Source organism: Lepidochelys kempii, chromosome 6 (assembly GCF_965140285.1).
Source record: "Lepidochelys kempii isolate rLepKem1 chromosome 6, rLepKem1.hap1, whole genome shotgun sequence".
NCBI classification, from domain to species: Eukaryota; Metazoa; Chordata; order Testudines; family Cheloniidae; genus Lepidochelys; species Lepidochelys kempii.
This window is the reverse complement of record NC_136385.1, coordinates 21,463,629-22,040,344: the sequence shown is the minus strand read 5'-3', so window position 1 is coordinate 22,040,344 and position 576,716 is coordinate 21,463,629. Positions and strand designations below refer to the sequence as shown.

Genomic DNA, 576,716 nt, shown 5'->3' with positions numbered 1-576,716 from the left:
ATTAATGACTCCAGCTGCAGGGAATCAAGAAGGACTACAGTACCTAAAACAGAGCTGGGAAGTCAGCCTAGGGAGTGAGAGAGTGAGCGAGCCAGCCAGTCAGCCAGCAAGTAAGTAAGTAAGTAGAGGTGGCGGGAGCATACTGCAGGTGATACCCAACAGTTTGGGGGTGGCTGTGGTTGCAGAGCTGAGCCACAGCAATACCACTAACTCCTATGGTGAGCTCCCGGAATAAGGGGCTAGGTGTCCAGGGAGACAGTCCTGGTGCTAGTGTTCTGGAAGGGGAATGAGGACTAGATGAGACTTCCAGGGAGCAGAGTAGCTCCTGTGGAGGAGCCCTGAGATAGGTCTCCATGCTCTTCATAGTCCCTAAATGAGGCTGCCAGAGTCCCTGTGGAAGGGAGGTAGTGGGGGAATCCTGCTGGGGAGGAGGTAAGACAAAAGAGAACCTCTGCAGCAGCCAGGAAGCAGAGGACTTCAGTGGAGGCCAAAGGGAGTAGAAGAACTATAAGTCTGGGCACTTGTTTTGGACTTTCAGTTGGATCCTTTTGTTACCCCACAAGGAAAGTGAACTTTTAGGTAACTTGGCCAGAGGGTCAGGCCCCAGAAAAAGACAAGCCATTGCTGGATTGAAGAAGTGATCACCAGGGGGGCACAGAGATGAGAATCTCTGACAACATTGTGCCCTGGCACAAGCGGGCACGACTTGAGGTGAGGCCTGCGCCATTACATGGGCCATTGTCTGTTTTCTGCTCATCTGAAATCCGATAGAGAACAATCTGTATTTACAGTGTATTATGACACGGTCACGTAATATGTTGTGCAACAGTTCAGGTTTTAGACGAACTCTGGAATCCAGAATCGCATATGGTATTAGGAGTTCACATGCATTGTTTCCTATATTCACTGCAGATGTCACACTTGAGTACTTCATCAGTGATGGAGGCATTTATGTCTGGCCAAAATTGGAGGCAAGACTTTTATTTGGCCTATAAAAGTCATCAACAAAGGGGAGGGGGAGATGTAGTGTGTACCCATTTTTGCACCTTATGGATGGATAAAGAAGGCCTGGAGCAATTTGCTTGCTTGTTAAGTTTATTTCTGCCCTTTTAGAATATCTGTTCTCATTCTTCTCTTTTAATTGTTGGAGGACAAAAGAAACAAAAAACTTTGTATTAAACTTGACTTGGTTGAAGATAAAAGAGTGTAATACCCCATTAGCAGTCACCTGAGCCATCCGAGTTGCTGTCCTTGAACCTGTGCTCCCATCAAATGCAATTTTGTGAGACATATCTTTCACTGGAATAGTATCACAGATGGACTCTGTTGGCATTGAAATGTGACTAGCTAAGGTCACTAGTTTGAGTGACAAAAATTGGCCTTCTTGTGTCCAGACAGCAGCTGAAATGGGTTCAGGAGTGTCCTAAAAAAAAAGGAGCTGAAGAAAACATATGGGAAAAGTCATGGGAGTAAAAGGAAAGAAAGGGAGCCCTGTTTGCACTGCTTGCTTTGTATCCCTCAACAGCCCTCAGAACAGTAATAGGAGGCAATTCTCTTTCTGCTATAACAAAGGCTTCTAACTGCTCACATACAGTATGCAACAGGGCTATTCCAGGTAACCCATTGCCATTGGAGACTGAACCCTTTCTGGTTTTTCAATGCTCTTTATAAAATGTGGATGCCAGAAGTGCATACAGTATTATACTATTGGTCTCATCAATGCTGTATACAGAAGTAAAACCGCTTCTCTGCACAATACTCCCCTGTTTAGACAGCCAAGCATTGCATTAGTTCTTTTTGCCACAACATCTCATTGGATGTTTGTCTACTAGGACTCCCAAATCCTTTTCAGAGTCGCTGCTTTCCAGGATCCAGTCTTCCATTCTGTAGACATGACCTGTACTCCTTGTTCCCAAATGTGTGACCTTGTATTTGGCTGAGTTTAAAAACGCATTTTGTCTGAATGGGCCCAGCTTACCAAATGATCCAGATCACTCTGGAGAACTACTTTGTCCTCCTCATTATTTATCACTCTGCCTATCTTGGAAGAATTTTTGCAGGACATGAGTAGCCTGGCACACTAGGGCTAACCTTAGGTGTAGATCTGGCCATAAGGAGGGGCAGGGGAGTCCACAGACAATTTCAACTCTCGGGCAAAAAAAATCAAAACCCAAAGATTTTTGGCTGAAAATCAAAATTTTGAGTTCAGAAATGTCACTGTGGTGCCTCATGTGACTTGTAGTTCAACTGCTTCATATACCCTTGTTCTGCTCTGAGGCAGACTACATCTTCCATGTTATGCTGCGATGGGTCTGGATTATGGGAGTCCCTGATTGCAGTGCATCATGCCAGATGTAGTCCAGCTGGGATTTCCATAGGGAAAATGGGGGGCATGAGGCCCCTCACCTACAACTCCCATGAGGCACCACAGCATTTCCCAAATTTGTTTTAGTTTTTGAATGTTTGGTTTATCACATTTGTTAGGAACAGAACAAAAAACTGAGACCATTCCTGCCGCCACACACTGCAGATGGAAGGAAGTAAAAAAACAACAACAACACAACACCCAAGGTCACTGCCAATCTGACCTGAGGGAAAATTACTTCCTGATGCCATATATTGCAATCAGTTAAACTCTGAGTAAGAAGCAGCCAGCCAAGCATCTGAGAGAGAAAATGCTTGGTGCCACCTTAGAGCCTTGGCCCTTCCTGGCCAACATCCTACCTCCAGCTATAGCTATCCTTAATGCTTCAGAGGAAGGAGAAAAAAAAATTAAAAAAAACCCTCCCAGAATACACTGGAGGAAAAAGGGAATTGTTATATTGGCCTGTGTAGGCTTAAAGCAATGTGGGTAAAAAGCTCTACCTTACCACATGGCTACAATAATATGAAATAGAAAACTCTGGAAAAGTAGTGGCAACTATCTACATGCAACCAAATCTCCCGTTCAAGGACCATTGTTACTGTAAATGAGAAGGGAAGGTATGTGTGCTGCTTTATTGCCATGGAGTGGTGAGATTAGTTGAGATGTGGTGGGATAAAAATGGTTGGCTACTGTACACCTGGGACCTCTGGGATCTTAAAGCATGAGACTCTATTGCCAGAGCTAAAAGATTCATTAGCTGAGGCTCATCAACGTCTGTCTGTGGTCTATCACTAGAGGGTGACAGAGTGCCACAGTGAGTGGGTGGCAATACAAACAAAAAATAAGCTTTGGTGGTGGACTGGATGATGAAGAAGGAAATTATAATGGGTATAATGGGTACCTAGCCCCTGTCAAAAGTGACAGCTGTTCAGTGGCCTATGGGGCTGTCTGCGTGAGCTCAACAGGAATTTTTACAGAATACAGTCATGATACTGGAACTGTGGATTAGTGTGGGACAAGCCCTTCATTTCAGTTTCCAGATACAACTTGCATAGCTTTGCCTCACCCCACTGTCTGGGATGGGAAGAGAAAGCCAGAGAGAGATGGTAGAAAAGGAGAATAAGTCTTTGTGAACTAACTCTAGCCCTCCTGTCAGAAGGCTGAAAACTGAATGGGCTGTGGAGACTGAACTTTCTTCTGACCACTGCAGGTGTTCTCTCCACGTCAGAGTGAAGCTTACTCTCAGGGCTGTGGGAGGGGGAAGCTTGTACTAACTGCACCAAGGGAGTCAAACCAGAGAACCATAATTTTGTCTTACCTATTGAACCAGAACTGAACTGAAAAAAAAAAAAAAAAAAGGGTTACTGGTTAAAATAAAGGTTCAGCATTTTTTAAGTTCAATATTCAAAAAACTACCGTGATCTTATTTTCAGTTATAAAACAAGACAACAAAATAACATGTGATTGCTACCAGAAAGGCCTGCCCCAGTATAATGAGATGAGAATGAGATTAGGAGGCCAGCCCACAAGAGTGAGGGAGAGGGGACACTTGGGAGCTTGCCTGCGCGCCTCGCGAGGCAGCCAGGGAACCCAGAGATCGCTGAACCATCTCTGAGACACATCCTTGGAGAGAGGAGGTAGAATGCTCCCTGGTCCCAGAAGTGAGCAATAACTCTTCAAGCCCAAAGGAAAAGGTAATGGCTCCCTCATCCTTCTGCCTTTTAGACAGGCCTCCTCCCATCCATCCCCCACCCCTGGGGCAGCTTCTCCCTCTCATTGCACCACATGAGGCAGGGCCCATGACCCAAATTCAAATTTATCCTTTCACTGCAGAGATCCAATATGACAGAACAAAGATTAAAGGTGTTGTTTTTGTTTGCCTAGATCATAAAAAAATCGTGTTTTTTTGACAACAGAACACAATAGGGAAAATTCATGTCAAGTTTAAAAAAAATGGTCAAATCAAAATAATTTACATTTTAAGTTTTAACTGTCTTTTTCATTTACTTCCCCTGAGCTTGAAGTTTGATGTGAACCAGTAACCAAACTATTTTTATTATTTTATTTTTTTGGTGACGAGCTGGAACTGAACCGGAACACACTGAATGCAGCTGCATCTGAATCCAACCAAAATAAGTAAGGGTTCCTCTCCCTGACTGTATCTGCTCTGTGGAAAAACAGACAACGTCACTCTGCAGAGCTGTTACTCACCTTTCACTGACATTAATTTCATCATTTAAAAGGCAGCAGGTCTTTCTGTTCATGCTGTAAACATTAGAGCAGCTGCCTTTTCCCCTTCAATACTTCTACTGTTTGTGTTTTTAAATCTGCAAGTGTGGACAGTCCTCACTTGGAAATATGGCATCTTAGTTAACTACAGTAGCTTTAAAACATAACTGAATTCAGCCAAAATGCTTTATAAATAAATAAAACCCTCTTTAACATTTTTAAAAAATTTGCCCCAGGCTGAGTTCATGTGTGCCAAGTTTTTGCTCACATCAGATTTTAATATCCAAGTTATAAGCCCTTAGGGTGTGGCAGGGGAGAGGAATGGAGTTTCTAACACAAATGCCAGTAGACATGTGTTTATAGTGGCAGCAGCACTGCAAGGCATGACTGTAATAAACCCCACGTATTAAGATTCTTTTCTAACCAGCAAAGGTCCTTTCATTCTGCAGTCTCTCTAAAGGGCGAGGGGCTGGGCCGGGGGGGAAGTGGTTCAATGGAGCTAGTGTGCAACAGGCAAACAATGCAAATTTTGTTTGCACATCCAATGAGGCAAATGCCTACACATAAAAAAAGCAGAGAAATGACACAATCAGAAGTCTATAGCACTATTTACATAGTATTCAGTCACCTCCAGCATTGGCCTCCCATAAACTCCAGGTGTTGTTGGCATGGGATCAAGGTCCTCTTTGTAGGAGGGTGGAGGCAGGAAAGATCATATATGAAACTAATGCATGTTATAGCAGTCAGGTGCTGTGGAAAGACTTGCCTGGTGATTTGGAAGGCAGTACGTGAGCTGGATTCCCTCTCGTCACAGCTGCACAAAACCTGCTCCCGGTACAAAGGATGCAGGTTCAAGTTAAAGTATTATTATTTTAAGCAGATTTTAATCCCTTTAGGCCAAAACTGCTTCAGGATATACAGGGCCAGCCCTAGGCAAAGATGTGGTTTGGCAATTTTCTCTGTCTCTGGTTGCTTGTTCCGTGATCTCCTCCCACTAATCCACCTAACTCAGCAACCCACCCATTCTCCAATCTGTATCCTTCCCTATGTCCCTCTTTCAGCTCTGTCCTATATGGTGGGTGCCTCCAGTTCCCAAATACACCCCAGAATCCTTTGCATCAACTCAGTGGGAGTACTTCAGGGAAAGTAGCAGGGGTTGTCAGCCAACACAAAGGAGTCTGGGATGCATCTGAGACGTATAAGAGTCCACCAAATGCCGCAAAGCAGAAAGGGCCACCAACAGCTGTCATTAAATTTTGGCCACATCCCAGGCAAGTAACTTCACTTCTCTGTCCCTCTGTTTACCCTCCCACTTTTTGTCTGTGGCCATATCTACACTAGGAAAAAAGGCATGTTTAAAATCCCAAAGTAGACAAGATAAGCTGCAGTTTTAACACATTAAGTGGCTTTCCTCATAGAGTGACTCTGACTGGCTAACAAGTGTTAAACACCTTTTTTATTAGTGAAGTCTACGTCTCTCTGGTCTTAGATTGTAGCTCATTGGGGCAAGCATTGTCTCTTGCAATGTGCACACAGAGCATCTACCACAATGGGACACTAATCCTGGTTGGGGTCTATATGTACTACCATGATATAAGTAATGAAGAATAATAATCCAAACCAGAACTGGAAAATAGGCCTGTTCCAGATTTGGCGCGAACATCGAATGAAAACCTCAGGGACTAGTTCAGATCCAGAGATTCTAATTCAAGCCCCTTCCCTCTGTTCTTTGTTATGAAGTGTGCCAGAGCTACCCCATCCCTGCATGCACATCACAGCTGGTCAAGGAAGCATGATTGTGTTGCTCTCTAGTGGTTGCAGTCCATAGATGATATGCAATAACGACAACATAAGCCTACTTGTGTCACCAGGCACTAGTACCTCGTAAATACTGTAATTGACCCCACTGCAGGATGTTGCTGTGAGCACTATGCTACACCAGTCCATCAGTGTTGAGTAGCAGAACGGGTGTACTACAAACTTGGAGACAAGTGCTGTAGGGTCTTGTCCCAAGCTCGCCTGAGCCAGCGGGCACCTGGTGAAGTGAGCTCAGCTAATGTACAGTAGGTCAAATAATATATAATGCAAGGTGGTTCACCTGGGCTGTACTCTGCACAAAATAAATCAAGTCCCTGATTGCCCAAAGCAGAGAGTGCAGTCAGAGCTAAGACTTTGACCTGGTCTGGCTTCTTGGGCTAAGGCAGAGGGAGAATCCATGTGCTCCCCTCTCCTGGCTTCACCCAGAACTGCCATTCGATAGAAGCAGCCAGCCCTTTGTATCTGGCCTGCTGATCCCTGATTGGCCTTTGCCTGCTCCTAGCCCATTTAGCTGCTGGAGGATCAAGTCTCATTGATCCCACTAGCAGCTGACCTGGCTGGGAGGCCTCTCTAGGAGGACCTGGAAGACCAAACTAGCTGTCCTTCTCTTCTTAAAGGACCTGTTCCTAGAGCAGGGTGCGTCGAGGGTTCTTTGGCAGGGGGCAGCAAATGCCTGGCACATCCCGGCACAGATCTCCAAGCACGAGGCTCTCCAGGCTCTAGCCCTCAGTGGGTTTCCATAAACACACTCATGAGGCTGATGGACAACAAAGGCCTGCTTCACTAGTGCTGCCAGAAGCAAAGAGTGGAATTACCCTTAGCATAATGGCTTTAATGGTTGGGTAATGAGATGTGACCCCTCCACACCAAGACATCTAACAGCTCCTCCCTACGGGCTGCAGATTGTGTCCTTCTGCTGGCCCTCTGCCAGCAACAGATCCAACTTTCAGGCCCTCCAGACCCAGATCATAGACTGTTTACTGCCTGTCTTTCCTTCCTGCGCCAGCTCTAGGGTTGCCAACCCTTCCGGTTTTGCTGGGAGTCTCCTGGAATCGGGCTCTATCTCCCGGAGGCTGCTGATGCCAATCCGGGAGATTTTTAGCCCACTTAAAGTCCAGTGGTGCAGAGGGGCTAAGGGAGGCTCCCTGCCTGCCTTGGCCCCCCATTACTTCAGGAAGCAGCCAGCACGTCCCTGCAGGGGAAGGAAGGATAGGGAGTCTCTGTGTGCGGCCCTTGCCTGCGAGCACTGCCCCCGCAGTTCCCATTGGCCAGGAACTGCGGCCAATGAGAGCTGCAGGGGCGGTGCTTTCAGGCAGGAGCAGTGCATGGAACCCCCTGCCCCCACCCCCTCTCGCAGGGACATACTGGCTGCTTCCAGTTGCATGGGGCCAGGGAGGCAGGGGGCCTGCCTTAGCCCCGCTGCACAGCCGACCGGGAGCCACCTGAGCTAAGCACCGCCTGGCCAGAGCTCTCACCCCCTCCTGAATCCCAACCCCAGCCCAGAGCATCCTCCTGCACCCAAACTCCCTCTTAGAGCCCCCACACCCTGCCCCAGCCCTGAGCCTCATCCTGGATCCAGCACCCCAAGCCCCCTCCCTCACTCCAACCCCCTGCTCCAGCCCTGAGCCCCCATCCCACACCCGAACACCCTCCCAGAGCCTGCACCCTGCAGCCCGACACCCTACCCGAGGCTCAGCCCAGAGCCCGCTCCCACACTGTGAACCCTTGGCTCCAGCACAGAGCTAGCATCCACTCCTGAACCCCAACCCCCTGCCCTAGCCCAGTGAGAGTGAGTGAGGGTGGGAGGAGGGATGGCGTGAGCAGGGTGGGGCCTCAGAGAAGGGGCAGAGTGTCAGGGAAGGGGCAGGGCAGGAGCGGGGCAAGGATGTTTGAATTTGTGTGATTAGACAGGTGGCAACCCCAGCCAGCTCCCAAGCTACAATCTCCAGCCTGCAGCTCCTGCTCACACACAGCCACTGGCTCCCTCCTGCACCAGCTTCCTCTGACATCTGTTACTACTGCCCCTTCCTGCCCTTTGAAGATTACAGAGCCCTCTGCTGGCTGGATGATGCACTGGTGGTTACCACAATAAAGAGCTAGCAAGCTGATTACAACATGCTAAACTTATACTAGACTGTGTCATGCCATCAGGCTAACATATCTCAGATAATGCACCATTTTAAATATCTTTGCATTACAATGTAGTCATGGGGGTCCAAACTCTGTTCTGACTTACCTTTGAGTGATTCCAATGGGTTTGGACAGGCAGAACTTTAGCCAGAATATGCTGTTTTTCATGATGGTGCCAAAGGAGCATAAGGCCAATGAGACATGATTTTGTAAGGCTGGACTTAAATGGAGCATTCTGATCAGCTGTCAGGGATGTCATATCCATGTCAATAATGCCTCGTGAATATAGCTCCTAAGACTTTTTTCCCTGTTTATATCAATTTCTTGTCAGCATTGAAATAAAAGACAACACAATGGGCCCGATTCCCTGTTGCTTTGCACCCTGCTGCAGTTGCTTATGCTATTGCAAAGGGGGGGTAACGTGATCTAGTATAATTTTGCACTGATGTTAACAGAGTTGACAACTCCTGCATTTTAATTGAGAGTCTTGCATTTTTTTTTACACTCTTTTCTTAAAGTACAGCTGCTGGAAGCATGATATTGCATAAGAGTCTCAGCTTTCATTTTAAAAAAAGATCTCATGATTTTAAGCCGACAATATTGCCAACCCCAAGCTGAGTCCAGCCCCTCCCCCCGCAACAATGAGTGGCTTAAAATCATGAATTAAAAAAAAATACACCACAAATGTTGTCTTCCTTCTATTTCCCTTCTGGTTTTTCAGCTGTCAGGGTGCATTTGCTTCACATTTATGAGCTTTTCTCAGCAATAATGAGGGCTCAAAACTTACTTTTTAAAAAAATAAAAGTTGAGATTCTCATGTGCATTGGTTCCAGCATCTGAGGGCCTGAGAAAAATACTAAAAATTGACTCAGTCTTGGCAACTCTCACAATCTCATGATTTTGGGGGGAACAGACTCGTGATTTTTGAACATTTGGCAATGCTGTGAGAATGACTGTATGAGATGCAAGGTAAAAACCTCATACCCAATGCATGTCAAGAGCATTGTGCCAAGGTGAGTTACTGTGTAAGTGCTTGGGGACTGACTCACCCTCTGACCCCTCAAGATGGCCCCTCCATGTCAGGGTTAGGACACATTGTTAGGGCCGGGAGTGACAGGTTATATGGGCCCATGGTGCCTTGGCTCCAGCAATATTCAGGGCCCATGGGCCCAGCTCCCCCAATGTTTGGGGCCAGGTCTCTCCCCCAGCCCCACGTGCTGCCCCCATGCATCTCCTCCAAGTGTCTCCCGGACCCCACTTGCTGCCCCGGGCGCCTCCCCTGGGCCACAGAGCATCCCTGTCTCAAGCTGGTGTTTGCCCCCTGCAGCTCCACACTGCGCTCTACTCTGCTGGCTCCTGGCATCAACTGCTGCTGCAAGGTCCTAGTGCCTCCCAGCCCTAGTCCCAGGGCAGGCTGACCCTGCCCCTGCCCTTCCACCTCGGACCCTTCCCTTTTCCATTGGGACCCTCCACCAGCACAGGGTTCCTCCCTACGTGCTCGCAGTCACCGCTCCTGCCCCACACTGGGCAAGGGGCAGCCCCCCCCAGTGAGGCTACAGTGAGGGGCAGCAGCAAGGGAGGAGGCACACATGTGATGACAGCCCCCACACCCGGCACGCACCACAGGGGAGGCAAGGGGGCTTTCTGGACCTGAGAGGGGCCCTAGGAGCATGTGCAGTGACAGTGGTGAGAGTGCTGCCGGGGGGCCCCTCCCCTGGAGCTAGCTGCTGCTGGCGGGGAGAGGGCTGGGGGGAGTCCTCCTCTCTGGTCCCAGCCCTGGGGCAGCCTGCCTGTACCCCAAACTCCTTTTCCCCTGCCCTCCCCCACCCCAGAGCCCGCACCCCCCCCAACCCTAACCCTCTGCCCCAGCCCTGAGTCCCTCCCACACCCCAACCCCCATCATCCCCAGGCCCAGCCAGAGCCTTCACCCTGCAAGCTGCACCCCAACCCTGTGCCTGAGCCCCTCCCACACCCCTCATCACCAGCCCCACCCCAGAGCCCTCTCATTTTTACATAATTAAAAAATATATCTATATAGGCTTACAAGGCAGGTGTGTGTGTGTGTGTGTGGGGTACTTAGACCTATCCTGGGCACCACCAAAAATTATACAAATGTGCCACCCCTGGTTAGGGCAGCACATGGGAAACCTGCAATACTATGCCTGTGCTGGCCCTGTTCTGTGGATAAATACAATGCTCCACTGCTGGTACTTTCAAGATAGTGTAATTCCCCAGCAATTTGCTTTCTTGTCAGGTCTTCTTCCTTAATTAAATGGCCCTGAAGAACCAGCACGGATTTTTTTTCTTTTACAATGTGGTATTTATTAGTAATTTGTGTGCAGCAGAGCAGATGCTAACATGCAAACTATGCAAAGAGCAAATCTTTTCCTCTAAATGTAAATATTTACAGAAAATATTCAGTGGTATTTAGTATTCTGCAAACATATTGTCAACAGCTCTATCCAGACTCTTCGCAGCCTAAGAGTTGGCAGAGGCATGTCCTATGTGAAAGGAAGATTACAGAAAGACAGTGGGCTAAACTCATCTTTGGTTTCAATGGGCTTTAGTAGAGTTACACTAGAAGTGATTCTGGCCCAGTTAAACTTTTAATTCTTATTTTGTAATGGGCTGTACTCACCCCATATAATCTGGACATTTGATGGATTATTTTCATTGTTATGGAGAGGGAAGAGGAATGGCTACCTCAGATCAAACCAGTCGTCTATCCAGTCCAGTACACTACAGGGGGAAAGGAACCACTCAATCCCAAGAGGCTTTTGGATCCTCCATGTGTAACCATTCCATTTTCAGAGGCCTCTTTTTGTTAGGAAACAAGAACACTGATTTAGATTTTTTTTCAAAGCGGCACATAGGATTTCGCCACAATTTCCGTTAAACTTAATGGAAGATGTGTGACTGAGTTCTCTGCACTCCTTTGAAAATAACTTTATTTTGAAAGCAAAGAAGATCAAATCTTCCCTGACCAGGTCACCATCCTTTCTTGAAACAAAAGCACACTGTTTCCTTAACTCAAAACTATGGTGTTTGGTCACTGCCAAATCCCCAGATAGGTTATAGGCTCAGATTTATATTAGAGCAATTTTTGTTTAAAGCAGCATCCTAAAATAATCTCTTTTTAATCTTTTTTTCAGACCAATTCCCTTGATTGCATGTCTTTACATCCTGTAATCTCTGCTCTCCTGACAATTTGGAATAAATGCAAAACAAATAGAAGGGTGCCACCAGTTTATCCCTGATTTATATTCTAAGAGAGAACCTGTTATTGCCAGCAGGACTTAGCACCCTAACTTTTCACACAAGGCATGTGGACCTGCACAGAATGTTGTAAAGACCTTTGAACACCTTTCAAAATAATGTCCTTCAGGATGCTCAGAGTGTAATATACCAGCATAAATGACAGATAAGGAATGTGAATTACAAGATGAGCTGAGGGACTTTGGTAACCTAACAATGCCTTTATTTGCATGATCATTGGTACTTTTTTCAGTATGTTTGTCACTATATGGATTCTCCCCAGACTTAATTTCTGTGCTTATGCTGTGTCAAACCTTTTCCCCCTGCTGCTTTCCTCTTCCAGAGAATTGCCTTCCCCCTCCCTCCACGGCTCTGCTCAGCAGCTCTGGATTATTTACCCTACTACTCTGCATGGTCCTGCCAGATCATCTATCCCACTGCTCCACACGGGTTGCTGGGTTCATTTATCTTTCAGCTGTCTCTCCTACTTTTCTTGAGCCCTGACCTCCCGAAATGGTAGGGAGATCTTTGTAGTTGTCACTAGTGCATGTAACGATACACATAGGTAATACATTTAGTCATGATTTAAAATATGTATAACATCGACCAGGCTAGCATTTTCTCCTGCTTAAGAAAAAAAAAAAATTGCCTGTTATAAATTTCTAGGCGGAGTGCATGAATGATCTCAGATTCAGTGCCACCACTGGCAAGATTAATGGAAACACCAATCAATGTATGATTTGAGATAGCTAGAGCTAATTGCATTCTCCTTCTTGACATGTTTACTGTCATCAAGACCGTACATGGCATATCATAATGTGGACTGTACGAAGCACTTGAAGCGGTCTGCTGAATTCACAAAATTCTTCTCTGGGCCATCTGGAAATGCCTGAAGGGAATGGAACTTATAGAAAATGTGTTTGACCTAAAATGGGCATATGTGGCTTAACTGAAGCCTGGTGTATTCTGCTAGTCCATGGAATCTGCCTCTTGCTGCAGAGGTTTGATCAGAATATAAGTTTTCATTAAGTAAAAAATTATGCTCCTAGACTTTATGGTTGTAAAGGAAACCATGACCAGAGGGTAATCCAATGCAGTATTATCTCCCTGAGTCTGCAGACATCCTGAAAAGCTCCCTTTATCGCAATGAGTTAAATTCTGAAAGCCAAAGATAATTTAAATGTCAGCATTTAACTGTGTCACTGCTGATCTTTTAGCAGAAACACCAGCTAATGTCCTTTTTGCAAAAAGCCAAAATGCCTTCCATGCCACTTCAGGGCATGAAAGCTTCAAATGTCCCTAATAACCAGCCATCAGATGCAGTTATACATGGTTATATAAATCTTTGGTATGTCAAAAATGGAAAATATGGAGATCAACATAACCCAGGTTCTACTGTACCAATTGTATTATTAATTTTTAATTCCGTAACAGCTTCCTTTTAAAATTTTAAATGAAGGTGGTGCCACAGACATTCCTGCTGCAGATTCCAGGGACCCTGGTACAAAACGTGGGCCCAAATTGCTGCAGAGTACACAGTTCCTCAGCTTCACCACCACCTACAAGACTGATGGAATGAGAACCTGTTGCACTGTGTATATTCCTAGTGGTTTACCTAGCAATTTGTACACACACTACCAACGTATTGCCCCCTTTCTCAATATTTCCTAATCTCCTGTGACATTCACTTAAAATTTTGCTTGCATTTTATATTAGTATTAGACTGGGATTTCAGGAAGCAGTACCTTGAGGAGACGGTGGCCATTGGAGTGAATAAGCTTTAATAGGTCTTACTGTTTAGAGAAATTCAGAAACACAAGAAGAAACGAAATACGTTCGTATGACTACATCTACTTGTCTCCAAATTGTCCAGTGTATCCTAAACTGGACTCTAAGAGCTATATATTGTGTAATATGCAATGCACACTTTGGGTGCCTTATACATAATAAAAACATCACTGGTGACTGCCTTTTGTGAACACAGAGAATCTAAGTAGTAGCTCAAAAAATGAAAAGTGTGATGAATTTAGTTTTTAATTGTTTTGATTTTGCAGAAAACATCAATTACTTCTGTATATTCTCATTCCTTCGAGAAATGGTGGGGAAATGGCTTTATAAGCCGTAGAATACACAGATAATTCATCAACAGAGAGATCAAAGGTTTTTCCTGAAGAATTATAAGTATGAAGGAGAGCGAGATTCTGTATGACAACAAAGGAACAGGGCTGGCCTTATGGGCTGTAGCGCCTTAACCTTCAGTTTCCACCGCCTCCAATCCTGCTGCCAGTGGAGGGGTGACCCGGACAGATAGTGAGTTTTCTCTCTGGTCTTGCTGCTGGAGGGGAATAACCTGAGAGTTGCTATGCCAATACTGGAGTACAGTAAGGTGAAAGTTCTTGCAGTGGAATCTGAGAGGTGGCGATATTTTGCTATAAAAATGATTAATTAAACCAACATTAACAATCCCAAACAGTTGGGAGCCAGAGACTAGGCAGGTTAAGCTCTACCGAAACCAATGGGAATGGTGGGTACCTATGCCAGGGCTGAGTTAGACCTCACATGCCCTCAGATAATTGGTCAGGAAGGTACCTGTGTATATTTTTAACAGTACAGTGTTTTGCCCGGTCTGCCACAAACCCCTCGCCGAGACCTAAGGGTGTAACAGGAGAAGCAGGAGCTGCGCTGTACCCAACCTCCTCCAAGCCTGGGTTCAAAGGCCACCAAGGTCCACTCAGTCCTTCGCCCTGGCAGCTGGTCCAGACCCGACAAAGCAGCGCGGTGGCGGCGAGGCTCCTGCGGGCTCAGGCAGGGAAGGGCCAGCGCCCAGCCTCGGGATCCCTTGGCCGCAGTGGCTCAGGGCTGGAGCGGCCAGCAGGGCAGAGCCGGACGTCCCTGGGCACCCCCAGGTAGGGCAGGGCAGGGCAGGGCAGGGCGAGGCCCAGCCCGCCCCCCCGACAGCCCCCCGGAGGGTTCACCCAGTGCCGCCCCCCCGCCCCCCGCGAGAGCGAGCCCCGTGGGCGATGCCAGAGGGAACCACTGGGACCCCAGGGGCGGGGGGAGGCTGCTCACACCGCAGGAGTAATCCCCCCACTACATCCCCTTTCTCTCCTCCCCGCCCTCCCCCCCCATCGCTACCGTCGGCGCCGCACCACGCATCCGCTTCCGCTTCCCTTCCACGTCGATGCGCGGCCCTCCAAATTAGCCCCGCCCCTTTCCCCTCACTTCCGCAGGCTGGAGGGAGCCGCGCGCGCGCGTAGCCCCGCCTTCTCAGGAACGCAACCTCTGAGAGGGAAGCTGAGCTCGCCGGCGGTGGGGGGGGGGGAGCCGTGGGAGGCGGGGCCGGAATAGGGGCGTGGCTACGGGCTGGAGGCGGAGGCGGGGCCGGCTCGGCACCGGCAGGGGGGCGGGGCCTGGCAGAGGCATGTGGCGGGGCCGGCGCCGCCGCGCAGGGTTCTGCAGCCCCAGCTCCGCTTCCCCAGGCAGCTGCGCCGGAGCCGGAGCGGGGGCCGGGCGCGCGGCGTGGCTGCCGCTGGCCGGGTAAGCGCGTCAGGCGGGGAGCCCCAGGCGGCGGGGCGCCCCCTACCCCCGGGCCAGGTGCTGCGGGGGCCGCTCCGTGTCTCCGCGCTGGGTGCCCCCTGCCCCGGGGGGGCCGGAGCCAGGGCGGGCGCTGGGGTTGGGGTGAGGCATTTCGTGTGTCCACCCCCCCCCCCCCCGGCTTAGCCCGCTGCCCCTGGGAACCGCCTGCCCCGTGCTCGGCCAGGGCGTGCCCGGGATTTGCACCGCTGCTCCCGGCCTTGGCACGGGGCGGAGTTCGCGCTGCGTGTGTGGCCACCTGTCGCCGGCGGCTGGCGGCGCATTGCTCCAGGTGCGCGCCCTGGCCAAGCAACGCCAGGGGCCACCTGCCTGGCCGGGGGTGGAGACAGGAGCGAGGGCTGGGCAAAGGTGCTCTGGAGACTCACGCTCTCTCTCCCACACGCGCGGGGCCTGCAGCGGTGGCGTCTGGGCAGCTGCCCCTGTGCCGCCACGGGGACCGGCTCCCATTCAGTGTGTGCCTGGGCACTGAACTGGAAGTACCATGTCTAGGACTAGGTGGGCCGTTCAGGGTCCAAGTTCATTGGTTCCTGGGCCCTCGTCCTTGAGACTGAAGATTGTCACCCAGTATGGTGGCTTACACCTTGTCTACACGAGAACTTGCCTCAGTATAAGTTTCGTCGCTCAGCCGTGTGGATTATTCACACCTGAAGTTATATTGAGCCAAGCGCCTATGTCGGCAGGAGAGCTGATAGAATAATTAAGCCAAGGGGAGAGCTCTCTCCGGTTGGCTTAGAGCAGGGGTTGGCAACCTTCGGCATGCAGCCTATCAGGGTAATCTGCTGGCGGGCCACGAGACGTTTTGTGTACATTGACTGTCCATAGGCATGGCCCCCCCACAGCTCCCATTGGCCAGGAACAGCAAACTGCGGCCACTGGGAGCTGTGGCGGGCATGCCTGCGGACAGTCAACGTAAACAAAATGTCTCTCGGCCTGCCTGTGAATTACCCTGATGGGCTGTGTGCCAAAGATTGCCAACCCCTGGCTTAGAGCATTTCACCAGAAATGCCACAGCTGCATTGGTGCAGCTGTAGCCTTAGTGACTCCGGACACTTGACAACTAGAAAATGGGCAAAGATCAGGCCCAAGAGCAGTGCCAGCTCTAGGTATAATCAGACTGAGCGATTGCTTGGGGTCCACTATTTGCTTTTTAGTATGTGGTGTATGTGTGTGTGGGGGGGGGTAAAATATTCATGCTTAAAACCCCCCAGTGAGCTAGCCCTGTCTCTGCCTAAGAGACAATGTGTGTGAAATGGATAGTCAGTATAGCTTGCAAATTCTGTTAAGCTTGTCTTATGTCAGCATGTGAATCCTGTGAAAATGGTTTGCCCTTCAGTTTTTGATTAGGGCTTTGCTTACTATCCAAGCGGCATGTATTGCCCAGGTCTGACAGTAGGATTCTGGCCTGTATCCTTTGAGGATGGGCTGATTTTATTTAGCTGATTTTTAAAACAAAATTTTAAACTGATTGATTATTTGGAAGGTGGTGTGGTCAGAGGTCCATTAACCAACTCCAGTGTCTAGGCAATTAAACCACAACGTGTAAGGGTCTCAGAACAATGTAAATGTTTCCTCCTACCAGTACTGTAGTCTTCTGGATTGTGAACTCTATAGTTAAGACTGGAACTTATGTAGAAGATAATTTAAGTGAAATCACACTGTTAGAAGATTCACAGAAGCTTTCTTTTTAGATTGGAATTTTCGTTTTGGGGGGGGGGGGGCAGAGGGAGGGAGAAGATCTAAGGAAAATTCCTTTTTTTAGTTCCATTTTGAATGGCTTGTAGACAGTGTTTTAATTTTTGTATTTCCTCTAAGTGTCTGAACTTTAAAATTTTAGGCCCTATGTCTGCAGACTTGAGCACGTGCTTAATTTTCTGAGTGGATTTTCATGTTGAAACCAGTGGGACTACACACAAGCATAAAGTTAAGTAATGTTTAAAGCCCCAAATCCTTGTTGTTTTGGATCTTTAAAATTCATGCAAAGCTAGTCCTTAATGAGGACCACCAGATCAGTAATGGATATCTTGTAAGCCAAATCCAGCCTACTGGGCTCCCAAGTCCTGTCCTCCCAAATAAATGTGCCTGTCACCTGTAATACACACAACTCCTGACTACCTTCCCACTAGAAGAGTGCCTGAAAATATAGCCAGCAAGTGCCTTTAGCAGATCACGTCTACCAATGGCTTAACAAACTTATGTAAGACTCCCTTGCATTCAGACAAAAATGGTGCAACGAGCTTAATATCAAGTTCATTAAGGCCACAGATCATAAACCGCTTTAATTACATCACTTGGGCATGTTCACACAATGCTCCATGTGTTGGCAGAGCACATCCATAGTTGGTGCTCTAGCATCAACAGAGGGAGCAGTGCACCATGAGTAGCTATACCACTGTAAATTGCCACCTTCTCCTGCTAAGAATTCTGGGAATGGATCACAGTGCATAATGGAGGTGGGACCACTGCCCCCATGATGCAGTTTTCTCCATCCCATAATTCCAAAGGCTTTCAACTGCATTTTTTGCACCATTTTTCAACTGCCCTTGTAAACTTTGTGCCTGCCATTTCTGCCTGAAAGCATGGATCTTGCACTGCTTTACAGTCTTGTGAGAAGCGTTATGAACACAACCTGCCTGATCCTGCAGTATTTCATGAACTGCAAATCTGAACTGGAATCCATGCTGCCTGCCCTGCTGGGTGCCATGGAAAGAAACAATTCAAGATTGATGTTGGTATTGTGACAAAGCTCTGTCCTTGCCTCGGTGGGTCCCGCGTTTCCTGGCGGATTTTGCTAGCCTCAGAGGCTCACTGTGACCCTCCACATAACCCTTCTTCCTCTAGGGACAAGGGTCACAGACTACTGAGCCATTTTCATCATAAGCCAGCAAGGGAGGTGAGGAGAAGTTATCCTTCCTTGCACAGTCTCTGTTGTCTCCCAGTCTCAGTGATTAATCAGGGGGCAAAGGTGGTGGGGGGAGCCCAGGCCCACCTTCTACTCCGGGCTCCAGCCCAGGGACCCTAATAGTATCAGCTATGGTAGCTGACCTTTTAGAAACATGATATGTACAATTCCCTGGGCTACTTCCCCCACAGCAGCCCTTACTTCCTCAAGCTCCACTTCACCCTTACCTCAGGGCCTCCTTCCTTGTGCCAGATATGGTGTGTACTACTCAGCTTCTCCAACAGCACAACTTCCTCCCACAGCTCCTGACATGCACACCCACCTGACTGACTGGGAGGCTTTTAACTAGTTTCAGCCAGCCCCTGACTGGCTTCAGGTTTCCCAATCAACCTAGCATTCTCCCTGCCTTCTGGAAAGTTCTTAATTGGCCCCAGGTGTCTTAATTGACCTGGAACAGCTTCCATTTCACTTAACCTGGTACCAGGGATTTGTTTAGCCTGGAGCTAATATATCTATCTCCCACTACTTTTCTATAGCCATCTCGCCTTGCCCCGTCACAGTATTCATGGAGCAGCTGCACACAGTGGACTGTCGCTATTGGGCCCTGGAAACAAGCACCCAGTGGTGGGATAAGATTGTGATGCAGGTATGGGATGACGAGCAGTGACCACAGAACTTTTGGATGCATGAGGCCACCTTCTTTGAACTGTGTGGAGCTTGTCCCCACCCTGTGGTGCAAGGACACCAAAACGAGAACTCCCCTAATGATGGAAAAGCAAGTTGCCATCACTGTGTGGAAGGTGGCAACTCCAGACCACTACTGTTCAGTTGCGAATCAGTTTGGAGTTGTAAAGTCCACTGTGGAGGTTGCGGTGATGCAAGTGTGGAGGGCCATTAATCGCTTCCTGCGATGAAGGACTGCAAGTCTGGGTAATGTGTAGGAAATAGTGGATGGCTTTGTGGCAATTGGATTCCCTAACTGTGGCGGGGAGTAGATGGGGCACCTATCCCAATTTTAGCCCCAGACCATCTCGTGATGGAGTACATCAACTGAAAGGGCTACTTTCTGTGGTATTGCAGGCGCTGGTGGATCACTGAGATCGTTTCACTGACATTAACGCAGGGTGGTCAGGGAAGGTGCATGGCGCACGCATCTTCAGGAACACTGGCTTGTATAGAAAGCTGCACGCAGGAACTTTCTTCCCAGACCAGAAGATTCCAATGGGAATGTTGAAATGCCCATAGTGATCCTGGGAGACCCAGCCTACCCTTTACTCCTGTGGCTCACAAAGCCCTACACCAGAAACCTTAGCAGCAGAAAGGAGTGCTTCAACAACAGGCTCAGCAGGTGCAGAATGACGGTAGAATGTGCATTTGGCAGATTAAAGGGTTGCTGGCGGTGCCTTTTTGGCAGGTTAGACCTCAATGAGGAAAATATTCCCATGGGCATAGCCGTCTGCTGTGCTCTGCCTAACATTTGTGAAGCCAAGGGAGAAAAGTTTCCCTGGGACGGAGTGTTGAGGTGGATTGCTGGGTGTCTGATTTTGAGCAACCAGACTCTAGGGCTATTAGAGTGGATCAGTGGGGGGGCTATTTGAATCAGGGATGCTTTGAAGCAGCATTTTGACAGAGCCCCAGTAATGTCTCTTTCTGTAATGAATTGAGGTATTGTTTACTCACCACCTTGAATGACCCCATAATGATTCCTGTCTGAGCGTTAATTGTAGTCTGCAAATGTGCCAATTGATACTTTGTATGAATTTCTGTTGAAACCACCCTTTGTCGGTCACAAATCAAGAATCACTGTCTTTATAAGATTCACTTTTTATTAAACCAGTAATACACAGATTAATGTTTCTTACAAGGGACATGACAGTGAGCAGCACTCTCTGAAGTGAAGGATCTCACAGCTGCATGTAAGTCCAGCTGTCATTCTGGGGAATATCCCTGGAGGGGGGAGAGCAAGGAGTACTGCAAAATGCTGTTAACATGAGAGGAATGTGTGTGGGGAGTTTGGAGACAGCAAGGAAGGCAGTTCTGTATGAGCTGCAGGGAGATTCGAGCACACATGTATTCCACCTGTAGCGCAGTCAGGGACATCAGCATCTCTGTGTGGTTCTCCAGGAGCTTTATCATTTTCTACTGACCCTGACTCCTCTCTTGGCTATCCATTTGTAGTTTCTTGTTTGTTGTCATGCTCTGTGCTTGCTATCGGCCTGATCTGATGTTTCAGAAATTGCCACAATCACATCCTCCATACTCCTTGCTCACCTCCTTATCTGAGAGAGGTTCTCTGCTGGTATGTAGGAGCTGGCCCTCAAAGGTACATCTGCAGAAGCAAAAGACACAATAGAGTCAATATTGTGTGTGCATTCATAGTTCTGAATCATAAAAGTTACATTCACATCTTTCTCACTTTCCCTTGGCAAGCACGCAGTACGGCCAGAGTACTAAACATGGTGAATCCAGCCTGGCGGTGAGAGTGCAAGATGGGACAAACGGTTTTTGTGGCTTCAAAGGGACAAAGGATCTGTACTAGCACCTGGGGACACCATTCTGAATATTGGCACCATTTTCCACAGGCGAGGGTGATAGAAGCTGAAATCGTGTACAGCTTCAGACTGGATTCCTATGCTGTTCACCTGTGTGCTGCTTTGGTTCCTCAAGAAGTAATTGCTGATTTTCATGGCAAAGTTTTCTACAGTGGGGAGGAAAAAAGCAGCTTTGCCGAGGAACCTTCGGCAGAGGATTGCAGAGCGTCTGCAGGAAAGTTTCCTAGAGATCTCTGTGAAGGATTTCCGGGAGAGCTGTGTGCATTAACAAACTTTTCTGCAGGGTCCCTACTGCATAGCTGCGCAGGGGGATGCAAACGGTACCCATTGTTAATTTTGTTCCCTTCTCCCATGTGCACCATGTAAGAAAATAAAGGACACCTCTACCTCATGTATCTGTGCACTATCAAAGAAAAATGAGTACTTACCGGAGCTCCCCTCTCCCGCTTCAGGCACTCCAGAGCTGGACTGGCGGGGCTAGCTGGCCCCTTCTCATCCATGCCATGAGCAGTCTGCTTGTAGATGTCAAAGTTCCTACTGCTGGATAGGAGCTGCGACTGCACAGCCTCCTCTCCCCACAGATCCAGCAATTCCTGGGTATTTAAAGGGGGAGGGGCACATGTCTGTGTACCTGGCTGCAGGGCAGCGGAGTAGGAACTGCTTACCAGAGTGATCATGATGGGCATTGTGGACACCTCCTGGAGGCCACGTAGGGTGACATAAGCAAGCGTTGTGTCTACACTGACACTGACTCGCTCTAACTTTGTCGCAAAAAGCTGTGTGCCGCTTGTCAAGGTGGCTTTATTATGGCAGCGTAGCAGGAGAGTTAAATCTGCGAGAGGAGCATTGTTATATCCACAAAACCTGAAAACTGCAGTGTAGACAAGGCCTAAGAGTTACTGGAGGGGTGTTTTGCATAATGTTAAGCTGGCCTTTTTTTCCACCTACCTTTTTATTCTTGTTCATCTGAATTAAAGCTTTCAATAGGTTTAATTGGACCTTGTACAAGCCAGCAAGAAAAACCTACAAGACTCTGCTAGACACATAGTAGAAGAGCAAAGCCATTTTCAAAGCTTTTACATGTAACATCATGCAGAGAGATTTCTTTGCTGTGGATTTCACTCTGACAATTTCAGTGAATCTCTTAACTCAGCGTTTTTCAAAGATTGGGTTGCGACCCAGTACTGGGTCATATCAGGCACTGGGTTGCTCTGGTCAGCACCGTTTACTGGGACATTAAAATTCCCATCATCGGTGGTGCCCAGCTAAAGCAGGGTAGTCCATACCTGTTCCGACACCATGCTGCACCCAGAAGCGGCCAGCAGCAAGTCCTTCCGGGGCGCAGCATGGTCAATGGTGCCAGAACAGCCGGAGGTAAGTCTGCACCCCTTCCCCAGCCCTGAGCCCCTCCAAATTTTGAACCCCTTCCTGCACCCCAAACCCCTCAATCCTGGCCCTACCCCAGAGCCTGCATCCCCAACCCTCTGCCCCAGCCCAGAGTCCCTCCCACACCCCAAACCCCTCATCCCCAGCTCTACTGGGTCGCGGGCATCAACAATTGATCCCTGGGGGGGAGGGATAGCTCAGTGGTTTGAGCATTGGCCTGCTAAACCCAGGGTTGTGAGTTCAATCCTTGAGGGGGCCATTTAGGAAGCTGGGGCAAAAATTGGGGGTTGATCCTGCTTTGAGCAGGGGGTTGGGCTAGATGACCTCCTGAAGTCCCTTCCAACCCTGATATTCTATGATGATTTTCTTCAACTGGGTCCCCAGAAAAAAAGTTTGAAAACCACTGTGCTAGGGAATATCTTGCATGATTATGTCTCCAAGCACACAACAGAGATTAGTTTAGAGACTGCTTCTTGTGTGAAATCTACTGTAGACTCTAACCTTCGATAGGTGCCTGTAGAAGACAGCATTTGCTAAGTACATCCTGTTTCCCATGCCTATTTTAACTTGCATGAAGTTCTGCGTTCTAATAATTGTTCTCTCAGTGACCTGGTGCGGGCCCTTGGACATTCTGGGGCTAATACTTAGCTGTTTCTTGGGACTGTAATGAAGATTTGTTAAGGTTTGTAAAGTACTATATGAGCACTAACTATTTAGTTGTACTCGGATACTATTGCAGGGCATGCCAGGAGCGTACCTTGATTGGACAAGCTGAGGCTAAGCAGCATTATGGGGTAGAGTTTTTTGTGGAGCCTTCTTTGTTTTTTCTTCACTTTCAAATGTTAGTTTTCTTATACCTACAGCATACCTGATTATGTCAGTCTGAATTAATGGATATGTATTGTAAACCTTAATTATGTCTTCGGAAAATCTTGAAATAAGAGAGAGTTACCTCCCTGTCCTCTCCCCAGCTCACATAAGTTGAGAGGACCTGTCCAAATCATTTTGGATTTCCCTTCAAATTCTCCCTGGTCTAAGAATAACCCAAATACATTTTAGGCAGAAAGACACTTTTCTTGAAAACTTACTGGGGGTAGGAGTCACAATCAATGTTCCTTCTAATTTTTGACAGGCTGTGTGCACAAAAAATTTCTTCTGTGCAAATTTTTGTGCACGCCGTGTTTCGCCATATGCGTGGGGTTTAGGATCTGTGTGCACAGCGCGCACAGCTTAGAGGGAACAGTGGTCACAATCAGGAGAAATAGATCTCAGCCTTGTCAAGTGTCAATATTTTGGCTTCCTAAACTTTCCCTTACTCTTCTCTCCTTACTCAAGTGTTATGTTTCTGCTAATTCCTTTGTTGCCTGGCTTCCCTGTTCATTCATACAATGTGTCATAGCCTCCATTCATGGAAATGTTGCACTCAGCTATTGACCTTTATGATGTTGTCATCTGTTACTGTGTATTTAGCCCTAGGAAATTTGCTTTCCTCTAGTCATTCTTGGCTATAAGCCATAATCCAAACGAACACAGAAACTTTGCTGCCTCCACTGGAAACGTCGTGGGCAGTGCATCTAAGATCAGCTCATCTTTGCTACAGAAGATGAGGCTGACGTATTGCTGATACTAGGCTGATTTGTGGCAGTGTCATTGCAGGAAGAATATTAATGTGGCAGTTTCTGTTGGGCTCTGCATTCTTTATTTCTTTTTGGTCTGTTGATGTGTGCTGTTAAGCAATGGCTGCTTTCCACTTCAGCAGTGGCTGCGTTTCAGTCCTGGGTGAGATGGTGGGGGGAGGGATAGCTCAGTGGTTTGAGCATTGGCCTGCTAAACCCAGGGTCGTGAGTTCAATCCTTGAGGGGGGCCATTTAGGGATCTGGGGCAAACACTGGGGACTGGCCCTGCTTTGAGCAGGGGGTTGGACTAGATGACCTCCTGAGGTCCCTTCCAACCCTGGTATTCTATGGTCTTTCAGGGCAGTTGAAATCTGTTTAAGTGTGTTGGAATGTTAGACTTCTTTAGAAACCCTACATTTTTTTTTTAAAACACTTAAAGGCGAGGGTCCCTAGTATGCTCTTGTGCATAGTTCATGAAAGGCAACATGGTGTGAAGGAATGAACAGAGGACTGAGGGTCAGGAACTCCAGAGTTCTAATCACAGGTTTGCCATTCGTTTGCTGAATAAGCTAGGACAAGTCATTTCACCTCTTCGAACTTGTCTGGACTAGATTTTTCTCAGATATCCTACCTGTACTACCACCTACGTAGCCAAGAAGTCAAGGAGTAGAAGCATTAGGGAGGCACTGCAATCGCTCCTGACTATTGCAATAGAGAACACCACCAAAGTATCCATTCCTGCCTGGCCCAGACAGCAGAGAAAAAAATGGAAAGAAATGAATTTTGAGGGTCAGTGGCAGAAAATGTCTGATGCAATATGACTCTACATAAAATAAAAATCTCTACAAGTGTGTACCACTGACACAAAGGAGACAAAAAGCCTCATCTCTGCTGCAGGGGCAGCAAAGTTGCACCTTCCTAGATGGTCTCGGTCATATGTGCAGTGTGACACACAGTGCATCTGTGTATCTTCAAGTTGCATCTGTTCACAATGTTGTGAATTTTGCTGAGGAGTTAGTTATCGGTTGGATCTGATTACCTGTCTGAAAAGCAAGTTAATCTTCAGAAATCAAGGTTGTAGCTCTGTGTGTTGTTTGTCCCCTTGTGCCTAAGTACATCTCCTGTAGCCTTAATTTGAGGAGCCTCAGATTACTGTATCTTCTCTGGAGCTTCTCTGGAACAGCTCAGGCACAGTGTGTAGGAACAGCCAAGTAAGGCTGTATTGGGTAGCCTTAGCCTTGGTACGACAGTAACTGCTCGCTTAACGTTGTCGTTATGTTCCTGAAAAATGCCACTTTAAGCGAAAAGATGTTAAGCGAATCCAATTTCCCCAGGGAAATTTTTTTCTCCTGACCAAAGACTATATTTTATATATATAAAACACACACTATATGTTTTAAACAAACAGTTTAATACTGTACACAGCAATGATTGTGAAGCTTGGTTGGAGTGCTGCAGTCAGAGGGTGGGATGTTTCCCAGGGAATGCCTTACTGCTAAATGATGAACTAGCACTCAGCTGAGCCCTCAAGGGTTAACACACTGTTAATGTAACCTCATTCTCTACAAGGCAGCAGTAATGGAGGGAAGGGAGATAGTATGAGAGAGAGAGAGACAGAGACACACACCGTGTGTGTGTGTGAGAGAGAGAGTGAGACGGGCATTGCCCCTTTAAGTATGCTAACCCCACTCTAAGTAGATTGCCTGTTTAAGTAGATCAGCAAGTTGAGATGGCGGCTGCTGCCACCAAGCTCCCTCCGTCCTGAGCCCTGTCATGATTGTCTTCCCCCTCGCCCCTTGAAATGGGGTAAAGTAGCGGGTGGGAGGGGGACACTCTGACATTAGCACCCCTCTTCTTTTCTTCACCCTTCCCCCCGCACAGCAAGCAGGAGGCTCCCAGGAGCAGCTCCAAGGCAGAGGAAAGGAGCAGCACATGGCAGTTGGGGGAGGGACAGCTGAACTGCTTGGCATTTGATAGCCTGCTGGGCGGCTGCCACACAGGGAACTTACGGGAGCAGGGAGCTGTTAGGGAGACTGCCGGTCCACCCTGGTTCCAAGCCCCCAGCAGCTAGCTCCAATGGGCTGCTCTTCCTGCAAGCAGTGGACAAAACAGGAGGCTGCAAATAACGTCATTAGGCAGCATTGCGCAACTTGAAATCAGCATGTTCTTTAACTGATCAGCAACTTAACAATGTTAACCGGGATGACTTTAAGTAAGGAGTTACTGTACTAGTTTTTGAAGTATTAAATCAGCCTAGACCTTTATTTTATCTATCTTTTGCATTTAATTTCCTTTTATGTTTGTTTATTTATTTATTTATTTTTTGCAAGCACCATTCTCCCATAAAACTAAAATCCATCTCAGCTCCTTTCTGTCCTGACATATGTGGAGGAAAGAGGGTGGTCTGTTTGTTCATATGCTCATAGACTCCTTGTTTGCCTCCTAAAGAGAGGTTCATTGAACTTCCTTAGTGACCTCTACCGCTTAAACTAATCATAATTGTCCCACTGTTCCCGTCTGCCCCACCTGTCTGTTGTGTTACACTTAGATGGTAAGCTTTTGGGATGGGGCCATCTTTATAGTTTGTATAGTGCATTAGCACAAAGGGGCCACAATCTCTGACTTGGGCCTCTCAGGGCTTCTGTAATATGAAAAGTAATCATGAAAATTCCCAGAGTCTGTTAGCGCACAGGGGATTAGAACAGAACTTGAGAGTCTTGGCTAACAAGGCTGCTACTCTGAAACCTGGACTCTATAGGATTCTGTTCCCCTTTTGGCACTGGCTTGCTGCCAGACCTTGAGCATCACACCTGCTTTCATTTAGCAGAACACTTGAGCACGTGCTTTAGGGCTTGCCTATATGCAAAAGTTATACTGGTTTAACTTAAATTGGTATAAAAAATGGCTCTGTTAGACTGATGCAAATCCTTGTATGGATGCTTACCTCAGTTTAGCTTACACAGTGTCCAAACAGGGGTTGTACCGGTCTAGCTAAATCTGGTTTTAAATTGATTTTAAGTTAAACTAGTGCAACTTCTGTGTGTAGACCAGGACATCTCATTAATTCAGTAGGATTTAAGCATGTGCTTTGCTGAATCCTGGCCTTCATCCCTTTCTGTTGAAAAACAGGATAAACTTTCCCCCACACCCTCTTTTTATAAAATGCTTTCATAGTCTGAGTGCAAGCACCACAGAAGTACAAAGTGTTATTTTCTACATTTATTCTGAGCTTGCAGGTGTTGAAAGCTTTCTGCTGTAGCTCTTCTGAATCCTGGCTTATGTTTGCTCTGTTTTCCACTGCAGGCCAAATAAATTCCTCCTGTCAGCAAGAATGCAGTTAAGAGTGCATGCATTGTGAGTTTCCACCATCAAAAGGATTTTTGAGTCCATATGGACCCACTCAGAACTGCTGTGGAATGAGTCCAAGGGGAGAGGGAAGTCCAACAAGAACTGGGTACACACACATGAATGGGTGTTGGGGTTGGAATTCATCCCTAACGGAGAAGAGGGGATTAATAGTTTGTATGAGTGTTCGTAAAGGCAAACTGGTAGAAGAGAAGTAATTGGGGCCTGTGCATCAAGTCCAGTAAGCCATCAGAATGACTCCTGTGACATTCATCTGAGCTGCTTGCACTGTATCCTGGCTTTTCAGTTTGCCTCAAACCCAGAATGCTATTTAAACATAGTGGGTGTTTTTTTAGATATTAAAAACACACGGGAAGTAGAACAATCTTTCCTAGAAGTTTCTAAAACTGTTTTAATGATCCTTTGGCTAGATCTGTGATTTCATATAGAAGGTAGGCACTGAACTGGATATTGAGAGAGACCTGGCTTCAATGACCACCTCTGCCACACACACACCTGTATGACTTTGGACAAGTCACTCTGACTTCCTGTGCCTCAGTTCCCCATCTGTAAAATGGGTATCCTACCTTGTCTATTTAAGCCATAAGCTCTTTGTGGCAGAGACTGTGTCTTATGGGTATGTGCAGCGCCTAGTGCAATGGGGTCCTTCCCAATCTTTGTTGGGGGACCTTTAAGTGCAACTGTAATACAAATAATATTTTGCTCTAATTTTGTGAATGGGATCTGCAGTTGGGTGATATAATCACATCTAATAGCAAAGGAAAATTTAGCTGAATTTTTTTCTCATTAAATTTTCGTTCTTATATTTACCTTAACACCAATGGGAAGCTGCTGTCTTGACAGTGTGAGGATGCAAACTGGAGTGGGCTAGAAACACCTTGTGAGAAGGTGTAAGAACTGCTCGGAAGAGAGTATATGTGCGCTCGCGCGCATGCGCTCTCTCTCTCTCTCTCTCACACTCACGTTTCCTGTAACCCTTCCTGAGCTGAGGCTTTATTAGTAGCTTAAATAATAGAATATAAACATCAGTCTAAAGTTTTCTTTGAAGTGTGGCTCTCCAAGGATTTTCCCTGCAGCGGCCCTCTCTATTGTAGTTCCTAGTGTTCTTTTACCTCTAAGAAATGCTCTAGATTCTAGTAAATCCTGGTTGACTCTAACAAGGTACATCTCTCAGCATGGGTTAGCAGTAACTTCTCTGCATCTTTATGTATGGGTCTAGCACCCTGGCTTAACAGAAAAGCCATGTATTTCTCTGTAGTTTCTTAGAAAGCCTGACCTTCATACATGCTTTAGATTGAAAAGCTTGACGTCCTAGTTACTAATAATTAAGAAGTAGTCTTTGGATTCTGTGAGCGCGCATGTTTCCATGTGACAAATCCCTTTGCAGGACTGAGCGCTTATTTGGTATACTTTATTATCTGACTCTGTCTGAGAGAAGGAGACAATTAAAATTCACAAGAAGCAGAGATGACAGTTGTGCTACGTTCATGACTATGGGAGTGTGAGTACATGTTATACTTATACATAATAAGAAACCAAATCTTATAACTAATCAGTGAAGATATTTCCATTTCCCCTAAAGTTACACAAGTGAAAATCGGGGGCTGGGGGGATTCAATCAGTTGTTGTTTCCATTTGAGATATCTGTGGAAACCTTATCCCTAGGTGATCAAATGGTCCCTTCTGGCCTTAAATCTATGAACCTTTCTGTACCACTCTGTTAGTATAATTAGTTGGGCATTGCTAGTGGATGTTACTCAGAACAACTTGTTCTGAGCGATTACATGCAGGTTCCACTTTTGTATTTGTTTGGTAAAAAATCTTATTCATTAAGGCTCATAAGAGTGTCAGGTGTGTGAATGTTTTCCATTTACATTCTGTTCTGAACAGGGCTTTAAAAAAAGTGTATTAGTACATGGATCTGTGACTATTACCTGGAAAATCATTCATTCTCTCTCTCCAGCAGGGCTTTGTTTCAGAATTCAGGAGTATCATTAACTTGAAAAAACAACTTCTTGCTCATCCATCTAGGTAACATGCTGAATCTGTGAAAATCTGGGATCATCTTTTAAAGGAGCAGACTCCCTCCATCCTTGATTGGTTTTTTTCTTTGTCCCCTTTAGTCCTTCTTGTAAATTAATCCTGATTATTGCCTGCATGAAGTGTGCAAAACCTGTTTCATCTTCTCAGTCTGTTGATATTGAGGCTTTGATGGTCTGTCTCTCAGTTTATTGCTCCATTTCAGTGATGGATGTGATGCAACTGGGTTATAATGTCCTTTTAGGATTATATAGTACCTTTCATCATGAAGGATCCCCAAGTACTTTTCACACATGGAAATGGCTTCACTTTCAACTTACAAGCAGCCACTTCAGTGATGTATCACAAACAGATATTTAGCTGTCTACTGCAACATCATACCATTTTTTTTGGGACAAGAAATCCAAATAACTACTGTAACCAAGAGCCATCTTTATTTGTATAGGTTCCGAGTCAGGACAGCATCTGAACATATGCATAATGCTGTCACAATGAAGGTCAGTCTGCTTCAGATATTTGCTCTGTGTAGTGCTTAGTGGTCTGGGATGGAAAGAGGTAAGGCCTTGAAGTAAATTTTAGATTTTTTTTTTTTATTTGCAGTGGGTGGTGTTTAGTCAACTGGTGTATGAGGTTCTGTATTCAGACCTTTGCTGTCATTGGGATTCATAGGGATTGATGCAATTTTTGAATTCTGTGTCTATGGGGAAGCAATAGTTACGGAAGGACTTTAGAAAGGAAACAAATGTGAAAATGTGGATGTAACTCTCTTTTAAATTTCATACCTTTTGCAGCATGCTTGTAATACTGGTTCATTTGTTTGGTTTTTGGTAGAAAATTTTACATCAAAAGCCTTTGCTTAAGGAAATTTCAATTACTGGGAGAGGAAATGAATTGCTTCTGCCATTAGTGTTGTGCATCAGTGAGGGCTAGATGGGCCCATTCCTAATGAAGACTGTATTTTGGAAATTGAGTTTTTCTCTGTAAATTTTCTCTCCTGTGAGATGTAATTAGTTGATAAAACATTTCTTTTTTGATTAAATTTTTTATTTAATCTGGTAGCTACTTGGTTACAAGATATAATTTTGTACATTGCTTAACTTTGGGAGATGTTTGGAGAACAGCTGGTCCCTGTAATCTGAAACCTACTAGGTGTTCACTAAAGGTGTTAATTCTGCTCTCTGTTAGTTAACTTTCCTACCTGTCCTGGGACTCTCAAAAAGATTCTTTGAGGCTTGTGGGTACGTTGGATCATAGCCTCATGTGACATCACTAATAAAGTGCTTCAAGTATCTTGCCTGGGACTTCCAACAAAGTGTGGATCTAATAGTCTTGATTTTTTCAAATAAGAACCTCATTCACCCCCTTGTTAATTATGTTTGAGATCATCTTTGTACATTGAAAAGGGTAAAACAAATGTTTTTGCTTCTTAGTTCCTCTTAAAAACTCTGACAATGGCCATCCAGGCATAGGGTAGTCGCTTAACAAAAAAAACCAAACCACTGATCCCAGGAAGAGCTGATATACAAATCTGACGGTGGGGTTGGGGGCAGAAAGAGTAGAATCTGAAAGAGTCTTGCACTCAGATACCATGTTTGAAATGGATGCAAGTTGATGATCAATATTTATGCAAACTAGAACTGCACTTTGCATGTATACCCAAACAAACATACCAGGAACTGATGTATTTTATTTTATTATACACAATGATATGTGTTTCAAATGGGTAGGTTCATTGTCATGGCTGTACCCTCTGTGCCTTTCAGTCTTAATTGCATAGTTCCTACCACTGTAGTATCTGAGCACCTCATGATCTTCAATGTATTTGTCCACACAACACCCCTGTGAGTGCTACTATCCCTTTCTTACAGATGGGGACCTGAGCCACAGAGAAACAAAGTGACTTGTCCCCGGTCACCCAGGAAGTCTGTGGTGGAGCTGTGAATTGAGCCCTGGTCAGTGCCTTATCCCTTGGTTCTCAACCTTTCCAGACTACTGTACGTACCCCTTTCAGGAGTCTGATTTGTCTTGCTTACCCCCAAGTTTCACCTCACTTAAAAACTACTTGTTTACAAAATCAGACATAAGACAAAAATGTCACAGTACACTATTACTGAAAGATTGCTTGCTTACTTATTTTTACCAGATGTATAAAATAAATCATTTGGAATATAAATATTATACTTACATTTCAGTGTATAGTATAGAGAGCACTATAAACAAGTCATTGTCTGTGTGAAATTTCAGTTTGTACTGACTTCGCTAGTGTGTTTTTACGTAGCCTGTTGTAAAACTAGGCAAATATCTAGATGAGTTGATGTACCCCCTGAAAGACTCCTGTGTAACCCCAGGGGTACAAGTATCTCTGGTTGAGGATGACTAGCAACAGACCATGCATCTCCTCATGCTTTTACAGCAAAAGGGGAGAGGCAAGCAGCATTTTCACAGGACAGATCTGTGCAGGAAACCAACATAATATGCTGCATCCAAAAGTCCCTTAGGTGCTGAGTCCTGGTTTAGCATGTGATAAGCATCCCACCGTGAAGTCTCTGAGCACAGCTCCCAGAAAAGCAGTTCCACGTGTGCATCTATGTAGGTAGCTCTAGGGAGTTATTTAGGGCAGTGTTTTCAACACTTCGCTGTCTGTGTGTGCTTGTGGAAGCCTGGCAGATGAACACACGTGTACTGCGCAGGCAACTGGGCACAGAAATAGATGCATGTGACACTCTTGAAACTTATGTAAATATACACACCATTACCCTCACTGTGCAGATATGGAGGGAGCTACATTCAGTTGCACCTTTTGCCCTATTTTCTGTTTAAAACCCTATGAGCAGCCTCTGTGTTGGCTGGCCAGCAGCAGCTCTGACTGAGCATTGTTAAATTTAATTAAGATTGCATGGTAGGCGTAAGCCTTGAAACTAAGGCAATGTGAGTGATCTGCATGAAAACCTTTGCCCATGCAAGGCTGAATTAGAAAGACTAACTGAGCAAAGATTTAAAAGAGCTAAGTGTGTCTAGCTTGATTTAATTTTTAAGAGTTAAAGTATAGATCTCTCATTAGTGAAGTTTTTAAATGAGAAATATTCAGTCAACTCCAGAATTTCTAGACTTTTACATTGTAAACTCTGTAGCTGATGTTCATTACAGCAGTGTTTCTATGTGGGGATTAACTCTGGATCTTCAACTTAAAGCAAACGGTTGGATTTTTTCATGTATTGGTTTTGTAAAGTACCACCTGCTGCTTGTATCTTGTACACTTGGCTGCTTCACATCTTTCACTGTTTGGATGGTATATAAAGGGAATTCATTGTAGCTAGTCTCAAATTAGGCTCTTAATGAGCTCAGATGAGTTTGAGGTCAGGCTTCAAGGGTTTCTTCAGGTATGTTAGCAACAAGAAGAAAGTCAAGGAAAGCGTGGGCCCCTTACTGAATGAGAGAGGCAACCTAGTGACAGAGGATGTGGAAAAAGCTAATGTACTCAATGCTTTTTTTGCCTCTGTCTTTACGAACAAGGTCAGGTCCCAGACTACTGCACTGGGCAGCACAGCATGGGGAGGAGGTGACCAACCCTCTGTGGAGAAAGAAGTGGTTTGGGACTATTTAGAAAAGCTGGACGAGCACAAGTCAATGGGGCCGGATGCACTGCATCTGAGAGTGCTAAAGGAGTTGGCGGATGTGATTCAGAGCCTTTGGCCATTATCTTTGAAAACTCATGGCCATTGGGGGAGGTCCCGGACAACTGGAAAAAGGCTAATGTAGTGCCCATCTTTAAAAAAGGGAAGAAGAAGGATCCTGGGAACTACAGGCCAGTCAGCCTCACCTCAGTCCCTGGAAAAATCATGGAGCAGGTCCTCAAGGAATCAATTCTGAAGCACTTAGAGGAGAGGAAAGTGATCAGGAACAGTCAGCATGGATTCACCGAGGGCAAGTCATGCCTGACTAATCTAATTGCCTTCTATGATGACATAACTGGCTCTGTGGATGAGGGGAAAGCAGTGGACATGTTATTCCTTGACTTTAGCAAAGCTTTTGACACTGTCTCCCACAGTATTCTTGCCAGCAAATTAAAGAAGTATGGGCTGGATGAATGGACTATAAGGTGGATAGAAAGCTGGCTAGATTGTCGGGCTCTGCGGGTAGTGATCAATGGCTCCATGTCTAGTTGGCAGCCAGTATCAAGCGGAGTGCCCCAAAGGTCGGTCCTGGGGCCAGTTTTGTTCAATATCTTCATTAATGATCTGGAGGATGGCGTGGATTGCACCCTCAGCAAGTTTGCAGATGACACTAAACTGGGAGGAGAGGTAGATACAATGGAGGGTAGGGATAGGATACAGAGGGACCTAGACAAATTAGAGGATTGGGCCAAAAGAAATCTGATGAGGTTCAACAAGGACAAGTGCAGAGTCCTGCACTTACGACAGAAGAATCCCATGCACCGCTACAGAGTAGGGACCAAATGGCTAGGCAGCAGTTCTACAGAAAAGAACCTAGGGGTTACAGTGGACAAGAAGCTGGATATGAGTCAACGGTGTGCCCCTGTTGCCAAGAAGGCCAATGGCATTTTGGGATGTATAGGTAGGGGCATTGCCAGCAGATCAAGGGACGTGATCGTTCCCCTCTCTACGACATTGGTGAGGCCTCCTCTGGAGTACTGTGATCAGTTTTGGGCCCCACAGTACAAGAAGGATGTGAAAAAATTGGAGTGTCCAGCGGAGGGCAACAAAAATGATTAGGGGATTGGAACACACGACTTTTGAGGAGAGGCTGAGGGAACTGGGATTGTTTAGTCTGCAGAAGAGAAGAATGAGGGGGGATTTGATAGCTGCTTTCAACTACCTGAAAGGGGGTTCCAAAGAGGATGGATCTAGACTGTTCTCAGTGGTAGCAGGTGACAGAACGAGGAGTAATGGCCTCAGGTTGCAGTGGGGGAGGTTTAGGTTGGATATTAGGAAAAACTTTTTCATTAGGAGGGTGGTAAAGCACTGGAATTTGTTACCTAGGGAGGTGGTGGAATCTCCTTCCTTTGAAGTTTTTAAGGTCTGGCTTGACAAAGCCCTGGCTGGGATGATGTAGTTGGGGATTGGTCCTGCTTTGAGTAGGGGGTTGGACTAGATGACCTCCTGAAGTCCCTTCCAACCCTGATATTCTGTTATTGAAATTGGCAGGAAAGGTGCTACTCCTTTAAGATTTCAGTGGGCATAATCTGGCGTTGCAAGAGGATGCCCATGCAGTATCAGGATGGTGAAATCTGTGCACTCTAGTACCATATGGTGTCCGAAGCTGCTGGTTGCTTGATAGATGCAGGCTGGAAGCGGTATTGCTTGGAGCTTGCACAGTCGTTCTGTGGGAGGGGATATTCAAGAGAGTGAGTACAGAGATCCAGATACAGCCAATCTGGTGCTTCAGATCCCTTCCTTGGGGAGGTGTGCCCCAGGAATGAGGGGAGGGGAGGAGGAAGGTGATGCACGGGGCCTGGTTGGGGCATGGGAAAGGGAAGGGGGTTCACCTTAGCTGTTGAGTAGCTCAACTTTTTTTTTTTTTTTTTGGCTCTGGGAAGGTGAATAGAAGAGGGAAACGAGAATATAAATATACAGCATGTACAAAAAGCCAAGACTTAGACAAATGGGCTACAAACAGTTTTAGTGGTGACAAATTGTCTGTTGCAGTTTAAGATGTGGAACAGCTTTCTGTTTCAACCTATCTGAGCCAAAGGATTGGTGAGCAGTATTCCAGGTTTAATTCCCTTTCAGTCGGTTGTCATAATAAATAACATGGTGTGAACATCTAATCCTCGCTGCAGGGTACTTATTCTGTTCTGTGCTCTGCCCCAGCAGAGTTACCTAATAACGCAATGCAGACAGTTGAAGTGCAGAGCTCCTGTAAATTGTCTGAAGCCTACAAGGAATACCTAGCACTGAGGAGGAGGCTGTTATAGGTGGCTGAGTATAAACTGACTGAGAGCTAGAAGTGCTGCCGTCTGATATATGCTGCAGTTAGTTCCTCCGCAGTTCATATAGAAGGTAATTTTTTCAGTGAAGATCTTTTTGTTTGCTATTAGTGAGATCTTCCCTCTAAATACAATGTACCATTTCATGTCTGCCCCCATACTGCAGCCCCGTGGAGCTGAGCCCATGGGCCAGAGGCAAGGACACAGAATCCATCTGCCATTTCAAGGGCATACAGGACCTGCCTAGAGGTTGCCAGGTGTCTGGTTTTCGACCAGAAAGTCTTGTAGAAAAGGAGACCTGACAGTGTCCGGTCACCTGAGTAACTGTCCACAAACTGTTCCACCGCCGGACAGTTTTCCCATGCATGTGCGGAATTAATTTTATGCGCACCAATATAGAGGTGATGTGTGACATATCACCTCCATATTGGTGCACATAACAAAATTCATGTGGTGGGGCCGAGAGGCTCAGGGCTGGGGCAGAGGATTGGGGTGAGGGGCTCAGGGCTGGGGCAGACGGTTGGGGTGCAGGTTCTGGGGGCTACAGTAGGGAGAGAGGACTCCTCTTCTCCACCCCCCCCCCCCAGCTCTCTCCCCCTACAGTAGTATTTGGGCTGGGGAGGAGGGAGAGACGCCTCTCCCTGGCCATGGCAGGTCTGAGCTGGGGCCAGCGGGGAGAGGCACCCCTCCCCTCCCCTCCCCGCCGCGGCCCTGAGCCTCTGCATGGGGCTTAACAGGTCATGCAGCTTAGAGGGAACTTAGCTGCTGGGAGGGCGGGAAGAGCAGCTGCTGCTGGAGCTGGAGGAGCACTTTATGGCCCTACTAATTTCATGATCCACTGTGGTCAATTTCACAGGCATAGGATTTTAAAATAGTGAATTTCAGCTATTTAAATCTGAAATTTCATGGTGATGTTATTGTAGGGCTCCTGACCCAAAGAGGAGTTTTGGGGGGGTTGCAAGGTTATTGTAGGGGGGTGTTGCGGTACTGCTACCCTTACTTCTGCACTGCCGGTGGCCGCGCTGCCTTCAGAGCTGGGCAGCTGGAGCATGGTGGCTGCTGGCCGGGAGCCCAGCTCTGAAGGCAGAGCCGCCGCCAGCAGCAGCGCAGAAGTAAGGATGGCCTGGTATGGTACTGCCGCCCTGACTTCTGCACTGCTGCCTGCAGGGCTGGGCCCTCAGTCAGCAGCCACCATGCTCTGGCCGCCCAGCTTTGCACTGCCTTCAGAGGTAAGGGTGGCAATACTGCAACCCCCCAAAATAACCTTGCGATCCCCCTGCAATTCCCTTTTGGGTCAGGAAGCCCAATATGAGAAACACTGGTCTCCCCCTGTGAAATCTGTATAGTACAGTGTAAAAGTGCAAAGATGACCAGATTTCACGGGGGGAGACCAGATTTGATGGCTGTGAATTTGGTAGGGCCCTACCCATAGCACACTGCTGTAGAGATACTGGACTGCTCTAGAGCAGCCCACTGAGACTGGTGCAAATTATAGCAGCTCCAAGGGTACTGTAATTTATGAGAAGGACCATTTGGGCCCCTGGAACAGCCCAGGAGCCAGAGGGTGTCTAAAGGTGTCATAAAGTGCGGAACTGCGTTAGCATTTTTGTTAGAAGCTTCTGTCTCAGATCCTAGCAAACGCCAGTTCCTGGCCATCCACTAGGACTGCCCTGTGCTCTAGATCTCCAGAGTGGGTTAAGCTTCTGGAGCCTGAACGGAGTCCAGTCATTCTTGGGGTCCCTCGGTGCACACTCAGAGTTCAGATCTTCTATCTGGCACCCCCTTACTGTTATACCAATAAAATAAAAACCAGCAGGATCTTATTAAAGGGAAAAAGGCAAAATACCACATTTATTGTGAATACAGAAAGAATCATAGTAATCAGTTAGTTATAGTTATAACATTCCATTCCCTCTCATATTTACACACACGTTCTGCAAGGTTGTTATCATAGTTACCAGCCTTAGAGTTGCTCATGCCAAGCCACTGGCCAGGTGGCCTGGACATGAGGAGGGAGCAGGGCCTTGTCAGATGCTCATCTGATGCTCCTGGAAGTTGGTTTGCAGCATCAGACCCCAAAGTTCTCACTTTCTAGAGTCCACTTTTATAGGAATTGCTTCCTATGCCAGTCTATGGGATTTGCTTCATCATGCTGTTGCTGGATCAATCAGCAGATGGCACATTCCTGACGGCTCCGTGCTGCCAGATGTTATCTTGTTCTTTGGTTCTCCCGTCCTTGAGGCTGTTGGGTGGATTCCAGTCTGCCCTCCGGGAGCCCTCTGGTTATTTCCACTTGACGCCTTCTTCAGCCGATGGACACTGGATTCTTAGGCTGGCGCCTCCCTGATCATTCAGTTATTATCCACACCAAGCATCCATCCACATACATCCTCTATCTCTGTTTTAATCACAATTGTTAATACAACAAAGGGGCAGGGAGTCTCTGGGTGCTGTTTCTGTTGTTAGAGTATTGCTTTGAGTCTCTCTCTGTGTGAATTGCTTTGAGAACAGACTCTGTCTTAGAATGTACTGATGCAATTAGCAGCTTGCAAGTTTCACACATAGAGGGAGAGATACAGTACCAAAAACCAAGAGACGTCTTAATTAGTAATACCCTGGAATTTAACCTATGGGGAATCAAACTCATTTGTGATTTTAATACAGAACTTCTTTAATGTGATCCAACATAATGAGTGTTGGAATTCACTGTCCAACCTTCTAGCCCCACTGGGCGCACCACTGACCCTTCAGACTCCCCAGTACTTGAATCCACCCTTCTCCCAGAGAAGGTGTGAAGCTTCTGGTTTACAGTTTAATTCCCTTGGGGGCACGTGGCAGTTGTGAAGCAGTCCCACACACACTTTGTACATTCTAATGTTATGTTCTTTATATTTAATCACGTGAAGCACAAGAGTGCAAATCACACTGTTAACCCATAGGATAAATGCACCCCAGTATTTTGAGGGTGAGGAAGTTAGATTTGGACATACTAACTAGCTTGATGGGCTACACACACAAAACAATAAATGTCCCTAAATGTAATGTCCTTCGTTAGCGTACCCTTCCCTTGGGAGATCATCTGTGTTTAGGCAGGCAGGGTCTTTCACCCCATTGCCTACTCTCATCTTCCGCTGGTTCAAGAAGGCTCTCAGTCCCAGTCTCTCCCCCACATCTCAGTTTTTCATAGACTCCTGCTGGGGTCACTAGGTTTGTTTGTTTGTTTTTCTCCTCTTCCTAAGCCAGGTCTACACTACAAATTTACATCTGCGCAGCTACGCCACTGTAGCACATCTGGTGAAGACGCTCTGAGCCAACCGGAGAGAGCTCTCCCATCGCCTTAATAACTCCATTTCTGAGAGCAGCGGTAGCTATGTTGGCAGGAAAAGCTCTCCCGCTAACGTAGCACTGTCTACACAGGGGATTACGGTCAGTATAACAACTTCGATCAGGGATGTGGATTTTTTGCATCCCTGTGCGATGTAATTCTACGGAAGTAAGTATGTACTGCTGTAGACCAAGCCCTGGTAGTCCCATTACTTACTTCCTCCTCTTGCCTGAAGGGAGGGAGGTTTGGATCTTCTCCCAGCTAAAGCAAACCCACTGTCCCAGGGTATTTTCCTTTCAATAGATGATCATTGAATGCTGATCACTCATCATTGTCTCTGGTCTGGAAGAGACTTGACATGATCTGGCTACCTCAGGGTGGATCCCTGCACATATATGCTTTCTGTGACACAATGTCATGATAAAATGTCATAAAATCATCCACAATTCAGAAGTGGCACAGAGAGAACCCCTAATTTGTCACAGCTTCAATTTTGCATTAGATTTTAAATGCATGAAAAATACTATCCTGTTGCAAGACCCAAGTGTCTTTAACAGTTAATATGTTTTCAGTAATTGACCATATGTATAAAAACAGCAGGGTAAAACGACGATTGATAAACTTACTGTTGGAATTTATGTGAAACTGCAATGTACTGCAAAGGAATACTTCTCTAAAAGGCCTGCTGACCAACATTCAATCTTCCCCTGTGTAAGAAATGTAATCAGTTTGAACAGTAATGATCAGAGGTCAGATTTTATAGGACTTGGAGTCATAATCTCCCAGGATCTACTCTATAGAGCTGGCAATATTGCCAACTCTCATGATTTTGTCATGAGTCTCATGATGATTATTGGTTTCAGAGTAGCAGCTGTGTTAGTCTGTATCCGCAAAAAGAAAAGGAGTACTTGTGGCACCTTAGAGACTAACACATTTATTTGAGCATAAGCTTTCGTGAGCTACAGTTCACTTCGTCGGATGCATTCAGTGAAAAATACAGTGGGAAGATTTATATACACAGAGAACATGAAACAATGGGTGTTACCATACACACTGTAAGGAGAGTGATCAGGTAAGGTGAGCTATTACCAGCAGGAGAGCAGGGGGGGAGGGGGGTGGACCTTTTGTAGTGATAATCAAGGTGGGCCATTTCCAGCAGTTGACAAGAACGCTGAGGAACAGTGGGGGAGGGAATAAACATGGGGAAATAGTTTCACTTTGTGTAATGACCCATCCACTCCCAGTCTCTAGTCAAGCCTAGGTTAATTGTATCCAGTGTGCAAATTAATTCCAATTCAGCAGTCTCTCATTGGAGTCTGTTTTTTTTTTTTAAGAATTGCAACTTTTAGGTCTGTAATCGAGTGACCAAAGAGATTGAAGTGTTCTCCGACTGGTTTTTGAATGTTATAATTCTTGGCGTCTGATTTGTGTCCATTTATTCTTTTACTTAGAGACTGTCCAGTTTGACCAATGTACATGGCAGAGGGGCATTGCTGGCACATGATGGCATATATCAGATTGGTAGAAGTGCAGGTGAACGAGCCTCTGATAGTGTGGCTGATGTTATTAGGCCCTTTGATGGTGTCCCCTGAATAGATATGTGGACACAGTTAGCAACAGGCTTTGTTGCAAGGATAGGTTCCTGGGTTAGTGATTCTGTTGTGTGGTTGCTGGTGAGTATTTGCTTCAGGTTGGGGGGCTGTCTATAAGCAAGGACTGGCCTGTCTCCCAAGATCTGTGAGAGTGATGGGTCGTCCTTCAGGATAGGTTGTAGATCTTTGATGATGCGTTGTAGAGGTTTTAGTTGGGGGCTGACGGTGATGGCTAGTGGCGTTCTGTTATTTACTTTCTTGGGCCTGTCCTGTAGTGGGTGACTTCTGGGTACTCTTCTGGCTCCGTCAGTCTGTTTCTTCACTTCAGCAGGTGGGTATTGTAGTTGTAAGAATGCTTGACAGAGATCTTGTAGGTGTTTGTCTGAGGGGTTGGAGCAAATGCAGTTGTATTGTAGAGCTTGGCTGTAGACAATGGATCGTGTGGGGTGGTCTGGATGAAAGCTGGAGGCATGTAGGTAGGCATGCGGTCAGTAGGTTTCCGGTATAGGGTGGTGTTTATGTGACCATCGCTTATTAACACCATAGTGTCCAGGAAGTGGATCTCTTGTGTGGACTGGTCCAGGCTGAGGTTGATGGTGGGATGGAAATTGTTGAAATCATGGTGGAATTCCTCAAGGGCTTCTTTTCCATGGGTCCAGATGATGATGATGTCATCAATATAGCGCAAGTAGAGTAGGGACATTAGGGGACGAAAGCTGAGGAAGCGTTGTTCTAAGTCAGCCATAAAAATGTTGGCATACTATGGGGCCATGCGGGTATCCATAGCAGTGCCGCTGATTTGAAGGTATACATTATCCCCAAATGTGAAATAGTTATTCCTTTCCTTAAAGCCCCAGCTCCTGGAGTAAAGTGGATATGTACTGATATCAGCCTCCATTCTTAAAGAAAAAAGTGTCTAGTAGGGCTGTCAAGCAATTAAAAAAATTAATCTCAATCACACGATTAAAAAAGATTAATAGAATACCATTTATTTAATATTTTTGGATGTTTTCTACATTTTCAAATATTGATTTCAGTTACAACACAGAATGCAAAGTGTACAGTGCTCACTTTATATTTTTGATTACAAATATTTGCACTGTAAACAAAATATTTTTCAATTCAACTCATACAAGTAGTACTGTACTCATACTGTAGTGCAATCTCTATTGTGAAAGTGTTACTTACAAATGTAGATTTATTTTTTTGTTGCATAACTGCACTCCAACACAAAACAATGTAAAGTTGTAGTACCTACAAGTCCACTCTGTCCTACTTCCTGTTCAGCCACTCACTCAGACAAACTAGTTTGATAACAATTTGCAGGAGATAATGCTGCCTGCTTCTTGTTTACAACGTCACCTGAAAGTGAGAACAGGCACTCGCATGGCATTGTTGTAGCCAGCATCACAGGATATTTACATGCCAGTTGCACTAAAGATTCGTATGTCCCTTCATGCTTCAACCACCATCCCATAGGACATGCGTCCATGCTGATGACGGGTTCTGTTCAATAACGATCCAAAGCAGAGCAGATGGACGCATGTTCATTTTCATCATCTGAGTCAGCCGATGGTTGATTTTCTTTTTTGGTGGTTTGGGCTCTGTAGTTTCCGCATCAAAGTGTTGCTCTTTTAAGACCTCTGAAAGCATGCACCACACCTCGTCCTTCTCAGATTTTGGAAGACACTTCAGATTCTTAAACCTTGGGTCGAGTGCTGTAGCTATTTTTAGAAATCTCACATTGGTACCTTCTTTGCGTTTTGTCCAATCTGTAGTGAAAGTGTTCTTAAAACAAACATGTGCTGAGTCATCATCCAAGACTGCTAGAACATGAAATATATGGCAGAATGCTGGTAAAACAGAACAGGAGACATACATTTCTCCCCCACGGAATTCAGTCACAAATTTAATTAATGCATTATTTTTTTAATGAGCATCTGTGGCGGTTCAATACAAGACAGGACACGGCTTTAGGCAAGCAAGCAGGCTGGTCTGCTGACGGGATTGCCCCTGTCAGCTTTTCCACCTCTTTTATTTCTCTCCCCCCTGCACATTACATACTCCGACCGCAAAAGGCATCAACAAAGGAAATAATATGACTTTGATTAATATTCTTATTTACCAGCCTCTATCTACTGCAATCTTTGTTCTCAGGCCTTGAGCTCAGGCCAAGGAAGCTTCCCACGGTTGATGTCCTTTAATTGACTTCCCAATGGTCCATGTTCCCATGGGTCCATGTCCTTGGACAGAGCAATATGTGCATCGCTCCTACACAACAGTCAGGGTGTGCCCTGACTGTTTCCAGGTGCATGAACGCTACATGAACCCTTCAAGCATCCTCAGCATGGAAGCATGTCCTCTGGAATGGTGGCCAAAGCATGAAGAGGCATACGAGTGTTTAGCATATCTGGCACGTAAGTATCTTGCAACACTGGCTACAAATGTGCCATGTGAAAGCCTGTTCTCACTTTCAGATGACATTGTAAATAAGAAGCAGGGAGCAGTATCCCCCTTAAATATAAACAGACTTTTGTCTTAGTGATTGGCTGAACAAGAAGTAGGACTGAGTGGACTTGTATGCTCCAAAGTTTTACATTGTTTTGTTTTTGAGTGCAATTATGTAACAAAAAAAAAAATCTAAATTTGTAAGTTACTTTTGGAATAAAGAGATTATACTACAGTACTTGTATGAGGTGAATTGAAAAATACTGTTTCTTTTGTTTGTTACAGTGCAAATATTTGTAATAAAAAAGAATATAAAGTGAGCACTGTACACTTTGTATTCTGTGTGGTAATAGAAATCAATATATTTGAAAATGTAGGAAAACATCCAAAAATATTTAATACATTTCAATTGGTATTCTATTGTTTAGCAGTGCGATTAATCATGATGAATGTTTTAAATTGGGATTAATTTTTTTGAGTTAATCGCATGAGTTAACTGCAATTAATCGACGACCCTAGTTTCTAGTCCTCATGGGTGTGGAGAGCTTCAAATTGTAACCCCAGTGCACCCTACAGCCTCAAAAAGCAGAAGACAAATTAAAAAGAACACCAAATCCATTATTTTTTACATAATCTCATGATTTTGATGAGGCTGACTCATGATCTTTTGAACATTCGGGATTGGCAATCCTGAGCTGGAAAGATGGCCAGATCTCGTCATACATAGGTCGAAAAACAGTTTTTGTATGGTTTGCCAACTCCTGGACAAAGCATCTCTTTCAAATGTAACTACTATGCTCCCAGCACAGACTTTGACCACTTGCCCAGTGCTGGGCATAGTGTTGACCTTGGGATACAAGTCTAAACCCCAGATAACAATCGGGAACCATTTGTACTCTGGATGAGAGAGAGCTGGAAAGGCTGAAACTTATTACCTAGGAACCAGGGGAGATGAGCTTTTAAAAGGTTACAATAGGTCTCTGGTTTTGTTTAAATGAATTTAATACTGCTCAGTTGACAACCCTGAAGACTGAAGTCCTCTAGTTCAGTGGTTTTCAACCTTTTTCCATTTGCGGACCCCTAAAAAAAATTTCAAATGGAGGTGCGGACCCCATTGGAAATCTTAGACATGCTTTGCCGACCACAGGTTGAAAACCACTGCTTAGTTATTAAAGAGCAGGTACAAAATTTGGTATCAGCAGTGCAAGCTTCCTGCATTGCTGTCCTGCCAGTGTGCCTTGCTTTACACCTCTCTTTAAGGCTCAGAGAGCTATCTTTCTATCCCCATTCAGTCCTTGACCATGACTGCTGGTACAGATCTTGCACAGTACAAATTGTGAAGTGGTCTACTGGCATCTGGGCTGGAAACACTAGAGTAGTTCATGTAGGCCACCAATAGCCATTGGACAAGGACCTTTGGTCTCTCTCAAGCTGGGCCAGCCTTGAGCTGGTGACCTCGAATGGGAGAGAAGGTTACCAATCCCCTAAGACATATACAGTCTCCTAAAATATCTCTGGAGTTTCCTTTGACAAACTTGCTTGGGGATTTTTTAATTATTTTCCTGAAGATTTTTGTGAGGCAGAGAGATTTCATAGCTGCTAAATGTCTTCCTCATGTGATGCTATCCTAACCAAGAGCCACCACCATGCTCCTTTTTTCAGTATTCAACTACGGGGTGGGAAGAGACCTCACAATGTGTGTGTTCTGATAGCGAATGAGTGTTGCAGCGCGTGGGACTCTGTTTATGACTCTCCAAGCTGCACTTTAGGCTTTTTCCCATAAAGCAGGTGTAGAAATGTTGCTACCAAATATGTGGGATTTCATCACTGCCTGGCTGCGTTTACCCTTCTGAGCACTTTTCTAATTCCATGTGTGCAAACAGCATCCAGGCTGGGCAGTAGGTGATGTGCGCTTCCAGCATGTCAAACAGGGTGCATTAATGCAAACTATGCCTCCTTTTCTAATAATCTCTACTTTAACTTCAGCTATACCCATTCCAGCTGTTGTGTTCCTGCTTCTCTGCAACATGCTGTTATGGCCCTGAAGGGCGAAACGTACAGTGAACTTTTCAAAACAGCGTGACATATCTGAGTAGGCATAGCTGAAGAAATTAACGCACCATTCTCTGGCTTAAGACAGATATTTCTTTATAATGGGTACTACTTGCAGTAAGGTTTTCTGTTGGTTTGTTCTTGTAATTGTTGTTCCTGGGGAGTTTTTGTTGTTATCCTTGTGTAGACTCTGTCAGCGTAGCTAGGCTGGCATAGCCCTCTAGTGTAGATGCAGTGTACACCATCAGGCGTTTTTCTGCCACCTCCCCAAACGACATTAAAGTGCTCTTCTCTTAGGAGAGCTGTGTCTATGCAGGGGTTTTTGTTGGCATGGCTATGTTGCTGGGGGGTGGGGGGGTGACTTTTTTGCATGTCTGGTTGATACAGCTATATCTGTATAAACTTTAATTGTGTAGACCATGCCTAAATGAAATCCCAAAGGACTGTCGCTGTCCGAGAGAGTGAATCTGTGCTGTTGCTCATCTCTACTCCAAGCTCAAAACTGAGGTTGCACCTACCTCATTGGTCGTGTGTGTGTGTGTGTCTTACCGACATCATCACGAATCTGATGTTTGGCAATTTTCATCTTGGCACTTTGCCCTCATGCAGCTCCCTGCAGAAGGCAAGTAGCCTTGCTTCATCTACTGCATGTACGGCAACCTAAAGTGAGACCGTGGGGCTGGAGCAGAGGAAGGGTTCCAGATCGTTTTGCAAAATACACGTTGGTTTGGTATGGTGAAAGCGGGAAAGAAAGTCTGACTATCTGAAATATTCCATAAAAGGGGGCTTTATACTGTGCACATCACTATAGTATCTAAGCACCTTCGGCATAAAATCATTAGCAAGGGCCAACTCCTTGGTAGACTTCATTGAGTTTCTGACACTTTTGGGGTCAAACCTCTACTGGGGGTAGGAATTTTGGTTTCAATTGGGGGGGGGGGAGGGATTGTAGGGTGTGTGTATCAGTGTTCTTAAGGCAAAATCTTTCAGTATGACTGAAAAGAAAATACCCATGGTGAGGGGAAGAAGGTTTGGGGGGGAGAGCAGCAGAGAGTGCTACAATCTTGACAGGTCAGGGTGAATTTCCATTTTCCATCTTTTTTTCAGCCCTTGTTGGTGCAAAGACAGGTGTGAAAATGTAAACAGAGTTGCTAGGGTTGAAAGCTAGTCCCTAATCTTTTCATAAAGATCACAGGTTATTTAAAGTCACTTACCTAAACTTACCTTCCATTCCGCCCCAGATCTTGCCTTTGGGTCTATGTAGCTCATGCCTGGAGATCTCTAATTCTTGGGCGGGCTCAAAGCTGTGACAGCTGGAAATGGCATTCCGCCATATTACTACCCATCTTCAGACCCCAAATTACTTGGGTGATTGTCCAAATAAAGCTTATATGTACAGACCTCAGCACAAGTACCTGGCATCCCCTCCACCTGTAGCAGGAGGAAGTGTGTTATTTAGATATCCCTATATCTATTGTGTGGGTATTGATTATATAAACTGTTTATATGTGAATTTGGGGAGTGCCCTACAGAATCCTTTTGTTAACCCTCCCAAGATGGCCTGGGCCAGTCTTGTAAGTGATGGTGGATCACAGTACATGGGCCTTCCCGACATGTATCCCAGCAACTAGTAGACCTATTTCCCTTCCAAATGCATGGCGCAGCCACAGTCCTCTTGCACTATCCCTGCTCTTTCCATATGGTGGTGGAATCCATACAGCAATTCACTGTGGTAGATTTCTCTTCTCCCCCAGCTCCCCGATCTGAATAGAATGCAGCATATAAAATGCAGACCAGTCCCATTAAGGAGGGTAAAACATTCAAAGATTGTGAAACTGTGAATTCCATTCTGTCAGCTTTGCTGCTGGGTAAAAATAGGAGAGAGAGAGAGTGGGGGAGGCATAGTTTCGGCAAGGGGCGCTAGAAAGATCCCTGTTCCTGGGATGTCTCTTTTGTAGACTACTCTGCCCTCCTCCACTGCTCAAGATTGCTCATAGAAGGATAACTGGAATGTTGTGTGGGGAGAGAGTGGCTGTACTCAGACCAGTGAGCTGGAAGTAAAATGCTGCATATCTCAAAGTGTATAAGGACCATGGTTGTTTCCTCCAGTCAGCTGGTCTGTTTGCTTAAACCGGACTCATAAGCCTTCCTTGGTACTAATTGTGACACCCTTGTTGTCCTCTTTAGCAGAGCCCAATGAATGAATGGGTGCAGAGGCTGGACTTGTGCCTTGCTTCTTGAGCTGGTCTTTTGAGGTCAGGTTCTGAGCAGGATGAAGGAAGCATTTGCAGCTGCTTCTGCCTGTGTAGTTCCTCTAGTGAGGATAAAGGGCTTGTCTATGTGCAGAGTGATACTGGTTTAATTAACAGTGCAATTTCAAGAGGTGCAGAAGGCTATGTGAAGTCTCTTATGTTGGTCTGAACCAGGCTTATGTTGGTTTAGCTATTTAGGGTTAAGCTAACCTGAAATAAGCCACTCTTTAACTAGAGGATCCACACAGGGGTTTGCACTGGACTGTTGCAGATTTGTGTATAGACCATGCCAAAAACGGGCCTAATTCTCTGTTCCCTTCCTGTTCGTGCATTCACTGACCCTGGTGCAAAGGGACTATGAAACACCACTAAATCAGAAGGTAGCAGTCTACAGGCACTCCGTGCTGCTGTAAGCATCTCTGTAAGGCACAAAGTGGTAGTGAATTAGACCCAAATAGTTTAATTTCCAGGTTTACCAATTTGCATCTATAATGAGAATTAAATTCACTTCAGAAATGGGGGGAGGGAAGGATTGTGGAAGACAAGGGGCAGGTAAGAATTGATAATACACACCTAATCTTTAAACTAGTCTGGCTAGCCCATGTATGCTGATACAATTAACAGACTATGCAGGGGTTGGAGAACTTTTCTTTGCTACAAAGAATCTATAGCTGGATGAAAAGTATCTAGATGTCAACAAGGATTTATAGGTAGGGCCCTACCAAATTCACAGCCATGAAAAACACATCACAGACCATGAAATCTGGTCTCTTGTGTGCTTTTACCCTATACTGTACAAATTTCATGGCGGAGACCAGCGTTTCTCAAATTGGGGGTCCTGACCCAAAAGGAAGTCGCAGCGGGGTCATGGTATTGCCACCCTTCTTCTGCTGGCGGCCAGAGAGCAGCGGCTGTTGGTAGGGCGCCCAGCTTTGAAGGCAGCACCCTGCCAGCAGCCACGCAGAAGTAAGGGTAGCCGTACTGCCACCCCCTGTACAATAACCTTGTGGACCCCCCCCAACTTCTTTTTGTGTCAGGACCCCTACAGTTACAACACTGTGAAATTTCAGATTTAAATAGCTGAAACCATGAAACTTACGATTTTTTTAAAAAAATCCTATGACCATGAAATTGATCAAAATTGACTCTGAATTTTGTAGGACCCTAGTTATATGGTAGCTATCACATAAGATTTTTCCCTCTGCTGAGATTTCTGTTGAGAAAAACAGATTTGCTACTTCTGATTTCCACATTTCACACGCTCTTCAAAATCAAATAGCTGGGAGCCAGCAGCTTTTACTTGCTGTTGCTATAAATATGATTTCCGAGTTTGGGGAGGGGATGTTTTTGTTTTGATTTGTTCCTATATTTATGCTGAAAGATGCTATTAATATTTCCTCAAACTGCCAAGGTTTGAGTGTCTTTTTTGCCTTACCTCAAGTGACCTTTCTTGCATGCTAGGGAATGGCTGATTGATAGACGTGTGTAGTGCTAAAATACCTAAGGGAGGGTGAGACTGAATTGTGGCCATTTAAGTTTTATTTGCTCCAAAGTAACACTTGGCTAACCATACCTTCCGGCTGAAAGCGTTCTGGTAGAAATAACTGTCTTACTGAATAGCTGTTTGAGCACAAGTTGTTGCTATGTATGTGTACGCTGTGTGTATTTCCACGGGAGACTTGTTGACTATAGCTTAGGGTGCCACCGTCTCTTGACAAGCAAAAAGCACCTGTACTACGATGTGCCTAGTTTCGTGGGAGCTGCAGAGAAGCCAAAACTTGAGCTCCTGCAGCATCTCTCCTACACCTGCTGCCATACCAGCTTGTGTGTGCTAAGTTTATACAGGTGCCACTGGGCTGCCATGCCCTGAGTGGCAGTAGTTAACATTGTGTTTTAAGTTGAAACATACTGTGTGAAAAGCCCCACATAAGGTCTCCCATTTACACATGATGACAGCACGTTTGTAAATTCACTACCACCTTTCAGTCACGATTAGGCTGGGGAAGGCAACAGTGCAGCTTGAATGCACATTTTCATTCCTTGGAGGTATTCGTGTTGACACATTTATTTTTAAATCCCGGCTTTATGCAGTTAGCCTTTGGCAGTTCATTTTTCTTTATACTAAACTGGATTGGTGCAAATATTCCAAAACAAGCCACGTTTTCATAAATGAAATGGCTGCCTGGTGATTTTTCCTGGGAAAATCGAGCAGCACTTTCTACCAGGTATACTTCCAAAACAGGGAGCTGAGCAAAGCAGAGGGATGATTTGATTTTTTTACTTGTTTTATTGAAAGCAGAAGTTTGACATGCACAGGGCCTTTTACAAAGTACAAATGTGTGCCTCTACATTAGCCAGGGTAACTAATACACTCACCCATGACACTAAAGATGCCATATTCTCCATAGAATCTAAGTTAACTTGCACTATTCTCCCTCCTCCATTGCCTCCCTCTGCAGATGAAGCAAGCCTCCAGTTGGGAATTTGGGAGTGGGAGGGGCTCGACAATGATACCTTGTTTGTGTTTCCTGACTCTGGGAGATTATTTGTAACTTTGCCATCAATATGGGCTGAATATATGGATTGCTCCGAGTATCTGGTGCACCACTGGGTTATTCATTACATATGAATTCCAGCAGCCATGGGTTCAGAACCTATTTTCTTGCCTTCATCTACCTATCGAAGCACTTTCTCCTGGGTGAACAGGTGAATTGTTACCGTCTATGGTACCTGTATGCCCCCCATTGCTGTAGCATCTGGTGCCTCACAACCTCTTAATATATTTCAGCTCCATGAAGTGGGGAAGTAACGTTGTTGTGCAAATGGGGAACCGAAACACAGAGGGGTTAAATGACTTGCCCAAGGTCATACAGGAAGTCTGGGATGGAGCAGGGAGTTGAACCCTGATCTCCAAGTTTGAGACTAGCCTCCAACATCTGATTTCTCAGTGGAAGAGGGAAAGATCAGTCAAACGATGTGTTTTAAAACCCAGCATGAGAGACTGCAGGTGCTCTGTCATGTCTTCGGAATTGACCCCTATGTTTGAAAGCCAGAAATTAATTCAAAGTATACCTGTTGTGTGGGGAAAGGCTTTCAATGCCACCTCCTGTAGTGTGGAAGGATTGTTCCTGCAAAGAATTCCCTTCCAGTGACCAAAAGATTTTTGGCTACAGAGAGCTCTGTACAGCATAGCGGGGTTCTGCTTGGTGTAATGTGCCATTGTCAGCAGCACAGGGTTCCAAAATACCCTATACTCATGAGTTTCTTCATGTTCAAGCAAATTCCAGGATAAGCACAGTTTCTCAGCAGAGCTTGCCAACTCCTTGGAGTTTCACAGGAGCCTCCTGATGCTGCTTTTTATTCTGCTTGTTATTTAGAGACCTGTTTATTTTCTTTAGCTGTTCACAAGTGGGAGAGAAGGACTCTTGCAATGGGAAGCATATGGCGCTTGAGGAAGGCTTGACTTCAGCAGCTGGAAACTTCTGGCTTTGAATAGCATCAGCCTGACACTAAATCTTCAGGTAGTACAGGAGTAGCCACCTTGATTGATTGTATTATTATTTGTATTGTGGTCTGTCTGCTTGTGGACACAGTGATTTGTCCCTTACTTTCTAGGACAGTGACTCTCCTCTGTGAGGGCCAGATGTGAATTCTGATGACACTCTGGGAACAAGTGCCTCTTTGAGCTAACCTTTCTTTGTAACTCTTGGCATGTGTTGAGTGTTATTCCATTAAGGAAGACTTTCAAAATCCTGTTTGTCCAGCTGGCTCCACCTAACAGACACATAATATTGCTATAAACATTAAAGTGGCAAGTCTGTCATATGCAGACTGTTGGAGATTCAGATGCTCTGCCACAGGCAGAGACCTCATGGCAAGCTAGAGCAGCTGTTTCACACAATGGGGAAAATAATTTATTTACAGCAACTTGATTAAAATGTTTTCTCTTGGTGGGATAATCGCTTTGGAAAGACCGTTAGTCTTCATAATAATCATATCTATTATGTGCCTATCTTTTCTGGGTATGTTTCGGAGGAGACAGATTATACAAGAGAAACATCACAAATGTAGTATCAGGACAGACCAGTGTCTGATCTTATCTGGTCTCCTCCCTGCTGCAATTGGCCAGGCCCATTGGTTTGGAAGAATGCAAAAACCCCGACATCATGCACTCAGCCAGCTATGTAATGTTGTTGTTCTTCAAAGGAATGTGTGGGAGGAGAGACTGATTTTCTTCCTGACCCCAGCTTGTGATCAGTTTGTGCCCCAATACATGGTTTGTAGCTCTTGTAATTCTTTCCTAGCTAGAATAAGTACACAAGGTATTTTACTACATGTATGGGTCTAAATCCTCTTGAGTATTGCTAAGCTGTTTGCTTCAATAATATTTTGCAGCAGTGAGTTCCATAGGTTGGTTAAGGGAATGTCAGGGAAGTATTCATATTTTTGTGGTCAGGTTGATTTCAATTAGTCACCTTGCTCTTAATACATATGACTAGCTGATACCAAGCTGACCATGACTGAAAGATTTGATGTAGGGAAGAGTAAGATTTTATTCAAGGTCTTTATATCAGCATAGTATCTGAGTGCCTGGTCCTGAAAAGTTTAGCCATTGGCCAGCTGACATAATGCTGACCACAACTTTCCCTTGTCTGCGCTGGCCAGTCAGCATCCTGTTAGCTAATTCAGTTGCTAAACCTTGTGTTTAAATGCTGTTAAATTTCCAAATGGAGACAATGGAGGAGTTAGTTCTCTATTGGCCATTCCATCTTTGCTCTCTCTGCCGAGGCAAACAACCAAAAGTTTGCCCATTGGTACTGATTGTGGAGTTGATTCTTGTGTGTTACCAGTCTTCTATTTGCCGTGCAACATCCCGGGACATTCATTGGATGGCGATGACTAACCGTCATCAGCAACATGAGCTGGCTGATGTATCAGTGACTTAGGAGTGAAAGATCCATCAGCACCATTTCTCAAATCTCTGCTTGAAAGCCTTTGTTCCCCTCTCCTCTAATATGAAGAATTTCACTGATAACTTGAAGTGATGGGGAAGAGAAGCTCATATCAGAGGCCGCATATTGCCCTTTGACTATTGACCTCCTTTTTACTCCTGTAGTTCCTTTAATTGCCTCTGTTATGTGGCAGAGATGACAACGTCTTTGTTAATCTCTGCCTGCTCAGAGTAAGTGTCCTTGTGAAAGACATCTACCGGTTTAAAGGCATGAATGGAGAGAGAAGCCCTGGCATGTGCTTGCACTGGGAAAATTGAGACAGGCTTCCTTTTGTGAGCTTAGCATCTCCCTAATCACTGGGATCCTTGTAGCATGCACTTTATAGCACAAGACATCTAAACAGTGTCATTCTGTGCTGGGTGCGGAGTGTCAACAGATGCATGGTTACTGCAGATGGACATCTGCATCTTAACTGTTCCTTACTGAAGTGGAGGAGTAATGGGGGTTTGAAATGACAGAGAAGTGCTTGATACTTGCAATTTATAGCCAGCTGTGAGTTAACGTGATACAAAGGCTGCTGTAAGGGGCTCGCCTTGTCTGCACTGGGAAATTGAACTGTTGCTGAAAAGGTCCCTTCTCTCCACTCCATAACCTTTCCCCCGATCTGATATTGGTAATGGCCTGAAGTGGATTAAAGCCATTAAGGAGTTTTAGCAAAAATTGCTACCAGTGGTTTTGCTGTCCTACTGTTCGCATTGTGGGTTGTTTGTTTTTTTTTTGTTGGTTTGTTTTTGGTTTTTTTTAACCACGGTTAATAAAGTTTTTATCCATGGCTTCTGCAATAGTGCCGAACACTTCTTGTTCACGGCTGTGCTTCCAGCTAAAATTCTTCAGCAGTAATACAGGTGCCTCCGCTGCTGTACAAACTCCCAGGGAGAGACATTCCTTGTCTCAAAGAGTTTATTATCTAAACAGACAAGGGGTAGGAGGAAGGGAGTATTCTTAATTCCTAATCCATAACATGGGAATTGACCCACAGAGATTAAGCGACCTGCCCAAGGTTACACAGGAAGTGTGTGGCAGAGCCGGGAAGTCAACTCTGGTCTCCTGAATGCCAGTGTGCTGCCTTCACCACAAGTCTTTCCAGACTCTCCCTAGTACTACCATGGGAAGGTGGCCTGCAGGTAAACACAGGGTGGTAACAAGTTTTCAGAGTCTCCCCCTTTTTTTTTCCTAAATGATTTGCAGTCTTCAGACAGTGAGCACTGCTGCGCTAACATTGTCATTGCACCCTGGTATGTTATTGTCTGTAACCATCTGAGGTTTGTAGTTTCCTTCTGCAGACTTTGTATCTTGGTGTGATAATAGCTTTATATAATAAGGAACAACTGGTAAGGTCCAGATGGACCTTGAACATATTTGAATTCCAAGGATCCTGAGCCATTCCCCACAAGATGACAATCTTTCACTTAAAAGGGTGAGTGATAGTACTGGTGGCATCAAACTCCTAGTGCATCCTGACTTTGATTAGCTGTATGTAACTAGGGGAAGTTGTGTATCTGTAGCTTTGGTTTTCCTAGGGTTAATACTTGCTCTTGGTACAAGCTAATAGGAGACATTGCTAAACCCAGAATGCTGGATCAGTGCAGGAAGTTGGGTTAAAGGAACAATTTCCAGACCAGGGACAGCTGTAGATCAACTTCTGCATGCATGGTCACCAGTAATTATTTCTCTACCCTGTAATGTAAGGTAACATCTCAGCCTTGTGCAATGCCATGTCCTTCCTTTAGGTTGAAACACTGTTTATTTGCAAGTCTAATTAGTGAAACTTAATAGGAACAGCCTCTTTGTTTGCTATTAACTTACTTCAGAAACTAAGGAAGCCTGCAATAGCTATAAAGCTGCCTTTCATACCATGATGTAACTTGGTCTGGTGGTGTGCAGTAAATATGCTCTGTGAGCCAAAGCAGACTTTTTTGCTTTTCCAGCCACTCTGGAGCCTTTCAACGGAGGTGGTGAATTCACAATTCAAACTATATTTGTTTACTTGCTGTGGGGCAGAGTCCTTCATATAATACAGTGAAATAATTTTGAAAAAGATTGTAAGGGTTGGCTAGAACTTAAAACAGCACTCTTTTTCGGCTCACAACCCCGTTGTCTTAGTGCTGTTGCTCCATTTCGGGTGTTATAACTCATACTTGACAAGTACCAGTGTGGATATAAATCATGGCCAGAATAATGTTTTCTCACTGATATAAATCCTAGCCATCTTCTCGCATCACTCCTCCTCCTCCATGCATCTGATTCAGAGTCCAGTGGACTCAGAGGTCAATCTGATTTACCTCTGCTCTGGTCATGCTTCTTCCAAAATAAAGTGTGTACATGCGCACACCCCTACAGCTTTCCAAAACATCATCCTTCGAGTTGATTTGTAGTAATATTTTTCAAGATTGTAAAAAAGGCTCCACCCAAGTGCTTTTTCCCCTTCCATTTAAAAATAGTCCCTTTACTCACATTTGAAATCAAACCATGAAACAAATGGCTTTTCCTTACCAAACTTTAGTTCAGATTTTTCTTCTAAAGAATGAAGCACGTTCAGACATTTGTTTTGAGGTGACAACTTGCAAAGTATTTTCTGGAGTTTCCAGAAAAGACCTCAGAATAAACACAAAACGGCACATTTCTGAATGCTGAGATTACATTGTGTGGGCTTGATCCTATAGCCTGAAGAGTAGGCTTGTTACTGTGGAGGGAAGGTTGTACTAGCAATGTCTCTGCTGTACCTGTTCTGTAGATAAACAGAGGACTATAGTGTCCAGAGATGTCATCCCGGCTCCAGGTGACATGATATGCTGCTACCCTGTGAAGATGGCAGTCCTTGGTGAGCTAATCTCTACTTTAGCCTGGTTCCATAGACTGCTTGGGACCACAGATGTGTCGCTGGCACGGTTCACCAACACACCTGATGCCTGCCCCTTTTGTGGCAAGAAGGAAACCCAGGTGCGCACCTACCTGCAGGGTGCCAGGCTGTAGTCCCTCTTCCATCATCTCCAGAATCTCTTATTGAGGTTATGGCTGCACTGTTTCCCCACACCTGTTCCTCTGTGGAAACCCTGGCCATAGCCTTACCAAATCACTAATATACCTCATCAGCCACCTCCTGGCACTGGCTAAGATGGCCAGCTCTCAGTCCCAGAGGGATAAGCTCAACAGGGAGGTTCTCTGATTATGGGGCCTTTTTCCATTCTCTAGTCCATACATGCCTCTGGGCAGAGTTTCTCTAGGTGGCATCCACTGACTCCTTGATCAGGATCTCAGAGCAGTGGGCATTGTCTGTAGTTCTCTGCTTTGTGTCTCCTACACTCATTTTGTACCTATCACCTGAATCACTGTACCTGGTTTTTTTTACCCCTGTACTTTATCTGGGTTCTGTGGCCTTTCCTTCACCTGAAGGGGCAGGCCTTTAATTCATGTGGGCTCTGCCCACTTCTCCCAATCCTCAGATAGAGTAGACGAATGCTTTTCACCTGCTTAACTGGTAGCTGTTTGGTTAATAGGGTTTTGGTGCGTGTGTGATAGAAAGGAAGATTTGCTTTGTTTCAAAGATTCCCTCTTCCACCACTGCCCTAGTTATAACTATTATTTCAGGCCAGTTTTTATCAGTATCTGCCTTCCTTTCACTTTTTTTTTTTTTTTTGCACAGAATCCTTGGTTCAATGCAAGAAAGTGAGCAGCAAGGGAGGAGCATTTCTTAAACCCTGCAAGCAGTGCTTCTGGGCTGTCTGGATGTGTTTGCACTGCAGTCATAAGTCATCCAATTGTTCATTCCAAGTTTTTCTGGTTTTTCAGTTTGCTTGTTCCCTGATGAGTTGTAGCTGTTGTAGATGGTAAATGTAATCTCTGCATTTTTATATTCTACTTCTAGCCCAGTTCGTTTAATGTCTTTGGGGAGGCTGATGGGATAGAGTGTTAATACCCAAAGAGTGTTTTGTCCTGATCTTTGGAAGCTTGTTTTCTGACAGGAGCACTAGTGTTCGCACTCTTGAATTGCAGTTACGGCTGTGCAGGGAGAGGGTTTTTTCTAGGGCAGCTCTGGTGACAAAGCTGGTGCTTTTCCTGGCTGTCACCCTGTGGGGTAAATGGTGAGGAATCTTTGAATATGCAAGGGAGCTGTGTGGATTCTGGGCTCTAAAGATATGCCACAGGGTGGGAGTGGAGGGGAAGGGGACATGGATTATAATTGGAAACTGGTAGCCACTAATTCAAAAGTGAGCTGTAAGTAACAGTGAATCACTTTCTGGCCTTGTGGGACTGTGCTGGAGAAGATGAGGCAAAAACTAGATGGTGGTTCTGATATTTGATATGGAATTACAAAAATGTCTTCTGGATTGTATTAACGTGCATCTGCATCTGGTTATCCACTCTCTGGATTGGGAAATGAGCTGTATTCCCTGGGCCATATCATCACACATCCGCACATGCACACCAGCTATAAAATCTAAAAGGAGAATTGTAACTTCCTAAGCAAAGAAACTTTAAAATGGCGTTAAGATTGTAAATACGTAGCAATAACTTGAGGAAAAAGCTCTCCTTGTTTTAGAGTTGAAGTTAAGCCAGCACTAACAAGAAAATAAAAGAAACAGAGAAGAGCTGAGAGAATCATTGATTTTTTTTAATTTTTTTTGTTTGATGACCAACCTGAAAAATCTTAATTTCTAACTAAAACTGAATTTTCTCAGGTTTTTCTCGACCAAATGAGATGGAAAAAAATCTTAATTGAGTCGAACAATATTTCAAATGTCTAATCAAAATGACATTTTCAAAATAGAATGGTGAGGTGACATTTTTAGAAGTTTTGTTTTCAATTGTTTTAGCTGAAACTATTTGCCAAATAGCTTCTGTGCCCTGAAAACGCATTTTCCAGCCAGTTCTCTATTTAGCAGGCTAGCTCAAGCAGAGCTTAACACGGTGTATGTCTCCTCAAGCTGAAAATTACACTTCTGACTCGAAGTGCAGACATACCCTTAGTGGTATCCATTTCAACAGTCTTCCCGCTCACATAAGGCTAATTTGCAATAACTGCTGTGAATCCTTATTTTGGAAGGGAAGGGATGGTGATCATTCGAGAGCTTTAAGGTGCTAAATAAAATTGAGCTTGAATCGTGGCAATAATGTTCTTAGTAAGTCTGTGTAACAAAGAAAGTGAGGAAAGATATACAGACAGGGGAAATCTATGGGAATGAGTCGTGTGGGTGATACAGGCCACATCCTTAGCTGATGTAAATCTGTATAGCTCCATTGACTTTAGTGAGACCACACCCATTTACATCAGCAGAGGATCTTCCTCCAAGTCTCTCCTGTTCTTGTTTTTGTGGGGATGGGCAGTAAACGCTGGATAATGTGCCTTAGGGAACAATCGTGTACTGTTGGAATGGATGCACACGATAGGTCTAAGCCAAGAGTTTTTTCAAGAGGGATTCATGATGTTGGTTTGCTCTGTGTCTAGGAGTCCAATTTGAGACCTCTGAAAGGGGTCTGATGCTCAGAAATCGCTGAATACCTACCCTCCCTCTCAAAATCCGTTCCTCAGAGATGTGACAAGCTGGGCACCAAAAACAGGCACTCAGAATAAGAAGTCACTTTTTAAAAAATCTTGCTATGTGTCAGTAGCTGTCTTCTGCAGTTCTTGTTAACTGTGGGTCCTGTAGGGCAGGGCAGAGCAAGGTCTTTGCTATACCGTTCCTTTAGTGTTAGCTGATCCCTTAAGAGCCTGTTGCTTAAAAAAAGGGAAAGTACCAGGGTGATTGGTTTTAGTCGACATCTAGAGCTGGTCTTCCCCTGCTGGCTAATAATGGGCTAACCAGTAAAGGCCTTAAAATACCCTGGTAGAGGAGCACTTGTATAGAAGGACTGAGTTCTCCGCCAGGTTCCAGTGAGGTTCAGCTTACACCCATGGTCACCTCAGCACATCCCTTTCCCTCTCTCCACTTAATTTTCTTCACTTGCAGTGAAGTGGTTCCTGGGGCTGATGCAGTGACATGGATCAGAAGTCATGTGTGGCAAGAGGGACTTCAGGTAGCTTAGCAGAGTCGGGGAAACTAAGTGTCTCTGTGCTTATGGGGCCAATAGTTACATTAAGCTAATGTAACTGTTTCTAGCCTTTAAGTGGTTTGTCCACCAGGGAAAGAATTGTGTACCATAATAGAAATACCCAAGAAGAATTTTCAGAGAGATGGGGTGCTCTCCTGGAAGTATCTGATCTTATTAAGTGCATGAGCCTGGCCCCACTTCTTCTCTACCCACTTCCTTCCCTTTCTTTCTCTATTCCCCTCCCCTGAATTATGCTTCTATTCTTCCTTATTTTAATAATTTTCTTTAACGAGTTGAATGTTATAAGCAAATTTGTTTGTAAATTGTATAGTTCGAATTGATTTATATTTTAACCATTTTCTATATAATTCAGTGTTTAAAAGAAAAGGAGGACTTGTGGCATCTTAGAGACTAACAAATTTATTTGAGCGTAAGCTTTCGTGAGCTACAGCTCACTTCATGTTTAAAGTTATAGCTAAGATTTGATAGCACATGGCTAATATATTAGGAAAAGTTTTTGTTTTTTTTTTATTTCCTGTTTTAAAAAAGTAATAAGAGGGCAAAAAAAGCAGGGCTTATTCCAGCTGCTTACCTGTGCATCACATCTACGTTATGGGTCTGTGGGTATGTCTACACTACGGAATAAGGTCGAATTTATAGAAGTCGGTTTTTTAGAAATCGGTTTTATATATTCGAGTGTGTGTGTCCCCACAGAAAATGTTTTAAGTGCATTAACTTGGCGGAGCGCTTCCACAGTACCGAGGCTAGAGTCGACTTCTGGAGCGTTGCACTGTGGGTAGCTATCCCACAGTTCCCGCAGTCTCCGCTGCCCATTGGAATTCTGGGTTGAGATCCCAATGCCTGATGGGGCTAAAACATTGTCGCGGGTGGTTCTGGGTACATATCGTCAGACCCCGTTTCCTCCCTCCCTCCGTGAAAGCAAGGGCAGACAATCGTTTTGCGCCTTTTTTCCTGAGTTACCTGTGCAGACGCCATACCACGGCAAGCATGGAGCCCGCTCAGGTAACCGTCACCCTATGACTCCTGGGTGCTGGCAGACGCGGTACGGCATTGCTACACAGTAGCAGCAACCCCTTGCCTTGTGGCAGGGACACAGTAGCAGACGGTACAGTACGACTGGTAGCCGTCATCGTCATGTCCAAGGTGCTCCTGGCCACGTTGGCTGGGAGCGCCTGGACAGACATGGGCGCAGGGACTAAATTTGGAGTGACTTGACCAGGTCATTCTCTTTATTCCTGCAGTCAGTCCTATTGAACCGTCTTATGGTGAGCGGGCAGGCGATACGGACTGCTAGCAGTTGTACTGTACCATCTTCTGCCGAGCAGCCATGAGATGTGGATGGCATGCAGTCCTTCTGCATCGTCTGCTGCCAGCCAAAGATGTAAAAGATAGATGGAGTGGATCAAAACAAGAAATAGACCAGATTTGTTTTGTACTCATTTGCCTCCTCCCCTGTCTAGGGGACTCATTCCTCTAGGTCACACTGCAGTCACTCACAGAGAAGGTGCAGCGAGGTAAATCTAGCCATGTATCAATCAGAGGCCAGGCTAACCTCCTTGTTCCAATAAGAACGATAACTTAGGTGCACCATTTCTTATTGGAACCCTCTGTGAAGTCCTGCCTGAAATACTCCTTGATGTAAAGCCACCCCCTTTGTTGATTTTAGCTCCCTGAAGCCAACCCTGTAAGCCGTGTCGTCAGTCGCCCCTCCCTCCGTCAGAGCAACGGCAGATAATCGTTCCGCGCCTTTTTTCTGTGCGGACGCCATACCAAGGCAAGCATGGAGGCCGCTCAGCTCACTTTGGCAATTAGGAGCACATTAAACACCACACGCATTATCCAGCAGTATATGCAGCACCAGAACCTGGCAAAGCGATACCGGGCGAGGAGGCGACGTCAGCGCGGTCACGTGAGTGATCAGGACATGGACACAGATTTCTCTGAAAGCATGGGCCCTGCCAATACATGCATCATGGTGCTAATGGGGCAGGTTCATGCTGTGGAACGCCGATTCTGGGCTCGGGAAACAAGCACAGACTGGTGGGACCGCATAGTGTTGCAGGTCTGGGACGATTCCCAGTGGCTGTGAAACTTTCGCATGCGTAAGGGCACTTTCATGGAACTTTGTGACTTGCTTTCCCCTGCCCTGAGGCGCATGAATACCAAGATGAGAGCAGCCCTCACAGTTGAGAAGCGAGTGGCGATAGCCCTGTGGAAGCTTGCAACGCCAGACAGCTACCGGTCAGTTGGGAATCAATTTGGAGTGGGCAAATCTACTGTGGGGGCTGCTGTGATGCAAGTAGCCCACGCAATCAAAGATCTGCTGCTATCAAGGGTAGTGACCCTGGGAAATGTGCAGGTCATAGTGGATGGCTTTGCTGCAATGGGATTCCCTAACTGTGGTGGGGCTATAGACGGAACCCATATCCCTATCTTGGCACCAGAGCACCAAGCCGCCGAGTACATAAACCGCAAGGGATACTTTTCGATAGTGCTGCAAGCTCTGGTGGATCACAAGGGACGTTTCACCAACATCAACGTGGGATGGCTGGGAAAGGTGCATGATGCTCGCATCTTCAGGAACTCTGGTCTGTTTCAAAAGCTGCAGGAAGGGACTTTATTCCCAGACCAGAAAATAACTGTTGGGGATGTTGAAATGCCTATATGTATCCTTGGGGACCCAGCCTACCCCTTAATGCCATGGCTCATGAAGCCGTACACAGGCAGCCTGGACAGTAGTCAGGAGCTGTTCAACTACAGGCTGAGCAAGTGCAGAATGGTGGTAGAATGTGCATTTGGATGTTTAAAGGCGCGCTGGCGCAGTTTACTGACTCGCTTAGACCTCAGCGAAACCAATATTCCCACTGTTATTACTGCTTGCTGTGTGCTCCACAATATCTGTGAGAGTAAGGGGGAGATGTTTATGGCGGGGTGGGAGGTTGAGGCAAATCGCCTGGCTGCTGGTTACGTGGAGCCAGACACCAGGGCGGTTAGAAGAGCACAGGAGGGTGCGGTACGCATCAGAGAAGCTTTAAAAACCAGTTTCCTGACTAGCCAGGCTACGGTGTGAAAGTTCTGTTTGTTTCTCCTTGATGAAACCCCCCGCCCCTTGGTTCACTCTACTTCCCTGTAAGCTAACCACCCGCCCCTCCTCCCTTCAGTCACCGCTTGCAGAGGCAATAAAGTCATTGTTGCTTCACATTCATGCATTCTTTATTCATTCATCACACAAATAGGGAAATGACTACCAAGGTAGCCCAGGAGGGGTGGTGGAGGAGGGAAGGAAAATACCACACAGCACTTTAAGCACAGCACTTTAAAAGTTTACAACTTTAAAATTTATTGAATGACAGCCTTCTTTTTTTTGGGCAATCCTCTGTGGCGGAGTGGCTGGTTGGCCGGAGGCCCCCCCCCCCACGTTCTTGGGTGTCTGGGTGTGGAGGCTATGGAACTTGGGGAGGAGGGCGGTTGGTTACAGAGGGGCTGCAGTGGCAGTCTGTGCTCCAGCTGCCTTTGCTGCAGCTCAACCATGCACTGGAGCATACTGGTTTGGTCCTGCAGCAGCCTCAGCATTGAATCCTGCCTCCTCTCATCACGCTGCCGCCACATTTGAGCTTCAGCCCTGTCTTCAGCCCGCCACCTCTCCTCCCGGTCATTTTGTGCTTTCCTGCACTCTGACATTATTTGCCTCCACGCATTCGTCTGTGCTCTGTCAGTGTGGGAGGACAGCATGAGCTCAGAGAACATTTCATCGCGAGTGCATTTTTTTTTCTTTCTAAGCTTCACTAGCCTCTGGGAAGGAGAAGATCCTGTGATCATTGAAACACATACAGCTGGTGGAGAAAAAAAAAGGGACAGCGGTATTTAAAAAGACACATTTTATAAAACAGTGGCTACACTCTTTCAGGGTAAACCTTGCTGTTAACATTACATACATAGCACATGTGCTTTCGTTACAAGGTCGCATTTTGCCTCCTCCCACCGCGTGACTACCCCCTCAACCTTCCCCCCTCCCTGTGGCTAACAGCAGGGAACATTTCTGTTTAGCCACAGGCAAACAGCCCAGCAGGAATGGGCTCCTCTGAGCGTCCCCTGAAGAAAAGCACTCTATTTCAACCAGGTGACCATGAATTATATCTCACTCTCCTGAGGATAACACAGAGAGATAAAGAACGGATGTTGTTTGAATGCCAGCAAACATACACTGCAATGCTTTGTTCTACAATGATTCCTGAGTACGTGTTACTGGCCTGGAGTGGTAAAGTGTCCTACCATGAAGGACGCAATAAGGCTGCCCTCCCCAGAAACCTTTTGCAAAGGCTTTGGGAGTACATCTAGGAGAACCGCGAATGCCAGGGCAAAGTAATCCTTTCACATGCTTGCTTTTAAACCATGTATAGTATTTTAAAAGGTACACTCACCCGAGGTCCCTTCTCTGCCTGCTGGGTCCAGGAGGCAGCCTTGGGTGGGTTCGGGGGGTACTGGCTCCAGGTCTAGGGTGAGAAACAGTTCCTGGCTGTCGGGAAAACCGGTTTCTCTGCTTGCTTGCTGTGAGCTATCTACAACCTCCTCCTCCTCCTCCTCATCTTCTTCGTCCCCAAAACCTGCTTCCGTATTGCCTCCATCTCCATTGAAGGAGTCAAACAACACGGCTGGGGTAGTGGTGGCTGAACCCCCTAAAATGGCATGCAGCTCATCATAGAAATGGCATGTTTGGGGCTCTGACCCGGAGCGGCTGTTCGCCTCTCTGGTTTTCTGGTAGGCTTGCCTCAGCTCCTTCAGTTTCACGTGGCACTGCTTCGGGTCCCTGTTATGGCCTCTGTCCTTCATGCCCTGGGAGATTTTGACAAAGGTTTTGGCATTTTGAAAACTGGAATGGAGTTCTGATAGCACGGATTCCTCTCCCCAAACAGCGATCAGATCCCGTACCTCCCATTCGGTCCATGCTGGAGCTCTTTTGCGATTCTGGGACTCCATCATGGTCACCTGTGCTGATGAGCTCTGCATGGTCACCTGCAGCTTGCCACGCTGGCCAAACAGGAAATGAGATTCAAAAGTTCGCGGTTCTTTTCCTGTCTACCTGGCCAGTGCATCTGAGTTGAGAGTGCTGTCCAGAGCGGTCATAATGGAGCACTCTGGAATAGCTCCCGGAGGCCAATACCCTCGAATTGTGTCCATAGTACCCCAAATTCGAGCCGGCAACGTCGATTTAAGCGCTAATCCACTTGTCAGGGGTGGAGTAAGGAAATCGATTTTAAGAGCTCTTTAAGTCGAAATAAAGGGCTTCATTGTGTGGACCGGTGCAGGTTTACATAGATTTAACGCTGCTAAATTCGACCTAAAGTCCTAGTGTTGACCAGGGCTGTATGAGCAGCAACATCAATGTCTAACCAGTGCGTAATGTAAACAGGGCCTTAGCAAATCCTAAAAGGAAAGCAGGAGCAGTTCTCTTGGAACAAGACTAGATGGGGCTCACGAGCTGCATTTCTCTAACAAGTCTACTCTTGCCAAGTCAGTCTCAGAAATATTTCTAACCAGCAGGAGGGCTGGCCAGAGTGTGAATTCTTGGCTGAGGTGTAATACCTGCTTGCACATAGAGAATGTGGTGCTGCATTGTCTGCTACAGGCTGCAGCTCAAGAAGAGCATGCAGCTAAAATCAGAGGTGGTTTCCCCTTTCCCTTGTAACTTCAGACAATTTAAGCGTGTTTGCAATGAGCACAAAATAGCACTTTTCACCAGAACAAAGCTTTTGCATCTCTTGAGCAGGCTCGCAGTATAACTGGGATAGATTGTTGATATGTGCAGTATTTTAAGGCATTGTGACTTTGGATACCTCTACACTGCAAGTGCTGCGCCACTGTAGTGTAGACAGTTGCTGCAGCAACGAGAGGGGTTTTTCTGTCACTGTAGTAAATCCATCCGCTCAAGAGGCAATAGCTAGGTCAAAAGAAGAATTCCCCCGTCAACCTACCGGTGTCTACACTGGGCTTAGGTTGGTTTAGCTACGTTCAGAGACATAGCTTGGTTTTAGGAATAGACCAGACCTGTGTGCCCTGCAAATAGGGCTCCCAAGTTCTGTTCCTGCTTCAGTCACTTGCTGTTTCACTGGACTACTGCTCTATTGGCTTGAGCAATTGGCATCACGTCTGTGCCTCAGCTTCTTCCACTGTAAAATGGGGATAATCAGACTTACTGACCTACGTCCTCATAGGCTGTTGTGGGGATTTGTTTAGCTATCGACTTTAATAAGGCTTTTGATACTCTCTCACATGACCTTCTCGTAAACATACTAGGGAAATATAGTCTAGGTGAACGTACCACAAGGTGGGTGCATAGCTGGCTGGAAAACCATACTTAGTAGTTATCAATGGTTCACAGTCAAGCTGGAAGAGCCTATGGAATGGGGTCCTGCAGGGGTCTGTCCTAGGACCAGTTCTATTCTGTATCTTCATAAATGATTTGGATAATAGCATACAGCATACACTTACAAAGTCTATGGAGGATGCCAAGCCAGGGGGAGTTGCAAGTGCTTTGGAGGACAAGGATTAGAATTTAAAATGATGTTGACAAACTGGAGAAATAGCCTGAAATAAATAAGATGAAATTCAATAAGGACAAATACAAAGTACTCCACTTAGGAAGGAATAATTAATTGCACAAATGCAAAATGGCAGATAACTGGCTAGGCAGCAATACTACAGAAAAAGATCTGGGGGTTATAGTGGATCGCCAACTAAATGAGTCATCAATGTAATGTTGCAAAAAAGGTGAATATTATTCTGGGATGTATTAGCAGGAGTGTTGTAAGCAAGATATGAGGAGTAATTCTTCCATGCTACTCAGCACTAATAAGGCCTCAAGTAGGAGTAAAGTGTGTCCAGTCCTGGCCACCGCACTTTAGGAAAGAGGTGAACAAATTGGAGGAAGTCCAAAGGAGAGTAACAAAAATTATTAAAGGTCTAGAAAACATGCCCTATGAGGAAAGATTGTGAAAAAAAATTGGGGTTTAGTCTGGAAAAGAGAAGACTGAGGAGGGATATAACAGTCTTTAAATACATAAAAGGTGGTTTTAAAGAGGAGGGTGATAAATTGTTCTCCTCATCCACTGAGGACAGGAGAAGAAGTAATGGGCTTAAATTTTCACAAGGGAGATTTAGGTTAGACGTTTGGAAGTTTTTCCTAACTGTAGGGGTTGTTGAGTATTGAAACAAATCACCTACGGATGTTTTAGAATCTCCATCGCTAAAGGTTTTTAAGAACCGGTTAGACAAACACCTGTCAGAGATGGTCTAGATAATAGTTAGCCCTGACCCAGTGCAGGGGACTGGACTAGGTGACTTATTGAGGTCCCTTCCAGTCCTGCATTTTGTTGAATCTAATCCCTTGTGCAAGGGTCTGAAAATGTAAATGACCAAGAAAAATTAGCACCCGGATTCCACAGCCGCAGGTGCACTGTAGCAATATATGGATAGGTACAATGAGCTGGTAAGCATTGGTCAATGCTTTCTCAGAATCCTCAACTTCAGAGATTCCCAAACTGTAAGCATGGCACTGATTGGAGAGACTCATTGTGTCGATGGCTATAACAGGATGCCGAGGAAACCTCCTTTCTGACTGGACAGGAAGATGGTCAGATAATCCTCCTCTATGGTATGCCCACTCTCCACACACACCTTGTTGTGGAACAAGCTTGCATTTTTACAGAGAGCTCCAGCTGAGGAGTCATACCTGCCTGTGAGATGTTTGTGACTTGCTTAAATGAGGAAGGAGGAGGGTGGCTCTGAAAGTCCTGTAGGGAAAAGCCCTGGAAGCATCCAATCTAGTCCATGCTGAACTCTTTGTAAGTACAGGCTTACCTCCGAGACTTCAAGTTCTGAGGCAGCAGAATCACTCCAGTTACAAGGTAAGGGCATGATTCATCCAAAGTCTACTGAAGTCCATGGTAACTTTTCCACTGACTTCAGTGGGAACAGGTATTGGACAAGGACCTATTGTTCTTGCTAGGAATGTGGGAAGGGACATTGCCCACTTAGTTGCATATAGAGGAACAAAGTCTGCTAGACTACTAGCAGTGTGAATTTGGTCCACTAACCGCTGGGGCAGTGTGTGATCTCTTGGGGTTTCCTGGGTTACCTGGACTCACAGCCCGATTTGGAATTAAAAGGAATTTTTAAATTAACCTTTGGAATTGGCAGGAAACTGAAAGCTGCACTGAACCAGCTGTTACCTGAATGTTCTTGGGCAGCGGTCTCCAACCTTTTTATGCCCAAGATCGCTTTTTGAATTTAAGGGCAACCCAGGATCTGCCCTGCTCCTTCCCCAAAGCCCTGCCCCACACACTCCATCTCTTTCTCCCTCCGCATCACTCGTTCTCCCCCACCCTTGCTCACTTTCACTGGGGTAGGGGTTGGGGAGGGGTTGCAGGGTCTGGACTGGAGCTGAGGGGTTTGCAGTGTGGGAGGGGGCTCTGGGCTAAGCTTGGAGCAGAGGGTTGGGGTGCAGGAGGGGGTTCAGGGTGGGGCTCTGGGAGGGGACTCTAGGCTGGGGAAGGGGGTTGGGGTGCAGGAGGGGGTACAGGGTGCTGGCTTAGTGAGGGGGCTCAGTTCTGGGGCTTGGGGTGCGGCCTTCTGCTGGGTAGCACTTATTGCTAAGGCAGGCTCCCTGCCTACCGTGGCCCCATGCCACTAGTGGAAGGGGCCAACATGCCTCTGCAGCCCCTGGAGGGGGCACGGCGCATGGCTCCACACGCTGTCCCTCTCTGCTAGCACCGCCCCTGCAGCTCCCATTGGCCACAGCTCCCCGTTCCTGGCCAATGGGAGCCGCGGGTCCGGTGCTTGCAGGCAGGAGCAGCATGTGGAGGGAGACCCCAGCTGCGCTGGCCACGTCCAAGAGCTGCATGGGGTCAGAGCAGGCAGGGAGCCCATCTTAGCAGGAGCCCCGCTGTGCTGCCAGAGATCGCGATTGATGGGGAGATCCTCTAGGGTCTATCGCGATCGACCGGTTGGTGACCACTGTTCTTGGGCATTTCCTGACATAAAAGCAGGGCCAGTTTTAGGCATGTGTCAAGTGTACAGATCCCTGTACTCTTCTCCTGTCCTACCAAGTTGACAGAACTTTAGCAGGACTAGGTACCCCTATATCCAACCACAGTGGCCATGTCCACTCTCCCATGTTTCCTGTGGGGCTCGTACGTCAGCGTGAGACACCCACACGTCTTGCTTGACGTGGGCCTGTAATGTGTAAATGTCGTCCTCCCATCACAAAGGCTGCAAACTGATAGAAACTTGAGGCTATGTGCAGTCATCCTCCCACATAAGCTGTGCTGTGTCTGTAAGGAGTGATGAAAACCATGGGTTTAAACTTTGGGTGGGTTCTGACACCTGACCTGAACTGTGGTGCTCAGCTTAGTCTCTTTGCTATGCGTGTGACATGGTTTTTCTTTTAATTTCACTGTTTTGAACACTGCCTGCCAGCCTGTCTGACTCTAAAGCCCCAATTTAGCAATGTGCAGCTTTGTACCTGGATTAGCCTACTTCCATAGGTTTGATGTTGGTTTGGGGTATCAGTTAACATCTTGATACATCTGCTGGAATTCGTTCACACGTTTTCATCTCATCACCTTTTTCATATGGTTTGTGGTTGACTCCCGCTGTGCTATTCCAGCCTCTGCATGATCTGCTTCAACAGTGGTTGGACAAGCTCCCCCAGACACGATCAGAATGACATAGGGAGGAATTTGTTACATTTTCAATAGCTCTTTCATGTCTGTGTGGAGTATATGTTGTGCATGTGTGAGCCTTAAAACGTCTTGACTTGGGACCTTTGGAAACTTAGTTCCTAAACTATGAGCTAGGAGCTGCAGCTTCTGTCTCACGTGGTTTTCAGCATGATCCAGTGTGTAAAGTGCTCGACTAAGGAGATCAGAATTGTAGTCCTTGCTCTGCCACTGACTGACCTGTGTGACCTTGGGCAAGTCACTTCTTACACCCTCTGTCTACCTGTTTTTTTATCCGTGTAATGGAGATAATGATGGTTACCCTCCTTTATAAAGTGCTGTGAGATCTATAGATGAAAAGGAGTTAAGAACTATTTAAATCTTTTAATGCATCCTCTTGATCTATCCTATCTATTTTTTTCTTTTTTTTAATATTTCCGTTTGACAGATATGTCGCTTAGGACCCGAAGGTAATTGGCAAATGCTTCTCCTGCACAACCGGCTCTAGGGGAGAATAGTGTGATTCCAAGGCCAGCCTTCAAGATGTGGACTGCTGTTGTTTTTTTCCTGTTGATTTCCCTGGGCATATCTGAAAACAGAATTTCCACCTTAAAGGAGAGAGGCACTCGGGTGATACGAATAAACCGGCTGAGCAGTGAAAAGCATTGCAGACGCGCTTGTAGAGGCCTATCGCTTTCAGGTGAGCTCGTCTTCCTTTAGCATAAAATCTGTCTGGGTTTCCATGTTCTTAAAGGGCTCTTCCCCACCCCCCACATTTCTCCTTTTTACTCCATTTGTTTACAAGCATTTATAGCTATGGCTTCTGTGTGCAGTTCTGTGGTGGCTCAATAATTTCTGACAGCTTTGGTTTAAATTGAAAACAGAGCAGCCATTTCCCAGGGCCTTTCTAGCTTCCATAAGAAGCAGCGTGCGTGAGTGCTGATAGTGTGCGTGTGAATGGTGTGAGGTCACTTTACTCTATCAACGTACCATGCAGCCAGATGTTTGTAAGCGAACGTTGCTACAGCAGACAGCTGTGCTGGTTGAGCAATCTTAGTTCACTGATCTTCACACTTCCATGTTTTCTGTCTTGAAAGAAGCTAGTTGCTTAACCCTTCACTAGCTTGGCTGAGACTTGATAATTTAAAGTGACTGACTAGTGATATTTTGGGTGCATAACTTGAGATGCCGTAGGTTTTCAGAGGGTGGGTGCTCAGCATTTTCTGATCGGTGCCTTTGGAGGTGTCTCCATTTGGGCCCAAAAAATCACTTTTTTGAAAATTTTGATCTCTGTAAAGTCAGAGCAGTGCTGCAGAGTGTGAGATACTCACATGTTCCTGAGAGGGTTTAGTTCAGCTTCCATAACACATGGATTCCCTGGCATGTCAGGCCCTTGGGGAACATGAAAATGCATTTTATGCTCAGAATTTTACGAATGTGTGGCTTGATGTGGTGTTTGTTGTTTTTTGGGGTTTTTCCCCCTTCCTCTCCCTCAAAGGTGTCAGGAAAATCAGGCCATTTATTTAGGCGTGTCACAGGCTGGCTGGCCCTTCCTAATAAGCTGGGCTCAGCCTTGTCTGTGATAGCCAGCATATCCCCCAGAATGATGGAGACCTGATGAGTGACCCCAATGGTAGGATATTGGGGAGAGGCCGACCACTGTGAACTCAGTCTAGAGGGGAGCCAATAGATTTCCCTCTCTGGGAAGGGTTTGGGCAAGTCAAGCTGGAGGAGACCCACAGGGAGCAGGTCAGGCTAATGTTTTGGGGGCGGTGAGGAGAAAAGAACTGAGAAAGGGCCTGCAAGGAAATCCCTGATGGAAGCTGTTGGAGTTCCTAGGGAGTGTGGGGAAACCTGCTGGGAAGAAGCCACATAGGAGAAGCTCTGCAGGGCTCAGGAGTAGAGAACTTCAGTGTAGCCAAAGAGGGGCAGAGGAACTGTTAGTTTGGATATTAATTTGAACTTTCAGGGTAACCAAATGTCCAGCTGCAGGAAGATTGAACTTCTAATTGACTTGACTAGAGGCCAGGCCAGGCCATGGAAGATTTGAACAGAGACAGATCATCACAGGGTCCAGGAAGTGGCCACTGGCTGGGCTGGGTGGGAGGTTCTAAAGGCGAAGTCCCTGCAACACCCTAACACCAGGAGGCGCTGTGGCACAAAGAGCAACCACTTACAAGGTTCTGATCTTAAGCCCTAAAGTTGGAAAAATTTGGCCTCTGCCCTTCCAGCTGTCAGCCTGGGGGGACACTGCACCTATATGCTGATTTTATTGATTTACGGAGCGCCTGTTGCTCCTGGAGTCATGTGATTATATGAGAATCCCAGTTTCATTGAAAAAAAAAATTCTCCCTCATGGCTGCAGAGAAAAGCTGGCAAATGTGAATCATAAGGAAAATACTAAATTCTGAATCTCTTTATTTTTTAAAACTTTTTTTTTGTTTGTTTGTTTTTAAGCCGGTCTCCTGATTTTTGAATGCTTGGAGTTTGCAGTACTTTCATGTGCTTAAGTGCTTTTCTGAATCAGAGCTTTGGGGAAGGGTTAATCCATCCAATTTTGTAAAAACCATTGGTGCCATCAGAGATGTGCTGATTTGGTATCTCACAGAGACTGGCACAGTTTGACCCTGGTCATGGTAGATGCAGGATGGATGGTTTATGTCTCCAAATTTCTCAGTCGCCTTTGCTCCTGCAAGAATGTACTATGTGTTGAAAGATTATCGGGAAAGAAAGGAATGAATCCACCTTCCTTTTCATTGGTTATTTTTAAGGATATTACTAGAGCTACATATCCAAAATACATCTCTTGTTCTATGCTTCTACCCTCCCCAATTAAATTTTATTTTTATTTTTTTACTCTCTCCCCGCCCCCAAAAAAAACCCCTTTGTTACAAATGGATGAGGGGAGCACAAGGTCATAGAGTTTAAGACCAGAAGGGACTACCCGATCATCTAGTCTGATCTCCTGTATATCACAGGCCACCAACCTCACCCAGCAGCCCTCCTCCCCACCAACCCCAACAACTAAAATTAGGCCAAAGTGTTACAGCTCTCCAAAGACTAAACTATTGGGTGCCACAGGCAGAGACTAGGAGGGGTCAAGGTGCACCGCTGCCTGAAGCCCTTGTAATGGCAGAGAATTGAGTTAGTGAGAGAGACCTAGATAATTCTGGTAAGTCACCCTCACTCACATGCTGCAGAGGAAGGCGGGGGAAGAAACTGTGATCACCACTAATCTGATGGGGGAAATTCCTTTCTGACTCCAAAAATAGCGATCAGTTAGATCCTCAGTACCATCTTAAAGCACTGTCCCACTCCGCCTAGTCTCTCTCCTCTCCAGCTGTGGCCATCTCTGATGCTTCAGAGGAAGACCAAAAAACCCAAATCCAAAATACATTGGAGAAAGGTGTGGATTCCTTTCCTGACCCCTACTTAAGCCCCGAAATATGAGATTTGACAACATGAAGGTATCAGTCTGTATTGTTAGGCCTGGTCTAAACTAGAAAAGTTATACTGCTATAACTATGCTAGTTCAGGGGTGATTTTCTTTTACCTATATAGTTCTATTGTTATAAGCTCTAATGTGGAAGCAGTTAGACTGGTATGAAGGTGATTTACACTAGTATAGCTTATTCCCCTTCTCATATGGGAATAAACTATACTGATCAAGCACTTTAAACCAATACAGCTGCATCTTCACTGGGGAAGAGTTGCTACTGGACTGTAAACTCTTTGGGGCAGGGACTGTCTCTTTGTTATATGCTTGTACAACAGCTTTGTTATATCACAAGGGGTTTAGGCTAGTGCCTCCTGATGCTACCATGATGGAAATAATGATGGAGAAATCTCTCATCTTTTGGCAAGGATACTGAGGCCTGGAATTCCCAGGTACTGGACGAGCAAAACCAATGACTCTAGTGGGAGGGATTGGTATTGGGAGGGGATTGGCTTGTGTATGTTGCACAGTTCTGGAAGTTTTCTTTATCTAGCTAGAAACAGGGAATACTTATGTGTTTTGGAGCATAAGATTTCAGGGAATTTCAATCCCCAGCTCGCTGAGAAGAGCAGAGCTAAAGTGTCATAATTATTGGACATACTACCCAGTACAGGAGAATGGAGGGACAGTATTAGCATGTCCACGCAAGCCAGCATCCTTGCTCTCCGCACACCTGCAGGCTTTGTTCCTGCTTGTCTGCAGAGATCTTCACAGTTCTGTTCCTTGTCTCAGAGGCTGAGATTTTTTTTAATATATATATTGTGTTTAAAAAGTCCATCCTGTGGAGGGCCAGATCTTGGGTCCTGCCCCCTGCACGATTCCCTTTAAAGTATCTTTGAGTGGTTTTTCTTTGTCCCATTTTTTTTTTTTTTTTTTTAACCTCCAGTAACTTACTAATTGAGTATACAGACATGGTAGAAAATATGTTGTTGGGTATTAGGGGCTTTTTCCTCCTCCAAACACAGGTGTTACAGGATTTGTGATACCAGTTCAATACAGTTAGCCTGGTATTCTGCGGTGCTTCAAAGGCAGGTGATAGGGTAGGACTGGGAAACTTACACACCTGACCAATTGTGCACGTAATGTATGGGGTGAAAAATTCCTTCCTAACCCCTGCCACGATCAGCTTCTGCCCTGATGCATGCGATTTGATTATAATTTGCCATGCACTGCGGGTGTGTTCTGTCCTATACAGCTGAACTGAAGATGTCATTTCTGGCCCAAGTGGCTTAGAATCTTAAGGGCCTGACCCTGAGAAGTGCTGAATGCCCCAATCACCAGGCAACTCGGGGAAATTCCACTAGGCTGTTTTCTGAGCTGCCGAAGAATGTAAAGGCTTTTTTCCCCCCTCCCCACAAGTTAAGAAATTTTCTAGATGCTTTTTTTATTCTCAGGTAATGTAAATGGCTTATTTTTATAATTTCAGGATTGCCATAGTCTTAATCCTTGGTGAGGACCAGTGGCTTTGGGGATAACTTTAAGCAAAAAACACACTACATGCAGCATATGATTGCTCTTCCCCCTGTTCACACTTAATGTTTTTAAGAGTGTATGAAGGTGAATCACTCCGTATACCACTATGTATGAGTTACTCCTGGCTGGATTCTATGCCAAAATATTCAAAAATCTGCTTATTCTATTTGTCAAAATAATGCAATATAATCACACCAGTTTCAATTGTTTTGGTAATTTATTTAAGCTACAATACAGAAAAAATCACAAATATTCAGCATTTCCTAAACACATGAAAGTTAAGTTACAAACACTTGGTAACTAATACCCTGCATTCCAGTTGTAATTCTGGATTTTCATTTAAATTACATTACAGAACACCAAACCGCAAATAAAAAAAGACAAAAATGTCATTTTAAATTGCTCAGACTTTCACACATGAAAGTCATACAGTTTTGCTCATCGTTGTCCTGGACCTGGCTGGGCACTTTGGGAAGTGCTTGGTTCTGATTGTCCTGACACTTTATTGCCTGCTTGGTAAATGTTCTATTTGCCCTCAAAGTCTTTTTTCTTTTCTTTTTTTTAATGGATAAGTAAAATAAATCCTGCTCTGTAATCTAACCCCATTGTGCTACTTTGGCACAGGAAAAAAGTGAGAGAGCACATAGACCTTCCTAGCTGAGGATTCCCTCACTATCATTTATAATAAGGCTCCTTTACATCACTCTGGCAATGTAAGGGCCTTAAACCTTTAACAGGTTTTATGCTCCTGGGGCAATTGACTGAGAATGGAAACCATTAACAATAGGAATGTTAACAGTGTTACTACGTAGGCAGGCTGCTACATGTCTGCCTCAGAGAATGAGGTCAGTTAACTCAGGCAGACTGCTACATTTCTGACTCTTGCTTGCCTCGTGCATAATGAAAAGCTCTACCCTTCCACACCAGCTAGCTGTAGTAGCACGCAAGAGGGACAGAGGCGCTCGCGCTCTCTCTCGCTTGTTGGCATGTAGGCCCAGCCCACCCCCAGGGGTGCAGAATTCTGTCAGGAGTAATGAGTATAGTGTAATTGGCTTCTGACTGACCAATTGGACACTGCCTGACTAGTCCCTTGTGACTCTGTTCCAAGCACTCCCCATTTTCTGGCTAGCCATCCTGTACAGTCTCCTCCAACGTTCACTTGACTATATTTTCATTAGATCACTGACACACTCTCTTGGGCGTCCAAAACTGTAAATCACTCTTACCCTTCTGCTTTAGCACCAACCAATTCTTCTTTTGCTATACTGTGTTACAGCTCCCTGCGACCTTGGGCTGTTAGCCAGCCAAACAAACTCCTTAGGACCCTGCCAGTCCTCACTTTGCCTTACAGGTTAACGCTTGGTGTATTTCAGTTCCTGGACCCTTCAGAAGCATCTCTGTGCAGCATCCAGCCCCTGTCACTGGATGCCAACAGAAATACCAAGCCCGCTGCCTCAGAAAAGACAGAATACACACTTGGCTCAGCTGAGGGTGCACACCTCCATCTAACATGAGTTTAACATGAGATAAAATAAGAATGTTTATTAATAAAGAACAGAGATTTAAGTGATACTAAGCAGAGATAATAGAAACAGGAAAATGGTTACAAATAAAAGTATAATCACACTTTCTGGAGACTAAAAACTTAACAGAAAGAAAAGGAGTACTTGTGGCACCTTAGAGACTAACCAATTTATTTGAGCATAAGCTTTCGTGAGCTACAGCTCACTTCATCGGATGCATACTGTGGAAAGTGTAGAAGATATTTTTATATACACACAAAGCATGAAAAAATACCTCCTCCCACCCCACTCTCCTGCTGGTAATAGCTTATCTAAAGTGATCACTCTCCTTACAATGTGTATGATAATCAAGTTGGGCCATTTCCAGCACAAATCCAGGTTTACTCACACACACACAAACCCACTCTCCTGCTGGTAGTAGCTTATCTAAAGTGACATTGTAAGGAGAGTGGTCACTTTAGATAAGCTATTACCAGCAGGAGAGTGGGTTTGTGTGTGTGTGGGGGGGGGTGAGAAAATCAAGTTGGGTCATTTCCAGCACAAATCCAGGTTTTCTCCCCCCCCCCCCCCCAGGAGAGTGGGTTTGTGAGTCTCTAAGGTGCCACAAGTCCTCCTTTTCTTTTTGCGAATACAGACTAACACGGCTGTTACTCTGAAACCTAAAACTTAACAGGTTACAGTCCTTGTCTAAGAGAAGCTTTTTACCAAATGCAACCTTTCAGCATCACCCACCCCATTCATGGAATGCTAATAGTGCTGAACTCTTTTTCCTCATTAGAATAACAACATGTTTTCTTGCTTCTCCCTATTTTCTCCGAAGTTTGTCTTTGTCACTAGAGTCAGGATGAACCTGTGTCTTCCTATGCTGAATCCATATCTTCATATTAATTTGTTCTCCTGTTTCTCTCCAATGCCTCTGGCATCACCACACTCAATTTGCATTAGAGACGGAAGATAACTATTCCTCTCTCTTTCTGAAAGGAAATCCGTTTCTCTCTTTGTTTGGTTACAGATTTTAAAGTATAGTATCAGTAAGTATCCATAATTCTTTCTTGATACATACATTTCACAGTGATATTAATGACCAGTATGTCACCAGCTTTCCTTTGATATCTTACACATTTTTTATAGGTAAATATGATGGCCATGTGTTAGGTTTAGAGAGTTTCAGGCCTGATAGGCATTCCTCTTACATGGCAGTGAACCCTTTGCCAGTGGGCATTGGACAGATCTTAGGGTACATTCTACACTTCAATTAAAAAACCCATGGCACCGAGTCTCAGAGCCTGGGTCAGTTGATCTGGGGTTGGGCTGTGGGGCTAAAAAATGCAATGTAGATATTTGGGCACAGGCTGGAGCCTGTGCTTTGAGGTCCTCTCCCCTCAGGGAGTCTCGGAGTCTGGTCTCCAGCCCAGGCCCGGCCAGCCACAACTATGCTGTGGGTCTTTTCCTGCAGCGTAGATATACTCTTAAGGCAGGGGTGGGTAAACTTTTTGGCCCAAGGGCCACAGCTGCGTGGGGAAATTGCATGCAGGGCCATGAATGTAGGGCTGGGGCAGGGGGTTGGGATGAGGGAGGGGGTGTGGGAGGAGGTGCAGTGTGCAGGAAGGGGCTCAGGGCAAGGGGTGCGGGTTACGGGACAGGGCTCAGGGCAGGCGGTTGGGCTGCAGGAGGGGGCTCAGTGCAGGGAGCTCAAGGCAGGGGGTTAGGGGGCTCATGGCAGGGGACTGGGGTGGAGGGGAGGGCTCAGGTCAGGGGGTTGGGGTGCTGAGTGCAGCAGGGGGCTCAGGGCAGGGGGCCAGCATGTCCGGCAGTGGCTCCTAAGGGTGGAGTGGGGCAGGCAGCTCTACTGCGCTGCCCTCGCCTGCAGCAGGTTCCACCCCCCAAGGCTCCCATTGGCTGTAGTTCCCCGTTCCCGGCCAATGGGAGCTGTGGGGGGGGGGCGGTGCCTACAAGTGAGGGCAGCGCATGGAGCCCTCTCCGCCCCCAGGGCCGCAGGAAGGTGGTGCCAGCTGCTTCCGAGAGCAGTGAGGGGCCAGGGCAGGCAAGGAGCCTGCCTTAGCCCCGCTGTGCCATGGAGCTGGCAATCCCGCAGGCCGGATTGAAAGCCCTGACAGGCTGGATCTGGCTCGTGGGCCATAATTTGCCCTCCCCTGTCCTAGGGTCACAGTCACGATCATTTCACATACTTTGGGACTTCACACCCCGGAGTGCATTAGTTTGTGGAGTGGGGGAAGACACCAGTAAAGAGAGGTCTCTCTCAGCACTGTCTTAAAAGGAGTACAAATTTTAGTCATGATGTGACCTTTCCAGCAGATGAGGTCAGGTAGGACTCCTCTAATGTTTTTTTTTTAATTGGCCAGTAGCAGGGCTGTTGGGCTACTCAAGGTGATATATTTGGTTCCAGTGGACTCAAGTGGGGAGCTCTGTGAACTGACCTACCTGGACCAAATTCAAACCTGGTGCAGCTCCATTGGTTTCACTGGAATTCCAGCCACTTCGGCCAAGTCTGAATGTGATCCTGCTGGAACGCTGATTGTTATGGGTTTCATAACAGAGGTTCCTGTTATGAAGTTTGAAGGACATTCAAGTTAACTTGGAATTGAAACTACAAAGTAGAGAGCTTTGTATATAGCACATTTTGGTCCATTTTTCTGTTGTGTGTAAAGGAAAACACATGGCACAGAGAGATTTTATTTCTTTAAATCGCTTTGCTAAGGGTAAAATCCCAGGACCACACTGGGTCTGATGTGTTTTTTAAAATCAGGACTTCCTTCCATTTATGTGGCCTCTTGTCTTGTGTTTTAGGTAATCGTTACTGCAACTGGTCAGTGTTCTATCAGAATCGCTGTGTCCTTTTACACTGTTGCCATCTATATGTGTGTCAGAATGCCAGCACTCAGGACATTACAGATCTACTTGGAGGTAATTTTACACTGTCGGGCTCCTTGTAAAACGAGATGGCGCAGTCACCTTTAAGATAATAAGATTGCATCATACTAAGTACTATACACTCAGCGCTTTGCTGCACCTCTGGCTGAGAAGGGGGAGCACAAGATATGTTTATACTTTAGAATCTGTCCATTGGAAGATTTTGTCCCATTGTCTCTTCTGGTAGTTGTAATATTGAAAGAACATGGTGTGTTTTTTAAAGAAACATGATTTTTAGCCTGTCCCTGTGAAAGGGCTCACCTATTGCACCCTATACTCTGTCCTTTTGGAAGACACAACCAGAAGGGCTTTAAAAAAACAAACAAAAAACGGGGTGGAGGAACCCTGAAAGGAGGACACCTTGGGATTGGATTTCCTTTGACTGCCAGGATGTCATGCCAGAAGTGGCACGCTGCATGGGTAATCAGAAAGGCATTAGCAGCAATTGCTAGCCATGGTTTTACAACAGCAGGGGCTTAAATTTTAATTAAAAGTGACACCACAATGAAATGGAGCTTGTTGGCAATTGGGGAACCAATCTTGAAATGTGTTTAAAAATTCCTCTGTACACAAATTTAAAAAAAAAAAAAAAAATAAACCTCCCTCGAGCTCGTCCGTGGTTCATTTTGCATTGTCAAAGGTTGCTTGAGGATTTAACGGCTTACCTCTTTTAATGCTTATAGGATTCATGCTGCTAAAAGCCTGATCATCAGCTGAGGCGCCTTACGTATTTAAGGGAAATCTGTCAAAAAGTTTTAAGAGGGGTAAAATTATGGACCTAAATAAAGGCCTTGAATGGTGCCTTTTAACATATAAGAGCACAGCCCTTTGGCTTCTGACCCTCACTGGTCAGGTCAGAGTGAGGGGTACTGCTGCTCTGCTTTTGAGAACCAGTTTGAAAGTTGAAGCGTTACTCTTCCTTTGAGCAAGTCAGAGGGTTCCAGGCCTGGAGAGACAAATGACGGAGGTGCCTGGCAGAGAGGGTAATCCAGAAAAGGGTTCAGCTTATTAGAGGGCTTTACGCAAATAATAGAGGATATGCTAGGTTTGATTGTGATCTTATTTACATTGGAGTAAATAGGGCATAACTCCATTTGAAGTAAGCTGCATGCCATCTGCTTCAGGAAGTACTCCTGACTTACCTCTGTGTGAATGAGATCAGAATTAGGCCCACTGGTTTTTGAACTTATGGACTTCCTTGTGTTTTGTTTTCAAAGAACTTGTCCTTAAGAAAAGAGAAGCACAGCCACCTGGCCGAACCGGCAGGCAAGCGGACTCTGGCACAAGCCGAGAAAACCAGACCGAGAGTCGAGCGACGGCGCCACCTTCACCATCAGGTCAAGTAAGGACCGTAATGACAGGTCCCAGAACGACCCCACCAGCAGTAATTACACCTGCTGCCGCCACCACCACATCTAAAGCCACAACCACCCAGTCCACCAAGGGAACCCCAGGTGAGATAAGTACAACTACTCCATCAGCCACAGGTAATGAAACTGCAGAGATCCTTGGGGTTCTGACAGGTAATTCTGCTATCCTTACCAGCACCATGTCTCCAGCTGCCTCTTCTCTCGTTTCAAATAATGATACTTCTAGCTCCACGCCCACAGCCACCTTTGGAAAGACAAGTAATAAGGTGTTCACTTCAGGAGCTACAAAGGCACCAGCGCCCTTGTCTCAAACTACTATTGCGACTTCTGAATCGAAAGTGAGGACTGCAGTGTCCCAGACAGAGCATTCCAGTGAAACCGTTGCCTCCCGGTTGCCTTGGGATGCCACACGCAGCACTCCCACGCCTAGCATAGTTAATAGTGTGGGGGTTGGCCCACTGACAACAAGCTTATCTATAGCGACAACCACCGACAGCCTACCGGACTTGAAAACCCATTCACCAGATTCTGCAGTCACCAATCCATCTTCAGAGAGTGCCAGTCCCATAATGCCAACAATCAAAGCTACTTCATCAGCTCTTGAGCCCCTGACAACTACAGTGGACAGGCCCCAGAATATCACGGGTAAGCCATCTCCTACTATCCCAGTCCGAACAAAGACTTCAGCAACTAACCAGCCAATGACAAAGGCCAACAGTGGGCCTGGGGTGATAACAACATCTAGTACTTCCTTGACTAAGCTTACCACCATGGGTCCAACAAATGCACCCAAAACAACAGCCTTGGGCAGTGGCAGAGGTCAGCAAAACACAGACTATGACAATCTGCTGATTGCCACTGGGCCTCTGACTCAGTACTTGGTGGACACCAGTTCACTCCTGGCAGTACTTCTATTTGGTATCATTTTTTTCATAACCGTCTTAGTTCTATTTGCCATGCAGGCCTATGAAAGCTATAAGAAAAAGGACTATACGCAAGTGGACTACTTAATCAATGGAATGTATGCAGATTCAGAAATGTGAGAGGCAGGGGTGCTGAGAGAGGCTTAAATACTTATCAAGGAGATGGAAAGCCTGTGACTTGTTCTTTCCCCTGTTTGCTTATAAGACAAACTGAAAGTGCTTCCAAATTACTTCTGGTGCAATTTAGGAGAAATGCCATGTATTCTATAAATTTTTTTTATCAACTGTAACAGGTTGCCATAAGAGCGGTAGTGATTTCTAGAACTCTTCCAACTGTGCTTCTGCCAATGATTTTTGCATTGTAAAATGAAGCTACTGGGGTGAGCCATCACCCTCTGAGAATGGTATGTGCTTCCTAAGCTCTGTGTTTACATTTGATTTCAGTTTCTTGGGTTTTGTTAATTTCACGCATATTCCCATTTGTAAAACGGGGATGATGATGCTCACTCACCTTCAATGAAGCACTTTGGGCTCACAGGATGAGAAGTGCTAAGTATTACTCTGACTGTGTTGGGGAGTTTTTAATTGTGAGCATCGTGTTTCAAGAAGCTTTCTGCTTGTGAAGAGAACTGTTTACAAGATGCTATTAACACACTGCTTACCGCTGATTTAAGATGGTTCTTCCCAAGGTGCAGATCATTGCATTTGCACCTATATGATCTTATTTTTGTATTCAGTCACTCAATAAAAGGGGACCTGGAGGGCATGCAATGTTGTATTTGTCTATATTCCCCCTCCCCATCCCGCCCCCAAAACACATCTTGCAAGTGAGCTGGTATTTCTTCGCAGCTTATAGAACTAGCTCAGCAGGACAATTCCAAGCTTAGGGCCCAATCCCCTGCATAGGGTTGAATGCCCTCAAGCCCACTGGTGGCACAGAGCAGCTCACCAGAAATGCTAATCTTTCAGGATAAAGCCTTCGTTCTCCGAGGCCCTGATCCTGCAAATGAGCTGTAGGTGCACAGAGCACGTTGACTTCAATGCAGGATCGGAGTCTACATTTGCATTCAGTTCATATTTGGAGGGAAAGCTTGCATGGATCTGATCCTTGCTGTCTTTTCCAACTGAGTACCTCATCCTGCAACCAGCCCATGGGAATTTGGCCTCCTGTCCACTAGCCAAGGAAAACATGCGCTCACCGCATTGTCCTAGCCACAAAACCAGTGCAAGATTGGGATGTTGGCAAGCACGAAGGCTTGCTTTTCACTGCTATTTCAAAAGCAATTGGCCTCTTCCTGAGGTGCCCTACATCAGGACCATAGTCAAGGGGGTGCCGTAAATACATTTAATGATCCTCCACGAATGTTCTGGGCTGACTAAAATATCTCCTTTGGCTGAAATGTTAACATTAATAGAAAACTGCACCAAAATATGCTTGCCATATTTACTAGCTTTGGCAGCCCACCTTTGACTAGAATCAGTTTCTTTCCCACGTGCTCTAGGGTCTAGTGACGGGCGAACCTCAGAAGTCCTGGGCTTGGTGTAGTTGTTCATCCAAACTTCTTGACTCCGCAAAATTTGGATGCAACTTTCCCACAAGAGCACGCTTTTTCTTGCAAGATTTCCAGTATTTCCTGCTTCCTGTCAGGCTGGAAATGCCACAAGAAAACCTTTCTTATGCTGTTTTGCTGCTTTGTGGCCAGAATCAAAGTGCAGAGGTGTGCTATTAATGAGAGCAAATTGGGTGGGTGGTGAAGTTAACTAAACTTTTTCAAACTGAACTGGTTTGCCTGTCTCCTGATAAGTTTGAAATTAAAACACACATGCATTGGATGTGCTGCATGCCAAGTGAATAGAGCACATTTCAGGTTATTTAGGTTTTTTTTTCCTGCAGCTCACTTAAGGTCAATGTAGGGCACAAAACTCAACATGATCTCCACTTGCATGAGTGCAATCCCTATGCAGATCAGGATTTCCTTGTAGATGCATACACGTCATTTCCTCAAACACCTGTAATTCTTCAGTGTGGGATTTTGAGATTGTTTAACTTTGGATGGCCGTTCCTCATGGTGGGCGGGAACTGTAACCCACCCTCCCCTTTCCTCTCATCTCCAGGCACTGACCCAGAACTTTTCTCCTCCCACCACATACAGTCTGTTGCTGGAATGGTATTGGCAAGGTGTCTCTCTCTTCCCTCCTCCCCACGGAGCTGTTCTGCTGTTAACATCCCACTGAAATGTATTGGGCAATTCATCCCTCTAAGCTATTGTTTCAAGCTGCCTGCACATATCACAGCATTGGTTACGCTTGTCACATTTCAATCTTCAACCATGAGGTCTAGAAATTTATTTTGAAAATGAAACCAGAGATTCTGATGTAATCATGTGACTGGAGTTGGGGCCCTCTGTATAGGCCTATAGTGCATCTGCCTCAGTCCAGCCCTGCCTGTGGCAGCAAAGTCTTTGCTGCAGGATGTACATCTACTTGTTTCTTTGAAATAACATCAGTGCTGCCCTTTAGTGCCCTCAAATGACACTTGTTTCTGGTATTGGGCAACAATTTTAAAAGTAAGAGCTGATCCATTTTCACTGTGTTCTCCATACATTCAAATATGACTGTCCAATCTCCTCTAATTCTGTTTATTGTGAAAATGTTTGCAAAACTTTTATTTCTGCAACTAATGCTACCTTGCATCTCACTGTATCTCTTGGTCTTCTGTGGGCGATTTTGACAGTAGAAGACTAACACTAGACACACAACCCTGTCTGGGGCACTACACCACTTTATGATGTGAGGTTGCATTGATTTAGTGCCCCTTTGTGTGAACACACACCAGTGCTGTACTGATTTTTTGGATGGAATGAACCATAAGAAACCTTTTTAAATTGTGTATTTTAGGGAGGAAGGGCAGGACCCTTTTGTTTCAACAGTCTGATGGGATTTCGAATGGATGCAGTCCAGAACGCTGCTTTTGCGTCACAGCTGAAAGAAACCACCACCATAAGACTTGGTACTGACTCAGAGTGAAGTGTGTGTTAATCACGGGCACTCCACAGTTTCGGCAGCCCTGTGTTTTCCACATAGGTCTCCCATCCACCCAACTATTGCCTTGGCCTGACCTTATTTAGAGTTGAGGAAACCAGAGTTGGAACTGGCATTACTGTCCTGAATTTTTTTCACTATATTGCAATGCACCCCCAGCATGTCTTGCTTTTATGTGTGTTGCTGCACACAAGCCAGAGATCTTTGTGAATCATTATTATGGATAATTTAACAAAGAGTGGTTCTACTTAGCCAAGTGGCAGTGGGCAGTTCTATGTTGATTGTGTGGTTCCATATCAGGTTAGCTCAGTTTACAAATAACAAGATACAAAAATCTCAGCCTGGCCCTCTGAAAGTCAAGCTGTGTTCTTTCTGAATCATCTGTTATCACCAATAATAAAGGTTCTGTGTCATGTCAATCCAGAGAACTGTCCAGGGTACAGCTTTGTCTTTTTTTTAATATTAATATATAAAATCTGTAAAGCACCTAGCTTACTTTTGGGAACTGTAGAAGTAATTTGAACATACACAAATTAGCCAGACAGGATAACTTGCCTCCTAGGGCACCAGCTAATTTTTTTTACCAAACTTACTGAATCTCTGATAACTACAGTTTTATCTCTGTTACACTCCTGCATCTCTCTTGCCTTCATGGGGGTTGTACAGGAGGACCCCAGGGAGTAATTTGACGACCGACCAAAGGTTGACCCTGTGACTGGTTGGGTCACAGAAACCCCCTTGGGACTGCCACCTGATGGGCTGAGACTATCTTTGAGCCTGTTTTCCCTGGCAGCTTGGGCCTTCAGAACCTTGTCTTGTTGAGCCAGACACACCAGTCTGCTCCAACACAGACCTAGGGTCTGAACCACGTCCCCCAAAAGCTGCAGACTTAACTGAAAACAGCCTAAGAAGTGCTCCTGTCTCTAGCACTCAGATACCCAATTCCCAATGGGATCCAAACTCCAAATAAATCCGCTTTACTCTGTATATAGCTTTTTACAGGGTAAACTCATAAATTGTTCGTTCTCTATAACACTGATAGGGAGATATGCACAGCTGTTTGCTCTCCCAGGAATTAATTACTTTGGGTTAATTTATAAGCAAAAAGTGATTTTTATTAAATACAAAAAGTAGGATTTAAGTGATTCCAAGTAATAACAGACAGAACAAAGTAAGTTACCAAGCAAAATAAAATAAAACACGCAAGTCTAAGCCTAATACAGTAGGAAACTGAATACAGATAAAATCTCACCCTTGGAGATGTTCCAATAAGCTTCTTTCACAGACTGGACTCCTTCCTAGTCTGGGCCCAATCCTTTCCCCTGGTATAGTCCTTGTTCCAGCTCGGGTGGTAACTAAGGGATTCTCATGACTGCTGCCTATTTAGTTCTGTTCCACCCCCTTTTATAGCTTTGGCACAAGGCAGGAATCTTTTGTCTCTCTGGGTCCCCACCACTCCATCTAAATGGAAAAGCACCAGGTTTAAGATGGATTCCAGTACCAGGTGATGTGGTCACATGTCCTGTGAGACCCCAAGCCTTAATTCTTCCCAGCCTGACTCACAGGAAGGCTTGCAAGTAAATAGTCATCTACAGTCACTTGCCCTGCTTAATGGAAGCCATCAAGATTCCAAACCACCATTAATGGCCCACAATTTGCATAATTACAATAGGACCTCAGAATTATATTTCATATTTCTAGTTTCAGATACAAGAATGATACATTCATACAAATAGGATGACCACACTCAGTAGATTATAAGCTTTGTAATGATACCTTACAAGACAGCTTCTGCATGAAGCATATTCCAGTTACATTATATTCACGCTCATCAGCATATTTTCATAAAACCATATGGAGGGCAACCTCACAGACTCATGATCCTGCAAAGGGACCTACATGAACAATTGAGGTGTTGATGCATCAGCCAGAAAAGAATCCGTCTCACTCTCCTACAGCCATCTTGGTGCTATAGAGCCGCTAGTAGCGTCCCCTCGCTTCTGTCATCTACAGCAATGCTTCTCAAGCTATCTGATATGGGGAACCGGCCATTTTTTTTTCCCAATGTGCGCGCAGACCGGCAGCCGATGGCTCGCAGACCGGCACCGGTCCGCTGACCACCACTTTGAGTAGCACTGATCTAAAGTATTCGGTTCTGACCATATGCCTGCGAAGGAGCTCTACTGCATGAGTGTCTGCTCTTCTGAGTTCTCTGTCAGAGGAAACCTCCACAAACCTCTGAGGCCACAGTAGCACTCAGCACACCTTGGGGGCACAGGGAGAGAAACTGACTTTTTGCAAGGCCTGCGGGCTGATTCTGCGGGTAACTGGGCCATGTTGGCCCTGGCACAACTTAAAAGTACCCTGGGCTGCTCGGACGCACTGGGTGTCATGGAGCCAGCATAGAAAATGGATTCTCCATGCTGGGTGAGTCCTTGGCTGTCTGCTGAAGGCAAGTCCAAGTCCCTTTGTGGCAGCATAAAGGGGATATCGCAGGACCAGGGATGTGAGCCTCTTGTCTTTTTTCCTCAGCAGATCCTCCGGGGTTAAAACACATCAGCACATACAATCAGGTGAGCTATTTTTTGCCAAGATGGTAATGTTTTATATTGTGATCCAAAGTGAACTTCACCTACCCGTGTGCTTAAATCTGCCTGGATTGTCCTACCATCTTCATAACTTGCTCTTTTTAACAAGCCTTAATATCTGTCATCACTGAACTTCTACAACTCACTGCCCACTTCTCCCTTTGAATCATGACTCTCCATACACTTAACACAAACGCCTTCCCCACCCCAGGGGGTACACCCCAGTATTAACTGCCATCCACCCTGCAGAGCTGCCTTTCACTAGGGCTCTTTATGAGCCCTCTTGTTCAGCTAGTTTTTTCACCTATAGGAAGGATCGTTTTTCTTAAGGTCCTTCCTGAACTACAACTGTCAAAAGCCCAAATAAATCAGGCCTCCCATGCTCCTGGACTTGTCTGTTTCTAATTGGGTCAGAATCTCTGAAGAGGGTGTGTGCTTGCTATTTGGCTTCTAGAAGGCTGAATTTGGTATCTCATCTATTTGTGGCTTGAGGAGGAAGGGTGGCTGCCTTGTTGTAAAGGCACTGGACTGTTGCATGGGCCGGGTGACCCTGGACAAGTTACTTAATCTCTGTGTCTCCGTTCCCCATCTGAAATCTGGAGAGGGTAGTCCTTCCTTGTCTGTTTAGACTGTAAGCTCTCAGGACAGGGACTCTTACTGTGTGTATGCGCAGCACCTAACACAATGGGGCCCTGATCTTGATTTGTGCTTCTGAAATACAAATTCCTAATACCACTTGGTACTACAATAGTACTTACAATGCTCCATTTCTCAATCTCAATATGGAAAATCCTAATATGTAAGTCATTGCTAAACTTTCCTCTTGCTCACCTCTGACTATACCATATGTTTGCCATTAGCCATGATGCTGGGTTCACTGGAATTTTTCCTCCAGGAAGCAGAGACTAGTCACTTTCCAAGTGACTCCTATGCTGCTGCTTTCTATTCTTGTCTCCATCAAAAAGTTTTAATATTTTTTTGTTTGTTTGTTTAAGGCTAGAAGGGATCATCATGATGATCTAGTCTGATCTACTGTGTAACACAAGCGCGCACACAAAGCCCAAAACATTCGGTAATTTCTGCATGGAGCCCATAACTTCTGTTTCAACTATAGAATATCTTTTGGACATCCCGTCTTGATTTAAAGCAATGGCAAATTGACTACACCTCTTAGGTAAGTTGTTCCGGTGGCGAGCTAAGGACATTGAAACAATTTTGTTTGCAAGCTCACTTCTAGTAATTGCACAATAGAACAATGTGACCGGCTCCTATCAAGTTGTCTGGGAGAAATGAACTTCTAACGAGTGCCAGAAACATCACTGCTGGGAAGCAGAGAACATCTGAAGCACATCTGACTTCAGCCAGTCTCCAAACATCTTTCTAAATGGAAAAATAGTAACATCCTGGAATTTAATTTGGCAGCGATGAGTCCTAGATTGCACCTCCACAGTCTTCTGAATTGCCTGCAATGGTGGTTACTGCCCATTGAGTTACATTGAAAGCAGACTGATACACACCCCTACTCTCTAAATTAGAAATCCCCCTATTCCAGATGGCAGACGGGAGCAGGGAAAGCAAATAAAAAGACAATGAATGAAGACATGAAAAGAAAATCATGGGAAAGTCGGGGGGAGGGGAAGAGAGAGCTCTTAGAATGAAAAATAAGTTTGCTATGTGCTGCCCTAGGATGCAGGAAGCATATGTAGAACCTCCGACATGAGCCCTTACAAAGCAGCAGGATGTAGAATGAAGAGCATTTCTCCCTTTAAGTGGGCAGGCAGGGGGGGACAAAAGAGAAGCAAAACCTGGACTTAGAAATCTCTTTTTTAAAGAGATGATCAGCTTATCAAATTCAAGATTAGCTTGGGCTCCTCTTTGACAATTTAGTCTAGTAGTCTAATAACTGTCTACTGCAAAGTGCCCCATGCTTTCCTCTGGAGTATCAAGTGTAGGCCACTGATGGTAACAGGATACTTACTATTTGGACCACTGACCTGATCAGATGTTGTAATGCAGTGGTGGTGTAGCCGTGTCACAAGAACATAAAAATGGCCATACTGGGTCAGACCAAAGGTCTATCTAGCCCAGTATCCTGTCTTCTGACAGTGGCCAATGTCAGGTACCCCTGACAGAATAAACATAACCAATAATCATCAAGTGATCCATTCCCTGTTGCTCATTCCCAGCCACTGGCAAACAGAGGCTAGGTACACCATTCATGCCCATCCTAGCTAATAGCCATTGATGGCGCGATCCTCCATGAATTTATCTAGTTATTTTTTGAACCCTGTTATAGTCTTGGCCTTCTCAACATCCTCTGGCAGAGAGTTCCACAGGTAGACTGCATTATGTGAAGTTTTAAACCTTTTCTTTGTTTTAAACCTGCTGCCTATTCATTTCATTTGGTGACCCCTAGTTCTTGTGTTGTGAGAAATAGTAAATAACACTTCCTTATTTACTTTCTCCACACCAGTCATGATTTTATAGACCTCAATTGTATCCCCCCCCCCTTAGTTGTCTCTTTTCCAAGCTGAAAAGTCCCAGTATTATTAATCTGTCTTAATATGGATGCTGTTCCGTACCCCTAATCATTTTGTTGCCCTTTTCTGAACCTTTTCCAATTCCGCTGCATCTTTTTTGAGATGGAACGACCACATCTGCACGTCATATTCAAGATGTGGGCTTTCCATGGATTTATATAGAGGCAATATGATATTTTCTGTCTTATTATCAATCCCTTTCTTAATGATGCCCAACATTCTGTTCGCTTTTTTGACTGCCGCTGCACATTGGATGTTTTTTCAGAGAACTATCCACAGTGACTCCAAGATCTCATTCTTGAGTGGTAACAGCTAATTTAGACCCCATCGTTTCATATGTATAGTTGGGATTATGTTTGCCAATGTGAATTACTTTTGCATTTATCAACATTGAATTTCATCTGCCGTTTTGTTGCCCAGTCACCCAGTTTTGAAAGATCCTTTTGTTGCTCTTCGCAGTCTGCTTGGGCCTTAACTATTTTGAGTAGTTTTGCATCATCTGCAAATTTTGCCCTCACTGTTTACCTCTTTTTGCCGGTCCCAGGATATTATAGAGAGAAGGTGGGTGAGGTAATATCTTAAGCTTGTCTCTCGCACCAGCAGAAGTTGATCCACTAAAAGACATTACCTCACCCACCTTGTCTCTCTGATCAAATATTGCCATTCCTATGCGCCTATGCAGTCCAACTGACTGTCCTCTCTCTGCCATAATGTCATACATTCACTCTGGTTTAAACACGCTATAGCAAATTCTCCTTGACACTGGAAAAAATAGTAAACAGAAAAATGTTAGATTTTTTTTTTTTTTAAATCATGGGGGTTTTTTTAGTCGACAGAGCTGTTGCTGTGGCTGAGATGATAGTTTTAGCAGTTTTGCTGCTTCTGCCAAGATGAGCCAGCAGGGTGTGCTGGGGCGCAGCTATACCTACACATGCTGTTCAGACTCCATCCAGCAACAAGTAGCCCCAGAGGTTCTGGGGGGGGCAGGAGTCTGTTCCTGACCTTGGGTTTCCCATTTGGCCCAGTGTGACTCTCCTCTCGGCCCTTGGCTGGAATTATATTTGTTATGAAGTATGTTTAAATGAAGGATCTTTTGCTGGTGTCTGGAGTTCATCCAACGTCCTGCTGACCCCAATTAAAAAAAGAAAACCACTTGGCCAGGAATGTACAATTTCTTTTAAAAAACAAACAAACAATTTGCTTGTCTTTGTGCTTCATGCACAGTGTCTAAATGTTTTAACTCCAGCATGCTGGGAGAAAGGAATGATGAAACAGTAACAAATTAAGGGCTCTGATCCTGCACCCTCATCCATGCAGGGGGACCCTTTCCTCCTACATGGAGTCCCAATGAGATCTCTGAGTTGAGTGGATGAGATTGCAGGATCGGGGCCTGTGCAAGTAAATATCCTGATATGCTAGTGATGGCAGGAGCCCAGGAAAAGTGTATAAGGTTAGGAGTACAGATCGCTGAAGTAGGAGTAGGGGAAGGGAAACTTGTTCAAACTAATGTGGCAAAGTTCACATTTAAGCTGCCAAGTAATTGTCAAACCCTATTTAACAAAATGGCCTAGGCTTGGTAACCAAGTTAGAGGGTTTGTTATCAGTGAATGCTTTTTCACTCACTCCATAAACCTTGGTGCTCTACCATGTTGCTGATTTGGGGTGGGGTTTTCCAAAATGCCTAAGGGCTCTTAGGGTGACCCAATGTCCCAATTTTATAGGGACAGTCCTGATTTTGGGGTTTTTATTATATAGGCTTCTATTGCCCCCCACCCCCTGTCCTGATTTTTCACACTTGCTGTCTGGTCATTCTAAGGGGTCTTGTCCTCCTAAATCACTTAGGCACCTGTGGGAAAAGTCTCATCTTTAAGCCCCGATCCTGCAGGTATGCATGTGAGTAATTTCATTCATCCCAACAATCTTGCTAAGTTCAATGGAATTCACATGCACAAAAATGTTTGAGATCTGGACCTTGAACAGTTTCCACCATGTAGTAAATCCTGTCTCCTAAAGTACCTACAAGACAGACTGGAAGGGAAATATGCTCTCTAACTAATTTGGGGTTTTTTTCCACTGCTTGGTTGCCATTTCCATTCCTTTCCATTTGTATTTTTCAGCACGAGAAACAACAGAGACTTACGCAGAAGAATTAGTATGTTGCCAGGACAAATGTCAGGTCCTACAGCACTTGAGATTCCAGTGCTCCAGCAACTGTGTTTAGCTGGAAGCAAAGTAGCAGTGGGCTTGTTGACTTGAAAGCTTGGCAGCTAAGGTTGGAAAAGACTCAGGAATCTCCATACCTTATTGTAACTGAATGTGCTACCTTTAACTGGCTGTACCTGGAACCCTTAACAAGGCTTATACTGGCTCGGGAGAAGAGGGTGGAGGATGAGACCTGGTGAGGATGGCTGTTGCTAACAGATGAGGGAAGATCACTGTCTCCTCAGCCCATCACACAGGTCAGTCCCATGATATGAATGGGAGCGCTCTAGTCAAAATCTGTAGCTGCAGTGGGTGAAGCCAAAGGCAATGACTTCAAGCTAAACATTGAGAAAAGTTGAGCTAGACCTAAGAAAATGCTTTGTACCTGTCCAGGAAATTGAAGGCAACAGAGTAAACTGCATAATGTAATAGTCTTCAGTAGAAGCATGGTCTGGAATAGGATAGAGGCAATTAGAGAGATGCCTGAGTTAACCACCCTGCTCTGCAAACACCCTGTAACTTCGGGAAGTTTAGATCTGGATCCAAACTTAGCGTCTTGGCCCCTATCTTTTTAGTGGGACAAACCAGAACTCTGCCCCGGAGCTTCTGCTTTCTGGAAGTTCTGTTCAGGAAACGGACCCATCTGCATGTAAAATCTCTACAGCATTACAGTAGCAGAATTTCTTCTGTTTGCAGAGGGGTATAGGTTGGACGGTGGCCTGAGAGACCATCCCAGGTTCTTCTATCTCTGTGAAATGTAGAAGTTAAACATTGACACTGAAAGTCCAGCAATTAGTCTAGGCAAGTCTTAGTGTGCTGGTTTGTACCAGTGGCCTTGATACCATGATGACAGATATCTTAGAAATATCAGAGGGCTCACAGCAACCAGTGGTGCAAATAGGCAAACAGGATGCCCCGGGTGATAAAGCTGTGAGAACATATAGGTGAAGAAAGTGGTCTGGCCAGGTGACAGTGCTCCTGTATTGGGCATCCTAGGCTTGGAATGCAGTTACCACCAGCATAGTCCTCTGCTGCTCAGGTCTCTGCAGTCACCCCTGTGCTTGATGTGGAAGAGGCTTAACAGTCTCCAGGGTAAGATTTCCCCCAGCCTCTTCAGCTGGTACGACAGGTGTCACAACGTGTGGCCCAGAGAATGGCAGGGAATAAATCAGAAAGATGTGGAAAGGTGGATCCTGAAAGCTAATCGGGGTTCAATTTTAGTGACAATCAGAGCTGCAGGAGCTGGTCTTATTTCCTATGGTTCTGGGTAAATACTGACTCTGTCTTTTTAAGAGTTTGCTGCCCATTGCACAAGTATAATGAATGAGATGATCCAAGGGCAGTTATGATCTGTGATGCAGTCACATTAGCATTTTGACTGGGTGACTCCATTGTGTAATGGGCAGCAGTTTTATAACTGTCTGGGTCTGGAGTTTGGAATCTTTGTGCAATGTGGCTCATGGACAAGGGTCCCTTTCATCTTAGCCTACGCTGTGTTCAGATGGAAGGAGTGGGGGAGAAAGGGGAAGACTTCCCAACTTCGGATGTTCATCTTCCCAAGATAGTGCTCACACCTCCCTTCCAGAGGTGGCTTTTGTCCTGGGCTCATAAAAGGTTTTGCTAGAGAGCATTCTTTTTCCTATGGAGTTAACTGTGTGGCGGGGAGTTTAAAAAATGTTCCCCAGGAGGAGATCTCTCCTGGCCCTGCCTATCAGAACTAAGTGCTTTGTCTAGGGCAGAGGTGGGCAAACTACAGGCCACATCCGGCTTGCAGGACCGTCCTGCCTGGCCCATGAGCTCCTGGCCCACGAAGCTCACCCCTCCCCTGCTGTTCCCCCTCCTCTGGAGTTATGCCTCCACGTGGGCAGCGGGGCTGCGAGCTCCTGCCGCTCTGAGCGGCATTGTAAAGGGGCGGCGGTGTGAGTGTGTGCGTGTGTGGCGGTCCAGGGGTTGGGCAGGGGGTTCTGGGGGCAGTTAGGGGTGGGGGGGTCCCAGGGGTCAATCAGGGGTCAGGGAGCAGGGGGCGGTTGGATGGGGTAGAGGTTCTGGGGCAGTCAGGGGTCGGAGAACGGGGGGGTTGGATAGGGTGTGGGAGTCCCAGGGGGCCGGGCAGGGGTTTGGATAGGTCAGGGGACAGGCAGCGGGGGGGTTGGATAGGGGGTGGGGCAGGGGGTCCCAGGAGGGGGCAGTCAGGAGACAAGGAGTCGGGGGGGGGCATTAACGGGGGCAGTCAGGGGGCTGGAAGTGGGAGGGGGCGAATAATGGGAGGGGGCCAGGCTGTTTGGGAGGCACAGCCTTCCCTACAGTTTCTCACCCTGGTGTGGCCCTCAGGCCAAAAAGTTTGTCCACCCCTGGTCTAGGGTGACCAGATGTCCCGTTTTTAAAAGGACTGTCCCATTTTTGGGGACTTTTTCTTATATAGGCGCCTATTACCCCCCACCCTCTGTCCCGTTTTTTCCCAGTTGCTATCTGGTCACCCTAGCTTTGTCCCTTCTGGAAAATGAACTCAATCGCTGAGTCTCCAGGCCCAAAACAAAGAGGAGGAGAGGATATTTATGCTGCTGGTGTTTCCTCTCTAGCTTCTTAGCCACCTTGTAGTACAACAACTGAGCCATGTTTGTTCATTAAGGATCTGTCTGCACTGTTCTGGCCGTTGTGGAGCAGTTGCAAAAGGGCAGATTGCTGCACCCCCACAGAGCCCCATTATGGTGGGGGGTGAGGCTTGGCCATGCAGCTGGGGGATGACCCTTGCAGATCCAGTTGCAGGATCTGGCCTTTGAGTGCTGCAGGGAGAGATGGTACAGAAAAATCTTAGGTGTAGTCTCAAGCATGTTTGCAAGAGATTATATAGGATGTGATTCTGACAAAGAAATCCTCTCAGAGTTCAAATGGGGTACAGATCACTTTCATCTAGTTTATCAAAAAGATTATTACGGGGTGATTTGATCCACTTAAAAGTACCTACATGGGGACCAGAAATTTGAAGACCCCTCTATCATCAATGAAGCAGATGAAGAAGTTATAACAAGGTTCAATGGCTTGTAATGGAAGCTAACCAAATTTAGACTAGAATTAAGGTGAACATTTGTAACAGGTTAATTAAAACCACCAGAATAATTTACCAAGGGTTGTGGTGGATTTTCCATCACCAAAACCTGCTCGCTCGAGGTTAAATGTTTTTCTAAGAGGTGCTGTACTTCGAGCAGGAATTAATTCAGGGAAGTCCTGTGTGCTGGCTTGTGTTAAACAGGAAGTCAGACTAGAGGATTACAATGGTCCCTTCTGGCCTTTGTCTAAGAATTAGACCAAAAAACACAGGGCCCATTTCACCAGTACACTCTCGCTGCTTTTGTTGCTTCAGAGAGACAAAGCAGCAGCCAACACAGCTTAATTTATTGTCTGTCTTATGGTGACACCTCAGAGCATCACCCAAGATCAGGGCCCTGAGTAAGAGGCAGTCCTTGTCCTGAAGAGCTTTCAATCTGAACAGAACAGGCCAGCGAAGCAGAAATGGAGCATTGTTCCCATTTTATGAATAGGGAACTGAGACAAAGACACTAAATAGAGTTTGGGATTGAAACCAGTTTTCCTGAGTCCCAGTGTAGTGCCTTAAACACAAGGAAGGAGGGTCCAGGAGGCAGCATGGTAGCTTGGCCCTGGGCTCAATTCCCTGTTCCAGAGTGGACTTTGTGTGATCGTGCCAAGTCACTTAAGGTATGTCTACACAGAAAAAAGCCAAACACCCCACCACCAAACCATGGCAGAGTCTCAAAGCCCAGGTCAATTGACTCAAACTCATGATATGGGACTAAAAATAGCAGTGTAGACGTTACTGCTCAGACTGGAGCCCGGGCTCTGAAACCCAGGGTGGATCTGGTTTCCCGCCCGAGTGGGTGCATCCACACTATTTTTAGCTCGGTAGCGAGAGTCTGAATCAGTGGACCCGGGCTCTGAGGCTCGCTGCTGCAGGGCTTTTGGTTTTTTGCTGTGCAGATGTGCCCTGTTGTCTCTCTCCGGGCCTCCCCCTCTAATAAGGGCATAATAGCACTGCCCTGCCTCAGGGGGTGGTTGTGAGGGGAAATTAAACATTTGTGAGGAGCTCAGATACTATGGCAACAGGGACCATCTTAGAGAGCAGACCAGTCTTCCTGCAAGCTGCATTTAATGGCTGCTTGTCATAATTGGAAGCAGTGTGAAACAGCTATTTATTGGTGAATCCAGCACCAAATCTCTCCAAAATCCAGAGCAAAGAGAGATGAGGTTGAGGGGAAAGGCTGGAGCAGGTCCATAGATGTCAGTGAATGAGGGAGCTCCTGGGAAATGTTTGAGTAAAGGAAGTTATGTGCTGCTCCTTCATCTCTCTGGCTGGTGAGTAGCAGCATTCTCTACATGATCGGGGCTGGGCACTATGTTTGGGGCAAAGCTGCCAGGGATGAAAACACAGCTTCAGATAATGCCCCTTGGCTAATGCTGTTGTAATTTCAATAAAGCACATCTTTCAGTGAGAGAGAGGTTTGAAAGCACAGTGGCTGTCGACTGGTTCTGAGTGCCAGTGGATACATGGCGGATATCCATCCCCATGATGCTTCTCTGTGTTCATGGGCAGACTGGTACATGGGAGCCACCACATACTGCTTATGAGTTAATGTTGCCTGTAGGCAGATGGATATGTGGCTTGCTTATGCACAGACACCAAGGTTCAAGTTATCCGAGAGGGATATGAAGGCTACGCCAGAGTGCAGCGAGCAGAGATATTCATAGGTCTAGAGCAGTTCTTAAAATTGTTACTTAATCCAACTATATAGCACCTGCAGAGCACTCCAGCTGCTTTACACCAGTTAAACCTAACACTACTGAATATGCAAACAGAAATCATTGACCTGCTGAGGCAGAACCAACCCACTATGCAGCGTGCATCCCCAAACGGAGCTTCAGAGTGTGTGTGGGTAAATGGAAGGTGATTATACCCATGCAGGGATGGACATGGGCCAATGAAACTGTGACGTATACATCTAACTAGCCCAGTTTAGGGTACCCATGAGCAGACTGGATGTGGAAGATACTCCTGTACACTGATTTATAGTGTGTGTGGTCTGATGGATATTGCCATGAGCCAGAGATCAGCTATAATGTTCTTTATTACAGTTTTACCTGGAGCTCCCAGCCAAAGATGGGAGGGGAAATTGAGACAAAGTGGCTTACCCAAGGTCGCACAGCCAGTAATTGGCAGCTAGGAATAGAATCCAGATGTCTCAACCCTGCCTGTTGGACCATATAGCATCTAAATGGTGATGCCTTCACAAAGAACATGGAAACTGCTTGGAAGAAGCTTGGCTTGAAGACACTTTTTATAAAATATTTATATTAAAATAAATATATTCCTACCTGTGTTTCACTGCGGTTTCAGGTGATGACTAGAGCTAGTGAAAAATTTTCCAACAGGACATGTTGATTCATCAGGATCAAAATGTTCTGCGGGCACTTGGTGAAAGCTGAAAGTTTTACTGAATTCTGTTGTAAGTTTTGATGGAAAGCAGGCAGGTTGGCCAACTTGCCTGTGTGGTCCCCTGCCCACTGGGAGAACTCTCCAGCCGCCCACCTCCCCAGCAGCCACAGCCATAACCAGCGTGAGCAGGACAGCCCCCCAGGATGCAAAGCCGTGAGGGCTGAAAAAGGGAGTGGAGAAATGAAGGGGAAAATGGTAGGGGGCACAAATATGGCTGCTCCCCTCGGGTGCTAAAATGCCCTAGTTATGGCTATGCCAGCAGCCCTGGGAATCCAATGTTTAAGGAAATGGCTTGACTATTATAAGCCTCATTAACATGATCTTCATATTTCTCCTGAATCACATGCAGCCCTGGTTTCTATTTATAGCATAACATAGAACTGTTAAGTTGATCTGATAACATTTGTTAAAACCACATGTATTTGAACCAGAGTGGGAACTGGAGCTCTGGTAGGCGGCTTTCCGCTTGGGGATCACCCAGAAGCAGTATCCAGTGGGACATTCCATGCATTTCGTGAGCTGGAAACCACAATGCTTCCATCAATGTGTGTGGGACCGAAGAGCGAGAAGTTCTCTTCAGATGTTCGCAGTGGCTGCATGTTTGGACTGAGGGGCTTCTGTGAAATGTCAGGCTGCTACAGAAGGCTCTGTTAGATTATGCAATAGTGTCCTGAGGGAAGTGGTGGAAACCTCATGGGTCTTTGAAAGCTAGATAAAACACATTATAGGGACTGTACTGCCTTACAGGGGGATGGATTGGAATGACCTGAGGACCTTTAAACTTCTATGAAAGGAAACTGTGACAAAATGAACAGGAAAGAGCTGTTTGTAAGGTTGTTTTTAATAAAAAGACTAGATCTTCCCATGAAGAAGAATAACTCTTATTCTGGCTGGTTTATTAGTCTTCGTACCCATGCCTTAGGGTATAAGTTGATTGCTAGCTGTGGTGGAAGAGATGGTACAGAGTTGCACAACTAAGTGCAAGGGATTTTTTTAAGAATAACTTTCTCTGAAGTACTGGATATTAGTCACTGTTGAAGAGATGTTGTTAAGCTCAAGAGACCACTGGTCTACTCTGATATGGTAGGTCCCATGTTCTTACATACAGGAAACCACTTGACCTAAGTACAACTCCTGATGTGACTCTTAACTTGTCCTTCTGGCATTCATTCAGATTGCTGATAAACACAGTAGCAAGAGACTTGGTCCTGTACTGTGGAGGTGGTGAAGATAGCATAACCCAGTGTCCCGTTTGTACCTTACCTGAAGAGGTAGCGAGCCTGTTACAGCTTCTGGATCCAAAACATGTACCCTTTGACTCATGTTATGGGGTTCATGCTCCTAAGTCCAGAAGTCCTGGGGTCACGCCTTGGTCGTGACCAAGATGGCAGCCATCCCAGTAGCACTAGTACTCTGCTGTGCTAACATATGCTTGTGTTGCCTGTTGTCCTCTTCTTTCTGGCGTTTCCTTACTCCGTGCAGGGCTGGTTGACTACAGTGGTAAGAACACTACAGCCCCATTTACATTCCACTTTCCACTGTTACTACCACAAAGAGACACACCAGCAGTAATTTAGGAGCCCTACATTTCCTAGTGTAGATAAGGCCATAGTGAGTATCCTTCCTCTTCTAAAGGCCATAACGGTGTAACTTGTACTAACTGACACAGTGTAGTTCTTTATCTTCTAGTAGCTAGACCAGGTATAAAGGTTGAAGTCTGCTACTCTCTCTGAGATGACATACCTGGTCCTTTTAGTTCAACCACTAGAAGTTCATGCTTTTAGATGCAGTGGTGCCAGATTCAACCCTACAGATGACCCAACTTGGTGGTGGTGTTACAATTACAGTCAGCTCAGGAGACCCTCTTACAGCTGATAGACCTGATTTGCAGTGTAAACAGGATCTTAAGCTCCATAACTGGACTGACGGCCCTGAGGCTGTGGCCATATTGGGGGAAAGCTATCAGAAAATTTAGAGTGGTTCTAACACCAGAGTTAAAACCACTGTGAATTGTTGTATGGACAAAGCCCTCTAGCCAGAGCTGAGTCTCCCCCTCCTCCCATAACCATTTTTGTTCAACCTTCTGAAAATCAAGTCTAACTGAAACAGTCCTAAAAACAGCTGGAGCTGCCAGAGTGCTAGGTTGCTACGCTAAATGGTTCCCACCAGTTTTAACACTGGTTCAAAGGACCTGATGTTGGAATCAGTTTGACTATTTAAGCTTCCCCCGAGTAGACAAAACTCAAGTGCCTGCGAATCTGAGTGAAGGTCAAGCAGGCACGTAGAGGTGGATTGAAGGTTGTCTGAAAGTCATGTGGCCTGATTCTCCTCTTATTTAGATATTCTGATGCAAAACTATTATAATGAGAGGCAAATCAAACCTCTTTGCTGTGCATTTACTTACTTTTTCAGTGTTTTTAAATGCATTCTTAATTTGGAATTTGCTTGTATTCTACCAGATGGTTTTGTAAAGTTTTAAGAAGGGTTTTCCTCCCGTACGTTACTGCTATGAATATGCAACCTTAACTCCAGTTTAACAGGGGCTTGGAGTGCGAGCCTACTACAAGAGCACTGCTTTGTGTGCTCCAACTTGGCAAAGCACCTCCCTATGTGCTTAAACTGTAATTGTTTTATTGACTTTAATTAGGCTAAAACACATGCTTAAACTTGAGCATATCCTTAAGTGCTTTGATGAATAGGAATCTCAGAGCCTGTATACATGTGGCATGTTGCATCAAACAGACTCCTAGTTGGGGGTTAAGTTTTGAACTTTGCACCCTAGTAGAAGCTCAATAATCGGCCCATGCCAGAATGTGCATATACACATGCTTACTACACATGCTTACCCGTACAGTGGTCTAGGAACTGTCCGATTCGAGCAGACCCGAGGTCCATCTAGTCCAGTATCTTGCCACCAGCATGGCTAGTACCAACTGCTTCAGTGGGAAGTGCAAGAACCCCACAGCAGGCAGATGTGGAACCATTACATTAGTTCTCACCCTGATCTCTAATAGGTAGAGATTTCCTTAAGTCCTGCAACATGAGGTTTTATATCCTTCCAAAAACTTTTGTTAGCATTCTTCTTGTCCCACTTCTAGCAAAAATTGGATAGCAATGCACTGTAGGGAGATTTCATTATACCACAGAACATGTGCTACAGAGATTTAAAATTAAATCCCACTCCTCAACTGACCAATGGTGCTATGTAGTTTGTTTGCTTCCTCCCCAACCCCAGTTCTCCCAGGTGGTGAGTCATTCTCAGCAGCTCTCCCAGTTGTTCGGGTGAATTAGGGAGGTCCTGCTGTAATTTAAACTAATAATAAAAGAATACTAAAAGCAGCTGCACAGTGGAAAATATTCAGCCCAATAAAAGGACGGGAGGGATGGCTTTAACCACAAAGTGTTCTTTAAATGTAACCTGGGCTGCAACTGACCTGCTTGCTCTATGATCTTGTATGGGGTAGGCTGAGATTAAATCTGCCTTTTTAGCCAGCTGTATGGTATTTACACAGACATTTTTAGTCTCTGATAAAGTAAAATTGTTTCCATGCAACCTTTGGCTTTGGCCACCCATATGCTTTGGGATAGAAGAGGGCTCCTTAACTTCTGCCTGTTCTAGTCTGCGTCATTCCTTCCCTCTGGTCCTAACCTTCCTGGTAGGTAAAATGTTCACTGTGTTGGGGAATGAAATACCATCGGGAGAGGAATATTTAAGTATATTTCACCTAGCCATTCATTTCCCCATAGACAATGTTCCTGCAACAGTGTGTGTTCTTCAAGTGCAAATCATTCTTTCCCTGATTTGTGGATACCATGCAACCACCCCCTACCAAACGGTAACACAGTTAACAGTCATGTATGAGCTGTATTGGCAGAGGTGTCTGGGGCCCAGTACTGTATAGCAGAGGGTGCTGCAGCAGATCAGGACTGAGGTGCATTGCCAGAGCTGTAGGTGGGGCCCCTTCTGAGCCTTTCCCTAAAATGAAAACTGATCTAAATCTAATTTTTTCCTCCTCAGGCTCTAAAGAATTTGGCAAACATTTTTGTTAGTTGTGACTGTTGTCTGTGCCTTTTGGGAAGTGCTGAAGTTCTGTGAGAATAACCAATTCCTGAGCCATCAGAAGCCTAGAAAGAATTTGGAATCTTGTGAGAAATTCAGATCTGGCAAGATATCCAGGCTGACTTCCCAACAAAAGTCGTCTGGGCAAACCCCAGAGAATTCAGGTGAATATTCCACTGGAGCCTCCAAACCTGCTGAGATTTCTCATTATTGGTTTGTATTCCTGAAAAATAAGCTAAACTTAGGGTGTTGTCTCCCAATATGATCTAGGGAAACTCCCTGTTGCCATTCAGCCACCTTGAGAAGGGATGAGCAACAGCTGCTACTCGCACTTCATCAGCAACTGTTTCTTGTTATCCACCACTGGGGTTTACTTTCTTTCTCCGCATCCACTCTAGCGGCTCAGCAAGTTGAGGATCTTAGCCTCTGCCACCCCCACACCCTGCTTTGCATTGCACAAATGAGTTTCAGGAGGGGCTGGAGGCTGGTTTCTAAGCTTCAGTGCAACATCATGGTCTCTTCCGTTGGCCCAGTGAGAGCTGAATGGGCAGGGAGGAGTTGGGGGTGGGAGGAGAAGAAGCTGTTGTCATCTGTGAACCATTGGGCCTGACGGCCGCTGTGCAAGCCGAGGAAGTAACGCTCCCTTCTGGTGGCTCCCCAGTTGCATCCCAGGATCAATCAGAAGCAGGCTACAGAGTGTCACATTCCTCGCTGGTGGCTTCCCCAGCCTCATCCGTAGCTGACTCATAAGCTAGGAAAACGTGATCTAGATGAAATTACAGGAAGGTGGGTGCACAACTGGTTGAAAGATCATATTCAGAGTAGTTATGGTTCTCTGTCAGACTGGGAGGGTGTATCTAGAGGGTCCCACAGGGGTCTGTTCTGGGTCTGGCACTAGTCGATATTTTCATGAATGACGTGGGAGAATGGAGTGGAAAATACACTTTTATAAAATTTGTGGATGACACCAAGCCGGCAGGGATTGCAAGCACTTTAGAGGACAGGATTAGAATTGAAAAGAACCTTGACAGATTAGAGAATCAATAAGATGAAAGCCAATAAAGGCAAGTGCGAAGTGCGATTTCTAGGAGGGAAAAATCAAATGAACAACTATAAAATGGGGAATAACTGGCTAGGTGGCAGTACTGCTGAAAAGGATCTAGAGGTTCTAGTGGATCACAAATTGGAATAGGAGTCCATGATATGATGCAGTTGCAAAAAAAGGCTAATATCAGGTAACAGGAGTCTTGAAAGTCAAACATAGGAGGGAATTGACTTTACTGATGAGGTCTCAGCTGGAGTACTGCGTCCAGTTCTGGGTGCCATACTTTAGGAAACATGGGGACAAATTGGAGAGCATCCAGAAGAGAGCAACAAAAATAAAAGGTTTAGAAAAACCTGACATCTGAGAAAAAGTTAAAAAAATGGGCATGTTTAGTCTTCAGAAAAGAAGACTAAGGAAGGGGTGAGCTGATAAGTCTTCAAATATGTTAAATGCTGTTATGAAGAGGAGGATGATCAATTGTTCTCCAGGTACATGAAGGTAGGACAAGAGGTAATTGGTTTAATCTGCAGCAAGGGTAATTTAGGTTAGATATCGGGGGAAAAACTTTCTAACTATCAGGGTAGTTAAACTCTGGAATAGGCTTCCAAGGGAGGTTGTGGAATCCCCATCACTGGAGGTTTTTAAGAAGGAGGTTGGACAAACACTTGTCTGGGATGGTCTAGGTTTACTTGGTCCTGCCTAAGCACACACAGCTGGCCGAGATGACCTCTCAAGGTTCCTTCCAGCCCTACATCTCTATGATTCTGTGGTACAAAGCAGGAGGCTACAGTGTGTCCAATAGCAACAGTAAGAATGAGGGAAGAGGAGATTTCTCCTTTGGGTTGCTTGCTAGGTGTTCTGATGGCTGGGGGATAGCTAGACTTACTAAACAAGAAGGCTTTTGTTTATCTGGTGATTGACATCCTGGTTTGAAACAGCAGAAGTGAGGAGAGGCCCATTGACTGGCAGAATGCAGATGTGAGAAGGAGACATGTCCATTCACAGCAGTGGGAAGAGACGCTATCATAGTTTCTAGAGGGGGAAAGAATCTGTCTAATTTTCTGTTTTAAAGAGAGCATTTCTTGTGTCCCGTTTAGTATTTCTGGCCTGAGAGACACAGGGTACAGTGCATGGACAGGGTCATGAGCAGAGCTAAGACTATTTTTTCTGCTTTTCAGACGGTCTGCAACTGATGGGAGCAGACGTTTGCCAAAACTGTTGCTGAAGGGTGGGCATTATGGGAAAACCAGCTGCACCCTATTGTTCCCAGCCACGCGAGGACTGCACCAAGCGGCCGTGAACCAGAGCAAGCAAACGCATTGGTGAGACTTGCTCCTGGGAGGTGCACTTGCAAGGATATACTGGTTAATGTTTTCAAAAGTCAGTGGGACTTAGGTTCTCAAGTCACTTGAGTGATTATGAGCAACACCTTGTGCCAGGTTAAGAGCACTTCTGTATGTGGATACAGAGGGCCCAATCCAATTCCAATTAAAGCATCCTCTCCACTTCGATGAGTGTTGAGCTTAGGGGCAAAGTGTTTCCAGAAGCACTGCAGCCTTCTGAACTGCTGGTGGCAATGCCACATGTCTTTCTTTCAGATGGACCTAAAGTGTCAGACTTATTTGTGGTGTCCATGCTTCATGGCCACCCATCCATCTGCTGCAGTTGCCTGAAGTCCAGCAGAAGGTTAGACACAGTGGGCAGAAGAGCAGTGTGTGTCTCCTTAATGCAGGAGTCTCCAGCCTCAAGTGGGAGCCAGTTTGGTTGATGCAAAGACAGTTAATGATTTTGTGACAGAGGGTTTTGACTCTCAGTAGCAAAGGAGCAGAGGCCGTAGCGAGGCTGCTCATATGTAGTAAGACTTTTGTTTTTATGTTATGAAGGTTCCTAGTGGCCCCAACTGTGATCTCCATTGTCCTAGGTGCTGTATGTATGCACAGTTAAGCAACAGGCCCTGCTCTGAAGGGTCTTACAAACAAGACAGATACAGGGTGTAAGGGGAAAGAGACGGGATCAGAGGGTGCAGGGCAATGGGACAGCTGGGGCTGCAGAGTCGAAGGCTAGTGCTCTAACCGGCTGGACCATGTTTTCATGCAAGGAGAAAGGATGAAGAGGAAAAACCAGAAGCTAACGTGATATAGAAGCAAACTGGTTTGTTTCTAAGTTTCCCACAAGGCGTCAGCCCCTCTTCAAAGATGTCAGCTCCAAATGAAACTGTTCCAGGACATTTCCTCTGTGTACTGCTCAGCCGCAGTCTGTGTTGGCTGTAACACTGGACCGACGTCTTGGAATGGTTTGGAAGAGCAACAGACTGGCTGCCAGGAAACACGCCTTCATTCTGTGGCTGGCCAGGAGAAAATGTGCTCAGGGCTGTAGCTGTTTTGCAGGCAGGAAGAACTGGGCATTTGACGAACCGCCCGGCAGGGAGCATGGCAGCGAGGCTCAGCAGGCCTTAAAGAGACACCAGGGCAGTGCCATAAAGCAAATGGAGTTGTGTTGTCGAGGCAGGTTATAATCACAAGCCACTTTCATCCTGTACTGGAATTCAATTGGGCTGGGGGTGCTTTCATTTAGTCTGATATCCTCTCCTGAGACCTGCGTGCCAGCAGGTTTAACGTATGGCAGCGCAGCCATGCACAGCTGAAATCAGTCTTTGAGTTGCAGAGTTTTACATGCACCCAGCACTGTTTTCTACACTAAGTTGGTGTCTTTCAGTTCTGCGGTGTTAGTGTGCTCTGGGGCTAGGGAACAGGTCTGGAGACCTGCTTTCTGTTCCTGTCTCTGCTTAAGGAAAGAGGACATGCAAAAGCATATTTTTCCCTCCCACTAGCCGTCTTCAACTGAAAAACAACTGAACCAAACCTTTCAAAAAGAGTAGGTGGAGACCAGGCTGGTAAAATTCCAGCTCCAAAGGTCAAAGTTGTAAGCAACTGAAAAGGCCATTTAAGAATGGGAACTGTAAGGTAGCTTTAACTGCAGTTGTTCTTATGCACTTCTCCTCTAATAAATAACAGGAGTGAGAATGTTTGTTTGGTGAGGACATGGAATGTTTTACAAACAGTCTAGGTACTTATGGGGATGCTAAAGTTTTCTAGCATAGACTGATCTTAACACTACACAGCGTCATTGCGCAATAGTTCTTAAGGAGGAGTGGAGAAAACTGGATCCAATCGAAATTTTAAGTCGGCAAAAGGAACGGTCATTTCTCCAACTGGAATGTGGCCCAGACAATAGACTTTTAAACACCCTGACTCCTGAGACAAGTGCTAAGAGAGGTCAAGATCTCTGCTTTATGTCTCCTCTAAAAATGGCACCTCCTACAACAGAGCTTATCACTAAAGCTAGACTTCGGCTAGGGAAGAGCACCGCCCACCAAAGCACAGGTGCCACCTCTGGCAGCACCGGGGATATTTTTTGGATGCCTCCTACTCCAGTATTGACTCAGTCCAACTCGGCTTAGCTTTGAAGATCTGACAAGATCACCCCCTGAGGTGGTATGGCCACAGGCGTTAATAAAGAAAGCTCATTACACAGTAATTAAGTCACATTAATTATTTTTCTAATTAAAAAGCCAACAGTAATGTTGTTAGGTTAGGAATGTTCTGTTGGGCTTACTTTTTTTCACCCCCTGGCAACGGGCTAAAATGTTGAAAAGGGGGGGGAAGCCACCTGTGAAATAATTTTAATGTGTACTTCATATGAAATGCTCATGGTTCAGCTCAGTGGTTTGAGCATTGATCTGCTAAACCCAGGGTTGTGAGTTCAATCCTTGAGGGGGCCATTTAGGGATCTGGGGCAAAAATTGGGGATTGGTCCTGCTTTGAGCAGGGGGTTGGATTAGATGACCTCCTGAGGTCCCTTCCAACCCTAACCTTCTGGGGGGAGGGATAGCTCAGTGGTTTGAGCATTGGCCTGCTAAACCCAGGGTTGTGAGTTCAATCCTTGAGGGGGCCATTTAGGGATCTGGGGCAGAAATTGGGGATTGGTCCTGCTTTGAGCAGGAGGTTGGACTAGATGACCTTCTGAGGTCCCTTCCAACCCTGATATTCTATGATTCTATGAATGGGGCCTGCAGGAGGCTCAGAGAGGTCAGAGGGTGCTTGTTTAGAATAGGGGGAGTACTTCCAGCAAAGTCGCCTTTTCTCTCCTGAGAACTGATTGTGTGATGGGAGCATTAAATCCCCTCTCTCTGAAGGCCACTGGAATGTCTCTGCCAAGGAGCTGCTCTCTGGCAATGAGAGAAATTCAGATCTGAAATAGAAAAAGAAAGGGAATGTTTACACTCAGTGCTTACATTGCTAGACTTCTTACACAGTTTGGGTCAAGTTCAGCCCTATAATATTATTTATTGGTTTTACAGTAGCATATACAAGCTGCAACGAAGAGAAGGGCCTGCAGTGAGCTGCAGGCTGTACAAGTAAGAGATGGTCCTGAAGAGCTTACAGTCTGAATGGACAAGACAAAGGGTGGACGAAAGGAAGTATTACTATACCCCATTCACAGATAAGGAATTGGGATCAAAAGAGATTAAGATCCAGGGCCAATAGAAGCTAGGAGTCTAAATACCTTTTGAAACTCTGAGCTTAAGTGATTTGCTCAAGAAAGCTGCATGAAGTCTGATCTTCTGAGTACACAGCTGCATGCTTGGACCGCACATCCAGCCTTTCTCTCACGATATGCTTCTGTCACCCAAAAATTTGCTGACAGGAGAATGCACATAGCATAGGGTATTTCATGCTCTTCAGAGAGCCTAGACATTTACCTCTGTTGCTTACCACCCAGTGCCCACCAATCCAAATGAACATACTCTTTCACTCATTCTCTTTCAGAGTGCATAGCATATCACATTCTTGGCTGAAAAATTGCCCAGGGACCAGTGTTTCCTGGCTTGGGAATTTGAAATCCAGAAGAAAGTGTTTTAGGTTTGTTTTTCTCATCTACAGTGCAACAGAGGGAGAGGGATCACCAAAGTGAGTTAGAACACTTAATAAAGCAGGAGTGGGTGGGGTGATACCAGTTGGTATCACCACACCTAAAGTAGTGGGAGGTCCGCAGCATTCGGCTCGCGGCTCTAGGTCAGACTTTTAGGTGGGGTGCGGTAACCCTTCTTCACTGGCCCATTGCTGCAGTACTCTGTCTTTAATGGCACCTTCTAGAAGTGCCTGTGATTGCCGAATTGTAAAGTCAAGAGCAGGCTCTTCCCACCCTGACGGTGGCTTTGGAGTCCACCAATGAAATACACCTGCCTCAGCCCAGGGCTCTGAAACAGCTTCTTCCCTTCCATCATCTGGAAGAGGGACTGTGGCAAGTGAACAGCTGTGAACAGCCCACAGAGTTTGGTTGATTGTATGTTTTGTCTTTTATCTTTATTTTCCCATTTCTTTCTGTGTAGGGCAATGTCCCATGTTTCCCACTAGCAGACCCATCATTGGTCTGGCTTCTCACATGCTACTCTGCTGAAATATCAGGCAGTAAATGGAGATTTGCCAGTGAACTGTGGAAAGAGCTAAGTGCTGAGTGAGTCTCTCTCCTTATCTGTAGCCTTTCATTACAGCCAGCCAGCAGGTCCCAACAAGCCAAGGGCACACTGAAGCATTCATCATAAAAGCATCTCATTTGCAATGACCGAGAGCTGATCAGGTTATCGGTGGGGATAGTAATTTGGGGGCCACTGGCTGATGTCCAGATTTACCTGCTGCTGGATCAGTACCGTAGAATCCGGTCCAGGCATATGCAGATACCTGGCACAACTGGGAGGAGTTTTTTCTTTCAGCAGCTGTGGATAGGTTTGTGGAATTATGAAGATGGGAGACTTTATATCCTTTGAAGGTGACTTTTTTTCCTGGCTGGCACTCATACCCAGGCTCAAGGACACAAGGGACAGGAGTATAAATAGTGATGAGCAAATCTCAAACAATTCAGATTCTTCCATGAAATTTTTCAGGTCTCCTTCCCTCTCGACTTAATCCCTTCTTTTTGTTCACCAGCACCTCAACTCCAGTTCCTCGGTCCTTAACAGGCCCCTTGAGTTGGAAGATTTTTCATCAGGGGCCTCTAATATGGTCCTTGCTCAATTGAACTCATTCAGCTGCTTTCTTCAAATCTCATGCACTTCAGCTCTTCCTTAGCTCTTACATATGACACCCTAGAAACAAAGGGTCTTGGGCCCAAGGTTCCATATGGGTCTTATAGTTTCCAGTATGTGCTGCCCGTTCTTATTTGTAAAACACACTATTCAAAGGATTTTTCCATGCTGCTTGGATCTAACTGGCCAATGTGTTGGCAGTCTCAGCACAGAGCCTGATGACTGAATGGGCTTGGCCCAAATCCTGAAAGGTATTTAGGTACCTAAGGTCCATTGATTTCAGTGAGAGTTAGGAGCCTAAATACCTTTGTGGATTTGGGCCATAGCAACCAAACTCCCTTTTACAGCTGGAGGTGGTCCCTCCTGAACAGAGTTGACGCATGTTTGTGAGGCATTTTGCCCTGCTGCTGCCCATGTTCCACTTCTTCTGTGGCTGAAGGACATAATTCCTAGGGGGTGTCAATTCAGCACTAAACTCACTGTAAAATCCCATTGAAAAAGGAAAGACGCTGTGATGGGTGAGCCGTGTGGGGATGAGGGAAGATATGCCTGGGAGGAGAGGTGGGGACTAAACATGTAACGAACCCCATTGTTAAAAAGCATCACATGCGGGGTGGCTGCAGATGGGGCTGATCAGAATCCCACCATTCCCTTCTGTCCATTGACAGAGCCTGCCTGCAGTCAACCGGGCTAGGTTGAGCCTTGAAAGCAATTCAATTCAAATCAAGGAGATTTTATTGGCATGGCAAGCTAGGCAAATGTTGACACAGTGTAAAGTAGAGATGCTCCTCGGGTATCTGGCAGGGAGTGGGTAAGAGCCACCCCGGAGAGGGCTGAACGCCTCACCTGGGGATTGATTCCTTGTGCCAGCTGGCCATTCTGCATCGCCTGTGTCTGATCGCTACATGGCGTGATGGCATCTCTGGTGTCTCTCTCCTTTCTCCCCAGGGCCAGGCCCCAGTTTTTCTTCACTGCTTTTTAAGGACACCTCTTTAATGGTTCCTGATCATTTTGAGGAGCTCTCTCTTGGTCTCAGTCCCCTGAAGGCACTTCTCTCTCCAGTCACAAAGGTATGCGCATCTGCTGCGAGCTTATCACCACGATGGTACAGCCCGCTCCTCCCTGCGTGCTCAGCTCGTTGCACTAGCTGGTGGACAATTCAGGTTGGGACCATGGCTCTGCTCCCTCCCTGACCCACCTTAACTTTGGTGTGTCTTACACCCATGGTATATTTCCAAAGGTGGCAGAGCTGGGGATGGAATGGGAGGGGGGGTTGGAATGGAGCTAGTGTCCTTGCAATGGAAATATGGTGGGGGAGGGACTGATCTGTTTCCAACTCCCCCAGTGTTTTCCACCCCTGCAATTTCTTGCAGAGGCGAGAGGGGGCCTGGCTATGCTTCCAACCCTTGGCACGTGTGCAGGAAGTGGAGGGAAGCGCAGCACCAGAGAAGAGGTTAGAGGCACCACGGCACACGGGGAGCAGGTAGGAACACCTCTCCTCTCCCTGCCTTCCAGGCACAGTGGGTCCCAGTGGAGATAACCAGTTTGGGGAGGGGCAGGAGCACACGTGCCAGCACTGGGATGAGGCGGAGGACAGGGCATTGGCACCTGGCCAGAGGGAGGGGGGCACTGGTGCACAGGGCACTAGCCACCGAGGGACTGCCAAGATGCCCCTTCCCAGCCTGAAGTCAGCTGCTCCCCGCGACCCCATCCTGCAGTGGATTCTCAGTAGCTCCCTTCTCTCCGCCCACCCACATCCCTTCACTCCTTATTCACATCGAGCTTCCGCACCCCATGACTTAATCAATTCCCTGCCATTGCAGGGGCCTCAGGCACTGGTGCACCTTGGTCCTTCCATTCTCTGCCTGCCTGCGGCACATAATAGTCTTGTCCCCTGTGGGCTATAATGCTCTGATCTAAATTTCAGTCTCTGGGTTTAGTGTGCGGGTGCTCGAGCTGATGGCCTGAGCACTGTTCCCTCTAAGCTGTGAGCATGTGCGTGCGAGCACAGATCCTAAACCCCGCGCACATGGCAAAACACCATGTGCACAAAAAAAGAAATACTACATCGGAGCCAGGCCGAAATATCATTTACGGGCGACTTTTGACATTGTTTGCTCGCCATCTATCAACACAGCCAGATTCTACTAGCTGGCAAGTGGGGGAAAGGGAAAGGAGGGCAATGAATCGTACCCCTCCCCGCCAGCATTTCAAAGTTGGAACATTGATCACGTCAGGATGGTTGGGACCCACACATCTCCATTTTCCCGCATTTTTTTGCCGCAGATGCATGGACGTGATCGGAGCTATGCACAAACTTCCGGTATCCTGATCTGAATGATCTCCCGTTTGCCCTTTTGTTGAGTCACGCTGTTAAGTGCATTGAAATAGTAGCCATATAATAAAAGTATTATTTTTAAATAAACCAATCTGGTAAAAAATCAATCCCAAAATGTCACTGTCTAGAGGTCTAAAGCATAAAAGAACAGCAACTTCATTTAAATCTGGATGGCTGGATAAGACTATAGAGACAGTTACACCGAAGTCACATAGTGTAATGCTTGTTAAACTTTGTGAAATATTCACGTATGATGAGGACAACAGAGTGGTTTGTGTATATTGTCGAGATGCCAGAGCTTCGGGAGAATTTTCAACAGGAAGAATGTGGAACAATGTATGGAAGTTGGATTTCTTAAAGCTTCATCTGTCAAATCCCTGTGTTCAAAATACAAAGACTTTCTTGCTGAAGAGATTGTTCTAGTCAGTCAGTACAATGACTTCAAGTTTGCAGTAGCTGAAAGAATCAAAAGCCAATTGGTTTTAAGTTTCCCAGATATGGTGACATTTGCTCACCAGAACGAACAGTTTCAGGATCTTGCAAAGTTGATGGATATTGGAGGAATATTCTTAGCATCAAGTGCAGACTGTGAGCATGGCTTTAGTTTAATAAACACTCTAAAAATCAAACTATGGATTCATTTACAAGTAGATCATTTGGATATGCTGATGTGTATTAAGAGTTACCAGCTGGATGGACACTGATAGATCTGGACAGAGTTTATATTGAATGAGCAAATGAAAAAGATCGCAGGGAAAAACCGTAAGGTTAGTTTATCAGTCTTTGACATTTTGACCAATAAGGAAATTAAAATGCATTTGTAATTGCATATCTTATTCTTGGCTGATGATCATGTATTGATATTTTTAGGAAAATTTTAAAATACAAACTCTTGTTTTTCTTTTTTTACTTATGATGTCTCTATCTGAAAACCCATATAAATTGATATAATGGCATACTTATTAAATTGTCTTTATTATACGTTTATCAAAATCTTTTCAGACGTGTATAGAATGAAAGGTGAAAGTGGACGCCAATGGGCAGAAGCCTATGGACTGATAATTATCATGATTAATATGTGCTTGATATATGCTCGTGATTGTCTATAAAAAAGATCATAAAGCGTAATGTTTAAAATTAACTTCTGCTTCATGAAGAATGGTTAAATTTCCTTTTTCTAAGTATTTAAAAATGACATTTATAAAATAACATGGTGTAAAACTATTATCACAAATTGCAAATTAAAACTTTTTAAATGTATAAGCATTTTACTCGCTTGGGTGCATTTGCCTCATGGTGCACAAATTTGAACTCTGCTTCAAAAATTTGCACAAAAGAAATTTTTTGCACACACAGCCTGTCAAAAATTAGAGGGAATATTGGGCCTGAGATACATATGAGGTCAGACTAGATGATCTGGTCATCCCTGTCCCACCTCAGAGTAACTGGATCTGTATTCCACCTCCATGGTCCCTCAAGGGCACATACCTCTCTTGGGTGGAGACCTGCATCTCTCTCCCTCCCAACCAGGGGTTTTCCAGGCTGCAGAGTTCCCTGCCTACACTGACATTCCCAGCAAGCCAGGCTGCCTAAGCAGGCCAGTGTTTGCACTTTACTTTCTCTTCGAAGGTTTTGAACAATGTAACTGCCAGTAGTTATAAGTTACCGCACAGATCTTTCTAAGCAAGCACATTTATTCTTAAGGTGTGAAAGCATTACAGAGAAAATAAATAAACCCCCCAAAAGACCCCAGACTTATGCTAAACATCTTACTAGAGATCACACCCTCCCCCCAACTCCAACAAGGGTTCTCGTCTGCATCAGTCCTTCCAACCATTCTGTGAGGATTGTCTCCTACCCCTTGGGCACAAGGGTCTGTCCGTTTGCTGGATCAGAAAGAAGACCCCCAAGTCAGTTTAAACTCAGGCTATTTATCCAAAAGTCCTTTCTTTGTCTGTTGGCCTCTGAAGAATCCAGTTTGAACCAATATATGCGAGCCTCCCCAGGTGATGGTAGCTCTCTGGGATGGGTGGGTAGGGGTTACAATCTGGCTGAATTCAGTTGCCTTAATCACCGCCCAGAGTTTTTAGTTCTTGGAGGAGCTGTGGTAGCCCTATCCCTTCAATAGAACAGAATCATGCATAAACCATTCACTTAAAACAATGGACCCCAGAGACACTTAAACTTAATTCGATAAGGCTTCCCAAGGATATGCAGGAGATGGCCATATCTGTTACAGTCCCTTTTGGCCTTAAACTCTATGACTGTGCATCACCAAAAGGGAACCATGCCCATGTTCCTCCAGGTGCAATGACTGTGACTTATGCCTGGCTGCTTGTGACCTTCCTCTTCTCCCGGGGTAAGGGATGGGCTCACAGCAGGATCTTTAAGGTATCTGGGTCACAGCATGGCCGGTGTCTATTTCCAAATGGGTGTCCGGTTGGCTGAGTAGGAGACTGCCCAGTCACATAGAGCTGCAATGCTGGATGGGATTGATCTCTTGTCCCATATCCTTCAAAACCAGAAATCACCAAACCTATCTGAAAGATCCCCTAAAATAAATTCTAACTCTTACCTCCCACATTGGGCTGCCTTCCATCTCTGGGCATCTAGAAGGTACCTTTGGTAGCAGCCAGAAAGTCTTTTGCCATGGCACAAACTTCAGCCAAAATCCCTAGGGGGGATCCCTGATTGTGTGGAATTCTGTTCTTACAATACAGGCATGAATTTAACCCTCTGAATTTGTGCCGACAGAGTGATTGGGAAGAGGGGAGAATAGACATGGTTTTATTCACATAGATTTCCCACCCCCCTTTTTGTTTGTTTTGCTGCCTGTGACTGTCTTGGATTTACATGGGTGCTCAGTCTAGCTATTCAGATCTCCTTTCCCTTCCCCCTCCCGCCTCTTTCTTAGATTAAACCAGAATATTTGTCTGCACACAGAGATCAATCCCAGATTTGTTGCGTGGGCAGTACTAGCAGTGAGTGAGGAGAATGAAGCAGAGAGAAAATTGATGCTTTACTAAAAATAGACGCTCCACAGAAGGTGGAAACTGGTTCCTCATGTTGAAGCTAAAGCATAATTAATTGAGCAATTGGGGCGAATTCACAAAATGACTCTTGGTGAACCACATCCTTCCCAAACTCGCTGCGAGCAGGCAGAGTATTTGAGCTAGGAAGGGGCAGGACGGTATTATTTTTAAGTGAATGCAGCGCTGATGAATGGTGCTGGATGTGCAGCTGCTGGTGACTGAGAGCCTCTCTTCTTCCTCTGTTTCTTGCAAGAGGCAAAAGGAAGCTTCTCCCCAGCCAGGGGCCAGAATATTGTTGCCTGCAGAATTTGTCATTGACTTCCGAGAGCTTTCGATAATACCTTTCCTCTCCAAACAATTAACTTTGAGCTTGGGGTTGAAATACAGAATCAAACCTTGGAGACACAGCATTGTGCAGCCCATAGGGCATGTAATTGGAGCTCTGAAGCCCTGGGTTCTGCTCCTGGATCTGCCACTGTACTCTGTGACCTTGGGCAATTCAGTTTTCTGCATCTTTCTCCTCCTGTCCTTTGTCTGTCCTGTTTGTTGTCTATGTACCACCCCCTGCTGTGTGTGTGCTCCAGTACCTGACACAGCGAGGCCCTGATCTTCACTGGGGCGTCTGCGCACTGTTGTAATTGAGCTACTAGTAGTAGGGGACTACTAGCCTGATCTAAAGCCTGATGAAGCCAATGGGGAAACGCTAGTTGACTTTAGTGGGCTTTAGATCAGGCCCTAAAACATAGATGTATTACTGAGTCTGCTAAAGCAGTCGTTACAGATCCACCTGTTGTCCTGCAACCCATTAACTCTGTGCATCTGTCTCCAATAAGGCTGCTAAGAATGTGGTGTTTTCCTTACTTTACCATAGTAGAAATACTAAAGCAACTGAGATCCCAAAGCAGCTGCTGCTGTTTAATTGTAATTAATAGATTTTTACATAGAGGGGGGCCATATTTGCCAATATGTGGAAAAAGGCTACCAGGAACAAGCCATCCATTAAGCTGGTGTGAACTGGGGGCTCTTGAGGAGTGTGTGTGCATGAGCTGGTGAGTTTTAGACTATTGTCTTAGAAGAGCTGAGGATAAAAGTGGTGCAGGGGAGAGAAATAACTTGACATTTACCAAAATGTGGCAGCCTCCAGACTGCTGCTTCTGCAAGCATCCAGTGTATGCATGTAGTGCCAGGAGTATGCATGGTGATGGACAAACTAAAGGGAGTCCCTGGTCCAAGGCACTTTCTCTTTAAAGGAGACTTGAACACACCAGGGAGGAGAATGAGCAAAGGAGAAAGTAGGGGAGGATGAGAACTGCAATAGTGAACAATGAGGAGCTTGTTGTTTCATATAGACCCATTTCATCAGTTCCTTTATATTTATTTTTTGTTTTCATGTATTAAACTTTGGGAACTGTGTCCAGAGTAGTGGAAAGTTTTTAGGCTAAAATGTGGGATATGAGGAAGGGATGGAAAGAGAAGATGAGGCTCTGTGATTGTGTGCACGCTCAGGGACAATGGTTGTTCCAGGCATAGCATTCTCACTCCACTGCCATCCTCTTGTAACATCCCCTTGATCGGTAGAATGGAAATGTACAGGCCCCTTGAACAAAGATGGGTTCTCTCCCTACTACTTCCAGATCCTAGGAGTTGGTTAATCACCGCTTAATGAAATGTTAAAGAACCTATTCTGTCCTCTGCAAAAGAGACTGAGAATCATAGAATATTAGGGTTGGAAGAGACCTTGGGAGGTCATCTAGTCCAATCCCCTGCTCAAAGCAGGACCAACACCAACTAAATCATCCCAGCCAAGGCTTTGTCAAGCTGGGCCTTAAAAACCTCTAAGGATGGAGCTTCTACCACCTCCCTAGGTAACCCATTCCAGTTCTTCACCATCCTCCTAGTGAAATAGTGTTTCCTAATATCCAACCTAGACCTCCCACACTGCAACTTGAGACCATTGCTTCTTGTTCTGTCATCTTCCACCACTGAGAACAGCCTCACTCCATCCTCTTTGGAACCCCCCTTCAGGTAGTTGAAGGCTGCTATCAAATCCCCCCCTCACTCTTCTCTTCTGCAGACTAAAAAACCCCAGTTCCCTCAGCTTCTCCTCGTAAGTCATGTGCCCCAGCCCCCTAATAATTTTTGTTGCCCTCTGCTGGACTCTCTCCAATTTGTGCATATCCCTTCTGTAGTGGGGGGACCAAAACTGGACAAAATACTCCAGGTGTGGCCTCACCAGTGCTGAATAGAGGGGAATAATCACTTCCCTCGATCTGCTGGCAATGCTTCTGCTAATACAGCCCAATATGCCTTTGGCCTTCTTGGAAATGAGGGCACACTGCTGACTCATATCCAGCTTCTTGTCCACTGTAATCCCCAAGTCCTTTTCTGGAGAACTGCTGCCTAGCCAGCTGGTCCCCAGCCTGTAGCGGTGCATGGGATTCTTCCTTCCTAAGTGCAGGACTCTGCACTTGTCCTTGTTGAACCCCATCAGATTTCTTTTGGCACAATCATCCAATTTGTCTAGGTCACTCTGGACCCAGCCCCTACCCTTCAGTGTATCTACCTCTCCCCACATTTTAGCGTCATTTGTGAACTTGCTGAGGGTGCAATTTAATCCCATCATCCGGATCATTGATAAAGATGTTGAACAAAACCGGCCCCAGGACTGACTCCTGGGGCACTCCGCTTGATTCCTGCTGCCAACTAGACATCAAGCTGTTGATCACTACCTGTTCAGCCCAACAATCCAGCCAGCTTTCTATCCACCTTATAGTCCATTAATCCAATCCATACTTTTTTGACTTGCTGGCAAGAATACTGTGGGAGACCGTATCAAAAGCTTTGCTAAAGTCAAGATATATCACATCCACCACTTTCCCCATATCCACAGAGCCAGTTATCTCATCATAGAAGGCAATCAGGTTGGTCAGGCATGACTTGCCCTTGGTGAATCCATGTTGACTGTTCCTGATCACCTTCCTCTCCTTCAAGTGCTTCAAAATGGATTCCTTGAGGACCTGCACCATGACTTTGCCAGGGACTGAAGTGAGGCTGATGTGTGCGTTGTTCCCCAGGTTCTCTTTCTACCCTTTATAAAATATGGGCATATTTGCCTTTTTCCAATCATCTGGGACCTCCCCCCGATCACCACGAATTTTCAAAGATAATGGCCAGTGGCTCTGCAATCATATCAGCCAACTCCCTCAGCACTCTTGGATGCATTAGATCTGGACCCATTGACTTTTGCACATGTCATCTACCCTATCAGAATTCAGTGTCATCAATCCTACCAGACTACGCATTGAAAACATCTCTTGGTTGTTGTCACTGCTCTTTCCACAAGCGAAATGGTGTTAACCACTGTGTCACTACGAAATTCCAATGTTGCCAATTCTTGCAGTTTTATCATGAGTCACATGGGGGAGTGGTGTTTAAGCCCCATCTCTAGGAATTAGTCTCAAGTAATCACCCATCTGCTTTCACCTTGAAAAGGATGAGGAGAAAAGCTTGAAAATGTGGTTCTTAAAGGCTCAAAACCCAAAAGGCAAGTAGAGCCAACCCCAAATTTATTTATTTTTAAAGATCTCATGATGTTAGCCATTCTCATGATTTTTGATCTCTTGGGTAAATTATGTTCTACCCATTAACTTCCATCTGTCTGTCTCTCTCATCATCAGAGAAACAAGCTCTCCACAGACCAACTCAAAGCTGTCCACAGATTCTGCCAGAACAACAGATGCAAAACCTGCAGCCATATCTCCACTGCTATGATGATCAATACCCCGCACAGTACACCTTTCAAAATCCATGGGTCCTGCAAATGCGTATTACAATTGTGGTATACCTCATCCAGTGCATCAAAAACTCGAACAACAAGTGTGGGTGAAACCAGACAATCACTACACTTGTGAACAAACTCTCTCAGAACAAAGATAAAACACAAAACCACCATATCACCTATAGATGCATAGATATCAAGGTCAGAAGGGACCATTATGATCATCCAGTCTGACTTCCTGCACAACGCAGGCCACAGAATGTCACCCACCCACTCCTGCGATAAACCTCTCACCTGTGTCTGAGCTATTGAAGTCCTCAAATCATGGTTTAAAGACTTCAAGGAGCAGAGAATCCTCCAGCAAGTGACCCGTGCCCCATGCTACAGAGGAAGGTGAAAAACCTCCAGGGCCTCTTCCAATCTGCCCTGGAGGAAAATTCCTTCCCGACCCCATATATGGCGATCAGCTGAACCCTGAGCATATGGGCAAGATTCACCAGCCAGATACCCAGGAAAGACTTCTCTGTAGTAACTCAGATCCCACCCCATCTAACATCCTATCACAGGCCTATGGGTGAACACTTTTCACGAAACAACCATGCCATACCTGAGTGCTCAGTACTCGTCCTCAAAGAAAATGTGCACAAAACATTCCAAAGGGAACTTAATTCATAACTCTGCTAGATACTAAAAACATGGACTTAGCAGAGACACTGATTTTATGTCTCATGACAACAATTTGTAACGCACCCCACTGTCTCCTCCCCCTCAATTGCCCACTTCATTTTATGTGGTCTCCCTCTCCCACAACATGTTAAACTCTTATGCTTAACAATCTGACCCAACTGGTATTTAGCTCAAACACTCTGGTTTCCTTCCCCACACCTGAAAAAGAGCTTTGTGAAGCTCAAAAGCTTGTCCCTTCCACCAACAGAAGTTGGTCTAATAAAAGATATGATCTCACCTACCTTGTCTATCTCATATCCTGGGACCGACTTGGCTACAACAACACTGCAAATCTCTCTCTTTCTCTCTCTCTCTCTGGTGTGCACACGCATGCATGCAAAGCCACCTAACGGATCTGGATACCCAGTTGCCAATCATTTCTAATGGGATTTTGGCATCTTAATCTTTCAGGTGGCTTTGAAGACTCTGCTCTCATCTCAACTGCAGAGTCTTTACCATCACTTTGTATTGATCCAGGGAGGGGAGCCAGAGGGTAACTCGTTGCCAGGTGGAGTGTCAGATAGTCAGGCTGCATACTTCACTAAGGAGAGGTAGCTGGGGGTCGGATGCCCAGCAAAGTTTTACATTCCATACAGTCCCTAGAAGATCTCAGTGCTGGGACTTTCTCTGTGGGTGCCTCCATTTGGAATGAATCTCAATCTCTCTCTCTCCCTCTCCTTTTAACCTCAAATAACATTTCATACTTGCTGTATTTGGGAGGACCCTGTCTTGGGTATTCACAGCTTCTCTTTTTAAACTGTTAGATAATGTGGCTGTGCACAGTTGAACAGTTGAATTCCACCCCAGAGGTGGCTGCATTTCAGTGATCTGTGTGTGTGTATAGTGCTTTTGAATACTTCTGGAGTAAAGGTACTACAAAAATGTGAGATGATGTTATAGTTATCATATAAGGGACCTCAAGCTGGCTAATGTGGGTCCCAATAGAAAACAGCTGTACTTACTGGGCCGTGGCCTGGTGTCGTTGCTTGTGACGGAGCTGCCTCGACCAGCCATCCTCCCTCCTGGAAGGCAGTTCCTGCCATTGGACACAGCACGACATGCACGTCATTCAGGGAAAACGAGGAGTTTTTTGCCTCCCAGTGCTAACTGCTCTTCCTTATTCATTTTCACATAGGGATTTGCCATGCATCCCGATTCCTGGCTTTCATCCCAGTCACCACTTTCAGGTACATTTAATAAACAATAGCCAGTGTTAGATCATCAGATCCCGCCCTGGTGTAGGGCAGATGCCACTCTACTGGCCTCCATGGAGTTGCATCTGTTCACAGCAGGACTGAATGGGGCCTGAAATCATTAACCAGTTGAGAGCTGTTCCAGTGCAGCAGAGCATGAATAACATGGCAGCGTAAGGTCTTGTTTGTATTGGGAGGACACAATCAATACGTTCCATGGGATCCTGCAGGGATTTAGGAAAGAGGACACCCAATATGTAATTTATGAGGGCAGTCAAAGATCAAGAAATCCGCTGTGATTGAGTCTTGGAGCCCTGGAATCCTTGCCCTTTATGGAGATTGTGGCTGCTCTCATCTCCTTTCTAAAAACTTTTCTTGCCGAGAGCTGTCCTGCACTCCTTTTCCCCAAAATACGGCACCAGCTGCCCCTGTGCGCTGCAGCTCCATAAATCTTTTGAAATAAGAAGTGAGATGCAGCAGCTTCCTGCAAAGCCTACTACAGACATTTCAGCTGCTGAGGTGATTGCCCCTGGTAAGGTACAGCAGATAATTTGAGAGAGGACTTAGCCCTCTCTGGCATGTGTAGTGGAAACCTTTTTGGCCTGGGCACCTTGACCCCAGCAGCACAGGGCAATACTATTGTCTACTTGATAAAGGGGTTGGGAGAAAGCAGCTGCACCTGGACTCCTTAGCCGAGTGTTCGTATTGTCCCTTCCCAGGATGACTCACTGTTCATTTCTTTCACCTCCGATCATGTTACTTGAGGCCGCTGCCATACAGGTCCTTCATTCCAAACTGTTTCTAAGCCTCAATCATTCAATTTTGGCAACTTTATAGGCACAGCTAAAGTGTTGCCAAAGTGAAGTACCTGTGCATGGGGTAATGGGGCAGACAGGCTTTGTTCCTCCTCCTCGTTCTGGATGTCTGACTCTGCAAAGGCTAACAAGAATCTGCCAGAGAGGCACAGCGGAGTACTGAAGGGGATGTGGGTAATGGGAGGCTTGGAACACCCATGGTGGCCCTGCCCACATATTAAAGGGTAATGGAAAAGACATCGGAGGGCAGAATACAGGAAATAGGTCAAGAATTACCACTGGCTCCTTTGTGGCTTTTACTGGGCTTTCTGTCGTAATTGCTGACCGGTGGCCAGATCCTGTATCTGACTCAACCATTTAGTGGGCCCACCCACCTGGTGGTTAGATTCACTGAGTACGAAGCCTGCAAGTAACAGCAAATCTTCTAGCCAGGTCTCTTGTGAGCTGTGGGCAACAGCTCTTCCTGTGAGATAGACGGAGCTCTGCTGAGCCTACCTGGCCTGTTGGCTTGCCGTCTGGAGGTGTTATGGCCTAAAGAATAAACTGGCACTACGGTAACAAAAATAACAATAATCTTCCATTTATTGGTGGGGTGAAGGTGGCAACACCTGCATGGGATTAGCTTGCCAAAAAAAACCTCCAAAGGTGGCAGGGATTTTCAAAAGCTATTGACTCCCGTGGGATCAGGGCTAGCCCAATCCTGAGCATGTTTGAGAATCCAAACCAGGAGCTTCTGGTCACAGAACCATTGAACTCTGCAAGAAACTGGCAGACAACCAGGCAAAAGGTGACTTTCAAGATGTTTGGAGTGTGGGTTCAGGTCAGGTTATTAAGCACCCAAAATATGGATACTGATGCAAAGCTTAGTCAGCCTCATGGATGCAGGTTTCTGCTGCTTCCAGCTTCCAGGTTTCTGGCAACTAAGCAGGGCTGCTGATATTTTTATACCTAGGCGTCCCCGGATAGGAAGAAAAGATGACGACCTGCTGTAAAATGACTTCTGCTTTGTAGGAGTAGAGACTAAGGGTCAGATTCTGGACTCTGCCCCTATACACTGCTTTGGCAGGGTATAGAGGTTGTATAGGGACCACTATAACGTGCAGGAGGATTCCCCTCCTACAGATTCTATGCAGGGCTAATGTACATAGCTCTATGCTCCACCCCCACCCCACTTGCAGCCCGTGGTGTAGGGAGCATGCTGGGTCAGAAAGGGTTTGGGGTTGGTGTGTTGGTCGCACTGAGCACAGTGGAGATTCTAGGCTGTGGCACAGCCTGCAGAGAGGCTGCTGGAAATTAGAAGCCCAAAGCCATCTTTGCCCCCTTCCTATCCTCCTGTGTGGCTCAGAAGGTGCAGCAGCGAATGTAGCTTCATCCTGCTTACACAGAAATCTGTTGGCAAACTTCCCATTGACTTCAGTGGGAACAAGCTTGGGCCTGAGAGAGCAGGACAGAGCAGACTCTGGGGAGAGGGGGTGGGAATTATGATAGAGCAAAAACTTCATCTCAGCCAAGGTTCAAGAATTGCAAAGGAGTCAGGGTTAGAGAAGGGGAGGTACCTGGGAGCTCCTTATTGGACACACGCGGCACTCTCCAAGGGTCTCCGCAGCTGGGTGCTATGCAGAGTGAGGTTACAGACAATTCCCCCTAGAGGAGGAACAGCTGCAATTAATCCTGCTTCCCTTCAAGCCACAGGGACCCTCTAATAAAATCATCTGTCCAGAAGACAATCAGTGGTACTAATCCTATGTCTTCTAGAACTCACTCCCTATCGGGTGACGTGGATGTGTGAGCTTATGCCACTGGGTATCCTGCAGCCACCAAACACTATCTTATTCACTAGCATTACTATGTACATTTCCCTAGTTACACGCTGTACCCTGCACCTCACCATGGGGGAGGAGGGGCGGGGGGGCTATCATTTTTAGATCCTGGATCTAAACAATGTGTTTTTGCTTCTATAATTAATTTGCTACATTCTGAAACCTCCAGCCTAGTGGTGACCTCCTGGGTGCGAGGGCCCACAAAGGCTGATAGTTCATGAGCAGTTAAAGACCCAAGCAAATCTGACAAAACAACCAGATGAAAGAAATACCACTCGCTCGCCCCCATCCTCCCACACACACCACAGTTAGAAAAATAGAAAGCATTGGGGAGCAGGAGAGGCAAAAGGCTCTGGGAGACTCTTTGGCCTTGAACAAAATCTAAGTAACCAATTAATAATTTGACAGTGAGAAAACACAAAAGCCCTGATTCTGGGAAATGGAGCCCTGAGTAAAAAAGGCTTTGCTTTTAGGGAAAACCTCAAGGAGAGCTGAAAAGCAGAATCTTTAAGCCCAGCCAGTCTGGTAGTCAGGCCAGATACAGGGTAGGGAGTAACAGAGGCAGCCTCCTGTCTATTCTTTTCTATCTAGGTTTTTATGCCATGCTCACCACCATATGATCTGAGTGCCTTCTAGTAGTGCATTAAGCTGTGTGACCTGTCGTGTTTTATTTTGTTCTCTCATCATCTCTCCAGAGGGAGAAGCGTGTGCCTGGTGTCTTGTTTTGGTAGAGTGTGCCTTTTTAAAAATATGTATACCAATTGCTGTGTGTTTATATTTGAGAAGGCAAGATTAACAAAAGATGCCTTGCATTGGAGGTGAAGGTGGGGAGGTTTGTGATGGTCCTTCGTTCTTAGTGGAGTTCATTCCACAATCTCTGACTGCCCCCAGTGAAAATTCTGTCTCCCGTATAGATGAGTTTTATGCTCATTGTGCAGACTTCCATTGCGCCAGAGTAGCGTAGTTGTCTAACACAGTCTTTGTCCCAGAGCTTTAGACAATCTTTCAGATATCCTGGGCCCAGGCCATGGAGCACTTTGGAGATAAGGACTGAGACCTTGAACTTGATTTGATATTATATGGGAAGCCAGCGTAGAGAGCAGAAGACAAGTGAGATATATTCCCAACAGCCTGTGTTGCTGAGGAGACACACTGTGGCGTCCTGTATTAGTTGGAGTTTCCTAAGTGCTGAAGCCTTCGTGCCCAGGTATGTTGCTTTGCTGTAATTCACCCAAGAGGTGATGAAGATGTGAATAATTGAGGCCAAATCTTTGTCCATCTGGGTGGGATGAAGTTTCCGAGCCAAGTGGTAGGTGGTAGAAAGTTATTGGCTGAGGCTGCGAAGTGAGAGCTCGACATCAGCGAGGAATCCAAGAGTACTCCTAGACTATGGACTACTTTTTCCCTCTACCTTCACGCCTTGTAAGAATAATGCTTGGCATTCATAGAGTGCTCTTTTCCTTGTTAAATCTCAAGCGTACTTCAGAAAGGAGGGTAAGTAATGTTAGCTCCACTTCACTGCTGGGGAAACTGATGTCCAGAGAGCTGAAATGACTCACCGAAGCCACACAGCAAGGCAGTGGCGGATCTAGGGATAGAGTACTAGTCTCCTGACTGAGGTTGGTGGAAAATTTTCCATTGAAACTGTTTTTGACACAAAATTGGTTTTCAAACAAATGAATTTATTTTACAAAAAGTCTCTGCTTTCTAAGAAAAACTGCAATTTTTGTCATAAAAAAACAGAATACCTGAAAACCAAAATATTTTGATTGGGAAATGCTGCTGTGATGCCTCATGGGAGCTGTAGTTTGGTTACTCCCGGTCTCCATTCTCCTCTCTCGGCCAAGCTCCCCGGCCAGATTACATGTCCAACGAGAACCAGCCAAGAGAGACTTGGATGCATCATGGGATAGGTACGCCAACCTGAGGGCCCGATCTACAGAGGGAGAATGAGATCATGAAGCAACTGAACTGCAGCTCCCATGAAGCAATGTAGCAGCATAACCAAACAGAAACATCTGGGACTTTTTTGGCAGAAATATTTTTCTATTTGAATTTTCACTGAAAAAAATCAAAATTTTCTGTGGAAAGTATAGAAGAAAACTTTTTTCGAGGAAGAGAAAACCCCGCTTTTTCAATCCTCTCTAGAATCCTCATTGTGTTGGTGTGGACACACTAACTACATATCCTTCCTATGTCTTTAGTCTACATTCATTTCTTCCTTACAATAAGCTTGAGAGACCCACTTAAGAGCTCCTCTGTGGCTCACAGCAGGTGTAGACCTGCATAAGTTCTCTTCTGGTTTTGCCTCTGTACAGCCGACAAGAAGTTGTTATATTGCTTTGGTGACTCTGTAGGACAGCTCAAGGTTTGACCACAGAAGAGGAATGGAGGAGCAAAAGGTTCACAGGGTTTTGGTTCAGACATGCACCCAAAATGCATGTGCTTATTATTGAAACTTTATCTGTACTGTCCAAACCGCATGAGCCTGAAGAACAGGGCCTGAAATACCAAGAGAACAAGCTTTTACGCAGTCTTTTGGCACATTGGCTTCTGCACAGAACCACCAGGGAGTGTGGCACTTAAATGAAAATGCAACTAAGTTAGTTGTCAGCACATCTATGAGCTTTCAAAACGGGTTCTACCTGGCCAGAAGTTGTGGTTCTCATTTCACCAGTCTGATTTTCGCATCCATACGTCAATCGGTCATATGTGGTGGTCTGCTTTGGGGAAAATGGGCTGCCTCTGCTCCCCAGAAGCTACTGATAGCAGCATTCATAGTGCTGGAGGGGCCTGTCAGCCTTCAGCACCATGGGGCAAGGGGGAAGCTGGGACTTTATATAAGAATAGTACATGAAATCTTAAATTTGACAGGCCTGTCAGGGTGGAAATTACAGCTTGAGGGAGGAAAAGTGGATGTGTTTTGAATTTGCTGTAGTAAATATAAAGTCCAAGGGTTTTGGCGGTGAGGTGGCCATTCCGCCAGGAATGTACAAGACTTTGTTTGGGGCATGCCTGCCACAGCTGTTTTCCATTATAAAAGAGCGAGAGAGAGAGACTTGGTGACAAGGAATCTTTATGTAGTACAGTAGAGCCAATGTAAAAGAGGCCAGAGCCCACAGGAAGGCAGTCGGGGGGTGGGGGTGAGGGGGAATGGGCTGGAGAACATCAACAAGCATTTAAATGGTACAGGTGATGGGTAAATGAGTTTGATGCAGGCAGGGTCCTATTATCCCTGCTCTTTCCCAGTGAAACAACGAACGGCTGACTTCTTCATGTAATAACTCTAATGCACTTTCCAGCTGTGCCAGATGCTGGGCTCCTTTTTCTTCACTGTCTGGTGGTTTTGTGATGTTTAAGAATATGTTGCTCATTTAAAAAATATTAGTCTCTGCTCCAGACTGCTCCAGACTTTTACCATAAGAGAGCAACCTCAGAGACCCATGCTCTTATACTGAGTTCCGGGGGGGGATTCATCCACATTTAGCAGATAATTATGGTCAGCAGTGCATCAGATAATGCACCTGGTTCCTCTTTCCACCAGGAGACTGGTGAAAACCACCTCAACTACCCCTCCATTGCAGTGGAATGTACTACCATTAGGGGGAGCTAGAACTAAAAGAATTTAGGTTCTAGTCTGGATCTAAAGAAACAAGCAGGCACAAAATCAGTTAGCTACACCAGAAATCTTGCTTAGAGGAGAAGCTTTTTGGCTGCCATGCCCGACCCCAGAGGTAACCAAGTAAGTGGTGGGGCAACTCTCACTGAAGTCAAGGCTGTTAGGCTATTCACTTATGCCAGGACTGAATTTGTCCCACAGTCTGTAAGGTGCATTGGGATGCCACAGGATGAAAGACTGCATGCATTATGATGATTGTGTAATGAATGAATAAGAAATCTCAGTGCGGATGGCATTAGAGCCAGGTTTTCCATACGAGGACTACGGTGTGGTAATGGGGAGCAAGCAAAGGGATGACTGATGGGGTGTGGTGCCAGGGCTCCAAAGAAAGCCAGCCAAGCAGCAACCACTCTTGCAATGGGTCTGGCACTGGGGTTCTAAGGGGACATTTTGATGCCAATAGACTCTGCCAGCCAGGGCTGTTGTGGAGCCAAGGTAAACATTTAACCAATGGTTAATGGCACAACTGCTGCTGTAGCTTCATGAGTTTCTGGGAAAGTTGAGTATTAGGAACTTTGGCTTTTTTTATTTGTGTAATAACAACCAAGTCAGCTGTTCAGGATTTCCCCCTGGCCTCACCACCACCACTCTGTTTCTGGGGTCTCGGAGCACTAGTATCAATCCTATAGATAAGATCTAAGAGTAAACCGAAAGAGATGGCTTCCTTAGAAATGAGGATTTCAGATGTGGAGCCTGTATCCAGATGGCTACAGTGCAGGTTAGATTCTGTATCATTCAGTGTACCTTATGTGGATCAGGAGTAGAGACAGAAGGATGGCTTCCTGTGTGCATGGTGACATAGGCGCTGAGTTTCTAATCTGCCCGGGGCTTCCTTACCGTGTGCATGGTGACATAGGCGCTGAGTTTCTAATCTGCCCGGGGGTGCTCCTCCCCAGCTCCACCCCCACTCCACCCCTTCCTCCAAGGCCCCACCCCCACCCTGCTTCTTTCCTCCCCTGCCCCCCCATTCCCTGCCTCGTCCCACCCCTGCTTCACCTCTTCCCCGCCCAGTTCCACCCCCGTCCCCATAACACACTGAGCCCTCGCTCTACCCCTCCCCCTAGCACCTCCAGATGCCGCGAAACAGCTGATCCACGGCAGGCAGTAGGTGCTGGGAGGGAGGGGGAGGCGCTGATTAGTGCGGCCCGCCAGCAGGCAGGAGGTACTGGGGGAAGGGGAAAGTTCTGGTAGGGGGGCTGCCGGTGGGTGCTCAGCACCCACTGTTTTTTCCCCATGGGTGCTCCAGACCTGGAGCACCCACGGAATTGGCGCCTGTGCATTGTGAGGGGAAGGGTGGTGCTGGGGACGTTTCTGGACTCCAAGAAGGTGGCTTGCAAGCATCACCGGTGCTGTTCTGAGTGCTTCTCTGTTGGCCTTCCTGGCCATAGCGCCTCTCTCTCCCACCACCCCTTGTTGCCCACAGTAGCATCTTTTAATGTTTAAGAACTGTAGTAGGTCTGGCCTCTGGCTTGCCAGTGGGCTTGAATTTCATGCAATGTGGCTACGCTGCTTTCTTTCTATAGCTCCCCCGGGGGTGGGGGGGATTCCATATTCCAATGACAACACCCACTTCGCAGCCAAGAGAAAGATGGAAGGAGAGCCAGAGGACTGTAGTGGGGTGGGGAATGTATGGGAACAGTGTTCCCGCTGTTTTGACCTCATATACACACAATGTACGTGTGAGGTCACACGGCATGGAGGACACCATTTTATACAGAAACATGTCTGTGGCTCACACCAGTAGGGGCGGAGTACCTGCACTTGAAAAATCAGGACTGCAGCCCTCTGGTTCTCTCCTCTTAGTTTTAAGTGACACAGATGCCTTTGACCAAGCAGAAGTACTTGGTAGACTAGACTCCACAGCTCTTTGCCAGAGTTAAAGGTCAGAGCTCTGGGATTTAGGTTTTACTCACCTTCTACCAATGGCACATTAAACAAAGACTACTGACCCCATAGTTTAGTTCAGGAAGAATGAGCTCCAGTGCTGCAGACTAAACGAACACATGTCTGTGTCTCTGTAGGTTTAGGATGGTAAGCCACAAAGTTTTTAATAATCTGTAATTTCCTAGTCCTTAATAACCCTCCCTACTGAACAGCCACCCTCTGAAAAGAACTTTTTCCCTAGCATGCCTTTCTGGAGTTGACCCTTTATATTTGGCTAAGGTGCACAGCTGTAGGCTTCCAGTAACTCTTTTGAATCTAGCTACTGCCTGCTGTATCTCCTTCTCTCCCAGCTGCTAAGAATTTTTAACTCCCGTTACGTTTTTCCTTTTTAATTCTTGGGTTCAGGGGATCTTCTCATAATACAAGTTTACATTTTATAGAGCCACTTGCATCCTAAAGTGCTTTATAAACGATGGACAACAAAATAATATTGCCTAGCATTGAAATGCAGTCATTGCTGGGGTGAGCTGGCAGCTATTGGACAGCTCATGGAAAAAGTCCCTTATCATTCAGGAGAGAGAGTGAGGAAAAACACTGTATCCAATCTAAATTTGAGGCTGACACTGCCTGCAGCACCAAACGGTTGATGGAAGAACTAGCTTTGCCCCACTTCTCTCCTTATCCCACAATGGTATCAGGATTCTAGGCATGTGTAGTCGCAATGACTTCCCTCTGCAAGAACATCCTTGGAATTTCTTAGGAGTGGCCCTTTAAGAACGTCTCAGTGTCCCCTATGAAGAAGAGATTGAGTAGAAGTGATGGGGGCCAACAGCAACAGGTGAGAGGGGGCTAGTTGAGTCCCCTGCTGAGTCACAACTTTCCCAGCAGCTCTCTTCTGAGAAGATCCAGCGGCACGAAGGGATGATGCCTTTACAACCCTGATGAGGCCAGTAGTTCTGGATTCTCTGTGTTGTTTTTTAAGGTTGGGGGAGGGCTATTTAAATTATGGGTTTAGGTAAAGGATGGGCTCTGGAGACCCCATTGGAGCTTCAGATCACTGGGACATTAGAATGTCATAGCTAATTGGACTCCTTTTTGTATTGCAGGTACAAGGACCCACCCCATCCCAGTGGACAGAAGAAGAGAACGAGGGAGAACCTTTCTTGACCCACTGGCTTCCCAGCCCCACGTGGAGCTCAGGACTGATGTGGTAAAAATGCTGAAGATGTAGAGACATGTCTATGCTATAGCCTCTACTGGAATTGACACCCCAGCAATTGTTTTGAATTTTGATGAAATTCTGTTGATTATGTGGGCCTTTCACATTGCAACAGGGGAAAGCTATTGAAAGAAATAAGAGAACATGACTGTAAACCTACATTTTAATGGATTACATTTAAAGTTGATAATGTCCCCTTTTAAAAATATATTATAATTCCTTAAATTACTAAAGTGAAGAAGTTTAACATTCTATTAATGATTCATTCTCTGTTTACGCTGCTTGGTTATTGTTTGCTCTTTCTTCATCTTGGGCAATAGAGATAATCTGTTTCACTTCTGTTTATTAAAGATGGTTTAATTTCTTGCCAACTACTGACTAGTGCAATGATGCAACATTTGGGTTGCAAATGCTGCAGGGGAATGTTAATTTGTGTTAACAACAAAATTCTTTCCACTGGTATTTAAAAATAATCCTGGATACTTCAGGTGGTCGAAGTGTTGTAAATGCTTTTTTGTTTTTACAAAACCTAAATTTATTTTTGTTTTAGAACAGCCATAATTGCTCTTCATGTCAGATCTGATCATCAGTTTACAAGCCAAGGGCAAGTTTTTCAAGCTGCCCAGGTTTGCAGCTCCATATTGTGACTGCCGCTATTGGTTCCTGTTGATTTAAATGGAAATCTTTTGCTACAGGTCCTTTATCTCTTAAGTAGCTCTACATTTTTCTTCCCTTCAGATTTGTATGAAGCAGAGAATGGGATCAGTTACAAAGAGTCACCCTATCCTGCTAGCCAGTGGAATAAGGAACAGGATTCTCTAAAACCTTGCACCTTGTGCAATATTTTAGGCCTGTGAAAAGTAAGATAAAAGGAGACTACTGGTGTAAGTGGAGAATTCTGAGGTTAACAGTGTTTTTTACACTCAGCATGCACAGGGATAAATTCTCTTACAAAATGCAAGATGGTGGAGAAGGTGATGATTTAATCATGTGGCTACTAGAGTGATAAATGTCATCCATTGGCTGAGTCGAAAAGAGTGGGTGGAGCCAAAGTACTATAGTATCTGCCACTGAACTCTTGTATTTGTGTTGTAGGGGAAGGGATTTATCATTGCTGATCAAGTTTGTAGTTATAAACTTTTGAAGTATTTTCTGAATAGTGTTTTGTTTGTTGTTTTGTTTACAGTGGTTGCCTTCTCTGTCCTCTATATAACTTAACTGTGCAGGACTCTCATTCAAAGTGCCCCAAACACATCTCCCTTTACTCTATTAGGGGGTCATACCATCGCTTTGCATACAATGCCAATATACTGTTGCTGACCGCAATCCATTCTAGATTCCATTGTATTGCTTCTGTAGTGATGCAGTCAGAGGAAGAGCATTTCAGTTAATACCTATATTCCTTTCCTTCACTCACTTGAACATTCTAGAATAATGGCTTATAACAATCCTTGTGACCTCTAGAGCAGCTCCAAAAAGCATTTAAAATCTGAAAGCCTACCTTGTCTCTTCTCTCCTGAACTTAAAAGCTTACATTTCTGACCAGTTTTGATAAAGTCAGATTGTCCCCAGGCTGAGATTATATCTACCAAATGTTAGACTGAAGTAAATTCTTAAAAATAAGCTGTCAAGTCCTGAAAATCAGAGTGGAACTTACAACACGTTCTTAACATCACATCCCCAAATCTGTTTGTACGTTATAACTTCACACAGTCAGTAAACACATATGGGAACATAGTGTATATTCTTTATTTTTAGATACCGATAGGTGACAATAGAGACCAGTAAAGACGAGACATGCTAGCATCCCGATGTAGAAGTCTCTGTGATGGATGTGGTACAGTATGCTCTAAGATGTACATAGTTAAAGGTGCACGATCAGGACAAATCTGGTCCAAACTTTAATTTTATAAAAAGAAACTGGGTTATGGAACTCAAGCCCAATAGAAATGATGCTGTGGTTATTTATTAATTTATTTTTTAGAGTTCAGAGGAAACGGTCTTTTTTTAAAAGAAACAAAACAAACCCCACAACTGAACATTTCCCAACTTCGTTAGCAATCTAAATACAACAGAATTGTTCCAGTGCATGGCAACCTAAAAATGAAATTGAACAGAAACTAAGTATAAAGCAAGTAGTGAGCTGAGACTTCCCTTTTCCTGCTAAACTGTTTTATTGTTACTTCATCCTCCTCATCTCCCCTCCACACATACACATCCCCCCACCCCCTGACTTGTCTGTTTCATCCACTTGTTGTATCCTGTCTGACACCTCAGCCAGGTCTACACTAGAAAAGTTTTGCCAGTCTAGCTCTACCAGCAAACCTGCCTAACGTAGACGTAACTTATACAGTTAAAACATGCTTTTGCTGTTGTCGTTTATACGAGTGAAATAAATCGTACCAGCAAAAGAGCTTTTTTTTTTCCCTAATATAGCTGTGTCTACACTAGAGCTTCTGCTGATAGAGAAATATGGGGGAGAAATCTGCACCCCCCTAGCTGACATTACTATACTGGCCAAAGTCTCTAACGTAGACTGGGTCCTAGGCTTTGCCTTCACTAGAAATTTAACTCTTGGTGAATCATGAAGCTGTGTTGGAAAGAGCTGTCTTTTTTTATTATCATATCTGTACAATGTCCAGTGCAATGGGGCCCTGATCTTTGAGTGGGCTCTTAGGTGCTACTGCTATAGGAATAATATGAACAAAAGTGAAACTAACTTGTCTGTGTCCATTGTCTAAGATGAGTGAAGTGCAAAAGATGTTTTTTCCGGAAAAAAAAGTATACATGGTAAAAAGTAAATTACTTTTAAAAATTGGTTTCTATAACTAAAAGTGCCCACTAAGAGCTTAATTTATAGGAGCTATATGTTGACTATTATACCATTAATTCAAGTTAAACAAGTAACAACTGACGCTCACCAATGCTGCCATCTACAGGACATTACTTTCTACTGCGTAAGACTAGAGGTTTCATGCTGTTGCATCATCATAAAATTAACTTCATTTCCTATATAAATTAACAAAAATTCAGTTTTCCATCTGATATATAGCATAGATAACACAGTGAAGGGCATATTATAAATATCTAACGTGCTGGCCCTGTGCTTGTGGTTATACAAGACAGCACTATAAACACAGGACATGCCCTGAGACCATGAATTCTGTGTGTAATTATAGATAAAATACTGTGTGTTCAACTTTTATATATAGTCTTCAATTTTTAAATTTTCATCTCTGCCACTCTACATACTTCCTCTTCACCCACACACTCCCTTCTGCATCTAAGGTTGCCAACCCTCAAGAATTGTCCTGGAGTCTCCAGGAATTAAAAATTAATCTTTTAATCAAAGATTATGTCATGTGATAAAATCTCCAGGAATATATACAACCAAAACTGGCAACCCTAGCTGCATCCATCATGAACACATAGTGTAAACTCTGTAAGAACCCTCGAAACACTAAACAGGCAGATAGCAGGGATAGTGCTTATATTAAAAGGATCAGTTTGGGCAAGCATCATTTTGATATTCAAACAGGCATGGCATTCAGAGGAACAGAACAGTGAATTTCTCACTGAGTTCCATTTTTCCAGAACAGAGCAAGATTTGCCAGGCATCTTAATGCCCACAAGAGCCATATTAATAATTGGCTCTACATGACACTACCTCAAATTACAACATTTTTTATCTTGACTCGCACTCGGAAGCGAGAGGTACTTTCCAACTGCTGGAAATGTCAAAGAAATGTCTTCAGTCAGAGGCCTTGTCTGTAATCCAATCACAGGAACAGGTTACAGCTCAGTTGTCCCTGCCACTTTGTACTACAACTTCTTACTCCTGGGGTAAGTGGGTCCCCTGACCCAGTGATGGTTGTAATGAGGCTGGAGTCTTAATGTGGCATATTTCAATGTGTGTGGCCACCACAGCACCACTAAGAGGCAATTGCTTTTTGAAATGTTTGCTTCATAAAGCTGAACAATCACTAAAAGTGAATTCTGGTGCTAGGAAGGCTTTGTGGTCCCTGGCTTACCTAGGTTGAACTTGCCCACTTGTACCACCACACTGCTTCCCTCTCGGTCAGTGTGAATCCAGGTTCACCTCATACTCTAGCAATGAGCGTGGGTTGTTTTGTTACTGAGAAACGGCTGCCTGGAGTTTGTCTCTGTGTCTAGCATGTCTGCCGCAACTGCACAAAAGATAAATGAATCCACCACCCATAGGAAACTTACAGGGAACAGTGGAAAGAGACATACGGTTTCTTAATTCTTTCATGTGGTGAGCTGAATGTCCTGGTGCAAAATCCATTTCCAACAATGGTCTGAGGGGGAAGGGTAAGTGCTAAATTATTATTATTATTATTATGTAGTGATTTATATAGTGCTTTTCACAAGCATCAAACTACTCTAAAGGAGGAGACAGGGTTACCTGTGTTGTTGACTTCTCAAAAGAATCCTTCTCCTCCTCCTATCATACATGGTGTCAACCAACTAATGGTGTGGAATGAAACTGGATCTGTAGCATTACAGTTTTTGATATCTACTCAGAGGTCCCTCACCAAAGGCTCTTAAGCAAATTAAGCAGTCAGGGGTTAAGAGGAAAGGTCCTCTCATGAAACAGCAACTGGTTACAAAATAGGAAACAAAGGGGAGGAATAAATGGTCAGTTTCCACAGTGGAGAGAGGTAAATAAGGGGCTCCTCCAAGGATCAGTACTGGGACCCGTGCTGTTCAACATCTCCATAAATTATTTAGAAAAAGGGGTGAACAGGGAGGTGGCAAAAGTTTGACAACACAAAATTATTCAAGATAATTAAGGCCAAAGCTGACTGTGAAGAGTTGCAAAGGGTGAGAAAATGGCAGATGCAATTCGATGTTGATTAATGCAAAGTAATACACATTGGAAAAAATAGCCATAGAAAATGAAAAGATCGAAAATAGCTGTTACTATTCAAGAAAGAGATTTGGGAGACATCAGTGGTTAGTTCTCTGAAAACATCTGCTCAATGTGCAGAGGCAGTCAACAGAGCTAACAGCATGTTAGGAACCATTAGGAAAGGGAAAGATAATTAGACAATATAATAGTGCCACTATATAAATCCATTGTATACCCATACCTTGGATACTGCATGCAGTTCTGTTTGCCACATCTCAAAACAGATTCATTAGAAGTGGAAAAGATGTAGAGAAGGGCAACACAAATGATAGGGGGTAAGGAACAGCTTTCATATGAGAAGAGATTAAAAAGATTGGGACTATTCAGGTTTGAAAAGAGACAACCGAGGAGGGGATATGAGAGACGTCTAGAAAAATCATGAATGGTGCAGAGACAGTGAACAGGAAAATGTTATGTATCCTTCATGTAATACAAGAACTAGAAGTCACCTGATGAAATTCACAGGCAACAGGTTTAAAATAAAACTAAAGGAGCTACTTTTTCACACAATGCACAGTCAATCTGTGGAACTCATTGCCAGGGTATTTTGTGAAGACCAAAGTATAACTAGGTTCAAAAAAGAACTAGATAAGTTCATGGGAGATAGGTCCATCCATGGCTAGTAAACAACATAGTAAGGGACACAACCCAATACTCCAGGTGTCCCTAAACCTCCAATGGCAAAAGCTGGGACTGCATGACTGAGGATGGCTTACTAGAAGTTGCCCCGTTCTGTTTATTCCCTCTGAAGCATCTGGTACTGGCCAGCGTCAGAGACAGGATACTGGGCTAGATGGGCTTCATTGGTCTGACCCAGTGTGGCCATTCTTATACTCAGAGGTAAAGCCAGTACCATAAATCATGCCACTGCTGTCAGTTCTCAGATACTTGATATCTCAACAATAGCTCTTGGCTGTTTAATAATTCATTCAGAGTTAGAGGAGTAGGATCTAAGCCTGCCTTTCCCCCTAGGTTTCATCACTGAGGCTAGGCCCTTCTTCAAGGGATTCCTCTTTGATGGACAGCATTCAGGGCTGGCTATAGTGCATAGTGGCAGTGCATTGTTAACCAGCAGCTGTGAGCCACCTCTGAGAAGGCTGCTTTTCAGGAATGGATGCATACTTCACAAAGGCCCAGATTCTGAAAAGTATTTAAGCACATAACTCCCGTTGATTTCAATGGAAGTTAGGAGCCTAAATACCTTTGAGGATCTGAGTCAAAGTGCTTTAGAGTTCTGCAAGCAGCACTGGTGTGTTTCTCTCTCACACCCTCAGGCCTGGCCAACAAACTTTAGAACTATGCGAAATCCATGTAAGGAAGTGATAGTGTGTGAGCGGGGGGTGGAGGTGGGGGGGGAATGGAGTTTTACTCCACTTGCTTATGATTTTGTCTTTGCCTTTCTGTTTGACATTTTTCTAGTTGAATTTTTGAATATTTTTCATACTTATACCAAAAGAGTGACTTCTTTTGCAGTCAATATTGCTTGTAGTGATGAAGTGCAATGAATCCCTGCTATCTGCCTGTTTATCATGCCCAGCAACACTGACTTTCACACAAAACAGAAAACCGTATGGTCCAACATGTAGAGCCCTGGATTGGGAGTCAAGAGAGCAGTGGTCTGTTCCCACTTCTGCCACTGACTTTATTGTGTAACCTCCAGCAAATCACATAACCTTTCTTGCTTGGTTTCCCCATCTGTAAAAAGGGAATAATACGGCCCTCTTTTGTATGGCACTGTGAGGACTATGGTGGAAAAGTGCTATGCAAGAGCCAAGAATGCTCATTATATAGACAACTATGCATAGTCCACCATGACCGATGTATGAAAGTAAAGCTCCCTGAACATGCTATGCACAAAGCTGCCCTCACTGCTGCTTTGTTTGCAATAGCTGGCAATTTAGAGGCAACCCAAAAGGAGTGAGGAGTCCAAGAATCTCCACCAAAAAAACCCATTGAACTATTATTATGGGTTGTTAGAACTTTCTGTGTGTGACACATTTCCCTTGTTCAGTCAGTGTTGGCTCCTCCATTCCAGCAGGAGCATCTGGGAAAGAGATGAGAGCACTTTACTCTCATGACCTCACTTAATCCATAAAACGCTTAAGTATATGTCATAAGGAGACTAACAGAGCATTCTTCATCATTCTTTTATATCAATTTTCCTTTCCCAGCCCTATGTGTCAGTTACCTGCTTTCTTCTCCTTAAACTAACTTCTTTCAGGAAGTCTAGGTCCCACAGTACTTGAATCTCTTCATTCACAATAAGAACGAGGAGTACTTGTGGCACCTTAGAGACTAACCAATTTATTTGGACATAAGCTTTCATGGGCTTCATCTGATGAAGTGGGTTTTAGCCCACAAAAGCTTATGCCCAAATAAATTGGTTAGTCTCTAAGGTGCCACAAGTGCTCCTCGTTCTTTTTGCTGATACAGACTAACATGGCTATCGCTCTGAAACCATTCATTCACAATGTCTCCTTCCTTCCTGTGGCTCCTGTTTGTCTGTGTTAGACTAGAAGCTCTTTGCAGAAGGGATTGTGCTGTTTTGTGAAACCCTGAGCACTGGAGCAGGCTCCAGGAACTCTCGAGTTCTAATCCTTGGTTTGACACTTAGACCTGGTCTACACTGGAATGTTTTATCCGTCATACAGATGTAGTTATACAGGTATAACACACAGACCTGCACACACTTATTATGGTATAAATGTGGGGTTGTTTATGGTTGGCTGATTTAGCTTCAACCTCTTCCCAAGCAACATAAACCAAAAAAGCTGTTCAGACCAGAATGAGCGTCCACGTGGCAGAGTATACCAGTATAACTATATCAGAATCAAGCAAATGAGGGAGTATTCTAGAAATGACACACCGTGTCTCTGCCTGAGTGTTGGGCTAGATGGGCGCAGACTACCAAAAATACAACATTTCAAATATCTGGGTGCTAGAATCTGGGGAAATGGAGTACAAAATTAGAGCGAGGATAATAAATGCCTGGCTCAATGGAGAGAGATAAGTGGTGTAGTATGTGAGAGGAAGGCACCAGAAAGTTTAAAAAGGTTGATCTTGCTCTCTAAAATGGTGGTCCGTCCAATTTTATTATATGGTGTTGAGTGCTGAGCAACAAAGAAGAAACATGAGCAAATGGTCTGTCCCACACAAATACGAATGTTGAGTTGGGCGAGTGATGTGATCAAGCAAGATGATCTGAGGAATATGAATGTTAGAGACATGCTTAAAGGAACTCCCATAAACAAAAAGAAGAGGAAGTAGGGGCTCAGATGGCTTGGGCATGTAAAGCGCAATCCTGTCGACTACATGAATAAGACAATCCAGCAGATCCAAACTGAAGGACAAAGACAGAGGTGCTAAGCTAAGAAGAAGTGGTGGAATGTCATTAAAAAAAAGATGTGAGAGCATGTGGTGCGATATGGCATTAAACAGAGCACTTTGGTGGGAGAGGACTCTCAGAGGAGACCCCATGTGATGGGGTGAATGCAATGAAGAAGAACTATATCTGTTTAAATTCTCACCTTTGCTTGTACCGAAAAAACTTTCCCATGGAGACACAGCTTGACTTCCTGAGAGGCTTTGGGTAAGTGAATGAATCCCTCTGGGACAAATGCTGCTGTTACTCCCTGCAAGCCTGTAGGGATGTAAACAAAGGAAGAATTTGGCTCACTCTCTGTTTTCCCATGTCTAAAGTGAGGATAATGGTACCTATTTCACAAGTGTCCTGTGGCTTAATTAATGTTTGTACTGCAATTTGCAGTGTTAAGCATGAAGTATTAGTATATTTTTTAAATTCCTGTAGAGGCTAGAAGTACCAACCAAACATCAGGACCCATCAGTGTTAGACACTGTACAGACACCTAGAGACAGTGTTCACATTCTAAATAGACCCATCAGACAAAGGAAGAGAGAGAAGGATATAACATGCAAACAGAAGATTGGGGAGTGATAGATTAAGTGATTTGCCCAAGGTCATCACAGATTAAGACTTTAGCAGAACAGTGAATTGAACCAATATCATGTGAGCGCTAGGCCGGTGCCCTAATCACAAATCCATCCTTTTCTTCCTATCATGACTATAATGTATTCTAAATCCAGCTGTTCCTCTCAGAGCATCTCAAGGGCCTGGCTAGTCTTGGCAGTATGTAGCTTATGTGTGAATTACAGCTGGCCTACCTGTGTGTTGGAAGAGAAGCAGGAGCCCCATGTTCAGAGGAACCAACACTTCCTTGTGTCATCTCAAACATATTACAGATTATTTTTAAACTTGTTTTCTTCTGAAACAGGGTCAGATAGATAACTTTCTAAATTTGCTTGATTTGTAATTGCTATCTAGTTTCTAGGGGACCAGCCATAAATGCACAAGTGTAAAATACTATATTAGAAAAATGATGCAATCATGTGCCTTAAAAATGCAGCGTGAAGACACTTCACATTGTCTCTTCATTTCCTTATATTCACTTCACCATCCTCTTGGCAAAACAGCAAGGCAAATTTTCAGTTCATCTTCAGCATGTGCAGATCTAGTGTTTTCCTCTACGCTAAGCAGAGGAGCCTCAGAGGAAAAAAAGATAATTTCCTGGTGCTGATATTTAATAAAACATAAAATAAGGTAGAGTGTCATTTATAAGGCAGTAAATTCACTTCAAGGGCTTCTGCACTTGTCAATAAGGGTTAGAGCTACAGGTGCTCAGACAACTGTGGAAGTTGGGACAGAAGGATCCTATAAAATGAGTGAGGTGGAGAGAGAGAAATCTGTGGGGAGTTAATATGCAAAAACCATCTAGTATATTTCACTTGTGCTAACTTTCTGGCTGTGGCTGGATGGACCTGTTATCCTGGATGGATCTCTGGGAACTCAAGCCTAATATGGCTAAAGCTACGCTTCCCCCATTCCTAATGACAATACTGACAGAAAGGGCAGATTGGCTGGTTCCCAGCCTGGGGGTCTTTCTTGATGACTCATTCTCCTTTTCCCCTGATCATGCCCAAATCTTGCTGCAGCTTCCTCCACGCCATATTGCCTAGAGATACAATGGGTGGGAAGGAGTATTGTTATCCCTCTCTTTTATATGGGGAACTGAGGCACAGAGATTAAGAGACTTGTCCAAGGTCACCAAGAAAGGGCAGAGAAGGGAATTGAATGCAGGTCCCTGAGTCCTAACTCAATGCTATGACCACAAGACCACCACCTCCTTGGGAATCCTTCCTTCTTGCATTAAAGATGACTTCCAAAGAAAAGTTGGACTAGTGCCTAAAACCTGTGACTTCTTTTTTCATAGTAGTTTTTTTTTCTTATTGTTTTACCTCAGAAATTTTAGGAATGTCGAAGTCTTGTCTGTTTTTGCTGAAGGACTTCTTGCAGGACTAGAGAACTGGAATGGGAATTTTCTGACTTCTTAGGCCTTGTCTCTTTTCAGAGTTGCACCACTTTAACTTAAAATCAGTTTGACTGTCAACACAAAGTTTTGTACAGGTTTAATGGTTTAAAATAACACCTTTAGGTAAGCTGGTGCTACTTTGAATCTGGATAAGGTCTTAGTTAAAGGGGTAGGGTGTTTTAATCTTAACAAGGGATGTGGTGAATTTTCCATCCTTTAAAAAGTTTAAATCCAGACTGGATGTCTTTCTAAAAGAGATGTTCTAGTTCAACCCCAAATAGTCGGGATTAATGCCAGAATTAGTGGGTAAAACTCTATATGGCCTGTGTTTTTGAAGGAGGGCAGATTGGCTGATAAAAATGGTCCTTTTGGTCTTAAACACAGCTATGAATCATCTTTAATAAAAAGAAAAAAAAATCTTTTCTCCCAATTGCTTGCCTGGAGTTTGAATGATATATTCATTACATATGAAACAGCCTTAAATAGTCTGACTCTTCCTCTCAGTTGCCCTGTTAGGCAGTCTTGCCTATTAGCTAATGATTTATGAGACAGGAGTACCCAGATAGATTAGTTCAGAGTGGGGCCCAGGGTACTTTGAGCTCTGTACATATAGAGACACGTGTTTGCCAGTCCCCCAAGTGCTCCTCTAGTAAAAACAGGGTCGTCAAGATTTTTCGATGGTTAAGAACCAAATTAAACAAATATTGACTTAAAAAAAATAAGTACTACTATGGGGCACAAACACCTCATCTTTAAAGTCGATTCAATAAGTTCTTTGTAAATCCTTGAAAATGTATGGATGTCTTTCTCAGAGTAACTTAATACCATGTTTTTTAGACAAAATTTCTCCCAGGAGTCAGTGTATGTGCCACATGCGGAGCAATGGCAGGAGGTAATAGAATTACTGGAGCCTTGATCCTGCAACTGGATTTCTATGTCTGGATCCCTGGGTGTGTGGCAAGACCGGCTGAAGTTGCAGGAGAGAGGCCTTCATACCCACTGTTATACCACCTGCAGAAAACTGCAACATAGATTCATTAGTATGTTTCCAACGATTAGGAAAGTGAAATGGCTTGTATCTAAAATGAAAAGCAGCCATTGAAATAAACAGTTGTTACATGTTGATTTGCTTATTTATAGCATAGGTTCACAACCTGGAGGTCACAAACAGGTTTCAAGGGATTGCAGTCATCTTCCTTTTCTTTTTATCTAGATTGTAGGAAGGTCCAGAAATCTGTTTCCATTCTAACACAGGGTCACAGTTTGGAAAGGATTAAGAACCAGTGCTGTACAGTTTTTCTCATGGGGACAGCCTGAAGAGATGCACATGGTGTTTGAGGGTTACAATGGGACAGAAGTTGCAAAAAGTTATGCTACCACAGTTCAGTGGAGTGCACACTATACAGTGCCCATCTACACAACAATTAAGTCTTAAAGCTTCATGCCGTAATAAGGTTATAACTAGAGTTGGTAGAAATGATTTAAACAATTTTTTGTTAAAAATCTGAATTTTTATTAAAAACGTTTCATTTAAAGAAAATGTTCTTGAAACCCCAAAATGAAAAATAAATAAATGAATACCCTTATCTTTGTCTTCCATTCCTCTTCCTTTCACAGTGGCAACACAGAATGGAAAAAATAAGCCATGGAGGGGGAAAGTGTGTGGGGTGGCGAAATCTGCAAACTTAAAAAAAATTTTTTTTAAAGTTTTAATGCATTTTCCTTGTAAAATAAAAATTTGTTCCTTTTTGAAATCTGCAGCATGAAACTTATTCTGCTTTCTCTGCTCCCCGCCCTCCCCCTGGCAAAAAAATCCTCTACCAGTATCAAACAGCTCTAATTATAATGCAGGTTGGTCCCTGTTGGCACCAGGGAGCTACTACCCCTGAATGGATCTTTAATGGCTTCCAGCGGAGCAGATTACTGTCATACCAGTGAAAAAGGTCCACAGTAATTAACTTGCATACACTGCAGTTAATTTGAGAAGGAATTACATGACCAGTAAAGGGTTACATTAAGCACATAACTCCTATGTTAGACATTAAAGAACTATACAGTAAGAGCTATACATTCCTCTTAGCGAGCCTCTCTTTCACAAACATACACAAACAGGCCCTGTGCTAGCTTCACACGGTTTCTGCTTGGCAAACAGAGAAGGTGGTTACCAAATCCTATGGATGACTTCTTCTCTCCAGGTCTGGTTTCCTCAGCCCTCTGGTCTGTCTCGGATTCCCTCAAGGCAAGGCCTTGGCTGCCTGGAAACCCCTCTGGCTCACAGTCCTACTTGAACCCACGGAACAGAGTTTTGACTACTCTGTCTAGCAGCATCTTCAAGCATCAATTAAAGAATTCCCCCAACAGCAATTTAATTTGCTTGATTTGTATACTCTTTTTTCCTCAAAGGAGTCACATGTCTTAAGCATGCCCAGTGGGTGAGTGGCTACTAATTTTTACCTAATTAATACTTTAGGAGGAGACAGCAGAGTGGTGCCAACAGAACATTACTCCACATTCACTCCCTTATCAATCATTCACTTCAGCCCCTTGTGTGATGTCCTTCAACAGGGTTGAGATGCCCCCATCAGCCCATACTCCACTCAGGATGTTCTACACGTTTGCTTTCAAGTGGACATATTTGCTGACACAAAGATCAGTATTGATCCTACACACAGCATGGAGCCAGTCAGTTTCACTTCTGCCATCTGCCTGATGCTAAGAGAAGGATTTTGCTCCCAGAATCCTCTTTTGCAGTTCAGTCATGTCAAGCCATGTTCTCACCATTCATTCAGTATGGCCGCACCAATTTGGCACCATCCCAACAGTCCCTCTTCTACTGGTAAAGTTAAACCGTGCTCTAACAGTGTCAGGGTAATGCTAACTACTGTGTTATACAGTCCTGAGGAAACTCTGCTGTGTAAATGGGCTGACAAAACTGAGCAGCTGCTGGTATATGATTTTTTTTTTAAATAAACCACAAACTTGGATGCAGAAGAGTTTTATTAGAGTTGTTTAATGTTAACAGTGTTATGGAAGTGACCTGTTATTACATTGTATGTGTAGCACTGAACCATGCAGAGGACCCCTTGCAGGGGTAGGAAGGAATGAGCCAATAGGACTGGAGAAACATCAGTTTTACTAGAGGTTTCAGAGTAGCAGCTGTGTTAGTATTCGCAAAAAGTTTTACTAGAGCAGCACTTTTAAAGAAGTTGTTGGCTTTTAAAGAAAAATAAGGAGCAAGGAAAAGGGAGAAGAAAATGTCAGAAAGAAAAATCAATGCAGGCATAAAAGGCCTCCAGGGAAGGCTCCCGGCAAGAAGTCAGGACCAATTGCTGTAACCACCTGCAGGAGTGCCTAGATGCTGGTAAGAGACAGTGATCCCTGACTCCGTGGACACCGGTTCTTGTGCGATGTGCGCGGTTGCCTGTGGGATATCCGTGAGGGGGGCACTGTTGCCCAGGGGGTACCCATGCACCGATGGTCACAGGAGGCCCATGGGGGGGGTGCATGGCTGTCCGTGCCCATCTGATGGCCACGTGGGGTGCACCGTTGGGCATGGGCTGCTCATGCAGTGGGGCCCCGTGGACCCCCCCCCCCGCGGGGCGCGCTCTTGCGCGCGGGGCGCCTCAGCAGTGGGGCCTAGCGGATACAATGGTGCGGGCCCCCTCCCTGCGGGGGCGGGAGCACACGGCAGCAGGCGGGCTGGAAGGGGCGCGGGCTGCTGCCCCGCACCGGGCGGGGCGGTCCCTGAGCTGGCGCCCGGCTCCTCCTCGGGCTCGGCGGAGGGAGGATCCCAGCCCCCTCCCTCGGCGGCGGCGGCGGCGGCCGGGCAGAGAGCAGCGAGCGAGCGCACGGAGGAGGAGGAGGAGGATCCTGGCTCTGGCGAGCGCCTCCCTCCCGCTCCCAGCCGAGCGCAGCGCCCGGAGCATGGAGCCTGCCTGAGACGCTCCGCGGGCTCCGGCGGCTGCTGCTGCGGCGCACAACATGGAGACGGCGGCGGCGGCCGCAGCCCCGCCGCCGCTGCGGCTGCTCCTGCTGGCCGCCGCGGTGCTTCAGTGCCACTTGGGCTCGCTGCGGGGTGAGTGGGGGGCGCTCCCGGCGCCGGGCCCCGCGGGGAGCCGCTGCCTTTTGTTGTTGACTGAGAAACTTCCCAGCTCCCCGGGGCTGCTGCCGCTGGGGCCGCGGGGCTGGAGAGGTGGGAGCTGCGGAGCGCCTGGGACCGGGGCGCTCGGGGCTGGGGATCCGGCACGGAGGGGGCTGGGAAGGGGGGCAGCCTGCAGCAGGCTGGAGGCGCAGGGCGCCTGGGACAAGGGGAGGAAGGGGTGTGGGAACGGGGATCTTGGGGGGGGGGTGCTGGCGGGGGGGAGCGGGGAGGATGTGTGGCAAGTTGCTGTGTTTTGTGAGGAGTTTGTTTCCCTTCCCAAAAGGAGATAGGGACGGGGAGGGAATCCGAGGGTCCCACGCACGCAGGGGGGAGGAGAGGCGAGGCGCGTGTGGAGGGCGATCCTTCCTTTGGAGCGGGGCACGAGGATTATGTGTCCCCTTTTGGGGGGATAGGTATTAGGTGGACCCTGTGGGGGTCTCCTTTCCTTGCTGGCTAGGGAGTAACCTGGCCGTAGCTCCTTCTGAAAAGCTGTTCCCCCCTCCCCAAGGATCAACTAAGAGGTGGCTTCAGTAAACATGTGTATTTTAAGTAGCAAGACAAAAGTTTGTTCTTTTCCCCAATGCTTTGCGGCCTCAGCCAGTGATTTCTCTGGGGTTTGGAGGAGCTGGTGTCGGGTGTCAATCACAGGCGGAATCAAACTTTTGGCAGCGTTGGAGTGGGGGTGGGGGGAAAGGAGAGAAGCTTTCTCCCGCCCGCCCCCCCCCCCCCATTTTAAAGTTGAAAAGGAAAAACTTGCTTGACTTGTGAAATGTAACACTTAAGAAAACAGCCTGTTCTGAGCAGATCTAAGGAGAGTAAACGCTGAAGAAACATCCAGCCTTAACTGCAGCCAGCGTTTGTTCCTGTCCCTGAGCATGAAGTCAGTCTATCAGGCACAATTCCATCTCCAATCATTGGGTGCTTTCACTCAGAATCTCCCCATTCCCCCACTGGGTGTGTTTTTAAAATCTCAGTTCTCACTTTGCATTGATCCACTTTTGTTTTGACTGTCCTTATTTTCCCTCCCAATCTTTGCTTTCCCATTTCAGCATTAGGACTTGCAGGGGGCTTTCCCAATTACATTTTATAATCTTCACTCCATTCAGTGCACTAAACAAATGCTTGGCTTTGTGTTCTTACAACCCTGCATGAAGACAGTTGTTTTCTCTCTTTGCAGTACTCTAAGCAGTACTTTGAAGTAACAGGATAATAATTTAAAAAATCCCCTCCCCCCCAACAGCCATGAAAAAGGGTCTGGGATTTGCTCATCTGTTTTCTTAGTGCATGCTGCTTTAGTTCTGCCTTTGTACCATTGCAGACAGGGACTCCCAATTGCATACAAGAGACATAAGACACAGCCACTGCTGCTTCTTATCTGCTTGGATACTTCACCTCAGCACTTAGCAAACTGAGGTTTAATAGTTGCAATTTCCTAGGTAGTTTAGAAAATGTAGCAGTGGCCAAGATTAACAGAACATCACCTCAGGGTCTTTTTTATTGGGCCATCCGCTTTTTCAAGCCATCTGTAGTGATCAGAACTGTCATTTAATACAAGAGGTCTGACCAATTTTCTCCAGAGCCATCATTTTCTAATTTTAGTCAGGGCTATCTATTGCTGTACATTAAAAACTATTTATGCCCTTGTAAACAAGAGATGTCTCTCTCCTCCCAAAACATTGAATCTCTTCATAAACTAGTAAGTCCAGAAAGTCAGTGAAGTCTAGAGTTGAATCACTCAGAATTAATTTTTAAAATGCTGCACAAAATGTAAAGAGAGAACTTACTGTGGATTGTTCACTTTTGGACATTTCTCTGTGTTTAAAGATGTCCATATTCCCAGTTGACTCTGAATTTAAATGCAGAACTTTAGAAAATGGAGTCCAATCTACAGTAGTCTTGAATGGGGAAAGATGAGGCTATAAACAAGTCTGGGGTTACCTTCTCAGATTAACTTGTTGACAGTTCATCTTTTAAATAACATATTTCAAAGAGTAAACAAATGTAGTGTTCACTTGTGAAGTTTTCTGAAAAGAGCATTTATAAGACGTTCCTGAATCACAACTAATCACCTCTTCTTTCAGTTTTGAGACTAGAAATGATTGTATATATCAAGATGTTTCTATAGAGACTATGGGACATGCAAAAGCCTTTTGTCCAAATGCACTTGTGGTTGTGTGTTTTTTTTTTTTTAAATTAGCTAATGGGGCTTAGTTCTGAATCCTAATTACACGACTTCTATTTTCTGACTAACATTTGGTGTTACTGTAGATTGAATTGAATGGGACTTCTGAAGACAGCTCACCTGTCACTTTTTTCTTTTTTATAAAAGTATGAGCAAGCTTCCTCAACTATATGTTATCTTCTGTTTTATGGCTGGTATACACTCTGTAAACATACTAGAAATGTCTGAAACATGTAACATACTCCATATTACTACCGCCAAACACTATTCATATTGTCCGAATTATATTTCAGTTCCCAAGATCAAAGGATATTTTTCAAAGTTTGAGATAAACTGGTCATAAACACTTTTATAAAGAAGCTTATGTTTTAAGCTTCCATTCCTTGAGATCCCTGATTCTGTAAACAGCACATGTGTAACTTTAAGCGGGTGAGTAATCCAATTGACTTCAGTAGAACTACCTGCTTAAATCACTTAAATGGAAATACACATTTGCTTAAAGTTAAGCAGATGCATAACTGTTTCCAGGATTGGGGACTTAATTTTATTTTTTCCTATAAAGTTTTAGCAAAAGTTTAAAGTATTATGATTTCAATATACAAAGACAAAATAATTTTGCTACTAAGTAAATTTCTTGCTCCGAACATGAAAAAGTCAAGGTTTGTTATTTTAAAGTTTAAATATAAGGATAAAGCTGCATGAGTCATGAATTGACAAAACAAATAATAATGAAATGTTGCAGTTGGACACTTCCTTGAAAGGAGACATTTTTCTTTAGAGGGACTCTTGCATGTTTAGCAACAGGAATTTTCAGGTGAGGAGATATTAACCTGTGTTGTATGCTTCTTGTCTGTAAATATTTGATGGCGAAGACCTTTAAAGATGTCTTATTCTTGTACTTTGTATTGCCCTGTGGAATTTGTATGTATCATTTGATTTTTTAATTATTTTTTTTTAAAATCAGAAAGTAGTTGGAATCGTGCTTAGTTGTGATTATTTGCTTAAACTCCAGTAGCAAAGAAGTAAAAACCATGAGTTCACAAAAGTTCGTGGGTAACAATTGTATGCAACATTCTAGCATATTTTCCCAAAGTTATGAATACATATTAGTTTTAAAGCTTTTTTTTCTTTTTAGGGCTATGAACAGTTCCTTGTTACTAAGAGAGATGAGTTTTTATAGAGAGAGGGAGAGCGAGAGAAAGAGGAGGAGAGGTTCTTGTGACCAAAGAAGAGATTACATACATCTGAGAGCATACTTGACTGATACGTTATGGGAAACAAAAAGATACATTTGGAAGTATACTTAACATGGTCATTAGATAGTATGTGTATTGCCAGTTACAGCCTAAAACTATTTAAGCACAGATATTCCAGCCAAATTGTGACAGATGTTGACTTGGTAAAGGAAAATTTGGGGAGAGGCAGGTTATGTGGGAATCTTCATCTGAGTTTCAGTGCAATTTAAGTGTATAACTGTTCTACCAGTCTGCCTTCGTAGATGCTTCAGTACCCTACATGTGATACAAAAGGGCTGTTGCTAAATGCATAAGGAAGAAAATATTTAGACTTAACTATAAAGTTTGTCATTCTGATATTTTAAGAGCACTCTAACGTTTTTCTGCAGACAAAGGATAACGACTTTAATTGTCCATCCTTTAAAAAGTTTAATTTAGGCATCAGTTTGAAGTATGACTTCATCTGTTAGTTCTGGATGCTTTAAAATTACTCAACATGAATCTGTACATAGTGCATAAATCTATGAGACACATTACGCCAATACTGCAGAACAGTGGGAATGTATTAGGTTAATGTCCTAGCATGAATTTCACCACTGCAGCTTGCTGTATTGAACCACTTTCTCAGCTGCTTTAGCTCTTATCTGCGTAGACAGTTGATTCACATTCAGACCATATTAGTTAATAAATCAAGGTTTTAATTTTAAACAAACTGTAGATTTGTATTAACTGTAGAATATGAATGCCTTATATCTTCTTATCATAAAGTTCAAAGCAATTTTGTGACAAATGCAGCAAATTGGGTGTTTTTTAAAAACTCTGCGCTCCTGGTTATTAGCACTTGTTGTTAACATTGTATATTAATATTTTACAACGTTAAAGTGAAAAATACCCATCTGTGTGTATATGGCTTATAAATTAGGTATGCATCATTTTTTAGTTTTGCTTCTCATTAAAATATAGTCAACAGTGTACACTGAGAGTAGGATAAGCTGTCCACTCTCTCTCAAAGCAGAAATTAAATGAAAGAAGGTCCAGAATTTGTAGTGTGTAGAAATAGTTCTAATGAGAACAATATTTTATTTTTTAAGCTTCATGTTAGATTCATGTCTTATTACACAGCATCGCTTGAAAATGACCTGCAACTACACAGAAGAGAATGTTGAATTAATTCTTAATTTATTTTGAGAAGTCTACTCATTGCATAGCACTTCTCATAATATAGAGCAAGAAAATTACCTCTCACAATGTCTCCTTGTGTCTTTGGCCTTAGAGCTATTAAACATGCAAGATCTTTTACTTCCGCAGGTGCAGAATTTCTCATGGAAGGTGTTAAGGCTGAGAAAACATAAAGCTAAAAACAGTTCAAAGAAACACAGTTGTTATTGTGCACTGTAGATCTGTGTGTGTGATTTCACTGGGAGTTTCACCTAAAGAAAGCAGGTAGAGTACAACTCCTCATTTGTACCAGAGGCCATCAGAAATGCAGTTGCATTCAACAGAAAATGGGGGTATTATTGTGCTTAGAGAGTCAAGGTGCATGGTTGATTTTCCTTTCTGACTTGGAAGTGCTGTATTACTTTCAAGCAAAATGTAACCAGAAACACACTAATTATTTGTTCACTTTGTATATTGGCTGGGGATGTTGAATGGCCAGAGCCACAAGGTAATTGGTCCTTTTGGATGTGACAGATATGTACACTTTCCTGACAGATTCCACAGCTGGGACTTCATAACTGGAAAAACACTTCTGGATATCCCTACATCTGTTTTGTAAGACTGAGGAAAGCTAGGGGTCGAGGCAAAGGATAATAAAAGTAGCTTTTGGGGTGCAGGGATGGCGAGAGACAGCTGGGGTAAGGGGGAGTAGAAAAAAGAACAGTTGCAAATTGCCCTATAGCTCCTGCTCGGTGGCTGTTGGGCCACAAAAAGCTGCTTCGGGAATTTTAAAGATGGGGTGCTTGGGGGTGAGGTCAGGGAAAAAGTTAATAAGGGTTCTAGCTTCTTGCTACTATTTTTCTGTTTGTGTGTTCTCCCTTTGCTAGCTGCTACGTTGCATAGACGTGGCCAGTGTGCACAGTCACACCAGTTTAACTAAAGATGTGATTTTAAATTGATTTAGTTAAACCCCAGTGTGCCTTTTGTGGGTTTTCTTAAATCAGTTTTAAGCTTGATTGATAGCAGTTTAGCTTTCCCCCTCTAAATGTGGTGGAACTGTTATAACTAGTTTTAAACCAATATATACCTGTCCACACAGGCTCGTTGTGGAAGAACACATTGTATAAGCATCTACAAAATTGGTTTTAATTAAATGAAATAGTAAGAGGGCAGATTACACCAACAATTAGCCCCAACAGCAGTTGCAAAGTGAAAGAACCACGGTTTTATCAACTAACTGGGGATTAAGGTGTTCACCACATCAAAAAGTTCATAAAATTGTGACTTCACAAAATAACCGTGGGTATGGTGCATAAGTTGCGGTATGGTGCATAAGTTGCAGTATGATGCACTGCATTGCTTATTTCTTTTCCGTCAAACCTCTGCAAAAGGAAAGGAGGACTTGTGGCACCTTCGAGACTGACCAATTTATTTGAGCATAAGCTTTCGTGTGCTACAGCTCACTTCATCGGATGCTGTAGCTCACGAAAGCTCATGCTCAAATAAATTGGTTAGTCTCCAAGGTGCCACAAGTCCTCCTTTTCTTTTTGCGAATACAGACTAACACGGCTGTTACTCTGAAACCTCTGCAAAAGGTTTTCCAATGCAGTGAAGACTTCAGAAAGTGAAAGAATGTGACTTTTTCTTCATTGGCATCCTTTTGTTATGTGATCCCCCCCCCACCCCCCGGTTTGTTGAATAACTGATTGTAATATTGGTGTTCATAAAATCAGGGTTGTACTGTAGTAGAGTTAGAGGTGTATTTGTCAGATGGTTGAATGCCCCAGAAGCGTGCACCTATAACTGCTAATGCACACACTGCTGTGGCTTAATGTTATAACAGCAGTTACTGAATAATACTGTTACTGAATAATACTTGACACTTAAAATTTTCGAAGTGCTGTATAAATATTAACTAATCCTAAGTACCCCCGTGAGATAAGGTTATCATCTTCCTCTTACAGGTAGGGAAACTCAGGAGGACAGCTTAAGTGACTCACCTAAAGCTATAGAGGCTGTCTGTGGGTATGTCTACATGGGAGCTGGAAAGGTGTAAATTCCGACTTGAGGAGTCATAGTTGCACTAGCTCTGACCTTTTGGGTAGCTTACTAAAAATAGCTGCAGTGGTGGGAAGGCCTGCCTGCCCCAAGTAAGCACCCAGGGTCTTGGACAGGCTTGTGCTTGGGGCAGCTAGTCCTTCCCACAGCTTGCGCTGTTGTGGCAGCTAGACTTCTGCTTTATTGAGCTAGCTTTTTGAGTGCTTGTGCGGGAACCAGGAATGTCTCATCAAGCTGGAATTTACACTTCCAGCTCCTGTGTAGACATACCCTGTGTTAAGAGCCAGAGTTAGAATTTGGGAGTGCCTTCTCTCCTGCTCCGGCTACTAGACCATGCAGCTTTGCTAGATTAGTCAGCTGCTATATGAAAATACTGTGTGAAAAGAATATTGTTGCAAACCTATCTTGAAAACTCAAAATAGTATTTATTTTGGGGTGGGCGTGGCTAGTATTTTAAATTCTAAGTTGCATATCCATTGCGAAAACGTGAAGATTAAAATAACATTTTACTTTGTGCAATAACAGAAAGTAGGGAAAGTATTCTGATAAAATGGGAGTAACTTTCAGATCTACCCAGAGGGAAATACCGTAGGCACTGTCATACAAAAAGTATTTTTCTACTAATTTTGGGGCTCCATTTCAGTGAAAGTTTTGCCTTGGTAAGGAGTTTAGAATTGGGCTGTTGGGTGGTGTTTTAGAGTTTCACAGCATTTCATGCTGATGATTCCATGTTTTTCTTTTTTTTCCTCCTATGAAGTTATTCATAGATATAAACTGATTTAAATTACACAATATTATTGCAGTTAAAATAAGTGGATATTAACTTGAATACATCACTTACCTGCACTTTTGAAAGTACTTGATTGACACGGTAGTAATGGTGTGACAGTAATGCTAAGGGGATTTTTGAATCTGAGCCTACGAAAGCAGAGAGAGATTTGGAGTTAAAGGATGGGTGTAATTGAAGACAGCACTTTCTCCTGGTTGTAACTTGTTACACTTAGGATTTGAAAAAGTCTGAGGCAGTGTAATGTGGTGTCCAATACACATTTACAAACCTATGGACAGTGGGGAGATGCTGAGGACAGAATGGAAGCACTAACTGCACTTCCTGGCTTTTGTGGGTTGGTCAGGCAGGTAACATTAGTATAACACAATTTTTTACGTATCCATTTATTTCCTTTTCTTCTATGTCAATACTAGTTTAAACCGAAGCAAAAGAAACAGGGGTGGGGTGGGAAGACAAATCTCCATGGAAATGTACAGTGGATTATAATCTATAATCAGTGGATTATTGACCTGGTTTCCGAGCTTTTACGGAATATCATGTCAACAAATGTTCTTGTATGTTAAACAATACTATCTAGAATCTGTTTTGTGTGCTAATTACATCTAGCAATAATTCTGTATGCTTTTGAAAACTCAGTATTTTGTTTGGTTTTAAAATACAGAAATGTATTTACCTGCAAATTTTTTTTTTAAATAAAAGATACTGGAGTTTTATATGAACACACTGGAACTTCTCTAAATTAAAAGTGACCAAATCAATCCGAAAACATACTCTTTTTCTCTTAAAAAGACATGTTTGGTCACCTCAAGTAACACATCCTAGTGAGAATTAGACTGTTCTGAATTAGCTGCCACGTGTTACACTCCCCACCTTCCATTTTGCTGATTATTCTTGAGTAAAGATTTAGGCTTTGTCTGACTGTGAGTCATAAAATACACCTTGGGTTAACCCAACCCTGTGAGCGATAGTGTTTTGAAGTAGCTGACACATGCCACTTTCTGACCTAAAGCTTTATATCAGCACAAAATGCTGCCACCCTCGCCCCACTTCCATTTTGCAAATGCTCTTGGAATAAAGAACTGGGTTTCATGTGGTGTAAATGACAAAATACTTCTGAGGTCACCTCACGTGATGTGCCCCTGCAAATGTTAGCCCTCTCTGAAGTAGCTGACATGCATTGCTCCCTGGCTCTAAGTTTTGTTTCTTTCCAGTATGCACACTCACACTTTCCATTTTGCAGACCCTCCAGTAAGGAATCGGCTGTCAATGACAAAATACTTTCTGGGTCTTTTCAGATGATACATCTACACAATCATCTGACCATTCTGAAAATTCCTGTGTATGCCACTCCTTGATCCAGAGCTTCATTTGTGTGCACAGCTCTGGCCTGTCATGCAGTGCCTCTCCATCACCTCCTTTTTTTTTCAATAATGAGCTAGAGTTTCAATCGACATAAGTGAAAAGGTGTCCCCTCGTGGCCTGTCCACACAGAAGTTGGACTGTTCCAAAGAGACTTGAACATAGCACTTCTGACCCAAATTTTTGTTTCTGTGCCTGGACTGCATCATTCCACTCCCCTTTCCATTTTGAAAATGATGCTTGAATAAGCAACGTCATTTAACCTGATGTGTAAATGTCGTCTCTGGTTACTTCACCTGAAATGTCTGTGGGACCATTAAACTGTTCAAAGCTTCAAACTCTGCAAATGGTGCATGGTGCTGGCCAGAGTGAATCCTCAGTTCAGGGAGAGACTCGTTCTGGGGTCTTCCAGCTGATCCAGTGGTTGTGCAGATGTCATTTGTGGAAAAGTAGTTTGCCATTTATAGTCAGTCATTTCCTTATTCAAGGAGTATGTCCATTGTGGAAAGTACTGGTGGTGTGATATGTGATGGCATTTTGTGCAGGTATAAAGCTTTGGCTCAGGGAGTGACGCGTGTCAGCTATGAAGCAGTCTGATGATCATAGGGATGTGTCATTTGGGGTTACCTCAGGCATTTTATTTCTTATGTATCCACACGTCTCAGCTCTTAATTCAAATTAAGAGAAGAGGCAGCTGCAACGTATGGGATTGGAGGCTTGTTTGCATCTCAGAAAAGCATATTCTTAAAACCATGAATATATATTTTTATAAAATTCTATCTTAACTTATTTGGGTGAAATTAAAAAAGAAAATTAATTTGGCCTTTGAGTAAGAAACTGAGAATATGGAACCAACTTCAGCTTTGCTTTTTGACAGAGTTGTTAACTCATGATAAGAGTGGAGGGTTATAACCCGAATACAGCTGACCTGTAATTCTGACACAGGGGACTGCATGCATTGCATACTTAATATTTTTCTTAGCTGCTGTAGGTTAATACAAAATCAGAATGTTGTTTTGCCTAACTTTCGTAGCTGCTGAATTGGAAAACGATGATCTTTTATTTGCTAGAAGGGAAAATTTTTGTCCATTGTATTATAAACCATTCAGTATCATATGTATATTCAGTCACAATAATATTTGTAAAATGGATATTTAAAGTAGCTTCTGAAGCATTAATTTAAGGAGTATTTTTAGGTGTAATATACCTCTCAACTGCACCTCATTTCAAGGCAAGTCACTAATTTTAGGCCCAAAGTTAGCTATGTTCTACACAAAATTGATGTCCCTTCATTTTAATTGTTGAAAATGATCTACTCAGAAATAATCATGAAACTGAGGTTAGAGAGACAGAAATCTGCACTACAGGAATTAATGCCCCAGCATTTTAACATTCCAGCAGAATAATTATTGTTCCTCGTTTTGGGGTTTTGTCACACATTGCATCCCGCATTTGGGCATTGGCTGCCTGAGGCATAATGTATTAAACAGAGTGGGAAATGGATTAATTTTGGAAATCTGTATTGATAAGTTGTCTGAACATCTGGTGTGAATGTGCAGGGATGGCCGATTAAACTGCAATTTTGGCATTCTTGTTCCCAAATGAGAGTGAAGATGCTAAAAATGCCCCTGAGTAGAATTTTCATTTCTGAGGTCTGTATAGCTGTAGATGATATAAAGCCTTGTACATTGTATGCATATGACTAGTTGGGTAAAAGACCTCTCTAGCCATGGTGAAGTTTTGGGTGTCTGGGTTTTAACAGCTACTTTTTACAGTCTGGATATAGTTAAGAATATTGCTTCCCCAGGTCCAAAACTTAACTTGCAGGTGTTCAAGTGACAGAATGTGTACTTTCAGAAATAGTTAAATCAACAGCTGGACATACTTAGCTGAGCTACACGTAGGGAGTTTTAGGTAGGGTTGGGAAAATAAAAGAAAAACTAGTGAAACCTTAATACATTGTACTTTAATCATTTGCAAGTCTCCCTCCTTTCCCCCTTCCAAAATTCACTGAGCCTGGATTTTCATTTCATCCAGTCTAAAAATTTTAGATCTGTTGCTCCCTCTGGGAGTCAGAAAACCCCACTACACTAGGTGGCAGCTCCAGCTTTGGAATCTGCTAACAGAAAGAGAGCCTTCTCTGTGTAACTTTTTGAAAGCTGTATTTCCAAGTGGAAAATGTAGTAGATCTGGCCATTGTTTTAGCTGGGTGTGAAAAATGAAAACCCCTACTACCCCCAACAGGTGTGGGTTTTTAAATTGATTTCATTTGACTGTATTGCCTTTCTGTGTTTGGTTTCTATGAACATTCTAGCAAATGGTATTACTGGCAGAAATGTGCAAATAACAGCAAGATTTAAGTAAACAGAGGAGAATACTTGCACCAGGCAAATTTTTGAATTTGTGATTTGTAACTATTATCCTCTTCTGATCAGGGAACAGAAATATGCTATAAGTTTCATGCAAAACTAACCCATACCACTTGAATTGTATATACAGAATTCTTGCTGCTGGTAAGCTCATGAACAATCTGTAACCCCTGACTTGTTTGTAGCAATTATTTGACAATTTCTATGAACAATTAATACGTTCAGGAAAATAGCTGTTTGTTCATGGGCAACTTGTGGCCCAAAAGACTAAATATGTCGAATGCTTTCATTCTGAAATATTTTTCCAGCTCTAATAATTTCCATTGATCATTATTACCAAATCAACCTTTGCAACTGAAAAATGAAACACGCAAGTGGGAAATTTTTCAAAGGGCAGAGAGTTGGGCACCTAACTGCAATTTGTGCCTTTCTTCCTCCTCCTCCTCCCAACATGCTGTTTTAAAAAAAATAGTTGCTTTGGGGTGACCTTTTCCCTCTTGCAATGAAACAAATCCAGAATGGTGATTGCGAAACTGATGTGGCAGCTGCCGGCTAATACTTGCATCATTCTGGTGTTTGCAAATTTCAGTGTTTTGATAAGTTTTGCAGTCATTTTGTGCAAACTGGAGAGGTTCTATATAAGCCAACAGAATGGGAAATGCCTGGCTTTTACTTAAAAAGACTGATCATTACTCAGAGCTAAAATGTTCTACCAGACCACTTTATTCCCCATGGTAGATACATTTGTGCCTAGCAGTGCTGTAAATGAGCTGACATAGGCAGGAACAAAACTTCCTTAATGTGTTGGACTTGATCTTAAACTGGCTGGATTAGACTCAGTTGGATAAAATAGGGGGAGGAGATGCTTTTTGGAAGGGGGCTGCTAGTACCTGTGTACCCTCAACTTGAGGCCTTTTGTCAACTAGTTTCTCCCACTTCAAGGTTTTGTTCTGTTGTGTGGTGTCTGACTTGGGCGGAGAGGAGGTTGTTCAAAGCACAATTTTTGGCCAGCATTCCAACCCTGCCCTTAGTCCTCAACTCATAATCCTTAAGAAAGGCAGTATTGCCTACTGTATAGAATGCTGGACTGGAGCTTGGGAGATATTAGTTCTGTTCCTAGCTCTGCCACTGGTCTACTGGATGGTGTTGGGCAAGTGGTTTCTCCATCTGTAAAATGGGATGATATTTAAATGGTACTCCTGAAAAGTACTTTGAGATCTGCTAGTGAAAAGCACTATATAGGAACTAAATATTATTAATCTCGCATTACAAAATACACACAAAATTGGGAAGTCTTCTGACAAGACATGCGTATCATGACTGTGCATTGCTTTGCTTTCATGTTGCAGCCCTTCTGTGTTGTTAGAAATAAGTGAAGTTGCAGGCAAAGAGGTGTAAGAAAGGTTTGAGACTGCAGAGAGGCATGTGCTTTTCTGGTAGCAGCCTGTCCCAGTTTCCATGCTTGAGCTTCTAGTTTTACACCACACTAGGTCCCTCCTGGAACCTGGTCCTCTTTTTCCAGATCCACTCGTTATACTACATCTTCCTCTTAACTTGTCAGCATTTTTGTTGGTTTGTAAGCAATTCAGGGCAGGGAACTTGACACATTGCGTATCTGAAGAGCTAACCGTGCCAATGGCACAATTATGTATGTGCATATTCGGACAGAATGGTCAAGGTGATCAGTCTTGGGAACTTGTTGGGTAACTTCTGCTCCTTATTCTGAAGGGAGGAACATGGGCCAGAAAAGCCACCTTCCCATCTGTAGCTGGTGTCCTTCCCTCTTGTGTGCAGACCTAATAATGACATTCACACCTTTTCGTCTCTAGTTCAGATTACGGGTAATGAGCTCTACTTGGACTATGCATGAAGACCACTCTGGAACTCCAGCTAATGAGCAATATAGTGGGACCTGCTTTTTATTCAAGGTGGGCAGATAAGAGCATGTTACACCCTTGATCTGTGCTCTGAATTACCTCTCACTTCACTTTTTGGTGCAGCTGAAGGTCTTGGTCATTATCCATAAAGCTTTAAATGGTGTATGTTTCAATTACTTCGGGGATTTCTGCATTCTACCCCCACTACATCCTGCTGTGGCAATTGGTGTTGATGGGATTACTTTGGTCATTGGTCCCCAGGGTGGAACTCATAGCATCTGGGGGTAGAGCACTTCTGGTGCTGGGGTCCTCGGTGGGAGAGTTCACTCAGCCAGAGTCTTGCCATTCCTAGGGAATGATGCAAGCCACTTCTTGTTTTCTCCTAGCAATGAATGTTGGAATCTCTGTAACCGTTGGTGTCTCACCTGGTTATTACTTGAGGCTGATTTTTTTGAGGAAGTTTCAGTGGGTGGTGAGTGAGGATGTGGAGGATTGTTCCCTATTTTAAGAATTGTGGAGCAGGAGTAACACTGTGTGTGACCCCAGGAATAACACAACCTATTTAGTCCCCCAAGTTATTCCGTTTCCTGATCATGCAGTCCCTACGTACAGCAATTTTTCATTGGTTTCAATAGCAGGTGCATGTGTGTAAATGTTGCAGGGCTAATCCAGAATGTATTTGATAGATTTAGGTAAGGATTGTGCCATTGCTTTGCACTTGCCTGAATACGCAAACCAGGTAGGATCAATGTCATCTGGGTACATAAAGGAATTTGTTTCTTTCTAAAGCAAATTACAGTAGCTAGAGGGTATCTTGACTTTTTTTTAACAGGTTCTTTTGTCATCTATTTAGTAACACCTTGTGGTTTAGAAGTCAACTTTGGTAGCAGATGAAGTTAAATCAGAAAAAAGCACTCTTCTTCTGGAATAAATTACCATATGGGAAACTATAGTTTATTCTCGTCATTTCCCATGTAAACCATCTCTAAAGCTAACAAGCATACTGTAGGCGTTTGTGCACTGTATAATAGATTTATTTTCGAGAGTTTGGTCTATTCTGCTGTTCATGGTGGGTTCTAAATTGGTTCACTATTGCTAGTTATTCAGACCAGTGCATCTGCTGAGATCAGCAAAGGAGTTCTTGGTGCAAACACCTACCTGCACACTCTTGAAGCTGAGGATCAGATGTTTTTGGTGAAATGTGCCTGCTTTTGACCTTTGACAATCCGCAAATGCCCAAAGTAACTGACCTTCAGAGTACGTGACAAGATGTATCTCTTAGGCCAAGCGGCTGTTTGACTATGGGCCATTGCTTGCCTTTAGCACATAAATACTATGGTCGTTGAGTCATTAGTTATTACTTTAAGTAGATGAAGGGGATGTTCTATGCTGCCTGTCGTGGTTAGTTTAAATAATTTTGCTTGGTTTTGAATTGGAGCCCAGATGCTGCAGAGATAGGTGCATTAAAAGCAATGAACTAACATATGTGAGTTTAAATGATGGTTTAACCACTGTTTACGTTGTAGGCAATCTGCTTGTACAACCGTACTCCAGCTATTTGTTTATGTATGTGACAAAATGAGAGAGGGCTTGAAATAGGATCTTGCCCTCCGATGAATACCAGCATGGTATTTGATTTTGGGTCACTTCTGCTGACTGTGAGATTATTGCTCCTTGGGTAAGCCATCATATCTGCAGAACCTCATTGATTCAGTAAAGCCTTATAACAATTGGGAGACCATGAACTACTACTAATGAAAAGCCTGTGCGTATTTACTTGAGTCTTAGGCAGCAAAGGGCACATGTGGAGGCTGACAGGCTAAAACTATGATCTGCCAGCTGCTGTGTTCTGGATTACAACTGCATATACCCAAAGCTTTGTCCCCACTTTGCAGGGTTGCTCCTTTATTGGGAGGTACAAGTAGAATGCTGAATTTTACAAGAATCCTCCCACGTGGTGCAGGAAGCAGAAATTTGTAATTTTAAATGCACGGCTTGCACACAAGAATATAGCAGTCACAGGTGGGTGGAGGGAAGCATGTGCACATGGCTATGATTGCAGAGTGGAACTTAGCACTAGTTGTTCTTCTAAGGGCTGAACCCATTGTTGTTTATCCTAAGAAATGATCTTCACATTTTTTTAAAACCTCTGATCAGCAGGACACTGGGAACAGGTCCCTGTGAGTGTTCAGATAGGTCACATTTTCTTACCACATTTGACAATGTCTCTTTCAATACAAGGTTTAATTTTTGAGGACTCTGGGTTCAGTCTCAATCACTGTGGCTCTTTTAGAGGGTCAAAATGGGTGGCAAAAGTGGTTACCTTTGTTTAGTGCACCTTTTCCCTTTTTCTCTGAGTAATCAGAGGAAGGTGAGATTGAAAAATCTGCTAGTTCTTTACCATATTTGTTCTCAATGGTGTCTTATGTAAGTGGCCAAACCCAGGTACTTTTTCCTTACCTTATTTGGAAAGCATGTTTAAAGCAGAGAGTAAAAAGAAAAGGAGTACGGTGCCACAAGTACTCCTTTTCTTTTTGCAAAGACAGACTAACACGGCTGTTACTCTGAAAGCAGAGAGTGTAGGCTTATTCAAAGCCCCCTCAGAAATAGTACCAGTTGCTAGTGGGGTTCTTTTAGCTGGAGAGCCCCGAACCATTTAAAGATACAGTGTAGACTGTTGTAAATAGAAATCTGTTACCTTTTCCTTCCCTCCCAGGTTCAGTTACTGTGAATATTGTGATGGAAATATATTCAGAAATTATTATTTTTTTGACCTGTAACCTCCTTTCTGCCTTTTGGAGTGAAGTTACACCAAGTTCTGTGAAGTACTTTTACCATTAGTGATGCTTTTAAAGTGTTATTCCCAGTATCTGAAACTATAGAAACAGTTCTCCAGAGAAATTTTGAAAATTCTTATGAAAATAATGAGTTTCTTGGTCTCAAAATAAGACTATGAAATTTTTCTGTTTGTAAAACAGAACACATCTCTTTACTGAAAGAAGAAAAGGAGGACTTGTGGCATCTTAGAGACTAACACATTTATTTGAGCATAAGCTTTCGTGAGCTACAGTTCACTCTAGCAAAGAGAAAGCATTTGAACTGCAAACAAAATTAAAAAACAAAACAAAACAGCTGTAACTCCAGATTATCAGTAGTTTACAGTTGGATTTTAATAAATTACGCTGTACGTAGATACGCTGGAGGGGAGGGATAGGATACAGAAGGACCTAGACAAATTGGAGGATTGGGCCAAAAGAAATCTGATGAGGTTCAATAAGGATAAGTGCAGGGTCCTGCACTTAGGACGGAAGAACCCAATGCACAGCTACAGACTAGGGACCGAATGGCTAGGCAGCAGTTCTGCGGAAAAGGACCTAGGGGTGACAGTGGACGAGAAGCTGGATATGAGTCAGCAGTGTGCCCTTGTTGCCAAGAAGGCCAATGGCATTTTGGGATGTATAAGTAGGGGCATAGCGAGCAGATCGAGGGACGTGATCGTTCCCCTCTATTCGACATTGGTGAGGCCTCATCTGGAGTACTGTGTCCAGTTTTGGGCCCCACACTACAAGAAGGATGTGGATAAATTGGAGAGAGTCCAGCGAAGGGCAACAAAAATGATTAGGGGACTGGAACACATGAGTTATGAGGAGAGGCTGAGGGAGCTGGGCTTGTTTAGCCTGCAGAAGAGAAGAATGAGGGGGGATTTGATAGCTGCTTTCAACTACCTGAAAGGGGGTTCCAAAGAGGATGGCTCTAGACTGTTCTCAATGGTAGCAGATGACAGAACGAGGAGTAATGGTCTCAAGTTGCAGTGGGGGAGGTTTAGATTGGATATTAGGAAAAACTTTTTCACTAAGAGGGTGGTGAAATACTGGAATGCGTTACCTAGGGAGGTGGTAGAATCTCCTTCCTTAGAGGTTTTTAAGGTCAGGCTTGACAAAGCCCTGGCTGGGATGATTTAACTGGGAATTGGTCCTGCTTCGAGCAGGGGGTTGGACTAGATGACCTTCTGGGGTCCCTTCCAACCCTGATATTCTATGATTCTATGAAATTAGAATTGATTTTCTTCTCCAAAGGCTGACTTTGTTGTTGTTGTTGTTGTTTAAATTAAAACCAAACAATGGCTTTTGGTTCATCAGCCAGTTATAGACACTCTCATTAATGATTAAACCGGCAGCTGATCATTTTAGGCAATTACATTATTGTTACACTTATTGCAGTGTTGTTCAGCAGGTTCACAAGTGCAAGGGTATGCCTGTGCCCCAGTAAAACACCTGTAGCTGGCCTGTGTCAGCTGACTCAGGCTGCAGAGCTAAAAATTGCAGAATATTAGTTATGGCTCAGGCTGGAGTTCAACCTCTGAGACCCTCCCCTCTCGTGGGCTGGGGCTGGATTCCGAGCGTGAACGTCTACACCGTAATTTTATAGTGGCGCAGCCTGAGCCCCGCAAGCGGGAGTGAGCTGACACGGGCCTGCCATGGGTGTTTTGTTGCAGTGTAGACATACCCTAAGAGTCTTGAAAACTGCTGGGCAATTTTTTGGGGCTAACATATTATTTACCAATAAATGCTGTTTCAGTGGACCAAAACTATTAGTAAATTCGACACACATTTGCCAAATAGTTTCTGACTACCTCCTCCTCTTCCTCCACTCCCCAAAAAAAGTTGGGCTAGATGGACAAGGGATTATAGGTGTCATTCACAAAACAGCTGGTGGCAGTAACATCCTTAAACCCAATTGCTCACTCACCTGGGAAGGGGGAGATCTAGGTTCAAGTGCCAGGTTCAAATCCTCACTCTGGAGCAGGGTCTCCCCCTTCCCAGGTGAGTGCCCTGACCACTAAGCTATTGGGTATTTGGGGATGAATCTCTCTTGGTGAGGATGTTCCGTGCTATATAAATAAATAAATAATCATTGGAGCAAGGACTGAACTTGGGTTTTTCACATCCCAGCTAAGCTCCCTAACCACCAAGCCACAGTCTAATTCTCACACTGTCTCATGCCTGATGACTTTTCAAGTATTTTATACAGAGTGGAAGAGCTTCACAAGAGAGACTGCGAGAGACGCACCTCAGAATACTCAGTCGCCTGATGGTTAGGGCGCTCACTTGGGAGAGGAAAAGCCTGCGTTCAAGTCATTGATCCAGAATGAAGATTCAGACCTGGGACGCCCGCATTCTAGATGAGTCTTAGCCACTGGGCTATAAGATATAAAGCAGGGAGAATCAATTATTTTTTTTGTCAAGGTATAGTCAAGGTCCAGACCCAGAGAAAATAATAAAAGAGAACCTGATAATGATAATAAGTAAATAAAAAGATTTTGAGGTCCGTTTGAAAGCTTCTGGTGGTCCGAATTTGGCCCATGGTCTGCCTATTGACTCCCCTGATATAAAGGGATCACTGCCATCTCCTCTGATTTTGTGGAGTTTAGCCCTTCATTTTCTTTGCTTTTATTAAGCAGAGGTTGATGTCCAGAAATTAAACATTTTGTTTTACTAGAAATGAATTTTTTGTAAAGTTTTTCAATTTGCTGAAAACTCTGAAAAAATTTGGTTTCAATTTGATAAGGACCCTTTTTTTTTTTTCAGAACTGTCGGTGACCCATAAAATCAATTATTCTTCCAGCTCTAATTATATTCCTTCTGAGGTGGGCCTGAGGATGGAAACACCCTCTGAAGAAGGAAGAATGTGAATGAGTTTCTAAGAAAGTTGCTTAGCAGTACCTAATATCTATTTCAACTTGTGGAGATATTTAAATACAGAGGTTGTTAAATAAAATACTTCCAAACTCCGCAAGTTCTGACGTTCTTGTGAACTCCAGACCACCGCTGTGGGTTTAACAATAATAGACTTAATTGCCCAACCCTCTCTGAACCGACAGAAATGTTGGTTTGCCACATAGTATAAATATGTCCATATTTATATGCACTTTCCTCCAAAGCAGACAACAAATATGCCCTAGAACTTACAAACACCAACAAGGGAAGCAGGTTGCATGGGTCCCAATCGCACACAGTTATTATAACGTAGTGTCTAGTCCATATCCATTTTGTTTAATCTTAAATGCTTAAATCCTTGTAAACTGCATTAGTGTAAAGAGAATTCAAATTGTGGTGTTGGGATTTCAGACTGTATCCTGCATTGTGCTGTCTGTATTGTACTGAAATATTCTGGGGTAGTAACTATGGGACTGTTGCCATTGGAACCACCGCTGAACATAAGAACAGCTATACTGGGTCAGACCAAAGATCCATCTAGCCTAGTATCTTGTCTTCTGACAGTGGCCAGTGCCAGGTGCCTCAGAGGGAATGAACAGAACAGGTCATCATCAAGTGATTCATCCCCTGTCACCCATTCCCTGCTTATGGCAAACAGAGGCTAGGGACACCATCCCTGCCCATCTGGCTAATTGCCATTGATGGACCTATCCTCCATAAACTTATCTAGTTCTTTTGGGAACCCTGTTATAGTCTTGGCCTTCACAATATCCTCTGTCAAGGAGTTCCATAGGTTGACTGTGCGTTGTGTGAAGAAATTTGGTACAGGAAAAAATTTGGTACAGAAGCTGGTTTAAATGATAGGTTACAGACGACAGTTAGTAGTCCTGCAATTTCACATTTGAATTCCTTTAGAACTCTTGGGTGAATACCGTCTGGTCCTGGTCACTTGTTACTGTTTAGTTTATCAATCTGTTCCCAAACCTCCTCTAATGACACCTCAATCGGGGACAGTTCCTCAGATTTGTCACCTAAAAAGAATGGCTCAGGTCTGGGAATCTCCCTCACATCCTCAACTGTGAAGACCGATGCAAAGAATTCATTTAGTTCCTCGGCAATGGTCTTATCATCCTTGAGTGCTCCCTTAGCATCTCGATCATCCAGTGGCCCCACTGGTTGTTTATCAGGCTTCCTACTTCTGATGTATATAAAAAAAAATTTGTGCTAATACTCTGAGTCTTTGGCTAGCTGTTCTTCAAATTCTTTTTTGGCCTTCCTAATTATATTTTTACACTTCATTTGCCAGAGTTTATGCTTTTTTGATTTTTTAAAAAAAAAATCATTGATTTTTTTCCACCCTGCTTGGTCAAATTTTGCTCACATGTGTTGGGAACAACCTGCATCAGTAAAGAGAGAAGTAGCTTTATGATATGGGGTAAAGTTTAATTTAAACCCGACTTCTCTTTTTCTAATAAAACTTACACTGTAGGGTTGAGTCTGCACTTCATGGATGCTTACAGACAGCCCCCCAACCTGAAGCAAATACTCACCAGCAACCACACACCACACAACAGAACCACTAACCCAGGAACCTATCCTTGCAACAAAGCCCGTCGACAACTGTGTCCACATATCTATTCAGGGGACACCATCATAGGGCCTAATCACATCAGCCACACTATCAGAGGCTCGTTCACCTGCACATCTACCAATGTGATATATGCCATCATGTGCCAGCAATGCCCCTCTGCCATGTACATTGGTCAGACTGGACAGTCTCTACGTAAAAGAATAAATGGACACAAATCAGACGTCAAGAATTATAACATTCAAAAACCAGTCGGAGAACACTTCAGTCTCTTTGGTCACTCGATTACAGACCTAAAAGTGGCAATTCTTCAACAAAAAAACTTCAAAAACAGACTCCAATGAGAAACTGCTGAATTGGAATTAATTTGCAAACTGGATACAATTAATTTAGGCTTGTATAGAAACTGGGAGTGGATGGGTCATTACACAAAGTAAAACTATTTCCCCATGTCCCCCCCCCCCCGGCTGGTAATAGCTCACCTTAAGTGATCACTCTGATTACAGTGTGTATGGTAACACCCATTGTTTCATGTCCTCTATGTAAATAAATCTCCCCACTGTATTTTCCACTGAATGCATCTGATGAAGTGAGCTGTAGCTCACGAAAGCTTATGCTCAAATAAATTTGTTAGTCTCTAAGGTGCCACAAATACTCCTTTTCTTTTCATGGATGCTTGTAACTCATTTAATTCTGGAGAGAGGATAGCTTCATGTATCTCCATACAATTTAGACATTACCCTGCTTAGGATGAGTTTAGATGATTTAAGAACAGAGTGTTATTTTTTAAAAAGTCTTTAATAGTCCGTTCTGCACCTCATCAGTGACAAGAATAACATCTTAGAGAGGCTTCTAAGCAGCCCAAAAATGGATCATGTGTTTGTATTTATAGTGTGGTGCTCCTAGAAGGTGAAATATATGGATTAACTAGTATACTGCCATTCATGGATGTTTTCCCTTTCATGTTATGCTTTTTTGTGGTGTTTTTGGATAATTACTGTATGAGTCAAGATTTTTACTCCTTGAAAGCTTCGATTTAAGGGACCTCAAAGGAATAGCTAGTAATTAAGATGTCAAGTGTTTGCTCATCATTACCATGTTAAGTGTGTAAATATAACATACTGAAGCCTTATAAAGGGAAACAATATCATGTTGCAATCAGTGCAGCACATTCTTGAGAGGATTTAGACTCCTTCACTGCCTCCAAGTAAAACATGAAGGAAGCTGGTTGTTTTCACATGATGATGAGAATATTGATTAAATAAAATATGTGCAGTTGCTTTAATGCTTCACGTTCCATTTGTAAGGTGAGCAAGAGGAAGGTGATAGAAGGTAATGACTTCTGGAAAATGGCTGCTCAGTGAAATGAGGTGGTGATTTGAGTCCACTTCCTAGTGGGCAAGTGTCCAGGTCACACAACTATTCTCCCCTCACCCCTCTTTCCCAGTCACAATTAGCAGTCACAGCAGAAAAGACAAGAAAATTGAGTGGGTCTGCAAAATGAATGACCTTCTCACTCCCAGGTGGTCTGTCCAAGGCAAGGCTGAGCCATGTTGCAGATGGCAGCAGCCAGTGAGGATGGAGATAAAGTTGCCAGGTGTCCAGTTTTCAATCAGAACGCCTGGTCAAAAAGGGACTCTGGCGGCTCCGGTCAGCACCACTGACCATGCTGTTGAAAGTCCGGTTGGCAGCGCAGCAGGGCTAAGGCAGGCTCCCTGCTTGTCCTGGCTCTGCACAGCTCCCCGGAAGAGGCCAGCATGTCCGGCCTCTAGATGCAACGGGGATCAGGGAAGCTTCACGTGCTGTCCTCACTCCCAATGCTGGCTCTGCAGCTCCCATTGGCTGGTAACCATGGCCAATGGGAGATGTGGGGGTGGTGTCTGAGGGTGTGGGCAAGGTGGACCGCGCAGAGCTGCCTGGCTGCAAGTCCACCTAGGGGCTGGACATGCTGGCTGCTTCTGGGAGCAGCATGGAACCAGGGCAGGCATGGAGTCTGCCTTAGCCTCACTGTGCTGCCCACTGGGAGCTGCCTGAGGTAAGCACTGGCTGGCCAGAACCCGCACCCCGAACCCACTGCCCCAGGTCAGAACTCCCTCCCACACCCAAACTCTCTCCCAGATCCCCCACTCCTACCAGCACCCCAACCCCTACCCCAGGTCAGAACTCCGTCCCGCACCCAAACTCTCTCCCAGACTCCACACTCCTACCAGAACCCCCTGCCCCAGGTTGGAAACCCCTTCCTGCACCCTAATTCCCTCCCAGACCCTGCACCCCAACACCCTACCCCAGCCCAGATCCCAATCCCAGAACCCCCCCCCAGCCCTGAGCCCCCCCTTGCACTCCAACCCTCTTGGCCCCAGCCTGGAGCCCTATCTTGCACACCAAAGCTCACACCCCCCACCAGAGCCTGCACTCCCTCCTGCACCTCAACCCCCTGCCCCAGCCCTGAGCCTGCTCCTGCACCCCAAATCCCTCAGCCCCACCCTAGAGCCCCCAACCCCAGATAGCGCACTCCCCCCCCACACACCCGAGCCCCCTTCCCCAGCCCAGTGAAAGTGAGTGATGGTGGGTGAGAGCGAGCGACGGAGGGAGGGGCTTGGAATGAATGGGGGGAGCCTCAGAGAAGGAGCAGGACAGGGGAGGGGCCTCAGGGAAGGGGCAGGGCAGTGGGTGGGGCATGGGTGTTCGGTTTTGTGAAATTAGAAACTTGGTAACCCTAGATGGAGATGAGTAGATTTTGGCGGCAGAAGTGAAGGGGATGGGAGCAACAAGATTATTAAATCTAAAACAAATGTCTAAATTCCCTTTTACTCCTGATGCTGTTTACTTTTGCATCTTACTTCTCTTGGACAATTAAATAAGTTGGTCAGTTTCACCTTGCAGTTCTGCACTAGCAGAAAGTTGCAATATTGAGGTTGCAAACAATCCTGGGGTGTTTAAAATCCAAACAAAAACCATTTAGTCAAAATATCTATCTATTTCAAAGTGATTATTTTTAAAGGGCTACTGTTGAGTACTTTATGCTCCAAATTTTGATTTTTTGTTAAAGGGGAGAAAATGGGTCTTACAAAACCAAAAATGAATAAAAATGTCTTCATGATCCAATTTTAAAAACTATGGTGAAGGTGGGTGAGGGGAGTGGGAAGGAACATAGGTATCTGCTTTTTGCTGCAGTCTGACAATATGTTGGCACTTCTCATTTGAAGCAGTCTGAAAAAGACACAGTGAAGTGGGCTTGGAGAGGGATTGTGTAATATCTGTGTGCAGACACCCATGTTCACTTTTTCTGCAGTTTACTAATGGGATTTAAGATATCTTTTGTTTTTGGGATTAATTGCATAAGACCTAAATCTGAGTCATAATATTTTTGTTTAAAGAAGTCTTTCATCTTAAACATCTAGAAAGAATAGCTGGTCCCCTCTTGCATGTAAATGTGTAGGTTAAATAGCTTTCATAAACCCTTGTTGTAACCCAAGAAGGTAGATGTCTGCTTCTGTGTGTTGTTATTATTGTATGTACCTAGGGGGAAAAAGATCTTTGAACGGGACAAAGTCAGTCCCTGAGGAGCTTTCATTTTCTTTTATAATCTGCTTCAGGGCTTTGTTGTTGTTTTAAAAATATATTGATGCAATTTAATTGGGCATGGTTTAAAAATAACTGGCACATTGACAGCTTAAAAACGTAAGCTATGAATCTTTAGCCTCAAACATAAACCACTATTTGCCAACTAATATAAATATTAAGTAATAATTAAGGCATGTGTACTATGGAGATAAGAATTCAGGAACACCTAATCCAAAGACAAGGCTCTGCAACTTGAACAAAGGGAACTGAAATCTCTAACTGTATGTAAATAGCTTAGAGGTTATTTTTATAGGGCAGCCACTAGAGGGAGACATATCACGCAAACACTTGGCCAAGTCTGATTCTGTCCATCAGAGTGCAGTGGTACATAACACATCAACTAGTAAGTTGCAGAGGAAAATGCAAGGAATGGGTGAACTGTTGGGTCTTTACCATCTCGAACTTTTGATGTTTGTTTAATTTGTATTAATGGCTTCTTGCCTATTTAATTTTCCCTTGTTACATCAGTTGGTACACTGTTCACTTTGTCCCTGTGGGAAGAGGCTGGTGCATCTGTGACTTGTCAGCTGATTTCTGCTAGGCTTAAAAGAGAGAGGGTTCCTGAGCCCTGGAGGGAAGAGAGACCCAGTGAATCAGAGCTGCCTGGTTCAGTTAAGAAAAGAGGCTTGTGAGAGCTGCTTGACAACCGCGTGAGAGACTCAGGAGAGATTGGTAGGCGAGAGCAGCCAAAGACCAGGAAGTCCCTGAAAGAAACTGTGGGAGGTTCCTGGGGAAGGCAGGAGAGCAGCAGAGGAGCATACATATTAGCTGACGTCTCCACGCTGGAGAGCTGGAGCTAAGAGAATGGTGGGAGGGCTGGAAGGAGTGAGAGATGCTCCCCTGATGAGGATGAACTGCCAGCAGAGAGGCTGTGGGGGGTGGTTTTTTGCTGGGAAGAGCAGAGTTGTACTAGAGCTGAAGACATTGGGGTGACTGTTACGCTAAAAACAGGAGAGGACTGAAGAGCTCACGTTCGGCAGAAGATGCCAGAGCATCGTATGTGTGGAGTTGTGGGACTAGGTGTCGTGTGATTTTAGTGACTACATGCACAGAAAGTGATAAATGGACTTATTTGGGGAATTTTTGTTTTGGACTATTGACGCTGTTTTTGTAATAAATTGGCCCCAAGAAGGGGTATGATTGAAGCAAAAGAGCCTGACCTGGAGTTACTGAGGACTCTGAAGGAGGGGAAATTGAGGCAGGGCTGTTTGCCCTCCAGTGGCAGGCTGCAGTAGTCATTCGAGGTGGGGAGCTCTGTGACACACTTCCTTTCCCAGGCTACTGGTAGAGTTGCAGTTGTTTGCCAAATTAAGCTTAGTAGTTGTTTGAATTCTTCTTTTGACACACCCATATCTACATCAGGGATTAGTTCAGTTTAAATATGGTGCTCAGGGGTGTGAATTTTTCACACCCATGAGTGAAGTAGATAGATCTAAATTTTAAGTGTAAACCAAGGCTCTGTCTTCAGTGGTGAAAGAGGTGTGATTTTTCACATCATTATCTATCTTGAAGTAAAATCTTAGTGAAGACAAAGCAAGTTTTATCTTAGTATAGCTGATCATTCATTACCATACCCCCTCATCCCCCCCATCTGACCTAGCTACATTGAGGTAAAACATGATGTTATCTTACTAGTGATCTGTCTTTTAGCAGTGAAGACAGCCTAAAACAGAGGTGGGCAAACTATGTGGCGCGTGGGATCGTTCTGCCCAGCCTCTGAACTCCCGGCCGGGGAGGCTAGCCCCCGGCCCCTCCCCTGCATTGCGACCACCACGCCCCCAGCACTCTGGCCCACCGCTCTTGCTGGGTAGCCTGGGTGGTGTGGCTGGCTCCAGCGGGGCTGCAAGCTCCTGCTGCTCTGAGCAGTATAGTAAGGGGGTGGGGAGCTGGGGGGTTGGATAAGGGGTAGGGGGTCCAGGGGGGCAGTCAGGGAGCAGGGGTTGGTTGGGGGGGTGGAGGTTTGGGGGGAGGAGTCAGGGGATGGGGAGCAGGGGGGTTGGATAGGTGTGGGAGTCCCGGGGGGGCCTGTCGGGGGGCGGGGGTGTGGATAGGGGTCGGGGCACTCAGGGGACAGGGAGCGGGGGGGGTTGGATGGGAGTGGGGTCCTGGGGGGCGTTAGGGGCGGGGGCGGTCCCAGGAGGGGGCGGTCAGGGGACAAGGAGCAAGGGGGTTGGATGGGTTGGTGGTTCTGAGGGGGGCAGTCAGGGGGTGGGAAGTGGGAGGGGAAGGATAGGGGGCGGGCTGCTTGGGGAGGCACAGCCTTCCTTACCCGGCCCTCCATATAGTTTTGCAACCCCGATGTGGCCCTTGGGCCAAAAAGTTTGCCCACCCCTGGGCTAAAAGGAAAAGGATGCATACAAACCAGAATGATCAGGATGGTGACTGTCATGCATCATCTTCATTTGCGCTTTTTTAATGTAAAAATACAAATGCACCTATCTCCAATTCAGCCTTTTCTTTTTCTCTGATAGCGTTTCCCAGCATTATTTTCACATCCTTGTACCACTCCCTTCCAAAATTTGGCTGATTCCCTCCATAGAGATGAGCAATTGACTCATGAGTGAAATAAAATAGGACTTGTGTACACTATGCATTAATCTGTGCTAGAGGGGTGTAAATTCTAGTATGCACCAGCGTGCCGTTTCTTAACGGGCCTGTGTGGATCCTGCTGACATTCAATGACCGTTCCTTAGTGTGCATTAATGTAGTACGGTTTGAAACGGGACTATATTAAAGCACACTAGGGAGCTCATGTGCAACACACTAGTGTGCACTAGAATTTACATCCCTCTAGTGTGGACTAATGCACCATGTAGACAAACCCATAGATAACTAGGCAGTTTAGTAAGCTAGTTTTTGTAGGCATTGCAGAAATAGTGTAGTTGTGAGGAATTGTTTTTGGTGATGGGTAGGTTTTAACCCATTCGGTGCCCTGCTGTTTATATCTTCAGTGAACCTCAGTTTTGGATTATTTTAGCTATACATCCTTGAGTCCTTCTAATGAAGGACTGAAGGGGTTGTCAAGGGGCCAGGAAATTAGAGTGACTAAAATATTTCTTCTTCCATTTGCCACGATAAAGAACATATGCCTCATAGTACCATGTGATGTTCGTTTGGAAGACAATTCAGCAGCAAAACAGTCTAATCTCATTCAACCCAAAAAGAAAGAGAGGATGGCTGATGCTTGACGTAGAATTTAGAAGATCTGGGTTCAATTCTTGGCTGAGCCATAGACTGCATGTGACTGCAAGTTGCTTAATCTCTGTGCCTCACTTCCCTAGATGTAAAATGGGGTAATGATATTTGGTTTCTCTTACACTTTGTCTCTCTGGTCTATTTGATCATAAGTCCTTCAGGGTGGTGACAGTCCCTTACTATGTGTCTATCCAGTGTATATAACACTGGGCATCTTGGTTTTGATCTCTAGGTGTTACTATAATATAAATGGTAATTATCAACTCCTATGTAGGTGTCTTGCTCCCCTCTCTGTAAGGGCTTGTCTACACTTGAAATGCTACAGCGGCACAGTTGTAGTGCTTCACTGTAGACTTCGTCTATGCTGACAGGAGGGGTTCTCTCATAGGCATAGGTAATCCACCTCCTTGGCAGCTAGGGCCTTGTCTATACTACCGGGGTAAGTCGACCCAAGTTATGCGACTCCAGCTCGGTGAATAACGTAGCTGGGGTCAACGTAGCTTAGGTCGACTTACCGCGGTGTCTTCACTGCACTGCGTTGACGGGAGACGCTCTTCAGTTGATCTCCCTGTTAGTGAAGACAAGCCCTAGGTTGATGGAAGAATTCTTCTATCGGCCTAGCACTGTCTACACACAGACTTAGGTCAGCTTAACTGCTGTAGATTTTTCACACCCCTGAGCAATGTTGCTGGGTCGACCTACCTTTTTAGTGTAGGCCAGGCTGAAGGTTCCTTCCCATGGAATGTCCTGACCTTTGTATCTGTGATTTCAGACACACATCTTCCAGGATGTATGGAAGCTTTGTGTTAAATTTCACTTTCCTTTCATGTGACTAAGCCGGATGGGTGTGTTGAGAGATAACAATGGTAGGCCTGGCTGTTTGTACAGGTGGCGAGGCTGTGGACAGAAAAAAACCTTGTGTGTCTCATAGCAAACCTGAAAGAGAATAATAGACTGTTTCTCTCTCCTCTTTGTGTCTGGAGGAAACTGCAACATCTGAAGTTGAGAAGGGACCCTTTCTAAGCTCTTCCATTTGTCTCCTGCTACTTCTGTGTTTCCTCTACATAAGAGGATTTGAGAGCAGTGTGATTATTTCTCTTGTTTATGAAATAAGGAAAAACAGTAAAATTAGGCAAATAATTTGTAAACGAGTCATCTAAAAGGATCAAGAGGTAAATTAAAACATAAAAACAAAACTGGTTAGAAATTGTCCTTTTAAAGCTATAAACTCTTAAAATAACTTCTTTTAGAGGATTTTGATGGCTATTTTCGTACTTAAAGCTCAAGGCTTAGGTTTACCACAAAATTCTTCACGTTATTCCTCTGTGGCAATTAATTAGACCAACACCATGTTTCCTTCCAGAACACGACAGACAACTTGGCTTAGCTCCTAACTTAAACGGTGCACACACAGCTCGAGTACTGTGCTGTCTGCTGATGTAGTATGCTTACTTGCCATGCTCTGACATGGGATGTGTGAATGGCTTGGGTCATGCTAGATACAAATGGGATGTGTGAGATAGAGACTGGCCTTGTCTTTACTGCCAAAAGAAAAAAAAGAAAAGGGGGGGTGGGGGAAAGGTGTTCTTTACCAGGTGATAACTAATGTAGGTGAGCTGTAATCAGGTGTGATGGGGTGGTCATCCCACACTAGCTCGGAAAGGGTTAATGAGACTCAGAAGGGACCAAGTAACCTGATAGACCCCCCAGTGAGGGAGGTTTAGGCTTGATAAGTGATTCCTGATTGAAGATGATCCTAGCTGAGCACAAGTGGGGCTGGTATAAGCCAAGCAGTGAGGGCAGAAGGAGGCTGCAGTGTGGCAGTTTGCAGTCACTCTGGGTTTAGAGTGGGAAAGGAGGAAACACAGGGGAGAGGAGTACCCTAGGATCCTCACCCTATGGGAAGGATTTACCTAGAAGGGTGGTGAAGCAGAAGCCTGTTAGTGGTGGCGTAGGAAAAGACTCAGGGAAACAGCAGCCAGGTTTCCGATGACACAGACCTTGGCTGCTGATTTGAGGGTCCCTGAGCTGGAACCCAGACTAAAGGGTTGGCCTGGGATCCCCTACCAGCCACTGGGGGAAGTGGCATAGCTGTGAGTTAGAGGAATGCTGGGAACTATACCTGGTCAGCCAGTCCAGTGAGACTTTGATACCCTGGAACTGGAAAACTATAATGACCCAGCTGGAGGCTTGACCCATGAAGAGGAAGAACTGCAACTCCTGGAGTGTGTGTGTGTGTGTGTGGGGGGGGGGGGAACCACGGACAGACGATGTGAATGAGAGGTGGAAGGGGGCGTGACCAGGCAGAGAGATTTCCCAGATGCAGCCACAAGGAGGCACTGCAGTGATGAGTGTAGACTAAGACTCCCAGTAAAAACAGAGCAAAGACAGGGCACTTTAGTTGTACAATAAAGAAAAGGAGTACTTGTGGCACCTTAGAGACTAACAAATCAAATAAATTTGTTAGTGTCTAAGGTGCCACAAATACTCCTTTTCTTTTTGTGAATACAGACTAACACGGCTGCTACTCTGAAACCTTTTGTTGTACCGTGAGGTAAACTCTCCAAGGTCAGCCCTATACCTTAGCCTGGGGTTGACCCCAGAGAATTTACTCCATGGTGAAACTAAAGTGTCTTGTCTTCACTCTGTTTTTATCTGGTGACAGCTCACACGCATTAGTTATCACAAGGTAGAGAACACACCTTTTTAGCATGTAGACAAGGCTAGAGGTACCAGCAGGGTCACCCTTGTGAGAAGGCAAGTCCACCCAACCCCCAGCTATTAGGGAATTGAAGGGTGATGTTCATACAGTTTACCAAGGGGAGGAAGGATAGTCTGATAGTTAACAGAGTAGCAGCCGTGTTAGTCTGTATTCGCAAAAAGAAAAGGAGTACTTGTGGCACCTTAGAGACTAACACATTTGTACTCCTTTTCTTATAGTTAAGATACTGGGCTGAGACCCAGAAGAGCAGGGATCAATTCACAACTCTGCTACAACCTCCCTGTGTGACCTTGGACAAATAATTTAATCTTGGTGCCCCAGTTCTCCATCTGCAAAATAGAGATACTTCCTTTGTCTTGTCTTTAAATTGTACACTCTTTCGGGTAGGGACTGTCTCTTATGATGTATGTGTACAGTGTCTAGCACAATGAGGCTGTGATGTCAGTTTGGGCCTCTAGGCATTAATGTAACACAGGATGATGCTAACAGGCTCCAGGATTCATAATTGGGTGTCCAATAAATCTGCTGATTCTCCTCCTGTTGTTTGTATCTGTTGGCTGCTGGGAGGTGTTTCTCTTCCTTTTCTCCAAACCAAGCTTCATATCCTCTTGGCTGCTGCAAATGGGTATTCTCTGATACCCTGTCCCTTCCCCAGTCTATGTTGTTTTGGGTTCCTTTGTTTGCCTCTGCTGGAGTTTACCGTTTTGCCCAGCATCCATATAAAATAAACCCATGTTGCAGTATAGTGTCTGAGTAGCAGCAATGAAACTGGACTTTTGTCACTTTCATGTGGTTTCTGCTTGTGAGAGCTATGAACTGCAGCAGAGGCAGGCAGTGGTGTAGAGCTGGTTGAAATGTTTTGTTGGAAAACTTTTTTCCAAATTAAAAATTGCATTTGTATAACAAAAATTTTCAGGGAAATGTTTTATTCAAAACTTCCTGTTTTTTTTTCTTTTTTTTGAAACCAAAGAGTTTCCATGACAAAATTTAGTTGTCATCCCCCGTCCCCTCCACCCCAAACTTTGTGAGAAAATATTTACCATTTTCTGACCATGCTTGAGATAACTGTGATTTCTATGCTGTAGATCTCTAGTCTGGAATATATATATATGCAGTCTCCAGAGGACAGTGCTGTATTAATTCATATTAGGAAGAGTGCCTTTGCAAGCAGAAAGGCTAGAGACTTAATTTTTTAAAGTGAAAAGCTTTATTTTTGCAAGTGTTGAGATCTTGGGCTTGTGAGTGTTTCCCCAGGTATTCCAGGAAAACTTCCTAGTTGCTGCTAGTGAATGGATTTTTTCCAAGCTACTTCATGGATTGGGTTTGATAAGAACCCCCAGACATTCAGGTGCTTGTCCAAAACTTTTTGGCCTAGAAGACTGAGATGGAAATCTCACGAGAACTGTATTTTCCGTGAGATGTCTGGTATTCCCTGATTTCAAGATGACCAGAAATACTATTGAAGTAGCCTTTGGATGATATTGCATTTGGGCCCAGTCAAAACAGTGCAAGGCAAATTAAAAAATAATGTAAAGAAATGCTTGGAAATTGTCTCAGCCCTGGTCTCTGTTGAAAAGCTAGGTCGACCCAGCTACATCGATCATGGTGTGAATAGTTCTCACCCTTGACAGACATAGTTATGCTGACCCAACCCCCGGGTGTAGACAGTCTCTCGGGGAGGCAGATTACCGTAACTGATGGGAGACTCCCTCCTATTGGTGTAGGTAGTGTCTACATTGAAGCACTACAGCTGTGCCACTGTAGCATTTCAAGTGTAGACAAGCCCTCAGATATTGGTACACAAGAGCGCTGGTAGAATGTACTTTGGTGTATTATTTCTCCCTCCCCTTCATGCCCATTAGAATGTCAACACTGCAAAGAATGCTGATGGCTTATCCTGCTACACAAAGGCTGCAGTAGAAAACTGCAGGTGAAGGAGTTAATCAAACTTCTTGAACACCCAAAGATTTGTATTGTGTTTTGGGCCAAGATTCAGGTAATTTCTTATTTAATACATGACTAGACTACATTTTTAACAGTAAGGATAATTAAACATTGGATCAGTTTGCCAAGGGTCATGGTGAATTGTCTATCGGTATCAGTTTTTAAATCAAGACTGAATATTGTTCTAAAAATATGCTCCAGGTATTATTTTGGGGGAAGTTCTGTGGCCTGTGTTATACAGACTTACATGATCACAGTGGTCCCTTTTGGCCTTGGAATATATGAATCTAGACTAAACTGTGCAGCGTTCTTTTGTATGAGTTTCAGATACCAACTGTACGTGAAGGAAGCAAAATAATTTTCTATTCTTCTATTCCATTTTTTAAAACTTATTTATTCTTTTTGGTTTGGCAGATTGCTCCTCAATGATAAAGGTTCCCGACTTTTAATGTGTAGAACAGTTATTCTACAACTATAGGTACATTTGGCTTACAAAATTTCTTTAGGCCTTTAGCAAATAGAAGCTTGAAAATGGTATGCTTGTTTCTGATCTGCATTGTTTCCAGTTCCAGATGTTCTGTTCTGTTCTGCTGACTCCAGAGGAGGAGACTGAATTTTAGAAAAGCTGGGAAGATGCTTTCTCCTTACATCTGTATTAAATGTATGAAGTCTGGTCCTGAAAATCAAATGCTTCTGTGAAATGCAGAGAGAGCTGCTCAGAAAGAGAATTGGTTAGGCCAGAATTCTCTTATCTGATGGCAAACATTATGCATTGGGACACAGTTCTGCATCTTTTCGTTTAATGTTTTATTATAATGATGTGTTTTCCGAGATAGCTGTGTCTTATTAGAAAAGAACCTCCCTTGTCAAACTGTCCAGAGAGGTCTGTTACCTGCACAACTTGTATGCCGTGCACAAGTACTTTCGCAAAAAGGGGGCCAAAGAAGTCCTGTGGTACAAAATCAGAGTTACAACTTGTGGTTTTACACAAGGCTTGTGACTCCATTTAAATCAGTTTTATTTTTTGTCAGCTATAACTTCTTAAAACTATTTCTGTTACAGGATTCAAATATAAACAATAGATAAATCTGGCAACACTGACTAATAGTGTCCCTTTTCAAGTCTTCGTTTCGTTGATAGTTTGTTTTTGGGGGGGAATTGGAGCAGAGAATTCAATTTAACCTGGTCTATAACACCAGTAGTATAAATAAAAGCATGATATTATTTAATTTCTCCCCTCTAACAGCAAATTAATACAATAATCTATTCCCAGCTTTGTGAACTTCGCCTCCTTGTTGGAGATACTTCTGCTTTAGCCAAGAACATTGATTAAACTAAATTAATTCCTTATGGTTCTTTTTTCTCTCTGAGGTCAGCAGTGTTTGTCCTGCTGGAACTACATGAAGGGAGATTCTCCACTCTTTTTATTGTTATTGTTCCATAAATCCAACTGTTTCTTTGCACATTTTAGAGGCAAAGAGACCTGAGGCTTCTGTGATAGTTCTGCTCACTCTGTGCTGGTGAATCCACACTTGTTTTGAACAGATGTTAGAGGCATGTTCATGATTCCAGCATTTTTTCTTTGCATTGCTGATTTGTTAATCAGAGGGCTGTTTGTAATGTGAATAAAAAATAACAATATCAGTTGATTTCCGGTTAAGCTGGTCATAGTGTGTTTCAAATTGCGTAGGACAGACAAGTTCTCCACAGTTCACTGGGGAAGAGTTCATAGGCATGGCAAGAACCATGGGATGTGCCCCCAAGAAGTCTTAGAGTCCCACAGAGAGAGTGTACCCCAGTGTAGACACAGCAACACAAGTGTTGTTTCAGTGTGGCTGCTCCCTCTTGAGCTAGGCTAACTCAAGTGTAGATAACCCTGCAGTGAAGACAGTTTTAGGCTATGTCTACACTGCCCTCATTTTGAATAGCAGTGCGCACCAAAGCACTGAGCTGTAACTCCCCTACGTAGATGCTGTCTGTGGGTGCAAACTAAGAGGTTTGTAGTTTGCATTAATACTGTCTCGTGGGACTATGTTAATACGAACTAGGAACCCTTTCATGCCCACAGCGTCCACACGGGAGTTACGGTGCAGCACTTCGATGTGTGCTGCTGTCCATACCACCATAGTGCAAACTGTGGGATAGTGTAGGCAAGCCCTTAGTGTTTTAGGGGACGGAGGTGTGCATGGCCTACTGCCACTTCTTCTTTCCCCAAAACTATTAAGGCTCATTCCAAACTCTCTGGACTGAAAGTGGGCTTGGATCTGCTCTTCCAGGGTGCAAAAACGGCTCTGCTCGTTGCAAACCGGCCATGCCAGGTACCAGAAGAGAAGGCTGTATAAAGTATGAATACTGTGTGAGCAGAAGAAACATTCAAAGAGTTGTCTGTGCTCTTATTGAATATTGTCTGTGCTCTTACAGAATATTGAATACAGAGACAATTCCAGAAAATTGTTTGTCTCCTCTAAGACTCCAGCATAAGGAAAGGCTCTCCTAATTGCAGTCCGTGTAGGTAATAAGGAGTAGAATGCAGATTGTATGTACTGTCTATGTATTACCTTGAACTAAAAGTTGGAGCTTATGGGGGAAAAAAAATAGTTGGGATCCAATCCTGAAATGTCTCCTTTACTTTCTTTGAAGGGAATTTGGCTCTAAATGCCTAGTTAAAACAAAACCAAATTCAGTAATCATCAGTGTTGGCGGTGAGGGTTGGGGGAGGGAGAGGAAGAAGAAAGAACTTTGGGAGAATTGTGGGAGAACTTGTCTGTCCTGTATCATTTGAAATACACGATGAATAGCTTAGCCAGAAATCAATCGGTAAAGTTACGTAGGGAGATAGTAAAAAAAATAAAATAAAATAAAAATGTGCCCAGATGCACCTGTAGCTGCTTCCACAGGTGATTGTTAACTAGCAAGTCTACTCCCACAGCTTTGTTGCTACATCACTGGACCCAATCCCACAAGGTATTAAGCAGCCTCATCTCAGTAAATTCAGTGCAAATTGAGGGTTCTCTGCACATTGCAGAATCAGGCCCAGAGTGTAGTGTATAGACAAGGAAGAAACCCAGATGTACACACAGCATGAGAATTTTGAGTGCTGCTAAAAATGCAAAGGGAGGTGGTTGGACTTGGTTATCACTTTTTGGTAGAGATAGAGAGATGCAACTGGCAGGAAAGGTAACCTGAGGCAGCGTGATCCAGTGGACAGCACTCTGGACTGGGACTTGGGAGACTTGAGTTCATTTCTTGATGCTGCCACGGACCTGCTATGTTACCTTGGGCATGTCACCTCACCTCTGTATGCCTCTCTTTTTCCTCTCACCCTTTTTCTTGTCTTTTTAGATAGTAAGCTCTTCAGGGCAGGGATTCTCTCATATGTGCATATACAGTGCATCGTGCAACAGGGCTCTGATCTTGTTGGGGCCTCTAGGTGCTATTGTAATGAAGAATAAAGTTGTCTGAATGTTTTTTCTAAGGACGTTGCCACAAAGGGGAATAAAACCAGTATAAAACAAGCTATGGAAAAAGAGATGATCTGCTGTCCTCCGTGACAATTTAAAACTGCAAAAGGAGAGAAGTTAAAGGGATGCCATAGCCCCTGAGGCACTGCTTTATGTGGTCCTCTAACAAACAGTATTCCAGTGCCCAGAACAGACTGTGCAAATTGTTGCATTCTAGCCACCTTGGTAGGAAATATATTTTCCTTGTGTTACACAACACTGTCTTGATATAGTATCTCTCATGAAAGACACAGAGTACTGCAGGTTTTCAGGGCCAGGCTGTTGAGGGCAAAGTGCTAAAGCGGGAATGTCAAGGATGTCTTTGTCTCAAATGGTGAGTGAGGTAATGTCTGAAATGTATTGTTGTGTATTACACTATAGTGCTTGATATGCCACAGAAAATGCAGAGGTGCTCCTGTTGTTCAAACCTGTCTTTCATTTAAATCTTTTTTTAAGACATGTTAGTGAGCAACCCTGGCCCTTCTGAAGCCCTACCCTTAAATGGTCTCCATCTAGTCCTTGTAGCTAAATGCCTTTGCCATCTGTAATTGCCCAGATGATGTGGTCTTCTCTGAGATGTACTGAAAAGTGTGGAACCAAAACATAGCCCCTGGAAACGTATGAGCTGGTTCCATAGCAACGTGGTGGCTTTGTGGAGTCCCATTCAAACAAAGGGGAGTTTAAAGAAACAGACTGCCTCCTTCAATGAATGCAACTTGACATTAACTTGACTGTATGGATAAGTTTAACTGTGTCACGCGTTCTGGACCAATGGCTTCCAAGAAGCAGTTAAAATTACATATGATGGGTATGTCTATACTACAGTTAAAAACCGAGGCTGGCCAGTGCCAGCTGACTCAAGCTTGCGAGGCTTGGGTTAAGGGGATGTTTAACTGTGGTGTAGACGTTCATCCTTGGTCTGTAGCCCGAGCTCTGGGGACCCTCCTGCCACGCAGTTTCCTAGAGCCTGGACTCCGGCCTGATCCTGAATGTTTACACTGCAGTTAAACAGCCCCTTAGCCTGAGCTCCACGAGCCCTGAGTCAGCTGACATGGGCCAGCCACGAATGTCTAATTGTAGTGTAGACATACCCAGTATGTCCATCCACCTGCTGCCACTTCAAGTGGGCTCTCTAAATTAGCTGTAAGAATGATACAGTCACAGGTAGCCAGGTGGCTACCTAATGACTGTATACTGGAGGGAGGCTCCTATGTGGTGGTCATAACTGTATGTGGAATAGTCTATAGTCCAGAGATCTCTCTTTTGAGGCTATGGTTATCTGTATAGGGCAGTGACCTCCCACATTGGAATGAGCCAGTCTTAATTTATGGGAGGGAGGGATTTGGCAGCTAGTGATGAACCTTATCGTAACCCATACTTCAGCAGTGTGGCTCTGCCCTCCTTAGGGGCTAGCTAGACCAGGCATGGATGTTTGTTTCTGTGGTTGCCTCCAAGCTAATTGTACCTTGTCATTTATCTCAAGCAGGGGAGGCTCGTACCTTTATATCGAGAGATCCTGGGTTTGGTCCCTGCACTGGCCTGAATAAACCATGTCTTTATACCAGGAATGTGTGGAGCTACAGTAGCACTTCAGGCTGCTGCTGGCTCCTTAGGTGCACAATACATTTGCATAATACATGCATGTATATTGGAGGGCAGAAACAGACTCTTGGGATCCGAATGATGATCCCATTAGGATTTTAAAAGCTTCAGCACGGAACTGGAAATTTGCCAGCTGGCGGCTGAGAGCAAATTAAAGATCAAACCCCGCTCTGTTGTGGACATATCAGTGTTGAATAGGAATAATTTTTTGATGGAGACTTGAGATCAAAATTGGTGTTTTACCAGTGTTCAAGGTACTTTTTCTTTCTGTCATTATTGGTAACAGTGCCAAGTTCCCTCCTAGATAGCTGTCTGCATCTGAACTGGCAACTCACTACTAGGAGGCAGTGTGGCTTAGTGTACTACACACAGCAATGCAGTGCACGTAAAGGACTTCTGCTTTTTAGTGCCAGGACTGGAGGTCTCCCTCATGATTTAAGCTGGGGTTTTCATAGATTCATAGATTCCAAGGCCATAAGGAACCATTGTGATCATCTAGTTTGACTTCCTGTATAACACAGGCCATAAATCTTCCTCAAAATAATTCCCAGAGCATCTTTTTTAGAAAAAGTCCAATCTTGATTTAAAAATGGGTCAGTGATGAAGAATCCATCATGACCCTTGGTAATTTGTTCCAGTGGTTAAATACTCTCACTGTTAAACATTTACACCTTTTAAGAGGAGCCTAAGCGGTTGGGTGCCCAAATACCATTAACATTCAATGGAAGTTGGATGCCTAAAAACTCCCTTTGACTCCTTTGAAGATCCTAGCCATAGCTAACTCAGCACTTAACACTCAGATTTCCAAAAGTGGCTGCTGATTTGTGAGGTTGCTCATTTCTTGGGTATTCAGCTTGAGATTTCTGGAACCTGATTTTCAGAATCTGAGGGCATGTCTACACTTACCATGGATTGACACTGTGGCAATCAATCCACCAGAGGTTGATTTAGTGGGTCTAGTAAAGACCCGGTAAATCAACCACGTCGCTCTCCCGTTGGCTCTGGTACTCCACCGGAACGAGAATCATAAGGCAAGTCAATGGGAGAGTTTCTTCCGTCGACCCAGCACATTGTAGACATGCAATAAGTCGACCTAAGTTACATAGACTCCAGCTACGTTATTCATGTAGCTGGGGTTGTGTAACTTAGGTTGACTTAACCCCGTTGTGTAGCCCTGCTCTGAGTGTGCTCAGCACTTCTGAACATCGGACAACAGTGGGTCTCAAATCAGAGACCCAAAATTGGTAACCAGTTTTGGAGATGTTGGTCTACACCTTTGTTGTTGTTTCATCTCTCAGGTGGGGGTAATAAGCTTTACTGGGCAATAGGTAGCTTAAGTGCTAACATTCACCACAGTTTGCACATAGTTCTTGGGTAAATAAGTCCTACTGTCCCGTCCAATCCCCCTGCAGGTCTCAAATTTATTTATACAACAATTGTGCCTTGCAGGAAATTTTCTTTGAAATTGGCAATTATTCATGGATCCTAGTACAAACAGCTGGGCTCTTGGAGAAGGAGGCTGGTGGCGACTTTTATATATTGCCCTGTCAATAACATGAATCAGTTAGGGGTACCCCAAAGCATAACTTTAACTCTCCGTAAAATGCTCATGTGAAAGGCACACGTTTTTGAACTGGGGAGAAAAAAATGAACGGAGCAGTGAGTTGAGACTGGATAGGTCCCGTTGTATGTCTAGTATGAGCTGGGCTAGACTGGCATCATGTTGCAGTTCTCACAACTGATGAGGTACACAGGTTTCACAATGCAGAAACCAAGAATTGCCAAGAGCCAATAGTTTTGCAATAACTTCTAGGAGTTTTCTCTATTTATTAAAATGTACCAGACGTGGATGGCTTTATTCCCCAAGGACTTCCTTTCCTTGAAATGAAACTGAAAATGGACGGGAAGGGTTGTCTAGTCTCACTGTAGTGCCACGTAAGTGCCTCTGAATTCTCTGCTGAAATGCTGTTTTTGTAATGTCATAAAGCAGCAGTTCTCAAAATGTGATCCGTGGTTGCTTACTTGCTTGGTGGTCTGTGGAGAGTTGGCTGGTCACATGGTATTGGCTCTCCTTTTTTTCCAGCTGTTAAATTGTATTATATGATAACTATACATATTTTACTTTCCTAATGTAAGCAGTTTGTTTTAGCGACACAGATATTAATGAGCTCACAAAGGAGAAGGAAGGTGATCCATGCAGTTGTGAACTTGGTGGGGTCGTGGGGACTGTTCATAAGATGCTGTCTCTTAGATGCTCTATATTAATATGTCGTCCACCAGTGATCAAGTTGGAGGAGTCTTGTTTTAAAGCAGTGCTCCACAAATAACTTATCTCTGCTCCATCAGCATGCTATGGGGGGCGCTGCCCTTTTCTGCTTCCTGGAAGCACACCATTGATACAGAAGGTGTAATGCGCTGAGTCGAAAGCATGTCTCTTTCACCAACAGAAATTGGTCCAATAAAAGAGATTACCTCAGCCACCTTGTCTGTGCTAAATCAAGTCAGCTGCCCATCGTCTTTTGATACCGAATGGCCTTTACTTAAAATAGCGAACATAACAGGAGCTGGATGAGACAAGAATAGGTAAATTCACAGAGAACTCTGGTAGTTCCTGTCAGGCTTGAAGAAGCTAAACAAACCCCCAAATTGCATATTTTTTATAAAGCACCTTTGATGGCCCCTTTTGGAACATTCTCTTCAGATAATTGGTTGTTGCAGGGAAATAAACTAATTCAGTCCAATTGAAATGAAATTGTATATAATCAGAGTGCTATATTTTGTTGTAAATAATAACGTTAGCAGTGACAAACTGTAGACTGCCAAGGAAAACCAGGACTCTGAAATAAATCTCTGCTTCTTAAAACCTTATAATTAACACACAAAACGCCCCCCAAAAAACCAAACAAAACCAAAACTACTCAAAAACCCCACACAACTCAGAAAATGTAACATGGACTTTTAAAAACATATTGTCCATTTATTAAAAAGCAATATGTAAGGTTAGCTACCGGTTTTACTAATATGTGCTTGTCCCTATAAGTAAGACATATAATGTTTAGGATTACTATTGATAAAGATACTAGATTTGCATAGTCCCGGGGAGGCGGGGAAAGAAGACGAGAATGCCAGACACACAGTCCAAAACCATTACCCACATTACATTCTTAGGACCCACTTTTTAAGCTTACTAAAAAAAAATGCCACTGTAAATGTTGGTTAAAATTGGAAAGATACATTGAAATTATTCTGGGGTGGCAGTGTGGTCTAGTTCAGTGGTTTTCAACCTTTTTTCATTTATGGACCCCTAAAATATTTCGAATGGAGGTGTGGATCCCTTTGGAAATCTTGGACATGTCTGTGACCTCACAGGGGTCTGCGGACCGCAGGTTGAAAACCACTGGTTTAGTGGATTGGACTGGGAGCCCTGAGTTCTATTCCCAGTTATGCCACTGACCTGCTGTCCCTTCATATCTCTGCCTCTGTGTCAGCCTCACATCCTTAGTGTTGTCTGTTTAGATTGTAGGTTCCTTTGGGCATGGACTGTTCTCTCTCTCTCTCTCCCCATAGAGTGCCCAGCACAGTGGTGCTCTGATCTTGGTTGGGCGTCTAGGCGCTGCTGTAATGCTAGCAACTGGATTGTTTTTATTGAGTGGTTTTAATTAAATTCCGTTCATACAATGGTATGAAGAAGGAGTTTTTGTGTGTCTGGGCTGGGGGAATGACAACCTTACCTGAACCTGATAACTTTTATAAGGCTTTCAGTAATGCCAACCCCACGCATTCAGAAATCATGAGTCAGGCCCGCAAAATCATGAGATTGAAAATATGTTTGGGATTCTTTATCTGTCTTCTGGGTTTTGAACCTTCTGGGTATACTTGAGTAAATGGCATGCTGTACCTGATTATCCTGCAGAACAAGACACCTCCGATAACCTCTGCAGGATTATAATGTAGTCATCTTACTCTTTTGTGAGGCCAAGTCACAGTCTTGCTCTCTGTATTACTGGGGATTGCTTTAGTAAAGTTTAGGGCTAGCTCATAATAAAATAGAAAGGCGTCTTGAATTTTTAGTAAGTTTTGTCCTGGTGACTACAGCCTAGGCGTAGTGCAGTCAGGTACTGGTGTGATATGTATTTTCCCCTCGTCCCCCTCAATATGCCTCTGGCAGAGCACCACATCCACAGCCCTTCTTGTGGTCCTTGGCATCTTTTGAACAGTCCCTTTATAATAATGCCTGACTGTGCAAAGGTTTCTGCAACAGGCACAAATGTTTGTGAAGAACTAACACAACCAACCTCCCCTTTGGCAACTAAACTAGATTTTGACCTCTGGTATTTGGACGTGGGAAAGTTAATCTAGGAATACAGGTTGGAATTTTCACAAGCGTGTTAAGGGGAGGTAGGTACCCAAATCCCTTAGGCTTCTTGGAAATTCCAATCTTAAAGGCCCTGCAGTGAATTGCTCCTCTTACATTACAAGCCAAGCCAGGTGTCCTTTTAAGTTAATGTAAAAAAAAAAAAAAAGTCAATTACTCATATTTATAATTTAAAGCTGCCTGAGCATTCTTTGGTAGAGGTGGTAGGTGCCTGCCTGCACGCAAACAGGCTCCTTTTTATTCTATCCTGTTGGCAAATGTATCACTAATTTTCAAGCTGTCTCTAGTATTCAGCAATATGATCCTCACTGAAATACTTAGTGTGTATAAATAAAGCTGCCGCTAAAAATATTTCATATTTTGGGCTACTAGCGTGGATTGGATTACTTTGCACTGGTTTGTGCTTTGTGTAACCATGTAAACAGTTTAAAATATAGGTTGTAAAAAAAAAAAAAAAAAGTGAAATTTAAAGAACAATTCCCCTGACATCTGTTACAAATTCTATATATAAATACTGGGTATTCTTACAAGGTTTAAAATACTGTCGTCTTCTCCCTCTGAATTTCCAACATTGATTCCATCTAAAATCTAGTGAATGTGTAAATGAATCCTTCTTGGTTGGCAGCCCAGACATTTCCTTTCACAGTTTGGAGAGGGAAATTAGTAACAAATGCTGCTAGAGGAGGAGGAGAAAATATATTCTTTTTAAACATGCATTTAAAACACCCATTGGAGCACTATTTTTTAATGGCCTATTGTCCACCAGACCCCACCCCTTTAGTCATATATGGCACTACTGTTAAAGTCAGTAGTAGGACACTGTGCTGTACAAGGCACTTTTTCCCTAGAAGATCTTGAAGTGCTTTGTGAACATGCATTAATTAAGCCTCACAGTACCCCTCTGAGGTAATTAGTAGCACCGGGAAGGGTGCATTTGCAACCATGGATTGATTTTTACCAATGTGTATTGGCGTGTGGGGACAGACTGCTAGAGTGATTTGCCCAAATTTACACAAGTGGCAGAGCCAGGACTAGAACCCAGCACTCCAGATTCCCCAACTTTTCTTCTACGCACAAGTACCCACTGCCTCCCTGTTGCAGCAATGAAATTGTATAACTTTGGAACTGTAGTGGGAATTCACCTTTTGAAAATGATTTTGTTTTTTTCAGGGTGAAAGTGATAACCTCCCATTCTTTAGAGGACCATACTTGACAAGTTTATTGTGCGTGTTTATTAGAGGAAGATCAGCATTTAATCTTTTGAAGTTGATCAATGGATTTATGGCTCTCTACAGTAGTAACTGCCAGTAAACAGGGCTGGGATGGAGAACGCAGAGCCTTGGGTTTTAAGGAAGGGAAAAATGCTTTTGTTCACTGAATATACTGCCCGCACATTCAAAATGCAAAAGGAAACTTTTGTGTGTATGTGCCGTGCTCCCCTCTTGTCTGCCTCAGTACATGATCATGGGTTCTTCTTGACTGTGCAGGCTGGTTTAGCCAAGCTCTTGAGGATTCTTTTCTCTCTTACCCCAACCCCTTCATTCTTGAGGATATCTTGTCTACTTGGTAATGTGCCTTTCTGATGGCTGACTACTGCTGGGTCCCATGAGCTGAGCCACCCAGGCTGCTAGAAAAAAAGTGGTACTACACAGAAAAAGGACAAAATAAACACCAGGCATGTGGGAATATAAAGTCCTTTATGCAGGCCTTGTCTGAAATCTTTTCAAGGGCTGTGTGGGGAAAGGGCTGCAGGCAGGGTGGATTTGATTTAAATCAAATTAATTGATTTAAATCATGATTTAAATCACTTGTCAGGAAGATGCTATTTAATCATGGTTTTCTACATAAAAGTGTATTCTTGTTGGTTGTTACAACCTTAATACGTATTCTTCACAACTCAGAGATAGATGTAGGTTTCATTTTTAGAGGATACATACTATACATTTTTAAACAGTGATTTATTTTGAAAAAATTTCTGATTAGTTTTACAGCTATATCAGAAAATGAATGAATGATTGGTTGGTTATTTCATTTACCAAGGGTAATTGAAACAGATATTTATGAAGTCATTGGGAGGTGAACTATCTCCAATTCAACATGTGAATCATTAGTATTTGGAGGATATTCTTGCCATGCTGTATGAGGAGGAGAACATCACCAGACAGACAATTAAATTGTTTTATTTAACTAAAACAACAACGTTAAGTATTCTGGATTTTTTTTCTTCAACAGCAAACATATAATACGTTATTTTAACAAAACAAGCATATGTCCCGCGCTTCTCACATTTATCTCCAGACTTCTTCTCCTTGTCCAGATCTATTCTCTCCCCCCACCGCCCCAAACCATCTTCTATTCATTGAACTTTTTGAAACTTTGCACTTTTAGAGAGAGGTAAGGGATTGACTCTGTGTGCACAAATTTTCAGAAGGACAATAGAGTTGAGGTCAGTTATTTCTCACCTCTATATATTTATTTATTTATTTTAAAACATTTTTGCTGTTAACAAGCATGTTACCTCTGGAGACACAAATCTACAGTTTTGAGAACTGCAAAACTAAGCATCTCTGACGGTATCTCCTAGACTGAGCACTGAGTCCCATTGGGTAGATAGAAAGACTAACCTAAATAATCTATACGGAAGCCCCTGGCCCCCCCATAAGATTGGTTCCCTAATCCATGAACTATTGGAACTCATTTACAAAACTTTTCTTAAACATTACATGAATATATTCTCATACTATAGAATTAGAATTTATAATCCCTACTCCATGATGAGATATCTTTGAGCTATAATGTATCTTAATTAAAACTATCTTTAGATTGGGTTTTTTCCTCAAAAAGCATTTTATTAAAAAAAATCCATTTTTTTTTTAAATTAAATCATTGATTTTTATTCACCCTGGCTGCAGGTTTAAGATATGCATCAGTTTGGAGAAGAGGGAGGAATGCCTTGTGCTGAGATATAACTGACCTCTACAGTCGATTTAGTGGTGTTAGGATCCAATTAACTGCATTGTGGGAGAATAGAGGACCTGTGGGTGCGTTTCCCTTTCAGCCACATTTCTGTGTTGAGCAGCTTACAGTTTCTGCATGGTAATATGTGAAAGTTTGGGTTATCACAAGAATTGTACCCAAATTGCTTTGCCTGACACCATAGAGAAATTAACCATGGGGGAACTCCATGAAGTATGCCAGCCTCCTCTTAGGACTCTATCTAATTTTAAGTATAGGAATTAATTCTCTACATAACTTCAAAGTCACATTATTAACAATCATATTTAGTAGCACATATAGGGTTCATTCTGCTAGACACATGACATGGGGGGAGGGGAGAGAGAGAGAGAGAAGCAACCAGTTTAACCATGAAAGTTATTTATTGCCAGGTAATAACCATAGGGGAGCCAAACAAATAAAGCAGTTATAATATTAAATCTAACTTACATTTCATTATAAAAGTCAGGTTCAGAAAACTAACTGATCACACAAGTCAGGGTCAGAAGGCTAGAGAGAAAGAGAGCTGGGTTCTCACCACTCCGTGAAGCTTGACTCGATCAGGGGTCCCAGGTGGTGGTGGTAGCTGAGGGTCCGGAGTGCTGGAGACAGGCAGAGCCCCCAGCACAATCAGTCAGGAGAAGATGAAGTCCCAATGGAACTGATACAGATTTTGGATCCAGGCATCGGAACACTTACTTGAGCATGGGTATGGGGTTTTTGTAGGGAAAGAACAATGGTTCAGGGGAGAACACTAGATTCATTTATGGGTAAACTGATGGCTCAAGGGAGTATACCAAAGGTGTGTTGTTCAGGTTAGACAATAGGAATTGATCATTCCTGGCTATGGGCTGTGTTCTTTTGAGGGAACTCACAATGCAATTAGGCGGCTTCAGTATTTTGGGTATCAATAAAGGATTTATTACTAGAATTGGTCTGATAACTACAGAGCTGGGTGTGTGCAGGCGTGGGTTCATTAACATCTGGAGCAGAGATCCCCCATCATGCAGTGCTTTGCTGGTCCCAGAGTTCAATGCTGTTCTTGCCTTGGAATCTCTGTTCTCCATTCTGTATGCTAATAGAGATGCCTCCCTGTCCCATCTCCAATGCAAATGAGGCTCGGGGAATTTCCTTAATCCTATCACCCTTGTCCGGAGGGGTTTAGGTGTGTCTTCCACTGCCTTTTCATTGCTTTTGTAAGCCTTTCTTCTGATCTGTTTTGGTTCAAGCAGAGGCTGGGTGGGGTGTGTGTGTGTGGGGGGTCTTTTGTGAGTCAGACAGGCTGGGTACTGCGCCCTGGTTCCCCAAGAACACATTGCTGACAGGTAACAGTACAGATCTGTATTTTCTGTCTATTTCATGGTATAGCCACACGTGGGTAGATAGTTACATGAAGCCAAGCACATTCTTTTCTTATTAGTGGAAAATATGTTTTGTTTTGTTTTTTTTTAAGTATAATACCTCCTTGTACAAGAAAGTATGGTCGAGAGGTAGCTTTATGATTACATTTATTTCAGAACTGGAATAGGACTTCTGTAATTTTCTGCAGTGTTAGGTTGCTCTCTGTTCAGAATTTATTTGATACAGTGTTTGTGGTATTTCAGATTTTTCTATTTGAAAAAGGATCATGAGAGCTCAAGCTACATACAGATGTTTTAAATATTGCCTATTAAGGAAAAATATGAACTGTTCAAACTTTACTAAAAAGAATACTTTTTTTTTTTTGGTAGCTAGACTAAAATGTTGTCACGCCAGTTGGGTGGTAATACATACAACATATAAACAAACAGTTTGTGCTCTACACTTATCCTGTTAATGTTTATGCTTCTTCCCTTTTCAGAGTATAAATCATTTTTCCATAATAAGCAATTTACAGAGATCAGGAGCATCATTGATCACAAAAGTTTTGTTTACAAGCCAAATGTTACACAGACTATGTTCCTCTGTTGAGAACGTGGGACTTGTTAATCATGCAATAACATCCCCATGAAGGAATATTGTATCCTGTTATGTCTAGTTCACTTGAATGTTAGAAGTAATGGAGGGTTTTTTTATGGCCCAAAGGTGAGGCAGAGGACAGAATGATTGAAAAGAATTGGAAATGGGTACAGAGCCCTTGACTTGTAGATTTTAAATCCAGCCCAGGACTGTAGTGAACAAAAACTACTACTTTCTCCTCCTCCACCGTTCCCTGTGTGGGGCTTCTCGCCTCCCCATTTGGCACCAGGAGTGGGGTCCAGCCACCCAGCTCTCCAGAGAAGCGGGGCGGGGGAAGCTGGGCTCTGGGCATGAAATTGACAAGACGGCCAACAGCCGTTGTAAGGAACGCAGTGTGTACACAGACACTGCATCACCCTAACTACAGTGACATAAGCCTTTCGCCTCCCTTGGAGGTGGAGTTATGATGTTAGTGTAGTAGGGCACTTACATCAGCAGGAGGAAGGCTGTAGAGTAGACACTGACATAATTAAGTCAACGTAAGCTGCCTTACGTCGATCTAACTGTAGTGTAGACCAGCCCTCAGACAACAAGGACTTGAATGAGCCCTGGAGAGTGAACTGTTCTTTCACTGCTCAAGGTATTTCCTGCAGGTCAGGATTGAGGCATATAGGTGGCATGGTTTGAGGGAAGCTTGTACTGCCACTCTTCATAATGCTTCTGTTCTGTGAGCAAACTGAATTCTTTTTGTTAAAGGAAAAAAAATAGAAGTGCTCCAACAGATCAGTGAAAATATCTTGGATCTCCTGGAAAATAGCTTGTTTTTACTGTTCATGAAGCAGTAAATCAGGTTTCCAGTCTACCTTATCTCTGCTGCTGCTACTGGTTCCTCAGAGTAGGACTTTGACTTTCCAGTGCTTGAAAAGTCTCTCTTTGCTTCTCACCATTTATGTTTTGAACTGCTATGAAATAGTTCAGTGTCAAGATTGTTGTGGCAGTAAATGTGAAACAGTGAACGGCATCTTAGGGACTTCAGTTAAGGTAGTAAGATGATGAGTAGTTATATTTTTCTTCAAGCCTGCTTTTGTTGGCTCATAAAACCACATTAATCCATTAACTAGATTTTCAGTAAGGTTGGTATTGTCCATTTGGGGTTTTTGCTGTTTAAGATGATCTGATTAACATCCTCCATGTGCTGCTTTCAGGTCACTTAGTCTCACAAATTCAGTACTATCCTCACCTCCTACTACATCAGAGCACTGCCACCATCTTTAGTTGTGATATATAGCCTGATTTAATCACCTCAGGGCCTTGGAATTTGGAGCAACTCATTGCTCTTCTGTCTTTGATTTTATTTGTAAAGTCAGAAGAGTCTCAGCTTTCCCCATCCTGGCAGGATTTCAAACAAAAAATGGATATTGGTTAAAATAAGTGATTTATTTACTATTTTCACCTCAGGAGTTGTTGTTCCTAAATGGATTTCTGCACTTCCTTAGTCAAAATCTAAACTGAACAAAACAGACCATTTTGGGGGTGTGATTTTTTTCCCGATGTCCCTGTTCTACTAACCTGTGATTTTTCTTTCTGCAAATGGAAACTGAATTAAAAATTCATCTTTATTGTTTTGAAAAAAATAATTTCTGGCTAGTCTCGCCAATCGACTTATATAATTATTAACACAATTGCAAGTTCGTGTTTTTTCCTTGCTGGGTGTTTATAGCCAACACAATGTGGCTGCACTTCAATCAGAAGGAGTTGGAAGCAGAGAAGTGACACATGCTAGAGTCCAGTGATTTAATGTGTATCTGTACACGGTTTACCTGCTGATGCTCGCTGTAGGCTGGAGCCTGTTGAAAGGGAAGGGAAGCTGGGTTAATATCAATACTGATTGGATTAGACATTGTTCAGATCTGATCTTTAGTTAAAATGATGTTGAAGTCTTCTGCTGGTGATTGTGCCTGGGGAACTTCATTGTATTTGTAACAGTCACTCTGTCTTCTTCAGTGTGGGGAAAAAGTCCAAATGAATGTCCTAATTCTCCTCTACTTCCACCCAAAACTCACTTTTTGGTAGAGGGTGCATATATATATATTTTTTTTTTTTAAATCAGTGCATGTGCTTTTTTCATGGCCTCAGTGTTAGGCAGGCTGCATATAGCCACTGCTTATGTAAAGTGACACGCATAACTGGAAAGTTCTCTGCCCTCAGGAGCTTAGTCGGAATAGACTCCTGTACCATCAACCTGTGGGAGCGTTGTTCAGAAGGCTTGATTCTGTGCCATTTAAAATAGACATGCTTTTGAGGACCCAGTGAGTTTCCAGGAATAAAATTTTTTATATTTTAGACCTTTTTTTTTTCTTTTGGTTTCGGTGACCAACCTGTTGGGCTTTAATGGGTATTTATTACTAGTTTTCTAAAGGCAAGGGTAAGGTGGAATTTGGCAAGTTTAGAAATGAGATGGAAGCACTACTGGGATTTCATTTCCTATCAAATAAGTCTCCTCAAGCTGTATAAACTTTCTTGAGTTAAATACTTTAGAAGACCGATATTAAATTTTTAGTGAAACAAGCATAGTAACAATTGCCTGTTCCTTGCTACCCAGCCTCACCAAGCAACCAGCTGATTTAAATTTTCCTTATTACTTTCAGAAGTATATACTTCCTCCAAAAAGAAAAATAAAACAGCCTTTTTCCTGACTTGGAAAAAAATTCAAATAGCCTGAATCCTTAGGCATGATTTGAGTTCAGCTGAAGTTTAGTTGTAAAACCTATCAACTGAGCTCCATTGCTTGCACACACATACATATGCTGCTGTCACATGTGCTTTATGATCTACCCTTTTCAATGGCATGCACCATGCCATGAATGTAGCTATTAGAGGATTGAGTGTAATTGGAGACCAGGGTTCACAAGAAAAGCATTAGTATGTCACAAAGCTGCCAGCATAGTGAACTGGTAAAATAGAGTATAATCTGATTTCTTTTTAAAGTACAGAAGGAATTGAATCTGAAAGGCAATATCGAGAGCTAACTTTATCATACATTATATACTGTAACAAGAATTGGAAACTGAAGATATTTATAGGACAGGCTTGAAGCCATAGAAGATGAGATAACACATCTGTCCTTGCTGGTCTGTTTTGAGTGTTGTTTCTTGAATTGAGTGGCAAGTTTTTGGATCTCAACTGTGAGTGCATTTAGGAGGCAGAAACATCAGCTGGAATGATGAATGTCTTGTCGGGGAGCCAGCGATTGATTATCATAGACGTCTGGCAGCTGTTGCTTGAGCTTGTGGAATTACTATGGAGGACTCAAGGTGACAAATAGTTTGGTAAATGAAAACAGTTCTGCATTAGATTACAGTAAAGATCTACTGTACCATTGGCAAGCTAAGTAGAAGCAGAATTCTGCTACTCTCAGCAACTGGTGCCCACTTCTGAAATATTAGCATTCCTGTCAACTGGTGATGGTGTTATTGGGCCAGCCCTGTGTGCTCGCTTTACTGCAGTGGACTGCCACACTTATGGAGCCAGTCTGATGACAAGCTTCTGCTTTTTATTTCCCCCAGAAGGGAAGATGATACCCTTAACTCCCTGGGGTATACAGAGAGAAGAGAATCATGCTGCTAACATGAACTGTCTGGTGTGATTGGGAAAGACAGTGTCCTGTAGGAGCCCTGGGACTTGGTCCTCTTCTGGAAGAAGCTGTTAGGCTTAATGCAATGAGCAGGAAATGTACTCTTGCTGGAGAACTGTTATTGTGGTCTAGCAGACAAGCGTGATCCTGGGAAGGGGATTGAAGAGGGTATACAGGACCTCAGAGTCTTGAGGTTAAAGAGGGGGGATGGAGTTTACGTGAGCAAATTTGAAAGAGGTGAATCAGTAATAATAGTTTCTACAAAAACAACAGTGTAAATGAGTGATGGTCACATAAACACCACCCTATACCGGAAACCTACTGACCGCTATACTTACCTACATGCCTGCAGCTTCCATCCAGGACACATCACACGATCCATTGTCTACAGCCAAGCCCTAAGATTTGTTGTTTTTGTGGATACAGACTAACACGGCTACCCCCGATACTTGATAATAGTTTCTGTGTCTCTATGGGCTTCCACGAGAATTAGCAAATTGAATCTTGCAACATCCCTAAGGAGGTAGGTATTGCAAAGGGACTTGCTGAAGGTCACATGCAATCTGGTACAGCCAGCAGCAAAATCCAGATCTCCTGACTGTCCGTTCCCATGGCTTAGACTATAAGACCGTGCTTCTTTAGTGAAAATTGGAGGGATCCACTGAAGAGATTTCTCACGTCATCTAGTATCGTTAGGGGTATACTTAAATTGTGGAGAAATCCTATAATTTTCACGAGATGGTCACGGCGTAAAAAGCAAATTTCATGGATGTGTTACACATCCGCTAAATTTGCTACTTATTCTATGACCCGCTCATGAAAAATGTGTGATTTCTCCGCAGAGTTTCTCAAACTAGGGGCCTGGACCCAAAGGGGGGTTGCATGCGTGTTAGGGGGTCCTGGTATTGTCACCCTTACTTCTGCATTGCTGCTGGCGACAGTACTGCCTGAAGCTGGGTGGTGGGAAAGAGGCGGCTACAGCCCTTGTGCCCATCTCTGAAGGCAGTGCCGCCACCAGCAGCAGCACAGAAGCAAGGGTGACAATACCAGGCCACCCTTACTTCTCTGCAGCTGCTGGCGGCGGTGCTGCCTTCAGAGTTGGGCAGCTGGAGAGCAGATGTCACAGGGGAGACCTGATTTCACAGTCCATGACTTGATTTTCATGGGTGTGAATTCGGTAGACCCCTGAGTACAGTAGTTTCCAGCCGTGGACATGTAGCAGAGATTCAAGGTTTTGTGACTGGTACCTTAAGCTCTGTGTTTTAGTGACGAGCCTTGTGCTAGGCCTTAGTGTGGCACTGCTGCTTCCATGCAATTCAGTTGTGTGCCTTCTAAACCCCCATGGACCTTGTTACGTTCCAAACCCCAGCCTCGTGGCTGACAGAGGTTTAGAGCATCCAGAGTAATCCGTGATGTGGTTTGGAACATATTCAGTTGAGTTGGAGGCTGTGAGCGCACAGCCAAAGGGTGTTTAAAGTAGTCATGTTGCCTGACTACTTTAGGAAATGCTAATTTTGTCCATATTAAAGTCTCTTTTTAAATCCTCTGAACCAGGCCATGTTTGGACCTGGCTCAGCCCATGATGTATATTATGTGAGGAGCAGAAAGGCATAGACATAATCTAGATTCCAGTTATTTGGGAGGCCTCATGATAGATGGAGTCGGACCCCTTTGCTTTTCCTTAATTGACCAATCTTGTGCTTTTTCACTCTGGTATATTGAAATAGGTCGGAGGCATTGTGGGTAGTGTATGTTTAGTCCTGGTGTGAAACTTCAGCCTTTCTTCTCTCAGCTTCCCACCATCCAAGGAGGAGATGCACACACTCTGCTTTATACTTGCAGCTTTAAAATTGCACGCATTTGGTAACATTAAGATGATTTCCTTTCCCTTCCATAGCTTCTCCTCTTCTGCTTTTCGCCAATCGTCGGGATGTCAGACTGGTGGATGCTGGAGGAGTGAAGCCGGAGTCCACTGTAGTGGTCAGTGGCTTAGAAGATGCCGCTGCGGTTGACTTTCAGTACTCACAAGGCGTCATTTACTGGACAGACGTGAGTGAAGAAGCCATCAAGCAAACGTACTTGAACCAAACTGGGAATGTAGTGCAGAATGTCATTATTTCTGGTCTGGTTTCTCCGGATGGCCTGGCATGTGACTGGATTGGGAAAAAGCTGTACTGGACGGACTCGGAAACCAATAGGATAGAAGTTGCTAATCTCAATGGAACGTCTAGAAATGTCCTCTTCTGGCAAGACCTTGACCAGCCAAGGGCAATTGCCTTGGATCCAGCACATGGGTAAATATTAACCTGACTCTGCATGGCTGCAGTGTCACAGTTGCTTTGTGAGGGATTTTTGGCTCTGTAAAAAGAAATATTATCCCTTGTTTCAAATAAGCTCTTGTTTCAGATGCTACTTTCTCAAGGTATTTTATTGCTGAACATATGTTTAGACTTAAATACAATGTGGCAAGGAATGACAACACGGATACAGAGCCAAAATTAAAGAGTGTGTGTGTGTGTGTGTGTGTATATATATATATATATATATATATATATATATATATATATATATATATATATATATATATATACGCACATATAATAGCCAAGCTTAGGTGCCAATGAAAATACTCAATCAGTAAGAGTCTTACTTTTCCACTTTGCCTTAATGTTGTAAATTTCTATTCCTGCAGTTAACCTGTCTGGTAAGTTAATAGAACTCTTGTTTGGGTTATGATGTGTGTGGTTTTCTTTTTTTAATGCATGTAGACAGCAATGTATGTAAATCTCCTTTAGTCAAAACAGGAATTCTCACATGCTTTGCTTTGGTAAACAAAAGCAGTGTGTTGAAGTCGTGATTGTCATCTAATTATATAAGTGCTGGCAGGTGAATGAACCTGGTAGAGGCCCCAACATCTAGATCAGGACCCCATCATGCTAGCACTGTATGGACATATAGTATGGCGGGGTGTCTCTGCCCCAAAGAGCTTACAATCTAAATATATACAATCTAAAAATATACAAAATAGGCAAAGGAGGGGGGTGCGTGGGGGTGTGTGTGTGTGAGAGAGAGAGGAAACAAGCACAAATGAGCTGAAATGACTTGCCCAAGGTTACGCAGCAAGTCAGTAGCAGAGCCAGGAAAGCATTCAGGTCTCCAGAATCTTAGTCCAGTGTCCTATTCATTGGATCAAACTGCCTTGATGGTGCTTCCGCCTGCAGCCATTCCTTGCATCCTGGTGCATTGCCAGTGTGGACAAAAAGAAATGTTGAAGCTGCATGGTTGCAGCTCGTCCTGTCAGCTCTTTCTACACACAGTTCTTTGTGAGGGGTCACTTTATCCTTCTCTTCTAAATTAAGCAGCTCCTAAATCCTTCCCCTCTTTAAGAAAGTCCAGCACGAGCCAAAGCACACAATAGATTTGGGCTCTTTGTGAGAGTTGTTGAGGGGAAAAAATAGATGAGTAGAATTCAATATAAAAGTAATGGAATTTCACAGCTTTTCAGTAACACAGAAGTGACTGGCAGTGAGCTGGGAGAGAATCAGTCTCTGCAGAGCCTGTCTTTTGAATTGAGTGTCTGGAGTAAAATATATAATCTCCAAAACAGAAGCAAAAGAAAGACAGGAGCAAAGAGAGCTTGGTGTTGTGCTGTGGCCACTTACCATAATACAAGCTGGAGTTTTAATGCCCCCTCAGTAGCAGTCCCACGTACTAGACTCTTTTGAGACCAAAACAGGAAGGAGGAACATTTATAATTAACATGCAAATTACATTCTTCCTAAGCGCGGTTGCTCACACCCCCAAAAGAAATCCAAACCACAATCATACCAAGTGATGCTCCAGCCACCACTGAGCAACTGCTATTCTCTAGATGACTGGTGGATGCCAGGCAGGCAACCACAGCCCTGTGTGGTGGGGAGAAAGGAGTGAACTTGCTGGGCTTGGATGGCTTCTCCCAAAGGGACCTGTTCCTCTGGCCCTTGGTGCAAGGAGGAAACGAGAAGTCAGCAGTGACACACAAGTGCACCAGTCTAATGGAAGTTCTTTTAAAACGGTCATGAACTTGGAAACCGCAAAATAAAGCAGTGATGCACCTCATTTGACAGCGCCACTGAGGTGTGCTGGTGCTCGCTGCTGTAAGGGTGTGTGCTTCAGGCTCTTAGATGGCGCAGGAGAGTGCCCCCGGTTGCTTCCTCTTGCCATGTTCCTGCAGCAGTTTGAGGCCATCGGCACATGTGCACAGATCCTTAAAAAGGACAGACACACCAGGGGGAAAGAGTTTCAGTAGAGCCTGAATGGAATGTATGTTTTGCAAAAATGCTTGTGGAATCCTGCAAAATCTTGCCATTTTCAGAAAGCGCTTTTTCATGGGGGGAACCATTCCCTCTCCCTGTTCTCCTGCCCCCGAGCTGGTGGTATGTGCATCAGCAGTCTGGTAAAGCCACAGTTGAAATGAGCGCTGTGCGTGGTGGCCATTCTGTACTGGGTTATAAAACCCAAGCTTGGAAGTGTAGGCATGCTAAACTCACTGCACGCTGTTCAGGTGAGGCTCAGCTCCCCCAGGAAATGGCTGACTGCCAGAGAGCGCAGTTTGCTGGGTAGGCGGTCCCCTTTGCAACCTTTGCTTGGCAAACATTGGTGGGGGGAAAGCTAGACCAGATGAAATGCAGCTTAAACTGCCCTTGGGTGGGGCTAGGTGCAGCTGTAAGCTAGTGGCTATAGCCTTTTTCCTCTGGAGACTGGGATTCAAATCCTAAATAAAGATTATAGGTGCAAATGAGTTTGGCTGTCTGTAGTGATCCCTCATAGGCGTGTCACCGCTTCACTCTGCTCAGAAGAGGCCTAGAATGACTCTCAGGAGTATGGCAGGTCAGGACTGAGGTTGTAGGGGTGCCTGCATTCTGCCTAGTGCTCCCTTGTAGTTTCATGTTTCCCAAACCTACTTAGAAAAGGGATCCCAGACTTAGATAGTCAGAAACCCTGCATGTGTGTGTACGGGAGGGGAAAAAAACATGACAGAGCTTTTAGGTATCGTTGAAATGCATTTAATGTCGAAAGAGAGACAGCATCCTGGAGAGAGACTACATTTTATTCATATAGTCAGTGCTTATACTCAAGCCTAGATCTTAGTTTTTCTACCGTTAACTCCTATCTTAAGTATACAAAGTTGGTATGGACAGTGTTAGATCATGCCCCTGTGTGGGTTATACCAAAGCAGAGGAGCAATGAATCTTAAATGATACTATGTTACAGGACCTAAAGATAGAAACAAAAATGTGTATAAAGTGGGGGATACTAGTGATGCTATCCTCTGGGACAGAGGTTCCCAGTCTTTCCAGACTACTGTACCCCTTTCGGGAGTCTGATTTGTCACCCCCATGTTTTGTTTCACTTAAAAACTACTTGCTGACAAAATCAGACATAAAAATACAAAAGTGTCACAGCACACTATCACTGAAAGGTTGCTGACGCTCTCCTTTTTACCATATCATTCTAAAATAAATTGGAATATAATTATTGTACTTATTCAGTGTATAGTATATAGAGGAGTATAAACAAGTCATTGTATGAAATTTTAGTTTTGTACTGACTTCACTAGTGCTTTTTATGTAGCCTGTTGTAAAACTAGGCAAATATCTAGATGAGTTAATGTACCTCTGGGAAAACCTGTGCGTACCCGCAGGGGTACATGTACTCCTGGTTGAGAACTACTGCTCTGGAAAACTGCCCAAACTAATTTTAGGGAGGTTGCTTGGTATGCCTAGTAACGTAAAGAAAAAAAAATAGATAGAAAGTGTTGCGTGTGTGTGCATGTGTGCACATGCAAAGATTGGGAGATCATCAGAGTACAGGAAATTAGAAGCAGTACAGACCACTTAAAATGTAACAGGAGAACTCAAATGTGCTATCCTTTGAAAAGGCAGTGTGACAAAATTAGCTTAAAGAGCCTTTCATTTAAAGGGCCCACCAATGTGGATTTACTATCAGAGCTGATAAGAAAACAAATTGTCAAAAACTGGAAAGGATACGATAAGGAATCCTGGATCTATTAAATCTGCCTCAGTACATATCGCAATATGCAGATCCTACAGAACCCGTTGGAGCTGTATTTTTTTTAAAAAGTAAAACTTCAATTTCAGTAGGAAGATCCAGTTAGCAGAGGTGCAAATATCTTGAACGGAGGTGGAAAGGGCCGTAAACAGTTTAAATCAGGAGTTCTCTCAGCCTTGGGATGCAAACAGGTTTCAGGAGAGGTGTGACCATCCTTCCTTTCTTACTCTTTCATTTAAAAAAATAGCTTCTAGATCGTCTGAACGTGAAGAGAACTTTGAGAGTAAAGCAGTGCAATGGGGCCCAAATCTGCAGACAGCCTGGAATAGTGCTTCTAAGGTGGATTCAAACTTGGGGCATTGTGACCTCCTAACAGACGTCGGTGTCGCAGCCACTATGTTCCTTCTGTGTTTCCAAATGGGAAGCAGGACCTGGTGTGGCAAATGACTGAAGGGAAAACCAAGTAGCTTGGTGATCAGTGTGCAAGTTGCTATTTAACAATGTTCATTGGTCTATTTTCAGTAAACGTGGGAGTACCATCATTCTGGGTATATTAAAGAGCCCTGGATGAGATCTAATATACGCAACTAGTCTGTGCTAGTTACACAGGTGCATATGTGCTTGCAGGCTCAGCACCATGGTATGGAATTTTGAATAACTGAATGCTCTGGAAGGTTCTAGCACATACATAAATAAAGTTTACCAAAGGTCTGGCAACCTAGCCTCCCAGGTGCTAGAAAACATATTTCTCTTGGGCAGCCAATGTTGTTTTCATGTTCCCTGATTGCCTCTTGTTCATAGACTGTACCAGTGGTTCTCAACCAGAGGTCTGGGGGCTGCGAACAGGTTTCAGGGGGGCCTCTAAGCAGGGCCAGACATTACAGTCGCTGGGGCCCAGGGCAGAAAGCTGAAGCCCCACCGCATGAGGCTGAAGTCCAGGGCCCTGAGCCCCACCCTTGGGGCTGATGCTGGAGTCTGAGCAATGTAGCTTTGCAGGGGCCCCTGTGGCATGGGGCCCCAGGCAATTGCCCTGCTTGCTACCCCCTAACACCAGCCCTAGATCTTATATGCAGAAAACCAGCTATTATGGCACAGGTGGGCTGTGGAGTTTTTATAGCATGTTGGGGCTCTCAGAAGGGAAAAGGTTGAGAACCCCTGGGCTATACCCCCATGCTGTTGTAAACAGGGAGTAATTCTCCAAAAAATGGTCACTGCTTTAAGCAAGAAACACAGAGAACGTTAGGCTGAAGCTGACGAAAAAAATAATGGGAGATACCAACATCAATTTGAATTCTAGCCTGTGAGATAACAGAGATGTGTCTTACTCTCTTGATCCTTCTACCCTTTCCCTGATTCTGGAAGTGATGATCAGGGAGTGTTTCCAAATTCCTTTCTCTCTGGAAATTGTGTTTTAAGGCCAACACCTAGAGACTGTGTCGGACCATATGTGTGCCTGCATGTAAAGATTAAAATAAATCCTTCAAAGAACTAGTGAAAGTCATTAAACTCTTGTAATCAGTACAGGATTTTCTAATGCACTGAGACAGTATATTAATAATATACAGCTGTTTAATACGTAATATAGCATTCTTTCCCATGTACTTCAAAGCCTGCTTGTTGGATCCCGTTTGTGCATACATGGTATCTAAGGAGAATGACGAGGTGGTAAACAGATTGTTTTACTTACTTTAAAATTGGGCACGAGTTGTAAAAGGGCAGGTGGAGTGCAATGGATTAGTGAGTGCACTGGTATTTTGTTTCTAAACATCCAAATTCAAATCCCAATTTAGGCTATAAGTGAAGCTGAGTTGTCTTCAATGGAAGATGTATGGCTAAATTTTCTGCACTGCTTTGAAAAAAATCTCAACCATCATTTGCAGTTATATTCTTATTAGGTGTACAGCGGGTGGGGATTCAGGATCAGAAGCTTCACAAAGGACTCTAACTCTGATTTCCTGGTTTTCATATATTTTTGTTTCTGTAGAATTACAATGTAATAATATGACTTCAAATTAATGGGCGAGGATTTAAAGTTTTCCCTCTATTGTAACAAAAGGAAGCTCTCAGATCAAAACATGTTTTTTAAAAAAAAAATGCACATTCACATCCTAAAGTAATGCGATGACCCTGGATGGAATGGGTTGTTGGCAAGGGGGACTGAACCTATGACCTCTGGATCTAAAACATGAACCTTTGCTACCTGCACTAATCCACTAGTTTGAAGGTGTAGTAGACTCATAAATCTTGATATGTGGAATGGCCATTGGAGGAGGACAAAGTTCCACTTGTGTTAGTGTGGGTTGCACAAGGTATTTCCTTCTCAAAGGGAAAGGTTCATAGGATCTGAGCTTGACCTGCAAAAATGCTTGTAATCATACTTGGTCCTTTCCATTTAATCTCATTTTAAAACACAAACTTACCCCATCTCTCTAGTGTAGTGCAGCTAAAAGCCAACAAACCCAGCCTGTAGCTGTTTTGGTGTGGCTCACCACTGCATTTGCCACAGCATTTAAACACATTGTCCAGAGCTGTATTGGTGATTGATGCTGATATACTAAGGTCCTAATCCAGCAAAGAATTTATGTATGTGCTTAACTTTAAGCATGTGGGTAGAAGTCAGTGGTACTACTCACATATTTAAAGTTAAGCACATGTTGAGATGCTGTGACAGGTTGAGACCTAACATATGTCAGCATGGTAAGGTAAACTAACTCATCTTCCTCAAAACGCTCCTTAAAACTCTCCTTTGCTGCGAAGCCTACAAAAAGACTTGACAATAGTTAGGCTGCTGGTGCATTAAAACCACTGCTTATCAGGCTGACCAATATTGTTTCCTTGTACTCCCCTATGTGTCTGTATCCATCTCTTCTCTTTAGATAGTGAGCTGCTTGGGGCAGGGAATGTCTTTTTGTTCTGTTTCAGAGTAGCAGCCATGTTAGTCTGAATTCGCAAAAAGAAAAGGAGTACTTGTGGCACCTTAGAGACTAACCAATTTATTTGAGCATAAGCTTTCGTGAGCTACAGCTCACTTCATCGGATGCATTCAGCTGTAGCTCACAAAAGCTTATGCTCAAATAAATTGGTTAGTCTCTAAGGTGCCACAAGTACTCCTTTTCTTTTTGTTCTGTGTTTGTACAGCAACTAGCGCGGTAGGGTCCTGGTCTGTGACAGGATCCTCACCCCAAAATAATCAAAGTAAAGTGCTACATACAATGTAGCAACCTACAGACAATGTAGCTGCAGACAATGTTTTGACAACCTAGTGTGAAGCTAATTTTAGTTCCATTCAAACCACTGGGGGAACAGGAGTGGCAAAAAAAGAAAATCAGTAGAAATTCCAGACCTGTAAATATTACAAATGCAGGATAGAAAAAAACATTTAAAAACTGTAGCAGAAAAGGGTTCCTTTAAACAATGTGTGCCATTACTGATGGCAAATTTAAATTATAGTTAAAATTAAGGAGATGTGCCTTTTGAATGAAACTATTTTGATTACAGTGCTTCCTGGAAAGGCAAAGATTAGCTTATTCAGTACATAGATGTCATTAATAAACTTTGAGTATAAAACTATTTTGAAACTGTTGGCTAATTGATTGATATAGGGTAATTGGGATGAAAGTATGAAAAGCAGAGTTGTTTGTGAATAATGTAAGAAAAGTAGTCAGCCATAACATTGGTTACAAGTCCTATATCCAGCCTTCTGATACGGCTGTAATCTCTCAATGCTAAAAAGCTTTTGATATAAAGTATGGCCGTATAGCTGCAGACAGCAGTATACTAGAAGAACTTGCGGTTTTTCATTTGTTTTGCTGGGGAAGGTACTTATTCACTCTTGACTTCAGTTAGGTGCCCTTGATATGGTGACAGTCAATCTCTGTAAATATCAATTTCGTTTTTCTCTTTAATTTCTTTTCCCCACTCTCTTTTCCCGGGTGTGAACAGGTGACAATTTCAAAAACACCCACCACTAAGCATAACTCATGGTTCAGACGTAGGGTAAAAAAAATTGCATTACAGCGAGGTTGAATGGAAATTGCATGGAGAGGGGAGAAAATGCAGGATAGTAGTCTCCTCCCCATAGAAATGCTATCCTCCACAAAGCTCTGCTAGGGGATACCAATGTTACAAGCTGTCACTGGTTCATTACCCTAATAACTGGACACTGTCCTAATTATTGAGAGCTTTGATTGCCTTTAAAAATTAAACCTCTCATGGTTTTTAAACCGCAACATACACCACTATTTGTTTTGACTCTGCACTGCATCCTTTTTTAAATAGGAGTGGCAAAGAGGTTGTTCTGATGCATGAAAAGTGGCTTTGGGTACCTGCTGCCCATTCTCTGCTTATGATACAATGGTAAGGAGGTAAAGCTGGGGTTCTGCACTGGGTTCTGCCATCAGCTCCTACTGCAGAAGATGCCAAAGAGACAGAAGCAGTAGAAGCCAATATTCTTAAAGACGCAGTTCTGAGTTCTCATTAGGTATTGTGCATAACTGGAACAATTAGAGTAGGGAGGGGTTGACTGTCCACAAACTTATATTGATTTAGTTAAACGTGCAAATTCCTGTCTGAACACTTAGTTCAGTTAGAGTGACTTACAGTAAGTCCTCGCTTATCATTGTAGTTATGTTCCTGAAAAATGCTACTTGAAGTGAAACGATGTTAAGCGAATCCAATTTCCCCATAAAAATTAATGTAAATAGGGGGGTTAGGTTTCAGGGAAATATTTTTCGCCAGACAAAAGACTATATTTTATCTATCTATACACAGTATAAGTTTTAAACAAACAATTTAATACTGTACACAGCAATGATGATTGTGAAGCTTGGTTGAGGTGGTGAAGTCAGAGGGTGGAAGAGGGTGGGATATTTCCTAGGGAATGCCTTACTGCTAAATGATGAACTAGCACTCCCCTGAGCCCTCAAGGGTTAACAAGTTGTTAATGTGGCCTCACACTCTAGGAGGCAGCAGGAATGGAGGGAGGGGAGACAGCATGGCAAAGAGAGAGACAGAGACACACTGTGTGTGTGTGCGCGCGTGAGAGAGAGAGAGAGAGAGAGGAGCATTGCCCCTTTAAGTAGGCTGACTCCACTCTAAATACACTGCCTTTTTAAGTAAATCAGCAAGTTGAGACAACCGCTGCTGCCAGCAAGCTCCCTCAGTCCTGAGCCTTGTCGTGTCTGTCTGTCTCTCCCTCCCCCCCCCCGCTTTGTGGAAATGGGGTAAAGGAATGGGGGTGAGGGGGATACCCTGACATTTAGCACCCCTCGTTTTCCCCCCCCCTCAACTTTGCACAGCAAGCAGGAGGCTCCCGGGAGCAGCTCCAAGGCAGAGAGCAGGAACAGCACATGGCAGTGCGGGGAAGGACAGCTGAATTGCCCAGCAATTGGTAGCCTGCTGGGTGGCTGCCACTCAGGGAACTTAGGGGAGCAGGGAGCTAACAGGGGGGCTGCCGGTCCACCCTGCTTCCAAGCCCCCACTGGCTAGCTCCAACAGGCTGCTCTTCCTGCCAGCAGTGGACAAAGCAGGCGGCTGCCAAACAACGTTTTAAGGGAGCATTGCGCAACTTTAAATGAGCATGTTCCCTAATTGATCAGCAATGTCACAGAACGTTAACCAGGACGACTTTAAGTGAGGAGTTACTGTATTTTGGTTTAGCTAAAGTGAAATAAAACTGGTTTATACTGAAATGAGTCTTCACACAGCCTTTTGAACTAACGTAGCTAATTCAGTATAAAATTGCACTGCAAGTTAAACTGGTGCTGCTCTGTCTGTAGAGAAGCCCTGAGCCACTCAGCACCTCCTACAATACATTAATCTAATGCTCTTTACTTTAGTGCCTCATTTCACTCCTCTAAGGCATATCTTAATAGATTAATGTCTTTTGATGTGCTGCCACCTCATATGGATTTGATTTTAAGTTCCATTAATGATCAGTTTGAGCTAAAGAGAACTGTTACCTCTAGAAAAATGCAGAGTAGTGCCTAACAGTGGTTTGTGACTATTTCCCATAAAGCTTTTGTTTTAGGAAGCACTGAAGCAGAAATAAATTAAGGATGGTAGCAGGGTCTCTCTTACAGGAATATGATGCAAAAAATGAATTCTACTTTGAATTGCAGATTAGTTCTTTCGGGACAGATGACACTCCCCTCATGAGTGCCTCCTGTTGGCTGGGTGTGCAATCCTTTTTCCCCCCTGCTCCTGGCACCCTCTGGAGGTTGCCAACCTAACTAGGCAGGTCTTCAGTGGCTCAGTCCTCTAGCCAAGTCACACAGTCAAAAGTGAGCCCCTTTCAGGGGTAGCAAAAGTCCAGCAAGCTACCTTCCCTCACCAGGGTCTTCAGCCTCATCTCTGGATCCTGTAAATCCTTCTCCAAAGCCCTGCTCCAACCTGCAAGTTTTAGAATTGATTTGCTTAGTGACTGACAAGATACCTGCTTTCTGCAAAAGGCTTCTCAGAAAGAATTAAAAAAAAAATAAAAATCAGATTGTACACAAGGGGGGAAAGTGCTGACAGTAGTTTAATAAGAATACCATGTGTGGATGGAAAATAAATCAAAAATAGATCAGATTTTATTTCATAGCAACAGTTCAGTTCTTTCTCACAGTCATATGCACATATGGTATTCATGGTAGATGCTGAATCCAAGGCCTACTGCCCAGAGTGATTTGCTCAGCCAAGAGCTATGTCTTTTCCCCCTAAATCTTTATTCTCTTTTATTGTCCTTTATAAATAAAAAGGGTGTGGTCTAGTGGTTTGAGTGCTGGACTGGGAGCTAGGAGCCTCCTGAATTATGATTCCATTTCTAACACGGACTCACTGTGTGGCCTTAGATAAATTTCCAGTCTTTTCTTCCCCAATTTTCACATGTATGAAATGGGAGTGATATTTCTGTACCTCACAAGGTTGTTGAGAGACTTGGTTAATGTCTGCAAATTGGGTGGGGGGGGGAAACAACGCTCTCTAAATATAATTATTCTTTATCACATCTCAGAAATCTCAAGGGAAAATACTCAGTAGCACGTCGTTCATGGTATCTTCTCTGCTGAGCATTGACCGTGAAGCTCATTTTACAGGATCACTCAAACTATGAAGCCCATTCTCAGTGGTCTTGTCAACTATTTATAACTTTCCTGTTTTTATAACTTTTTTGGCGGATTTCTTCTTAGCCTAGGAGTGATTGTTTTGGTTTTCCGTTAAAGTTTGAGGAGAAACAGGTCAGCCATTTTTGAGAAAGGGGGGTGTGTGTTTTGTGGTGGGTGTCACACTTTACCATAATTAAGGCTACAGTTTTGTCATGGATATTTTAGTAAAAGTCATGAACAGGTCACAGGCAATAAACAAAAAATCACGGAAGCCGTGACCTGTCCCTGACTTCTGCTAAAACATCCCTGATAAAATGGGAAGGGAGGAGGGTCCAGCACCCTGCCCCGCAACTCCCCGCAGCAGTGGCTGGGAGCTGCAGGGACCCCATTGCCCAGTGGCTGGGAAGGGTCCCCCTGATGCCCTGTGGAGCTGGAAACTGTGCCGCCCCCCCCCAACAATGGCAGGAGAACTGTGTGTGGGGCCCTGCCAGCGGAGGCTGAGGAGCTGTGGGGGGGATGGGGGCCCTGCTGCCTAGCAGCTTTGGGCTCCCTCTGCCACTGGCAGCTGGGGGTGGGGAACTGTGGGGAGGTACCCGCGGCCGCTGAGGAGTTCCGGGGTGCCTCTGTGGCTGCTGGCTGGGAGCTGTTGGGGGGGGCAGCTCAGGGGTCACTGCTAGTGGCGGTGGCAGGTCAGTTGTGGGGGTCCTGCCACCCACAGCTGCAGGGCAGCTGCGAGAGGGTCCCCCACCACCCACGGAGGCTTGGCTGCTGCTGGCTCCTCCACTGCCGGCAGCAGTTGATTAGCTGTGGGGGCCCCCAATGTCATGGAGGTCATTGGAAGTCACAGATTCCATGACTTCCACGACTTCCATGATATAATCTTTGCCTTAACCATAATAAACAGCGTGGGCAATCTTTTTTTGTTTGAAAAATTAACAGTTGTAAGGGTTGGATTTTCTAACAAACCAAAAGGATTTAAAAGCTAAAGTCACTGGGAGTTGTGTGCCTAAACCCTTAAGGTAACTTTGAAAATTTCTCCCAGTGCCATAAAGGTTTGAAGCAGACACTTAGAACTTGGCAGAAAGAGGCCACATCTGTGACTTTTTTGTGATCTGGCTAAAAAAGACTGATTTTTGAAAGTTTCAAAAAGGTTTTTTTTTTAAGTTTTGCATTCACACCGTGTCTTGTAATGAGCTTTGGTAAGAGGCTGTCCAAGTGTATTGATTGTGTGCATTCCTGTGCAGTCTTCGGAAAATTCATAGGGAGTCCTGCCCTTATCCATGCAATGGATTAAAGTGCATATGCAAGGATGTGACCTGTCTATCCAGGTACTTATAATTAGGGCACTACCAAATTCACGGTCCATTTTGGTAAATTTCACAATCATAGGATTTAAAAAATCTTAAATTTCATGGTTTCAGATATTTAAATCTGACATTTCACGGTGGTGTAACCATGTGGGTCCTAGCCCAACAGGGAGTTGTGGGGGGTGGTCGCAAGGGGGGAATGAGGTATTTTATTGAATGAGGTAGGGGGCATGGTAGGGGGATGAGGTATTGCCACCCTTACTTCTGCACTGTTGCTGGCAGCAGCACTGCCTTCAGAGCTGGACTCCCAGATAGCAGCCATGGTGCTTCCTTTCACCAGGGGAGGTTTCTGGAAGAGGGTCTGACCTGGCCCTGGGAGCTGCCCACGCAGGGGAAGAGGAAGTCCCATCCTTCCCCAGTCCATCCTGGACTAGCAGCTGGAGCCCCGCGCAAGGTAGGAGCACCTGCCCGAGGCACTCCCAGCCCTGCCCCTCCCTACTCTGGGCCCAGAATTTGGGGGCTAAAGGGACTTTGGGCTGCTGTGGCCACCCCCACCCCCCCGATCACAGCACCCTGGTCAGTTGTCCACGTTACCCACCCGCAAGGCTGGCCCTTCCCCCCTGCAGAAAGTGATGACCCCCTCTTACCAGGCCATCCTCACTTCTGTGCTGCTGCTGGTGGTGATGCTGCCTTCAGAGCTGGGCGGCTGGAGAGTGCAGAGTGGCAGCTGCTGGCCGGGTGCCCAGCTCTGAAGACAGCGCAGAAGTGAAGGTGGCAATACTGCGATCCCCCCTGCAATAGCCAGATTTCGCTGTCGAAAGCAGACTTCATGGTCAAGAGCAGATTTCATGGTCCGTGACGAGTTTTTCGCAGCTGTGAATTTGGTAGGACCCTACTTATAATGATCCCTGTCATTGTAGTGTTTCTGCGCCTCCCTTTATTTAATAAATGAGTGTATTCTCTTCCGTCTCAATCACGAAGAAGCAGGCTTAGGCTGCATGTGTTTGTCTGTGTTTTAAAGGAATGAACCTGAGAATGAGGGTACTATTCTGAGCACAGAGAGGTCCATTTTATGATTGGCGTTGAATGTGGCAAGATTAATGGTGGTTCGTATTTCTTCTGACGGAGAGCTCCATGTTCTTGGTCTAGAACAGGAAATTCCATACAAAAAGGACTACGTTCAGTGAACATCAAGGTTGCAAAGTGAAGTGCTTGAAAGTGAGGAAAAGGTAAAAATGAGGTAGCCTGAGCAACAATGTTTCCACCTTCCTGGGGGTACATACACGCTATTCTACTAGAGCAGTGTTTTTCAGAGTTCAGAGCAGCATGTAAGGCGCCAGGTCGCCTTGCTTAGCACCCAGGGACCCTGGCGGCTCTGGTCAGCACATTAAAAGTCCTGTCAGCGGTGCTGCCCAGCTAAGGCAGGCTAGTGCCTACCTGTTCCGACACCACATTGCACCCCGGAAGCAGCCAGCAGCGGGTCCGGCTTCTAGGCAGGGGGGCCATAGGCCTCTGCATGCTGCCCCCACCCCGAGCACCGGCTCCACACTTCCATTGGCCAGGAACCAGCCAATGGGAGCTGGGGGTGGGGGGGAACTGGGCCTGGGGGCGAGAGCTGCACAGAGCTGCTTGCGAGCCTCTGCCTAGGAACCAGATCTGCTGCTGGCTGCTTCTGGGGCGCAGCGTGGTCCACGGTTCCAGGACAGGCGGGAAGCCTGTCGCTGCACCTCTGACCAGGAGCCGCCGGAGGTAAGTCCGCTCCCCAATCCCGTGCCCCAATCCCCTGCCCCAGCCCTGAGCCCCCCAAACCCGGAACCCCTTCCTGTACCCCAAACCCCTCATCCCTGGCCCCACCCCAGAGCCTGCAACCTCAGACCAGAGCCTTGCCCCCCTCCCGCACCCCAACCCCCTGCCCCAGCCCTGAGCTCCCCTCCCACACCCGGAGCCCTTCCTGCATCCCAAACCCCTCATCCCTGGTCCCACCCCAGACCATGCACCCAGAGCCCTGACCCCCCTCCCACATCCTGAACCCCTCATTTCCGGCCCCACCCTGCAGCCCCAACCCTCTGCCCCAGCCCTGAGCCCCTTGCACACCCCAGACCCCTCATCCCCAGCTCCATTGTGTCGTGGGCATCAAGAATTTTCTTCAACTGGGTCCCCAGAAAAAAAAGTTTTAAAACCAGTGTACTAGATGATCATATCCTATTTTTTATGCAGGCCCCTGCATCATTCAGTGCTCAAGATGTTAAGATTTCTTCTTATTCTGGTGATGATTGTTTGTTTATTTTCTGAGGGTTTTTTTTACTCACATGGACTGGTAGTGGGCAAAAAACAGAAGTTTTAGATACGTATTTAACTCAGCATCCCTGGAACGTAACTGACAGATCCGAGGGCAGATCCTCAGCTTGTGTAAATCAGAATTGCTTCATTGAAGTCAATGGAGATATGCTGATTTACAACAGCTGAGAGTCTGGCCCAGTGTGTGTGTTGGGGGGACGATGGATGGATGGGACAGGACAGGACTCTAAGATTAGTGACACAGTGCTTCATCTGGGGAGATGGCACAACTCTTCCAGCTTCCTGATGACAGGAGGGATGAAATATCAGGAAATAAGAATTGACCTGCAGGTTTATGCTAAAGGAAGTATGGTTTCCATCCTGTTTTGCTCCTGCACCTGGAATTTTTAAATGAGCTAAGCAGGCAAAATAGAGGCCCTGGGAGTGCAATTTGGCCATTTTTCCAGGCATCTATCAATCATGTTCTTCAGACTCATTAAACTCCATTGAGGCCCAGATTCAGCATGATACTTCAGCATGTCCCACAGCCTAAATACTCATTGTCTTCAACGGGACTACACATATGATTAATTATCCTCCTGAATAGGGGCTTTGGTAATAAAATTTTGAGCTACTGTGCTTATTTGACTGCTGGACCAGCCAGTTAAGGGTAGGTTTTATTAGCTCCGTTGAGTCTAGTAAGCTTTTGGTTACAAAGGTTTGACTGGATAGTTCAGAAGTGTTTTTGCGCTCAGAAAGAGACCTACCTTTTCTCACTGATAAAGCTCCTGTGGGTTTTAATTTGTTTGTTCCCAGCATATGTTCAGTCTAACAAAATATGATTCAGTTTAGGGCCAGCATTAGTCAGTGCTGTCTGTGTTCTATTTTTGTTTTAATGTAATTTGAAAAGCATAATGAAGAAACACCTCCAACTAGGGGGGGCAAAACCCAAAGAGGAGGAGGTGATGAGAAGCACTTGTATCCTTAAAGGAGAAGTAAAATAAGTTTAGGATCAGTCACCTTAGCTTGTTTATTCCCAGCTCATTTGGTGAAACATTTATGGTGTGTATTGATCGCTGGAGGATCGCTGTGCCGGCTGTGGGCCAATGTGTGCTCCTGCCTAAAAGTGCCTCATTTTTATTACCTCTGCAACTGTCTGAGGGGTTCATAAAGAAATAAAAGTTATTTGTAACCTGAATGTTAATCATTTCTGCAGAGCCTGGCAAATGTTATCATGCTCTTATCTTCCAGCTGCTATCCACATGGAAGCAGAGCTGGGTGCATAAAATCAAATGTGTCACTGTGATTTGTTAAGGCACAATTATGGGACTGTTTGTTTTAAAACATTGTCAGCTTTGGATGATTGTCTGAAGCATCTTTACCCATGGCTGTAACTTGTAACTTTTATGGAAGCACTCTGGTGCTTTGTTAGTTTAAATAAAGTCACGCAGGTTGTGTTTATCCTTCAGGGTTGGATACTCTGTAAAATTAACACCCATAATATGTTCTAGCGAGTAATGTTCCTGGAAGCCTATTATATCCAGTGAATTTTTTGTAAAAAATCATAAATGACACCTTGGTTCAGAACTTTAAGTGCTTAGCACCCAGAAGTAGGGCCACATTTTTCAAAAGAACACAACTTCCATATAAGCACCTAAATAAAATGGCCAGATTTTGTCATGTGGTAAGCTTCCATTGTGAGTAGTGGGAGATGCTGGGTGCTGAGCAGTTGACAAAATCTGGCTACTTCATTTAGGTGCCTTAGGTCTTGTGTACACACATGTTGCACCAGTAATCATTGCAGCCTTCGTAAGTGGATGTTCTTAAATTGGTTTAAATACCTGTTATCAGGCGAGTTTAAGTCCATTATTTACTGGGCAGTGGCACATCCTGTTGTGATTAATTGTTTTAATGGCTCATAGTCAGGAAGGATGTTGGCCTGTCACTTATAAGATTTATACCTATGGTAGAGAATGAGATTCAAACAGCTGAGTTCTAATCCTAGCTCTTCCAGTTTCTGATGATGATGATAATACCTGCCTCTCTTCATCAGTAGACTTTCAAAGTGCTTTTCAGAGGTGGTATTATCCCCATTTAACAGATGGGGAAACTGAGGCATATAGGGTAGAAGTGACTTGGCCAAGTTCACCCCGCAGGCCAGTGGCAAAGCTATGGATAGGACCGAGGTCTCCTGTGTCCCATTCAGTGCCTGATCCACTAGGCAACGCTGCTGTCATATTAGGCACCTCACTGCTGCTTTCTGCCACAGTATACCCGTCCCGAAAAATGAAGGTATTGTTTACTTATGTTCCTATAAGGATTGATAAATGTTGCATACAGTGCTTTGAAAAAGCAAAGTGCTTAATGTAAAAGCTGTATTTGAACATTACATGAATTAGGAAAATTTAGTATCGCTTTATCAATGTGGATTTTTTTTTCCACTGAATTCTGCTCTTGAGATTTCTCAGGTACCATGCCACAGCTGTTTCACTGGCGCAAACAGGTTCAATAGAAGACTCCGATGTTCTTTTATTTAGCAGATCCATGGGTTAGTTTGAGGGTGGGCCTAAAGCCTCAATCTTGCCAATTGTGATCACATCGGGAAAAGTTTTTTTTAATATTTTCATTACATGCAACAGGTTCACGTTCCAGTAACACATTCATGGCCCCTCACACTAAAAAGGTATGCTTTATGACTATGCTGATTTGTTAATTACCAGGCGTTCATGCTAAGTAGTCCTGCTGCTTAACGTTTTTTCTTCCATTCTCCTGCTTGTGAATTTCAGGCTTCTAGATGAACTTCCAACTCCTTGCCTTTCCCCCGCTCCCTTCCCTTGGCATAGTTCTTTGGTTAGTTACGGTAAAAGCAGTAAAAGACCCTCTCAGCTGGCTTCTTTTCCACACCGCTTAACTAGATTTGTGAGCATGTCAGTCTCCTAGAATGCCTGAGGATTTCTGAGCTTGTTTCACAGACCTACGCTGACCTATTTTAATGTCCGGACTCTTCTGGTAAACTCTTGTTCTAATGGTATTGTTCCAGCAGAGTTTGCTAGTGCTGCTTTAGCTAAGCTTATGTCAGTGTTTCCATAATAAACTTGTTTTTTTCCTGGGGTTTATAACTCTCCCAGATAATTTCTGTTTTGGGTTGCACCTTGGCATACAATATCTCAGCCAGGATCAGATTTGTACTTAATTTGATTTGAACTGATTTTACGACTTTCTGTAAGACAGAAGGAGGGTAAAAAAGTCCGTACTTTGTGATCTTAGTATTCTCACATAGACAAAGACTTTAAATGTGACGTTTTATTAGTTAGTGCATGATATAGATCTCTGTGTAGTACTTCTGATTATTTGACCGGTACAAAATCAGAACAGCCAAGGTGTTACGCTGGGAGGAAAGATGAGCCAATGATTAGTAACAGGGACTAAGGAGACATAGGTTCAATTCCCAGCTCCACACAGACTTCATATGTGATCTTGGGCAGTTACTTAGCATGACTGTGCCTCAGTTCCTCATCTGTATAGTAGGAATAATGGCCCTTCCCTACCTGACGGGGTGATGAGAATAAATGCATCAAATGCCCAGGTGGTCACAGATACTGTGGTAATGGAGCTGTATAATTCTATATAAAATAGGAAACATTTTTAAAAACAACTACTGTGTCTTTCCAGTCAACATACTCATTAAAATGATAGTACTCATGCCTAATGCAGATATGCAGAATAATAGTAACTGGATTGTAAAATAGAAGTTGGTATTACATGGCACCTTTTTGTACTACAGGTTAAAAAACACAAGGGATCAAGTATAAGAGAAAAATGACCCATTGCAGAAATGTTGATAATGTTACCATTTCACTGCCTGTTGATCTAGTGATATTTGTTTTGACAAATGCCCCTGGGAATTGCTAGACATTCCTTGCAGTTTCTATTACCCTTGGACCATATTATATTGTTAGGTATGTCTGCGTGTAGCTCCCATTGAAGTCTGCATGTGTGCAACTCCTCTTGAATTCTACAGGAGTCATGTGCACATGGCTGAGAATGAATCTGCTAAATATTGGGAGTATAGTTAGTGTGCAGGCAAATCAAGCAAACTTCATGCAGTGGGTTTCCAGTTGTATTGTGTAACTTCTTGGTTTAGTCCTGTAAAGCTCTGCATGGCCTGAGACTTGTCCTCTTGTGGAACTGTGCATCAGCTCATGCTATATGGCCACAGCTGGGGTCATCAGAGTCTCCCAAGCTGGAACCCTTTTGATATAAAAGAAAAAGGCAGCTGCTGGCAGGATGTGCTTCTTCAGGACTCCCTGGGCTTTGGAACTTGCTTCCCAGCTTCATCGGAAGATGCTGCTGAAGGGGTATTTTTAGGGAAGATGGCATATTTTTCCTTCTTTGTTTCCTTCTTCTGTAAGGTTTAATTAGTTCCTGCTGTGCATGCAGGAGGTTGCTGCTGGTTTTATTTTTGGGTTTACTTTTAAATAATTGTCATGGACACTTAGAGCTCCTTTTTGGTTTGTATTTATAAATCTAAATATATTCATGATGAGTGAGGGGTTACTATAACTATTTAATATAGTGCAAAGTCATTTTTAATTTGCAGGTTTCCGATTGGGCATGGTAAGATATTCTTGACTCTTCTGTAACAGTTTGCACTGGATTGGTGGTTCCTTTAAAAAAAAAAAAAAATTACCATACAATTAAACTAGTATAAATCCACAGAAGCCAGGACATTTTGGCATCAAGGCTATTGCCTCACCCAAAATATCTGAGTTCAGAGCAGCAGTGCCTAGTCACAGTATCCTTATGTAGGCTAGGATTTGGAAGATGTCAGCTGACGCATGTTAAGTTTAATGTAGGCCTGATCTACACCTAAATCTTAGGTTGACCTAGCAGTGTTGCTCAGGGGTGTAAAAAAAAAAAAAAAATGCATGTAAAGTTTACCATTGTTTTCAGGGGAGTTTGAATCAGGCCGTATAAAGAATACTTTGCACTTCAATGTCGTCTTCTGAGGATCCAAAACCATTTTCTAAGCTTCAGACATATTCTTTCTGTTTACATATTTTGTATGAACTTGAATTACAAGCAAGGGAAAAAATTCCAAATGAGGAGAGAGGGAAAGATTAAGACTATGTAATTCAGAGATAACACGTAATAGGGGAGAAAATAGGAGGTGTATTTGGGAAGTACTTTATGGAACATCAGAGTTTATTCTTTCTCAAAATTCTGGACTGCAGAAGCATCCAATGAAATTAAAAGGAACCAAATGAAAACCAATCCAAGGAAAAACTTTCTCTCTCTCCCCCTCACTCCATAATTAACTTGTGGAACTCACTGTCAAAAGTTTTTGATGCCAGTGGCCTAGTGGGATTCAGAAAAGGATTTGACATTGATAGTTCATTTTCGTTTTGTTAGAATAAATAAAAGTATCCATTTATGGGCTCTCACCACTGTGCAAATTGTTTAAAATGAGGTGGGTGAGGGTAATATCTTTTATGGGACCAACTTCTATTGGTGAGAGAGACAAGCTCTCCAGCTTACACAGAATTTGAGAGCTTCTCTTTCACCAACAGAAGTTGGTCCAATGAAAGATATTATCTCATCCCCTTGGTCTCTCTAATATCCTGGGACTAATACAGCTACAGCACCACAACCTAGAATTGTTTAAACTGACACATACAACAGTGGAATGCAATCTGTTCACTTCTTCTGTCAAGTAATGTAATCAAATATGAACACTCCAATACATTGGCTTCTGCCTCAGTTCCAGTATCTCTCTCCAAGGCCAGAGGAAACAAGTGGATCTTTTTTGGACAAGGGAATAACAGTTTCCACAGGTCACATTAGGTAAAAATGTCAGGGATATAAACGTGCATGTTTTATGGCATAAGCCAACCACTAACTGACCCTTGTTAGAAAGAAAATGTCCCTACACAGCCATGTTGTTCCATGATTGCCAGCGTGGGATTGCTTACACCTTCTTCTGAAGCATCTGTTAAGGACCAGTGCTGGTGACAAGGTACTAGACTAGATGGATGATGTAGAAGAAATAATTTTTATTAGGGCTAGTAAATTATTGAAAAAATTAATCGCGATTAATCGCACTGTTAAACAATAATAGAATACCATTTATTTAAATATTTTTGGATGTTTACTACATTTTCAAATGTATTGATTTTAATTACAACACAGAAAACAGTGTACAGTGCTCACTTTATAATTTTTATTACAAATATTTGCACTGTAAAAAACAAAAGAAATAGTATTTTTCAATTCACCTAATACAAGTACTGTAGTGCAATCTCTTTATCATGAAAGTTGAACTTACAAAGGTAGAATTATGTACAAAAAAAACTGCATTCAAAAACAAAACAATGTAAAACTTTAGAGCCTACAAGTCCACTCAGTCCTATTTCTTGTTCATCCAATCACTCAGACAAACAAGTTTGTTTACGTTTGAAGGAGATAATGCTGCCTGCTTCTTGTTCAGAATGTCACCTGTAAGTGAGATCGGGCGTTCACATGGCACTGTTGCAGCCAGCATCGCAAGATATTTACATGCCAGATGGGCTACAGATTCATATGTCTCTTCATGCTTCATCCACCATTCCAGAAGACATGCGTCCAGGCTGATGACAGGTTCTGCTTGATAGCGGTCCAAAGCAGTGCGAACCGATGCATGTTCGTTTTCATCATCTGAATCAGATGTCACCAGCAGAAGGTTGATTTTCTTTTTTAGTGGTTCGGGTTCTGTAGTTTCTGCATAGGAATGTTGCTTTTTTAAGACTTCTGAAAGCATGCTCCACACCTCATCCTTCTCAGATTTTGGAAGACACTTTAGATTCTTAAAGCTTGGGTCGAGTGCTGTAGCTATCTTTTTAAATCTCACATTGGTACCTTCTTTGCATTTTGTCAAATCTGCAGTGAAAGTATTCTTAAAATGAACATGTGCTGAGTCATCATCCGAGATTGCTATAACATGAAATATATGGCAGAATGCGGGTAAAACCAAGCAGGAGACATACATTTCTGCCCCAAGGCGTTCAGTCAGAAATTTAACTAGCGCATTATTTTTTCAACGAGTGTCATCAGCATGGAAGCATGTCCTCTGGAATGGTGGCTGAAGCATGAAGGGGCCTACGAATGTTTAGCATATCTAGCATGTAAATACCTTGCAGTGTTGGCTACAAAACTGCCATGCGAACACCTGTTCTCACTTTCAGGTGACATTGTAAATAAGAAGTAGGCAGTGCTGTCTCCCATAAATGTAAACAAACTTGTTTGTCTTTGCGATTGGCTGAACAAGAAGTAGGATTGAGTGGACTTGTAGGCTCTAAAATTTTACATTATTTTGTTTTTGAGTGCAGTTATGTGACAAAATAATCTACATTTGTAAGTTGCATTTTCATGATAAAAGAGATTGCGCTACAGTACTTGTATGAGGTGAACTGAAAAATACTGTTTCTTTTGTTTCATTTTTACAGTGCAAATTTTTGTAATAAAAATAATATAAAGTGAGCAGTGTACACTTTGTATTTTGTGTCGTAATTGAAATCAATACATTTGAAAATGTAGAAAAACATCCAAAAATATTTAATACATTTCAATTGGTATTCTGTTGTTTAACAGCGCAATTAAAACTGCGATTAATGATTTAATTTTTTTGAGTTAATTGCCTGAGTTAACTGAGATTAATTGACAGCCCTAATTTTTACTCTTTAACTTTTGGGAATTTTGAAACTTCCTATTTCCCCCCTGCATTCAAGCCTTTCTTCATGACATGTTTCAGCTGCAAATATAATTGATTATTTCTGACGGGGAGACTAACACCGAAAGATATGAGTTGTCTGAATGTATGCACTTGGGAAAACAAAACCAAGGGAAGGCCAGTCTGCCTCTCCCACTTACCCTCCCGTGATCTCTTTTCTCTTTGTTCTAAGATAAATGCTGCTCAACAGTTACTGAATTACTTTTAAGTCCTCTAGACAGGATTGTGAATAGAAAACTTGTTTAAATGTCAATGAAATGGTAAGAAAATGGCACCTGCTTGAAAACGTGGTTTTCTGTGCTACCTCCTAAGACTTAGGTTTCTAAGACTTCACTTTATTATCTTGAATCTTTGAAAAGGTGACATTTAATAGACAATTTTTTATGACTTATTTGAACAAATGGCATTTGCTACAAGTCATAAAGGGATGGTTGCTCCAATGGCTGTGCTGCTTTTGAAACCAGCGTTGTGTAACTTCAGATTATACCCAGCATATTACATCCATGCTTGAATTTATTTCTAATTTGGCACACTTTATGATTGCTATTTAAATGCCTTGGGCACACTTCACCAAAGGTGCCTTATAAATCAAATTTATACCCCATGTTTCCTTCTCCAGTGGTTTGTTGCGTCCCCTGTGATACAGCAGCTAGCTTCAATGGTTTTTTGTTTTTGTTTTATTACATTGAATTTATTACATTGAATCAAACATTGTTATAATTTTCTATACCTATAGTTGGAAAACGGTTCAACTCCCTGGATACTACATTAGATTAGATGTTTATTTAACTAGTTGTAAACTGAAACATTTGTTGTTGTTCGGTATTTAGAGGCCCTTCCCAAAATATAGGGGCCAATTATGCTAGGTGTTTTAAATACACCTACTGTCAGACAATCCTTCCCCTGAGGAGCTTGCAGACTGAATAAACAAGAAAGACAAGGGGTAGGAGAGAAGGGAGTATGATTAGTCCCGTTTTGCAGATGGTGAACTCAGATGAAGGCCCTGTCTACCTGAGAGTTTTACCAGTTATATTGGTATAACCCTCTCTTCCCCATTGTGGACACCTTTATTCCAGTATATAGAATGGCATTTTTGGGTTAGCTTGAATCCCTTACTAAAGTGATGGGGTTTTTTTTGTTGTTGTTTGGGTTTTCTTAAAAAAGCACTCTTACACCAGAATGAATGTGGCCACACTTGTGGGTGAGGGAAGGCGCGGCTGGTACTATCAATATAACTTTGTATCAAAGGGATAGCCTTGTTTGTCAGTCTGTATCCATAAAAACAACAAGGAGTCTGGTGGCACCTTAAAAACTACCAGATTTATTTGGGCATAAGCTTTCGTGGGTAAAAAACCCACTTCTCCAGGCATCTGAAAAAGTGGGGTTTTTTTACCCACAAAAGCTTATGCCCAAATAAATCTGTTAGTCTTTAAGGTGCCACCAGACTCCTCATTGTTTTGAGTATAACTCTGATGATTTAAGGTCCCATCTTAGCTGTGAGGGAAGGGAAATGTTTCTTGCTTCTCATATATTCTTTCAGAGTTATGCACATAGAATTAAAAGTTAAATATAAATATGAGGTGAACTAAGAGGGCTTTCACCTGGTGATGTCTGTATTCCAGATTCTGTGCTGTTGGGGTGACCTGGCTGATGCTGATAACACAAGAGCAAGGGTTTGCTTTCTTTCCTTCATACTGCTTTAGGTGATAGTAAAATCATAAGCTGCTAACTGAGGAAAACCAGAATCCTGAACTCAAGCCTGGGTATGAAAAAGAAAGAAAGAAAGAACTGATTGTTATAAACCAAAATTTTAAAATGAGATGTAGCTAGTATACAGAAACATTGTTTATTTATTTAAAGGAACACTGCCATTTACCTTCATTCTTTCCTTGTGGTCCACAGACTTGCAAAAATTTGAGCGCAGTTACTATAATTACATGAGCTAATTGGCCAGCTGGATGCACAATTGGTCGCTTGCATGTGTAAATGTGATTTAGTACATGCAGTTGCAGTAGTTGAGCCCGCGAATGCGGCACACAGTTGTACATGCTTTTGACGTTGCGACTCTACTCTAAGATTGAGAGATGAATGGTAATCTCTCATACAATGTGGAAAGTTTATGAAATACATTGTCCTATTGCAGGAACTTGTTGGAACCACTGGAATTTTGGTTTAAGTTTGTGTGTGTTTGTTTAGTAAAAGCTTTGGGGTATTTGTGTAATTATGCCACTGTACAGTAATATTAAAAATCACACTTTAAACTTCAGATGTGATTGCTGCTTTCAATGAGTGAGCATTTTAACTTCTTAACACACGCTCTTTTTTTTTTTTTTTTAGGTACATGTATTGGACGGACTGGGGAGAAACACCCAGAATAGAACGGGCAGGAATGGATAGCAGCACTCGAAAAATAATTGTTGATTCAGACATTTATTGGCCTAATGGACTCACAATAGATCTTGATGAGCAGAAGCTGTACTGGGCTGATGCAAAGCTGAGTTTCATTCATAGAGCAAATCTGGATGGTTCCTTTAGGTACGTTTCCCGTTGGTCTGTATCAGTTTGTGAGAAGGGTGTGTGCACTTGCGTGTATGCTTGCATGTTTGCGTTTTCATAACTAGCATTTATGCTAGTGCTTTTTTCACTAGTCATTTATAACTGTGTGTATATCTACCTTATTAATCTTGCTAACCTTTATCATTAGCCTGCATGTGAATATGTATTGATTCCTGGCATTCATATGACTGGTTCTATTTTTGTTAAAGAATAATTAGAATATTTGCATCGGCATTCTACTGTAGGCCAGTTACAGCCTTCCCCCACAGTATAATTTTTCTGCTCTAGGCACATTTATATATTTTAAAATGATTACAGATGCCTATCCAAGGCTCCAGGTGCCCTACCACATCATTAATGATATAGTAAAGTTCCAGCATTGTTAAAATAATTATTTTAACAGGAACTCAGCTAGCTAGCCACCTACAGAAATCCTTTCCACCCCTTCAGCATTATTGGGAACATCCCTCAGCCTTCTCCAAACATCCTGTTGAACAAGTATCTTTTGCAGCATGCCCAGTCATCAAGTTTGTGCTGTTTTGGACTAAGTGTTGGGAGCAGGTTCCAGAAGCTCTGAGCTCTTGTAAAGAATGCCCTGCCAGTCACCCCATCTGTTTTATTACAAAGGGGATCCTACTAGAGCTTCCCTGCTGACCACAACTGTGGTTGTCTGCCATGGGGAGTGAGGTAATCCCTCAGGGAGGCTGGTCCTGGGCTTGTTAGGGCTTTATAGATTGTAACCAATACTTTAAAATCCACCCAGAGACCAAATGCAGATCCTGGTCCACTGGTGTCATAGGCTTCCAGCAAGATGCCCCACTCAATAAGCAACCCACTGCATTCTGCACCAGTTTCAGTCTCCCAATGGCTTTAAGATGTAGCCACATGTACATCTACCAGATTAACAAAACACCATCTGGTGTGATTGAAATAATCCAAAACACACTACCTTAATTTAAAAGGACCTTATCCTGTTATTTAGACCTCAAACTTTGGTATCCAAGAAGTGCTTTATTAAACAGTCAAATATCCTCCTGTTGAGCAGAGCATGAGAGAAGTAAATCTTCCTGTGAACTTAATTTGTTTGGCCTTTTTAATTTTTAAATTATTTAATATTACTACAATAAAGGGAGAATTATTTTTAAAGGCAAAAAGGGCAATAGGGCACCTGACTCCCCTTTGTATCTTTTTTGAAAATTTTTGCCACAGATCTTAAATGCCAACACCACCTAATGCACTGTCTGCATGTACGTGAAGCTGTGTGTGTGCTCCTCATACTGAATCTTAAACACATGCACAGCATTTGTTTAAAGTGAAGGGACCATAAGCATTCAGAATTCCATCGTCCGGCTTAAATCTTCTCTCTGTCCTGAAACCCCACTTGCGATGTTGACATTGTGGCCATCGTTCTAAAGCAGGGGGCTCAAACTCTAATGACCATGAGGGCTACATGAGGACGAGTACGTTGGCCCGAGGGCCGCACCACTGACCGCCCCCCCCGCTGCCCTGGCCCTGCCCCCACTCCATCCCCTTTACTGAAATCCCCACCCCAACTCTGCCCCTTCCCTGCTCCCAGGGGGTACAGGAGGGGTGTGGGGTGTAGCAGGGGGTTCGGCTGCAGGAGGGGTTCAGGGGGCAGGTCTGGCCCGGCGTGCACCAAGCAGGCTCCCTGCCTGCCTACCCTGCCCCCGCGCCGCTCTGGGAAGCGGCTTGGACCTGGAGTGGGGGGCACAGGGGTCTGTGTGTTGCCCTGGCTGCTCCTCCAGGTACCTCCCCAGAAGCTCCCATTGGCCAGGAATGGGGAACTGCGGCCAATGGGAGCTCCGGGGGAGGTACCTGGAGGTGCAGCCAGGGCAACACACAGACCCCTGTGCCCCTCCTCCACCAGGTCCTGGCTGCTTCTCAGAGCGGTGCTCCACCCCCGGTGCGCACGAGGCCAGAGCCGCTCTAGGTAAATGATGGGGGACCAGGGGGCCACGGGGAGCTGGCAGGCTGCAGAAAACAACCCCACGCCCGCTGCGTGTTTGAGACCCCTGCTCTAAAGGAAAGCATCCTGGAGATGTAAACTGTCTAATGCAGCGGTCACACACCCCCGTATGACCCTGAGGATGTCACTTGGGCTGCGGCTGTGTTGATTGGGCCACGGGTCTAATGTTAAAACATAGCAGAACGGAGGCTCAAGTTGGTAACAACTGCTATCCCAATGGGAGAAAAAACACGAGGGCAAAATAGAAATTATAGGTATATCTGTATAATATACATGATTCGTGTATTTCAGATAACCAAAAATTCCCTCTTATGAAGCCAGTTATCCAACCTGTTAAAAATTCAGATAGATTTTGTATTATGCATCTCTTTTTATACCAGTATAATATAAAATAAAATGTAGTACATCTTTCATGTGAACTGTATTCCAGAGTGCTTTAGAGAAAGGTATACCGCGTCTCGGGTTTCCCATCTGTGAAATAGGGGCAGTGATACTGACCATCTTTGTTAAAACGCTTTGAGATTTACTGATACAAAGGGCTTTAAAAGAGCTGTGTGCTGCTATTAATAGTAATAATAATCACAAAGTTAGTAACACAGAGGGAGCCCCAGAGGTAGTGATGAGGTAGGGAAACTTTTCAGGTATGGGATAATATCTCAAAGACTTGTAGCTGATTCAGAGTTTTTAGGGCGTGTGCTATCTCACTATGAACTGACATTTCTGCACAATTTAATGTATCTGAAATGGTTTGTTTTTTAAAAGAGGTTATTTTGGTTATTTCTCAGTTTTAAATATGATCCTGTGGTTCCCTTGTGCACACAACTCCCATTGACTTCACTCCAAATTATTCATGTGCAAGGATGTTCAGACAATAATTAGTAAGTAGTGTTTAATTCGCTTATATTGTGGAGGAAAAAGGCAGCGAGTATCCTGAATGCTCAAATCCAAATAGGGCCTTCCATTTCATAGAATCATAGAATCATAGAATATCAGGGTTGGAAGGGACCCCAGAAGGTCATCTAGTCCAACCCCCTGCTCGAAGCAGGACCAATTCCCAGTTAAATCATCCCAGCCAGGGCTTTGTCAAGCCTGACCTTAAAAACCTCTAAGGAAGGAGATTCTACCACCTCCCTAGGTAACGCATTCCAGTGTTTCACCACCCTCTTAGTGAAAAAGTTTTTCCTAATATCCAATCTAAACCTCCCCCACTGCAACTTGAGACCATTACTCCTCGTTCTGTCATCTGCTACCATTGAGAACAGTCTAGAGCCATCCTCTTTTGAACCCCCTTTCAGGTAGTTGAAAGCAGCTATCAAATCCCCCCTCATTCTTCTCTTCTGCAGGCTAAACAATCCCAGCTCCCTCAGCCTCTCCTCATAACTCATGTGTTCCAGTCCCCTAATCATTTTTGTTGCCCTTCGCTGGACACTCTCCAATTTATCCACATCCTTTTTGAAGTGTGGGGCCCAAAACTGGACACAGTACTCCAGATGAGGCCTCACCAATGTCGAATAGAGGGGAACGATCACGTCCCTCGATCTGCTCGCTATGCCCCTACTTATACATCCCAAAATGCCATTGGCCTTCTTGGCAACAAGGGCACACTGCTGACTCATATCCAGCTTCTCGTCCACTGTCACCCCTAGGTCCTTTTCCGCAGAACTGCTGCCTAGCCATTCGGTCCCTAGTCTGTAGCTGTGCATTGGATTCTTCCATCCTAAGTGCAGGACCCTGCACTTATCCTTATTGAACCTCATCAGATTTCTTTTGGCCCAATCCTCCAATTTGTCTAGGTCCTTCTGTATCCTATCCCTCCCCTCCGGCGTATCTACCACTCCTCCCAGTTTAGTATCATCCGCAAATTTGCTGAGAGTGCAATCCACACCATCCTCCAGATCATTTATGAAGATATTGAACAAAACCGGCCCCAGGACCGACCCTTGGGGCACTCCACTTGATACCGACTGCCAACTAGACATGGAGCCATTGATCACTACCCGTTGAGCCCGACAATCTAGCCAGCTTTCTACCCACCTTATAGTGCATTCATCCAGCCCATACTTCCTTAACTTGCTGACAAGAATACTGTGGGAACTCAGAGTTCAAAGGAACTCTGTCCAAATTGTCTTGTGACAGTTTAGCACATGGTTTCTTTTTCCAGTTATATTGTACCATAAATGAAATGGCATTTTAATACAGATATTGAATTAATTTGTGCCCCGCTCTGGATGTGAAATCCATTTAGCTCAACAATACGCCTGCACTGCACACTTTAGTAGCTGGTCTTGGAGAGCATGAATATGCACCAGGTGTCAGGGTAGCCCAATGTAATGCACATTTCTGGAAAATCCTTGAGTCCATGCAGCTGAATAAAGGCACTAGTCCACTGTGTAGTAAACTTAGTGTCAGAATTTCAGTCTGCTATAAATAATTTATATTACTGCCATTTGTATGATAAATTCTCCTTCCTAGAATGTTAGGCCTGTGGTATATTATTTTTTATCAAATTCCATGAGTGTTGATCTTGATCTTTATAGTGCATATTTATGGGATTTTTGTTTAATTTTTCCCCACTGATAAATTTATTTAGAAAATCAAAAACTGATGAAGTAAACTCTTTGGCATCTGGTGACCAGTTAGATTGATATTGCAGTTCAAACTTGAAAATAATTGTAGAAGAGACATTGAAATAGCATTGGGCTGCTTTATTCCTGAATATTGTTTATTTTTAACAAAACAAAATAAATTTCACCTGAAATTTGTCAAGAAATAAATCCTTCAGTACTACAAATCCCTTCCCTCCCCCCAAGGCCCTATCACTTCACAATTCAAATAAACCAGTCATTTGCATTCTGTGTAGTGGATTTAAAATTACTGGAGTGATCTGTCTGTGTGTTAGCAGGCTTCAGTTTGAAAGTAAATCATACAGAACTCAGTTGTTCAAGGCACATAATCCAGGAGGGAGGGGAACCTGTTGTATAAAGGATGTATAAAGGAAATAATAAAAAGTACAGACAGTGCATAGTTCAATACAAATGCTCCAGAACTAGAAAGTTACACAAGTTTAGACATCATCCTTACTAGGAAAGGCATTACAGCAAAGGGTGGAAAGTGAAGGTAAGAATACTAAAAGGTTAGGTTTTTCTTTATTCCTTTAGTGATTTATTACTATGAGAAATCACTTGCTGATTTGTTTACAGAGTCAGATTTTCAAAGCAGCCTTAACTCTACCTCCAAAACTGCACATAGAAGTTTTGCATACAGTGACCATTGCATATGCATGTGCAAATACTTACCTAATGTATGTGCATAAAATGAGCTTTGCATATACAAATGTATGTAAAAATTTGTATGTAATTTTTCAAAACAGTTATGAAAATTTAGCTTATGTTTATGACACTAAAACAGGATTGTCTTCCATCAGTGTTAACCTCTCTTCTCTCCCCTACTTCCTGCACACAAATGGTACAAATGAAGGTCTGACTCTTAGCGGTCGTCTACACCACAAACTTACATTGGTATAACTATGTCGTTCAGGGGTATGGAAAATCCACACCCCTGAGCGATGTAGTTATACTGACCTAACTCCTGGTGTAGACAGTGCTAGGTCAATGGGAGGGCTTCTCCCATCAACATAGCTACCACTGCTCAGCGGGGTGGAGTGCCTACAGCCATGGGAGAAGCTCTCCTATTGGTGTAGGTAGCGTCTTCACTAAACACTACAGCAGAGCAACTGCAGCGCTTTAAGTGAAGACAAGCCTTTCATTACAAGAAATATTTTCTTCTGTTTTTCCCTTCCTTGGGGAACGTCTCACTTCTGTGAACTTTCAAAGTTCTATCTGGAAGATTCTGAATGTATATATTAACCAATGTTACTTTGATCTGGATTGTTTTTGTGGTTTGAAGAGAGTCATTTTTTCACAACACAAGAAGTAAGCAATTAAGACTTGGGTTTTTTTTAACAAGCTGGAAATTTGTCATACTTGCTTTCCACTTACTAAGAAAATGTCCCTGCTCCAAAAACTGCTGAGCTTTGAAATTCACCAAGTTGTTACCGTGTGCATAAACTTTTGGGATCTCTTGATTACAAAAGATGTGTTGTAAAATTACATTTTGTGGTTTGCAGTTCTGCTCATTCCAAATCAGTGGCATACCTCCAAAAAAAAAAAAAAAGTTTAATTAAAATAGGATTCATCTGTCGTGATGATTGGGGCTATAATATTTATCTAGAGGTTAAGGAAAACTGGAAGGAATGTGAGATCAATTCAACAAGAGACATGTAACATGAGGGAAAGCACTGCAGAATGATGAATAGGGCTCAGATCCTGCAATGAACTATATGCAATTGATTGCTTGACTCAGAGCAATAGCCCTGTGAAACTGAATGGGGCTCCACACATGAGCAGGGGGTTTCCCTGCAGAGTGTGTGTTACAGGATCAGAACTTAAGTTGGTGAGTTAGAACTGGCCGGAAACACCAAGTTTGGAAGCAGCTCCAAACTTCTCAGTTGTGTGGGTTCCAGTCCATCCTTCTCCACATCAGGTACCCATGCGCCTCTTAAGCTCCTGATTTGGAGATTTTCCATTAGCAGCCTCTGTTCAGCCTGCTCTATAAAACCTTGTGCCGAACACCAAGAGTATACAGAGCTACTCGGGCAAATCACCCTCCATCCCTTCTCTACCGCCTTGGGCTGAGAAGGAGCTGTAGTGCATGTCATGGCATGTTCTACAGTTGTTTTTAGTTAGTTTGGTGTTTCTAGTTAGCGTTAGTTTTTGTTAGTGCAGAATTAGTTAGATAATAGTGAGACGTTTGGTTTTTTCCCCCCTCTCCTTTTTTTCATGGGAATTTGTCTGGGCGGGCTGGGCTCACCAGATTTCAAATGCTGCCTCTCTTGTTGGGAGGCTATCCCAGTCAGCAACAGCCACTCTTTAAGGGTATATCCATTGCTTGGGAGAGTCCCATATTGCCCAAAAGGGTAACTTTTGTGTAGCTCTCAAATCTGGAGCATGGAAGAATTGGGAAACTAAAGTTGAGCCTTCTGTTGAGGGAGTGCTCTCTTCAACCTGTGTCCGAGTCAGGTCAGGAGATCTCCCCAGTGTACATCAGCCTCCAGACAGATCCAGTGCCCCTTTGGCTTGGTCTCCCCTAAGAGGGAAAAGACTTCAGAGGACTCAGGGAAAGCTCCAAAGAGGAGGAGCTCGGTCTCCCACTACAAGGAGCTAGCTCCCAAAAGGTCCCTATCTCCTGCCACATCTCTGGTGTCAGAGGCATCTCTCAATTCAGTACCATGAAAGCAAAGGATCCTTCTTCCAGTAGTGGCAGGGCTGGGAGATCCTGGAGTGCTTTGGGAAAGCAAGCCTCCAGCAGGCCCCTGCTACCACCTATGAAAGATAGGGAGCCCAGATATACACTCCTCTAGATTGGCACCATCTACATTAGACTTTCCATTGGTGCCTTCTCACTCAGCATTGTCAGTACTGGCACAATCGAAGCACCAAGACACCTTTGGCTCCGGTGCCTATGCACTCCAGATCCATGGTACTGTCCACCTCAATTGCTGCATCAGTACTGACCCACCTGGTACCACAGGAATTTTGCTATTCCAGGGACCAGTCAGTTTTGGACGAACTGGAGTCCTCACTGCTTCTGGGTACTGAATGACTGTTGGTGCCAAGATCCAGCCACTGGATTGCCACTGCTCCCTGGTACCGCAAGATTCTCCACCTTTTTCTCCTGGGGCCTCCGCTTTGGAGGACATTGAGGAGGATGAAGGAGACATTCAGTCAGTCTCCTCTTTATCAGTATTGGGTTACCCTACGCATTAGCATAAGAACCCATATTTTGACAAGGATCCTTGTCTGTGAGAGGAGTGGTAGGATCCTGGCTGCCACCCCCTCTCCCATATGGGCCCCCCAGTGGCCATACTGGGATCCTTGGGCAGCGTATTGGCAGCCATTTGCCAAACCTGCAGCTCCATTGCACCAAGGGGCTATAGTTACACCGTCTCTTCTACCAAACCTCCAACATGAGAAGACCTTTGAATAGCTGAGGCCGAAGGTGGATAAGGAAGCCACCCCTCAAAACTTCTATTTCATCCTCGTCTCTGGATGAGGCAGTCATGCCTCCACCACCCTCAATGGCCGATGATTTTCACCAATTCCAGGACCTTGTGAAGAGCATGGCTGACACTCTTGGATACCCCTTGGGGAGGCTAAAGACTCACAACACAAGCTTCTAGACATTCTGCAGTCGGCACTACCCACCTGGTTTGAGCTACCCATTAATGAAGCTCTCCTAGATGCTGCAAAGACTATGCGGCAAACTCCTGTCACCGTCCTGCCAACTTGCAAGCAGGTGGATAAAAAATATTATGTTTCTCTCAGGGACTCAGGATTTTTGTCCCCCCAACCAATCTCATACCCTGGTAGTGATGCTGTAAATGAGAGGGGTCAACAGCATTACTCTAGGTCTTCCCCTTATGATAAGGATCAGAAGAGGCTATATCTTTTTGGACAAAAAGCTTACTCATCGATAACTCTCCAGTTTCAGATCTCAAACCATCAGGTGATCATGGCCAAGTATGACTTCACGAATTACAGTAAGTTTGCAGCCCTTCCGCAGGAGCATAGAAAACACTTTCAGGCCATCATCATGGAGGGTCAGTTATTAGCCAGAATGCTGTGGACACCACCACCAGACCTATCTCCAGGCCGTTATTATGTGCAGGGTGTCATGGTTCCCAAGAGAGGTTCAGAATATTGTTGAGGACCTTCTGTTATGTGGTGGTTGGAAGCTCTTCTCTGGGACTGCAGATGAGTCTCTCCAATACTGAAGGAGTTCCAGGCCATCCGGAGATCTCCAGCTATTGTGACAAAGTTCCTCCTCTACCTTGGTGGGTCTTGCGCTTATTGGCGGATTTGCTCACCTTGGAGCTTCACGGAAGCCCTCAGTTTGGCCGTTTTCGTGAACCCACAGTCCAGGTCAACTCCTCCTGTGTCTGACCAGGAGTTGGGAGGTTTGGGGGGAACCCGGGCTCGCCCTCTACTCCGGATTCCAGCCCAGGGCCCTGTGGAATGCAGCTGTCTAGAGTGCCTCCTGGAACAGCTGTGCGACAGCTACAACTCCCTGGGCTACTTCCCCATGGCCTCCTCCCAACACCTTCTTTATCCTCACCATAGGACCTTCCTCCTGGTGTCTGATAATGCTTGTACTCCTCAGTCCTCCAACAGTATGCGTTCTCACTCTCAGCTCCTATTACCTCTTGCTCCCAGTTCCTTACATGCGCATCACAAACTGAAGTGAGCTCCTTTTTAAACCCAGGTGCCCTGATTAGCCTGCCTTAATTGATTCTAGCAGCTTCTTGATTGGCTGCAGGTGTTCTAATCAGCCTGGCTGTTTAATTGTCTCCAGAAGGTTCCTGATTGTTCTGTCACCTTCCCTGTTACCTTACCCAGGGAAAAGGGACCTACTTAGCCTGGGGCTAATATATCTGCCTTCTGTTACTCTCCTGTAGCCATCCGGGCCGACCCTGTCACACTATATACACCTCTATGAACAAGAGGAGATTTAGCAGATCTCATACTGGCCATAGATTGCACCCTGCCCACTTCTCTGGATTTCACGAAACCACCGAATCCACTAGAAAGAGAGACAGGTTCCAGAGGAAGAGAGCTCCTCACCCTCCTTCTGTGAGTACCCAGTCATAATTGAAACAATAATTTTGACTGGTTTGTCAAGGGTTCAGTTCCTCCCTCACCTCTAATTTGCAAGCTGCAACCATTCACCCACCCATATTCTGTCTTTTGGAGACCACCTTTCCCATTTCAAACAGTCTTGGTGGCATATTACAATGGACAATTGGGTCCTGGAGCTTATAACATTGGGCTGTACCACCCACTTTATTTCAGGGGCCCCCTCTCGTGAGGCTATACTGAGTTAAAAAGTGTACTCCCTCTCGTCACAGGGGGAAAGGGTTTTACTCAAAGTATTTTCTCATGCTAAAGAGGGATGGAGAATGGAGACCGATCTTAGATCTGAGAAGACTGCACAAATTCATAAAGTCTCAAGTTTGTGGCTCACCTCATCCTTAGGGATCCCCCACCTCCAAGCATGGCTCCTAGATGGTTCACAGGATTAGAATCCACCTGGTCCACAGGAGTACAACAGGTATTACTAAACAGTAGGAGGGAATCAACTCGAATTACTTACCTTCAGAAATGGAAAAGGTTCAACTACTGGTGTCACTGTCCTGTGCCTGTATCCTCTTCACTCACAACCATCTTGTATTACCTACTGGGCGTGAAAAAATTAGCTCTATTAAGATTCATCTGGCTGTAATATCAGCATTTCAGCCCCCACTAGAAAGGTTTTCCATATTTGCTCCTCAAGTCCTCAAGATTTATTAAGGGTTTATCGACCCTTTACCCCCAGGTTAAGGATCCTAGTTCTTCTTGGGATCTCAACCTGATACTTAGGTTCAAACGGAGGTCTCTTGAGGTATCTCTGTCAATTTGCTTCTTGCTTCACTTATCTGTGAAGCCGGCCTTTCTATTAGCTACCACATCGGCCACCAGGGTTGGGGGAGACGGGGGCTTAGATGGGAACCCCCCCTCATTTATGGTATTTTCAAGGACAAGGTGCTCTTTATGGCCACACCCTAAATTCTTACCCAAAGGGCTGTTGGATTTTCATCTTAATTAGGCCATTCTTGTACCAGATTTTTTCCTTAAACCACATTAGTCGCAATGTGAGACCTCTTTTCATACTTATGTGAGACGGGCATTGGCCTTTTATGTAGATAGGACCAAGCAGTTTCGGAAATCACCTAGACTGCTTGTCTTGATCTCAGAAAGATCCAATGAGTCCGCAATCTCTACACAGAGACTTTGGAGGTGGATCTCTGGGTAGATCGTTCCTTGTTATGATGCAGCCAGTGTTCTACCTCCCCCAAAGGATAGTAGCACACTCTACCAGATCACAGGCAACTTCCAGAGCTTTACTCAAAAACATTCCTGAGTCTGAGGTATGCAGAGCTGCTACATGGGACTCAGTGCGTGCTTTTTCTGAACAGTGTGCCTTGGTCCATGCCATCAGATCTGATGTGGTGCTTGGTTCTGCTGTATTGTCTTCAGTCTTGGACTTGCTTCCAAAGCGCTCTCCTCCCTGTAAGGATGCTGCTCGGGAGTCTCTTGAAGTGGAGCGCCCATAGGGATGCTACTAGAAGAGGAAGGTTACCCATGTTGTGCAGTAACTCTGGTTCTTTTAGATGTGTGTTGCTGTGGGTGCTCCACTACCCTCTCTCTGCTTTGGACTGTTCTTTGTTGGATGTTCAGGCAGAGAAGGAGCTGCGGGCAGTTCACCCATGCAGCTCTATATATCCTGGGTATATGGCACAAAGTTATACAGAGTGCATGCACAGGCCAAATGGACACTGCTAACAGAAAATCTCTGATCAAGGGCTCAAGAGGCACATGTGCACCTGAAATGGAGCACCCACAGAAGGACACATCTCGAAGAACCACAGTTACTATGCCAGGTGAATAACTTCTTCTTCTTGTAGGCCTAAGAACTTTCATGCAAAATAAATGGTGAATATCAAAAGTCCAGTATAAAGGAGGCCTCTCACTAGTGTGTGTGTGTGTGTGTGTGTGTGTGTATAAAATATTTACTTAGAAATTATAAGAAAAGTCCACAAAGCTATTGATCAAGAAAAATCCTCAAGGAATAAATCACTCTTATTTCTGTTTAAACCACAGTTAATAGAGGGGAAAAAAGTGTACAGAACTCTTAGAAAGACATTCTCAATAGTAACCAGCACTTCCAGCATTAAAAGATTCGTTCCCAAGGATATAATTCTGTTTGAGAGGAGATTAGGAAATTACTGAAGCTCCAGTGGGTAAGAGGTTTTGAGAAATAGCAGTAATGATTCTTTCTCCTAATCCTGAGATGAGGTGGGTCTTCACATTGTGAAGACACTTGCTCTTATTAGCACCCGAAAATGTCATACCAGATGCCATCAATGATGACCCATGATTTTGTGAGATTCAGCACAGATGTTCTTGCTCTGATATCCAAAAATTTCTCTGAGGAGTATAATCTGTTGATGATCTGAAGAAACTGTTCTTGATGGGAAGTGATGGTGTGGGATAATTTAAAAAGAGAACATCTGGGCACTTGCCTCAATCATTTCTTTGATGTAATGAAGAGAGTGGGGCCTTGATAAAGAGACAAAAGAAGAACTGGAAGTTGATGGCATAGACCTGGGCAGTGATTCCAGATGTGGCATGAGGACAAAAATAATAATTAGCATTTTAATAAAAAGGAGTGTTCTGCAGTCTCCATTTCTTCTAGGACTCAACTTTCGGACATTTGTTCAGCTACGTTAGAGAACCTTGACGTTGCCTTGCAGGGGTCAGTTTGTTACTGAATCAGAGCTCTTGTTGCTATGAAACACAATATATTTTTGTTTCGTGATTGCCTAGCATATTCCCAACTTGACTGCTATGAAGCAGTCATAGTTTAACTTTCCATTTACAAATCCGGCATAAATTTTTATTGCATACATTTGTAAGGTTCCCTCCGTTATGATGTCCTGGAATATTTTACATGGCATAAACTGGGGTCATTAAATATGTATGCTTCAAGAGAGTCAAGCTGGTATTCTGTCAAATTTGTGCTTAATTTACATTCTGGTATTACAGTTTTGGAAAACTTTGGAAACATTTTTCTGGAGTCTACCATAGTGACCATGTTTAAAATGAGGTGGATAACGTTTTTTGGATTTGAGTTGGAAGCAATGAACAGATGGCAGATTAACAGCAGAGGCTGTTGTAAAACATAAGGGTTTATATATAAAAAGTGTGACTTTTAAAAATCCCTGCTATATATAAAAAATAAAAATGTGACTTTTAAAAAGCCCAGATACCTGTCTGTCTGGTGATTTACAGAATCAATGTTATTAATGTTTCATGTTCTCTCTCCTATTTCACACATTAGGCAAAAGGTTGTGGAAGGGAGTCTCACTCACCCATTTGCGCTGACATTGTCTGGAGAGACGTTGTATTGGACAGACTGGCAGACTCGCTCCATTCATGCCTGTGACAAAAGGACCGGAGAGAAAAAGAGAGAAATACTGAATGCACTTTATTCACCAATGGATATCCAGGTCTTGAGCCCGGAGCGGCAGCCATACTGTATGTTTCAGGTTTTTCTGTAATCTCTCTAACACTGTATAAATATTATTGGTTTTGGTGGAGAAAAATGATACTAATAAAAATGTCGTGTGAATTAGATCCTCATAGCTTCAAAGGGTCATAAATAAATGAGACGCTAAACTTTTCTGGAAATTTAATAGGGTTTGGGTACTTAGTTCCTTTAGCCTTCTTCAAAAATCCCAGGTTGAATTATGTTACATTTTGGTAACATAAACCAGGGTCCAGCAGAACAATTAAGCAATGGTGTAATTTTGAATATGTGAGTTGCCCCATTCAGGTCAGTGGGGGATACTCATGAGCTTAGTTACATATGTTAGTTGCTCTTCTAGATCTGGGACATATAGACCTAGTCATGTAAATTTAAGGACTTCACAGGCATCTCACCTGTGGGAATACATAGTGTGGGTGTCAGACTGGCAGCAAAGCAGCTTGTAAACATTCTGGAGCCAGTCCTTCAGTCCTATGTAGGTAAAAATCCCATTGGCTTCAGGTCAGTTGGCTGTGTGCACCATCAGGTTCATCATTCTTGGTATAAATTAAAAATCTGAGGAGAATCCCTTTGTTTGAGGCCACACCAGTTTCTGATGCCTAAGAGTAGCCATGGTGGACCAACTTCACTATTTGGAAGTCACTTGTAACTTGTGGACTAAATGTGGGATTGGAGGCTAGGCTCTCCCTGAGTTCTAATCCTCTGCCACTGTCTTGCTAGGTGACTCTGGATAAACATTTCCCTGTTATCCCCATCTAGAAAATGAAGGTGAAACTTATTTTAACCTACCATAGAGGGTGTTGGGAGGATAACTTGATTAAATAGGAGCTGCAAAGCAAAACCTTTTTGTTTTTGCACTTTGCTCCTTCATGATGTTTAAATTCAGCCTCATAAGCTTATTTGCTTGCTTTAAATTTCCTTCAAATGTGATGCCTGCTGCAGTGGTTTCAAAGAGAATTTGGCTGGCAAGTGAGAGTAGGGCCAAACCAGGATTTAATCTGGACAGAATGTGTCCTTAAAACATTTTTTTTCCTCCATTCACACTGGTTGACCAAAGAGTACTGTATGTCTATACTCAGGTTTTTTGCCCAACATTTCCCACAGTCACTGCTGAATGCTAGTATAGACAAGGCTCCAGGCAACCAACAATGTATTTAAACACCATGTCCACTCATCCTGCCTGTATCAAGTCTATATGACACATTGCTTAAATGTTACACTGGAAAAATCTCTAGTGTAGATGAGGCTTGTTAGAATCTTTTATCCAAACAAAGGTAAGGCCCTGGGGTAAGACCAGTAAGCTCATTTTACCCTGTGACCTTTGTTAGGATTTTAAGGTCTGGTATCTGGAGATTAATGGCAGGAAATGTTAGCTCCATCCATCTTATTTTAAAAAGTCATTTAATTTAAAAAAACAAACAAAAAACAATAGAAGGAATGTAACACATTGTATTCCTTATGGTATAAGGAATTAGAGGGTGGTGGTTGTTTTTTTTTACAGGGCGGATTTGATTCTAGGTTATTGCCAATTTGTGACCACAATTTCATGAGTTAACATCACCACTTTAGGGGTCCAGAATGGGCATAAGGGAAAGATCTGGGCTCCTGTATGAAACAAACATTGGGGCTCATATTCTTACCTTTATACTGTATGCATGGAATTCCCATCAATATCATCACTGGGAGTTCTGTGCAAAGGATGGAGAGGAGAATATGCCCTACTGTATGTGTTGTGTTTCGCAGAGCTGGTAGCCTATGTTCTTCCAGTGTTGTCCTGGGAATGGTAGTTCCGGGAGCCAGTTGCGCGAGGTGGAGCAAAGTACATAGGGCACAGATTGAATCGGACCAGAAGGGAAATATGTGTGTAATTTAGCCCTGGGGATAAGTATTATGTATCTTCACCAGAAGCTCTGCCTTCTGGGTTTACTCTTAAATTTAACCAAACTGAAAGGTTTGTTCCCTGAATGTAATGCTGTGTTTTTTAAGGTAGTTTTAGGAAGGCTGTAAACAGGCTTGAAGTAAATAAAAGGAATTCGGGATCTGCTTAGTTGAGAAACAGGTGTAAGATTTCAGTGGAGGTTGTGAGGTATGTGTAGTACCATCGCAAATCCCAGAGCTCCAGATGGGGGAGTGTGTGTGTGTGTGTGTGTGTGCTGAATTCTTGTCATTTCTCTGAACTGAGGGAATGTCCCTCCCTTGGGTCACAGTATTTCTGGATCAGTAGCAAGGAAAACGTGGTGCATAGGGAAATAGCATCTGCTGTAAATAGCTCAGATGCCATTGTCTTCACTGGGATCAGGTTCAGATTCCTCCCCCTCTTCTTTTGCATGGCTCTCAGTGGAAGCAAGAAACAAACCAAATCACCCCAGCTCTTTTATTAACAGCTTAAAAAAACCTCACAGAACTTAACGATGGATTGAGCTGTGCACAGCTGCAAATTATATATCTGTGCTCGCATGTGTGCACACGCACATACACTATTTTGTGTGTGATGTGGGTGATTCCTGGGCAGTCATGGGCAGCAATCATTCAAACATGGCAACATTCTCTGGAATTATTTAAATAGAGGGTTTGTATCTCTTATGGTCTTATTTATTCCAGTTAAAATTCAGAGATTTTTTTCAATTTATTGCATTTGCATTTTCAAAACTGTTTTAAAAAGTGGTGGCAGGGCAAGAGAGGGAGAGGGAAAGGTTCAGACATTTGTAGCCTCTTTTCCTAAAATGAATGAAAATGCAAGACATTGCTCTGTTTTCCCCCACTGCATCAGATGTTTGGAGATGCTAGAATGCTATACCTTTGTGAAAGATTTTGGGTCTGAAAAGATTTTTCACTACCACCACAATGTAGCAACCTCCATTCCCCCCTCAAAAGTCCTTCTCCCCATATAATGCAGTTTGGCTATAGAAAAACTTTCTTTTAGTTTGCCAAAATGGCTTTGCTAGGTGCCTTGATTATTTTGTGCCCAATGGAAAACACATTTAAGGAACCTGGTATTCAGAAAATGCTGAGCACTTGCCCTTTGAAAATCAGGCCCCTTTAATTATCTCAAGTTGGGCACCTAGGAATAGAGGCACCCACAATCGCCAGTCTCTTTTGAAAAATTGTAGCTTTATAGCTCATTTGTCCTTTAGTGCTAAGGCTGGGCACAACTGGATGGGAGTGGTGATGTCTGTATGGCAGGTATGGATTGCAGTACATAGTGGTCTAGTTGGACTTTGTCACTCTATAGAGAAGTAAAATAAATTCCAGTTCTTGTGATTTCTTGAAGTTCATACTCCCTGCGAAGAAAATAATGGTGGGTGCTCTCACCTCTGCCTGCTGTCTCCCAGAGACCCCTTCTACAGCTGTGCCTGTCCCACTGGAGTGCAGCTGGAAGACGATGGCAAGACCTGTAAAGCAGGTAAGGCTCGTCTTGTCTCTTTCTACAGTAGCAGCGTTGGCTGCTTAATAGTTCAGTATTAAGCGTTGAATAAGAAGGGTCTGTTTGGGGTGCTCAGATCTAAGTAAAAATGCTTAAGATAAGGATGCTATGAGTCCATAAACAACATGCTCAGCTCTTTGGGTATGGATGGAGTAATATATATAGTTGGAAAAACAGCTGCACCAATTCTTGGAAATAACTCCCATACCATTCTGTTTGTTCACTTATAAAACACAAGTCTGCATTTCAAGTGCAGGGCCTTCTGTCTGGTATGTATGAAGGGAAACTAGGTATCTTGTAGGTAAGGCATTGGACTGGGATTTAAGAGATCTGGATTCAGTTCCTGCCTCTGCTACATATTTCCTGTGTAACCTTGGTCATATCACTTACAGTTTATCTACACAGAAAGTTATTCTCAAATAACTATTCCTGATTAACTCCATATATGGATGTTCTCCTTCCAAATTAATCAGGAATAGTTAATCCTCTTTAAATTCACACCCGACCTTATTCCAAGTTAAGTTTAATGTGTAGACAGGGCCTTGATCTAGGGTTTCCTAAAATGTGGGGCATGCTTCCCAGCATAGGAACAGAGTATGTAAAGGCTTAGTCAACAGGGCACAGACGGACCTTCCAAATGTTCTCCGGAAGTCTCAGTTTTTGTTAAAAACAAAAGTCTCTAGCTATTATGGTTGCACTGAAAATATCACCCAAGGATAACACATGCAGTAATATCTGCCTGAGTTTGCAGAGAGTCTGACATGTAAGTGCTGAAGTGTGAATGACCCTATTCAAGTCAATGGGTGCTAATTCAGATGCCACTGATAACTAGTTTGTTGCTCTTGAAAACATGAACAGGAGGAGAGGAAGGATCATATGTGGAAAGTCTACATATGGACTCTGACTGAGGGCCTCACTGTTTGAAATCATGCTAAATAGCCAGTTTGAGTAGGGCCCTTAATAACACACCAGGTTTGAAGAGGGGCTTGATTGGTGTAATTTTCTGGAACTGGGGAGTGAAGGGGCTCAGTGTTCACAGATTTAGGAGACCATGTTTGTGCCTGATTTTCAGAAGCCCTGAGCACCTGTGTCTCTAACCAATGTTCGTGAGAGCTGCAAATGCTCAGCACCTCTCAGAGTCACTCGTTCGGACCAAAGCTTCCCTCTTGTAAAATGGGAATGGGAATGCTTCCCAGGGGCGCTGGGAATAAATTGCGCCCCCAGGTATTATGGGATGCTGCACATATAAGTACCCACACAGCTAGGCTGTGTTGCATCTATCTTTGCCCAAAAAAATGGCATGCTTCTGCCATAGCAGAAGCAGAGGCCAATGATTCCCTTTAGTTTATTGCTAGTGTGGGAGGTGTAGAAATATCTGTGTAATTCTGAGGAGCGGTTTAGGCTGTGGTTCTCAATTTGTGGCCTGCTGACTACTACTGATTCACAGAACCCTTCTGAGTGGTCTATGCAGAGGCTTCTATCACACTTTGTGTCAGTATTCCATCTTCAGTGGCACTGCGGAGTGCTTATGTGTGCTTTTCTGAACTGAGGCCCGTTAGGGGGAAGCCATTGCAGGACCAAGTTTTTTCTCAGCTGGGCAATGGACTTAAAGACGGAGGTTTGTTCCTTGTATTCATTGGCCAGTGGTTGCTGCTGTGATGGAGGGGCAACTCAGCTGTTATCTTTTAGCTATATCCTAAAGAACAATGCTTTTGACATGTTTTGGGATCTCATGTGGCAGGATAGTTGCTTGAATCTAGGTCTTTGCGTTACTCTGCAGTTAAGCCACTGTGCCAACCTCAGATTTAATTAGTTATAATGGAATGATCCATACAGAAAAATGCCAAATTAAGATTTAAACCAGTAATGCCATTTCTCTACTGCTGAAGATGAATAGTCCCTTTCTTCCCCCTGGGACAGCTCTTTGTGGCGAGATGTATGAGGTAATTATGCTAGGAAATTTTCATCACTCTGCCTCATTCGTGTTTTCATGCATTATGTTTAATTTAAAAAAGTAAGGCAAGGCTTTGTGTCAGAAGTCTTGTGAAATTTGCTCTCTTAGACAATGTGGACTAGAGAAAATTATCTAAGTAAGAAACTAGAGAGAGATCGCAGGGTGAAATTCCAAAGTTAGCTGTGAGAGGCCACACACGCGGTTTACCTCAGAGGCAATAGGTGGGGACTAATAGTACAACGGTAGCTGTGTTTCAGTAAACTATAAGTCACACAGTTTGTTGGAAAATCTTGATTGTATTACTCAGGAAGTTTGACTGATAAAAATTGAATTTAATATTTATAAAAATGAGAGATTAACGTTCCTAGCTAGAGCCAAGAAATAGTGCTTAGTGCTAGCTTCTTGCATGCACAGTTCAGCCAATGAACCTCAGTCCTGGACTGAAAGACTCGCTGCTATCACAGAACTGTGCGCAGTAGTGCACTCACTTTCTGATGCTGGTTACTACTATCCACTGGCATTACGGTAAGCTCAACAAACTCCTTTCGCTTATGAAGTAAGGCAGGATTTGAACCCAAGTGTCAAGGGTTGAAAGGCCATTTTCATTAACTCTTCCTGCTGTATTTGAAATGCTTCCAAGGTAATTCTTGGAGCTGCTGAAAGACTTTTTATTTTTCCCCTTGCAGTGTCAGAAAGATTTAAAACCATTGCTTTGAATGTTCAGGACAGATTTTTTTTTTTTTTTTTTTTAAACACTCCTATAGATTTGTTTTTGGCAGTGGTAAACCAAGCCCGTGTGCATTTGGCACTTTGGCTAATGGCAAAATATAACTGACTTTTTAGACTATGCTTGTACCTTTCCATTGTTGGGCCAGACACTCTGTCAAGGATTTTCTCTCAAAAGGGGGCAAAAAATTTGGATGGGAACAGGAAATTTGATTTTGCAGAAGAATGTGGCCTTTTGGTTCAGTTTTATGGATTATTTCTTTCCCAAACTCTGCACCTTTTGTGATCCTGTCTGCTATATGCCAACATCCACGTGCTACTCTTTCCACTCTTACTAATTAACTCTTTGGTGGCAAGAAGCTGACTTTTTGTTCCTTGCATGGATTCTTGGAGTAGATAAGGGTAGTACCAGGAACAGCGGATATGAAAGAATTACCCACGTCTCCATTTTGTCCCTTGTTAGTTTTGGTAAAAATTTCAGAAGTGCCAAAGTTACTTAAGACTGGAAGTCCCAATCACTTTAAATGGTACTTTTGGGATAAAAAGGGTACTCTAAATCCTGAAAGACTGTGTTTGCATGGGGAGTTATATTGCATAGCTATGGCCATGTAGTAGTACTGTATAGCTACGCTGGTAAGTTTTCCCATGTAGACAAACCCACAGACTCCTAAGTCACTTAAGCACCCTTAAAGATTTTACCCTTTGGGATTAGGAGAATATACATATATGTGAGAACTATGGGTTCTGCAGTTCTTTGCTGAGACAGTGTTGTCTGGGACGAATGAGCCCAGGGTTGGGAATTGGTAGATCCTGAGTTCAAGTGAGCGCTCTGCCACTGAATTGCCTGAGCAAACTACTTCAAATTTGTTTTTACCCTTCTGTAAAATGGGGATAATGCAGCTTTACCTACCTACCTTACAGAGGTCCAATGAGGATTAATTAGTTAATGGCTGTTCAATACTTTGTCCATGTAAAGTGCTATATGAGTGCTTGCAATTTTTGTCTTTAGAATGTCCATTTTCTTATGTTGCCATTCTGGAATTGTGGGTGAGGTTGTAATGTCACAACAAAAGGGTAGGATAAGTTGTGATTAACTTATGTTAGGTTCTTTGTCACTACTTTCTATTGAGAAAATCCTGTGTATGCTGCTCATGCCGATGTTACTAAACAGATTAAAAAAATGTAGATGCCTCTGTCCCAAATATCACAGTCAAAGCCAGTGGGGTAAAGTACAAGACAATAATGGATGTTACAGAAATGGGAGTAAAATAGAGAACCACAAGATATGGCATGTATGCAGTGAGACTCTGATAACTTTTGGATTAATACTGTGGTGCATCGATAACTGTTGCTATTCTGCTGAGTCAGGAGGTGAAATGTTTATTATTCTCTTGTTTTTCCTTTCAGTATTGTGTTGTACTTGCAGCCTGGTTGTTCTCTTGTCCTTCCAGCTCTATTCGGTTACATTATTTGGTAAATCAAAAAATCCTAAAAAGATTCCAACTCTGTGGTGGATGCCTTTTATTAATCATAATAAATATAAAGTGTGGGGAGAGTTTGGAACTCTGACACTGTGCATCAGAAGCTCTCCAGGAAAGTATAGCTGCTTAAAGTGGTGTTTGCTGCTCTGGTGTTGCCTCACTTCAGGCATAAGAGAATGAAAGCCTGTTTTTCTTTGTTTGTGTATGGTGTTCTGTTTATTCATTGACAGCACGACAAGTGCTTCATAGCGCCAGAGAACCGCAGTGTAGAAGAGTCTGCAATCCAAGAACAAAAAGAAAAGGAGTACTTGTGGCACCTTAGAGACTAACCAATTTATTTGAGCATAAGCTTTCGTGAGTTACAGCTCACTTCATCGGATGCATTCAGTGGAAAATACAGTGAGGAGATTTATATACACACAGAACATGAAAAAATGGGTGTTTATCGTGCACACTGTAAGGAGAGTGATCACTTAAGATGAGCTATTACCAGCAGGAGAGTGGGGGGAGGGGGAAAGAAAACCTTTTGTAGAGATAATCAAGGTGGGCTATTTCCAGCAGTTAACAAGAACGTCTGGGGCGGGAGGGGAGGGGAGTAAACAAGGGGAAATAGTTTTACTTTGTGTAATGACTCAACCACTCCCAGTCTCTATTCAAGCCTAAGTTAATTGTATCCAATTTGCATATTAATTCCAATTCAGCAGTCTCTCCTTGGAGTCTTTTTGAAGTTTTTTTGTTGAAGAATAGCCACTTTTAGGTCAGAAATCGAGTGACCAGAGAGATTGAAGTGTTCTCCGACTGGTTTATGAATGTTAAAATTCTTGACATCTGATTTGTGTCCATTTATTCTTTTACGTAGAGACTGTCCAGTTTGCCCAATGTACATGGCAGAGGGGCATTGCTGGCACATGGCATATATCACATTGGTAGATGTGCAGGTGAACGAGCCTCTGATAGTGTGGCTGATGTGATTAGGCCCTGTGATGGTGTCCCCTGAATAGATATGTGGACACAGTTGTCAACGGGCTTTGTTGCAAGGATAGGTTCCTGGGTTAGTGGTTCTGTTGTGTGGTATGTGGTTGCTGGTGAGTATTTGCTTCAGGTTGGGGGGGCTGTCTGTAGGCAAGGACTGGCCTGTCTCCCAAGATTTGTGAGAGCGATGGGTTGTCCTTCAGGATAGGTTGTAGATCCTTGATGATGCGTTGGAGAGGTTTTAGTTGGGGGCTGAAGATGACAGCTAGTGCCATTCTGTTATTTTCTTTGTTGGGCCTGTCCTGTAGTAGCTGACTTCTGGGTACTCTTCTGGCTCTGTCAGTCTGTTTCTTCACTTCAGCAGGTGGGTATTGTAGTTGTAAGAATGCTTGATAGAGATCTTGTAGGTGTTTGTCTCTGTCTGAGGGGTTGGAGCAAATGCGGTTATATTGTAGATCTTGGCTGTAGACAGTGGATCGTGTGGTGTGGTCTGGGTGAAAGCTGGAGGTATGTAGGTAGGAATAGCCATCAGTAGGTTTCCGGTATAGGGTGGTGTTTTTGTGACCATCGCTTATTAGCACCGTAGTGTCCAGGAAGTGGATCTCTTGTGTGGACTGGTCCAGGCTGAGGTTGATGGTGGGATGGAAATTGTTGAAATCATGGTGGAATTCCTCAAGGGCTTCTTTTCCATGGGTCCAGATGATGATGATGCCATCAATATAGCGCAAGTAGAGTAGCGGCATTAGGGGACGAGAGCTGAGGAAGCATTGTTCTAAGTCAGCCATAAAAATGTTGGCATACTGTGGGGCCATGCGGGTACCCATAGCAGTGCCGCTGATTTGAAGGTATACGTTGTCCCCAAATGTGAAATAGTTATGGGTGAGGACAAAGTCACAAAGTTCAGCCTTGTTTATTCCCCCCCTCCCCCAACTGTTCCTCAGACGTTCTTGTTAACTGCTGGAAATGGCCCACCTTGATTATCACTACAAAAGGTTTTGTTTTCTTCCCCCCCTCCCCCCCCCACTTTCCTGCTGGTAATAGCTCATCTTAAGTGATCACTCTCCTTACAGGGGGTGGGGGGGAAGTGAGAAAACCGAGAATGGTCACTTTGGATGAGCTATTACCAGCAGGATAGTGAGTTTGTGTGTGTGGTTTTTGGGAGGGGGGTGAGGGGGTGAGAGAACCTGGATTTGTGCAGGAAATGGCCCAACTTTATTATCATGCACATTGTGTAAAGAGTTGTCACTTTGGATGGGCTATCACCAGCAGGAGAGTGAATTTGTGTGGGGGGGTGGAGGGTGAGAAAACCTGGATTTGTGCTGGAAATGGCCCACCTGATGATCACTTTAGATAAGCTATTACCAGCAGGACAGTGGGGTGGGAGGAGGTATTTTTTCATATTCTCTGTGTATAAATAAAGTCTGCTGCAGTTTCCACGGTATGCATCCGATGAAGTGAGCTGTAGCTCACGAAAGCTCATGCTCAAATAAATTGGTTAGTCTCTAAGGTGCCACAAGTACTCCTTTTCTCCTTACAGTGTGCACGATAAACACCCATTTTTTCATGTTCTGTGTGTATATAAATATCTTCACTGCATTTTCCACTGAATGCATCCGATGAAGTGAGCTGTAGCTCACGAAAGCTTATGCTCAAATAAATTGGTTAGTCTCTAAGGTGCCACAAGTACTCCTTTCTTTTTGTGAATACAGACTAACATGGCTGCTACTCTGAAACCAATACAAGAACAGGTTTTGTTTTTATGTTTTTAAAAGGAAAAACCACGTTTAAAAGCTAAAACAAAGCCCCAGTCATCTGAAACTTTTGCAAGGATATAATTTCCCCCTCGCCCCCCTCCCCTCCTTCCCCCCCTCCGCATCACCCCAGGCCACCAAAACAGAATTATAAAAGCACAATGTGCAATACTTGAAAAGTATTTGAAATCTGGTTTCCAGGTATGAGAAGTTTGATGCCCGAAAGGAACAATTTTAACAAAGTTATGAACAACTGAAAAAAGGATTTGGAGTGGAATGCCACCCGTAACTATATCTGGGATTTGAACAGTTTATGGAATGTGGATTCTATTAGAAGCAAATGCTGTAATAAAAGAAGTTCAAAGAGGCTGACTTGACTAAAAAGATGTACTAATTATTTAAGCACAGTAACTTATTATAGAGTAATATTTTATCCTCAGTAGCCAACACAATGCTTTTATTGTATTAAAATCAGCTTTTTTAGATTTGGTGGGGGATGGGTAGGGTAGGTTTTTTTGGTAAATATCTTTACATCACAGGACTGAACAACTGGGTTAAATTTTCAGACAAGTTAAATATGGAATTCTCACCTTAAAGATATAAGACTTTTCTGAACAGAGGGGGCCATGATTGTCATCTAACCTGACCTTCTGCATAACACAGGCCATAGAATTACGCCCAGTAATTTCTGCATCAAGCCTATAATGTCTGCTTGAGCTATACCGTACCTTTTAGAAAAAGTTCCAGTCTTGATGTAAAGATTTAAAATGCATGTGTAATTGCATCTAATTAGCCTTTCACTCATGCAGTTACCCAAACTGCATGCCTATCTTAGGTCTACCTTGTTAAGTCTTCAAGTCCTTATTTAAGTTACTTTCTGACATGAATGATTAAAGTCCTGAAAAGCAAATTCTCCTTTCCCTTTTCTTAAGAGACATTTTATAAACATACATATTCTAAACCTCTCTTCAGAGCAAAGCATAGTTTGGATCAGTTACCACTACAATCCAAGAGTGACAAACAGGCTGTGGGAAAGGCAGCAAACATGAGCAGAGTTGTCTCAGTTTTGAAGTTAGAAATGTTGGGTAATTTTCTGTTTGCAGCCTGACCCTTTCATTGCTGTGCTGAATTTAATGCTTGTATTTAAAACGTCAAACTTACGATCTCCCCCTTTAGAAACAAAAGTGTTCTAATCTCCGAGTCACGAACTCATCACTGAGGGTTCCTTTCAAGAAACTCTCCTCTCCTCTCCTCACTCCCTCCTCGGAGGGTCCTTGGGTGAAACTCTTACTGGGTTGTTTTGTTGACTTAAAAGTAGTTTAAAATGTCAGGAGAAAGCCAAGCAGATACGTTCATGGCTTATGTTGCGTCTCCGATAGGGGGAGCCATTTGTCCCTCTTCCTCTGTATTGCAAACAGTTCCGAGAAGTGGTATAAATCACAAGGCATCTCAATTCAGTGAGGCATTTTTTAGAATGGGTTCTTTCTCCTCATCCTTTCAGGCTTCCTTCTCCTGAATGGCTTCCCTTGCTGTGGCGCATGACAAGCCAGAGTTGCATGTCCGCTTTTACTACCACTCTAGCACTCTGGTTTGCTGTTGTCTTATCATAATGACTCCTGTTGCCATCCTTCCTTGTAGTGTGGCCCTTCCTTCTTCCATGTGACGTAGGCAGAGCTGCACTCTCAGAATGTTGAATATTTCTTTTGTGGCTTGTCCACATGACTCAGTTCAATGACATTCAAATGTGGTTGTGAAGAGAGTAGATTGTGGCATAGCGTGTTCGGCATTGTCGGCTAAATTGTGATTAAACCCTGGTCCCAGTAGGGTCCCACACTCAAACGCCACAGCTGTCTCCCCATCTCCTACCAAGATTGGGTTCCTTTTTATCAACAATGTTCAGCTGCCTGTATCTCTCTCAGTTCCGGAAAATGCATCTTTTCTTTTTGCAGTCTTCAGTGTTGTTGGCATAAAAATATTGCTGCTGGCTTTTTACGTAAACTTTAGAATTTTCCATCTTTTCCATAAAAGTGGGAATAGCCCCGTTTTCCCATAAATGGTCTTTTTAATGTCTTCGTCTCTGTTCTTCCCCAAAGGGGCCCTCTTCTTTCACAAGCTTGCTTGACTATTTCAAAGGGCCGCATTCTCATTGCAAGATAATTTCTAATATCTTTTGTTACCATATAAGCCAATTGTAGCTTCAGTTAACTAAAATTACTTTTATTGAATAAAAAATCCAGGGGCTATAACAACAAAATAGATTAAGTGCAGTGTGAACAGCCTTTTAATGAATAGCTACCCAATTTGCTTGTTTGGCTCAGTCTGTACTCTGGCTGTAACTAACTTGTAAATTAAAGGTGTAGTAACTAGAAAAGAGCCCAGATCCTCAGCAGGCATAACTTAACATGGCGGTGTTGACTTCAAGGGAGCAACACTAGGTGAGAACTAGCTCAGAGTCAAAATAGCTTCTTGACATCACAACACAAGTTTAAAATATTATTTTCACTTTCAGTAAGTTGATACAGTATTGTTAAACAAAATACAATGTAACAAATTATTTTGTTAAAGTATTTCTGTCAAAATTTGTATTAACCATATAACTTTATTACAATCGTTGCTCAACTTAACTGTAACATATATAATTAGTTTTTGATCTGTTTTATTAAATTAATGTAAACATAAGATTCAATCCTTTCTTCTTGTGTCTAGATATTTCAGGAGGGGGAGTTGCAGGTTTTTTCAAAGATTTTTTTGTTTTGTTTTGTTACCCTACAAGATGTATATATTTGGCTCTCTCATATAAGGCAACTTTGTTGCTACTCCTTTTTATCTATCCATCTATGACAAGGAGATTTTTTACATTTCTAGAGCCTGTTTTGTCATGAATACTGTTTTATAATGAGCTCTTTCTGAGTTTGTTACACCAACTAATCCAGTCTCATCGCCTGGTAAATATCAATACTCGGTTAAATGTGGGATCATATAGTATTTCATTTAGTATTGTGCAAACTTTCCCCGAAGGAAGAATTCTGTGTATTTATCTGGGCATTCTAAGATCTGACCTAAACAAACTCTGGGATGTCCAGTCTGTACTATTTATTCTCCTTCTTTGCATGGAAAGCCTTCAGAATTCTTACCCTGTTTATAGTGACTGAAGGCAGAAGCGGATCTGTTGATCAAGGCAGGTGAGAGTGGCCATATTGCTGAAGACCCTATAGGTTTGGTTTTGTCCTAGCTGTAGGCAGGTTCAACTTTGTAACTATTTTCTTCCGTGTTATATTAGGTCTAATTTTAAAATAACCCACATGCCTGTTCTCTCAAGCAGAGCCTTAGTAAATGTAGCAGTGTGTTATATAAAACAGAACTAAAGCGAGTCTTTGGTGGGAGGAAAAGCTAACAGGTCACATCAGCATACTTCACCAGCCACTGGCTTTCAGTGCTAATTCCAGGCCCTGATCTTTATCTTTAAGGCCCTCAGCAGCTTGGGACCTGATTTAATCAGAAACTGTCTTCATTCATGACTTTCCAAGACAGCTGTGCTCCTTTGGGACGATATGCCTGACATTGCCCAGGGAGAAGCTCTCAAGCCAGGGGGCTTGATTACATAATGATCTCCCAGAGGAGATACATTTGGTTACTGCGACTGATTGGCTAAAAATCATTCACACATCTCATGTGTACTAAAAGGCCCTTTTATCTTCCACTACGCACCCACTTCTTTGTTCTTCCTTTTATTTCATAAGCTCTTTGGGCTGTAGAGTCTGTCATTTGACTAAAAAAAAAAAAAAAAAAAAAAGGAGGACTTGTGGCACCTTAGAGACTAACAAATTTATTTGAGCATAAGCTTTTGTGAGCTACAGCTCACTGAATGCATCCGATGAAGTGAGCTGCAGCTCACGAAAACTTATGCTCAAATAAATTTGTTAGTCTCTAAAGTTTTCGTGAGCTGCAGCTCACTTCATCGGATGCATTCAGTGAGCTGTAGCTCACAAAAGCTTATGCTCAAATAAATTTGTTAGTCTCTAAGGTGCCACAAGTCCTCCTTTTCTTTTTGCGAATACAGACTAACATGGCTGCTGCTCTGAAACCTGTCATATGACTGTGTACGGTGCCTAGCACATTGGGGTCCAACATGGTTGAAGTCTCTGGCTGCTGCTACAATATAAATTTAAGTAAGTCTGAGCCAGACTATCTTCAGAGACGGCAGTAAGGCTGCAAAAGCTCTTCTGTAGTAACCAAAGACAAGGAATTACAACAGCACAAACAAAAAGAAAATAGGTGCCCCATGAAATAACATTAAGGAAGAGCTACTGAACTGAGAAAGGTGAACAGCAAAAGCCTACTATGGACAGCTTTACTTCATTATTGAACACAGACAATGTGCTTGACAAGAAAAGACTCTTCCTGGTTCAGAGTTTGCGCGCCAAAAGAGTCTATGTGAATCTTCGCTCAAGTATGGGAGAAGTGCCAGAGGCTCCATGTAGTCCCCTAGGGACTTGGCTATAGCGGTATAAAACCCAAAGATAGATAAATAATGAAGCTATGGTTATTGTTGAGATAATTCACCCATTCGAAGTCTCTAATTTTGGGAGCTTATAACCTAAAAAACAAACAACCAAAAAACCCTTTCAAGTTGAAACTTTTCATATTTAGTCTTAGCTTAGAGGTTAGTTTTTCTGTGTAAATTTGAATAAAATATTTCCAACTTTTTTTGGGGGGGGGGGAGTCTACCTGCACAAGATGATGATCACTTTTAACTTGAGGGTGATGTCCTAACCCCACTGAAGTCAATGGCAAGACTCTCAGGGCCAGAGAAGCCAGGATTTTTGCCCAAGAGCTTTTTGGATACTTTCTACAGCCCTTGGATTATTCACCGGTGGCTTGTGTGTAAAATTCCTTGCTTGGCCCTGTATGTAACCTCGAATGAGGGAGAGGCTGCTTTACTGTGGTTGGGAAAAATAAATGGTTTATAAATTAGTTATGAATGTTTGAAAATCATGTGCTGAGAGCACAATAAGCGCTTAAGTGTAGTGTTATGAATGTTTGTATAGTGCAGATATTTGTGTGAAGTCCTCATGGCTGCCAGTCATTCTAGCTAACTTCACAATCAAGAATAAGGCTGAGGTGAGAGACTGAGGCTTGAATTCTCAGTTACACTGAGCTCTGACAACATGAGGAAGTTGTACCAGTATAAGGTAGGGATGAATTTAAGCATTATTATTATACTTGTATAACTCCCTGATGTGGACACTCTTATTCCAGAATGAGAGGGCCTTTTTTCCAGTTTAGTTTATTCTTTTGAAGTGGTTTAAGCTAGGCTGAAAAAAGGCACACTTATTCCACAGTAAGTGTCCATGCAGGACGTTACATTGTTATAACTAAAGTGGTTTAACTATCCTAATAAAATTATGCTAGTATAACTGGAAAAATATGCCATGTCAACAAGCCTAAGACCCCCTTTGCAGTGTAAAGTGGGTGCAAACTATGTTTACACTCACTTTAATGTACACCCACTTTACAGACATTTTACACTGCCAGAAGAGTGTAAAAATGCTTATGGGTGTGTCTGCACTACAGTGGAAGGGGTTTTTCTGTCAATGTAGGTAATTCACCTTTCTGAGAGATGGTGGTTAGGTTGACTGAAGAATCCTTTTGTTGACCTAGCCATGTTGACCTAGCCATGTCTACACTAGGGGTTAGGTCAACCAAACTATGGTGCTCAGGGCATGACATTTTTCACAGCCCTGAGTGATTTAGCTTGGCTAACCTAAGTTTTAGGTCTAGACCAGTGTAAATGAGAATTTTTGGACCTTTTTCATACCATCTCTGAAGTGAACCTGTATAATCAAGGAGGTGAGCATTGTTCAGAATGTTTTCCCTGCAACAACTGCTGGTCTTTTCCAATCCATCCCATGCACATCAGTCTATAATACTAAGCTGATGACATAATAAACTCTGATGATGATGAAGGTGTAAAATATACCAACATGCTTATACATTATGGAGGTTGTAACTTGAGGGTCAGTGCCTAGCTCCTTGATACAGGAATCCTATACACATCTGGTTTGAATATGCCTAATCTGATTTAGGTTTGTGAATTAAGTAGGAGGTAGCCTGTTCAATGCATAGATGGGAGCTGCTGTTTCTCCTATCAGCTCCAATGAAAAGTGGAGTATGTGCTGTAGGAGTGTCTTTTATGAACCGAAGTAGAGTTTTACATACTGCTGACAGGAGAGCTGGTTCCCCAGTAATGCAGTGGATGAATGTCCTGCTATTGAGTGTAGATCTCCCAAATGTATTTTTGTGTAGATGATACTGGAATACATTATTTAAAAATAAGGATAAACTTTCATTGAATGTTTACTAATGCAGCTAGCTTGCTGTATCCTGCACTGCCCATGTCCAGCTTTGTTAATTTATGCTTGTCTGAGTGTATTTATGGTTTTGATAAGATGATTCAGTGGTTAGGGGGCTAGTCTGGGAGTTGGGGAAACTGGGTTCAATTCCCTGCTCCACCACAGACTGCCTGTGTGACTGTGAGCAAGTCACTGAGGGTATGTCTACGCTGCAAAGAAAAAACCTCTGCCTCTGACTCTCAGAGCCTGGGTCAATTGAGCTGGTGGGGCTCAGGCTGGAGGGCTAAAAAAAGCAGTGTAGATGCTCCTGCCTGGGCTAGAGCCCAGGCACTGAAACTTGATGAAGGGAAAGGGTCTCTGAGCCCAAGTCAGAATGTCTACACTGCTATTTTTAGCCCTGCAAACAGGACCCCTGAGCTCAAGTCAACTGACTCGAGCTCTGAGATTCAGTGCCCCAGGGTTGGTTGGGTTTTTTTGTGATGTAGACACATTCTCTCTCCGTACTTCAGTTCCCCATCTGTGAAATGGGGATAATAGCACTTTCCTACCTCACAAGGGTGTTGTGAGGATTAATATTTTGAAAGTCATGAGATGCTCAAGTACGGAGGCCATTTAAGTACCGTAGAGAGAGAGGTTGATATTATTGCACATTATAGTCTTTGGTCAAGATTTTCAAACGTGAGTAGAGGTTTTGGGTGCCCAACCTGAGGCACCTTAAAGTTGTCCAATTTTCAGAGTTGGGTGCTCAGCACTTTCTGATAATGAAGTTCCTATAAGGTGTTTCAAACTGGACACCCAAAATCACTAGTCACATTAGAGAGAACACACACACACACACACACACACCCGTGTCTCAAATTGAAGGCAGTCTTCCTTTGATGATGCAAGGAGCAGCTCTTTGTGTCTGAGTGTGGGAAGGGGTCCTCATTTTCTCAAATCAAGGGCAGCTTTATTAGTGTGGGGTTGGAAGGAGTTGGTCTTTGAGAGGAAGTCACAAATGAGATACGAGTTTCTTTACAGGGATGGATGGGGAGGGCCATGGCGTCTCAAATTAAGAGAATTGCTCTTTGTAGCAGGTATCTGTCAGATTAGGGAGAAGGACAGCTGCTTTTTGGGTAAATGAGTTTGCTTCCCTTTTTCCTATCCTGACCCTGCCATATGAGCAGCTGGGGAGGGCTGGTCACCATTACTCAATCGTCCCCTACAAATATCTCTGCTGAGCCTGGTGGCTCATGCCTCTTCACTTAAACCTTTTTACTTGGGAAGTTAGTGTAGTTTTGTTATTTAAAATCTCAAAGTGTCTGCCTGTCTCCCTTGTATGTATGTCCATGTATATTTTATATAATATGTGCACACAGGCTTTTGGGGCTTAGCATTAGTAAGCCATGTAGTTAAATAACTGGACAAGTAACCCGGAATATTCCTTGGAAAACAAACAAACAAACAAAACCCTTTTAAAGACATTTCCCCATACAATTAAACTTCTGTCACCATTATTGAAAAACTACAGCTTGCTAATACATATCTCCCTCTGAATAGTAAGCAGAAGCGCATAAAGCTTAGTTCCAAGTATGGACCAGTCAACAGGTTTTAAGTACATCGGCTGCTAATTTACAAATGAACAGTAAGTACCCTTTGTGAAAGGGAAGGATTTTGGGGGTAATTTGGGATAATGGCTGTAAATCAGCTCTTAAGTATCCGACAGTCCAGTGCTGGCATTGTTTCTGGTATTTATGGACCATAAACAACTGCCGGGAGCCTTCCAGCAGCATCTTTACATGCTGGGAGAAAGTCTTGTACAAGCTGTAATTTTATTTCATAGTTGGTTTTGGCCTGTATTTGCTTGTAGCTACTTGTGTATTTTCTTGAAAGTGCTAGTAATGCTGATATAGTAGTAATTCCCCTGTTACCCAGACTGAACCCTCCCTCCCCATACCCTTCCCAGATACCCACTCTTTTCCTGACCACTACACCCATGCCCAGACACCTGCCTCTCCCTACTGATCAGGTGTAGCACAGGAAGTTCCATTCATTTTAAGGGCTGTACTTTTCCCTGGATCTGCATGTATGGCTCATTAATGAGTGGGGATTATGCCCATAGAATGAAGATGGAATCTACCCTGCAGTGTTTGTGAAGCAGCATTATTTGTGCACTCCCTTTTGTGTATTCTGTGATTTCAAAATACTCTTCATAGCTATAATTAACTTGAATAAAACTATCTGGGTTCAAGTTAAAATAAAATCTGATTTGGGAAACAGCAATCTGTGTTTATTTCTATTAGCCCTTTGGGTAACTGGTCATAGTTTTTTCCTTTCCTATGCCTTCTCTTGTTGAGAACAGAAGGACTCTCACTTCCTCTAGGGACCTCTTCCCTCCCTCTGTTGCAAGATCCATCCTTTGCTTACCCAGTGAATTACTGACATTCAATTCCTTAGTTATTCTGAGCAGGGGACTTCTTCCAAGAGTGATGATGCAGTTTCATATACTCTCCAAAGGAGGAATTTGTGTAGTGAGTGCCTGTTCATGCCCACTCTCACTATTCTCACAATCTGACATGCATGATTTTCATCAGCCTGGGACTGAGACTGAGGTTTACCCTCTCATCTGGGTATTCTGGGGCACCTTGCTGATGGGGAGATGTTCATACCAGGGTTTGAACTCCATTATCTTCTGATTCTTAACAGTTTAGTATGATATCTGTGGGTTTAGAATGCTACTTGCATGTTCAGAACTAGTTAATGCAGCTCAAACTGCTGTAATGTAGTCAATAGAATTGCTTTTCTGACTAGGCAGAAGCAATTTTAAAGATAAAACCCAATGGAGCAAATGATAGGAGCTTGCCCAAGGAAAACTGCATGCTAATCTTATTTCTAGAGACCTGTAGAATAACCAGCCTTTCATGAAACATGATAAATCACATGTCCCATAGCACCTTGACATTGTCTCTTTCTTATACCAGCAATGAGAATGTTCTCTTTAATTTTACGATGCTAACACTTCAGTGTATGTATTAAGGTCAGAACAATGGGAACATCATAGATCCTCCATCTTGAGGCATTCTGAGAGTGGTGTAATGTAATATATGTTTGATTCTCTTCTGTCTTTACCTTGTTTCATCAGCATTTAATGAATGAGGTTTTTCTTTTTTCTGTTCATTCACTTGTAAATTGCCTTTCATGTTTAGTCTTGCCACCTGTCAAGGCTGAATCCTGACTCTGGCACTTCGAGTGCAGAAGGTGGGGGCCCACAAGGATTTTAAAAATTAATACTTGCCACTCTAGGCTTGTATTACACTCACAAGGTTACAGCTTTTCTCTGACCTTGGCTTGGTAAATGCTGCTACCACCCAAATGCAAAAAACCCCTTGAACCCAGGAAGGAGCACTTGGGAATTTCTCCCTGTTGGGTACCTTCAAGCCCTTTCACCCCCTCTGGGGAAGAGCTGAGAAAGAAAACAAAGGAAATTACCTGTTGCCACCAGCTAATTAAACAACATATGCACAAACCTCTTAGGACACCAAAAATCCAATTCTGTTCTTAAAAAAGGTAAATTTTTTTAAAAACAAAAAGGAAGAAAATACATCTGGAACTTAGGCTTTTGCTAGATTTTAAAGGAGCAATTCCAAAAATTAAGCACCCAAAATAGCTTTCTTGGGGATTCAGCTTAAAGGTTACAAGTAAACAAAAGCATCTAAGGTTACAAGAAAACCAAAGCATCTAAGGTTAGCACAGAGAAGATCCACAAGCTAAAATAAAGAAATAAACCTGATCGCATCTATCTAAACATTCCTTATTTACTTACATATCTGGGGGGGTTTCAAATAAGTAATTCTAGGTATGTTCCAATGATTTCTCATACCTGACTTAAAGCTTTACACAGTTTTCCTGCTGCCCTCTGTTCCCCTCTTTTCCGGAGAGACACAACAGACACAAAGGGAAAGCTTTTTCCCCAATTTTAAAAAGTTCTAGCCTTCCCATTGGCTCTTTTGGTCAGATGCCCACCCCTTTTCTTTTACCTGTGGGCTTGTTAACCATTTACAGGTAAAGCAAGCAGAGAACAGACACCAAGAGGGATTTTACAGCTAACTGGCTGGGTGTCCATAAAAGGGAGTTCCCCTCCCCCCCCTTCATTTATCACACCACCCCTTTTTTTTGCAGATTAGGAAATGGTGTTTTTGTTTTTTAAAGTTTGCTTTGTGTTAATAGGTACTTAAAGGACTGCAAACTGCAGAAAATTTTTAGTCTGATCAGACCTAATCTTCAGAGCTGGAGCGTGTACTACATTGAAAAAGTCACTTTCAGAAACAGCCGCTTTTAAAAGTAAACTTAAAATTTGAGAGAACAAAGTCAGTAGAAAATGTACTGTAGGGAACACACCCACAGAGGGATGATCTAGATGACCTAACAGGTCTTTTTTCTTCCAGTTTTGATGACTTTATGGAAGTAGTATATGAAATGATCCTGTAGTTTTCCAGTATGACCTTTGTGTACAAGACCTAAGCCTGTTTTTTTTCTTTGCGGCAAATTTATTTAACCGTGTCAAAGTAGCTACAGAATGGTTGAGACACTGCTTTTATTTTTAACCCCAATTTACAATTGTTTATAACTTTCTCTATAATGTTTCCCTCTTGGATTGACATTTTTAATGGTTGGTGTTTGCTCCAAAGTGAATTTTCTGTGGACGCGTAATACTTGGAATGTAATAATGATAACAATTTAAAAGTTATCTTCAAAGGATTGTATAAACATTAACCTCTATGGGCGCATATGAGATACGGAAGTATTCTTCCCATTTTATAGAGAAGGAAACTAAGGTGCAGAGAAATTTTGACTTGTCCAAGGCCACACAGTGAGTCAGTGACAGCTGGGATTAGCACTCAGGAGTACTTGGTTACAGTAAATCCATTCCAGTAAGACAGTAAATTTGCCCCCGGTGCCTGGGTGTTCTGAGGGAATCAACAATGTATCTACATATCTTCTCTGTGGCTAAATTTGTCCTTTCCCCCAAAGACTTTTTCCTTTAATAGAGTACTTTTATTGATTTACATGCTAATGGGTTTGACTACCGAACTTCTGTTGATCATGAGTTGGTTAGTGATGGGGGATGGTCGGGCCAATTTTAATACAGTGCTTACTTATTCTGAGTCAATAGGGCCCTATATTCCAACATGGAAAGGATGGGGAATTTTCATGTCTGTGCAGAACTTGAAGGTGATCTTTAGATTTTGCTGTATCCTTGACAAGGAGCATACCCCATTTCTGGTGCCCAAGTTTCTTTGGAGATTTCTTGCTGTGATTTGTTCAGGACTGGCATTAAAATTCTTTAAGAAGGGATGTTATTTCCTGGTTAGTGAAAACTTGTAGATGGGACTCTTGAATTGTATACCCAGATGTGTCGCCTCAATTATATCACTTAATCTCTCGGAGTCAGTTTCCCCATCTTTAAAGCAGAGGTAATATTGACCAGCCAAACTCAGAGGGAGTTGAAATGTACTTGTTAAGTGCCGTGAGATCTTTGGATAAAAGGTGCTGTAGAAGTGCAAAGTATTATTACCCTTGTTTATGATTAATTATGTGTTAATGGTTGTGGCCATGAAAATTGTGCTAAGCACTATGTCTGGTTTCTACCAATGACACTACATTCATTGGTACATTAATGCTAGTTTTGAATGAGTTTTAATGCATATATTCTCTAGACCTCCAATTAATGATGGGGCAGTCTTCTGGTTTTTGCCTCTGTCCATCACTAAAAATGGAAGACGACAAAATAAATGGGATACCTCTTATTAAATGATTTAAAGATCATAGTGATAGGGTAATCCAGCCTCCTGGATTGTAATAGCTTTCCCTTGCTATGAGTGAAGCAGCTTTCTGTCATCTGAGTAAGTCATTCCATGTTGGTGACTTCATCAGATGTAATATTTGTTTGATACTGTCAAGGTTCCTCCCCCACTCTGAACTCTAGGGTACAGATGTGGGGACCTGCATGAAAACCTCCTAAACTTACTTTTACCAGCTTAGGTTAAAACCTCCCCAAGGTACAAATTAATTTTATCCTTTGTCCTTGGAATATCCACTGCCACCACCAAACTCTAACTAGGTTTACTGGGAAGCGTAGTTTGGACACGTCTTTCCCCCCAAAATCCTCCCAACCCTTGCACCCCACTTCCTGGGAAAGGTTTGGTAAAAATCCTCACCAATTTGCATAGGTGACCACAGATCCAAACCCTTGGATCTGAGAACAATGAAAAAGCATTCAGTTTTCTTACAAGAAGACTTTTAATAGAAATAGAAGTAAATAGAAGTAAAGGAATTACCTCTGTAAAATCAGGATGGTAGATACCTTACAGGGTAATTAGATTCAAAACATAGAGAATCCCTCTAGGCAAAACCTTAAGTTACAGAAAAGACACACAGACAGAAATAGTCATTCTATTCAGCACAATTCTTTTCTCAGCCATTTAAAAAAATCATAATCTAACACATACCTAGCTAGATTACTTACTAAAAGTTCTAAGACTCCGTTCCTGTTCTATCCCCGGCAAAAGCAGCTTACCGACAGACACAGACCCTTTGTTTCTCTCCCTCCTCCCAGCTTTTGAAAGTATCTTGTCTCCTCATTGGTCATTTTGGTCAGGTGCCAGTGAGGTTACCTTTAGCTTCTTAACCCTTTACAGGTGAGAGGATTTTTCCTCTGGCCAAGAGGGATTTTAAAGGGGTTTACCCTTCCCTTGATATTTATGACAGATACCTTGTTTGTTTTTCTAATGAGTGTGTGCCATAACTGTTTCTGAAACGGAATTTGCAGGTTCAAGGAAAACAGCTACCCTAGATATTTGTTAATTAAGTAGTAAAAGTAACAGTGGACAAGGTTATTCATGTATAACATGCAAACGGAGCAGTTAATGAGCCATGTTTGTGCTCTGTATGGCCTTCCCTTGTCATAAGTGTTAATTTTCCCTGTGCCTATCTACATGTGATTTAGCCACGTCTAGTCCAAATGAGGGTACTTAGGACTCACTTTTTGTTAATTTTTATGCACTACTTTCCCCCTGAAGCTCTCATCCTCAGTCATATAAACCAGGCAAGTGAATCTCCTGTCTTCTGTACTCTTATTGCTCCACCAGTTGGCTAAGAGGAAGTTCTCCTGCAGTGAGTGTCCTCAACCCAAATCAGCCACCTTCATTTAGTGAATCAGTGTTCCATTCACCCAGAGATTGAAGATAAATCAGATCTTCTGTACAGGGATATGTAGAGCTGCTGGTAAACACCATGGCAGACTTTCTCTTATGTGAAAAAAAAATCCTTTTATGTGGACCCCAGCTATTAGCACAGCTTGTTTCAGTTTCTCAAACGTTTTTCAATTAGGTGGAAAAGTCTAAGAACAATAATACTGGGGCCCTACACATAGATCCCAACACCAAAATAAAACCACCTATCATAATCTCTGTTTTACTTCTCTCTTCCTGCAGTTGGACTGTTAAGAGCAGTTAACGATGAACTTCACTGTGCTGAATGTTGTCTTTGTTTTGAATATCAGCAAGATTATTAAATAGCATGGCTTTTTTTTTTTTTTTTTTTTTTTTTACATTTCTCCTGATCTACATAGAATAACAAAGTTTGTTCTCTCGTGCATCATGCTTTGAAACTTTGCCAGGTAATTCATTGTGTTACTGGAACTAACAAGATCCTTTGCTCATCTGCGTGTGGTTTCTTGAAGTCTGGTTTGTTTATCTGGGGTGACGGGTGTCTGTACTTGGATGGCTAGTAAAAGATTTGCTGACAACGTAAGTATTTGTAATGAAATTTTAAAAATGTCACTTTCTTGTGTGTCAATGTAGAACTAAGCTTTTTCCTGTTTACAAGTTCTCTGTTTTGCCTAGCAAAAGAGTGATTGTGAAAGAAGTTCCTAGTAACTAGATTAGAGGGGGGAGAAGAAAATTTTAGGGGAAAAGAGACCCACAATGGAGCATTGTTCTATCCTGATTAGCAGACAGACAAATGGGAAAGGAATAGCATGGTGTTTTCTAGCATGGATTAGCAAAGGCAACCACTGCAGTCTACATTTGTTTAGGTTGGGTGAATAAATTGGAGCATTTGTTACTGTATTATAGATGTCTTGTCACTTGTCAAATGTGAAGTGGGCCAAGGGAAGAATAAAAAAGGCTCTTGTCGAGCTGGTGAGATGGGCTGCTTCGCTGCTGTCGGCTCTGATTGGAATTAATTTTGTAGATAGAATGCAGCTGCCATTTTCAGCATTGAAGCATGAATTTTTAATAACAGAAGCACAAAACAAAAAAATCCGAACAATCAATCTACCTAGCATGGGTGTTAAATTTTAAAATTAATGGATTAAAGGAGTGGGGGAAGTGGAACTCCATCCACAGAACAAAAAAGATCCCTCTGGTCTGTTTCTACATGGCTTCTTGTTAGCTACAAAGAGAGAATATAGTGTTTGGGGAACGAGAATAAATGACCAGAGCTGTGTGTTGGTTTTTTTAATTCCAGTATAGTTAGCATTTGTTTCTATATGCAAACCATTAAAATTCATGGGCTTGTATGGATGTTAGATTTACTCAAAAGTTGCACAGAAGTTTCTGCAGAAAGCTTCAGGGAGCAGGAAGCAAAAGAAAGACTCAAGAATAATAAACAGCTTAAAGTTATACCAGTTGGAAAAATAAAACAGAAATTTGAACTTAGGGCATTACAAATTCCTTCAAGGTAGAAATTTCAAAGGGATCCCAGTTTTTCTAATGTAAAAAAGTTATCCTACATGATTTTGCATTGTAAAATGTTTATATCAAATGTGTGTGGTGGTATGCATACATTCCTTCCTTTTTTCCTTGTGGGCTCTGGTTGATGGAGATCTTTATATATAGCATTACACTGTGGTTTCACTGTCTGTGTTTGACTTTAAGCCTGTATTGCAGCCTTATGTTTGAGTAGTTTGCATTTTGTATGTGAAAGCTTTTGTTTGTGTGATGCTGAACACATTCACATTACAGTGGCTGGTAATCCTGTTAAGGGTTTCTTAGTTGTATGGTTATGAAAGTGATTAATTTGATGGTTGTTTTAAAGATTCATTTGATTAAATGCTGTAACATTTGAATGTATTTAGACTGTTTCTAATAGTGTAGACAGGTTCTAGAATGTCTAGTAATACACATTCTGCAGTAGAGATGTTAGACTATAAAATGTATGTAGTGGTTTGTATTTTCAAAGCACTCTTCAGACGTTAATGCTGAAAGTGCCTCTGTAAAAGGGATAGGCACCCATTTTACAAATAAGATTACTGAGGGAAAAGAGGTGGTGTAATTTGCCCCAGATCACAGAGGTAAAATTAGTCTGCTACTCCTAATCCTGTGCTTCAAGCCATAGGCTACGCCTCTCTCCCGCCTGTTTTTGCTAGCAGAAATTATTATTAAAAGAAAATACATGCATAATAGCACTTACTAAGCTTTTCACAGAGGATGTTCAGTGTATGCACAGATTTTGTAACGATCTTAGTACTGAATGCCTGGCCAAGAACAATTATTCTTTACCAGCTTTCAGTCGGTGTAGATAACTTGTTGAGAAACTTTAGTGGCACATGCTGCACTGCCTTCATCTACATGTCTCTGTTGTCTAAGGACCTAGATACATGGCTGTCGGGAAGATGGTGACAGAGCAATGTGTCTTCATTAAGAGCAGATGTAGCACAGCAGCATGGATTGTCAAACAGCCAACGTATACGGGCCTAGCAGTTCACTTCAATAATGCCACCTAGTTCTCATTACCCTAAGGCAGAGAAAATTAAAGTGCATCAGAATTCTAGCATGTATTAGCATCAACCACTGTTGTGCTTTGACTGTACTGCATCAGATAATGGGGGTTTCTTTGTGGTCTGCCAGGTCAACAGAGAGAACAGTCCAGTGCTAAAGGAAATGGGAACTACACAAAAATGAGGAGGTTAGTTAGACAGAAATTAAAGGGAAACTACACAAAAAGAGGAACTACACAAATTAAAGGGTGCAGTGCCAAAAGTGAAATCTCTGCAAGTTGTGTGGAAACTTTTTAAAGACACCATAATAGAGGCTCAACTTAAATGTATACCCCAAATTAAAAAACATAATAAGAGAACCAAAAAAGAGCCACCGTGGCTAAACAACAAAGTAAAAGAAGCAGTGAGAGGCCAAAAGGCATCCTTTAAAAAGTGGAAATTAAATCCTAATGAGAAAAATAGAAAGGAGCATAAACTCTGGCAAATGAAGTGTAAAAATATAATTACGAAGGCCAAAAAAGAATTTGAAGAACAGCTAGCCAAAGACTCAAACAGTAATAGCAAATTTTTTTTTACATATATCAGAAGAAGGAAGCCTGCTAAACAGCCAGTGGGGCCACTGGCTGATCGAGATGCTAAAGGAGCACTCAAGGACGATAAGACCATTGCAAAGAAACTAAATGAATTATTTGCATCAGTCTTCACGGCTGAGGATGAGAGGGAGATTCCCAAACCTGAGCCATTCTTTTTAGGTGACAGATCTGAGGAACTGTCCCCGATGGAGGTGTCATTAGAGGTGATTGGGAACAAACTGATAAATTAAACAGCAGTAAGTCACCAGGACAAGATGGTATTTATCCAAGAGCTCTGAAGGAACTCAAACGTGAAATTGTAGAACTACTAACTGTAGTTTAAATCAGCTTCTGTACCAAATGACTGGAGGATAGCTAATGTGACGCCAATTTTTTAAAAGGGCTCCAGAGGTGATCCCGGCAATTACAGGCCTGTAAGGCTGACTTCAGTACTGGGCAAACTGGTTGAAACTATACTAAAGAACAATATTGTCAGACATATAGATGAACATAATTTGTTGAGGAAGAGTCAACATGGTTTTAGTAGAGGGAAATCATGCCTCACCAATCTACTAGAATTCTTTGAGGGGGTCAACAAGCAGTGTACCAAGGGGATCCAGTGGGTACAGTGTACTTAGATTTTCAGAAAGCCTTCAACAAGGTCCCTCACCAAAGGCTCTTTCGCAAAGTAAGCTTTCACGGGATAAGAGGGATTTGTAACTGGTTAAAAGATAGGAAACAAAGGGTCGCTATAAATGGTCAGTTTTCAGAATGGAGAGAGGTAAATAGTGGTGTCTCCCAGGGGTCTGTACTGGGACCAGTCCTATTCGACATATTCATAAATGATCTGGAAAAAGGAGTAAACAGTGAGGTGCAAAATTTGCAGATGATGCAAAATTACTAAAGATAGTTAAGACCCAGGCAGACTGTGAAGGGCTACAAAAGGATCTCTCAAAACTGGGTGACTGGGCAAAAAAATGGCAGATGAAATTTAATGTCGATAAATGCAAAGTAATGCACATTGGAAAGCATAATCCCAACTATACATATAAAATGATGGGGTCTAAATTAGCTGTTACCACTCAAGAAAGATATCTTGGAGTCATTGTGGATAGTTCTCTGAAAATATCCACTCAGTGTGCAGCGGCAATCAAAAAAGTGAACAGAATGCTGGGACTAATTAAGAAAGAGAGAGATAATAAAACAGAAAATATCATGTTGCCTCTCTATAAATCCATGGGCACCCACATAGAATCATAGAATATCAGGGTTGGAAGGGACCCCAGAAGGTCATCTAGTCCAACCCCCTGCTCGAAGCAGGACCAATTCCCAGTTAAATCATCCCAGCCAGGGCTTTGTCAAGCCTGACCTTAAAAACCTCTAAGGAATACTTAGAATCTTGAACATCTTGAATACTGCATGCAGATGTGGTCGCCCAATCTCAAAAAAGAGATATTGGAATTGGAAAAGGTTGAGAAAAGGGCAACAAAAATGATTAGGGGTATGGAACGGCTTCCGTATGAGGAGAGATTAATAAGACTGGGACTTTTCAGCTTAGAAAAGAGACTGCTAAGGGGAGATGTGATTGAGGTCTATAAAATCGTGGCTGGCGTAGAGAAAGTAGATAAGGAAGTGTTGTTTACTACTTCTCATAACACAAGAACTAGGGGTCACCAAATGAAATTAATAGGCAGCAGGTTTAAAAGAAATAAAAGGAAGTATTTCTTCACACAACATACAGAGAACCTGTGGAACTCCTTGCCAGAGGATGTTGTGAAGGCCAAGACCATAACAGGGTTCAAAAAAGAAATAGATAAATTCATGGAGGATAGGTCCATCAGTGGGTGTTAGCGAGGATGGACAAGAATGGTGTCCCTAGCGTCTGTTTGCCAGAAGCTGGGAATGAGTGACAGGGGATGGATCACTTGATGATTACCTGTTTTGTTCATTCCCTCTGGGGCACCTGGCACTGGCCACTGTTGGAAGACAGGATACTGGGCTAGATGGACCTTTGGTCTGACCTAGTAGGGTCATTCTTATGTTCATGACTGTACAGTTCTAATGCCCAAGTTCTAAAGTCCAAATTTTTTATTTTCTCATATGCCTTCTCTGAATACCACCTGTGGCAGAACCAGTGTGGAGCATCTTGAGAGTTTAATAAATAGTACAGCCCAGGCAGTTGAGTGTGAAAGGGACCCTATTCCTTCTCAGAAGCATGGGATCATCTTGGAGTTGCCATGCAGCTGGTGGGGACGAAGGTGCAGTGGCTGTCCGAATACTGTCCCATCCAGTCAGAGTTAATGCAGCCATTACTGCATCTATCTGTGTGTGAGAGAGAATGGATAGATTGGGCAAGAACCTGTAAGTGGGACTGGGAGGATAACGGAGTCCTCACTGCCTTGAGGAGCTGAAGACTGCTTTGGTGGTGTTTATAGATTTTAAGGCCAGAAGGAGACCATTGTGCTCACCTAGTGTTTGTTTTCATGTACAGCTCTACAGTGACACAGCTGCACTAGTTGCCCTTTAGTGAAGATTCTACTACGCTGACAGGAGAGTTTCTCCTATCAGCATAGTTAATGCACCTCCCCAAGAGGCAGTAGCTATGTCTACAAGAGAAACTCTCCCGTAAACATCATGCTGCCTACTCGGGGGTTTAGGTCGGTGTAACTGTGTCACTCCAGGGCGTGGATTTTAGGTCTGTTGGGTAGACCTGGACCTAGCCTGACCTCCTGCATAATGCTGGCCAGAGAACTTCTCCCAGAAATTCCTGAATCAAGCCCATTCAACCTTGATCCAGTTCACTGTGGAGAGAGAAAAACAGAAGAGAACTAAGGTGAAAATGCAATCAATTATGTGACGAGGCTACACTGCCAGATTAGATTAGTCTGTTTATATCTGTGTACAATGATGTCCAATATTGCAGTCTCTTAGAAATGCATATAATATCCCTCTCTACTACATGATCAGTTATCAAATGCATATTCAGTGCCCTTCTGCTTTCCATTAAATGTGCTTCAATATTATTTAAGGTTTCAGAGTAGCAGCCATGTTAGTCTGTATTCGCAAAAAAAAAAAAGGAGTACTTGTGGCACCTTAGAGACTAACCAATTTATTTGAGCATAAGCTTTCGTGAGCTACAGCTCGCTTCATCGGATCTGATGAAGTGAGCTGTAGCTCACGAAAGCTTATGCTCAAATAAATTGGTTAGTCTCTAAGGTGCCACAAATCCTCCTTTTCTTTTTGCAAATATTATTTAAGGAGATCAGGGTGATTATGGACACATTAATGTAATTAAAAGTGGAATGGAGAGACTCTGATGTGAATTTGTAAGGGCTTTGTGTGACAGAGCAGCTGATGTTTGCCGCAAAAACCTCTACTGGTTTTTGAAGCAGTGGAGTTGAGAATTTCTTTAATAAAAATGTAATATTTCAGTATTATAATCAAACAGATTTATTCTAGTATTTTGTAAGGCTAACTGTTGAGTTTTTAAACAGGATTTTTACTTAATTTACATTGAATGTAGTATTTAACTTTGATTCTCCACAAGTCAAAATTTCAAATCAGTACTTTGAGGCAAGTAATTAAATGGGCCTTGAGTTAGACCCTGACATAAACAAAGCTATATGCCTCTGCTATTGAAGCATGCACTCTGCTCTCCACTATTACAGCTTGCAGCCCTGTGTCACAGGGTGTTGTCTTTTGTGCTAATGCCTTTTTATTTGTTGGCTATCAGGGTGCAAACTGTCTTTATCGTGGGCCTTAGGGCCATTCTCTGTCTTGTTTTTAATTTCTCACAGATTGGGGACTCCATTTCAAAAATGGCACCTGTGGGGAATATGGATAGTAAGGGAAACAGGAGAGGGAATTTTTTTTTTTTAATTATTGTATGGGACTTGGGAGACCTGGGTTCTGTAGCCTACTCTGCCATTGTCAGACTGAGACATCTTTGGCAAATTGTTGAATCTTTGTGTGTTTCTCTTTCCCCTCCCACCTTTGTCTCGTCCATTTAGATTGTAAGCTCTTTGAGGCAGAGGACTGTCTTTTATCATGTGTTTGTACAGAACCTAGCACAGTGGGGGCCTGATCTCAGTTGGGACCTCTAGGGGCTATTGTAATACATACAAATAATAAACAAAAATAAAACCAAAAATGTTACAGGAAATGTAAAAATATAGGCTTGAAAAGAAACCATGAAGTACTTGGGTATTACTCTCCATTGCAGTTGTAAATAAGGCTCATTTACAATTTTGATGTTTATCCATTTCTGTTCAACATTGCAGTCTTTCATATTTCTAAAATTATCAAGACTGTTTGTTGATCTATTTTCTAATCCAACATCAGAGATGTCAGCATAGCTCCGAGACTGGTGTTTATTGGGTAATCCTTGAGACATTGGAGAACAAAATCACAAACTTTGGACTTTTTTGTGGTGCCATTATCAAAATAGAAGATTTTATTTTTAAAACGACACTTAAAATCTGGATGCCTTTGCATATCTGAATATAAAGATTGCCATGAAGTAGTTGATAACTGCACCTTTTATGAATGTTCATTGCCCTCATACGGGGTTAATATTTATATATAAGGTAACTTGTCTTTATATATAGCGCTGGCTAAGAGGAACAGTTGTACAGGATGTATAGACAATTAATTTGACTTCCATCTGCTGCTGATCTGTATTTGTACAAGTTTGCTGATTTATTTTCTCTGCTGATGTTTCAAGTGGTCCACCATTTTAAGCATGATTTAGAATATCAAATAACCTTTAGGATATTTCAGTGTTTATTTTAGCAAAGGGTCTCTCTTTCCAGGAGATTGGTAAAATATTTAAGAACGAATACTGTGTCCAGCGCCAGCAATCCCTTTTAATCATCGCAAGAACGTGTTGTTTCTTTCAAGAAGGAAAGCTTAAATACCCTGTTTCTCCTTGCTAGGTTCAGGGGAAAAAAAGTGGCTTCTTAAGGTGACACATCACCTAGAACTGCTGTTCCCCTGGTCTGGCCAAAAAGTGACCCCCTTTTAATGTATCCTAATAAGCTACCACAAGCTTAAAACTTGAGAAGCTAGAATTCTGCCATGTGTTACAATGAAGTATTTGTATTCTGCTTTGGTAGCCTTTGGAGCCAACAAAATCAGTCTTCAGGAAATCTGATGGCAAATGTCTGTCTTGAGGTGGGAAGGAGAGGCTCTCCACAACTGAGCTTACGATTTCCCCCCCACTTCATTGTGCTCGCAATCATTAAAGCCTTCCTTCAACCCAGGTCTTCCTTCAGAGCCTCAGCAGAACTCTGAGGGTTGTTTAGAGGTCACAGGAGATATTCCCTATCTCTTTCCTTCCCCTACCCCCAAAATCACTTTCTCCACCCCCAGCCTTGAGTGCATTTTCTCCTCAGTGCTTTTATACCTTCCTCGCTAGGGCGTTCAGGTACCAAATTGTGATTACCAAACTCAAAAGCAAGTGACAGTGCAACTAGACCTCTGAGTTGCCTGTGAATTTGGTTTGACGTGTGACAGATACCCTTTGAATGACTGCATGTTTCTTATGTGTTGGCCTCACATGTCAGGGTAAAACTGTGTCTTAGAGAATAGCTGTGAGGATTAGCACTCAGGTACCACGGTGATGAACATGTTATAAGAACCTGTATAAAATAGTATTTGAAGTACCGTTTTCCAAGAGGGACTGGGATGGCTCAGGGGATTCACTTCTAGGATTCAGAGTAGCAGCCGTGTTAGTCTGGATTTGCAAAAAGAAAAGGAGGACTTGTGGCACCTTAGAGACTAACAAATTTATTTGAGCATAAGCTTTCGTGAGCTACAGCTCACTTCATCGGATGCATTTGGCTTTGAGGATTGCCACTTTAAGTACAGCCCTGGCTGGTAGTGATTGAAGGTTACTATCTGTTGGTCTTTCAGTGGCCTGTATGAAATGGAATTGATGGTTGTAGGCCAGTTCCCTTTTGGCAGGTGTCAAGACATGAAAACCATCTCAATAATTGGCAACTGCAGCAGAAAACTAAGCAGTGAACTGGTTATTTAGAAGGAACTAGATATTCTCTCACCTCAAAGTTGTCCCTGTGGATCAAGATGAATTGTTGGGGCCACATGAGGAGGTTTGCCCTGCTCCTATACATGCCCGACCTGTTCTATGGACAAATGGAGAAGTTCAGTCTCCAGGATGGCTGTTTTGGCACCTTCTTCACCAGTAATAAAGCTTTGTGCAAGCCCCTGCACGCACACAGTCCTGCCGCCTAAAAAGTCAGATTCAGACCATCTTCAGGCAAGTCGGATGTACTTGCAATAGTTGTGACTTGATCTCCCATTTGGCTGTCTGAAGCAAAGAAAAGCATTAATGTACTGTACTTTTATTAGGAAATCCCAAGACTTGTGTTCCTTCTATCATTTCCTGTATAGTATGTAGTGGTGTGTGAAAACTGTGTGTAATGCACTCATTCAGCTATAGGACAAGGCTGGGTCAGTTGAGAGTTTTGTGGAATATGATAAAATGTCTAGACATATTCCTGATTTTTTTCGTTTTGTTTTAGCAAAGGAAATAATACTCTTTCGTTATTAACCTGGTTTAATATAAATTTTCCACACCCCTTGTGCTTTTTCCTTTCCTGACAAGGAATAAAGTGATTTCCAGATGAAACCCATTTCATTTTGCTGGTCTGAAAAACTCAAATTCATATTTATTTTGGTACTTAGTCTCACAGTTCAGGGCAAATGCACCTATGTTTCCCCTTACGGTATGTCTACACTGCAATGTAAGCCCAGGGTTAGTAACACGTCCCGGGTTTGTTAACCTGGGGCTTGAACGTCTACATTCCTTTGGAATCCCATTAGGAATTGTTGAACCCTAGGGCTCCAGTGTCTACACTCCATTATGCGGGCCTGAGTCCAACCACCCATATCCCAGACTTCCTAGCGTTTTCCCAAAATGTGACTGCTCTAGCCCTTTGTTCATGGTGCAGTGTGGGAAAACTTGACTGTCCAGAGGACAAAGAAAGTTGGCCTGTGGAACTGTGGGATACTTTTGGCAGACTCCCAGAGCATGATTCCAGTGGAGCTGGGTCTACGCTGCAAAAAAATAGAGCACAAACCCTGCGTACCCACCTTGACTTAGGCTTGGACCCTAAAATGGATTTTGGCAGGCCCAGTTCTTTCAACCCTACCCTAAGGATTAACACCCTCTGTGAACCAGGGGTCCTGTCTATTTGCTGGACCAGGAAGGAGGCCCTGAACCAGTTTAAAACCAGACTATTTATCCAAAAACCCTTTATTCATCCAAAACCTAGTACATGCATACCTTTCCAAGGGGGTGGCTTCTCTGAAGATGTTACAACCTGTGTGAATTGGTCTAATCACCCCCTGCTCATCTCCTATTTGTCCTTCCCATGGAAATACAAACAGTTTCACATATTCCACATACACAATTGTATTTTTAATACAATAGACCCCAAAGGTATTAACCTAATTCAATAAAGTTAATTCAGGAAATTGATAGTCTGTCACACTTAGGAAAATAGGAGTTGATGTAAGAGGCAGACTTCCAAGGCTGGCTCCAGGGAGCATCCGTTCAGAAGCGCAGCTTGGTTTGGAGGGGATGGTAGTAGCAGCTTCAATGCAACACCACTCCCAGCTCTGTTGCACCCATGCAGCATGAGTCCCTACACCATGGCCCACCGAGTTCTCCTGTGCAGCAAGTTCCCATTTGGCAGGTGTCAAGTGTGGAACTCTAGCCTGTGGCACGTGGGGTTGTATCTCTGCCTTAAGCCTGAGGCAAATTAGGTGTGGTTCTAAGGGGTATTGGCAAGTTGCTAATGTGTGTCCCGTTACCTGGGCAATATTTGGGCACCCCTAATGTGCGGTACACCTCTCAGTGTTTTGATGCCAGTACTCCGTTGTTTTCTGTGTGGCAATTCTTCTCTGTCATCAAGCTGCGACATTATGGTTTAAATTATGGTGACAGGTGAAGGAGAACTCTATAGTTGCAAAATTACAGTGTTAATGCTCTTTCGCAGGTGCTGAGGAAGTCTTGCTGCTCGCTAGAAGGACAGATTTGCGAAGAATCTCCTTGGACATGCCAGACTTCACTGATATTATTCTGCAGATAGACAATATCAGGCATGCGATTGCAATAGACTATGATCCTGTTGAGGGCTACATATACTGGACTGACGATGATGTCCGGGCTATTCGTCGGGCTTACCTTGATGGTTCTGGAGCACAGACCCTAGTGACCACAGAAATTAATCATCCTGATGGCATAGCAGTGGACTGGGTGGCAAGGAACCTGTACTGGACTGACACAGGAACAGATCGCATTGAAGTAACCCGACTGAATGGGACATCCAGAAAGATCCTTATATCGGAAAATCTAGATGAACCCAGAGCGATAGTGCTAAATCCTGTGATGGGGTGAGTTTTTTGCTTTTTGTTCCTCCCCTCTTGTGGTGGATTTTTCTAAGAGCTTGTAAGCCCGTCTTCAGTTCTCTGAGACTGTAAGAAATAGCAGATTATCAGATGTTGGACATATTAGCCAGAGAACATATGTGCTAGCGCTCCTTGTCTCCTGTCAAAATCATTGCTTTTCTCCCTGTCCCACCCTCTCCAGCACCACTGATGTGCACGTACGTAACCACCAGACATCACAAGCTTCTGTACCACAGAACTTTGCATAGCCTGTTTGGTTGAATTGTGTCAGTCTTTCCTTTATCTCCTTGTTTTATAGACGGTACTAAAGAAAGGCACCACTGCCCATCGTGAGGAACCTGTTTTTTTAATGCTCAGACCTTAGGTCAATGTCACTACCTGACTTCCAGGGGAGTTAATTAGTCTGATTACTACTCCTGAGCCTAATGGGAGAGAGTTTTCTCACCAGCTAGAACAAATCCCCAATCTTAATAGCAGAGGCATACTGTAATCATACGCAATATGCATTTAAAGCTTTTTTTCCTACAGCTACATGTATTGGACAGACTGGGGTGAAAATCCAAAGATCGAGTGTGCTTATCTGGATGGCTCTGAGAGGAGGGTCCTAGTGAACAGTTCTCTAGGTTGGCCTAATGGCTTGGCACTGGATCTTGAAGAAGACAAACTCTACTGGGGAGATGCAAAGACAGACAAAATTGAAGTAAGTAATAAACATAAATTGTGTATTTCCAGACAACTAAGGTAAGAACTATCTTTTCTGTGCAAGTTGAAGACTTGGACTTCGGAGGGGTCCGCTGTCCCATCGATATAAAAACATATCTGTGACAGAGCTTGACACTTTATTTTTTCCTTAAAAAAGGAACTGCATATTTGTTTTTGAGAACTGTGTTCTGAACTGGCTAAGTACTCCGGTACCAAACACCATCACAGTGCTGTGTCATCGTGCAAGCAAGGGAAAAGAAACTGAAATTTACCACTAGTGCACAGTTACCAAGCATAATTCATTGCTTTTAATGTCAGAGGGTGTGCCTGAGAGTCTTGCAAACAGAGAAGCATGCTTGAGTATGAAAACCATTTTTGAGTTGGCCTTGGTTGTTGGAATAGTTGTGTTTGAAGTGCTAGATGCAGAGTGCCTAATTGAACACTTGTGTGGCGCAAGGTGGATGGAAGGCCTTGAAGGGCCATATTTCACAGCATCTATGACAGTAGTATCCAGGTGTATTTTTACTTGATCCAACCTGAAAGTGTTAGACAGAAAAGGGATTGTTTCTAATGTACTATGATGTTTGAAAATCCATTCTTCTGACTGGCTACATAGAAGTCCATGCAGAGACCATAGCAGTTCAGCAAGTGGGGAGGGACTGAAAGCAAGGGAAAATCTTCCATATTGAAATATACATAATTATGCAGTTTATTTTTGACAGACTCCTTAATAGGTGAAAATATGTGAAACTGATAGACTATTCTGTGATTATTTTTCCAAGAAGCAACATTATTAAAAACTAATGCAATACATTCAACCCACTCTGTTAAATACAGTAGAAAAGGCTTATGTTTGGACAGCATGGAGACCTCTGTACAAAGTGTAGTAATGTATATATCCAGTTGTAAGGAAAAGCTCCCAGGAAGGAGGCCGCTGAGCACTTATACAAGTGATCCTTTCAGACAGAGAATCATTGCTTAACATTTGAGAATTGGTAAAAGCAGGATTCTAAGGAGTCATGGTTGATGGGCTTTGGCTTGCAGATTGACAGGATTGAGTTTTAACTAGCAAGACACATTTTCTGCAGTTGAAAAATTCAAGGATCTCAGTGTGAAGGAGACCTGGAATTACTTTGTCAAAGTTGCAAAAATTGCCTGAAGCCAGCATCCCAAGCAAGGGGAAAAAATTTGTAGGGAAGGGTTGCAGATCAAACTGGATGAACAAGCGTGTCAAACGGGTATTAAGAAAAAGCAGAAAGGTTACAAGGAATGAAGCATCAGGGAAAGCTACTTCTTGGAAGTCAGAAAATGTAGGGAACAAGGGGAAACTGCCAAAAGTCAAGCAAAGCTGGACCTTGCAAAGGAAATTAAAACCAATAGTAAAAGGTTCCTTAGTCATATAAATAAAAAGAAAACAAGGAAAGAAGTGGGACCGCTAAGAACTGACAACGGGGGGTGGAGATTAAAGATAATCGAGGTCTGGCCTAACCTAAACATATACTTTGCCTCAGTTTTTCATGAGGGTAATGAGGAGCTTGGAGGTAGAGTGGCTGAAGGGAGGCAGAGTGGCTGAAGGGAATCAGAATATAGAAGTAGAAATTATCACATCTAAGGTGGAAGTAAAACTCAAAACAGTTTAATGGGACCAAATCGGGGTCCCAGATAATCTGCATCCAAGAATGTTAAAAGAACTGGCACATGAAATTGAAAGCCCAGTAGCAAGGATTGTTAATGAATCTGTAAACTTGGGAATTGTACCCTATGACTGAAGAACTACAAATCTATTACCTCTATTTAAGAAAGGGGGGAGGGAAGTGATCCTGAAAACTACAGGCCCATTAGTGTGATCACAAGTATATGCAAGGTTTTAGAACAAATTTTGAGTTTGTGTAGTGTTAAGGACATAATGGTAAAGAGTAATTGGGATACAACACAACATAGATTTACCAAAGGTAGATCGTGCCAGACCATCCTGAGCTCTTTGAGAAGATAACCGATTTTCTAGACAAAGGAAATACAGTAGATTTAATTTACCTAGATTTCAGTAAGGCATTTGATACAGTTCCCCATGGGAAATTATTAGTTAAATTGGAGAAGATGGGGATTAATATGAGAATTGAAAGGTGAGTAAGGAACTGGTTAAAAGGGAGCCTACAACAGATCATGCTGAAAGATGAACTGTGAAGCAGGAAGGAGGTTATTAGTGGAGTTCCTCAAGGATCAGTTTTGGGACGGATCTTATTTAACATTTTCATTAATGACCTTGGCACAAAAAGTGGGAGTGTGCAAATAAAATCTGTGGATGTCACAAAGTTGGGAGGTACAGAAGAGAACTGGAATATCCTACAAGAAGATTTCGGCAACCTTGAAAACTGGAGTAATAGAAATGGGATGAAATTTAATAGTGCTAAGTGCAGGGTCATGCTCTTAGGGACTAACAATGACAGCTTTTGCTATAAGATGGGGATGTGTCAATTGGAAGTGACAGAGGAGGAGAAAGACCTGTGTGTACAGGTTGATCACAACATGACTATGAGCCACCAATGTGATGTGGCTGTGAGAAAGGCTAATGTAATTCTAGGATGCATCAGGCCAAGTATTTCCAGTAGAGATAAAAAAGTGGCATTACCATTATACATTACACTGATGAGACCTCATCTGGAATACTGTGTACAGTTCTGGTCTCCCAGTCTGAATTCATCTTTATTAAACATGGAACAGGCGCAGAGAAGGGCTACTAGAATGATTAGAGAAATGGAAAACCTGCCTTATGAGAGGATACTTAAGGAGCTTGACTTGTTTAGCCTAACAAATTAAGGCTGAGGGGAGATATGATTACTCTCTATAAATATATCAGAAGGATAAACACCAGGGAGGGAGAGGAGTTATTTATGCTAGGGGCCAAAGTTGGCACAAGAACACATGGATATAAACTGGCCATCAATAAGTTTAAGCTTGAAATTAGAATTAGATGGTTTCTAACTATTAGAGGAGTGATGTTCTGGAACAGCCTTCCAAGGGGAGCAGTGGGGGCAAAATACCTAACTGGCTTCAAGACTGAGCTTGATAAGTACACAGAGAGGATGGTATGAAATTACCTAAAATGACACGTGGCCCATCCGTGACTGCTAATAGCAAATATCTACAGTGGTTGGAGATGGGACACTAGGTGAGGTGGGTTACTACAGGGAATTCTTTCCCAAGTGTCTAGCTGGTGGGTCTTGCCCACGTGCTCAAGGTCTAACTGATCACCTTATTTGGGGTAGGGAAGGAAATTTTCCTCAGATCAGATTGGTAGAAACCCTCTGGGCTTTTCATCTTTCTCTGCAGCATGGGGCATGAGTCACTTGCTGGTTTGAACTAGAATAAATGGTGGATTCTCTGTAACTTGAAGTCTTTAACTCAACCAGAGGTTATGGGCCTATTACAGGAGTGTGTGGGTGAGGTCCTGTCACCTGTGATATGCAAGAAGTCAAACTAGATGATCATGATGGTCTCTTCTGGCCTTAATGTCTGAGTTTGAGTCTGAGACTGCAACCCGAGGCCCAGTCCGAGAGTGGGAGAATAGTGTGATTCCACCCTGACAGAGGTGATGGCTAGATGCCTGAGACCAAAGAGGGGGGTGCAGTCAGAGAGACTGAGTGAGGTCAGAAGCAGTTACCTTGGTAACTGATACATAGTATACAGAGTTTAGAATGCAGGAGTTCCAATCCTGGCTCTGATATGACTTGTGTGGTCTAAAGCAAGTCACTTGTTGATAATCTTGTTGTGTATGTGTTCCTGCCTGAACTGGCTAAAGTAATATTTAGCAATATAGCCATTTCCAGACTGGGTCAGACCCATAAGAATGGCCACACTGGGTCAGACCAAAGGTCCATCTAGCCCAGTATCCTGTCTTCTAACAGTGGCCAATGCCAGATGCCCCAGAGGGAATGAACAGAACAGGTAATCATCAAGTGACCCATCCTCTGTTGCCCATTCCCAGCTTCCCAGGATCCATCTTTTCCAGTATGCTGACTCCAACAGTGACCGGTGCCAGCTACTTTAGAAGAAAATACAAGAAACCCTATAGTAACTACTATGGAATAACTTGCCTTAGGAAAAATTTCTTCTAAATCCCCCAATAATTAAAGATTGGTTTCTGCTCTGAAATAATTTTATATTCCTTCCAAAATTCTTGTTTTAAAAAATCCTTATAAGTCTGACTATTCTTGTTAACCATATCAATATTCTTTTTGAGTCTTGCTATGCTCTTGGCCTCAATGGCATCTTGTGCCAATGAGTTCCACCAGCTAATCATTCGGGGTCTTCAGTACAAAGTACTTCCAAAAGAATGTTAGGAAAATAGTTTGAAAATTAAAGGCATTTAATAATTATTATTAATTAATATTATCTTTGACTCAAACAGGAATTCTCCAGGGGATTCAAAATGGTTTCAAGGTAAGATCTTTAGGTGGGGGAGAGGAAAAACGTAATGAATTTTAATTAACTGATAAACAGAATTACAAAACAGAAAGTCAGTCAGAACTCAGCCCACACGGTTGGAGAGAAAATTGTCTACATTTTCCAAAAATCAGTTTAAATGTTTTCTTTCTTAAAATTTGATTTAGTTCTCTCTGAAAGAAGTCATTGACTGGGTGCTTGTTGTAGCAGTCTCAAATTTCTGTACAGAAGCCCAGGAAAAGCAATATAAAAACTGGATCGTTGCCAGGGTCTGTGATGTCCGTTAGGCCTTCAGGTCATGCAATGAAGTAATACCTGCAGCATTCTTGGATGTACACAGTCTGAGGCACTCTGTGGTAGGTGTAATGTCTAGGGTTATTGTGCTCAGAAAAATTGGAACCAAAGTTGTCCCCTAGCTCCAAAAATTCAATTTTAATACTCAGCATTGGCTAAATAATGAGATTCTTATAGTGGAACAATCCTTTCCCCTCCTTAACTTTCAGCTCCTGAAGCAATTAACATTCCAGTTTCCACCTTTATGGATGGAACATAGTTGTGGAACCTACTTAAAATGAAAATGCTGGATTTTAAATCAACTCTTTCAGTGCATTGGAGTGTATTGGTTGGCCCGCTGTTAATACTTTAGAAAAACAGAGAAGCCAGTATAAAATATAAGGGTTTTTTCCCTTGGTTTTTCTTTCTACTAATATTATGGAAGGAAACGAAGTAAAATTTGAATGTAGTGCACACATGGTTCACCTAATCCATCCTATGCAAGGATAGCTGCTTTTTGCAAGGCAATGATATATGCAGATATATGTATAACTAGATCTCTATCCAACCCAGAGTTAAATGTGTGAACAGAGTGCACTCCATCTCAGTGTTGCTATGTATCATATTCCACATGTTAATGACAGCTCTGCATGGGTGGGGGGAAGCACCCTTTCTGATCTCTAATTTAAACTCCTCTTCCTCCATTCTCTGTCTTTGCACCTAGAGTTCACCTTTAGTACATACCATGAACAGATTCCTCCCCAGGTCTTTATGGAACTAGCTCAAGTGACTGTACAGCTGGGAGAGAAAAAGTTCCATGAATGTTCACTCAGATTTTAAAATTATTTTTGTACTGGCCACGCTCACAGCCCTTTCTCATTTGGCATTCTACATTCTATGAACATGTGACATAAAGAGTGGTGTGCATGCATATTTGTGGAAAGTGACTTTCAAAGTCATGGCCATGAGTGCTGGCAGGAAACTAATTTAAAATTTGCATTTTGGAACATTTGCACCAGAAATGATTGCTGCTTCAAATCCGCGTGGAACAGAAACAATGCGATGTGACTTGTTAAGCCATCACATTTAACCCAACAGCTCAGATATCAACTTGTCACGGAAAGCCTATTCAATCCATAATTACTAGGACTGTCAAGCGATTAAAAAAATTAATTGTGCAATTAATCATGCTGTTAAACAATAATAGAACACCATTTATGTAAATATTTTTGGGTGTTTTCCACATTTTCAAATATATTGATTTCAGTTACAACACAGAATACAAAGTGTACAGTGCTCACTTTATATTTATTTCTATTATAAATATTTGCACTGTAAAAAAAAGAAATCATATTTTTCAATTCACTTAATGCAAGTACTGTAGTGCAATCTCTTTATCATGAAAGTTGAACTTACATGTAGTGTTATGTACAAAAAGAAACTGCATTCAAAAATAAAACAATATAAAACTTCAGAGCCTACAAATCCACTCAGTCCTACATCTTGTTCAGCCAATTGCTCAGACAAACAAGTATGTTTACATTTGCAGGAGATAATGCTGCCCGCTTCTTGTTCACAATGTCACAAGAAAGTGAAAACAGGTGTTCTCATGGCACCACTGTAGCCGGTGTTGCAAGATATTTATGTGCCAGATGCAGTAAAGATTCATATGTTCCTTCATGCTTCAACCACCATTCCAGAGGACGTGCATCCATGCTGATGATGGGTTCTGCTTGATAATGATTCAGAGCAGTGCGGACCAATGCATGTTCATTTTCATCATCTGAATCAGATGTCACCAGCAGAAGGTTGATTTTCTTTTTTGGTGGTTTGGGTTTTGTAGTTTCCACATTGGACTGTTGCTTTTTTAAGACTTCTGAAAGCATGTTCCACACCGCATCCATCTCAGATTTTGGAAGGCACTTCAGATTTTTAAATCTTGGGTTGAGTGCTGTAGCTATCTTTAGAAATCTCACATTGGTACTGTGACAGGGTCAGGCCAGATGGCTATAGGAGAGTAATAGAAGGCAGATATATTAGCCCCAGGCTAAGTAGGTCCCTTTTCCCTGGGTAAGATAACTGGGAAGGTGACAGAACAATCAGGAACCTTCTGGAGACAAGACAGGCTGATTAGAACACCTGCAGCCAATCAAGAAGCTGCTAGAATCAATTAAGGCAGGCTAATCAGGGCACCAGGGTTTTAAAAAGGAGCTCACTTCAGTTTGTGGTGTGCGTGTGAGGAGTTGGGAGCAAGAGGCACTAGGAGCTGAGAGTGAGAACGCAGACTGTTGGAGGACTGAGGTGTACAAGCATTATCAGACACCAGAAAGAAGGTCCTATGGTGAGGAAAAAGAAGGTGTTGGGAGGAGGCCATGGGGAAGTAGCCTCGGGAGTTGTAGCTGTCACACAGCTGTTCCAGGAGGCACTCTAGACAGCTGCATTCCACAGGGCCCTGTGCTGGAACCCAGAGTAGAGGGCGGGCCTGGGTTCCCCCCAAATCCTCCCAACTCCTGGTCAGACACAGGAGGAGTTGACCTGGACTGTGAATTCAGAAAAACGGCCAAGCTGAGGGCTGCTGTGAAGCTCCAAGACGAGCAAATCCAGCAATAAGCACAAGACCCACCAAGGTAGAGCAGGAACTTTGTCACAGTACCTTCTTTGCATTTTGTCAAATCTCCATTGAAAGTGTTCTTAAAATGAACAACATGCTTGGTCGTCATCCCAGACTGCTATAACATGAAATATATGGCAGAATGTGGGTAAAACATAGAGGAGGAGACGTACAATTCTGCCGCAAGAAGTTCAGTCACAAATTTAATTAACATATTTTTAAATAGTGTCATCAGCATGGAAGCATGTCCTCTAGAATGGTGGCCGAAGTGTGAAGGGGTATACGAATGTTTAGTATATCTGGCACGTAGATACCTTGCAATGCCGGCTGCAAAAGTCCCATGTGAATGCCTGTTCTCACTTTCAGGTGACTTTTGCGTAACGAATAGATGGACACAAAGAATTAATGGACACATATCTGACATCAGGAATTATAACATTCAAAAACCAGTAGGAGAACACTTCAATCTCTCTTGTCACCCAATAACAGACTTAAAAGTGGCAATTCTTCAACAAAAAGACAGACTCCAATGAGAAACTTCAGAACTGAAATTAATTTGCAAACTGGACACCATGAAATTAGTCCTGAATAAAGACTGGGAGTGGATAGATCATTACAAAAACTAATTTTCCCGTACTGTTTTTCATACCTTCTTGTCAACTGTTTGAAATAGGCCACCCACATTACCACTACAAAAGTGATTTTTCCTCCCTTGGTATTCTACTGTTAATTGAATTGTCTCATTAACACTGACCCCCCACTTGGTAAGGCAACTCCCATCTTTTCATGTACTGTGTATATGTACCTGCTACTGTATTTTCCACTCCATGCATCTGATGAAGTGGGTTTTAGCCCACGAAAGCTTATGCCCAAATAAATTTGTTAGTCTCTAAGGTGCCGCAAGGACTCCTTGTTTTTTTCACTCTTGGGCTGTTCATGCACAGCCTCTGGCATGTAAGCTGCTCCTTGGATTGCGCAACCGAATGACACTAGCCGATATCTCCGGTCCAAGACACAACCCCAGGAACCTCTGTCTTGCTGTGTCCAGTTATGGCCACTGGACACTGCAAGCTTATATGAGTTCGTCAATTTAACAAACAAATTGATATGTACCAGGCTCGTTATCCCAAGGGGAGTCTCTGACATGCTTCAGAACAAACACACTGCTTCAGGTAGAATAAACAAAGAGATTTATTAATTACAAAGAGAGATTTTTAAGCGATTATAAGTCAAAGCATAACAAATCTGATTTGGTCAAATGAAATAAAAGCAAAATGCATTCTAAGCTGATCTTAATACTTTCAGTGCCCTTACAAACTTAGATGCTTCTCACCACAGGCTGTCTGGTTGTCCTTCAGGCAGGCTCTCCCCTTTGATCAGCACTTCAGTCGCTTGGTGGTGATGTCTGTAGATGGAGGTGGAAGAGAGAGGAAGAGCATGGCAAATGTCTCTTCCTTTTATCATGTCCTTTCTTCTCTCTTGGCTTTGCCCTCCTCCTGCCCCTTCCAGAGTCAGGTGAGCATTACCTCATCCTCAGCACCAAACTGACCAAAGGAAGGGTGGGTGACTCACTGGAGAGTCCAGCAAATCTTTTGCTGTTGCCTAGGCCAGTATCCTTTGTTCCTGTGAGGCTGGGCTAGGTTTGTCCTATACATGCCCTGATGAGGTGTGAACTGCCCCTCTGCTCTTAGAGAGTTTTTGCCTGGGCTTGCTTTAAGCCATGAGGACGCATTTTCAGCCTCATAATTATATACATGAAATTACAACCTATAACATTACTATAACAACGATTACTATAACATTATCATAACAACAATGCTCAGTGCATCATGAGCCTTCCGAAGACACTCGACATGACAAACTTTGCATTGGATACCACACAATCATATTATAAGGATGAACATGGGGGTGCTGGGTGTTCCCCCGAGGTAAAGAACGTCACACTTGGTACTTTAAATCTGAGTAGCAGGCTGCTAAGCCATGACTTCCCTTTGCAACTCCTCCTTTGAGGCTAATTTGATTTCGTTAGATGTTTGCAGTCCATCACCCAGTAGTCACTTATTTGGACACCAGTGTCACAGACATCTAAAGGAGTGGTGTATTTTTCAGAATACCTTTCCTCTTTTCAGCTGCTTTTTTAAGCTTGAGGAACAGTGAATGTCTCAAATATTTCTCTTCTTCCATACATCCACATGCACATGCACCAAGATACACTAGTCTTGCTGTGTAGAAACAAAACCTGACTAAAATTAAACTATCAGCTGTTCCAACTGTGGGCATGATCCTGCAAACACTTATTATGCAGTGTAGTGATCACTACTGAGAATAAACCTGTTGAAGTTCATAGAAGAGCTCAGTTGTAAGTACTATGCCAGGGAGTAAGAGTTGTTTGCAGTATCATGTCCTGTGTTGAAAACATGCACAGCTCTGTCTATAGTCATTTATAAAACTACCATAGATAAGAGATGAGTACAGCTTTAAATTGCTACATATTCAGATACTTTTTAGTTTTAAGAAGAAAAGTGAACATGGGTATTTCTGTCTTCAGTATACTTTGCTGATGTACAGTATCTTAGTTTTGCAAGGGCTTATCGTATACTCCCTAGGAAGGCCTTATGATACACAAAGTTCTTAAACAGTGACTAATCTTCGTGCAGCTTGGAAATTTGACAAGTAGAAACATCTGTCCTTTTTTGTTAGGCTTTAGATTTGTAACGTACTGGGGTTTTTTTTTTCCTTTTAAAAAATTTTACCAACAGGTTTGCTAGTGCTTTTGGGTGTTGTGGTTAACAAAACAACTTAAAAAAAAAAAAAAAAAAAAGCCAAGCTATACAGAGGATACCAAACAGTGTTGTAAACCAAAAGAATATGTTCTTATTTGTGTGTATAAAACTCCATGTGGTGAAAACAGCAGTTACTCTTTCCTGGCAGAAATCTTCCCATCTGCAGTATTCAGCTGTAATACAAAGGGCCCAGTCACTTCACAAGCAGTTTATATCCTGAATAAACCATTTGGCAAGACTTGTCAAACTTTGCGTGACAGCAGCCTATGGGGCTTTCACTGCAAATTTGGCACCCTGTGGTAACATTGTTTCCAGCTTTTAAAATTTTTTGCTTAGTTAGTTTGGCAGCGTCTCAAGCAAAAAGAAAACAACAACAACGGGCAGCTAGATAGTAAATTGTGAATCCTGTCTACTGAAATCATTCCTACAGATTCAGCTCCCACAAGTAAAGGGTGTAAATGAATCCAAAGAAAACTTTGGATTTTATTTACAGAGAAAAACTTACTTTCCAGGAACAAATGGTAGATTAATAAGGATTACAGGGTTCCAGCCGAGAGAGAAGCAAAGAGCCAGTGGCATCCACGTGTAGAGTTTCCTAATTCTCCTTAAAATCAATTTTGTGGTTAGCCAGGATTCCTGTGTACTATTTCTTCAGCATTCACTTAAAGTGCCTAAGGTATAACTGTATAATTAACAGTTACTGAACTCTCAGGTGCCTGTTGTTATGTATGCATCTAATTTAAGTTTCTAGTGAGGCCATATTTTTAGATGAAATCCTATGCTTCTCTCCGCCCCCCTCTTCCCCTCCCCCCCCCCCCGCTTTTATATTTGTTTGGCTTTTTTATTGACAAATGTCCTACATTTATCTTCACAGAAGAATCACACTTCATATGTAGGAATTTTATGTGCTTTTGTATGATGATGAAAAAGTCTGTGAAGCATGACGCTAAGTTACTACAGTCAGGCGACAATCCTGCCCTCCACCTGAAAACTTTCCAAGATACACTTGTTAACAGCGGAAAGTAGAACTAGAATTTGATTTTTTTTTTTCCAGTTTATATTCAAACTAGTGAATTACTTTGTATGACATTTAAAATATTTATGTAAATTCTGTGGAATATGGGAAATGGGCTTACAAATGAGGGCAGCATCTGCAAACATTTTAATTGCTAATATGTTTTAAAGCTGTTTTAAAAAAAACAACCAAAAAAAAAAAACCAAACCAAAAACCTGACCATTCTTTAGATATCCCTAATTGGAACTTATTTTTCTATTTACATGATGATGGGCTGAAAAAATTAACATTTATTTAATTTATACATGAAATTGTTTCTTATATCAAGTTTTCAGTGTTTTGTTTGGTTTTGTTTTTTTTAAACAATGGATCACTAAGAATATGTAAGGTAGTCCAAATGGCATTGGAATTATTCTGTATGCATTTTTAAAAATAAAATGTAGAATGACAAGGATCTCTTAATGTTAAAGAGGGCAAATCTATTTAAAACAGTTAAAACAACATACTAATTAAAACGAGAGAGAAAACTCAGGCCAAAATATTTGTCATGTAAAACTAATTTTTTACAAAACCTAAGACAGAAGTGTTATCATGGGATTAGATTTCCGCTGGTCTTTATGCTCCCAAACTCTGCAATTTCATACATGTGCAAGAGAATATGAAAGTTAAATTGACTAGAAACTGATGAAGTGTGAAACCTACTGGTCTATTTTCATTGCCCATGCTAAGTAAAAAGCAAACGGCATAAATGGTGATAAGTAAATTATTTACTTTTATTAATTTAAGGAGAGGTTAGTAATGTAAAGGGAATTGTATAAGGTTTTTTTAAAATGACTTTTAACTTGCCAGTGCACCTTTAAGTAAATTAGCCCTAGGGAAAAAATGATCAGTTCTGTGAAAATAGCAGCTAATTATTAAAATTATAAATAAACTGAAGAACAATGTTTTAATACTTCCTCTCCTAAAATGAAACACAATTTCCAAGTACTGTGTTAACAGGTTTTGAAATTTTATTTTTTAAATGTAGATGCTTAATGTTTAAAACATACAACTGATTAATCTTGTATAGTATTGCCAGAATTGGCTACTGAACAAAAATTAGGACTGTGTATTTTATTCTAGTAGTTGTTTTTCCTTCCCTCCTGCCCCCATATTAGGCTTTTTGGATATGTGGTATTACGAACTGGGATGATATTTTTAATGGTGCACAATGTGTGCAGTTACAGCTCTCATGCTGGTTGGTGTTTTCTGACACTGCTGTCTGGGATAGGATATATAGTTTGTGGGTACACATATCTGTACTGTCCTCAGTCCATGCACACCTCTCATTGCTGTCATTGGAATTTGCCTATGTGGTTGGGAGTAGTACAGTGTACTAAGTTAATATTTGGATTTAGTTTGTTTCTGTGTCAGTTATTGCTGTTCCTTTTGATAATTTGCTTAAAGAATCCACACACTGTTGAACTACTTGTAGAAGTGAGATTATTTTTATTTGAAATAAGGCCATGCAAGATATTACCATGAGTCAGCTATGTTCAAGGAGCTCTGTGTTAAACATACATAGGAGTAATCTGTACTGATGGTTTTGGGGCCATGCTCCCAAAGATTTGCTTAGTGAACATGCCCAGATGTGCATTGCAGAAGGAATATTAGGAGTCATTTGGGGGAAACAAATCACTATCTTAAAATGTTATTGGAGGATCATTAGAACTATTCTTGGCTTCATTAAGATTAATGACAAATTAGGACTGGAAGGGTCAGTCAAAGTGTAAATTGCTGGAATGTAAGTGTTTTTGAGCAGGGAGGAGCTACATCTTGGCCTTGGGGACTTAAATAATGAATAATACCTGTTGAAGGTTGGGATGGATAAATCAGACCCTTGCTAGTTTTGAAAAATGACATAGGGGTAACTTGGGATAACTTTGATGCAAAGGGAATAAGGAGGGCATGTTTGGGAATATGAAAAAATCTGGTTTTCTTGTAAAACAAAAAGACCAACCCTGGTAACAGGGACCTCCTTGTTTGAGAGAGACTAACACATTTCTGGAATGCTGAAAGATAGATAGGCTGTTGCTGCAACTTACAGAGACAAAACATTTTAATACCTAAGGTTTTCATCTTGTTTTAGAGCATTAAGTAATCGAGCATAGAGCCTAGCTCTGCTTTTTCTAATTATTTGATTAGCTATGTTTATATTCTATTTTCTCTTAATTGGGGATTTCCACTCTTTTTATTTATATATATATATATATAGAGAGAGAGAGAGAGAGATTTATTGATTTATTTATTTTAACCCTGTGCCAAATTAACTTTATTCCATTTTAAGAAAACTGTGTTTAATGGCCTTCATCTGGTCAAAAGATACAGGGGTTGCAATTCCCTTCCGTGAACTGTGTAGCAAGGAGACTGTCATACGTAGGCCATTTGGAGCTTCGTGAGAAAGAACTGTCTAGATCAGAGATTTTTGATTCTCTAATTGTAATAACAGGTTTCAGAGTAACAGCCGTGTTAGTCTGTATTTGCAAAAAGAAAAGGAGTACTTGTGGCACCTTAGAGACTAACCAATTTATTTGAGCATAAGCTTTCATGAGCTTCAGCTCACTTCATCGGATGCATACTGTGGAAAATACAGAAGATGTTTTTATACACACAAACCATGAAAAAATGGGTGTTTATCACTACGAAAGGTTTTCTCTCCCCCCACCCCACTCTCCTACTGGTAATAGCTCATGTAAAGTGATCACTCTCCTTACAATGTGTATGATAATCAAGGTGGGCCATTTCCAGCACAAATCCAAGTTCTCTCCCTTCCCCCCACCCGGTTCCTCAGACGTTCTTGTTAAACCCTGGATTTGTGCTGGAAATGGCCCACCTTGATTATCATACACATTGTAAGGAGAGTGATCACTTTACATAAGCTATTACCAGCAGGAGAGGGGGGTGGGGGGAGAGAAAACCTTTCGTAGTGATAAACACCCATTTTTTCATGGTTTGTGTGTATAAAAACATCTTCTGTATTTTCCACAGTACGCATCCGATGAAGTGAGCTGTAGCTCATGAAAGCTTATGCTCAAATAAATTGGTTAGTCTCTAAGGTGCCACAAGTATTCCTTTTCTTTTAACTGTAATAAGTGTACCACTGATAGTATGTGAGCTTGATATTCCATCCATTCACTTTACAACAATTTTTTAAGAAGGTGGTACGTTAACCAGTAAAGTTCAGGAACTGCAGGTCTATAGATTTATTTGGACTTTACTACAATAGAATCTACACTAGTCTGTTGTTGTCTTCCTGTAAGACAACTTACACTTTGTTAGTGTTACAGTCTAAATCATAAAAACCTTGAACTCTTGTCAGTTTTCCATGATCTGTAATATTTAGTGGGATTTTTTTAATAAAAAAAAAATCTGAATAAAAACCTGAGCATCTGACGCTGATGGCTTCTAAATTTGACCTTTGTGGAATCCTCTGGAATTACTCCTGCATATGTAGCTTTACTATATTTATCAGGAGGAAATCCTGAGGATGTATTAAACTTCAAAGTTGAATTATGAGTGTTGCACTCTTGAGCCTCTCCCTCCTTAATCAAGAATTTATTTTAGGCTTTCTGTCACAGGATAGCTTGACTTAAATCAGTGGTTTAAATAACTGATTTTAATAATGGTTTAAATCAGCAAGCAGGAAACTTGGATTTAAATAAATTATTTTAACCTTGTTTGGCATTTGTACTTTTTAATTATTTTCCTCCAGAAAGGTTGCTTCTCAATGGTTGGTAACCATTAAAATATGTTGATTTGCAACTAAAAATAGCTTTTACACTAAACTTGATGCTTCTTTAGACAAACCAAGAAGCTACACTATATCTATACACATTTATTAAAGCAATTATATAGCTTAATTCATATTTATTCAGATTCTGAATTTTTACATTTTTATGATGTTAAAAGTCAGTTAATGATGCATTTTGTATTTACTAGATAAAGATTTTACTTGTGTATTATTTGTAATAAGTGAATTGAAGTGATTAGTTCTGGTCACCCTGTCATTCAAGATTTTAGAACTAGTAGATCTCATCCTCTCACACCAAGTTTTTATTCATAGACTGAAAGAGGAAAGCAAGCTTTCCTGCTTTTTCAACTCCCCATGAATTTCTTACCTTTGAATGATCTAGTAATTGAACTAAACTAGTTGAATTAATTGCAATGAAGAAAATATTTTGTGGACCTGCAAAAGAGGCTACCACTGTCAAAAACTGGTATAGTACTTTAACAAACTCTGGTTCCAGCTTCTTAGTCAGTGACTTCCACCAGTTCAGTGATTTAACTTTCTTCAAAACTTCAGCAGCTAACATTTACTGCTTAATATAATTTTTATATTTAATTTAAATTATTTTAATAGATTATAGTAAATTTAGGCTTTAACATGTGTTATCAATTTCAAATTTAATTTTAAATAGGTTTATTTTAAAAAATAGCTTATATTTAATTTACATTTTCTAAAAAAGAAATCCAATATAAAATAAAAAATCAATTTTTATAATCATTTCCCCCCCAGTTTTCATCTGACATCGGGTCACCTTTTTCCACTCCTTTAGAGAGACTTCTACTTTGCTACCTTATTGAGAGCTGCTTTTTGTATTAAAAAAGTGTAATTTTATATTTACTTTGGTTATACACACACTTCTTTGCCTGCTAAGTGTAGAAATTATGTTGGAATTCCTTCATCTTCAGTGTGTGTTCCCCATTTCCTTGCCGTATATGGGAAGCCCATGTATATTCTTACCTGACAAGAATGTCGGGTATGGGTTTGTAGTATTTGCAGTGGTTAGGAAAAAGCATTCTCTAGATGACTTGTAATCTTGAGCTTTTTAGGTTTGCATGAGATTAGAAGAAAATATAGTTAACTTAACTTGAATTTAATAACTTTCTAGTGTTTAAACTTCATAATATCTTAATCTAATCAATGTGTTACTTTACCATATCGTTTGCAAAGTAACTGTCAGGACTTTTTTAATTTGTTTTTTTAAGTCTCTTGCCCTTTTGGCTTCTATTTCCTTACCTTCCCCTCTCCCTTCCAAGAATAATACAGAATGCTGCCATACAGTTAACTTCTGACCCACAGGAAAGATAAAGAGTTGCTGCTAGTGTTGGCTCCATGAATCACATTTACAACAGGAGGGAAGGGAGCTGCAAGGAATTTATTTCTCTTATAAGAGATTGGGGCAAGTTCTTTCTATGTGCACGTACCTTCCATCTGTAGTGTGTCCCACGTTTTTTGAAGCTGAACCTCCCTGCAGTAAAACAAAAACCCATCCCCATGTTACTCCTTTAATTCCCACCATTTTAGTAGGGCAGGATGCAGGAAACTTGCTCTGCCATTGTTCTGCACCCTTCCTGGCTAGTCCCACACTTTGGAAAATGCTACATTAGCATTATACCTTTAAGAGAGAGAATTATACATCAGTGGCTCTCAGTCTTTTCAGACTACTGTACCCCTTTCAGGAGTTTGATTTGTCTGGCATACCCCAAGATTCACTTCACTTAAAAACTACTTGCTTACAAAATCAGACATAAAAATACAAAAGTGTCACAACACACTATTACTGAAAAAATGTTTACTTTCTCATTTTTACTATATAATTATAAAATAAAATTATTGGAATATTTTTGATTGGAATATTGCATTTCAGTGTATAGTGTATATAGAGATGTATAAACAAGTCGTATTACGTTTTAGTTTGTTCTGATTTGACTAGTGCTTTTTATGTAACTTCTTGTAAAATTAGGCAACTATCCAGATGAGTTGATATACCTCCTGGAAGACCTCTGCGTACCCCTGCCTGAGAATCACTGCTATACAGAACCCAGTGCCATGAGCTTCACATGTTGGCTCAGAGCAGAGATTTTGGAGTTTGTGCAGTTTCAGCTGTATCTTTGCAGAAATGGGATTTCACACTGGCATTCTGCAGCATCGTAGAAATAAAAGCTAGAAAAGGCCACTTGGGTTGTCTCTACCCACTGGTTTGCCCGAGTAGGACTGAATTGTATGCATGAATGCTGTGTCCAGTCTCCATTTTTAATGACTCAAGAGATGGGGCTTCAGCCATTTCCCTTGGAACATTACTCCACATTTTTGTAGAGGCCTCGCAATTAGATATTTTCCTAAATTTTCTTTTCCTTAATTTTTTCCCATTATTTGTTGCTAATCCCCTCTCCCACTCTTGCACCAAAACAATACACCACGCAGTTTTTCGTCAGAACTGAAACTCGTAGAAACATATAATTTTGTATTAAACTTTGTTAGCAAGGTTTCCTAGCCTAGAATAGAGAGAGAGACAGACAGACAGACTCGCCCCAGAAAACCCAGTGGTTAGGGCACTCACATAGGAGGACGACAACCCAGGTTCAAGGCCCTGCTCTGAATTGCTGTTTTGAGGGGAGTGTCTCTTTCTCTTTGTTTTTTGTGAAAATTTTTAAAATGTTGCAGTTTTGTCACAGTGGGCAACAGGAAGAACATGAAATCTCAAAAAATGTTTGTGGCCCAAGAAAACAGTTTCCCACCCAACCCCATTCAGGGCAGTATAAAACAATTTCTGTTCGTGTAGTGCTTGGGATAGTTTGGGGTGAAAAGTGTAGATATTACACAAATGTATGATTTAGTTAATAGCAAATGCAAACTTCTGGCATTCCTGTACCAGCAGTAGGGAAAATCCCATCACAGTAACTTTGGTTAAGGTAAGTGTAGCTGTCAGTAATTTGAGTGTGTAAAAAACAAAACAAAACCCAAATACAATAGCCTAGTACTTACTGAAAAGAGCAACACAACACAATTTCACAAATAGAAACCCGGGAAATTCAGTTTTAGGACTGAACTTTAAAAGAAGCCCTGATACTTGGAAGTATACTTAAGAGTTTGCAGGGTTAGGCCACTACATTGAAAGAAGTTTTTGGATCAGGGACTGTATTCTAGGGGCTTTATGTAATACATAGACTGGCTGTGGGTATCCTAAGTTTGAAAAAGCTATTGCACTGGTTCACTGGCCATATATATCACTGACATCCTCCCACCAATTGATTTGCATTTTTTTCATATGGGATTTAAGAAGCTAGGAAGCAGATTTCTTAAATAAGGAGCAGACACTGTACTTGTATCTATGACATTGTAAGTGTGAGGCTTTTTCACCACTCTTACTTTGCATTTGTCATACAAGTGCACTAATTTCATGATCTAGAAGATGTAGGAGGTTTGTGTATGTAGATACCCTAGCTCGGTAGCAAGTGGCACATAGGTTCAATGGAGAATGTGGTATGATGACTTTCAGTATGTTTAGGGCCCTACCAAATTCACAGCCATGAAAAATGCATCACGAACAGTGAAATCTTGTCTCTTCCGCTTCCCCACCCCTGGCCAGCAGCTGCCGCTCTACAACTGCCCAGCTCTGAAGGCAGCGCGGCCACCAGCAGCAGCGCAGAAGTAAGGGTACTAGTCTCGCAAGCCCTCCTGTAATAACCTTGTGACCCCCCCACAACTCCTTTTTGGGTCAGGACCCCTACAATTACAACACCGTGAAATTTCACATTTAAATAGCTGACATCATGAAATTTATGATTTTTAAAATCCTGTGACCATGGAATTGACCAAAATGGACCACGAATTTGGTAGGGCCCTAAGTATGTTGTTGAATCAGGATTTTAAAAAATCCTACAGCGTGCTCCTGAACAAAGGCCATTGTTTTTGTAACAATAACAAAACCATTGTTTTTATAAGTGTAAGGCATTCTAGTGTTTGTGATCATAGAGCTGACACTTTGTTACAGATTGTCACAAGATGCCCTTCCCTCCCCCCCAAGGCATAACTACAGGGGCCAAATTTTACCTTCAAGTTACTGATACGAATTCTTAGCTTTAATGCTACTGAAGGGCTTTTTTACTGGGAATAGAGAGATGCACAATATAGATAGTATATATGTAACCCATAGCAAGAGTCCAAGAGGGATTAGAGATTCATATGGAAAAGGACATTCAGAGTTACAGAAAATACTTACAAAATCTGTGGAGGGGAGAAAACTTCATGCATCAGGGTTTAAGCCAATCTGTAATGATTAGGGTGTAGGATAAGACAATTTTTTAGGGGCAGATTATCCCACATATGCCTGCTTTGGGGTTTCTTGCAACTTCCCATGGGAGAGGCTGATTATTAGCGGCACTGGTCTGATCAAGTGTGGCAATTCCTATGTTCCTGTACAACGCACATTATAAGTGGACAGAGGTGTCCTGTAATATGCATTTTAGTTCAGAGTTACTTAAGAACCTTAGTGCCAAAAGCCTTGTCGACATTCAGGAAATCCTTGAAGCTGAAGCAGGTCAACGCAGCTTTCAGTGTCATGTCCTCTGACCCCATTGGGAGCAAATCTAATCAACACAGTGCTAAAAATACTGCTGGGAGCCAGTGTCTGCCTATATTAGAGCTCCTAAGATTGCTCACACCAGTGTGGCAGAACCAGTGTTAGCAACGGTGAGAAATTAAAAAAAAAAAAAGATCTCTAGTGTAGACGAAGCCAAAGTTTTTTTGTTTCAAAGTAGCAGCCGTGGTTAGTCTTTATCCTCGAAAAGGAAAGGAAAGGAGTACTAGTGACACCTTAGAGACTAACCAATTTATTTGAGCATAAGCTTTCATGAGCTACAACCCACTTCATTGGATGCATTCAGTGGAAAATACAGTGAGGAGATTTATATACACACAGAAGATGAAAAAATGGGTGTTATCATACACACTGTAAGGAGAAAAGAAAAGGAGTACTTGTGGCACCTTAGAGACTAACCAATTTATTTGAGCATGAGCTTTCGTGAGCTACAGCTCACTTCATCAGATGTTTACCGTGGAAACTGCAGCAGACTTTATATACACACAGAAATCATGAAACAATACCTCCTCCCACCCCACTGTCCTGCTGGTAATAGCTTATCTAAAGTGATCAACAGGTGGGCCATTTCCAGCACAAATCCAGGTTTTCTCACCCTCCACCCCCCCACACAAATTCACTCTCCTGCTGGTGCTAGCCCATCCAAAGTGACAACTCTTTACATAATCAAGTCGGGCTATTTCCTGCATAGATCAAGGTTTTCTCACATCCCCCCCACCCCCATACACACACAAACTCACTCTCCTGCTGGTAATAGCTCATCTAAACTGACCATTCTCCAGGTTTAAATCCAAGTTAAACCAGAACATCTGGGGGGGGGGGTAGGAAAAAACAAGAGGAAACAGGCTACCTTGCATAATGACTTAGCCACTCCCAGTCTCTATTTAAGCCTAAATTAATAGTATCCAATTTGCAAATGAATTCCAATTCAGCAGTTTCTCGCTGGAGTCTGGATTTGAAGTTTTTTTGTTTTAAGATAGCGACCTTCATGTCTGTGATTGCGTGACCAGAGAGATTGAAGTGTTCTCCGACTGGTTTATGAATGTTATAATTCTTGACATCTGATTTGTGTCCATTTATTCTTTTACGTAGAGACTGTCCAGTTTGACCAATGTACATGGCAGAGGGGCATTGCTGGCACATGATGGCATAGATCACATTGGTGGATGTGCAGGTGAACGAGCCTCTGATAGTGTGGCTGATGTTATTAGGCCCTGTGATGGTGTCCCCTGAATAGATATGTGGGCACAATTGGCAACGGGCTTTGTTGCAAGGATAAGTTCCTGGGTTAGTGGTTCTGTTGTGTGGTATGTGGTTGTTGGTGAGTATTTGCTTCAGGTTGCGGGGCTGTCTGTAGGCAAGGACTGGCCTGTCTCCCAAGACTTGTGAGAGTGTTGGGTCATCCTTTAGGATAGGTTGTAGATCCTTAATAATGCGTTGGAGGGGTTTTAGTTGGGGGCTGAAGGTGACGGCTAGTGGCGTTCTGTTATTTTCTTTGTTAGGCCTGTCCTGTAGCAGGTAACTTCTGGGAACTCTTCTGGCTCTATCAATCTGTTTCTTTACTTCTGCAGGTGGGTATTGTAGTTGTAAGAAAGCTTGACAGAGATCTTGTAGGTGTTTGTCTCTGTCTGAGGGGTTGGAGCAAATGCGGTTGTATCGCAGAGCTTGGCTGTAGACGATGGATCGTGTGGTGTGGTCAGGGTGAAAGCTGGAGGCATGCAGGTAGGAATAGCGGTCAGTAGGTTTACGGTATAGGGTGGTGTTTATGTGGCCATTGTTTATTAGCACTGTAGTGTCCAGGAAGTGGATCTCTTGTGTGGACTGGACCAGGCTGAGGTTGGTGGTGGGATGGAAATTGTTGAAATCATGGTGGAATTCCTCAAGGGCTTCTTTTCCATGGGTCCAGATGATGAAGATGTCATCAATATAGCGCAAGTAGAGTAGGGGCTTTAGGGGACGAGAGCTGAGGAAGCGTTGTTCTAAATCAGCCATAAAAATGTTGGCATACTGTGGGGCCATGCGGGTACCCATAGCAGTGCCGCTGATCTGAAGGTATACATTGTCCCCAAATGTGAAATAGTTATGGGTAAGGACAAAGTCACAAAGTTCAGCCACCAGGTTAGCCGTGACATTATCGGGGATAGTGTTCTTGACGGCTTGTAGTCCATCTTTGTGTGGAATGTTGGTGTAGAGGGCTTCTACATCCATAGTAGCCAGGATGGTGTTATCAGGAAGATCACCGATGGATTGAAGTTTCCTCAGGAAGTCAGTGGTGTCTCGAAGGTAGCTGGGAGTGCTGGTAGCGTAGGGCCTGAGGAGGGAGTCTACATAGCCAGACAATCCTGCTGTCAGGGTGCCAATGCCTGAGATGATGGGGCGCCCAGGATTTCCAGGTTTATGGATCTTGGGTAGTAGATAGAATATCCCAGGTCGGGGTTCCAGGGGTGTGTCTGTGCGGATTTGATCTTGTGCTTTTTCAGGAAGTTTCTTGAGCAAATGCTGTAGTTGCTTTTGGTAACTCTCAGTGGGATCATAGGGTAATGGCTTGTAAGGAGAGTGATCATGTAAGATGAGCTATTACCAGCAGGAGAGCGCGGGGGGCGGGGGGGGAAGAAGAAAACCTTTTGTAGTGATAATCAAGGTGGGCCATTTCCAGCAGTATTTTTGTATTTTGTATTTTCCACTGAATGCATCCGATGAAGTGAGCTGTAGCTCACGAAAGCTTATGCTCAAATAAATTGGTTAGTCTCTAAGGTGCCACAAGTCCTCCTTTTCTTTTTAAAGTTTTTTGTGTGTCTCTAGCCCTTCTAAAGGTTCTTCGGTGCACTGATGGAATAGCTGTCACTCAAAGGGAGGACTTCCTTTACTGGTTTGATTGACCAGAGTCATCCTGTGGGAAAGGAAGCTAACTTATTCTAAACTGAAGGTGACCCTTGCCTTTTTTTGCTAGCAGTAAAGACATAATAGGGGCCTAGTTAGGGTTTAGTGGAACCCCCATGGCCATCTGCACACTTTATTGGCAGAAGTGGCTTTCACTTGAACTTGCATTTGACAAGTGTTTTCTGTCTTTCTTTCGCTTTCAGAAGGGTCCTTCAAAGCCAACTAATTGAAATGCTTACACACCCCTCCCTCCTTCTCACAGATTCGCTTAAATTGTAGGGCACTGGTATTCAGAGTTACTGTGCAAAAATGCACGCCATTGTAAAGCTGTACCTTTTTTTTTTTTCCCATACGAAAGTTTGTAAAGCCTTCTAGCTTAATAAATAAACAGAAAAAGTTTTGGGGGGGGAATGTTTCTGTTGCCTGTTGCATTGCTGCCTCCCTCCCCGGCCCCCCACCCCTCCCATAGTCCTGGACTTTTTGAAATGAAACACAAATCAGGTCCCCAGGATAAAAGGTTGTGAGTATGCCTTGTGGCATTTGGAATGAGACTATTCACTGCCTGAATGACTATAAATAGAAAGCTATGAGCTGTGTATTTCTCCGCTCAGGCTCCCTGTAAAGAAGGGCCCTTCCCAGTTAAGGGTGACTTTTGAAAGAAACCTTGTTCCTTGTGGTGAATTGAATTGCTTCAGGAATTCTTCTCCTTGCAGCTTGAATAAAAGGCGTTAATCTCTAATTTATTTCTCCTTTTAAAGGCAGTATTCTCCATAATAAATGTATATTCTTGGCCATGTAGCCAGATATGCCTGTCTCGTCTGCAGAGTTTCATGTAAAATTCTGAATGCAGAACAAACATTGTTCCCTGCATTTTGTTCCCGAAAGCTTTCTTTTGGCTCTATTCCAGCTGTCGGCTCCTTTTTATCTTGTATTCATTCTTCAATAAGAAGGCTAAATTAGTGGCATTCAGGTTTTTAAGGTTTGTGAAACAGAATGGGAATTGTGATTGATTTTTATTATAAAGGATTTGGTTCTCCCAACAGACTTCTGATGTTGCCGACATAAGAACCCCAATAGCTTACTGTTGCAGTTGTTCAGACGATTGTTTGGCTGATTTGGCTGTTATAAATGCTCAGAAATCCCCTGTGTTGTGTAGTTATGCAGATTCAATGTCATAGATTTTTTTCTCTCTCTCTCTCTCCTTTTGGAAGTGCTGTTAGTCTTGACACCAAGTATAGTGCAGGGGAGGGGAATTAACTGATTGGTTTGAGAGCTGGCAATATTCAAAACTCTTGTGCCAAAGTTACTCTGTTTTTGGTATCTAACACTGGTGTTTTGTGAAATATTATTTTGAAAGTTGCCTTTTTATTTTATGCTCAGACCGTTTGTTTCCCAGTTTGTATGCCCTCCACTGAGTTCCAGGGAAAGGTTTTCTGTGTATCTTCTTTCTCTGTAGTCAGCATATTGACAGAAAAATTCTATATATTCCCCTCGTGCGTGTTCATTATTTCTGAGTTCTTCTACCCTTAATTTTTTTTGTGATTATGAAAGTTTACAATTCAACATTGTCTGGTCAAAAACTTTACGGTCCCTGTTGGAAATATATTTTTGTCTTTTAATTAGGGCTCACATAAAAGTGAGAGAGGAGTGGCCTATCAGACAGGAATTAAAACATGAAAATAATATGAATTTGTTGGTTATCCCTTTAACTGAAGAACAAAAATATCAGAGTTCGCAAGACCCTGTACTTTTGAGAAATGCTCTCTCCATCAGCCCAAGAAAAGCAGACTAAAGGATTTCCAAGTAAGCTAAGGAGAGAGGTGGCTGTAATTTTTAATTTTTCATTAGGCCAGTAATCATGATCACCATTTCACTAATTGGATTTTTCATTTTCTGGTCGGTTTCTCGCTCTCTCTCTGGCTCATGCTTTCTAGGAAGTTGCATTTAAATTGATAGTTTCCCTCACTTGATCCTAGCCTGTTGGATATTTTGATGATGAAAATCTTTTACATTTTGTATGCATGCTGATTTCAGTGTGATGCTCCATATGTTTTGCTTGTCACCTTTTATTGCGTGACTTCCTTCATGTAAGGCGGCCCCCTGCTGTCCGTTTGCATTGGCAGCTACTGTATGTATTTCTGCTGCCTTTTCCCTTTCTGATTTTCCCTTGGGAGCCTGTTGTGAACCATTGTATGAAGACATTGGATTCTTTTCTGTCATTTCCATTGCCTTGTCTTTGGTGACTTTGTCCATTATTTAGGCTCATTTTGTAAATGTCACCCCCCCCCCATCCATTCATAGTTGTAAAATTTGCATGTGATTATTCACATCTCCACTCCGTCTATTACATTTTTTTAAAACTTTGATTTTTTTGCCTCTTAATCCAAGCTGACCTTCTTTCATAGGATATTTTAGCTTTCTGAACCTCTTCTGGATGGTTTAAAAAAATAATTTAAAAAATCCCTCATGTTTTGCCAATTGTTTGTCTGAATTTCCTTTGCTTTCTTTACTTAAGTTGATGTTACTTATAACATTCTTTGTAATTTAAAAAAATAAATAAAATGCCTGATTGAATGTCTCTTAAATTATTTTTAATAATGCTGCTGCTTACAGAATACTATATTCTCAGTTTTGATTGAAGTATTTTCATTTAAAAAAAAAGGTGGAAAATCTGTAAATTAATGGATACAATTTGTAAGATGGCTGCAAGACAGAATTTGGGATTAAAATGGTAACGCTTCTGCACCCTGTCTCCAGTCATAGGGTTTTCCTATCTTTTATTAAGATTATATTGAAAGTTCTGGTGAACCTTTGAACTCCTGAAAAGATTAAACTTGACTGTAGCAGTATTGTTGACACACGTAGCTTCTACACTGATTGGCACTATATGAAAATTTAAGATAGGTGGTACTTACACAGACTTCCAAGGAATAAGAAGTGGTGTTGGTGACTTCATTAGTTGGTAAACTTTCCTCTGAGTCAACCCCAAACTACTGCCCCAGGATTGCACTAGAGCAGAGGTGGGCAAACTACAGCCCGCAGGCCATATCCGGCCCGCAGGACCGCCCTGCCCAGGCCTTGAGCTCCCAGCCGGGGAGGCTAGCCCTCGGCCCCTCCCCTGCTGTCCCCCCTCCCCCACAGCGAAAAGAGCTGTATTTGGTGAAGAAAGAGAAAACAAAAAGCTAACAGGAAAAATAAAACGGACTCTCATGGCAGTGGTGACATTTACAGACAATGTGTAGGAAAAAGAGATGGCCAAAGTAATTTACCCCATGTTCTGCTTAATCTCTATCTAGCTCTAAAGCCCAGATGTTCCTAGTCTCGAAGGCTATGGATATTTTTTTCCTAAATAGCACCTATAGCTAACACTGTTGGGTGACAATGGAATTGCAGTATAATGGAGTGGTTAAGAAAACAACGCTGTGTTCTAAACAATAGTAGTTGGGTTAGTTTACAGTCATCCAGTGTCTTTAGTAACTACTTTATACGCGTTATATAGTTTTCCTTTGTTTTAGTTGTCTCCAATCTAACAGTACAATCTGAATTCTAATACTAAAGTGGGGTTTTGGTTTTGGGTTGTTGTTTTTTTTTTTAAAAAATCCAGTTTTATTTTATTGGAAAATAACCTTGGCAGAATTAAATGTTTGGTGTTTTTTTATCATTTCAACAGATAATATTTGTTTATTTTTATGCATTTTTTATTTTTATTTATTTAAATTTGCACAATTGCACAAAATTATGGGGTTTAAACATTTTTTCTTATTTTTTGTCTATTTACATTTCATGGTTGCAGGAATTTATGGGATGTGTCAGACAGTAATTTTTTAATGCCATTAGAGGTAGAGATTCAAAAAGTTTAAAGCTTTAATAACCATTAAAACATAAATGGTCAGACATCATGTGTCAGAATATACGAAGTAAATATTCTTAAATCAAACTCTAGTAAGTTCTCCAGTGGCATTTTTCTTTTTTGGCCTATCTGTAAATTTCTGTTATTGATGGACATATTTTTCCATCGATTTGTGTGTGTATAGTGAAATCTATGTTTACCAACCTTCACTGATAAAAATCTAATCCTTCCAACCCTACCTATAGAGGACAGTTTTGTCCCCTTTCTATAAGGAGAATGCTAGACTCTCCTGCAATTACGAGTGATGTCATAAGAACGTAAGTCCTGCAAGATGCTCCTCCATTCAGAAGCTGTGTGAAGCTCCTTTGACTTTAGTGGGGATCTTAACAGATCCAGGGTCTGCTAACACAGATCACCTGATTGGATCGTGGCCATATTGAAGACATTAACTGAATACAAAGCAAACATCAGGGTCTGTTGTCAGATGTTTAATTTTGTTTAATGCAGAATGAACTCCTTCCCCTTCCAGATGAGTATGGTGGTTATAGTCTGGTATGAGATTAAATGAAACTAGTCAAAGATTCAGACTTAAAAGAAAAGCTACAATTAGCTTCAACATAAATGCAAGAGTAAGTATATAAACCAACATGGAACAGGCGCTGGGCTAGGATCTGGCACAGAAGAGCGTGCCTCAGGGCTATGCCCGAGTGAAATATTTGTGAGGTGAGTTTTATGTGTCTGGTTTTTTTGAGTTTGTACAATTTCCACAAAAATAATAGTTTACCAAATTTAATGCAAAAATGTTTTTCACCATCTGTGAAAACTCATAAAAACCATGTTCACTGGGAAATTCATAGCTGTAAGTGTATAATATTTATATAATAATGGCACTCAGAGGCGCCAACCAGGATCATGGCCCCACTGTGCTAGGTGTTGCATGTACACAAGTGATGGGCCCTGCCTTCCATTCTGAAAAGGAAAGACACAGGAGGGGAGAAAGGAAGTATTACCCTCATTTTTCAGATGGAGAACAGAGGCACAGATATTAAGTGATTTACCCAGGGTTACACGGGGAGTCTGAGACAGAGGTGGGAACTGAACCCTGGTCTTCCTAGGCCCAGTCCAGTGCTATGAACACAAAACCATCCTTTTTCCTAAAAGGTGGTGGTGATTGACCGCAGAGGTTCGCGACATTTTTCTTTCTGTGACCCCCTCCCCCCATGCTATAAAAAACTCCATGGCCCGCCTGTGCCACAACACCTGTTTTTCGGCATATAAAAGTTTGGGCTAGCATTAGCAGGTAGCAAGTGGGGCAGTTGCCCAAAGCCCCATGCCACAGGGGGCCCTGTAAAGCTAAGTTGCTCAGGCTTTGGCTTCATCCCTGTATGGCAGGGCTCCAGCTCAGGCTTGGGTTTTTTGCTCTGGGCCCCATAAAGTCTAACACCAGCCCTGCTTGGCAAACCCCCTGAACCTGCTCACAGATCCTAGGGGGGCCCAGACCCCTGACTGAGAACTGCTGGTCTACAGGAATAGCTCAGATGAGGAAGCAGATGTCCTGACTAGGGATGTAAATATCAGTTAAAAAAGTTAACCGGTTAAATGATTAAAATTATTTCGTTTAACCGGTTAACCGTTAACCAAGGTAGCTGGTGAGGGCGGGGGCTGGCATGGCCAGGGCTGGGGTCTGGCTTGGTGCAGCCAGGGTTGTGGGCCCACTCCTTCCGGGACTGGGGTTCTGCAGTCTCAGCTCGGGTCACTCCTGCCAGCCTGACGCGGGGCCACTGGGGTTAACAGTTAACCTTCTACATCCCTAGTCCTGACTTCTGTTCCCACTCCTGCCCACGTACTGAGAACTAAATACAACTGGTCACATACAGCATTTTATAGTCACTATTCAGTTATGGCTCATACCACCCCTGTGAGGAAGGTAGAGATCATTAACCTTTTTTTAGAGATAGGAAACAATGTTAACTGTAGCTGAATCCAAAAATATACAGGACGTAAGAACGCCACAGGCCTTTGTACGTAGGTGAGTGTCATTCCCACTCACTTTATGGATCGTTAAACTGAGACACAGAACAACTAAGTGATTTGCCCTTTGTGCTCTGGGACTAAATGTCCGGAGAGCTAGGTTCTTATGCTGACTCACTGTGAGACCTTGGGCATGTCGCATAACCTTTCTATGCCTGTGTTTCCAAATCTGGAAAGTGGTGGTGGCATTTGCCAGCATGAAAGAGGTATTGTGAGGCCTCACTAACTAACGCTTGTAAAGTACTATATAAGTGCAAAGTATTATTAAAGGCAGTTAATTGGAGAGATGGGTGCAAGAGATGAGTGTCACAACATCTTTGATATAGAAGCACCACCCCCCTCTCCTTTTGCACACTCTCTTTCCTGGATACAGTGTATTGTGGGGCTTTAACATTCCATTCACGTGAATCCTTCAACTAGGGCGTGGTCTGCACTAGAAAATAAGATTGATCCAGCTGTGAAAAAATCCACACCTCTGAGTGATGTAGTTAAACCGACCTAAGCCCAGTGTAGACAGCGTTGGGGATTCTTCCACTGACCTAGCTACCACCTCTCGGGGAGGTGAGTTAACTGCAGTGACAGGAGAAACCCTTGTGCTTCAGTATCTACACGCTATAGTGGCATAGTTGTGGCACTGCAGCTATACCACTATAGCATTTTAAGTGTAGACATAGCCTGAGTTCCAGTGATATACCCATTATGTCAACATTTTTTTCTCATGTATGAGCATTTCTAATTCCATATCTAGTTGGCAGCCAGTATCAAGTGGAGTACCCCAAGGGTCGGTCCTGGGGCCGGTTTTGTTCAATATCTTCATAAATGATCTGGAGGATGGTGTGGATTGCACTCTCAGCAAATTTGCGGATGATACTAAACTGGGAGGAGTGGTAGATACGCTGGAGGGGAGGGATAGGATACAGAAAGACCTAGACAAATTGGAGGATTGGGCCAAAAGAAATCTGATGAGGTTCAATAAGGATAAGTGCAGGGTCTTGCACTTAGGACGGAAGAACCCAATGCACAGCTACAGACTAGGGACCGAATGGCTAGGCAGCAGTTCTGCGGAAAAGGACCTAGGGGTAACAGTGGATGAGAAGCTGGATATGAGTCAGCAGTGTGCCCTTGTTGCCAAGAAGGCCAATGGCATTTTGGGATGTATAAGTAGGGGCATAGCGAGCAGATCGAGGGACGTGATCGTTCCCCTCTATTCGACATTGGTGAGGCCTCATCTGGAGTACTGTGTCCAGTTTTGGGCCCCACACTACAAGAAGGATGTGGATAAATTGGAGAGAGTCCAGCGAAGGGCAACAAAAATGATTAGGGGACTGGAACACATGAGTTATGAGGAGAGGCTGAGGGAGCTGGGATTGTTTAGCCTGCAGAAGAGAAGAATGAGGGGGGATTTGATAGCTGCTTTCAACTACCTGAAAGGGGGTTCCAAAGAGGATGGCTCTAGACTGTTCTCAATGGTAGCAGATGACAGAACGAGGAGTAATGGTCTCAAGTTGCAGTGTGGGAGGTTTAGATTGGATATTAGGAAAAACTTTTTCACTAAGAGGGTGGTGAAACACTGGAATGCGTTACCTAGGGAGGTGGTAGAATCTCCTTCCTTAGAGGTTTTTAAGGTCAGGCTTGACAAAGCCCTGGCTGGGATGATTTAACTGGGAATTGGTCCTGCTTTGAGCAGGAGGTTGGACTAGATGACCTTCTGGGGTCCCTTCCAACCCTGATATTCTATGATTCTATGAATTCATCGTGTTTATTACTAGGCTTCTAGCAGTGGCAAATGGTAAATAAAATAATACTTCTCTTTGTGGCTCTTGACACCTTGTGTTTGACACCCTTGAGTTTGAGTTGTATGTTTGAGCATTTGTACAGTATTTATCATTAACACCCTCCCCTTTTAGTATAATTTAATACCCTTATGACAAATCTGGTTAGTCTGTCACCCGGAAGATTGGTTCCGCAATTGTTGAGGTGAAAGTAGTACAGTGCCCTCTCTCCAGGGAAGGGGTGGCCCATTTGTCCCACAGAACCAAACCCTCTACTTTACACAATAGCCAATGGTTCACCTCCCATATCTTCTGCCACACGTCTGCTCGTGCTTGTGGGATTGGAAGCCTCTCTACAAAAATCATCTGGACTGTCCTGTCCTTCGGCTCCCTGAAATCTTCAATAATCTGTCACCTGAAGATGTCATTTGTGCTGATATGTATCATCACCAGTACAGTCTTGCCTACGGCCTTCAGAATCCCATCTAACATTGCTGCCACACCTCTTATTTTAGCTCCAGGAAAGCAGCACACCATCCTGCTGTACTTTCATCCCTTGTAGAATGTTCTGTCCACTCTTCGTAACATCGCCTGCACTGGGAACCTAGTCTTCCTCCCTTCGGCATACTTGATGTAGATTGTGTTAGACAGCTTTCTTCAGAGAAGTCCCCTGCAGTTCCATTTCTTTCCTCCAACTGAATCTTCAGAGACATTCTCTGCAGCTGCCCTACAGGATATCTGATAGAAATTTGATGCTTCCAGGCATGTTGAGTTCCTCCTGATTGTTTTCCCTCTGATCACAAATAGTTCGTTTTCTTCTGCTTCCAACCATGTTGAATGCGTCTTGTTGGGTTTTTTTTACCCTTTTGTTGGGCATGAACTGTCAATACTTTTCTCTGATTTCTACTCTGTTGTTTTGTTGCCCGTTCCTTCTCTTGTTGAGTTTGCAGTGATTCTGCCCAAATCTGATCTTCTGTGACACTATGCCAGGCTAATAGCTGTTCTTTAAAGCTGCGAATCTAATCTTCCAGTAGAGCCATTAACTTGCTGTTAACGCACAAGAAATCTCTTCTGTCTTCAGGGAGGACTCCAAACATAGCATCTCACCTGCAGGTCACTATAACTGTTTCATTGCCAGCCATCATCGTCACCAATGTGGAAATATAACTAGAAAAAGCACCTAATATGCTCCTACAAGCTCCCTCAGAGGTGATCCTGGATGGTCTTGTGGTTAAGGCATTGGACTGGGACTCAGGAGATCTGAGTTGATTTCTTAGCTCTTCCACAAACTATCTTTGTGACCTTGAGCAAAATGCTTGGTCTCTCTCACTATCCCTCAGTCCCACCCCCTGTAAAATGGATATACTACCGTCCTCCACCTCACAGAGGTATCATGAGAATTAGTGTTAGGTGCTCTGATACTACAATGATATGGACAGTAGAATTAATTATCTAGATAGAATTCAGCACATTCCTCTAGATCATATGGACTTTAAAGAGATGCACCCCTCTACCCCACCTCCCCTTTTCCTCTTCCTCTGCAAACCTTCACAAAGAAAGCTTGTCATATATTCTCATTTTTTGCTGTGAAAACCAATTGTGAGAGAAGGGGTGGGGGTGTGGGTGGAGGGGGGATTTTCAAAAGGTGTTAAATCCTACCAAACTGGTGAAAATTTGCACATGAATTTTTTCTAATATTTTTTCCTTACAGTTGCCCATAGCAGCTCGTGGAAGTTCACCAAAGGATCAGATGAGGGAAAGTGTCCATTTGGAGTCCAGGGGATACATAGCTGAGCACATAGCATTATTAGGGCCACTCCACTGGAAGGTCAAGGAAAGATTCTTAATTCTGGTCAATGTATCTGTTTCACCTTTTAAACATAATCCCTTTCCAACATCTAATAATAATTTTTCAGCATAATAATCTGTATCTTCCACCTAAGAAATATCAGACATTTCTACATGAAAGTAATGTAGTTGTTGTTTTTTAAAGGAATTGGACTTGAACAATGCATTGGGGCAGGGTTTGTTTAAAATTATTCTATTTCATTCACAATCAACACGAAACAGACTAAAATATAAACAGTTTGATCCAAAGCAGGAAGCTGCCTACCTTTGAAAAAAAAATCTATCAAACTGTCAAGCCTAAATACCCTCCCTGAATTTAAACAGGAAACTGACATTTCCCTGGTCATTGTAGCTGTCTCTTCTCCTTAATTTCTCTGCGTAGCTGCCGTGACCCCGGGCTCAAATGAGATGAAACACCAATTTAAAAAATCTAGCTCCAAGAGAAGGATTGTGCAGTTGTTTTCAATTGTGCAGTTGTTTTCATACCAGCTCTATAAACTTCAAAGTAGCAATAATTGTATTTTGTTCTGTTTACAGATACTCTGTAGTTGTCACCATATCTGTTCAGCAAAAGCTGTGGGAGATACTAAGAAGAATTGAAAATACAGAATAATAGGATTTTTTGTTTTTCAGGGTCTGTTTAATCTGCGAGTGCATCCTAGCACTAGTAAGAGCCAGGCGTGATCCAGACATACATCATGCAAGCACAGCCCACATTCACCCATCCTTACTAAAACAATGAGAGGCTGTGCTCCAGTGAATAAGAGACTGGACTGGGACTCGGGCGTCCTGGGTTCTGTGCCTGACTCTCCCACAATCCTGCTGTCTGACTTTGGACAAATCGCTTCACTTCTCTTCTCTGCGTCTGTTTCCCATCCAGCTTTTGTCTGCCTTGTGTAATCTGTAAGCTCTTGGGGGCAAGGACTGTGTATGTAGAGCACTTGGCCCAGTGGGGCCTCAATCTTGGGTAGAACCTCTAGGCAGTACTGTACTACAGATAATATACAACTTATTCCTGGCCAGCAGGATCATAAGGAGAGGTTAAAAATCAGGTGGTGTTTGGGATGAGCCAGAATTAGGTACCTCAGATAAATAAGTAATTGATGCAGTTTTCTCAGTGGCTAACTAGTGTGTTGAATATTTGCCCCTGATTGGATCACAGCTAAAACCCACTCTTTGTGCTCACCCCCAAAATTTTCCTTCTTTTTTCTAGGAAGCAGAATCCTGGTGGTTTGAGTGCCAGGTTAACCACATAGAAATCTGACTTGTTCAGCTATGCTATTCCAGTGTTGGGGACCCTCAGTTGGTGGGTTATAGAGAGGTGTGTTGAGATTGGGAGAGTTACTGCATCTAGAACAGCACCTTCAAAATGAGAATTTGAAGGTAAAATTATGGCCTTTGTCTAGCAGGGCAGATCTGGGCTCCAGTATTCTGTTCTCCTTGCCTAAATGAGCTGCATGTAGAGAAAGCTGATAATCAGTCTGTCTCTGCCCTGCAGATCTGAGGGCTGAATTTTGCCATGTTTGGAATATTTTTAATTCCGTGGTTCAAAACAATCTGCAGCCAATTCACACGAAAATACAGAAAATGTTTTAGTGGGGTGGGGGGAGAGAAAACCTTTTGTAGTGATAAACACCCATTTTTTCATGGTCTGTGTGTATAAAAACATCTTCTGTATTTTCCACAGTATGCATCCGATGAAGTGAGCTGTAGCTCACGAAAGCTTATGCTCAGATAAATTGGTTAGTCTCTAAAGTGCCACAAGTACTCCTTTTCTTTTTGCGAATACAGACTAACACGGCTGTTACTCTGAAACATGTATGAGCTGCAGTGTTAAATTCAAATGAAGCCATTAGCAATATCTCCAAATATTTGGCAAAGGCAACTCCACTTGGATAGCTATAGGCAATGGAAGTCCCTACTACAAGCAGTGAAGGGGGAGTAGCCTTCATTGATCTAATTAGCCAGTAAGACACACAGTATGTAAATCTTATTAGTGATCAAGGGGAAAATTGGGTTTGGCCTGAGAGGTAATGCACATGTGGCTGATTCCATGGATCAGCCAATCATGTCACTGAATCTTCCGTCAGGAAATCTCATTTCTGAAAAAAATTATCTATAAATACAGGGCCAAATCCTGAGGTCCTTACTCCAAGGAAGCTCCCCTGGGAATGTGCCCAAATAAAGACTGAGTGAGACCTTCTGGATTCAGCCTACTACTAGTACTGCTAATTTTGTATTCCAGTAGCATCTAGTAGCTGTAACTGCGATGCGGGGTGCGGGGGGGGGCTATTGTGCCAGGCACTGTATGAAAACACAGTGAGGCAGTTGAAGTCTTGCCAAACCCAAGCACTCAGAAATGAGACAGGCCCCCCAAAGTCATGATATTTGCTTAAACACTGATATTTAACAAGAAAATTAGGTTCTGCACATTGGCTTCCTGATTTTTGAGCCTTTACAGTAGACTCAGGACGCATTTTCAAACTTTTCTCCAAGATCAAGAGGGCTAGAAACGTACTGTATTTTTAAAATGGATACAGAGATTCCAGCTCCTCCGGGCATTAGATTGGGTGGGAGATTTAAGTAAAACACCAGATATTACGAGAGTTGGCAGCACTGTGGTTTCTACCTGAGACCTTACAATCTAAATAGCCAAGACAAAGGGTGGGAGAGAAGTGAAGTGACTCACCCAAGGTCACACAGCAGGTCAGTGGTAGAGATGGGAACAGAATCCATGTCTCCCCAGTCTCAGTCCAGCACTCTATTTGCTAGACTGTACCTCTCAGTGAAGAGGATTATAGTTTTGGCATAGCTGAGATTCAGAGACTTTTAAAATCAGAAGCCATAGGTTTAACAGACCATCTGATTCTGCTGCTGATGTGTTTTCTACTTGCAGAACCCCGCAAAGATATAAGTGTTGGTGAGTCTGCTGGAAAGTTTATACACCTTGTTCCCCATTCCAGAAGCATTGTCAAGAATTGGAGGGGAGGAAGGCTAAGGTTGCTGGGGAGGACGAAAGGGGGAACCCAGAAAAAATGTCACTAATGTAGATGAAATTGGTGATTAGTTGTTGTTTGTAGGATAGGTACCAAATATTTGCTGTGGATCAGCCATTAATTCTTCCCCCCCCCCCCCGCCCAAAAAAAACCCCACAAAAACAAAACACCCCACCAAAAAACAAAAATTGATGTGATAAAACAACCACTCTGACAGCAAGATTTTTTTAATCTTGGTGGGGGTGTTTATGAAACAATTATTCCTTATCTTTAATTCAAATGCTCAAATAACAGCTGCTCTGGCCGTGTTCTGCCTGATCAAAACCAGACAGGTATCACTATCCTCTCATGTTTGTTTCTTAAATTTCACACTGTATTTCTTTTAAACAGATGGCTAATAGCCATCGATGGACCTATCCTCCAGGAACTGATTTAATTCTTTTTTGAACCCCTTTATACTTTTGGCCTTCGCAACATCCCCTGGCAACAAGTTCCACAGGTTGATTGTGCACTGTGTGAAGAAATACTTCCTTTTGTTTATTTTAAAGCTGCTTCCTGTTAATTTCATTGGATGACCCCTGGTTCTTGTGTTACATGAAGGGGTAAATAATGCTTCCTTATTCGCTTTCTCCCCACCAGTCACAATTTTCTGCACATCTCTCATCCTCTCCCCCCCCCCCCTTCTCCCCCTCTGGCGCAGTCACCTCTTTTCTAAGCTGAACAGACCCAGTCTTTTCTTAGGTCTCGGAGTAGCAGCCGTGTTAGTCTGTATCCACAAAAAGAAAAGGAGGACTTGTGCCGCCTTAGAGACTCTCACATTTATGTGAGCATAAGCTTTCGTGAGCTACAGCTCACTTCATCGGATGCATTCAGTGGAAAATACAGTGGAGAGATTTATATACATAGAGAACATGAAACAATGGGTGTTACCATACACACAGTAACAAGTGTGATCAGGTAAGGTGAGCTATTACCAGCAGGAGAGAAAAAAAAACCTTTTGTAGTGATAATCAAGGTGGGCCATTTCCAGCAGTTGGCAAGAACGTGTGAGGGGGCGGGAATAAACAGGGAATAAACTTTTTTAAATCTCTCCTCGTGGAACCTGTTCCATGCCCCTATGCTTCTCTATGCCCTTCTCTGTACTTTTTTTCCAATTCTAATATATCGTCTTTGAGATGGGGTGACTAGAACTACATGCAATGTTTAAGGTGTGCGAGTACCAGGGATTTGTACAGAGACATGATATTTTCTATCTATCCCTTTCGTAATGGTTCCAAACATTCTCTTAGTTTTTCGACTGCTACTGCACATTGATCAGATGTTTTCGGAGACCCATCCACAGTGACTTCAAGATCTTTCTTGAGTGGTAACACATCATTTAGACCCCATCATTTTGTATGTTGGGACTCTGTTTTCCACAGTTGTCTTTGGACTAAATTATCTTGAGTGATTTTGTATCATCTGCAAATTTTGCCACCTCACTGTTCACGCCTCAACATTTATGAATATGTTGAACAGCACTGGTCCCAGTACACATCCTGTTATTTACCTCTCTCCACGGTGAAAACTGACCATTTATTCCTACCTTTTGTTTCCTATCTTTTAACCAGTTATTGATCCATAAGAGGACCTTCCCTCTTATCCCATGATAGCTTACTTTGCTTAAGAGCCTTTGGTGAGGGACCTTGCGAAAGGCTTTCCAAAAGTCTAAATACACTATATCCACTGGATCACTCTTGTCCACATGTTTGCTGAACCCCTCAAAGAATTCTACTAGATTGGTGAAGAATCACCATTACAAAACGTGTGTTTACTCTTCCCCACTTTATCGTGTTCATCTATGTGTCTGATGATTCTGTTCTTTACTATAGTTTGTCAATTTGCCTGGTACAGAAGTTAGGCTTACCAGCCTCTAATTGCAGGGATCACCTCTGGAGCCTTTTTAAAAAAATCAGCTTTATATTAGCTCCCCTCGAGTCATCTGGTGCAGAGACTGATTTAAGCCAGAGGTTACATACCACAGTTGTTAATTCTGCAATTTCATAGTTGCATTCCTTCAGAACTCTTGTGTGAATGCCATCTGGACCTTGTGACTTGTTGCTGTTTATTTTATCAGTTTGTTCCAAAACTACCTCTATTGACACCTCAGTCTGGGACAGTTCCTGAGATGTGTCACCTAAAAACAATGGCTGAGTTGTGGGGATGTCCACCACATCCTCTGCAGTGACGACCAATACAACAAATTTATTTAGCTTCTCTGCGACGGCCTTGTCTTCTTTGGGTGCTCCTTTAGCACCTCGATTGTCCAGTGGCCCTGCTGATCATTTGGTAGGCTTCCTGCTTCTGAAGTACTTCAAAAAAAAAAATTTGCTTTTAGTTTTTATGTCCTTTGCTAGTTGCTCTTCCAATTCTTTTTTGGCTTGCCTAATTTATACTATTACACTTGGTTTGCCAGAGTTTGTGCTCCTTTCTGTTTTCCTAAGTAGGAACAACTTAGGTATGGTAGTACTGGAAAATTAATCAGAATTTTTTTCTTTGGTAAGTAAACAACAAGGCCAGAAACTCTATCTAGTTACCTACTATTGGATACAAATATAATTATTACTGTAACTTTTATAAAAGGTCTCAAGGGTTATGAATGGCTTTAGCAGCTGTGTGTGTCGACATTCTGGGAAGCACATGAGGGAGTTGCAACTTTTTAGAACGAGTTTTTGTGTGCTCATGGAAAAACGAACTGAGAACAGATATTCTCAGTATTTGCCTCCCTTCCATTGCACCATGAGAGCTGTTTTGCTAGCTGTTCCTGGTGCCCCTCCTTTCTCCAGAGTGAACAAGACTTCTCCCATACAGGCCTCTGTTAACCCAGTGAGTGAGGATAGGCGCGCTAACGTTTTGTTTCTCACCCCATGTTCATGAGTGTCACTGTTTCCAGGCACCACGTCAGCTCAGTGGTCAAAGGTTGCAGTACTCCCACTGTGCTGCAGCCCTTTTCACAGAGGCAGCTCTCCCTGTCTAGTTGTGCAGCCCTGCTCACTAGAATGTTGGAGCTCTGATGTGCATGGCTAACATGAAGCTTCTCCCCTAAACTGGCCAGTAGAGCTGCAGGTGTTGAATGTATGGCAGCCATCTGCCTCGACTTGCCCATCTCTCCTTCCTGCTCCTCCATGCCTTGTTAACCTTTCCAAAGTGGCGCACTCCAAATTGTTATGCCCCTGGTCCAGACCTCTTGGCCCTGTTGGTTAATGCAGCCCTGCTCTCAACTTGTCAGCTCCACCACTGCACGTTGTAGTCCCCCGTCTTGCTTCCACCAGAGTGCTTATTCTTCCTGTCCATCTTAGCACTGTGAGCGCCAATCCACTGCTGCTCCATGTTGTTGGCTCTGACATGGTTCTTCTAGGCCCCACCTTCCTCCTTGCTGGTTCCTGAACTGAGGATGGTATTTTTCAGAGTGGTAGCCATGTTAGTCTATATCAGCAAAAACAACGAGGAGTCCTTGTGGCACATTAGAGACTAACAAATTTATTTGGGCATAAGCTTTCGTGGGCTAAAACCCACTTCATCGGATGCATGGAGTGAAAAATACAGTAAGCAGTATATGTAACACAGCACATTAAAAGATAGGAGTTGTCTTACCAAATGGCGGGTCAGTGCTAACGGGGCCAATTCAATTAAGGTGGAAGTGGCCTATTCTCAACAGTTGATTACTTTTGTGGTGCTAACAAGGCCAATGCAATCAAAGTGGACGTTGCCCATTTCCAACAGTTGACAAGAAGGTGTGAGTATCAGGAGAGGGAAAATTACTTTTTGTAGTGACCCATCCACTCCCAGTCTTTATTCAGGCCTAATTTGATGGTGTCCAGTTTGCAAATTAATTCCAGTTCCGCCGTTTCTCTTTGAAGTCTGTTTTTGAAGTTTTTTTGTTGAAAAGTTGCCACTTTTAGGTCTGTTGTTGAGTGTCCAGGGAGATTGAAGTGCTCTCCTACCAGTTTTTTAATGTTACAATTCTTGATATCTGATTTGTGTCCATTTATTCTTTTGCATAGAGACTGTCCGGTTTGGCCAATGTACATGGCAGAGGGGCATTGCTGGCACATGATGGTATATATCACATTGGTAGATGTGCAGGTGAACAAGCCCTGATGGTGTGGCTGATGTGGTTAGGTCCTAGCTCCTGGTGCAGGGATTGGAGTTGGTCATTTGGGGGTGTGGCTTGATGGAGAGGAAAAAGCATTTCTGGCTGTTTTGGGAGCTGCTCAGATGTAAAAGGTGTGACCAGGCCCTGCCTCCCAGCTGGCAGAAAGCTTCCATTCATCCTTGGAACAGCATACTCATACTCATTTATCCCTAGAAAATCCTGGAAGCTAATTAGTTCCTGTCCCAGCCTCTCTTGAGCAGAGACCATGTTTGTCATGTTGATAGAGTGAGGATCATGAAAGCAACAAAACTGTCCATCACTGACACTAGGATTTGAGCCCATGTCTCCAGAAGTGAAAGTGAAAGCCACTAACTCACTGTGGCACCAAACCACCCAGGTAGGAATTATGATTCACAGCTAGTTAGAAAGAAATGCAGGACTCCGTGTACACTATGAAGAAAGGCACACCAAAAAATGAGTAACCCGTGTTACAGGGCATCCATCGCCTTACTTCAGTATAGGTCCACTTCTCTCTTCCCCTGTCCAATGCCTCAGTGTATTTATGGACCATATTTTAATAAAATGAAGTCAAAAGTCTGCATGTGAAATGGGGAAAGGAGCGGGGGAGGGATCTGTATTTGTTTGTGTAGTTACTGCAATTGCACATGCTTATAACATGTCACTATATATGTTCACTTGAAAACACGAATTTGGCTGCATAATTACTGCGTATTCTTTGTGCATGCATGTGGGAGCCTACCTTTCAGAATCTTGGCACATAGAATCAAATCACAATGGAATTGTCCGTAACAGCTATTCTGACAATGAAGCTCATCTCAGAGTATATATTTGTCTTAGGACAACTGTGACTGTAATTCTCCACTTATGAAGCTTCACCAACAGTATTAGCAGTAGAGGCCATAGTTCAGTGAGGGCTCAGGTGTGTTCACCACTGTGTCAGCTAAACTTACTTCGCCATTGGGGCTTGCTCTACTAGTGAATTACAGGTCCTAATTTTCCTAGTGTCAATAGGATTAGGTTGGATTGCAACAAGATCTAACTGGCTTTGTGTGTTGTATTGACTCCCACAGAAAAATTAGTGCTATAAAAATATATTCTTTAGTATTTGCTTTATCTTCTCTTTCATTTACCAGGGAGCTTTCCACAGTGATGGTGGGCATGATGTTTTGTTTAATAGGCTTGCGTTACATTGATCGCGTACAAAAGTAATTCATCTTTCTGGGCACTAAAAAGCCCTTTGAATGGCTTGCATGGGAGAAAATTGCCTTGAGGACATTTCCTTTATTGTATGTTGAAAGGTCTTACAGTAATACTTGGTCATACGTTACAATAGCTGTTTGAAAATACCTTTTAATAGAGTTGGGCTGTCAAAGTAGTCTCTGAAATTAATCCCTGTAGGGCAATTGTAAATTAAAAGGAAGCTGATCGATTGTGTACAGGGAAAGATCCAAGCACCTTGCCTTTTGATGAAGTGATCAGACTGGTGAAAGAGCTTTTATCCTTTTTCAGTCCATGCGTTCTGTTAGAACAGTGGAGCAGTTTGGAAGCTAAAAGTGCCATGTGAGACACTAGCTCTAGAGAATGGCTATAGCTCATAAAGAAATATTGAAGCCCTTCTTGGAACAAGAATAGAATACTTCACAAGTGTCGAGACCCAGCACTTTTAGCCAAAATTTAAGTCTAACTGTAGAAAAGAGGCTGAATGTTTGTGGTTGTGAAAACTGAAACGAGATCTTTTTTGCAAGTCTGTGAAGTTGGTGGACATTGTAATGAAAGATATGGTTGATTACAGAGTATGGTAATTGTGTGATTACTACCATGTGTTTCTGGCAAGATTCTTCAGCAAAGATTGGGCTCTAAGACCTATGAATGTATTTTCAGCTGGCATTGGTAGCCCTATACCAAGAGGGAAGGAAGCCTTGCCAACTTTCTCTTGGGTTGCACTTTACCCTTCAGTGAAGTAGGAATGTGGGAGGGAATGATTTGCACGTGTGACGTCTGAATACAGCACCATGTTTCATTCTGAGCAGCTGGCATGGCACTTTAAAGCAGAGTCGTCTTAAATGAACAGTCGGAAGGTCGCTAAAATAGACTGTCTAGCCTTTTTTATGAGCTGCTTTGTTTTAGCGTTTTAAAGCTGGCAATAGAAGGAAGAGAGTGAAATATTAGCAGTGGTATGTTGAGGTAGACTGCATTCGGCTTTGACTAAATATTGAAAAATGGTGAATTTGACACTAACATGGCAAACTTCACAAAGCACATGGCAAGCCTGACCCCAAAAAAACAGCTGGTTACAATTAATGCATGTTTTTTTGGTTCCCTCTAAAACTGTACCTCCTTCCCTTTTCTTCCCCTCTTAAACTTTCTGTGGGGTGGGGTGAATATGAATATAACATTGTCTGTGAAGGGTGTGTCTGTGTGATATATGCTGAAGGGTCCAGTGACTAGGACAGGGGTCGGCATCCTTTCAGAAGTAGTGTGCCAAGTCTTCATTTATTCACTGTAATTTAAGGTTTCATGTGCCAGTAATACATTTTAACGTTTTTAGAAGGTCTCTTTCTATAAGTCTAGAATATCTAATTAAACTATTGTTGTATGTAAAGTAAATAAGGTTTTTAAAATTTTTAAGAAGCTTCATTTAAAATTAAAATGCAGAGCCCCCCGGACCGGTGGCCAGGACCTGGGCAGTGTGAGTACCACTGAAAATCAGCTCGTGTGCTGCCTTTGGCACGTGTATCATAGGTTGCCTACCCCTGGACTAGTACATCAGATTGGGGGGCAGGGGAAGGGGGCAGACAACCTAGGTTCTATTCCAGCTCTGCCACTGACTCTGAGGCCTTGTGCAAGTCACAAAAGCTCTATGCCTCACTTTCTCCATCTGTAAAATGGGGCTGCTGCTGCTATATACTCCCTTCTCAGGTCTATGAATGAAAGGCACTATATAAGAACAAAGTATATTACTTTTGTTAGTGTTTTCCCAAACTGTGCCTTAATAGTTATACTGCATACCACCTTTTATTTAAGGAACTCAGGGCCCTTTAAAATATTCATTCAGTCTTACAACACCATTGTAAAGTAGGTAAGTATTTACCCACCTGTAAAATGGGTTAAACTGATGCTCAGAGAGGATAAGCCTTAAGGTCACACAGTGGATCAGTGGCAAAGCTGGGAATAGAATACAGAAGGTCTAGGCATTCAGCCTCTGTTTGTTGCAGTATTTTTAATCTAAAATATGAAAAATAACTAGTCAAGCATCCTCTTTATATAGGGTCTTTCAAAAAGAGGGCATAAGGAAAATATCCCAAAGGATTGACATTGAGGAGCAAGGAAAAGAGAGAACTGAGTTTTAGTTTAAGTTGCAGCCAGAGTACCCTGTTCAGCTTGTCTTTCTCAGTCATTTTCACTTGTGACTCTGCAAAAAGAGGGGCATATATTGATTGTCTCAGAAATGAGTCTGTGTAGCTGAGTCCATATGTGAAATGTTACTAGCAAGACAGAAGTCTGTTGCTTTTGTTTCCCTTGCTTTCTGTGGTCTTGTACCTCTCCTAAAAGAAGACGATACTTGACAATTATAGAAAGCTTTCCATGCAAGTATCTTAGAATGCTTTGCAGAGATTAAGACTTGCAGCAGTCTTTTAAGGATGTACTTTATCAATGAGTAAACTGAGACATGTGGATGTTGTCTTGTCCAAAGTGTTCCACTGTCAGTGACAGTGACCTTTAGTGAAATTCTCTAACCACTAGTATTGGAATGGACATCTTTACAGCTTGAAAATATTTTAAAAAGGCTAAGAGAGAGCCCCAAAGTGTGTTTGTTACATAGACACCTGTCTTAAAACTGAAATTCTTCAGAAGCCAGGTCTCATTGCTGTCAGTCCTGAGCGATGACCACAAAACTACCTTTCCTCCCTGCTTTCCTCCATATTAGGGGTTTAAGGGTTTGTCACCTTCACCTTTCTTCCTTGGCATCACCAGACAAAATTCTTCACAAGACACCGTCAGGAGATGACAGTTTGGCATGATGACGCTGATATAAGTCATCATGCAAGAGTAATTTTGGGATTTTTAAGTATTCTACAGTCTTGGCTTTCAGAATGCAGGTTGGCCCCATGATTACATGTGAACACTAGGTAATGTGATATTTGCAGGTAAACAAAAAGGTGAATTAATTCTATACATCTGACTAAACAAGGAAAACATGACAAAGTACCTCTCATTTGGTATCTGAATGATGCATCATTTAGTAATAGCCACTGAACACTAAGAGGCAATAGGTTTCCACAGTCTGTGATCTGTTACGAGCTATTGCTGAGCATGTTCTTAAACGTGAAAACTTTTTCTGTCCAGATAAAAACAGTGCATCTTTATGGGTGGCCTGTAGGAGAATCTTTAACTACAGAACAGTCTAAGCATAATCTTTGGGTAGTGATAAGAAAAGCCAAAAACCACATTTTGTTAACACATTACAGTTGTTAACATTTTAAAAAAGAAAAGGAGGACTTGTGGCACCTTAGAGACTAACAAATTTATTTGAGCATAAGCTTTCGTGAGCTACAGCTCACTTCATCGGATGCATTCAGTGGAAAATTATTTGCGAATACAGACTAACACGGCTGCTACTCTGAAACCTAATATTTTAAAGTAGTCCTAATAATAAAGCTGTGTTTTAGAAAGTTAAATGAGGGTTGTTTTTTATATTATAAATAAAATTGGTGTTGAAATACACTTGGAATCTCTACGAGGAAATTAAATTTAAAATGCTGTAACTTGATTTGGCAAAGTGCAGTTAAATTAAAATTGCACCAGAGTTCAGTGTGCTTTGTTGTTCAAATCCTAGGAAAGCTCCCCCCTATGTTTGGGTTTTCCTTCAGCTAATTATATCAAGTTAAAGAGAACGCAAATGCACAGTAGATTTTTTTGTTATGGTTATGTTTGCGGTTTATTAACATAATTGCACTGAAACTAGGATTGAAGTTTCTTGTTTTATAACTATGTTGCGGTTCACAGTGGCCACCACAGCTGGTAAATTGTCTGTTCACAATGCATTCCATATGTGCTGGAGACCACATTGTGTAGGAATTTACAGGGCACAAGATGGAGTGTAAATAATGGGGGTTGAAACACTACTCTGCTTTTTTTTATTCCCCTCCTCCTGAAATCCATTTATAAAAGACTTGATGGAACAGCAGGGGGATGTATTTTGTTTGTGAATATTGAATGAACATTCAAATACAATTTAATTTTGACTGAAGGATCACAGTATTGGCAGGAGAGGTTGACTGAACTGTTGGCATTTATCAGATTTTATAGAAGTGTATGTGATACGATGTAGAAATGAGAACACCACTTTCATTATCAAGGAAAGGAGGACTTGTGGCACCTTAGAGACTAACCAATTTATTTGAGCATGAGCTTTCGTGAGCTACAGCTCACTTCACGAAAGCTCATGCTCAAATAAATTGGTTAGTCTCTAAGGTGCCACAAGTACTCCTTTTCTTTTTGCAAATACAGACTAACACGGCTGCTACTCTGAAACCTGTCATTATCAAGGAAAAAAAACAAAACAGAAGTGTAACATCAGCCTCAGATTCTATGTGATTGCACTATCCAACAGTACAGGATTGTATTCAGACTGTAATATACGTGTTCACAAAAATAATCAAACTACTATTGTTATTGTATACTGTGCTTAAATATCATTCTACCGAAGTAGTATTTTACCATTTTTTATGTGAATGGTAAAGTGGGCAGCATTGTCCAGTTGTTAGAGGGAAGGGGCCTGGGATCCAGGAGATATGGACTTTCATATTGACTCACTATACGATAATGGCAAATCCCTTCATATCTCTCATTTCCTTGCTTTCCATATCTATAAAATAACTGGTAGTGCTACCAAACTGTTAATATAGTTGCACCATTAGCCACGCATCCAACCGCTCCAGTTATCGCAGGTAACTTATCAGCCTAAACAATTACCTCTGGTTTAGTTTCTTAAAATATGTGGAGGCCAAATTCTACAAGTTCACTCGAAAATGGGCTTGGTGTTCCTCTCCCTGACACTTAATATATACCAGGAAACATGTTAATAGCTGAACGTTGCAGTGTGTGGCTTCTGTCCCCTCAATAGAAAAGTCATAGATTGTACCAAAACTACATCTGAATTCTAATATTTTTAATATCTAGAGGAAGCAACAAAAATAAGAATTAGCACCATTGTATTCCCATTCCTTTTGTTGTCTTGGTTGGAGGGGATACTGGAATAAAAGTATTTTTTCTTCAGTTATTTATTTTAATACTTAGGTGCTTTACAGAAACAGCATTTGCTTGATTTTCAGGCCAAATTTAAAATCTTTCAGATATTACAGAACTGGCCATGTACATAAACTGCAATGAGACAAATAAAAGTAATCCCAAAATAAAACCCATTCATTATCCCAGAGCCTTCCGAAATGCGTAGGTGAGCACTTCAGTGTACCAGAAGGCTGTTAAATCTTTTGGACCAAGATGGGGACAAATTCCAATGTAGAGGATCATTCTCTGAGAGCAGCGTATCAGCTGCTCACTCCCTTTTAAATCAAGTGTTCCATTTATTGTACTGAGACCATCAACTCATTTCTCACAGGACATGCATTAACATGGGCACTGCCCCGCCCTTGGCTGGATCTGAACAAAATAAGGTATAGGTGAAACACCTAATATCCCACAACCAATCCCCTGAGCCATCTAGCTCTCCTGCATGTTTTTTTAATAGTTTTTAATATAGTATAAATGACTTAAATTATAATGTTCATCTTACAGGAAAAGATGGAAGAGTTCAATAACTTTACAAAATAGACTTGCCATTAAAAATCACTAGGGATTTTTATGAAATGTTGCTAAAAGCTGTCATTTTTAATGAAATGTAAATTCCTAATATAATGCATTAGGCCAGTGAAAGAGTATGAGTTAAAAATGGCCTTATGATTTATTTCCTTGTTATAGCCTATAAATTTGAAAGTGTGAATTTTGACTATTTTCACAAGGTTAAAACATCTGTAATATATACTGGACAAATTTGTCTTTTTTTAGACTACATTTTGTTTGAACTATAGATGCCTACTTAGAGTTGCATATCTTTGTTCAAAAGTAACCCACCTCTTCAATGATCCTACACTTTTTAAAAAAAAAATGCTTAGTCCGGGTATTTCCTATGGTGTTTTACAATATTACAAAGAAAACTTATTGGGGTGTGTGCGTGCATGTGTTTTCTCTGTAGTCCTAAAATGTAGCAGATTTAAATAAAACTTAAACATGTGTTTCTGTTTAATTTGTAAATTTTCTACCAGGACATGGAGTGGTGGGCTTGTAATGTGAGGAGGAGTTGTTGTTGTTATTTATTAATTATTTTGTTGCATTAAGGGTGCATACTTTTATGCATCCTCCAGAAAAGTTAAGCAGATGGCTTGTGTCACACAAAGTTAGATGACAATGCTGCTGTTGTTGATCTTAAACATTTATATTGCAGGAATGCCTAAAAGTCACAACTAGTTATGTCATGCTCAGTGTTGTACAAACATATTATGAAGAGCTGTCCCTGCCAGCAAAGAGCTTACACTCTAAAAATATGTTTCTTGAACACAGTACCCCTACAGTCTTAAACATGCTGCAATATTAGTGCCTTCTTCTAGTTCTCCCACTCCTCACCCTCAACACTCTTCATTAGGCACCTTTTAAATATGTCTTATGAACTAGAAATGTGATATTCAATCCTGTTTTAGTTTTAGTTGATTATTAGAATTCTCCATCATTTTTCAGTGGGAGCCATGTTCATAAGAGTGTAAATTCTCTGATGGGGTATTAATAGGATCACAGTAAAGAGAAATGGGAAAGACCTACTAAATCACTAGATCTGACCTTTTGCCAAGATAGAAAACAGTCTTTTGAAAGTGGGTGCAGCTGATGCTAAGCTGACACCATGCTTGAGTTCAACCCAAAGGCAGAGAAGAATCTAATATGGAGAATATCCCTCTCCTGAAATAGGGTAGGTCACGAGATGGAAGGCACATTGCAAGCATGATCATTTCCAGTGCTGTTTGTAACTTTAAAATCTTTATTTCTGCTTAAGTTTCCCTTCTCACTAATGCTTTCTATTACATTATATAGGTGGAGTTTCAGCTGATACAAATAAATAGAATAAGGAAGGAAGGATCAATCAATTGCACACATACAAAATGGGAAATGACTGTCTAGGAAGGAGTACTGTGGAAAGGGATCTGGGGATCACAAGCTAAATATGAGTCAACAGTGTAATACTGTTGCGCAAAAACAAAAAAGGGCAAACATCTTTCTGGAATGTATTAGCAGGAGTGTTTGTAACCAAGACATGAGAAGTAATTCTTCCACTCTACTCCATGCTGATTAGGCTTCAATCCGAGTGTCCAGTTCTGGGTGCCACATTTCAGGAAAGATGTGGACAAATTGGAGAAAGTCCAGAGAAGATCAACAAAAATGATTAAAGGGGTAGAAAATATGAACTATGAGGGAAGATTGAAAAAACTGGGTTTGTTTAGTCTAGAGAAGAGAAGACAGGAATGGGGAGAACATGATAACAGTTTTCAAATACACAAAAGGTTGTTATAAGAAGGAGGGGAAAAAATTGTTCTTGTTAACCTAAGAGCAAAGGACAAGAAGCATTGGGCTTAAATTGCAGCAAGGGCAGTTTAGATTGGACATTAGGAAAATCTTCCTGTCAGGGTAGTTAAGCACTGGAATAAATTGTCTAGGGAAGTTGTGGAATCTCCATCACTGGAGGTTTTTAAGAGCAGGTTAGACAAATACCTGTCAGGGATGGTCTAGATAATACTTAGTCCTTCCATGAGTGCAGGGGACTGGACTAGATGACCTCTCAAGGTCTCTTCCAGTCCTACATTTCTATGATTCTGTGATGTGGTGTCACCACTGATTAGCAAACAGCTCCTTCATCTCCATTTTTTTCTGGAAAAGGTTAACTTCGTATCTATGTTAATCTGCATTATTCAAGGAAGTCGTAAAAAACTTCTCGCCAATATTGAGTACTCCATTTTTTTATCTATAGAAAAAATACACATGATGTGGTATGGGCTCTGTGGGCATGAGTTTGGAATGGCCACAGTTACTTTTGAGTGTTGGTGTGAGTTGTGCCAGTTACCGCAAATAAGTGCCAATAAAGTCTGGGTATGGGTGGGTGTGGGTGTGACATTTTTGCAGGGTGATACTGGCCTTTTAAGAGGCAGGGCCAGTGACTTGTCAGCTCACTCCCGTTAGGCTTAAAAGAGGGCACTTGGGTCCTAGAGGGAAGAGAGACCCTGGAAGCGGAGATTGGCAGAAGAGAGCTTCCAGAGCCAGAAGGTGTTTCCTGGGGGAAGGCTGAAGGCAGGGGAGCAGCAAAAGGAGTTTGCTGGGTGACCTCCCTAAGCTAGAGATCCAGGACCGGAGGGCTGAAAGCAGGAGAGCAGCAGCAGGAGGGGGTGCCTGCTTGGCTCTAAGCTGGAGAGCCATCACCAAGAGTCGGAGGCAGAGGAGCAGTGAAGGGGCTTACTCCAGGATGTCTCCAAACAGGAGAGCTGGATTCAGAGGACTAGTGAGAGGGGCTGGGAGGAGTGAGGGATGCTCCCCTGGTGAGGATGGTCTCCCAGCAGAGACACTGTGGGAGTTGCTGCTGGGAAGAGTGGTGTTGCACTCCACTAGAAGGGCTGGGTGGCTGTTCTGACAGAGGGCGACTCACAAAGAGCATTTTATAAATGAAATGAAATAGTTCTAATAAAATCATGTCCTGGTTTTAGGCTGGACCTTCCAGGGCTAGAAGTGAATGCTGTATATCCATTTGAAAAGATGTGATTCTCACCTTCTTCAGTGTATAAAGCCCCGATTTCTGCTCCTACTGGGTCATAAGAGATTGGATCTTAAACTTGTCAATGGGGCAGGCCTCAGTATTACCTATTCTGGGTCCCAGGCCAGGGGAGCTCTTGCAGGAAGAGAGACTTCCACCTTTATGGGTGAAAGAGGGAAAAGTCACTCTGGCAGATTTTTTGTGTAGTGGTTTGAAGCTACTTCTGGAGTGTTGGTGTGTCAGTAATCTCAGGCGTGAGAGATTAGTGGGCAGAGTGCAGGTGAGATACTTTGACCATGCACTTCATACTTATTTATTGCATAGCTTTGCAGTTACCCCAGTGGCTAACTTCTGTCACTGAGGCAGATTCACTTTATTGTATTTTATCTCCTTTATGTCTGTTTCTAGTCAGCATTTTCCTCTTTTTAAGCTCTTCTGGATTTCATGTAAATATGTAGCAATTCTGGGCTCTTACACAGGACTAAGAAAGCATAAGCTTCATAATTTTTTATTTCTAATTAACTATTGACCCTCAGGGGCAGCCGTCAACTATTGCCTAGAGTTATTAAATTATTAATGTATTTTATTATTAAAAATATACCCTTAATAGTTGGTTGGTTTGTTGTTTTTTTTTTAGTTTAAAATCACTCCTACTGTCCCCGAAGGAAAGAGCCTCTGTGACATCCAGCGTTACGTGCTGTGGACAGACTCCTTCCCTTATGTCCTTCACTGTTCCTGAGAAAGTCCTGGCTCATTACCCACCCACTTCCTGTGATATGAAGCTTGCAAACTGAATAGACAAGACCAATAAAGGGTGGGAGAAAGGACTTACTATCCTTATTTTGCAGATGGGGAACTGAGGCTTGAAGAAATTCATGACTTGCCAAAGGTCCCACAGGGAGTGTATGGCAGAACTATTGCCTGAGTCCTGGTCTAATGTTTTAACCACAAGACCAACCTTGCTCAAAGTATTTAAGAGTTAATTTAAGTTTCCAGCGGATGGATACTTGATTGCTCTCTGAAGGTCCGAGGCCTCCATTATGATCTCAGATCAGCAGATGTGTGGCACAATGTAGTTGAGAGGCTAGTAGCAGCCTTGCCTCAAAACCGTGGCTGAACTGAACTATGGCTAATTTGCTGAAGGTCTCATCTATCTGTATTGTGCTCATCGCTATGGAATTTGGATGCTGGATATGCTTGTTAATCTTACATGTGCTGAGAGGAAAAGTCACCCAAAAGGTACATGTTTTGATTAAAAGTGTGAGGTTCTAGCAATTACGTGCTTCTGACAACAACTCCCCTGTTTGTGGGCCGTATGCAAATATTTTCCATATAATGCTCGGCCAAATATTACACATAAACCTGATCAAATACATGTTTCAGAGTGGTAGCCGTATTAGTCTGTCATTCCAAAGTAGGATGCTTGCTACTTATTGAATTTTACATGGTCCAGCTAATTCTGAGATCCAAATGGAGAATGCAGTATTCAGGGATGTCCATCAAATAGATGTGAACTCCTCTAATCATTGGTTTATGGGTTGGATACACTTGCATATACCGTTCATTGTTACTTTTAACTGTGACAGATATGGTTTGAATTCTGCCCACCTGAGAAACTGCCCCTCTCGCTGTGTACCATCGCAAAGTCCCTAGTTTTAGACGTATGGAAATACAGGTTCTCAGTGGAGAGCCTTTGGCTCAGGAATTTGTTTCCAAAAGAGAACTTATGCAGTGTTGTTGTTTCAATGTTGGTCCCAAGGTTTTAGCTATGTCTACACTACCACGGTAAGTGGACTTACGCTACGCAACTCCAGCTACTTGAATAAGGTAGCCGGAGTCGACGTACCGTCGGTTAAGTTACCACGGGGGTCTACACTGCAGGGGGTCAACAGGAGAAACTCCCATTGACTTACCTTACTCTTCTCGTTGGGGTAGAGTACAGGGGTCGACTGGAGAGTGATCTGCTGTCGATTTGGTGGGCTCTTCACAAGACCTGCTAAATTGACCGCCGGTGGATCGATCTCAGAGCATCGATCCAGGTTGTAGTGTAGATGTAGCCCCAGAGAGACTAGGTGGACGAGGCAATATCTTTTATTGGACCAACTTCTGTTGGTGAGAGAGACAAGCTTTTGACCTTACACAGAGCCCTTCTTCAGGTCTGAGAAATGTATTTAGCTGTGGCATTCTCAATACAAGTCGTAACAGATTGTTTAGCATAAGTAGTTAACACACTTTTCAACGGACCATTCATGGTGAAGTGACCCTTTAGCACGACTTCTGTCATGGCGGGGAGGGGCTGGGTGGGGGGCTTGTTAATGGATTATAGATTGTTGTAATAAGACATAAATCCAGTGTGTCTATTCAGTCCAGGATTTTTAGTGTCTAGTAAAGTTATGAATTGAAGCTCCCAGGCTCATCTTCTGAAGGTGTTGTGCAGGTTTTGAATGAGGATGGAGACCTCAGATACAGAGTGACTGTTTTGTGAAAAGTGTGGTTTATCGTTTTTCACGGTGAGCTCATTCAAGAGTGTAGTGATTGGTTTCACCGACTTAGTTGTTAATGGGGCATTTAGTGCCCTGGATGAGGTACACCGCACATTAGAAGCTTGAAAGCTTTTCTCTCTCACCAACAGAAGTGGGTCCAGAGAGAACCTAGTCAGTTGCCTTTCAGAGAATCCTGAAAGGCTCATCGGTTTTATCAAACTTTTTTCTGCTGCACGTGGATGGGCATAGATGTTAGCTTTATTTGGAGATAAAAGGAGTCTGTGGGTTGCATTGGTCAGAAAATTGTGTATTGGCTTTTAATAGTGTAAGTATATTTCAGAGCATCATAGAACCATAGCTTGTTAAGTACATATGGGCAACAGCAATTAATAGTAAATTAAATATAAACTGTGTCACAGTTCATGGCAACTGCACCTGTGTTTTCCCTCTGGAGTACAGGAAGGGTACCCACTCTTAGGCTTCTGGTTCCACAGCTATCACCTCTCTTGGGCGAAGATATGTATCTCTTTCCTGACCAGGGTATTTCTAGGCTCCACAGCTCTCTGGCTGCACTGTGAATGAGACACATTTCACACTTTAAAAAAAAAAAAAAAAGCCTGGTACATTTCACTTATGTTGTGGCATGTTGCACGTAAACAAAGGGACTTATGCCTTGTCTTGCATTGAGGGGATAGCTTAATTAACCTCAGATTTGCTATAAATATTAGTTAGATACATGGCTTCTGGGGAAAATATAGAGTCAGAATGTTCTAGTGACCCTGACCTTTTTCACTGCTCTGAGCATGCAAAGGGGCCAGAAACTGGCCAGATCTCCCTAGTTGAAACCACCACCAGTGTGAGGGAGTCCTGAGCTGGCATAGCCACTCCTACATTATCTGCCTGATACAGGGACCTGACTGGGATTGTGTGGCCGGAGTGCTGTCTCCAGCTTTTCTCAGCTGGAGGGTAGGCCCTTGATGGCTGTTCCCAGCTGCTGAAGTCTTAGGGGAGCCCCAAGACTGCTCTAAACTATGAAGGCCAGCACAGAGCCAGCTTGGGGCTCAAGGCGTCACAATTAGTTCCTTGATGGCAGGGTAGATTTGATTTAAATCATGATTTAAATCACTAGTCAGGAAGACTCAATTTAATCATGGATTTCTACATAAACGTGCATTCTTGTTGGTTGTTATAACCTTAATACATATTCTTTACAACTCTGAGATAGATATAGGTTTCATTTTTAGAAGGCACACAGTATACAGTTTTAAACAGTGATTTATTTCGAAAACTTTTCAGATTAGTTTTACAGCTATATCAGAAAATGAATGATTGTTTGGTTATTTCATTTAACAAAGGTAATTGAAGCATATATTTATGAAGTCATTGGGAGGTGAACTATCTCCAGTCAACAGGTTAATCATTAATATTTGGAGGATTTTCTTGCCATGCTGTAGTAGGAGGAGAATATCACTAGACAGACCTTTTAAATTGTTTTATTTAACTAAAACAACAACATTATGTATTCTGGATATTTTTCTTCAACAGCAAACGTATAATATTTTAAGAAAACAAGCATATGAATTTTGAATTTAGTTAAACATTCATGTTTTTTAAAATCAGTTTGTTTCTGTTAAAATTGTTTTGAAGTGAAATAGTTAAATTAAATATTTAAAAAACAAAAATTAAATCTACCGTGTCATCCAGGTCAACATGAGAAACTTAAAATATTGGCTTCTGCAGCTAACTCAGTCATCTTCACCTTCATTTTCCTGTTTGTTCATAATCTGGAAAAGAAAAACAAGCTTTCCTGCTTCCTGAGTCCCACTGGGTAGATATAAAGAGTGACCTAAATAATCTATACAGAAGTCTCTGGAACCCCATAAGATTGGGTCCCTAATCCATGAACTATTGGAACTCATTTACAAAACTTTTCTTAAAGATTACATGAATATATTGTCTCATACTATAGAATTAGAATTTATAATCCCTGTTCTATGAGGAGATATAATGTATCTTAATTAAAACTATCTTTAGAGATGTGTTTTCCTCAAAAATCATTTTATCAAAAAAATCCTATTTAAATTTTAAAAAATTGGATATTTTTTTATTTTTATTTTTAGAAATCATTGATTTTTTTTATCCATCCTGCTTGATGGTGTGTGCATGCACGTACCACCCCCAAAGCATCCAACAGAGACCGGGCACAGCAGGGAATGTGGCCCAGGGTGTTAAAATAAATACTATGTTTTCAAAGTGAATATATTACGTCTTAGAGAAGCTGTTTGTATATTGCAGTTTCACTTGATGATGAATCTCACTTCTACTGTGATAGTGCGCATTATGTCTGGTACAGAAGCAGCTAGGAAGCCCCCTTTTACTGATCATCCAGAGTAACGTACCTTGTAAATAAGAGCATAAAGTGTTAAAACTTGTGTGGTCAAAGTTTTAGGTTCAACACTGACCATATGTGGTGGAGATGATGATGTGGAAATGCCTGTCACAGTGGATCTGCCAAAGCAATGTGTGGTGTAATTTGTGCTGCCCTTACGTGGCCTCAATTCAGCAAAGTGCTTAAGCACATGAAAAGTTAAGCTTACGTGCTTTTCTGAACTGGGCAATATACTAAATTGGGGCCAGAGAGCACAAAGGTGCATGGATGTTTGAGGCTTTTCTTTTCTGAGCACACATGCAAATTTAATCTTTCGTGTCTGTTACTACAATGATCCCTCTGCACCCAGTAATTTTGGCTTTTCCAGGGAAAGTTACTTACTCATCTTCCCTGCTTAGAAATTGAGGAGGGGGGAAAGCAAATTTTAGTGAAAGAGGGAAGACACATGGTTCTAACTTCTCAGAAACAAACCTGCCTATAAGATATTTCCTCTCCCCTTCTAATATGGATATTTATTCGCTTAAGGAGGGCTGTTTGGATTCACTTATGAGGAAGGTAAATATAGCTTGTCTAAGCAATTACTAACTGGGGACATAAAAGCATCTGCAAAATTTAGAGGTGTAAACACCAAGAATGAAGACAATTTATTTAGAGTGGTACTTAGACTAAGCTAATTTATGGTTGGGCCTATTCCTATAAACATTCTGTGCTCCTAACTCCTTTTGACTTCCAGTGGGAATCCCATACATTTATAAAATCAGGTCCTTGAAGTGTAAGGTCTCGAGGCAGGGATTCATGATTTTGTCTGTGTGTCGTAATTCTTGCTGTATAAATAGAACATAGCAACTTAAGGGGCTACAGCTAGATGTACCAGGATGAGATTACAAAAATGAATGATACGTTTTCCTATGAAATTCCCAAACCCCCGGGGAGGCAGTGGGAACCCCATCCTGGAAGAGATTTCAAACCGGATTGGACAAAGCACTTAAGAAGGTACTATAGAGAGTAATCCAATATGGGCAGGAAGATGGAGTAGATGAGACTTAATGGGTTCTTTCTATCTCTGGTTTTATCCTTGGACTTAAAAACCTTTTTTGTAATTCTGATCATTTTATTTTATTTTGTTGTTTTCAACCTTCTAAAAATATTATTGATATATTTTTATAAATTTGCTACTCCTGCTGTAACATTTGGATTACATATATGATGAATTTTAAAGGATATGGTATTTCCATGGGACTGGCAGATGCTGTTAAAGTTCAAAAAAAGTAAGGACAATATTTTTCCCCTAATACTTTGAAACAGTTTTTAGGAGGCGAGGAAGAGGAGAGTGAAGAAATATAGGGACTTTGTGTTTTAGTTTTTTTAACATTGTTGTAACAAATTGAAATTCTACCTCTTTACCAAGGTGTTAGTTAAGTTTTAAGAGCTTCAGAAAGTTGGAAATATATATACGGGAAGAGCTTTGGCAGCCTTTCATCCATTATTGTTTTTGTAAAAAATGGAAACTAAGTTATTTGGTTGTATATCCTTACATGTTCCATTGGTGGCTTGGGAATTATTGAAATTAAGAATAAATTATATTTAAATAGCAGCACATTTTCCACTTACTGCTTATTCATACAACATTTAATTTAAGACAAAACAAAAGGGAGGATTGAGTTCATCCTCCATATATGGCTTATATTGTCCAGAGATGAGTTGCAATATGTTGTTTTGTTTTGTTTTTAAATCAGTTTGTGTAGAACTTCTTTTCCCTTTAAAGGATGAAGCAGTCAGTCCTGTTGCGGTTATACTAGACAGGAAAGAAGTTTCAGAATTGACCGGTTGCACCCTTAATACTTTGATATCCTGTAAGCAGAACAAAGTTCTGGAAATGTCAGGCTGATGTAACAGTGCTTCATATGGAGAACATTAGCTGTTCCTAGATTAGATTTATAGAACGTAAGATAGGTTCAAGATCATAATCATGTCAGTGCAGCCTTTCCAACAAAAGAGAAATTACCTATTGTTCCGCCTTTGTTAGTGCTTGTTGTTTGTTTTGTGGTTGGTTTTGTTTTTAAAAGCTAATTTGGAAACCCAGTATTCTCTCTAGGACTACCAAGAGTTTGTAAGGTCCAAGGAAAAAGTCAGGTGTGATCATTTTGATGACACGATGTTATGACAATTCTGGATAAGGAGTTACATTGTATACAAGCATCTATTTCAGATGGTGCTAAAATGGGTACAAAAGATATTTAGGTATGTATCTTAATGTAATTTATATTCTGAGGGAAAATAACGACTGATCAAAATGCATTCTACGTAAGGTTATTTCAATTGCAAAAGCAACCAGAAAAACAGGAAATCACTTTATACTTCGTATGACTCGATTTTTCAAAATGTAACATGCATTGTAATATGCAGTCCTAGTACATTTGGAATTCTTTAAAAAAAAAAAAACCCAGTGCTATAAACTAGCAAAATGGCCTGTTTCCATTTGTAATTTAAGATTTTAAATAATATGAAAAGAAGCAGATTGAGGAATAAATTGTTCTGGAGTCAGTGAGTTCTGAACACACGGCTTTGAAGTGTCCAGTTTGTAATTATGTTTAATTGACTAGGACTCCAGTGGTGGTAGATTCCAAAGTCAGCTGGAGCTTATGTTTCTTCAGTTCTTTTAAACTTATCCTTATATTTGAAAAAAATGCTGTTAAGAAAATTCTCTCCATCACATTCTTTCTTCCCTTACTTTCCCATGACCATCTTGTCCCATTAAATGATACAGTACTACTTTAATTTAAAAAAAAAAAAAAAAGCATGTTTTGTAATCTTGCTAATCTGTTGGTTTATCTATGCCAATAGAGCAGTGTCCCAGAGAGGGATAGTTCTTGTATTTAAATGACAGCATTTAATCTGTGCAGTTCAGGTTATCCTTGCTTTAATGCAGAGCTTTTACATTACACTCAGAGGGTTGCAGTGATATGTTTTTTTCAAGCTGCATCATTTTGGTCCCTTTCTTTAATAGTGGAATCTGATACTGAAATTCAAGGAAAACTGATTATCCAAACTATTTTGGCACATTGCTGCTTTAGCACATGTTTTAAAAGTGTCAGTAGGGAGTCCCACATATTTTCCTTGTTGGAAGCTCCACTGTGCTCCCCTCTGTCTTCGCTGTTGATTTAATATGCGGTTTTCCCCGTGAATCTCACAGGTGCATGTTGTGAGCCTCTCCCAGCAGCTGATGCTGTACTGAGAGTTAATCATCAGAAAGATCCTATGGTATTTTGCTTGATATTAAAGTTAGATTGTATATTTATCAGATAGTGGAGGCTGAGTTAATCTGAACAAATCTTAGAACTTAAACTAACTTTTGCGGGATTGCAAACAAACAGATTTTTATAGCAAAAAATGTAGCTTTTGTTATCTTAATTTTCAGGTGCCCAGCTTGTGACCCCTTTGATGGGGCCTAGTTTCAGAAAGTGCTGAGCACGTGTAACATATCTCTGTAAAGGTTATGATCTACTGAATCTATTCCTCCTATTTGTATGCATGTATCATTTCTGTGTTCAAAGTTATGAATATCAGCTGTGTACTTGCTTGATTTCTAAGTAGCCTTAGTAAAGCATTTGATCAGCTTCTTGAGAAAGGAATGTGCACGTTAAGTGCCCAATCAAGAAACACATAATGAACAATGGATCTTGGAAGGCTCCAATCCACATAAATCTACTTGAGGATGTTCAAGGTAGCATGTGAACCATGGCTGCTACCTGAGTCATGCTTGGACATGTGACTTGCCCATGTGTCTCCAAAACTCCATCTTGTAGCTAGCATTCTACACAGGGGGAGGGAGAGGTGTCCACCCACAAGAAAAAGTCTATTTATACCCCAGGGAGACCCCTCCATTTTATCTTCAGCTGGCTCAAGAGAAAGCCTCTCCACCCCAAAGGTTACCTGAAAGAAACTGGGACAAAGGACAGTAACTACAAGAGGTGTGAGTGATTGCTGGACCCAGACTAGAAGGAGACTAGTCTGTAAAAGAAGCTTACAGGAACATCTATGAGGGTGAATTTCATCTGTAATCACTTTCTTACCGTATTAGGCATAGACTTGCTTGTTTTGTTTTTATTTCGCTTGGTAATTCACTTTGTTCTGTCTGTTACTACTCAGAACCACTTAAATCCTACTTTCTGTATTTAATAAAATCACTTTTTACTTATTAATTAACCCAGAGTATGTATTAATACCGGGTGGGTGGTGGGGGGGGAACAAACAGCTGTGCATACTTCTCTATCAGTGTTATAGAGTACGAACAATTTGAGTTTACCCTGTATAAGCTCTGTACAGGGTAAAACAGATTTATTTGGGGTTTGGACCACATTGGGAGTTGGGTATCTTAGTGTTAAAGACAGGAACATTTCTTAAGCTGCTTTCAGTTAGGTCTGCAGCTTTAGGGCACATGGTTCAGACCCTGGGTCTGTGTTGGAGCAGACTGGCGTGTCTGGCTCAGCAAGACAGGGTGCTGGAGTCCCAGGCTGGCAGGGAAAGCAGGGGCAGAAGTAGACGTGGCACATCAGGTGGCAGCCCCTAGGGGGTTTCTGTGATCCAACCCATTACAGTGTATTCCTGGAGTCCTGCCATGAAACAGCTCTCAATTCGGAAGTGAACATTGGGTGATGACATGCAGGTAAACACACCAAGAATCCTCTCTGTTTCAGAATTTTTGTATCCAGCACTGCCACAAGAAGTAGCTTTTTGCACAGGATGACAGCTTACCCAGGTCAGATATGCAGCTGTAGACGAGTATGTTGTCTTGTTGGAGTGAATCAGCATGATAGGATGATCTGTTGTGAAGTTAGAAGTGGGGAAGGCCTTCCACAGAAGAGGATCTGATGCATCACTAAACATTCTCAACTTATTTCCAGTACTGAGGGACTATCAATCATCACTATGTTCTGCAGATGTGTTACCTCCTGTACAAGAGACTTTCACTCCAGTTGTGTTTCATAGATTAATCCTAAGTGTTCTGTGTGTGCTTTTCTTTGCAGATCTTTCTCAAATAAAATAGGTGCTGATGGCTGGGTTTGTTTGTTAATAAAAGTTTGGAGAATTAGAATCATCTGTGAAAGTTAGAATAATAAATATGAATGATCACAGTTGTGTATGCTGGCTGGCAGACAGCGCTAATGCATAAGTTATGTGAAAGAAAGAAAAAAGTTAGTTTATTTTTACCAGATGGACTGGCTGTTGTCAAGGTGCACTGAAATCGTCACAAGATGGCCTTTTTTACAAGCATTTGTATGCTCAAGAAGTTAACTCAACAATGAAGAGCTGCTCTCCAAATTCCCAATTCTCTCCAACCATTTGAGCCAGCAGATTGCTAAGAATCATAGAATATCAGGGTTGGAAGGGACCTCAGGAGGTCATCATAGTCCAACCCCCTGCTCAAAGCAGGACGTATCCCCAACTAAATCATCCAAGCCAGGGCGTTGTCAAGCCTGACCTTAAAAACCTCAAAGGAAGGAGATTCCATCACCTCCCTAGGTAACCCATTCCAGTGCTTCACCACCCTCCTAATGAAAAAGTTTTTCCTAATATCCAACCTAAACCTCCCCCACTGCAACTTGAGACCATTACTCCTTGTTCTGTCATCTGCTATCACTGAGAACAGATTCATCTAGATTCATCTAGATTCATCCTCTTTGGAACCCCCTTTCAGGTAGTTGAAAACAGCTATCAAATTCCCCCTTATTCTTCTCTTCCGTAGACTAAACATCCCCTGTCTCTCCTCATAAGTCATGTGTTCCAGTCCCCTAATCATTTTTGTTGCCCTCCGCTGGACTCTTTCCAATTTTTCCACATCCTTCTTGTAATGTGGGGCCCAAAACTGGACACAGTACTCCAGATGAGGCCTCACCAATGTCGAATAGAGGGGAACAATCACGTCCCTCGATCTGCTGGCAATGCCCCTACTTATACACCCAAAATGTCTTTAGCCATCTTGGCAACAAGGGCACACTGTTGACTTATATCCAGCTTCTCGTCCACTGTTACCCCTAGGTCCTTTTCTGCAGAACTGCTGCCTAGCCATTCGGTCCCTAGTCTGTAGCGGTGCATGGGATTCTTCCTTCCTGAGTGCAGGACTCTGCACTTGTCTTTGTTGAAGCTCATCAGCTTTCTTTTGGCCCAATCCTCTAATTTGTCTAGGTCCTTCTGTATCCTGTCCCTACCCTCCAGTGCATCTACCTCTCCTCCCAGTTTAGTGTCATCTGCAGACTTGCTGAGGGTGCAATCCACACCATCCTCCAGATCATTAATGAAGATATTGAACAAAACCGGACTGACCCCGGGGTACTCCACTTGATACCGACAGCCAAAGAGACTCAAGTAGACTGTTTAGGTGGGTAGTGGTCAGAGATGTATTTTTTCAGTGTTGGTAGATGGTTCTGGTACTGTTTTTTTGTTTTGTTTTTGTTTTAATTTATTCTGTTTTCTCCATAACAGCTTCTGTCAATACATACCTGGCAGTAAGCCCTTCCAGAAAGAAAAAAGGAATCTGCTTTTATCCTGAAGCACTGATGAAAGGTGGCCCTATTTCAGCTGCTGGAAAGACCTGAACTGGGCTGAATATAGAATGTAGGATAGCCTGCTCACAGCTGCCTCTCTTCTCTTTTGAGTGCAGGGTGTTGACCCTCTGGAATTTGCCTCTCCAATGTCTCCCCAGGGCCCCTGTAGAGAATTTCTCAAAGTGATCCAGATTACTGTCTCCTACAAAGGGCTGAGCTCTTACCCTCCAGGAGCCAGTCCTAACCTCAGAGAACTCAGAGCCTGAACTAGGATCCCCTGCGTGCCAGGCCTTTAGGCTACCTAGGCCAGCCCATTGCCCTTTTTGTAATGCTAGTGATTCTGCCTTGCTAAGTATTTGTTTCTAGTTGTCTAAGCTTTGTCTGTGGCAAATCAGTGAATTGGTTTCAGCTTAATGAATTAAATATAGGGGCAAGTGCTCTGTCTTTTTCTTTGTTGTTATGTCAAAAGACACGCTATATATGCAGAATATTTGGTTCTTCACAGATGCACCTGAAATGTAATTGGACTGCATGAATCACACTGATACGTAGAATTTAATTGCATTGTTTTACTTTAATCTTGTTCAAAGAGCCTAGAGCTTTTGAATGTTATATTTGGGAATATTTGTTTAATCATTTAGCGTACATTGAAACAGCAGCATCTAAACAAAATCACAGCTTATTGTGCTTTCTGTATAACTTGGTTTATTAAAACATTTTGATGTCTGATAGTTTTATGCCACCCAGGATGGATTTTATCTGTGCTTGATGACCCTTCATTATTAAAAGCTTTGCCATTCAAGTCTTCAAAATAATCAGGCTTTTAATATGTATGTATGGTAGAGGTGGTCATGTGGCCTGACATGGCAACAAAAAGTACAGCAGGATCTTGGGATCATGGGTTTATTCTTTGACTGTGGCCAAATTTCTTTGACTTTTTTGGGCCACACCCAGTCTTGCCATGCTGTTGGTGCAGAGCAAAAACTCATTGGGAAATAGAAATGCTAGATCTGAACTTATGCATTGAGCCAGCCTTTTTATGCTATTGTCTTGCACTTGCTGATACAGACCTGTGATTTGATGCTTGTTTCTTATATCTGATTATTAGCTTTGCTACCAGGAGAGCCACCTGCACCATCTGGACTAGACTAAGATTATGCTTCCATAGTGGTGAATATCTCTTTGATCAGTGATAGATACTTAAACCTGTCAGAGAACTGGTTACTGAACTATTACCTTCTTGTAGCTAAGGAAATTTTCCCATAAAAATATGAATAAATCTCAGGAGTTCCCCTTCACTCACGATCTGCAAACTAGTGTGTAAATCTAAACCTTTTATGGAGGGCTTTTACAAGCTATACAACTGTTAGTATGAATGTATTCCTGGCCACTTGACATCTGGCCTCTCTGAGGATTAACTAATTTGACATCCCACTGTTTGTTAGTTGCCACAGAGGAGATGGTATGTCTGCAAAGAGGCTAGTAGAGGTGGAGGATGGCAGATTTCATGAGATAATACATGGCATCAACATACTCAAAGTGGGAGTCATATTATTTTAGGTAGGGTTACCATACGTCCATATTTTCCTGCACGTGTCCGGCTTTTTGGTTCTTAAATCGCCATCCGGGAGGAATTTTTAAATATCTAAAAATGTCTGGGATTTTGCCATTTTTATTTTTCCCCAAAGAAGAGTTGATCATTCAAGAAAGAGAGTGCCTGCTTTCCCCCCCTTTCTATGCCAGTGCTTGCGCCGCCAAACAACTGTTTCGTGCGGCTGGGAGGGAGGGGGGAGGAGGGGAAACGCGGCGCACTTGGGAGGAGGCGGGGCCAGGGTGGGGATTTGGGAAGGGGTCCAATGGGGCAGGGAGGGGCGGAGTTGGGGCAGGGACTTTGGGGAAGGGGTGGAGTTGGGACGGGGGCGGGGGGGGGGTGCAAGCAAATCCCCACCCTCCCCCTCCCCGGTGGAGTGTCCTCTTTTTTGAATGTTCAAATATGGTAACCCTATTTTAGGAGACTAGCTGCAACATTTAATTAGTCTTGTTTCTGTGGCCTTCCTCAGCACAGATACTATATATGTAGCTATATGAAACAGAGGAATACACACAGAGAATATGACACCATCAATAATCTGAGATCTGCACTAGCTACCAATAACGGAAGAATGGTCTAGTGTTTAGGGCACTACTCTGGCATATAAGAGACCTGGGTTCAATTCTCTGCTGAACCAAAATCTTCTTGTCACTTAATCTTTCTATGCCTCAGAGGTGATAGTACAGCTCTCCCTTGGTGGGGTATTGTGAGGATAACCACATCAAAGACTGTAAGATGCTCAGATATAAAAGGAATGGGGGCCGTATGAGTATTATAGATAAGTTTTTGGGGAAGTTAGGGTGTTGATTTTATCTTATAAAGAGCTGAAATAATGTGGGAGCTGGTTTCCTGAGATGACCTCCCTTCCCATGTCATCCGGATACACTTGAAATCAGCGCCTCATATTCCACATAGATTTAGGATGTAACCCCATATAGAGCACATTGCAGTAGTCTGTTCTTGATGTGATAAAGGCCTGGGTCACTGTAGCAAGAAATACATCAAGATAAAAGTTTGTACACTCATTGTCAGGAGCGGATGGAATTTACCACAGCTACTACCTGAGCATCTGGAAGCAGCCCCAGAAAAACCCCTACATTGCAAACCTTAGTCTTCCCTGGGTTTAGCCTCAGCCAGCTAGCCCCAGCAGTTCAGCCCTGTTCACAATCTTCTCAATAATCTCATGCAAGAAAAGAAGATTGGAGGCTGGGAAATAGTTGGTGAGACTGTCAGGATCGAGATGTGATTTCTTGAGCATGGGTCTAATCGGCAAAGGACCTGATATCTCCATGCTGGACTTTACCAGCTATGAAGGGCTAGAATCCAACTACCAGTAAGTTCTGCCAAATAAATTTAGAACCTCAGTGAGTACAACTGGCTCAAAAATCAAGCAGAGGAGGCCAAACTGCTTGTTCACCCCCACCCCCCCACCTATTGACATGGATCAGCTGTCTCCATTAGGGCTGTACTGGTTTGAAACCAGTCATATTGCCCACCAAGTAGACAATGCCTCAAAGCCAAAATAATCTCCTGCTTCCAAATGAAGGCTGCTTGGATTCACTTGGCAGTCTGCCTGGATTGTTTCTTCTGTTGATGATTTTGCAGAAGTTATGATGCAGAGAAGAAAGAACTTTCTCCATTTCCATTCTAGTCCTGGTATAAGACTTATTCCTTGTTGCAGTCCGACCAACATCACAATTCTAAGCTCCACTCCATTATGTGTCATGTATTGCATATTGTAGCAGGGAGGAACTTGATTGCCTACCAGGTTTTCTTTCTCTAATTTTAATGGTGGCTTTGTAAGTTATGACTATGTAGACATGTATGTGAATATAAAAATACATATATTTTCCCTCCCTGCTGTGTCCAGTCCTAGCCTAGTGCGTTCTAGCCAACTTCAGTACTTAAATGATATTTTGCCATTCATCTTTGTAAAGTGTTTTGAGATATGCTAGTTTGAAAGTCCTTCTACTGTACTGTCCTGTTTGTAAAGAGAATTTGTATCTCGTTTACTTAATATGGCATCCAGCTTGGCTTCAGCACCTGAGTATGCACAGTGAACTTTTGAACCCAAGGCATTTGGCCCAGAGAATTGCCTGTGGGATGGATGCTCATTTAAATAAATGAGTATTTGAGGTTTGCCTGAACATGATGTAATGGAGATAATTGCAGAACCATTTGGCTTTAAACTGCAGACATCAACGTTGGTGTGTGTTGTTTTTTGGTTGTTTTTTTAAAGAAATGTTCAGTATTTAGCTTAACCAAATAAAGACATTAATCTTAAATCTCTGCTACCTCATGTAGCTTGGAAGTTATGGTTAATACAAAACTTCCTGGTTTAAGAAATTGTAGTTATTTTTAGCTGTCTCAAGCAGGAGACTTTCATCTGAAAGGAGTCCATTGATTTACCTCTCTTGCATAGCTCCAGGGTGTCTCACAAGTGGATTAGCTCCATGCTTCAAAACGATACCTGTGCACCACTTGTCTGCGCTTCCTGTTTTTTCTACACTTTTCCCTTTCTGCTTTTAAAAATGTAATTTCAAAAAGTGTTTAAATTCTTACCTGTTTCAAGAAAACAGAAAGACGAGATGGGCAATAATTGGCTCTCTTATGTAGAGCTTATGCTATTAATTTTTCAGCAGAACACTGTGATTTCCTGTTGGTGCTACACATTTAGGGTTGTGTGACAGATTTTAGGAGTCTATTGCTTTGCCTTACTATTTAATACAGTAAGCAGTAAATACACACTGCACTATATTTAAGTTAATGTTAGCTGCTAGGTAGCCTTAAAATTCACATACAGTCTTAAAAAATGCTTAAATCCTACCATAACCTGCAAGGTGGAGTCAATGCATTATAGCAGGATTTCTATATATGGTACAGATATATGGACAGTAGTTGTCAGTTCTCTACCCTTTGGCTGGATGAGACCATGCATTTCCTAGCCTTTAAGAATGTTCTTGGTTACAATCCATTAACTGGAACTGGTGACCAGAGGACACCTTCATATCTCCAAACTGGAAGCCTCATGCCCAACATATCTTCGCCATGAAAGAAATGCATATAACATTTGTAAATTTGTGGATGTCTTTTGCAGAGCTGTGACAGAAATGTCAAGTTTTAAATCTGAGAGCTTTCCCCCTATATTCAGAATCCCATCAAGAATGAGTACACTAAATTTCAAGGTTCTAACTTAATGGGAGCCTGACAGTTGTGGGTCAACCTGTCACAAGCTTGTCTGCGTGTGTCTACGCTGTATTCACACAGCATTCAAGCTAGTCATCTAATTGTTTTCAGGCTGTCTACATTGAAACTTCTTATAGAATTTATGGGTGCCTTGCGGCTCTCCAATATATAAGCAGGCATTTAATGGAACAACAATGGGTGTTAGCATGTTATGGATGCCAAATGATTATAGTGAATCGTTTTGAATCTACCTTGGCAATCTTTCTTTGAGTCACAAGAAAATGGAAGCATCATTAAACAAAGAATGGTTACCTCCACATGCTTTACAATTTTAGTATCCTAGTGCTGAAAGAATCTCCAAATAATAGTAAAAAGGAGCTTCTGTATAGAATAACTTTAAGAAGATAAAGGACCATCTGGTATAGGAAAGATAGTCAAGTGGATAAGGCACCAGACTGGGACTCAGCAGACCTGAGTTAAACTTCTAGCTCAACCACAGCCTTCCTGTGTAACCTAGGGCAAATCACTTAATCTACGCCATGTCTCATCTCCCCACCTGTAAAATGGGGATAGTTTCCTCCCACACAGGGGTGTTCTTGAGAATAAAATCTAATGATTGTGTGGTGCTCAAATGCTACTGTGATACGGACCATGTAGTTACCTAGGTAGAGCTCAGAAATACTGAAAATAAAAGAAACTGAATGGCCCAGGGTATGGATAATGACTCTGTCCCTTCTTGATCACAGTTTCACAGGTACTCATTACCACCATCTATTGGCAGTAGAATGGCCACATATATAGGGTCTTCTGTACTCTGCAGCAAGCTGGGCCTGAGTTCTGTGGCAAGGTTTTCTGTGGTTTCTCTGGCAGACTAGATATTTTGCAACAACTTAAATTTAATGATGGAGGCTTTTTATTGAATGACACTGGAAAATGTATAGAAGCCAGGACAGTGTTCCATGTGTTAGTTTCATATTACAACCACCAAGCTTATTTTATGCCACCCACACACTAAATTTTCAAGGTAAGAGAATTATTTTACAAAATGTATAGCTACATTATAATAATCATTGGGGAGGAGGTGGAAACTGGAGGCTTTGACAACTGCATACAAAGGGATAGCTAGGGCTTTTGATTCCTGGGAAGGTATAGGAGGCAGTTTGATCACACAGGAGATGGTTGAAATTTTCCTCTGTTTTTCCATTTTGTGGAGCAGGTGGATGTGGCTTTAGGTTGGGGCTGTTGGGAGTGTGAGTGTATGTATGTGCGCGCAAGAACTCCTACTTTCCCCAACAACCCTTTACAACAACCATCTGGCAAACATGGACAAACACGTTAATCATAACTGGCGGTTTGCGCGAAAACACTCAGCAGTGAAATAGTTAAGTGTTGACACTTAAATGTTCATTGTTGGGTGCCTGGGCATCTCACACCTCTGATTTCAACCTGTCATTTTAGGAAGACAATTCTTCATCGGTTCACACTCATTTCACATCTCGAAGATTATCTTCACAACCGTAAGAGCTAGAAACAATTATTTTCACGGTGAAAGCTTACATTTTGAAGCAAGATTCCATAGCTATGAAATAATGGAATACACACTGAATGGATATAAAGAATGAATTACACTGGGGGTGGCTACTTCAGACCAGGAGTGACATTCATGGGATTTACATTGCTTATACTGTGTCAGTTCAGAGGGTAAATGGAAAATGACTACTTTCAGGCTTGTCAATCTGAAATTTGCTCTTTGAACTAAATCCATTTACTTTTTATTTTTAAATTGGGATTTGTCAAAAAATGTTTGTCACAATGATTTTCTGACCAATAATGCCGTTTCAGTGAGACTGGAATTTTTCACCAAGTTGTGTACATTTCTGAGAGATTTTGTTTAGAAAAAAATGGGGGGAAAATTCAAAAATGTTGAAACATCCCATTTGGATACTTTCAGAATGGAAAGTTTCAATTTTCAGTTTGAAATTACTTTTGTTTTTTTAAATTTACTTTATATATATATAAAAATGAAACAATTCAAATTTATCTAAATAAAACGTTCCAATTGACCCAAAATGAATTTTTTTCAGAATTTGAGTTAAGAAAAATAATGGAATTTTGGCTTTTCTTCCCAATTTGGGATGAATTTTTGTTGATTTTTTTGAAATCACAAAAGTGTTTGCAGAATGGAAATCCATTTTCTGACAAGCTCTGTGTATAGGTAACATAGCAGACGTAGACTGCATGGCTGCCTCCTCACCTTAAATGTTATGCGGTAGAAGTGTTGTTCCTTCTTTGTCTAGAGATGCTAGCACTTCATTTGTGTTACACCATTTCCTAAATACATTCATACAGAGCATGAGTTTTTTGTTTCCAGAGGGAGGTGGTCTCTAGATAGGCTTGCTGGAGTGGCAAAAACACCTTCAAGTCAAAGTATGATCAGATTTGTTTCAACTACAACTACTCTGTTAGAAGTAATGGTTTTTCCTCTCCTCTTATCTGCCCCACAGGTAATAAATGTTGATGGAACAATGAGAAAAACTCTACTAGAAGATAAACTTCCTCATATATTTGGGTTTACTTTGCTGGGGGACTACATCTACTGGACAGACTGGCAGAGACGAAGCATTGAAAGAGTTCACAAAATAAGAGCAAGCAGGGATATCATCATAGATCAGTTGCCAGACCTAATGGGCCTCAAAGCAGCAAGTGTGACCAAAGTGTTTGGTAAGCATGAGCAACGTGAAATGGAATTGAGATACTTTCTGGAGGGTTTTGCTTTTGTTAAACAATAACCTTCACCCCTTTTGACAGGAATAATCATGTTCTAATGCTGTTTAAAGGGAAACTACCATTTTTTGCTAAGCTAGCGCAGTGAAAGTATCACGAGAACAGTCTGCTTTCATGACAATTGCCATCAAAAAACTACCATGTATGAAAATACACCCAGTAATTCCTTCTGAAATTGCAGATTAATGCAATAAGCAAAATGGAAGCAGTTTTCTTGCTCTACTATTCTTAAACAATAGGCAACTACTCATCCCCTGTGTCAGTGAGGAGGCAAAGTTTTGTAGCCTATTACAGCAGTTCAGTGAAGTGACGGACAGCTGTTAAACATCTTTTCCATGCTTTTTTCTCTGTAATGGTCAACCGAGAGCATATCCTGCCAGAAGCTAGGAGTGACATGACAAGATGTGCGTGATTTCCGTGGCTTGTATGCAGAATTCCACAAAATTCTGTAGTTCCTGCTGCTGTGTCTTCCTAACCTCGTAGTGACAGTAAACATAAATCCTTTGCAGAGCTTCTGTCGCGTGTTGTGGTCTGTGGCAGGGATTTAATTTCCATGCCTGTCGGAGGAGGAATTGTCTGCTCGCTCATATACTCTTGCTAGTGGGGGCGGGGAGCTGGTGAGGAGAGCCAAATCAAGTACTACCACTAAGCCCCTACCAGTTTTCCCTCACTAAGCTCCTGTCTTCCCCAATTCTTACACCTGCACCCCTATACAGCTTGGCATCCCCTGTACATGTCCCTTACTGTCCCCTCTGGTCACAGTAGGATCTCTTCCACTGGGTCCCCTCTTGCTTCCCATCCGTGTCTGTGACAGACTGTGTACAAGTGTCTGTCACACTGTTAACTGCCTTTATCCACTGTAATCTGTACATACTACTAGAAAGGCACAAAGCTGCTCTGTGCAGCAGACCTGTGAGGCAGAATAAGAGGTGGGAATCTTGCAAGTAGGCAGTTTATCTCATACGGCCTGAGAACTGGGAAAGCAGGATGTACACACTAGTCCTTGTGACCTCTGAGCCCCAGAAGAGAGGATGAGCCACCTGCCAATTGCTGAGAAAGGGCAGAGGAAAGGCCCAGCCAGGACTCCAGTGGTCCTGTGGGATTCTCTTGCTTGGGGAGGCAGAGAAAAAGTTGTGGGCTTGTGAGATCACTGTGAGATCTTTTGGGAGCACACTAAATTGAAAACCCTGTTTCCTTTGGGGGACATACTTTTTTTTTCCCAAAGTCACCCTGTTTTTCCAGCACAAACATCTGATGAATTTCAGACTGAGTCCCCCAAGATAGGACAATATTCTGTACTGGGTTCAGCTGGAGAATAACTAAGGAACTTAATTCAGAACAAGGCCACCTGAACTCAGAGAGGCACTTAAATCTAGACCCAGGCATGGCACTAAAAAAGAAATTGAACAATGCCACATTTAACAGCAGCTGGGATCTCTACCCTGATCCCACTCTCAGTTCATCTTAGAAGAGCTTCAGTGTAGGAATAGGAGCACTGGAACTGGTTTCAGGCCCTAGAGTGGTGGCTTTGAAACCTGCAAGGTGCTGAGCATGTCCTGTGAGTTGCCAAGCAGCCTGAACTCTTACTGACTTCATTAGCTCTTAGTGGCAGCAAGTCATTCACTCCATACATGTATACGCTGTCTGGCACAGTGGAACTCTAAGCTGAGTGAGGAGGCCTTCAGATACTACTGTAGTGGTCAAGGGTACTGAGCACCTTTCAGGAGATGCTCAGCATATAGCAGTATTGTGCCTTCTCATGTACAGATCTCCATACTTTCTGTGAATCAGGTGGGTACCATAATGTCGCTCTCATTTTGTAACATGATTTGCTGTGAAATGGGTAATTCCCTAATGCAGCAAATACCATAACACTCCAGTATCAGACAGATACTGCAAATTAAATTTCATGCTAAACTACCCAAGCCCATGAGTGCATGCATAAAGATAATAGATTTATAGAAATATTTTTGTGGTCATTTTACAGTATCACTCTAGTTTGCCCCTGAATATTTACTTTGGTTACATACATCTTTAAAAAAATCATCATACTAGCTTATTTATCAATGTCACTCACTTTAAATTGCACCTGGAAGGGTGCAAAGTTCTGCCACACAAAATAACCGTAACAGAAAATATTTGTACATGATGGAGAGCCAGATCATCTGCTGGTGTGAATCAACATAGCTTCACTGAATTCAGTGGAGCTAGGCTGATGTACACCAGCTGAGGGTCAGGTCTGGAATCTTTGTCCCCTATAAAAGAAAACTAAACTTGGACTGGACTGACTTTTGAGACTTAACCATAGTAGCAGCGTTTTTAAAATGGCTGTATCTCTGTTTGCAACTGGTGAAGAGGGGCATTCATTTTGTTCTCCACTCCAATCTCTGTCCCCACCCCACCTCCTGCCGACCCATCAGCATTTGTTCATAGGCACTCTGGTTTACTTGACCAACTTACCTGACCTTGACCATCACTTACTTGATGATCTTACTGGAATTATGCTTAATGATGAATCTCAGCAGTTGATTGGATTTAACAGCTGAGAAAAGGAGCTGCAGTTAACTGAGCTCTGTTCTCACCAGTGCATGTCATTGAACTCAAGCACATTTAAAAATTCAACTGAGATGAAGATCCGTTGCCTGGCCAGAAATAAACAGACAAAACAAACACAACTGTCTGTTTTTTAGTACAGGAATGAAATCTGTGGAGAAAAACAGAAGAAAATATTTGGAGAAGTTATCAATATTATAAGAAGACTAATACTAGCCTTTAAATCCTTGGGTTGAGAGGAAAAGATCTGAGTTGATTTTTGGACCCCCTGTTGACATTCACAGCAATACGTTATCTCATAAGTCTGTAAATGCATTGCCTGTCATTCCATCCCAGACAGTTTTATCTTTAATGGACCAATGTCTCCTTTTCAGGAACCAATCCTTGTGCTGAGAATAATGGAGGCTGTAGCCATCTGTGTTTCTTCACACCTCTGGAGACCAGATGTGCTTGTCCCATAGGACTGGAGTTGCTGAGCGACATGAAGACCTGCATCATTCCTGAAGCCTTTCTTGTTTTCACCAGCAGAGCAGCAATTCATAGGATTTCCCTTGAAACCAACAATAATGATGTAGCTATTCCTCTTACTGGTGTCAAAGAGGCATCTGCTCTGGATTTTGATGTGTCTGATAATAGAATCTATTGGACTGATATTAGCTTAAAGGTATTATTAACATTTGAATTCCCTGAATATGAAGCCACAGTATAGTGCCTTTAATCTGACAAAGATCTGTTTGTTATATAATATAGCACATATTATATTGGATGTCTAAATCTTGGGTGCCACATGCATTGAATCCATAAATTAATCTGTTTCAGACATGCTTTCTGCATGCCACATATCATGGTAATTTGAATGCCTAGGTTGGCACTCTACTAAACTTGCTAACCTCCTATTCCCCCCTTTCCCCCCTCCCATTTTAATTTGGAATCCAATCTAGTAAAAGTATTAAAATTTGGCAAGTAAACCTTGGGTCTCTTATCCTTAGCTGTGGCTCCCACTTGCTGCGTTTCAGTGAGGGAGCTTGCAAAGTTCATTCTAAAATATATGTCATCAGTGTGTTTTGGCAGCAGTTTGAAATTTGATATGTGACATTTCTCGTTTATATCCCGGTGTAGGCAAAGGAGAGTGTTGTATCATCCATCACTGTTGTTTAATTTTCTTTTACATGAATTTAGCAGTGGTGGAAAATGTCAGATTGATATCACTGGAAAATGAACTCCCCTGTTTAGCTTCTTAACAGGTACACCACAAACTATGGAAGCTCTTCTGCCAGAGTGCTTCAGCCGTAACAGGGCAGGGATCATGGGGCTAGTTCAGTTTCCACAGCCTCCCTACTGAGACTAACTCAGGTGTCTGTTCAATGCTGGTAGTGGGTTTTGTGAGGTGGACATCTTTCCACGAGGAACTGTGCCAGTGTAATAAATTCATGTGCTCCAGACTACACACACAATTACTAAATAAATCACAATGAACCTTGGGAAATGGAACTAGAGGTCCCTTAGCTGTTAGTCGAACATTCTCCTGCTATCCTATTTATAGGTCAATCACTAGAAGGCAACATCTTTCCTTCATCCTCTCACTAGCGTGCACATCTACTCTCTCACCTTGAAATGAAAATCATTCCCTTGAGTTCTCCTATCTCCCAGTTTGTTAATTCATTAGTTTTTTCAAGTTGTCATGAAATTGGATAGTGAAGTAGATGTCAGCTGTGTAAAGTAGCTACTCAGAATGGATTATGTCCCAAGATGGAGAGCAAAAATTGTATTCTGGCTCCAGACGATATCACTAGATACTGGGTGGTGGCTGTTTTACATGCACATTGTTCTCACTGGTTTCTTGTGTGCTATGTACATATTCCTTGCTGCATGGCCAGCTCTGTTAAGTGTATGTAACTGAAATTTAGGTAGAACCAGCAAACTCTCACTCCTCATTAATGCTGAGACAAGCTTTGACTAATACAAGAAAACCAATCAGCTAATTCCCCTTTCTCCAAAGGAAGATACTTTCCTATATAGGTTGAAAACATTGCAAAGAATAAACAGAGAAAAGAATTAGGGCCAAAATTTTAAAAGTGAACAGGTATGCGTGGTGGGAGGATCAATATCCAGGTGCCTATCTTGAGTCCTTTTGAAGGGACCTGATACTGAGAGGGTGCATGCTCAGCACTTTCTGAAAATCACCTCCCTTTATGCATCTCAAAGGGGGCACCCAAAATCACTTGTCATTTCTGAAAATTCAGGCCTTCTTTATCTTATGAATTAATGTGTTTCCATTATCAGTATAGATTATATAAATATGAATTGCAAATACTTTCAACATTTAATGCTTGGGGATTTACATTTGAATTTTTATTGAACAATAACCCTCAGAGAATTTTGATCCCCTAATTTGATGTGTGTCCATAAGGTACAGTAATATTTTTCACACGGTTGTTTTCCAGACCATAAGCCGGGCATTCATGAATGGAAGCTCTGTTGAGCATGTGATTGAGTTTGGATTAGACTATCCTGAGGGAATGGCAGTAGACTGGATGGGAAAGAACCTTTACTGGGCAGATACTGGAACCAATCGAATTGAAGTAGCGCGCCTGGATGGACAGTACAGACAGGTTCTTGTGTGGAAGGATTTGGATAACCCCAGGTCTTTGGCCCTTGATCCTACTAAAGGGTAAGGACCATTATTTATTGTTTGAGCGTAACAATAATTAATAACACATACTTTTACAGCATACTTTGTATTTCTCTAGCACCATTTCATCAGGGAATCTCAAAGAACTTTATAGCCATTAATGGCTATAATCACCATAGTACCTCTGGGAAATGGATAGGGGCTATAAAGCAAAATTTAAAATCCCTGTAAATTAACTTTTTCTGTCTTTATTGTTTCAAAAAGCAAAATTTAACTAATTGGCTGCATACAGTTACATGGGATATTCTAATTTGCAATAAGTGAGAGTCAACTGTAAATTAGAAAAATCAGGGGATGTATTGTGTAATACATCCCTGTTTTAAAACATGTTGAGTTCACTTCATCGACCACTGAAATCTGAGTACTTATGGGGTGGAATTCAAATGTCAAAGACATTCATACCAAAGGCCAGAAGTAAAGTGGCATTTACTTCTATTCAGTTGTAACTGCTGAGGAATCTAGTTAAGTTGCAACACCTGAATCTGATTAGGACACCAAGCTTAATACCCTTACTGATCTGAAAATTCCACAGTGCCTTTCAGCACCACAGGTGGTCAGGGCCCTCGTTTTCTCTCTCATCTGAAAGAATTAAGCAATTAGTCATAAGGAGGCATGCAGTGGTAGGAATAGTAGCAGACTTAAGAAGTACTGGGCTTGATCTTGCACAGTCCTGTGCTAAGCACTGTGGCCCTATCCATCAAAGCACACATGCTTAACTTGAACTCAATAAAACAAATATTTATGTATTTAATTTTATTGATTGATAGCATACCAGTTAGCATAGCAGCTAAAGTCTCGGGGGCCCTGGGTACCGAAGCTGGATTTGAATCCATATCATAAACTGGTGCCTGTTTTTCTTCTGTTTTTGATTGCAGGTATATGTACTGGACAGAGTGGGGAGGTAAACCAAGGATTGTTCGGGCATATATGGATGGGACAAACAGCATCACTTTGGTTGATAAAGTGGGACGTGCCAATGATTTAACTATTGACTATGCAGACCAAAGACTATATTGGACTGACCTAGACACAAGTATGATTGAGTCATCAAACATGCTAGGTAATCTGCTGTTCTATTCAAAGAAACACACATCATGGTGTTTTGTACAGAACTGTGAGCACCCTGTAAGGGAATTTGGTAGTTTGTTCTTTTAGAAGGTTTAATTAAAAACTGGAGTTTGTTGCCTCCAAACTAACCTTTATTCTTCTTGCATGACAGGCTTACAGCTAAGGGTTAACTCACGGATTTTTTTTTCTCCAAGCTATTTAATGCATTTTAGAAGTGGTTGAATTAGACTTAAATTTCTTACCACCATTCTAGTGTGTGCTAATTAATATTTTGGAGAGTAGTAAAGTAAAATGCACGTGATGATGAAATTAAACATGCATAAACTTTATTTGCAAGATTAACAAAATTGTGAGGTAAACCTTTAAAGTAATAATACATTGATAAAAAATGAACCAGTCTTTCTAAAACATTTCCCATAGGGTAACAAAGAAACTGCACTTTAAAAATTATAAATTCAGGGAAAGTAAAAGAACAAACTTTCTATTTTTCTGACTAAAATCCTATACCAGAGAGATGATTTTAATCTCTTTCTTCTGTTGCGGGTATTAAATTACCCATGTCTTCTACCAGAGCAGAGACAGAGTCTCAATCTCTTTATTTCTCCAGATTAGGGCAACTGAATCTTTTTGCCTTTGGTCCAGTTTAATTGGCCCCTAATCTGAGAGTCTGCACACCTAATTCTGTTGCATAATTCCACAACCTTGTCCCCATCCAAGGCAAATTCCAGCCACAGACTGGCACTGCTAGTTCAGAATTCAAACTAAAATACACCTTTACAACCTGCATTCTTGGTTGTTGTAATAATGCTGTACGGTTAGCTAAACATTCTATAGAATTAACCTCCCAACATTTACATGTATTTTCCTATGAGAATTTATTAGAACTTCAAAAGCTTTTCTGCAGTTAAGGCTTATTAAATCTTTACATTAACATTGACAAGCTGGCTAACTGATGAAAGGAGGGAACTGCTAATACTGTATTTAGCACTTTGTGTAGATCTTTACATCTAAAGTGCCTTATAAAGGTTAACAATTACTCAGAAAGCCAAATGAGGTAGACAGAATTATCTCCATGTTTTAGATAAGGACTCTGAGACTTGGAGAGGTTAAATGAACTGCCCAGTGCTACACAACACATTGATGGCAGTCCGAATTAAAATCCAGGAGTTTGAGTTCCCTGTCCCATGTTCGTTTACATAGACCATGCTGTCTTGGTTAAATATAAATTAATACCTCTAGAATTTCTGTATTAAAAGTATGTGGCAAAAGGTAAACCTATCACGGCATTTATGTTAACAACTTTAGAGTCACTGCTGTGACGTTATTGTTGATGAACCAGGAAATTCCATATTAAGCTCTTATTTTCAGGTCTTGTTTAATTTTCCATGAAAAGCTACACTTTGGAATGAAACTTGTAAAGCTTTATTTTGGTAGTTTGGCGTTTTGGGGACATGAGAAATCTATTTTTCTTCAAGAAAGTTTTAGATGCTTTTTCTGTGCTTAGATCACGCTCAAGCACCGCTTATTTAAGTAATAAAAGTTGTAAGACATGTCATGGGCTTGGACAACAAGGACACGAGCGCCTGCCACATCTTGAAGAAATGTGTTTTAGGAAACCATGTAACTAGCAGCAGTACTTTGTGACTTTCTACTGCCTCTTTTTTTTCACAATGTACTGAGCTGCAGAACCCCAAATATCCACTCCTGAGCTCATGGGTGCTGAAGATAGAGCTGTGGGGGATACTGCAACACCCCCTGACTTGAAGGGGTTTCCGTCATGTATAGGGCTTACAGTGTGGTTCAATGGCTCACAGCACCCCCACTATAAAAATTGTTCCAGCACCCCTGCTTGAGCTAAACATGTTGAATTTAACATAGCTGCATTTACTTCAATAATCCTGTATGGACACAGGTGAAAACACATGGAAAAGAAAAACTAGAAACCACTTCTAGATCAGTATCAACCCTGGTTTACGTACATGATGAGCTGTACCCTGGCCATGATATAGCATTGTCATTGTCAGCTGGCAGTGAGTGCTTGAGCTGCTGTTATAGAGGATGTAAGTAAATGAGCTACGGGGGGCGCGGAGAGAAGGAGGGAGAGAAGAAAACCTCTGGAGCATCATAAAATAGCTGTATGATTCTGAAAGACTTTCATAATCCACATCTTTTTCACTGGCTTTCAGTGATTGCAAGTCTTACGTTCATCGCTGTGAAAAGTATATGAGAAATGCCCGACTAAATGTATGTCACTGCTTGAAATTTTTATTAGGGTTATTTCTTCAGCCAAAGTAAATTTTTTTATCAAAAGCTTTCGATAGGATCCCTCATCAGATTGATAAGAAAACTAAATTGCCAGAGGGCAAGAGGCAGATTTTTGGAATGGATTAAAAACTTTTTGTGGTACTGAGGGGAAATTCAATACTCAATGGCTGCTTCTGGAATGAGATTAAATCAGCTCTAGTAAATTAAACTGGTGCTAACACTGGGACTAGGGCCAGTTAATACATTGATCACTTTGGAGGAGGAAGTAGAGAGTGAACTGCTGAAGCTGACAATGACACATAGTTAATGACATGTAAGGAGGTTAGCAAGAACTCTAGGTAGAATTTTAGCAAACTCATTGGATAGGGGAAGTGTAACTGGATGAAAGTAAAGTGATAAAACATTGCGTGCAGTATCCAGTGATGCACACTGAGGATTCTAGAAAAGAATCTGGGTGGACGGTGTGGGATGAAGTATGTCTCCCCAGCGCACAGCAGCGGTGGTTAAAGCAGTCTTAAATTTGTGAGCAGGGGGTGTCCTCAGCCTGCTCTCAGACACTACACAGTATGTAAAAACACCCCCTTCTTGGGCTTTTGTTTACTTAACCTGGAACTAGTGAAAAACAACATAAATTTCAACTCCACTAGATCAAATGAAGTTTGTTCATCAGTAACTCTCTGCCTAGGGGAAATAAATTTTAAAAAACTTTTTTTATAGTAAGATGGCTTTTTACTCCCATTTTTAAGCTTTTCTTTCCTCCGCGAGCCTAGGCCAACTCATGGGAAAAAAGCAGGGCATTCAAAAGATCTTAGGAGTATATGTGTGGGTGAGGTGGTTTAAACTCCCCACACACTAATCAAAAAGATGATTTTAAACCATGGAGACATTTAGCAGTACATCCTCAGCTGGTGTAAACTGTCTTCGCTTAATTGATTACAGTACTATGGGGTGTTCCATAATGGTTAATCTAGTCTACCTTGGCCAGTACCTGGCGCTCCAGAAGCTGATAAAACCTTCGATTATGAACTTTAGTAATTAAGCAGTGTCATTTGTGGGAGTGTTAGGATTCCTTCCAGATTAATGCAGGAAATCATTTTGAATATCTGCATCTTCTTAAATTGCAATTGTGGGTTTTTTACAACTTAAATCCAACTTCAGAATTCCTCTGGATCAGCTTTATCCCTGAATCCCACAGATTATCTGTACGGCACTTTGGAGCACGTTGCTCACGGTACTTGTTTCATATGTGTTTTAAGTTTTTATTTTTTATCCAGATCAAGTATTTATCTGGGATTAGGGTGTTCTAAAAGTCCTTTCTCACGATCCAGTTTGGGGTGTTAAAGCTCTGACACGAAGTAATATTTCTTAAAATGACAATAGTTCCAATGGTACTACCTCTGAAGTAAAATATTACTTAATAGGAGTAAGGGTATCAGAATTTGGATCTTAGTGGCTACCTCTTCAGAGGAAGATATTGTGTAATTATGAACCCCAAATTCCATGATACTGACCCTTAGCAAATTTCAAAAATAAAAGGAGTTAAAAAATTACATTTTTTTCACACAGGATTAAATAACCCTTTTGTCACATTTTTTGCAACTGAGTTTCGGTTACTGCTTATGATTAGTGCTAACAGTATGAAGTTACTTTTTCAGGTCAAGAAAGGGAAATAATAGCAGATGATCTACCTCATCCATTTGGACTAACACAGTACAGTGATTACATCTACTGGACAGACTGGAACCTACACAGTATAGAAAGAGCAGACAAGACCAATGGGAAGAACCGGACACTAATTCAAGGACATCTGGATTTTGTGATGGACATCCTGGTCTTTCACTCTTCGCGCCAGGATGGCTTGAATGACTGCATGCAAAACAATGGGCAGTGTGGACAATTGTGCCTTGCCATACCAAATGGGTATAGATGTGGCTGTGCCTCTCACTATTCCTTGGATCCCAACAGCAGGAACTGCAGTTGTATGTCCTTTTATGTCTTACGATATTCTTAAGCATTTACAGCTCATTGCTGCTTGTGGTGCCTTTTACTATAGAAAGGGAAGGATTCACATACATACATCTCAAGGGTATTGGTTTTAAAGATGACCTGCAAACAGGGAAAAAACGGTTTGTGCCCTTTCTATGGTGCATAATGAAGAGCTGAAAGGTTGGTTGGTTTTTTAAAGCCTTAGAAATAGCAGCACTGTGAAGTCTTCCTTGTTTTGCTGGATGTGTTTCTGGCGTGACTCAGATGTGTACTAGAAGCTTTCCCAGCCTTTAATGGAATGGACGGGTGGGTGTGAGTGACAGTCTAAATAAACGCATCTTTTCTCCCAAGTGTTTTAGTTAAACAAGTGTTAGCAAAAACATTAGGGTTTTAAATCCTCTGGGTAATAATCCCATCCGTCCCAATTAATCAGGTTTCACTTCCTTTGTGTGTGTGATGTCATGACCCTGCTAGGTATCCAGTGGTCCATGTAGCTCTTTCATTCAAGTCCGAGGTTTCTAATGAAAAACCAAGCAGGAAAAGAAAATATGCTTGGGGAAAAAACAAATGAGCTGTCAACTCCCCCCGCCCCACCAAAAGTACAGAATCATAAAGAAGCAATAAGGGAGTGTCTTGTCACCTTTAACAAGCCAGGGATGATGTGGTGAAGTACCTGCATTTAAGACTCTAGGGCAGGGGTCTCCAAACTAGGGCCTGTGAGTGGGATCCAGCCCAGGGCTTCCATTTGTCCAGCCCTCCAACAGGGGAGAAGCGAACAGCTGAGTAGACATGCCGAGCAGGCAGGGGGAGGGGCAGCTGGCAGCAGCTCACAAGGGTTGTCCGCACAGCTGAGCTGTGGGGAGGGGTGAGTGCCTCTGGGAGCCAGTGTCCCCCCAGAAGGGGAGCCAATTTAGGGGAGAGTCATTGCTGCAGCCAAGCAGGCAGGGACCCCTGACTTAGAGTAAAAATACAAGCCAGATGCTTCATTACATCTCCAATAAATGGAGTAAAGAAGATGGAAATTAACAATTTCATAATGGTTAAATTTTAACTACAGCCCTAATAGAACCAAACAGTCCCAACCAACAATGGGAACCTGGAGCTTCTCTTACCAAAGTACAGCCAAACTTTCAATCCTTCGTCATTTTCTTCAGTGGAGCAGGCACGCCTAGCAGGCACGGGGCAGAGCAGACCCAAAAAGGGGAGCCAACTTACAGTACCTGCATCGATTAACTTTTAAACCTGATTTAGAATTTAATGCAACACTGAGACGGTAGAGTAGTGTTGTTTTTTTAACGATTTTGCATATATTTTGCGTTTGTTTGTATATATTTAATTTCTTTCACAGTCGCTTCAGCCCGTGAAGCCCCTTCAAAAATCTAATATGGCCCGCCTCTCATAAAGTTTGGAGACCCCTGCTCTAGTGTGATTCCTAACTTCACTGTTATTATCCTGACTGCATTATCATGCCATTCACATGTTGCCCGGTGTGTAATTTTGAGTATTCCATGATAGCGAAGGGAAATAATATCTCAATAAGATAGTGTTGGGCTCATCCTCCAAAATGATGAAATTTTGAGCAAAAATGGGACTTAAGATTTAATAGCAAGAATATCAACTTGTGATATTCATCCGATGAAGTGAGCTGTAGCTCATGAAAGCTTATGCTTAAATAAATTTGTTAATCTCTAAGGTGCCAAAAGTCCTCCTTTTCAACTTGTGAGTAGTTTTCCTTTCTTTGTAATTGTTTTTCACACTTCTAGATTTTTCTCTTCAGTCCTGTAGAATTTTTCCTTTAAATATTTTTTTATATGGTTAATGATTGCGACCAGTGTACTTGGGGGTTATGTTGCATTTTCTTTTCTTATGCATATTGTTGGACTTGTTTCAGCACCCACCAGCTTCTTGCTGTTTAGCCAGAAGTCTGCAATCAGTCGGATGATACCAGATGACCAGCAAAGTCCAGATATCATCCTTCCGGTGCATGGTCTAAGAAATGTCAAGGCCATTGATTATGATCCCTTAGATAAACTGATTTATTGGGTGGATGGACGTCAGAACATTATTAAAAGAGCCAAAGATGATGGTTCCCAGGCAAGTTTATATGTGTGTGTGTGTGTGTATATATATATATATATATATATATATATAGTGTGTATGTGTGTTTTTAGTGTATTATCTTTTTTAGTATGTATTTTATACTAGAGGTTTTCCAGGCAGCCATCACCTTAAGCCCTGATCCTACAAAAATGCATGTGCTTGTTTAAATTTACTCACTGGGAGTAGTATTTATGGATTTGCAGAATCAGGATCTTAATTTGTATACCAAGAACAATAAGATAATACTGTCAAATATGGCATGTCACCATTTGGCTTATATATTACAAACTACAAACCACAAAACTGTGATAGTTGTACAAAGACAGTCAGAGAAACTCTTAAGCCTGCTACCGCTAGTTTACTCTGTTTATTTCACAGTAATTACACTTTTTAAAATCAATGTTGTACATGACATTTTGGTGAACATAATATCGTTATAAAAGTCTCTGGGACTAAAAACTCAGTCTCAGCCATAAAAACCACATTTGGGCCCTAATTAAGCTTAAAGTTCATCACATACAATCATATAAATGTAGGACTGGAAGGGACCTCAAGAGGTCATCTACTACAGTTCCCTGCACTCATGGCAGGACTAAGTATTATCTCTAGACCATCCTTGACAGGTGTTTGTTTAACCTGCTCTTAAAGATCTCCAATGGTGGAGATTCCACAACTTCCCTGAGCAATTTATTCCAGTGCTTAACTACCCTGACAGGAAGGTTTTCCTAATGTCCAACCTAAACCTCCCTTGCTGCAATTTAAGCCCTTTGCTTCTTGTCCAATCCTCATAGGTTAAGGAGAACATTTTTTCTCCCTCCTCCTTGTAACAACCTTTTATGTACTTGAAAACTGTTATCAAGTCCCCTCTCAGTCTTCTCTTCTCCAGACTAAACAAACTCAGTTTTTTCAATTTTCCCTTATAGGTCATGTTTTCTAGACCTTTAATCATTTTTGTTGCTTTTCTGTGGACCTCCTCCAATTTGTTCACATCTTTCCTGAAATGTGGCACCCAGAACTGGACACAATACTCCAGTTGAGGCCTAATCAGCACGGAGCAGAGCAGAAGAATTACTTCTCGTGTCTTGCTTTCAACACTCCTGCTAATACATCCCAGAATGATGATTGATATATATTTTGCAACAGTGTTACACTGTTGATTCATATTTAGCTTGTGATCCACTCTGACCCCCAGATCCCTTTCTGCAGTACTCTTTCCTAGGCAGTCATTTCCCATTTTGTATGTGTACAACTGATTGTTCCTTCCTAAATGGAGTACTTTGTATTTGTCCTCATTGAATTTCATCCTGTTTACTTCAGACCATTTCTCCAGTTTGTCCGGATCATTTTGAATTTTAATCCCATCCTCCAAAGCACAATGAACCCCTCCCAGCTTAGTATTGTCCACAAATGGTATAAGTGTACTCTATGCCATTATCTAAATCATTGATGAAGATACTGAACAGAATTGGACCCAGAACTGATCCCTGTGGGTTCCCACTCATTATGCCCTTCCAGCTTGACTGTAAACCACTAATTATTACTCTCTGAAAATGATTACCCAACCAGTTATGGACTCACCTTATAGTAGCTCCATCTAGATTGTATTTCCCTAGTTTGTTTATGAGAAGGTCATGCGAGACACAATCAGAAGCCTTACTAAAGTCAAGATATACCACGTCTATTGCTTCTCCTCTATCCACAAGGCTTGGTACGCTGTCAAAGAAAGCCATTAGGTTGATTTAACATGATTTGTTCTTGACAAATCCATGGTGACTGTTACTTATCACCTTATTATCCTCTAGGTGTTTGCAAATTGATTGCTTAATTATTTGCTCAAAGTTAAACTCACTGGTCTGTAATTCCCCAGGTTGTCTTTTGTGACAGGGTGCTGGGTGAGAACTGCTGACTCAGCCCTCTGACATGCCAGCTCCCATTAAAGGAAGTAAATTGGAGCTGGCTAGAGAAAACCTGCACCTAATTGGCGAAAGGGAGACAGCTGCCTGCCCAATTAGCCTGGTGCTGTATCAAAGGCTGGGAGAATGGAAGCTGGGGAAGGCAGTGAAAGCAGAAAGACGGCTCTTCCCTGCTGGGTGCAGACATTAGAACTCAAGCTGTAGATGGTAAAAAGGTGGTGGGAGCACAACTTGTAAATAAACGGCACTAGTGGTTACTGAACCCCAGGGTCTCCGAGTGACTTTGTCAGCACAGCAGGGGGAGGAGCAAAAAGGGCCCTGCAGCACCCTGCTACATCTTTATTTCCCTTTTTATATACAACAGTCAAATTGGAAAAATAGAATACCAGGGTTGGAAGGGATCTCAGGAAGTCATCTAGTCCACAACCCCCTGCTCAAAGCAGGACCAATCCCCAGTTTTTGCCCCAGATCCCGAAATGGCCCCCTCAAGGATTGAACTCACAACCCTGGGTTTAGCAGGCCAATGCTCAAACCACTGAGCAACCCCCCAAATACTCAAGTGCGTTGCTGAATAAGGATGGGCTTGAGCACATGCTTAAGTGCTTTGCTCATTCAGGGCTTTAATTCTTACTCCATTTGCTTGCATAATGAGGATAAAGTGTTGCTCCTCAGAGACAATGTCAGCAGTTACACAGCTGTCAAGTTTTGAGTATTTAACAGATTCCTAAAACATATAATTAAAATAATTCACAATGAAATTAATTTTGAGGTAGACTAGTTATAACTTCCATTGCTCTTTGCCTCCTGTAACCTCCACGGCATGATTTAAAATGGAGCTGACACTGCCTGTCTATATGTGGGATTTCAACTATCCCCATATTGACTGGATACATATCACCTCAGGACAGGATGCAGAGAGGAAGTTTTAAATGACTGCTTCTTGGAGCAGCTAGTCCAGGAACCCACCAGAGGGATCGGCAATTCTTGATTTAGTCCTAAGTAGAGCACAGAATAATGTCCAAGAGGTGAATATAGCTGGACTGCTTGGTAATAGTGACCATAGTATAATTAAATTCAACAACCCTGTGGTGGGGAAAACACCACAGTGGCCCAACACTGTAGCATTTAATTTCAGAAAGGGGAACTACACAAAAATGAGGAGGTTAGTTAAACAGAAATTAAAAGGTACAGCACCAAAAGTAAAACCCCTACAAACTCCATGGAAACTTTTTAAAGACACCATAATAGAGGTTCAACTTAAATGTATACCCCAAATTAAAAAGCATAGCAAGAGAACCAAAAAAGAGCTACCGTGGCTAAATAACAAAGTAAAAGAAGCAGTGAGAGGCAAAAAAGGCATCCTTTAAAAAGTAGAAGTTAAATTGTAGTGAGGAAAATAGAACTGAGCATAAACTCTGGCAAATGAAGTGTAAAAATATAATTAGGAAGGCCAAAAAAGAAGAATTTAAAATACAGCTAGCCAAAGACTCAAAAAGTAATAGCAAAAAAAAAATTTTTTTAAGTATATCAGAAGCAGGAAGCCTGCTAAATAACCAGTGGGGCCACTGGACAATCGAGATGCTAAAGGATCACTCAAGGACGATAAGGCCATTGCAGAGAAACTAAATGAATCCTTTGCATCAGTCTTCACTGTTGAGGATGTGAGGGAGATTCCCAAACTTGAGCCATTCTTTTTAGGTTACAGATCTGAGGAACTGTCCCAGATTGAGGTGTCATTAGAGGAGGTTTGGGAGCAAATTGATAAACTAAACAGTAATAAGTCACCAGGACCAGATGGTATTCACCCAAGAGTTCTGAAGGCACTTAAATGTGAAATAGCAGGACTACTAACTGTAGTCTGTAACCTATCATTTAAATCAGCTTCTGCACCAAATGACTGGAGGATAGCTAATGTGACTCCAATTTTTTAAAAGGGCTCCAGAGGTGATCCCGGCAATTATAGGCCTGTAAGCCTGACTTCAGTCCTGGGCAAACTGGTTGAAACTATACTAAAGAACAATATTGTCAGACATATAGATGAACATAATTTGTTGAGGAAGAGTCAACATGGTTTTAGTAGAGGGAAATCATGCCTCACCAATCTACTAGAATTCTTTGAGGGGATCAATAAGCATGTGGACAAAGGAGATCCAATGGATATAGTGTATTTAGATTTTCAGAAAGCCTTTGACAAGGTCCCTCACCAAAGGCTCTTAAGCAAAGTAAACAGTCATGGGATAAGAGGGAAGGTTCTTTCATAGATTGGTAACTGGTTAAAAGATAGGAAACAAAGGGTAGGAATAAATGGTCAGTTTTTGGAATGGAGAGAGGTAATAGTGGTGTGCCCCAGGGGTCTGTACTGGGACCAGTCCAATGTAACATGTTCATAAATGATCTGGAAAAGGGGATAAACAGTGAGGTGGCAAAATTTGCAGATACAAAACTACTCAAGATAGTTAAGTCCCAGGCAGACTGCGAAGAGCTACAGAAGGATCTCTCAGACCTGGGTGACTGGGCAACAAAATGGCAGATGAAATTCAGTGTTCATAAATGCAAAGTAATGCACATTGGAAAACATAATCCCAACTATACATATAAAATGATGGTGTTTAAACTAGTGATTACCACTCAAGAAAGATCTTGGAGTCATTGTGGATAGTTCTCTGAAAACATCCACTCAATGTGCAGCGGCAGTCTAAAAAGCAAACAGAATGTTGGGAATCCTTAAGAAAGGGATAGATAATAAAACAGAAAATATCATATTGCCTCTATATAAATCCATGGTACGCCCACATCTTGAATACTGCATGCAGATGTGGTCACCCCATCTCAAAAAAGATATACTGGACTTGGAAAAGGTTCAGAAAAAGGCAACAAAAATGATTAGGGGTACGGAATGGCTTCCGTATGAGGAGAGATTAATAAGACGGGGACTTTTCAGCTTGGAAAAGAAACTACTAAGGGGGGATATGATAGAGGTCTATAAAATCATGACTGGTGTGGAGAAAGTAAATAAGGAAGTGTTGTTTACTACTTCTCATAACACACGAACTACAGGCCACCAAATGAAATTAATAGGCAGCAGGTTTAAAAACAAAAGGAAGTATTTTTTTCACACAACACACTGTCAACCTGTGGAACTCCTTGCCAGAGTATGTTGTGAAGGCCAAGACTACAACAGGGTTCAAAAAAGAACTAGATAAACTCATGGAGGATAGGTCCATCAATAGCTACTAGCCAGAATGGGCAGGGATGGTGTCCCTAGCCTCTGTTTGCCAGAACCTGGGAATTGGCGACAGGGGGTGGATCACTTGATGATTACTTGTTCTGTTCATTCCCTCTGGGGCACTTGGCATTGGCCACTGTCAGAAGACAGGATACTGGGCTAGATGGACCTGTGGTGTGACTGAGTATGGCCATTCTTATGTTCTTATATCTCTCTTGCTTTCAGAGAACCCATTGTAAATTACTCATGTCCTCCAAACAAGAAAGAAAATTTACATTCTAAGCTATTCTGATTGATGCCCTTGATTTGGGCGTGGGTTGTGTGTCAAACTGAATTACTAGCTGGGGACGGAGGAGTTTTGAGGAAGTGCTGAACACGCTGTTTGGGTGATACTTGGTGTTAATTGTTGGAGTGTAGCTTCCCTTTGGTGGGACTTGCCAGGTGCAAATTGCATTGGAGATTAATTTGCTGTGTTTTTTCTCTTGTATTGCACTGATTAAAGGGTGTTAAGGTCTTTGAAGCAGCAGCAGCTCCTCTGGAAATTTGGCTTCCTAGTTTACAACTTTCTTTAATTTTGTTTTGCTGAATTTTGCTATTTCATGTTCCATGAATTTTGCTAATTAGTATTTTGTACAGATATTGGATATTATTTTTCCATTTCTGGGTAACACTTTTCTTGGCTAAGGAAAAGAATTTAAAAAAAGTTTATATTTCATTACATGCTGTCAAGATGAAAATGTATATACATAAAAATAATTTGTTAGCTTCTCTTTAAACACATCTCAGATTATTAAAACCAAATTGTAAAAATGCAGTGTATTTTTTTTGCAAATCCTGCTGTTTCTTTTTTCTATTAACTCAGTTTGGGCTGTGAATAAAGCTCTGCCTGTTTAAATATATAACAGTCTTTGGATCTGGATCATCTTGTCTTTAAGTCATCTAGTCCATCCCCTGCTAAAACAAGGTTGTTCCCTATGCAACATTCACCATTGTTCTATTCAGGCTAATTTTGATTAATTCCAGTGATGGGGGCTCCATAATTTCTTTTTGGAGACTTTACATAATAATGAGTTTTTGTCCAGATATTGTCCCTAATCCAGAGCACATTTTTTTCTCTCCGTTTCATGCTATTTCTTCTAGTTTTTCCTCCTTAAATAATTTCCTTCCTGATTGTTTAAGATATTTGTAGATGATCAAATCACCCCGTAATGAAAATGACATGTTTTCACAGTTCTTGTCTTAAAGGGTCTTCTTTTTCTGTTGTTCTTGTTGTCCCGTAGCCTTTCACTGTGATGAGCACTCCAAACCAAAACCAAAATCCAGAGAAGCAGCCGCATGACTTGAGTATTGATACTTACAGCCATACCTTGTACTGGACCTGCGAGGCCACAAATTCAATCAGTGTTCACAGACTTAATGGAGAACCAATTGGAACGGTGTTAAAAGGAGATCATGACAAGCCAAGAGCCATAGTTGTCAATGCAGAGCGAGGGTGAGTCTTTTTCCATGCTTTGAGATTGAGTGAATAGTGCATATGTGTATCCATAGTATTGTGTGTGTGTGTGTGTATGCACACACATAGTGTGTTTATTCATTTAAGGCCAGATCCTCAGTCGCTTTGAATCAGCAGAGCCCTGTTGATTTTACACCAGCTGAACATCTGGACTATAATGTTTAGGTTTTCAGGAAATAGCGTGTTCAGAAATAATTCAGGTTTCAGAGTAGCAGCCGTGTTAGTCTGTATTTGCAAGAAGAAAAGGAGTACTTGTGGCACCTTAGAGACTAACCAATTTATTTGAGCATAAGCTTTCCTGAGCTACAGCTCACTTCATCGGACGTAGCTCATGAAAGCTTATGCTCAAATAAATTGGTTAGTCTCTAAGGTGCCACAAGTCCTCCTGTTCTTTTTGAGAAATAATTCAGTCCTCTGTCGTGTGAAAACATCACAGTAACAGCTTGTGCAATCAGATCAAAGCAGATGTATTCCTTTACATTTTGAACCTGTATATTTTAAGGCCAGTTCTGCCTGAAGAATGTTTTACAATTATATTTTTAAAATTCTTGATATAAATTTAAAACAGGAGGATGTGCTAGATAGATTTTCCACAAGCATCTGAAATAAAAGGAATTGGTTTTTTGCATAGCAGTTTTGGTTATATTCAGGGTATCATTCACTTTGGGCTTGACGTCGGTGAAGAATGAGCCCTTTTACCATTCTCTTTAATAAGTTAAATACCCAACTTCCTGACTACTATTAAAAGTGCTTAAGAATCATATGTCTGACAGATGTTGAGTGACAATATTCCATATCCATGTAGATACAGCGGTTCTGAGAAAATCTGTGGAACATTTTCAGGGTTGTTAACTTACTGTTCAGCTTGGGTATGATTATATACAGTCCTTAGTATCTATAAACCATTTTAGAGGCTAGTGTGGGAGAGGGGATTAGAGATAGGTAAGGCATCAGTTTTATTGGAACCAATTCACAAGGACATATTTCATAGTTAGAAAGGGAAATCTTTAGTGTGTGCTTTTGGAATTAAAATGGGAATTTGCTTTTCTAGGATGATTCCTGAAACACGCTGACTTGCTAGCCTCCACCTTTCCATCCATGCTTCCAAACCATTTTAAAAAAAAATCCAAATTTGAGTTTTTAAAAAAGTCTTAAGGATTAAGGAACAGTGAATATGGCGGCCACCAGGAGACCTGAATTGAGTAGTGACTCCTGACCTGTGCACTGAACTGCTTAGAATAGTGCCATTCTTAGCAGTGTTTCTCTTCCTCTGGGAGCATCAATCTTGTTAATCTTATTGGGATTTTTTTCACACAGTGGAAGGGGAGGAGCCTTAGAGAAGACAGGATTTTTCGTGAGCATTGCTAAGAACTAAGCTTGGGGAGGAGGTGCTCAATAGCACTCGTTAGGTTTAAAAGAAACTATGATACGACTATAATTAAACCCCTACCCCCAAAAGTCTTGGTTTAAGAGACTGGTATCTGTATTTGTTATCAGGTACATGTACTTCACTAACATGCAAGAGCGAGCCCCGAAGATAGAGCGTGCAGCCCTGGACGGCACGGAGCGAGAAGTGCTCTTTAGTACCGGTCTGATCCGGCCTGTTGCGCTGGTAATTGACAACAAGCTTGGGAAACTCTTCTGGGTGGACGCAGATCTCAAACGCATTGAAAGCTGTGATTTGTCAGGTACGCGGAACTAAGCACGCTGAGCATTGGGCATTTATAGTGTGTATAGTCCTTCTCTGACACAGATCCCAAGGGCTTCTTCTAACTCTAACAATGCCTATTTTGTGCAGGCAGTGAAGAAATGATTAGTTACGGACTCTCTCCTTTGCAGCACATACATGGACAGAGCTTGTTAAACCTCTTAAAGGACAATAGCACCATACCTGAGTGTTCTGGTTTTTTCAATCATTGTAGTTACACCTGGCTTTTAAATGCCAAAGGCTGGTCAATGGCAGTGCAGACAATGGCAGGTAACTGTAGTAGGAGTAACTTAAAAGGGCATTGCCAAGACCAAGATAGTAATTTAATTCATGCACACATGCACTCTTCCCACACACCAAAAACTTTAATCCTTCTGAAGCGAGTGACAATTTAGCGTGTCTGGAATACTGATTTAGCATAGCATAATGTGAAGTCATCACATTTCCTGCTATAGTAATGCTACTTCACATCTGTAATTATAATGCTACTAGTTGGCTTTTATATGTGGCTTTATCTGTAGATCTCAGTGCTTTACAAAAGTGTATAAGCGTTATGGGCCCCCATTGTACAGCTGAGGACATTGAGGAATAGAGAAGTTAGGCTACTTGGTCAACGTCACTCGGCGAGTCAATAGCGGAACCAGTACTAGTATTCATGTTTGCTACTTTCCAGTTCAGTGTCAATCACTTCTGATCCTCTGTGGATTAGAGGAAGCAGCATATGGAGGAGTCAGGAGAGCAACGAGTTTGAGACTAAGGAGCTAGAGGCAAAGTCACCAATAGGAGGCAGGATCCAAGTCAAGGTTCAGAGAGTAGAGTGCACAGGGCACAGTAGGAGGAAAGTAATAGAAATGTGGGAATGGTTGGGCAATAGAACACACCAGGATTGGAAGAGAAGGGTTGGGAAGGTGAGACACAGAAAGTAGGACACTTCAGAACTGGAAGAGAAACCAGAAGTCAGGAGAGCATTTAGTTAACCTGTGGAAAGAGTAGCGCTGCTCGAGGATGAGAATGCATAGAGAGGGTGGGGTACGCCAGTAGTGAAAGAAGAGAGGGTCGTGTAGCAGAACACACAAGCATAGGGATCAAAGTAGGGACTGACTGTTACTCTTGTTTGTACAGGGCGTAGCACAATTGGGTCCCACTCTTGGCTGGTCTTCGGCCCTACTGTAATAAAGTGGGGCGGGGAAGAGAGAGAGGGAGTGTCAGAGATGCACCAAAGAAGCATGAGAAAAATCAGTTGAAGATAGAGCTGTAGGGGAATGCACCTGGGAGGAGGGCAGTGAACAAATCTGTGTTGGTATTGCCTCTAAAGAGAAAGCTAAAAAGCAGTGCCAGCTACACCCAATAAAGAGGGAAAGGAGACCCAGTCAATTAGCACTTGCTTATATTTGTAGCGTTCAAGAAACCTAGCCATGACTTCAGTTTCTACTTCAAGGCTAACACCCGTAAAATCCTCTCTGTGCAAAAGAATTGGGCCTTGTTGTTTTTATATATGTAAAATATTCACGAAAATACCGAGACTTAGAATGTTTGCAGTGTTGAGTTGAAGCTAGTTGACAGATGGGTTGTCTTTTTGGCTTGTAAGCTCTTTAAGGTAGGGACTGTGTACATTCAGCACCTAGCACGTTGGGGCTGGGAGGTGCTACTGTAATACAAATCATAAATTATAATTTGGGCTTCCGATTTCAGGTTTTAACTGGTAAACACCAATAAAACACTCCGAATATTTTTTTAAAAACTGTTTATCCAATAAACACTGGAAAAACTTTGTAAATGGTTAATCGGTTTGTGTTGACTTCCCCTCTTTCCCAGTGCAGTTTGTTTATGTAATTGATGTCTCTCCTCCCTGGCTTGTATCTACAGGCTTCTGTGCATTATCGCTCCATCTAGACTATGGGAAGGAGGTTTCTAAAGTGTACCAATGTGTTGAGAATTAATTGGTCCATATAAACCCTGCTGGTGCGCACTCAAGTATCCCTTGTGTGCTTTAATGTAATGCTGTTTGAACCAGTACTAGGTGCATATGCAAAAAGAGAGCCCTCAAAGCCCCCATTTTTTTTGACATCTACATGGAACTCAAAAATTGCTAAACAAATAAAACCTGTTTTTCAGGGTTTATTAATTTCATTTTTCAGAAGCCCTAATTATAATGCACTGACAGTTTCTCAGGGAAGCAATCTGTTAATTTTTTTTTCTTTTCTTTTTTTGTTTGCTAAGTGATATGTATATAAGAAGTGACTTAGGACTCAGGTGATACTAGGTGAATGATGACCAGTATGCAATAGTCATAGTTTTGGCAGGGGATAGCACATTGTGGCTTCCATTGTAGCTGGTCTGTGTTCCCCTAAAGGACTTCCTCCTAACTCTACAGATGTAGCACCTTAAATTAGGTGGATCATGTTACAAGAAAAACTAAACTTCCTCTGCTTAGTCTTGAATCGGTGCTTATAACATATATTTATTTGATGAACATAAAGGGGAAGCAGCTAGAAAATAAGATGCTATAGAGAAGATGAAAGGGGAAAACTGTAGGGATAAAAGAAAATCTGTAATGTTGATGAACCAGAGGGTATGCCTCTCATAGCCAGAGAGATACGGGTATGTTTGATCCAGCTGAGCTCACTGTAATTTGATCCATTGAGCTGTTGATTTTTGAAAAGTTAACAGCACATCTTTGCGTTTAAAAATGCTTTGTATTTTCATATTGCAAGCCTTGAAGAGAATCGACAGTCAAAAGGACCTTGGCTTGAATGAGACCATAAGAAATAAATTGTGCATTGGGCAGAACACATTAAAACAAGAACACATACACAGAAGGATTTTAATGTAAACTGAGGTGGTCATGAAAAATCAGATCAAAAGGTTGTGTTGTATATTTTTATTCTGATTAGGCAGTGCTAGGCATCCTTTCCCTCTTGCAGAATTAACAAGATGACACATTTTTTTTGAAACTTGCACCAAATCCAGATATTTTACAGCACCATGTTGAAAGTGGCAGAACAGCAACTAAGCTGTCCAATGTTTAACTTTCAGGGAAGGTGTTACATGGTCTTGTCTGTAGGACTTTCATTTTCATAACCAAGGGTTTAGCCCTGTGCCCTGCCTCTGACCACGCCCCCCTCCTCCAGCTTTGAGTTATTGCTGCTTTTTGGAATCTCATAAGGTTTTGCAAACAACTTCAGTTTGCCACCAGTTGGATAATATAACTTGTTTATTTCATTTTTAAATAGCTGAAAGAGTTTGAACATTTTTATTTGAGGTCAGAACAAATACTTTGTGTTCGATGGAAATGTAAATAGGGGAATTATTTGTCTTTCAAGCTTTTCATAATGTTGTTTTTTTTCCATTTGAATTCTAATTTCCACCTTCAAAAGATTACACATTTATTTCATACTGGAAATCAGTGTTTAATCACTAAGGAAATTAGATACTACTTGTAACAGGTTTTTCATTATCATTTTTATTAATTAACCAGAAGGAGAATGCTACTGAGAAACTATTCTTTGTTTATTCATTATTTTTTTTCCTAAACTACAATACAGAGGTGCCCACGATCCAATGCTCTCAGCACCCTTAGGCACTCTTTTAAAAAAATTACTGATGACTCTCTGGAGCTGTAAATGACCCATGATCAAATAACCCTAGTGACAATATAACTGTAACACACATGGAGTAAGAATCCTCCCATGGTGAGGGCAGTAGCCTGGGACTTGGGAGACTCAGAATCAGTTCCCTGCTTGGCCATGGACTTCCTGTGTAACATTGGGCATGCCCCTTAGTCTCTCTGTGCCTCAGTTCTCCATCTATAAAATGAGGACAATAGTACTTCCCTATCTCACAGACGTATTTGTGAGCATCAACACGTTAAGACTGTGAGGTCCTCAGATACCACAAGGATGGGGGGGTCAAAGGAGTACCATATATAGACTCATTAGTCATCTTCCACACACAATCCCCAAAACAGTTCTGTCCCACCAAGGAAGTGAAAATATTGGTCTTCCAGTGCTCCTGCAAGCTACCAAACTCAGGCTGTCTCAGACCTGGGTCCAGGAAACCATTTTAAAAAGCTACACAGCCCCTAGCTGAGAACACCCTGCCAGCAGCCCCACTGGGACTTCCTCTCAGGTGCCTCTGCAGTAAGTTGCTGGGAGAGAGGCAGCCTCTTACTGGTTTGTGAAAGGGGGAGATGCAGTTGATTATGTGAAACCTGCACCATTTCAGGACAGGAAGCATCAACTTTATTTTTAATTTTAAATGAATTTGGCCAGTTTTTAATGTTTTTAAATATAAAATTGTTGATGGAATAAAAAGGCTCCTTCGGTTTATTCCTGCTTCTGTTAAGAAATGGGTCCATCTGGGTTTTTATAATGTAGCCCAATAGCATGGTCTCTCAGCACAATTGAACCTCAATCTGCTGGCTCAGCACCCAGGGCCCAGTTCTGCAAGGTGCCGAGAGGCGCTGAGAACTCCAGTCCCATTGACTCCAATGTGAGTTAAGGGTGTTCCACATCTTGCAGGATCAGGGTCCCAGCACTTAGTCCCCCAGGCTGCAGGTCCAGCACCACCTTCCCATCAGTTTTTTTTTATTCTTTTGCATTTCTAAATCACTCAAATCTGCATGTTTTGTGGGGGGTGGAAGCCTCAGAAGTAATGACCAGCCTTCGGAGACTGAGCCAATCCCCAGTGTAATCAATGGAGAGGCTACTGTATGCACTGAGGCCGGCAGCTCTCTGTGGATCACCAGCTGTTGGTCCATGGACCATGGTTTTGGAATCTGTTTTACTGTATGCTCTCAGTTCTCTGCTCACCACTGTGATCTGTACTCCTGGTACTACAGCATTACAGGAGGTCCCCTTCCCCCACACCCCATTTTCAGTGGCCCAGGATGAAGGGAAGCAGTCAACATCAGACAAGGACTTGAATGCATTTCTTCCATAAACCTTACTAGCACTAGTTATTTCCCACTGGAGAGGGCTAGTATTGCCTAAATGCGTGAGAGAATTAATTTTAGAATTAATCAGGAAATTCTCGGCCTCCATATATTTTTTCCTTTAATTTAAAATAATCTGCGTGTACTGCAGTGCTCCTTTTAGCAGTATAGTAAGAGTCTTTGTACGCTGTGATCTTTTGAACAAATTTAATAGCAACTGTAATTGAAAGAAATGTTTTATTTGCCTGCATAGCTGAGCTCTTAAGTAATTTTTTCAGAAAATTAGTTGACTCTAGTACTGATTAATGTTTTTATTATCTTATTTTGTGGGCATTAAAAAAAAAAAAGTTTAAATGCCAGAGAGGAAAAGAGCAAGTTAGTCACAATTATCATTATTCCATAATTAAATCTTAGAGCAGAGATACCACTAACTCACATCGTCCGGTACATTTTTCATTTCTTTTGGAATACATCTGGTACTCATAGGCAGAAACTGCCTGCATAGAATCATAGAATATCAGGGTTGGAAGGGACCTCAGGAGGTCATCTAGTCCAACCCCCTGCTCAAAGCAGGACCAATCCCCAATTAAATAAAGTTGTTTCTCTGATGTAAGAGAATGATTCAAGGGCTGTCATTATGGAAAAGAACTACAAAAAAAAGTTACAACTTTTTAAGTACCTTTCACAAAAATGGTACAACAAACACTATCAGACTGCCAACAGTAAAGGTTAAAAGCAGCCACAAATTTTAACTATTTTAAAATGTTAGCTTGAATAATAGGACTGATTATTTGATTTTGTTGTTATTGTTTAGAGGTGAAACACCACTTTGATTTTTATCCCATTTCTTCCAAACGCTAAAGTTAGGCTTACTGAATGATTGGGCACGTGAAAGGAAGTTTGAAGGAAATGGTATGTGGAGGTAGGAAGTAGAAGGTGGTCAGTTTTCAGATGCATCCGCATGGACATTGTTTAGTATACTACAGGATTTGTGCCCTTACCTCTCCCTTTGCCGGTGTGTGCTGCATTAATTTAGTAGAAGGAGTACTGGTAGTAATAATAACTGGTTCTAGCAGTAGGTAGAGGCCCAAACCAAGCCTGGGACAGTTTCCTGCAAAAGTAGAGGGACTCTCCCTGCCCCATGGAGCATACAGTCTAAATGTAGACTGGGCTACAATACAAATTGCCACAGCATTCACACGCAATTGTAAATGATTGATTTAGCTGACATGACACTGACCACAGCAGACTAGTCAGTGCAGACCAGCACGAGTCATGGTCAGCATGACGTCGATGAACCACAATTAAATCCTGCTGGGTTGAGGGTCAGTCACGGTGAGCTGACGTGATGCTTATCGTGGTATGGCCTGGCCTGGTCTGTTCTGTCAGTTAACTCAGTTCTTCTTAGTAACCATTTTCAAACACCGTAAAATGCTCTAGAGGTGACAACAGCTCTGCCTTAGATGCTACTTTATAAGGGTCAGGCGCTTGAAAAGTGAGCCTAGAATCTCTGTCCTGTGGAAATAAGATGTCTGAGATCGTTGTTGAAATATTGACACTGGTTTTGTATTATGAGTGTGTTCCCCCTCACCATCTTTGTCTCGTCCATTCTTTCCACACTGTCCCCTCATCTTTCTCCTTCCTGTCTTCCGTTCCGCCTCTCCCCACTTCCAAGCTCATCTATACTATCATGCCACATAATTGATCAGACTATCTCATCACTGCCTGTCGCTTTGCCACCTTCCTCCCAAAGCACTTTCATTTCATCTCCATTTTCAAGGGTCTGACTACAGCCTGAATAAACCATCTGTCTCATTTCCCCCTCAGTACCTCCCTCCCTCTGCAGCAGGAGCTTTGATGCCCTGCATCTCAGCAACTGAGCTGGCTTTTGCCCTTTGCTGTTGGGCAGTTGATGGGTGGAGTGGGGGATCTGCTGCTGAAAACTGGAGTGCAGGGCAGAAAGCAGGAAATAGGAAGAGCTGCTGAATGTTGTGGGAAATCACTACTGGGGGAAAAAACAACAAACCCACCTTTCTCCACCTGCAGGCCCCTATGCTGTGCCCTACAGAGCTTCCAGCTTCTAGAGTAAATGAAGCAGGGATCTTACAAATAGCTTCATTCTCTCTGCAGTCCTGATTCATTCTCTGTGCCCAGAATAAGGCAGGGATCCTGTAGAAAAAAAAAGAGCGTGATTATGTAATTAAAGACTGTATCATAGTGTATATGCACCAGGAGGGTGAATAAAGATTACACAGGCAACCTAAAATTTGGCATTTTCTAACTTCTGAATGCTTAATTTTGCAACCTTAATGTGCTTAACAGAGTTGTTTTAATGTTGTGTGCATGTATGTACCTGTGTGTGTTATGTATGCATGTTTATGTATGTACATAACATTAAATGTATCTAGGATTTTTATATACACCAGTCACTGTGACACCAATGAATTATCAGCTTTCTGTTTTAAAAGAGTAGCATCAGCACTTAATGTTCTATGCAGATTTTTATTGGAAAACTCAATAAGTACTATTTTAAAAAATTTGAATGCCTCTTTCAAGAAATATCTTCCATGAGACCTTAGCTTGTAGGGAAAAATTCTAACCTCTACTGCCCAGAGATGGTTCCCATTGGTAGTTCAGTATATGCATGTCTGAGAGTAGAGCTTGCCTGTCAATGCTTGAAAGTGAATAATTTTTTTTAAATTGAGCCCATGGAAACATTTCCCATTGCACTGGATCAAAAAAAATTTGTTCAAAATTCATTCACGATAATAAGATTGTCTGGAGAATAAAGTGTGTTTTGAAAACAAGTACACTTTATTATAAAAGAGAAAAAAAAAGGTGAGACAAAAGTTTCTCTTTGCAAAACCTATATTTGCTTTAGCTTTGATTGTTACAGGAGCTAACCGTGTGACACTGGAGGACTCCAATATCCTGCAGCCAATGGGACTGACTGTGTTGGGGAATCACTTGTACTGGATTGACCGTCAGCAGCAGATGATTGAGAGAGTTGAGAAAACCAGTGGATACAAGAGGACTAGAATCCAAGGCCGAATTGCTCACTTGACAGGCATTCATGCAGTGGAAGAAGTTGATATGGATGAATTTTGTAAGTTTATTTCAGTGCCATGTATTCTTGATTGCTCTGGTGCTGGTTTCTCTTAAGCTTCTGAATCAGACACCCAGTGTGTATCCTAGCATGTGAATTTCTGATTCCTCAGTTTCTGACTTGTTGTGAGTTTTTGTGTTCATTTTAAACAGAATGTAGCAGGGTTTTTTAGTAAGCACTGTTTGAAACCAGGGAGTTTTTTTGCCAATGAAAAATGGTACATATAATTTGGCTATTTATGTAACACCCAAAAATACACCAGGCGTCCTACAGACTTATAAGACAGAATCCTGCTCTAAAGAAATGACAATTTGTACACAAAATACAGGCACAGGGCTTGATTGTGAGGGGTGCTGAACACTCTTGCCTCAACCCAGCTAAGCGCTTAAGCATGTGACCAGCCCCATTGACTTAAAATAAGTTCTTAGCTGGATTGCAGCCAGTCCAGCGTGCTCAGCACCTTGCAGGATGGACCTCCCAGAAGAGAAGGTAATGCAAATCTCTTTTCCCATTCCTGTCCTGAATAATCTCTGCACAGAAAGATGGCTATTTGATGTCGTAGTAGTTAGCAATCTATTCAGCATGTACATGCATAATACAAAATTTGCTCCCGAAGCGGCTTAGAAAATAAAAACAAAGAAAAACTAGATGTCAGCTGTTTGATGCAGAGAGGTTAATTACACTAGCCTTTCACCACTGCAAACCTGTGATCAAACGTGGTTTACTGTGTGCCATAAGGGAGTTATTCCACATAGTATTAGGGGAATCAGCTATAAGAAAAAGAGCTGTGCCTGACGTCTGTGTTTCTAAACCAGTGAGGCATCAAGGAGCGAGGGGGGCTTTTGTTGAACAGCAAAGCGTGGAAGGGGGCTCCTTTTAAAATAGTTTGCTGAAATACATCTCCACTGATCCTGGGGGGAGAGAAGTAAGGGAGGAGAAGCTATGTATTGCTTGCCCTGCCTCCCCTACCTTAGAAACAACAGTGGACAAACATAGTGAAGTAGCAGGCATGCCAGTTTGAAACACTGTTGCAACAAAAGGAACAGTGAAAACTGGCTAGGACTGTCTGTTTCACTTTGCTTCTCCTAGAGAGCGGTGCTAGCGGTCAGACATAATCTGGGAGAAGGGAGAGATCCAGAAAGAAGAGGAAAGAGAAAAAATATGGGGGAGACGCACCCTTCGTTAATTTTAGGATGTGCGCATTAGCCTTCCAAGTGATCACCTAATCGTAGGCTTGTCCTTCCCTTTTCATCTACCTCCGGGGGGGTGTTGGTTTCTGTGCCTGTTTGTTTTTTGTTGTCTTCATTTAGACTGCAAGATCTTCAGCGCAGGGATTCTGTCTTTGTTGTTGTAACGCAGTATGCATGTTGAGGTTATTATGTAAGTAATAGTAATGAGGCCAAGACTTGACCAAGCAGAGCAAGGAGCTGCACCAGTGGGTTAGTGGAAACATACCATAATCTGGTTCCACATTTGGTTTCTTTCTCTGGGAACCAGCAGATGTTAGAACTGTAGAGACACTGAGCCCCTGGGGATGGTGGTAATGGGTCCCTTCTGGCTGACTGACAGAGAAGTGCTGATGAGATACAGGAGGCCTTCTGTCAAACTCCACATCTGGAAGAAGGATGGTGCAGGGCCTTTGAGGAGAGAGGAAGAGTCATAGAGAGTCATAGAGTATCAGGGTTGGAAGGGACCTCAGGAGGTCATCTAGTCCAACCCCCTGCTCAAAGCAGGGCCAATCTCCAATTTTTGCCCCAGATCTCTAAGTGGCCCCCTCAAGGATTGAACTCACAACCCTGGGTTTAGCAGGCCAATGCTCAAACCACTGAGCTATAAGATGTTAACTGGGGGATCGAGGAGGGGAAGGATCGGAGAAAACCTCCCACAAAGAGGAAGAGAATTAAAAAAGAGAGAGAGAGAGAAAAGATTGTGGAAAGATGCAGAGAATGAAAGAGACAGAACGGCAGAATAAGGGAGTGTAAAGGAGTGGTGGGGAAAGGAAAAATATGCCCAATACAAAAGGGGCTAGAGAAGGAGACCTGAAGGTAGAGGGTGATTTTGTGTGTGTGTGTGTGTGTGTGTTTAATTTTAGGATATCATGTCTGTTTCTTTTATCTACTCATCTAATAAACTGTGATTGATAACTTCTCTGGAGGTTGAAAGACACATGGAAAGAAAATGTCCTGATATTTTCAAATCTCTCTTTCCATCCACCCCATTACCCCTACTGTTTGAAAAAGCCATTAACTAGAATAGCAGGAGGCGGCTGCATTGGCAGACCTGTGTAGGGGGAAACCTGTGTGATGTTTGCTTGCACTCTTGTTAATCTTTGATTTATAAGCACTGAAACTCTCAAATTTTGAAAATAAGAGTGTAGGAATCATTCATTGTGTTAAAAAAAAGGGGGGGGGATTGAAGCCATTTTAGTACACTTTTTCTAGAATTTTGCAAAAGATTAACCCCTTTTCTTTCACAATATGTAATATTCACCATTCTTAGCCTTTTCTCTACCATCTCCTTGCTCCACTCCCAGTGTCTCTCAAAGGTACCATTACTTTACTGCTGCAAAGGGATTTTATTTTTTAATTTAAGCACAATTCAGAGAATTGGGAAATGATTTTTACATGCTAAATCATGAATGGTTAAAAAAGGGGGGGGGGGGCGAAGTGCTTTATTTTCTTTATGGCAAGGATCCTGCTTTCTACTTTGAGTCACACTTGAAAAGAATCACCCTTCAGGGCTGAAATCTGAAACTTGTCCTTTAAAGGTGAATCTCTGTTGCAACAGAACAATTTTAAAAAAATTGTTTTTCTTTTGCTCTTCCAACAGTCCACGCTGCGTGCATTGGATTCTTAAGACTATATATAAAAATAATATGTTTGTTAAAAGTGAAGGCAGATTTCTGTGCTAAATGCCTGATTAATGAGTCTGAGCAGATGGAGAGCACATTTGGCACAGAAATAATTAGCTATTTTTATATGGATCTGCCCCCCCCCCCCCGTAAAAATCTTAGAACTTACTAGTACTGTATCCAAGAATGCATCATTCTATGACAACAAATATGGGCTCCACTTCAACAAGACATCTCAGCATGTGCTTAAATGTAGGCACATACAGGAAGTGATGTAATCCAGTGGATTGGGCATTAGACTAGGACTCAAGAGACCTGCATTCTATTCCCAGTTCTGCCATCTGTCTGCTGTGGGACCTTGGACAAGTAACTTTACCTCTCTTTCTCCTCCCACCCTTTGTCTGTCTTGTCTATTTAGGTTGCCCATTTGAGGAGCTATTAAGTGCTTAGCACTTTTGAGAATCAGGCTACTTACCTAAATGCCTAAATCTGGGTTTAGAAGCCTAACTGTACCTACTGTTTCTTTTTTAAATCTTGGCCCACATATGTTGTTTTGTGTGTGTACATATGTGTACTTCGGTTTTGTAAATAATTTTGGGGTCCTTCAAGATTAAGTGTACTGAAGAGGCCTTTTGTTTGGTTTAAACAAAAGTATCCCGTCTCTTTTTGACGTCCAGTTTGCAGATGAAATGCAGATGAAGTATACTCATTCTTTAAGTGTAGTCTTTACAAGAAGCTTCTACTAGTTTCTTTGCATCTGAGTTTCTAAATATTTAAAGGATTTCTGAGAAGTCCGTATACCTTGGTGTTCAGGAGCAATATCCCTAGAGAGACTATAAATCAGGTTTTGAGTAGTGACCTGGGAAGTCATGCATTTACTGTGTTCGTGTCCAGTGAAAGTTGGTAGTTCTTACAGAAACCAGCTTTGCACTAGCTGAACATCCTGATTTATTGACAGTGTACAGTATTCCATTCCATGTGTTGTTTATACAGCTGCACATCCATGTTCCCGTGACAATGGTGGCTGTTCACACATCTGCATTGCTAAAGGAGATGGAACCCCAAGATGCTCATGCCCAGATCACCTTGTACTTTTACAGAACCTCTTAACATGTGGAGGTAAGTGAATTAATTTAACAGGGCTTTTTATATAGGGCACACGTATCCATAAAGACTCTCAGAGCTTCTGGGGTCAAGAAGCTGCATAGTCAGATTTCCTCCTCTCCTCCCAATGTGTGGTCACAAATTCCACTGTGATAAACTTTAACCCAGTCATGTCACTTGCACTTTCTTTAATGTATGTAGGGCCTGACTAAAGATATCTACATGTTTCTGTAGGAAACATGAGCTAAGATTCAGTGCTGGGATGCAAACACACAGTTCCCCTGGAAGTAACTGGTGCATCCATGGTCAAAACTTGGCCCTTACTCCATAAGGTTTGGTGTTTAGATCTTTGAATCTGTCTCTGTCTTCATTGCCCGCAAAATGCCCCTCTGGGCCTCGGAAGATTTAGCACATGTATTGATACTTACTGAAGTTTGTCTGGTGTGACTGATTTGATTGTTGTGCTGTAAACGTGCTTGGTAGAGTGTGACCATGTTGCATTAGGCTGTTATAATGTGGCACAGGACAGTGCTGACACGTCATAAGGCCATATGCGACATTTCGCAAACCCGGAAATTAGTGTCAGAGCATGACTTTGATGTACTCCGTTGCTAATAAAATCAAGACAATTCTGGCGATCCCAAGATGGGTAGTGGCCCTGTTCATTATAGTAGCTCTCTTAATCCCCCACTTTATGCTTTCCTGCTTCTTTCGCAATCCCAGGAGTTTTCACTATTTGTAGCACTGCACTTGCTGGGGGAATTAAAAAAACAAACAAACTCATTTCTTCTGGGAGGTCTCATATCTTCAGTATTTTAGCTTTATCGCTGCACTCAAGCTTTTTGAAAAAATATATTCATTTCTCTCTAGATTTCATGTGCTGGCTGAACTCTCACCTCCCCAGGGGAAGTCATTTCCATTGTAAACTGTTTTCTTTCCCATGACCACAACACACTATGTGGTTTCAGAGTAGTAGTGGTTACTTCTGGAGGCCAAAAAATAAATAAATCAGTCTACTCGTATTTCTCAATCTGCTGCTCCTGCAAGACATTGCCAGTGAGAGATTTCTTACCTCCCACTGTTTCATTATCTTCTGCTATAAATCTAACAAATTTAGAGCCTCCCTTTTGGTCTTCGTTCATTTTTATACTAAGCTTATCCAGAGCCTGCTAAGACTTTCTGACGCATCCTGTCTGCAGCATTAGCAGCCCTGAGCCAGTGTCTTTCAGTAGCCTGAAAATGCGTTGCAGAGTGTCTGCCCCCAGATGCTTTAACCAGTTTTAGGACCAAATTTGTATTTGCTTGATGCAAGAGGGTGCGATATTAAATTCAGCTCAGTGGCTGAATTCATCTTCCAGGGAAGAGCTGGTCATTCTCATTTTCTGCATTGCCTGGAAATGTTCTGTTTGAATAGGAAATCCAGATTAGTTTTCATTCCTGAGTTTTCCCAGTTATTTGTGTAGGTGACATATTAGTTTATTCAGAGCTGTTAATTGATTGGTTACCGTTGAGTTACTCAGTATTGCCAGCTCCAAGCAATCAAAAATCGTGATGCAGACCTCAAAAATCACAACTGGCTTAAAAATCATGAGATTAAAAATAATAAACATTGGGTTCTTGTTGTTTGCCTTTTGGGTTTTTAACTGCTGAAATACACTTGGGTCACTTTTTCAAGCTTTTCTCCACAGCCAAGAGGGCTAGAAACTTTATTTTCAATGAAAGATCAGATTTCTCATGTAGTCGCATAACTCTGGGAGATGGGGCTTTAAGAAAAACACAAAAGCACCTATTGATGATGATTTCTCCCATTGTCACCAAGAGGGAGATTTTGCTTATGCTGGCTGTTGAAAGAGAATTCTGTATTGCAAGGTGGCCATGCTGGGCCTTTCTGTATTATGCAGCCTTTGGTACACAATAAGTTCAGTAACATTGTCACCACGGAGCCATTGTATGAATACATTGTTGCTGTTGACTACATCTTCCTCCTGGAAGATCAGTATGAGAGTTCTAACAACATTTCATTGATTTTCAGATACTACCACTTAACATAAGACTGTGCCTTATATATTTACTATAACAAATGTGTAATGTAGTAATCTGTTGTAGTTCTTTAATACAGCTGATTTACATGTTCTAGGGAAGTAGTGGTACCTAGTGGGTAGGTCCTGGACTGGGACTCAGGAAATCTAGGTAGTTCTTTGAGTGCTTGGTCATGTCCATTCCATTGTAGAGGAGTGTGCTCACCACATGCACCACTGCGGGAAGTTTTTCCTGCAGTGGTATCCGTAGGGGACCGCCTCTAGTGCGGCGCATGTATGCACCAGTGTAAGGGGCGCTGCCAGTTCCCACCTCCCTCAGTTCCTTCTTCCCGCCAGTGATGGTGCTGCAATGTCTCCTTGCCTTGGGCGTCCCCTCCAGATGTGGCTGGCATCAGTCTACTCCCCAGCCAGACATCACCTAGACATGGTCATCATGATCCCGCTGCAGGTACTTACCTCCCTGCAGTGGTGGTCCAACCCGATTCTGGTGTTGGAAGGTGTGCTGTTCGCGAGCCTGTGACCCATGGTCTCCCTGATTTCAGATGCATCCGACCTTGGCTGCGGAGTGCATCTCAGTACACTGCGGATTTGGGTTATGGTCATGGGAGGAACTCGCGTTTATATATAAACATCAGAGCCATCCTTCTGGCTTGCGGTGTCTTCCTTCCCCAACTGTCTGGTCAGGTAGTGCAGATGTTGACGGATAATATGGCCTCCATGTTCTATGTCAACAGGCCTGGGGCAGCTCATTCACGGCTCTGTGCCAGAAGGCCCTCTTTCTGTGGGACTTCTGCATTCAGCATGTGATCCACCTGGAAGCCTCGCACCTCCCCGGCGTCCAGAACATGCTGGCGAATCGCCTCAGCAGGTCCTTTGTCTCTCACCATGAGTGGTCCCTTTACTTGGAGGTCGTCAGAATGCTATTCCAGAAGTGGAGAACTCCCCGAGTGGACCTGTTCGCCACCAGACAGGACAGAAAGTGTCATCAGTTTTGCTCTCTCCAGAGCCTCAGCAGAGGCTCACTTTCCGATGCCTTTCTCTTGTCGTGGTCAGGAGACCTGATGTATGCCTTCCCGCCAGTTCCTCTCATCAGCAAAGTCCTCTCAGAAATCAAGGGGGACAAGGCATGAGACATTATGATTGCCTGAGCATGGCCTCACCAGCATTGGTTTAGCATGCACATGGACCTGGCCACAGCAGCCCTGTGGCGACTTCCCAGCCGCCCGGACCTTCTCTCTCAGGAGCACTGTTGGCTCCTGCACCTGAACCTCACCTCTCTCCACCTCACAGCTTGGATCCTGTGTCACTGAATCCAGAGGAACAAGCTTGCTCTAGTCAGGTACAGCAGGCTCTCTTGGAGAGCAGAAAGCTCCAACCACCGCAACTTACCTGGCAAAATGGAAGTGTTTCTCCTGCTGGGCATCAGAGCAGAATAGCTCCCTGACCCAGTCATCTCTGCAGTCCAGCCTGGATTACCTGCTTCACTTAAAGCACCAGGGCCTCGCCCTCTCTTAGATCAAGGTGCACCTGGCAGCCATATTGGCCTTCCATCATCTCATCCAGGGTAGATTGGTATTCTCACAAGAGATGTCGATCAGGTTCCTGAAAGGCATTGAAAGACTCTTTCTGCCAATCCAGGACCTGGTTCCCCAATAGGACCTCAACCTGGTCCTTCCCAGGCTCACGGGTCCACCCTTTGAGCCTACAGCTTCTTGTTCCCTTTCCCACTTGTCGTGGAAGGTTGCATTCCTTGTAGCTATTACCTCAGCGAGACGGGTCTCCAAGATTAAAGCCCTCACTTTGGAGCTCCCATACATGGTATCCTACAAGGACAAGGTCCAGCTGCAGCCCCATCCATTCTTCCTGCCAAAGGTGGTGTCACACTTCCGTGTTAGCCAGGATATCTTCCTCCTGGTGTTCTGTCCAAACCTCCCATGACCAATGAGAAGAGGCGTGCACACTCTGTCAGGCATGCCCTGGCTTTCTACCTGGAGTGCACCAAGCCCTTCCGCAGAGCCACCCAGCTCTTTATCGCGATCGCTGACAGGATGAAGGGCCTTCTGGTGTCCTCTCAAAGGATTTCGAATTGGATCACCACCTGCGTCTGTACTGGTTACGAGTTGGCGCAGGCTGTGCCCCCATCAGTAGTGAAGGCACACTCGACAAGGGCACAGGTGTCTTCAGTTGCCTTCCTGGCGCATGTCCCTATCCAGGACATTTGCAGGGCCGCGACGTGGGCTTCAGTACACACGTTCACAACTCACTAGGCCATCACTCAGCAGGCCAGAGATGACCGTGGCTTTGGCAGAGCTGTGTTGAAATCGACACATCCATGAACTCCTTACCCTCCTCTGGTGGTACTGCTTGGGAGTCATCTACCATGGAATGGACGTGAGCAAGCACTAAAAGAAGAAAAGACGATTACCTTTTGTAAATGTTGTTTTTCGAGATGTGTTGCTCATGTCCATCCCATGACCCGCCCTCCTTCCCCTCTGTCTGAGTTCTAGCAAGAAGGAATTTGAGGGAGGGGGGAGCCGACGGCACCCCTTATTCCGCGGCATACGTGCGCCACTCCAGAGTGCGCCAGAGCTGGTCCTAAATGGATGCCACTGAAGGAAAAGCTTTCGGCACCGGTGCATGTGGCGAGCACACACACCTACAATGGAATGGACATGAGCAACACATCTCGAAGAATAACAATTACGAAAGGTAACAGTATTTTCAATCTCCAGCTCTGCCACTGACCTGCTGGGTGACCTTGAGCAAGTCACGCCATCTCTCTGTGCCTCAGTTTCCCCTTCTGTAAAATGGGGATAATGATATTGGCCTCCTTGATAAAGCATTTGAGATCTAAAGTTGAAAAGTACTATATGAGAGCTAATTATTATTATTCAAAAGGGAGTGGCTTTGCTGTTCTGTTGTAATATATGTTTAAGTGCCTTTGGCAGCTGTTTCTTAACCCAGTCACTGATGATTAATGCAATGCTGCTGGATGGGGCAGCAGTGGGGGAGATTGCTCCCAGGGCCTCTGGATGAGAGAGCATGAGCCTCTAGTGCCCAAGCCAAAGAAACACCAGATTCCTTAGCTTAAACTGTTGTAGCAGACTCAAACATCTGTACATGGACTAGCCACTAGACAAGGACAGAGACGCATATTGAGTAAGCATGGATTACATTTGGTTTAGGTAAACTAGTGACTGGTTCATCCAGAATGCCAGTTTTGTTATAAAGATTATACTAAACCATGATCAGAAATACCCTAGGATAATGTAATTTAGGGATTAGAGGTGAGTAAAGCTAGCAGTTTGTGCTTTGCAAGTGGAAACTGATATTTTGTGAGTATTCATTTATATGAAATCCATGTGAAAATCTCTTTGAAAAAGAAGTTGCTAACACGACGTTACTTATTCAGAGTTCCCTGCCACCAGTCCAGTTCTCAGACAACTAGACCATGCCTCTTCTGGCAGCATACACAGTTTTTTGTTACAAATTGGGAAACATTTATTCCCTGGGCAAATCTGTTAATTATTTCTTGATGAAAACTTGCCATTTTCACAGAGGAATTTCAGCATGGACATAACAAGTTTTCCATCTGTGAAAAGTCTCTTTCACTTTTTTATATATAATCTTTTTATCAGGACTAAAATGAGTGAGTATGTATGGTTTTTCTTGTCTCCAGAACCTCCAACTTGTTCCCCAGACCAGTTTACCTGTGCGACTGGGGAGATAGACTGTATCCCAATGGCATGGCGATGCGATGGATTTCCAGAATGTGATGATCAGAGTGATGAAGATAGCTGTCCTATATGTTCAGCAGCCCAGTTTCAGTGTGAGAAAGGACAATGTATTGATGCCCGCTTGCGGTGTAATGGAGAAATTGACTGCCAAGATAAATCCGACGAAGCAGACTGCAATAGTAAGATTAATGTCCTGAGTGCCTGGCTTTAAAGACCAGGATTTAAAGACCTTCCTTTTTACTCTGAAACCAAAAACACAAAAATACGTTGATTCTGCCCTTCTCTCCCTCTTCATCTCTCCCCACCCCCTCTTCTATGCTCAACGTATACATTTCCATAACTGCATAGTTACCTCATCAGCTACTTGTAAGCCTTAGGGAAAATAAATACAGTCTATGTTTAAAATCCAGAGCAAACATAGGAAACAAACGCACAGGGCTAATTTGACTAAAGACCTTGGATTGTCAGGAGCTGAAATAGATTTCCTCTCCATTCTGTTGCCTTAATGGCATATTCTGTTTTGTGGGGGGAATTTTTTTCAAGTTAATCAACACTTGTGTACTTCAGCTGTGTAATTGCTCGTACGTGCCAGAATTACACACTGTCTAAACTGTGTGTGTCTTGCTGACCATTTTTCTCCTAAGTACTAGACCGTGATGCAGAGATTCAGTTCCCAGGTGGATAAAGTGTAGTATACACAGCAAGTGCTGTATGTGTTACGTCTGGGTTTCGTAAAATGTTCAGTTACTTCACAGAGCAAGTTATAATTTGATTTAGATTAAGATTTTGTGTGCTAACTAAACGGTTATTTTTTCCCCATTCAGCAATCTGTCTCCCAAATCAGTTTCGATGTGCCAGTGGCCAGTGCATCCTCATAAAACAGCAGTGTGACTCCTTTCCAGATTGCATCGATGGTTCCGATGAACTCATGTGTGGTGAGAGGTCTTTCTTTGGGATTAAAGCTGTCTGCATGCATGCAGGCATTACATTGAAGTGTGTGTATATTGACTGTTACTTCTATGGCTGGCCCTGAGTCTAGGGGGATAGACCAGCTCTAGCTTGCTGCTAAACTCAGTCCTGCTCTTTCTAAGTTCCTGTCTACACTGTAACAACAGCCCTGTTGGTGGCCTGATTACAACTCACTGGTAGCCTTGGAATTCATAGGGCTGCTGCACAGTTCAGGAACACTGTTAAAACAAAGCTTAGCCCCATCTACATTACAAGATCCAAGCTTTAATTATCTCAAGAGATGACTATGTTGTGACCCAGCAAGGTACAGTGAAGATAGGACAAGAGAGCATAGGAGAGACCTTGATTTCCTGGCTGAAATGTAATCGGAAGTTCTTATGACCAGAGCTGTTTGTGAGTTATGGCTGAGCCTATGATGACTACTCCATTTTGCCCTTAGTTGTAATTGGCCCATTATTTTGTCAAATGCTTTGAGAAGCATGGAAGGCATAATGCAAATTCCATTCTGTTCTGCCCAAAACTGCCCCCCCTTTTCCCATCCCACCCCCACCTTCCATGCCTGGGCATATACAGCTCATGAAACTTTTGAATAGCTGGGAGGAGTAAGGACAGCCACTTTCAGCTACAAAGGGGGCTGTTTTAATTGAACGGTTGCAGCTCCTCGTTCTGAAGTGCTGCTGTGGGATAGAAGCAGGAACGCCGCTCTTCTGGGAATCTCATATGAACAAACAAAATCAGTCACCGAGTTTATATAGAGAATGCTACAGAGCATCTAAGAATGTCAATCTTATGGGGCAGGCTAATTGCCAGGTATTTAATATGTTGGGGATCAGCAAGTTTCTCAAGTGTGAGAGGGAGCTGATAAGGAGTGTTGTGCTGGGTGGGGGAGGAGTGATTGGGAGAAGGAGCCAGGTTGGGGTACCTCACTCCTTCCTCCCCTACCCTGCATTATCCTACACATCCCATCCCTTTCTGGTTGGTTCCTGACCCACCCTTCCTCATGCTGGGAACCAGCAGTGGGAGGCATGTTTCATTAGCAACCAGGACTAAGAGGTGAGGGCTAGTCGCATGTTGAACAGGTGAGAGTAGGGGGCAGCATTGGAAGGATGAGCTGGGCTTATGAGGCTTTCGACCCATATGGGAGGGCGCTCTTCAAAAGCACAGTAGGGGATGGGGCAAGCGAAGGCTGGGAATGTAGGAGAAGCCTCATTAGCGGAGAAAAGAAAGTGGGAGCAGGAAATGTGGTTGGCATAGGAGAGGAGAAGAGCAATAGAAGATTAATTCATTTGCAAACTCATACCCTGGAAACCTCAGGGTGAATATTCTCCTGTTCCCCAATTGTCCCTTCTACTCTAGCCTACTTAACCTTCTTGCAGCCCTCACCCAATTCCTCCTTCTAAATAATAGTAAAAAGATTTTTTGTGCATTTGACAGCATCTTATGTATAGCCAGTTTTCTTTTTTTTCTGCACTCAGGCCCTGGTCCAGCAATTAAATCTGCACAGCCACAGTTGGTCTCCATGCAAGTGCAAGGATGCATACACAGGGCCCTGATCCTGCAATCAGATCCTCAGTTAGTTTCTTGCTTGATGAAAAATGTCCGTTGGGGGAAACCAAAAAAAAAAAAAAAATCTTCTAAAAATTCAGGACTTAGTGTTCAAAGGATGCTTTTATCGAAACTGGATTTTTTTTTTAATTGGCCATTTTAAAACAAGTCCAGCTGAGTGCCCCTTTAAAATGATCATCGGATAGGTAGAATGGTTGAAACTCTAATACTGAAGGCTGGATCGATCCTCCGTTGGTGCACGTTGGGGATAACACCAATGTCTTCAGCGGCACTGCCTTGATTTGCACGAGCTTAGGGTCCGACCCAAACTTTGTGTATTTTTAATTTCTTTGATGCAGCCAAACACCATGGGGGGGCAGAGGAGAGTACACTTCCCTCACCTACTGCCTCTGCAGCAATGGTTACGCTAACGTGCTATTCCCTGAGCTGTGCTGACATCAGTCATTGACGGTGGAGCATGAAAATCCTTTCATCATGACATGATGAGAGGATAATATAATCTGAAGTAGTTGTTAAATCAGAATAGCTGTGTTAGGCTCCGGTGCATTCAAAATGCAGGAAGGATTTTAAAAAAAATTGATTTGCCAAATGGAATAGGACAAATGATAAAGCAGCGCAAGAATTTTTATCAGATTGCTGACCGGGTTTGATTCAGCCTGTACTTGTTGGCACGCCATGCTAGCATTTCCCTCGTGGCCACATAAGAGATTCTGCAGAATTTAAGATTTCATTTAATTAAAAAATACTTCAGAGTTGGCTGAGCAGATTCAACTCCTGATTACATCACCGCTGCAGATCTGGCCATAGGTCTTTGACTCAATGATGTGACCCAGTGCAGGATTCATTTAAGGAGAGATGTGGAGTGCCCCGCCATTGTCTCGAGAACACATTGTTAATTCTGAAAGTTAATGATACCGATTAATACATTTTAGTGTATTGGCTATTTCAGTCAGAAAGTCACATATTTTGGGATGGTGGGCAAAGCTGTTCCAACAGCGAAAAAGTCTCATGTTTTAAAGGAATTCGTTCAGCTTGAAATTTAGTCCGTTTTAAAAATTAGTTAGAAGTGGCTTCTGGTACATTTTTAGAGGGCAGAGTGTAGGTGAGGTCAGAAGGTCCCTAATCACTATATGTGGAGGAGAGGAGACGTAAAATCTTGCTCGATAATTCAGAATGTAGAAGGCCTGAGGGACTCTGTGAGTGAGAGAGTGTAATGTAATTATTTGCATAGTGCATTGTGTGAATGATTCTATGATCAATCTATCTTGTTCCCCCTGGCCCGGGGTTTTAGGAGCAAGTATGGAGGTTTTTCCGGAGCAGCATCATATACATCAATGTAATGATTTTTTTTTCTTTTTTTTTCAGAAAAAAACACATCCTCAGATGAACCTCAACCCCACGTTAGTGCTATTGGACCAGTCATTGGTATCATACTGTCCCTTTTGGTCATGGGAGGAATGTATTTTGTTTGCCAGCGAGTGGTATGTCAGCGCTATGCTGGACCCAATGGACCTTTTCCACATGAATATGTCAGCGGAACCCCTCATGTGCCTCTTAATTTTATAGCTCCAGGGAGTTCTCAGCATGGCACTTTTACTGGTAAGGACGGTAAGGACCCTGCATTTCATCAGCACTATTATGTTACCTGGATTTTATTTTCACAGGATACTAACTATGGGGCTGTTTTTTGTAGGCACCAAAGCAAGTTAGATGTCGAACGTCCTTTGACTTTCAGTGGGACTTCGGTGCTTATCTGCCCATTGGGCCACATTTGCAAATGTTTTCGGGTGCCAAAAGATGCAGATAGGTTTCTTTCAGTGGAAGTTAGACACTTTGGTGCTTTTGAAAATTCCATGAGGTGCCTAATTTTTTATTTTTTTAAATCTTCCCCTTAATAGTTACTATGGAGGTCATGGGTATGTTCTTGGGTGTTGCCTCTACAACGCTCTTACCCAAGTTTGATGGTATTTAACCCAGGGCTAGCTGGACCAGCTGGGGGTGTAGGTTAGAGCCCAGGCGCCACCCCACTCAGACTGATAACCCACCCGCTTTGCAGTGAGGACTCGGCCTAAATCACTTGAGTGCTGATAACCCTCTAATGCCTTCCCACGATTGCCCTGGATCCCCAGAAGGACAGACAAGTTTTTCCACAATTCACTGTGAAAGAACAGCAGAGCTGCTGAGCTCACAAGAGCACGCAGAACTGCAGGATATGCCCCCAGAAGCCCTCTAAAGAGACAGGCGAATGCTGCCCCAATGAGGACACAGTAAATTAGATATGGCTTTGCAGTGTGACTGCTTATACCTGGAATAGGCAAACCCAAGTGTTCAGACCCAGGTGCTAATCACCTAGGCAAACTCTTCAGTGAAGACATACCCCTAGGTTTAATTCCTGGCTCCATTGAAGCCAGTGGTGCTATGACCATTTATACCAATGGAGAATCTGCCTCTAGATGTTGGAACTATGCAGGAAGAAGGAAGCATGGGCTGTGAGAGCACGACAGCTCCAAAAGGGCTACGTGCCACCAGATATGATTGATTGTAAAAATAATGTAAGTTGTGTGGGCTGCATCTCTATGAATGAAACACCATGTTTTCCATGGGTACTTCATGGATGGCAAAACCTTCCCAAATAACTTCTAAACCAAATGTTTTCCTGATCATCAAAGAGGCTGATATTGTACCATATACCCATTATGAAAACTGTCCTCTGAGTTTTTATGGAGACAAAACCTGATCAGAATTTTTTTTCCCCCATGGAAAATGTTGACAAAACTGGGGGGGGGGGGGGGAATTGCTTTTGTAAATATTTTTCATGGAAAATGTGGCTTTTGGGGCAAAATATCCAAAATGGAAATCTTTTGGTTGTCAAGCTTTTATTTTCTCTATGAAATACTGAAATCTTCTGTAGAAAGCAGATGCTTCTTGCAAAAAAATGTCTTCAAAAACCCAATTTTTGGTCAAAAAAACAATTTAAACAGAAAAGTTTTGACCAGCCCTCATGGGGAGACTCCTTTATTGTCCAGCTGCTGTCAGTCACTAGCTCAATGCAACAGTGAGTGATACATTAAATTAATTTATTTTAATGTTGTGACTTTGGATTGTGACATTGTAACTTTCAAAGTAGAGGCTCATGAACCAAATAATCCATGCATTGGCAAGAAGACTTGAAGAGGAAGCTATAAAATGGAGTTGTACTCTCGGCTGGTAGCAGAAGAAAGATTTTGTTCTTAATAAGGAAAGTAAATGAGCTTTAAATTAACAAGACTACTTTCTCAGACAATGAGGGCTAATGGAGCTACATTGATTCACATCAGCTGAGGATCTGGCTCCAATACAATGGCAGATAAGATTGTAGTTACCTAATTGTGTATCCCTGTCTTGTTCTGGTTCCATGCAGGCATCTCTTGTGGAAAGTCTATGATTAGCTCCATGAGCCTCATGGGAGGAAGTAGCGGTGCCCCTCTGTATGACAGAAACCATGTTACTGGAGCCTCTTCTAGTAGTTCGTCCAGCACTAAAGCCACTTTCTACCCACAGGTAAGTCTTGAAAATGTGTCCAACAGGAGATAAAGGGCCTCCCATTTCTGTCCAAAAAATGGACAGATTAAAACTTGTGCTATTAGAGAAATGCTAATAAAGACCGTCTTGGATCATGTCATTTAGCAGTGGGGAAATCCAATGCTCACTGAATTCAATAGAATGGCTTCCATGTATTCCAGTGAGCATTGCATCGTGCTCGTGGGCTTTACCTTTATCTTTATTATTAAAAAGATGCTCTTCCAGGACATTCCTGTGCATTTTTTTTTTGTATGGGTGTTCTTACCACCCGAGTACTTGTAAATATCTGGTCCTCTGTCTCTGGTGAACTCTTTCACTGACCTGATGATGTTTGGCACTTCATAATCCCACAAGCATGCACAGGAGTGAGAAAACAAACAAAACACAGCCGGGTGGAAGAAAACACTCAAAAACTAAGCTTGGCTCGCTATTTATCCGAAGTGTTCAACTTCAATTCAGAAAACCAAATGCAAGCACCAGAAAAACAAAGTGGCACCACTGTATGTCGCTGAAGCTTAAAATGTTTTGTGGTTTTTCAGGTGTCTGGTTCTGGATTTACATGATTTCCCTGCTGGAAAATGAGATTCTTAGTCCCTAAACCAAATTTCCATAAGTTAGGAAATAAGCCTGTAGAGGTTAGGAAATGAAAAGGGAGAGATGCATGATAAAACCCAATGAGGAAGGGGCATTGGTGACTTATGGGAGAGGGATGCAGAGGAGGTTATTTGCACCAACATCTTTTTGTACAGTTGTTTTGCTGCTTCTCAGCATCACTGAGCAAGCAATACATACATTTACTCTTCTGTGTACATGAGCTTTCAGAGCCAGCCTCTATAAGCATTAGAAGGACTTTGACAAATATGATTAAGATGGTCCAATACTACAGTCGAGAGCCAAATTAGTATGTAAAGGGAGAGGGGTGTACACAAGTTTACATATAAACAGGTAATACGTTATAATAAATCAAAAAGAATTTGGAAGCCAGTATATATTGTTCTTGTGTCTAGCACTAACTATAATCTTATTTCTTAATTTTTAAGGGGGTAGGTGGGTGAGGGAAAATTGTGAATACAACTGAACTGTCTGTTGGTTCCTGCAATATAGAAAACCTTGGTTTGATTTCTTTTCCTCATTCGTCACTCACTAGGCCAACAAAGGAGTGAGTCAAGAGTCTGTAAAGATATTTGGAACTCCAACATAGCAGCCCTTTTAATTCAATATTAGTGGAGGAAAGAAAACCAGCAGGATTTGCTGGTCAACTTTATGGTAGATAAATGGTGCACACATGGGTGTCAGCTACTGATTAAAAATGTAAATCGTTTACATATGTAAATCTAAATGAGCAAGGAAGCCTAAGAACTGGTCTGTGAACAGGTTTTATATTGCTGTAACTATATGGTATGCATCTGATGAAGTGAGCTGTAGCTCACAAAAGCTTATGCTCTAATAAATTTGTTAGTCTCTAAGGTGCCACAAGTTATCCTTTTCTTTTTACGGATACAGACTAACATCGTTGCTACTCTGAAACCAGTTTAGAAATTGATACAGTTGAAGGCCTCTAGTGTGGATAAAGTTATATAGGCATAAAGGTGCTTATATTGGCATAGCTCATTCTTCTAACTTCAGGGATTGTACCACTTTAAATATATCTATTTCAAAACAGATATAGTTGGAGCAATACAAAACCTGTGTGTAGTCAGGCTCTAATTGTTCCTACTTTGTTGTTATCTTTTGCTGTGTTAATTGAGGCCACTTAAAAAGCATTAAACAGATAATCTGCAAACACAGGTCTGATATTTGAAGCACTGGGGATGAAGAGTTATGGCCAGAGATCTGATGAGTGGAGAGGGGAAGAAGTGTGGTGTGCTTTAAGCTTTGCTGCTGATCCCAGTCTCTCCATGTCATTTCAGAGTTGGTGGGCACTTCTGCTAAAATGATCAGCAGCGATATACTGAACAGTGCTAACATTTAAATTGCCACTAGCTAGCAGGGGCAGACTGGACAAAAAAATTAGTGGTTGTATTCTCCTACACTACTCAGCTCTGCTCCAGTCACAATGCAAGCTCTGCCTAAACAAGACATCAATCAGAGCAGATCATGCAGCTCTTTGTGTACCTCCCACTAACACAGAGGTCCACAACAACTGAGCTCCCCATGCAAACCACCACTTGTAACATAGACCTCGGTTGAGTCATCTGCAGGGATAGAACAGGTTCTCGGGATATAAAATCTGAACCTTTACTGCTTGAGCTAATGGACCAGCTACATTAGCTTGGAGGCTGTGGCAAACTCATAAACTTCTATGTTCAGCCTAGCCACTAAATGGGACCAAAGAGTCGCACTGTGTTAGTTTGGGTTTCATTAATTCTATGAAGCAGGAAGATAGCTAGTGAGCCTGTTCACTGAAGTCACAGACAGATTAACTGCTCCAAAAACCCATTATGCTGCAGCACAAAGAGAGGCCAGCAAGAGGTACTTTGCCTCCACCATATTGTCTGGATTTGTTTTGAGCTGTGGCCATTTTAGTCGATCCAAGCTGCCTTCACTTGGTACCTGATTCAAGTACCTCCAGACACAAAGAAATTTCCAGTTGCAGGGAGGAAAAAATCGAGTGGATTTGGGCCAGGATGCCTGGTTTTATGAGCACAGAGGGGATAAATGTAAGGTAATATCTGGTTGAGTTAGGCCAGTGCTCCTCACTAAAGTATTGAGGTGCTGGGGATCCTTTGTTACACACCACCTCCTTCAGACCCACGTCTGTGAAGGCCTGTGGGGAACATCAGGGTTCATGGCTGGGGGAGACTGAGTGTCTCCCTTGGGGAAGGCTGCATGCCAGATTCTCTTAAGGAAGCTGTTGTGAAGCCTTTACTCAGTAAACCATCACTTGACCCTGACTCTCTGGCCAGTTATGATCTGGTAGCTAATCCTCCAGTTTTAGTTTAAAATTATAGAGAGAGGCCGTGGCACGACAACTCTGAGCTTCTAGCTGTCTCTGGTCGTCTTCCTAGTTATTCTGGCTACGGCACAGACACATGAGAGGTGTTGATGGATGTTCTCCTGGCAATCGATAAAGATCGGGGCCAGATCTTCATCTGGTGCAAATCAGCATAGTTCCATTGAAGTCAATGGGGCGAGGCCAATTTACAGCAGTTGAGGATCTGGCCACAGGCATCAAAGCTAACATCAGTGAGATCTGCTGTCTTTAATATGAATTGTGAAGTGTTGTTGGCTCAGCTGATAACTCTAGTAGGAGTACATGGAGCTGCTCTTGGTGTGTCTGTTCCTTTCTTGCTAAGCATTCCCAGAGGGTACTCTTGGGCAATCGTTCATCATGCCTTAAGATGTAATTGTGTGGAGCTCCATAGGGCTGGGTCTTTTCTCCCTTCCTGCTACCAAGTCTGTTGGTAGGGTTAGTGTGGAAGTGTTATGGTGGTGCTTTCCCCCTGAGTTAATACTGATGAAATACCACAGCTCAACGTTGAGACCACTGTGCTGGTAGAAGTGCAATTTTTCAGATGCAGCATAAAACTGAGGTCCTGGTCACTTGTGATAATTAAAGTTCCTTTGGCATTTTTAATAAGAATACAGATGTTAATCAAACTCCTGCTCGAATAAAACGTGCCGTTTCAGTGGATACATCATTCCTCATCTCCCTGTGGTGCAGTGCTAAAGAACTGCTTCCTTTTACCCCAGAAGTAGCTGTATTTTAGTGGTGACTGAAGTGATCCCTTATCTACTTTATAAGGGTGTGGAGGCTTAACACTGTATTTATAAATCCTCTTCAGATCCTTGGATGAAAGGCACAAAGCGTTATCGTTTTATCTGTGTTTTATTAGTGCTGAAGATCATATTTCTCTTTCCCCTGACAGCGGGGGAGGAGGAATTGGGTGTATATCGAAGATGGTAATGAATACCTAGCGGCACATTCCCATCTTGCTGATCAGTGATTTATGCATGTCACTCCACTGGGAGGCAAGGATGTACCCATTACTATTGTTGTTCAATTGAACTGTGCTAGAAAGAACATGAAATACATGAAGTGTTACTGCTCACTTTGTTCCCCTCTAAAAATGAATAGACTGGAATATTTAAAAAACAAAAATGGGGAGGGAGGGTGGGGTGGGGATTTCCACTGCAAGTTTCCACTTAAACTTGAAGCATAATCAATGCTATTTTCTTAAGGGCTGCCAACAATTAATTAGTCATTTTTTTGGGTGCAGGATGGGGGAGATTTTAAGCATTCATGGCTAATAGCTTCTTTGCATTGCTGACCTTGTCAAACTGGTGTGATTTAAAAAGAGTAGTAAAAAAAGTTACCGGGAAAACATGGAGTGAACCAGTCGTAGTAAAGGAACTCAAGCTTCTGGATGTGGCATTGATTGGGACAGGGTAAGGGTTGGGGTGGAGGAGGCTCCAAGTCTGACAAGGAAGAGATCTGTCTTTATGTTCATAAATAAAGAAAGCTCTTGAAGGCACGAGGTGGGGAGACTGGAAAACTGGGTTCAGTTCCCGGCTCCATCATAGCTTTTCTGTGTAACACTGGACAAGGCACTTAACCTCTCATTTAAGTAGTAGGGAACTGTAACTCCCTCCGCTGCAGGAATCAGTGGCTGAAATTCTGTGGTCTGTGTGCTATGTCTAGGCTAGAAGATCACAGTGAACCCTTCTGGCCTTAAAAAAAAAAATCTATGAATCCTTATGAAGCTACATGTAAAAACAAGGAGAGAAGGCTAGACTATGGGTGAGATAATAGCAACCTATGGGAGATATTTTTATACTGTTTTTCACTGTCTTTCTAAGTATTGTTCCATAATGAGTTAAACTGAACCTCTGCCTTATTTGTTCTTAACATCCACAGATTTTGAACCCACCTCCTTCCCCAGCCACTGATCGCTCTTTATATAACACAGAGATGTTCTATTCCTCAAACATTCCTTCAACAACAAGATCTTACAGGTACTGATCAAATGGAAAGCTTGGCATTTTCTTAGGTTGAGGTCTCTTTGGTTTTGTGCCTAGGAAAAAAACCAATCTTGTTCAAAGCTTTATCTTTTAAAGGAGAAAAAGGGGTTGTTTTTTTCCCTCTTTGATCAAATGGCATGTCAGACCGTGGTTACTCTTGTTACTATATCAAACATCCACTTTATTTGTTCATTTCTGAAAAATGAAAACATTCTGTGAGTGATTAGTTGAGGCAGTAGAAATGGGGTCTAGAGCTTTTCACTGCTAGGTTGCTGATTATAATCCAGCCAAAATAGACTGTATCACCTGATGACAGTTCAGCACCCTGTGTAAAACAAGAGAAGTGGTTCTAGTTTGTGGCACCTAATTCCCTGATGCTCCTTTGAAAATCCCATCTGTAACACCTGTGCTTTGGAGGTCTTCACTCCAGCACCTTTCACCTGCATTTAAAATTCATGCAAAGTATTTTTTTTAAGGCATTTGAACACTACTAACACTGAGCTGTTAACTTTTCAGACCCTACCTTATACGAGGAATAGCTCCGCCCACGACACCATGCAGCACAGATGTGTGCGACAGTGACTACACCACAAGCCGGTGGAAGGCCAACAAATACTACATAGATCTAAATTCAGACTCAGATCCTTATCCCCCTCCCCCCACGCCTCGCAGCCAGTACATGTCGGCAGAAGAAAGCTGCCCTCCATCTCCTGCCACAGAGCGAAGTTACTTTCACCTCTACCCCCCTCCACCGTCTCCTTGTACAGACTCCTCATGACCTTAATAGAAGGAACTTGTCTTTTACTGTAAATATTTTTAAATATGAACAAAGATTAAAATATATTTTATGATGTTAAAAATAAATAGGGGTGGGAATTTAAAAAAAGAAAATGTGAATAAAAATGAATGGGGTGGGGCTGTGAAAATGTGTACAGTGGAAGAATATTTATAAATTTGATTTTTTTTAATTTAATTTCCATTCTTTTGTGCCATAATTGCCTTTTTTTAAATTGAAGTCAGGAAACTGATTTGACCTCCAAGGGACTGGGGGAGGGGGGGGAGGAAAGGATGAGGATGTTGAGCCTTTGTGGGTTTTTTAAAGTCCCCTTTTTAATGCTGTAAAATGTATGTCAATGTGACACCAAAGGGAAAACAAAAACAAAAAAAGAGGCTCCTGGGAGGGGCATGCTAAAAAGAAGCTGAGAGGCTGAATGACAAAACTTGTCTTACGGTTATTCGAAAAAAAAGAGAACAAAAACTATTTTGTTTCAAAAAATAATTTGTTCACTGCCAAAAAATTAATAACCAAATTATATATTTTTGTTTAGAAAGTTGAATGAAAAACAAACAAACAAACAAAAACCTCCCTCCTGAATGTTCCAGTTTGCAAACAAGCCAGTTGCTTCCCAGAGGAACCCAGGCACTAAAAGAGGCCAAGATTTTGAACCTTGCACTCTATTCACTCAGCACTAGTCACTCTTTCCAGTTCGACGTGATAAAACAAGGTCCTCCGTCATTCCCTAGCAGCCACTTCACTCTAGGTGGGCATGGGACCACAGAGCCATTCCTAGAGAGATTGTGGGGGTCAGCCAGGAAAGGTCTGTTATAGCTAAGTTAGTCTCCTCTTTCCTGAAAAATGGTAGCAGTTCCATCACCTGTTTCTGAAGTCTGGACTTCCTAGTCAGTTCTGTATATATAGCTCCTGCCCCTGTATTTAGCTCAGCAAATTGCTCTAGTTCCAGATGTCCGGATCCCAGAGTGTGGTGGTCCAGTAACACGCCAGCTCATATTTACTTCAGTAGGAAAGTTTTCAGATTAAATATTTGGGAAACTAAATATGTACAGAGGTAGAACAAAAAAACCCTCAAACAAACACAAGCAAGCAACCCACACACGTTAAAATGCATGTGATTTAGTTATGGCCCTATGAAAATTTGCTAGAAAATGAGTTTAATTTTACCAAAAGGCAGCAAAAATAAGGACTTTTTTTTTCTTTTTTAAAATTAACTCTTCACATTATAGAAACTGCTGTAATGCCAAGACAGCACCACAGAAGAGATCTGTTTCAGGCATTTAACATGTAGCACTTATCAGAGGGGTTCTCAGACTGGGGGTCGGGACCCCTCAGGGGGTCGCGAGGTTATTACGTGGGGGGTCGTGAGCTGTCAGCCTCCACCCCAAACCCCGCTTCGCCTCCAGCATTTATAATGGTTTTAAATATAAAAAAGTGTTTTTAATTTATAAGAGGGGGGGTCATACTCAGAGGCTTGCTATGTGAAAGGGGGCACCAGTACAAAAGTTTGAGAACCACTGACTTAACAAGCTGCTAGCTGGGCGGCTATCAGTTCCTTTTACCAAATTAACAGACATGAACGATATTTCTCCTTGCTATTATCCAAGGTCTCTACTGTTGCACAGTGCTTTTAGAAACTGTCCTTATGACAGCAGCCATAATGTGGACATGTAGTCAAGACACTTGAGAAAAAAACTGGATAATACGGATCTGCACCTGTTTTTTACAGCTGCTGAAGAACAGGTGCAGTCAGCCTCTGACAGACTGAATAGCATTGACAGAAATGAAACCTTTTCGTTTTTGAACTCTCAAGTTGGATTTTTATTTTAGCAAGCTTCCCCCCCACCCCCCAACCCGAGAGCAATAGAGAGATCGAGTGAGCAAGAGGGAAGGGAATCCTCCAGCTAAGGGCCAAAATTCTTCACTTGCATCCTCAGTGTGGATTTAAACTCCAAACATTCTGATCCTGCTACATTCTCAGATCTCACTGTCTGCTCTTCCTATCCACATGGATCCGAGAACAGAATTTTGCTCACTGTGATTGTCATTTTATTAAAAGTCTGAGAAGGAGCCTGGGTTTGTTAGCTTTGTAAAATCCCTAGCCTCTCTGATTTGGATTCAGCTCAGAGAAGAGGCCCTTTGTTTGCATGGAGAAAAACAGAGCAAAGTATTAAGAGTTTAATTTTGCAGATCAACCCTATACTAAAAACACTGCAAAATGGATTTCTCCATGAACGTTAGCTGTTCTGCAGTATGTCAGGAGAGAGGAGGTCATGGTGTCTGTTAACCTTAGAGTGACTCTTGGCAGATCTCTGGAAAATGGTGTGCGCTGTTTGGCTGAATGAGGATCAAATTTCATGTCACCATGTTTAAGTCAACTAAATTGTAAATAGAAATCCATGGGATATTTTACATGTAATATCCCTCATCTAAAGAAGAGCTTACACCAGTTGGAGACTACAGTCCAGTTATGTATTTTTCTCACATCACTGTATTTGTGTGTGTGCTCATTGTTCCTCATTTGTTAATGAATTCATAATTTTAGTAATGTCACTTTATAGCTCTTGCTTAGAAATATGCAATGTTACATTTCCTGTATCCTTGCGATGATGCTGGATGTGAGATTACATGGATTATTTTTTTGATAAACCACTGTTCATTTAAAAAAGAACCACATTTTTTTTTAATCTTAACCCCACTTAATAGGAAATAAGTTTTCAGATCATAAGGTTTGGGGTTGAGTTTAGGGAAACTGTAGGAATTTTGCTCAGACTTTGAGTTATCTTGACGATCAAATTCAGAACTGACTCTGGGAAACACTTCTGGGTATGTATGAATAAACAAAGCATATACAGTGCTTGAAAACAGCTTTTAAATTTCAGTTGGAAGAGCAGAGCCTTTTGCTGTGATGACCAGTTTACTGAGGAATGATCTTATTTGAGACCCTGGATGATGGTCAATATCTGAGACTGTGTTTTTGGAAGTCTTGCCCTGCTTTATTATTATTATTATGGGCTTAGTTATCGATCCTAAAAAGAACTTGTTTAAGAATTAAACATTTTGTTTAAATGGAATGTAAAGTATTACTTCTAAGTGCTGGAGACTGTGTACATCTTACACAGGGTTCCCACACTGCCAGTACCCTAGAAAAGATGTCATATTTCAGTAAGAGGGGCCCCTGCTTCCTGGAAATACGATGCAGCTTGTTCCTGTGAATGTACTTCCAGCCTTTTGAATTTCAGGCGCCTCAACTGAGCAAAACAGGTGCTATTTTCCTCTGGATCAGACTGACAGAGAACTGGAGAGAAACTGCTAAATGTAAATAATCGGTTATGGCCATTGGATATTGATCAAGCAGAAAATAAAATGTGCGGAGTGTTTTTTCGTCATTTGTATGTCCAGTTTTATTAACCAAGTGTGCCTTGGGAAAGATAACAACAGTGTTTGCAGAGAAAGAACTCTTAAAATCTGCAGGAAGATGCATATGTTTGGATTGCCTTAGTTTGAGCAGTTGTGGTCTTAAATCAATTTAGCCTGGTGTTTTTCATTTTCCTTGTGATCATTATTATTCACTGTTGCAGTATGTTAGCACTTCAGCCAGTTTAAGTTAAGACAGACCTCTCTGTCTGGTGTGTAACTAGTAATGGGCAAAGGATGTAGTTAATCCTGTGCCATATTTAACAGACAGGTGTACTAGGAAAGTGGAGAGAGAATGAAAGAGAGAGAGACTCTATTTACACTTGTAAAAGGAACTATCTTGTGTGGTTGCTATACTGAGATTTGCCCTGGTTACAACTGTTGATATAGATGAAGCAGGGTAATGCCATAGTGTAGACAAGCAAAGCTGCTATAAATCATAGCTTACACGAGTGAAATTACTCCCATTTCAAGCAAGACTGTGGTGCATCAGGGCAAATTGTGGCTTACATTGGTTCAGCTAGATGGGTGGCCAACCACCCATAGTTGAAATTCCCAGTAAAGATAAGGCCTTTAGTTGACAGAGTCTGTTGTATGAGTCCCAGTGCACTTACCAATTATCACTGATATAATTTGCCCTTCTTGTTTACCCTGAGCATTTTGAAAAGTCTCCTCTGATCCCAGTTACTCTGATGGGCATTACACTGAGCCAATCCAAGTGAGTAGCTGTGCTTGTAATTGAGCTACAACTGATCTCCATTAACGTCAGGAAATGAAAACAGAAGGCAGGCATGTTCCCAATAATTAAAAACACACACAAGTGCTTGGCATGGAGCCCTGAATTTGAAATATCATTTTTGATGTTAGGCAGGACTGAGGGACATAGTATAAATAATATCCTTATTTGGACAGAGCATTGCATGCAAGCCACAGCCAAAGGGGGACAGTGGTTTACAGGGTCAATTATTCAACAGTTTATAGGTTTAAATAATTTTGAATATGTTCCTCAGTAAAAATTTGTCTTGAACACAAAAGATTGAAAGAAAATTTGTCTACAGAGAAGGCAAGTTTAACTGGCCACCGAATAACCAATAATCCTGGCTACAGAAAACTCACTGTGAAATGTCCAAGAATTCTAATGCAGCTCGTCTCTTAGATGTAGCAAATACTGCATTTTGGTTTCTTTTTGTTATGTTGTTACATTAAAAACCCTTAGGCCATTATTCTGATTTTACTTAACAATAAGGTATCAGTTTTATATTTTAAAATGTAAGAGGTATCTGAAATGAATACTAATATACATAAACATTTTGTAGCTCCTGTAATTTGTTTCCTTGCTCTGCTTTCTGTAAATACCTTGTTGTAACTAGTATTCTTTTCTTTTTTGGGACTGGCCAACAGCTCTGTGGCATTATGACCCCACCTGAGAAGGTTCTGAAATAGCCCATCGCCCCTTGTCTGTGTTGGACCTAAGGTTAGGGCTGGTGGAAATGAGTCTGATACAATAGTCCTCTGCCTCCCAAATTAAAATCCAGCAGTCCCAGGTCCAAAGATCCCAGATTTACTTCCAAGCTCCCATGGCAATACCCTGCCAACTCTTAGGTGGTCCGTGGATATTACTGAGCTATAATGACCAAGGACCTGATCCTGACTGATTTCAGTGAGGAGTTAAGGCCCTGATTCTGCACCATTGACTTCAGTGGGCAAAGAAACAGACTGCTAATGCACTGAAGACCTCACTGATCAATCCCAAGCAGAACTTTTAGATTGACCATCAGGTATGAAGGCATGTCTGAACTGTGTTGTCAGAGACAGAAAGCAAATCTGAAACTTAGGGTAGATGACTGACTAATTCACCAGCACCGTATGTTTCTGAAAATCAAATACTCAAACTGAAGCACCTGTCTCTAGATCAGAAACATACTATGTTCTCCTAGTGCAGTGATCATCTGTACTTCTTCGGTGTGTGGGTGTCAGAGGGAGAGGTACTCCAACTTAATTTGTAAAATGTATTTGCAGAAGAACACTGTAAATATGTACTGAAGTACTTGGTTGCAATTAGAAACAAAATACTTGTGATATCAAATGAAATTTATCTGCATAAGACTGATATAGTAAAATTGCTTAAAGCAGGAGCAGCGCTTTGCTGTTGTACGTGAAATTTGAAGGGCATTGTAAAGAGAAATCTAACCCAGACAGCTCTTTTTTATCTTATCTAAATATACCACAATTGCTGCTAATGTAAATGTACCTGAATATACAAAGATTACCAAGAATTGTTATGATAAAAAGAATCCCTCACGTCAAGCTTTTATATTTATATTAAAATATGTATTCTGCAAACAATCTACATAGTGTAGCTTTATATTTGTATCATTTTGTAGAATTCATCGTCACAAAAGAAAACCAAACCAACATTTTAGTGCCTTGGGTATTTTAAACAGCTCAGCATATTGACGGGGAGAAAACGACGCCTTAAATTAAGTGCCCCAGTGGCTAGTTTTTACAAAATAGTGTAACAGTGTGCTTTTGTGCCCCATTCATTCCAGACATGCCCATATTATGGAATAAAATTAAATTTATTTTGTATTTCGTAATGTGGACTCTGATAAGAAATATTTGCTCCAAAAATATCAATGTAATTAATCTGTAATATTCTGTGATTTTTTTTTTCAGTTGCATTTTTTAAAGTGAGTTTTGGCTACTTATCTGCCCCTTTTGTAAGGTCAGATTTCCATAATTTTATATAAATATGGAGTTATGCCATCTATTAAAATACATGATGTTAATTTAAACAAACCCCAATAGTTTGTTTTATGTATTTTTGGTTAAATTAACATTTTCAAGTTGTCACTAAAATGTTTTTTGTCATTAATACCATACAAATTAAGTCCTTGAATCAGAAACCAATTAATTATTAAAAATTATTCTGCAGAGTATGGTTTTCTAGCATTAACATAATGAAAAAGAGCTCAAATTAGCCTTTCAAAAAACTACTTTGTGGAAGGCTTTCAAAGCCAATAAACAAACCATTTAAATATTAATCATTTTCAGTTTGTGACATTGCAAGTTGTGATGTTTCTTCAGGATACCAATACCTTTGTTTGAAGTTTTGTGTATAAATAACTGTAAAGTTAACAAACTCTGCATTTGTATGATAGATTTTGTGGATTTTGTTTTGTAATAAAATATTTTTTAAAAGGATTTGTTTGGCAGCTCCATGATCTGCTGACAACAGTGAATCCCAATGGGACAACTGATTGGATTTTTACAGCTTTGGATGACCCAGCAGTTGAGTAAAGGGTGGTATTCATTTTATGTTGTATGAAATTCAAGATTCACAATAACATATTAAGCTAGGGTAGGGGATACCCATGAAAAGCACAGCCCTGTCCACACCTGAATTAAAACTGTGATATAGCTATAATTGTGCTGAGAGATGTATACATATTACCATGGTTTTCCTGTCAAGAGTGAACAGGGGTTTTTTTATTTTAGACTTGTGCTATACACTAGTTAATAGGGATAGTCTATACGCCACGATTTGACTGTAGAAAAATGCAATGACCTCATTCACAAGATCAGGGGAAACCCAGCTACATTCTGCAATAGAAAGAGCAGCTGTGTTTAAATCTGGCTGTAGCTAGCAGTTTGGGGCAGGGGGCAGGTTAATGATGAACAGCAAATGAGATTCATAAATGTTGAGTTTGTGCGCTTTTAAGTATTCTTTTATTAAGAAAACATTCAAGGATGTTTATTTTAAGGGAATGGGGGGTTCTTCCTAATTTAACCTGAGCTATACCAGGCATGCCAAGCTCAGTCTGCCCTAGCTTTGCTGGAACACATGTAGAAGGTCACAGAGATGAGAAGTGTCATACCTTAATTGAAGAGACAGGGTTTTAAATCTTTAACTATGACATCCTTTCTCCCAAGTGTATATTAAACATTGGCGTTAATAACTATTGAGACTCCCTTCCCCTCACAATTGCTCAGCTTTCTTTGTGGTGTCAATATTTCACTAGTTCTCCAGTCATCTTTCTCCTTTCCGTTCTTCTTAAATCACATAGTGGGGAAAAAAGTACATAAGCTTAATTTTTTCCTTAGCTGGGTCACCTTTAAGTTTCCCCCTTTCAAAACAAAGAGTGGTGTAAAATGGAACAGACATGTTGTAACTCTGACCTAACTCAATTGTAATAATCATGGTTGCAGACTGAGGAATATCACTATCAGTACTTATTTGGTCCCTAAACTGTTATCTGAGCACCTCTCCTCACCCCTGTGAGGTAGAACTGTGCTATTGTACCCAATTTACAGATGTAGGACTGAGGCACAGAAACTATGTGACTTTCCCAAGATCACACAGGAAGCCTGTGCAGAGTAAAGAATTGAATCCAGGTTTATTGAGTCACAAACTAGTGTCAAAACCAGTGGGACATCCTTCCTCCCACCTTCCCCTATTGCAGTTATAATAAGAGTGGGAGGTTGTAGTACTTCTGTATTTGGCACTAATGCGACCACTACTTATATATTGTATCCAGTTCTGGTGTCTAAAATGCAAGATGGATGTTGATAAAATGGAGCAGTTTCAGAGCAGAGCCAGGAGAATGATTAAAGGATTGGAAAACCTGCCTTTATAGTGATAGACTCAAGGTGCTCAATCTATGTAGTTTAATAACAAGAAGATTACAGGTGACGTGATCAGTCTGGAAGTAGTGACATAGGGAACAAAAATTTGATGATGGGCTCATGAGTCTAGCAGGCAAAAATATAACAAGTTCCAATGGCTGAAAAAATTCAGACTAGAAATAAGGTCCAGCTTTTTAATAATTAGAGTAACTAATCACTGGAAAGTCAGGGAAGTCCTAAGACAGGGGTGGCCATATGCAGGTCTTCAGAAGTTAATATGCGACTCCTTGTCTAGGCACCGACTCCGGGGCTGGAGCTACAGGCGTCAACTTTCCAATGTGCCGGGGGGTGCTCACTGCTCAACCCCTGGCTCTTCCACAGGCCCTGCCCCCTTCCCTCCCCTGAGCCTGCCGTGCCCTCGCTCCTCCCTCTCCAAGCCTCCTGCACACCATGAAACAGCTGATCAGGAGGGGAGGGGAGGGAGAGAGGGGGCGGGGCTGCCAGTGGGCAGGAGGCACTGGGAGCAGGGCGGGCAGGGAAGCTGATGTGGAGGCTGCTGATGTATTACTGTGGCTCTTTGGCAATGTACATTGGTAAATTCTGGCTCCTTCTCAGGCTCAGGTTGGCCACCCCTGTCCTAAGGTCTGAGTTATAGAGGAGGTCAGACTAGACGATCACAGTGATCCCTTTTGGCCCTATAATCTATGAATAAGCACCACACTAGCGCCAGTGTTTAGATCATACAGAGGTGAAAACTCAGTGGAGGCCACTTGGGTTTTTAAATGTATTTTTCTTTCACCCTGTGATGGAGTCACCGAGGCGATGCTTTGGAACTACTCCATACGAAGCCAGTCAGGACTTTGGGGGAGCATGCCTCCTCTCTTTGAGCATACTGTCTCCAGGGCAAGAAGCTTACACAGCTTTGACCTTCCTGGGTCTGACCTCAGAGCATTCAGCATCCCCTTCCACACCAGAGGGCCCTGCACCCCAACTCCGCAGTCAGACGTGACTCTCAGCCAGCGTAAAATGGAAGGTTTATTAGTCGACAGGAACACAGCGTAGAACAGAACTTGTCAGCACAGAAATCAGTGACTTTCATCCAAGTCCATCTTGGGGAGTCCTGGGCCAGATAGCCTGGACTCCCCTTCTTCTAATCTCCCAAGCAGACTGACAGCTTCCAGCAACCCAACCTCAGATACCCCTGTTGCTCCTCCCCTTGTGTCACTTCCCAGGCAAAGAGTCACCTGGTTGCATCCCCTTCCTGGGTCTCAGGTTATGAAGGGCACCGGTCATAGCATACATGCAAACAGCTGGAACAGTCTCACCTGCCCCAGAGGTCTCAGCCAAAGTCACACACTCCTATTCCCACTACTGAGGTATTGGTGCAGCACACAGAGAAACTGAGGCACACATTCATGCAAAACAGTTAAACTCACATAAGCTCAACAGTGATTCCTGCAGAGAAGAGAATTATTCTTCCCAACTACCTAAGTGAACAAGAGCATATCTTTTAGAAGACACTTAGTGTTCTCAGTTCAGGAATTGTACCAGACTGAAAGCCCATGGGCACTGGAATCACGAATGTTGGATTGAGATTCACTTACTCAGCAGATAGGGCTAACAAATATTTACTAAGGCAAAGCACTCAGCAAGTAATGATCAATTACTCACAAGTAGGAAACTCATCAGGACCATCTCATCAGAAGTCACCACCAGCACCAGACAATGGAGTTTCAGCTTCCCTTTGTTACACAAACATTTATAACATTTAGTTAACTTTTCTTTACATATGTATCAGTCTCTCATTTCCCTGTTAACTCTCCTCCCACCTCAGTACATGTTTAAAGTTCCAACTGGTCCTTTCTAGCTTTTTAGTTACTTTATTTTTATTGTTCTCACAAACAGGATTATTTTGCAAATTCTTACACATGCACAGTTCTACATATGCAGTTAAACATTATCAGAACAGACTCTTAAAATCCAAAGCAGGCTTCCATAGGGACTAAATGTGCCTTCGCTCCCATCAATGAGCAGCATCACTGCACCCTTTCTCAAACCCACCAATGGGCCTCATTCCTGACCTGGAGGAACCACTGCTAGTGGTGAAGGGATCATTCAGTTTCCAGACCCATTTAATCCCTGGCCCCCTTTGCTGAGATTGCCAACTAGAAATGGTGATATTTGTAATGTGAACCCTATCTACCAGCAAATTGGGTGAGGTCACCAATATATTTCAAATGAGCCATTATGTGGCAATACCCTTTGAGCTGCTATCAACCTAAACTGGATTTGAAACGGAACAGGCTTCATTTCCCATTGCTGATCACCTGAGATATTGTCACCTCATTTTGTCTATAAATATAACAGCCTTCTGTTACATCAGTCTAGTATCTGGACAGAAATAACAGTGACAACAATGTTCAAACTTTGTCCATTTTAAAAAGAGACTGGTTATATACATGACGCTGTTAAAATGCCCAGTGTTATGCAATACCTGTTCATTGCATAGGACCCTTGAGCGGAGTCCTGGCTGCTTGGAATGAGCTGTTTGCCACAAGGTAAGAGTTTTTCCTTCTTTGGAGTTTCAAAGAAAACTCTGGAGTTTCAGAAAAAAAAGGTCAGGTAAGTGGACACTTTGGTTGAAACAAAATTCAGACATAACCTTGGGGAAGAACTTAGGATGGAGGCGAAAGCATACCTTTTCCTTGTGAAGAACCGCATAAAGAGGGTCTGCCCTGAGGGCACCCAACTCACTCACCTTCCTGACCGAAGTGATAGCAACTAAAAATGCAACTGTTATGGACAGGGGGGACATGGAGCATGTTGCCAAGGGTTCAAACAGTGGTCTGGTGAGTGTTGACAGGACAAGATTGAGGTCCCATTGAGGTGTAGGTTTGACTACTGGCGGAAAGATCCTGACTAGGTCCCTCATGAATTTTACATCAGTTGGGTGGGTGAAAACAGAACATCCATCTAACCAGAGGGAAGAAGGCACTAATCGCTGCAAGATGAACCCGCAGTGAGCTAATGGAAAGGCCTGAGGTTCTTAGAGACAGGAGATAATCTAAAACAATAATTTAAAACAACTAGAGTATCTGCAGTGCTTGGAGAAGGCTGATTATTCTGCACCCAGGTAGTTGAAAATTTCCTACTTTGGGTAAGGATAGCCTGAATGGATGCCAGAGAGAAGCGTCCCATTTCTGATGCCCATCTAAACCACCAGACCACGAGATGGAGCAAGTCCAGAGTGGAGGGTCTGATTCTGCCCCGCTCCTGTGTTAGGAGGTTCAGGAAGGGGTGGATCTTGATCAGGGGGTGGGATGACATTTTCAGGATGGACCAATTGAGTGCTAGAAGAATGACTGTTGTGACAGGTCTTTCTCAGGATGTGTGGTAGCAGGGGAATGGCAGGAAAGGTGTCATTTGTCCAAGGTAACAGGAGAGTGTCGCCCTGGGAGCTGTGGCCCGTAGCTCCTCTGGAGCAGTACAGGGGAGGTTTTCTGTTTGTTTGGGACGCAAAGAAATCCCATTGAGGTGTGTCCGACTGAGTGAATATTTCACTCAGGACGGTCATGAATCTCCCAGTCGCGGTCCTCAGAGAAGTGCGTGTTCTGGTTGTCTTCTAAAGAGTTCTGAGCCCCTGGAAGGTAAACAGCTTAGATACTGATGCAGTTTCTCATGCACCAGTTCCAAGGCCTGACTGCTTTCAGGCAAAGGGGGAAGAGATCTTGCACCGCCCTGTGTGTTGATGTAAAAGACCGTGCTGGTGATGTCTGACATTACTTGGATATGGAGTGAATTTATAAAGGGGAGAAAGGCTCTGCAAGCCAGGTAGACTGCTTTCAGTTCCAGTACACTGATGTGCAGTCTGGTCTCCCGTGGGGTCCAGGTAGTGTGTGCAGAGTGGTTGTTCAGGTGAGTGCTCCAGAAGGGAAGCACCTGTTACAGAGGTGGAAATGGTGGTGGGAGAACTGAAAGGAATGCCCACTCTCACTCTCTCCGGGTGAGGGAGGCAATGACTCTGGTGGGAACAGTCACTCTGGAGTTGATATGATCTTTGTCTGATGAGTAGACTGACCAGAGTCAAGCCTATAGACATCATAGACGAAGCCTGGTGAATGGCATGACATAAGTGCCTGAGCGAGAGGCACAGTCTGACCATTGTTCTTGATCTGCGAGTAATCCATGCTATCGGGCTGCTCATTAACTGAAACCTCTCTGTGGAAAGGAAGGCTCTCATAGAAACAGTGTTCAGTGTCACTCTGAAGAAGTTAATCATTGGTGTGGGTGATAAAACAGACTTTTCTTTGTTTATGCAGACGCCCAAGGGTGCTAGAAGATGAAGCAGAAACTCCATCGCTGACTTGCCCTCTACCAAGAGCCAATCGTTCAGATATGGAAAAACTGTGTAATTCTGATGTCTCATTCAGGCTGCCACCACAGATAAATCTTCTGTAAACACTCTGAGTGCTGGTTGCTAGCCCAAAGGGAAGGACTATGAACTGGAAATGTTCTTGGCCCACCATAAAACTCAGGAGCCTTCTGTGGGAAGGATGAATGTCTACACGAAAGTATGTGTCCTTCACGTTGGGAGCCACGAACCACACCCACTCCTGTAGGGAGGGGCTTATCGATGCTAACATAATGATTCTGAATTTCGACTTTCAAATATAGATGTTTAGTTGCTGAAGGTCCAGAATGGGTCTCCACTCTCTGTCTTTTTTGGGGATTAGGAAATATGGGGAACAAAACCCTCTCCTTTGATACTGAGGTGAGATGTGCTTTTTGCCCCTTGTTGTAGAAGGGACTCTGCTTCTTGATGAAGAATCACCTCATGAGAGTGGTCCTTGAAGGGGTTTGTGAAGGGAGAGAGAGAGAAGAACGCAATAGATGGATAATTTCCAAGACCAAACTAACTGTCGTGATCAAGTCCCAATTATGGGCAAAGACTGCAAGACAGCCCCCCAAAATAATGGGGGTAGAGGTGGGTGGCATCACTGGTGGTACGCAGGTCTAAACTAAGATGTCAAAAGTAGTCTTTGCAGGTGGCTGGGAATGGGTAGAGGTCATGGTGGTAGAGGGGACTGAAAAATGAGGCCTCTGAACCTTCTGTTTTCATGGAGGCTCAGCTGGACACTTGTGGTAGAATGCTTGAGGAGGGGGTGACCTTGGCCTATAGGCTTGTCTCTGGTGTCATCTCCTTGGGCTGGAGTGTAAATCTCCAGGGAGCACAGAGTCAATCTTGACTCTTAACCAGTGTAAGGACTCATCCATTTTTTCACTGAAGAGATTCAACTTGTCAAAGGGAAAGTCCTGTATGGTATTCTGGACCTCCCTAGGGAAACCCAAAGACTGCAGCCAAGAATTCCTCCTCATGATGATATCAGCAGCCAGGCCTCTGGATGACGTATCTGCTGCATCCACTCCAGCATGAAGGGATGTTCTTGCCACTAATTTGCCCTCCTCTATGAAAGGAGTGAAACTGGGCTCTGTCCTCAAGGGGAAGCTTGTCCTTGAAGGCCACCAGGCTGGAATAGCTGTTAAAATCATATTTTGATAACAAGACCTGACAGTTAGCAATACAGAATTGCAGACCCGTAGAGGAAAAGACCTTTCTGCCCAGAAGGTCCGACATCTTTGAGTCTTTTCAATCAGGGTGGTCCTTTGATGTTGTGACCTACCCTCTCTGTAGCTGCCTGTACCACCAGAGAGTTGGGGGAGAGGGGTGGGAGAAAAGAAATTCAGCTTGCTTGGCGGGGTCAAAATAGCACCTCTTGGCTCTTTTAGGTGCAGGATGCTGGAGTGTGCCAGCCCAATCTAACCAGCTCCATGATGACTTCGTTAACTGGAAGTACCACCTTACTTGGGCCTGCAGGTTGCAAAATATCCAGTAGTTGGTATTGTGGGTCCTGGACCTCCTCTAGCGGTATCTGGAGGTCATTGGCAATCCTCTGTAGTAGCTCCTGGTACTGCCTATGATCATCTAGCAGAGATGGAGAGGAAGGAGTGACTGTCCAGAGATGAGAATGATATTCATATTGGTACCTGCAGATCTAGATCAACATCCTCTTCCTCATACTCAGATGGATCTGGTGGGTGAGAAGGAGAAGTGTGGTAAGATTCCTGGCCCGGTCCCAGGCATCTGCCATAGAGAACCCACAGTCCCCAGTAAGGCCAGAAAGAGGGGTCAGCCATTTCTGGGGAACCCCATGGTATATGGTACTAGCAGTCCTTGAGGAAATCATATCTGGACAGGTAGTGCCCAGATCTCCTCAACTGCCTGTCAGAGCTGGGCTTTCTCCACAGAGATGGAGGAGCGGCTGGAACATTTGACTCATCTGAGTCCAAAAATTGCTTCCCTTCCAATGGTGGGGGTGTCAGTACTGGGGCATTCCTGCCCAATGGCTGGAAATGAGACAGTTCCTGAGACACCAAAGTAATATCATCCTCTGGTGTAGTAATGTCCCTCAGGAGGGCCAAGTCTAAGAGGAGGGTATACTGAAGATGAGGGAGGAAATATATCCTCTGGTGCTGTATGTGTCTCTGTAAGTCCCGGTGTATGGGGGCGGGTTTCCAGCAGTTGGGACCCTGGCTCCAGCATGTGTTGGGAGGTAGTCCAGCCCTTGGATGAATGAGCTGGCACCAATGATAATTCCGGACTTGCACTCCTAGATGGAACCAGAAGATGACAGTCCTTGTGTTTCGGAGCCTGTGCCACCTATGGAACCAGTAAATCTTTCTTCTGGCTTGCTTTACTCTCCTGCCTGGTGATTTTCAGCAGTGCTGGTCTCTTAGGATCCATGCACAAAGGCTCATCCAATCTCAATGGACTCAGGGAAGGATTATGTCTCTTGTGGACAGTCCTGGATGGGGATCTGTCTTTGTGACCATGACAGTGCACTCAACTCCCATAGGAAGCTCTGGAGAAACCCCTGGAGAAAGCCCTTGGGCTTAGTCACTGCAGATTCTGTTCCTTTAAACTCGTGCTCTGAGGGCTGCTGCTTGTCTGTGAAGGCCAATGTACTGGGTGGGGGGGTCTCCTTGGCCCACATCAGGGTGAGACCTCATAGCCTTCTCCATAAGGTGTTTCTTTAGATGAAGCTGATGAGCTTCATGAGTTCTTGATGGAAATGATCAACAAGATATGACACAATATACTTTGCAGAGAAATGTGTCCCGCCCAAGCAGTAGAGCTGGTGATGGTGATAGTCACTCATGGAAAAGGAGCAAGGATGGGAGATGCAGTTCTTAAACACTGGGACTATGGACATAGTCCCAGAACACAGTAGGGCAAAACCAAGCTATACTAACTATACTAATATAAAAGCTATGAAGTCTAAAAACTATTTATAAATCTATTTACAGGTTTGATCAAGAGAAAAGCTGGAGAAATCTGTGGACACAGGGGTTCCAGCTCAGGTCATATGGCAGTAAGAAGGAACTGGAGAGGCATCAGCCCACACTGCCTCTTCTGCCCTCAGTCAGGAGTACGAGGAGATCTACTGTGCCTGTGTGCACCAATGGACACTGCCTGTTAGAATCTCCAGACTCGGGGGCATGGCACACAGGTGCACTCACATGTGGAATACCCATAGGGACCAGCACTCAAAGAAGAAACTAAAATTCCACACGATATGCTTGGCATCAATAATTCCCTTGTTAGAGGAGGACACGTGGTTTGCAGCTCTCAACATGAAAAATGCATGTTTTCACATAGACATCCACCCAATCCACAGGAGGTTCCTCAGGTTCCTCTTTGATCAAGAGCATTACCAATTCAGAGTCCTCCCCTTTGGTCTAGTTTACAGCATGTTTTTTCAGTAGTAGCAGCTTGGATGAGAAGAGAAGGACTTTTATAGTCTTCCCTTATCTTGACGACTGGTTTCTGATGGGCAGTTCCTATGAAGAAGTCCAGCGGGCAACCAGTGTTCTGCTTGGCCTTTTTGCTTCCCTGGGTGTATCTGCATCAGTCATGAAAAATCCACGTTGATCCCCAAGAGGTTCATAAATTTTATAGGGGCGACATTGGATTCGACTACAGGAAGAGGGTATCTACCTCTCAAGAGGTTTCAGACTATGAGCGCTCTCATATATCAGGTCATTATCAAATCCAGGACATCAATCAGAACTTGTTTCCCTCCTTGGCCACAGGGCCTCCATTCACACACATGATGTCATCCACCAGGCTTCATTTTTACTGCACACATACCTGGCTTCTCTCCATGTACTCACCAGAGAAGGGCAACATAAATGGAAAGGTGACAATTCCGCCCAAAGTTTTAGGGCTTGTCTTCACTTAAAATGCTGCACCGCTGTAGCGCTTCACTGAAGACATTTCCTAGCTGAAGGGAGGGCTTCTCTTGTCAGCATAGGTATTTCACCTCCCTGAGAGGCAGTAGGTAGGTTGATGGGAGAATTCACTGATCTGCTTAGCACTATCTACACAAGGTTGGTTCAACTGCATTGTTCATGGGGTGTGGATTTTTCACTTTCCTGAGTGACATAGTTATACTGAGCTAATTTCCCAGTGTACACCAGGCCTTAGACTCTCTCATCTGGTGGACAAAACCAGAGTAGTTTTGGGTGGGAATCCCTTTCCTCATACTAACTCCTGAAGCAACCATAATTTCTGATGCCTCCCTTTTGGGTTGGGGTGGTCAAATGGGAGATCATATAGTATAAAATGTCTGGACCATATAGGAATCCAAAAAGCTTATCAACTTACTAGAACTTCAGGTGGTCGAGTGAGCCTGTGGTGCCTTCCTTCCACTCATTCAATCCAGCCATTTCCAAACAATGTTGGACAACATGACAATGGTATTTTATATAAACAAGCAGGGGGCGCAAGGTGTCTCCCTCTGTGTATAGAGGCAGTCACCTTCTGGAATTGGTGCATCAGCCATCATGTAACCCTATCAGCAGCATATTTACCAGGGGTGCAAAACTCCCTAGCAGACTGCCTGATTTTTCTACAAATCACAAATGGGAGATTCACCATTCAATTTTTGACAACATCTTCACCCAATGCAGAATGCTGGCCTGGGATCTTTCCACCTCACAGGAGAACAGAAAACTTTGGTACGACTCTAGAGCATCCCTGGGCCAAGAGCTCAATGGGGTATGTCCTGGTATCATGGAAGGGTCGCCTGGGGTATGCCTTCCCTCCCATCTCATTGATACCACAGGTTCTACAGAAGATCCTCCAAGACAGAGCTCAGGTCATCCTGATTTTGCCCAACTGGCTGAGACAGTTCTGATTTATGAAGCTGCTGAAGCTCTCAGTTCACCCAGCCATGAACATCCCTACATTGCTGGACCTTCTAACAGAGCACAAGGGCAGGTTTAAGCACCCCAGTCCAAGATTGCTGCAACTCAGGGCCTGGTATTTGGATGGGCATCAGAAACAGAGCGCTCATGTTCTAAACGGGTGCAATCCATCCCTAACCAAAGCAGAAGAGACTCTACAAGAAGCTGTTATCTACCAAAATGGAAGCATTTCTCCTCTTGGGCTCACCGACACAGCTTGTCTCCAGAATCCATCAGGATCCCTGGTATCTTAGAGTATCTACTTGTTGTTAAGTCTTCAGGTCGCACACTCAGTTCTCTGTGAGTGCATTTAGCACCGATCAGCACTTTCCATCCTCCGGTGGATAACCGTACAACCTTCACTCATCCTCTCACAACTAGATTTCTGAAGGGGATTCTCAGATCCTTTTCACCATTGGTAAAGTTCACACCATCGTGGGACCTCAATTTTGTTTTATCATCACTCACTAAACCCCCCTTTTGAGCTTCTAGGCGCATGATCTATGGCCCATCTGTCCATGAAGGTGGCCTTTCTAATAGCGATAATGTCAACCAGAAGAGTTAGTGAGCTGAGAGTGCTCATGGCAGACCCATCATAAAGAAAAGGTCTCATTATGACCCCACCCACAGTGTCCAAGTTTCATATTAGTCAGGAAATCCACTTACCAGTATTTTTTCCAAAACCACATGTCCCAGATGAGGAGACACTGCTGCATTCTCTCGAAGTCTAAAGGGTTTCAGTCTTTGATCTGCAAAAAAACAAAGGATGTTAGAAAGACACCTAAACTATTTTTTTTCCATTGCCGAGCAATCAACGGGTCAAGCTATATCGACGCAGAGACTTTCAAAATTGATCTCAGGTTGCATTACCCCTTGTTACCAACTAGCTCATATTTCCTGTCTGAGGGGATGAGGGCTCATTCCGCTACAGGGCAAGCTACTTTGGCTGCATGGCTGAAAGATATACCCCTCCAAGAGATACGTAGGGCAGCTACTTGGAGCTCTTTGCATACTGTCATGAGACATTACACTTTGGTCCAGTCATCAACTGCAGATACAGCTGTGGGGACAGTTATAGCTACAGATAGCTAACACTTCTCTGTCCTTGCACCCACTCTGTCTGACTACTGCCTGTTAACCTCCCACGTGTGGAATGCACACAGGGCCCATCACTTGAAGAAGAAATGGAGGTTACTTACCTATAACTGGAGGATTTTCAAGATGTGTGGTCCCTGTCTGTATTCCACCATCCGCCCTCTGTCCCCTCTGCTGCGGATTGTTTGAACTATGCTAAGAATGGGAAACTGGCGAGGCATCGTCGTGCACCATCTTGTAGGCCCTTGGTCCAGAGCACAAGGAGAGGTATGGTGCATGTGCAGGTTAATAGATGCTGCTTGCAAAAAATTCCACACTCAGGCATATCGTATACATGCGTATTTCCTGGGTGGAATACAGGTAGGGACCATCCCTCTCAAAGAACCTCTAGTTACAGGTAACCTCCATTTCCATTCCTGGCTCTGTCACTGCCCCACTGGTATTGCTTAGTTGGCAAGCAATTTCACCTGTCTGTTCCCCGTCCCACCCTTTGTCTGTTTTCCAAGCTCTGCAAGGCAGGAACCAGCTCTTACTATGTGTTTGTACAGTGCTTTAGCACAATGGGGTCCTGATCTTAGCTGGGGCCTCTAGATGCTACCATAATAGAAATATTAATACACTGATGTAATTTAAAGAAACTTAAAGGCTTCAGGTTGTCTTCACATAAAAATCACTTGGGAGGCTTTCTGCTGCCATAACTTCCTGCAATGGGGTGTTCACTCCACACCAGCACAGATGGGGTTAAAGTGGCAAGAAAGGGCAATTAGCCTTAGGATGCATCTGCTGGGGAGCTAAGGGGCAATGAGAGTGACTGAGAATGAAGTTTGCCTGGGCAAGAACAGGTGAGGCTTCTATAAAGCCTAGGAGCTGAGGATAGAGCAGGGGGTGGCAGTTGCAATCCCTGATACAAGGAGGAGGGTAGGGAGCCATTCAGCAAAGGTGCAATAAGGCCTGAGAGGGATAGATCCGAACTGCTGGTTTGAGGGTCCCTGTATTGAAATCTGGTGTAGAGGGCAGGCCTGGGTTCTCCTACCAGCCACTGTGGGAGTGGCACAGTCAGCACAGTGAAGACAGCCTGAGACTCTGGTAATAGCCTGGATGGTGACTTGGCAAGAGGGCTAAGCCACGAAGAAGAAGCACTGCAGCTCTGAACTAGCAGGAGAATGGCCGCAGAGCGAGTGACTGAGAGAATGGGCTGAGCGATTGCAGGAAGAGGCGTGGACTGTGGCGAGCTAATTCCCCAGTTGAGCCATGAGGAGGCGCCACTGAGCGGCAAGTATCATGCACCCATGGCACTTCCTCTGTGACTGTGTTCTCATTAGATACCACAGCTAAATAAAGTTGGACCTGGTCAGCATTTGGAATGGAGGATCTTCAGCCAAAAAAAGGAATAGGAAGGTGGCAGTGATTTAACAGGCTGAATTCTTCTCACAGAGTCAGTATTGCCCATCCCTGGTTCCCTGCTGTTGGTGATTGCTGTTTCAAATGATCTCCCTATATAATCTGAGAAAAGCTTGTCTGGCCTTGCTGAAATACCAAAAGAAAATTACTATGCTTATAATGTAACAGAAATGAGTACTCATTTGAGATAAATGGATGGGTTTCAAAACAACTTCGCCAATTGGCTGCTTCTCCCTTCAGTATGATGAGTTGATTTGTGAAGATGAGCAGAATAACCTAGATATACATAAACAGCAAAGCCAGGTTATGGCAATTCACAATTCTGTTCCCCAACACACAGCCTTCCCACTGGATTTACAGCATTTTAGAGCAACCATCTCTAGATACTTCGCTGCTATCTTGTGCTTACAGAAAGAGTCCCAGGTCAAAAGCTGCAAAGTCTTGTGATAATTTGGAGCTTAGAAGACCCAAGATGGTACAATTCTCTGCCATAAAAAGTCCCCTCTTGTTCTTGGATGGGTAATTTAATTTCTAATAAGATCTATAATCCTAGGGCTTCTACTTTCAATGCCTAGTCAGTTGGGAGAGCCCAGACTTTCTCATTCTCACCCTGAGGTCTCCTCTAACATTTAGAAGATCTACAAGAGCAACTTTTGCCGATATAGTAATGCTGGTTAGAGGGTGTGATTTTCTGTGACATTTCTATACCAGCAACAGGCCTAGTGTAGACAGAGTGATACCAGGATAAATGTGATTTGCTTCTACAGCACAGCTCACTCACCAAACCAAAATAAACTACACCAAGAAAAGCACTGTTTTGCTGATATAAGCAGCATCTACACTAGAAGGGTTCACTGGTATAGCTATCCCAGCAAACCTTTTCTAGTGCAGACATGGGCCTTGCTAGCTGTGACTGAGTTGGATGCATGGGACTAATGCAGCTTTGCATTAGAACTGATCTTGAACTCACAAAACAACTGCTTGTTCTTTCTGAGGAGCATATGTGCAGGTTCGGAAACCCAGGAAGGCAGCTGGTTTTAGAAATGAGTCAAACATACAAGTACAGTAAGGGATTGCTGAAGAAGCAAGATATCCCTAAATCCCATCACTTTTCAGAGGAGAGACTTGGGGAGCTCATGCCACTGAGAAAGATTGTCTCTGTAAAAGGAATCCTGGGACATGTGTTCTCTCCTCCTTTAAGATAAGTGCAGGCAAGCTCTGTTGGCTTTGGTTAAGTTTGCTTGCAGGCTGTGCACTTCTCTGTTCGACTTGATTGCATCTGGAAATCATTTCTCTCATGTGGACTGTTTGTTTTGCTTGCTTCTAGCAGGAAACAGGACAGCATCTGACCTGCCCATTGCCTGTGAACGCTCTTCCCTTCAGTCTGGAATTGTCCGTGCTCTGCTGTTTATTTCCTAGGGAAGACGTCCCCGTTAGACTTGCCCTTTTGTTCACATCCATAGTGGATATCTCAACAAGCACCTGATCTTCAAACAGCTTTGTCTGTTAATAGGTTTCCTTTGGTGGCACTGAAGGTAAGTTTATGCTTAGCTGTACCTGGTAGGGATTTGGGAACACAGTGGAGTTAATTAACCTTTGGAGATCTGAGTTCTTGAGTGACAAGTAGTGACAGGCCCCAAGGAACAAAATGTGCATCCAGAACACCACAATTTCCGCAGCGTTCATCTGTGGAGTTTTGATTCAAGTCCACCTCTAATCACAAGTGAAAATGACTTTGCTGGCCTGGCCCTTTGGGTGGGGTGCAGAACAGGAGTAGCAGGCGGTGCTGGAGGTCAGGCTTGAGGTGCATCGACAGATCAGAGTGGGGAGGAAAGCAGGGCTGGAACAGCAGGGAGTGCCACGCAGCAGGATTGAGGTGCACGGCAGATTATGTGGAGAGTCAGAACTGGAGCAGCAGGGGGAGCTGCAGGCCTGGGCTGTAGAGTTAGCAGAGCTATGATTGGATGGTTGCACACAGTCTGTCTGCTTTAGGCCTGCTCTAGTCAGCTCTACTTATCGCTTGGTTGCACAAGGACCAAATTTACCCAAACAAGGAAGAGAGAGAGAGACTGTTCAAGCCCAGGAGCTTCCTTGCTCTAGTAACTGCCCCTCTTGAAAACCTGGCAGGCCGCCACCACCTCCTCAAGAGGATTGGGATTGAAATTTACATTTGGTGTGTTTTGCTACGCAGCATCCGTGTGTTGTTCTGATTGGTGAATTGATTGGAGACATCCTTCTTATAAACCACGGCAGAGGCTGGAAGTGACTGTAAACAACCCCATATCCTGCATATGTGGGGTAGGCCCAGCCTCTTCAGACTCACCAAATCCAATGAGAACACATAAATCACCAGAGCCGTATCTGTTCCTGGCCTCTGTATTTAGACAGGTATTCATCCCAGAGAGCTGTTTTCCTTCTACATCTTTCACCAGCTCATGCCATAAATCCTCCTTCTCTGCAGAGGTCTAATAGGTATAAGCAACAAATCAACATGAGCAAACCTCCAAAGGCTTGGCAGCTTGAATGTTAAACTCATACAAAGCGGCCATTTCCTCCCCATTTTCTCTCTTCATCCTACCCTCCTTACTCTCATCCGCCAATCTAAACAGATCCTGCTCTGTGTCTTTGACCCAGATCCGATCCATCTCTCTACAATAACTCTTTTCCACCGGGCTCCCTACCTTTAGGGTTGTTGCATCCAGAGAGGAAAGGAGTCCTTGAGTCTAGTAGAGTCTGCCTTCTTCTCGGGGTCCCTGGATCATATTTGTTCCTGGAACAAATTGCCCAGTTGACCACCAACTAACTTGGGCATGCTCAGATCTGGCAATGCTACCGTAGTAACAAGCCAGGCCACACTTATACAAACCCATAATGGAGAAAGGGTGGCAGTAAACATGACAGCACACTAGGTTCTGCTGTGTAATTCATCTGCCAACCCAACTAGATCCTCTGTCCCTATTGCTGTGAGGTGAAAGATCAATTGCATTCCTGATCCGAAATCACCAATTACTGTTATTGTCAGAGTTGAAAAGCGATTGTAAATAGATGAAAGATCTAAAAACTGACCATTTATTCCTCCCCTTGAGGGGAGGTATAGCTCAGTGGTTTGAGCATTGGCCTGCTAAACCCATGGTTGTGAGTTCAAACCTGGAGGGGGCCATTTAGGGATCTGGGGCAAAAATTGGGGATTGGTCCTGCTTTGAGCAGGGGGTTGGACTCGAGGACCTCCTGAGGTCCCTTCTAACCCTGATATTCTATGATCTTTGAACAGACCGATGCAAGAAATAACTAACCAAAGGGCCCATCTACACTACAAAAGCAGCCAACGGGACTAGACACCACATGGTTTAAAATCTGTACAGGATCTAACCACCCTGATTCAGGAATCACTGGGTGAGATTCTGTGACCTGTGTTATGTAGGAGGTCACACTCAATGATTACAATGATCCCTTCTGGCTTGAGATCTATGAACTGCATTGTGTCATAAGGCTGAAGCTTTAGAGGCTCTGTGTACCCTGCATCTATAACCAGGGATCTGGTTACAATCCAGCCAGCTCTCGAATGAGTTACACTGCAGTCAAGGAACTATTCCTAGCACAAGACTAACCCATGCCAGTGCATATTCAAGGGTTCTCACTCAGTAGGGGGAGGGATGGAGAGGATGAATGGGACAACATGGTTATAGAATCATATGGGGGCATCAAGGTATAATCCTGGTAATGCTAGGAGACTCTTGTGAGAGCAAAGACAACATAGAAAACCTCTGGAGAGAAGTAGGTGACTCTATGTAAAAGGTCTCTCAACCCTTGAGGTTTCCTTAACAGAAGCTGGATTGGGAACAGCAGCATTTTGAATGCAGTTGTTTTTTCTCTGGCACTGAACTCTGGTAACCACAAAATACGTACTGTGAGCTTAACTAATCTGAGGAGATTCTGCATGTGGCACCTCCAAGTGTTGGAAGTGCTAGGGAAAGAAAAGCCTCTCCAAAACCCACTGTATTGGAAGGGACTAGCATGAGGTGATTGGTCCCAAGTCTATTCTGGGGAAATGGATGGAGTTACCCCAGTGCTGAAATGGACCCATTAAGATTTGGGGAGGAAGCCTTGCTTTCCCAGAAGTCTCTGTTCCCTTAGTTTCTGGGGAAGTTAATTAGGAGGCCTGGAGCATCCCATAAGCAGAAGAGGTAAGTCGGGGGGGCTACAGCAATACCTCTAAACTAGGGATAAGTAAGCCTCAAAAGGTTTGGCAGTTTGGTTCAGAGGAGTTTGGATGCTGATCTGAATATTGTGGGGCCTCTCTCCTCCTTTCCTCTGACTAGAGTCAGCTCTTTGGCCCTAGGGCAGGGGTTCTCGCAACAAATTTTTTGGTGGCCTCAGAGTGTGGTCACCAACTCTTGCTGATGGCTGCACTGACACTTTTTCCTAAAATTATTTATTTTTCCTCAAGTTAATAAAGTAATATGCACCTATGTAACCCTTCTGGCAGGTGGAGCCAGCAGCAACAAGGGCCGGGTTCAGTATCTAGGGGTTCCTTTTCAATGACACAACACAAAAATGGCTCGAGCCCCCAGCCAGTGACCTGGGACAATTACACAACACCCCCTGGGCGCCTCTAAGAGGCAATACTTCCCCTCTCGCAAGCACAGAGTCTAAGTGTAGCCAAAAAGTTTTAATAAAAGGAGGGAAGTAACTCAGCATTAATTTGGGAAAACACCGCAACTAGGGTTCATAAACTTAAACCACGAGTAAAAGACCCACCCCCAAGTAAGTTGGGCAGTGTCCTTTTCCCCTCAGGTTCTTAAGTCCAGCAACCCAAAAGTCCCCTTAACGTGCCCGTCCCTTCTCTGTACCCCACTCACAGTTGCTGTCCTTGGCCAGTGCAGCCCCAGAGTTCAGAGGCTCATCCGTAGAGTTCACCTCCCACCCTGTGTGGAGGGGGGGGCGGGGCAGAAGGAGGAGGCGGCACCTTATATGCTCCACTGCTTGGGCACTCGTTTGTCGCCCCAACAGCCGATTGTCACATTTCTCTGCGGGGCTCTGCTCTGTCCCTCTCCACCAGCCGCCCTGCTGGCCACTTGCCACACCTCTCCACCAGCCGCTCTGCTGACTGCTTGCTGTGCCTCTCCACCAGCCGCCCTGCTGGCCACTTGCTGCGCCTCTCCACCAGCTGCCTGGCTGGCCACTCGCCAAAATGTCTTCAGGGCCCCCCACTTAACACAGCTTTCAGTGATTTCAGCTGTTAGTGTGGGAGCCCTACTGCTGGCGCACACTGGGCAGTCTCTTGCAATAGAGACACTATCTCAAAGTAGGTCTAATACTTAGACCAGAGGTGGGCAAACTACGGCCCGTGGGACCCTCCTGCCCGGCCCCTGAGCTCCTGGCCTGGGAGGCTAGCCCCCAGCCCATCCCCCTCCCCCGCAGCTTCAGCTCACTACACTGCTGGCACAATGTTCTGGGCGACGGGGCTGTGAGCTCCTGGGGCAGCGCAGCTGACGAGCCCAGCGTGACCCGGTGCTCAGTGCTGCGCGGTGGCGTGGCTGGTTCCAGCCGGGCCACGCCACCAGCCACTGGTGCTCCAGGCAGCACAGTAAGGGAGCAGTGGGGTTGGATAGAGGGCAGGAGAGTTCGGGGGGTGGTGCTCAGGTGGCGGGGATGTGCATAGGGGGCTTCTCTGGGTGGATTGGGGATCCAACTGTGTCACTCTGTATCTCTGGGGAACACCCTGTACCACCATGTTCATCTTTATAAAATGATTATGTGGTATCCAATGCAAAGTTTGTCATGTCAGGTATCTTTGGAAGGCTCATGATGCACTGAGCATTGTTGTTATAGTAATATTATAGGTTATAATTTCATGTATATAGCTATGAGGCTGAAAATGTATCCTCATGGCTTAAAACAAGCTCAGGCAAAACTCTCCAGAAGCAGAACGGCAGTTCACAACTCATCGGGGCATGTATGGGACAAACCCAGCCCAGCCTCATAGGAACAAAGGATACTGGCCTAGGCAGCAACAAAGGATATGTTGGACTTTCAAGTGAGTCACCCCCCCCTTCCCTTGGTCAGTTTGGGACTACGATGAGGTAATGCTCACCTGACTCTGAAGGGGGGAGGGCAAAGCCAAAAGGGAGGCAAGAACATGATAAAAAGGAGAGATGTTTGGCATGCTCTCTCTCTCTTTCTCTTCCACCTCCATCTACAGACATCACCATCAAGTGCCTGAAGCGCTGATCAAAGGGGAGAGCCTTGCTGAAGGGCAACCAGCCAGCCTGTGGAGAGAAGCATCTAAATTTGTAAGGGCATTGAAAGCGTTAAGATCAGTTTAGAATGCGTTTTGCTTTTATTTCATTTGACCAAATCTGACTTGTGCTTATAATCACTTAAAATCTATCTTTGTAGTTAATAAATGTGTTTGTTTATTCTACCTGAAGCAGTGCGTTTGGTTTGAAGCATGTCAGAGATCCCCCCTTGGGATAACAAGCCTGGTACATATCAATTTCTTTGTTAAATTGACAAACTCATATAAGCTTGCAGCGTCCAGCGGGCATAATTGGACACTGCAAGATGGAGGTTCCTAGGGTTGTGTCTGGGACCGGAGATATTGGCTAGTGTCATTTGATTGCACAATCCAAGCAGCAGCTGGCCAAAAGTGCTCACTCACATAACTGGGAGCAGCTTACATTCTAGAGGCTGTGCGGGAACAACCCGGGAGTGGGGGTTCTTAGAGCAAAGCAGGGTAAGGCTGGCTCCCAGAGTTGAGGATTGGAGTGACCTAGCAGATCATGGGTCCAGATAACACCAGAGAGGAATGGCACACCAACACTAGCCAAAAGTGATCATTTGGGCAAGCAATCCCATCATGCTGAGAACCTAGACAGGGTGGGTGTGTCCATGCAAACGAGATCAGCTCCTGAAGTCTTTTTCCACAGCTCACCACTAGATGTCAGGGGAGAGGTCATTCAGATTCCACTTAGACATATATACATCTAAATCATTGTAATTCATTTATGTAAGGTTTAAGGGTTGTTGTTTTTTTGCAGACTCAATAATAAAAATCATGCAGTTATCTCTATCCTTTAATGGATCTAACAGAATAGAAACACAAATAAGGTTGCACATTCTTGTCTTTTTTATTATTGTTTGTTTTGTGTTTTTGGTAAAAGTGGTTGTCTGTATCACAATTCTGAAGTAAATTTAAAAATGCTTTGACATAATAGAAGTCCAAATAATGATGAAAAACATATCTGGGTGGCTTGGGTCTGGGGAGGGGTGAGGAGGGAAGGCATGGCTGCAGCTGGCCCAGGGCTCCTCCAGGCAGTTTGGGGGGCTCAGTGCTTCGCCCAGCCTGGAGCTCCTCTGGATGAGGTGTGTGTGTGGGGGGTGCTCTGGACTTTGGCCAGCCTGGGGCTCCTCCAGGCAGGTGCGGGGGTTGGTCTCGGGGCCTTGGCCAGCCCAGAGCTCCTCCAGCCATGGGGGAGGGGGCGCTCGGGGCTCCTCTGGGTGTGGGGCTTGTGGCTCCAGGGGGTAGCACGGGCAGAAGGGGTGGAGTCGGGGGCTAGCCTCCCCAAAGGGGGGCTCCACACGCTGCCCACGCACCGGCTGCTCACCCCCTCGCCCACCTCCTGTGTCCCTCACTCCCCTGCCACAGACACCCCCCAGCCCACCACGAGAACTCCTGCTCGCTAGTGACTCACCACTCACCTCCTCACTCCCCTGCTTGCAGCCAGACACCCCTGCCTGCCTCATCACCCTGCTGCTGGCTCGCCTCTTTATTCCTCCACTAGGGGCCTCCTCCCCGCCACTCACCCCGCCGCTTGCCTCATTGAATATCACGGTTGGAAGGGACCTCAGGAGGTCATCCAGTCCAGTCCCCTTCTCAAAGCAGGACCAATCCACAATCCTCCCTGCCCCCTGCTGCTCGCCTCCTCACCCCCGTCCACCTGCTCACCTCCCACCCCCAGCTCACCTTCTCACTCCCCTGCTTGCACCACACCCCCCCCCACCCGCCCTCCGGCTTGCCACTCACCTCCTTACTCCTCTGCCAGGGCCCCCCGCCACTCAGCTCTTGGCTCCCCCACCCACTGTTTGCCTCACTGCTTGCTTCCTCTCACACACCCCTGCTCGCCTCCTCACTCCCCTGCTCGCAACCAGCCTCCTGCCCCCACCTCCTCACCCTGCTGCTGGCTCACTGCTCACCTCCTTACTCCCCTGCTAGGCACCCCCGCCCACTGCTCACTTTGCTGCTTTCCTCACCTCCCACCTCGCCACCTGCCTTCTCACCCCCGCGCCCGCTCCACCGCTCGCCTTCTCACCCCCTCCTCGCCGCCTCACCTTGCTCCTTAAGCGTTGCGTGTCCCACCTGTGTCTCCAGGGAGGCAGCTCATGCAGGAGCAACAGGGAGAAAGGGGAGGGGCTGATGCTCCCCCCACCCTTACTGCCCAGGAAACTGCCGTGGCTGCAGGGAAACCCCCTGGTGGTCGCAGCCACGGTGGCTGCATTTGAGAAACGGTGCCCTAGGGTGTGGGGGATATCAGCAAGTGACCTCTGTTCTGCCTCTTCTCCCCTCCCCTCCATCCCCATCCATAAGCCTCCAAATCCCCTGCCTAATCCTCTCCTTCTCACAAAGAGCTGGCCTTGCAATTGTAGAGCTGTAAACTACTGGAAGGGAGGAAAAACTAAGCAATTAATTGTCTCTGCTTCCCCTCTCCCCTGCTGGATGGGGAAACTGAGCCTGCCCATCAGCTGCAGGTGGTGCAAGGTCACAAACAGGTGTCTGAATTGCTTTATACTTAAGCCTGGCTCAGGCTGCTCTCACCAATCCCTACCCAAGCTTTGTTCTGCTTCCTATACTCTTCAGCTAGCATTCCCAGCTCACTATTCGGTGTCTACTTTCAGCAGTTCTTGCTGTGTTTGGCCCATGCTGGAAGAAGGGTGATAAGGGGCAGTGCTGTAAACACTTTGTGGTTCCCTGGGGATGTGGTTATCATTGGCAATCACAGCTACTTTCTTTTCCACTTCTGTCTGAGGTTTGGGACATCCAAGTTTCTCAGCGTGAGGCAATAAACAGCAACAGTTTCTTACATCATGCCTCAAGGACAGTGCTTTCAGTGGAGGCACTGCAGTGCTAGAGATGCCAATGGGCTGGCTCTGAGACTCCATCCCTGTCAAGAGTCAGAGGCTTTTCAGGGCAGACAGGATTACAGCAAGGAGAAATGGGCATTCACCCCAATGTACACAAAAAGGAAACTGGAAAACAGAGCACATCCCATCTGGCTTTTCTCTCCTGTTTGCCCTGGATTCCAGAAAGGCTTTGGCAGATGGGATTGTGGTGCCCCCTAGTGGCAAATGAGCAGCACTTTGGCCATGTTTTATGCATGTATTTTTAACATTTACCCATTAAATAAGCTAAGCACCTTTTCCCTGAAACATAGGAAGGAACTTTGCAAGCAAAAAGCTAAAAAAAAAAAAAAAAGTCTCCAACAATTGGCTCAGAGCTGCCCCCATTTATCAGGGAGCACCATAAGCTATATAGCAGCTCTGTCTGTGAGTTGAGACAGTTTTAAGATACAGTGGGGGTGAAGGTAGGGAAGAAAGGGTTAAAGGGTTGGAGGAGGGATGGGTTAGAGTTACCAGATGTCCACAGCTAAAATCTAGGTCACCTATTTCTGCCTGGTGGGATTTGGAAATTGACACTACGTATATGCACAAACAAAGACAAGTAATATGACAAGAGTAAAACTGTTCTAGTTTTAGGGTATTTCTATCAGGCTTCTGAGCACAAAGGGCTCATGCAACAATCTGACATGTATTTGTTCCAAGTGAATCCATGCGCAGCAATTAAATTGGAATATCTAGTACAAAGTAGATGTTCTTTAGCTATATCTATATAACTATATATACATATGAGCATTTTTTTAAAGTGTGCTAGCAGCCCTAGAAACAGCTCTTATTTCAAAGAGGAAAGGAGATTTTGAGGTTGCAGCATTGAACTAGGACTTAGAAGATCTGGGTTTAATTCCTGGGTCTGCTATAGAGTCTTTGTAGGTCTCAGGTCATTTCAGCTCTCTGTGCCTCACTGCTCCATCTGGAAAATGAGAAGAATAGTACTGCCTCACCTCACAGGAGAGTTGTGAGGTAACTGCAAGACATCCAGCTACTATGATGATGGGAGCCATATAAGTAGATAGATCATTGCAAGTGCTCATGGCTTTCCGGGAAGTTTACCCTTTTGACTGAAATTCAGTGAGAGTTTTGGAGAGGGAGAAAAGGAAATTTTGGTATAATGCTCTTTGGCCAGTTTGGGGCAGAGCACTTTGTGTATAGTTATGGTCTCCCATCTGTGCAGCAAAATAAACATGAGAACTGATTGTGACCGAAGCTGCTTCCTTGGCTGGCCTACTTGGTACTGAAGCATCTAGAAACTCTTTCGTATGGAAAAGTGGTGAAGAAGAAAGTGCTATGGAACTTCGATACTGAGAGGTTTCAATTGTTAGATGGACTACAATAGGAAAGATCTCGTGGATGCCCTAAAAAGCCCTTTTACTTTATAAATTTAAAGAGTGAAAATGTTACCAGCTGCTTGAAATTTCAAACAATTTGGAATGGGTCTATTATTAATCAGTGTCCAGATAGACTGTTTTGTATCAAGCCTAAGCTTGGTAAACATTGTACAGTTATCAGCAGCTCTTTAGAGGGAAGCTGCTTTAGAGCTTTGCTGGTGTGACTTCCTTTAGAACCCCAAACTGCAGCCCTTATTCATGATAAGAGCTGAAGCATAGGGTCCTAACTGTACTAAAACGTGAAGAACCTTTTAACATTTGACTAGCTTGGATTTTAAAATTTCACGTTGGCTGTGGATCAATGCGCAATGGTAATCCAAATTCCTGATACAGGTTGTCAACGAGGATAACCTGCCAAAGATCTGGAGAATGTCAAAAGAGATCACTCTTCTAAAACCCAAAAAGGACCCATACAATGCGGCAAGCTACCAATTAATATCTCTGCTATCTGTCATCAAAGTCCTGGAGTGGCATATCCTCCAATGAAAGTCTCCAGAAGTGGAGGCAATTCTCAGCGTCAACCAAGCTGGATTCCAGAAGGGTTGAAGTACATGTAATCAAGTTCTAGCCCTTGCTACATATATAAAAAATAGGTTTCAACAGAACTTGAACACATGAGCCATTTTCTGGAACCTGATAGCAGCCTACAGCATAGTATGGCACTCTGCTCTTCTGGTAAAACTATCAAGAGCTCTTCTCCCAGTGTGGGTGGTTGACATTGCTGAACTTCTACTTCATGACAGGTGTTTTTGAGTACATATGGGAGATTGAACAGGGTGGGTGCAAGCATGGAGCCTTGGGGTAAGCCGTTGGATTGTCTTCTCCATGCACTTGTTCTATCTGTACATGGCCTGCCACTGACTCAGTCACACAAGTTTATCTATGTGGATGAAATCTGCTGTGGTACCCAGTCGCGCTCTTTCACCAAATTGGAGAACATCTTGAACACTGACCACCAAGACAGTTTCGAGCATCTTCCATCTCCACAACACAACCACTAAAGGTGAGTTAGATATCTTCCTCAATGGAAAACGCCTGAAACACGAGGCAAAACTGGTCTACCTTAGTGTCACATTGGACTGCTCTTTGACTTACCATGACCATCTAAAAAAGATTGCTGCCAAAATCAGGACCAGGAATAATCTAATAAGCAAATTAGCCAGTTTGACCTGGGACACAGGGGCACTCAATTGTGCTGTTCCTCAGCGGAACACTGTGCCCCTGTGTGGTATCACTCGCCTCACACTGAATTGGTTGATGTCGACTTGAATTCAGCCATGTGTATCATCACAGGCATACTATGCCCAACTCCTATTCTATAGCAAGCAGTTCTGAGCAACATAGCCCTTCTACACATTTGTTGCAGAGAATCTACATCCAGATTGATGAAAAAGCTATGGGCCAATCCAGGTTTGCCACTGTGCATGGACACTTTCACTCACCCCAGAGCATGACTTACGTTGAGGCGTCCATTTTGGTCTCAACTCCCAGATCAGAAACTGTCAGCAGCAATCCTATGGCACTATGAGATGTTTGGAATGGTTTCCTTGTCTCTGATCCAACCGTTCGACTGCCGGGATTGACCTGCCATGTCACTTGTGGACTCTGCTGAACAAGTTCCGAACTGGCTAAAGAATATGTGCAGACAACCTCTACACAAAGTCTGCATGACGATCCCCTTTGTCATTGTGGTCTCTGTCAGTCAATGGCGCATGTTATTGACGAGTGTCAACTAACCAGACTTCATGGTGGTCTTAGGGCCCTTCATTCTGCTGATGAAGCTGCTGTCAGGTGGCTTGGCAAGCACTGCAAACGCTAGAACAGGGGTGGCCAAACGTACTGACCCTCTAAGCCGCATAGGACAATCTTCAGAAGTTCGAGAGCTGCAGCATGCTTGCTGGGGCTTGGGTCTTCAGCCCTGCTGGGAGTGGGGTCTCGAGGCTTCAGCCCCACTCCTGCTGAAGCCCCGAGTCCCGGCAGGCATGCCCCGCAGGGCTGAAGCCCCGAGACTTCCCTCCCCACTGGCAAGAAGCCAGAGGGGACATTGGGGAGGGATGGGGCACATGGGGTCACATTTTTGCCAGGGTTTGCTGGTCCTGCTCGGTCACATGGTGCCACCGGGCCCCCTCCCTGCATGGCAGCGACTGGAGCTGGCAAGCTAGGAGCTGTGGCCATGGGAAGAAGCAGTTGCAAACAGTCGAGAGCTGCAGGTAGTGCTGCTGCCTCTCCCCACTGCGAGCTCAACATTCCGTCCCCCAACAGCTTAAGTCACGTCCCCCATTACCCCCAGTGGCCCCTCCCTGCAGCTCCCAGCTGTTTGCCACTGCCTCTCTAACTGGAGCTAACACCAGGGAGCTGAAAGCAGGGGCCACTGAATGTAAGGGGAGGGGCCCCTCATAACTGAAGTGGTTGGGAGGGACAAACCTTTAAATTGTGCACCCCCCCCCCAGCAGGCTCCAGTTGTCTCTGGCAGAAGCCCCTAGCCCCATCACCCCGCCTGAGGGCAGAAGCCCTGAGCTCCCCGCACCCCAGTCTGGTAGGCAGAGAACAGGGGGGTGGGGGGTGCTCTGTAAGCAGTACTTTGACTGTAAAAGAGCCACATGTGGCTCGCAAGCTGTGGTTTGGCCACCCCTGCGCTAGAAGAAGAATGTGTATGATCACTTGTAGTGATATTTGTTTATGGAATTTTAAAAAGTTAATTGGAAAATTGTCTGGCCCTGCCACTGGCCTGTGGTGTGACTTTGGGCTGAGTCATTAATCTTCTGTTTCCTCACAGAAAACACAGGGAATGAAGACTCCTTTCCCTGATCTCATCAGAACCTATGTGCAGTTCGGTAGCTCCTATTCAAGTGTCAGATTTTTAAAAATTGATTAATCGGATAATCTTCAGTCTTAGGTTCTATATCCAAGGTTCTCAAACTGTGATCCGCAGACCACTGGTGGTCCGCACGCTCCATGCAGGTGGTCTGCAGATAGTTCCCTCTAAGGTGCGCGCCTGGACAGCCAACCTAATTAGTGGAGCCACACCTGTGTGGCTCCACTATTTAGGTGCCTGGACCTTGGAGAAGATGCACATGTAAGGTGAGGTGGTGGCCTTAGGGGGGAATATGGGGGTAGGTGGGAAGGGGCAGTGGGGTGAGGGGGGGGGGAATATGGGACTTGCAGGACCGTAGCGGCCAGAGAAAGAGGCAACTTTCCCCAGCTCCAGGGCTGCCGTGGAGAGACGGCCCTCTTTCCCAGCCTCAGCTCTGTGGTGGGGGAAGAGACCCCCGCTCTTTCCCAGCCCCAGCTCAGGGGCGGCCAGGGAAGAGAGGGAGAGACTCCTCCTGCTCCTTCCCAGCCCCAGCTCGGGGGCTGCCATGGTGGGGGAGAGAGGGCAATTCCATCGCATTAGAAAGGTAAGACTATGGATATTAAAATACGAGTTGTGTGCTTTTATTTGTAGAACAAAAAAAAAGTATTAATTATTATTAAGTTTTTTTTATATAGCGCTTTGGATAAAAGTGCTTTACAATAGTTAGCTAATGGTACAAACAACATTTGGAAAGATCATTAAGTGGTCCACTGAAACCCTCAGCAATTTTCAAGTGGTCTGTGAAAAAAAAGTTTGAGAACCACTGCTCTCTATTAAGGCTAGATGAACCCATAAAGCTAGTAGTCTCTTTTGGCCTATTTTTCTTAAGTCTCTGCTTTGTTCTTTTCTTTGTTCAAAAAAACCTGCCACCATGAAAAAACAAAACTGTATTTTTAATGTTTCATAATTTAAATCTGGTAGAAAATTCTACCTTGGCCACAGACCTCAATTCTGAGGCAAATATTTCTTTTTTGTGTGGATTTTAAGGGGGAAAGTGGGGGCCAGAACAACAAAAGCTTTCAGTGGAAATAAGATTCAATCTCTGCTTCATAACATGCCCTTAGGTGAATATTTCCTGTCTTTGCAGGAAGTCGGAGTCTCTAATCCTATGCTACAGTTACACAGACGTATGAACCAAACTGCTAACCTGCAGGCAATCTGGCCAGGGAGCTAACGGGCACATGATGTATACGATTTCCAGATTTGGAAATCATCTTCATATTTCTTGAGAAGCAGCAGCAATTAGGTAATTTTTCCAGTTTGTTTTTCTCCTCACTTATTTAAACATTTTAGCTATTAAAATATTATAATTTAGGTTTAGGACTGTCAGTTTATATTGGTCACGTGATCATACAAGTAATTAGCACTGCTGCCAAACTTGAAATTTAACCAGGTAACCAGGTCACGATAATCAATATACACCCTACATGTAAAGGAGATGATGGCATACGAATAAGTAAGGGTTTCCCCTCAAGTCTGTTTTTACACTATGGTAAATATTTCAGAGAAAGTTATGTCTAGATTAATTTGTCTGTTTGCCTCCTAACCATCTTCAGCTGCTCTCCTCTTTGTATCATCTTTAACTGAGAATTGTAGGGCTGCTTCTTTTTTATTCTGCTGCCATATCACCTTATACTATAATCCTTTTAGACCTCACCAAGTAGGAGAGAACTTGGATGAGAGACATCTGGAACTCACAGCTGCTGAAGGAAGGAGCAATGATCATCCCTCAGAGCCAACCGTGAACCAATGTCTCAGCATAAGGCGTTTTGCACTGCTGGATGTGCCATCTTTCAGATGAAATGTTAAATTGTGATAATTTAAGATCATATAGCAATTCTTATAAGAGAAGCCATGTTAATTCCAGTATACTGGTCAAATTACATCACTACATCCAGTTTACCTAGACTCTACTTGTAATTTAATTGGATATCATACTCTTTTCTTTTCCACCCTTAAATCATTTTATGTAGCGTTAAACAGCGGCCACATTTCAGCTCAGAAGTGGCTGCACTGCAGTGATAGTTGACATCTGGGTGTTGTGAGGTTTAATTAGTTCATGGTTTTTCAAGGCGCTTTAATATCCTCAGCTGAAAGGTGTTAGAGAAGAATAGAGACTGATTTTCAAAGGGAGATCAGACAATGGGAGTTGGGTTCCTAACTCCCTTAAACCCCTTTGGAAAATCTTCAAGTAAGTGTTGTTATTTCAAGTGTCTTTGATTCATGTCCCAGCAAGTGTGGATTCTAACACTGACCTCTCCAATAAAAGGGGGTAAGGAATTATTTAAAAAGCAATACAAACAACCTTCCCACCAGAAAATGAAACTGTAAAACAGGCAAATAAAATCTAAGCAACCTCCTCACAGTGAGAATATCCATCAGGAACGAGTGAAGGTAGGCACAGGTGTAGCACTAGCTGGATCACCATCTCAAAGGCCAAAGCGATTCATAGCCCAAAGACTTTTCTTTCGCTATTTGGAGAAGAGAGGGGAGAGGTAGTGAAGGATTGAAACATCAGAAAAATATAACCAGTCTTGAAGAACTTGACATAGGAATGAGCCTGGAAGTTATAGATCAGTAAATCTGACATTGGTATTAACAAAACTCGGGAGACAATGAGTTCACGGACATCAAGAAGTTGAGAACTCACCAGCATCACAATCCCTTAAGGGGAAATTTTCTAAGATGGAAGACACACAGGACAATCTGAAAGGATTCTGACGTGGTGATGTAGATCATCAGTGCATGATGCTTATGTAAGTACATCAGAGGTATAAGGCTTCCATGACGAGAGAAAGAAGTGAATGGCATGACAGGAAACTAGAGCAGGACCAATCCTTTCTGCCAGCACATAAATGACTTGAAGGACATGACCGTTAAAGGAAGGCAGTGTGGTCTAATGGCTAGGATACTAAACTGGGACTAATGAGATCTAGATTCACTTTCTGGCTCTGCCAGTGACCTGCTGTGTGATCTTGGGCATGTCACTTCAGAGCCTCTGATTCACCTTTCACTCTTTGTGAGTTTAGACTGCAGTCTCTTCAGGGTATGGGGTGTCTCTCACTATTGGTTTGTACATTGCCTAGCGCAATGGGGGGTCACAGGTTCAGCTGCTATGGTGTCCTATTCCTTGAGAGGTATTGCCAGCTTTGAATAAAAGCCTGGTGCCTGTTGTGACGGGTTCGGTCACAGAGCCCCCCCTTGGGACTGTCCCCTGATGTGTTGAAATTACCTCTGAGCCCGTTTTCCCTGATGGCTTGGGACTCCAGAACCCTGCCTTGTTGAGCCAGACATGCTAGCCTGCTGCAACCCACACCCAGGTCTGAACCATGCCCCCAAAGCTGCAGACTTAACTGAAAACAGCTCAGCAAGTATTCCTGTCTCCAGCACCCAGACACCAAGCTCCCAATGGGATCCAAACCCCAAATAAATCCATTTTACTCTGTATAAAGCTATACAGGATAAACTCATGAATTGTCCCCCCTCTATAACACAGAGAGATATGCACAGCTGTTTGCTCCCCCAGGTATTAATCACTTACTCTGGGTTTGTTAATAAACAAAAGTGATTTTATTAAGTATAAAAAGTAGGATTCAAGTGGTTTCAAGTAACAGACAGAACAAAGTAAGTTACCAAGCAAAATAAAACAAAACACAAGTCTAAGCCTAATACATTAGGAAACTGAATACAGGTAAATCTTACCCTCAGATGTTCCAGTAAGCTTCTTTCATAGACTAGACGCCTTCTTTGTCTGGGTCCAATCCCTTCCCCGGTACAGACCTTGTTAGTTCCAGCTCAGGTGGTAACTAGAGGATTTCTCATGACTGGCCCCTGTTGTTCTGCTCCACCCCCTTTTATAGCTTTGGCCCGAGGCGGGAACCCTTTGTCTCTCTGGATCCCCACCCCTCCTTCTAAATGGAAAGCACTAGGGTTTAAGATATATTCCAGTAGCACGTGACAGGGTCACATGTCCTGTGAGACCCCAGCCTTCATTCCTCCAGGACTGGCCTGCACGCCCCCAGGAAGGTTTGCAAGTAAACAGAGCCATTCATAACTGTGAGGAAGCGGGACTGTTCTTAATGTTTCCTCTGAATATTGTGGGGGTGCCTCAATTTCCCCTATGCAGTTCTTAAGTATCTAGGTGGTGGGATAAGGATGTATGATCATTGCAGAGCCCTAGAGGGCAGGTGTGTGCAGCGATCTCAACACAGAGACTGGCCGACACCCTGTTTCCTGGCAACTGATGGCCTCGGCCCTTCCCCTCTGCAAGGTGAGAGCTAAAGGGTTGGAGAACAAAGGAATCAGGTGACCTCCCGGCCCAGGAAAGGGACAAAGCCCAGAGGAGGAGGGGCTGGAGAGAGTTTCAGTTTGGGTCTGGCTAGGGACATGGAGTGAAGTGCAGATGGGGTTGTCTGGCTCACTGCCCCCCAAAATGGACCCAGCTGAGGTGTCCTGTTCTCTGCACCTACAAGCTCTGTGTTAGACCATGTCCCTGTCATCTAATAAACCTTCTGTTTTACTGGCTGGCTGAGAGTCACGTCTGACTGCGAAGTTGGGGTGCAGGACCCTCTGGCTTCCCCAGGACCCTGCCTGGGCGGACTCGCTGTGGGAAGTGCATGGAGGGGCAGAGGATGCTGAATGCTCCGAGGTCAGACCCAGGAAGGTAGAAGCTGTGTGAGCTTTTTGCCCTGCAGACAGGCTGCTCCCAGAGAGGAGACTTCCCCAGAGTTCTGCCTGGCTTCATAGGGAGCAGTTCCAGAGCATCGCCCAGGGACTCCATGACAATAACCAATTGTCCTAGTCAATGGGAGCCACCAAGATTCCAAGCCACCATTAATGGGCCACACTTTGCATAATTACAATAGGACTTCAGAGTAATACTTCATATTTCTAGCTTCAGATACAAGAATGATATACACCTCTACCCTGATATAACGTGACCCACTATAACACTTATTTGCATATAACATGGTAAAGCAGTGCTTGGGGGGGAGGGGAGGAGAGGGGCTGCACACTCCGGTGGATCAAAGCAAGTTCGATAGAACGCGGTTTTAACGCAGTAAGATTTTTTTGGCTCCTGAGGACAGTGTTGTATTGGGATAGAGATGTATTCATACGAATAGGATGAACACACTCAGTAGATTATAAACTTTGTAATGATACATTACAAGAGACCTTCTGCATAAAGCATATTCCAGTTACATCATATTTACACTCATAGGCATATTTCCATAAAACATATGGAGTGCAACGTTACACCTGTATTCTGCAGAAAGTTTAACCTACATCCTGTGGCAAGGCCCTTTAGATTTCTGTAGCACTTTTGTGCATCAGACTGGAAATTCTCAGGCCGCTTCAGAAAAATGAAAATTTTTGTTTATTAAATACAAGAACAAATAATACTTTCACTATAGAATTCATAGTGTTATTTATTCTACCACGGAACTCAGGTTCATTGTGCACCCAATTTTCAATGCGTCACACACGGATTTTTGTACTGGCAATTCATAACCGTGTTATAGAAATTGTCATAGGGAAGCTGGAGGTTTGGGCAGCTGCACAGATGGCATTTGGGGATTCTGGCACCCAAGAAAGGCAGCATTTCTGTGAACTCCCACGTAGATTTTTACAGACCTTTATTTTTAAAACTCACCTTACATGGCAGCACCTGTTGCCTGCAGTACAGCATGTATGCCAAGAGCTGCAAGAAAGGAACAGGTCACCTCACACCTCTCTCTTTGGCTACATCTATACCTGGAGCTAGGGCTGTGATTCCCAACTCAGATGTACTCATGCTAACTCTCCTCAGGCTACCCTGCTAAACAGATAGTGCAGCCACCAGAGCACAGACAGTGGTGATGGATGGAACAGGCTCGCCACATCAAGCACATACTCACAGGTCCAGGTGTTTTTGTACTCAGGACAGCTAGCCTCTGCCATCATTTGCTCCTGCCTGTGCTACCCCAGCTACACGCAGCTATTTTTAGCACGCTAGTTCAATGAGAGCTTGCGTGAACGTGCGCACAAGCTGGGAGTCATACCCCCCCATTCCAAGTGTAGATGTAGCCTTTGATATAACAACAGGGATGTACATTTTCCCAAAACCCCATCTGGATTGCTCTAGGTAGCTCCCTTCCTGCTCTTCTGATTCAGCCATCTTGTTAGAAAACCTTAAGTTATAGCTTCAACACTGGACCATATGGAGAGTTCCCACGGGCATCTCATCCTTGGAGACACTCCAGTTAGGAGCAGTGACGGAAGTTGGTGCATGTGCTGCTTGCTGCCTCACCATGTCTTACACATCAACAGGACGGCTCAGAAAGGCAAACATCAGTACACTCAGGCCTATCAGCAAGCGCAGGGTGCCTAGGTAAGGGCTCCAATGCTACACAATGCAATGTGCCACAGGCTCTAGCACCTAGTTCGGCCTAACGCAAAAAAGCCAGGATTTCAGGACTGTGCAGACTACAGAAGAATGTTAAGTGGGTTTTATTTAAAGACATGTCTAGCTTTCTCATTATTGTAATATCTGAGCAAAAAAATTAAAATCAATGCAGTGCTCTGGTTCTATAATCTGTTTGGATGTGCTGTCTTTAGTATGTAATGTTTCCTTATTAAAGTATGATTAGGTGACCAGAGGTCTTTGGTCATCTGGTGTTGATAAATAACATATCTAAGTTTTGCTTTGTTAATAATTTGTCTAGGTTTCTAGAAAGTCACTAATTACCATGATATCTGATGATTTTTACTCTAATGGACAGTGTCTTGAATGGGCAGTGAAATTTTAACACTGTTTAACTTGGAGTCCAGTTTTCCATTCTCCAAGAACAAAAGCGTGTTTATCTCTACAGATAATTACACTTAGTATAATGTACCTAAAAAAAGAAGTTACCACTAACATTGTTTAGAAGGGATTTGCTGGGGATGCCTAATGATATTTTATGACTGAACGAACGAACACTTTTAGCTGGGAAATATGTTTGAGACCTGCTAGACTTTTCCTTTATTTTTTTTTAATTGCTTTATTGGGATAAGGGCCAAATACTGTACCTGGTTTACACACTAATAAGGGACAAGCAAGCCTCAACATGCCACATGAACTGGCCATACGCTGCGTGAATCATCCTGAATGAGGACTAGCCCACAAAAAAAGGGGATTGTTACATCTTTTGCTCGTTACATGAAAATGACAAGAAGAAACTGCCACAGGGCCACACCTGGGTCCCAGATCATCATGTTTACTAAATATACACAAGTAAGGCCAGGTTAGATATATACAGTGTAACTCTGATTGGTGTCTGGTGGCTTCTAAAACAAAAGAACATGGTAAGTGCCACTAGAGGGTTCACAAGCTATTTAAAGGCATGGTAATAGGACCAACACCTATTCCACGCTTGTGAGCTGCTGTGGCAGGGGAATAACCCCTGTAAGTAAGACATACTCAAAGACTGAAATGAGGTGTCATAAAATACCCAGGGCTGGCCCATGTCAGCTGATTTGGACTCAGAGGCTCGGGCTGCGAGGCTATAAAATAGCAGCATATATGTCCAGGCTCAGACATCCAAGTTCGGATGTCTACGCTGCAATCTTGTAGCCACGCAGTGCGAACCTGAGTTAGCTGACGTGGGCCAGTCGTGGGTGTTTTGTTGCAGGGTAGACATACCCTTTTGTTATCTCAGTCCCATACCTCCAGCCCTAAGGCTTGTGAAGATGTAGCAGACCTCCCCTGGATAGTTCTGGATGCTGGTCCATTATGGTTCTCCTCAGACTGGCAAGGTGATCGGATGTTTTTGGCTCTCCAGCCAATTCAAAGCCTTCTCCTTCTCGGCAGGGAAAAAAAAAATAAAAATACAAGCATCCAAACAAACGGGCCTTCTGCAACTAAGTTCTTCAGCCCTCAATGTAGAGGTTTTTGTTCTCCCCAGTGCTGACCATAGTCCCCATTATAGGGTTCAATAGTCTTTTGGCCTCCTCAGGTTATCTGACCTTTTTTCTTCAGTGCAGAATCCACTGCACTACCTCTTCATGTGGCATCACAGGCTCCCCATAGGTGTGGCCTCTACTACAAGTATCAGCCCCAAGATCTGGAGTCATGGGGCAGTATTCTACCCTGAGCTCAAGATGGCCCTGCTCCAACTTTTTCCCAGGGGCACCGCCCACAACACCCGTGTCTGGTTAGGCCCTTTTTCTGTTAAGGCCACCTCCAACCTCCCTAAGACCTTTCCCTGGCTCCCTTTACACAGCAAACCCAACGTAGATTCTACCCAAATCCTGGCATCCTTGTCATTCAAGAGCCATTTAACACACTGCTCCTCTCTCCAGCTCTGCTATTCCACACTATATACTGTTATACCTCACTTCTCAAGCAGGCCTTGGTCCTTCCCAGCCACTTGCTCTCTGAAGGCCTGACCTTAAAGAAGCTGTTACCTTGTAACAATAGCACTAGCCAAGTCTTTTCTGTAAAAAGGCATTTTGTTAGCTGAAGGTAACAGGAAGATGGTGCTGGAGGGTTTACCACTGCCGTTGGGTTGGGGGTGCAGCTGTTCTGCTTTTGACTGTCTTAACTTACTTACTTCCCTTTCAACAGCAATCTCTTCCTACTGTAAAGCAGGTGCAGAATGGACCTCAAAGCTTATGGAGGGAGAAGACCTGCACCAGTAAGAAGGAGAACTTCAGCTCCCTCTTCAGCCTACTTCCCCCATCCACTAGAACTCCTCTTTTATTACTTCTCTGATACTGCCTGAAGCTCCAAGCTTAGCAAATCAGTTTTTTTCTCCTTGCACCACTCAGTATAATAAAACCCAACTGCTAGTCCTCCTGGACCATCAGCAGATTCCAGCCCCTCATTTGTCAAAACCTTCAGAGGAGGAGTAAATTCTGAATCACCTTTTTGCAAGCTTCAGCCTTGTCCAACTACCACCACCCTGGGCTGCTACATCTATCCATGCTCCCTGTAATCTTCCCCATCCCTTTCCAGGCTTACTTTTGATCCCCTCTGAAATTGCTCCCAACCACACATCTCAGATAACCTGAAAATTCACACTTCCTTTCCCCATTACTTCAGCTGCCCTGGCTTAGGTGGGACTCATGCATTGCATGATGACATCAGAGATGATGTACCGGAAGGGAGCCCATGCTAGTTTTGACATAAGCCATCTCAGTAATTAGTCACCATGGTAAGAAACGGAGGGGTAGCCATGTTAGTCTGTATCCGCAAAAGAGGGAAAATTGCTTTTGCAGTGAGCCAGCCACTCCCAGTCCCTATTCAAGCCCAAATTAATCATGTTAAGTTTGCAAATGAATTGTAGCTCTGCAGTTTCTCTTTGAAGTCTGGTTTTGAAGTTTTCTTTGTTGAAGGATGGCTACTTTTAAATTTTTTATTGAATGTCCACGGAGATTGAAGTGTTCTCCCACTGGCTTTTGTATGTTACCATTCCTGGTGTCTGATTTGTGTCCATTTATTTTTTTACGTAGAGACTGTCCGGTTTGGCCAATGTACATGGCAGAGGGGCATTGCTGGCACATGATGGCATATATCACATTGGTAGATGTGCAGGTGGATGAGCCCAGCTGATGTGGCTGGGTCCTCTGATGGTGTTGCTAGAGTAGATATGGGAACAGAGTAGGCAACGGGGTTTGTTACAGGGATTGGTTCCTGGGTTAGTATTTCTGGGTGTGGTGGGCAGTTGCTGGTGACTATTTGCTTCAGGTTGGAGGGCTGTCTATAAGCAAGGACTGGCCTGCCTCCCAGGGTCTGTGAGAGTGAGGGATTGTTTTCCAGGATAGGCTGTAGATAGTTGACAACATGCAGGAGAGGTTTTAGCTGGGGGCTGTACTCACTACAAGAAGTGGCTGGCTACAAAAGTGGCTGGCTCACTACAAAAGCAATTTTCCCTCTTGGTATTGACACTTCCTCATCAATTATTGGGAGCGGACCACATCCACCTGACTGAATTGGCCTTGTCAACACTAGTTCTCCAATTGTAAGGTAACTCCCTTCTGTAATTTTCATTCCATGCACCTGAAGAAGAGGGGTTTTTTAACTATGAGAGCTTACGCCCAAATAAATCTGTCAGTCTTTAAGGTGCCACAGGACTCCTCCTTGTTTTCATGGTAAGAAAGCATCTGAAAACCGGGCAATAATGAACTGGATTGGTCTGAAAGTTTCCTCAGGTTGATGTGTACCCTTGTTGGATGTGAGAGGAGTGCCTGTATGCACGTCCTGTCCCAGCCAACCCCACCAAGCCACTTTGCCTTAGACGTGATAATAGGATCAGTGTTAGAAATGAGATTAGAGAACTGAATTTGAACATTTTGTTATAACTAAATGGATTAACTGGTAGGTTTAGTGAAGCTAAGCAGCCATGTTTCCCCTGAAACATAACTGTAAAATCATTGTTTAGAAGCTCTCCTCCCATACCTTGCAAAGCTGCTTAGTTTACACATTTTTAATAAGACATTGGGCTAAATATTAATCATTAAAATTCTTTAAAGGGCTCTTTCCCCCCCTTAGTGGTTACAGGACAAAGCCTTCAGTAGGGGATTGAGGTTAAATTGAAGGTGCTGTGTCTCCAGCTAACCTTGCTGTACAGGTGGTTTTAACAGCTAATTTAGAGCAAACACCACTCAGCTGGTGGACTTTTTGTATGATGCAGCTAATTATAAGAACCCTTAGAGGCTGGTTCCTTTTATACCTGTGTTTACCAAGAGTAACTTTGATTTTGTCTACACATACAAAGTTCAATTTAAATCAGTTTAAAAGAAATTTAATTAACCAATTTAACCCCCTATATGGACACTCTTATATTGGTTTAATCCTGGGTTTAAAAAAGATATGGCTGGGTTTAACCAATATGAGTATGCAGTTGTGATGGCCACCCTCACAGGTAACACACTAAGGACTGAACCAGGGACATTCAGAGCTAAACACAAGCTGCTAACAGCTTGAACTAAAGTTTGCCACAGTTTGTACCCTCTATTGATAGGCATAAAATGAGACTTGTAACATATGCTGACCAGTGAGTTACACTTTCACAAAATTGCACCAGTTTAACTAAATTGGCTTAAAATCTTTAGTTAAATTGGGGCCGCTGACCAGACCTCTGTTAAAGTCAGAGCAGTTACATGAAGCCGAAATTGCCATAAGGCACACTTTTCAACCACAAGCAAAGGCGAGTGGAGTACTTACACCAACTAAACTAAATCTATTTCTAAATTAATACAACTTTCTTCTGTAGACAAGGCCTGTAAGGAGAATCTCTTTCTGTCTCAGGTACTTACATAGCCCCATCATGGTGGAATCTGAGCCTCGCACAATCTTTACTGTATTTATTCTCACAACACCTCCATGAGGTAGGGGAGTGGTATCCTCTCCATTTTACAGATGGGGAATTGAGGGACAGCGAGATTAAGGCCCAGAAACACAAAGGGACACTAAATCTCCAATTTATTCTCCACTACAATCCACAAAACTCCAGCTCAGCTGCCACATAACCATATAGGCACCTAATCTTACTCAGCCCCTAAATTTTCACTGTAAAAATTCCCTAAGTGCCTAATTTTCTGCCTCTGGTCGTGTGCACTACTTCCTCACTCTCATCTTCTGCAATCTCTTCAGCTGAAGCTGTTCCACTTTGGGTAAATACAATACTGAGAGAGTGAGAGGTGGGCAGAGGCAGGGTCCAGTCTCCCTTGCGCCAATGACTATTTAATTATTTATTCAAAGTGGAACAGCTTCAGTACGAGAAACTGAGGGAGCCCTACATCAAAAATATCCCATGCATAATGGTTAGAGCACTCCCTTGAGAGATGTGTGAGACCCTTGTTCAAATTTTTTCTCCCCAGCAGGCAGAGGGGTAATTGAATCCAGATCTCCCATATCCCAGATGAAGTGCTCTAATCACTGGGCTAAAACATATAGGGTGAGCAGTAACACCCCTTCCTCCAGCCTAAGTCCCTTTGTGGGCCAAGTATTAGTGATTTTTCCTAGATCAGACAGAAAGTCTGTGGTAGCGGAGGGAACTGAACCTCAGTTTCCTAAGTGTCCTAGGCTAGCACCCTAATAAATGGACCTCAGGCTCTTGGATAACTGCATGTCACAGTTTGGCCGTTCCAGACAATTATGTTGAAAGACAATCTTGTCTGTTTCACTATAAGAGTGGGGAACGTCCCCATGAGCAGCATACCAGTTAGCTTCAGCGCTGCTATGCTGTGTGAATTTGCAGCACTACCTCCCCTGACCAAAGACATGTTTCCATTCCTCAACACCGCTCATCACTGCTACACAAGTAGAGTGTGGAAATTACATCCACACACATGGGTAAGAACTGGAGTGAAACAAAATGAAGAGCCCTGCAAGGCAGTGCTCCCCTCACTCTCCAGAGGGGTTGAGCTGCAAATGGTGGTGGCCAAAATGGGGGTGGAGGAAGAGAAAGAAATTAAGCAACATATCTAAATAATAAGAATAACCCAGCATGGTTCTTGTTAGGGTAAATCCATGCTCCCGTTAAAACCTTGGTTAAGCCAATTAATAACTAGATACAACACTACACACGATATTGCTACTAAGGCTATACCTGATGATCCAGGGGTTCTTGGGAGCTTATAGCAAACTTACTGTGTATCCAGCCTTTTATGCAACAGGCATTACGAAATAAAGCACCCAATCTGCTGGCAAGAGTTCCTGCTGTGTGAGTATCTGCCATAACCACACAGGTCAGGACATGCTAGCCAATTTGCAGTTATTGAAATCATGATGACTACTTTTTCTTTTAAAATTCCACCCCCCACTGCCCAGGTTTAAGGTAAACCCTGAGGAGGCAAAAGGACCTTGAAGCCTATAGCCTTGTCTACATTAGCATCATTTTCAGGAACTTTAAAGTGGGTAAAATGTTTGTTTTTGAAGTGCAGATTTGATACAACACAATCAGAATTCAACTCCTACTCTAAGCGGTGGAGTGGCAGAGAAGTTATATGTATAGCCTTACCTCTCCCTCCTACCATTGTCTGTACAACAATCCATTGACATGTCAACAACCCCAGACATGGATACCCCCACAATACGCAGCTTGAGCTCATTTCTGTTTTTAGCTCATTATTTAATCCTCCACCATCCATCCCCTTCCAAAAATAAAATTCACTCAATTTTGCTTATCTACCTTTTTAAAAATATCAAGAACTTTTATAGCAAAGAAGTCGGACTTACACCATTACGGTGAGCATAATTAATATGCAGTCTGCTGTAATGTAAGACTAGAAATTCACAGGGTTGAATTTTATACATATAGGAGAAGCACACAAGGAAATACATTATTGAAAATATTCTTGCTTTATTCTATACAGATGGTTCATGACAAGATCCAGTCGTGTAGGACAACTGTTGATTCACCATCCTTTTGGTATAAATGAGCAGCACACAGATCCAGAATGTCCTGTTATAAGTGTGTCCCATATGATGAGTTCAACAGAACTATCCTATCACTGAGTAATGTCTTCTCAGATCTGTTTTTTCTATAACATAATTAAATGATCTCTGTCTTTTAAATCTAATTAACATGGTTTAACTTCTTAGAAATCTTCGGACTCATGCAATTATTATAATATAAACAAGAAAACAAAGAACCCAGCACCCCAATTCACAGTTGCATTGTAATCCACAGACCACATTGCCTCCATTCACTAACGTATAACAGAGCTACAAAAAGCCAAGACTTCCCTCATAATTTTAAGGGAAGGTAAATGCTAAAGTTACACAAAGTTAGGCTCACAATGCCTGGAATCCTCCACACAACATCCAAATATTTGATTATCCAACCTCGCAAAAAGCCTGCTGAGCACTAAGAATAAGTTATTACTGCATGCCACAACCTTGGGGGCACACACTCAAACGGTCCACCAACGAAAATGAAATGCCATGATATGCAGAAAGAAGATGATTTCACACAGTGAAATCACAAACTTGCTGCCAGTGTTAAGCTGTGCTAGAGAGAGATACTTGGAAAAAGGGGGGTGGGGGGAGAAAGATGATACAGCCCCAAGTTCTAGAATACGGGCCTGATTCTCCATTGCCTTGAACCTTGTGTTATTTACATCAATACAAAGTGTGTGTAAAATGCCATAGATCACAATGGCAGCATTTGACATGCTCACTTAGCACAGATGTAAACAGTATTGTCAAACCCAAGCATTAGGAAACTTTAGAAAACCAAAACATGTGGAGTTAAGCTGACTCATTCTGCCCAACACGGCTGCACATTCTTAACTCTGGCCCCATTAGGATGGCAATGGGAACTGGGAACAGTACCTAACTCCTCCCCAGCAAGACCATTTCTTTCTGTGCCCATCACAACTTCAAATCAGCACTTCAGTTATGGTTGACAGGCAGTCTCTCACACTTTTCAGAACATCAATTGCACCGATACGTAAGCCTCTGAACACCTAGAAATACAGATGATATAGAGCACTGTGGAGCTACAGTACATGCGTACAGTAGGAAAGACCCTCAGACCATATCCTCACTAAGGCAAAAGTTGCATATAAGGCAGGCTAACTGAACACTAGATGGCTATACCTCGTCTATACTTGACCATTTCTTCTACTCTGCACAAACCAACCCAGAGCTGCCTGAACTTTGTCCTAGGAAGCCTCTCGGAACATCATGCGCACTTACCTCAGTCCATTAGTGCAGTGTCATGAATGCTACCGGCCTCATACTGATTCCCCAAGGCAAGAATGAGTATACAGTAGCCTTACCTCTGCCCCCTACAGCTGACAAAAGCCACTGATATACTTGCCAATTTGGGGACTTCAAAAAGCAGCTTGTACAGAGAGCACAGAGGCAGAGAAACTTGCAGCCAGAAGCTGAAATTAAGACTCAGCTCCTGGCTGATATTTCCTATTCCCGTCACTACTCTTTTCTCATCCATTTTATCAAGGCCCTGAATCAGTAAGTATCCTACACACAGTGCTAGTAGAGCTCTCCCTGGCTTGATACTCCTCAAGCTGCTGTGTTTGGGGCCCACCTCACTGGGCCCCAAGTGGTTTAAGCCTTTTGAGTCTGAACTGCTTCCACTGGGATCTCTAGACACACTCTTGGGGTACAGATCCTCTGTCTTGCACTCCCTTCTGAAAGCTGGGGCCATGCAGTGCAGCTGCCTAGCCCATAGGACCAGTGCTGACCCCTCAGACTCTTCTGTAGCTTAAGCACACCTTCCCCCAGAACTCCAACTGCGTGTGCACTCTGGGTTTAGTTTGTCTCTTCAGAAGCATGTGATAATGAAGCAAACATGCACAGAATTCTAAAATGCCATTGCATTTTACTTAGATAAAATGAGAGATCACAGATCCAGGCAAAGTAATATACACAACTGTATGCATGTGCTTGCCTCAGGTTCCTCATCACTCTGCAGAGTTCTTTGGCCTTAGCAGAGCTATCTGAGGTGTCCAGGATCCTCCCTTCTGCACCTATTCTCTTGACAATCATGGAGTCTCTCCCTCTCTCTGCTCCAAGTCGGCTGCCTTCCTTTCACTTTGGCTGGTTCCACAGTTAACAGGGCCCCATACTATGAAACCATGCCTGCCTCATCCTGTTTTCTGCTAAAGCTTCCCGTGTCTCTCTGACTTCTGCTTTTCATCCCTATTTCTTTGTTCTGCCGCTAGGAATTGTCCACTCTCCACTTCCCCAGTACCCTACAGAAAAACTTGGTTGTATTAGTTTCCCTGGGCTTTCAGCCAAACCATTGTCCTAAAGTGTTTCCACCTGAACAAGCAACCAATGAAGGTCTAATGACCTACCATTGTCCCTGGTCTGTAGCTGGTTCTACAGCCTTGATAGGAGATGGTTGTCTCCACATCCAGTGATGTATGCAAGGATACAATAATTTCATAGCATCAACCAGAAAAAATAAATTGTACTGTTGCTTGATCTTGCAATCTCATTTTTGGGTTAGCATAAAAACAGATAGAATCTCTGTAATGATGACACAGGCATGAACTCAGTAACAGCAGAACATGTATTTATTACTGGAAGAGTAGACAGTAGGAGTTCGCCTCCTGCAGCTGGACTCCAAAAACCACATTCACTTTTCCCCAATCCCTAGGCAGAAGCACCCCCCGACCTCACTTCCTGAGTCAGGGGACCTTGTCCTTTAGATAGGCAGGAAACACACCCTTTAGGGGCTGTCTTGGATGTGCCCTTTTCCACCCCCACCTCTTGCCCAGCACGTGTCAACTGAATGTTTCATAGTACTATATTAGTTGACAAAACAAAATTAAATTTATTGCCAGAATTGAAAAACTGAGCTCAGTGACTGCACTCACAAAATACACACTCAGTATGCCAGCTTTCTTTGTACAAAGAAAAGGAGTACTTGTGGCACCTTAGAGACTAACCAATTTATTTGAGCATAAGCTTTCGTGAGCTACCTGAAGTAGTCTCTAAGGTGCCACAAGTACTCCTTTTCTTTTTGCAAATACAGACTAACACGGCTGCTACTCTGAAACCTTTATTTGTACAGTATGGCTAACATAGTACTGCCACATCAAGGGTTTACAAATCATGAATCAGGCTCCCCAAAATCATGAGTTAAAAATTTTTTTTTGTGCTCTTTTTATTTGCCTTCTGTTTACAAGCCTTAACATTTCATTTTTGTCAAGGTTTTCTCTGTAACCATGATGACTAGAACCTTTAAAAAAAAATGAAAACTAAGATTCTCATGTAATCACATATCTCCAGGAGTTGGGGCTTTAAGAAAAACCAAATATTGTTAAACTTGTAATAAAAATTGTGGGAGCTGGCAACAACGTGCTGCGTATGCCTGCACTTACCTGATCTTAGGTATGGAAATCTGGGGAGGTGCAGGTGCACCCACCAGGGTGTGTGTATTAGAGGGATCCATTCATTTTAACTGGCGTGAACAGTCCTGTTACAACATGCAACAAGCCCAAGCCCATTTTTGCAGAACCCATTGAACCCAAGGGGCTTTTTTTTTTCCCAATAGGATGTAACTGATATGGGAAAATTATTTTCACTAGTAACCTGTGAGCTTTTTCTGAGGGCAAAATGTGCATGTGCAAATTGTTATTTTGCAGGATTCAATAGGGAACGTGTGTATTTGTAGGGTTTCAGTTCCCTTTGCTGGGGTTTGTCAAGGCATAGTCCGTTTACCAAAATATATGGGGAAATAATCAAATTCAACATTTGCAATCCATGGCTCATGCACTTTTAAACAAATAATTGAAATCATGTGTTTTTGTGTATTCATAAGCCAGAAAGGAACTTTTTGAAAGCCCCCTGGTGAAAAACATACCGTCTTCTGGAGAATGCGGGCATCGATCCCGCTACCTCTCGCATGCTAAGCGAGCGCTCTACCATTTGAGCTAATTCCCCACATTGTGAGAAGCCTTCTCAGTCACTCACACATAAGCACCTTCCTGATCGCGAGACTTACTCTCGCCTCCCCGGTTCCTCGAGCGGCAAGCTGTTGTCAGGCAGTTTCGCTACCTCCCTTCTCCGCTGAGGGCACAGTTTCTTCCGTTGGCCAATGGGGAGGCGTGATGGGCGAGGCTAGTTTTGTGTTTGCGGCCCTCGGCTTCCATCCGCCTTCTATGTAACCCCATTGGTCGCACACCAGTCCGAGTCTTTTACCAACTGATTGGTCTAACCCGGTTTATTTTTAAATTGTACTCGCGGCTCTGATTGGGGAACTAACACGCCTGTCACTGTGACGTTAAGCTGTTGCTAAGGCGTGAAGGTGGGAAACTAGAGGGGCCCACCCGGACGCCCCGATTGGCCTTTGGGATCCCTTTCGGCCCGCCCTCAATCCCCGTTTAGTCCACTGGTGCTGTAGTTCACGTGTTATTGGCGGCTATGCTATTGTCCAATGGAAGTGGGCTCGGCGGGGACTGGGGCGTGTCAGGGAAGGGTGATTGGCAGGCGAGGAGGGGGAGCAAAGGAGAGCTCACAGGATCTGATATGTCCGCCATCTTGAAGTGTCGGTGATGGTGGCGAGCGCTCGTTTTCCCGTCTGAGCCGAGGCAGACCGGGACCCGTGACGGGGAGACGCGCTCGCCGAGGTAGGGAGGTGCGAGGGGCCACGGCCTGAGTCAACTACCGCTGGGGGGTTATTCCCCCTTCCTGACGCTCTGCCCCAATGCGCGGGCCCGGTGAGCGCTCTCCTCTCCCCCGCCCTGCGCAGGGGGCGGAGGGGGGGCGCGTCTTCCTGTTCCCCGGAGTCTGCAGGCTGGTCTTCGAGGCCTCCTCCTGCGATTGGGGGCCGCTCCCCGCCCCTGTCCCCGGTTTGCGCCTGAGCTGGCTGGGGGGCGGGGAGGGGGGGGGTCGGCGGCCTTGTTTGCGGCCTGGCTGAGTTGTTTTGCTTCCTGGGGAGTAGGGCTGTGTCGACCCCCCTCCCCATCTCCAAGTCCCAGGTCATCCCTTGCCCCCCTCTCCCCGTCAGCGAGTGTGGGGTGGCGGCTTCCCAGGGTTCCTTTTCCTCTGGGTCCCTCGCACGTCCCGCTGGAGGGGCACTGACTGTATCCCCAGATGGCGGCATGTGCGACCCCCCCTCCCCACCGGCTTTCCAGCGATACTCAGCAGGAGGTACTGAATCACTAGGGACCCGGTGTTACTTTTACCGCCTGTTGCCTCTGTTAAAGGGATCCAGCTGTGTTCTCTCAGCTTGTCTTCTCACTACAGCTCTTCTCTCACATTACTAGTTAGAACTGGGCGTGTTAGTTTGAAGTGGGGTCTTTCTGCGAACACCTGAACAACCTTTGAGCTTTGTCTCGAGGAAGGTGTGGGATGGTCTGTCTACACAGCGTAGCCATCTCTCTGGGTCTGTCTGTCCCAAGCCTGCAGACGCATGTGTTTCCTCGCTGAGTTGCACAGGTCAGGTGTGGATTTCATCTCTGGGTCAGGGATGGCTAGATGTACAAGATAGATGTTGAAGTTGGGTATGAGGAGGTGTTACTCTGTTCCACTTAATGTAAATTATAATTATCTTATGTTGTTCGGGGTGTCACATAGGATTTTAATATCTGTTTTCGTTAGTACAAGTGGCAAGACTTTATTATTCAACCAGCAGAATCCCTGAGTAATAACTGTTTCTCAGTGGGCCCGTAAACATTCTTTTAAACCTCTCGAATAAGAAACGCTGATTTTGTATTGTCTTGGTTCTTAGAAATTGTTGGAAAACTAGATGAATTATCAAGGGGATGCTGTCAAGTTAAAGTGTTCTTTCTAAAAGCATCCAGCAAAAGCAGCACCACTACCAGGAAGCTTATACTCCTTAAATTGAAACTTGGTTTCCTCTTTGCTGTTATGTTCCTCAGTTTGGACAACGAAAACAGACGAGTTATTGCTCTTGTTCACACTCAGTTTTGCTCTTTGTGTTCTAAATTAGTGCCTTAGTGGTTCATGTGCTCATTCTTAAAACCGTGGCAACATTTTGGCTAGTTCTAACTTAAAAAAAAAAAAAAAAAACCTCAAAAAACCTTGGGTGTTTTGTTCTTTTACAAAAAGTGAATTTTAGGCTGTACTGAACATGACAGTTTCCCTTTTAATTCTGATCTTTTCTTTAGTGCCTCAGAGTGCTTTCTAAGTAGAAAAGTGAATTGAAGCTCTAAGACTGTCCCATGATGTGCCTGGAGATCAGTATAGATGGGTATAAAATGTTAGAGCTAAACATTTTCAAAATACTTGATTCTTTGGTATTATGTTGGAACTGTTTGGGATGTGTAACCAGTGAAAGCTGTTATAGAACACTTAGATCTCTTCTGAGTAGATGTTAACTGAGTAGAAGAAACATGTCTCTATTCTTGTAACTTACTAGTTACAGAAAAGTTTCTGGATGCTGTTAGCTTAAAAATCAGAGGTTAAAACCTTTAACCATGTTACTAATGTGTTGAATCTTGAATGGAAGGAGTTCTGATTATTCTTTACTATTTATGCTCTTTATTTACTTGTATTTTTATCAATGAAAAATTAGTTTCACTTTCAAATTCTCTGTTGTGTTTGAATTGCAAACACTGCATGAGTGCCTGTTTCTACTGGAATGTTAAAGCTCGGGAAAGCTCTCTAGCTTTCTTTCCTAAAGGTATCAATTGGTTTTATTTTTCATAAAACATACTTTATAATGTCTGTGTATACATGATCATTGGCTGTACATAATTTATTTTCTACCAAATAAGATTTGGATTAGAGCTGCAGTTTTAAAATTGAAGGGAATCTTAAAATTGTTCATTGATGTCTAATTCTTTACTTGTAAGTACCAGATCCTTCAATACATAGTGCCCAGAATAACTTTACTGGGGCTCTTCTCAGGCACAGTAGGCCATCTGCATGTTACGCATTGTAGGATTGGGGTGTAAATCACAAAAGTGTCTTTAGAAATTCAAGGAAAAAATAAGGAATCTCTTTATACCAGTGATTTCTTTCCTGAATCTGTAAGGCTCCTTAACTTGTATGTTGGTTTTCTGCAAAAAAAAAACAAAAAAAACCCAATAATTTGTGTATGAAATAACAGGGTGGATTTGATTTACATCACTAGTCAGGAAGAGTCGATTTAATCATAGATTTCTACATAAAAAGTGCATTCTTGTTGGTTGTTTATAACCTTAATACATATTCTTCACAACTCAGATAGATGTAGGTTTCATTTGTAGAAGCTACACACTATACATTTTAAATGTGATTTATTTTGTAAACTTTTCAGATTAGTTTTACAGCTATATCAGAAAATGAATGAATGATTGGTTGGTTATTTCATTTACCAAAGGTAAATGAATCAGATATTTATGTAGACCTTGGAAAGTGTGCTATCTCCAGTGCAACAGGTTAGTCATTAATATTTGGAGGATTTTCTTGCCATGCTGTATTAGGAAGAGAACATCACCAGACAGACATTCAAATTGTTTTATTTAACTAAAACAACAACGTTATGTATTCTGGATTTTTTTTTCAACAGCAAACATATAATATTTTAACAAAACAAGCATATGAATTTTTGAATTTAGTTAACCATTCAAGTTTGTTTAAATCAAGTTTGTTTTTGTTAAAATTGTTTTTAACTGACATAGTTTAAAAGAAATTTTTTTAAAAAAAACACCCAGAATTAAATCTTCTATGTCACCCAGGTCAACATGAGAAACTTAAAATATTGGCTTCTGCAGCTAACTCAGTCATCTTCACCTTCATTTTCCGATTCATAATCTGGAAAAGAAAAACAAGCTTTTCTAGATCCCAAATGATTTCTCAATTTTGGAATGAATTAGTGCAAAGGAAGAAAATATTCTTTCTACACCTGCAGAAGAAGCTACTGCTATTTAAAAGTGAGATTTTACTTCAACAGTCTCTGAATCCAAGTGCTTAAGTGACTTCCACCAGTTCACTGGTATGACTTTCTTTAAAACATAATCAGCAAACACATTTCTTGAATAGTTCTTATTCCCAAACTGGGTCTGTCTTATGGCCAGCTGCCATTATAGGTTGTCCCTTCTAGTGAGAAAATGGTCTGGTAGATCTCAGATCAATGAAGGCTACCCTCAGAAAGACCTCAAGACTTCTGGAATATGCTGCTCAAACAGTTTCACTTTTGTTTCTACTGCCTGTCCCTCCCTTCTCACATTTATCTCCAGACTTCTTCTCCTTGTCCAGATCTATGCTGCCAACAACTATCTTCTGTTCATTGAACTTCTTGAAACTTTGCACTTTTAGAGAGAGGTAAGGGATTGACTCTGTGTACACACATTTGCAGAGGGACAATAGGGTTGATTGAGATCTGTTGTTTCTCAAGTCTCTCTCTCCATTTATTTATTTATTAACTTTTTTGCTGTTAACAAGCATGTTACCTCTGGAAATACAAATCCACAGTTTGAGATCTGCAAAACTAAGCATCTCTGATGGTATCTTTTACAGTGAGCAATGAGTCTGATTAGGTAGATAGAAAGATTAACCTAAATAATCTATACGGAAGCCCCTGGAACTCCATAAGATTGGTTCCTTAATCCATGAATTATTGGAACTCATTTACGAAACTTTTCTTAAACATTACATGAATATATTGTCTTATGCTATAGAATTATAATGTATAATCCCTATTCCATGATGAGATATCTTTGAGCTATAATGTATCTTAATTAAAGCTATCTTTAGATAGGGTTTTTTCCTCAAAAGACATTTTATCAAAAATATCTGATTTTAAATCAAAACAGATTTAAAAAAAAATCATGATTTTTATCCACCCTGTGAAATAATGACTCTTGTGCTATCGGGGTGGTTAAGGTCATTTTTGTCTGTAACACTACAGTGAAATTTTATTTCAGCTAAAAATGACATTGTAGAGTTTAGGTTACAGAGATCCTTAAACTACAGGAAAACACCCAGTTAAACTAAAACATGTGAGATCAGGAATTTGGTGAAAGAGCTTTTTAGTCTCAAATGCTAATGTATTTAAGAAGACTTGTTAGAACTGATCATGCATAGTGTACTGTAGTTTGTGCAAAAGTTAGGTTTACACATAAATTAAGGCTAGCACATGTTATACTGTAATTTAGGCTATTCTTCATAAATTCAGTGCAAGACAAATTGAACACTTGGCAGATCATTTTCTGAAGTGTAACTAGACATGTTAATCTTTTTTTTTTCTAATTTCACTCAAACAACATCTCAAAACACTGAAACCTGAGCAACTGAAAGAAGGGATTGTCCCTGTAGTCTAAGCATTTAAAATACTTTTGGTTTAACACTTCTGACTTTAATGACCAATGAGTGCTTTGGCAAGATGACTTCTTTGTTAAAGGTTCAACATCTTTGCCTCTTCAGTTGAGAGCTCACAATATACAATGAGTAACTGGCTCAAACTCAACCTATAAAACATATGATTAACATTTCAAAGTGGGAAATGCTTTGAAGAACTACCTGGGTCACTCTTTCCCGAATTGAATCTTTCCTCGAAGTGGTGAGAAGTGTTCGGGCCCTGTTTAACTCTGCAGTTAACCTAGAGTACAGGGTAGCATCAGTACTGAAAAATGTCATCTTCTAACTCCATCTTTCCAGGAAACTTTACCATTCTTCCCAGATGAGGATTGGGCCATATGCAGATTGAATCCACTCTGTATCTGGAAGGGAAGGTGGAGGCAATAGAAGCAGCAGTATGCAGGAGCCCATCGCTTTAATTGGATGGGCTTCCTTAATGCATCCCCTGTGACCTGTTTCCTTCACTTGCTACTAGCCTGCTTCTGATCTTTAAGGCCATCAGTAGGTCAGGATCCAGGTCCATCAGTAGTTCTACCTTCATCTGCAATTCTCTCCCCCCCCCATTAGTGTGCTCCTCTGGAACAATGTGGTTTGCAAAACCTAGGATAAAGTGTATGAAAGCCGGAGATAAATTGTTCTTGAATGGTTTCAGAGTAACAGCCGTGTTAGTCTGTATTCGCAAAAAGAAAAGGAGGACTTGTGGCACCTTAGAGACTAACCAATTTATTAGAGCATAAGCTTTCGTGAGCTACAGCTCACTTCCTCAGATGCATATCGTGGAAACTGCAGCAGGCTTTATATATACACAGAGAATATGAAACAATACCTATTCCCACCCCACTGTCCTGCTGGTAATAGCTTATCTAAAGTGATTTCCAGCACAAATCCAGGTTTTCTCACCCTCCACCCCCCCACACAAATTCACTCTCCTGCTGGTGATAGCCCATCCAAAGTGACAACTCTTTACACAATGTGCATGACAATCAAGCTGGGCTATTTCCTGCATAAATCCAGGTTCTCACACCCCCCCCACCCCCATACACACACAAACTCACTCTCCTGCTGGTAATAGCTCATCCAAACTGACCACTCTTCAAGTTAAAATCCAAGTTAAACCAGAACATCTGGGGGGGGGGGTAGGAAAAAACAAGAGGAAACAGGCTACCTTGCATAATGACTTAGCCACTCCAAGTCTCTATTTAAGCCTAAATTAATAGTATCCAATTTGCAAATGAATTCCAATTCAGCAGTTTCTCGCTGGAGTCTGGATTTGAAGTTTTTTTGTTTTAAGATAGCGACCTTCATGTCTGTGATCGCGTGACCAGAGAGATTGAAGTGTTCTCCGACTGGTTTATGAATGTTATAATTCTTGACATCTGATTTGTGTCCATTTATTCTTTTACGTAGAGACTGTCCAGTTTGACCAATGTACATGGCAGAGGGGCATTGCTGGCACATGATGGCATATATCACATTGGTGGATGTGCAGGTGAACGAGCCTCTGATAGTGTGGCTGATGTTATTAGGCCCTGTGATGGTGTCCCCTGAATAGATATGTGGGCACAGTTGGCAACGGGCTTTGTTGCAAGGATAGGTTCCTGGGTTAGTGGTTCTGTTATGTGGTATGTGGTTGTTGGTGAGTATTTGCTTCAGGTTGCGGGGCTGTCTGTAGGCAAGGACTGGCCTGTCTCCCAAGATTTGTGAGAGTGTTGGGTCATCCTTTAGGATAGGTTGTAGATCCTTAATAATGCGTTGGAGGGGTTTTAGTTGGGGGCTGAAGGTGACGGCTAGTGGCGTTCTGTTATTTTCTTTGTTAGGCCTGTCCTGTAGTAGGTAACTTCTGGGAACTCTTCTGGCTCTATCAATCTGTTTCTTTACTTCTGCAGGTGGGTATTGTAGTTGTAAGAAAGCTTGACAGAGATCTTGTAGGTGTTTGTCTCTGTCTGAGGGGTTGGAGCAAATGCGGTTGTATCGCAGAGCTTGGCTGTAGACGATGGATCGTGTGGTGTGGTCAGGGTGAAAGCTGGAGGCATGCAGGTAGGAATAGCGGTCAGTAGGTTTCCGGTATAGGGTGGTGTTTATGTGACCATTGTTTATTAGCACTGTAGTGTCCAGGAAGTGGATCTCTTGTGTGGACTGGACCAGGCTGAGGTTGGTGGTGGGATGGAAATTGTTGAAATCATGGTGGAATTCCTCAAGGGCTTCTTTTCCATGGGTCCAGATGATGAAGATGTCATCAATATAGCGCAAGTAGAGTAGGGGCTTTAGGGGACGAGAGCTGAGGAAGCGTTGTTCTAAATCAGCCATAAAAATGTTGGCATACTGTGGGGCCATGCGGGTACCCATAGCAGTGCCGCTGATCTGAAGGTATACATTGTCCCCAAATGTGAAGTAGTTATGGGTAAGGACAAAGTCACAAAGTTCAGCCACCAGGTTAGCCGTGACATTATCGGGGATAGTGTTCTTGACGGCTTGTAGTCCATCTTTGTGTGGAATGTTAGGCTGTGGAATGAGCTTTCAGCGGAGGCCAGACTTATCTAGTTAGACCACCGTAAGGGCATGATGGAAAGCTTTGTCAGAAGGGATGGTTTTGCCACAATAGCAAGATTGGTAGGGGAATGGAACAAAGGAAACCGCACTTATATCCCAAACAGAGCCTCCTTTAGCAAAGGATGGAGAAAACCGAAGACTCTTAAAATCACTCAGTAATCTTGCTTGGTATTCCTGTTATTTCTAATGTGAGAGAACCTTTCAGACCTCTCTACATCAGAAAGAACCTTAAAGTATACAAGCACAATTTTCCTAACCAGTCAGCCTCCCTGTCCCTCTTTTTAAATTGCCTTCCCATCTGTTCCTCAATCTTTCCCCTGTCTCTTCCTTTTGAATACAAAAACTTATGCAGTGAGTGCTGTCTAAATTGTGCTGTTGCACATTAGCGATGCCAGAGAGAGGTTTACTCAATGGAAGGGAGTTACAGTAAAAGCTGTTATCTGACACTTAACCAACCAGAAAGCTCTATAAACCGGTATTTCTGATCTTCAATAGGGTTGCCAGATGTCCAGTTTTTGACTGGAATGCCTGGTCAAAAAGGGACCCTGGTGGCTCTGGTCAGCACTGCTGACCAGGCCATTAAAAGTCTGGTTGTCATGGGACTGGCAGGCTCCCTACCTGGCTCCGCGTGGCTCCCCAAAAGTGGTGATATATCCTTGCTGCTCCTCCGCAGAGGAACAGCCATGGGGCTCCATGCACTGCCCCTGCCCCAAACGCTGGCTCTGCAACCAGCGTTGGCTGGGAACTGTGCCCAATGGGAGGTGTGGGCGGAGACGGCGCATAGAGATGCCTGGCAGTGCTTCCGCCTAGGAGCAGCAGGGATATGTCACTGTTTATGGGGAGCCACCCGAGGTGAGCGCCCCCTGGATCTAGCACCCTAAACCCTGCCCATCCCAGAGTCTCCTACTGCACCCAAACTTCCTCCCAGAGCCCAGGTACCACACCTCTTCCTGCGTCACAGCCCCAAGTCCCCTCCTGCACCCAAACTACCTCTCTTTAAGTTAACCATAATTTTTGACTTACCGGCACCATCCATTTCCCCCAATACATTGGATAACAAAGCTTTTACTGTATTTGGGAATATGAGGTTGAAAAAGACCGAGAGATGGAACTGGACAGAACTAAGGAGGTGCAGTGCAATCTGTTGGCAAAATGGCAGTGCTATTTTGAGGTATCAAAATGCAGACGGATTAGTACCAAGGAGACTGAAATTCTTCATCTCAGTGCAGTTCAGCACTAGAAAACTATTGTTAAACAGTTATTAAGGAGAGAGAGAATCCTCATTGATTAAATTATAATTTCTCTAAACTTTTAGAGTTTAAAAATGCAAATTCGCAAAATGACCGTAAAGGAGTATATGGTCATAATCTACGGAAACTTGAAGTATGTTAGCACTAAAGAATGAGAAGACATATTAAGAGGTCCAAGGGGGAATATAACAGACTGAGATGGAATTGAGTAATGAAAATATATCCTAATGGGAGGAAGAATTTGCTAATAGGGATTAGTCTCCAAAGAAAGTATTGGAAATGCTGTTGCTTGAGTGACTTAAAAATTAGACTTGGCAAAGCTCTTGAACATTATCTAAAACAATCCTTTATTAGCAGGAAGATGCAATAGGTGACCTAATGACCTTTCATTTGTCATTATTCTGATTTTATGGACAGTGGTACTCTGCATGACCACAGTGCAGTGATGTTTATTGTGACTGCTGTAAGTTTCTTTTGTTGTGATCAAGAACATTCTGAAATCTCTTTTGAAGAGCAAGCAATTATTGAGTTTGGGGTAGTAAAAGTGATGATAGTAAGAACCAGTTGGCTGTCTGCTGTGGAAAAATGTATTGGGGTGAAGGACTGGACTTCTGTAACACTCTCCCAGTTTGTTTAATAAAGGTAAGTATCCTGAGGCGGTCTCGTCGAACCTGGCTGTCTAGTCTCATATCAGAATATAGCAATTTGTGTGCTGTTTGGCTTCAGAACCTTTAACTTTTCCTACGTTTGTTCTTTTTGAGTTACTAACTCTGTATTTTCAGAGGAGTCTCTAGATCCATCCTTCCCCCTTTTTGTAGGGTACTAATACAGTATCCAATCTCTGGCCTTCACATACTGCTTTTTCAGCCATATGTAAAACATCCATGAGGTAACAAAACTCCAGAGCTATGAAGGAGTAAGATTCCTTCGCATTCAGTTGAATTTCCTGCAGAGAGTTTGGAGTAAATGTTCATTATTCCTAAGAAGTTGAAATATACAGATGGATACTTTGCAACTTATGAATTAGTACTAGATCTGCTCTTCCATTTTTGAACACCTTGGAACCGACCTGGAGCTTTTAAAGTTTTGTTAGTCCTTATGAAATTTGATTGTGTTGCAATGTAAATATCTTCAAAATGAAGGGCCTGTTTTTTTGCTTTAAATATATTAGGTGAGTAGATTTTTAAATGAAAAAATTAAGTCTTTTTTCATTTGTGGCTTAATCAGCAACCAGGAAACATAAATTTAAATTTATTTTAATCTCATTTTGCAGTAGGACTTTAGTTATTTTCCTTGATTGGTAACCATTAAAACTTGTTGATTTGCATCCAAATAAAGCCTTTACTGTTAACTTGGTACTTTGTTAACCAGGAGGATACACTTTATTCACATTTATTTAAGCAATTCTATATAGCTCAACATACATTTATTCAGATTCTTAATCTTCACTTTGTTAACACATGGTGAAATACACACTTCTTATTTGCTGCATTTTTAACTTGTCAAGCTGCATTTGGATGGAAACTGAAATTCAATTGAAAATGCCCAAACAACATGTTAAAAGTTTTAGTTAAATAAAACTAGCTTAATTTTACATATTCTTATGTATCCAGCATATTTAACTGACTTATTTAATAAAAGTATTATCTGTAGTTAGTGCATTGAACTGATTATTTCTAGTAACTGTGTCCTTCAAGATTTTAGAATTAGTAGACTTTGTCCTCTGTCACCATTTCTTATTCATAGATTGGAAGATGAAAGTGTTCCTGCATTTTCAACTTCTAGTTGGTTTCTCAACTTAGAATGAACTAGTTACTGAACTGAATTAGTTGAATAAACAAATGAAGAATATATTCTCTCTGTACCTGCAGAAGATGTTACTGCTGTGAAAAGTTGGATTAGCACTTCAACAAACTCTGGTTCCAAGTGCTTAGTCAATGACTTCCATTGGTTCAATGGCTTGGCTTTCTTTACTGTTTAAGCAGTAAACATGTACTGTTTTAATAATTTTAATTTTTAATTTAATTTTAATAGGTTATAGTAATCTCATGCCTTAATATAGATTGTAGTAATTTCGTATTTAGGTTGATTTAAATTAAATGTTCTTAAAAATAATTTAATTTTTTTTAATCCACCCTGAAATAAGTATGTTGCACACATTTTTTAAATCTTATAGCAATACCTCTCTCCCACCTACAGAAAAATGAGTCACATTGCTCCCTATGACTCTACCTAAGGGGGGGAGGAAATACAGTACCTTCCAATCCCAAGTAAATAATGAATGTTACACATCTGAAAATACTGTGCCCTAGTTAATCTTGAGTCACTGTACTAGTATCAGTTGTACTAGTACAAATGTTATTATACTAGTATATGACAATTATGTAAAAATAGCACAACTTCCTCATGCGTGTTGTCCCAGTATAAAAGTTTTTATACCACTATAGTTTTCCCATTAGGGAAGAGGAATAAGCTATACCAGTATCAAAGCATCTTTATAGTGGTATAACTGGGTCCACACTGGGGGCTGTACTGATACAACTCTTTTAGTTAGGGGGGTGCTTTTTTTAACCAAAATATTTATACCGGTACCAAAACTGTATGTGGCAAGGCCTTAGTTAAATGGCTGCATTGCAGTTTTAAATCTTATAGTCTAAGAAGGATCTCTTTAATATTCTTATGTACTTCTTGGCTTTATTAGGTCTCTCACTGCTGTACTGCTTTAAAATTTAATTGTCCAGTTAACTTGGAATCTTTAATGTCTTGTATTAATGGCTTGACAAACTTATTGGATATCTACACACCTTCAGAAGCAAATGCCTCAGGAAAATAGTAAGTATTTAATGGAAAGAGTGTATAACAAATGCCAAGATTCGTCAGTGTTCAACTCCTTATCTCCAAGGTTATCAGGAAACATGGACATATCTGGGACATGTTAAAATAGAGCCAGACCAACTTCTATGACAGGCATCCCATTGGGTAGCTGTAAAAATATGTCAAAGAAGCTGACCAAAAGAATCCCTTCATTGACCAAAACTTAAAGGGAAAACTCATGGAGCTTAACATCGAGGATGTGCAAAGAGCAGCCTAGGATAGATAGGCATGGTACAGATGTGTTTGTGCCCTAAGAAACACTAGATAGCTTGGGAAGGATTCAGATTAGATTACATTTCTAACCCAGGAGCAGAGACTAGATGCCTAATTCTGGGACATCCATCTAGGTGAGAAGACTGCATGCCGCCTCCAGCTGCTAGAAGTGTCTGCAGGCATGCATGCACGTGTGCTGGGCTTCTCACTGTGGTGCTATGCCTGTACTCTACAGAGGAGCGCCTGTCTTTCAGGTTACTTTAGTTAGTGCATGTCTGAAATTGGAGTCCTGTCACTTTTTGCAAAGTGACAAATCTATTCTTTCCTTCTGCAGCTGCTTTTTTGTACCATCCTCTCTTGAAGTTCCTTCCTGGCTGCTGGGAGCAGAGCTCCCTTTACTTCCTGTAATCTTTCTCCAACAAATGACTTAATTATCAGTGTCTATCCCTGCTTCCTGTGGGCAGCAGAAATCCTACTGATTCTAGGTAGTCTCACTCTACAATCAGTTTCATTCCTGCTATCAGCCATAGCAAGAAGTAGCATTACTGTCCTTCACCATATGTAGAGTGTGGAGTGTTATGGGGACCTGGTTTTGGTTGGTGCCTCAGGGAGCTGCTACATTAAATAAGAACTGTCTAGTAAGCTAACTGCTGGTGGTCAAGATTTGTCTGCTTCTGAGTAAAAGAAGGTGGTCAAGAAACTTGGCATGAGAACAGATGCAAATGCATATATTTTCTGAAACATGGTATAAAACTACTTTAAGCTGTACTTTTGCTTGGCTCAGCCTAAACCATGTACTTAATTGTTTCCTTTGTAACTATTGTATTTCAAGGTGGGAAACAGGAAGAACGGAAGAAGCAAAACCAAAATGTAGCTGAGGATTGAGGAGTACTATAAAGCTACTGCCTTTCTTGGAGAGCTGCATTAACTGGTTTGGCTCTACCATTTTAGTAGGATCATGGCAATAATAGTAATATTTAGCACTTAGGTTTTCTTCAGGGTCTCTCAAATGTCAACTAATTAAAACTTTACAGCTTCCCCTGCCATCTGGAGCCCTTCCTGTCTCCTTACATATGTTATTCTGAGAATCCTTTAAATGAGGAAGGCAGTTTATCCCAGACTGTAAAAGCTACATTGTTGCAAGTATAGTGCTCTGATTGTCCTTGCGGGAACAGGACACAATTCTAGAGTCCTTATTTATATTCCTACATCTCCTTGTCTTGTAACATCAGTGCCTTACAATCAGGGATAGAATTTGCAGTTTTACTCTGTCCATATAAACATTTGATAACTTTTATTTCTCAGAGGCTGTGGCGGGTGCAGTTGTGCTGCCACTTCAGACAGCTTGGTTCTGAGCTGCCTAATACTCCCTTAGAGGGCATAAATGCTATTTTTTTTTCTTCTCCATTATACTCCAGACTGTAATAATCTCCTTTTGTAGTGACAAGTTTCAGTTCCTTGTTTTGAAGAGAAGGTGATTCCCCTCGCTTCCTATTATTGGCTGGGAGAGAGTTAACATTTTACTAATCTACAAAGCAAATTGTCGTCTTCCCCATCTAAAGTTTTTCTTTATATTGTCTGCTGTGGATTATGCCAATGGTTAGTGAAATGCAGTCATCCTTTGGGATAGAAAATGCCTTTGTTTACCACTACCAGGAATACTCAGAGGTAAAAATACTTCCTTCTCTTCCCTGCCCCACAGTTTGGGGGGTCATGATAGATAATCAACTGAACATGAGCTCCCAGTACTACACTGTGACCAGAAGGACTAATGTGATCCAAATCCATAAATGGGGATCTCAAATAGGAGGTTATTTTACCTTTGTATTTGGCACTGGGCGACTGCTGCTGGAATACTTCATCCAGTTCTAATGTTCACAGTTCCAGAAGGATGTTGATTAATTGTAGGGGTTTAGAGAAGAGTCATGAAAATGATTAAAGGATTAGAGAACTTGTCTATAGTGATAGATGGAAGGAACTCAATTTACTTACTTTAACAGAGACAAAGTTTAGGGGTGACTAAATCACAGTCTGTAAGTACTCGCATGGGGAACAATCAAAGGAACTCAAGAGGTCATCTAGTCCAGTCCTCCGCACTCATGGCGGGCCTAACTATTATCTAGACCATCCCTGAGAGGTATTTGTCTAACCTGCTCTTAAAGATCTCCAATGATGGAGATCCCACAACCTCCCTAGGCAATTTATTTCAGGGAGATTGTGGAATGTCCCCTCTTGGTCTTTTCTTCTCCAGACTAAACAAACCCAGTTTTTTCAGTCTTCCCTCATAGGTCATGTTTTCTAGACCTTTAATCATTTTTGTTGCTCTGCTCTGGACTTTCTCCAGTTTGTCCACATCTTTCCTGAAATGTGACCTGAACTGGACACCATAGTCTAGCTGAGGCTGTAGCAGCATGTACTAGAACAGAAGAATTGCTGCTTGTCTTGCTGCTTGTGTCTTGTGAACCACTGATAACTCGTCTCTGGGAACAGTTTTCCAACCAGTTAGGCACCCGCCTTATAGGAGCTCCATCTAGGTTGTATTTCGCTAGTTTTGTTTATGAAGTTGAGACAGTATCAAAAGCCTTACTAAAGTCAAGATATACCACATCTACCACTTCCTCCGTATCCACGAAGCTTGTTATCCTGTTAAAGCTTTTAGATTGGTTTGACACATCCATGCTGACTCTTACTTATCACCTTATTATATCCTAGATGTTTTCAAATTGATTGCTTAATTATTTACTCCATTATTTTTCCAGATACTGAAGTTAAGCTGACTCATCTGTAATTCCCCAGGTTGTCCTTATTTCCCTTTTTATAGATTGGCACTATATTTTTTCCCTGTTCCAGTCCTTTGGAATGTCTTTGGTCTTCCATGACTTTTCAAAGATAATCGCTAATGGCTCAGATATCTCCTCAGTTGACTCCTTGAATATTCTAGAATGCATTTAATCAGGCCCTGGTGACTTGAAGCCATCTAACTTGTCTAAGTAATTTTTAACTCATTCTTTCCCTATTTTAGCCTCTGATCCTAATTCATTTTCATTGGCGTTCACTGTGTTAGACTTTCAGTTGGCTACTAACCTCTTTGGTGAAAACCTGAAACAAAGTCATTTTAGCACTTCTACCATTTTTCCCACTTTCTGTTCTCTTCACTCTCCCCCCCCCCCCCCCCCATTGAGTAACAGGATCACCCTGGCCTTGGTCTTCCTTTTGCTTCAATGTGTCTATGGAATGTTTTTTTTTTGTTACTCTTTCTCTCTGGCTAGTTTTGTATTGTTTTGTGCCTTGGCCTTTCTCATTTTGACTAGTTTGTTTATATTCATCCTTTGTAATTTGACCTAGTTTCTGCTTTTTGTAGGACTTTTTTTTGAGTTTCAAATCATGTAAGATCTTCTGGTTAAGTCAGGATGGCCTCTTGCCATACTTCCTATCTTTCCTATGAAGTGGGATAGTTTTCTCGTGTGCCCTTAATACAGTCTCTCTGAAAAACTGCCAATTCTTGAACTGTTTTTCCCCTTACATTAGCTTCCCATGGGATCTTACCTACAAACTTATATATGATGATTGGCTCTTCAGTCTAGCAGAGAAGAGTATAACACAATGCAGTGGCTGGAAGTTGAAGTTAGACAAATTCACACTGGAAATAGTGTAAACTTTTAACAGTGAGAGTAATTAACCACTGGAGCAATTTACCAAGAGCTGAAGTGGATTCTCAATGACTGGCCTCTTTTTTTTTTTTATTTTTTTAAATGTCCTCTAATTCCAACAGGAAACTATTCCAGGGAAGTTCTGCATCCTGCTTTGTACAGGAAGTCACACTAGATGATCACAACAGTCCCTTCTGGCCTTGGAGTCTATGAAGTCTTTTCAGGGAGAAATTTGCCACGGCTAGTTATGGGATCTGTACTATCAATGTCTGCATAACTTGAGTTTAAAAGCAAACAACTCCATAGTTTTCAGGGTTATAAAGATAATGTTCAAATATAACCAATGTGGTCTTAGACCTGGATCACTTCAGACAGCTCCTGTGTTTTTGACAGCTCACGGTTTCACACCGCTGCTTAAAAAAAGCTAACAAGACTGATCAATTTTATTGCTGCTATTTAAAGCAGTTGACAAAAAGCAAAAATCAAGACTATGATCACTTTTGTGCTGCTGGTCTGGGAAAACTGAACAGCAGCAAAAGTGAGCATTTTACGGAGGCAAGTTGTACTCTACAGAGATTTGCCAGCATAGCTATCTTGGTCAGGATTGTGGAAGATCACACCACTAACTGATATAACAATGCCAATGAAATCCCCTGTGTAGATGCAGCTCAGACTGGCAAGAATCCTTTTGAGAGTAGAGCTTATAAGGTTTGTGGAGGTGGCTAACTATGCCAACAAAAATTCCTTTCGCTGTAGCTGCATTAGGGGGCTTTGCTGGCATAGCTATTCTGGCAAAGACTCGAGTATATGCTAGCCCTGGTGGATAAGAGCAAAAGTGCTGGGGGAATAGTAGAAGAGAGAAGAAAAGAGATACAAAGTTTCCTCTTCCTGCAGCTGTAGGAAGAGTTTCAAACCTTTAAGCCTAAGTCTGATACAAAAGAGTGAACTCCTGAACAAATTCTAAGAACAAACTTTTGGTAGAAATCCTAGTAACCTGCCCCATTGTTGGCAGCTTGTGACAGTGGAGCTCTGGGCCCATTCAGTAGACTCTGGCTATTGGCTCTTGCTGGGGCCAGTCTCTGTTTTGGTTCTATTTATGGGTTTCTAGATGTCTGGTAAATTTTGTAAATAGGGCTTGTCTAGGCTACCATTTAAGTCAGTGTAACTTACGTCACTCAAGGGTGTGAAAATCCACTCCTCTGAGCAACGTGACTTAAAGCAGTGCCCATATGGCACTATTTCGGTGTGAGACACTCTCCCTCCAACATAGCTTCTGCCTCTTGTTTAAGTGTAGTAATTATGCTGATGGGAGAGTGCTGTCCTGTTAGCATAGTGCGTCTTCACCAGATGCACTACAGCGGTGCAGCTGTGCTGAAGTGGCATGATAGTGTAGACTTGCCCATAGTATATGGTTAACCCAATCTCTAATGGCTCTAACTACAGTTAGTGGTTTGGCAACCTTACTAGATACCTATGAGCCATACATTTTTTTTAAAAGGAATGTAAATGGTGTGGTGGAAGAGTACTTACTATTTCTCTAAACTTCTTAGGGGAATCAATTCTGTGAAGGCTACCAGTAGCAGAAATCAAAACTATCTGCCTAGAAAGCATTTGCTTTTTAAGACAGTTGACTCACAAAGCCCATCACTTGAAATTGATAAAACAAATCAGAGTTCTAAACCGGCTTCTCAAGATACAGCACAGGTTTTCCTTTAAAGCTGCAACCCTCTTCCAAATCCTGGACTAGTCGGATGGCTTGGTATCATACTCGTACTTCCAAGTGACTATTCCTCTGGCTTTTGGGATGGTAGTAATCTCATGTTGCTTCAGTAATGAACACGTGACCTAGGAGTAACACCTGTTTCTGCAGGCCGTTCAGTCCTGTTTCCAATGACTGAAGAAAGCTGGCAACCAATAAGGTGGAAACAGGAGGAAAGACTGTAGAAAGGAAAACTTAGTGGGGAGGGGTATAAAATAGGGCTTTCTAACCCTTTCTTGATGAGGCCTGTGAGGAGGAGTAGGTCACTGGGACTAGTCAAGGTGAATCTTCCTGAGGCTTTTTGGAGGACATGATGGCCCTAATTTAAGAAGAGAAACTCCTAGGTTCTGTCTTGTGAATGGCTTATATTCACTGAGCCTATATGAAAATTGTTGCCCCAATGATTCCTTCAGAATGGTTTTCCTCTGGAAACTATTTTTGTATACATAGGGATGTAAGTGCATACTATTTGTAAGCAAGTGGAATTTTTTGTGAACCAAGGTGTAACTTCAGTATAAAGATATAGAATGTTTAAGCAATGATAGATCCATTTTACTGTAACATCCAAACTAAAATACTTCAGGATTTGTGAGCAAAATTCGCCATCTGTAGCAGGATATTCAGTACATCTTACCATCTGTCGTGCTATAATCTTAAACTGTAGCACACAAACATGAAGGGAATGAGGATCCTTTTAAATGAAACTACAAACAGGCCTTTTCAAGAGACCACTAATTTCACTTGTGGAATAGTACCTTAGACTCTATTTTTTTGTATATTCATGGAACCTGTTTTCTCTTCTGGAGATGGTAGGCGTTATTTAGTAACATGCTTATTTTGGATTGGGTCTCAAGTATAGCTTTGTGTGGGTTGTAATGTTCATATTGATTCAGACTGCTGTAAGAAGTCTCTTTATATCAGGTAGTCAGCAGATTATCAGACCTCCTGGGGGATGCTGTGCTGTCTTAAATTTTATCTGTTAATTGCATATATAGATTTGTATCCCAAAAAGGGGTGTGTGCTTGACACTAGAGATGTGATCAGACTGTTTCCACCTAGGGAAATGCTTTCTAATACCCTAACAGTACTGTTGCCCATCATTGTTCTGGAGACCCCACGTACAGGCTTGTGAAACTGTACCTCTGATATCACAGAACTTTGGTAAAAGGTTTAATTACCCTCTCAGCAGGTATAAAATGGTGGTAGAAATCCTACTGGAGAAGTCTACAGACTTGTTTGGATTCCAGTGTTGTCAGTGCTGTATGCATTACTGTGGCTTCCTGCGCTCTTCACAATCTTTGTGAAGCCAAAGATGCGCCATTTCCCTCTGAATGGACCTGTGACAGTGATAGACTGTTGAACCAGTACACTAAGCTGAAAGGTGCACCTACCACAGCTAGAGCTGGATGTACCTGGGCAACAAAAGTCAGGGATGCTTTGTGCTCCCACAATATGGACTTGCATAGGCCAATAGAAGAACAGTACCTTTATGAATGTGCTTGTGGTAGGAAGGGGTTGACTGCTGTATAGTGTACTTATGGATGACCTGACTTATCAAGTGGGGGAGGGAGTTGAATCACAGTATAGATAGCTGCATCAATCCATACATTCCTTAAAGCAAACTGTATTGAGAAAGTGTTTGCATACAAATTTCCACTTGTCCCTGATCCCTTGTTACCTTCATTTGAAATACTTTGTATGATGTGATGTAGTGGTAAAGCTTTTTATTTTAAAAAGGTTTATAATCAACAAACACTTTAACCGGTTGCCAGGCAGGCCAGCTGCCATTACCACACCAAAACATCAGTAACAAACAACTTTTTTTTAAAAAAAGAACAAAGTGCAGGAATAAACACATGGTTTCACTGTTTGAACAAGACAGAAGCCATTTACTGTTGCATGTCCCTGGCCATTCTCCCTTTCTTCTTTTCCTTTGCTGTGCCCTTGGCACCAGGGGTTAGGGGGTAGAGATGCCCACAGGGGAGGAGGGTCGGTATGGAGGACTGCAAGGGGCACAGTTGCCTTGCCCAGCTGCTGATGGGGCCTGATTGCAGGGGTCATTCATCTATGGAGTTGTCCAAGCTGTTCCTGGGCTGCAGCAGAGGGTACTGCGCTAGGGACTTAGGCCATGGTGCAGGTACAGCAGGAACCAGTACTCTTGGAGCCATTAATGATAGCAGCTGCTAAGACAGCTTTCTGCTGAGATTTGTCATCCTCCTGTAACTGCTGTAACTGTTCTAGGAACTGTGAAGCAAAGGTCTGCTCTCATGCTGAAATCCTATCCTCAAGCTGTGCAATCTTTCTGCTTGCCTTTTGCCATGCCCGTCCTCTAGCCATAAGTCCCTCTGTCTTTGGTATTGGAGCTGCTTGTTAGCCCTTTCCAGTACTTCAACCATAAGTTCATCACAAATGCTCCTCTAGGAATGGTCTGAAGTTACGTTGACCCAGGCTTCTGCCGCACTGTGGGCATGCTGTGGAGTTACTGTAACTTGTAGAGGTCAAGGGGCTGGAATAGGACGAGACAGAGGGTCATTGTCTCAAATAGCTCAGTGCAGGAGCACAGAAAAAATACTTGTGGAATTTCAAGGGCACTAAACGTTACTTTCTAAAACCGGATTTCAGAATATTGTGAGAGGGATGTTTCAGACCACAGACACTCCCTGAACACAGTCGGGTTAGTTGCAGCAAAAAATGGCAAGTTAAAAATCACAGCTGCTTTTTTTCCCTACATGCTACAAAAGGCTTCTCTAGCATTTCAGGCATTCCTCATTTTGGAGGACATAAGTTCTCGTGGTTGGCAAAGAAGTTATTCCAAGCTGCTGGTGGGAAAACAGCAGTGCATGCCACAAAGTATTCAAATGTATAGAGAGTGAACAGCACATCTGTGTGTGGAGTAGGGTGGCTAGTTACTGAGGTGGCCCTGGAAAATATGCTTTTTCCCAGAATTGTGGCTACTTCTCTGGAGTTCCTGTTACAGGAAAAGCTTGAAGCTATTAGCCCACAGGATTGGGTTAGAATTTGAGGCAATCAACTGGATGCTGTTTGAGTCCATATGGCTTAGCCTGTTGCATGCAAACACTGTCTGCTGTGCTGTCATCCTGCTTAGCCCCCCTCCTCAGCATGTAGCTGGACAAAATTCAAACCTCCAGTTGTATTTGGGAGAAATTTAATGACCTATGGACTAGATTTGTAAAGATAACCCATTTCTACACCTCCACCCAGAGTTCACTGTTTTCAGATGGCTCATTACACAGTTGAGTGATTACAAACTGGCATGCTTATGGGGATAGCAATGTAAGGTTGCTGTTAAAATAATGTCCTAGTAAAAATGTGCCTTCCTTGTGAAAATTCACTTTTTGAGGAGTGTGTTTTTTTTGTTTACATTGCCCAGTTGCTATTTTGAATTCCGCAGGGCGAGAAGGGACAGTGGCGGAGGGATGCCACAGTGCTGGCATGTAATCCACCATTAGTGGAGAAACACTGCTATCTGGGGCTTGTAATATCTTTTGCAATGGTTCATAGAAAGGAGATCCCTCACATTTCTGTATTAATAAACATTAAAATGGAGCCAAAAACTTACCAAGCTCCAGGCAGCTGCTGCCTGTTTCATTTTTGCTGCCAGTTCCACAGCCGTTCTTTCCTCAGGGTGTGGGGGGAGGGGGATCAAAAAGCTCTTCCAAGTACAGCTCCAGAATGTACTGCAGCTCCTACAGCAAAATCTCCTTTGGGACCAGTGTCACAGAAGAGTCGCTTCACTAGTCTCAGCTGGTGACTGCTGCTGGTTCCCCACAGTTCCAATGCTAGATTCCAAGGGCACTAGATCGCCATCCCGCCTGATTAGGTCATCGTGCACTGCTGTTGACGCTGCACTCAGTGCAGTGCCCAGCACTTGGTCAAACACATCATAAAACGGGTATAATGTCAGCAGGTTGTCCAAGGTGTGCTTCTGGTTCCTGGTTTTCCAGTATTCTGTCTTGAGCTGTTTAATCTGCGCTCTGCACTGGTCACTGATGTGGTAAATTTCCAGTGTTGCTGGCTTCTTCGTTGCTTGCTGGTATGTGTGGTCATTAGTGGTAGTCTCGCTAAAATCTATTATTATTGCTTGCCTCGCATCAGAGATTAATCAATATCGGGCTGTGTTCCCATGACCATGAAGCAGCGTGCTTTGCAAAGGACTTTTCTGGTCAGTGTCCATTGCAGATTTAGAAGATTCTCCCAAAATGTGTTCGCAACTCGCTGGGCAGAATAAATGGAAGGGTTAAATACAGATTTGCTAAGCTGCTGTACTACAAAAAGGGGATTGCTTCTGTCCCCTGGGAGGGGGGAAGAGGACCAAGGAAGAGGGCCCATGCGATTATAGCATACTTCTGGTGGACTCCCAGGATCAAGTGGGGAGGTCTGCATCTACCCTGCAGAGTGATAGGGCTTGAACCCTGGGTCTCTGCTTGACTCAGGCTTGAACCCTCTAACCTTGTGGAGTCCTAGGACCCTGGATCTGAGTCAGAGATTTGTGTGTGGTTGGAAAGGGCATTTGTGCTCAAGCCTGAGCCTTATCCTGAGCCCAGGCTTACATTGCAACATAGCTATACTCCTGTAGGCTGCAACTCCAGCTGCTAACCTGAGTTAAAAGCAGATTTGCTGTCTCTTCACTGTTTTAACTCATTAGCTAACCTGAATTAAGAACACACTTCCCCTCCATGTAGCCATACTCTGATAAGAACCACAAGATGACACATTTATCCGATTTGGGTAAGAGGACTACCATCTGAGAGGGTAAACACAGATCAGAAAAGGGACAGGTATCTTCTCACAAACATGACAGCACCCTATATTTAAAATTTGTTTTCAAGGTGATATGCAAAGAATTTTTTTAAAATAGGCTTATCTGTTTAGTCTAAAGGTGACTTGTTAGAGTAATTTTTTGTTGTGTTACCTGGATCAGTCATTGAAGTTTATGTGTTAATATTCCTCCCTTCTCCCCCGCTAAATCTTCTCATCTCTCCATTGCTTAGTTTTCACTCAGGTTTTACGGTGGTAGCATTTCACTGGCTCTCCGTCATAGTCTTCTGGGCCAGACAAGATCTGCATCTTTAATGTAAAATAAGTAGTTAGGTTTTCACAAAAAAAAAAATCCTTTCAGGCCACCTTCATACAAAAGGACATAGGCTAACTCCTTTTTCCTTTAAGGGCTATTCCTGAATAATGCCATGTGTAGACAAACCTTAATAGATCTCAGTGTTTACTGAGTGTAAGTAAAGAAAAACTTGTATGAATTCAGGAAGACATAAGCTCATTTTCTTCCCCTGCCCTTCCCTCCGAACCTTTGTGCATCCACAGCTCCCATTAACTGCAATTGCATTTGTGTGTTCAAGGGTAGGAAAGATGGTTCAGTGGATAGAGCACTGACCTGAGACTCAGAGATTTAGGTTTAATTCCTAGCTCAGCCACAGACCTGTTACATGAGTTCAATAGATTTGCTTAATGTACCCGGTCTCTCAGTGTTCCATTTCACAAATGGGGATAATTGAGCAATTTATGTAGCTAAATGCTTTTTACTTTCTTTGCTTTGAGCATGCTTCTTTAGTGTAGCTCAGCATCATTGGAATGATGTTATAATCCAGTTTCACTAGCTTGTTACCATTGTGGAGTAAGTTAAAGATTAAAAAAACCTAGGAAATTAGTGCACAACTCTGAAAACAGGTAAGATTGCCACACATAATGTGACTGACATACAACCATAAAAACTAGGATATGAAAAATTAAACCACCTAATGGTACATGCCCTCCACAGGTATGTGCCATGCCATTACTGCAGTCAATACACTAATTGTCACTATAGGGATACCAGTCTTGCATATCTTTTATCATGCTACCCACTCCCCTCATAATAAATTACTACACAAAACAGTAACACCTAATAGTGTTGGGAAGGAGTAGTTTGGTTAAGGTGTATGCAAGAAGGTGGGTTGAGAGGGCAGAGAAAGGTGGTGGCTTATGGTACGATGGGTGGGGTAGTAGGTTGTGTTCTGTTAAGTGTCGGCTTTTTTGGTTTTTGTCATACTGGGTATGTGTTTCTACCTTACCCATTTCACAACAGCTTATTGGGTTTTAGTTAAAACAGGACTAAGAACTTGTCTGCAGGGGGGAATAGCTATTCTGTGCTAGCTCCCTATGCAGACACTCTTATCCTGCACTAAAGCCAGCATACTCCTATAATGTAGACACAGACTATGCCAACAGAACAGGTTTTTTCCATCTGTGGGAGTAGTGGCTCCTTGGACAAAGTTAGCTATGTCAATGGAAGCATTCCTTTGTCAACATAGCTAAATCTGTATTGGGGGTTATGTTGTCATAACTGTTAATCGCATGTAGCTTTTTTTTTGCATCCCTCACTGATGTCACTGCGTTAACGTAATTTAAGCATAGACCTAACCTAAGGGTCTTCTGTGTGGTTTAGCTTAATCAAGGAGGACTGGTTAAATAACATTTTAATTGCTTTAGTTAGGGAAGTGCTAAACAGGTTAAAATTTCAATAATGAATCTGATGTAGAACAGATGTAATGATACTCAATAAGATGAAAATGACTGAACTAAATAATAGCCACCCTTGCTGGATTCAGAACTAAATAAAAACCCATCCGACTTAGCTGTCCAGTTATAACCCTCTCAGATGTATGTGTACATGGATATTTGTGTCCATATAAAAATCCCCACAGTACAACAGTAACACCACGATGGCTATGCCCATGGTTTCAGTACAGGTAATGTTGACATTTTACATTTATATCTCAGATGGAAAGAAAAGAGATGACAGGGGAAGGAGTAATAGAGGTGTGCACAGAGCCCCTGTCAGGGAGGATGGGGGACCCTGTTTTGGGGGGGAAAGGAACAAGAGGGACAATAGAGCCCCTGGTCTGTGGTGGAGGAATTGTGAGGAGTACATAGTGCCCCTTGCATGGAGAGGATTTTGTGGGGGGAGGGAGGCACGCAAAGGACATTTGTGGGAAGGGTAATGGATAGGGCCCTACCATATTCACAGCTGTGAAAAATGCATCATGGACCATGAAATCTGGTCTTGTGTACTTTTATCCTATAATATGCAGATTTCACGGGAGACTAGCATTTCTCAAACTGGGGGGACCCAAAAAAGGATTTTTTTTCGTGGTGGTGGGGGGGAGGGTCGCACAGTTATTGTAGGAGGTTGTGGTATTGCCACCCTTACTTCTGCGCTGCCTTCAGAGCTGGGTGGCCAGAGAGCGGTGGCAGCTGGCTTCCAGCTCTGAAGTCGGTACCCCACCAGTAGCAGTGCAGCAATACCATACCATGCTGCCCTTACTTCTGCCCTGCTGCCTTCAGTTGGGTTAGGACCCCTACAGTTACAACACCATGAAATTTCATATTTAAATATCTGAAATAATGAAATTTTCTATTTTTAAAATTCTGTGACCCTGAAATTCACCAAAATGGACCATGAATTTGGTAAGGCCCTATGAATAAAGCTTGCTGCTAGGTAAGTGGCAAGGAGATGCTGGGTCTCCTTTTTGAGAGGCACTTCAGCATTGACTCATGTATTTCCAGCAATATAGAGTTGTGTGTGTTAGCTTAGATATTAGACAATTCTTAGGGCTTATCTACACATGAAAGTTAACTCTGATTAGGGTAGGGTGTGCATTTAAAGTGAAGTAGCTGTTTCTGGTAGTCTCCATGCATAGAGGCATTTAGTGTTCCCACAGAGGGCTTGTCTAAGCTTATGGTGGTGCAGCTGCAGTGCTTAGTGAAGACGCTACCTATGCCGATGGGAGAGCTTCTGCCATTGGCATAGGTACTCCACTTCCCTGTGAAGCGGTAGCTATGTCAACAGGAGAAGCCCTTCCCTCGACGTAGCACTGTCTACATGAGGAGTTGGGTTGGTATAACTGCATTTCTGAAGGGTGTGAATTTTTCACACCCCTTAGCATCATAATTATACCATCATAAGTTGGTAGCATAGACCAAGCCTCACTTTTAAACTGTTGTTGGTTCCTTTAAAGTGACCTGAAAAGGAAAAGAACATTTAGCTTGTGCTGCCTTTGCTGCTTCATGGGGTATAAAAACCTGAATGGTGTTTGGATCCCTGTTTTTCTTATCTTTTGGATTTCTTGGATGAATCATTGACCGGAAGCTTCCTCAGCTTTTAGGTGAATGGGTAGGGGTGTTTGAACCTTTTACAAAGAACTTTTCTCCCACAATTTGTCTATAACAATTTTTTGTTCAAGGCTGTCTGTCGGAATAAAAATCGCTTCTCTCAATCCTTGGTGCTTTAAAAAATTATAACCAAACTCAAAAACGACTAGTTCTCTAGTCACCTGTAGTCTTCTAGGGTAGAGAAGACTTGAATTTCTGATGTGAAATAAAGTAGAAAAACTTATTTTGGGGCTTTGTAAAACTTAATTTTTAAGCAAGAGTACAATTCCAGTTCCTTTTTCGTTATCTTCAAAATAAGCTTTTTAGGTTTTCCACTTTCTCACTGCATTAGTTGGACCACTGTCCATTTTGGATGAAATTTTTTTTTGATAAAAGGGTATTTGTAAAAGTACCTAGTCTGATTTGAAGACATCTGAATTAATACACAACAATATGCACACTGCAGCTGTGCCTCCCTGCCAGATTTCTGGCAAGGAGTGTGTGTTTTCAAAAGGGGGACACTTGGGTCAGATGGCACCTTATTATAAATCCTGTTTTAGAGAAAGTTTTTAGACTTAGCCATTAAGACTGTCTTTTAAAAAAACCCAAAAACCTCTGGATGCCATCTGACAAATATTTCTCTGCAGAGCTTGAAGCCCCAAAACTGCAGGCTTGTGCCTGTGCATGTGATCTGGAAAGTAGATGTACTATTAAAAGAACATCACTAGCCCTGTGACCTACTGAACACCCCAACCTGTGGCTCCAGAGCCACGTGTGGCTCTTCAGAAGTTAATATGCGGCTCCTTGTCTAGGTACTGACTCCAGGGCTGGAGCTACAGGCACCAACTTTCCAGTGTGCTAGGGGGTGCTGTCTGCTCAACCCTTGGCTCTGACACAAGCCTTGCCCCCACTCCACCCCTTTCTGCACCCTCCCCTGAGCCTGCCGTGCCCTCACTCCTCCCCCTCCCCACTAGAGCCTCCTGCACACCATGAAACAGCTGATTGGGAGGGATGGGGAGGCGCTGATAGGTGCGGCTGCTGGTGGGTGGGAGGCACTGGAAGCTGGAGTGGGGGGGGAAGAGAAGCTGTTGGGGGTGCTGCTGACTTATTACTGTGGCTCTTTTGGCAAATGTACACTGGTAAATTCTCAGGCTCAGGCTGGCCATCCCTGCCCTAAACTTCCATGGTAGTGGAGGGTGCTTATTGCTTTTGCAGGTGGCAGTCAATATCTTCCAAGGTCAGGTCCGTAAAGTAACATTTTACACATTTCATGTGTGTTTTTTTTTTAAAAAAAAAAAGGGGGGGGGAGGGTACAGGTGGGGGAACTAGCAAATTCTCTGAACTTCATTTGTCAACAAATCCAATTATCACTATTTTGTTGATTTGTGACAAAGTAATTGCAAGTCACACAGTTGCCACCTTAATTTTGATCAGTTTGCTTTTGATTTTTTTTCTCCTGCACTTTCCTTACATCATCTTCTGATACTTTGTTCTATGTAATCTGTCTTCAACATCTCTTTATTCCTTTTCCATTCTTATACTTGCTTTCCCTTCACTGCTTGCTCAAGACTATGGCTGTGCTGTTTATGCATCAATTTGAAATGCACTAGTCAGTTTCACTCTTTTTACTTCTGCTAGGCCACAGGAAAGTGACCTATTAGGGAATAGAATAGGTTCCAAACACTTCACTCTAATTATAAACTCATTGTGTGAGTTTTTAAACAATGCAGGATACCTGCAGTACCAAGCTCAAGTTAAACATTTTGTCGCCAAATAAATGTAAAACCAATACTTCCTCTTCAAACTAAATATTCTTTTAAATATCCGATTTAAAGCAAGCGTTTTAAAAACAAACAAAAAACCCTACTCTTTCCATTGCTTGTTTTCTCTCATTAGAGAGCATTATTATAATTCTTTGAGAGGTGTTAACAAACATGTGGACAAGGGTGGACCAGTGGATATAGTATACTTGGACTTTCAGAAAGCCTTTGACAAGGTCCCCCACCAAAGGCTCTTGAGCAAAGTTAAGCAGTCATGAGATTAGAGGAGGGTTCTCTCATGGATCAGTAAGTGGTTAAAAGATATGAAACAAAGGGTAGGAATAAATGGTCAGTTTTCACAATGGAGAGAGGTAAATAGAGGTGGCAAAGTTTGCAGATGATACAAAATTACTCAAGATAAGTCCAAAGCTGATTGCAAAGAGTTACAAATGGATCTCACTAAACTGGGTGGGTGGGCAACAAAATGGCAGATGAAATTCAGTGTTGATAAATGCGAAGTAATGCACATTGGAAAACATAATCCCAACTATACATACAAAATGATGGGTTTCAGAGTAGCAGCCGTGTTAGTCTGTATCCGCAAAAAGAAAATAAATGCTCAGATAAATTCGTTAGTCTCTAAGGTGCCACAAGTACTCCTTTTCTTTATACAAAATGATGGGGTCTAAATGAGCTGTTACCACTCAAGAACGAGATCTTGGAGACATGGTGGATAGTTCTCTGAAAACATCTGCTCAATTTGCAACAGCAGTCAAGAAAAAAAGCTAACAATGTTAGAAACCATTAGGAAAGGGATAGATAATAAGACAGAAATATCATAATGCCACTATATGAAGCCATGGTATGACTGCAACTTGAGTATTCCATGCAGTTCTGGTCACCCTGTCTCAAAAAAGAGATATAAGAATTGGGAAAAGTACACAGAAGGGCAACAAACATGAATAGGGGAATGGAATAACTTCCATATGAGGAGAGACTAAAAAGTGGAAAAGAGATGAACAAGGGAGGATATGGTAGAGGTCTATAAAGTGAATAGGGAAGTGTTACCCCTTCACATAACACACAGAACTGGGGGGAGGAGGGGTCACCCAATGAAACTGTCAGGCAGCATGTTTAAAACAAACATAAGGAAGTACTACTACACACAATACAATCAACCTGTGGAACTTGTTGCCAGGGGGTGGTGTTAAATCCAAAACTACAAATGGCTTCAGAAAAGAATTAGATGCTTATTAGCTAAGATGGTCAGGGACAACCCCATGCGCTGTATCCCTAAACCTCTGACTTCCAGAAGCTGGGACTGGACAACAGAATGAATCACTTGCTAAATTGCTCTATTCCGTTCATTCCCTCTGAAGCATGTGGCATTGGCTTCTGTTGGAAGACACAGTACTGGGCTAATGGACCATTGTTCTGACCCAGCATGGCCGTTCTTAATATGCATGGAGATGGTTCTGACTGTGCACACCATTATTAACTAAGGCTACCTTCACCTTTGAACTTGACCTATACAAGATCTAGTTAAGCCTTGTCTACATGGTGTGGTTTTTATCTGGGTATAGGCTGCTGGGGGCGGGAGAGCCAGATTTGCATTCTATCTATGCTAGGCATTTGCATTAGTGTAGCTATTCTGATGGGTAAAAACCCATTGTAGACCATGTCTTTGACTCCAGGAGACACTACTGAATACAGATGCTGTTACCACATAGTTCCTTTCCCTTCTCTTGGTCATCATTTGATTAAGTGATTGGAAAATGTATGACACTCAGAAATGAAGGTTTAAAGAGGGAGGAACAGATACTTAACCTTAGTGTAATATTTTGACAGTAGTTTTTTTGACTGCCTTCGGTATAAGTGCCTGTTCCATACCTTCAAGACTATTTTAGTAACTAATTGTTTTCATACTGTGAAGCCTTGGGTCTTTATGCTACATTTCTCAGTGTAAACGAATTGGAAATAGTGGATTTTAGTTCTAAAACTTGGTGCGTAAGATACAAAATATTTTGGCATTTAGAACTGGCTACCTTTTCTGATAAAATTTTGATATAACCTCTTGTACACCTTAACTTCTAAATATATTTAAAAGTCCTTGCTTGCTCACCAAGTTCAGAAGACGGAACTGTTAAAATGCTTTATGGGTTATTTTGTAGTATCTTTCTCTAGGCTGATATGCCTGTTGGCATTATTAAAGGGGGCCTACAAAAGATTTAAAGGTTTTCATAATGAAAATTCCAAAAAATCCTGCTCATACTTGACCAAAGAATATTAAGATTGTAAGGTCAGAATGTCTGTGTCTTTGCAGGAGGACTACTTAGGGCTCTTGTGAGAGTTCTCATTTTAATGAAAGGGACAGAAGTGGTTAAAACTTCAGTAATACCTCCTTTAACAAAGTTAGGCGTGAACATCAGTTTAAGAACACCAGTTTGCTTCTGTTTTAAAACATTCCTTTCCTCTCCACTTGGTGAGTTTTCAGCTTTTCTTTTTCTTAATTGCACTACTTCCCTAGTTACCATAAAAATCAGGTCTTATCTGACCTGGTAGTCGTAAATTAAAACACAACAAAACAGGGGAAACATCTTTGAGACTGCTATTATGTCATAAAGAAAAGTGGACAAGGTTATACTTTCCCTGTTGCATGTCAATTTTGACATTCCTTCACGTCTTGTCAAGATTGCTAAAAGCAAAAATGATTGATGGTTGTGATGTCATATCTGAAAGGGATAGGTCATCCTCAGATTTGCTTCTGTGAAAATGTAAGTTAGTTTCCCTAGCACTCTCACTAACAGCCCAGTGCTTCCAACAATTCTTGATATCTGGCTTGCTCTCTGTTCCCTACAGCTCATAGAAGCAGATCAAAGTCTTGGAGCTCTGTGCTCTGGCCATGCCCCCTCAAGCTTCTGCTTCTTGCTTCCAGTTTCTCTGCCTCTGTGGTAGCACGTGGACAGCAGTTTTTACAGATCTCACCTTGACATCTGTCAAAGGGTTTTTTGTCAAAATTTTGGACAGAGGTGAGCACTCTTCTCCTTCCCAGTCCTTCCTTCCCCGGACCAGTTTTTTAGCTGGGTGTTGAAAAAACCCTGGAGTCTCAGCTGTCATGCCTCCCTGCTGGCTCCTCTGCACCTTCTAGGTATGGTAGGGCAGCCAGAAAAGCACTGAATGAAATCCAAATGGTGCTCCATCTGGGAGACTGCCCTCCCAGGCTTGGCAGACAATAAGTTTTTTGCCCAGCTACCCAACATCCATAACAGCTGCAACTCCGTTTTGGGGAAAAATGGACCAGGAGTCTTTGGGCAGAGCAGGGGGAGACTCCAAGGACAAGGGGGACTCCAGTCAGCTGATGTAGGAGTTCCTATGGGCCCCTGGAGAATATAGGGCAGACTTGCGGAGTCACAAATTCCCCACTACTCAGTCCTAAAATGGGTCCTGAACATCCTGGGAAAAGAAGCAGAATTCATAAGAATGCTCACTCCTTTCCAATTTGGTCAGGACAGCTCTGAAAGCGTATTCCCCTAGGAAGGGGAAAGGGACTAGGAGGTGAGGCTCCAAAGAGATCTCGTAAGAGGACTTCAGGCCCTCAACAAGGCTAACTGCAAAAAACCTCACCCGAGCTGGTGGAGAGCTTGTATGCTCTAAGTGAGCTAAAAAAAAGCTAAAAAAACAGAGAGCAAAAAAAGGGAAGAAAGTGTAAAAGATCCAGAAGGTATGAGTCCTCTGACTCCTTTTTATCCTGTACAGAGGATGGTGAATTGTCAGGGTCTGACTCCAATCAGGACTGGAAAGACTCGGAAGTTTTTTTTCCCTCCACCCCCGCTGAGAAGTTCGAGGCTGTGTGCAACAAGGTTGTATCCATTGTTCAGATTCATCACTAGCCTGAACAAAATCCCAAGAGCAAGCCTGAGCAAGCTTCTCCCCTCAAAATCCTCCCCTGAGGTAATGGGGGATTCCCTTACACTCCTCCATTGAGGAAGTAATTAGGGATGAATGGGATAACAGACAAAGGCAAGCACATTGACACACATGATCCTAGCTTCTGTAGGATCCAGGACCACAAAGTCCTAATTACTGAGATACCCAGGGATAATGCTGCCATACGTAACCATATATTTAGCCAGGAAATCTCCTCAAAAGGGGAGTTTTGTCCTAAGAACCCCACAAATAAGAAAAGAGGCCAGTTTCAAAAAAGACTGAGGGCTCCTCAGCCTCCATCAGGGCACCCCTCGCAGCTACTTGCTTTGCCAGGGACATCTCTCTCCTGGCTGGAAATCTGAGTTCTCAGGGATCATGCTGACTTTGGCTATCTTTTTTAAAGAAAGTTTCCCTGCCAACAACATTTGTTGTGATGCCTCAATGGATGTGATGAGATTCTCAGCCAAAGCCATGACTTCTAGCTCAGTGACCAGGTGCCACCAGTAGCTTTGTCCCTGAAAGATGAATAGCCACTCTAGCAGGTGTTGTGCTCTGCCAAATTAAAGGGAGCCGTGCTTTTTTGGAGAGAGGCTAGCCAATGCTGCAAAATCTAGACTGTCCCTTCCACACCATGCCTTTGAGAATGTGCAGACTGGCCTTTAGACAAGTGTTCCTTTCAGCCTTCATCCTCGTACAAATACCAGTGAAGGGACAGCATGTTCTCCAGAGGAAAAAATGTAGTACTTTGGTTTGGGAGGAAACCCCCAAGGAAACTCTGCTCTCCCAAGCCTCTTTTATGTGAAAGGCCACAGTGGTCTCCACCTAGAGCTGAAGCTTGGGGGCAGGATTTCCCATTTCCTGGAGTAACGTGTTGCTTTGACCATGGACCAGTGGGTCAGGGAGGCAGTTAATCTGGTATAATCCCTTGAGTTACAGGTGCCAGCCCATACATTTTTTTCTCCAGTCCTGTATCTTGAATGACCCTATAAAGCACAATCTAATCAAGAAAGATTTCTCACTTGCTGGATATGGGAATAATCGCCTTCCCTCTGGAGAGAGATCCTTGTGGTTCTACTCCATCTTCAGAAGCATACAGGGGGAATTAGAACGGTTCTAGATCTCAAAAGACTCAAATGAAGAAAAGAGTTCTGGATGGGAGTCCTAACATCTATTGTGTCATCCCTGACCCAGGGGGATTTTGTGATTTTTACTGGATCTGGGGGATGCATACCTCCACATCCCTATCGGACTGTGCTATCACTGGTTCCTAAGGTTTGCCTATAGCAGGAAGCATTGTCAATATCAGATGCTTCCATTCAGCTTGTCCTTGGCCCTCAGGGTCTTTACAAAGATAATCTTGGTAATAATACCAAGACTCATGTCACAGGGGATTCATTTGTACTGCTTCCTGATATCTTAATCAGAGCTCCATCCCCAAAAACTGCACACAGAGCTACGTACCTGACTTTGAATCTCCTGTAGGTCCATGGCTTTATTGTCCACGTGAAGAAGAGCTCCTTGATTCATTCCACCCAAATAACTCTTGGGGAGTGGACATAGACCCCTCAATTGTATGGATAAATCCATCTCAAAAGAGGTTCCAGAAGATTAAAGATCTCCTCTTACCGTTTTGGAATTGCAAGAGGCCTATTACTGCACTGATCTTCAACTGCTAGGCCTCCTAGTTTCATGCATACAGATGGCTCCATGGATGCAACCATACATCATACATACTTTTGCGGCTTCATCTTAAAGGTATGGGACTACTCTTTTTTGGAATGTGTGAAAGATAAGTGAGATTTCTGGTCCAGGTGATCAGTTCCTTAAAATGGTGGTCAGCCATGACATTTGTCAAGGGCCTGCCCATATGTGTTCCAGAATTTGTGATCCTCACAATTGACACTAGCCTGGAAGGCTGGAGAGCACACCTGGGGTCCCACACAGCTCAAGGCATCTGGAACCTGGAGAAAAGGATCCACAGCAGAAACCGCCTATAACCAAGAGCAGTCAGGCTGGTACTGCAAAGGCTGCAGTCCAGTCGGAAGGGGAGCCACATCCTGATTCAGTCCGATAACATGAGCTTTGTTGCATATGTAAACAACCAGGAAGGAACAAGAACCACAGGACTACACCATAAAGTAATGGCGTTCATACAATAGGTGGAGCATTCTCTCCTCACCTTCACATAACAGGAGACCTGAAGATGGTGGTGAAGAGCTCAACAGGCACAAGGTGAACTCTGAGGGGTGCCTGAATCAAGAAGGCTTTGAGTTGACCATCCAATCATTTGGCCTGTCCTCAACTGACCTATTTGCAAATCCCATAGCTGTTAGAGACCAAAGTACTTCTTCACTAAGGAAGTGGTTCCCCAGATCGATGCAAATAGATGCCCTATCACACAGATGGGCATAAGGCGACGTGTCTGTGTGTGTGCCATCCTTCCTGTTAGGGAAAGTGGTCCAGAAAATAAAACCATAACAGATTACAGTAACATTGATACCACATTGTCTGAAGAGACCCTGATTTTTGAACTTAGAGCTGAAATTGGGACTGCCATTACAGCCCCCAAAGATTCAGGACATCTCATAAGGTCTTCTGCTTCATCTGTATATGAACTGGCTGCATCGAATAGCATGCCTAACAAAAGGGAAGTGCAGTATTGTTGGGTCTGTCCTCCAAAGTCATTAGAACACTTCTTTCTTCTAGAAGAAAATCTGCCTTGAAAGCATACTCCTTTTTCTGGTCCAAGTTTTGCAAATGGTGACAGGAACATAAAGCAAATCATAGAAATCCAGGAATTCCATCTATCTTGGATTTTCTCTCTTAAGGCTTCAACAGAGATCTCCAACCTAGCACCATTGGATGTCAGGTGTCTGCTTTTTTGTTCATCCAAACTTGCTTTCTAATAGCCATCACATCCTCCGGCTGAGTGTCAGAGCAGGCAATATGCTCTATTTAGTGTGTGTTTCATAAGAACAAAGTGGTGGTCAGCATCATTTATCCTGAAGATGAACTCTTGTTTCCACTATTCCCAAGAGATGGTTCTACCTTCATTCTGTCCAAGGCCACAGCATCTCACTGAGGAAAGATGGCACACCTTAGATGTTAAAGGGCTCTGAAAATTTACCTCAGAGTCCGTAAGGAAAGTGAGGTCCCTGTTTGTATCCTTCCATTCAAAATGCCAAGGAATCAGAATTTCCAAATCCTCTACTGCGAGATGGATTAGACAATGCACTGTGAAAGAGTAAAAGGCATTGGAGATTCCAGTTCCAGAATGTGTCAGGGCACACTCCATGTGATTCCTGGAGACCTCTTGAGCAGAAAGAGCTAATGCATCCATTGTGGGAAATTTTGTAAGGCAGCCACTTGGTCAAATGCTACCATTTTTGTCAAAGCACTACAAAGTGGACTTCCTGTGTTCTGCAGAGGTATCCTTTTGGTAGGAAGGTACTACATGTAAGTGACCTGGAAATTGTTTTGCCTTTGGAGCAAATATTATAGATGGGGAGGGATACTGTTTTTCCTTTCGTTTTCTGATCTTTTCTATAACCATCTCGACATCTGCTTGCTACTTACCAGTGGTCAAGAATTGTGGGAGATCCTGGGCTGCAGAATGGAAAATTTCTAACTGATTTCCTTTCTGCTAGCAGTCTCTCCCACAATTCTTCCCACCCCTGGATGGCTCATCAGTCAAGAGTCGAGTATTAAGTGAAATTGTTACCATAAGACCATCTTCCTTGGTCTACTGTACATTACTTTATCTCTAGAATATTTGGTAATGATAGGCAGGTTTTACAGTTTTTAGAATAACTCACCTGGAAGCAAGCAGGAGTTGAGGGGGCCAGCCAGACCATGCAGCTCCAAAATGTTGATCTGCCTGCAGGAGCTGCAGAGAGAGGAAAGCAGCCCAGATATCCAGAATTGTGGGTGATGCTGCTAACAAAGGAAATTATTGGTAAGAAATTTTCCATTTGTCACTTTGAGGCACAAGCAGGTGAGCCTTGTTCTGAGACCAGCTGCTGGTGCCTCAGTGTCTGTATTCCTTTGAGTGGCAAACTAAGAACTCTCCCAATTTTAAGGACTGGTCACTTAGGAGACCTAGCTTACACCAGTTTCACTAAATCTGTTTTAAAACCTGGTTTTTGTTCAGTGCAAGTCTGTGTGGCCACCCTTACTTCATAATAAGTGGCTAAAATTGATTTGTCCAACTTTAGGTGAACTAACTTTTGCCACTTTTGTTTTATTCTGAAGTGCCCATGCAGACTTGTGCCAAAATAATTAAATCTCTTAATGTGCATCTCTTTATTTTCATGTAAGTTTGTGTAGATCAGCACTTAGTATAATAGATTCTCAAACAGTCATGATAGAGCAAGACCATAAAAAAAGGGAGAAAATATTGCTCTGCTCCCTAAATCTGAGGGAGTGCAGGCAGGTGAGTATAAATTCAGTTAGATGAGATCCTCAAATACACATAACTGCAGGTATTGACCAAATTTTTCCCTTTTTGAAGGTAAACAGCAGTGTCTTAAATATATAGTCTTCAATCACAGAGGGTCAAAACTGTTTAAGATAGTTACATATACCCACAACGATATGAAGAATGCCCAAATTCTTGTTCAAAACTGGAGATGGCAGGGAAAAGGGGGAATGTTGAACAGACTAGAAACAGCCACAAAAGCTTTCTTCTAAAATTGTTCAAAAGACCATCTATGTAAAAAATATGACTTATGGGATCAGGTTCAGTTTCTTCCAAACAAGTCTCCTCCCTCCCTCTCTTCCTTCATATTCTCAATCCCCAGTAGCTCAGAACCTTTATGTTGTTACTGCTATTTGAGCTGTTTAATGGAAACCTGTTAACATTATGAAATTATAAAATGTCTTGTTTTTTTCTTATAGGAAGAAATCTACTTCATCTTAACCTAATTCAGTCCTGCTAATCTGCTAATATTGTAGATTGAAAGATTTTGCTGTTGCCAGGATATCCTGTAATGGGCAAGGAGCCACGGAGAATACAAATCGTTTTGTTTTCTTAACTTTTTTAAAACTTTTGTTAACAGGTAAGAAACATTGCTATTAAATTTCATCTGTAGGGACAACTTCTCTCCCTTCTCTCCCCTCCTGCCACCATAAGGCATCGGTTTAAACATTTGGTGGTTCCTAAGTGCTTTACTCTGTCATCTTCTCTCTCCCTGATACCTCTCCCCTTCAGAAAGGCTTGCTTACATTATTTTTGTAGGACTCAACTGTTTTCCTTTAGCTATTTTTCCCTTTTTGCAGTTTCTCGTCTGTAGCCAAGCCCTTCCTTCTTTCCTTTGCAGCTTTCTTCAAGTCATTTTTCTCTTTTTCTTCCTAGTTGGCTGTTTTCCTTTGTATCCTGTACCACTGTCACCACTACCACATCTGGATGACCCCTCTTCACGTTGTCACAAATGTAGCATTGTGATGATCTTACTATTGGTTTTACAATGGACATTTTAAACTATTTGGGTTTGTGCTAGGAAGTTTCACAGCTGCCACCGGTATCTGGCATGGGGTACTGAGACTGTTAATGCAGATCCAGTTTTTTTTTACTCTGTTTTGTTGTCCCCCTTCCTAATCATGAGGTATTTGTTTTAAACTAAGCTAGGGATAGTGCTCAAGTTTGGGGGAAATTTGGGGACTTCAGGAAGGTCATTTGAATCTCTTTCAAAGCAGGGGGAGCGGGACGGAATTACCATCTTCTGATCCAGTAGTGTAGGGAGCGCCAGTAAATCTATATTTTTAAAACAGCCCATCTTAAAAAGTCAGTTGTTCTTTGACTTCAGTTGAGAACACAAGGCCCACGTTTCAGTATTGTATAATCAAATCCTTTACTAGTGCTTTTGCTATTGGTTCTATCACAGAAGAAATGGTAGCAATCCAGCATTCACAGCATCCGTTCTCTCTGTGCTGGAAGGAATTGTTTCTGAACAAATGTGTTCATGGATTGATGCACATAATTGTGGACAACAGACTTTTTCCATCAGAGGGTCTTGCTCTCAACATTTGAAACAATAGTGATATTCCAGTCTACTTCTGCATCTGAATTCACTTTTTGCAGCAACCTGTACATACTCTAAACTGAGACCGACAAATTGTAAAATTATTTGTGCTTAGCTATACAGTCTCACACCTCTAAAACATAAATGAACAGTCTGCTTAGCAGAAGCCACTGTGATACAAACAATATAGTCTACTAATGGGATTAAAGTATTAGGTGGTGGGAAAGCAAAAATGTTCTAAACCTAGCAAAAAGCATTTCTTAAACCAATAGATATCATAAGTTTTTTGTTGTTGTTGTTGTTGTTACTAGTGAACCAGCCATGTTCACATCTGGAGTGGGTGATTCAGTTTTTATTTACACTTGCGTTTAAATTAAGAGTCCTAACTAATCCAGCATCTTTACCAGTAGCTTGAAGATACAGGTGTGGAGTGGGGGAATTAACAAGGAGACATTTGATTCTTGTCTCAAAACTCATATTGTAATTTCATTGATAACTTTAATAGCGAAGACAAGCTAGATTATTACAGCTAGTTATATAATTTAGGTATCCACTACTTTTGTTAGTAAATATTAACTAGTTTGGACTGTTTGTATACTTACTAGGTCAGAGCAGTGTATATTTGGGGGCTTCAACAATAAGTCTTAATGTGGGTCTGTATACACTTATGCAAAGTTGTGATCTAGCTAGAACAGGGGTGGCCAACCTGAGCCTGAGAAGGAGCTAGAATTTACCAATGTACATTGCCAAAGAGCCACAGTAATACATCAGCAGCCCCCATCAGCTCCCCACTCCCAGCACCTCCCACCCACCGGCAGCCCTGCCCTCTACTCCGGGTTCCAGCCCAGGGCCCTGTGGATTACAGTCGTCTACAGTGGCTCCTGTAACAGCTGCGTGACAGCTACAACTCCCTGGGCTACTTCACCATGGCCTCCTCCCAACATCTTTATTCTCACCACAGGACCTTCCTCCTGATGTCTGATAACGCTTGTACTTCTCAGTCTTCCAGTAGTATGCCTTCTCACTCTCAGCTTCTTGCTCCCAGCTCCTCACATGCACCACAAACTGAAGTGAGCTCCTTTTTAAAACCCAGATGCCCTGATTAGCCTGCCTTAATTGATTCTAGCAGCTTCTTGATTGGCTGCAGGTGTTCTAATCAGCCTGTCTGCCTTAATTGTTTCCAGAAAGTTCCTGATTGTTCTGGAACCTTCCCTGTTACCTTACCCAGCGAAAAGGGACCTACTTAACCTGGGGCTAATATATCTGCCTTCTTATCACTCTCCTGTAGCCATCTAGCCCGACCCTGTCACATTACCCAGAAGCCTTAATATGATTTTTGAAACAAATTTTCCCTTTTTACATAAAAAACCAATGCTATGGTCAGTTTTTATATCACTTAAGAAATTTGGACTAAAAGCAAAGAAATGAATAGCTTCAGTAAACATGCTACACCGGGGTGGGCAAACTACAGCCTGTGGGCCGGATCTGGCCCACCAGCCATTTTAATCCAGCTCTCGAGCACCTGCTGGGGAGGAGGGTTGGGGGCCGCTCCACATGGCTCCCGGAAGCAGGGACATGGTGGTCCTCCAGCTCCTACGCATAGGGGCAGCCAGGGGGCTTCGCTCTGGACACTGCCCCCACCCCAGGCGCTGTCCCTGGAGCTCCCATTGGCAGGGAACCGCAGCCAATGGGAGCTGCAGGGGTGGAGCCTATGGGTGGGGCAGGGTGCAGAGCTGCTTGGCTGCTCCTCCTCATAGGAGCCCGAGAAGGGACAAGCTGCTGCTTTCGGGAGTCGCTTGAGGTAAGCGCTGCCCCAGTCCTGTTGCCCCAGTCCTGTCCTCCGAACCCCTCGGTCCCAGCCCAGAGCACCCTCCTTCACCGCAAACTCCTCATCCCCAGCCTCATCCCAGAGCCCTTCAGCCCCCCTGCACCCCACTCCCCAGCCCAGAGCACCGTCCCGCACCCTGAGCTCCTCATGTCTTGCCCCAACCTGGAGCCCCCACCTCCAACCAGACCTCCTCACCCTCTTCTGCACCCCAACCTCAATTTTGGGAGCATTCATTGCCAGCCATACAACTTCTATTCCCAGATGTGGCCCTTGGGCCAAAAAGTTTGCCTACCCCTGTGCTACACCTATCAAGTATAAAGAAGTGCATACTTCAGGGGGTCAGAATTGTGTTGTGATGGATTTGTAGGTGTATTGTTTTTACTTGGATTTTGGTTGTCGGTATTTCCATTTAAGGGATAGTTAACTGTGAAATTCAATTACTTAAGATAGAATTTTTGGTAAAGTAATTGTTGTTTCTTGAATGTAAAATAATCTCTATGTATGGACTTGAAAAGTTATGGAATTTTGAGTTTTGTAGTCAGTTGACATTCATGAAAGTAGCATTTATTTTTGGGTCATAGTTTAATTAGTGATGACTTGACAGAATATGCATTTCTAAATGCATTGTTAATGTTTGTGGGCGTTGTAACTCGTAATCAACAATTCAATTTCTTTGTTTTTTAAGTATGGTGGGTAAGGACATATGTCCTCTTATGGCCTTAGCTGGTAATTCAAATGAAGTTTCACTGGATTTTTTGGAAGCTTCTGGTGGCATTTGCATAGAACTTTTTTTGCATCTTGGGTGACTCATACTTAGTTTAAAGGCGTGATGGGCACTGGCCAAAAAACACTGAATGCTGGAAATCCGTATCCATATTACCCTGTAGACCTCAAAATTGCTGTAGGAGAGTGGGGAATCTGTCAGTGAAAATGTACTGATTATAGACAGCATTACCCCAGTGTCCTTACTGAAAAACTTGGTCATGAGTGGCAGTTGTAGAATGTATTCTCTGGCTTTTTCTTTTCAGTCAGCTTTACTAATAAGCATTTATCTAATTTTCAAATTATATCCATTGAAAATCTGATTATGCTTGCTCTTAAAAATTTTCTCACAAGCCGGTTCAAAACATATCATCTGCTTAATAAGCATTTATCACTGTGCTATCTAATTACTGTTAATGGATTTTAAATACAGTGAGGCTGCCCAGCATTAGGGAGTAAAATGTACTTATGGAGAATCTTGATGTGATACATCATTGGGCTGGCAAAGAGACATAAAGATGTAAAACTTTTTGAAAAGGAGCTGCTTTATACATCTCTCTAACTTAATATATTCAGAAATGTCAGTTCAAATTCTAGTTGATGAAAACCCATTCAGATTTTTGGGGGGTAATGAGAGAGGGGGACAACTTCCTTTACAATAGGACACAGATTGTAACCTTAACTCAGTAAAAGCTGCTGCATCTCCAGAATATCCTGCAACCTTCTTTAGGTATCCAGTAATGAAGTTCGTCTCCTCTCCACCTCTGTGGCCTCTTCTGTCCCACCTGTGGGCTGTTTGAAAGTTATCTGCACTCAGTTGTGCTAGCAGTCATGTTTTCCTCAGCTAGTTGGTCTGCAAGGAGGGTAAGAGCCTCCTGCCCTCAGCTAGAGGAGATGATTCTTTAGTCCATGAGGTGGGGTCTGTCAGTTAGTAGTAAGTTCCAGTGTCTAGCCTGACAGGTGGCAGGTTGTTTCATGCACACCTGTGAGTGTGTTGGGGGCGGGGAGGAATTTGTATGACATCTTGTACCATAAGATAAGTAGTTGTGTGATCATACAAGACTACTGTAATGCATATGTATTAGTGTTGAATGTGCAACCGTAGATTTCACACTTCCTGACTCATGAACTTGTAGCCATGCAACTTTTTAATATAGCTTTCTCTATGGTCAGCCCTACTCTTCTAAAAATTCCAGATTATGATATCTCTAGCTATACAGCTGAAATAGTTTCCTTCTCACCTTAGTCGATCTGAGATGGGGCCTTCTGTGGAGACCCACCTTGTTCAGTCCTCATGTGATAGGCTGTGTAGTTAACATGCACATCTTCTCTCCGTGTTAAATGCAGATTTTTACAAAGTAACTTAAAAAGAGATCCTATCATGCTAGCAGATGCAGGACATAGAGTAGTCTCTGGCTGTAGAACCCTTTTAGGCTGCAGTGTTTCCTATTCGAGAGAGAGAGAGAGTCTCTCCCTTCCCCACCCCCCTTTAGTTACTCAGAAAAATGCGGTGATTTAATAATGCTTTGCACTTGTATAGGAGATTTCATTGTACTTTCAAACGTAGGTAAGCATTACTGACTTTTACAGCAGACCTAATTAGAGATTTTTAATAAAATTGCATGAGAGGCACCAGTCTCGTACTTAAGACATGGGCCTACCACTTGAGATCAGGGTTCTGTTCCCAGTTCTGCCACAGATTTACTACCTTTGTCAAGACACTGCAAAACTTGAGAGGAGCCATTTTTGTCTTAAAATGCTCAGCTTATTCTAAGCTTTTGTTGAAAACTAGTGTTCTAAATCTTAAACATTTACAAATAGGATATTTTATTAAGAGGATCAAAATCAGCCAGCTGTGGGAAGGCTTGCATCTAACCTTAATAAACAGTGCACATCTGCCATGCCTGGTCCTGTAACTCCAAAAGATGTGTGGCTGTCTCTTTAAGTGAAAGAAATCTTTGGTTCTTGTGTCCTTTCTAAGCTTCTGCCACCCAGTGGAAGGTAACATACTGATACACAGAGTTTCCAATCTTGCTCTCACTGAAGACAATGGCAAACTCTCATTTGACCTCACATGGAGCAAGACAGAGCTCCAAACCACTCTCAGTAAAAAATTATGAACTTTGCCTGATTGCAATACGCTTTCTTTAGCTACAACAGGCATGTGAATTTTCAAGGAGTCTCTGCTGTGTGGAATGTTTGAATGGATAATTGCTTTGCTAAAGGGAAGCAAATAAACATCAGCAAATTAAAATTTCAAACCAGCCTAACTTCTTAATGATCTATAATTCAGATAGTGACACTTTCTTTATAGTTTGTATGTACTGTCTCTCTTCCCTTCAGAGTAAATTAGGCAATTTCCTGGCCAAACCAATTTTGGAAGATAAGTTGGTTGAAACTTTTACTAGTAGAGAAGCTGTAGCTTCTCCAAACATTTGATCCCAATTCATTTGGGATTTTGAACTACGTTATTTTGCACTAACTTTGTGTATTTTTTAAAGAAGTGAGTTAAGAGATCTTCTGAAATACACACAGTACATGTTTATGGTGACACACAGGCCTCTTATTGGGCTTGTGTAGTCTGTCTGAAAAAAGACAACAAAGCTAACTAGTGAAATACTATAAGCAATGTAATATCATGCTCATAGAGCCATTTTGTTAGCTGTTGACTACCATGGTTTTCTTTTTTAAAAGAACCCTTCTCAATTCTAAGAGTGACTCTTATAAAGTTATCCTGAAGCAGTTGCTTGTGTTGATACTTACTTACTTTTTTTGAGCATGCTTCATGTTTAAAGTCTCAAATTTTGCATCTTGTGTTGAAAGCAACAAACATGTTTTCAGGAGCTCACACCAATACTGAAACCTGATACTGAAAGCAACTTTGAGTCCAAATTGGGTTTTGGAGATGGTTGAAAATCTAAAGAGCAAGTTATAATGAATGTCTTTTTCTGGGTTATGGATTTATTGGGCCTAATTGTACTCCTGTTGTGGTCAATGGGAATAGGATTGTGTAATCATACATCAAAGTTCCCCTTTAAAGAATAGAAATCTTTGGTGTGGGGAGGAGGTAGAAGAAAACTAGCGGTAGAGATGAACTTGTCACTTGTCTGTTTTTCAAAGTTGCTGTGTGCATTAGGAACTGCTCTAAGTCGTCTTGGTAACTGCCAGTCATACTTTTAAGAAAGTTCTCTTTTCTTCAGGGTTCCTGGACTTCCCCTTTGGCACATTTTACGGTGTTTATTTTTCCTTATTCCAAGGGACCTGGGCTCCTGTTGGAAAGTGATGGAATAATCTCTGCTCGGCACCTGCCATGTTGAGGGAGCACCCCTAACACAGCTTGCCTGGGAGACAGTTTGTGAAATAACGCAGTAACATGTTTGCAGTAGTATGCCTTTTCTCTTATTATCCATTGTTAAATTGATTTTGAATGAAATTATTGAAACAGATTTTGAAAGGACGCTTGGGTGAGTGTCTCTTCCTCAGTCATTGCAGAGGGGTTTATGTCTGGAATTCTTAACACTAATAGCTGCTACTTCCAAAACTTCAACTTGTATTAATTGTGGGTGGACATGGTAGTTGATCCTATGTAATGGGATTGAAATATACATTTGCTGTTGGTCAACAATACACCTGTTATATTTGTCCATAGTAAATGGTTGCCGTGGCTGTAACAACAAATAAGCCAATGTTTTTGAAAACAATTATATAATAAACTTAAATCAAATTACAAGCTAACACATCTATTGTAAATAAAATCAAATGTATGGATTCTGACTACTCTTGTAAACTTACTAATTTAACTGGTAGGTAAGATTGTTCTGTCTGATTCTTAACATCTTCCTTTTTAATTCTTGCATGGGATCGCAGATGATTCAAAATGATAGTATATGTTAAATTAAAACTTTATTTACTCCTTTCCCGTATCAGTTTCAGTGACCCCAGTACGTTTTGTTTCCTGGTTTAAAAAAAAAAAAAATTGTTCGATGCGCTAAACAATATTAAGATTAATATGGGGTGTTTAAGAGATTTGCATGATACACTGGAAAACAATATTACCCTGGATAAATATATTTAAAATAGGCATGGTGTACACACAAAACCTTATTGTAATGTAATTTTAGTAGTAACAACACCTAATGACCCTGTCATGCTAGGTGTGGCAAAAATATATTTGCCTTGATATATACACTGTGATGCTGAACTCTGACACTTTGTGTCAGCTAGACCTGATCTACATGCTAAATTAACTTTTTTCCAGAAATTACTATATATACAGATTTTATTTGTAAGTAAATTGACTGCATTCTAGGTACTGTTGATGAAATGTTTAATTTAAATGAATTTTTGTAGGCTGTATTAGGCGCATGTCTGACATGCAAAACATACAGTTTGGGTTTGTTGCCTGTGCACTCTAAAACTGATTTTGAGTACCAAAAAGTACAGCTCACAGGACACTTCTGCTAAAGTATACATGTCTCTGTATATCCCCATAGCCCTTAAAAAAGCTGATTCTGTTGCCACTAATGTATTGCAGTAGCGAAGATTTGGTGCAAAGGCCTCTAATTGTAGAGGTACCTGTTACAAATTTTGTAACATTTCATACTGTTCTCCATAGACTGTTGTTTTTAAACCATGCTATTAAAGACTCAACTTGGCAGGAAAAAACCCTTTCTCTTAATTACTGGTTATAGCTTTAAAATCCCCTTGAGTCCACTTCCTTCATCGTATGTGAATGAAAAAAGATTTCCTTTAAGGCCAGACAATGTCCTATGGAAATAACTCTGTAGTAGTTTTAAATGCTATGGTCATAACTTGTTGGGGATGGAGTGCTTGTGGTGGTTTACTAAGGATATATGCTTAAAAGCAGGAGTGTTTTATCTGGTAAATCTGAAGTTGTAATTCTTTCTTTCATTATCACAATTGCCTTAACAGCATTTGTGTGCAAGATCACTTAAGACAAGAGTATGAACCAAGGGCAATATCTGTGCAACAAGCCTGAGTTCTGGCTGGAGTGCCTATGAAAAATTCTGACTGTCAACAAGAATTCCTTCTGTAGCCTCCTAAGGAGCGTGTGTGTGTGCCAGAGCATTAGCTTTGCCAGTCTTAGGCAGTATTGGGGGAAGCTTCTGGCACCTTCCTTTGTCCAAAAAAGAGCCCTGTCAGCTGCTCAGCGGGCTATCTGAATCTGACCCTTACTGAAGATTGTGATTGAAGTGGAGCATAAGCAACTGGACCAGTGAACAAAACCCCTGTTTTTATACAAATATACCTAACAGAGTACAAGAGAAATAAAAAAAATTAGGAACAGAGTTAACTTTTTTTTTCTTTCACACAGCATTAACATGTCATGTCTTTGTAGAATGTTCAAATTCTGGATCTAGCTAATTTTTTTTGAAGAGTTAAAACATTGGCTTATCATTCAGCACTCGTGAATTACAGTAAAATTCCCCAGCTATTGTCCATGCAGAACCTTTCAGCATCTGATAATGTGCGTCTTGTTCAAGCTTTAGTGGTGTCTGTATTATGCATTCAGGTTCCTTTTGGGTTTAGAGGCTATGAAATGGATATAATGGAGTTCATGGCTTTTTGTTGGGGAGAACTACAAGTTAACAACTGTTAAAATAAATTAGTAAATTAACACTCTACATATGCTTTTCTCCTTGTCCAGACCAGCATGTTTTGGAAATTTGATCTCCATTCGTCATCCCACATAGACACACTTCTAGAAAGAGAAGATGTAACGCTGAAGGAATTGATGGACGAGGAGGATGTTTTGCAGGAATGCAAAGCTCAGAATCGCAAACTTATAGAGTTTCTGTTGAAATCAGAATGTCTGGAAGATTTAGTTTCATTTATTATAGAAGAACCACCTCAAGACATGGATGAAAAGATCAGATACAAGTAGGAAAACACTACTTATCTGTGAGACTGGGGAGGTGTAGGGAGAGGAGAAATCAGTATTTAATTCCTGTAGGCCAGTCTGTAGTGGCACTGGTATGCACTTAAAAGTTCTGTCTTCTGCTTTATAGTAAGTCTTGGATTTTCTGAGTGTTTTGTGCTACTTAACATCATGACTCCTGTTAATGCTTATACATTTAGTGTGGTTAAGGCCCCCTCTTCCTCTGAAAACTCCCCCTAAATTGATTTGGTGCCCAAATGGTGAAAGGGTGCATTGAAGGGGGATTATCTCAAGTGATTGTCTAGAAAGCCTCACTCCTTGTTGTATCATTAGAAATAGTGATACTAATAGGGTTTTGATAGAGTGGTGTATTCCACACGAACACTTGTACCCATGTCGTTAATGGCTAGTGAAGATCATTGGGGATGAATGATAGTCTATTACTGCTGTAAGGGAATGTGCTTAATCTCTAATTATGAACCTTTAGTGTGGAGATATTATGATCAAACTGCAGATGTGGCCAAGAACTGTTTTTCATGAGTTTGGCAAAAAAGCGTTCAGACTTTTCATCATATACCTTGCAACAGTTATACAAGCACTTCTCTCATCTAGCTTAGGCTATTTCAGTGCACTCTACATGGAGCTGCACCTAATGATCACTTGAAAACTAAGTGCATAATGTGGCTGACATCATAATAAACAGTATTTCAGGCAAAGAGTATGTTACGTCGGGCTTCCATAGTTTGCTGTGGCTTCTAGTTAAGTTTTGGGTAGAGATCTAGGTATGTTTAACTAAAGTAACTGAGATGCTGCCCCGCAGCCCTTACTGTAATATATCTGTGCAGTTAAAATAAGTCCATATGCTAACTATTGGTTAGTTTAAATTTTGTTTTTAAAGCACTTGGAGGCATTTTTTAAAGAAATAAACTTAAGTGAATAAATTCACAGTACTGTGGGTCTGCATACCTTTGCTACTAAAATACTGGAAAATTCTTTTTTGCTATATAGCTACCCAATGTAAAGTGGATAAAGCCTTATGTTGTTTTGCATGTACATATTGTGTATGTTGTAGTAGTTTAGATTAAACTGTCCGAGTGCATGTGTTTCTAACTTGGCATGAAGCAATACTAGTCAACCTTGTAGGGTTTTGTGAGAGATGCTGCTGCCTGAATTAGGCAGATTTTTAACAAACATGTTAAAAATGTTTTTGATCCAGAAATGATCATGCTGACTTTGTGGTCTTCATATGAACTCTATGAATAAAACCGAGTATCAGGACTATCTGTTCTTCGCTTGCTGACACTTGAATCGCTCCCTCCTCTTTTTTTTTCCCCAGACAAAATGGGAAATGGTTTCTGAAGTGGGGAGGTTAGTGCTCAGACAGGAGGGCTAACCAGTAGATATTAAGCTAAAAGCTCACCATATACTATTTGTATTGCTTCTGACACTCAACTTATGTGATATCTGTAGTGCTGCAGTATAGTGGGAGACTGGAGTTTCCTGATCTCCGAATAAAAGCATAAAACCTTTTTACAGAACAGTACATTCATATTTAGACTAACTTACCCAACTCTCTGCAAATCAGCGGCCTTACGGTTTTCCATATCTGTCCAACAAGCCCACCAAATGGCTTTGTTTTGATTCCATATTTTACTGTGTAATATTTGTTTTATAAGCATGAGTGATGGAAGGTGTCCCTTTTCTAGGTATCCAAACATATCTTGTGAGCTTCTTACGTCCGATGTCTCGCAGATCAATGATAGACTGGGAGAAGAAGAGTCCTTACTTATGAAACTGTACAGCTTCCTATTAAATGAATCCCCTCTCAACCCTTTGTTGGCCAGTTTCTTCAGCAAGGTGTTAAGTATTCTTATCAGTAGAAAACCGGAACAGGTAAATATTTATAAGCTCTTCCGTTTGTAGTATGTGCATCAATAGCTGTAATATTGAGCTGCGCTCCTCTGTAGGGCTACCATTTTAAAAGGTTGTCGCTGAATCAAGCAACCAGATTCACTTTTTCCATGACAATAGAAAGTTTTCTAGTAGAGATGAACACTTTAAGAATATTAACAAAATCTGGGTAACTTGCACTGACTTATCCTCACTTTGTTTATCAGAACAGCTGTCTGGTCAGAAATGTGTTACTAAGGGGAAGTATTTTCTTCTGCCCACTCCTGAATTGACTGCTTGCTGTCACCATCCTTTAGTTAAAGAGGTTTAATAGATTTTTAAGGCCAGAAGGGACTATCGTGATCATCTAGTCGTCTTTTGAGGAAACTCTTCTCCTTTCTAAAATTCTTATATAGTGCAACCTTTACAAAATATTTGAAAATATCTTCAATTTGTCTCAGTTCAGTAAGATTTCTCTTTTGTATATACAAATTCGTTCTCTCCAATATAAGTAATGCCATTAGCACTGCTAGAAATCACCCATTCTGTGTCTTGTTACTAGTCTCTTGTGCTTACTAATCTGATGATAGCGGCAGAGTATCACTAGTAGTCTGTTTAGGCCTATTCACAGGCCAAAGATAGAGCCTACTTAAATTTTAGCATGGTTCTGATAATTGTAGCTAACTGTTTGCGGAGTATACAAAGCATTTTGCATTGTACAGTGGTGTGTGAAGAGCCATGGCCTGTCCATGCTTACCACACTGGTTATTCTTGTACATGTAGATTCTGGGTAGCTTTTCTATATTGCCTTAGCTGCTACTTCCAGAAACAGAATAGGTTTTTTGGTGGTGGTTTTTTTCCTCATAGTGCAACGCACTTCTTATCTTCCTCCCAGAAAGAGACCTGGAAAGTGGACTGACTGGATAACCCTATTGTACAAAATTGTGGGTGGCTCCAATTAAACAGTAAATCCTGTTAGATGGAGCTTAACTGGCTGTAGTTTGGCTCTCATTACAGTAGAGTGTTGGATCAGGGTACAGGAAGATTGTCCCTGATGTAGATAAAGTAGTTCTTTTTTAGTAGGTATGGACATTACTTGAAAGCTAAACCTGTAGATGGTCCATGACTCCAGCATGGTTCATGCTAAATGATGTGGCCTCCTCTAATGGAACCCTATCGTAAAAAAAAAAAAAAAAAAAAAAAAAATATCCCTGTAAGGTTCTACTTGTAGAGTAGATGTGCTTTTTCCCTTCTCTCTGGGCAAAATTTGGGGGTGTAATTCACCACCAGTATAGCTTGACTGGTGGAAGCTGTAATGTATAGACAGGGCTCTGAGCTCAGTCTTCACTACAGCTTCCTTTGTTGCTAACCAGTGGAGTTGGAGCAGTGATGAATTATGCAATTCAATTTTTGTCTGCATAGACACAGCCACAGTGTAGCTTTCTGACTGTTTTTTTTTTCAGCCTGGATGTTTGTGATTCCAATAGTACGTTAAAGTCAGGAGTGGTGGCGGAGGAAGAAGAGAATTGCTGCAGAAAATGTGAGGGCTGCAGTACCATCTTACAGCTCACTATTGCTATCCCCATTTGTTTAGCTTATCATTGCTTTGCAGACGTAAGATGGACAGACAGCTCTTACTGGGGCCTCCCTTCTTACTCATCTCCTTCTCCCCTCCATTTAAAAAAAAAAAAAAAGCTCTTTGTATGAAGAAATCTGTGCACAAGCAAGCACTTGGTCTAAAATGGAGCAGACCACAGAACTGTAACTGGTCCCAGTGGCTGGGATCCTCTACCTCTGACTCCTTAAATACAGCTACCATATATGCTTATCAAGAATAAGTGTCCTTTCTCTTGTGATGCCAGGACAATATCCTGTTCCATTGGGGTTCTATCCTCCTTCCCCTTGTAGTTCAGTACTGTCTGCTCTCCCAACACATACCACATCTACCTAGGAAAATTTGCTCTTTCCTGAAACTCTTCAAGAACAGTTTTGGGTAAAACGATTTGATTATTGTTGGCCTTATGGGTGAAGGAGCATCTTCCTTCTAAAAATAAAAAAAGCCTATTGATAAATCTGTGTTTCCACAGCTGTTCTAAACAATTTGTTTTAGCTAGTGGAACCATATTTTGTGAAGCAATTTTCAAGAACTTGAGTTTTGGGAAAAGGCAAATTTTGGGACTTAACTGAAATAAGTGCCAGAGAAATTGAATGACTTCTATGATACTGATCTAATGCATTGGATTTCAGTGGCTAGATAGCATGCATAGTGGTATCAGGTTACCTGTTAACAGGTTGAATTAGTGTCTGTTACAATGTACTCTCACAATGCAGTTCTGTTCATGCTGCTTCCCTTTATGTTTTAAATGCTTTGTTTCAATGCTTGCTTTAATTCTATGAATTGCTTTAGAAACCATCCTCAGAATAAATTATTCTGTCCCATAATCTTCTAACAGCTGTGATAACTTAATTTGTGTCACGTTTCAGAGTAGCAGCCGTGTTCGTCTGTATTCGCAAAAAGAAAAGGAGGACTTGTGGCACCTTAGAGACTAACCAATTTATTTGAGCATGAGCTTTCGTGAGCTACAGCTCACTTCATCGGATGCATAAAGTGGAAAATGCAGTGAGGATGTTTTATACACACAGACCATGGAAAAAATGGGTGTTTATCACTTCAGAAGGTTTTTGTGTGTTTCCACTGAGTGTGCCAAGTGAGCGTTTACAGTATTCTTCAGATTTCTCTGGGAAGAATCTAAAGAAATCTACTTATATTTGACTCAGCACCTCCAAAAAAATCTCTTTGGCCCACATTTCTATTTGTCATACACAACTTAGACTTTGTAGATAAGCCAGAGAAAAATAAGAAATGTGTTCACACTTTGCAGTTCTAATGAAAAGTTTTTAAATAATCCCCATGCAGTGTTTAAAATCCAAATACTGCAGCACTAAGAATCTGAAAGTGTAATAGGCTTGGTTTTCATTGTTCAGGCTAAATGAAATGCAACAAGTAAATAGACTAAATAAAAAAAGGAGAAATAAGGTGTTAATAACACAACTAAAGATCTGCTTGAAGTGCTTTAAACTGTTTTTCAGGTTAAAAGGACAGTGTTATAAAGTCTGCCTAACTTTGGATTGCCCACTCTAGATGGCTGAACATGTTGTTCATAAGTCTCTTCTCCTGCCTTCACCACTCTCAAAACTTGTGAAACAGAACATATTTGAAATACTAATCTACCAGGGGAAATAAAGAAAAAGTACTTGCAGCAAAACGTAAACTTGTTTTTTTTATTATTATTTCTTCTAGATTGTGGATTTCTTAAAGAAAAAACAAGATTTTGTAGACCTCATTATAAAGCACATAGGGACCTCTGCTATTATGGACTTGTTGCTCAGGCTGCTGACTTGTATAGAACCTCCACAGCCCAGGCAAGAAGTATTAAATGTAAGTAAAACTATGACTTGTTATAGTGGTTGGCATGGGTGAACTCTTAAGGCCTGTCTGTTATGCTAGTCTAGTTTAACTTCAGGTGGTTTAAACGTATATGGTGGCACTGGTGTAAACTCCTGTGTTTCAATAGAAATTGCAAAAGTGACTAATCTCTCACAAGACCTCTCTTCTCCCAGTTTGTTTTTAACATCAGTTTAACTCAGACCCTTGTGTTTTAAACTGCCTTCTTAAGAGTTGGTCGAAACAGTTTTTGAACATTTTAATTGTTATTTTTAAACCAGTTAGGCCTTGTCTACATTTAAGTTCTGCTGCTTAACTATGCCAATATAGTTAAAGCAGCAAAAACCCTGTTGTAGATGCAGTTCTACTAGTACAGCTAGTGTAGATGAAGTTAAGTTGGTATAGCTTATTTCACTTTATTAAACTGAAATAAGATGTCAGTATAATTACATCTACACTTAGGGGAGTTCTGTTGGCGTAAAATATTTTAATAAAAAATAAATAAAGAACCACTATCAATATAGTTATGCCGGTAAAACAATGTCAGACCAGGTCATGGTTAAACTGCTGCAAACCCCAAGTGTGGTCACACTTATGTCAATTTAAAACTGTTACTGGTTTAGCTTGTCAATTTTAAACTGGTATGAGTTTGCACCAGTTTCATTAAGTCAGTCTTCCCTGACTAAAAATCTTTTCCTCTGTTAATTGGTCAGGTTCTACTTTTGTCTCTTGGTGGCCATGCTAAGCAAGGCCCTACACTCGATGGCATTTCTCTGATTGGTCAGGTCTGCACTACAAATGTATGCCAGCACAGTAGTTACCTTGCTCAGGAGTGCGATGAGGTGTGGTTTTTGTGACCTGGTATATCTACACTAGCAGCACTTTGCCACTATTCTATACCAGTACCAGCAAAGCACTTCTGAGACCTGGCCTCTCTTTTGGATGTAACACAATAACAAGGGGAACTTGTCTGGGAGAATGGAGGGATTCTGGGAGCCCCTCCTGTGTGCAAAGCATTGTTCCTACAGAAGCAATAAAATGTACAACCCTTTAGTAATGTTACTTGGCTAGTTCTGAGAAACTATCTATGCTTTTTTCCTGAAAGTTATTCATGTAAAGAAGGCTTTTTTTGAAAGCCTCGTGGTGGTGGTGGTTTCTTTATGACCTAATTGTTTCTTTGCATCTTTAAAGTTCAGCATTGGGCCTTGTTTTAAAATATAGTTCTGATCTCCATTGTAACTGGAACTATAGCTTTTTGTATTAGGAAGCCTAATGTTCCTAACATGTGCATGAGTTAGGATTGCACAACTATGAGATGCAGTGTGAGCTGTTTAAGGCCTCAATTAAATACATGGTATCTAGATGTAGTTCCATAATCTGTAAAACTCTAGGAATTCAGGAATACCATGAATTTTTTTACTATTATGCTGAGTAGTTCCCAACTGTTCATTTTAGAGTCTTGTTTTGAATTGCTGTGTATTTGTGGCAGGTTGCCACAAGTGTGGCTTTTTGGAAACTAACAAAACGTGTGTGTGATACTAGTGCTTGAAAGAGGTGGTAATAGCATGACCTGAATTAGATAATGTATAGGCAAGATATTGTACTATAAGTTTCTGGGTATTGTAGTACTTCAACTAAGTTGTGGGCTTTTTTTAAAGTGACTGACTATGAATTGATTGTACAGTAACTCCTCGCTTAACGTTGTAGCGGTGTTCTTGAAAAATGTGACTTAAAGAGAATCCAATATCCCCATAAGAATTAATGTAAATGGAGGGGTTAGGTTCCAGGGGAATTTTTTTTACCAGACAAAAGACATTAATACATATACAGTACAAGTTTTAAACAATTTAATACTGTATTAGGCAATGATGATTGTGAAACTTGGTTGAGGTGGTGGAGTCAGAGGGTGGATTGTCTGGCTGATCCTCTTGCTGAACTTTTCCCACTCAAAAAAGCACATCTAGAGATTGTTTTGCTTTCCTTTTTTTTATTTCCTTGGTAAATTTCTTTATAGCAATTCATTACATGACCAACTCCCCTAACCACTTTGGAGCTGCGTTCCCTGTTAGGATCATCATCGCTAAGGATTTGCAAACCAGCAGCTTCAGTCATTTGGAAAGCTTCAGAAGTACGTTTTGGCAGTCAAATTTCGATGGGTTTGTTCTTCTTTTACTTCTTGGCCCTCTTCTTCCATTGCTCTCATCACCTCTAGTTGCATCAGATCTTCATTGGTTAGCTCTTCTCCGTGTGATTGCAGAAGTTGTGTACTGTCGGCTGCTTCCACCTCATCAAAACCCACTTTCTTGGCAAAGCTGAGGATATTTTCATAGTGGGGACATCATCTTTAAATCATTTTAAGTCACTGACGCATTCAGGCCACAGATTTCCCAACACACCATTCATGCATGCCTGAGTAACTTCAGCCCAGGACTTACCGATGTTATCGATGCACTTGCGGATGTTGTAGTCATGCCAAAATTCCCAAATCGTAGGCTTGCCTTCCCCATAGGTGCCTCTGATGAGCTGGTCAAAAGTAAGGCATAGGGAATACCCCTTAAATGCAGCGATGGCTCCTTGGTCTGTGGGTTGGATGAGTGATGTGGTGTTAGGTGGCAGAAAGACAACTTTGACATTTTCACACAGGTTGTCCAGGTTAATTGGATGAGCCGGTGCATTATCAATAAGTAATAAAATCTTGAAATCAAGATTTTCCTTGGCATAGTATTCCTTCTATGCAGGGATGGCATAGAGAGTCAGCCATTCTGAAAAAATAGCTAGTTATCCATGCCTCCTTAATGGATCTTCAAATGACCAGTAGGTGTTCCTTTGAAAATCCCTTGAGAGCTCGTGGTGTTTCAGATTGGTACACTGTCATCTTCATGTCTCTGGCAGTTTTACCACCTAAAAGCAAGATTAGGGGGTCTTTAGCTGCTTTAAATCCGGGTGCTGTCTTCTCTTGGGAAATATAAGTCCGTTCAGGCAACCTCTTCCAGTAGAGGCCCATTTCATCAACATTGAAGACTTGCTTAGGTGTATAGCAGCCTTCCTCAATTATTTTCTTGAGATAGGGAATTTTTTAGCTGCTGCAGTATCTGCATTAGCCGCCTCACCAGACATCTTGATGTTATGGAGGTGGAAGCGCCTCTTGAAGCAATCAAACTATCCCCGACTTGCGGTGAAAGTCTCTGGCTTTGATCCTTCACCTTGATCTCTTTCTAAATTGTCATACAGATTTTTTGCCTTGCCTAGCAAATGTAGAGGTAAGTTCTGCTGGTTTTGATCCTCTATCCACACTGAGAGACGACACTCCGTTTTCCATCAAACTGCTTGATCGACTTATTTTAGTAACACTAAGTGGTGTTACACACTGAGCACTAGCCCTGATCTTGTCAGCATTACTCTGAATTGTTCTCACAGTGGTCGGAGTAAGACCAGAGCGATGCCAGTGTCTAGGGCACACTCGCCTGCATCAAAACGCCTTGAAGAGTCTGTTTTAGTACCCAAACTAATGGTTTTCCTGGTTTTCTTACTGCTAGTGGTACTGCTACTGCTGGGCACTCCACTATTACTTGCTGGGGGGGTTTGACTCTCAATGCTGGGTGATACTGTACAATCACAACAAGCTAGAAATGTTCAGGGAATACTGTACTTGTACAGACACAGTGTAGTCTAGTATAATGTCTGTTGCTATCGTAGTTTCCGCCCCAGTCTGCATGAAGAGTGTTACGTAGCCCTCCACCAGTACAATTAAAACAGACCTGCACAGGGCCACTGGAACAATGTCCTATCTCAGCTCCTTGAGCCCTTTCTGTTTCTTGCTCACACATGTTAGGAGTAGCTCCCCTTTTCCTAAATCTTCCTGCAGTCACTAATCAGAGGGTTGTCTGGGGTCCTGCTCACAAGCTCCCTGAGCTTCTCCTAAAGCAACCGTGTTGATATCAGGTGGGATATTTCCCAGCGAATGCCTTGCTGCTAAATGATGAACTAGCACTCAGGTGAGCCCTCCAGGGTAAACACATTGTTGTTTAATGTAGCCTCATACTCTATAAGGCAGCACTGAGGGAGGAGGCACAAGGCAGAGGCTGCAAAAACTTCCCTGGGGAAATTCAACGTGATGATGAACCCATGCTATCCCTCTGGAGCACACACAGTAGTGCAAGTATTGTGGTACCCTCCAGTATGCAGTACTGGCAAGAGATTTTTAGCAGGTACAGGGTAATGGAAAGAATTGGGGCTAGCCCCCACCTCTGGATAGATGAAACTGGGCTCTGCTCGTTAAAGGAGCTGAAGGTGGCTAGGGAGGGCATTCATTCTTTATATGGCTTTAACAGCACAATACATATGCTAACAAACAAAGGCTTTGTTTGTTTAGCATATATATTGTGCTGTTAAGTTAGTCAGGATCCTTGAGGGGAGGGGTAAGGGGAGACGGAAGTTGTTTAAACAGTGTTTTTGATTCTGTTTCTCCCCATTGGTCTGAATTATCCATGACATTCATACTGCATTACATCAAGTCCAAATCATTAGAGGAATGTTTCTGCTTTTACTGACCAGAGGATGTTTGAATTCTCATGTCAGCCCAGTTCTGTAGCCTGATGGGAATCAGGTGTTGTCCCCAGTGTACATAGAATTCTTCTTTGGAGTCAAACTAGTCTAATATGCATTTTGTTAAGTGGAACTGGAGCAGCAAAACAAAGAAAACATGTCTCATTTCCCAGCTTTGTGGGTAAGAGAACTATAAGTGAAGATTATAATTCTGAACACTGACGGCCTTAAATCAGCTGCCTCAGGAATCTGCCAAGAACTTTTCTGAAAATATGTTCCTTATCTTAGCAACAGAGCTAGTACTTATCATAATCTGCCCACCTTTATTCGAATGAAGCTCCTTCTGATCCAGCATTGTCAGTTTCATCCAGAACAATTTACTAACTTGGAACCTAATCATGTAAATGCTCAATCATTTGATCAGTCCCATTGAAGACAATGGGACTATCTGCATGACTATGGACCACTTTTGTGGTAAGAGTTTCAGGAGTCTGCTCTGTTCCTATAAAGGAAATTGAATCTCCCATTGAATGCAATGTTTGGGCACAGTATCATAATGCAGTTTGGGATACAGTTCTACTTAAAATGTCTTTTAATAAGTCATACATACGCTGAAATGGCTTCTCACCTAACTCCCATATTCCATGTTAAACAGACTAAAATACTACATATTTGGGGGGAAAGTGAGTAGTTAAGCATGTTGATGTTTGTGTATATAAGCACCCATTTCACCACTGTACTGGAAAATATAGTTGAACTTAAACTTTCTTCAAATTCCATAGAAAATTAACAGCCCCAGTTGTTTTCTGTGTTAATCAGTGTGTACCTGAAAAAATTACATGCTTTCTACAAGAAAAGAATCAGTCCACACTTACTGGGGAAAAAAAATTCCTTCCAGCTGGTGTTCAGAAGAGTGCTACAAGACACATACATAACCTCATGAGCAGAGGGTGGAGAGGATACCTTCCCACATTATGACCAGCAAAAATAAATAATAAAATCTCAGAGGTAGAGGTTCACAGATTTGAAAACCTAAAAACCTGTGCTATGCTTTAAACCACCTCAGTGTATACCAGGTTTATAAACATTAAAAAGTTAACTGCAAAGGAACACTGAAGCCCACTAACCTGAATGTGTGCCAGTACGCCCTCACTAACTAAAGGCTCAGTCACACCTGAACAGATAAAAATGAACCTTGCTCTTTTACGCTAAACAGAGTCATGTCACTGGCTCCATCTCTGTTCTCGCATAGCAGATAACAAAACTCCAGTGTGGCATGGTGCTGGCACATAGGATTTCAGGTACGTGGTGTGATTTTTTTTTTTTTTTTTTTTTTTTTCCCTTCAGAATCTCTTTTGGGAATAGTCATGTATGTGAAGTAGCTGGTACTTACGATTATGCTGTGGGTGGGAGGCACGGATTGTTGGAAGGTTTTTAGTTTTCAGAGCTTCGGGTCGTGCCTTAAGCCCATGGCCAAAGGGGACCCACACGATTCCTCTCTCAAGTGCCTGGGTGAAAGTTACCAGTCCAACAGGTTCAGAATCTGCAGGGGCTTTACCTCCAGAACTAAAAAGGAATGGGACTCTAGGCTGAAAGTCCTCCTCATGGAGTCAGCCCTTAGACCCGGCACAGAGAACTTCAGTGCAGAGTGCCCCGGCGTCTGTGCGGGAGGTTTTAGTGCTGAGGAAGGATTCATCTGAGGAGCCCCGGCACCGCCATTTCCCCACACCGAGAACCAGCTCCAGTGTGCGGCATCTCTGACTGTGAGTAGTGTCGTACAAGAACAAAAAGGCTGATAGGACACTTGGCCGTGGTCCTACCTATGCACCATTAACTCCTGCCTCACGGGGAAGTCCATCAGTTTGGTCCTGGTGGACTCCACAGTGCAGGAGGAACTGGAGGAGGATCTGGATCTTTCCTACATGCCGGACATGTTCTAGGCGGCAAGGGACCTGATTGCCATGACTGCACAGTCCCCTATCTCATCAACCCGTGTACAGCACCAACAGCTGTACTGACACTTTTCTGCCACCGGGGCAAGCCCACTATGATATGGCACTGTTCCCCCGCACCGTCTGGGTCTGCTCTGCCATGGTTGGGCTCGGATTTCTCTTCGGATTCGGAGGCAGACTCCTACATGTGCTGGAGCTGGTACTGCTCCTGGTGCTGCCCCAGGCAGGATGAAAGGCAACGGGTGCCCATAATGTCCTGGCCCTCTGTGGCAGGGGCCTACTCAGTGGCCCTTTTGGACACCATGAACCTATCACCAGGCCCAAGTGCTAGAGTATGGGGCCATGTCGGTGGCATCAGAGGTCCGTGCGCCTCCGTCAGCTTCCTTGGTCACCCAAGAACCCCCTTGTGGTTGGGGCGCTCAGGCTGATGAACCGGCAACATAGGGCACTGGCATGAGCGCCGGCACCGTAGCCACCATGGCACCAGGTACCACAGCAGCCACCTGCGCAACGCAAGGGACCGAGACCCAGGCAGACCCTGTGCCACCGAAGGGGTTGTCCTTATCCTCCCCTGATTAGGCAGTGGTGGGGACATCCACCACATTGCCTGTTATGGATATTAGGGCCCATTAGAACCTCCTTAGGAGAGCTGCCCAAAACTTTAATGTGCAGGCGGAGGAAGTCGTGAAGGACACTGACCCAGTGGTGGATATTTTGGCCCTTGAGGGTAGTGTTGGCTCACTAAAACTATCCAAAACACTACCAAGGTATTGTGGCACAATCCTGCCTCTATCCCGTCAACAGCCAAGGGGGTAGAGCAGGGATACTTGGTGCCATCCAAAGGGTACAAGCACCTCTTTACCCACCCCGTGCCTGGGACCCTAGTGTTGGAGGCAGCTAACCATAAGGAGTGGCAGGCCCACCGGGGCTCATGCCTAAATGCAAGGAAGCCAAGAAGCTGGACCTCTTAGGTCGAAAAGTATACTCCTGGGGAGCTCTAGCTCTGAATAGCTAACCAACATGCAGTCCTAAGACGCTATGCTTTCAATTCCTTTGGCAAAGTTCTAGGAATTGCACCTGGAGGACTCACAATCTGAATTCGCAGCAATCCTAGAGGAGGGCAAGGTGGCGGCCAGGACCTCTCTCCAGGCCACCGTGGACCCCGTTGACTCGACTACCTGCACTATGGCCACGGCAATGACTGAGGTGCAGCTCTTGGCTCCAAGTTTCTGGGTTCCCGCAAGAGGTCCAAAATACAATCCAGGATGTGCCCTTCGACTACCCAGGCCTGTTTGCAGAGCGGATGGACTCAAGGCTGCATAGCCTTAAGGACTTGCGGGTGGCCCTTAAATCCCTGAGGATTCACACACTGGCTCCTCAAAGCCGTTTAAACCCCTAAGCTGTTCTGCGATTCTATTCTGCCCCTCCTAGACGGGATTTTAGTAGAAAGCAGGGCAGGAGTAACAGGAGGCACCCATCACAATCCTTCTCGGGCCAGGGCCAGGGCTTGGCTAAACAGCAGTAGGGCTGTCATAAATCTAAAGGGAAGGGTAACCACCTTTTTGTCAAGGTTTCTTCCCCACTCTGAACTCTAGGGTACAGATGTGGGGACCTGCATGAAAGACTGCTAAGCTTATTCTTACCAGCTCAGGTTAAAAACTTCCTCAAGGTACAAACTTTGCCTTGTCCCTGAACCCTATGCTGCCACCACCAAGCGTATTAAACAAAGAACAGGGAAAGAGCCCACTTGGAGACGTCTTCCCCCAAAAAATATCCCCCCAAGCCCTACACCCGCTTTCCTGGGGAAGGCTTGATAAAAATCCTCACCAATTTGTACAGGTGGACACAGACCCAAACCCTTGGATCTTAAGAATAATGAAAAAGCAATCAGGATCTTTAAAAGAAGAATTTTAATTAAAGAAAAAGTAAAAGAATCACCACCTGTAAAATCAGGATGGTAACTACCTTACAGGGTAATCAGATTCAAAACATAGAGAATCCCTCTAGGCAAAACCTTCAGTTACAAAAAGACATCAAAACAGGAATATACATTCCATTCAGCACAGCTATTTTACCAGCCATTAAACAAAAGAAAATATAACGCATTTCTAGCTAGATTACTTACTAACTTAACAGAAGTTCTGAAGAGCATTCCTGACCTGGTCCCAGCAAAAGCATCACCCAGACAGACCCTTTGTCCCCCCTCCCCCTCCAGCTTTGAAAGTAACTTGTCTCCTCATTGGTCATTTTGGTCAGGTGCCAGTGAGGTTGTCTTAGCTTCTTAACCCTTTACAGGTGAAAGGGTTTTGCCTCTGGCCACAAGGGATTTTATAGTTCTGTATACAGAAAGGTGGTTACCCTTCCCTTTAGATTTATGACAGGGGCACAAAGCCAAACTTTTGAAGGTTTCAGAGTAACAGCCATGTTAGTCTGTATTCGCAAAAAGAAAAGGAGTAATTGTGGCACCTTAGAGACGAACCAATTTATTTGAGCATCAGCTTTCGTGAGCTACAGCTCACTTCATCGGATGCATACTGTGGAAAATACAGAAGATGTTCTTATACGTACAAACCATGAAAAAATGGGTGTTTACCACTACAAAAGGTTTTTTCTCCCCCCCACCCCACTCTTCTGCTGGTAATAGCTTTTTAATAGCAGGAGAGTGGGGTGGGGGGAGAGAATACCTTTTGTAGTGGTAAACACCCATTTTTTCATGGTTTGTACGTATAAGAACATCTTCTGTATTTTCCACAGTATGCATCCGATGAAGTGAGCTGTAGCTCACGAAAGCTGATGCTCAAATAAATTGGTTAGTCTCTAAGGTGCCACAAGTACTCCTTTTTCTTTCTGTGAAACTTTTGAAGGTACTCCTGAGGATGGAGCACCAGCTCAATCCCCGGATCTTTTCCCTCCCTTTATGAACAGTCTGTCCCATTTCTACCGTGACTGGTCTCAGATCACCTCAGATGGCTGGGTCCTGAGCACAATGGAATTGGGATACTCTCTACAATTTTGTTCACTCCCACTCACCTTCCTTGTCTCTCTTCAGGGACCTTTCTCACAAGCAACTCCTTATGCAGGAGATGCAATTGCTCCCTCTACTCAGGAGGTAGAGGAGGTTCATCTGGAGTTCAGGGGCAGGGGTTTCTACTCCTGTTGTTTTCTAATCCCCAAGGCCTAGGGTGGGCTCAGGTCTATTCTAGATTTGCGAAATATCAACAGATTCATGAAGAAATTGAAGTTCTGCATGGTATCCTTGGCTTCCATCATTTCCCTCCCTGGATGTGGAGCTACCCTCAACTTGAAAGATACATATACTTCCACATCCCACAGACATTTTCTGCAATTTGTGGTCAGAGGCCTGCACTATCAGTTCACAGTCCTCCCATTCGGACTATCGGCAACCCCTAGGGTGTTCACCATGTGCATGGCAGTTGTGGTGGCCTTTCTTTGCAGGCACCGGGTGCAAGTCTTCTCGTATCTGGACGACTGGCTCATCAAGGGCAGATCTCCAAGCCCAGGGGGAGGAACACGTGAATCTGGTGCGGGCAATGTTCTTCAGACTCGGTCTCGGCCTCAACATCGCAAAATTGACCCTGATCCCCACTCGGCCCCAATTAATTATGTTCTCTGTCTTGTTTCAGAGTAGTAGCCGTGTTAGTCTGTATTCGCAAAAAGAAAAGGAGTACCTGTGGCACCTTAGAGACTAGTACTCCTTTTCTTTTTGCGTTCTCTGTCTTGGACTCCACCCAAGCCAGGGCGTCTCTGCCCGAGTCTCGATTTCTGATCCTAAGTGCCATCATCGAAGGTCTCCATCGGTTCCCAAGCAGAACAGTCAGGAATTGCCTAAGATTGCTGGGTCATATGGTGGCTTGCACCTACATAGTGCAGCGAACAAGGCTGCGGCTCCGCCCTCTCCAGTCATGGCTGGCTTAGGTGTACAGGCCGAGTTGGCACCCTCTGGACAGGCTGGTCACACTGCCTCTTCGGATCCTCCAGTCCCTCTGATGGCTACAGCTGCAGGTAGTCTTTGCGGGAGTACCTTTCTCCAAGCCACAGCCATCGCTGTCACTAGTCACAGATGTATCGGTGGTGGGGTGGGGGGCATGCCTGGGCAATGTCAGGACTCAAGGTCTATGGTCCCAGGCAGAACTATTGTTACAGATCAGTGTCAGAGAGCTGCAAGTGGTGTGTCTAGCTTGTCAGACGTTTCAGGCCTGTCTTCAGGGCAAGTGTGTGTGTGTTGATGGACAGTACCACAGCAATGTGCTATATAAACAAACAGGATGGTGCTCACTCCTTTCCCCTGTCCCAGGAAGCTCTCAAACTGTGTGACTTTTGCATCTCCAACTTGATACAGTTAGAGGTGTCATACCTGCCGGGCTCACAAAACAAACTAGCTGATTGCCTCAGCAGGTCCTTTCATGGCCACGAATGGTCTCTCCACCAAGATGTTGCCAGCATTATCTTCCAGTGCCAGCAGATCTGCTCCTTCCTGAACCACAGCCCCGGCTCCATGTTGGACACTTTTCTCCTTTCGTGGATGAGAAAACTTCTGCATGTGTTCCAACCCTTCCTTCTCATCCACAAAGTCCTCCTCAAGGTCCGGTAAGACAAGACATCACTTATTCTCATAGCACCAGCAAGGCCCCACCAACACTGGTTCTCCACGCTGTTAGACCTCTTAGAGGATGCTCCCATGATTCCGAACCTCATCATGCAGGACCACGGCCGCCTCCAGCATCCCAATTTGGATTGTCTTCACCTCACAGCATGGAAACTCCATGACTGAACTCGTCAGAGCTTCAGTGCTCTGATTTGGTTAAGGAGGTTCTTCTGAGCAGTAGAAAACCCTCCACTCGCGCCACTTATCTGGCCAAGTGGAAACTGTTCTCTATTTGATCCTCCAGAAGGGTACCTCTCCACTCCAATCCTCAATCCACTTTATACTGGACTATTTACTCAAAGCAACAGGGGCTGGCAGTCTCGTCAATTAAGGTGCACCTGGCAGCTATTTCTGCTTTCCACCCAGGTGTGGTGGGGCAGTCAATATTTGCTAGCCCCATAGCTGGACACTTCCTTAAGGAGCTAGACAGACTATATCCACAGGTGTGGCAACGGATCCTCCACATGGGACCTCAGCCTGGTCCTCTCGAGGCTCATGGGACCCCCCCTTTGAGCCTCTAGCAACCTACTCTTTGCTCTACCTCTCTTGGAAAATGGCTTTCCTTGTGGCCATAACTTCAGCCAGAAGGGTGTTTGAGCCCAAAGCATTAACGTCTGAGCCCCCTTATAGAATTTTCTATAAGGACAAGGTGCAGTTGTGGACACACCCGGTCTTTGTCCCCAAAGTAGTTTTGCAGTTCCATACGAATCAGGACATTTTCCTGCCAGTGTTCTTCCCGAAACTGCATGCCAATGACAGAGCATATGCTCTGGTTGTTAGATATGTACTGGCTTTTTACATCAAGTGTGCAAAGCCGTTTAGAAAGTCGATGCAACTCTTCATCACTGTCTCTGAAAGGATGATAGGGCTTCCTATCTCATCCCAACAAATTTCTTCTTGGATCACGGTCTGCATCAGGATGTGCTATGACCTGGCAAAGATTCCAGCCCCAGCGTTCACGTCGCACTCCACCAGAGCACAGGCTTCATCTGCAGTGTTCTTGGCGCAGATCCCCATTCAGGATATCTGCAGGGCAGCAACCTGGTTGTCTATCCATACCTTTCCATCTCACTTTGCCATCACCACAGGATAGGGTTGATGCTGCATTTGGTAGAGTCTGCAACTTGATGAAGTCTGATCCCTCCTCTGGGGAACTGCTTGAGCATCACTTACTTGGGATTGACATGAGTGATCACTCGAAGAAAAAATGGTTACCTACCTTTCATAACTGTTCTTCAAGAGGTGTTGCTCATGGTCATTTCACGACCAACCTGCCTCCCCTCTGTTGGAGTATCTGGCAAGAAGGAACTGAAGAGTTCATAGGTCGTCAGGGAAGCTATATATACCTCCATGAAGGCGCCACTCCAGGTGGCTCCAGAGCTGACCCAATGGGTACCGCTAGGGGGAAAACCTGACAATCATGCATGCGGTTCACCCACACCTACTTGGAATGGACATGAGCAACATATCTCGAAGAATAACGGTTTCAGAAGTAGGTAACCGTTTTTATTAAAACTAATCACTTTAGATTAGGGATACTCTATATAAAGGTAGCCTTCCAAGGGTAGCTTCCTTCCAATGCACTTCAGATATTTTACAGTTGTTACATTGAATTTTTATTTATAAAAAAAGTATAGGAAAGCCTTTTTATAGTTATGAACAGAACTTTAAAAACTACTTTAATGTAAAAGTTTTGAAAAGCTCATCACTGATAGCTTCTTCCCTCTCAATTAACAATATTGTCTTCACTGGAGATAATGCAATCCAGATAAAGGAAACGTAGAAAATTACTGCAGATCTGGTATTTAATGGCACTGCATTTTTTTTATGAATTTATCACTTATGAAGCTCTGACTGGTTTGGTTGCGGGTAACCTGATATTGTCTTTTGCAAATGCGGCAAGTATGGTATGAGATCAGCAGAGCTACTTAAGCTCCCCTATTGTAAATGGCAGGGAGTTTTGGCAGAGTGTACTTGGGGAGGATTTCTTGCGATGAATCTTGCCTTGGTTTGCCAGCACCTAGATGCATTGACCACTTCAGCATGTTGTAAATGCAGTTTGAAGTCTCTCCCTCATCTTTAGAGGAGGGGCTTGGCTTGAGAGTTGTCGATTTTTAATATATTTGCTGATGAATCTGTTTAGGTGAGATGAAACCCACTTTTATATTACGTTTTATGTACTTAGGTTTATAAAAGCCTCTGAGCCATCAATCCAGTGCCTCAGGAGTCTGTTCCAAAAGTTTAATTTTTTTTTATGTACGCAGATACAAATTAACTTGCCAACTGAGCTTTATTTTTTAATGCATTTTACTAACAGTTTGGTAACATGTTCCTCAGAGGGCTACATTGACTGTTTTAGCTATTTGCACTAATGCATTGGAGTTTGGGGATTTGTGTACACAGCAAGTACGTGAAGATAAGCCTTCTGGGGTCCCAAGGCCTGTACATGGTGTTGCCGTTTTCTTCAGGTCCAGTATGGTAATGTATTTTTCCCAGAGAAGAGAGTTCTTTTCCTAAAAAGAAAAGGAGTACTTGTGGCACCTTAGAGACTAACCAATTTATTAGAGCATAAGCTTTCGTGAGCTACAGCTCACTTCCTCAGATGCATATCGTGGAAACTGCAGCAGACTTTATATATACACAGAGAATATGAAACAATACCTCCTCCCACCCCACTGTCCTGCTGGTAATAGCTTATCTAAAGTGATCATCAGGTGGGCCATTTCTAGCACAAATCCAGGTTTTCTCACCCTCCACCCCCCCACACACAAATTCACTCTCCTGCTGGTGATAGCCCATCCAAAGTGACAACTCTTTACACAATGTGCATGACAATCAATCACCAGCAGGAGAGTGAATTTGTGTGGGGGGGGTGGAGGGTGAGAGAACCTGGATTTGTGCTGGAAATGGCCCACCTGATGATCACTTTAGATAAGCTATTACCAGCAGGACAGTGGGGTGGGAGGAGGTATTGTTTCATATTCTCTGTGTATATATAAAGTCTGCTGCAGTTTCCACGATATGCATCTGAGGAAGTGAGCTGTAGCTCACGAAAGCTTATGCTCTAATAAATTGGTTAGTCTCTAAGGTGCCACAAGTACTCCTTTTCTTTTTGCGAATACAGACTAACACGGCTGTTACTCTGAAACCAGTTCTTTTCCTGTAAATTGAGAAAATAAGGAAGAAAACTTGGAAGATATGGAGCCAGTACGCCTCAACATTGTTGTTCATTATCTAGTTATAATGCAAAATGTCAAGTGTGATGTCACTTGTCTCAAAGCAAATAGAATGCCTTTTTCATAAATTGTATTTAATTGCTTTCCACGAAAGATTTATAGTAGGCCAGCAATAATCACTGGCACTACACATTTCTATCCTACTCTTGGTATCTACTCTGAAAATTTAGAATTTATTATACAAAAATATTAATTTGAAGAATAAGAATGCTACTAAAGAAGTTGTGATAGATGACCTTCAACATGCTCAGGTTATGCTTGGTATGTTTCTCTGATTTAATGGAAAAATACTGCCTTTTTATTCAATATCACTAAATTTTTTTACAGTGGTTAAATGAGGAGAGAATTATCCAGCGGCTTGTAGAAATTGTACATCCGTCTCAAGATGAAGATGTAAGTACTGTGTTGTGCTTGTCAAGATCTAGCTGTTTAACTTAGTAATTATTGCTGTTACAAGAAGTTATGATTCTAGTCGGCCTGTCTTAGGTAACAGAAAATCTTAAAGCAATATTGTAATCAGAAATAGGACTTTAATGTCAGTATTGACTTTGCTTATTTATGGAATTAGTACATATTATCAGATCTGCATCAGGGTCTGGCCCCTGAAATTCTTGAGGGGATGAGATAGGATGGCAGGAGTCCCCTAGCAGTGCTATTCTGCCATCTTGGTGGCAGTGGAATGGAGTCCTGTCTAAAGGCATTTGATGTTTAGAAATGTGTTTGAAAAAAACTTTACCTTCCCCTATAAAATAACACAGATTGCTTGGCATTTGGTCATGGTTTTTTGTGCACAGCTTCATAATTTCTGGGATGAGAAGTATTCTTTAGATAATGTGTAGTCCTATACTGCTCTTACAACAAAAACATTTTCTTTTTCAGAGGCATTCAAATGCATCACAGTCGCTCTGTGAAATTATTCGCCTGAGCAGAGACCAGATGTTACAAGTACAGAACAGTTCAGAACCAGACCCGCTGCTTGCAACTCTAGAAAAGTATGTTGGACAGTTTAACTTCTGATTTATTTGCTGTGTATCTCTGAATGGTGGCATTTATTTTTAGTTATTTGAAACCTTTTGGAAATAACAAGAATTACTTTCCCATTATGTGCAGCCAACAAAATGGATGGGTGTTTTGTGAAATAACTAAATTTATGAAAAAACGAGGAGTACTTGTGGCACCTTAGAGACTAACAAATTTACGTGGACATAAGCTTTCGTGGGCCAACACCCACTTTGTTCAGTGCATGCAGTGGAAAACAAGTAGGGAAGATCTCTCTCTCTCACACACACCCCCTCCCCCCCCAAAATGGGTGTTGCCATACCAACTGTAAAGAGACCAATTAATTAAGGTGGGCTATTATCAGCAGGAGAAAAAAAAACCTTTTATAGTGATAATCAGGATAGCCCATTTCAAACAGTTGACAAGAAGGTGTGACTAACGGGGGTGGGGGGTGGAATTATCATGGGGAAATAGTTTTTACTTTGTGTAATGACCCATCCGCTCCCAGTCTTTATTCAAGCCATTAAGCTTCCTCTCAGTGCTTCCTCAGCTCTCGTCCCCTAGCACCCCTACTTTACTTACGCTACATTGATGACATCTTCTTCATCTGGACCCATGGAAAAGAAGCCCTTGAGGAATTCCACCACCAACCTCAGCCTGGACCAGTCCACACAAGAGATCCACGTCCTGGATGCTACAGTGCTACTAAGCAATGGCCACATAAACACCATCCTATAGCAGAAACCTACTGACTGCTTTCATCCAGACCACATCAAACGATCCCTTGTCTACAGCCAAGCTCTACAATACAACCGCATTTGCTCCAATCCCTCAGAGACAAACACCTACAGGATCTCTATCAAGCGTTCTTAAAACTACAATACCCACCTGCTGAAGTGAAGAAACGGATTGACAGAGCCAGAACACCTAGAAGTCACCTACTCCAGGACAGGCCCAACAAAGAAAGGAACAGAACACCACTAGCCATCACCTTCAGCCCCCAACTAAAACCTCTCCAACGCATCATCAAGGATCTACAACCTATCCTGAAGGATGACCCATTGCTCTCACAAATCTTGGGAGACAGGCCAGTCCTCACTTACAGACAGCCCCCCAACCTGAAGCAAATACTCACCAGGAGCCACACAACAAAAACGCTAACCCAGGAATCTACCCTTGCAGCGAACCCCGTTGCCAACTCTGTCCACATATCTATTCAAGGGATACCATCATAGTACCTAATCACGTTAGCTGCACCATCAGAGGCTCGTTCACCTGCACATCTACCAATGTGATATATGCCATCATGTGCCAGCAATGCCCCTCTGCCATGTACATTGGTCAAACTGGACAGTCTCTACGTAAAAGAATAAATGGACACAAATCAGACGTCAAGAATTATAACATTCAAAAACCAGTCAGAGAAAACTTCAGCGTCCCTGGTCACTCAATTTCAGACCTAAAAGTCCCAATTTTCCAACAAAAAAAACTTCAAAAACAGACTCCAACAAGAAACTGCAGAACTGGAATTACTTTGCAAACTGGACACCATTAAATTAGGCTTGAATAAAGACTGGGAGTGGATGGGTCATTACACAAAGTAAAAACTATTTCCCCATGCTAATTTTTTTTCCCCCCTACTGTTACTCTTGCCTTCTTGTCAACTGTTTGAAATGGGCCATATTGATTATCACTACAAAAGGTTTTTTTTCTCCTGCTGATAATAGCCCACCTTAATTAATTGGTCTCTTTACAGTTGGTATGGCAACACCCATTTTTTTCATGTTCCCTGTCTATATATATCTTCCTACTGTATTTTCCACTACATGCATCCAACGAAGTGGGTTTTAGCCCACGAAAGCTTATGCCCAAATAAATTTGTTAATCTCTAGGGTGCCACAAGAACTCCTCGTTTTTTTTGCTGATCTCGACTAACACCGCTACCACTCTAAATTTATGAAAGTGAGTGAAGCTGAATTTAATTTCATATCACACACTTTTATGAATGGTGGGTCTTGTCTGATAGTTGTGCATTATGCTGGCACTTAACAGAAGCCTGGATTTAAAACATTTAAATCTGCCGCTGTGGGCTAATAACTGTCAGAAAAATGATGAAGGAAACCAGCTTGATATTGTAGGAGGAGGGGAAAAATGTGAAAATGGCTCTGAACCCCCACCCAATCTTGTCCAGCATTTTTACAAAGAAACACTGTAGCTATCTGTCTCTGTATAAATACAATTTTTTAAAATACAAAAGTATGTCTAACTGTTGATGTTTTCTCTCTAGGCAAGAAATTATAGAACAGCTACTATCAAATATTTTTCATAAAGAGAAAAATGAATCTGCAATAGTCAGTGCAATCCAAATATTACTGACCTTACTTGAGACAAGGCGACCAACGTAAGACTTTTCACCCCCTCTGTGATCACTTCCTTTGTGAGATTTGTGCTGCTGCTGAATTTACCTTTTGTAGAGGTGGCATGACTTGCATCTTTCCATGAACTGCAGGATATATTATACGCTCCCCACCTCCACCCCCCAACAGGTGTCTGCCAGCTTCCCACCTGGAAGGGTTCTCTTGATCTAATGTAAAAATGTAGCCATATAAACTTTTTTAAATTGCATCCTTAAATACCAGCTTTATTTCTCGGTTTTTGAAATCCTTTATGCTGACTTTCATATTAGTCAGCTTCTGTTTATATACTACAGTGGTGGAATTATAAGTATCTGAGCACATCACTGTTCTCAGTTGTGGTTTGTCTCAAGAGTCTCAGATTCTATGAAAAGCATGATATTTAATGTTTGATGTGTTCCTACATTTCACAGCTTTGTCTTGATAGCTGGTGATGGCTCCCATCTGAGTGTCCCCTGCAACTGTTAGACCACAAGCCATTTCTGTCTGGTCTTGCTTTCCTTGTGTTTCAGCTTCTGCTCTTAAGTGATGCTAACAGTTGTGGTCCTTCATATCTGTCGGGGTCGGGTCCAGTCCATGGGCCTATTTTGACCCCCAAAGCATTATCTGCAACCTAGTTTTCAGGAGACTAGAACTTTTTCTTTCTTGTATCAGTCTGTTCCTTTTTTCTAGAACTGAAACAGGAGGAAGATGATGCACACTCCTTAATCACTTCCCTGTTTTTCTGCTCATACTTGCCTCTTTCAATGTTTGAATTTTTTACTTGTTTAAGTGGATTCCTCTGCCAGAGGCACAGGGTTTAAGTTGGCAGCAGATCTGCTTTGAATTGGACTTGTGACATTACAATTTACAGCTGTCGTGCTGCAGGCATACATTGCGTCTCAAAACTTTAAGCTGTGAAGAAACACAAATGCTTCTAAATATTTTTAAAGTGACATAGGAGCATAAGTGACTGTCAGTGAAAGTCATTGGGGACTTAAGGCATATCTACACCACAATCTTAAATGGACCTAAGTTAAGAATTCTATCTCCTCATCGACCTAGCCCAGGGATGGGCGAACTACTGCCCTCGGGCCGCATCTGGCCTGTCAGACCTTTTTAATCTGCACGCTCCCGGCAATGCTTACCTCAAGCAGCTCCCGGAAGCTGCGGAATATCCCCCCTCTAGCTCCTACGCATAGGGGTAGCTGGGGGCTACTCATGCTGCCCCACCCCAAGCGCCAGCTTTGCAGGTCCGCATAGGAGCCGGAGGGGGAACATGCCGCTGCTTCTGGGAGTTGATTGAGGTAAGCGCTGCCTGGAGCCTGCACCCCTGACCTCCTCCCGCACCCCAATTCCCCCAGTGCTGATCCCTGTCCCACCCTCTGAACCCCTCAGTCCCAGCCTGGAGCACACTCCTGCACCCCAAATCCCTCATCCCCAGCCGCACCCCAGAGCCCACACCCCCGCCAGAGACCTCACCCTCTCGCACACCCCGACCTCCAGTTTCATGAGCATTCCTGGCCCGCCATACAATTTCCATACCCAGATGTGTTTGTCCACCCCTGACCTAGCCACATCTGTCACACAGGGCATGAAATTTTTCACATCCCTGATCTGTGTCGCTAGGTTGATCTAATTTTTAAGTGTAGGCCAAGTGTTACATGCTTTTAAAACTTGTACTGTTTGGCACAAAGCATTTCCTAGGGATTAATGGCGACTTGCTATTTAATCAGTGTTGCCAACTCCATATAGCAGGAAGTGACCAGACAAACCCTCAGGAGGGGGGACCGAAGACTGAGCCTGCTTGAGCCCCATTGCCCCAGGTAGGAAAGCTGCAGCCCAAGAGCTTCAGCCACAGGCAGGGGGCCTGTAACCTTAGTCCCACTGCCCAGGACTGAAGCTCTCTGGCTTTGGCTTCAGCCCCAGGTGGTGGGGCTCGGGCTTCAGCTTTGGCCTCAGGCTCCAGCAAGTCTAAGCCTGCCCTGGCAACCCCATTAAAACGGGGTTGTGACCCCACTTTTGGGTCCTGACCCACAGTTTGAGAACCGCTACTCTAGATTTACCCCTTTGTGTATAGTCTTTTTCTAGTTGGGTTTACAGAGCTGGTGCTATGTTAAGATTGTGTCTAATTTGAGTTAATATTGTAACTAATCCTGCAATATAATCATCAAACTCTTCTTTGTATATTTAGATTTGAAGGTCATATAGAGATCTGTCCTCCAGGCATGAGCCATTCAACATATTCAGTCAACAAAAGTGTTTTAGAAGCCATAAAAGCACGACTTGCATCCTTCCATGAGCTACTACTTGAGCCCCCGAAAGTAAGTGGAATTTGTAACTCTACCAAATGAAAATGGAGACCAATTAGTCTGTCATTTAGTGATAAAGGCTTTAAAAATAATAGTTTTTCTTAGAGTTCTTGCTCATGTCCATTCCACATTAGGTGTGTGTGCACTGTCGCCAGAGATTTTTTCCCTTAGTGGTATCCATCAGGCTGGCTCTAACGTCCTCTGGTGTCACGCGCTCATGGACCACTATAAAGGGCCCAGTTCCCCACACCATCTCAGTTTCTTCTGAGAAGAAGATGGTCACTGGAACACCTTCTCTTGCTTCGGCAAGGCATTCATTCAGTGGTTTTTTTGTTCTCTAGTTTAGTTATCTTCCGTTTTAATTTCTAGTAGTAGTGTAGATAATATTACTGTATACAGTGAGGCCCCCCTCCCCTGCTTAGTGTAGAGGGGCTTCTGCTGCTGCTGGGCATGCCCTGGTCTCTGGGCTTCAAACTCTGTGCCTCCTGCGGCAAGCCTGTGCTTGTGGGCAACCCACACTCTAAATGTCTGGAAGAAGCTCACATATAAGAGCATTGCCAAATCTGCCGCCACTTCAAGTCTTATACAAAAAAAGACAGGGAGGCTAGACTAAGAGCTGTCCTAATGGAAGCCACACTTAGACCTGCATCAGAGACAAGCCAGTTGAACTCAGTGCCTCGGCTTCAATGTAAAGTACCCTCTGGCACCGCGTGTTTCTCAGCACCATTCCTCCTGTCCAGTACTGAGAGAGAAGCACAAGAAACTGGTCCGAGAGAGGATACTACCCAGTACTGAGGAAGGACAAATATGGGGAGTGTGACCCATGTCAGACCACTCCTCCACCCGTTCTGCTAGCAGCACCATCGACTCCACCCTGTTCGCAGGTGCCATAGAGTCCAGTGACGGGCCCCATCTGCCAATGCCAGGGGGACCTCATGGTGCCAGCGGGATCGCAGTGCCTTCCAACCTTGAGACCTTTGCAGTGGCCAGCTTCTGCTGACCCTGATGGGACAACTACTGGCTCTGATGAGCGTGTCGAACAGAATGGAGCATGTTGCCCCGAGCTCATATGCAGCACCAGGCCCTTCGGTACTGACCAGAGGAAAACTGGCCCTTCTGTTGTCGGCAAAGATGTCTCTGCTCCATTACTGGTTGATGGAAATGAAGGGTACTGCTCTCCCATGGTCTCCTGAAGAGTCCTCAGAGTTGGAGGTGTAATCCTGTGCAGAGCCAAAGGGCCACTGCCAATATCTCTCCTACATCCCACTGGATCTTGGTGTCTTCAAGCCAGCACCAATCCTCCTCCCTGGTTCTGACCAAGAAGCCAAAGAGAACCACGAGGGGAAGATTCCTCACTTCCCATAAGGGAAAGGACAGGGCTGGAGGAGAGCCAAGACCTGTGCCGGGCGACTTGACATCTCCATCACGGAGTCGGGCCCTAGCTCAAGTTGAGCAGTCCAGCCCATCCCGCACTATGCCTGCCACCCTGACAGTGACGAGGGCCTCTGTCATCTAGAAGTTCTGTCGACACCAGAGGCCCTGCAGGCAGCGAAGGAGATCCTGATGCTATCGGTGGTGCCCACACCAGCTCCGGCGGTACCCCGGTCAAAGGGTAAACCCGCTTTGGGGTCTTACTCTGTGTCGCCACCTCAGCAGCACCGCTCCCCATCGCGGGGGATGTCCTGCCAATGCTCGGCCACTCAGAGCCATCACATCAGCGAGGCAGACTCAACGAAGCCCTCTTCAGTCTCCGGGCCCTTGGTGTGCGCATGTGCGCACGCACACACTGGAAAGAGCATCATGACCAGCTGTTCGTATCTCCAAGGCTTTGGCACCGGTCACACGAACCATCATTTGAACACGGCCACCTGTAACAGACGCCCATTGCTGACACATGGATCCCATGGTTGGGGAAATCTTCCTGATAACCGGTCCTGCTCCAGGTCCCGGTACCGGTCGAGTGGCGTAGAGGCGTTGATTGCTGGTCTACCGATGCCAAACACCAACAGTCCCCAAGTTCCCTCATGAGGGACTGGTCTCGATCGGTCAGGTTGATGTTGAGGCATAGTGGCTAGCACCACATGGAGAAGGAATGCTGGTCCACTTAATCATGGTTGCCTGGCAGCAGCCACTCTGCCTCCGACTCCAGAACTGAACAGGAATCCTTGACAGCGGGACAAGCCCTGGCACCGGTGGCACCATCCACCTTGTCAGGAAGGCAACTGACTCTGTGGCCCCAAAGCCAGTGGCTGCCGTCTGCCTGGTATCTCTGGAACCTGTGGCGGTTTCCCCAGCCCTCGCAAACAGGCCACTTGGTTGCGGCAGTCTCAGATAAGCCATCAGCCTAAACATCCTGCCCTCCACGAGAGGTAGAGGCCCCGGAAGGCAGGACACGCCAGGCCCATGAGCAGATGGGAACAGTCTGCTGGACCACCAGCGGACGTGGTGGCTCCCACGGCACCGGCTTCATCCTCATCGTTGCCCAACAAAGCCATTGCGGGTCCCCCTCACCTAGTTCCACAAGATGATGATGCTAAGGCTCATCAGGAGCTTTTGAAGAGGGTTGCCTCCAACCTAGGGAGCCCTCAGACTCCCTATTTAGCATCCGCTGCTCCACAGCACCTGCTAGGGTGGCTTTGCCCCTACACAAAGGGGTATCAAAAATTAATGCTCTATGGCAAACCCCCTCCTCCCTGCCCTCCATTTCAAAAAGGGCTGAATGTAAATACTTGGTGTCAGCTAAAGGCCACAAGTATCTCTACACCACCCGGGTCAAAACTCTGTTGTAGTTGAGGCGGTTAATCAAAGGGAGAGGCAGGGGCAACCTGGACCCACACCCAAAAATAGAGACTGGATCTGTTTGGGCAAAAAGTTTGTCTTCCAGGCTCCCATTGGCTTGGTGGGTTGTCTACCCTCCTTCACCGCTGCTACGATTACAACGTGTGGCAGGCCATGGCCAAGTGTGAGGTTTTGCTTACTGAAGGGCCCAGGAAGAAATTCCGGGCAATCCTCCAGGAGGGCACAGCTCTGGCCAGGGTGGTCCTCCAGGCATCTTCGAATGCGGCGGGCTCTGCAGCTCGCACCATAGCCTCAGCCGTCTCCATGCGGCTGGCATCCTGGCTCCTCATCTTTGGCCTGTTGACAGAGGCTCAGCAGTCAATGCAGGACCTCCCCTTCAACAGCCAGGCCTTGTTTGCAGAACAGATGGACAGTAAGCTGCATGAGCTAAAGGACTCCCAACCCCCCCCCCCTTGAAAAGTCTAGGGCTGTATGTCCTCGGTCCAGCCCGTGAGTGGTTCAAACCGCACCCAGCCCAGGGCCAAGGGAGCCAACCCCAGCAGGAGCGCCCCCCCCCCCCAAAGAGCAGGGGCTACAAATGCTGCCCAAGCCACCCACCTTCGCTCAATCGGGCTCGACCTGCAATAAGCAGGGTAGCAAGCGGGTGTTTTGAGGGTGCACCCAAGGGTGACCTACCAAACTATACCCTGGATCTATCTTTCCTGTATTTCTCCAACCCTTTCTTTTTTCCTCCCGGCATGGACTACTATAACTTTGGACCCCTGGGTCCTCAGTACAGTGGCGCAGGGTTATACCTTCCAGTTTCTGCTCCCACCCCCTTCTCTGTCCCTCTTCAGGGACCCCTCTCACGAGAATCTCCTCGTGCTGGAGGTAGAAGGGTTGGTGCAGCTAGGTACAGTGGAAGAGGTTCCTCACGACTACAGGAACAAGAGTTTCTATTCCCGGTACTTCTTAATCCCAAAGGCCAAAGGCGGTCTATGGCCCATCCTGGACCTGTGAGACCTCAACAAATAACTAAAGAACTTGAAGTTCCACATGGTCTCCCTAGCCTCCATCATCCCCTCCCTGGATCTGGGAGACTGGAATGCCGCCCACGATTTGAAGGACCTGTATTTTCATATAGCAATCATCCAAGCACACAGGCATTTTCTACGCTTCACGGTGGGATTGGCCCACGACCATTTTGCAGTCCTCCCTTTCGGCCTAGCAACAGCACCGGGGGTGTTTACCAAGAGCATGTCGGTAGTAGCGGCTTACCTCAGGTGTCGGGGTATCCAGATATACCTATACCTCAACCACTGGCTGGTCAAAGGTTGATCCAGGTCCCAAGTCCAAAGGGGTGCAGCAGGCCACATGCCGATCCCTGGGCCTTCTGGTAAACAACAAAAAGTCTACGTTAGTTCTGGTGCAGAGGATAGAGTTCATTGGAGCGGTGCTCAACTCCACCTGTGCCAGAGCGTTTCTGCCACAGGAAAGGTTCCAAGCGTTGGTGGACCTCATTGCGGGAGTCTCCACATTTCCCCTGACCAAGGCCAGGGTTTGCCTGTGCCTGCTGGACATTAGGCAGCATGTATGTACGTCGTCTACCATGCCAGGCTCTGGATGAGACCCTTACAGCAGTGGCTGGTGGTCTATTCCCAGTACAGAGATCACCTGGAAAAGGTTGTTACCATCTCACTGGCAATACTTACCTTGCTGCAATGGTGGACCGACCCCAAGGTGGTCCTGGAAGGAGTTCCATTCAACAGCCCTTGTCACTCCATTGAGCTGATATTGGACGCCTCGGACCTAGGTTGGGGAGTGCATCTCGGCAACCTCCAGACCCAGGGCATGTGGTTCCTGGAGGAGATAGTGTTGCATGTAAATATCAAGGAACTCAGAGTGGTACAGTTGGCCTGCAGGGTTTTTCTGCCGCACCTGGCAGGCAAGATGGTGAGAGTGTTGATGGACAATATGGCCTTGAAGTTCTACATCAACAGGCAATGCGGAGCACACTCACCTGCTTTCTGTCAAGAGGCCCTCCAACTGAGGCATTTCTGCATCGAGCATACAATCCACCTGGAGGCCTGTCACCTCCCCGGTGTTGGGAACACACTGGCAGATTGCCTAAGCAGGTCCTTTTCCTCTCACCACGAGTGGTCGCTCCATCCGGAGGTAGCCTGGACACTCTTCCAGAGGTGGGGAACTCCCCAAGTGGACCTGTTCGCCACCAGACAGAACAGGAAAAGCCATCACTTCTGTTCCCTGCAGGGTCTGGGCGAGGACTCCCTCTCAGACTCCTTCCTTCTGTCGTGGTCAGGAGGTGTGGTGTACACGTTCCCGCCAATCCCTCTCACCAATAGAGCCCTGTCAAAGATCCAAGAGGGACAAGGCCCAGATCATCATGATCACCCCAGTGTGGCTGCGTCAACATTAGTTCGGCACACTGATAGACTTGATGGTGACCACTCCCTGGCCCCTTCCCGACCAACCGGATTTGCTCTCAAAGGATCATAGGCCTCTCCTACACACCAACCTCGCCCCCCTCCACCTCACAGCATGGATGCTGTGTGGTTGAACTTGGAAGAGTAGGCCTGCTCTAACGAGGTCCAGCAAGTCCTCCTGGAGAGCAGGAAGCCTTCCACTAGAGCAACCTACCAGGCCAAGTGGATGAGGTTTTCCCACTGTGCGTCTAAGTGTAACATTTGCCCAACTTGCTCCTCCATACAATCTATCTTATATTACCGGCTCCATTTTAAGAACTAGGGGCTGGCCCTCTCTTCCATCAGAGTACACCTTGCAGCTATCTTTGCTTTCCACGCTCTGATCCAAGGTCAGACGGTGTTCTCGCACAACATGTCAGCTCGATTCCTGAGAGGCCTCGAGAGACTCTTCCCACCGGCCTGAACCCGTCCTACAGTGGGACCTTAACTTGGTTCTTTCTAGGCTTATAGGCCTGCCCTTTGAACCTATGGACTCCTGTTCCGTCTCTTACCTGTCATGGAAGGTCACTTTCCTTGTGGCCATAACATCTGCCAGATGAGTGTCGGAGCTTAAAGCCCTGACATCGGAGCTGCCATATATGGTGTTCCACAAGGACAAAGTTCAACTGCAACCTCATCTGGCCTTTCTGCCAAAGGTGGTGTCTTCCTCCTATGTTAACCAGGACATCTTCCTCATGGGGTTTCTCCCGAGCTGCACACCACTAGTGAGCAAATGAAGCTGTATGCCCTGGATATCAGACATGCCCTGGCGTTTTATCTGGAGTGTACCAAGCCCTTCTGCAGGTCGACCCAGCTCTTCTTTATGACAACGGACAGGATGAAGGGCCTTCTGGTGTCGTCGCAGAGGATTTCCAACTGGATCACTGCCGATTGTGGGGACCCACTCGACCAAAGTTCAGGCGTCCTCAGCGGCCGTCTTGGAGCACGTCCCTATTCAGGGCATTTGCAGAGCTGCAATGTGGTCTTCAGTTCACACGTTCATGGCACACTATGCCATCACCCAGAAGGCCAGAGATGACGCTGGGTTCAGCCGAGCTATGTTGCAATCTACATGTTCGTGAACTCCTACCCTCCTCCACGGGTACTGCTTGGGAGTCACCTCATATGGAATGGACATGAGCAAGCACTCCAAGAAGAAGAAAATTTGCCTTTTCCATAACTGGTGGTGGTCAAGATTTGTTGCTCATGTCCATTCCATAACCCTTCTTCCTTCCCCACTGTCAGAGTTTCGGCAATAAGGAACTGAGGGTGCCGGCAGTGCCCCTTATACCGCGGCATGTGCGCACCGTTCTAGGGGGCTCCAGAGCCAGTACCGTACGGATACCACTGAGGGAAAAAACTTTTGTCACTGGTGCATGTGGCGAGAGCACACACCTAATATGGAATGGACATGAACATCGCATCTCGAAAAACAACAGTTAAGGAAGAAGTAACTGTCTTTTCCTCACAGTCTCCCTGGCCTCCAGTATTCCCTCCCTGGATCCTGTGGTAGTCCAACCTCTTGCCATCTTGATCATCCGTTACACAAGGGCTCAGGCTTCATCAGCAGCGTTTCTGGCCCATGTCCTGGTCCAAGACCTCTGCAGTTCAGCGACCTGCTTGTCCGTTCATACCTTCTCCATCCACTTCGCTATCACCCAGCAGGCCACAGATGATGCCAGGTTTGGCAGAGCAGTGTTGCAATCCGCATGTCCATGAACTCCGAGCCCATCCCTTTAGGTACCACTTGTCACCTAACGTGAAATGGACATGAGGAAGCACTCGAAGAAAAAATAATTACTAAACTTTCCATAACTCTTGTTCTTCGAGATGTGTTCCTCATGTCCGTTCCACAACCTCCTGCCCCTCTGTCTGAGTTAGCTGGCAAGAAGGAACTAAGAGAGGGTGTGGGACTGTCCAGGCTCCTTTATACTGGCACATGAGCTCACGCCACCGGAGGGTGCTAGTTGACTTGACAAATGCCACCGAGGGAAAAATCTTCAGCAGTGGTGAACGTGGTGTGTGCACACCTAATGTGGAATGGACATGAGCCATGCATCTTGAACAGTGGTTATAAAAGGTTAGTAACTGTTTTTATTCAGAAACCAGTTTAATGAAAGCTAAAAAGTACATTTTAGTCTAACACACAGTCCATAAGCCTTTTTCTGAGCCACTTATAGTTTGGCTATTCATTATTGATATGGTGATCAAATATCCCTGTAATGTATTGGTGTTCATATTTTCAATTGTTTGACTTTGTTTAATTAAGCAAAATAGAGAAAAAGCAATTGCACTAAAATGCAACAAAATATCCTTTCCTTTCTTTGGAAAGGAGCATGCTTTGCCATGACGCACCAAAATAAAGCAGAAATAAGTGGTCCAGAAGAAGGATGTATCATGGGGGGGCGTGACAAAGCTTCCATATACACTGTGGAAAAGATTGGGAAAGCTCACTTTAGAGATATGCATAAGACGATATGAGGTCTATAAAAAGACAGGAGAGAAGGTAGATCAGTTGTAGATCACCAGGGACATCTGGTGAAATTGAAAGGCTACAGATACAAAAATGAAAAACTCACTTTAAGGAAACATGCAGAACTCATTGTACTAAGATATAATTGTGGTCAGGAGTGTAGAATTTGAAGGATAATGAGAATATCCATACTGTATTTGTAGTAGGTAGGGAGGATGCTTTCTTAGAAAGGATATAAAATCTCCATTCAGTGCACAACTGAACCACTAAAAGATGTGGACACTTCTTCCTAATCTCTGTTTGCTGTTTGTTGCATAACTGTCCACTATGAGCGTTTGCCTTCCTTGGAAGCAGCTGGTATTGACCACTGTCAGACAGGATGGAGTACACAAACCACTGGTCTGATCTGGTATCGAAATTCCTGTGTAAGTATGCTGGCATTTATATGGCAGCAGTAGGGACCATTAGGCTTTTACAACATTCTCTTCACTAAAGCAAACATCATTATTCTGAAGTCTGCACTAAAGTTTATTTCTCTCTTCTGACTTTAGAAAATTTACCACAATAATTACTAATTTTCTTGCCTGGATAAATGCAAAAACTGCTTAACTAGACACACCTGGACTTGAATAGTTAGTTAGAGCTTGATAAAGTGTGTCCTAAATCACTGTTCTCACCAGTAAATGTCCGTCGTGGGGCTGAATGCAGCTCCTTTAGGTGTCCATAATGCCACTAAGTTTGTATACTCCATATCTTTTTATTTCCCCCAGCCTCATTGTCTTCTCTGTTCCCAGTCCACAGTGCTGAAAATAAGTGTTAACGTATGGGACTAAAACTTGCTGTCCCAAAACATAATGTCATGCTACTGCTGCCAAACTGGCCATACAAGATTCTTATCAGATTTTTCTGTTTGTGGATAACACCGAACTGGTTTGAAAGAAATGTGTACTTTTAAAAAAAAATTATTCCCATGGACTCTTTTTGTCTAGAAAAGTGTTATGAAGACAACATGGGGTGTATTGGATCCACCTGTGGGAAACACTCGTTTAAATGTGATTAGGTTGATATCCAGCCTTCTACAGACTAACACAAACAATGTGAACTTGGAACTTATGGAGTTGAACAGCATAGGAGTTATATTGGTAAGAATAATTTACTTACACTGTTAAGAGCCTCACACTACCCTCTTCATTTTTATAAAACCACAGAAATTAGATGGCAAAGCCCTGTTAAGATACCACAATATCTGTTTGATTTGTCAGTGCAGATTGTGCCATAGAGTGTTTTACAGTGAGTCATGTGGTGAGGCTTTCACCACTTTCCTTGTGAGACTATTTCACCATCTGGATTTTGTTACTCTCTTCCTGACAGTAACCAAAAATTTTCCTCAGCTCTGCTTAATCTTTTACTCTTTCGACCTCTATAGACTCTTTAGACATGGTTTTTCTTGCTCCTTGGTGTTTATGTTCTACAGACAGATCTAGATTGCTACCTTATCTTTGCTGTCTCCCCACCCTCAAATTCTTTCAGCCAAACTACGTAAACTTACTTTGCTTTTATTCTTTCTTCCTGAGTCATTCCGTCCTGACCTTAATGTTTTTGTTTTTAATTCCTTTAAATGTGTCAGCTGTATATAGTGCATTATGTACAGTCCCATCAGTGACAAAAAGGCCTGGTTATCTCCCTGGTCTTAAGTGGTACCTCTCTGTATGCTGCCAAACCTGTGGTTGTTTCGCCACTGTATTGCACTTGAAAACCTGTATCGAGTTGACAGTCCTCTTGCCACATAGATTCTCCCACTGAATGTGTATTTTTGCCCTTATAGTCTAGCCTGCATTTTTTCCAGGTTTACTTTTATTTCCTACTTATGCTTCAACCATTTTATTAGTTGCCATTATTTCTGTCCTCCTTGGCTTTGCATATACCTCCGTTTTATATAATCTTAATTTGGTATACTGTTACTAGAATAAGTTGTACTAGTGTAGGATGTAAAATAAAACTAGACCTAAGCCATATAAATGTTCTTCATATTCTGCAGTGGATGCCATTTTAAAATGATTTTGCCACAATGCAAAGTTTACTATGGTATTCCCTATACTTGGAATGGGAAATACCATAAATCTCGTGGTAGGCTTAATTACTGTGCATAGTAACCATCCAGTTTTAATAACACCTCCTTAAGGAAGAGTGTTGCTATTTCCTAAAGACATTTTGAATGATATATTATGTCACAGTTTAGGGCAACTGCACCTGTATTCACTCTCCATGATCCCTTGAGGGCACCCACTCTAGGCGTCCTCTGCAGTCATATCTCTTGGGCAGAGACCCAGGTCTCCACTCCCTCCTGATTAGGGTTTTTCCAGGCTGCACAGTACACTGTGTGATATTCCTGGCAAGTGCAGATGAATAGTTTGGTCTTTCCTTTATTCAGCTTGGGTCTTTGATCTTCAGGTTCCAGGAACACGTAAACAATGATCATCTCCTCAGGAAGTAGCTTCAAAAGTCTGGGTTTTTTGCATAACTGGATGTGGGAAATTTACATTCATGTCCTCCTAGAGATTCCCAGGAGAACCACTTAACACTGTATGTCCTAAAAGTCCATTCTTACCTGGCACATTGTTTAATACAGTCGTTTTAAGTTCTTAACACTTCCCAGGGTTCACGTAACATTCTCTTCTCCCTTACCCCCTGCCCCAGGCTATAAAAAATCCTGACCCACAATAATATAAATAATTGGGGAGACTATAGTGGGGTCATATTGGAAGGTGAACTGTTAGGCTGGAGGGAGGTTACCAGTGGGGTTCCTCAGGGATCAGTCTTGGGACCAATCTTATTTAACATTTTTGGCACAAAAAGTGGGAGTGCGCTAATAAAATTTGCGGACGACACAGAGTTGGGAGGTATTGCCAGTACAGAGGAGGACCAGAATGTCCTACAAGAAGATCTGGATTTCCTTAAAAACTGGAGTAATAGAAATAAGATGAAATTTAATAGTGCAAGGTCATGCACTTAGGGACTAACAAGAACAGTTTTTGCTCTAAGCTGGGGACTTATCAGTTGAAGCGGCGGAGGAGAACGACCTGGATGTATAGGTTCATCACAGGATAAGGCTGGTAAGCCTCATTGGTTGAAACTGTATTACAGAACAGAATTATCAGACACGTAGATGAATACGATTTTGTTGGGGAAGAGTCAACATGGTTTTTGTAAAGGGAAATCATGCTTCACCCATCTACTAGAATTCTTTGAGGAGGTCAACAAGCATGTGGACAAGGGTGATCCAGTGAATATAGTGTACTTGGATTTTCAGAAAGCCTTTCACAAATCCCTTATCAAAGGCTCTTAAGCAAAGTAAGCTGTCATGGGATAAGAGGGAAGGTCCTCTGTGGATCAGTAACTGGTTAAAAGATAGCAAGCAAGTGGTGGGAATAAATGATCAGTTTTCAGAATGGAGAGAGGTAAATTGCGGTGTTCCCCAGGGATCTGTACTGGGACCAGTCCTGTTCAACATATTCATAAATGATCTGGAAAAAGGGGTAAACAGTGAGGTGGTAAAATTTGCAGATGATACCCATTACTCAAAATAGGTCCAATGCAGACTGTGAAGAGTTATAAAAGGATCTCACAAAGCTGGGTGACTGGGCAACAAAATGGCAGATGAAATTCAATGTTGATAAATGCAAAGTAATGCACATTGGAAAACATAATCCCACCTATACATATAAAATGATGCCGTCTAAATTAGCTGTTACCACTCAAAAAAGAGATCTTGGAGTCATTATGGATAGTTCACTGAAAACACCTATTCAGTGTGCAGTGGCAGTCAAAAAAGCTAGCAATGTTGGGAATCATTAGGAAAGGAATAGATAATAAGACAGAAAATAATATCATATTGCCTCTGTATTAATCCATGGTACACCCACTTCTTGAATACTGCATGTAGATTGGTTGCCCGATCTCAAAAAAGATCTATTGGAATTGGAAAAGGTACAGAAAGGGCAATAAAAATAAGGGATATGGAACAGCTTCCATATGAGGAGAGAGGAATAAGGCTGGGACTTTTCAGCTTGGAAAAGAGTTGACGAAGGGGGGATATGATAGAGGTCTGTGACTGGTATGAAGAAAGTAAATAAGGAAGTGTTATTTACTCCTTCTCATAATGCAAGAACTAGGGGTCACCAAATGAAATTAATAGGCAGCAGGTTTAAAACAAACAAAAGCAAGTATTTCTTCACGCAATGCAATGTCAGCCTGCGGAATCCTTTACCAGAGGCCTGTTGTGAAGGCAAAGACTATAACAGGGGTCAAAAAAGGACAAGGTAAATTCATGGAGGGTATGTCTATCAATGACAGGTTTCGTGTTAGTCTGTATCCGCAAAAAGAATAGGAGTACTTGTGGCACCTTAGAGCCTAACAAATTTGAGCATAAGCTTTTGTGGGCTACAGCCCACTTCATCGGATGCATGCAGTGGAAAATACAGTAGGACGGTTTTATATACACAGAGAACGTGAAACAATGGGTGTTACCATACACACTATAACGAGAGTGATCAGTTAAGGTAAGCTATTACCAGCAGGAGGGGGGGGGGGGAGAAAAAAACAACCTTTTGTAGTGATGATCAAGCTGGAAATGGCCCATCTTGATTATCACTACAAAAGGTGATGGGTTTTTTCCCACTCTTCTGGTGGTAATAGGTTACCTTAACTGATCACTCTCGTTATAGTGTGTATGGTAACACCCATTGTTTCACGTTCTCTGTGTATATAAAACCGTCCTACTGTATTTTCCACTGCATGTATCCGATGAAGTGGGCTGTAGCCCACAAAAGCTTATGCTCAAATTTGTTAGGCTCTAAGGAGCCACAAGTACTCCTGTTCTTTGTCTATCAATGACTATTAGGCACAATGAGCAGGGATGGTGTCCCTAGCCTTCGTTTGCCAGAAGTTGGGAATGCGTGATGGGATGGATCACTTGATGATTACTTCCTTCTGTTCATTCCCTCTGAAGCATCTGGCATTGGCCACTGTTGGACGACAGGATACTGAGCTAGATAGACCATTGGTCTGACCCAATATGGCCGCTTTTATGTTCTTATGATGACTGTGAACCGCCAATGTGCTGCCGCCGTGAAAAGTCTAATGCAGTGTAGGATCCATCAGGCGAGGTATTTCCAGTAGACCCAGGGAAGTGTTAGTGCTATTATACAAAGCACTGGTGAGACCTCATCTGGAATACTGTTTACAATTTTGGTCTCCCATGTTTGAGAGATTAATTCAAACAAGTGCAAAGAAGGGCTACTAGGATGATCTGAGGAATGGAAAACCTACCTTATGAGACGGGACTCAAAGACTTTGGCTGAGGGGAGATATGATTGCTTTCTCTATATACTTCAGAGGGATAAACACCAGGGAGGGAGAGGAGTTATTTAAGCTAAGCGCCAATGTGGACCTGACAAAAATGGATATAAACTGGCCATCAACAAGCTTAGGCTTGAAATTAGACAAAGGTTTCTAATTTCTCATCTGGAGTACTGCGTCCAGTTTTGGGCCCCACACTACAAGAAGGATGTGGATAAATTGGAGAGAGTCCAGGGAAGGGCAACAAAAATGATTAGGGGTCTGGAACACATGACTTATGAGGAGAGGCTGAGGGAACTGGGATTGTTTAGTCTGCAGAAGAGAAGAATGAGGGGGGATTTGATAGCTGCTTTCAACTACCTGAGAGGTGGTTCCAGAGAGGATGGTTCTAGACTATTCTCAGTGGTAGAAGAGGACAGGACAAGGAGTAATTGTCTCAAGTTGCAGTGGGGGAGGTTTAGATTGGATATTAGGAAAAACTTTTTCACTAGGAGGGTGGTGAAACACTGGAATGCATTGCCTAGGGAGGTGGTGGAATCTCCTTCCTTAGAAGTTTTTAAGGTCAGGCTTGACAAAGCCCTGGCTGGGATGATTTAATTGGGGATTGGTCCTGCTTTTGAGCAGGGGTTTGGACTAGATGACCTCCTGAGGTCCCTTCCAACCCTGATATTCTATGATTCTAACTGTCAGAGGAGTAAAGTTCTGGAGCAGCCTTCCAAGGGAAGCAGTGGGGGGGCAACCAAAACCTGATGGTTATCCAGTCTGAGCTTGATACTTTTATGGAGGGGATGGTATGAGACTGCCTACAATGGCGTATAGCTGATCTGTGACTGCTAGTAGCAAACCTCTCCAATGGCTGGTGATGGGATATTAGACTGGGAGGGCTCTGAGTTACTATAGAGACTTCTTTCCCAGGTGGGTGTCTGGTGGGTTTTACCCACATACTCCGGGCCTAACTGATTTGCCATATTTGGGGTCGGGAAGGAATCTTGTCCTGGGTCAGATTGGTAGACCCTGGGGATGTGTTGTCTTCCTCTGCGTCATGGGGCACAGGTTGCTTGTACAATTAAAATAATGTAAATGGTGGATTCTCTGTAACTTCAAGTCTTTAAATCATGATTTGAAGACTTCAGTAACTCAGCCAGAGGTTAGGGGTCTATTACCAGAGCGAGTGGGTGAGGTTCTGTGGTCTGCAGTATGCCGGAGGTCAGACTAGATGATCATGATGATCCCTTCTGGCCTTAAAGTCTGAGTATCTTTGGACTCAAGTTACTTAATTTTTATTAAATAACGTTTTTCAGGAATATTGCAGGAAGCTGCCATGTCTGTCTCACATTATAATTGCATAGCTAAATTTTATTAAAAAAATCTCAGGTCATTGAGTATTTTTAAGAACTCTCTCATAATTCTGGATGTTGCCAGTGACAGATGCCATTTTTCTTGTTTCCATATAAGAAACACAATCTGATCTAAATCAGAGACACAGAAAAATTAACATTTAAATGTATATTTTTTCACTATATGCCTTTTTGTGTAGCCAGTACTTGAACATAACAATATTACAGTATTATAGGGAATGAAGAGTAGGATTGGAAGTTTGGACATCTGAGTTGTCTTTCTGACTCAACTTTTGTCCCTCTATTTCCCTATTTATAAATTGAACAGTACTAATCTACATTATATGGCAACTGTCGGTTGTAAAATTGCTATTTAGGTGCCAAATGTGTGTTGATTGTCTTTCTAAAACAATAAATTATCTATGACATGTACAAAATTTTAAAGTATTTAAGAGATTGCCAGTTACTGTCTGACTTTCTAGATCTACACTGCTGCTTGTTGTGTCCAGTGAAAAGACCCCAGTGTGTGTAATCAAATCCTTTTGAATTTGTCTTGCAGGATATGTTCTTTAAATACACATGGAATAACTTCTTGCATACTCAAGTAGAAGTCTGTATTGCATTAATTCTTGCAAGTCCCCTTGAGAGCACAGAAAATGGCACAATTACAGATCAGGACTCCATTGGGGACAATCTCTTACTGAAACATGTAAGTTTTGCTTTTGTGTACATCTTTACATTGTAAGCCTTGTTCTTAACTATTGTAGCCCTTTCTCTTTCTAGTGGAAGTTAAACGTTGGCTTATTAAATAGAGGCATGGAATTAAAAAAAAAAAAAAAAAAAAAAGGAAAAAAAAAAGATTTAGTGACTACCCATGCTGAAGGCATAGTTTTGTTGATGCGTGGTAGATTGCTCTCCAGTCTGCTAGGGGCTGGGAGGGCTGCAGCAGTAGCTCATCCATCCCTAGGATGAGACTGATGGGTGGGATAGCTGGTGTCTTAGTTCTGTCTGAAGAGGAATCCCCTTATCTTAAGAGTGGATTTGAGTAGCTCTGAAGAGAATCCTTTCTGGTTTGGTGGGAGGCTTGTAAATGTATGATTAGGGTAATCTTGATGTTCCGGATTATTTATTTTGTCATACATGAAAATAGATTTTTCTGAATATAGTTCATAGTTCACTTAGGGACAGATTTTCAAAAATGTTCAGCACTCAGCAGATTGTGTTGAGAGCAAAGGGACCTGAACACTTATTTAGGTGCCTAAATAGGAGTTGTAGGGTGCTGATCTCAAGAATTTTGGTCTTTAATACAGTGAAAAAGGCTTAATGCACTTGGAGTATTGTTGTATGAATTTAAAAAAACATGTTGTGATCTAATCTTTTTCTGAAACTAATTGCTACTTCTATTTGAAATTATCTTAATATGTGCTACTTAATGCTTCTAGAAACACTAAGCAAACACTTTTTTTTTAATAGCTTTTTCTTAAGTGCCAATTAGTGGAACGAATACTTGAAGCATGGGAAGTGAATGAGAAGAAACAGTGAGTAACAAAGCCTTTACTCCTTTCCCAGAAATTGAAGTGCTACATTAGACTTGATGTAACATACAAGTGCGTGATCAGTTTAGAATTGAGCCTGCTACAGTAGAAGCTTTGTTATCCAGCATGTTGGGGAAAAGGGGGGTGTTGGTAAGTCAAAAATTCTGGTTAACTAAGAGGGAGGGAGTTTGGGTGCAGGAAGGGGCTCAGAGCTGGGGGTTAGGGTGTGGGTAGTGGTGTTTGTGAGGCTGGATCCGGGCGGCACTCACCTCTGGTAGCTTCCTGCAAGAGGTGACATCCCGGCCGGTCCTAGTCAGAGGCGCAGCCAGGTGACTCTACATACTGCCTACATCCGCAGGTGCTACCCCGCAGCTCCAGTTGGCTGCAGTTTCTGACCAATGGGACCTACGGAGCAAGCGCTCTGGGTGGGGCGGAGGCCGTGCGCAGAGCCGCCTAGCAGAGCCTCTGTCTAAGAGCAGCAGGGACATGTTGCTGCTTGCGGGGAGCTGCCAGAGGTGAGCGATGCCTGGATCCAGCAGCCTGCACCCCCTCCCGCACCCCAACCCCCTGTCCTGAGCCCCCTCCCGCACCCAAACTCCCTCCTAGAGCCTGTGCCCTTCAACCTCTCCCGCACTCCAAACCCCTTGTGGCCATTCCTCCGCCTAGGAACAGCAGGGACATGTTGCTGCTTCCAGGGAGCCACACGGAGCCAGGTAGGGAGTCTGCTGGCCTCGCACCAACTGGACTGTAAACCAGACTTTCAATGAAGATCACAAATGCTGGTTTATAGAGCTTTCCGGTTGGTAAAGTGATGGATAACACAGCTTTTACTGTAATGTGTTTCCCCCCTCACCTTAAAACAAAATTTACAAGAGGCATAAACAAACATGGAATATGTTGAACATGCTTTCCTCCTTTTGTCAGTAGGTGTGAGGTGTATATCTTTTGAACATAAATAAAAATACAAGTTAAGCAGATAAAATAACTTGGGCAAGGAAGCACACTGACATTTGGATTACAGCTTCTGTTGGTCTTTAATTTTCTGATTTCAATTCCTTACACTTCTCTTCCCATGGAAATGTCTTTGAAGTTTTTTTTTTCTTTTTCTTTTATGTGTGGCCATAATGTCCTCAGATGTCTAGTCACTGGGCTGAAAATTAAACTGGTGCTGTACTTATTGTTCTGTGCCAGGTATCTGGTATGGACCATACTTATAACTTAACTGGGCAACTGACTCTAGTCATCCTTAAGTTTAGCAGCATACTGTAAATTTGAGGGGAAAGTGAATCCTAGTTTAAATGCTTTTTAGCTGTTTGAGGGAGGGCATGTTATATACTTAATGTTTGACAGCTATCCTGTTGCAGCAAGTTAAAAAGAGGAAGCCTCACTCTGTCCTCCTCAGCAAAATAATATTGTATTCTGAAAGGACTTATTTTGGGTGAAATTAGCCAAAAGCTTTAGGTGCATAAGGCCCTATCCACAGCTGTTGGCTGCTATTGTTGCTAACAGGATTCTAGCACTCTTTCCTTGACCACTGTGGACCTCTGTTTTATTAGGTGCCTCTTCATTTTAAAAATCCAGCCTCAGAAATTGAGGCACGACTGTCAGTTATTTAAAAATACAATAAATCAACTCTCAGAATATACAGCAACCCCAAAACATATGCTGGATATGGTCTAAAATATCTCTGACATGTTCATGGTGCAGTTGTGCCCTCTCAGCATAGGCAAAATTAAATAATACATGTGAGTTTGTGTCAGATTCTGTTGTCAGGTAGCTGATGGAATATTCTCCAAGTGATGGTCCCTATATGTGTTCCACTGTGGGTGTGCATGTGCTCTGTGTACCTGAGACTGAAAGACTCTTGCTAGTACTGTTCATTGCTCTGAACCTGGGCCCTTCACCTCAATCTCCAAACTGAGGGCATAAGAGTCAGTGGGAACAAACCACCTCTCCAATTCCTTTCTGCTGCCTACCGTCTGAAATGGAACCTCTTTGGTGTCGGCAGTGCTAGCTAGCTTCTTCTGAGTCGAACTGTAATTACCTGTAAAAAGCTTTTAAATACATTTCAGATAGCTTTTATAGTTTTAGTAGTTAGTGCGTTGGGGGTCTCCCTTTACCCAGACCCGTCCTCCCATACAGGGTGACTAGTATGCCCAAGATCTTGGGATTCATGAATTGCCTTTGGGCTTTCCTAGTCAGTGACAACCACCTTAAGAGCCTCTATGGCCTTCAGGAAACCCCCATCCCCTCATAGTGCAGCATTTGTTGATCCTTCCCAGACTGAGCCTGTTGGTCCCATAAGTATAGGGTTTGGAAATTCCGAACAGATCATGGTGTGAGACCTTGGCCCAACTCTGGTCCATCAGACCCTCTTGTACATCAGAAAGAGGTACTGAGAAGTTCCCTTCCTGGCACTGTGACCTCCAGGTCTGGGCTTGATAGGAGTAGAGTGAAGGATTCCTCCAAACAGAGGCCCTCTCACAAAAAACGAGAGAGATCCCCTTCCAGGTCTTCATCCAAAAAGAGGGCCTCTTCAGCCACTTCCAAGTTGGGTGAGAGGCCATGCACTGGTACAGGAGTGTCAAGATCTCACAAGGAGAGTGGTACCATTCTCCTAGCTCTGGGCAAAAGCACCCTGAAACCAGCACTATGTGTAGGAGCGGGGCCATCCCTGGCATTGGCAAGAGAAAAACAAAAGTGGGTACCTCCTACACAGACAATACCATCACACAGTTATAATGAGTCATTGGTACCAAAGACTGCAATGAGACCGATGCTCTCAGTACCACAAAAAGAAGGGAGCCCATCCCACTCCCTTGAGTCTAGGGCTAGGTAAATGCTGCCCTGAGGACATGGCCATCTTCACTAACCTGGAATCCCTGTTCCTGTCAGAACAGATCCTGAGCAGTGAGATCTCCGCACCACTGGTCCAGGGCATGCGGAAAAGGGAGTGTCGCTCACTAATACCATCTACAAGATGGGGTGTAAGAGTCCCAGGATCAACAGCACCGCCCATGGATTTTGAATCTGCTACCTCATCTGATGAGTTGAATGTTAGGGGGACAGCGTCATCACTGAGACAAGGGGTCATTCCAGAAAGTGTATCCAGAGTCTCTTGGACATAGTCCAGATCTCATAAGAGATTGTGCACCTCAGAACCAATGGTACCCTACTCCATGGAGACCATCCCAATTCCCGTTTGTCTCCTCACATTGGCCTTACTGGGATCCATACACGTGACATCCTGAATTCTAACAGTACCACAGGGAATCCAGACAGCCCTCCCTTTGCAGAGACGTTTCTGAATCTCAAGAACTAATGGAGGGAAGAGGAGGAACCACCAGCTCAAATGGGGTTGGAATTTTCAAGTGCAGGCGAGGTGGTTCCTGTGACCACATCGTTACCACTTGACTACAGGCAATTTTAAAGACCAACTGAGGAGGACAACTGACAGACCTTTCCACATGTTCCACTTTTACCTCAGGTTTTGAGGAATATGAAGCAACAGGGAATATCAGTGATGTTGATTTGCTCCCAGATGGCCCAGGCAATTCTGGTTTCCCAGCATTCATCAGATATCAGGATACCCATGTATCCATATTCAACTCTTCCCAGACCTGTTGACCAAGGACAGAGGCAAGATCAGACATCCTACTTTAGCATCCCTCACCTGATTAGCCTGGTATTTGGATGGACAACAAACCTAGAAAAGGCATGTTCAGAAGCAGTACAATCTGTCCATAACAATAGTAGGAAGGATTCCATAAAAGTGCTACACAGCAAAGTGGGAAGGGGTTTTTCTGCTTGGCACCAACTTTGTCTAATAACCCCAGAGGATGCCAACATCTGTGTCATTTTGAACTACCTTTTCTCCTTAAAGACTTCGGAAGTATCTCTTAGCTCCATGTGGATGCACTTAGCACCTATCAACACCTGTCACCCTCTGGAGAAAACCAGAGGGGTGAAGAATGTTTTCTAAAATATAGTGTTGGTGTTTGAACCTTTCCTCTGATAACAAAACTTACCCTGACTGGGACCTCAATCTAGTCCTGTCAGCATTAACAAAGACTGTTTGAACCCTTGGCATCATGTTCATCTGTCGATGAAGGTTGCTTTTCTGGTTGATATCACCTCCGCCAGAGGAGTAGATAAGCTGGGGGCTCTCATGGCTGATCTGCCTTACACTTTCTTCTACAGAGACAACATTTCACTGAGCTTACATCAAAAATTCACCTCCAAGGTAATCTGAGTTCCATCTAACTCAGAATATTCACTTATCTATTTTCTTTCCAAAGCCTCATGGCACCAGTGAAGGATAGGAGACTTCACTCTGGACATCTGTTGGACCTTGGCTTTCTACCTACAAAGGATAAAATGCTATTTAAATCCTTTGTGGAATGTAAGGGAGGGGAAGTAATCTCCTCTAACCCTTTCCAAATGGATTTTGGGCTGCGTCCTTCTTTGAGTTAATGATGCTCTTTCTCCACCATCGTGTGAGGACTCAGTCCGCTAAAGCTGAGGCTGCATCAGTAGGTTCATTTCAAGACATTCCTCAAAACCTGTAAACCGACTATGTAGGGCTCTGTTAGCACCTTTACAAGACATTACATCCTGGTGCAAGCTCCTTCATCCGATCCATCCTTCAGCAGAGCAGTCCTCTGATCGGTGGTGCAGCAGATCTCCTTCACCCCTCCTCAATCAGTAAAGCTTGTTAGTCATCCACAGGAATTGCACACACAGACCTTTACTTGAAGGAATGTTACCTACCTTGTGTATATATATTGGAGTTCTTCAAGGTGTGCGGTTCCTATCTGTGTTCCGCAACTGCCCTCCTTCCGCTCTGTGAAACCTTAGGGCTATTTGTGGTAGAAGTGGTTGGTCTGTACCACCACTTATGCTCTCAGTTCATGGCACGAGAAGGAAAAGGGCACAAGCACAGATCAATGGATGCAGCTGGCAAGAATCTTCTGGTGTTTGACTCATGGAGCGCATGCATACCAGCAGTGGAATACAGGTAGAGATCCATATTTTGAAGAACTGAGTTACTGTACAAGCTAAGGTTTCAGAGTAGCAGCCGTGTTAGTCTGTATTCGCAAAAAGAAAAGGAGTACTTGTGGCACCTTAGAGACTAACCAATTTATTTGAGCATAAGCTTTCGTGAGCTACAGTTCACTTCATCAGATGCATCCAATGAAGTGAGCTGTAGCTCACGAAACCTTATGCTCAAATAAATTGGTTAGTCTCTAAGGTGCCACAAGTACTCCTTTTCTTTGTACAAGCTAAGTAACTTTTCATTCTCTGTATAGCTTGACTAGTACAAACCTTGGGGGGGGGATCGCTGCTCACTCTACTGACCTAAGGAGATCCTGTTAGCAAAAGGGCCTTTGTGGTCTGTTTTTTAAACAGGTTGGGCCATGTGTGGACCTCCTATTACCTTCCATGTAATTGAAATGAAAAGAGCAATATTGAAACAAGAATTGGGTGTTGTGGGAAAAGGATCTTAAATTATTGACAGTAACTGCAGAAATTGTAAAAAGTCAGGTTAAATGGGAAGAGTAGCCCATAAAAATTCACATCTAAAACCAGAGCATGATACAGTTTAACAGTAATTCTGCAAAGATCTTGGTGTGCTTTGTTGGACAGTGTTGTTGACACTGAACTCTCATGAGGAAGAGGTATAGAAAATGACTCCCTACAGATCTACTAACCTCAAGCTCCCATTAAAAGATATGCAGACGTTCTCAAAGATGAACCAATGTTTAGAACACAGGCCAGTTCTCTGACTTTCATATAGCAGCTTGATAGCTGTGGCTGGTAACCTACTACAGTAAAGAACTTGGAACGCATGTTCCAAGTGACTCCTATTTGTAAGAAATATGCAGACCCATCTTTAACTCCTCTTGCACACTGTAGTAAATGTAACTAAAGAATCCAAGTTTGTTTGTTTTGTTCCTTAGTACATTTTTTCTAAGGATTATTAAAATTTGGGAGCCTAATGTGAGATTTACATTACTTGACAGGTCACAAACTAATATTACACAATATTTAAATAGCACAAAAATTATGCCTGACACTTTTTGGACAAGGACCTTCAAGAGCTTACAATCTAAACTTCACATGAGTTGTTTTGGGGGAGGGGATGTACTATAAAGCAAAATTACTGAGAGGCTGTTCTTGGCATGGTTCTTTAACTTTTACAATCTTTTTGTCTTTATAATAGAATATAGTCTCTCATTTTCTGATGTTGAATCCATATTTTTTTCTCCTTTCACTGTTTTTATTCCTGGTCAAATGCTCTGGTCCTGTGGAGTCTGCCTCTCTTCTTGGTATAGACAAAAATGAAAGAGACCAGCTATTACATAGGTTTTCATACCATGCCCATTTCTGTGATATCCAAATACTTCCAAAGCCACAATAGGAAGTAGTACCTCTAACTGCCAAAATAGACCATGATTTAAATGGGGAGAGAAACTGCTGGTCATTTCTCTGCCTCATATATAGACAGTTAAGGATAACAAGTCATCTGTTATGCTAACTTATAAATGTTTTAGGCTGACAGGTGTACTGTAGGAGTGAGGGAGAGGGAGGAAATGGTAATAAACAAAAAAGCAGTCACTCACTTCAGGCCTTCAGTCTTTTTAATTACTAACCCGCCCCCCCCCCCCAAAAAAAAAAAACCAAAAAAATTTTCTAAACCCTGAGCAGACATCACAGAAGGAACAATCACTCATGTAGGATTTATAGAGCACCAGCTAGAAAGGGGGAGGTAAAACAATAAGCCAAACAATGTTTACTTGTGAGGGCATTCTGTGCCAAAATATTAAAAATTCTGCTCCAAAAAAAAAAAAAATTATGTGCATGATATTTTAAAACACTGCAAAATTCTTCAAATTTTATTTGTCAAATAAATGTGGAGGCTCCAGCATGGCATTGGGGAGCACAGGTCACTGGCTGCACAGAGGTGGGAAATCACTGTGCAGCTCCCCCTCCACCCCATCCCAGACACGGACTCAGCGGTGAGGCTGCACCCAGTCCTGACACAATGCAAGGACGGTGCCTGCCCCAGAAACACCCCAGAGCCCTGCCCCTCTATGCTCAGTTGGGTGTCGGGGTGCGGAGGGGATCTGGATGCGTAGGGGGGGTTCTGGGTGCAATAGGTTCTGGCTTAGTGGGGTGGAGATCTGAGTGTGGGTGGCTCAGGGTGGTCCAGGTGCAGGGGGAGTGGGGCTCATCTGGAGGGTTCTGAGTGCAGGGGCTGGTGGGGTGAGGCTCGGCAGGAGGGTCTGGGTATGAGGGGGTCTGGATGCACAAGGGTAGGGCGGATGGGAAGCAGCTCTCTGTACAGAGTTCCTTCCCCCTGCAGCTGAGGAGCGATGGGTGCAGAAGTAGGGGGAAATAGGGCACAGGTTTGCAGAGCTCCCTGCAGCTGAGAAAGAAGTTTGAGGGGGGGTTGAGGGGGGTAGGCCTGACCTTGCCCCGGATGCCGTGCAGGGGAAGAGGAAGTCCCTTCCTCCCTAGCCTAGCCCGGACTAGCAGCTGAGCCTGCACATGTTAGGAGTCACCATCCGAGTCTTCCTCGGTTCCACGTCCTGCTCCACAGTGATTTACCTCTCTGCCGGCTGCCCTGGGCACCCAAAACGTACTGTTAGGAAGGGTTGCATGACCGCTCCTGTGGCTTCCCTTTGCTTCCCCATCAGAAAGTAATTGCTCAAGGAGGTTCTGCTTGATGGCTGTTTTTCTCCATTGATGGGCTTGTCTTGCCTCTCTAAATATAGTAACTGACAACACTCCATGTGGATCTCAGTGCTTTAATCAATTAACTTTAAAAGCAAGACCAAATTAGTTTTAAAATTGGATTGAATTGTAGCTAAAAGACTTATGAGAACATCTAGTCTTGGTTCTTATTGTGGGTTGGGAAGGTGAAATATTCACTATAATCAGGTTTGATTCATGATATCAAGGAAGGGCAACTATTAGAGACTTCGATAAAAGTAACTCTTAATAAGCTAATATTAAAATGGGGTTGCGACCCACTTTGGGGTCCCAACCCATAGTTTGAGAATCCCTGCATTAAGCTATTTTGAATTAAGGCCACTTCATTTCTGAATCTGTCTCCACACGAGTTTAATGCAGTCTTTCAAACAGGGCTATATTAATGTGAACTATGTATCTTTTAGTTTGTGCCAGCAGTGTCCATGTGGGGCAGTTAGAGCATAACATTTTGGTGTACTTTGCAGTTCACACACACCTCCATAGTGTGCATTGTGGCACAGTCCTTAATTCTTTAAACAAAACTGAATTAAGGTCACTTTAATTCTCCATGAGTTTCCACATGGGTTTAATGCATTTTAACTAATCCATTTTAATACCTTTAGTTAATTTGGATTAATTTTCCTTAGTGTCCCTGTGTAGACAAGCTCTTTGTGCAAGATATGGATGCTAAGTTTTCTTTCTCTTGAGCTGCCCATCTAGTTGCTTTTATAACTGAGAAGTTCATTTGAACAGCAGACTGTATGCCTGCCTGCCCGCCCACCCAACCAGGCAAGTGGTTCCTTAACCCAATCCTGCTTTTCCTCAACTTCAAGATTGACCAGGCTGAGGACAGATATTCCTGTCCTGCAACCAGCTGCTGGTGTTTGGCAGTGCAGCTCAGATCTAGATGTTTCTCTCACTTTCAGTTTCTCAAGGCTAGGTCAGCTCTAGCTAGTCTTAACTGTTGTCCTTCAGCCCTACAAGGTGCCATTCTGGGAGCTGCTATTTCCTGTTCCTTGTCAGGCATGTTAGCCTTGGTAGCAGAACACTTTGGACAAAGACCTAGGAATTCCTAGTAATGTCCTGAATGCCATTCTCAAACTACAGTCCCAAATAATCTGGTAGACGTTTGTTAGACTTTGTTTTAGACTAGCCCTGAGACAGATTTTACAAAATCCAGGAATATTTTATTGTAGCCTGAATTAATGAATTGTCTTACCACTGTTAGAGGCTCAAAACTCCCCTTCTGGAATATTTTGAAGTATTAAGTGAAAAGTGTTAGTTTTCAGGAAAGGTGTCTGAACGTCCTAAGTGAGGTAGGTTCTTCAAACCTGTTAGCAGATTGGATCTAATATTAAATTGATTTTCACTCTTATGCTGAGCATACTAACTTCCCTCAAAAGTATGTAGAAGCGGGAGACTGACTTGATGACGAAGCATGCTTTTCTTTCTTTATGGATAGCTTTATGCATTTTAAATACAGTTCAGAGAGGGAGTTGCTCTCAGTGTTTTAGCAGCCAAAAAAAAGTTTGGGTTTGAAACACCACTTATTCTCCTTACGAGTATTTAAAGTACTTTGCTTCCTCACTTATCTGGTATAACTTTGTGTTGCTTCCTTGGATTTATAGGCTTAGCATTCCATAACTACAAAATACTTCAACAGCCAGCTGTTTGGGAAGATGAACATCTGAACTTCTCTTTTTCAGGGCTGAAGGAGGAAGGCGGCATGGTTATATGGGTCATTTAACAAGGATAGCTAACTGTATTGTGCACAGTACTGATAAGGGGCCAAACAGCACACTAGTACAGCAGCTTATTAAAGGTAATATTAAACTTCCGCAGGTTTGTTTCACTTTTTCTGTTAGTTGGATTTGTAGAATTAAATCATGCTAGGAATTTAAACGGCAGCTTTTAATAGGGGCTTTCTTTCCAAAAGCTGTTTGTCCAAGGGAAAGAAGCAATTTCTTACTTTTTGTGTAAGTCCAGGTAACCTATTAAATTAGGATACTCTTAAATATGACTTGTTCTCCCCAAACTTAGTGAGGCAGTGCCATGGCTGCTTCAAATAAATGTGAGTGGGGGTTGCCTGCTAAATTCCCTGTAAGCTACGTGGCCTCGCAGCAGCCTATTAAGCACTGTGCAGGTGCTCAGGAAACCCAGCCCTGGCCCGGACCTGCTGCGGCCAGGGTTCAGGTGCCTCTCCCCAAACCTGGCCACAGCCGGGGAGAGGTGCCTGGCCCCCACCTAGCCTGGCCCCCCCCGACCTGCTATGGCCGGCGGACAGGTGCCTGGCCCCCCCCGACCTGCTGCCGAGAGAGCTGGGGGGAATCCTCTCTCCCTGCCGTAACTCCAGGGCAGCCTGCACCCCAAACCCCTCATCCCCTGCCCCACCCCAGAGCCCTCATACCCTGCCACCCCAACCCTGCCCCAGCCCTGAGCCCCTCATTTCCAGCCCCATCCCAAAGCCTGCACCCCCAGCTGGAGCCCTCACACCCTTTCACCCCAACCCACTGCCCCAGCCCTGAACCCCCTCCCACACTCCGAACCCCTCAGCCCCACCCCCACCATGTGAATTTTGTTATGTGCACCAATATGGAGGTGATGTGTCACATATCACCTCCATATTGGTGCATATAACAAAATTCATTCTGCATGTGTGGGAAAAATTAGAGGGAACATTGGTGGCCTGCCCTAATGAAAACTACGCAGAGTCAAGCATCTTCTTTCTGGAGAATGTCTTATTTACAGAGGTACTTCTAGAATAATCTCTCCAGCATAGGCCTTCTCAGTCTCAGCTGTCCCTTGTGTTGTTTCTTGCAGTGTTAATCTTCCCCAAGTCCTCACATGCTCGAGGTTACTCCCACATTCCTTATACTCATGTACAGTTACAGGTTTACTGCACCAGTGAGCCATTGAGATTGTCATCTAATAGACTGGCAATGTCTGCCTGAAAACCACACCTTGTTAGCATAACCAGTGCCTGAGAATTTGCAATTGTATGTGTAGCATAACATTTTCTGCAATGATTTTTGCAAGTTTAACTTTGGGAGCTGTGAAGAGAGTGAAAACTAACTGCCTTGAGTGACATTGGTACTAAAACTTTTTTCCTCCATTTTACTCTAGAGCTTCCAGATGATGTCAGGGAGCGATGGGAGACGTTCTGTACAAACTCCTTAGGAGAAACTAACAAAAGGAACACAGTGGATCTAGTAGGTTTTGTAAGATGAAGTTTGAAAAGTTACTGCTGTTATAAGGGCATCCTGTTCCTTTCCCATGTGTCAAGGATACAGTTGCACTGCAGCCTTTTCGGCCATCATGCTTCTAAGACAGAATGTCAACAAACCTCTCAAGTAGCTGCACTGTGGAATTGGCACCTCCCTGGCTTCCTTTGCAAATATGGCTGCCTTATTGGCAATTTAATATGGTTTTGCAAGGGTGTTTGCAGTTGGGCTCATATTGTATTGCACCTCACTCTTAAAGTACCACCCAACAGGAAGATGTCACTTTGGGGTCTTTGCAAGTCCAAAACTGCTTGAAAAGTTGAGACTATAAAATTGCTGAAGCTGGGGTTTTTCATATACAGTATGTAAGCAAACCTACGTACAGTTAAAGTGAAACTGCTTCCTGCATCATTGAATGATGCACACAAATACCTACCTCACTTTTAATGAAGAAATACAATTTTGTCTTGATTAGAGTCCTGTCATGACTATTCTGTTTTGCACGGAGTGATTCAGAGATTACATTGGCCTTCTAAAGGCTAAACACCTCTAATTGTGAGGTGCAGAAATAGTCTTACACAGAGGCAGCATTTTCTGTTTGTAATATTTAAAGTCAGTGTCGGTGTAATAGCAGTCAAGGCCCTCAATTCAAAATAGGACAAACTTCTTTTTTTTTTTTTTTTTTTAAACTGAGGTGGTTGCCTACTTGGGCCTCATTATAATTGTTTTTAAAAATTTCTCCAAGAATCACTGGTTTATTTGTGGGTTCACTAAGTGGCAATGATACATCACGAATTTGGACCAAAAAATGAATAAAGATTGTTCTTAATTTATTAAAATTTTCAGGTGAGAGTACAACAATGCAAGATTCACAGCAGAAGGCAGTGTGTGAAATAAAAATAATACAGAACCCTAGAGTTGCCTAACAAAGGCATCAAAACAACGAATTCATGGTGTTTTCTGATATCTGTAATGGGTACTGGTCAGAACTGCATTGGATATTTATTCAAGAAAACAGTGCATCCTACTGGGGAAGAAACATGAATTTTTGGGGTCTAAACCCTTATTGGAAATGACCCACGGGTCTGCAGTGTGATTCTGATCCAAGTTATAATCTTCATAGCCTCCTGACATTTAGAAACGTTGCATGGTTTAGGTAAATGTGTGGAACAATTAAGTTTCTTTGTTTGAGAAAAGCTTTTTGTTGATCCTGGGGTAAAACAACCTGCCTCGATTAATAATAACCTAATCTGAGAAACAATAATCCAAAATATAGATTACTAGTGTTGTGCTGTCTGGGCCTCCAGTAGGTTTTCTTACAAGTTTTTTTTCTGTAGGTCATCCTAAATTTTTAGGCCAGGTAGACTACTGGATTATTAACTTTCTTTGCTATAGATATGCCCTATTCCTTTTAAAACTGTATACCCAACAAAATTCCAGCCAGAGTCATGCCAACAGAGTTTAATGCTGAACTGTCTCATGTTCAGTTCAAATAACTTGAATTAATTGCAGGACTCCTAGCTCTTCTGTAGTAGATCCCCTTGAGTCTGACAATGGCAAGTCTCACAAATTGGGGTCTGATCTCTCCAAGAACACTAACTGATCTGACATAAACTGTAATTAAAATAGCACTTTTAAGCAGGTTTGCTGTTAGATGTTCATTGAAATAACTAATCATCATAAAGATCTCCAGTTTTTCATGATTATGGTATCCCTTCCATCAAAAATAAAAAGCCTTTCTTACATTATTACTTTGGGGCCTTTTTAACGCAATTCTTATTTTGAAAATCTTAAATGGTTAAGGAAAGCAAACCCAGCCTCTGTCTTATACAGCATGAAGGGGTCTTTTTTTGTGTTTTATGTAGGTTTAAAAAAAAGTTGGAAATTGGCTAGTGAGTAACTTAGTTTCTGTAGTTGTACTGATTTACTCATGTCTTATTTACGCTTGGCAGAGTTCAGTTTTGATTTTTTTAAAAATAATTTTCGAATCATAGTATTGTAGAATCCTAGAAGATTAGGGTTGGAAGAGACCTCAAGAGGTCATCTAGTCCAACCCCCTGCTCAAAGCAGGACCAATCCCCAACTAAATCATCCCAGCCAGGGCTTTGTCAAGCCAGGCCTTGAAAACCTCTAAGGATGGAGATTCCACCACCTCCCTAGGTAACCCATTCCAGTGCTTCACCACCCTCCTAGTGAAATAGTTTTTCCTAATATCCAACCTAGACCTCCCCCACTGCAACTTGAAACCATTGCTCCTTGTTCTGTCATCTGCTACCACTGAGAGCAGCGTAGCTCCATCCTCTTTGGAACCCCCCTTCAGGTAGCTGAAGGCAGCTATCACATCTTCCCTCACTCTTTTCTTCTGCAGACTAAATAAGCCCAGTTCTTTCAGCCTCTCCTCATAAATCATATGCCCCAGTCCCCTAATCATTTTCGTTGCCCTCTGCTGGACTCTCTCCCATTTGTCCACACCCTTTCTGTAGTGGGGGGCCCAAAACTGGACGCAGTACTCCAGGTGTGGCCTCACCAGTGTCGAATAGCTGGGAATAATCACTTCCCTCGATCTGCTGGCAATGCTCCTAATAATACAGCCCAATATGCTGTTAACCTTCTTGGCAACAAGGGCACACTTTTGACTCACATCCAGCTTCTCATCTGCTGTAATCCCCAGGTCCTTTTCTGCAGAACTGCCGCTTAGCCAGTCGGTCGCCAGCCTATAGCAGTGTGCGGGATTCTTCCTTCCTAAGTGCAGGACTCTACACTTGTCCTTGTTTGAACCTCATCAGATTTCTTTTGGCCCAATCCTCCAATTTGTCTAGGTCACTCTGGACCCTATCCCTACCCTCCAGTGTGTGTACCTTTCCCGCCAGGGTAGTGGATAAGGTCTATATTTTTAAGCTTTTCTAATTTTTTTATCAATTTCAGTTTGCACAGTTGTGCAAAACGATGGGTTTTAAGCATTCTTTTCCAATATTCTCTTTAAATTTTCACAGTTTTGGTAAATTATGGAAGGGTTGGACAAAGGCGGGATCAGAGAATTTAATGACACATACTGAGCTCCAAAAAGGTGAAACTTGACCATTAGAACACACATATCACCATCACATCTAAATATTAAAAATAAATGTCCTTTAATTCAGCTCCAATTTGCCTATCTGTACATTTTGATGGATAGAAATATTTGTTCATCGGTTTGTTTGTGTTGTGAAATTGCAGTTTACTGACATTTACTGATTAAAAAAAACAAATCTAATCCTTCCAAACCTAGTCTTACGATGATAGTGATTGTTAGTAGGACATACTGACTTTTTTAGCTCAATGAATTGGTTGTTAATACTAGATTTCTATGGAGAAAAGGTATGCATTTAAAGATTAACTCATGTATCCTAATGGTAAATTGCTCCACTAATGAGACATGAAAAATCTCAAGAAGACAGACATTAGAACCGGTAGTGAATACACAGTGGGTACTTGTAAACAACACTAACAAGTTCTTAATTTTTCTTCTTAAACTGTAAAAACTGTTTTGCGATTGTCTTTGATAACTACTAGAGAAAGAGTTCAGATACTGGTCTTTTAATATAGTACTTACTTGAGCCTATTGTCTGTGTTAAATGAAGAGCTTGATAAGAATCCTGAAGTGTTTGTTTCTTGCAGGTATGCCTAAAATTGGTTTCAAGCTCATTCGGTTAGCTGGAATTTTGACTTGAGGATTTAAGTGTTTACTTTGGTTTGACTTTATTTCTATGTTTTAGTTACCTGTTTACAGATTTACTGGTTCGAATTTAAGAAACTTGAAGTTGAAACAAAAGTGATTGGGATTGTGTTTAATCCTGAACATACGGTTTTGGTAGACTAGAAAGCAAGATCAGATGACACGATTTACTCCGTTCCGTATTATAATGTCTAATTGAGGCTTAAAACTATTTTTCAAGTGAAAAATATACTGTATGCACAATCCACACTATAATTTATAAGTAATTTTCAGTTTACTGTTGAATTGTTCCAAGGATTCATTTGGTTACTTAAGTAAGTTGTTTAAAATAAGTAGTATTTCATTCCCCTGCGGTGCCCTGAATTCAAAAACATTGAATAGAAAAATCTTGCTGTTTTACTTTTACACTTCTAGAATTCTTCCTTTGATCTCAGATTATGGATAGTTTTTAGGGGGTGAAACTGATTTTTTGCTATGCATGAATTGAATGTTAAAGGTATTCGTTGTATAGGCTGTCATATTTATTTTAGAAAGTGGATAATTTGTTTCAAAATAACAAATAAAAGAATTGGTCACTTTCCTCTATGCCAGTGGTTTTCAACCTTTTTTCATTTGCTGACCCCTAAAAAATTTTGAATGAAGGTGCCAGACCCCTTTGGAAATTCAACCTGTGGTCTGTTGGCTCCTGCCGTAAAAATCAGACTGAAAACTGATTGAACAAAATTCAACTATAAACATTACATGTTCTCGGCACAGCGTTTGACAGTGTGACACAGGGCGCTAAACTGTGGGTTTCTACAGTAATGACAACACTTCTGTGTTTGGACCTGTAGGTGGGGGTATTCACATACCTTTGATCAGATAAATGGAATACTTTTTCTTGGATCTGAAACTTTATTTTCATAGTCACCTTTCTCTGACCCCTTAGCAGGGCCTTAACCAGAGCGGGGTAGCCACCCATGGTGCAAAATCACAGGGGTGGAAAAATGATGAAAAACTGCAGGGGGCGCAAATCTGCTTGCTCACCCCAGGCACTAAAATGCCTAGTTTTGGCTCTGCCCCTTAGACACAGTCTGTGAACTGCCAAGGGTCCGCAGACCACAGGTTGAAAACAACTGCTCTATACAGTGTTTGTTTTTATAAAAAGCATTTATAAGCCTGATCTTAGTAAAGTTACTAGGTGCTGAGAATTAATTAGGAGTTGTGGGCATTCAGCACTTTTGAGACTCAAGACCCTGATGTGTAACTGTAAAAATGTGGGGTTTTTTATTTTGGGTTTTTTTAATCTGTTTTTCCCCTTGTTAAATCATCTCCAGATTTACGGGCACATAACAATTGCTATATTGGACACTGGGGAGTCAAGTCACTGGTTGACTCCAGCAATGGCCAATGCTTCAGTGGAAAGCAAATTCAGCTTCCACCCTCAAAAACAGTGTTCTTATTCAACTGTGTAGTGCTGTAACTGGGTAAAAGGTGTTTTGATTCACAGTGGATGATTACTGCACCCAATTGGTAGAATTGTTAATAAGCGCACCTTCATGGCAGAACTTCCTAATTAATCGGAATAATTTCATATTGTATCTAAATGGTAAGATATAGTTTTGCTCCAGTGTTGTCCTATTTGGCCAGTTTGGACCTATTAAGTAGCATTAACTGAAGTAACTCTAGGGTTAGTTTTGCTAGATGTTGAAGATGGAATTATTCCCCAAAGGTGTCAACCACTAATGTAATGGCTGGTGACAGGGAGATATTTTAGTGGCTGAAATATATGCCCTTACAGTTGAAATAGTGTGTTTGCTGGGATAAAAATATTCTAGTTCATCTTTTTGTGATGAAATTAATGACCTTGCATAATAATTCTAATTTACACAAAGCCTTTTGTTTAATTAAATAGGTGTCTAAACTTTTTTTGTCTAGGTTACTACCTGCCACATTCATTCGTCCAGCGATGACGAAATTGACTTTAAAGAAACTGGTTTTTCACAGGATTCTTCTTTGCAGCAAGTGAGTTAAATTCATTTAACAGTGTTGCGCACAGGTGTGCCTTCTTTGTAAAAGTAGCTTTCCTGAGAGGATTTTTGTCTTTGGAGATGGGTGGTTGCATTTGATGCAAAACACAATTTGGAGAATTCAGTGGCGAAACTGGAAAGTGTATAAAAAAAATCTAGGCAGTGTGCAGTTTAAATTTGTATACGTATTTATAGTTTAATTGACAGTGTTACAGGATTTAATATGGTGATGCCACATGAGTGTTGTTTTTGAGAGCACCAACTAACTGTACAGGGGTCTGCTTGGTCAGCACTTTCATTTAGAAAATAGTTTTTGGAAGCATTTCTGCTACTTGCCATTTTTGATGGGTGAAGGGTGACAGCTATTCTGTACTAGCATTATTCCATTTGCAATGTAAGTCGTCTTTATTCCTCTGTTGGCCCTGGAGGAAAGTAAAAGCTGTCAAAATCTGAATACAGTGTACATTGATTTAAATCTCCAATCCTAAAGGTTCTGTAGATTCAAGTTACAAAACAAGTTTTTTAAATTGCTGCTTGTACCATTAGATGTTTGTAACTGCTTCAACCCAAGCACTATGGTCTGTAGTACTTAAAGTTTATATACCTTTATCATTTATATAAAGTACAGTTGTTCCAAAAGCTTGGTTTAGACTTTTGTTAATTATAGAAACTATAGTTAACTTTTTCATGTCTGATATTTCAGTGATTTGAATTTTAATTGCACCAATCTAGATTTGATGGGGTCAGTGTCTTCAGCAAGGCAGCAGCTTCTGTAGGAATGTGGAATCTTTTAGGAAACCCTTCATAGTCTTCAAGCACCATCTTCTGACTGTGTACTCCAGTGTGAACTCTGCCTAGACTGTCACAGCAACTGCATGTGTTTAGGTAGTTAATCCAACAGAGATGCAGATGGACCACTGCTGTTGCATCCTATTTGGGGTAATGTGTGACACAATCTTTTCAGTGTCTTAGCAGAGTTTGTCACGAGGCTTGTCCTTTTTAAGCCTAGAATAGGGAAGTGTGTACCTTGATACTGTCTCTTCTGTAGAAAACTGAGTATGACGTGAAAGACAGTAGACTGGACACACCATTGTAAGGTAGAGCAGATCAGTTTTCCAGAATAAGTGGAGGCACTGTAATGTCTAGCACCCTGGTAGTCTTTTCCTTCCACTCTTCTTCGAGAGCTGTCCCTGTAGGTGCTCCACCCTAGGTGTTGGTGCGTCCCTGTGCCTTCGCTCAGAGATTTTTACAGCAGTATTCGTACTGGTCGCGCATGTGCAGAGCTTACCACTCAGCTCTGAGTACCTTAATAGTACACGTGCGCGACCGGTCCCTTCAGTTCCTTCCTTCTCTACCGTCCCCGGCCTGAGACGGAGCTCAGCAGACTCGTTAGAAAACTTTTTCTCCCTTGTTACTCTTACCCTTTTAGATAGTTTACCGATAGTGTTAGTTATTAGTGTTACCAGTAGTGTGGTTTTTTTAAAAAGAAACATTCTCTTCGTTCCTGTCAGGCCAGCTGCTTCTGACATGTCTGGCTCCCCAGGCTTTAAGCGCTGCTCTAATTGTAAGGATGCCATCCCTCTGTCTGATGGCCATTCAAAATGCATAAAATGTTTGGGGGGTCCCACATCCTCCCAAAATGTGCCCATTGCAGCAAACTTAAGTCTAGGGCACGAAAGGACAGGGAGTTGAGGCTAAAGCTGCTCCTACTGCAAAAATCCTTAGGGTCAGCTTCAGACCCAGGCGCTGATTCCGGCTCTGCTCCACACCACAGCCTCTCCGCCTCTAAGAAGATGAAGAAAACTTCAAAAAAACCCATCACTTTGCAGGTGACAGAAGGCGAACTTCGCGGGAGAAGGCTTCTTCTGGCAGATCTACCACCTCCCTCCCAGCGCTCCCTTGGCTGAGCAGTTTTGATGCGCTGGGCTCCTCTGGTGTTGCTCGAAACCTGTCTGTGGCTGCAGCGGTAGCGCAAAGCTCCAGTACCGAGGCTTCGGGCTTCCAGTTGCCTGCCTCTCAGATGGCACCTTTCAGCACCACGGTGGAAGTGGTGCCAACACGTGCGGACCTGCCTGACCCCCCCGCAGGCTATGGCACCGACACCTGCTGAGCTGGCCGGCAGCCAAATGACTTTAAAGACACCGTTGCAGAGGAACTTTTTGTTGCAGCAGATTCCTCTCACAGAGCCCTCATCACACAGAGGAGCTTCAGCACCCCAATTTACGCAGTCAAGTGACCTGCTTGTGTCACCTATTCTGCAGTCACCCTTACTAAATGCCTACTTTTCGCCAAATGCTCAGCCAGGGTCCGAACAGCCTTCCTCCAGTGAGGAGGAAGCTGGTCTCCAGGAGGTTTTTTCACCATATGAAATCTCTCCTCCTCAGACCCCAATTAGTAGAGGTCATAGACACATCACCTCGTCCTACTCTCTGGATCCTGCCCCGTGGTGTGTAAACCCGTGGATGGTACCGCCTATGCCCTTCCCACCACAGTGGCAATATTGGGCCCCGTGGGCATCCTATCCTCGAGACCGCACTCACTATGCCACCTCAACCAGGCCCGACACCGGCCCAGCACCACAAGCTCATGAACCTGCCACGATGCCAGTCACCAGACAGCACCATCACAAGTGCAGAATCAGGCACGACCTGTCTCTAACCCAGTAGACCCAGTTGTTACGCCTGACGAAGCCCTGCTTCCTCCTCCCCCGTCAACTTCAGATGACTTTTTTTCAAAATTTCAAGACTTTTCAGAAGAGTGGCAAGTGAATTAAGAATTAATCTGGAGGAGGTTCCTTAAATAGCAGCATGAGTTAACGGACATCCTGCAGCTGCCACCTTCTTCCAGGATTGCATTGCCGATCAATCCAGCCCTTCTGGAACCTGCCAAAGCCATCTGGCAGACTCCTGCTGCAAGCTTACCTACCTGCAAAAAAGTGGACTGCAAGTACTTCATCCCTTCCAAGGGCTCTGAATTTCTTTTCACTCATCCAACACCTAATTCACTGGTGGTGGACGCAATCAACCAAAAGAACAAACACCAGTATCCCCGCTCCATCCCAGCCAATAAAGACAATAAGCGTTTAGATCTGCTTGGACATAAAGTATACGCATCCTCCACTCTACAATTTTGAATTGCTAATTATACAGCCATTCTGGCAAAATATGATCACAAAAATTACAACAAATTCTTGAACTTGATTGAGGACATTCCAGAAGCAAAGAAACAACAATTCACTGCTTTAGTCTGAGGGACAAATCATATCACGTACTGCTCTTCAAGCGGCCCTTGATGCTGCCAATACTGCAGCAAGATCCACCACTACGGCAGTAGTCATGCACTGAGGTTCGTGGCTCTCTTCTTCGTTTCCTCAAGAGGTCCAGACTACTGTTGAAGACCTTCCATTCGATGGCAACAAACTCTTTGCCTCTACAACAAACGACGTCCTTCGCTCAGTGAAGGATTCAAGGGCAACTCTCTCTGGTCCTTAGGAATAAAAACCCCTATGACCAGAAGGCAACAATATAGATACCAAACTTACTGCTGTCCACACTACCCCACAAATGCCCAGCACTTCCAGAGATCACACAACCAACAGCAGCAGCAACGCCAGATACCAGCATTGCTGCTCCAATTCCGCATCAGTGTCTCAACCCCCGCTGACTAACAAGCAGATTTGAAGCCTTGGTTGAGGGTTTAGAAAACAATGTTCCCACTTCAGCACTTACACCACCTGTCCCTACTTTTGGACATCGCCTACGACTGTTCTTCCATCAATGGCACAACATTACTGCTGACAAGTGGGTTTTAGAGGTCATCACACTTGGCTATTCCATACCCTTCCTATCCATGCCTCCTACCACCCACCCTTCCCGTCCCTCCTCAGGGACCCGTCTCACGAGCAACTGCTTATGCAAGAAGTACAACATCTCCTTCTATTGGGAGCAGTGGAGTTTGTGCCCGAAAGGCCCAGAGGGAAGGGGTTTTACTCCCATTATTTCTTAACAGAAAAGAAAACCGGGGGATGGCAACCGATCCTTGACCTCAAGTGGCTCAACAATTTTATCAAGAAACAAAAGTTCAAAATGGTGAACCTCGCCACCATAATCCCAGCGCTGGAGCAGGGTGATTGGTTTTCAGCCCTCGACTTACAGGACGCCTGTTTTCATGTGACAGTACAACCAGCCCATAGACGCTTCCTTCATTTCACCCTTGGCTCGACACATTTTCAGTACAGAGTACTACCCTTCAGCCTATCCACTGCCCGCCTCCCCCCACCCCCCCATTTTTTCCAAGCTCCTGGCTTTAGTCACTGCCCACCTCAGGAAGCAAGGAGTCATAATATTTCCTTACCTAGACAACTGCCTCCTCAAAGCCTCAACGCTCGACGAAGCGCTTTGATTCACACAACTCACCGTCAATTGTTTCCTATCCCTCGGCCTACAAATAAACAACAACCAATCCACATTAATTCCTACCCAGCACCTGGAGTTCATCAGAGCACACCTCGATTCCCGGATGGGAGTAGCATCTCTCCCGTCTGATTGCTTCAACACCACAAAGCAGCTGGCAACAAAACTTTGCAACAGTCCTCAAGTTACCGCTCAAGACTGTCTACGACTACTAGGTCACATGGCCTCATGCACTTTCGTGGTCCAAAATGCATGACTCTTCATGAGGTGCTTCCAAGCTTGGTTGGCCACAGTTTACGGACCCAACCCTAAACAAACCCCTAAACATGCCCTAAACAAACCCCTATCCATACCTTTCCCAGTCAAAGACTGTCTCCTATGGTGGACTGTTCCCTCCAACCTCTGCTCTGGAGTCCCCTTTCTCCAGGAAGCTCCATCCATCATGAGTACCGATGCATCCCTCACAGGGTAGGGTGCTCACATGTTGGCCCATATCGAAAACCTCCCTGCACATAAACGTCCTGGAACTTCGAGCTATAAGCAATGCCTGCCGTCACTGCCTCCCCTTTTTAATCCAGAACCAACATGTACGGATAATGACAGACAACATCGCCTGCATGTTCTGTGTAAGCAGGCAGGGAGGAGTTCGCTCTCATTCGCTTTGCACAGAAGCTATGAAACTCTGGAACTAGTGCCTTGCGAACAATATCCGGATATTAGCCGCCTACCTTCCCGGGGCTATGAATACCACAGCGGACGAATTAAGCAGATGCTTTCCTTGCGACTACGAATGGGAGATAAATGAAACAATCACCACCAACATATTCCGCATTTGGGGCCACCCAGCCATAGACTTCTTTGCAACTGCGAAAAACACGAAATGCCCCAAATTTTGCTCCAGAGCAGGACCGGGCAAACACTCCCTGGGAGATGCATTTATGATTCCATGGCACCGGAACTTACTCTATGCTTTCCCCCATCCCAATTTTCCACAGAGTTCTGACAAAAATACGAACAGATCATGTCAAAGTGATCCTGATTGCCCCAGCATGGCCCAGACAACCGTGGTTCCCATTCCTCACAAGGATGTCAGCTCGACCACCAATCTCGTTGCCTCTCATTCTGAACCTCCTATTGCAGCAACATGGCCAATTTCTCCATCCCAACCTGTCCATGCTTCACCTCAAAGCTTGGTTCCTACATGGTTCTCCCAAAACAAACTAGCATGCTCTGACGAAGTCCAAAGAGTGCTCCTACATAGCAGAACACAATCTACTTGCACCACCTATCTCCAGAAGTGGAAGCGATTTACACAATGGTGCTCAACTAAACAACTGCCTCCTATGTCTGCACCTCTTCCTCTTATACTCGACTACCTGTTGGACCTCAAACAATCTGGCCTTTCTTTTAGCTCCATCAGAGTCTGCCTAGCTGCTATTACAACCTTCCACGATAAAATTGACAGTACCTCTGTTTGTTCATCCAGTCACTAAACGTTTTCTCAAAGGACTTCAATCCCTATACCCAGACGTTAGACCTTCTACCCCTCCATGGGACCTTCACTTAGTGTTATCTTGCTTAACTCAACCATTTGAACCCCTAGCCACTTGCTCCCTCTTACACCTTTCTATGAAAACAGCATTCTTAGTGGCAATCACTTCTGCCAGGCAGGCAGGAGAAATAGCAGCTCTCATGGCAGACCCACCGTATACCCTATTTTTTAAGGACAAAGTTACCCTTCAGTTACACCCCAAATTTCTTCCATAGGTCCATTCGCCATTCCACATGAATGAACCGATACACCTGCCGACCTTTCCTAAACCACATGCGAACTCGTTTGAATCCACAATGCATGCTCTAGATGTACGCAGGGCTTTGTCCTTCTATTTGGAGAGAACCCAAGCCCTTTAGAAATTCTTCTAGACTCTGTCTCCATCATGGAGTGATCCAGAGGAACACGTTTCCACCCAGAGACTTTCAAAATGGATTTCTGGCTGTATCCGATTCTGTTATCAGATATGGAAAGTTACGCCTCCAGCAGACATCAGAACTCACTCCACTAGATGGATGGCTACCTCCATGGCTTTTCTACACATAGTTCCCCTGACTGACATCTGTAAAGCAGCCACTTGGTCTTCTGAACACACTTTTGTTAAGCGCTGTGCCCTTACTCAGGGCCCCCTCTCGGATACACGATTAGGCAGAGCTGTTTTATCCACTGCATTTCTACCCAGTCCGAAGTCCCTACCTCCTTGAGATACGCTGCTTTTAAGTCACCTAGAGTGGAGCACCCACAGGGACAGCTCTCGAAGAAGAGGAGCGTACTCGCCCTGTGCAGAAACGGACGCTCTTCGAGATGAGTGTCCCTGTGGGTGCTGCACTATCCACCCTCCTCCCCTCTACTTCGGAGTTGGGGGAGCCTCCGTTGTAGAGAAGGAACTGAGGGGACCGGTCGCACACGCGTACTATTAAGGTCCACTCAGAGCGGGGGGGGGCAAGCCCTGCACGTGCACGACTGGTACGAGTACTGCTGTAAAAATCTCCGAGCGAAGGCGCAGGGACGCACCAACACCTGGAGTGGAGCACCCACATGGACACGCATCTCGAAGAATGTCAGTTACTGCACAGGGTGAGGAACCTCCTCTTCTGAGCTTCTGGGAACCTGTTAACCTTTCTTAGGTGGGTTTACTTTGTTTGCCAGATTGACTGAGGCCCAGACCAAAACAGGCAGCCTCCACCTTTTCTTTTTTTTTTCTCTTCAGCTTCCTGACTAAATTCCATTCTATTGTTTGATTTCTCTCTACTGAAGACTCTTCAGTCTAGAAGTGTCTTCATTCTGGCTGGCTGTCTGATCAGTGGAATGCCTTAGTCAGTTCAGTCATCAGAAATAATTTTAAAACTCTATCATTTTGAAAGGAACTTTTGTTAATTCATTCTCAGGGCAGTTTTTTTTTGAAAGACCTTCCTTACTTTAAATATTAGGGGGAGTCTGCTGCCTCATAACTGGAAATTTGTTCTCCAATTTGCAAAGCACACATCAGGAAAGACTTTGTAATGCACACACAAGTAATCCCAAACATTGAGCTCTGCGGGCAAAATTTAAGATTCCATCTAGTCTAGTGCTGGTAAGAGTGGGAGTGATAGTGTAGACCAGCTGCTGGCATTTTCACTACTGTGTTGTTTGGATCTGCTGTGAGCAAAGTTAGATGACGTAGTGGTAAAAATTCTGACAACCAACCAGTGTACACTAATGCTCCTACAGTTGCTAGCACCAGAGGAGCTGTGCTGATGCTTGTGCAGTATCATGAGATTTCCAGAAAGTTGCTGATAATAGGCACAGGTAAGGAATAAATGCAAGTCTGCATAACTGAATATGAAAAGTGGTGTTTTCCTTTTAATGGAAATCTCTCCAAATTTATCTTCCAAGACCTAAGTAAAAGCTCAGGCTGCCCTAGATGATAACACCTAAAGTAGATTTGATCATGATGACTTGGGCAGAAGGGATCTTTTGGAAATTTTCTTTAGGGGCCCTGGATAAGAAATTAATATTTATAATCCCTTAGGTGATTTTTTTTATTACTTGCCAACTGTTTTTAATTGTATTTACACAACCTGTACAGGCAAAATGTTTTTCTTTCTTTGGATGGAGAAATCCATTCCTTTTTATAAAGTAAATTTTCAGACATGTTTCATAACTTTTCACGCCTGACTTCTAACTTAATTTATGATGCCATAAAGATGTTAGGCTTGCTCTGCTACCTTTTTTTTTAAGCAGCATTTTTAAAGGTAAAATTGACTCCCCCTCTTGCTTGGTGAGCTTTGTTTAGGGAAGTTCATGACAAACCCCAAAGAAGCGTCTCGTGCTGTAAATCTGACTGCAGATTCCTTTATTTTAAGGGCAACAAGCAGAAGTATATCAGCAATTCTATTCATTTTCCACTTTGCAAAGCTTGTATCTGCTTTTGGCCTGTCAAAATATCAGTAGATTCTTGGCTGACTATCTCTAAGAATGCTTCTCTGGGGGTGCTCTTTCCCACTATTAGGCTTTAAAAGATACTGCCACTAGGATAAGTAAATATTTGATAAAACAGAAGTTGCTACCTGCACGTATTTCACTTGAAAACTGATAGAATTGATTAACTTTTCACCATTAATTTGGTTGTTCTTTCATCGTTCCATTTATCATTAACATAACGCCTTTATGAATGTCTTCTCATCCACATGCATTCAGTAATAAGTTCTCTTCATCCATAGCTATCAAAGTACTTCACAGGAAGTGTTTAGTGCCTTTCTAAAACACAGTAATGCTTTATATGGACAGTCAGCGCAGGAAGAACAAAGGCCTAATATTACTAGGCCAGCCATATGTTGTGCCCAGTGTAGTGCTGTCTACTCTAAAAGACTTGAGGGATTGATTGGCACTTGTGAATGTTTCAGGTCAAAATTCTACCTGAAACATGTAAAAGGGCAGGTTTCTCCAGTGGCTGCTTGGATGGAGGTTCCCCTTATCCACTCCCAACTCCAGGAGTGTGGAAAGCTGCCATAGTATCCCTCTCCAGTCTTTCCTTCCTCATCACTTCCCTGTTTCATCTTCCTCCAAGCTCCTCCATAATTTCCTGTCCCCAATCCAACCCTGTGTTTTTCCTTCTGCCATCACCTATTCCTCTACACCTTACCTTCTCAGTCTCTCTCCTTAGCACCTTGCTCACCTGGTCCTTTTCAGGCCATCTCTGGCTTCCCATATTCCCACATCCTGTCTAACTGATTAACCATACAGTCTAGAGAGTGGCTATCTTCCCTGAGGGTAACCTGGCTTCAGTTTCATCTAAAACGGTGAAGTGGCAGTCTCCCTTCAACATGCAAAGTCTGTAGAGAATGGTGACTGTTTTGGCAGAGCGCAGTTTGGCTTCATCCCCACTGAAAATAATAGTTACTTCAAATAAGGGAAATTTCACAAGTTTTAAAGCCAGTAATCTAAGGTCTGTTGAGACTATTTAAAAACAAAAAGAATCTTAAACCCCCCCAAATCTCATGAGATTTGTGACAAAATTGTGAGAGTTGGCAACATTAAATTTAGATGTGTGGTGTGTCTGTATTAACTCTTTTGGTTTCCACTTGTGTTTTCTTTGGGGTAATCGAGAAATACTGTTAGATCGTATAGTTGAGATTGATAACTTCTTACCCACACATTTTTTTCTATTTATAACAATGCCCTGCTCTCCCCTCTTCCATGAGTTATATGGTTTAAAAGTTTCATGTTGACAAGATTGAAGGCAGCTTTTCTCCTCTACCTAATAAGCTGTCCTGTCACACAGAGTCCTGGGAAATGAATTTGGAAAGGTAGTATTTAAAACCACATGTAGAGTGAAGATTAACTTTCCTATTAGAGCTGCTACCAAGCTGGCATCAAAGCCATCAAATGTGGGTCAGTGTGTATTCAGTGCCTGAGATAATTTATAGATTTAAAACAAATTAACTTTTTATAATCCCCTGTGTTTAGATTAACAAAATTTATTTCTGGAGCAAAATGGGCAAATAGTATTCAGAGTATTATTAGAATCTTTATATCACTGTCGTTGGTCCTGGGATTGCCAGGCCTTTTCTGATTATCAGATGCAACAAATGACGTCCAATTTTATTGACCAGTTTGGCTTCAACGATGAGAAGTTTGCTGATCAAGATGACATTGGGAAGTAAGTATGACTTTATGCTGGTTTTAACTTGGGATTTTCTTCTTTATTGCATCATTTGACTATGTCCCAGTGATTAATTGCAGCCTTGACTGATGCTGAGCTGTCTGCATTTGGCCTTGTTTATCAGTACCAGTGTGGTCAGTTCTTATACTGAGTGCTCCGGGAAGAGCAGATTAGCTCCTCTGAGCAATTTTTCAAAGCAACACTATTTCTTTCCTCCCCCATCTCACGGTAGCTATATAAGAGAACACATTGCTTGTGACTATATAAATAGACTTCCTAATAGCAGACTTAACCTATGGATCTGTTCTCTTAAATCACAAGACCATTGGCACATGGCTCTGGTGTGGGCAGAATTCATAGGTGGGATAATTTTTAGGCATAGTAGATAGACATGGGGTATATTCTACATCATGGTGCATAGCATAAATTAACTTTTCCTGGCAAAGTTGGCAGGAGCAACACATCCATGAGTGTTCTTTTCTGTAGGGGACAGTAAGGAAAGGCTTCATAAATCTATCTGTTCGAGAGCAAAGCAGTTCAGACATACATTTCTACAGTTAGGGTAAGTGAAGAACCTAAAAATGGGAATAGTTTTGGTCCAGGTAAAACACAACCCAAGAATCTTTAGGATGATCCCTATTTCTTAGAATAAAGTAAAATGGACCATGCTTTTGAGAATCCCTCTTGGAAAATGGAGTGAATTGGAGCTGGTGATAAGTGTGGTAGTTTCTATCTAATCCCCAAATTTTATTAAATTGAATTAAGTGTGCATGGCACAAAATAAAGCGAAGTATCCTTTTAAAACAAATTTGAAGAGAGTCCAAGACAGCCAGTTAAATATTAAAGGCAGATTAGTGTTGTCATACTGATTGATACCTTACTGTAGCTTGTCTTGCAAAATAGTATAGGAAACTAATTGAGGTTGACTCCTGCCTTCTCAACAGGGAAGGGAATTATATATGATGCCTCTGAGTGTAGAGATGAAGATTCACTTTCACGAGATGGGAGTCTATAGAAAAGAGGTCAATTTAAATTAGTTAAATACACTTGGGTAGCAGTATTTTTGGTATATACCTGTCATAGGAGCTAGCACACTATACTGCTAGGGTGAGTCTGTCAAGAAGATGACACACAATTAACAAAATGCTTATATAAATATAATGCAGATCTCTTGAGGCGTACACGCTGCCTAGATGTTATGCCTCTAGCTACCACTATGAATTTGATCCCTATATTGCCCATCAGAAACCACATGAGACTCATAAAAATAATTATATATGGGAGTAACTGTATTGCTTGGAATCTTATCTACTTTCTAGCTGTAAACGCTGGTTATTCTTTAGTTATGTGCATGTGGATCAATTATGTGATTCTAGTCCTTTATGTAAAAGGAATATTGTTAAAATTGTTGGGCCGAAAAATTGATCTGCTTTGACATTGAAGGTCATAATCCAACGAAAGTAAATGCTGTTTCTCTTCTACCCCCTCCTCCAACAGATCTTTAATGCAGTGAGGATTTAGGGGAAGATTAACAAATGCACAGCTAACTTTAAACTCACTCATATACGTGCTTAAAGAGAGAATACCTGTGAATTGTCCTGAAAGGCTGGCAGACTTTTCCCCCTATTTCACACCTGCAGGAAGGGTATTTTAGACATGAGGAGTACTGAATGTTTGCAGTCCTTAAGATGAAACTCTGCAGGTGGGCTCACTGTGGAGAGGTCAGTTTTTAGGCCTAAAGGGACAATAAATGTTAGTTTTTGAACTTAGTATTTCACGTGTGAAATTGTTTTCCTTGCTGTTCACTAGTCAGTAAGAAAAGGGTCATCAGGTTTATTTGTTTAGGAAATAAGTTTACAATTAATTTTGACACTTTACTATTAGGGTCCAGTCTTGCAAAAGAATCTGCCTTGTTGGACCATTATGTCTTCATAGTCTCCCTGACGACAGTGGGCAGGTGTAAAATCTGCCTGCATGGATCTCTTTGATGGAGTTAGGGCCTTAGTTGACAACTCATTTTTTAAAATGTATTCTGTCAGTTTGGTAGACATTCCTTGGAACTGTGTATTCACTATTTTTCTATTTTAAAACGAAAAAGAAATAGAGATGCGTGGTCGTTGACCACATTATATGCGTTTAGTTATTTTATTTTGATTTATTTTGTCCATGTATCTGATCAAAGGTAGCCATTTTTTATATTATTGGCTTAACTGTCTTGTAAGGTTTTGTGCATGGAAAACATCCCATGATTTGATAAATTGTTTAACTGTATGATAGTAGGAGGCATGTTTCTCCTAAACACAAAAGTTAAAACTATTTTCTTGCTGTGTCGGAAATTGCTACTTAAGTTTTGTAGTTTCAGGTCATCTTAGTATTCTTGCGCAGTAACGAGTTCGGAGTATCAAATGTCTGTCTTCGTTGTGTAAATTGCAGCATCTTTTTTGCTTTTAGTGCATAAATCTGTACTTTTTTTTGCAGTGTGTCTTTTGATCGCGTGTCAGACATCAACTTTACCCTCAATACGAATGAAAGTGTGAGTATATGTTCCTGCTGCTATCATGACTTCTGTGCTTGAGAGTGTGGACTGCAAAACAAATAATAAAACTTCTACGTGTCTTCAACACGTAGGGTGGGTCAAATGATTCTTTTCAGTATTATACTTGAGGAGTAGCTCATTCACCCACTTTCTTGTAATGATGTAAAGCCTCTGTGTCATTGGGAAACTCATCACTGCTTTCTATACCAGCTTCTGAGGAGAGCCACTTTCACTTTAAGGTATGACCAGATACAAGTGCTTCTGTTAGCCGGCTCTAAAGGAAATGCAGTCAAAAGCTGCCTGTTTGCTGTGGTAGAGGTACCTCAGAGCTTGTCTGCACAGTACAGCATAGCATATTAGAGGAGGGTACATCGACGTTACTTGCTAACTGGCCTGTGTAGACCCATGCTGGTATGCTCTAGGACAGTGGTGCTCAAACTTTTTCAGATGTGCCCCCCCTCCCCAAAGGAATCTGTCTGCGCCCCCCACCCCCATTATTGCACAGTCCCTCAGCAGCAGAGCTTGGACTGAAGGCAGAGCTGAGGGAGGAGCTGGGGCTAGAGGCGGAGCAGGTCTGGGGGCAGAGCTGGGTTGGGGCCGGAGCAGGGTGTGGAGGGCAGAGCTGGGCCTGGAGGTGGAGCAGGACTGTGGTCTGAATGGGGTTGGAGGCAGGGCTGGAAGCATGGCACTCCCTTTTCGTCCCCTGTGAGGGATGGTCCTGCCGTTCCCGCCCCCTCTTCTCCCCAAACATTTCTCTGTGCCCCCCAAGACATGCCCCACACTTTGAGAACCACTGCTTTGAGTTCCCTAGCTCACGGTAATGTTGTATTTGCTGACACAGTACTAAGTTAGTACACACTAGGGAACTTCTAGAGCTGGGGTGGGCAAACTTTTTGGCCTGAGGGCCATATCAGGGTATGGGGAATGTATGGCTGGCCATGAATGCTCACGAAATTGGGGGTAGGGGTGCGGGAGAGGGTGAGGGCTCCAGCTGGGGGTACAGCCTCTGGTGTGGGACCAGAAATGAGGAGTTCAGGGTGCGGGAGGCGGATCCGGGTTGGGGTATGAGGGCTCCAGCTGGGGGTGCAGGAGGGTGCTCTGGGCTGGGATTGAGAGGTTCGGAGGGGGATCACGACTGTGGCAGGGGATTGGGGCGTGTGGTGGGGGCTCGGGGGATGCAGGCTCCGGATGGTACTTACTGCAAGCAGCTCCTGGAAGCATGTCCCCCCTCGGTCCGCAGGTGCAACCCTTGCAGCTCCCATTGCGGCCAATGGGACCTGTGGGAGTGGCGCGCAGAGCCACCTGGCCACGCCTCCGCGTACTACGTAGGAGCCGGAGTGGGGGTCATACCAGCTGCTTCCTGGGAGCTGAGGGCCGGATTAAATGGTCTGTTGGGCCAGATGTGGCTCATGGGCCGTAGTTTACCTACCCGTGTGTGGGACAGTTACTGCGCAACATGTTGGTATATCTTAGAAATCACACTGCTCTAGTGCAGATTGCTGCACTGGGTAGACAAGCCCTCAGATTCATGGACAGACTTGGGTATCGTTCTCTGGGCCTGTGCTGTTCGCTTAAGCAGTTTATAGTGTGCGGGTAGTAGCTTCTCACTCTTCCACCAAAATGCAAATTATGGTCTTAACCAGCAATGTAAAAGGAGTAAGGGGACAGAAGTGTAAAGATCTTTTCCCCAGAAAATGTTTCTCTGGTGTGCTAACCTCCTCCCTCCTTGAGTGTATGTGCCTGTCCCTTCTACCTCCCACCACTCCCCAAAAAAAATCTGGAGAGAGAATTCACAGTGGGGAAAAATGTCACCAAAACTTTGAAATGTTCTTTAGCTATGCCCAGGGAGTGAGCAGGAAATTGTAAAACAGGCACCACTGTAAAGGCAGAGTTTCCTGAACTGCTCTCATAGAAAACTTAGTCAAAGCTTGATTAATCCAAATCTGGGTGCATATCTCATTCATGGGATATAGTGTGGGTTCCTTATATGCACCTTTATTCTTTTCTGAGACTATATTAAAAATTGTTTAACCATAGAAATAAGGTGGAGTAGTGTACAGTTTGTGAATGGTCTTTACTCCTGTTCATATTTTTGCTTTGTGTTCTGCTGTAGGGGAATATTGCATTGTTTGAGGCATGCTGTAAGGAGAGAATACAGCAGTTTGATGATGGTGGTTCTGATGAAGAAGATATATGGGAAGAAAAACACATTGCATTTACACCAGAATCTCAGAGACGATCCAGGTGAGCAGTGTTTGTTTTCCATCCAATTTGTACCACCGAAGAACCTCACTGTTTTCATTGAGTACGTCTGTTGGTACAAATTCTTGACTGCTTGGAAGGCCTGTCGAACAGAGAGAAATCAGAGACAAATTGAGTAGTTGCTGCTGTTCTGGGATAACCTATTAGAGGATGGGCCCCAGCACCTGTCCCTTCCAGTCTTTTGCCTCTGTAAGAGGTTTAGGCAGCAGGCCTCTCTGCTACTCAGCACTTCTTCAGCTTTCCTTTTTTCTTCCATTCTTGCTCCTTTCCTCCACTGCCACTTGGGCCAAACTTCCTCCTTGGTTATGATTTCCAGAGGCTCCGAGCTGTCCAGCCCAAGCAGCCTGCCTTCCCTTTAGCATGCTACACCAGCAGGAGGCCAGTGTACTCAGGCTGTATAGTGCCAGGGTCCCCCTCCTTGTGCTGCAGTAATAGAGATTTTTTTCTTTTTCTTTCAAAGAGCAGGTTGAGGAGAATCTGTCCCCAGTGCTTTCACTGACCCTTCAGCTCTCCACTCAAACATCCAGAGTTTCCTGTCAGGGATCCCTTTGGTATGTCTCCTCTGACCTTTGCACAGTAGCACCATATACACTGTTGTCTGTTCCCCCTCCACTTGCAAATACCTGTGACCAGGAATTTGTGCTAGACCATTATGTTGCTGCTGCATTTAGGAATATGTATAGGTCCAGGTTACCAGTGCACTGATATCTGTGCAGAAGTGAGGGAAAAACCTGGATGTCAGTCTGGAAGGGAGGAAGAGTGGAGAAGCTGTTGCCCTGCTCTCCTTAGGACTACTTCTGTTCATCCTCTGGCATTTGCAGCAGCCCATGTGGACCAAATGAAGTCTCTCTCTGCTTTATTGCCTGGTGCTATTTGACCTGGCCCCTAGCTATATTCCCTCCCCTTTCCTATTTCCCCTTGGCATGAGGGCAGTGGCAGCCATCTTTCCTTTCCCTTGTTGCTGTGGGAGAGATGGGTCAATTAACTTTGTCAAGTCAAAAAACACCCTAAAATCTTGATCCATTCTGGCAGCGCTGAAGAGTAAGTTTAACAGCTAATGCTGCAGTGTGGTTCCAGCTGATGATCCCTCAGTGTTTATGGTCAGACTTGCCTCATTCCTACCTGCTGACTTGATTTGCAGTTCTGTTTTAGCCCGGGAAAACTCCACTAGCCCAATGCTAGCCTGGGAATTCCTTCTAAATATTGAATATAAACAATCCCTTTATATTTTGTGAAGCTCGGGCAGTACGGACAGTGAAGAAAGTACAGACTCTGAAGAAGAGGATGGAACAAAACAAGACTTGTTTGAATCAAATACCAATGCAGAGGACAAAATGGAAGTGGACTTAAGTGAACGTAGGTGGTTTTTTATCCTACTGCCTCGATCTGCTTAGATTACCTGATGGAGGAATTAGATTGCAAGTTATCAGTGTAGGAAAATGTAACGGTCATTCAGTTAAGTGGTAGCTCATAGTGCAATTTTGTCTTCCTTACCACTTTATTGAGGCCCCTGCAGTTTAATATCTCACCTTTGCACCAAGAGGTTTTCTGCGTAAAATCCTCATAGCAGGATGCGAGTGTTGTCAAGTATGAGCACTTCAGATGCCTGGCTGAGTCAGACACATGATAATGTAGTATTCTGTTTATAAAATGGATTTTGGGTTTTTTTTTAAAAGAAATTGGGTTTTTTCCCCAAAAGGGATGTGTAGTTTAAACAAGCACACCTGTTTGAATCTGTTTAAAGCTGATGGAAGCTTTGGAGACCCATCAGTCTAAACCATTTGATATCTTTACTGAAACTAGTGAAAGTAAAATTTTGGAAGTGACAGAAAATCTGTACCTGTTTCAGACAAACTTTTACTCCATGCTGGTTCTTTTTTAGTAGTTTTACACAGGAGCCAAGAAGTGACTTGGACTGTAGGTACAGACTGTTAATGTTTTAAGGCATTAGACTTCTAGGGGCTCTTAAGCCTGGTCTGAACACACAGTTGTACCTGTTTTACTGAAGGCATAACTTTTATACTGATTTAGTTAAACTGGTGCAATTTTGTTTGTAGACAATCTTACCAGTTTAAACATGGCTTATGTCAGTTAGGGTCGCATCAGTAAATTCACAGGTGCAAGCTAAACTGATATAACCTCTCTTAAATTAGCAGTCCACACATACGAGTTGCACTGGTTTAATAGAACTGATTTAAATTAAACTAGTGCAACGTCCATGTATAGAAGAATGCTTAGTTTTTTTTATATTGATTATAAGGAATTATAAAAACAAAACAAAAGGAATTTGTTTTTTTCCTCTTCCTTTAGTCAGATTGGTGTCCCTGGCATCTGTGTGTCCAACAAGTTTTTATCCTTGTGGATCCCTCCCCTATCTGTCTGGATTGGAATTTCCTGTTACAATTGTAGTTAGTCACAGGGCTTCCTTTTCAGCCTGACTTTTTTGTACGTAACTGCTAATGAAAACAAGTATTTGCCTATGGGACGATGAAGCACCTTGAATGAGTACTCTGAGTTAGAGGCCTATTTTCAAAATAAACTTGCTACAAAATTTAAAATTCTAGTGGGAAGAATTTTAAAATAAAATGTTAAATCCTCATTTGTTTTTTGCAACAAAATTTTGCAGCACTTTGCTAGTGAACTGATTACTTATTTTCTTTGTTGCAGTTAACAAACACACATAGTAAACAGAAGCTAAACAGTGAGAAGAACACTTAGTTTTAGAAACAGGTGTTGACAGTAACAAATTAATACATATTTTTTCTATAAAATGTTGGACTATATTCATCCCTAGTGTAACTCAGTTAAATTATTTTTAATGTGTCATCTGTTAGATTGGATTGATTGCAGAATGCCATGAGTTATAGTGGTATTTTCCTCTAGTTTCATAGACCAAATTAATTTTGCGTTTGTGAATTGCATTCAGTTTCTAACTCTAGTGTACGCAGTGTTTCAGGTTAGCTATATGTGCATGTATAGAGTCATAATGTATTAAGAAGTGAATTATATCAATTTCGAAATACGTTATAATTGAAATTGTCAATGTTTCTAGCACCAAACTGGTCGGCTAACTTTGACGTACCCATGGAAACTGCACATGGTGCCAATTTGGATTCTGTTGGGTCTGATGTATGGAGCACAGAAGAACCTATGCCAGGAAAAGAAACTGGCTGGGCTTCTTTTTCAGAGTTTACATCTTCTCTAAGGTAGGAGAATTTTATTATGCTTTACCCCAGGCTACCAGCTGCCAAGGATAATGGCAGTCGGTACTAGTCCCTTTAGTGGGCATATGCATGTCTTTTGCAGAAGTGTTTGTATAATCCATTATGGAGTTCTGCCTGAAACAGAACTAGTGTTACTTGTCGTTTGCTGTACCATGTTGTTGGGGATTTTTTGTGGAGTTAAAAGGTATATTGTACGTAAGGGCGTCATCTACTCTACAACTATCATCTACTCAGGAGACTCAGATCCAGTCCGTTTCTGGTGTAGATGGTGTATCTAATTATATCTTGCTAATCAATTTGGTTGATTGGTAGGATGTTTAGGTCCTAGCCACACTCTTTTTTTTTTTTATAAGTGGACTGTAGCGGTAGTGTCAATTGGGCCTAAGTGACAAATGCATCTTTGAATATGGAATAAATTGAAAGAGTATGATGGCTCTGTTTTGTGATGTAAAGAAAATAGTTTTGTATATGTCTGAAAATCCATCCACTCCATGAAGCCCATGATGACTTGCTTAGACAGTCCCATAGTACTTTGAAGTGCTTGACCCTTTTCTGCTGTGTATTGGTTTGCATCAGAAATAGTCAGATTCCTAGGTATAATGAGATTGTAGCCACGTAAATATCCCCAGAAATGTGAATCTTTTAAAAATTGCCCAATTATTGTGCTCCAGAATGTACTTTTTCATTTAGGGCTGGTCTACACTTTAAACACTATAGCAGCACAGCTGCAGCACAACAGCTGCCCTGCTTTAGCACTTCAGCATAGACACTGCCGACAGCAGTTGGGGGGTTCTCCTGTCTGCATAGGTAATCCACTTCCCTGAGAGGCCGCAGCTAGGTCGACTGAAGCCTTATTCCATTGACAGAATGTTAGCTACACTGGGGGTTAGGTCAGCTTAACTGTGTTGCTCAGGGTTAGCTGGGTTGACCTAACTTCGTAGTGTAGACCTCGCCTTCGTCTCTTGCCTGCATGGGTGGTGAAGATCATATTCAGAATATAAATCAATTAAACAGATGTAGTGATTGATGTCTGCCAGAGTGTGCAGCTGCCCCGAAGCAACTGGTCCAAGAGATGTGAACTGCACCATTCCTCTCCATTGGGTTGTTATAATGAACTCTGATTTCATTTCAAATGTCACCATTACAGCTCTTCAATGCAATGCCTGAAATGGGGGCAGGGTGCAGTTGGTCGTCACACCAGTAAATCTTGACAACCACAAACTAGCTGCCAAGTAATTCAAACTGCCCTCCTAAACTTAAAATGACCTCTGCTCAAAGATGATGGGAAAGAGATGTATTCCCTCTCTGTAACAAGCGTCCAACTATTTAATAGGTAACAAAAACCAAAACTGTTCCTTACCTACATGTCAATAGCTGTATTTTTTCCTGTAGCTTCTGCAGTGCAATTAAACACCTACAGCACATTTCAAAATTGAAAATTTGGGGGCAGTGTACAATAAATTGAATTTAATATCAAATTAAATAAGACAAGGGATATTGTCTGACCTGGACTGCTTGGAAGTAAAGGTGAACAGTGCTGCATAATTTCAAGGTTTCTGCTGCAGTTTTGGGGTCCAAGTCCCTACTGTGTAAATTGCATCTTGTGCCCTTGGAATAGTAAAGGAACTGTTTCAAATTCACTTCAAAATGAGACCCTAATTCTGCAGTTAACCGCTTGTGGGTGGACTGCTATCCAGCACGGAGCCATTGCCTTTTATGGGACTTAAATGCATGCTTTCATGAATAGGGATATTTTTGCTGAATCGGGGCAAAAAGTCATTTACAATTATTTAAGATTGGAAGTGGCAGAAATGTGGTGTCTGTTTGGGGTCCTGTGGGATGTATAAATTTTGAGATCTTAATCCAGATACCAGTGGACAAACATCTATGTTATAAAGACCACCTCTGTGGTTGGTGGTGGTCTACTTCGTGGGCAGAGATGGCATTGATTTGATTTGGATATAGATATTGAGCAACCCAGATACCATTTCCATGAAAGGGACAGTCTAGCTGAGAATATATTTAAAAGGAAACTGCAAGGGACAAAAAAAAAATTAGACTTGTCCTTTTTATCCTGTTTCTGTGTCTCCCTCTCTCTCGATAGTAAACCAGAAAATCTTAATTCTGGCTTTTCCTAACTTTGTAGTGCTTGACTTTGCATCCTTAAAATTCTTTTAACATTTCTTAGATGAGTTGTAGCATAGTTGATTTCAGTGGGATTCTGGAGTTGATAGTACTCACAGAAATAGAAACGTTATTTTAGAAGTTCTGGTTGTAAATTGCATTTTAATGTTGAGAAATCTTTTTCCAAAACGTAATTCACTTTCATTTGTATTTAAGTTCGAAAGAGTCTTTAAGAAGTAATTCTCCTGTGGAAATGGAAACAAACACAGAACCAATGGATCCCCTGAGTGCAAATATATCTGCACTTGCAACACAGCCAGAGGGTAAGTGCACTGAAATTATTCAAATGATGTGTAAATGAATAGCTTAGAAGCAGAGTGGCTTAAATGAGTAGAGCATTAGACTTCCTGATTCTACCACTAGCTTCCTGGGAGATCTTGAGCAAGTCATTTCCCCTCTCAGCACCTCTGTTTCCCCATCTGCAAACTGAGGGTAAGGATACTGACCTCTTCTGAAACGAGTTTTGAGATTGACAGAAGAAAAGCACTGTATAAAAACAAGCTATTAGTGTTAATATTAACTTTACTTTTTTTTTATTAGTCAGTGGGACTTGGGCACAGCTTTAGTTAAGATGGCCTTTAGCCTCTTGAGTCTTTGGATGCAGCAGTGAACAGTCTGTGTGTCCGTCTCTCCCTCCTGTCGTCTAGCTTTTCCAGCGCATGCTCAAAGTGGATTAAAAATGAGCAGGTTACCCCTCTTCCCAATTAATGAACATAACAAGTGCTGGAAGCCCGGGATCTTCAGACCGAACTATGGGCTTGTCTACATAGGGAAACTTACCGGGAGACCTGTACCAGTATGATAACACCAGTATAACTTCCTATGTGAATACTCTTGTTCCAGAATAAGTGTCCAAACAAGGAGTTATAGCAGTAAATTTCCCTGTGTGGACAAGCCCTAACTAAGTGTCGCAGCTTCTGCAAATATCTACATTGCTAACTGATTTGGAAAATGTATGTTTTCTTCAGTAGCTGTTAAAATATTTCTGCCCATATTTGTGCCCATATTTAAAGTATATGTGCCCATGCATATTTTACCTGCCATGTGGGATTTGCAAAGTAAACAAAACTGCAGGAAGCTTGTGATTACAATAGACGTTCTCCTCCTACACATCTCAACTGATTTTTACTTGTTCATTACCTATAAAAATCATTAGCAATATCCTGATTTATTTCACTGTATCAGCCCAAGGAAGTGTTGCTATGGAGGCCAGTTCAGATGGAGAAGATGATGTGGAAAATGCAGACAAGGTAACTGAGACAGTAATGAATGGCAGCATGAAGGAAACCCTGAGCCTTACTGTAGATGCTAAAACTGAAACAGCTGTCTTCAAAAGGTGAGGAAACCTAGTTCATTTCTCTTATTCACTCAGGGTGTACAAATTTTTTTTCCCTCCTTTAAAAATGTTTTTAATAAATGTTGACTGAGCATTTTATTCAGTCCATTTGGAAGTATTTCACAGAACTAATGATTTCCAAGACTCTAGACACCTGCATGCAGAGATTTTAAACTTAACAGTCTAACTCCAGTTTTCCGTTACCTGAGCTTTCATTCATATGTAAATTTGAGTAGAGGTTATGGAGCTAGGTTTTGTTCTGCACTGGAACCGAAACAAAACCTTCTGAACTATTAACTGAATTGTGTTGCGATGTCAATTTTTGGATTGAGAGCTGAGTTTTTTGATTAGGGAAGGTTTTGTGTGTCCAGGGTTTTTGGGTGAGTGAGATGCTTCTTCGAGTATTGGTCCCTAGGTGTCTTCCACTGTGGGTGAATTCTTTCAAGCAGTGTCTTTTGTCGATACATGCACCCTTGCCTTCTGTGTGCTTTCAACCAAAGGAATTAAAGGGTGGAGCGGAGAGGACTGGACTAACGGTCTTTCCAGTTCCTTCTTACTGCCATATGGCCTGGATCAGAATGTCCAGTGTCTGGAGCTTTCCTTGGAGTTCTCTGATCTGTAAATATTCCAAAATTTGCTTTTGCCTATAGTTCTTTATATCACAGGTGTTTTCTCAGTTTCATTGTAAGCCCCAACCACTTTCAATGTGAAGTGCTTTCTTTTGGCCTTGCCACTGCCTTTATAATTAGTTTTTAATAGTTTTATAGCTTTTAGTAGAGTTTTCTAGTTAGATTCCGTACCTCAGAGGACTTCCCTCTTCACCTCAGCCTCTCGTATCCCTTCCAGTACTATGATAATTGTTGCTGCTCTTCTGAGTTTCCTCTGATTTGATAGTGTATTTCTGATCATGAGGTGTCTAAAACTGAATGCAAAATTGCTGGTGCAATAGCAGCAGAACTGTTTAGAGCATATATCCCTTCACTGCTACATGATCATGATGCTTCTCTATATATAACAAAATTGCAATGACTCTTTCTGGCCAGTGTTTGAGTAAATCACACATCTAACTATTCTCCTAGTCTATCCCTGTCTCTTTGAATTTTATGGTCCATTTTTTGATCCATGCTGCGTGAAGTCAGTTTCTACTGTTGTGGTTCTTTTACCTCCAGCCTATGCTGCTTCCATTCACAATACTTTGGTATAGAATTGTGAATTCTGAGATCCCTCGAAGAGTGAAAAAAAAAAAACTAATTGTAGAAAGATACTTTGACTTCTAACCCTCTAAAGGGGACTATATAGGTAGACCTGAGCTTCAGATGAAAGTCCCAAAATACCTTCAATTTGAAAGGAAAGCCCCCTAGACTAATAGCATGCCTAGTAAGACAGAGATCAGGTCAATGGTAAAGACGGGAGACTAGCTTGGAATAGGAAAACATGTAACTTGCAATCTCACATACAGGGGAAATGTTCCAGAATGCTGTATGGCGAGTTTTGATCAAATCCCCTCTGTGACAATTGTAATCATGTGCCTTTTCATTCCTTGTAATCCTAATCTGTAAATATTTCAAAGTAGTGCACAGAACTTTGTGGGATCAGTAGAACTCCCATTAGAGTCAGTATTTGTATGGCTAAAACCCCATTTGTTGCTTTGGGATGTGAGGATGTCCAGAAGTAGTGAGGATACAGAAATTTTGCATCAGTCCTTCTGGCTTGCTCCTCCCTGAGTTAAGCACTGTATACAAATTCTTACCATATTCTCTCATTTGAATTCTTTAGGCTGCTGCTGATAGAAAATTGGTATAATGAAACTGACAGGGTCCCAGAGAGACTTGGGTGTTCAGAGTAGTCTCCCTCTTTTTCCCTGAACTTGAGATTGCACAAGGGGTTTTCAGTTAATGTATTTAGGGCTTACTTTAGGTCAGCTAATTTATTATTACTGCTTACTGTTTGAATTGAGGTAGCACCTGGAGGCTGTAATCAGAATTGGGGCCCTTTTGTGCTAAATTACGTACAAACATGGAGGTGGACATAGTTCCTGCCCCCAAAGAATTTTAAAGGAGGTATCTCAAACATTTGGGAGAGAAGATGGGGAAAGTAGTTATAGGCATGTTTGTTTGCAAAGACACAACAAATATCAGAAGTCCCTCTTGGGCATCTGTCATCAGTTGGGTTTTTTTGGTAGGCATCTTGGGGAAAAGTTGCTCTTGAGGAAGGATTTAAAGGAGAACTGAGTAATAGCTTTATGTACTAGTTAGGAAGGATGTTTCATGCGTTCTTTAGTGTTGCTCTTTGTGGAAGTAACTGGTAAATGGAAGCTGACACAGTAGAGGTACTTAAGTTGTGAAGGTTTGTAAAGACCGGAAGCTTGTATTTCAAGCAATGAAAAAAGGAGAGCAAGTGGAGAGACCCAGAAGTGGAAGAAAATTCTGGCCACGTCACAACCTATCTGAGAGGAGGAGATTCTAGTAGTCAGGACAGGAGATCCAGACAAGGATTTTAGTGGTATGAATAGAAAAGGGGTTAGCTATGTTAGGGGGTCAGTATTAGGAAGATTTTGACATGGCCTGGATGTTGTGAAGGTCTTGAACAAAGGTGCAGTCAAAGCTGACATCCATATTATGGACCAGAATGGCAGGAAAGATAGCAGAGGTGTCGGGTATGACGGAGAATGGGTGGAGTGGGGAGGGCTTTGGAGGAAACAGACTGAGTTTAGTTTTGGTTATATCACATTTAAGTTAATGGCAAAACATCTAAAAAGAGATGTCCATTTGGATGAATGAGCTCTTAAGTGCTACCGTAATGCAAACAAATAGTAATGGAGGGAGATGGGTCAGTGGTAGAGAGATGTCCGTATCATTGGCGCAGAGGTGATAGCTGGATCTGAAAGTGTCAGTGAGGTTGTCTGTAGATGGGAACTTTAGGAGGAAAGGAAGTGGGCCAAGGACAGAGCCTAGTGGGACAGGATGCCTGTGTAAAGTGAGATATGGGACCAGGAAGATCCACTGAAAGAACAACCAAAGTAATAGGACAACTGGGAGAGGAGAATCTCTCTCAAATCTTAAGGGAGAAAAAAGACTCACATCATATGGTGGCAGGTTTACAGTTTGAGAGGTGTGTAAGGTTTGCACTTGAAATCAATGAAAGGTGGTTGGCTGACATAGAATCCTAGAAAATCAGGGTTGGAAGGGACCCCGAGTCATCTAGTCCAACCGCTGCTCAAAGCAGGACCAATCCCCAACTAAATCATCCAAGCCAGGGCTTTGTCAAGCCTGACCTTGAAAACCTCTAAGGAAGGAGATTCCACCACCTCCCTAGGTAAACCATTCAACTGCTTCACCACCCTCCTAGTGAAAAAGCTTTTCCTAACATCCAGTCTAAACCTCCCCCACTGCAACTTGAGACAATTACTCCTTGTTCTGTCATCTGGTACCACTGAGAACGGTCTAGATCCATCCTCTTTGGAACCCCCTTTCAGGTAGTTGAAAGCAGCTATCAAATCCCCCCCCCCCCCCTTCTCTTCTGCAGACTAAATAATCCCACTTCCCTCAGCCTCTCCTCATGAGTCGTGCTCCAGCCCCCTAATCATTTTTGTTGCCCTCCACTGGACTCTTTCCAATTTTTCCACATCCTTCTTGTAGTGTGGGGCCCAAAACTGGACACAGTACTCCAGTTGAGGCCTCACCAATGTCGAATAGAGGGGAACGATCACGTCCCTCGATCTGCTGGCAATGCCCCTACTTATACAGCCCAAAATGCCATTGGCCTTCTTGGCAACAAGGGCACACTGTTGACTCATACCCAGCTTTTCGTCCACTGTAACCCCTAGGTTCTTTTCTGCAGAACTGCTGCCTAGCCATTCGGTCCCTAGTCTATAGCGGTGCATGGGATTCTTCTGTCCTAAGTGCAGGACTCTGCATTTGTCCTTGTTGAACCTCATCAGATTTTTTTTGGCCCAATCCTCTAGTTTGTCTAGGTCCTTCTGTATCCTATCCCTACCCTCCAGCATATCTACCACTCCTCCCAGTTTAGTGTCATCCGCAAACTTGCTGAGGGTGCAATCCACACCATCCTCCAGATCATTAATGAAGATATTGAACAAAACTGGCCCCAGGACCGACCTTTGGGGCACTCCACTTGATACTGGCTGCCAACTAGACATGGAGCCATTGGTCACTACCAGTTGAGCCTGATGATCTAGCCAGCTGTCCATCCACCTTATAGTCCATTCATCCAATCTGTACTACTTTAACTTGCTTTAACAAGAATGCTGTGGGAGACCATATCAAAAGCTTTGCTAAAGTCAAGGAACAACGTCCACTGCTTTCCCCTCATCCACAGAGCCAGTTATCTCATGGTAGAAGGCAATTCGGTTAGTCAGGCTTGACATCTTCTGGGTATGAACATACCCATAACAAAGTAGCTAGAAAAAAAGAACATGTAGCATTGGAGTGCAAATGAGAAGGGAGAAATTTTTTAAACATAGATCTGTATTTACCAACCCCCCCTTTTCTCTTCTCTTTTCTCTTCTCTTTTCTCTTCTCTTTTCTCTTCTCTTTTCTCTTCTCTTTTCTCTTCTCTTTTCTCTTCTCTTCCCCTCCCCTATAGGCTTCACAACTGTAAGGGAATTCTCATGTGTAGTTCTAGCTGAATAGAAACCCTAACCAACTACATAAATGATCCCTTTTTCTCAAATGTGTGCTGCCCATTGTCTGCCTGTTTTAGTGCTATGCAACATATGCCAGGTGTACTTTAGCCCCCAAATGAAAAGATGACTTCCTTTAGGAATTTTGAATGAGTAGAGTGTAGTACAAATAAGTGGCTTTAAAAAAAGAGAAATATAAGGCTGGGTTTCCTGATGTGCTTTTCCATGGACAAGTTTAGTCAAAGTGCTAATTTTTGAAAGGAACCTCAAGTCTTTTATACTTTTCTCTTTCTATTTTTTGCATACTTTTGGCTTCAGGGTGTTGAAATCCTATCGGTATGTATGGTAAAGGCTGTGATTGTTCTCACTTCAGGCACCAAGTACATTCTTTATTCCCTCCTTGCACTTGTATGTAATCATTGTATTTCATGCATTTTTTTTTTCAATCCAGTTTAAGTGGGCGTAACGCTAATGTATTAATGGATGTCTACAGAGTCCAGATTCCTGTGCTTGATTTCCATGCTTCAATCATAATTCAGAAACCATTTGCATGTAGTCTGGACCCTTCCCTCCGTCTCCTACTATTGCATGAAATTCCCTACATCCATAACTGAAGTTAAATTGTAACCTGCTTTTTATTTAGTGAGGAAGGAAAATTGTCTACCTCGCAAGATGTTTCTTGTAAATATGTGGTGGAGGAGAATACAGAAGCTGTAGAAGAAAATCCTGCTACTCCACAGCCTGATAGCAGCAGTGCAGAACAGAGGTAACCTTATTAAAGGCTGCTTTCAAGCCTATTACCAGCTGTTTATAGCATGTTTTTCTAATAGAACTAATCTATATATCTACAATTTCTGGTTCCAGAATCCATTTATCAGCTCTTGGTGTTAAGTGTCTTTTCTGCACACATTAATCTATTGTTTGTACCTGTTCTATGTGTATTCTTTTGAGTTGTATTTTTCCATTAATGTCTGGAGTTCGGAGGAAATAGCTTTTTTTCAGAAGTATTTCATTCAAATCCCTTTTACCCAGTATACTGTAGCTAAAATGAGTTGGTGTTTCCATTCTTTTGCAAGAAAAGGTGGGTAAGGTAGTCTTTTACTGGACCATCTTCCGTTGGTGAAAGACAAGCTTTTGAACTACACAGAGCTCTTAAGCCTGAGACCTGTACAGCAATTCTGTGTAGCTTGAAAGCTTGCCTCTTTCACCAACAGAAGTTGGTCCAGTTGGACCCCAGGTCGGTGCTGCAGGAGATTCCCTTCGTGGCCCCATCCCCGTGGCTGATTTTGGGCTCTGACACCTCAGATCTGGGCTGGGGAGCCCACCTGAGCGAGCTCAGCATCCAGAGCCACTGGATGCGGGACAACTTGGCCCTCCATATCAATGTCAGGGAACTCAGAGCAGTTCGCCTGGCCTGCTAGGGCATTCTTACCTCACTTGAAAGGCAAGGTGGTGCAGGTACTGACAGACAATACTGGAGCGATGTACTATATCAACAGGCAGGGAGGGGCCAGGTCCTCAGCCCTTTGTCAGGAGGCCCTCAGCTTATAGGACTTCTGTGTGCGTCATGCCATTCATCTGATCACCACCCATCTGCCTGGCTCCAGGAATGTCTTTGCCGATCACCTCTGCAGGACCTTCTCATTTCGCCGCGAGTGGTCCCTCCATCCGAAGGTGGTCAGCGTACTTTTCCGACGGTGGGGAATTCCCCAGGTGGACCTTACCATGTCCAGGCAAAACAGGAAGTGCCACCAGTTCTGCTTCTTCCAGGGTCTGGACCGGGGTTCCCTCTCAGATGCCTTCCTCATTCCGTGAATGGGGTGCTCATGTATGCCTTTCCACCACTGCCATTAATCCACAGGGTTCTGGTGAAGGTCAGGGAAGACGGCGCGAAAGTCATCCTTGTGGCTCCGGCGTGGCTCCGTCAGCACTCGTTCGGCATGCTGTTGGACCTGTCGGCAGCCACCCCCCTCCCACTGCCTCTTCGACCAGATCTGCTGTCGCAGAACCATGGCAACCTGCTGCACTCGAACCTGGCACTGCATCTGACGGCATGGCTGAATGCAGATGAAAGAGCATGTTCAGCCCGTGTTCAGCATGTGTTGCTTGGCAGCAGAAAACCCTCAACCAGGGAGACCTACCTGGCAAAGTGAAAAAGGTTTGAGTGCTGGGCTGCAGAGAGATGTCTTTGGGTCCTCACTGTAGGACGTACTGGATTACTTGTTGTGTCTGAGATTTCAGGGGTTGTCCTTTCCCTCTGTCAAGGTCCACCTGGCGGCCATCTCAGTGCAGCACCCCCCCAGTCTACGGTGGGTCCCTCTTCTCCGATCCCATGATACTGCGTTTCTTGAAAGGGCTGGAGTGCCTCTACCCGCAGGTCCGGCAGCCGGTCCCCCCCTTGGGACCTGAACGTAGTGTTGTCCAGACTCATGGGTCCTCCTTTTGAACCCTTGGCTTCCTGCTCCCTCCTCCTCCTGTTGTGGACGGTCTCCTTTTTGATCGCTATAATATCGGCCAGTAGGATGTTGGAGATCAGGGTGCTCACTTCAGAGCTGCCCTATATGGTTTTCTTCAAGGACAAGGTGCAGCTGCAGCCTCTCCCGAAGTTCCTGCCCAAGGTGGTGGTCCAGTTACATACTGGTCAGAATATATGTTTACTGGTCTTCTGCCCGAAGCTCCATGCATCGGATGAGGAAGGGAGGCGTCAACACCCTGAATGCCAGGCAGGTGCTGGCTTTCTACATGGTCAGAACGAAGCCGTTCTGTACGTCATCGCAGCTGTTCGTTGCAGTGGCAAATAGGATAAGTCACCCTGCGTCTGCACAGAAAATCTTGTCCTGCATCACGGCCTGCATCCGTTACTGCTACGGGCTGGCAAAGATATCCCCACCGGCAATTGTAATGACTCACTCAACTCGAGCACAGGCGTCATCGGCAGCCGTCATGGCCCAGGTGCCGATTCAAGAAATCTGTTGGGCTGCAACCTGGTCATCCGGCCACACGCTTGCGTCGCATTATGCTTTGACCCAGGAAGCACAGGATAATGCCGGCTTTGGCAGAGCTATGCTGCAGTCTGCAAGCCCGTGAACTCCGAGCCCACCTCCGAAGATGCTGCTTGTGAGTCCCCTACAATGGAATTGATATGAGCAAGCACTTGAACTAAAAATGGTTACCCACCTTTCGTAACTGTTCCTAGAGATGTTGCTCTTGTCCATTCCATTACCACCCCCACCCCCTCGTTGGATTGTCGGCAAGAAAGAACCGAGAGGGCATAGGGCTGGCTGGGCCTCATATACCAGCGCATGAGCACAGCGCTCAAGGGGGCGACACAGCCGGCCCTACTGATACCGCTAAGGCAAAGATCTCGGATGAATGGAATGGACATGAGCAACACATCTCAAAGAACAGCAGTTACGAAAGGTGGGTAACCATGTTTTTTATTGAGTTGAGATTCTTTACTTTTAAAAATATTTTATGTATAAGAAGAGTAAATAACACGTTAGGGTTCTCTTTTACACTCCACTGTGGGATTTTTTTAAAAAACACCTCAACTATTTGACCTTTACATGCACTCCTAGTAGATTAAAAATTTTGCACATTTCAGGAAATCAAAGAAATGTAAAAGCTGGAAATGCTGTAATACGGCACCATTTTAAAAATAGCTTTGCAAAGCTTGTCAGATGTTTGCCAAGACACACAGCATTAGCCTGTGAATAAAGAATTACGAGCATAAACCAGAAGAGGGCTCTCAAAGCTAGCAATTCCTCGCATTGTTCCTGATTTGAGTAAATGTTTTTTGTTTTGTTTTGAAATCCCTTTTTGGCCTCTAATGACAAATTTTAGAATGGACAAGGTATTTTAAAACTCTCTCTAAAGGTGGCTGTCACAGTAGATTTAATCAGATTCATCACAAGTGCAATATAAATATGTAGATAGACCTATCCCTGCTTTTGGGGCTCCATGCATGTATGCTTGGTGGGAGTCTCCTAGGTAAGTCATGGTCCCCCCAATCAAAAATAGAGAGGTCTGCTAGGAGTCCCAGAGTGCCCCAGAATTTCCCAGTGGTTGGTTTATTTCAAACAATTAGTGAAGGTCACTGCTACTGCTGTGGTGATTGTGTAGAATAGACTCTTGACCATCTAGTTTTTCTATTTTACCTCCCAGATTTTTCCTGAAAAGTTGATAATTTTTTGTCTAGTGCGGTCTGTCTCTTTTCTAATGTATATATTTTTTTAAAAAGTGTTTTTAGTGAGTGATTGACAGCCAAAGACTTAGCTAGGGGACTCCTGCTGGTCATGTGCATATAGAGCACAGACCCAAGAGTGTGGCTTCTCTATGATTGTACACCATCAGAGAACAAGCGTTACAGGTAACTTTTCTTTGTGTGCAGTACAGAATGGTATATTTTTTTCTTTAAAAAAAAAAATTCGTGACATGGTTTCAGTGGATTAGTTTATTGCAGTGGATGAAAGTGGAGTGGATTTTTTGGGGTTTTTTTTAAAGTGCATGTTGTTTAACCTAGAAACAAGTGGTGTTGGTTTGAACCACATGAGTTTCATATCATTTGTATTGCCTGAATTAGCAGGGAGAGCGTTTACACTAAAACTGTTCTTGCCATAATAGGGCTTTTTTTGCTTTTCACTTTCTTCACTCCTTGCCCCCGAACTGTTCTTTATCCTTTAACAGTAATGGAGTGAATGAAATTCAGAATGCTCCTGAAACAGCAGCTCCTAGGTCAGATTAGCACACAAGACAATTTTTAAAAACAATTACATTTATTTACTTTGTATTTTTGACTCTGCAAATATTACTTCTATATGAAAAATAATTGATATGAGATGTACTTAAGTAATAATTTGGCAAGCTGAAGCACTAGTACACCTAGTACAAGATAGGAAGCAGAGGCACTCTTTAAAGGAAATAGAAACATACTTAGTGAGAAGACACTGTACCTTACAATATCACTATTATGATGTGCCTTCCATCACTGACTGAAGCCAGTTGCATTTTGTTGAAGACCAAATGGAACTTCGATTAGTTGTACGTACTTCATTAGTCATCTTCATTAAAGTGCTGAATATAATGATAGTGGGAGTAATTAAATGGCAAAAACTCTGTTAATGGGGATTTAAGGTTGCTCAGTGATAGCCTGTGTTCCAGAATGTTAGCCTTAGGTTTTGTCTACTCCAGAGTTTGTCAGCATAACTTACTTTGCTTGGGTGTGAATAAACCACCCCCCTGAGCGACCTAAATTACATCGACATAAGCACTCGTGCAATATGTCGGCAGGAGAGCTTCTCCCAACAACATAGCTTCGGCTGTTCGTGGAGGTAATTTTATTTTTGCTTCTTCACCAGATGTCTTGCAGCGGCACAGCTGCACTGGTACAACGGTGCTGCCGCAGTGCTGTACATGTGGACATGTCCTTAGTGGGTTTCAGACTTCAGAGTTGCAGGCTCAGAGGGTTGTTAAGTGACCCGTTCATCTCAATGAGATGTTCTCAACTGAAAGGGAATATTCATGGGAGATTAATACAATCTGAAACACTAGCTCTGAGATGTGTGAACTGCTCCATTCATGTCAGTGGGTGTTCCCAACCTACACCCCCCGGTTGGAGAATTTCTCATGTGTTGGTCTTAGCTCCTCATCCCCGTGTCAACAGTATGTTCTTGGTGCATGCTCAGGGCATGCCTGTTCTTAGCTTCCTAGCCAGATGGGGGCAGGACTTCCCCAGATTCTGGCTCAGATTGGGGTGGGGGAAGAGGAATGGGGGTGAGAACCCCATTGGTGGGCAGGAGCCTCCAGATTCTGCCACACACATGGAGGCACAGGGGCTCAGACATTACCAGAACAGACCTGAATCCCAGCTCACGGTGGGCAGGGCTCAAACCCCCAGAAGATCAAGCACCCCAAACCTGGCTCACTTGAGGGGGCCAGGGAAGGAGGGGTCCCCAGAGTGTGGTGAACAAACATGCCGCTGCCCCATTCTCCTGTCCCCGTCTTCCTGTCACTCCCATGTTTCCTTTCCCAGTGTCTCACCTATCTTCTCCTTGCTCCCTGTTCCCATCTATTCCCCACCCCCTAATCACTTCCCTTCCTGGTGAGCATTAGCTTGTGTGGTTTCTTTTCAGAAACTAACTTCAGCACCTCCTGAATGATCTGTTGTGCTCAGATTACATCCCCCCCAAAATAAAATTTCCCTTTTGATAGAGGCAGATTGGAACAATGTACCTGCTTTGTTTTGGGTCGGTGTTCAGATTTTATGACCGTAACACATTGCCAGAGCCACCCAGATATTAGTTGTAGAGGCCGTTTTCCAGACAGTTAGTGTCACGCTGCACATGCTCAGTATAATACACAAGGCACACGAATAGGTGTGCAAGCCTTCTCATGTACATAACCAGAGAAACAATGTTTTTTGTCATGTTTTAATTTGATTTCCCCCAAAGGGTTGGTGGGTGTCATGCACTCTTTTGGGGGTAACCCTCAAACATTGAACACCCTCATGCGATGATCTAAGCCCTGGCTTGATCTCTATCTATGAGCAAAACTAGGTTGCCAGAATGTGTCAATTTCAAGTAAAGCTGTTTTCTTCCGAGTGTTCTATCTTGGGAACCCCTTTGATCAGATGGCCCCAAATTTGGATCATTAACAGAACCCTACAGCCCCACTAGACTTACCAAATGTCAAGGCAATCCCAGTAACCATGTAGATTTTAGAGCAGTTAGAAAAGGAACCTTTAAACAGAAAGCTGGTCTTAACCTTAACTAGAGTAGAGCTGTCAATCTACTTCTGTGATTAATAAGAAAATGAAAATAGGACATAGCAGGGTGTGTTACATTTTGTTATGGATGCATTGTCTCTTTTCCATGACCCCAATTCTAAATTAATATATTTTGACAAGTCTTTGGAAGTTCATGTTCTTGCCTTTACCCCGAAACTTGATTGTAGTGATTATTATAAGAGTGCATTGGTTTCTTATACACTTACCATCCTCCTTTTGACTTCTTAGGACTGATCAACAAACCCTTTTAGGAGAGGCAGCTGTTAATGGCCCTGTATGATATGTGTCGTCTGCTGCTGTTGGCTGAAGAACACGAACTGATATCCAGGGGTTTTAGTGTTTCTCAAGGATTTCATCGAGAGCCTGTCAAAGCCAGTCACTGCTGCACTAATTTCGCAAGGGATCAGGACCAGCAACATTTATATTCTAGATTTTAAGACATTGTACAGAAATTCATAAGTGTAAAAAAATATTGCACATGGAGAAATACCAATACTTTTTGCGTATGTTTATATTGTATTGTTCTAAATAATGGGTGGCCTGTGAAATAAGATCTTGCCACCCGGGTAATGATGATAGTGATACTATAGTTAAAATGGCTGTAAGAATAGTTTTATAAAAAAGTGAATACACAAATCTAATGTATTTGAGACATAACTATTTGACAATTAGTGTGACCAAAGTATTTAGCAGTTTTCATACATTTTTTCACCTTGTAAAAATAAAATAAAATTCATGTTTCTTCCAGGTTGGCGAAGAATTGTAGAACTGAAATGCCCTATAAATGTTATTTTGGTTGTTTTAGCTTACAAAAGTGATTTAAATAAGAATTTTTGGTGTTCAGCATTTTACAACAGGTTTTTAATTGGTAATTGTTTTCTGTATTGTTTAAATCAGATCAAAAATGTAAGTCTATTGGTAGAGATTTTAAGTATTTATTACTACAACTTAGGTGACAAATTGATGTTACTGTAAAGCCATATGTTCTGTTAGTCTTGTTTGCTTGAAACAATACCTTACAGGTGAAACACTAGAATATTTGAAGTGCACATGGCTTGTTGTGTTTTTTAAAGTGATTCACCTACCTTTGAACCCATTCACCAAGATTTACTTTAATACCAAGCATTATACAATTGAACATTTTAGAACAATCTGCATATTTAAAACACCATAATCCTGTTAGACAAATCAACTAAGTGAAATGCCTGTGCTGCTAATGTAATTACAGTACGTGCATTTTAAAAATACAGTATTTTTAAAGTACAAATCAAAATTTGGCACCTGAGCATGTTAATTGTTACTTTCACTGTATTGATCTGTGTGAGGCTTTCGTTTGTAAGTTCTAAACCATTTTTTTCACAGCTGGTTTGTATATATATATAGTGATTATGGAAACTAATTCTGCGTAATTTATAATTTTCTATGTCAGTATGAAATTCCAACCGCCTTCTCAAACAAACAGAAGCAATATACTGTATATTGCCACATTGTCTGGTGAAAGGATTAAAGTACTTCACCTCTTGCACTTTTAGATGCAAATCCATTTTTGTTTCTGTAATAGGAAGTTAGTCATTTATTTTTACATTGTTTGTTTTCCTGACCAGTATTTAAAGCCAAAAGGATACTCTAAACAATGGCCAATGATTTATTTTAGAAAGTGTCCCAAGCAACGTGCCTAAACATTACATTGCATACAGAAATAAAAAAAACAAATGTATAATGGTATTTCTTTTAATTCTTCCTGTCTTGCATTTCATACAATATAACGCCAGAATATCTCCAGAGAGATTCCAAGTGGTAAACCCCCAAGAAATTACTTGATCCATCTGGTGAAAACGGAGGCAAATAATAATTTTCAGGGTAAAAAAGAACCACTGGTGTTACTTGGTGGTGCATAAATGATGCAGGAACCCACTCACTTTAATAAATAAAAGTGTCCCTTTCTATAAAATGGAATATTCCTACTTTTGTCTTACTTCCAAGTGAGCACTCCTGAATATATTTCAAATGTTGGTTTCAGAGTATTTTTAATGCACTACTGCTAACTTTATCTGCTATCTGGAGGATGTTCTATGTTTTTTTGTGATTGTTACTGAACCAGTTCTCAGTACCAAAAACACCAACTTTGGCTCCACATGTCTGGGTTCCAGGCATGGTCCTTGGGGGAAGTAACACTGCTTGCTTGTTTCCTCTGGTGACCTCCTGTTCCCTAACAAGCAAGGAGATACCTGCTGAAGAGTTTTGCAGTAAGGTGGGGGTGTTTACAGGGATTACGAAGATCTGATGAGGTTTGAAGCATTTCTATGTTGCGTTCAAATTTCAAAAGGTGATGGTTCTAATTTTCTGTTGTATATTACCTACACCAGAAATGCTGAATCATGGAATGGAATGAAATGGAAGTTATAGAAAATAACTGAATTTATAATACCCAGATTATGCTAAGTTTCCAGAAATATTTTTCTTGTTCCCTCCCTCCCTCTTGTATTAGGAGATAGTGAGGTTTAAAGGTATAGTTGGACAATCCCAGTGCCCATTTGTAATATTTGAATCTGCTCCATCTTAATCATCCTATATGTACTGATTGAGATTTTAACTTTTTATGGTAAAAATTTGTAAATATGCCCCTTTTCCATTTTTTTCTGCATCACCTGTATTGAGAGTTTAGTTCTTAGCGGCAAACTTTTCTTTCATCTATCTCTCAGTTTCAGTGGAGTATTGTCCAACAGTGCTG

At 43.0% G+C, this 576,716-nt stretch overlaps 4 protein-coding genes and 1 non-coding gene across 25 annotated transcripts; 3 read left to right on the top strand and 2 right to left on the bottom strand.

The window, feature by feature from the left end:
* Positions 1-14,532: 14,532 nt before the first annotated feature.
* Positions 14,533-80,127, top strand: C6H11orf24 (chromosome 6 C11orf24 homolog). Of its 5 annotated transcripts, none has more exons than XM_073347081.1 (5): positions 15,216-15,334; positions 31,119-31,244; positions 68,094-68,345; positions 76,946-77,062; positions 78,286-80,127. In XM_073347081.1, the coding sequence occupies exons 3-5, from the start codon at positions 68,189-68,191 to the stop codon at positions 79,479-79,481; spliced, it is 1,470 nt and encodes a 489-aa protein (XP_073203182.1). In that variant the 5' UTR covers positions 15,216-15,334; positions 31,119-31,244; positions 68,094-68,188; the 3' UTR covers positions 79,482-80,127. The 5 variants fall into 5 exon arrangements, with proteins under 5 accessions (XP_073203181.1, XP_073203182.1, XP_078709277.1 ...); XM_078853151.1 differs by lacking the exon at positions 31,119-31,244 and adding an exon at positions 18,827-19,638; XM_073347080.2 differs by lacking the exons at positions 15,216-15,334; positions 31,119-31,244 and adding an exon at positions 14,533-14,703.
* Positions 20,608-63,102, bottom strand: LOC144930682 (uncharacterized). The gene is made up of 5 exons (XM_078853440.1): positions 62,351-63,102; positions 61,348-61,762; positions 22,129-22,144; positions 21,271-21,435; positions 20,608-20,619 (listed from the first exon to the last, which is right to left on the bottom strand). The coding sequence occupies exons 1-5, from the start codon at positions 62,934-62,936 to the stop codon at positions 20,608-20,610; spliced, it is 1,194 nt and encodes a 397-aa protein (XP_078709566.1). The 5' UTR covers positions 62,937-63,102.
* Positions 80,128-141,070: 60,943 nt separating the features above from the next.
* Positions 141,071-389,528, top strand: LRP5 (LDL receptor related protein 5). 2 transcript variants are annotated; one of them, XM_073347077.2, is made up of 23 exons: positions 141,071-141,308; positions 193,133-193,529; positions 218,058-218,255; positions 231,259-231,455; positions 234,737-234,868; positions 266,480-266,876; positions 267,420-267,591; positions 335,220-335,436; positions 338,427-338,716; positions 340,497-340,723; positions 341,620-341,804; positions 345,733-346,056; positions 347,955-348,157; positions 354,583-354,794; positions 356,313-356,503; positions 364,353-364,562; positions 368,407-368,532; positions 374,236-374,472; positions 375,118-375,228; positions 378,194-378,427; positions 380,229-380,368; positions 385,248-385,345; positions 385,868-389,528. In XM_073347077.2, the coding sequence occupies exons 1-23, from the start codon at positions 141,215-141,217 to the stop codon at positions 386,127-386,129; spliced, it is 4,854 nt and encodes a 1,617-aa protein (XP_073203178.1). In that variant the 5' UTR covers positions 141,071-141,214; the 3' UTR covers positions 386,130-389,528. The 2 variants fall into 2 exon arrangements, with proteins under 2 accessions (XP_073203178.1, XP_073203177.1); XM_073347076.2 differs by having other exon boundaries at positions 378,194-378,436.
* Positions 389,529-436,715: 47,187 nt separating this feature from the next.
* TRNAA-AGC (transfer RNA alanine (anticodon AGC)) lies at positions 436,716-436,788 on the bottom strand. The gene has a single exon. It is a non-coding gene; the product is annotated as a tRNA-Ala (tRNA).
* Positions 436,789-437,326: 538 nt separating this feature from the next.
* On the top strand, positions 437,327-575,705 carry PPP6R3 (protein phosphatase 6 regulatory subunit 3). 16 transcript variants are annotated; one of them, XM_073347066.2, is made up of 26 exons: positions 437,328-437,474; positions 473,195-473,355; positions 480,166-480,293; positions 482,577-482,809; positions 484,514-484,700; positions 487,999-488,136; positions 502,869-502,934; positions 503,421-503,533; positions 505,828-505,941; positions 508,128-508,257; positions 516,969-517,121; positions 523,234-523,383; positions 524,148-524,212; positions 533,671-533,786; positions 535,088-535,173; positions 540,818-540,904; positions 550,968-551,014; positions 553,496-553,550; positions 555,667-555,797; positions 557,053-557,171; positions 558,868-559,021; positions 561,380-561,486; positions 562,409-562,559; positions 567,520-567,537; positions 567,845-567,967; positions 574,214-575,705. In XM_073347066.2, the coding sequence occupies exons 3-26, from the start codon at positions 480,282-480,284 to the stop codon at positions 574,263-574,265; spliced, it is 2,607 nt and encodes an 868-aa protein (XP_073203167.1). In that variant the 5' UTR covers positions 437,328-437,474; positions 473,195-473,355; positions 480,166-480,281; the 3' UTR covers positions 574,266-575,705. The 16 variants fall into 16 exon arrangements, with proteins under 16 accessions (XP_073203176.1, XP_073203167.1, XP_073203165.1 ...); XM_073347064.2 differs by having other exon boundaries at positions 550,935-551,014; XM_073347058.2 differs by having other exon boundaries at positions 550,917-551,014.
* Positions 575,706-576,716: the final 1,011 nt, after the last annotated feature.

Coding starts and splice junctions, on each gene's coding strand:
- LOC144930682 (XM_078853440.1), bottom strand. CDS start 62,936: ATGCAGAGCTCATCAGCACAGGTGACCATGATGGAGTCCCAGAATCGC. Junction 61,763..62,350: donor AGGCAGAGAAGGGACCTCGG/GTGAGTGTACCT, acceptor TTTCTCCACCAG/CTGTATGTGTTTCAATGATC.
- C6H11orf24 (XM_073347080.2), top strand. CDS start 68,189: ATGTGGACTGCTGTTGTTTTTTTCCTGTTGATTTCCCTGGGCATATCT. Junction 68,346..76,945: donor TAGAGGCCTATCGCTTTCAG/GTGAGCTCGTCT, acceptor CTTGTGTTTTAG/GTAATCGTTACTGCAACTGG. Junction 77,063..78,285: donor CATTACAGATCTACTTGGAG/GTAATTTTACAC, acceptor TTGTTTTCAAAG/AACTTGTCCTTAAGAAAAGA.
- LRP5 (XM_073347076.2), top strand. CDS start 141,215: ATGGAGACGGCGGCGGCGGCCGCAGCCCCGCCGCCGCTGCGGCTGCTC. Junction 348,158..354,582: donor CCAAAGATGATGGTTCCCAG/GCAAGTTTATAT, acceptor GTTGTCCCGTAG/CCTTTCACTGTGATGAGCAC. Junction 364,563..368,406: donor AGTTGATATGGATGAATTTT/GTAAGTTTATTT, acceptor TTGTTTATACAG/CTGCACATCCATGTTCCCGT.
- PPP6R3 (XM_073347058.2), top strand. Junction 482,810..484,513: donor GATGAAAAGATCAGATACAA/GTAGGAAAACAC, acceptor TCCCTTTTCTAG/GTATCCAAACATATCTTGTG. Junction 502,935..503,420: donor ATCCGTCTCAAGATGAAGAT/GTAAGTACTGTG, acceptor TTTCTTTTTCAG/AGGCATTCAAATGCATCACA.